We start from the raw sequence: 576716 nt of genomic DNA, 5'->3' as shown, positions 1-576716 counted from the left end.
TCAGAAGTGGAAACAGAAATGAACATTTGTAAAATAAACGGAGCATACAGGAAAGTTAAGGAAAATTTTGGGGTACATAAATTAAAATCTAATAATGTGTTAAACAAAGATGGTACACCGATATATAATACGAAAGGCAAAGTCGATAGATGGGTGGAATATATTGAAGAGTTATACGGAGGAAATGAATTAAAAACTGGAAGAATTACAGAGGAAGTCGAAGAAGATGAAAAGGGAGATACAATACTGCAATCTGAATTTAATAGAGCATTAAGCGATTTGAATGGCAGAAAGGCTCCTGGGATGGATGGCATATCTGCAGAATTACTGTACAGTGCAAGTGGGGAAGTGATAGATAGATTATACAAACTAGTGTGTAATATTTACAAAAAAGGGAAAGTTCTGTCAGATTGCAAAACGAGTGTTATTGTCCTGATACCAAAGAAAGCAGGAGCAAATAAATGTGAAGAATACAGAACAATTAGCTTAACTACTCATGCATCAAAAATTATAATTAGAATTATGTACAGAATAATTGAGAGGAGAGTGGAAGAAGTGTTAGAAGACCACAATTTGGTTTCAGTAAAAGTATAGGGACAAAGGAAGCAATTTTAGGGTTCAGATCAATAGTAGAAGGAAGATTAAGGAAAAACAAACCAACATACGTGGCATTTATAGACCTACAAAAGGCATTCGATAATGTAGACTGGAATAAAATATTCAGCATTTAAAAAAATTAGGGTTCAAATACAGAGATAGAAGAATGATTGCTAACATTTACGGGAACCAAACAACAACAGTAATAATTGAAGAACATAAGAAAGAAGCCATAATAAGAAAAGGAGTCCGACAAGGATGTTCCCTATCCCCGTTAACTTTTTAATCTTTACATAGCACTAGTAGGTAATGATGTTAAAGAAGAATTTAGATCTGGAGTAACAGTACAATGTGAAAAGATAAAGATGCTACGATTTGCTGATGGTATAGTAATTTTAGCTAAAAGTAAAAAAGATTTAGAAGGAACAATGAACGGTATGGATGAAGTCCGATGTAAGAACTACTGCATGAAAATAAACAAGAACAAAATGAAAGTAATGAAATGTAGTAGAAATAACGAAGATGGAAAACTGAATGTAAAAATAGAATGAGAAAAGATTATGGAGGTAGAAGAATTTTGTTATTTGGGAAGTAGAATTACTAAAGATGGACGAAGCAGGAGTGATATAAAATGCCAAATAGCACAGGCGGCAAAACGAACCTCCAGTCAGAAATATAATTTGTTTACATCAAAAATTAATTTAAATGCCAAGAAAAGATTTTTGGAAGTATATGTTTGGAGCGTAGCTTTATATGGAAGTGAAACTTGGACGATTGGAGTACCTGAGAAGAAAAGAATAGAAGCTGTTGAAATGTGGTGCAATAGGAGAATGTTAAAAATCAGATGGGTGGATAAAGTGACAAATGAAGAGTTGTTGCGGAAAATTGATGAAGAAAGAAGCATATGGAAAAATATAGTTAAAAGAAGAGACAGACTTATAGGCAACATATTAAGGCATCCTGTAATAGTCACTTTAATACTGGAGGGACAGGTAGAAGGAAAAAATTGTGCAGGCAGGCAATGTTTGGAGTATGTAAAACAAATTGTTAGGGATGCAGGATGTACAGAATATACCGAAATGTGGGATGTACAGGGTATACTAGCACTAGATAGGGAATCTTGGAGAGCTGCATCAAACCAGTCAAATGACTGAAGACAAAAAAAAGATAAAAGACTGTGTCTGTAACATAACACCTACATTTTAAATGAATTGTTTATATGCTCAAAATGGAACAGTTTTAGTAATGTTTAACATCAAATTTAAATCAATTGTCCCATTACTTAGACATATTTGTAAGTTGCAATTTTATTTCTAAATTACTTATTTATCCATTATTAATCATCAATAAAAGCAGTGAATTATATTAAAAAGAAAATTAAGTGAATGGCAACAAAATGCCCATCTTTTTATGACAATAAAGATCATAATTCATCCAAATAATACTTTCTGATATGGATGCTGTAAACAGTAATTTAAAGAACTGGTGTACACTTCATCCAACATGTTTTAACAAACAGAAATTTGAGAAAAAATAGCTTATGGTAAGTAGAAGAAACATGTACACAAACTATAATCCAAATTAGCTGTTACTTCCTTATTCAAACGAATAGATGTGTGATTAATTTACATAAACTGTAACTGCTGATTATCTAGTATATTGTCATCTACATATAATACTATTACATAAATTTGAAAATTTTTTTTCTGGCTTTATGAATTAATTCACCACAGAAGCTTAAAGCTTGTACCTGGGAATATGGAAATGGAAATTTGTAGCATATGAAAAATACCATGCCTGATCGGGATTCAAACCTGGGACCTCCAAATTAAAGGCTAAGAAAGATATTGCCACTCTGTCACAGAGATAGAATATTTGTGTATAAACATAAAGTGCTGTAATGCAGACCAAAAGAAAAAAAACTACAAATCTGCAAAAGGAAAAACATTACTGCTATCCCCTATAACAGTAAATATAATAATTCTTACACTACTTAGGTGTTACATTTGTTGAGTTATAATTTCATTCATTGTTACCCTTTGATATTCATTTAATTTATTTTGTAACCAGACTTTATCCAAAAACAATGCACTCATAATTTTTACTATGATTGGGATACTGATTTTAATTTGTCAGCAAATTAGTAATTTATCTGCAAATATGGAATGGACTGACAACAAAATTTTTTTCAGGTAATTTACAAGTTCCACAAAGAGCAAAAAATTGCTAAAATGTAAGTCAAACTTAAGAAATCACTAATATAATTAGGGAACTAAGTGAACAATAAATAATTTTATGCATTTATCTCACAGAGAATAGAGTAAAACTGTTTTTTGTCAGGTTTGTTCACTAAACATGCATAGCAATCCTGACTAATACCAGCAGAAATATAACTAAACATTACTTTTACAACAATTTTTTCTCTTATACGTAACATGGGTGTTGATCCTACATTGAACAGAAATACGGGGTTTGACATAAGGGAGACTTTGTATCATCATCAGGCTGTAAGCTGATTATAACTGTCTTTTCACTTTCTTCCTTAACCACTTGCTGGTCCCTATGACATACTACTTTTTAGACTTGTAGTAAAAACTACTGCTGATCATTACACACAGTTTTCAGTCTTCATTTTATTTTATTTTTCTTTATTGCAATATTTATGGCTTTGTACAAGGATTAATTCTTTTGTTTATTGTAGCTTAGAGTACATGCAGTATGTATGAAGTTGACAAATATTTTATTTTTGTAGTTCTTGCAGAATGTTTAATAAATTATTTTAAGTTTATTTCAACATTATTTAATAGTAATTATTATTATTAAATATTCTTGTTTTCATAGAAAGATAAATTTTATTTTTTCAATAGAAAAACTACCTCTACATTAATTAAAATTGGTAGAACAATAAAACTTAATGTTAAATAGACATAAATATTTTAAAAAGTGTAATAAAAAAATAACTTTTTTAATTGTAATTAAAAAAGTGTAAATAAATAATAAATCTACAATAAAGGGAAGAAATATTTTTAAGAACAAAAAAATACCATAAAATAATGTAATTTTTGGTTAAAAAAATTTGCCATCCTAGGTGCTGAAAGTGCATAAAAATAAATCTTAATGCAAAGTGTAATCTTAACCTAGTATGGTTGCAATTAAATTCAAATGTTACACATTAAATTGGTATTTGGACATTCAGCCAACTCTTCTAACAAGTCCCTATCTTGTACAAGTTAGTTTACAGACCTGTTGTATATAAGCCACTTTTAAACTTTTACATGTTCAAACATAATCTTGTCACTGTTAAAATACTAAAGAAAAATATAAACAAAATTAAAAACTTCTATTAAAACTGGAAGCAACAGTGATCATTCTCATTGTATAAGATTTATAAGATAAAAATTCTCAATACGTATAAGAGAAACTATATTAATTATAATTTAAAAAATCATCAGTGAAGTGTTTTAACCTAATCAGCAACCAACTAAATAAGTCATAGACATGATAAGCTATAACCATTAATAGTTTTCATTCCTTAAGTTTGATGTAATATTCTCACCAATTTCTATTTTTTAAGCAATGAGAGTTCAATATCTAAGGCACACTTATGTTATCATATTTAGATCTAAGATATAATAAAATATTCAATCGGTTATTAATGAATATAAGCTTTCTAAAAAAACTTTTCCTAAAATAAATAAAATACTTGTCTTTGCAATATCTTACATAAGCTTTATTAACAGAAAATGTTAAAAAGGCAGCTGGATGCTGTACTAATCACTCACCTCCTCTTCTGGTTATTTTAAATAAAATACTATTAACTTAAACAAATAAAATGATAATTAATACTATCAAACAAGGATAAAACTTTTAATTCAAGGGAACACACTTAACTTGTAAATTAATTTCTACAATAAATTTTTTGAGTAAAAAAATTCTACGATAATTACATCTTTTCATGATACAGACACATAACATAATCAAATCAGAATAGCTATCTGTACAGACTGAACTGAATAATATGCTGGTCCTGTTCTATGTCCATTAAAGATGATCACACATCTTATACAGGATTTACTTAGTAACACTATGTATCTGAGCCAGTTCTCGAGTACAATCATTTGATAATGCAGAGAAAGAATTCATACACTTGATAACAGTTTAGCATCTCATTCTTGGAAAACTTGTCATCAGAAATATAATAGTATTTATTAGTTGTTGTATGAAGAGTGCTGTAATGTATTAAGCATTAGTGCTCTATATTATTATTCTATTAATTTAGATGAATATAATTTTTTTTTAAATTTAAAGTGCCTGTTAGTTCACACATTATTTAATATTTAATTTTATTTAAAATGTCTTCCTGAAAAAGTAACAAAGTAATCCATTTAAAAGTGCATGAAATTATTGCATCAGTTATTTCAAACAAACTTACATTGTTATAAAGAATTTAGAAAAGGAAAATAACTCTACCCCCATTAAAAGGATTATAGAAAAGACAGCAAATTATTCAGAAATTCACATATCAAGAGTAAAAAGCACCTGCTGAGAAAATAAAAAATTACAGCAAGTGAACACTGACAAAATTTTTATACAGTTCAAAAAAAATTCTACTGACAAAACATTTGGTTATTGTGAACGTACATAAGTTTACATTCAAAGCTGGTTTAAATTCTACAGACTGCAAAGAGCAAGGGAAAGAGATAAATTTTAAAAACTAGATATGAAAAAACTTCTTGTGGAAAATTTGTCACAAATCATATATCATACTTGACATTGCTCCTTCACTGTGTCCAAGTTGACAAGGTTCCTTCTAAATACACAGAAATAGAAAAAATGAAACTGAGACTTCTGAGAAAGGGCATTGTGTGAAAAATCATGTAATAAAGACAAAGGATGTTTACTGGTATAAATGCTACATCAGACTACCAACAGTTTCATTGTTGAATTGAGAAATAAAATTCATGAGAGCAGTGATGAAAATAACAATGAGGAGCATCCCAGAACAGACTAGGAATTGGCCCAATAAATTAACTGAGTTAAGAAAGATAACGTGATAATTCTTTGTTTATATCTAATGTTTCTGTTCTTACATAATTGCACGTTCAATATCACTGTAAACACCCCGAAAATTTAACTTTCCTAAATTCAGAAATTTTATAATCCTAATAAAAATAATTATAGAATGTAAACAATAACTAAATTGATGGATAATTAAACAATAGATAAATCAATTTAAGTTTACATTCTTTTGAAGCGTAATAAACAGCCAATAAAATCTAAAGTACCTATCTTTAGAATGCTTATTCTTACGACACAATGATTAAAAAAAACTGTAATTAATAAATAATCCATTAAGATAAGGCACAACACTATGTTAGGCAAAATATGATGACATACAGTAATCTAAATATTTTTTAAATTATTAGTGTAACTGATATGTTTCAATCTTCTGTAGTGTGAAACACATCATATATTTTTCACATGGCTGAAGAACTGCTGATAGAATAGTACATCTTTTTCTTTATTGTATACACTAATATGATATAAAATATTTCACAACAAACACTGGAATATCATTGCATTTTGTGCCTGGTGGAAACTATCTGGCTTTTGATACATAATTACTAAGTAATCTTGATAAATTTGTTACAAGCTTGGACTTCCAAAATTAATGGCAAAACCTATGTGTTGCCTATTTATTCTTTACACACAATGTTTGAATAATTTACTCCACGCCACTAACATGGTCAACAGTGTCTTGATAATGTATATCTCATTCCTGATTGTTTAAAAGAATAGAATTTTAATTAATTTCTTAAAACTAAACAAAAACTTATAATAAAACAATCATTTTACATATTGCTTTAATGTAAGACTCCAAGCAATATGTTACATTTAGCACCTGTGGGAAGTGTAATAGTATCATTGTCAAATGGCAAGATAACAGACTCTAAAACAAATATTTTTTATCATTCAATATTTTATCAGAAATTTTCCTTCTTTTAATATAATTAATTTTGCAAATCCCTTGTTCTACATCCATTGTAAATGTTTGTTTAATTTTACATCCTTCACAAAATATAAATTGTATTAATGGATAGTTAGATATTTATACAACTCATTAATTTTGATAATTTATTTATTAATTAATAAATAAATGTTATTCATTAATTTTATGAGTATTCAATTTGATAAGGTAAGGTTTTTTCCTTTTTTTCATATATATTTCCTTTGTAGCTTAAACTACTTCCAGAGTACAATGTTGTGCAACTCAGTTTTTAACAAAAATGATCTCATAGACTATATTTGTCTTTCAAGTTTCAAATTATAAAGAGCAGTACAATCATTACCTCCTAAGTAACATTGAAAACAAATTATTATTTAGTGAGGAAAATTTTCCTTTTTAACTTCTTACAATATTCTACATATAAAAAATAGGCTTTGTAATAAAGACACACAAGTCATAGTCAAAAATCCTTAAATACAAATTTTTATATTCTCTCACCAAAAATTCTGGTAATTTTTACTTAAGTAAATAAATTTACTTAAATTAAGTTTGAATGACAAAAACAATCTATTCTTTGGAATATTTTTTTGGAAATGTTTCTTTATTTTTTATAGTATTTAATAAAGTTTTATCTTTTTAACGATAATCTTTATAGGAATTCTTTATTTGATCTTTTCTTTTTTATTGAAGAGTTATTCATCCAAATTTTTTACTTTATTTATTTACACTTCTTTTAATAGATGTTCTCTACCTAAATTTATTATGTTTTTTCTTACGTATTGCAATTCGGCGAGTAATTAGTTTTAATAAATTTTTTAATAAGGAATCACAACATTTAACTACATCCAACAACGTTGAATGAGAAGGTCTGGAACACAACATTAGAGTAGGCATCAATTTTATTTATAAAATTGATGCCTACTCTAATGTTGTGTTAAATTATTAGTCCAGCTATTACACTAAAAATTTAAAAAAATATATATAGTAACAGTACACAAACAAATTGAAACACCATGAGAATTTATGCAGAACAGACATGATATTAAATTGAGCTATACTAAAGGAAGGTCCACCAAGCTACATTCATAACAGTGACAATGTAACTGATACCAGTGTCATAAGCTCTAAACTAAGTTTCAGTTTACTTGTACAATATTATTAACATACAAAAAGCAAGACCCTACTTTTTCTCTTCCTTTCTAATGTTATCTGCACAGTCATCAACTCATTGGTAAGGTGAGTTGTTAGCATGGTCTCTGCAGTATTAGAGCTGTTTTCTATATCTGGATACCAGATCAGGAGATGGCCTAGTTACTGTTTTTGATTGCCTAAGCTGCTTACCATAATTCAGAAATTTTTGTTACAAGCATTGTAACAGACTGGACGAGACCAGTATATTCTGAATTAACACACTCCTGACGTGAGGCAATACAATTAAAATAAAAACATAAAGTAGATATAAACTAATTTCTATTACTTCAGTTATTTACAAAAGAAAATGTTACATTTTTTCCTGCTCCTGTTTCTACTTGAATCAAACATATACAATTGAAAATTCCAGTTTCCTAGAAAATCACTTATGTCCTTTATGACAATCATGATCAGAGGATATTTTTGAACTTGTTTTAATATTTCATGTTTAATGATTACAAATTACAACCCAAGTAAGCATTATGAAATGCTCTCATAATTCTTGCTTATCAGGAAAGCAAAAATGAACAATGAAAGATACTGAATGATGGCATAACCATGAGTAGTTCCACCACCAAACTTCACCCAAACAACTTAGTAAATAATAAAAAAAGACTGTATAAATCTCTTACTCTGGTGAATAACTGTTTAATGAACATAAATAAGATTTTAGCTCCATTTTTTAAGTTAGTTACATTTCTAACTAACTGGACACAAACATATATATTATTTGCTGAAAAAAATTGGAAATACTAAGATTTTATTGACTAAACTGTAGATAAAAATTCATCCTGTATTTTGTACAACTATGATATAACGCATATAATATTCTCAATTGAAATAAAACAGGTAAAAATTGTTACATATTTAAAAACCCAACAGTTCTTCAAATTTAATAATTCTTTTAAAACACTTAGTACTAAATAGTAATTAATAAAATAAATCATCAGTAATTTTTTTAAAACCATTTCAAAGAACATTTTGTTTTAATTACCTTATGATTTTACTTTTTTCTCAACTGGTTGTTTTCAGTATACAGTACAAACCCTATTAGTCGTAACCAGGTTTTCAGAAAATTAAAAAAAAAAACACTAATGTTTGCAAAATGAATTTTTTTAATTAAAAAATATATTATTTTACAAAACATACATCTAATGATTAAATCATAAAATAAATTAAGACAGATTCTGCAGCTTACAACTTATTCACATAATGTAGCATTTGAAATGTACAAATAAGAATAACGTAAGTGTTAAGTACAGAACATGCACAAAATATAATTGTAGCCGACTGATCATCCAAAATTAAAAAAAAATAACTAGTTGTGCAATAAATTTATAGCGTGAAGGAAGTGAAAAGAAATACTACAACCCAACCAGTAGACCTATCTACATATATCTAATGCAAAATTTCACATCTGGACAAGCTCAATTGCAAATAATTTTGACTAATAGGGTTGTACTGTATTTGGACTCAAAACAAATGTTGACCAAGAGTTAACTGAACATAATAGTTCAGTTGAAATAAAATAGCATACAGATGAATAATAATATAAAAAAAATTCACAGATATATCAAAAGAAATCCACTTAAATATTGAACGATTTACAATTCTGATTTTGTATTTTTTACTTACAAAGTATTATTTACTATATTTAAGTATTATTTAAGTTATAATAATGAAAACAATTTAAAGAAGATAATTTAATTAAAACATTTGAAAAAAATAGTCGATTTCTTACCTTAGGTAACAAAGCCAGAGCCAATAATGAGAGTGTAGCTCTTTTATGAATGAATGGGTGACCATAAGTATACTATAACTTGATAAATTTTTCCAAGTCATCTGTCAATTAAGGAGTTGAAATATTTTGGTCATTAGGCTAATTAACAATCTATATTCAGTCAGGAGACACTGGTTTTGTAGACATAAAATTTAATTAAATTTAATTAAATTTTTACATTCAGAAATAATGTAAAATAAAACCAATTTTCAATAAAAAATATTGACAAATTATGAATAAGGTTACCCATTAATAACAATGCTAACATTTTTAATGTTGATAGCTATAGCCTAAATAGCTCAACTGGAGATGGCTTTACAAAAGTAAAATAATGAGTAACGACATGTGATATCCCTTATCAAGTTTCTGGATGTATTGTGTAATGCAATTACTACTACTGATAATAAGAAACCAAAGAAACTATAATACATGTAAAAATTGAAGAAAAATCAAGTTAGATTATTCTATAAAATGATGGTAGTACATTACAATAATAAAAATAAAACTGTCAATGCAATATCCTCAGAAACTGGCAAGATTTTGGATGAAGATAAGAAGACTATAAGGAACAGTAAAACTTGGTAATTTTAGGAGCCAACTTAATTTATAAATCATAAAGGAAGCTGGTCATCTTATTTTATAATTGCCTTAACACATATCATATGCTAAGCATTTAATATCAATTAAAATTTAAGTATGATTACTTTTACAAAATCAATACAGAAAATTACAATCAATAAATTCTCTATATAAAAAAAATCTCTTGACTTAAACTTTCACTTGCTTTATTCACTATTCTGTAAAGATAAGCTACAAACACAAAACTACATGGCATACACAGCACAAATGTAATAAAAAATAATAAATTTACATAATATTAAAAAATGCAATGGAACATTACCCTTTTTTTAATCGAAATTATGAAATAATTAATCAAGGACAGGGTAGAATATGTAGTACTTTGTTTTAATTGTGAAATTGAAACATATTAATATATTTATAAACTATAGACAAATCTGAACAAGCATCATATTACATTAAAAATTAATTAAGGGAATAAGTAAACATATTTTTCTGGCCTCAGAAAGGTTGAACAGAGATTTTTTACTTTTATAATATGAATTTTTATGGAATTAAACTTTAAAACAAGCAACCATACAAATTAAAAGTCCATATCACTGGTGCAATTTCTTAAAGTAGAAAATGGAATGTTTGACATAAAAGCACTTTGGTATTATTCCATGTTATATTTCCATTTATGGTACCCAGTAAAACTTCAATATCCAACAGCTAATGTAGTTTTTGAATGAATCAATCATTCTTGAAAACAACTTCTTAATTTACAAAATCAATCAAGTAATGGCAGAAATATTTGGACAGTAACTACATTATTAGAGGAATTAATTTAATCCAGCACCTAAGGAATTAATTTCTAGAATAATGAAGCAATGGTCTCAAAATTTTACACTAAAAAAACTTTAATCTTGCAATAATGAAATAAATATTGTACCAGAATTCCAAAACAAAGATACAATTTGGTAGTACACAGATGTGAGAAGAAAATTTCAAATTTATTCATGAAAGAAATTCAATGATGATAAAAAATATTAAACTATGAAAAAATGTTAAAAAGAGAAATGACCAAATACTGACAAAACATGGCAATGAATATTAATAATACAATATTTAAAAGGTTTGATTTAAGTTTAGTTATTATATAGTTGAATTCTTCTAGATATGTGTACTACCAATCCTGCTCTTCATCATTTCTGTGTCTTGGACCTGTTCTGTAGACGTGGTAGTTACTGAAGCCACTGTATTATAAAATAGGAATGAAATTAAAAAAAAAAAATAACAAAATAAAAAAGTATATATATTAATGGCAATTTACAACAATAAGAACTTTAAACCGATTCTAAGAATAAAATAAATTTAAAAAAATTATCACAAATAATAACTTACGAATAAACAGAGTACAAAACTAGCAAAATTTCACAACTGAATACTTAAATGTTTGTAAGAAGTAGCTTATAATATATCTTTAAAATTTATAATAACATCTGAATTTCATAAGCACATTAAACAATATTTAATAAAATTATTACACTTTTAATTCAAAATTATGACATAACTTCAGTATTTTGACAGTATAATGACAACAAAAAAAGTTAAAAATTTAAACAACAATTTGGATTTTATTAAATTTTTTAAATAAGGATAAAACTGTATGATAATATAAAAATCTGACTGTACATCAGAATAAAATTATTTAATTTTTAATAGGTATATAAAGGAAGAATGATGCTAAATTTATCTATATTGATCATATTAAACTTATTTTAACTATTACTAAATTATAAATTAATAATAATTATTATAAATTATAACATATGTCATAATAATATTGAAAAGTATTGTAGAACCCATGGAAAAAGCACAGGCATTATGTAAATAAATTATAAATTGCAAAGGAATGTAAAAAAAAAAATTTTCTCACTTAAGTAATTTCATCAGAACTTCATAGATAATAATAATATATAATTAATTAATTATATATAATTAATCAATTATATACACTTTGTTCTTAACTACTAAATAAAAGTAAAGATATAAAAAAGAAAGGGCATAAATAGAAGAAAATGATAATTTTATCATTGTTTGTAACATTTACAAATAAAAAGAGTAATCTTTACATCTATAAATACTATTATGATCGTTAAGATTTTAAGCATTCACAGCATCTACTAATGCTAACCTTTCTTTATACTTAAACACAAATTTCACAGGTGCATTTTTCAAAAAATATAAGGTGTAATTTTACTGTTTACTTCTGAAACAAAATGTACACTTACTTATTTCATTTAATTAAATGATGAATGGTGTATGGAAAAGAAATTGTTTTAGACATTAGTTTAATTATTTATAATTAGGAATGAAATGAAATGTAATCTGATGATGAAAACAAACATATGTTTCGTTTTCATACCTGCCAGTTATTTAGATTCTACTCAAAATTATCTGGTTTTTAAAGGGTATACATATATTTCTGTAACTAACATGTTTTAAGAAAAGTACACATTTTGATAATTTACTTTATATGTTACTTTTCATTTAATTGGTACAATGTGATTTATCATAAAATGAGTCTCTGGGAGTTCACTACTTTAAAGAAAACCACTTTTCATTTCCTTAAAACCATAATAATACCCAGAATTTTTTTATCCATGAATTAAGTGTAAGCATTATCTTTTTATCTAAAACCAAACGAGAATATTATAAAGCAAAGTAATGTGAAGTAACCTTTTCTAATAAGAGATGTATGCAGTGATAAGATTTTTCATACACTGTCAAAATAATGCTTATGCTAAATGTATAGTAACACTTAAGTAGTGTAATTTTTACACCAAAAGAAAATTTAATAACAATATTATTAACTTATACATAACAGTCACCGGGTAATAAAATTCAATAGACCTCCCTTTATATATACATTAATATAATTACTAAATAACTGATTGATAACACTAAAATTTGCACTTCAATTACATAATGGATCTATCAACTGACATGCAGAAACCTCATATAATGAAATTTTAAGTTGTTTTTCAATAAAAGCACTTCAATGAAATAATCAATAGACAAGGAAATTGATCATGTAAGATTATTAATGTTTCCTTTTAAATTAATTCTTATCTTTCAAGATGTTATCGAAAAGAAATATCCTAAAAGAGAAAACTTCGAGTATTAAAAATTTTCCACTTACGATCTGAACTGCAAGTAATAAGCAATATTATTAGATAAGGTAAATAATATCTTTAAGACTTAAAAGATTATATGTACTATATTGTATTTAGAGAGTATCAGAGTCAAAGGTCAACATAACTAAATATCTTCTGACTATGATTATGTATATTAGTATCGATAAGTCTTAATTTGCTACTCAATAACATATACTAAGCATAAAGCAAACAGATAATACACTGTCCTCTTTCTTTGATATATTTTTTGTATTTTTTTTGTAAAAAGATTTATAAAACAAATAAACCAATCAGCTGTACTGCTGGTATTGAAACCATCACCCTTATTCAAATCAATATTAAAAAAAATGCTCTCTGGTTTCTATCTCAAAAGACTGGGCAAAAAAAGGGGACTGAAACTTTAGAGGATAATGAATTCCAAAATCCACCTGACTATTCAACAAACATTTTTTTTGGAAATTCTGTCAAAATTTTAAAGCTGATATATATGATAATTACAGTAAAAATTTGAGCAAGAAAGCACTTTTCTTGAAAAGCTAGAAAAGAACACAAACATTTTTTACATAGACCACTAATATCTACAAAACTTAGTAAATTATAAAGTGATAAATGATTAATTAATCTGTAAGTTACAAATACAAATCATTATATGAGGTTTTCAGCTCAGAGCTAAAAATAAATACACAGATGCCATGATTGTAACAAACATATCATACAACTTTTTTTCTTATTTGTTAACCAACACATTTAAAGAATTGTGTATAGCAAAACACAGTTTCTGTAGGAGAGCCCACAAGAAGTTAAAGCATATATAAATTGTATATGGTTTATATGATTAGATGAATGTAAAATATTTAAATATTGTAATGCAATATAAATATGTAATTTAAATATTTTTTATGGTTTAGCTCAAGCCTCGCTAACAAAGCAACAAAATACAATATGCTAAAGTTATCTTGGGCAGGTTAGTTTTATAATAGGGGCTTGCAGTAAAGTTTGATCTGTTGCTAAAAATGTACAGTTACGCTCTCATATATTGCACTATGAATGAAATAAGGTAATTTTGACAAAATATACCTACCTATCTGTATCATAAGATAAAAATTAAATCAAGTTCAAATCAAGATAAGATGATTCAATATGTATGTATAGTGGGGATGAAACAACTGTGAAATGACAAACAACATTGTTTAATTAAAAAATTACTGCCTACAATTTATGCTGGAATAATTGTTTAAACAGGTTGACTGCCATGGCCAAAATAATCACCAGAACCGCTATCAGAGACAAACGCATCTCTCAAGTATCTTTGCTAAAATTTATCACTGAGATGGATTTACCTGTCGCTGTAGTTTTGTCTTTGAAGTCTGAGAGATTGATCTGTAGCCATTTTTTGACTTTTTCATGTGATATATTATAAATAACATCTGTATATTTAAAAAATTCCCTTCGCACGTTGGGAATATTTTTAGTTTCAGATTTACATTCTCCTAGCAATAATCCTCAGTTATTAATTTTATTTGCTGACCATACATGTACAATATTTTTAATCTGTTAAGTTTGTAACCTAAGTAACTGATGTTTCTCATTCACAACATTAAAAAATAACCTAAAATAATTGGATATTGTGGATTTTCGTGTTTGTGTTTTGTAATACTTTAGTGAAGTGTTTGATAAATTTTTTTTTTTTTAATATTGTTTAAGTATGTAAACTACTTATTAGTTTTTCTAAGATGAAGATAATAAAAAACAGTGACAAATAAACATTTGGTGTCTATGTGCAGACATTTATTGTCTGTTCCAGGACTCTGTTTCTTAGGTTAAGATTTTTTAATTAGCACTTTTTTATGTTGTTTGATTCAATTTTCAACTCTTACTTATGGATGATGACAATATAATAAATGTGTAAGATGAAACTTCATCTTAATCAAGTGAAAATAAAAGCCTATTTGGGGAAGATAGTGATTACGACCCAACTTGGGACTTGTTACATGTTAATACAGTACTTTCAGTGTAGATGTTTTTTTTATGGATGCCAGAATATTTCTATTAAAAAGAATTACTTATGTCTAATAAAAATAAAGTAGCAAATTTTATATTTTTTGTTTGAATTTTAACAGTCAGAATTAGAAAAAAACTTTTTCCATTACAACTGTTTTGCTGTGAATCTAGACCTATTGCCTAGGAAGTAACATAACTTAGTTTTAAAGGAAGAACATAACTTTTAATTTTAAGGAACTGCCTGGCTGAAGCATTATCCTCTACACAACTCCCCACCAATTACATATTTTCCTCTTTTCACAACTGCCTTAATTGAAACATTTGTGAGTGCATTAACAGTTATGAAAGCTAGTGATTACAACCCAACTTGGAACTTGCTAAATGTTAACATAAGTACTGGTGAAGAAGAAATGATAGATGATAATTTACTAGAAATAGAAAATATAGATATGGACATAAATAGGCCTAATGAAAATGAGTAAATAGTACAGAAAATGTAGTTATTTAACCTTTGAATTTATTTCACTGTGCTGATAATACTGCAGCATTTGATAGTGATAGATTACATAAAATTAGGTAAATTGTAATTTATTTAGTAATTTCTGAATGGCTATTAACCCATTGTATAGACAAAAATTATATTTCTGGCAATATAATAAAAATTAGAGGCACAAATATGGAATCAAGAGTTTTTAAGATTTGGTTAAAGATTGCTATACATTAGCATATAGAATCTATTGCGGTAAAGAAAAGGAGAGTACTAAGGGAATCTGTCTTACATCCCAAAAGGTAATATTAAGAGTTAATGGAACCTTACTTAGACTCTGGTAGGACTCTATACCGATAACTGGTATAAAAGTGTTGCAATAGCTGATAAACTGCTAAATAAAGTCATACTTTTAGCAGGCACACTACAATAAAAGCAAAAACTCAATCCGACTTATGTTACTAAAACTAAATTGAAACAAGGCGAACACATATCGTGAATGGTAATAATATTGTTGTGATGAAGTGGAGAGACAAGAGACTGCAACTTATGTGCAAGATTCAATCCATTAATTGACTATGTAAAAAGTAAAAATTTTTATCTGAATACAACCAGAGAACCATCAGGCTGATAAAAATTATAATATCCTTACTTATTACTGTTCAAATTTTTTTGTCAGAAATATTTGCCATAAAACGAAATAAAAAAAAAAAAAAAAGAGCTTAGTTAATATTATTAGTTAACTGTTGAAAGTAACAGATTAATTTAATAGGATTCCATGTTTTTATTGACTAAATTTTTATGTTTTTGAAAGGTCTTATAATTGTATTTTCATTTTCCTAGTGCTCTTTACTGACCATATATTTAGGAGAAGGAAAAAATATATTTTTAAGTGAATTAAAAATATATTAATACTAGGGTGTACAGGAAAATATCTTAAGAATTGCTGCAATCAAGTTTTATGATTTTGCTGATGTATTAGATCACAGTTTAGATGACCATATAAATATGAAGTACCAAAATATTTGAGTAGATTGCCCTTTCTTATCACTAATACCTTTTCCTTATCCTATATTTATTTTTTCTGTATTACTGGTTCTGCGGATGAAGATCTGATCCTGCTATGTTATTCATGTACAGATTCCAGGAACTGAAAAACAGCATGTGGTAAGGATGATGTCCATGACTAACTTCTAGACTGATAATTTTATCCATTGTTCGGATAATGAACCTATTTTTGGCTGAAAAACCCACGTTTTATGTTATAAATTATTACATTATTTGCCAATCTAATATAAATATTCCTTTCTTGGGTAAAATATATCTTTAGTTGAAGGCATGTCTCAGGAATAGTTAGCTCACAGAGATAGGTTGTTTTAAAATCTCTACTTGGGGCTCTCTCAAAATCGTAAGTTTTCCAAACACAAAAATTTTTTAAAACTTTATGGACATGTTCATAATTTATATGAATGTATGTATGACCTTTATTAAAAACATAGCCACTTATTCTTAAAAAAAATATCTACATACATTTCTATTAAATTGGAAAACAGAATTGTTTTAGGGTAATTCAAACTCTATACACAAAAGGCTTTTAATGTTAATATTTAAAAGATTTTCCCACAAATTCACTTAAATATTAAAACTATTTCTTTAACAGAAACAATATTACTCTGTCACTGAGTTATTAAATGATAATTGTAATTTTTATTAAAGCCTTCTGAATTGTAGTTGATTTTATTTATTCAGCATCTGTAGATATGTGTCATTTTGTGAATTTATATTTTTAATTATTAATACAGCTTTTAGCTTTCTGTTTTTCATAATTGTGTATTTTGTGACACTGCTTTGATCAAGGTTTTATAATGGGATTCCCTGAATTCATACAGGCAAATGCTGGTGCAGTTCTTATTTTTCTGAAGAGTAGCACACATACTCATTCCTGACATGATTTAGATATATTACTACATAACAATCAGAATAAATTATTTATTTACACTTCTTGTGAGCTCAGCTACGCTAAAAATTTAATCCATTAAATATCTTAAATAAAACTCTAGTTTATAATTCTAAATTCAGAATTTAGAATTTTAAATTTTATAATTTAATTCTTAATTTTATATTTTAAGAAAATTAATTTTTAAATTTATTGAAGAAAATTTATCTTAAGAATCACTGCTGTTGAGTTTTAAGACATATACCATTCAAATACAAAAAGCTATGATTTTCTTTCCTTAAAAAAAAAAACAAAACATTAAACAAGTTTTGTAAACAAAATAAAAAATCGTCATAACTAATACAGCCATATCACCTGATTAAATTATTTATAAAAGAAAAGAATGAACCCTGCATTTATAAACAAGGATACTGGTTGTGGCAGTGTCAACATTCAACACATTACGGCTATCACAACAGACTGCATTAAATTGAAAGCAAAATTTAACCTGCTTTACAATTTAACAGCCAAAATACAGCACAGCTTAACACAGCTAGTAGTACCAGTACTAGCAGGATAATAAGGGGTGCCAACATTAATCTTAACCTATCATCCATGACATTTCATGAAGTTACAGTCGGTGTAGTTAAAGAAGGTATATCAATAGTCCGGCTTTCATTACCGAATATCAATCGTAGCCGTTTTGTTGGAGGATGAACTGGACCGTTTGATGAGAAATCATCACTGCATTTTGGTGGGGTTGATTCCAGAAGTTCCTTTAATTTCCGACGTCGGCGCTCTCTGTCTTTTGTTTTGTGCTTTTTCTTTCTATGAGTCACTATGTCTAAGTCACCAACACCTTCTACTCGCAAAACTTCATATTCGGGTTCATACGAGTCTTCACTCCAACTATTACCTACTTCTATCACTTCATCAAGTACAGGGCTTCTTTTCATACGTAAAGTTAATTTCAAATGCCCACCCCCCCCACCTGATTTTTCAGGTGTTTTTTGTTTACAATTATCAGCTTTAGTAACTTCAGAACTTTCGCTACTTCGTCTACTGCATAACACAGTTGAACGACGTAGTGAAACAACTTCACTTACTTCACTTTCATCTTGTTCATCGAATTCATAAATATCTTTTGCACATTCTTCCATATTAACAGAAGTTTTTTCCAAATTAGCACTACACTCATAACTTTTTGGACACGCTCGACGAAATCCATTAATAACACCATTCCGCTTAGTGTCCAAGTAAGATTTACTTATAGAACTTGCAAATCGACCATTTGCACTTCTTAAAAAGCCCTTTCTTATCCGTTTTTTAGAATTTGCACTATTTACTTTTCTAGCTACATTTTGCCGGCAACTATCTCTACGAGAAGAGAATAACAATGTATCATTTTCCTTCTTTGTTTCTGTTTGAGTAGATTTCGGTTCTTCTATACTTAAATCACTATCTGTCCTTGTATCATACTGATTATTATTATTACTACCATTAACATCATCAACATCATCATCATCATCATCATCATCATCATCAACATCATCATCATCATCATCATCATTATCATCATCATTGTTATGATTATTATTATTATTACTATTGTTACTATTACTACTACTACTATTACTACTGCTACTACTACTACTATTATTATTATTAATGTTATTATTATTATTGTTATTATTATTACTTTTTTCTTTCATAACAGATGATGTTTCTATCACAGGTTCTGATAATCGTTTATGGTTACGTAAAGACATACGTGTTGGAATAGCACTATCATTAGCTTCTTCACTTACTTTTTCACTTTCACCAGTCTCGCACAAACTATCACACTTTTTACGAGAGGGTCTTAATCGTAAATTACGACCATTTGCTGAACAATCTTGTTCATTGTGATTTGGGTGATTTTCCCTAGCAGTTAACATTTTCTGTCCTATATCATCCATATCAGAGAATTTACAACCTTGAGCAATGAGCATTTCAGCATCATATTTTGTAAGACCTTTTTGCCTCAATTCTCTCATGCTCAATGGTGTCACAATACCATCAACTTTTACACTATCACTTTTACATGAAGGAGTACTTATATCACCATTAACCGATGAAGAACGACTATTTGTATCACTTGAACATTCTAGCTGAGATGATGTCAGAGAAGAAGAATCTGGTTTTGCCTGACGATCTGATCGTTTTGTTCTATTAATCCTGTTATCAGTCTCTCTAAGCCGATATCCTGTGTTCACAGTTTCATCAGTCTTGTTAGCTTGTTTATCTTTTGCAAATGCACCAGTTCCCCTCCTGAAAAAATAAAGACAGAAAACCATTTATTCTAATTATACATAACACGTGTAACAATATACAAATTAGTACTCATTCATAAGGGCTAAAGGATATAGTGGCATCTGGTGATATATGCTAAGCTAAAGATTCAGCAGCAAGTATGCTGCATCAATGAGGTAAAACAAATAAGTAAAATATGATTTAGCATAAAAATACACCCAATTGAATCACCTAGTTTAAATCCCTCAATATAAACAACGGTATCAGAATTCACCAGCTAAAAATCTGAAAACTCATGCTGATTATTGGGCAATTGATGTTTTCTTTCTTTAAAAAAGTTTATATTACTTAAATTGCATGTGTACAAAATATAAAATGAGGATAAATATCAATAAGAGCTGTACAGTGGTAACTTTTTTCTTTCTTTTTCCTGTTTAGCCTCCGGTAACTACCGTTTAGATAATTCTTCAGAGGATGAATGAGGATGATATGTATGAGTGTAAATGAAGTGTAGTCTTGTACATTCTCAGTTCGACCATTCCTGAGATGTGTGGTTAATTGAAACCCAACCACCAAAGAACACCAGTATCCACGATCTAGTATTCAAATCTGTGTAAAAATAACTGGCTTTACTAGGACTTGAACGCTGTAACTCTTGACTTCCAAATCAGCTGATTTGGGAAGACGCGTTAACCACTAGACAAACCCGGTGGGTTTGTACAGTGGTAACTACTCTCTGTAAAATAACCACGCTCATAAACTAGATGTAAAGATGTGAAGGACAGCCTCAACATCCTTTTTATGGGTTGTACAAATCCTTCTTAACTAAGACAAATTTCTTCATACAACCTATATAAGCTGCTTACAGAAGATGTGTATCCAGAAAGTAAGTACAATTTTGTTATTAAAAAATACATAACTTTCAAGAGAATAAATGAAGAGTACAAAACAGCATACCTTAACTATATTTTTTACATAATTGTTTATGCCATGCGTAAAGTTTCGGTATTTCCAATGAATTCAAAGCTAGGGTGGGGTCATGTTGTTATCACAGGCTTGATATATTTATTACTATGTTTCGTTTTGGGCTTGTCTTATGTGTATCTGGTTGTTTATATTTGTTCGTTTTATTCGAGCCCTGGCGTCAACCAGACAGCGATTTCTGTCATTCTAGTGACCGCGTGTTTTCATTTCTTGCAAATTTATTGCTGCTCTCATTCACTCCCTTTTGCTTCGTTCACATACTAATACTTGCACACATCTCCTGTTGCCAACATACACTCTCTTAGATCTGCCTAGGCTCGGTTTCCCCTTCTTTTCGTTCGCGCCATCTTTTTGGCAGAGTTGACCAGACCTTCACAATGTAAAGACGCCTTTACGTTTTGCTCTCAAGATTTGTGCTAATATCTTCATCACCTTCATACTCGCATACACGGTGCGGTATTCCTGTGTCGAAAATATTTTCTAGTTCTACTCATCAGTTTTTCGTGATTTCACAGTTTTCTATGTTCGTCCAGCCTCGTTTCTTCATTAAGTTATTTTTCAAATTCTACATTACTTCTCTGTGGAAAGTGTTTCAATCATTACAAGCTGTCAATTCTGTCGATGCTGAATTTTCTCCAGCTTCTTATTATATTTTCAGCGAAGCAGAATTTCTTCAAACTCGTTGCTACACATTTCAGACGCCCAGTCTTGCTCAACCTCGAAGCCACATTCTCACCCCTGTATTCCTGATACACCATGGCGGACTACGCTCAGGAATTTACTGTATGTATTCGTTTTACCTTCATTCACAAGTTCGTCTCTTACAAATATTTGTGTGCTACAGGCAAGTTCAGTTTTTCATTACTTATTACGTTGAACAGTTAGGTTATCATTAAAATTTGTGAAACATTCAGTTCATCATACCTATGCCTTTCAAGTTTCAATTTCAATTTCATGTTTAGTTTAAAACCCATTTACTCACCGTACAGTCACAACAGGTGACTTACATAAAGTTGTGTCATCGTTTCAGCTGCAACCTATTTTACATGCTCAATTAATCTCAATGCGATTATATTGTAATTAACTCCTTTTATACTGAAACTATTGTAATTTAATTATCTAAGTTAATGACATCCGTTCATTGCTATTTGTCATATTATAGTATATGTCAGTAGTACAACTGTTTTCCAGTTTCATTTTTCTATTGATATTATGTTTTTCTAAATTTACAATTGAAAATAAGGTGTTTTATGTTCTCTTGTTTTCAGGAGTTGTTAAATTTTATATTGTCAAAATGTGTATTTAAAAAATACATAATTGAAATCTCATTTAATATCATTGTTCATATGCTGATTCAGCTGATATTTATTTAGCATCATTAAGTTATGTTAATTTCATAATTTCTTTTCATTTTTTAAGATTTTGATTTAACTAAGTTCATTTGTTCTTTCTCATTAAAGTCTAATTTCTTTTGGCAAATACGAGCGTGTTTTTTGTTAACTTTACCCAACAATAATTTTCATCATTGCTTGCAATCAGTTATTTTACTCCTTTCTCAAAAAAAATCATGAGTGAAGATAATCACTGTTATACAGCATTTTTCATGTCTGTATTATTGTAGTGGTGACTAGCAAGGTATCGCATGAGATGGAGAAAATAGTGGTAGTCTCACTCAGCACCAAGTAAGAACTATAAGATGAATGCTTCAATTGTTCCCAGCCAAATTGTTCAATCAGATTTGGTCTAATCACTTGTTTTATAAACCTCCATCAACATTTTCAGTAGCCAACAAGAGCAGAGTTTGTGATAGCCTACGTTTTGTGTTATGATTTCATGCAGAACTGCTTGTGAAAATCCTAGGAACTCAAAACATAATGAAGAAATTGTAAAGCATCAATTTAAAAAAAAATTTTTCCACCCTATTACACAACCAAATCGTGTTATTCACTATGGAAGGGCACCCACTACTTTGCTTGTCATGTACATTACTGTGTCCCTCAATTAACTGTCATACCCACTTTCTAACCAATTAATTTGTAACTTTTTCATCATAAAGTTCACTAATCTGTCAATTAATATCCGCTGGTTTGGATAAGTGCTGTAATTTCACAATCAGGGATTCTTGATTGACCTGAATGTTTTAAACAATGCTTAATAAAGTGTACATAAATGTTGCTGTACTTGTAGTTTATAAAAAAAAAATCAACAAATGATACAACATGGCATGCACGCTCAGAGGTACGATTGCAGTACTGCAGCAGTGGTAGAAAGATAGAAATCATACTTGTCAGGATCTTTTCTGCAGTATGTTTTTCCTTTCTTTTCCACTTAATTGCGGGTATAATGGTAGAAAGATACTGTATTTCCAGATACAACTCATACAAGATATTATTAGTTGGTTTCACAATCACTGAAGAGCAGGCTCACCACTCTTTTCAAGGATACTTACCAGAGGGCTAGATCAAAATGTACTGTAGCAAGCAAGAGAAAGCTACTATGGATGGGATCTAACATTCATATAGGTATATACATTACAGAAGACTCTACAACAGAAACAGTTTAAACAAGCTCAACAGAACATACATAATAAATTTATACCCTGAGTGATGAATTACCAACCACAAGTAATAAAATTTACAATATAGAATTCTGAGTTCATCCATTTTATGTGTAAAATAGATAAATAACATTTTAAATGGCATGATACTTTGATTTCTTTTGCTTCAAAATCAGTTTAGGTGTACTATTTATTAATAAACAAGAAAAGCATATACTTGTTTTATTGAAAACTAAAAATTTTTAATTTGTGTTTTCTGCTAAACCTTTCAATAAATGTAATTAATTCTGAGGTAGGCACTTAGAAGTTGCCATAGAATGAGATGACAAAAATCAATAAAATAATCAACATTAAATCAAGAGGAGATTATTCACACTTTATAATTCTGTTTATTGATACAGCAAATAAAGTGACAACACTTGAGGTATACACCATTTTTTAAGTTAATGTCTTCAAGACTTCTGGCCTAGTTGAGAAGGCAATTTTTAATTTACTAAAATCTTTGTGTACAAAAATCATACCCAGAGATTTTTTTACAAATCAAACAAAATTTCTATGGATTTTTCAAGAAATCCTTGTATAAATTCCAGGACACAGGGATCATCTAAATCCTACTCCTTCAAGGTGTTCATTATATTTCTTAATACGCCATGTCATTCTCTGAATTTGAAGGAAATTGCAAAAAGAAAATTTCATCAACACAATAAAACCATTCTGTGTGGTTGCTTTGAAAGTAATTAGATGATTGGTGGAAGATCGAAACATCCATGATGATTTAAAAATTGCAATTTAGGAAATCTACTTCATTAAAAAAATGTATCACATGTTATGATTCTTAACACCATTTACAATGGAGAATTGAACCTTTTCATAAAACTTTTATGACTTTCAGAAACTGTAAAGTTTATTTGTTTACTCTATGATAAAAATATCTTTTTGTATGTTTTTACTGTTTAAATTTTTTGTACCTTGTTAGTTAATGTTAACCGAGAGGTTGCTCAAATAAACATCAATAACTATCACCAAAGGCTCACTTCACATAACAATTAGGCTAACCATTTTCCTACCAAATGATAGAACACATTAATGGATGAAGAAATGACACTAAAATACAATACAACTCACTCAACACTTTTTTCCTATTGAGGGAAGTAAAAATATGTTTTATCAAACATAAGAAATTTTATTTAAATATAAATGTTATCAATATAACATAAATGCAAAAATAAAATTATGTTTAACTTCTTTAAAAACAAATATGTACTATAAAGTTAATTTAATGTTTACAAAAAAATGAGTTTATTACAAATAAGAATCGTAAAATAAACAAAGTAGTAGCCATTTATCATTTAACTGAAGATACAATTTTTAGTACTAACCTCTCACAGGTTTCACATTCACAATATTCATTGCCTTCACCAAAGAAATCCTCTCCGTAAAAGCAGGTGATTTCTTCCCCTGATTCAATATCTCTTAATACTTTCACACATGCAGTGTCTCTTCCAGTAGCCACAAACTGTAACACACATGAAGATATAATTATTTTTTAATTCACAAACATTAGAATAAACTTCTTAAAAAATATAAACAAAATGACTAACATACTTTTCAAGTGAGTAAGTAATAAACCATATAACTTCTGAAATCCTTTAAAAATAATATGAGAAGTCTAAATTATACTGGGAGAACAATCTATTGTCACAGATACAACACAAATAGTTAAAAGAACTTAAATTGCTTTTTATTGATAAAATATCTTTTGGCAGATACTGGAAAATAACCTCCCTAAAAATGTACAAATCAAGACTCTCATATATGTTTACTGAAAATTGACAACAATTCAAAAATAGAAAGTTGATACAAGGATAGATTTGTCTCTGAAGTGGATTCAGACTAAGCTCTGTGGGAATTGCTTGTACTCAAGTGTCAAATCTAATGGCTAATGGCAGTGAGGCTTAATTTTAACTCTCTTGTGAGAACATCAAACAGCAACATCCAAAACTACCAAATTTGTTGATAGTTACATGACACATTAGTGACTGCCTGCTCAGTCATCTTCAAATTTTTTAACATGCTTTAAATAATTACTGATGTCCTATAATCCATTATTGATGGATTAAAGAAAACCAATAATTAACTGATAACAGCACTTGTCAAACAGCATCACAAGTACTATAAGAAATAATGTGAACAAATACTGTGACTGCAGCACATTTTTAATGAGGCTTTTTTAAGGTAATTTTTAAAATTATACTTAATCATTTATAAAAAAGCTGACAAGACAGTTGTATCATTTATAAAAAAGCTAACAACACAGTTGTAGGACTTTCCCATTACGTGGCTAAAGCTGCTTTCTGAGAAAGTCATGCAACTGTGGGTTGTTTCTGATGCACAGCTTACACACACATAATTTAATTAAAAATATTTATCATTTTATATAAATATTTTTTTGTTTATTTAATTTAACGATTCTAACTAAAGCACACGCGCATACTGTATTTAATTCACATGGGTATGGCAGTAGTAGCAGCGATGGCCTGCACTAACTAAACTAATGTAATTTTACAACTTACATAAAACAAATTTCATTAAAGTGGTCGGCAGACAGGTGTACCCCAAGGCTTAATATACCAGGTACCAGGCGATCGAGATCGAGACCTAGCCAGACGAGTTACTTTTTTAAACTTTAAATACTATTCATTTATTTAATTCTACTGCTCATCTGTGATGAGTCTGCACAACATGGCAGACTATTACAACAGCTGTACATCAGTGCTAGACTAGCACTCCATGTGGACAAGAGGTACTATTAACACAGTATGTCCACTTAGCCATTAGCTTAGAGCATTTTTTAGGGTGGGGATGTGATTTTGCAAAACCTTTTTTGTAAATATTATTTTTTAATAGTTAAAAAATGTGCCTAAGAAAAATAATAAGTAAATAATTATGTGAAAACTTGAAATAATGAGAGTGCCTTGCTCTACAGCCTCACCCCCTTGACCTTATAAGTTGAAAATTTAATGGCATCAATACCCCATATATAGAAGTAATATGACCAGGTTTGGTCAAAATCAGTCCAATAGTGCTAGAGATTATAAGGTGACTACGAGGGTGACACCAAAAACACACATACATATGGAAAATTTTCATCAGGTTTTTTGGGTTTCTTAGGCATCAAAACATCAAGATCTGGTGAAAACCACATATGCACAAACTGGACTAATTATAATACTTTCCCTTCTAGAGTTATAGCACTATCTAGACAGGAAAGTAAAACTGTTAGTCTTAATATTTTAATTTTTTTGTTTTGTATTGCTTATTGTCATTATTTATATAAGTATGTAATTATTATTAATAAAATTAAATGTCATTCAAATGTGAAGTCTAAAATACAAATTATCTTAACTGAGAATAACAAAAAAAAAAAAAAACGAATGCCAATAATGAATTACATTTCTTATAAATAAATAATATAAATGAAAAAAAATTATGGAAATGTAAAAATTCTTCTTTTACAAAACAAGTGAATTTGAATATAGGATATAATCTTTGTTAATTCATTATTAGTATCCAAATTATATTTTAAAAATAAATGTCAGTTCAATATTACATAATGACATGACAGCATTTAAAAATCAATATTGTTACCAGCTAACATTTTTTTTATATTTTATTTACTGCCTGAATTGTCATATTTACATGGCAATTGTTGGACAATTTTTCTCGGCCTATGTTCAAGAAAGGGATTTCCATATAATTTAATGCATTAGCTTTTTTCAATAGCTATTCATAACAGTTCAAAGCATTCATATGGATTATTTCTACAGTCATTTCTTTTTAATTCTTTATTAACAATATATGACAATATATTGGGGGAGAGGATCTTCATAAATAATAATATAAAATACTAGATTACATAGTATCAAGTAATAATTATGAAGTGTATATATATATATATATATATATATATATATAACATAACAAGACTGGTGTAACAGATCTGAGTAACGGATTCCTACCAATTAAGAAGATAGTAGTAGAAAATATAATGGGATAATCCAGAAAGGGGCTAAAAGAAACCTTTTAGCAAAAGTAACAGGTCCGTTTAACAATGGTACTTTCTAATACTGCCAACTGACAACCCTAAACAAATGTTGTTCTGTGAAAAGAGTTACCAGACCAGGGTAGAAATTTCATGGGAATGTGTGAGAGCGAACGATCTTTCTCACACTTCGAGTTGGATCTGGTCTGACAGGTGAAGAGGCTGGGAAAGACCAGTTGGAATCAGTCTAAGCGAGACGTTATGATGTGAGTCTGTGAGGAAAGTTCAGCAAGATGTCAGTTAGTGAGAGTATTCTGTGAGGACAGTGAAGGAGCAAATTTCTAGTGTGAATTAAGTCGACGCGATTAAGGTGACATCACATGTAATTTCAGTACATGAAACAAGAAATAGTTAAGTCTGTAAGCCTAAAGTGTAAAAGATAATGCACTAAATTTCATTCATAAATCGTTAGGATAGTTTTATTTGGAACAGCAAAGGTATTTGCAGTAAAAGTACTTTATACTTGTCTTATCTATTGTACTATTATTGTTAACACAAGATTAGTGGTTAAAAGTGTTACAGACTAGCGGTCATGCTAATGTCTTTTGTCAATGGGACTGAATTCTGGTTTCATACTATATTTATCTACTTGTAAATAAATCCTGACGATTACTTTAAATTCTGTTTTGTATGTAATCACTATCTGTTTTAATATTATTATTATTAGTACTATTGTTGTTGTTGAGGTTATGATTACTATGATTATCATTTGTTTACTAATAACATTTATTATTATTAAATGTTTGCTGTTGCCATTATTGCCATTCTATTATTGTCATTATTATTGATTTGTCTTATTTTACTTATACTCTGTAACTAATAAATTGTAATTATATAAGCATTTTCAATTGTCAATCTCTCAATATCCTGATTGAGCTGTGAACAAGCGACAATATATATATATATATATATATATATATATATATAATATGGCATTAATTATTTTTAAAATCCTCAAATAAAATAATGTAAGATATTAAATTTCTAAGCTTTTTGTAGATTCTATTTAGATGCGGGTAAATCAAATATAAACAGGATTTTATTTTTAAAAAAGGTTTACTGAAAAATAAAAGGCAAATATAATATAGTTTTCTATATAGTTTCCTGCATTAGAAATACATTTCTACCCTCAACTGTGCAGTCAATCTCTGGAAAATTTCTGTTACTTGAACTCCTTCACAAGCAAGAAATTTTATAATTATGCGTTGTGCAGTAGAGGGGTGCACCTGTTGCTCCGACATCGTGAGCATTACTGATGAGCTGGTTGGGAGTGTAGAATGGCCAGCTCTCTCCATTCCTAATGACCCCCACCCAAGCATACTAGAAGTGCATACCCAGTGCTACCAACCATACATGCTCAGGAACAAAAATCTATTTATATTTCATTTACCCTCATAAAATCCATACAGATACTAAAGATGAATCCCTATTTTTCTATGGAAAATAAGATTTCTGTCATTTTTAATTTAATGTTATAATCGATTATTTTTGGGCAAACTACAGCAATACATCAAAATGAGCAACAGAAATTTATGATTTACATCATAAGTGTTTACATGAGTATAAGTGTAGAGCACAAGAAAATCAGAATTACCAATAGATCATTAATTTTGTTTACTCTCATATTAAGAGCTGAACTTTTATAGTAGTTTTTTTACTGTTAATAAATTTCTTGACAGTGCTGATAGGAACTGTCTTATGTGCATCCATGTAGTATTATTAACTGATGACCCAGCTTTCTTTTGTACAAGGGCACTCGAAGCCTATTACTTACTAACTTAATACCTTAACTTAAAAAGGTGAAGTAATATAGTTTAGTAACTGCAATCAACAAATCAACAATGACGATTTTTTATGGAACTTATCTGGCAAAATTTATAACTATGTTAAGAGATGATAAAATAAGCTTTTTCTTTTAACTTTTTTTGTGTTTAATTCATTATAACTGCGAGTATATGTATTTAATAAAACTGATAGCCTGTTATAATATAAGGAATAAAGTAAGAAAAGTAATATAAAAGATTGAACTTCTATAGGTGATGTCAATTCCTTGTAGTTCTACCAAGATTAAAGCTCATGAATAAAGATTATTAAGTATAGAAAATTAAAATTATTAACTTTGTATGTAAGAAAAAAAGAATAGACATATAACAAGAACTGAATGTACACTCTCTGAATAACAAAGGAAGGAGGTAAGGCAACAATAACATAATTTATCATAAGAAAAATAAAATCCATTTCAAAGTTATGTTTGAAGAAATGTCAGTTTCAATATAGAATGGTTTAACAGGTTTTATGTCTTACATTTATAAATAAGAATATACAAAATAAAGCAAAGCAGGATCTTGGAGGAGCAGAAACAAGCAGGAGCATTAAACATGAATGCAGGAGCTTCTTTAATAAGCTTCCTTTAGTGCAAGCTATGCAACTTTAAAGAAGTATGAAAATAGTTGAAAAACTGTAGTTTCTTTTTAATTTATGATTATGTAATTATAACTTATATTAAGATTTAATAACACATTGTATTTACGATGCCACACCAAAACCATTTATTAATTGGATAAGCACAAATATAAAAAATGAACATTTCATTAATAAAAAAAAAAAAGATTTAGAGATTTTTATCTGGAATTGGGGCAACCAAAGCAATAGTTACTAAAACTGAGCAAACTGAATAAAAAAAATCAATAAATTCTAGCTGAATAATCTACAAAGAATAAAGTCAATAAAATCATACATACTTACCTTACAATTGGCTCTACAATCGTGATTTATAAAGGCAGCAGGTCCCAGCCACAACTGAGCACAATTTTTGCGACAACTGAACATAACTGAAAAATCATTTTTTCCAGGGTGAAGGAGCTGCGTTTCTTCTTCTTCAGTTAATTCAGCTATGCAGCCGACTAGTGACTCTATTTTCTCATTTTTAAACCTGAAAATTATTTTCAATCATAAAAATAATTTTCCAATAGATAGAAATTTAATATAATAACAGCAAACTACATTGAAAATTTCTTCTTTCAATAAAAAAATGTTATTTTCCATAAGTAATAAATAACCAATGAAAGACTCTGGCAAAAAAATATAAGAGAATTTAAGTTTGTAAAAGAGTAAAAAATAATAAAATTACTACTACTACTATTACTATTTCAACAACCAGTTACAAAAAATCTAAATATAGAATTTGTTATAATCAACAGAGTGGATTTATGTTAAAAAATACTGGATTAACAAAGTACATTAATTACTTTTCAATTTTAGTTAACATATTTAAAATAGTATTTTTAATGTAAGACATTAGATACTCTAATCACTCTATGATGAAATTATGTACAACAGAGGTATAAAGCAAGTTTCAATTAACTTTTGACATTTATTCAAAATGCATTAATTTATTTTATTTGTATATAATACAAAGATATCCAACAAATCTGAATTTTTATTATGAAATAATAAAATGCTATTTCATAGCTGGGTATAGAATCTATAACCCAGCTGACGTCAATGCAAAGTACTTACAATCTCAATAGCTCGAGTGGTAAGAATACAAAAACTTTATAATGATTTTACTGAACAATCTAGTCCTAAGACTGAGTTGACTGAATTTAATAAGATAATACCCAACAATTAAGGGATTAAAAGTTAAATTTACAGCAGCAACAGAGTATCATTACTTACAGTATACTCCAGATCCTAACTTTTTTTTCGTAAAAAAATGATAAATTTATATAGCTGAATTTTAATTTGACTTCTTTATATAAGTTTGAAGATAAAAACAAATACAAAAAAGCAATATAAACCATATAAACAACAAACTGAAAACAAATACAAACCATTTCTTTGTGGCAGATATTTTTGCACCTTGCTGTCCCTCCAATGAATACCGATAACAAGGTTCAATAATAAAGCCAGAATCCCGATCAAATACACGCAAATACCGGTATATCTGAGAAAACAAAAATAAGTATTACTAAATGTAACTTCCATTACATTAAATGATACTGAAAATATGAGACCACAGTTTGTTGATGTGATATATAAAATAAAACACACTTCTAAAGTAAATATTTATTTAAAATTAATACAATAAGATTTGTGTAACAACATACTAAATTTCTATTTTTACCAATTCAATCTACTACACAATAAATAATATTGAATACATCCTCTATTCAATATCAAGTACATGCACAATAAATAAAAAAAAAACCTTAAAAAGTCGTAAAAGCTTTTACATCAATTATCAACTGTAAAATCATTTCATTAATATATTAATTATATAGAATTTGAACTTCAGCATATAACATACCATTTTTATTTTATAAATTTTTTTTTTAACATCACTCTTTGGCAAAAAACCCATCCCCATGAAAAAAAATTATTTAATTTGAAATAAAATTGTTTATAGAGGAAATAAAAACAATACATAAGTAGAAGTTTACTACATAAATTAAAGTTAAAAAAATAATTTATCAGAATACTTGAGACATTGTTTTACTTTTTTTTTTATGTGATCATTTCAAGCTTAAATTACACATTACCTTCCTTTGGCAGTCAATAAATATTCAAGTTTTTTTAAATTTTGATACAAAAATAAATACACAAGGTAGGTTTAAAAGGTTCCCAGAATTATCTCATACAATTTAAAATAGCAATTATAATAATGAAATTTTGGATTTTATCTCAATAGCACTCATGACATTACAATATAGCCACATCACAAGTTTCTGTTTTATATAGAATGCCAAAGCTGTTTATTTCATACTGTATATGTTGCAATTAAAACGTCAGCAACCAAACAGCAAATATTGCCGTTTGGTTGGAGACATTAATGCTGCTTGAACACGTATAGAAAATTGGCAATGAAGATTATGATAGGCCTAAGCATTTAATTGATGGTCGTATTAAGTGGTGAAGATAACATTCTTACTTTCTAACTTGACAAAAGATGAAAATATAGACCATCTTGAAAATGTTGTTTGAATTGTTTTAATCAGAATTGTTTTTTAAACACAGATTCCTACCTAATAAGACTACAAAAATTGTATCTTCCTTTGCAAATCAGATTTTATAACCAAATGACAAAATATCTCATCGAAATTAGATTCTAAAAAAAACAATTTAAAATAGTACCTCTCCTATACCAAAAAGCAAGTTAATTTTACAAATATTAACACAATTTCATTACTTTAAACGATATTTTTTTTTTATCATATGTATAGTTGAAGTCAATTTCTCACTTAACAGTACCTAAAAGAACCAAGAAACAATTACAATAACACCGCATTAATAAAGTAAACAATAACCACATACAATTAACAGCATAAACAAATAAGGATGGACTCAGAATGAAGAAGGTTGATGAGTGAAAGGAACATTATGAAAAAATATTTTTAATATAAGCTAAGAAGATGCAGAAAAGTTAGTGCAGACAGGTAAGCCCCTCTAATATTTAATATGACAAGACAAAACAAATAGTAATAAAAATAAGGAACACTCTTAAGTACTGTTGTTTACTTAACATGTAAAACAATATAAAAAACTACCAGGTACTTCTCTATATAAATATTATTGAAAGGATTTAGTAAATCTGCTGATAATGAACTTCGTAAGAAATGAGTTACCAAATATCAGCCATTTATATACATAAAATTATGCTATCAACATATTTACATTAAAATTATGCTATTATTGTCAAGTTATGCTATCAGTAGCAATACACTCGCACTAATCATCTGATAACATCAATTCAAATAAAGAACAGAACACAATTCATACCACTGCAGCAGAAAAAGTCCCAACATTCTAATCTAATTTTTCTAATTATAAGACTTTTTTTTAATAATTTGAGGCAATACAAAAAACTTTTTTGGGATATAAAAACAGTTATTTTCTCACTCAGAATGTTAAGCATAAAAGATAATTTTCACAAAAAAATATTTCTCATATATGAAAAGTAAATAATTAGGTACAATCACTGAGTCAAGAGGTCAAACCCTACAGTGGTCAGATTACAAAGCCAGTCTGGGGAACAAATCCTAATTGGGTATTAACTTTATTATAAAAATTTTTTTTAAATTGGAAGTAATTTTTAAAAATAATAATAATAACAAAAAATTGTTTTTACTGAAAATAAACAGCACAGCTGTTTAGGAATCTATTAAACAATCATAAAAGTAATCACTGAAAATTGCACTAATTTTGAAACACTTTATCTGCAATTAATCATGAGAAAGTTCCTTTTTTTTTCCTGTAAAAATTTCTTACTTATTAAATAAATTAATTTTAATAAATGTGCAGGTTCTTTTAATAAGTAGTAATTTATCAGATTGGCTGAAGAGTTACGCTGAATCACATGATGGAAAAAAATTATTTATATACGATACTAAATCTTGCTTTTCTATGTTAGTCTGAAGATTTTGACTTTTCTGAAGAAATCCAGCATGAATAGTTAATTACAGAAAAGGAGCATTGTTTAGCTGGAAGTGCAAATTTAACATTTCATAACTTTTTACAAGATTTTATATAATATTACTCCTTTAAGTATATTTAAGAATGGAGTTTTAGCTATTGTTCAGTTATTTTCTTTCACAAACTGGTTTCAACACAACAGCTCATTTCAGTTTGGACAAAACCAAGGGCCATTTTAGCTCTCTCTAAATATAGTATATTTTATCTGAACTACTTGTTATAACAATAATATTATAGAATGTACATAGTTTCATAATTTTAATTAATGAGGCTGAAGTAACAATTTCTGTTAACTGCTGACAATCTCAACCACATATTAAGAGAAAAATACAATAAATCCATAATAAAAAAACGGCAACTAATCAGGCAGACAAATGAAAATGTACAATGCTGCATGCTTATGTGTACCTAAATTTGAATAATCAGTTGTATTTGAATGTACTTTTATTACGAACTGTCAACAAATAAACACAATGCAGAGCTTAGGTTTTTTATTCTTCATTAACTTTCTTGAGTATGTACTTCATGTGGGAATTTGACTACACTGGGACCAATATTAGTCATACTTTTTAAGGTACTGCTAGCTTGTTTTCAATTTTACTATAGCACTCAAGTTTGAACAAAAGATGAATGTAAAATTCTATATAAAAATCAGTGTGAGACACTTGAAATGTCTTGACAGGCATATGGCAATGAAACAATGAACTGATTATGGAGTTTCAAGTGGTAGTTGCACTTCAATTTAGTACTACTCTGGATGATGAGATGATTATGATTATTGTACATTTTTTATTATATGAGCAACACTTTTTTTATGTTTAGTCTTAGAACTAACTCTGTCTTTTTTTTTTTTTTTTGTTTAGCCTCTGGAACTACTGTAAGGTATTACTTTAGAGGATGAATAAGGATGATATGTATGAATGTAAATGAAATGTAGTCTTGTACAGTCTCAGGTCAACCATTCCTGAGATGGGTGGTTAATTGAAACCCAACCACCAAAGAACACTGGTATCCACTAGGATCTAGTATTCAAATCCATATATAAAAGTAACTACTAGGATTTCAACCTTAGAGCTCTTGACTTCAAGATCAGCTGATTTGCGATAACGAGTTAACCACTCGACCATAATCTTAGAACTACCTACTAACATTAGAAGATAACAATTAATTTTATCATAAATTTATTTCTGATAACAGCTAACATACTGGACCAGATTACTGAAAGTTTTTGCACATAGTTTGGGTGATACAACTGAACTCAACAGTGTAGTTCATGTTATCATTCAAATTGCAATAATAATATATAGGTGAGTTTGCTAAGTGGTTATAAGAAAAGCTGAGATTTAAGTTTGAGATTTAAAAAAAGAAAAAGATTATTTTTGCAGTAAGTTAAATAGCAACTTCCTTAATCCTTGCAAACCAAATCATTAGAATCTTTTATTTGTTATACATCATAACCATTCAGCTGAATCACCAGTGCATTAAATGCTTTACTTTCATTTCTTATTGGTAAAGAAGGTAATAAAATACAATTGTTTAAAACTTCTATGAAATTCTGATCTTGTAATGTTAATGTAACACAATTTGTAATATAAGGTGTTATAATTTATTAGTAACATTGCAGCAAACTGATCCCATCTGTTAAAAAAACCTGGGTCCATCTGGTTCCGGATGATAACACCCATAATATAGGGTCCCTGTCTCTTGTCTAAGATTACAGGTGAAAACTGGTCAATGGTCTCTAAAGCAGATGAGAAACAAACATACCAAAGGCTGAGAGAACGGAAGAAGCTAGGGAAGTAAATCCTGCACATTTGGAAGTAGTAAGGTGGCAGTCCCATCACTAATTTAGCCCTGCGAAGTACTCATATTGCAGATAGAGGACAATTTATTCACTGGCACACATACAGCCACGAATTACACTAGATTCTTCGTATATGATCAGAATCTTCAAAAATTTTAAATTTGGAATTCTGGGCATAAAAACTTGGTACATGGACCATCAGAGGAAAGATAAAATGATTTTACTGGAAAAACCTTACTAGAATATAAACTTAATATTGCTTTAACAGAAATTAAAAAGAAGCTGATAGGAAGTTATGATTATACTAATAACACATAAATATACAGTGAAGTTTCACAGAATGAAAGAGCTAATGCAGACGTGCAATAATAGCAAATAATAAATTAAAAAAATAAATAATCATGTATGAATGGATTAATGAAAGAATTTAGGTTTTGTGATTGAGATAAAGAGAGGATAAACAGCATGATTGACCTAATGTTACCAGCTCTTTCTGAGCTCATTCTATTAGCAAAAATAATAATGAAAAAAGTTCATATAAACAAGGGTCTGGAATCACTCTGTTAGCAAGTTACAGCTAGCAAAGGATTTTCCCCTTTTTCCGAGACAAAGAGTGAAATAAAACTATACTGAAATTCTAGGAACTCAAATTAAAGGCAAGCTTTATGGTTTTTGACCTGATAAATTGAATGAAATAGGTTTCAAAACCATATCTCCAGTAGTCGTAATATCAGACACAAATGTTTTGCCTAAAAACATTTTTTTTTCTTTACATTTGTACTACAAAAACTTTTTTAAATAACTAATAACTGTGTAAAATTTATTTCTAAACCTTTAGGAAATTTAATTCTATAAAAAATGATGTAAAATAGTCCAATAAAAAACAAACACAAGTTCAAGAAATTTGATTTTATTACAAACACTGTATGCAAATTTTTAAATGTTATAACTACAGAAAATGAAGTTAACATACAATTGATAAAATGTTAAATAAAAGAAAAAGTAACAGATACATTTAATAAAGATTACAGTAAATTTTCAAAAATCTGTCCTACTTCAATACATTTAGCTGGATGCTTTCAGATTGTTAGCGTTGCTCCCCGCAATTCTGAATGACTTTCCTTAATTTGTGTGACGGAATCTGTAATACAAGCAACTAACTCTTTACATGCGTGAACTTTTCTCAGATTAATTAGTGTTAGATCACCATTAATCTGGATGGCAAGAAGTGTGGCCTGCCGCAGCCAATCCATTAATCTGGAAATTGCTCATTAAAAATGCCAATACAGCACAAGAGAAGTGTGGAGAAGCACCATTGTACTAAAAGTACATGCGGTATCTTGATGCTCATCAAACATCTTCTTATACCAGCTGCAATTGATCCTTATGGAATTCCAAGTAAATGTCAGAATTTATATCCTGGGAGAATGAATAGTCCAATTAGCTGATCATAAACTCAACCACAAGCACATACTGACACTAAATCCATGTTGGAAATTATGTTCTACAGTCGCGTGTGAATTGACTTCTGCCCTAATGTGCTTGCTGCGAAGGTTACTGATGCCGTCCTAAGTAAACTGAGCCTCATCTGTAAATAAAATGAATCCATGCAATCAGCTATTCATTTTCAACCAGTTGCAGTATTGCAAATGAAGAGAAGGATCTCTTGGTTGAATTTTGTTTTCATTGATTATAGTAAGGTACAGGTTATTTTTATGAATGTCCTCCCACACTATAAACTGAAAAACTCTCAACTGCCGGGAAAGGCATCATGTACCTGGACTGCACTGAATAATCTTGATAATGATTTCATCAATTTCAGCATCAGGATAAGCAGAATGGCGGTGTTGAATATTAATGCTGAGAAGTGTACCAGTTTCTTGTAGCATATGGAATGTTTCACTAATTGTTTTAGGATTTGGAACTCTGCAATTAGGAAATGATTTTAATATCTGCAGCAGCAGCATTTCCATCACACCCCCAAGATAAATGCCATGTTGGCATACTTCTCAGCTGTAAATAACAAAGGCATAACTGCAGTACGACACCAATTAATGAAACATACATACTGTTAATTAAACTGTACTGTACTGGAACAATTCACAGCAGTAACTCAGACTACACAATACATTGATGACACGACAAAATGCATTGTTGGCCAGTTGATTTCTGTTACCAACTTATGAAACTATAAGTTTTCAAATTTTCAATTCGACAGTAAATTTGAGAAAGATAATACATAAACTTTATTGTCTGAATAACATCAATACTTTTTTTTATTTTATTCATTTTTATTTGTATCTTTAACACAACACTATTTTTTACATCATTGCACTTTATAGAAAAGAAAACATGCTTTGTTCGTGTAATCCTTTCGTTTTCATAGAGTAAGTGTTAGTAACAAAATCAAATTTTGCAGAATTATATTCTTTATAAGTTTTGATGATAAAGTTTATGCATTTATTGGTCATTTAATAAAAGTTTTTGTAATAAAACTAAAAAATGTGTTTTTAGACAACAAATTGTTCTATTTTATATCTGTTATTATGAAAAGTGCTGGAGATACCAGGTCTGTTTAGAAAATAACCGAACATATTTAATTATGTGTCACAGACATCTTTAGTGAGGAGCAGTTGGCAGCATTATGTTCCACTATCCTACTCAGTAACCACATGTTCTTGGATTGCTGATATCTCATTTAGTTTTTATGTTAATGTTATTTGAGTGCAACTTGTTCAAGTGTTCATATAAATTTTTATAATGTGTGACTTTCAGGAGCATCAATAAAACTTAAAATGTTGTGGAAAAACTTTTGAAACAAGCTTACAGATATGATGCTCTGGGTCATACACAATGTTATGAATGGTTTTCAAGGTTTAAAAGTGGTCATCAGTCAATTGAAGATGATCCTCGACCAGTTAAGCGTTTGACTTCAACTGATGACACCCCATCAATGACTGGTGCGTGTAAATCACTGATTGACTGTCTGAGAACTTGGAGAAGAGGTTAGCATCTCAATTGGATCATGCCAGGATATTTTGGCTGAAAAATTGAACAAGCATTGAGTTGCAGCAAAGTTTGGTCCTTGTTTCTTCTTTGTTCTTTGTTACAGCAAAGTTTGTCACCAAACAGCAGAAAACATCGCATAGAGGTTTGTCACAACTTCTTGAACAAGCCAATGATGATAAAAAATTCATGCAAAGGATCAAAACAACAGACGAAAGCTGGGTTTACAGCTAAGACATTGAGACAAAAGTTCAACCATCACAATGGATTGGCATAGAATCTCCATGCCCCAAGAAAGCATGTCAGTCTCAATCTAATGTCTTAATGATGCTCTGTTTTTTATTTTTATTTTTTTTTTAATGGAACTGTGCATTTATAATTTTTGCTTCCAGGTGAAACACAGAACCATGAGTACTATCAAGGTGTTTTACAACGGTTACAAAAAAAATCTGCAAAGAGAGACCAGAGTTGCGGTGAGACAACTCACGGTTCTTTCACAAAGACAATGCGCCCACATACTCAGCTTTATCAATTCATAAGTTTTGTGCCAAAAATCAGATGACTATCCTCCCTACTTGCCAGACCTGGCTCCTTGTGAATTTTTCTTATTTCTGAAATTAAAATTAGTGATGAAAGGATGCCATTTTAGACTACTGTTGATATTAAAGCAAATTTTTCATAGACCTTAAAGGCCATTTCAAATGAATCTATCTAGGACTGCTTCGCAAAATGGAAACGCTGCTGGGAAAAGTGTGTGACTAAGAAAGAGGAGTACTTTTAAGTGGAGAAGGGCTAATAATCTATAAAATTAATAATAAAGATTAAAATAATAAAGTTCAGTTATTTTCTCAACAGACGTTGTATGGTTCTGGAACCTGTATTATTCTATTTCCCAGATCAAAAACCATCAGGTTTATCCTTTAATTTGGGTCCCTAGTATTTAATATGGTTTTATTCCACTATTTGTCCAGGAATCACAAGAAAATCTTTTGCTAGCTGTTACTAACAATGCATTTCCAGACCCATATTTTTATGAACTTTTTCATTTTTTTTCACTAGTAGAATGAGTTCAGAAACTGCCGGTAATAAGTGAATCACTCTGTATACGTTTCATATGTGCACATGAGCCAGAAGAGGGCAAAACTGAAGAGACCAGAAGTTTTATGATCTCTTGCAACAAACATTAAATCAGTATAACATGAATAATTATATCATAATTGGTTGAGATTTGAATGCAAATATCGGCAGGACACCTTTAGAAGGAATTAATAGTACTAATGGAGAAGGTGATATGAATTCCAATGGCAATCAATTGAGAGATTTTGCAAGGTTTAATAATTTATAAATAATATTTTAAACATAAAACCCTTCTGTGGGAAGGGGTTAATCATCCCCTTTACTTATTCCTATTTTCACACTTTCTTGGACAAGTGCCATGGAAATCTTTGGACTGCCATTGCCTGTGCCAGCATATTGCCATTTTTTTACTAGAGCTCACTGAAGAGGTAACACTTTTTTCTGCTAGTGGTACTGTTAAAGTTAAGTCTTTTTATAAAAAGATTGCACTAGTAAGTGAGGATGTGCCTACAGGGCAAAGCCAGGTTTCCTTTCTTCAAAAATCTAACCTCAAAAAGCTCACATTCTTCCTAATAAAAACATAGATCAAATTACTATTATTTTTAAAACAAAGTACTGGGTTTTTATGACATAATGAGTTTATGCTGTAGTAGACAGTAAAACAAATGCTACAAGCTCAGTTTAACTTAATTTGTTATTAATATTAATCAAGTAGTGCTGTCTTCGGTTTGATTAAGTAAAGTGCATGAAGATCATGTAAGCAAATCATTTTGTTTGACAGGCTTAGTTTTACTCAGTTATTATTTCTCAAGATTCTTAAGAAAAAAGGCAGTCAATGGATGTGGGAAGGAGGATAAGGGTTAAAATTGATTGCTTTAAATATCTTTAAAACAAACCATTTTTAAAATCTCATATCATACGCCTTCATATATATACACAGAATTCCTTTTTTATTTTTATTACAAACAATAACAGAGTAATGACCTCTTAATTGTTTGTCCCTCCACCAATAAAGAATACTTCTTACATTAGTCTTTTACAATTAATTTTTGCAAAAAATCTAAAAAAAACAAAACAAAAGTTTTTAAGATGCATCTCCCTGTAATTTGCTTTTTCTTTCTTTAATACGCCTTCAAATTTTTCCCAGTAATTTCATGTCTTTATGACTAAAATTCTTACAATGTTATCACCAAATTTTCACACCACTATTGCAGCTGTTACATAGAATGTTCCCATTGTTTAATACAGAATTATTTCTTTAGCAATGGTTACCAAAATTAGGGGATGGTGAATAAACTTTTACATACATAATGGTTCATTATTTTCAAAATCTGAACACAATATCCACTATTACACAGATTTGATGCCCCTCTTCAGTTAACAGCAGCATACTGAACGAGAATGTAATTTTAAATTTTCCTAGTCCTAGAGCTAAAAAGACAATTAACTTTACTCATTGACAAACTCCTTTTTGTTTAGATACCATAAATCTAGGTAAAGGCGATATGAAATTAGATTAAAAATAATTAATTTTTCAATCAGAACTTTATTTAAACCATGAACCTTTTTGCCATTTAATGACATCAAGATAGTGAAAAAAGCTAAAATCACAACTTAAGAGCTAATTTACACAAGGTAGAAATGGAGGGCTATAACAAATGACATCTTTAAAAATGTCAATCCAATCTTTAAAAATCTCAGCATTTCTACTGAAGAATATGGATGCGATACATACAATAATTGAGTACGATCAAAGATTCAACCCCACTTTTTCAAAATCTACACACCACAAATTTATACACACAGATATTTAATTTAACATTATCTTAATATGTTAAACAAAATCTTCAGGAAAATTTGTATTCAAAGACAAAAGAGCAATTAAAAAGATAATTACTTTAGTTACTGGCTTGTACAACAAAAACTTTAAGACATAGAATAAAGAAAAACTGAGATACTTATTATTTGTAGACCAAGTATTCTGCAACATTACATATTTAAATAATTACAAGTTCTCTTATAAATAAAAACACAAAACAATTCATTTAGATTTGAATGTTATTCAATTTTATTTAAGAATGAAATGCCTCTCTAGCTATTCCTCAGTGATGATTATTCTGGATTATTCATTTCTCTTATGTTATCAAACCCATATCATCATCAAGATCATTTTTTAACTTCCTCCTTAGGTAACAAACATTCTTTTTTTCAAAACATGCTTAACTAGTTTTTTTTTCTGTCGACAGTTAATTAAATTTTATTTCTCTATTCTTTGTTGCTTACTCTACTTTTCTGTACACCTACATTTCTAATGCTTGCATCCTTTCTTTTTCTATCATTTTTCTCTTAAAATGAGTTTATTCTATTATATACAACTGAAATTCAATTTTGAATGAATGAACATAAGAATTATACCTGCCTAACAGCCAAATCAGTATATGGAAAATTAACAGAGCGTGTGTTACTCGGTACAATCCATTACATTCTACCAGAACCTTATTCTAAATAGAAATATCAGTTTTAGAAATCCTTAATAAAAGAAAAATCTTCTCCAATTTGATGAGCTGATAGTTTATCATGTTGCATAAAGAATTATTAAATTATGCTGTGTTACTTAAATCTTCAACAGTAATCATAAGGATCAATGAATATAAAACCAGTTTTCTGCCCTTGGTTAGGTTCAATAACTGCACAAAGTAGTATATATTTCCAACCTATGGTATCATTAAAAGTAACCAAATTACAATTAATGACCCTTGGTTCAATGGGGTTTTTTACACACAGAAATGGCTTAATTATAACTATGTCAATAAGATTTAAATTCACAGTGATAGTGAATCTGACTTGGGTTTGTATTTGATTTATTGGTTGAAGGATTTGTTAACTATGGGGTAAATCATTTTCACATTTTAGATGCTTTGCAAAAGTAACCTGGAATAGGATATTACCTATTAGACAATGTGAAGCATTACTGCAAAAATAAAGGTTAAAGAATATTTGATGGCAATACAGAGAAAATCAATGAATTATGACAATATAAATTTCCACATTGTGAGAAATTTTATTCAGCATATATTAATCTCAATTAACTTTTTTCTCCATTTATCAAAAACATGATAGATAAAAACTAAATAGTATTGAGGTAAATAATGAAGCAATATTTTATCAACTTTTTTTTATTTTATTTTGAACAGGAAAAAATAATTAGCATTGCATTATCATTAAATGATTACAGTACACACTAAAAATTTCCCCACATCTTGTTTCTAGGGACATATGGTAGTATGAGCAATTTTATATATAGAATTCTTGATATGAAAACCAAAACATCAGCAACTATTAATGGGAATTTCAAAATAAACTTTAAAATAATTTGAAAAAAAAAATAGTGAAAATTTCAATGCAATTTTACAAGTTGATAATACAACGATATAAGAATAGAGTTTTAATATCCCATAATGTGAAAATCACAGATTCTTGGCCTATTAAACTAAAAATTTAATTTGGCATTTCTCAATCAAAACTCAATTTTTCTTTATTTTGAACTTCTGCATTAAAATGGATGTTTATTTTACCATATTTTATGATATTCAATGAATATCATGTCCAACTACATTGTTACTTTCTGTAAGAGATGTTAACTGTGAATAAAATTTAAACCAGACATTATTTCTGTTTGAGAGGTAACAGATTTTCTTTCACATTACCATAATAGTCTCAAAATTTTTACATTGTCAATGATTCTGTTTCTTAATCTAAGGGGGTAAATAAAACTAAAGATGAACTGCTTTATAAATAAAGTTCCTTTTTTTTATAACAGCAGTCTTTTATTGAATATTAACACTGCAAGTATCAGCTGCTATATACACAGTTGGTCTGAAAAATTCCTGAACTAAATTTCTGTAGTTGATACAAATGGGCACAATCTCTCAAACAACCAAGGAACTATGTAATACAATGCCTGACAAGTGTGTACAAAATTTCATCACATTTCCTTGAGTTATATTTGGCTTCTACGTGTTGTGTTCATGTGACCTTGTGCGAGCTCGCAACAGAGAACAGAAAAATGCAATAAAATTTTGTGTTTGACTTCAAAAATCTTTCGTTGAAACTTATTCTATGATACAGCAAGTATTCAGTGATGCAGCTGCCTCTCTTACAACATACATGTGGTGAAAGCAGTTTAAAGCAGTAGAGTCGTTGGATGATGACAAACGAAGCAGAAGGCTGTCAACAGCTGTTCACGATGAAGACGTTGTGAAAGTGTGCACACCCTGCTCAAACCACCTCATTTTACCCTTCAGGCCATAGCAGAAGAGCTAAACATCGGTAAAGACATGGTACATAAATTCTAACAGAAAAAATTAACCACTGAAAGAAGTGCTCTCATTTCATTCCACAGTTCTTGACCAAAGAACAAAAACAGGTGCGTCTTTCTTGTGCTCAGGCTTTGTTGAAACTGCCACAGCGACCCAAATTTTTTGTAAACAACTGCAACTGGGGATGAAAGCTGGTGCTTCATGTATGATCTGCAAACGAAGCGTAAATTCGCTGCTTGGTTGAGTCCTGGAGCACAAAGACCGGCCAAAGTCAGGCAGTAAAAAATCAAGAGTGAAAATGTTGTGACTGCACTCTTAGACTTTCTTCAAGAGGACATGATTCATCATAAATTTGTCCCAAATGGTCAAACTGTAGATTCTAAATTCTATTTGGAAGTAATGAAACACCTGATGCGTAGCATTTGTCGAATCCACCCTTAGTACCAGGATCCGGGCAGTTAGACCCTCTTGCACGACAATGCCCCGGAGGCAACAGTTTTAAAACATTATTATTACACCGTAAATCAAATCACCATTTTATACCACCCACCCTATTCACCCGACTTTGTTCCAGCAAACTTTTCTGTTCCCAAAACTCAAGTTGAAGATGAAAGGCTCCTTTTTCGACGACATTTCGGCCATTCCAAGGGCTTGCATCGAAGGTGATACTATAAAATGATTTCTCCAGAGCGTTTGATGGGCTCTACAAGCACTGCAACGAGTGTATAACTAAAGAAGGGTTCTATGTAGAGGGCTGATGAGAGTAGATTCATTTATCTTTAAATCTATATTTTTATTTAATTCAGTTCGGGAACTTTTCAAACTTACTGTGTACATATGAAGGTCACATGCTTCAATATGTGAAATTTGTTTACTTTGCATACTTTTATGCTGGAAAGTAGTTTACTTTTCAGTGTAGCAAAGAAAATACGAGGTCTGTTCAAAAGATAACCAAATGTTTTTAATTACACATCAATAGATTTTTAGTGACGTGCAGCGTTGGCAACATTGTATTCCGCATAACCTCGCCTGTAACCACATGTTCTTGGATTGTTGATATTTTGTTTAGTTTTCATGTTGTTGTTACTTGAGTGCAACATGTTTAAGTGTTAGTAGCGATTTTTGTAATCTGTTTTTCGGAGCAATGATACAACATAAAATTTTGTGTGAAACTGGGGAAAACTTTCGCAGAAACTTTTCAAGTTTTGAAACAAGCTTACGGAGATGATGCTCTGGGTTGTAGGCAATGCTGCAAATGGTTTTCATGATTTAAAAGTGGTCATCAGTCAACTGAAGATGACCCTCGACCAAGAAGGCCTTTGACTTCAACTGATGACACACAAGTTCAAAAATCAACGATCTGGTACATGCAAACTGCCGATTGACTGTCAGAGAACTTGCAGAAAGGGTTAGTATCTCGATTGGATCATGCCATGACATTTTGACTAAAAATTGAGCATGCATCGAGTTGCAGCAAAGATTGTTCATCAGCAACTTCTTGAACAAGCTGATGACAATGAAACATTCACATGAAGGATCATAACGGGAGACGAATGCTTGGTTTACAGCTATGACATTGAGACAAAAGTTCAGTCATCAAAAATCGCTACTAACACTTAAACATGTTGTACTCAAACAACAATAACACAAAAACTAAACGTGATATCAACAATACAAGAACATGTGGTTACAGAGGAGGTTATGTGAAATACCATACTGCCAACTGCATGTCACTAAATTTTTCTGTTGGCGCATACTTAAAAAAGTGGTTATTTTTTTGAACAGACTTTGTATATTCTTTTCTTACATTAGTGGAAATTAAAAATTCTTTTGGTTAAGGTACACAAATTGTAATAAATATAGACAATTTACCCAACATCTAGATGCATACAATTGCATTTCAAATTACTATATTACAATTTTATAAGGAATGAAGAAAATATCATGTCTTATACAAAGTACATGGTATGTCATGGCTTATTTTGTGGAAAAAAAAACAATTTAGTAAAAGGAATCTTTTACACCTAGATCTCCTGCAGACCTAATCATTATATTATTCTGGAAAATTACTTCTATGCTAGTAACAACCATTGGAGAACAAATAGAGTAAACATAACACTATTACATGAAAGTATCTTTAGCAAAATCTAGAATATATTCATTAAACAAATATTAAATTCACTGCCAAAAAACTAGTATTCTTTACATTTGAACCAACTACTAATAGTTTTTAAAAGTTTTTAGTAAACTTAACATACCTAGTGTAAAATACCATTTCCTATTTATATGTTAACTAATGCAATGAACAGAATTAGTTAAAAAGCATAACTCGCATTTTTGTATGCTCTTAACTACATCAATGTTGAAAAAAATACTATAAAACAATTTTTTCACCACCAACTACCAGTATGAAATAACTTTTTGAAATACTACCAATAAGAAACAGCATTTTCCCAAAGCTTCTACTTGAATGTATAAAAATAATAACATCTTATGTTTAAAAGTAATGTAACAAAGTACTGTATAAGGAAAAATCACTAACCTCTTGGGCGCTAACCAGTGATATTGATTAAATTTTTTGGGGAAATTGTAAGTTTTATTAACAAAAAATTACAACTTAATTCATAAAGTTTTAACATCTACTGATAGATTTTATAATAGGATTACTCAAGACATATTTTAAAGAATTAAAAATCACAAAGTAGAAACTTCTCGAGTATATAATAAAATGAATTTATTTGTTATACTCACTTTAAATAGGGACTGCAAGCCTTGAACATGTAATATATCATTAAACTTATACTACCAAAAATTATAATAACACTTCAATGTAATTTTTATTTTAATTTACTTTTTAACAATGTCTGAAAAAAAAAATTATAATTGGAACAACTATCACAAATAAATTAATGCGATATAAGGTTTTTTAAATGTTAAGTATAACTAAATAATAACATGTTTTACTGTAAAAATAAATAAATAAAATCTGAAAGTTTTATTTTCCATCATTTATATTTAACACACTAAAGTTATCTTTGTGCAGTACTACTCCCAAAAGAGGCCCAGCCAGTGGAAACAACAAAATATACAATTCAGCAAGAATAGGCTACATGTATTTGCTTAGAAATAAAGAAATTCACACAACAGAGTCATAGGTAACTTTCATATAGTTGAATTGGTGATTTGTTGTACAAGCACAACATTCTATAACACTGAATCTTTTGACTATAGTAAATGACACTGCCATTCAAAAACAGATAACTTTGAAATGCTTTAATTATAAAATGCAAACATTTCTGAAAAACCATTTACTGACTACGTTCTACTAAGGTTAAGATCAATTTTATAACGGTGATTTAATAACAAATCACTTTTTTTTTCATTACAACAGTAATTGTTTTATATCTGCAAAATTACAGGCAGTAATAATTTTCACTGAACTAAATCTACCATTCATTTAAAAAATAAAGTTTTTCTTCTTATAAAGCAGAAAAACTGAGTTTGGTTATATTATTTTTATTTATTTATTTTTTTAAATTTGGAACATGATTTTTCTTAAAAAGATAAATTACCAAGCTATACGTTTTTTAATATAATTTTACACACATGTTCTTCCAGTCGTTGCTGCTGTAGTTTGTTGCGTAAATAAGGAGGACTGCGTGGCATCCATTCTCCAGACATCAACCTGGAATAGGCCTTCTCATAGTCTTGATTCTTGATGAACTCTTCTATTACATTCTTTAATTCTTCTTTATTAGTTTTTAATGGACGGTATCTAAAACATAAAAAACAGTACCAATAGATGCAGTAATTACTACTAATTCTACATTAACTTCATCAAAACAGAATAATGAAGTAAACCAGGTTTTTTTTTTTAAAGAAAATTATAAAGAACAGCTAACATAATAAAATCAATATTAAAGAAAATTAGAACAAGAAAAATATTAAGAAATACTGCAAATAACAAGTAAGAACTTGAATTTAATAAATTAAAAAGTCCCATTTTTAAAAGAAACTGTTACGAAAGGAATCACTTTGTTATCTTCATCACTATGATGAAAATATGAATATCTTCATGCAGTATCATGAATGAATGCTGAACACCACTGCTAACTTTAAGGCTTAGTTATTCAATTTTTTTTTTTTTGTACACAATGGCTTATAATAATATATTTTTTCTTTGCGTTTTTCAAATATTTCAAAATTATTCTCAATTTTAGTAAAATAAAAATGAGAAAAGAAGAATATTTTCCATGTTCATTAAATTAAATGATTAGAATTAACCTAATCATAATTAGTGTAACCACTAATACAAGTATCATAAACCACAAAGTAACATAAAATACAAAATTTAATATTCTGAAGGTAACATACCTAACACTCATCTTGTGAGTGGTTATTCCCAAATATGAGTCAAGGACAAGTGATGTAGCAAGATCATCATTGTCCGAGAGCTCCTTTGGAGTCATCCCCGTAGGAGGGGACAGTTTTGTTAAGTGCCGGGGACCAGAATCAACCACCATCCTGCATCCGCACTTCTCTCTGCAATCCAAAATTATACATTTATATATAGTAAAACTATAAAATTAATTCTGACATATACTTGAGCCCATTCATTTCCATATTAAAAAAAGAAAAAAATTGTCAATGCTAACAGAAATACCATTCAAAAAAGAAAAACTTTTCCTATCATAAAAGAAAACTTAGGCAATTTTTTTCTTGGAACATTAAGTTCCATATTAATTAAAGATATTATAAGACAAATATACATACGAGAAAAACAAAGTATCTAATAAAAAAATCTTCATTTTATTTAAAATTTTCATATACATTCTGAAAAAAATGGTTTGCGTAAGAAAACAACAAAATATCTAAAAAGGCAATGTAAAACATCTACTTTAGAGTATTGAAGAAATAAGTTGTTTTTACAAACCAAAAATATAAATAATACTCATGACCTTTCAGAATTCTAAGGCTATTACGCTTTTGTACAAATCATACACAAACTTATATTTGGCAGTTTTATTAAGGGATGTAACTTTTTAATAATACCAAAATTACTCAAGACTTATTGAACTATAATTAACTTTTTACTTACAATAGCTAATCATTTGTAATGAAAATGTCTTATTTTTAAACAAATGTAAAGTAGATAAATGATAAATCCCTACATTAGTGATAAGTTATTGCTGGGTAACAATTTAATGCCTCATCAAATAGTTGTGAATTCAAAGTACTTTATTAATAAAGAAACCATAAACATGTTTTTTTTTTTAATCTTCTATCAGATCAACAAAGTAAATTTCATTAACATAACTAACCCCTAATTGACTTCAAAAATTTAAAGGAATTAATCCATTAACACTCAAATTACCATACAGAACTTTTCAACAATACATGAACTGGTTTGGCAATATGGGAAATATTGATAAAAATAAAAAATAAATAATTTTCTTTTTGTGTACTGATTGTTTACAATTAACAAATAACTGCTTATTTACCATTACAATTTACAAGGTCCTGAAAAAATAAAAAATGGAGGCTGCTTTTTTTAAAAACTCCATTCTTTTACCTGTTTGCAGCAAAAGTAAGAAAATATATAAAAATGAACTAATGACAGGATATAAAACTGAAAATGAAATAAAATTATATGAAAATCTGTTTCTTGGCATTGTGTTGAAAATAAAAGACTAATTCCTAACAGTTTTGGCAACAAGCAATTAAAATTTACATAATTTGCATATACTTCACGCACCTGAGCATAAATAACTGAAACAAACTATTCAAACTTCTATATAGAAATCATCAATCCATTATATAGAAATTATCATAAATCATTTACCACGAGTTGTCAGCAAGATACTACTACTTCTCTCCTTTACTACCTTTATTTTACTGAAAAGATATAGAACCACCAGCTGTTTCTTAAACAATGTTTTGAGCAACAAGTTTACCATCAGAAGCTTACATTTTATTGGTTGTCTTTCGTACTGTTCTGCCTCTTCTAAACCAAATTTTTATCACAGGATGGTTCCTAAACAGCCACTGCCAAGATAATGACCCAATATTTTATTAATATGAAAATAATTTGGGAAATACATTAATGCTACTAGGAACTCAAGTAGAACATTTAATTAAATTGAAAACAAAAGGATATTTTCTATATTCTTAGCAAATTAAGGATGGCCATTATTTGGAAGTTGGAGCCAAAGTTTAAAGGTTTCTTTAAAAATAACTAATTATTCACTGGATTCTGATACCTTTACAGACAAAAAAAACACACACACACCATATATGTAATTTTGTAACAGAATAATTGAAAACTAAATAATCACGACAAAAATAATCAGCCTAATCAGTAAACATAATCGGATTATAAGAAAGTCTTAAGACAATATCATGCTGTTTTTGCTTTTGTTTAGGCAACATTATTTTTCTTGCATTTTCTGTGTAATATATAACTTTCAGACAAGTAAATGCAATGAGAAAAAATTGTTATATAATCAAAAGGACTGCCTCCAACAATATGAGGTTAACCTGTGTCTTTTTAAATAAACAGAGAAATATTAAACTGGCAGAATCATTAGAAAAATGGCTCTGGCCTTTCTAATTGTTGGAAAAAAAATTTACTCTCTCTCATGCACACACATATTCTTTTTAAAGTATTTTTTTATATATCAGAATTCCCACCAAACTTTAGATTCATTTTTCCTGTGTTCTACTGACTAATTTAGTAAAACTTTGTTGGCTCACACAATATTATGCTACTGCCATTTACTCTGCAAAATATAAACTAATTTTATTTTTTTACAGCCCCCACCATCACCATAGCTGCCCAAGTCACACCTTTTTTATTATTTATTATTACATTTAATTTTTAAGTTTTATTTCTGAATGCTTTTTTTACAATGAACATTTAAAATTAAGTAATTTTTTGTGATAAATTGTTTCAGTAAATTACATTGCAAACTATTAAAAAAACAACATTTAATAAGTTTCTTGAATAAAAATGAACATCATGGTAACAAAAAATAACATAGACAAGAAATAAAAACTAAGGCAATTTTTAAAAATCATTAGCTCGCACCTAAAACTGCTTAAAGATTTTTCACAAAAAATTAGCCTACATTATTTTTATAAGTAAATAAAAAACAATATTTAACAACTTGGTTTGCATAAAAATGTTAAGAAACGCAATTTAACAAGGATTATATGTATGGTCACAACTTAAGGAAAACTAAAATCACAATGACATACAATCACAGTGAATTGAAAAATATTTTGTCATTATTATTCTAACATATACCAAAAAATAAAAATGAGATCTCATTACATACGTATTATTATTATGTACACGTAAAACACAAGGCTTCTTCAATATCTTGGGTTCCTAATGGTTTGCAGTTTTCTAAAAATTTAATTTTGGCGACTATCAGTTCCTCTGCCAAGGTTGCAGCTCTCAACTTTTTCTTCCAGTTTTTTAATTTCTGTTTGCATTTTCCTTTTAAGGGCTCATTCTGTTCTTGAGAAGTTTTTCTTTTTTCTACAGACATTCATCATCATCATTTTCTAGAGCTTCTCACTGTAATGAGGATTTTTTGGGTAATAAAAATATTCTTCTTGCCACCAGCATGTACAATTACATCAGAAACTTTTTGTTGATTAATTATTGTCTCTTCATGCAAATTCTGAACAATAAGAGATTTGTTAATGGGAAAGCCACCTTCGACTGTTACATTTCCATGTGGAAAAATTAGGCATAGTTTTACTATTTCCCACAGGTTTAAATATTTCATCCAACTTCCTCTTATCTTTCAATTCTATGCTGTCATTGTCTTCAGTAACTGGTGAAAATATTTTGAACTCGCTACTCAGATCTTCTTTAGCATCCATGCATAACAAAGAATATTATTTCTCAACTTTTTCAGTAAATCTTAGCTTCATATAATGCTTCCAATAAACACTTCATTTTGTTATAATCAAGTTCAGGCTCTTAAAGGATCACAGCTGCATCTAATGATGATAGACCCCTGTACTTTATATTTAAAAGGACTTCCTTCAATAAGCTTTCAGATGAGTTTACAGTTCAGTACTCTTTACAGCCTCAATTCATCAATTTTCTAGGTCAGTAACATCAACTGAAGTAAGTTTCGAAGTGTTTGCAGCAGCTGTATTATTTGATTCAATTACAGCTAAGAAGCATTTTTAGTATGTCATTAAGAAGTGGGAATAAATAAGGAGCAGGAGATTCTAGGCTCTGAAAATCCATTAAAAAGAGTTCACAATTACACAAAATGAATTTACATTTTAGGAATTTGTCTTTAGAATGCTCAACAACAATGGCATGTGGCTTAGATTGAAGTTTCTTTGATTTGTCAATAAATTTCTTTACGTCATCCAAAATTAGCACGGCTCGTTCTAACATTTCACACTATCTAACCATCTATTCATGCTGTATTTTAAAGGAAATTTATTATTTCCTGTAACTAAGGTAAATTCAGCACTCTGTGCTGGGCTATCATTACATAACAAGTAAATATTTCTTAAAAAGGAATGAATATTCCATTAAGACAAATTCGATCCCTTTTAAAGTATATTAATTAAATATTTTGGCATTACTTAAAAACTACTTTATTACTAACATTATTAAATTTAATTTGGTAACAAAAATACCCTTCTCTGAAATTTTTTCCAGTTTATTCTGATTTTTCTAAAAATTCCTGACAATTCCAGACTTAGTTTATATTTCCTGACATCTCCTGACTTTTGCTGTTTGTGGGAACCACGTACATACATATATAGTATTATATTTGTTTAAAGTAATAACTCGCTTTAATGGTGTTTAATTTTTATGAATACTCAAGAGCATTTTTGGAACAATTACTATTCCAAATAGTATATTAAAAAAAAAACATTATTCTGAAATGTAGCAAGAATATCATCATCAGTCTTGTTCTGGTAATTTTGAGCAATTACTTAATCAACTTTAATTAGTCACGTGTACGACTAAATGTCATATCACCTTACAAAAAATGCAGTCAGTCATCTTCAACAGCTGACTTCGAGTTTGGCTCTGACAACTATTAAGGTTAGTTTATGGTTTATTCCTCTTGCCACTAAACTCTAACTTTAATCTCTCCACAGAACAGATTAGCATCTTGACAGATCACCAAAACTCATAAAACTAATTGCTAAATGATTAGAGTACTGTTTGCACAGTGTGGATTTTCATTTTGTAGGAGTCACCTCCCTCCTAGTCAAAACCTGCTTTCTGACCTTTAGGAGCTTGTGTTTTCTTAATCCTAAGCATATGTACTGTATAAACTACAAACAAAGTTTAAGTTGATTATGTAAATGAAGAATTACCCTTGTTCCAGTCTCTGGATAAAAAAAAATTATTAAATGACTGCAAGACGGCTCTTTCCAGTAATTTAAAATTAACAATGATTTAAAGAATAAAGAACTCATCTGGCCTACCAATCACTATAAAAAAGCACTTATGAATACTTGCGAAGATTAAAAAACAGTTATATGGGACATTTTAATTAGAAATTAAATTGTTACATACAAACAGGATTTAGGGATATATTGAGGTAACTAAGATTTAAAGGGAACTGATGTTACCTGTGTTTTTTAGATTATGAAGATAACAGTACTGTTATAACTTGAAAATGTTTTGTAAAATGCATTCCCTACCTGGTAATTTTCTTCTGTTTCAGTTTATCTTTAACTTTTTACTGTTTTACCTGTAAACCTGAAAATGTTTAAAATTATTTTTTCTGAATGGAATGAAGATGGAACCCAATTTTTTTTAATAAACTTATCATATATATACACATTCTGCAATTTTTTTTTTATTTTTGTAAAGCAAGAGATTGATAATTTCCAAACAAGGTGTCATCAGGGTAGGGAGTATTAAATATATATGATAAAAGGTAAATGATACATTTTTGATTAATCAGCCCAAAATTGTAATACTTTTTTAACTGTATTATAAACAGGAAGTAGGATGCTAACTAATTTCTTACATCTTGATAATTTCAAGACCTTTTACTATAATCATAAAAAATGAACTTCAAATAAGCAAAAAAGTAAACATTGTTTCAACATCATAATGGCAGGGTGATAACATTTTTCATATGTAAATGCCAAAAACATTCAGCCACAATTTTTACATTATAAAAGAATGCTGAATAAATTGGAAAACAAGAAAATACTCAAAAACAATTTGCCAATAATTTTATTAATTCTAAAATGGCATTTAAATTCTTAACAGTAGATATCAATGAAAAACTGTTTATATACAAAAAATTATTTACAAAACTAACATTTTCAACAGCGAGTGTGTTAACAAACTAAAACTAACATTTATGTTAAGAGATTAATTGAAAGAAATCTAAAAATTTTTACCAATCCCAATTGAAAGCATAAGTTTAAAAATGTCTAAACCACTAAAACCTCCTACTAAGGCAATTCTTTTTTTACTCTAATTCCTTGTTTCATATACATTTTTAATGTCAATTTTTTTCTCATTTAAGACACTTTTTTGTCATTAACTAACTACTAATAGAGATCATTACAATCATAATGGTCATCTAGCTTTAAATTAAAAAAATTCTGAGTAACAGTTTTTAAGCACTTTCTGTATAACCATATTTAGAATGTTACCATACAGAATACATGGAAGAATATATGGATTTAATATGGAATTTATCTTAACAAGAAAATTTTAAGATTGATCTTAAATACTACTGTTCATTATTTATTACATAACACAGACTCTTCAAGCTGCAACACAAATGTACAAGCTTACCTGGAAGCTGAAATACAACATAATTAAAAAAAGGAAAGGCACATAGAAGTAAATCTTTCTTTCTTTTAATTATTAAACTTAATAAGCGAGAGTGTAAATATACTTCCCCCCTGTGCACAAAACAAGGTGTTATCAGCATGCAGATACAATATAATCACGTTAAAAAGTATACAATATGAAAACTTAAGACAACAAAAATAATAAAACAAAACACATAATATCATAATGTAAAATATTCCTCATACACTTCAGCATAGATATAACATGCCTATGCCATATGCTAAAGGGTCTATCCATTTGAAGTGTCAAAAAAAACATAAGCTGGTTGCTTAACCAAATCAAAAAAAAAATTGAAACTTACAGGGTATTCCATTTTAATTCAGCAAATGATCGCACTGATCATTTGCTGACATTTGCATCACAAGTAGTGATGCACTATCACTACTTTCGATTTTCATGATATTTGGTCTATGATAACTACCCACCTTGTGGCCAAAATATTTATATTTTTAAAAAAAGTTTTTGAGTAATAGAATATTTTCTAACTCGCCAACAGGTAAAAGCAACCATTTTCATCACTTTTTCCATGACCTGTAGTATTCTTATTTTACATCACACAGAGGGTCAAAAAGGGCTTTTTGGAAAGAGTAAAGATGGAACTTCATCTTACTGTACTCAAAATTCATTTTGTTGCATAACCAAATCTTATAATGTTTACTTAAGTTACGTTGTTTTTTTTTTTCAAATTTTGGGTCCAAAATAAATAATGAAGGGCTTAAGGTAACAGGTCTGTTTTTTACCTTTTAACTCTTTAGGTACTAGTGGTACCAATAGTACTTATAAAAAAAATTGGACTGTTACAGTGTCCTTCATTAAAAAAAATGGCTGGCAAATCAAAATATTTTGAAAATGTCTCATTTTTGGGACCCAAAAACCACCTTTTTACATCATACAATTTTTACAAAGGGATTGACGAGTAATGAAGCCAGTAACAAAACCACTAAAGGCACCATTCCTTCTAACCATGAACAATGTTTCCCAAAAATTCACAGCATGTATTTTTTTTTCAGATAATAATATAGGCCTACTATACAAAATATTTTGATATGTCTGTAACGAGGTAGTTTCATTAAACTGCACAAACTTGCCCATTACTAAAAACAGATCTGCATCACTTCTTCGCATTAAAACACAGTAATTCAAACATTATAAACTGATCTTGAAATATACTTAAGTAGCCCAAGCAAGTATTATTGCCAGCAAGTATTATGAGTTTATCTTATAAGATAAACATTTTTTGACGATATAAATGAAAACTCAAGAGAATAGTTGATAGATTTTATGTAAATACAATATACCTAACTGATTGATTGGCTCCTCACCAGCTGGAATGTTGTAGAAATATTATAGAGTCCATAAGAATTTCTCTACCCCTCAAACCATTCACAAAATATCACTGATCAATTAGCTGGGCAAATATTTTCTTATATACCTCAATATGTAACTCAATCAAAAAAAGACATTGTCAACTAACCCCACAAAGACAATTATTATAATATTAACATATTGCAAGCAATAACAAAGGATTTTTAACCAGGGAAAACCAAGAAGTAGAAAATTGATACTTATAATTCAGATCTGGTTGTGAATTGCCATTCTTTTTTCCACAGATAAAAACATTTATACGTGCTCTCCAAACATTCAATTTGAAGATGGCAAGCCAAAAAGTCTTTTCTTTCCTTCTTCAAATCAAACTAAAATTACAAATTATAATTATTATATGAGATGACTGTCCACAGTACAAGTTATTACTTGAAAATTGTGATAATATTGTACTAAATGGAATAAGTCAAACAGTCTATAATGATATGTAAAATCGTCATAACTAGCAATATCACAATGCATGGACTCCAATTGACCAACCTCACTTATCTATTAGGAAGAACTATCTGCTTATCTACGGTTAAATCAATTTAAAGTATTCAAAATATACACAGGTAATTCCATTCCACTGATCTCTATAGCAAAAATTGTAGTATCTCTGCCTTAATATCATAAGGTCCTCGGGTTTGGCAATTTTCATATGCTTCACAAAATTTCTACTCCATATTCCCATGCACATTATTCAAGCTTTCATTATTGAAGGTTTTTTTTCCAAAAAAAACTTGAAGTATATCCTGTTTATACAGCAGATAGACTTCCATTCTAGTTAAAAGTAAGACAAGGAAATTTCCTCGATTTCAACCACCAAATAAAACTGTCTCCAATCACCAGCACATACTTTTGATGGCACCTAGATATTTATTTACCACTTGAGCCCTTGTGTTCACTTCAAATTTGGAGGTACTGCTACTCCGTACTGGAAGCCATCGTATTTAAGTACACTCTAGTGCTAGCATTAAATTTCATAGCAGTGTTAATATCTTTGTTGATATACTTCACACAGGCTTTATAAAGACAGGCTGGCGGAAATTCTGAACAAGGGCCAGTGAAGAAGTATGCAGGATGACATTAGTTAATGCACTCTACTGAATAATTATCACTTTTCTAATTACTTTTTTTTGGATCTGATTTATAATAATCCAGACATGAATAGTAATATATTGTTTCTTGTAAGTAAATGCTCAATGTAAAGTTATCCCAATGCATATCAGATTACAGTAGAAAGAACAATATCTATAAATTCAAATTTTTTCTGCATTGAAATCCCAGTTCTTACTCAAGTAAAGTATAGAACTTTTTTTATTTACTTTGGGTCTAATTTTCATCTTTAAGAAAAATTCCCCCAAAACTTAAGTCCTATTGCAGTATAATAATAGTGGAAAAATGTCTACTTGAACAACAAGGGCAACATGGTCAATGTCCAAACTTATTGCTGTTTGTCCACGGTCCAAACTTATTTGAATAAGTTTGTGGATACTGAACCTTGAGAGAATTGGCTATTTAATGACCTCCATACTCTTTCCTCATCTATATAAACTTGATCTTGTAAAGTTCAAGTTTATATCCACAAACTTATTCAAATAAGTTTGTGGATACTGAACCTTGAGAGAATTGGCTATTTATTGACCTCCATGCTCTTTCCTCATCTATATAAACTTGATCTTGTAAAGTTCAGATCCTCATCTGGTGCAGAGCATTGTAACACTATTTTGAATATAGTTAAACAGAATTTTTACCCTGCCAAACCACACTCAATCTAACAGACATTCAGGCTAACTTTTACAGCCTGCGTCACCATACAGCACCATAAGCAAACAACACATCTCCTAAAGCAGCATATGGATCTAGTGTATAACAGAATCCATTTTTTATAAAAGTCACGGCTAACACCAGTTCGTATAAAATATATCTGAATCCTGGCTGCTCTATTACTGCTAACATCTTTTAAATTATTGGTTTTGTTCTGTTCAAAATACCAATATAAAGAAAAAAAGATTATAACTACTCGATACACGACATTCAAGGGCAACTACTTTCTTAAATGTTTGGCAAACAGCAGTCCTCACAATATCGGAGAAAAAAAAAAAGATAAAATTTTTTCTTATTCAAGTTTAATCCAATCCACCTATTTCCCTACTTTAACAGAACCAATGTGGCTAGTGAAGAAAAACAATGGTGGGGTGCTATGTGATCCCTTGAGTGACTTCTGCTTGGGCTTCTGATATTGGGTTTGTTTATTGGTTAACAAACAACACTCTAGATAAATTCACAATTTGATCAAGCTGATAAAATATGATTACAGATGAATTTTACAAGATTGGGTCACAGATAAGAGATATTTCCAGAAATTAGGGCCTACTTAATGAGGTAGAGTGATGACAAGACTTTACAACTGGAACATTTGAAATAAAATTATTTCATTGTTGAGATCCAGCAGTCTTCAATAAATTTTTTCCATAAATTTTCCATATTTTTAAGATTTTCATGTATTCAAAATTTTACATTATATTTTTCTGTTGATCAGGATTGATTGAGGGTACATACACATTTCATTATTCCTTTCAACCTTTTCTAGTTATGCTTTATGTGACCCCACTATATGTAATTTACATGGGAATATGTATATTACCATAATCTGTGCAACTTTAACACAGTTTTACTCATATTAGTTATAACAAAATTTTGAAACCATTCTATGGGTAATGCATTCTTTACAAAACACTTAGTCATTACTTCAGTTTATTCTATTTATTTAGTTATATCTCTGTGGTTTAATGCATTAAATACCTGAAAATTAATTCCTTAACACAAAGAACATAGAAGAAGAATGAAGGGATTTTGGGAACTTGTGTAATCCATCCAAGAAAGTGGATTACACAAGATAGAAAGGGTGCAGTCACAATCTCAATTTTTTTTTTTACATATACCTTAAGTCTCAATATGACATCTTTGCAGCTCTGTAGATATCAAAATGGGCATTTAATCTCATGTCACATCTTCTCAGTGAAACTCTGGAATAATCATTACGGTAGCAACAATTCTTTTCATTATACAATAATGTTGTTAATCTAACCCCAGAATAAGTCCACTGGAGTAAGGAATCTAAGAGACCAAAAAGTAAGCCAACCTCTAGTAATCTATTTGGGAACCGGACATTTTCTAATAAAGGCTGAATTGTCTAATACATTTCTGTATGAATATTCACTTAAACCAAACATAACTACACATCATTGCCTTTTTCCTTTTAATAGCTTCAATGTAAGGAAAACATAACTTTTTAATGTACCTATATTACCGTTTGCAAAATTAATTTTTATAATGAAGAATGGCCTTTGTCATGCCCTAATACCATAAAATTCACTTCTGGAGAATGCCAAACATACTTGTGAATTATATTTCGTTACTCATATCTCCAAATCCTAAAATTGCAACAAACCTCTTAATACGAAAAGACTTCATTTACACAACAAACAAACCATAAAAAAAATCACTAGAAAGTGATATCATTAATTATGAAACATACAAAAAAACAAAAAAGATCTCTGGTTTGTGTTGAATTTTATATGTATGCAGAAAAGCTAATAAAACTTACAGATAATAATTGAATAGCAGTCTTTGGAACTTCTAACATCAAATCTCAATAAGCATTGAACTTGGAATCCAAATATAAAATCTATGAACGCAGCAACATCACCAGGAGCCTGTTTTTTAAAGTACATTTCTAACTTTTCATTCTGTAGAATTAGTAAAGTGATGAGCGAGTTTGTTTTTTTTTTTTTTTAAATTATTGAAGACAGTTTAACTTTTCACTGCATTTTTTACTTTTGTGCTATGTTTTTAATAGTAATATTGAGAAGTGAAAAATTGGAGAAATCTGAATATTGATTCTGCTTTCTCTTTTTAATCCTATGTTGTTTGAAAATTTTTTGTGTCTACTCTTCAACTCTCTCATTATTTGGCAAAGTGCATTTCATATTTGCAGTGAAAAGTGTTCTGAGTTGTAATTTAATGTATAAAGTTATAGTATGGTTGTTGTACTGAAAGGGGCCATTATAATTTGTAGAAACATGGGGAGTGGGGGGTCTTTCTGTTTTTCCTCCACAATGGTTTTTTTTAATGTTATGTATTAATAACTGCTCATGTTATAATTAAATGCTTATAAAATTGTAAATATAATTAACCAAACTTAACCTATATTTGCTAACTTGACTAGCGAGTGAAGTAAGCGTAGGTTAAGTTTGGTTGCATTTTATTTATAATTTCTCTGCAAATACTTCCAAATACCATATAACTGTAACATGAACTCTAATACTAATACATAACGTAAAAAAAATACATTGTAGGGGGAAAACGGAAAAGACCAGTAACATACTGAGTTTACTGAAGAAGAGAATGATAACTAAAAAAAGACATAAAGGTCAGATTTGTCAAGGAAAGAATAAATTGTGAAGTTATGACTGATTTCATTTTAAGGAGACATAGATTTACACATAATCAATTAGATTATTTACTTAATGTCATTGGCCATCGTTTGCATAAAGCTACTCAGAAGAGCCTGCCATTTTCACCAAAAGAAAGGTTGGGCAATGAAATATGAAAGGTTGAACTGGTTGGGCAACGGGGGACAAATGAATTTGCCACTGCCCAATATTATGAAATCAACCATTTCTATCATTGTAAAGAGGTACTTAATGTGATTGTGGATAAATTACCACAAATGGTAAAATGGCCAGAAAATATTTACAATATTGCACAGTTTTTTAGATATCAGTGAATTTTCATGAGTAGATGGTACTTTGATAAATACTGATAAAACTAAATGAGCTTGAAGAAACATTTGTTGACAGACAAGGTAAACATTTATTAAATGTCTCTATGATTTGTGGCCCTGATTACATATTATAAGCTGTATTCACAAACTGGCCAAGCAGCTGTCATGATGCAAGAGTTTTACACAGTTGACTATTGACAATTTGAAAATAAATGGAGGCCATTCCCTAGTCATTTTAGATGACAGTGCATATGGGTTGTTAAACTCACCTCTTCATCACAATCCTGAGGATATCATGAGAGATGGTTCAATGTTAACTCATAAAAAAATCTAAGCGTTTGATCGAGTGTAGCATCAGTGTCATGAAGGAGAGATTTCCTGAGCTGAATCAGATGAGACTAGTGCCTCAACAAGCAGGCAAAATAGTATTAACATGCACAGCACTTGATAATGTTGCATCCAAAGTAGGCAAAGAAAATGTTATACGGCTGTTAGCAGTAGCAGACAAAAAAGTTGAGTATGATGTAAAAGAAGAAAAGGTACGCAATAACAATAGTGAACCTGAAGATGCAGTTAACACTTGACATTTCTTGCATTATATTTAGTTAAAATTTAAAAAATAAAATGTTCCTTTCAGTACAAATTACCTTGAGAACTGCCATTTTCATCACTGATGTTACTTGCACTTTCAAAGACATTGGTTTAACTTTGATTGCCATCTTATTTACATACAATCAGAATACCTGATTCTGATTGTATCCTAATCTTAATAATTAAGGAATTATCCTAATCTTAATAATTAATTCACCACATAAGCTTAAAGTTTGTGAAAGGAAATGAAAATTTTGTAGTGTATGAAAAATTCCATGCTTGACTAGGATTCAAACCAAGGACCGCCAGATAAAAGGCCAAGATGCTACCACTCCACCACAGAGATCATCAAAATATTATTTTGAAAAATCAAGTAAAACTATTAAAAAACAAGAATGTTATCATGAAAACATGAAAGTGTCCTTTTTAAAAAACAAACATCTTACTCCCATTTTTTGCTTTTCATATTTCAATTTTCCATTTTACTCTTCAAAGCTTTACTCTAAAAATCAGAATTAGCTAACAAAAATGAAGTTGAAAAATACTTTCAAACAGGCCCTAAATGTTGAGGTTAACCTGAGCTTTCTGCTTGTTTACATTTCCTATTAACCAATGTTTACGCATAAAAAAATAAGGGTTAGTCCACTTCAAAATTGCACACTGCTAAAAAAGAAACAAAGAGGGCACCATACTAACTTGATTCAAATCTAAAGATTAATAACTCAACAAGCTGAAAAAATAAATGACTAACTGAGTAGTTTAAAATTTTACACCTCACAAAAATTAAACACTGTTTATAATTTACAAAACTATTTGGTTTAAATTATCACATAATGAAATGACTGGCATCCATCGCTTGATTTAATTAATTTTAAGTTCCCAACAAGAATGTAAAATTTTACTTTTAAATCATAATAAAGTTCTAATTTACAAAAATTTCTTCCAACTGAGAATTAAATAAAACAGATAAACCTAGCCATCATTTCAAATGAATATATACAATTTTACTCTTCCAGGTTAATTGTAAAGTTATCTCTTTAGTATAAATTATTTTAATCACTTCAAAGATTAATTTAAATTACCATCAAATGAAACAAGGTTAATTTGAGAAAGAAATCAAAACTATATTATAAACAGAGCATACATAGCTAATCTACAATAAGCTACCATTAAAAGTAAATATTCCTTGTTCCTTAAACATGGTGCATCATTTCCTACTAATTTTTCAAGATCGGTTAAGGTTGTTGAAGATCAGTTACGTTTATCAATTTATAAGTTGATGTTTAACCAAAATGAGAAAGAATGTGACAGTATTCAACAGGGAATTATCTATAGAAACCAGTTCATTAAACACATTGCTTCAGTTATTGACAATCTGCTACTTCATAACCTCTTACTTTCCCAGATATTCAGTGTATAACAGAATTGTCAGGTTGGAAGGTATGCAGTTAATAAACTACACAAAAAAATATACCAATTATCTTCTCTAACCATGATTTACTTTTTGTCAGAACTAGTGGATACATTAACGAATATTTTACTACATTTCAAACTGGAGTTTTATGAATGATTAGATCCAATAAACTAATTTATCTTTGTTTAAATTCCATCAGGCTAACTGAGCAATCATTAATAATGCATGCTCAAGAGAAAGGAGCCAGCCATTTATCATTTAATTTCTGCTTAAAAATACTGCTTGGTGTTGCCAAGACTTTATGAAGTCTATAGTATAGACTTTATTTAGAAATTGGTGGTTGTATCATCTATCTGAATGCTGCATAAATACATATATACAAAAAAAAAAAAATGAAGTATAAAAAAAAACAATTTTGTATCAGATCTAACTAATATGACTGCATATCTATTTAAATGTTTTGAAATTATTTAATTAGTAAACGGTTACATACAACCTAGTTAAACTTTATTACTATGACGGAAACATTATCAGAACCTAACCATAAAATCAAATATAACCACTAGTATGGTATTGAATAAACAAATGTTTGCTCAAAAGAAAACAACACTGATGCCAGAGTAAACTTTACGTAACTATAACCACCACGACTAATACGTCAATTAAATGCTAAGCAAAAAGTCACATACAATTCCAGTATCTTGGGTTTGTCAACAAATCCACTACCACACTAAACAACCAAGGTTTAAAAGTTCAACTCTATTAACAGCAGAAAAATTGCTTCAGTACACAAAAACTTACTACAATTTCATATACACAATATGAACAAAAAAATCTAACATAAATAAACTTAGACAACAGTCAACTTATATAATACAACAATCAAGAGAAAATAATAAAGATACCTTGACAAAAGAGGTTAATTCTGACAAGAATACTACCTATGTAATATAAAAATAGGGCAAGAAGGAACTACACATTGAGTTCTAGTGCATATAGTTCACCATATAAAATATAAGCAAACTCAATCAATATGTTGTTTTAATGCATAAATAATCAATTTTATAGCAGCTTTAGAATACAATAATAATCGTTTTACGTGGTACCCAGCAAAATCCTACACGAAAGCAGATGGGAGTATTGATGCCTATAAATGCAATTAAGTCCTGCAACACCAAATAAAACTCGCCCACACTTTTATATTTAACACACTCTTAAAGTTTAATGAGCAGATAACTACAAAAGTGAAAAATTATACTGTATTAAGATAAAAATTATAAAATTCTAAGCTCACCCCACCCATGACTTTTTACAAATAAACTATGAAAGTATAATAAATATGAAACAAGCCAGGAAAAAATTATGTACTTCAAATACTATGCAAGAGACATACCTGCGTATTTTAAAACAGGAACTGCACTAAGAAATAACAAATTTTGGTGAAGATTGGGCTAGCTATCTAGCCATAGAACTTCTTTTCCATTTCATGGGTCTTGTTAACTCCAAAACGACACTTTCGAAATTAACTTTAAACCCCATTAAAACAATCAACTTTATTTAAATAATCACAGTTCCACTAAAAAAACATACAAATAGTACATTAATTCACGTACAAAGACAACAGACATAATCTCACATGGAAAATTCTAGATTTACGAACAATGTTCATTTCGCTGAAAGACGCTTAAAATCAATCATGGCAGTGCAAACTAGACGACGAAAACTGGTTTCTCAGCTGACAAATAGAAAATTCATAAAATTGAATATTACAGGGCTATACTATAAGAATGCAGCAATATATATTTAAAACATAAATCCTGTCACAATAGATGAATTAAATTATCCCATCGGAAGACAATGCAGTACCAGCGAACTACGTTTCTAACGCGGACGAACATTTATGCAACCAATAAATTGAAGGGTCTCCCATTAAAAGATTTCAAACGTTGGAGAGGAAGCATTGCCACAAATAAGCAGACATGCTGTTTAACATATCTATGTAAAGGCATTATATCTCAAATCAGAATCGCTTGAAATTAATCTAATATGATCACTAGATTAATTCATCAAAATAATTGTTGGCTAACCTGATTTTTATGTTTCTGCAATGCAAAATTAAATGGATTAGAAATTAGTACATTTGAATATCAAATGTAATGGAAAGTGATTTAATAGCATATTACTCATAAATTCATTTCGCTAGTCCGTTTACTTCTTTTTCAACTTCCGTTCAGAGTTAGATTTTGTTAAAATATCTATTTCTACCTAATAGTGTATGATGCACATCAACAAAATATTTTCATAGAATAATCATGAAAATCAATACCGATATTTTCAATCGAGTATTAATAATGACATAATAATACATTGCGGGTATAATTTTTTTTTTATAAAATGTAACTATAAACCAATACCAACCCACAAAAAAGTGCAATAAACGTTAATTAGTATCATATAGTATTGAAAGCAAGATACATTTAATCAAAAAATTTGTTACCTTGTACAAATAATTATCATTTTTGGTAATTTATACTTTTTATGGTGGAATTTTATCAAAATAAATATCTGGTTTAAACCAGATATTTAAGTGGAAGATAAGTCCAAATCCTTTAACCTGTATTTTTCATATGGTAATAAATTCAATTGACATTTACATTTCTAAATGGGCTAATATCTTGTGTTACTTAAATGAATAACTAAATAAAACACTGACAAAAGCAATGGTGCACATTACAAATAAAAAAACCTTTCTAATAAGTTAAATTTTTTTTTTCATTCTAGTGGTTAAACACTAGAAAAAAGTTTTATTAAATCATTTGAGCATGAAAACAATGGAGATAATGCATGTAAAAGTACTGAGAATGGAATTTACACATAGTTTTTTCTAAAAAAAAGAATTATACAATGAATATAAACTGCATCTAGCAGAAATCGCTGTTGGTTGTGTGTAGACAACAATTTCATAATACTGTTCTTCAAATATTATGATTTTACATCATTTTTCACATGGTATACAAGTACTAGATTATTCCCATTATTTCTTTTAATGAAAGTCACTCACCAACATATTACATTATAAAAAACTGTTTAAAAATTGTTTTAAAACTGAACTGCTCTTATGATGTGTGCAAGATATAGATGTTACATTGGATAAATATTTGAGTGTCTGAACTTGTCATAGTGTCTCTCTCCTTTCTCAAATAAAATCAGTATGTTTGTGCAGAAGGTACACAGGAGTTTTGAACTAAAAAACTGAATTTAAAGCATTTTCCTTAGAATATTGGTGAGTACTATTAAGTAATTCTCTGAAAAATCTTAAAAGGCGTTAGGCTGAAGGAATATTTGGAAAGATCATCTAAAATTTTTATATTCTGTGAAAAATCATGGACGCCTCCTAAGAGGCTTTTAAGTTTTGAGAATGCAGGGAATACCAATCAAAGGACTCAACCTACCTGTAGTCTTTCTTTTCATTATACACAGACTTTAACCACACCCACATTACACAACTGTTCTACATACCAACAAATCGTCTTACAGCCAGCAAATTCTATCCTTGAGTAGAGAATGGTGAAGTGTGAGTGCCTGGCACTCACACCTCAAAAAAGCTTTCTTAAAGCATTCTTTCTTAGCTGAGGTATGTGATATTGGACATGCAATCAATGTACATAAAAAAAGTCTCTTATACGTTATGGAAACTATTATTATGCCCTGTGCCACATATTAGACAGCAATAAAAGATATGTAATGAGTGAACCAGGAAAATGGATGACAATTATCACTTCTTACGGGTTGTATGAATATTTTATAGAAATGGCCCCTTGTAACAATTATATAGGCAGTGGAAGAATACAAAGCCAATGTAATTACAGCAGAAAATTCAGGAAGAAAATTAAATCATTGTTGGAATGTTCCACACGTGGGATTATGATATGTATTATAAGAGCTACAAGAAGAAACATGTTCAGATCTGTATTTATATTTTTTGAGACTTTAGAGACCAGATCATTGATCTCAATCCTGTAAAAGACAGAATTTGTGCGCTGCAAACACAAAAAAAACTTTAAACATTATTATAGTATTGTAAATATACATACAGAAAAGAGACCATATGAAAAAAAGTATGATGATGATGATACAAGTCATCTCATATCTCAGCATTCAGAGATATGATATGGTTTTACATTATATTTAAATGTAAAAGCATTCTCAGATACAGAAAGCCTACACCCTTATCTGATGTACATACTAACATATCATTTATGCTTGGACAAAATATGTTATTCAAATATCAGAAGATTCAGAGGAATGAACATGGACTGTGGCTGTTACTTAAATTTTGCAACTATTAGAGCACATACAAAAGGCGTAGAATCCAACAAGAAAGATGTAGTTTGGAAACCTTAGGGGATACATAAATAATCAAAGATGGTGTCAGGTGCAAAAATGTTCACTTTGTTGTTATTCAAAATAATCTGGAAGGTGGCTCCCTTCAAAAGGTCTCACCTTTCCTGATTAACAAATGCGTCACAGAATGTATTGGTTCTCTGAGGAACATTAAGAAATTACGTGATGGAACAATTCTGGTGAAAAACATTTAGCAATGAGCAGAGTCGCTCCCTATTACGTCTGACCAATATGGGTGGCATAAACATAAGTACGACATGTCACAAGACCCTAAATACCAGCCGAGGAGTAATTTTTTGTCGTGACCTTCTGGAAATGAATTTAAGTAAAATTGCTGATGAACTCAAGGTGTTGTAGAAGTGAAACGTATAATGAAACAGCAAAATAGAACAGAAGAACCAACATCGTCTCTTATACTGATGTTCAGTCTTCCTGTATCATCAGAGAAGATTAAAGTGGGTTACCTTTCCGTTCGGGAACGCCCATTCATACCCAACCAATGGCGATGTTTCAGATGCCAAAGGTACGGACACACTACAACATCTTGCTCAAGAATGGAGATCTGTGCTCGATGTGCTAACAAAGGTCACAATGACACTAACTGCGAGGAAAGTGAAAAATGTGTGAACTGCAGTGGTTTACATACAGCCCGCTCCCAAGATTGCCCAAGAAAAGGCAATCTTTAAGGAAGAAAAGGCAATTCTCAAAATCTGTACTGAGCAGAAACTATCTTTCCTGGCTGCACGCAGGGAATATAGAAAGATAGTTAACTCACGGAACCTCGTCAAACCGGATGTATCTTTCGCCACCGCTACGTCAAAACAAACTCCTTCAAATGTTCATAATCAGCAGTGCGGATCCTGCAATGAACTTAAGAAACTCGTTCAGATGCTTTCTGATCAAGTTACTTCACTTACAGCCACTATTTCAGAGCTGACAAAGATGAATAAAAAGTCCTACGTCGCAGTAAATGAATCCAACAGTGTGATCCATATGAAAGTTCCTGCACCCAAAGTCCTACCGGTATGGGCAGAGACTACCACAGCTGGCAGTAAGCCAACTAACAAGCTCCCTACAAAGGGAACTCACATAACCATCCCCTCTGGGAGGGGGGTTATGTGGGTCCCATCCCATTCTAATAAGTCTCCTCTACCATCACCCCATTTACTGGAGGATATGGTTGAAGAACTTCCCAACCCAAAGGCGTCAGAGTTATCTGAATTAAAGAAAACGAAAAAGAAAAACCAAATCACATACAACTAAACTTTATATGGTTTCCTAAGTATATATATTTTTTAATTTTTTATTTGTTTATATTTTTTCCCTTATGAACATTATTCAGTGGAATGTTAGGGGTCTTTGGTCCCGCATTGAAGATATTGGAGTACTGCACACGTACGTGATCCGATAATCATGTGTTTCCAGAAAACTCATCTTCTACAACATGACCCAATAGCATTCAGAGGATACTTCTGTGAGAGATACGACTGTATAGTAGATGGTAGAGAGAGTGGTGGAGTGGCTATTTTCATGAAGAATGAGGTATCGGCTACAAGGATTCAACTAACCACTCTCGTTCCTGCTGTTGCAGTAAAATGTCTATCCCCTTCAAGTTACACATCTGCAATCTGTATCTCTCACCAAACACTGAGTTCAGTGCTCTGGATATCTCAAATCTCCTCACACAAATACCATCTCAATCGTTAATAGTAGGAGACTTCAATGCCCACCATTTTTCCTGGGGCTCGACCTTCTGCTCCAGTCGAGGAAATATAGTACACAGTGTGAGACAAGACTTACACCTTTGTTTGCTGAATAATGGATCTCGCACATTCATGTCCTTATCATCTGGTACTATGTCTAACATTGACTCTCCATATGCTCACCGAATTTACTCCCACATCTTGATTGGTCTGTTTGTGATGACTTTCATGGCAGTGACCACAAACCAATTATTATTGGTTTCGATGTGGACCACGAGATTAAGAGAAGGCCACGGATGTGGATTGTTGAAAGGGCAGATTGGGATGGATATTGTAAAGCCTTCCAATTACAGTATGACGATGGTACGAACATCCTTGAGCAATGTTCCTCTTTTACGTCCATGATACTTGAAGCTGCCAGCAGATATATCTCACAAACATCCGGTAATCCTAAACGTCCTTGCGTTCCATGGTGGAATGATGATTGAAAATGTGCTATTAAGAATCTACGGCGAGCACTACACAAATATAATAATAGACGTACAACTGAACATCTAAATTTGTACCGCAGTGCTAGAGCGGTATGCCGTCGGGTCTTCTTGAAAGCTAAGAGGAATTCATGGACGAAATATGTGAACACCATCTCTATACTACTCCCACGTCTACTGTGTGGGAAAAAATCCATGTAATTTTCAGATCGCCAAGGCATTCTATTCTCGGTCTCATTGATAAAGGAGAACTTCTTTCATCATCTTCGGCTGTAGCAAATACTTTAGCAAAATCTTTCCAGCTCGGTGTCTCTCACTTCACCATATAACAGCGATTTTCAGAGGTACAAAGTACAGATAGAAATATTGGCGTTAAACATTGGTGATTCGGTTGGTGAATTGAACACAATTTTCGTATTTAAAGAATTGTTACACGCACTTAAGAACTCACGTGACACTTCCCCTGGACCAGACAACGTTTGCCTTGGTATGCTTTCACACCTCCCTAACTCAGCACTACAACATCTTTTGAATATTTACAATGGTTTATTCTCCGAACAAGTCTTTCCGCCCGGCTGGTCAGAACCATTTATTATACCAGTACTAAAGCCTGGTAAAGACAAAACCGATCCCTCAAGCTACCGCCCTATTTCTTTAACAAGCATTTTGTTTAAAATAATGGAGAGAATGGTAAACAGCAGGCTACATGGTATTTGGAAAAACATGGCTTTCTATCTTCGGAACAGTGTGGTTTCTGACAAGGACGATCTTCCATCGACCATTTAGTATCAATGGAAACAGCCATTCAAAATGCATTCCTAAACCGCCAACACCTCGTTGCTATCTTCTTCGATATAAAGAAGGCGTACGACACAGCCTGGCGACGTGGTATTCTTAACACCCTCATGAGATGGGGAATCAAGGGCAGTATGCTTGCTTTTATCCAGGGATTTTTAAATCACCGAACGTTTCGTGTTCGTGTAGACGATTCACTTTCAGATAGTATCGTCTTGGAGAATGGAGTACGCCAAGGTAGTGTATTACGTGCGACCTTATTTTCTGTAGCCATAAACAGTATTACCAACTGTGTACAGGCTCCTGTCTCATGTTCTCTGTTTGTTGACGATTTTGTTATTTACATTGCGAGCCGTTCAACGCCCACTGCAGAACGACTGCTACAGAACACTATACTTCGCCTTGATGCTTGTTCCAGAACTACTGGCTTCACATTTTCATCCGACAAAACGAAATGTGTAGTCTTTTCTCGGCTACGAAACCCTTCTATTCCGCAAGTTTTTCTGAACAGAGAGCTTATTGCTATCTCTCCTTACGTCAAGTTTCTAGGTTTGCTTTTTGATAGCCGTCTTACTTGGGTCAAACATATAAAGGAATTAAGGACAAAATGTTCCAAACTTTTAGATATGATGCGGATCCTTAGCAACACCAATTGGGGAGCCGATCGGTCATGTATGTACGTTTTTACTATTCCCTTGTTCGTTCCCGTTTAGATTATGGTTGTGTCGCCTACTATTCAGCTTGTCAAACCGTGCTTAAAATGCTGGACGGTGTACATCATGCTTTTCTTCGGCTTGCCACAGGTGCGTTTAGATCAAGCCCAATCGCAAGCTTACTTGTAGACTGTGGCGAGCCATCAATTTGGGATAGACGAGACCAGCTTTTGTTATCTTATTTTGCACGTCTCAAAGGACAGCCAAATCACCCGGCTTTTGACCCAGTTCTTAGAAATCCTAATTTAAGGAAGTATGAGGACCGTCTACGCTGTACTGCACCTGTGGGTGTCCGAATCCGACGTCTGCTGCAGCATATAAATGTTGACACTCCCTCGTTCTTTCCATCATGTCCGTGCTCATATCCTTCGTGGAAAAACAACCTTGTAAATTTTACATTTGATCTTACAACATACGATAAACAATCAACACCACCTACTGTTTTCCGGCAAATGTTTCAGTATATTCTCACCAAGACGAACCCAGACGCGGTGATATACACTGATGGATCGAAACAAGGCGATACTGTTGGGTGCTTTTGTTGTCAATGAAAGAACTTATATGTTTGGCCTACCCGGTATTACGAGTGTGTTCACCGCTGAACTAATCACTGTAAATAAGGCTCTAAATATCATTAACCCTAAATATAGAAACATTCTTATTTGCAGTGACTCGTGTAGTGCTCTCCAGGCGTTAGAAAACTTTTATTCAAAACATCCTGTCGTCATTGAAATTTACGATGCAATCACTGAGTTTGGTAATCGCAACACAGAAGTAAGTTTTTGTTGGGTCCCTAGCCACGTAGGGATTCCAGGTAACGAACAAGCAGGTTATGCTGCCAAAGAAGCGTGTATTCAACCTCCTTTCACCACCCGAGTTACTATCTTTGGTTTTATTAATCGTGTAAAACAATCACTGAGAGCAAGGTGGCAAAGTGACTGGGCGACTACCGTCGATAATAAACTCCGACAGATTAAAGAATCAGTGTTGCCATGGGGCTCCTCTTGAAGAAAAACTCGCCCTGAGGAAGTGGTCCTCTGCCGGTTACGGATAGGACATACGAAGATCACACACCAGTACCTAATGTCAGGAGGAATCGCACCCCTATGCACACGATGCAACTGCCGCATGACTGTGCACGACATTCTCGTGGACTGCATATGTTATTCGGCGTTGCGTCGTAAGTTTAATCTTCCCAGAAACATTCGTGATATCTTGTACAATAATAACGAAATTTTGGACCGGATGTTTCTGTTTTTGCGTAGTACCAGGTTACTGCAAAAAAATGTAATATTATCATATGTATTTTTATGCAAGAAGAGTTTTTGATAATTTTTAACCTTTACTTTCAATTTTGATTTTTTTGTTTCTATATCTTTAATTTTATTATCCCAGAAGGGAACCTTTTGCACAACCTATCGGAATTAGGTAGTTTTATATAGTTTCTTTATTCTATTATTTTAACTTTTATATTTTAAAGACTTCGTTTGCGATATTAGTTTTGAGTTTTATTTCACTTTTTTGTCTTTTGTTTTAATGAATTTTTTTTTAATATGATTTATATTAATTTTACACCTTATAAGTTTTATTATTTTGGAGTTATTTTACCCTTTTATTATTAAAAATTCCGGGCGTTGACAACGCTCAGGCGTTTTTCGAGTCCCCTGAAAGAAATATATATAAATAACCAATCAGATCTGAGAGTTAGATATATAATATGAATAAGAAGTCAGATGTAACTGTATCAGAAGATTGGAAGGTATGCTTGGAAGTTCTGAAATTGTTGCTCAGCCCTCTACTAGGAACACAGAATTAAGCACTTCAAGAAATGATTCGATGATATTGGAGAAAAGTGATAAGAATGAAAAATAAACCATACATAGTTCTGCAATAGTGTTGCAAGACCTAAAGGGGAAAATTAAACATCTGGGAAGAGCTAAAAAATGCATAACAAGGAAAATAAGATAAAATTTAAAAATAAGAAAATTAGGGTGAATGTTAAGAAATGAGAATAAAATAAAAACATTTATAGAAATTAAATGACTAACAAAAAAAAAATTTGGATCAAAAACTAAAATTTGTAAGGGTAAGGATGATGGCATTATTACAGGTAGCTAATAGATTTTGAAAAAATGGAAGGAACACCTTCAGGAATTGTTGAATAATAGTGTAACTTCTAGAATTTTGAATAATTGTGTAACTTTTAAAATAAGCACATTTAAAATATTTTTATAAGACCGTTTAGTGGAGATCAATCTACCTCAATTCTCTCTACCAACAGCAGGATCAACTTATAACAGCCTGAAAGTGTTGAATAAAGATGCAGCTTCAATTTTCCCTCTATGATATTGCTTTTAGTAACAGGCTGGTTGACCAATTTATTGACTGTACCCACTTCATTGCCCCTACAGGGATTTAAAGGCAAAATATAATTTCTAGGCTTAACATCAAATGATCTAATTAATATGTTTGCTGCTCATTACTGTAATGAGCTCAGATTACTTCCATAGTAATTGTATCATGGCATCATCATAATGATACTTGAATTTTATCATATAAAATAAGAATGGATACAACAGCAATCTCTTCGCCTCTTTCACTTCAACCCCAGTGCTTACCCAACACTGTGGTGCCCCTGTTAAGCCGAATAATGCATGGAAGGTCAGGTAACAAACTCTAGCGGAAACTGGGTTAGCAAGCAGATAAATGTGGGAGGGGTCTGGCAATTAGTTAAATACATTAGTTGGTAAAAGAGAAGTCAGCTGGGAAACCAAGATGAAAATTTACAATACAAAATTTTCCTTACAATATTTTCTTCTTTCTTTAATATTTGCTTCAAGAAGTCTTGACACTGATGGAAAAACATAACAGTAGGCTGACAGCAGGAGAAATAAAATATCTGAAATGAGAATTGGAGAAAACAAAACATAACAAAATCAGCAAAACTACAGTAAGAAGTCAGCTGAAGCAAGAAACACTGGTACACAAAGTGGAAAAAGAGCTTTAGGATGATCTGGTCATGTGGTAAGAATGAATGAAAATAGAAGGCCAAGAATTGTAATGGAGGTAAGAACCAGAGGGAGTTTATGGAAAAGGAAGGCTGAGAGTGGAATGGGAATAGTACATAGCTGGAATTCTCAGTGAGAGGGGGAAGACTTTTCAGAAGAGGAGAAGAATGGCAACAAATCAAAAAGGATACAAGAAATGGCTAGGTGAACCCCATTGCTTAATGGGATAAAGAATAAGATAAAGAAGAAGATATGATAATATTCATCATACACATTTTTGTTTTTGGCCATCATAATACAATTTAAATTTCTTTTGGGTTCTAAGCTATGTTATGCATTTCAGGTAATGCTGCTGAGATAAGTTGTACTCAGCTAGACTTCATAAATGTATGACCAACTCTGATTATGTTTTCTGAAATGTCAGTTGACAGAATTGTGGCAAAATAAGTAGTTGGCTAAGCTCAAAGATAATAAAAGACTTTGTATTGCCATGGAGCTCATCAATACAGATCAGTTGTAGAAAAGTTACCTATGTTTCTACTTTGGGGCACATCAGACTAATGCATTGATTTTTCATGACTTCTGGTGATCTACCAATACGTCTATTAGACAGCTGCTATTTAAGTTTTTGTCACATTCTCATTGATTGTGAATTTAATGCCACACCATTACAACTTAAGCACCAATCATTCTGGTTTTCTTTCATTTGTGGAGTTCCTTTACAATCCTTAATGTGTTTGATTTTGTTTTCTTTTATGTTAGTACTTTGAAGATTTGTGTTATGTGTAGGTTAAAAAATTGTATACTTTCATTCCCTTTTAATTAAGTTTCTACCTTAATATTCACAGGCATTGTTCTTGGGTAACAAGCGACAGAAGCTTTTCTGGTTGTTCAGCCTGTAAGAAAACCTATGTAGGATCTATGACAGCTGACTGATGTAAAATTAATGATTCTCCAAGTTTTTGTATTATGGCACAGTCTTCTATTAAATGTTCTAGAGGGTAAAATCATTCTAATAGGATTCTCTGTGGGAAGTAATATGAAAAGTTATGGCAAACATGTGCAAGAAGGGAGTGATCAAAAGATGGAAAGAAGATATGAATTTGAAATGTAAGGACACTTCTTCAAGCTGGAAAACTAGAACAATTAAAAAATAGATGAAAATAAACAAAGTATAAAGAAAGAGGGAAAGAAGGTTGAAGTTAATAGTGGTGATGTTGCAATGCACTGTCTAAAAAATAAAAAATGATGTATGAATTATTCTAAAAAAACAAATAACATTCTGTAATAAATAATTAGAAACTAATTTTGGAATATGAAGGTAAAATTTGTTGTAAGATAATAATGAGTCACTGGAATGATTTGGTTGTGGAAGGAAGGGAAAAGCAGATTGTTGAAAAATATAGTTTGGGCCTGTGAAACAAAATAGAAGACAGCTTACTGATATTTGAAAAGAAAAAAATTATTCGCAACAAATGCTTGAATTAAAAACCTTAAAAGAAGACTGCATAGATGGAAATCAACAGATGATTTTTTTCACATTATCATCGCTTGAAAAAAAAAACATAACAAAACAGAAACTAAAACTAGATTAAACTGCCTGAATAAGATATTTATATAGTAAACATATAAATATTTAAAAGAAACAATAAAAAACTAAACAGTAATATAAAAACAAAGCATAGAGTTCATGATGTGTTAAAGCGATGTAAAACCACTGTGATGTAAAACCGCAGTGAATACAACATTAAAAAATCTGATGTTGACACTCATGACTTCCTTGAACGCCTATTAAATTACATATACACATTTTTTTTTTAAAATGAAAAGTACATAACATTTTATTTCATTAATAACTTTTCATAAATATATATACACATTTTTTTTTCCACTGTTATTATTGAATTATTATTTATTGTAAAATTTTTTTTACAATTTTTAATAATTAATAAATCAATATATACCAATAAAAAAAAAGTTAAAAAAAAGGAGATGAAGTTTGATTTGAACCAATGTGGCTTCCCCTTCTACGATTCAAATATTTCATTAATTAAAATTTTATTTGGCTATAATACTGAAACCAATGAAAATAAGTATCATTTATGATATATTGAAAAGCTCTCAATGAGGGATTATTACTGCAGTTAAGAAAAAGCCCAAAGACAAAATTTTTTTGATTTCGGGCTTCTTTGGACACTTTTGGTCCAGTCGATTACAATCAAAAGAGGAGGTGCACAACTAGATGTTACAACAGTCCTAAATCCAAAATTTCAAAATCCTACGGCTAATCGTTTTTAAGTTATGCGAGATACGTAAATACGTACGTACGTACAGACATCACATCGAAACTAGTCAAAATGGATTCAGGGATGGTCAAAATAGATATTTCCATTGTAATCAGAAAACCGAAATTTTTCGCGATCTTAATTCTTCCTTTATACTTCGTAGAAGGAAATAAAAAGTAACTTAAAAGAACAAAATTAACATCTGAAATACACCAAATGGTATACACAGGATACAGGCGACAAGGACTCTATGAATAATAAAATTTTTTAAACAAGATGCATGGCCTTTATAAATCGCAAGACATTTGACAACATCACTGCATTGTATCCCTAACATACTTTGCATGTAAGTCCCTAGTTTAATCTTACAACTCAATGCCATATAACAGATACAATCCACAGGAATGTGATGCACAGCGAGCACAAACAGGTGCATCTGTTTGAGCCATCAGGTGATTTAGTGGGCCCTATTCGTAAACGGCAAATAATAACATCCTTATGACGGTTATTCATACATGAAGACTTTCAGGGTGACACTGTGCCCTTAACTGGTCAAAGTTTAAACCACACTCTTCATAAAACTGACGAGATCATTTAAAACAACGCGATTAATGAAAGGAGGCTGCAAAAAACCTCTTTTGCCACACATCAGCGCGCTTATTACCTGAAATTCCAGTATGGCTGGGATTCCAGCAGAAGCTCACAGTTTTATTACGATGAGTCATTTCAAATATGATAGACTGTACATCACAGACAACAGGGTGTCTATAGTACATGTCACTACTGGTTTGCAAGGCACTAATGGAAGATGAACAAACAAGTACGTATTGGAATGTTGGGCTAAGTACATTTAAGGCCTTGTTAATTGCAAAGAGCTCGGCGACGAAAACACAGGTTATTCTGGGAAGACAAAACATGTATGTCATATTGCCAACCACAAAAGCACAATCAAGAGGATTATTGTATCTAGAGCCGTCTGTATACACCATAGCATCTGAATTCACGATATTTACAACATTAAAAAATTTGTTTCGTAGGAAAACCGGATTTGTGTCCTTTTTTTGATACTGACCAAAACTAAAGTAATAATTCATGAGAGAAGGCCGCCAAAGCTAAGAAAAGGCGCTGAGCTCTATGCATAGCGGAACTGTAAATCTCGGATATTCCTGATATCAATAAAGCGCGGGTTAGAGAACAACGCATCAAAAGTTGGATGATTTTGTTGTGCTTTAATACGAGCTACATAAGTGCAGATAATTTGGTTTCGTTTATTCGAAAGGATGGCTCACCACTTTCCACCAACAGATTTACCATACGGCTTGAACGAAATGCACCTGTAGCAAGACGGATGAACGAATAATGGATTGAATCTAAAATTCTAAGAACATTGGACCGAGCGGACGAATAAGTCACGCAACCGTAGTCCAAGCGGAACGGACTAGAGCTCGGTAGAAGCGCAACATGCATACTCTATCAACTCCCCAATGAATATTAGATAAAACTCTCAGCATGTCTAACACTTTTTACACATTTTACTTTCAGCTCCTATAAATTTGTTACTAACGTTAGTCGTTGGTCAAACCACATTCCTAAAAATCTAACCCGTATCCATGGTTCTACTGGTTCACCATGAAAAAACAATTGAGGATGAACATCTTCCCTCAAACGTGAAAAGAAGATGCATTATGTTTTCTCCGAAAAAAAGGTAAATCCAGTTGTTTTACACTACGATTCTAGACGGGTTATTGTATTTTGGAACAGCCTCTCACTAGTAGCTAAAGTTATAGATGCTATAAACTGAAAAATTATTAACAAATAAAGAATACATAACGGGTTTTCGCACACAGTCTGTTATACTATTTATCACTACGGCAAATAAAGTAACACTTACGACACTTCCCTATGGTATTTCGTTTTCCACTATGAAACTTTCGGATACCGTCGTTCCAACTTGAAATGAAAAGGACCGACTACTGAGAAACCCTCTGATAAATGTAAGGAGATTTCCTTGTATACCCCATTCCTGTAGTGTATATAGGATTCCTCTCCTTCAAGCCATGTCATATGCCGTTTGCATATAAATAAATGTAACTATGAGGCTTTGGCGAAGTAGGAAGGCGTTTTGAAGGACAAATTCAAGGGTAACCACATGATCGATAGACGATCTACCATAGCGGAAACCGAAATGTTCGGGGACAATTAGCGTGTTTCTCTCGAGGTACCGCACAAGACGACGGTTTGCCATTTGTTCCATAACCTTGCGCAAGGTAATGGTCAAGGAGATAGGACGATAATTTGTGGGGCATAATTTATCTTTACCAGGTTTCAGTATGGGAATCGCCAATGCTTCTGACCAAGAATCTGGAAACACCTGGTCAGAGAATATTCTATTTTATAGATACACAAAAGATGTCGTAATGCATCTATGAGATGTGATAACATACTGAGCCTGATATATTATCATTTCCGGAGGAAGTGACTCGAGAATTATTCGTGGCATACCTTACCACATTATTAGATAAGGGTATGTTTAATTTATTTTGCGAGTCTCCAATCACGAAACATATTTTCTACCTGCAACTTATATCTCACAAACTTAGGACGTATGGTAATGTAAGTGAAACTGCCCTAAAGACTTTCCAAATATGTTCGCCACATCAATAGGAGCAGTAACGAGGATTCAGCTACTTTCCAGTCAAATCAGCTGCGGTGACTCTACCGATCCACACATGGCTCAAACCTTTCTCCAAACAATCAATGATGCAGTTGACCGAGAAATGGTATAATTCATCCATGATTTCCATCTTCATTTTCATTTTCATGTTTAGTACATCTTTATAGAAAAATGTTTTGTTAAACACCCACTTTGAGCTATTCCGGTACTTAAACACCCCTGCAGTTCCTAGCCTTGAACGGCTTTACCTGCAGTCCTTAAGATGCCCACGGACTTTTTGTGTAGCAGCACTTACCGAATTTAGATGTTCCCCCTCAGCCATCCTCGGCAAAAGCCAGCTGCTTCGTCGAGCGGTGCCTTTAATCGGTACACAAATACTGACCCAGTCGTGTCTCTCAACGTTCATCGCCACCTCATTAGCCTTGTATTCGTCCTGTCCAATTTCCAATTAAATATGGTGTAAATCTCTTCGTTTGGAATAATTCTCCAAATCCCGTCTTTTTTAATGTTTTTCCCGATGCATCGTCGTAGAATCTGTCTTTCAATCTTTTCCAGTTTGTCGGTAAAACTTTTCTGGTACGGTCCAAATATGGTTTCGCATCCGTAAAGTATTTCTGGTTGGATAACTGAGTTATGTCTTATTTTTGTGTTTATGGACATGCATTTTTTGTTATAGATGTTTTGTGTTTTTATTGTGGCTTTGATGAGTTTATTTATTCTTTCATTCCAGTTTGGATTTTCTTGGAGGTTGTGCGTGATGTTTTCCCCCAAATATTTAAAGTTTTCTACTAGTTCTATGTCATTATTGTTTATTTTTACTTTGCTTATGCATAGTGGATCTCTCACCATAATTTTGGTTTTTTCGTATGAAATTTTTAGACCGATTTTTCCTGCAATCTCTTCCAGTGTTGACAGTTGGTATCTGGCCTCTTCTATATTTTGGGATAGTAGGGCTAAATCGTCCGCAAAGCCTAGGCAATTTACTGAGATACCTTTTCCAATTTTAATGTTGTCTTTATTTATTTTTTTCCAATCCTGTATTATAAATTCAAGGGCACAGTTGAATAAAAGCGATGACAGTCCATCTCCTTGTCTCAGTCCTGTTTTGATGTCGAATGGATCAGATATTTCTCCCCTGAATTTAACCTTGGATTTGGTATCCGTTAGTGTTAGTCCGATGATTTTGACTAGTTTTGGGTGAAGCCCTAAATTTCTCAGGATTTTTAGCAGGGATTCTCGATGTACACAATCATATGCTTTCTTGAAATCAATAAAAGTCACTACCAGTTGTTTATTCCTTAGTTTATGATGCCCTATAATTAATTTTTAATTTAGAATTTGTTCTGGGCAGCCTCGCCATGGTCTAAATTCCCCTAGTTCTTGTTCCAGTTGGTCTTTGATTTTGTTGTAAATTATTCTTGATAGAATTTTGTAAGTGCAATCTAGTAAGGAAATTCCCCTATAGTTGTCAGGGTTGGTTTTATCACCTTTTTTATATAAAGGGTGGATTATTGCGGTTTTCCATTCTTCCGGAAATTCCTCTTTGTGCCATATTTTTACCATTTCTTTGTGGAGATTTCTGTGTACTTTTTCTGACGCGTTCTTCCATAATTCTGGAGTCAGGAAATTTTCTCCACTTGCTTTGTTGTTTTTCATTTGCTTCAGAGCTATCCGTACTTTTGCTAATGTTGGTGGAAGGATGTTTTCTCTTGGTGTTTTAATCTGGGTATTTGTGTTTATTTCCAGAAGTTCTTTTGGTTCTTCACAATTCAGAAGTTTTCTAAAGCTTTCTCTCATGATGTTAGCATTTTCTTTGTCAGTGTGTGCCAGATTTCCTTCTGAATTTCTTAACATTAGTGTTGGGGCATTAAATGTAGTGTTCTTCAGTTTAAAGTTTTTGTAATATTGTCTTGTATTATATTTATGGAAGTCTTCCTCAATCTGTTCAAGTAATTTCTTGTGATACTCCCTCTTTTGATTTCGGATTATTTTTTGTGCGAGTTTTCTTTGCATTCTTAGTTTTTGTTGGTTCTCTTCTGTCTTTCTTGATTGGAAGATCAACCAAGCCTTGTGTCTGTTTGCCAGTGCTTGATCAGAGATAATGTTCCACCACTGGTGTTTCCTTTTTTTATCTGGCGGTGCAATTTCTGATGCTATTTCTTTTAGTTTTTCCACCAGAGCTTTTAATTTGTTTTCAGTCCCTAGTTGGTCTGTTTTTTCGGTGTATGTGACATTTCCTGTAATTTTATTCTGGTCATATTGCTTTTTAGATCTTTTGTCCCTTGCAGATTTTCTCCTTGGTGTCATTTTGATTTTAATTTTGATTAAGTTATGATCTGAGTCTACTTCCAAACCTCTCATCACTTTTACATTGTAGATCTCTTTGTGTGAATTTTTTTCCATACAGACATGGTCAAGTTGAAACTCTCCTAGTTTCCAGTTGGGACTTTTCCAGGTTTTCATTCTTTTGGCTTTTCTGGGTAGTCTGGTGAATTTAGATAAAAGGTTGTGATTTCTACAGTAATCCACCAGTCTTTGGCCATTTGCGTTTGTTCTTTTCTGTGCAGGCCATTTACCAATGATATCTTGGTATCTTTTTTCCTTTCCCAACTGTGCATTGAAATCCCCTAATAGAATTTTGGTATGCCTTTTGTTTATTTTGGTAGTTATCTGGTCCAATAGGTTCCAGAAGTTTTCCACTTCCTTAGGGTTAGTTCTGTTTTTAATGTTTGTTGGTGCATGTGCGTTGATTAGTGTGTAGAATTTGTTTGCTGATTTTATCGTTAATGTTGCAATTCGGTCTGAGTACGCTTGAAAATCTATGACTGAATCGAGTATTGTATTTTTGACGATGAAACCTGTTCCAAACTGCAGGACATTTTTCATGACTTTCTTGCCAGGAATTCCTTGGTAGATTCTGAACCCTTTTGATTCGTAGTGTTCTAATGTGGTATTTCTCATTTCTTGTAATGCTAATATTACTATTTTCTGGTGTTCTAGTATGTTTGTTAGTTTCCCTGTTTTCATTAGTGAATTAATGTTTAATGTCGCAAAGTAGTGGAACTGTTTTGTTATAACTGTTTGTTTTTTGGGTGTATTCTGACGCTCCGATTCGTCTTTAGAAGTTTCTCTTATTTGTCCACCTCCCCAATCCGATAGTGAACTTCTCTGGTTATTACCAGAAGGGATATAGTTAGTAATAAAAGAACTTTCCATACTTGAACTTTCTAGGATGTTTCTTTCCTGTGTTGTGGGCAAGCCCACGAGTTTACAACTTTGGAGTTTAGCCAAAGAGGTTTGATTTCGATTTAATTCACTTATGGATATCTCCAGTTCTCCATAAGCTATCCAGACGAACCACGTGGAGGCCCAAACGATTTTAAAAAAATAAGATTTTGTATTTGGAGAAGGTTTTAAAATCGCTCCGAAATCACTTCGTCCTTAATACTGATTTATTTGTATCGAAAATAGTTTTGTTTTAAGAACTGTTATGATATTGAATGAATTAATGAATTACGGTAGTAAAATTAACTAATTTATTTTAAAATTATTATTACTTTTGTTATTTATTGTTTATAAACTTTTAAGAAAAATCTTATGATTTTTTTATGTATGTTCGATCATGGAAGCATGTTCTTTTACTGTTAAACATTAACTAATAATCCCTTTCTTTTATTAATAAAATTAATAAATAAAAATACAAATACAAGTAAAAATAATCTACGCTTTATTAATTAATTGTCAACGGACTGCTTCTAGCGGGAAAGAGTCGTGGAGGGAGCCGCGTGCAGCCATCCAGCGTACCACCATTGGTCCGATCTGCCACAATTTTATTGCGAAATGTTAATTAATAATCCCTTTCTTTTATTTACACGATTGCTAAAAAAGGAGTGCGTTTTCCCAGTCGATTTAGAGGTGAAAGTTCGGGCTGCCATGTTGAAATTGCGAAGAGGCAGTGAGGCCGAGGTATTTGGGATGCAGTTTCGAGCCGGGCTGTACCGGAGCGGAACGGTGATCTCAGTGCACCGGTTCTAAATTTCGAACAGTTGCCCATCTCCCGCCTGCGGAGGAGGCTTTATAGCTTCGTGATGGAAGCATGGCAGCAAGAATGGCACGCCACGACTAAGGGAAGGTCCTTGTTTAGATTTATACAGGATCTGGGGGTGGTGGTATGCCTCCTTCATTTTTAAGGGCAACGGGAGCCCGAGTGCTCTCCAACCATGTAAATTTAAACCAATATTTGTTTCGGTTCCGCCTGGCAGTTGATGAGCTGTGCTTCTGCGGGAAGGTCCAATCGAACGAACCCATGATGTTCGACTGCTCAGCTCTTCGGGGGACAAGAACTCAGGCCACCCTGGAACATAGAGGTCAAGGGGAGAATTGGCTACTCATAAGCGGCGAATCAGTGTGGCAAGAGCCGTATTGTCGGACCGTGTAGGAGTTCCTTGATGCGGTTGCTTCGTTCAACCGATATCAGTAGTTTACCTAAGGGAAAAGAATTGAAGGAAGCCGTCCTTAAATGTTTGAAGGAAACTGGACGAAATTTTTATGACAGTGTAATTGAAAAACTTGTCACAAGGTATGAAAATTGTTCAGAAAAACGTGGTGATTATGTAAAAAAATAGATAAAAATATGTAAATTGTTGTTTAAATCATATTTATATCAGAACTTTATCAACATACTACTTGGTACAATGTCTGGATTTTGAAACCAGCTGCATCATACATTGTTGGATTCTGTACATTTTCATGCCATTAAAGCATGAAATTGACTATGTATGATATATTTTGAATCTATGGCCATTTAGTGGGGTTAGATTACAATTTTAATTTTTTTCACTTTCATGATTGAAAAGAAAATGTTATTATTCTTGTGGTCTAAGGTTTCTTTCTATTTACATGAAAGAATTATTTAGGCTTCAAACTTTTCTGACTGTAACTACATTAATTTTTTTTTCTCCATTTCACTGAAAGATGTTTACAGCTCTGTGCTATTGTATAACGTGATTGCTCCCTTTAGTGAAAATTTGTTTTTTGTTGGGTTCATCCAAGGGTTGCGTAAATTTGATGTATGATTCCATAAATTTACCATCAGTTTTGGGTGATGGAAAATAAAAAATTTCATTGTCACTTTGTGATTACAAGGCTACATTGTGTGAACTTGAATTTCCTGTCAATTGTTGGAAAAGTTTGTTTGTCACATTAATCCTTATTTTTACTTTTTCTTACGTTTTATCATCTTACCAAATCATACATTTTATTATCCAGGCCTTCCTCTTATTATATAAATATTATGGAGGTTTTATCCCTCCCTAATGGTTAAAGTAACAATTGTAATCGCAGACCCAACATATAGACCAACCATATCGCCATCGACAACAGGATGTAATGCGTATGTTGATATATTGAATAGTATCCTGTAATTTTTTTCACTGGGGTTTGTAAGTCATTTAATTTATTAGTTGAAAATCAGTTTTAAGAACCTGAAGGGAGGGTACATTCTATTTGGCTAATGTTTCCTAGGTCAGACAAATCTGACAAAATACCTCTTGCAATCTTTCGCTCCAAGATCTTCTTCTTCATCCCAAAAAAAACCTGTGGAACTGTGCCCCCAGTGGGAAATCTCACTACAATTCCTCTTTTTTTATGTGTGTACAAGTTTTTTGAACTGAGCTATAGTCCTGGGAGTACAACTGAATCAATTTGTGTTTAATCTGGCAACAGATAATGTAATAATACATACATTATCATAATAATATCATATGTAATAATTTTTCTGCTTGGTTTACACATCAAGTATAAAAATGGTTCATGATTGTTGTCTCACAGGGAACAACAACTAACAATTAAACTTGTTACGATGAAAAAAAATTTTTATAAATATTTCTTTCTATTTGCACATCCTGCACAGGAAGGTGTACATGCTATGAAGAAATTATACCATGAATTAAACAAATTGTTTTGATGAACAAAATGAGAAGCCCTTTACTATTTTTCATTGTAAAGTCTACTGAATAAACATTCAAATTTATTTTCTTTTTTACTTTAGTTTTCTTATATAATCCCTTGTTAGGGTTAACCATAATTTTTTTCTTTTGTTTCCCATCATGGTTAACACAATCACTTTTCTGATCAGAGGCTTCTTTCTGTTTGCATAAAAAAAAATTACTAAGTATAAGTACTCTGAGCATTCTGACTAACTGTAAGTTCATCTCAATTGCTCACCCAAAGAAGTTAATGACAAAACATGATTCAATGAACAGTTTAAAAATATTAATGTGTGTATGCAAATCTGGCACTGATTTTGTATCCAGTCCTTCAAAGTTTAAAAAATTTCCTGGAGAGTACTGTAAACATTTTTTGTGACTGTGTCCCCATCGTGTTAGAATTAGGTTTTCAGAATCTTTCATTTACAATTGTGGCTAAATAAGTACTCTATAATTTTTGTTGGTCAATGTGAGTAGAATGCACATTGTTGTCCAATCTTTTTGAAAATACAGTTAATAGTAATCATTATTGTGCTGTTTTAACAAACTTCATTAGTTAAGAGAAGTGGAAATCAATCACAATTATAAGATGACGCCACAGTGCACACAGCTAACAGATCAATGACTTTTTTTACAAAATGTCTTTGGTGAACAAATCATTTTGGTGGGTTTGTGGCCTGAACGATCGCCCAATCTGACTCCCCCAGTTGTGGGGGGGCAGTGAAACAAGCAGTTATTGCAAATCACGACAGACCATACACGATTGATGAACAGTCCTTACCTTACCTTATCCCTATTTGATCTGACACCCTATTTGGTAAACAAGTTCTAAAATATTTTTAATAAAAATAAAAGTCAGATCAAAATGATCATTTGTGTTTTTTACTCTGATATCTCCTTTTGTATATCAAAAGTAATTTTGCAGGTACTAACCTCCCTATGGAAACCAAACTGCAAATTTATGAATTTTCCAGTAAGCTGCACATCAAGTTGAACCACAAACCTTTACACACTTTATAAACACTTTTATATGCTCTTAAGTATCTTTATGACAAAATATGTACCTATTCTCTTCTACCAAATTTTCAAAATGGAATTATGGAAATTCTTCTCCCCAGAGTAAATCACAAATTATTTACAATTTTTTAATGTTTCTATCATGCTCTACCTTTATGTTCATCATTTTTGCAACCTTTGATCTAATTTTTATATGTAAATTTTTCAGAGGTTGTGTTCTCCACCTGCAATATCATGACCAAATCAACTTTTACCAACGGCAAAATTTGAACAATGATTTTAAAGATGGTTAAATATTCTTGACAAAAAATGATCAGCAATTTTTCACTGGCCTTACTATAAGAGGATGAGTGTGAGTGCTGGTTGCAACACGACAGCACCATTCCCATTCATTCAGCTCACTTTACTATCGAGATGCTACAGGATTTTTCAAAGGAAGAATCATTTCTAAAGGAGGTGGCCACGAAGCTCCACTGATCTGACTGGTCCAGACTTCTTACTGAGGTTACTTAAAAGAAATTGTTGACAGGAGCAATCCACACACACTGCAGGAACTGAGGATAAACATTACCAATGCCATCCAGTAAACAGACAAGGTACAGCTAACAAGAGCAGCCAGGAACCAGTCAAACATGTTGACAAGAGCATAAAAGTAGATGGATATCATTTTCAACACCTTCTATAAATTATTATGTAAGCATTTGCCAATAAACTATTATTTACAAAATAAACTAAGTGATGAGGCCTCTTTTAAGTTGAACATTCTATATATTGTTTGAACATATTCTTTTAATTGTTTGTCATTTTATTGGAAATTATGTTTTATATTTTGAATAATGTTATTAGCAATTATGTTTTATATTTTGAATAATGTTATTAGCAATTATGTTTTATATTTTGAATAATGTTATTAGCGTATTTGTCAATTTTGCTGTCCAGTATTGGAATGATTTATTGTTGACTGACATAACAGATATAAAATTTAATAACAACTGAAGATGCAGGATTTTGTGAAAACTAAACTAAAAATTAATTGGAAATTAATATGCTAAATTTAACTTATCTAATTACTGTGTTTGGGTGGTTTATATTTCACGTAATATCAAATTTTATTAACACAATATGTTAATGAATTATTTGCATAAATATATACACAGTATGTCTGAAAAATTCCTAACTAAATTTCTGTAGTCGATACAAGTAGCGCCATCTCTCAGATAACCATGTAACTTTGTAATATGATCTCTGATGAGTGTGTGTACAAAATTTCATCACTCCAATTTAGAGTTATATTTGGCCGCATACGAGGTGCTACCCAAAAGTTCGGGAATTTGAATTTCACCCGCGAACCATTGCTCGTACGGCCTGCTGCCGCTAGATGTGGGTAACAGTACTCTTTGTGAATCAGTGTTCCAACAGGTGTGACGGTGAGAGGCTGCATTGTTTACTTTTGTACGGTTGTGGTTTACTGCTTCGACGAAGTTCTAAATGACAGATTTTAAAGAGCAAAGAACCTGCATCAAATTTTGTTTCATGCTTAAAAAACTGGTGCAGAAACCCATCGCATGCTTGTGGAAGCATTTGGTGTCAATGCTATGAGTAAAAGTAAAACTTTTTTGTGGTACAAACGATTCAAAGATGGACAAACGACAGTCATTGACGATGAGCGTTCAGGAAGACCATCAACAAGAACAACAACAGAAAACATCGCGAAAGTGCGAGAGGCTATTGTTGTAGATCGTAGACAAACAATCCATGATGCTTGTACAATCGTACAAATGTCATATGTGTCCACGTAATGCATCTTGTCGGACAATTTGAACATGAGACGCATTGCTGCAAAATTCATACTGAGACTGTTGAACAGCGACCAGAAACAAAATCGCGTAGTTGTCTGTAGTGAATGAAAAATTCAGCAAGAGATGACCCTAACTTTATCTCCAACATCATATTCGTTTATCTTTTACGAATTTACTCACATCAGCCCTGAATATAGAACCCTTCTCTAGTTATACACTTGTTACAGCGCCGGTAAAGCCCGTCAAACGCTCTGGAGAAATCACTTTGTGGGATCGCCTTCAACTGCTCGGTGCAAGCCCTTTGGATGGCTGGAATGTCGTTAAAAAAGTGGCCTTTCATCTTCAACTTGTGTTTCAGAAACAGAAAATAGTCTGTTGGAGCCAAGCAGGTGGGATAAGAGGGTGATTTGATTTGCAGTGTAATAACATGTTAAAACTGTTGCCATGTGCGCCAGGGCATTATCGTGCAAGAGAGTCCAACTGCTTGGATCCTGGTACTCGCGCCAGATTCAATGAATGCTACCCATTAGGCATTTCATTACTTCCAAATAGAATTTAGATTTCACAGTTTGACCAGTTGCATGTGCACTTTCACAATGTTTTCATCATGAACAACTGTTGACAGCCTCCGACTTCGTTCGTTGTCGACAGCCTCCCACTTCGTTCGTTGTCATCCTACGACTCTCTACCATCTTTAAACTGCTTCCACCACATGTATGTTGTAGTACGAGATGCGGCTTCATCACCGAATGCTTGTATCATAGAATAAGTTTCAACGAAAGATTTTTAAAGTCAAACACAAAATTTTATCGTGCTTCTCTGTTCCATGTCATGAGCTTGCACAAGGTCACATGAACATAATGTACGAGATGCTACCCAAAAGTTAAGGGAATTTTACCATAAAAATAAAATAGCATACCATAACTTATAATTTCCACTGTCTCCTTCAAAGTAATCCCCTTGGGCATTGATACAGTGATCCCAGCATTTTTTCCATGATTCCGTGCATCCCTGGAAGTCTGCAGGTGTAAGTGTTCGAAGCATGTTCTGCGTTTCTTACTGAATCTCCTCAATTGTGTTAAAACGATGGCCTTTCAATTGAAATTTTATTTTTGGAAAGAGAAAAAAGAAAGGGATAAAATTAGTGCAGAGGGGTATATGGACAACTACAATAACAAAATAATTGTTTTTGCTAAGTTAAATATATAAATACGAGGTGCGACAATAAAGTAATGAGACTGAAGTGAAAAAAAATGTTCCTTAACGTTTTAGTCATGTTTAGTGTTGTCTCCTTCAAAGTAGTTCCCCTCTGATTGAACACACTTATTCCAGCGCTTCTGCCATTCATGGTAACATTTCTGGATCTCATCTTCTGTAATATCCTCCAAGACCCTCGTTACAGCTTTTTGGACATCTTGTGTTGTTTGAAAATGTTGTCCCTTGACCGCCATTTTGACTCTTGGAAATAGAAAAAAGTCGTACAGAGCGATATCTGGTGAATAAGGTGGCTGTGGTAGTACTGAAATTTGTTTTGAGGTTAAAAATTGCTGTACTGACAGAGCAGTATGGGATGGCGCATTATCGTGATGCAGAATCCAATTATCAGCAATGTTGGCAAGGACACGAAGAACTCGTTTACGAAGTCTTTCTAAAATTTCTTTGTAGAAATATTGGTTAACTGTTTGTCCAGGAGGCACCCAGTCTTTATGAACAATTCCCTTGGAATCAAAGAAGCACGCAAGCATGCATTTCACTTTTGACTTTGACATGCAAGCTTTTTTTGGTCTGGGTGATCCCTTTGAGCATTGCGAACTTTGGCGTTTTGTCTCTGGATCGTATTGAAAAAACCAACCTACATCACCAGTGATAACACGGCTCAACAAATCTGGATTGATTTCCGTTTGCTCTAACAGATCGGCTGCCACATTTTTCCGTGTTTCTGCTGTTGTTGTGTGAGATTTTTGGGGACCATTTTTGCACAAATGTTTCTCATACCAAGATCTTCAGTTAATATTAGATGAACCGTTCTTCGATTGATGTTGAGTTCTTCTGCAATAATTTTCACGGATAATCTTCGATCAGATCGTACGATTTCACGCACCCTGGTCAAGTTATCATCTGTCCGTGAGATTGATAGTTGTCCACTGCGGTCTTCATCTTCAACATTCGTTCTGTCTTCACTAAAAATTTTATGCCACCGAAAAACTTGAGCTCTTGACATAACCTCCTCTCCAAAAGCCTTCTGAAATTTACCATAAGTTGTCGTCGCGTTTTCACCCAATTTAATGCAAAAAGAAATGGCATACCGTTGCGCAATATTTGGCGGTTTCATTTCTGTGACGAGAGATACAAATATTTGTTCACTTATTATAGCACAACTCACGACTGAGCAGTTGGATCAATGTGCCGCTTGGACTAGAAGTAGCTTATAGACCAAGGTCAAAGATGGTGTGCCTACGCAAGTTGCAGGGTTGCCACATCTTGCAAAGAAAAATCAGTCTCATTACTTTATTGTTGCACCTCGTATATACAAAAAGGTTTAAATAATATTAAAACTAGACTAATCTGCCACAGGTTAGTCTAGTGGTTAAACTCATCATCACAAAATCAGCTCAAATTCAAAGTAGAGAGTTCTAAGGTTTGAGTCCTTTTAAAGGCAGTTGCTTTTATATTGATTTGAATACTAGACTCTGGATACGGGTGTTCTTTGGTGATTGGGTTTCAATTAACCACACATCTCTGGAGTGGTTGACCTGAGTCTGTTCAGGACTACATGTTTACCAGTACATTTATACTAAAATTTGCAGCTGCAGGCCTGGCAAGCTGGTAGCAGTAATGACATTTGCCTATACAAGCATACCCAGGATCTGGTAGCAAGCTGGAAAAACTGGTTGAAATATAAAACTGTTTTTTGTAATACTGTATCATTCACAGTAAATAATATAATATACAGTGCAGTGGTAGTTTTAATTCATATTGTTATTTTTAAAATACTTCTTTATTATATAATTTTATTTTGTAAGCTTGGATACTGTTATTTCAAACATAGGGTGATTCACATAGTGTTACTGGCACTTTCTGAGCTCATTCTACTAGTAAAAAAAAATGGAAAAGTTCATATAAACATGGTTTTATTTCATTCTTTGTCTAGGAATTGCAAAATCTTTTGCTAGTTGTAAGTCACTAATGAAGCGTTTCTGGACCCATGTTTATATGAAACTTTTTTTCATTATTTTCACTAATAGAATGAGCTCAGAAAGCACCAGTAATACTACATGAATCACACTGTATGTGTATAGCATTTTAAATTCTTTGAGACATGATATTTTAATGTAATTTTACATTTCATTATTTTAATGTTTTACAATAGTTGTGAGAAAACATACAACATCCAATCTCTCTGGAGGAGTGGTACCGTCTTAGCCTTTCATCTGGATGTCCTGGGTTTGAATCCCGGTCAGGCATTGCATTTTCATAAGCTACAAAATTCATCTATCATAAACTGGGTGTAATTGGGTACCAAGCCTGTTGGTATTTTGAAATAAATAAATAAAGTATATAAAGTATTATGATACACATACAGATCAGAGGATGCAGTTGGGCTAATAACGCCTGCACAGGGATCAGCCTAGATATAGAACTTTCATTTCTCACAGAAATACTTTTATTTTTAGTGTTTATTTTTAAAAATATATTTTGTTTAAATTCTGATCTTTATATGCACTAAGCCACATAAATTGAGCTAAACATCATCAGCTCTGTAAATTATTTTAAAGACATTTTGCTTTATAGTTTCATTTGTTGAGGTACTTTACTATTTGATAAATCATCTAAGTGCATGTAAATTTGAATCTCCTCTAATATTTATGGGCTGGGAGATGAGAATAATAATTTTATACTATACTTTTATATTAATATACACGTATATGAATACAAATTGGAGTTTTAGAATATGGCCTGTACTCTAATCATTTCTCTTTTTGTTTTAGACAGAGCGATGTATTAAAAATAGTATATACAGTACCTAAAATGAGCCCACCATGCCTAGTCTAGTGGTTAACTCATCATCACAAATCAGCTGATTTTGAAGTCGAGAGATCTAACGTTCAAATCCTAGTAAAGGCAGTTACTTTTATATGGATTTAAGTATTACATCATGTATATCAGTGTTCTTTGGTGGTTGGGTTTTAATTAACCACACATCTGAGGAATGGTCAACCTGAGACTGTACAAGCCTACATTTCATTTACATTCATACATATCCTCATTCATCCTCTGAACTAATAATACCTTACAGTGGTTTCAGAGGCTAAACAGAAAAAGAAAAAAGTATCTAAAATGAGAACAAAAATATTTCAATCAAATTAGTTATTGCAATAATAATCAATCTAAATTACATTATAAACATGATTTTTTTTTTTTAGTAAAATCATGTAACAGTATTCAAAAAGAATTTCTTGAATTGAGTAACTATATTAACATTCATAATTATTTATCATGTTTTATAATTAAATTTATATGTTTTTTTAAAATAACTACTAATAGATGCGCTGCGGTAACACTGTTTCTGTTAAAATTACAAGTGTTAATACCATTTAGTTTTAATAACATTATTATGTAAACAACTATATACAGCATAATAGAGATAAACACAAAGAATATTATTCTTCATGGTGTAATTTAGCATGTCACAGGATGAAGCTGGAAAAAGTTTATTACAACATTGTTTAAAATCAGGTAAAAAAAAGTTAAAAACACATCAATAATTATAAAGATGAGTAAATAAAAAAAAATAAAACATCAGTAAAAAATAAATGTTAAATATATTATGAAAATAAATCAATTTAAACATGAATCAAAAGTTTATGAAGTAATTTTTCACAAAGCAGATATGTATTTAAAATAAAAAGAAAAACATTTAAAAAAATAACATATATCTCGCAGCAATCATAATGAAGTTTTAAATTTAAAAAGTTAATTGTTTAACTGTAAGTACAGCTGTATTAAAATGTATGTTATACAAAATCTCCACAAAGTTACGATAAAAATTACAAGATTTAATTAAAAATATATAATAATTTATTTTAATTACAGATATAAAAAATATTGATTTTTAGCTTGAAGATATATTATTAAATGAAAAAAGTGAAATTTCTTCAAGAGTAAATAAATATTAGATACCACTGAGGATAATGATAGCAGAATTTATATAAAAATGTACATAAAAACCATAAAATTGTGCATAAGGCATAACAGCAACTGCTAAGCTAATTTTGTTCTATAATAAAGGCTAATACAAGGTTAATAATAAATATTAGAGTCAAAAGATAAAAAAGAAATAAAATAACATATAAAATTACATTATAAAAATACAATCTATGTACATTTGTTAACATTGTCCAATAATAATAAGAAAGTAGAAATAAGGTAAAAAACTAAAATTCTTGAACAATGGACAAAAAAACATTTTTTTTATTTTAATGCTTGAAAAAAGTATCCAATATTAAAGAATTGGAGAGCAAACTATCTTTATCTAGTCTTTTAGAAAATTGAAGTAAATAGTAAATTAAACATTTTTAAACTTACTGTAATTAATAAACAAGGGTGTCTTAAGTGGGCAAAAATATCTGTCTTCAAGAATAGTGAAAAGTACAAAATTCCTTAAAGAACTATTTAGTAATTAATATAAATCTATATTTGCATTAAAAATAATTAATGAAAGAGAAAATGCTTTATTACATTTCTAAACATAAAGTAAAATTTATCTGGAGCATTTAAGAAAAAGATAATATATAATGGAACTCAAGATATATAAGCTATTAAACATTTTTTTTTTAAATCTGTTGGGTGAAAAGTACTGTGTATTAACAATCAAACTGATAAGATGATTCAAACACAGCACACACAAGAGCTAATCACAAACTACAGAAAAAAAGAAGTGGTGTAAAGAATTCATTCAGTAATAAGACTTCTATAATAAGTTACAGAGAATACAGTCTAACTGTATTTACCATTTTGAAGGCAATAAAATTTATTTGGCATTATTAATAACACAGGAATGTATAAAATTAAAGGATGTGAAAAATTAAACAAAAGTTCAATTAGACTTCAGTTTCACAAGAAATACAAATATAAATGAAGAAGGGTTTTGTACAACCTGATTTTTTTATAAACATGTTCATTACTAATTCATTTCTAATCAGTGAATTTAGCCAATCTAAAAAAATAAGCTTTTAGTGTAGTTATAGACAGGCTCATGCAATTGTTGGGCTGATGAACTCCTTTCTACTAGGTGTGTGTGTGTGTGTGTGTGTGTGCATGCACACATATGTGTTTAATCTGAGCATATTTGAAAACATGTGTAGGACAGCAGCCTACACTTATCCCATAATAACTCCACCAAAAAACAATGTAAACACACACATGTTAATCCATTATTAGGATATACTGTAAACTTAAAAGCAAACATGCAGTTAACACATGACATTTGTTTTAATTTTTTTGGAATAGAGAAACAGAAATAGATCTTTGGTGTATAGGATGTATTATGGGAGGAACGGGTAAGATATCTTTTTTGTTCACAGCAGTATAGCAGGGTGAAATGCTGCTCATTCCATTAATCATATTAAAAAACCTATTTATATATATATATATAAAAAAAAATTACTAAAATTTAACATTTTTTTTTTTTTTAATATTAGAATACTGAAAAAAATGTTTTTTTTTTTATTTATAAAAGCTTAGCCATCTGTAATTGTAATATTGAGGTCATACCACAAAAGCTAATTTTAATCTAATGTATATAAATATATATATAAAAAAGCACTTCAAGAACAATCTTAATTGAACTTATTACAAAAGTAAAGTGGAAGTTTTGTATCATATACAAAAACCTCACAAAGAGGCACATATTTACTTCCGGTCATAAATAATTTCATGACCTATTTAAAGTTTGTAGAAGAGACTGTTGATCAGATTATGAATATAATGTTCTTTCAACCCATTCTTCTTTAGTGAATGTGGCAGTGTTTGTATTGTTCGGATCTCTTTCCTGGAATTGATCTGTAATCAAACAAAGCATTAAATACTAAAATATAAATAATTTTTTTTCAAAATTTGTGACTGTGCACACATGCAACACAAACAATACTGATAAGTCAAAATAATAGCTACACAGAATACTGGAAAAGCAAACAATAAATAATAACTACCTTGGTACAACTATCATTGTAGCATTCTTTAGTGCTTCACAACTCCATAATAAACACCATTTACATTATATATCAAGTCAATTTCTTGTAAAGCGATAAATAAAACACTTTTATAAACTTAAATAAAATACATAATTCTTATTATTTAAATTTATTAAAACACATACAACAAAGAAGTGGGTAGAAATTGATAGCAAAAAATATGAAATAAACATAAAAAATAAATAAGTACTTTTGTGAATGTCTCCCTAAGGTCTAACAAATTTAATAACTGCATTATACAGTAACAGCTATACTATTACAATGAACTGTAACATAGCATAACAGTCAACAACTGGCTACTGCAACCCTGCACTAGCAAACATGCATGCATACACAAATATTTTATCCATCCCCATCATCCAGTTACCATACAATCTCCAGAAAAGCTCACTCCCAACACACTCTGAGACACAGATACGTATACATATACCAACATGTAGCAATTCACACATCCAATCCACCACATACATACATACATGCAATCACTTACATCAAGATATATGATCTCTAAATAACACAATTATGTGCAAATAAATTAAATGTAGCCAATAATTTCTTCCTCAATCTTAATGCTACTCTTAGATATCTTAATAGCCTCCACCAATTCTTACCATTTAGTCATTTGATAAATTCAAGCTGCAATCAGTCCAGCTTTACCATGCAACTTGGAAATTACCTAGTATGATAACTGGGAATACACCCATAAAATGTACAGTATCCTCAACTCTACAGGTTACTATAAAAGTAACAAAGCCATTATTAATGCTGAACCAAACATCCTCTACCCTCAAAGTCTAACCAGTATAGTTTCTATTTAAATACTTATTTTTACTAAGATCACAACTCAATTTATAAAAAATTCTACTAAACAGGGGCACTGATGCATTCTGCAAACATCTATCCCAAAAATTCTCTTAAACAAGGGCTTAAATAAGTTATGAAGCAACTGGTTTTGTAACAGGCTTGCACAAATTGTGTAACCCCCTAGAATGGCATAACCATTTTCAAAATGGCAAAAATTAAGTAGAGTGACTTGTACTATTGTCTTATATGTCAGTTTGATGGGGAAAAATTTTCAGTTGACCAACTGACAAATTTTAAATGACATTGGATTAGCAATAGTTCTGTAAATACAGTTTTGTCAAACAATTTGGCCATGCCACAGAGTAGCAATGAAATTTATGTGAATAGTTATTTTCACTTGAAAAGAAAGAGATTCATTTTGATATTGCTCAGGACATGCAGGAATACATCAACAGTAATCCTAACTTCCTTATGATAAATGGAGATGTATCTTGGTTGTAAACATACATCCCAGAAACCAAAACTCAGCTATTTCAACAAACAAGACCAAAAAATGCAAGATAAGTGAAGAGCAAAGTGAAAGTGATGCCAACTGTATTCTTTTGGTTATCCCAAAGTTGTAACAATGAACTTAGCTATCTGGAGGTTCTGCATTGTGTTCATGATGCAGTTCGGCAATAGAGACCTCATCTGTGGGAATCGTGCAAATGGCAATTGAATCACAATAACACATCAACCCATTCATCACATCTAATCACAGATTTCTTGGTCATCCACAGACTTACTCAGGTTTACCAGGCCCCTTCCTAACCAGACACATCTCCTTATGAGACAAGCTGAAGATGCTGCTGAAAAAACTGGATTTGACAGCCAGAAGGACGTAATGAGAAACCCAACACACTGCTGGTACTCATTTCAAAAGAGGAGTACAAAACATTTTTCCCGTAATTGAAGGACTGTTGGTCTACGTGGGTGGAATTGTGTGTGTTTTAAGTGTGTACAATAGTTAAGTAAACTAATTTTATTTCATAGACTTGAGTTAAATATATTTTTAACACACCTCTTATAGTAATGTGATTCTAATATCTGTAGTAAGATTCCAAATATCTGTAATGTGTTCTAGGAATTATGATCTAGGAATGCCATAGGATGTCCTATGCACATCCTGTGAGTATATTCTTGAGATATCACTAGGTCTGGACAATTTTATATCCAGGAGATATTAAGGTATCACAGAACTTATTGGCAAACATCAAGCATCCTGAAGATATTCTACGTGGTTAAACCATTAAATTATATATATTTTTAGTTTTGTACAGTATTAAATTGAAATTTAAGTATGTAAAATGTAATGCTAATGAGTAATTTTTTAAACCAATTTTTAACAAAAAAATAAAAAATAAATTAACTTTTTTTACATACACTGATGAAATTTAAAATTAAAAAGAAAACTTTCAAAAACTTTTTTCAGTATTGTTAATGAACAAAAGTAAACAAGGATTTTCTATTATGAGGTGTCATTTTAATTTAATAATAAAACATATACAGTCAACTCCCGATAATCTGCAAGCGGTTTAACTGCATTGCAGTTTAACCACAATGCATCTCAAAAAAAAGTTTCAAAACTTATAAAGAAGCTAAAAATTTAGAGTTTTTCATCATTTTGTGTTTGTAGGTTTTACTCTTTCATTCATTTGCTACTTGAATGTGTGCTTTATTCTGTTATGATAATGCTGTATTATATTTCATTGTGGACATGATAGGTCAATAGTTCATTATGCAATATTATTATGCTACACAGACTAGGAAGTTCAATTAAGAGTGTTTTTAGTCACTAAAATAACAATAAATCATGCCTTATTTTTAAAAAATCTGATGTGGACAATACGTAACTTCCTTGTAGGCCTATTAAATTACATTTACACACTTTTTTAAAATGAAAAGTACATGAAATTTTAATTCATTAAAAAATTCTGATATTTTTTCATATTCTTTTTTTGTTATTATTGAGTTGTTATTCGTCGTAAAAGTTTTTTTTATAATGAGAGGTTAATGATTCTTAATAAATTAATATATTTAAATTAAATAAAGAGAAGATGAAGTTTGATTCGAACCGATGTAACTTCCCCTAAGATCGAAATATTTATTAATTAAAATTTTATTTAGCTATAACTCTGGAACCAATGAAAATAAATACCACTTATGTGATATATTGTTGAGAAGCTCTCAATGAGGGCTTATTATGCAATTAAGAAAAAGTAGAATATGCAATTTTTTTTTTAATTTTGGGCTTTATGGACACTTTTGGTTAAGTAACACTTTTGCAATCAAAAGGGGAGGTGCACAACTAGAAGTTACAACAGTCCTAAATCCAAAACTTCAATGTCCTACAGCTAATCGTTTTTTGAGTTATGCGAGATATATATATACGTATGTGCATACACACATACATACAACATACAGACATCACGCTGAAACTAGTCAAAATAGATTCAGGGATGGTCATAATGGATATTTCCACTGAAATGTGGAAAACAAAATTTTTCACGATCACAATACTTCCCTTTACTTCGTACAAGGTATAAAAATATCTGAAAGAGTAAAATGTACAATTTATTAATTTTTTTTAATGTCTATGTATTTTTTCTTACTACTGTCATTTTAAAAAAGTGTTTGTTTACATTACATATTACATACATTACTGTACGTACAATCTATTTATGAACATTAATAGTGATAGTGAAGATTTGTATTATTAATACATATTTTGAATAAACTTCTGGATTTTTCTTTTGTTTTTTTTTTGAGCGAAAATCACTTCTGCGTTATCATTACCCAAACATGATATATTTATTGTAATAAATAAACATATATCACATTTGATATCTCAATTATAATAATAAAATGTTCAACTTCTATATGGCAATTGGCATGAATAGCTGAAACAAACTACAATAATTCAAATATCTGAGTTTAAATGGACACCCTATTTCATTATCCCCTAGAATGGTCTGCATGTTAGCCCCTGGTTTACACTTGTGATGCAATGCCTCATAACAGATACAATCCAGAAGCATGTGGTGCACTGTCAGTCGGCAGTTGGAGCGAGTACAAACTAGTTAATCTGTCTGAGTCATCAGATATCCGTGAGTGAACCTAGTGTGCCCTATTCACAAGCGACAGATAATAACCTCCTCTAAATTGTTATCTCTGCATGAGGAGCTCCACAGTGAAACAGTGTTCTTAATTGGGTGAAGTTTATTATTGTTCATGGTAACATTCCATTCATTTTGCCACTCATCATGAACCACCCTCTTCAGGAAACAGACAAGATCATTAGAAACAACGCGATAGGTGAAAGGAGGCTAGAAACAAGCCTCCTTTCTCACACTATCAGAGTGCCCACTACATTAAATCCCAATATGGCTGGAGATCCAGCAAAAGCATTAATTTTTGCATTAATTTTACCAGGTAGATATAGTGTAATGTAGTGAACAGCATTTTATTTTATTATTCACCATTATACCTTAATATAATAGTGCATGTAAATACTGAATTACAGTACAGTATTAGGTCATTTTAACACATTATTAAATATTTTTAGATCAACTGTAACCTTGCTATGATTTTGGATTACCTGTGATCCTCTTCCTGGTTATTAAGGCGGATAATCGGGAGTTGACTGTATTATTTTGAAAAATTGTCATTAAATTTATTTCAATCTAAAGAATAAAATTTATGATTAAATGTGGAATACAATGTCCAATAAATATTATACGTAACTGTGCTGTTATTCTACAAACAACAGCTTGAATATTTTTTTAATCACTTGTAAAGTTTTATGAGTTATTGGCGTAGACTGCTTCCTTCACAAAGTCCCAAAGGAAAATTCAAAAGACTAAATTCTACTCTTAAGGTGATGACTCCATTATTAATTGATCAATTGATGTCTCCATGTTTTTTTTATGTTTTAATGTTATTATGTGAGATTTTTCTAACATAATAATAAAATCAACAGCTCATGTGGCTTGTAGCACCATGCTGCTGGAAATACACATTGGCCATGTTCATTTTGTCCAATGTAGGCCACGAGAAGCCAGTGAGCATTAACCAGTGGTGCTCTGCATTGATTGTAACCAAGCACCTTTATCGTTCTTGAAAAAGTACACTATGACCACAGCACTATCCCAACAGACACACCAAACAGCAAAGAGAAACAATGGTCAATAACTATTCTAGACCACCAAACGCAGAATTCTGTTTATTCATCAATCAATTCAGTTGCAAGTGGGCTCATCACCAAAGATAATTTTCTCAGAAAAAAAAGTCAGAATTTCCAATAGCCAATTAATTAATACATGATGTTGAGTGTGGTCTTATGGTAGCAACTGTTTGCATCTTCTGAAATTTGTAAGTCTGTAACCCAAGATCTTTTTGCAAAATGCAATTTAGGTTAGTCTATGAGTTGAGAAATTGTTGTGAACATCTTGGAATTAACAACCAGACTTTACAATGGTACTTTCACCAATAGGAATAATGTTTTAAGTGATCTAGCGCCACTACATTGACAGACTTGTTTTCACAGTAGTGCTTTTCTCAAAATTTAGTAATTTTTCTACAATTTAACAACTAGATTTACAACTGCTATAGGAGACAGTGCTACAGTGGCAAAAAATTACTTCAGCAACACAAACTTTACAAACTATCTCCATAAAATGTTCAAGAATTTATAGTGAATTTTACAATTACTTTGCATTAGTTGAGAGTACATAGTTCCATTTTCATTGTTCATAAATTAGATTGTAATGTTTCTACTAAATGGTTGTTAATAAACAATATCTATGTCGATAGATGAAAAATACTGTAGAACTCAAAATGACACCTCTTAATGGGTAATGCATTACTTTCAAATGAAAAATAGCTCAAGTCTTCCTTTTTGCATTTCTTCATTTCTATAATAATTTTAATATAAGTTAAAAAAGTTCTTTTACACAACATCAACTGAATTTTTACTCACAGCTTTTCATCCACTGCATTTACAGCTTAAAAATCATCATTTACAAAAAATGTTTACGGACTTTTTTTAAGTGTGAACTTTTCCTCTTTAAATACAGTCACATTTTCTTTTTACTTCCATGTACGAAATAAAGGAAGTATTGTGATCGTGAAAAATTTTGGTTTTCAAATTTCAACAGAAATATCCATTTTGACCATTCCTGAATCCATTTGACTAGCTTTGGTGTTAAGTCTGTGCATATGTACATAAGTATGTATGTTGCATAACTTAACAACGATTAGCCGTAGGATGTTGAAATTTTGGATTTAGAACTGTTGTAACATCTAGTTGTGCACCACTCCCTCTGATTGCAATTGACTGAACCAAAAGTGTCCAAAACCCAAAACATTTTGACTTTGCACTTTTTCTTAACTGCAGTAGTAAGTCCTCATTGAGAGATTTTCAACGATATATCGTAAATGGTACTTGTTTTCATTGGTTCCAGAGTTATAGCCAAATAAAATTTTAATTAATGAAATATTTGGATCTTACAAGGGGAAGGCACATTGGTTTGGATCAGACTTCATCTCCTTTTTTTTTAATTAAAATTTATTGATTTATTAATAATTATTAATCTCAGATTGTAAAAAAAAATACGATAAATAATAATTCAATAATAACAATAAAAAAATATGAAAAAATATCAGAAGTTATTAATGAAATAAAATTTTATGTACTTTTTATTTAAAAAAAAAAAATGTATATGTAATTTAATAGGTGTAAAAGGAAATCATATTGGTGTCCACATCAGATTTTTTTATTACATAATTACACACATACTTGTGAACTTCCAGTACTACTACATTTGTTTTTCCCATGAAGCAACCGCACCAATGCAATTTTAAAAAAAATTATATGTAGTATCATGTAAGTAATTTAGCCATGGTACTTTTAATGAGAAGCCAAAATTCACTGACAGCTATGTTATTACAAGAGGGCTATGTAATAAATTTTACTGAACATTATCATTACATTACAGTTGAATAATTAGAAAATATTACTTTAATTAATAGTAAAATACCAACCCATCATAGACTTCAATCTGACAGCACACATAATGAAATCATCAAATGAAATCTTGCAATCCTTTGATGCATAACGATGGACCAGTATGTTAAGAATGTGATTGTTAAGATGATAACCAGCTGAATTCAGTGCTTGTCTCAATTCAAAAGCACTAAGGTAACCTGTTTCTTCTTTGCAATACAATCTATAAACAGACTAAAAAAAAAAAATGTATATATAAAAATAAATATAAGTATAGTAACTTCTTAAAAAAAATATATCACAGTTATTATAATGAATCTTAACTATATCACACATAGAGTTACAGTTTAAACATAAATTTTAGTAATTAAGCATTAATTGCTTAGAAGAATATTTAAACATTCCTAATGCTGCCCCATTAATTAACAATTAATATAATATAAAAATATATTAATTCATTATTCTTCACGAAACATAATTTTCAAATCTTCCACATTAATAAATTATTGTCATATTTACTGTAACGTAAATAATGTTAACTATTGATATTTTTATGATAAGGGAAACAAATATCAGTGCAGATAACTATTATATCCATATGAGAACTGAATTTGTGATATACAATAAAAAGAAAAAAGTTTAATAATCTAAAACTGTTAAATAATGTCCTAATACAATTTATTATATTTACTGATATTCACACAAAATTTTTCCATTATATAACACTGTAAATTTAATACAATTAACATAATGTTCGATGACAAAATATTAAATATATTATATACATTGCAAACAAAATTTCAATTTGAAAACCATCAGACTGTGTTGGAGGGAGAGTCTTATAAAAACAGAACAGAAAGCATTCAAATATTCAATAACAGAACAGAAACATTCAAATATTCAGAACAGAAACATTCAATAAATTAATACAAAATTTTCATTATAATATTACAGTAATGTAACCATGTAATGCATGGTTTATTTTAGTATTTTTAATTTTCTACTTTTTAATATGCAGTTTAATTAAATAATTCGATATGATTGAGGATGCGGAATCCCTCGAAAGTACTTTCATGAGAAAATTAAGGTAAGATATGTCTTATCTCAAAATTCTGAACTAGGTGGTTTATATTAATAAAATTAAAAATATAATTTAACAGAACAGAAGAATAAGAATAATATGAATCTTAAAAAGATTAATTTCATTAACACAATAATAATAACAATACATTCTTATATAAATAAATAAATAAATAAATATATATATATATATTTATTTATTTATATAAGAATGTATTGTTAGTTATATATATATATATATAAATAAAAAGAAGAATAATAACATTACAAACTACAAGGATTTCTACTACCTATTGAGCACTTGTGTTAGGATTAAATTTTTCAGTGAAATACAACCTTGGTTATACAAATTAATTGGAACAGAATTATCATGAATAAACAGAATTTTAGGTTATCTGCAATAAATAGGTATTGAATCATAAAACAATTCAATGAAAAATAGCACTGTTTGTATAGGATAATTATTCAGTTCATACACAAAAATGCAAATACACACTTGTGTGTATAAATAAATATGTTAAAAAAGATTTCATTTTTTATAATTTCATTTTTCATTTCATTTTTTGTAATAAGCAAGTGTTAATAATAATAGTAATAATAGATAAAATGAGATGCCACTAGAATAGCAAGTTACATAATGTTAAATTCATTAACTTAGAGGATTCATTTAAGTTAAAAAAACAAATCTATAATTCATAAAACTCCTAAAAATACTCCATTACTGCAAGTGCTTTCCACTTCTATTGGAACAAAGTAATATTTTCACACATAGTTTCAGAACAATCATCAAATATGAGTACATAAGAAACAGACAACTAGCTTCTAATTCTGTACCTAATAGTCACGCTGTTAGTGTTCCACAATGTTAAACCCTAAAAAACAAAAAAACTATGTTATGTAAAAAAACAGCATAACCATGTTTAAAGAAAGTCATACATAATTTTTCTGTTTGTTCATTGGCAGCTGAAAAAATGTCACCATTTAAATGACCAAAGCTAGTGCAACATTCATAAAATTATTCAATTTAGCAGATATTTTGATCAAATCAATAATGCAGTTCAAATAAAACTAAACAAAACAGATTTACATATACAAATTATATTAAAACAACTTTTGTTTATATGAAACTTGTTAAGACTCACCCTCTTTTTCTAGTTATGAATTTATAAATACATAAACTGTCTGTTCTTCTTACTCTTTTGTAAAAGTAAATAAATTTGTATATTCAGCTAGCCTATTCTATCGGCTGATATTTTATATTAGTATTAATTACTATTAATACATTGTTCAGTCTAAATTTAGATTTCATTCTGTCATGTACAGTTTCATTAACAATGTAATCTTCTTTTAATATAACTCAAACTAAAATGTTAGACATGTAACGACTATTGCAACTAATTAAAATTAATATTTATTTATCAACTGGACAATGTCTTTTATTTATTACAAAATATGAACCAGCAAAATTAATATATAGAGTAATTACACCTGATGTATTACACTGAAGCTGTTAGTTATTCGAACAAAACTATACAGTACAAAATTTTCCAGGAGTAAAAGGAAATGTGAAAATGTTACCAATCATTAAAATTAAGGATCTGATTTAATTGTACCTGTAGCTATCAAAATAGTAAATCTAAAATTTAAGTATGATAATGTAGTATGTAAGTTATATGTACACTTTTTAGGGTACATTAGCTGTTATTCCCCTCTCAATTTTTTTAATATTTAAGACCCATATATATAATATATGACCCAACTTTATATAATAAATAAATATAATTATAAATATAATCTAATCATACATAACCCACGTTCGCTTCAAAGGTTAGCGAGCGAAGCGAGTGTAGGTTAAGTTTGGTTCAATTATATTTATACTTTTACATTTATTTCTTATATAATCTAACCAAACTTAACCTATGCTCGTTTTGCTTGCTAACCTTGACTAGCAAACGAAATTAGTGATCGATGCGAGCATAAGTTAAGTTTAGTTCGATTAAATTTATACTTTCAGATTTACTTATTATACAAATTTATATGGGTCTTGCATAAATAAAAATTGCGTGGGATAACAGAAATGTACCTTTTTTAGGGAACCAATTTTTTGTTTTAGATTTCTTTTGTATACTTATAAATTTTATTAGGTTATAATAATATTTTAAACTTATCACAAATAAGCATACAAATTATCAGACTCAATCATTCAGTTTATTCAATTATCTAAGTGAATATTTTAAATTAAATAGAAACAAATTTCTTTTAGACTACAACATATAATTAATTATTTAATCTAGATTAATAAAAGATAAATACATACCCTCCATTTTCTGACATCTATCCACAAATGCTTAAACTCATCAAATCCAAGTTTGCCAGATCGATCATAATCCATCATTGCAATCATACTTCGACAAACATCTTTTGAAAAACCTTCTGGTGGTAGTTCTGAAAACAAATTTCATTCTCTTTTTATTGTAATAATTATATTATTAGAGTTCAGCTTTATGTTTATAAAGAAGCTGTAAGATAATTTTTTTTTGAGTAATATTTTATAGCAATATATATATATATATATATATATATATCATATTTATTATTATTTTTCAGTTAAGAATAATACACCATCAACAAATTTCAGTTAACATTATCCTTTAAAAGGAAAAAAGGACACTTTTTCATAAAAATTATACAGATTATTGGTGTTTACAGTTTACTTACCTCTGTTGTTTTTTTCAAATGAATTACCAACATCGGTTCAAAGGTTAATGTTTAAAATGATATGGGACTCGAGAAATTCATACAGTGATTATATAAATATTGTGAAAATCTAAAGCTCAGAAAAAACAAAATTAAACTATTTATTTATCATTAATGAAATAAAAGCATTTCTAGTAAATTCTCATAAACAGAAAATTTCCTACTTTACATCAATCCATATCTGGCAGGCATGGACTAACTCACATTTAAGGAAAATTGTTGTTTTTTTCTAAAATTTAACATTATATATACACTACAGAAAATAAAATGTAACTAGAAAATGAATTTTAATCCAATTAAATAAAATTTAACTACTTTTAGTGAAACCCACGCAACTTTAGTGCTTTCATCCAAGTCATCAAATTCCAAATCATCCAATCTTTCACCAAAGTTTTTGGCGAAAATGTTAGTATTGAAATGTAGTAAAAGGGAATTTAATCATATACTCATAAAATACAAAATTTCGGTGAGTACAATTAAATTTTATTTTTATTTTTTTTAATGAAAGTGAAACTAACTACACTATCCAAACTATTATAATATTTCAAAAAGTATTATAATTACTAGGCTACAATAATAAGAATTATTATTACTATTCTAATTATACTCTTTTGAGAGTTTGCATCAATGCAATTTTTGAACATCTTTTCTACATTTACTAATTACTCATAATTAGGTTCACAAATGAAAAATTGTTCTATTAAATATATTAAGAAATTTACTATTTTAACAATAGATTATAAGTGAGAAGTACTTCTAACTTTTATGACATATAATTCTTGGATACTGCATTGAAAAAACATGTTATAATCCAAACCTAATTTTTTTACAATAATACATCTATATGTAAATGTAGCACATATGTAGTACAGGCACCCCTAAATGATCAAAAATCAATAATTACAAATAACACTTAGCCAGAAAAAAAATTATGTGTATTGTAGAAGTAAACAAGACGGTTTTGTAGTATACATTAACAAAGAAAAACAAAATGAAACAAATAACATGCAGTCTGAGATGCAACTATTGATGGTAAAGTCAACAAAGTAAGTAATTATAAGCAATGTACCACAGAATACTAGTAATAATCATACATAAATACAAACTCATCACAATTTACTTAAGATAAAACAATAACGTGCAAACACAGTGTAGTAACTAAATCACAATCAAAAAACACAAGTTATTTGTTTGAAAAAGTAAAATTACTAGTTAATTTTATTGAATTTAACCAATACAATTATAATCTAATGTATATAATTAACTGCACATAAATCAAAATAAGTGTATACAGAACAACTGATATTAATCTATTAAAAAAAAAATTTCTGGTTCTTTTGGCATTACACCATACACATTTTATCAAATTACCTACTATCAACAATACACAATAATATCAACAAATAAAATAATGCATTATTACTAAGCAATTATAGATCAACACAAATATAATATAAATCATTATATTTCTCAACTAATTCAACTTAAACAGAAAAAATATTCTAAAATTAATATTTAATAAACCACAACTAAAACTAAAAATATTCCTCTTCGGTTATTTTCACCCAAGATCCATGAACATCAGTGCATATCAAAGGCACTTTTATGAAAAATATGATTTTTTTTTATAAAAAGCAGAATAGAAATATAATTTTCTAAGTAAGGCTTAGAAAATTATTAAGCTTATTATATTAAGCTTAAGAATAAGCAGAGATAGCAATTTGGGGTTGTAAGGAACCCCTTAATGGAAAAAATATATATAAATAAAACAAACCAAATATTATAAGTAAAAACATAAGAAATTATAAGAAACAAACATAAAAATACAAATTAGAAAATAATGATGATGCTTGCAATATACACGCATGTATACAAGGGTTGGTCAGCAAAAAAGGGAAAATGGCAAAGGCAAAAATCTATAATTATATGTAAGACATATCAATATTTAAAAAATGGCAAGTTTTAATCTTACAGTTATTTATTAATGATTTAAGGAAATTTTTTTTATATCATAAAATGATTTTTTGTTAGATTTCAATAATTTTTGTAGGTAGAAGTTGTGGATTATTATTAAGTTTAATTTTAACCTTTATGGATCAGAAATAACAAATACATGTTTTTATCAGTATTTCTTGTTAGGAACATCATAAATTAAGAATTAGCTCATAAAATAGGGATGATTTGCAGTTTTCTTTCAGTCTGAAAGTTACGTAAATAAAGATATCAAGTTTTAATGTTTAAAAAAAGTGAAAATAATTAAATATCTAAGCTTACTATTTAATAAATACTTGTAATATTATATTATGTCCTTAATATTATAATGGATGGAGACAGTTTTATACATTTAAGTTCATATTTATATTTGTTAACAATAATAAAATAGTGATCTAATATGGTTGCTATTTAGAATAAAACCAAGATTAAGTAAATATCTGACTGATAACCTTAAATTTCCAGAATTGAAACAAATTATTAAACATCCCACCTCTATTAGAAGAATAGTTAAACAGAAACAGCAACTGATTCAATTAAAACGGTATTTAAACATTACATTTTAAACTTACATAAAGATCTGCTTCTTAATGCTAATATAACACAGGATATGTATACAAACATACATACAGAAATAATCGGATGATACTGATATATTTAATTTGAATTAATAAAAATAATAATTAAAAAAATGATAAAATTGTTAAAAAACAAAACCTGAATTCAAACAGTATGGTAGCACAATAATTTTCATACAAATGCTTGATGTGTTTGCAAAGCCATTTTTTATCAGATAAATATATAAACTGTGTACAATTTCTAGGATGTGGGAAATATAAAAAGGAACATTACATTAAGTCACACAATTATAAAAAAATGAATGAACACAGAACATGTGTTTCACATCCTTATTAAAGTGAATTATGTGTTGAATAAACACATTTTGTAAAAACATATGCTTACCAAATGCTTGTGCAAAAGGTGTATCCTGACATAATGATCCACAGAATGTAGACAGAATTTGTTGAATAAGACTGCTCGGGCCTGTTGTATTGGGTATCTCTGATAACACAACATGGCATTAAAATAACAACATTAACCTAAACTAGCATCCAAGGTAAAAAAAAAACACAAAATAAACAAAAAAAAAAATACTCAAAAGAACACACAATGAATTTACATTAATAAATTAAAGAGTTACAATACATTATAAAATACATAAAAAATTGAATATTTACAAACAAATCAATTTAGTCAACAAAAATAAGAAGAATAAGAAATAAAGAGTGAGTAGGAAAAATGAGTTGAATGAGACAAATGGAATAACAGAAAGGAACAAAATTCAGAAACACTTGAAAAATGTCATATTTATAAATAAAAAAAGATTCACTTCCTAAAAAGGGAATACAGATGAACTTTATAATCACAACCCATGTTCTGTGGGACAGATCTGAATGTTAATTAAAAATGGAACAGGGTAGATCAAAGAAATACCTTTGCATTTTATATATATATATATATATATAATAAAAACAAATTTGAGAACAATTTTATTACAAACATATTAACAAATAAAATTCAATTTTTACTGTAAATCTTTCTTGAGGGCCCAGAATTCTTAAAGATAATAGTCATTTAAAAAACTAACTCTTGGAATCAGGAAAATAAATAAGTTTTGATAACTATGCAGCTTTGAAACAAAGTACAGAAGCCAGTAACAATATTAATTGATAACAAATATCAAGTTACCAAGTACCAAGTAGTAAGATACTACTTGGAAAATTTATGTATCAAATTAAATCGCACAAGAATTAGCTGTCAATTAAGCACAAATTATTTATCACAGTTCAATTTTAAAGATAAATCAAAAGTTCACAACTTGATATCAAATCAATGGAAGCAAATTAAATACAGTTATCAAAATCTAAATTTTATAAAATCAGTCATTTTTAATTTTAAATGACCTATGTATAATATAATTTATGATGGCAACTTTATTTTTTTAATAAATTATGCTACTGACAAGATAAGGCAATGGCACTGTGTGTAATATCTCAAGATAGAATGTAATTATTGCAAATTAACTTTCACAGGGCTTTGTTGGTTTTTAAATGTAAATTAATCATGTAATTTGTATAAAAAAAAATCAAGTTAAAATGCAAGTGTGTGTTCTAGTTTGCTCAAAAATTTACTGTTTATTTAATATAAATGAACCATCTAATTATTTTTATTACTGCAACTTATTTTTTAAACAAGTAAGGATTTGCTAACATGATATCAAAAAGCAGTAAATCCCTATGCAAGATAGATCCTTGATACTTGGCAAAGCAGTAATCTTGATACTTTTGTTTTTCAAAGTAGCAATGCTGTCTTGATATTAAGTCAAAAGACTCTTAATTTATTTAAAAAAATAAAATTCCTAAACTTGGAATTATTCCAAGTTTAGGAATAATTATTCCTAAACTTGGAAGTGAAACTTGGACAATCTGAGAAGAACAGATTAGAAGCTTTTGAAATGTGGTGCTATAGGAGAATGTTAAAAATCAGATGGGTGGATAAACTGACAAATGAAGAGGTATTGCGGCAAAGAGATGTAGAAAGAAGCATTTGGAAAAATATAGTTAACAGAAGAGAGAGACTTATAGGCCACATACTAAGACATCTTGGAATAGTCACTTTAATATTGGAAGGACAGGTAGAAGGAAAAAATTGTGTAGGCAGGCCATGTTTGGAATATGTAAAACAAATTGTTAGGGATGTAGGATGTAGGGGGTACACCGAAATGAAACGACTAGCACTAGATAGGGAATCTTGGAGAGCTGCATCAAACTAAAAATGACTGAAGACAAAAAAAAAAAATTCCTAAAAAAATTGGACAGTTCATTAATGGGTAAAAAGCAGCTTATTTTCATATGAGTTAGAACATCTTCATACACATAGATTAAGTTTTTCTAGAGAAAAACATAATGTCGTATAATGTGTTCAAGAGAACCATCAATTAAAAATTAATTTTTTTAATAATAAAGCTACTAGAATAAATCGCAAAAGTTAGATTTCAATAAGTTTAATCTAACTCTATAATTTTAAATGGTCCTGCCAACTTGGCAATAAGTTAGCAAGCAATAAGTTACAAAAAAAAAATTAATAATATAATTTTTTAATTTTTACTGTAAGTGTATAATTCTCCAAAAATTCATGATTTTTAAAAAGTGATAATAATTAACACACAGTATGAGTCACTACTTAATATTAACTAAGAGAGTGGTGACCATTGTTATCTCTTACAGAATCAATGAATTCTTAAGAGTCAATATCTTTCAGCAGAAATGGAATGAACTGTTAGATTTTGTAAAGTATCAATGATATTGTAATTTTTATAGTAGTGCAGCTGTAAATAAACAACAATTAAACTGAATAGACTCTACTACATGGGTAGGAATGTACAAACACTTTACAGTTCATATACATGTACAGACACAATATTTTGTGCTGAAATGAATGCAGATTTCAAAACGCTTGATAACTTCTGCAGACATTACAATTTAATCAAATTACATTTTCTGAGATATTAAAGAGAGCAGAAATTAATGTATATGATTACAACTATGAATGAATCTAAATTTACTACTTAAAAAAAAGTTAATAATTTTCTGACATTACCACCATTGATTAAAATTTATCTGCTACTTACCAAGATTTATTTTCTATATTAAAAATTATCATGAGTAACATGATAATGAAGAAATTGAAAAATTGAGGACTTTTTAATGAAATATTGTTTTAGTAAAAGAAATGCAAATTCATTAAAAAAAAAAAATTAAAAGCGCTACAATAAAATTAAAAATCCATCTTTTATGTTCCACAAAGTAAAATATTATTATTACATCATAGGAAAAAGAAAACTAATTTGGTAAAAGAAAATCTTCAGTTTAAAAAGTAAGTAATAGTGACATAGTACAGACAGCACAATCTGTGCTTATACTATTTAATGTAGAATTCTAATTGTCTAATTTATGTGTTTTGTCTTAATAAAAAACGACCAATATTTTATAGAAGCTAAAAAATAATTCATGCATTTGTATTAAGTAATATGTATACTAATCATACTAATATCCCATAAGATGTCACTAGAAATTATATCCAAATGGTGCCACTGGATACTTTCGTGAAGTTTGGTAACCTCCCAGAAGGTAAGTAATAAATTTAGCTAGGTTTCTTTGATATCAAAAAATTAATAAGGAAAAATCACATATCAAATAAATAATTCATGTTTAGATTATTAAAAAAAATCAAATATTTTTTTAAAATAAAAATGCTTATGTTCTTTTTTTAACCAGTTATACTATTAGAGTAGATGCTTGAATATTATATACTCAATATTAATACTCATAATAAATAAAAAATACCAAGAAAAACTTAAAATTAGAAGATTATAACCAAAGAATTTGTGTAAAATTATATCTTTATATAGTAAATATATCTTTGTAATACTGAAGATTTCTTTCAATAAGATTTTGATTAGTTAATACTGGGAAATATCAAATTAAAAGTAAAAATGTGGATTTGTAGAAAATTAACTGAAAGCAAATAATGTTAGGGGAGAAAAGTATTGCATAAATATTTTGATGAGAACAATAAAATTTGGTGGGCTTCTTTTTGCTGTTTTACAACAGAACTTATAGGATGATGGGTCAATATATTACTATTTTCTTTTTTTAATACTCACCAATTATAATTAAAAGTTGATAACTTTTCTATTTAATAGAAGTTAAATAAATATACTGATAATGCATATTAGGATTTTTTAGTAGGTTTTACTGTACTGGTTAGGTAATAAATATTGTAAGGCAAAACCATATTTAATAATAAAAAATGCAATCAAGTAACAGTTACTCAAGAATTTTTCAATCACAAAAAAATTACTTATTAATCAAATGATGTATATTACATACAAAGATTAAATTAAATCAAATCAGATTAGGTTAAAAAAATGCAATAAATGATAAAACATTTATCACTTTGAGTGTGATGAGCTGCACATACTAAAAAAAAATCACTTGTATAAGAAATACACGTGACATTACATTTTCTTAAAAATAACTGAAAACAAAATGTTAAATTAAATGTAACTGATTTTGTAATAATTATCAGATAGAAAAATATCAAATTAAAATTATTTTTAATTTTTTGGTTAATATAAATTTTAAACAAAAAAACTTTATTTTTGTAAAATTGTTGTAATAATAATAATCTAAGTGATGATATATGAGTTTTATAAAACTCCAGTGTTCTTTTGAATATTTGTGTTAAAATTCATCACAACAGAAAAGTTAGTAAATAAGTAAATCATAACACAATATATCATAATACAAAACTAAAGCAAAAACAGAGCATATACCTGCCTACAAAAATAAAATTAATGTGAATGATATCTACATAAAATAAACAATGAGTATATGAAAAAATAGGATGGATTAAAAAGCAATTTTTACAGATTGTACACAAATCGTTTTACAAATAAAAAAAGAACCTGGAAGTGATGACTGAAAAAAATATTCAAGGAGCAGCAGCAGACTACTCCAAAAGACATTCACAGATAGTCATAAAATTATATTTTCACTGCATGAACAGTTGCAGGAATAACACTGAATAAGAGCAGGCAGCTTTTTTTGCAGTATTTTTGAATTAGGCAGCATCTTTTGATGGACAGGAGGGAGGATCTATGGAGGATGCTGCAGGAAAATTAGAGTAACAGGTGATAAAAGTGATAGCTTTAGTCCATTGCACTTGTCCTCAGTTATTTATCTAAAGTTGTAGAAAAATTAAATTACCTCAGACCTAACGGCTTAATTTTTTATCAGATTTACCATATAATATCCATAGCCTTTTAGTTTTTAGGTCTATAAAACCATATTATACATGTTACTATTATATTATATTATATCATGTTACTATACAACTTATTATACATATATCTACATTTCTGGGTCAGAATACTGGCCAGTTATAACTAAATTAGTATTTCAAGTAATAGAAAAATGAATGATATATTTAATGAAATAATCCAGGCAGGGAAAGAAATTTTAAAATCCAAAAGTCTGTTGTCAAAAGAACATCAAGAAAAATCAATTATAGTTATTTATTTTTAAAATGTTGGATGTTAAGGGAAAGAATTCCAAGAAGAAATGGAGAAGAAAATGCTAGAGGCGGATCCAGAACAAGTGCAGAGGGTGACTGGGTAATGTCTGCAATATATATTTCAATGAAACTGCAAGGGTAAGAAAATACAATATTATTTAAAATAATACTATCATTAAAATTAGATACAAAATAACAATAATAAAAGTAAAATTTTAAATTATTAATACAACAAAAGATACAATATAAAATTCCAAACATAAAGCTGAATTTATTTATACTGTATATGAATAAATCTAGTAACAAAAAATTGTGAAATAAATTGTTAAAATATAACTGAAATCACTCTCAGCAAGTCAGCAAGTACTGTAGTGAATATTGTTAAGTTTGAATTAATAAAATTAATGTTAACAAAAAATAAAATGCAAACTGTCAAAAAAATGGAATCAACGATAATACTGCATAACATGACCAAAAGCTTTAGGTTATTTCGTAAACTGACAAAAGTAGTATTATAAAGCACAAACTGAAAATAAAATTAATTAATTAATATATTTATATATAAAACATTTAACACTGCAAAATAAATTTGTATAACATGCTTGTAATCAACAAAATATACCTTTAGTCGGCAGATAAAATTATATTGATATATTGATACAATGCACAATACGCACCAAAGTAACTCTAAAGTAGAGCAGATCTCCTACAGTTATCTCACAGGTCATAAGAAAATATACAGGAAAATAAATATTTGTAGAAAATTAAGTTTAAAAACCAATTTTTCTATAAGCTAAGTTTCTATAAGTTAAATTTTTTTTTTATAGCTCATGTATAGAAACTATAAAATTGAAATCTACATTTAATTGGCATAACTTCAAATCTGCATTTACAGTATGAAAACAAGTACATAAAAATGTAAAATTTACCATTCCTCATAGCGTAATCAAGAATCTCTTTAAGTTCCATCCAATCAACTTCCATATCATCACCAGCCAACTTTCCAAAAAACTGTTTAATTCTTTCCTCAGATTCTTTTTTCTCTTCTGGTTCTTCAGGTTCTTCTTCTTTTATCTGAAATAGAAACAATACATTTTTCACAAAATTATTCCCTTAAATGCACATTCTGTCTTAAGAGAAAGTATAAGCAGTTTATTCATTTATATTTATTGAAATTGAGGTAACCTAACTCTTTTTTGTACAGAAAAAGAGTAAATTGAAAATGACAGTACATTATGTTTTTACTCAATCTAGTTGTAAAATTTAAAAAACTTTTTAGTGCCACAATTCAAATTAACATTTGTCATATCCAGCTAGTGACCTGTTGATACAACTCAACACAGTTCTTTTATTTCTATTAGTCAAAGAAAAATTCACTGTTTTGTTTTAAAAGTTGTGCATTATCAAAAGTAATATTTCAAGAAAAATCTTTATGTTAAAAGTTACATAATTTTATCAAAGAAAGCCAAAAATATAAAAAACAAAGTGTCTAATAAATTTTTGTTAATAAGTTACATAAAAAATAACTATGTTTTATATAGCTTTATATACATATTATTTTATCAAACATTACACCCACTGTAATAAATAATTATTATATAATAATAATATCTGGTGGTATGTATCTATTATATGTATCTGGTGGTATAGATAATAATATCTATACCACCAGATACCGACAAACAAAAAATCCTTAAATGGATGATAAAAAGTATGAGCACTTACCTATTTATCTAAAGTACTTTCAAAGCATCAGCTCAATCATCAACAGACTTAATTTATAAAATACACATAATTAAAATATGAAAATTAAAAATATTACTTTTAAAATTACATACAGTAAAAAAACATTAAAAATGTCAGTATGTATATACTGTTGTCATATTTAAAAACATCCTATACCTACCATGGTATGATACAGAATTGTATTATCAAATCATTTAATCAATTGTTATACCAGGTCCGTCAAATTTATCAAATTCATTTTGTTTATTAATAAGTTTATTTTTATTTTTATATTAATATAATATTTTTCCAATATATTAATTTCCTTAACCTCCCGTTATATGTTCGATAGTTTCTTTGAATTGTAGGCCCTTTTCTGCACATATCTATTTCTATATTCTCTTTCATGATGTTTGTAGTTTTTCATTACAATTAATTTATCTTGTATGGATAGAGAAAATCCTTCAGTCCCTGGGAATAGTTGTCCTGTTGTGAGCCAATTATATGATAATGTTCGGTTTCTGTCTGGGTGTTGCATTATGTTGTACTGATTACCATAGGTGCTTTTCTTGCTCATGATTACACGGCGTCAACATAACACACTCCTTGCTCATTTAAAAGCCCAGAGCACAGGCTTCTTTCTTAGATGTCAGATTTTTTGTTGATATGCCTTGAAGTTCAAGCCAGTATCATCAGCACTGTAAACTTGTTGGGGAGAATATTTTTCGCGTAATAATAAATCAGAAAACTCTCTCTAGTACTTGTGCTACAGTATGATCTGCTGACAGGTGCTCCTCTGTGATAATTAACTGGTGAATCCCATGATGTTTCCTCCACCTATCTATCCACCCAATGCTTGCTGTAAATGAATCATCACCATTTATCAATGTATTGAGATAAATAGTCTTCTCTTGAATAAGAGGTCAACTTAAGAGTGTGCCCTTTTTCTCTCTCCTGTGTAAACCACAGAAAGAGGGCTTCATCAACCTTTTCATACTGTGACGGTCTTGATGTATGTTGGCCTTCAAAAGTTTTTTTTTTGAAGAAGATGCAAAGAATTGTTGAATTTTTGTACTTCACTAATTGTGGCTTTTCCTACCGAACTACATAGACAATTTTGTTGCACTCTCACATTTACTTAAGCAATTCAAAACTTCTAGCTTATCTTTAAGTGTACATTTAGTATGTTTCATCTTCAACATTCGTTCTGCCTTCACTAAAAATTTTATGCCACCGATAAACTTGAGCTCTTGACATAACCTCCTCTCCAAAAAAGCCTTCTGAAGCTTACCATAAGTTGTCGTTGCGTTTTCACCCAATTTAACGCAAAAAGAAATGGCATACCATTGAGCAATATTTTGCGGTTTCATTTCTGTGACGAGAGACACAAACACATGTTCACTTGTTACAGCACAACTCACGACTGAGCAGTTGCATCAATGTGCTGCTTGGACTAAAAGTAGCTTATAGACCAAGGTCAAAGATGTGGCAACCCTGTAGCTTGTGTAGGCACACCGCCTACACAAGCTGCAGGGTTGCCACATCTTGCAAAGAAAAATCAGTCTCATTACTTTATTGTTGCATCTCGTATTTGATTAAAAATGAACAATCCTTGACAAAAAACAAATTAAAATTAAATATTGCATACAGATTTGAAAACTAAATTCTTACTAAAATACGTAATGTGGATATATGGAGATGTAAAAATAAAGTTTTAAATATAAATACACATTTTTTCCACAATGGTTCATTCTTACACATACCATACTAAATGCAATTCTTAAAACTGAAAACTAAAAAAATGCTTTTTATGTATAATTTACAACAACAAAAAAATATATCAAAGATGAAGTAATTCTCCAAATACACTATATTCTGCTAGGTGCTCTTTGACTTCATCTAATGGTATTTGGTAGTTTCTTATTTATAAAAAAAATTATAGTGGTTAGATAAAAAATTATATAATCTAAATCTAAATAATACAAATTTTTCTAATAATAGAACTATTAAAATATTAATAATATTTTTTCTGGAAGAGTCAGAAATAAATGACAATGGTAATGAATTTAGGAAAAGATGATCAAAAATATCACTTATCAGGTTCTGCTAATAAGCAGACTGACCTAGAATATTCTTAGACGCAAAAAATAAAAGAATAGAATGCCACAGGCCTATATCCAATGTCACATTTTGGTAATAGTTTTTATACAATATATTTTTATATGTTAATTGATATAGGACAGTTTTCCCTGCTATTGCATGCTAATGCATGCTATTGGCTTTTAACAATCAATGCAGCTGAAACCACTTAAAGATTAATTTATGTATGCAATAATTAACACTTCTGATACTGTTATTACATATGACACACTTACCCTGACATCTACTTCTCCCATGCCTACATCTTCGTCATGTTCTCTGAAAATATAAAATAATAATTATTTACTCTGATGATTCAAATTATTAGGAAAAAATGAAAAAAAAATCTTTATTAAAAGTACTTATTATACAGAAGTCCCAATTAATCTGAAATAAGATTGATTTTACTGAGCTTGGATATCTGGAATTTTATAGATACATATTCCAGTATTATTCTTATTCTTTAAATTTTGGGATTCTAAACAGTTATAAACCAATACACACAACTGCATCCACACACTGTGGTAATCTTTCTATTTCCATATTACTTTGTTCCAACAGTCCATGTTCACGCATCACCCATCCAAATGTGAAAATTATGTGAATAAATAAAATTTGTTGGGAATTATTTGAAAAATTTCAAATTGTTTTATTGGCCCCAAAATGTCATCTATGTTGTGTAATAATTTAAGTTTGTAAAACTTTCACTTTAGCTGTATTTTTATAACTAGAAAAGGTTAGATATGTAGCATGTTGATTTTATACAATTTTAAATTAAATATATTTACCACTACAAAAATACATTTTGCAATTTTAATTAATTACTTGTAAATTTATAATGAGGTACTCAATTTTTCATAATTATTGTTTGTTTTAAATAGAATTTAGAGTCTTCAGGATTAAATTAGAGACTTGTAAATTAATCATGTATCAAGATATTTAAAAAAAAAATTAAGTAAAACATTAATAATGTAAAAAAAGGTTAAAACTTTCACAGCCGATGAACATGAATCAGGAGTTATGTATCTAAAATGAATTTATGCAAAAAAAGATTACATTTTAAAATCATTTATCAACAGATTTACTGCTTATAAGTAAATTACATAGCTTCTACTGTAACAAAATGAAAAGATATTTCATTTTTTCTTTTTTTTAACTAGACACAGGTTCAAAAACAACTGTGAGAAAATAAAAGTAATTATGTTTCATACAGGAATTATATACTAGTAGTTGATAAATATATTTACAACTGTTTTGGTAATTATTCCAAAAATAAAATTTTATAAAAAATATTTTTTACCATATATGAAATCGTAGTAATAATGCAGTCTCTTATGAAAGGAAAAATCTTTAGTTAATTTTTAAATAGTATAATCTAGCCTAGTATTTTTTGTATTACACTGGCTTAGCCTGTGAATAAAAATACTACTTTTCAACAGGTACACTGAGCATCATTTCATTGTTGTACAATGAAGAATCAGAAATTTTTTCATGACCTAATCATGTAAAAAATAATAACTAATGCATTATATGAATAATTCTGTAATACATCCTTCTACAGTAAACAAACAGCAGTATTTTGAATTTTATTTAACTGCGGCAAAATAATTCATTATTTAAGAAAAATCAATTAAACCCTTATAATAAGGTTATTTGGAACTAGGATAATTAGGATTCACCAAAAGACAATTCACAACAATTGTATAAGTATTACATGCCAGAAAATAATGTTAAACTAAAACAATTACTGCAGTGATCGTCAACAGAAGAATGAATTTGGACAATATTTGTTGCACAGAGACATCATTAAATAAAGCAGTTTCAAAGCCACCCATTTCACTTTACCAGACTGTTGCTAACTTTCTTCCAAAACTAATAACTTAATTGAAACAGTTACATTCTGCAGTAGTAATTTAATTAAAATGGTTTTTTCCCACTAGTAGTTGCACATCATCATTTTATCAAGATTTAAGATTTTTATTTCATTTCATTTTAGAGCTACCCTTTTGTTTAATGAATTTGCTATCTTTTAATAAACTGTAATAATGTGAAATATTATTATTTATGTAATTTTATATTCAACTATTGCAAAAACAGACTTATTTAAAAATTCAAAGCCAAAAAATTAGCTGTCCAACAAGTGCTACTTTAAATTCAAGATGGAAAATCACAAAACTAAAACATATTTCATTCTAATCTTGAATTTTCAGCAACAATCAAAACCATTATTTTCCATACGTAATAAAACTAAAATGGTACAATGTTATTGTCACTATCTCGAGGTAGTTCATCTTACCTTTGTAGTTCCAATTCCCAATCAATTGAAACAGCTATTTTTCAAAACCATTTCTTAACACAACATTTGTTTCACAAATTTATATAATACAGTTATGTTCATTTCTCCTGCCTCTAACAAATAGCTCTTTACATTACAATAATCAATTAGAAAAACATAAGGAAACAACTTTTTGTACAATTGTGAGGAAACAATGCAGGCAAATGGTTGACAGTAAAAATCAGTTCACAGTATTTTTAACATAACATCACCAATAATATTCTACTGAACATTCAAACTAAATAAGCAATAGTTTCAGTGGTAACATTGGTAAAAAAAAAAAACACATGATCTCACCATCACATAAAAAGTATTAAACATAAGATAACACAGAGTTACTTAAAAATATGATTAAAAAAAAAATCATTCATTCTGAATCATGATGTACCATTCAAGTAGTGTTATTTTAATAGTAAAATACCATAATGCAATAGAAATAACAACTTACTCCATGTTATTCTTATGCTCAGAGAAGACACGAAGGAGGAATTCACCTTCTTCATGAGGTTCAAAGGTTGAAGGAACAATACAATAAACGCCTGGTGGCAGTTTGAAACGACAGCTGACCTCACGGAGGTTAATAAATGAAGGTGAACGAGCAACTGATGGAGTTGTTCTAAAAAATTCTAAATTGAGTGGCTTAGGAAGGTTTTCAGGATCTTCTAACTGAAAACCAAGAAAAATTTTAAAACACACTTACTAAAATAAAATAAAATTTCTTTTTAATTAATTTCTTCTTTTTTAATATTTTAATACATGCTAAAATTTTCAATAATTCATTACCTCTAGTAGGTTGGCATCAAGAAAGGCAGCCAGCTGTAAAAAGCTAGTAAAATCATTTCCATCCAACCTCAAAAAAAAGAAAAGAAATTCTGACAAAAATGCAAAGAATTATTTATTAATGGAAGCAGTCAACCATGACATTATAATCATTTCAGATATAAACAATGCTAATAACCTACCAATACTATCACAGCCTGATGATACAGAAGATTTCATGATAAATGTTGAGAATTCTGAAACTTAATAAATATACTTGTGTGTGTTGGGGGGAATGTGTGCATGCACACTTTTGCCCACATTTTTTAATAAGGAAGATAAAATAGATGAAATGTTAAGTTCAGAGCCTTGGCAGGAAATGAATAACAATTCTCACACCAAACATTCCAGAGACATTGCCAGTATAGAAAAATATACACAATACAAGAATTAATACAGTGCAATAACAATGATAGTTATATTTCACAGTGGTAACTAAATTTAGGTACAACTATACCACTCTGAAATCCAAAGCAGTTCTTCTATGGCTTGATAATGGATGTGATGTCATACCTTCTTTCTCAGGTATGAGCTATACTAATACAAATCTCAGGTAAGGCAGAGGTCCAAATAATGCTCACAGATGGAGTTGCAACCTTTCCTTTCCAACCAAAAACTTTTGCAAGCACTGACCCAATGAAATTTATAAGAGATCTCTCACTATGGTATTCAATCAGTGACATGAGTAATGATCCTCAATTGTCTTTACCATAACAGTGGTACACTGAATGTATTTCCATGAACATAATTTAACATATATTCAGTTATTACATATATTCAGTATATTCACTTTCTCTGTGAGTATTATATAGCGAACTGTACTTATTATATTAGAGAATTTAAATTAACTATTTTATTTTGTCTACATTGCCAGTTAATTAAAATGGGTTCTAAGAAAAAAACATGTTTTGTTGTAAAGTGTTAAATTAGATACATAGATAAGGCAAAACACTTACAACTGTTGCCCAAGATCTCAGAACAAGTATCATGTAATGGACTGAATATGAAACAGATAAAATTAGAATTGCATATTTCAAAAAAACAATTTTATAAGTACTGCTACATCCAGATTGCATATGAAGGAAAATTACATTAAAAAACAAATGAAGTGTATTTGTGGTTTGCTTCTGTTCATGAAAAATGCAGGCCAATTTTTGAATTAAAATTACAGGAAAACCACTACATTTTCAATCTTAACTCTAGGGAGGTGAAAATTTCTTTGCAGCGTTGAATGATTAGATAAATGGAAAAAGTATGTGGCATTAAGCAGCTACTTATTATAGGTCAAAAACTTTCAACTGACAGTGAAAGTCGCTGTTTCATTTGGGACAAAATAAAAAAACAGGTTAATTAAGAAGAGTACTCTCTAGACCAAATTTACAAATTTCTGAATTTCAGATTGCTTCCTAAGAAAATATTAACTTATACAAAAGAAACTAAAGTGCTGTGCTTTAAAAAAAAGGAAAGAAGGAATTATACTTTTATCTTGCTCAAGTACATATCAGAATCACAAGTTAAAGTTTCTTATATTGGGGAAATTTAAAAAGCCCAGTGCTTTCAAAATCATTACTCTTAAATGATTTCTGACCTCTTAATCCACACAAAAAAGTGCCTGGATAGATAACAATACCTTTAAGGCCTGAGATGGTAACACTCTATCACACAAAGATGAGAAAGTATAGTCAAAGGTGATATTAAAGCATTATTTCTGACAATAAATGTCTTATTCAACCTGTTAACCAAAAGACCATTAGAGCACTAAAGATTTACAAACAAAAGATGCTTAGTATCTGTTAGGAGTAGTCAAACACAGAAAACTGACTAGATTTTGAAAAATCAAGTAAAAAATGTCATAATGAAATTATGGTGTGAAATTAAAATATAAATCATGGCAAAACATTATTTCTTCTGAAGAAACAGATGAAATTGTTTGCAAAGGTAACCTTAGTTTGGGGGGGGGGGGATGTAAACTCTGCAACCTTAGTTCTTTAAAATGGTAAACTAAATCAGTTAGTTTTCTTGGAAGAATTGCATGTCTTTGCTGCAAGATGACTCCATTTTAAAAAAAATAAAAATTTGACTAAGTATCACTTGGGCTGTTGTTCTATGTAGTGAAGTGCATTTTCCAAAAACATAAGTTAATATAAAGTTACAAGGCTCGGCTGATAAATTTTGCACGTATATGTGTAGAATGGGAATGAAAAGAGATATTAAAATGAAATAAAAATTAATAAAAGTACAATACCTTAGCTAAAAAACACAGTATTTATTTTTCAATATAATCCACGTTTACATTGATACACGTTTCCCAACACGTGACAAGTTTTTGCATTCCATTACTGAAAATTTCTGGTGGCCTTTTTTAGATTCAAGTGGCAACAGCTTCCTTCTTCTCATCATTGGTGGTGTAATGATTAGCTTTGAGATACCTCTTGAGATGAGTCACTTTGAAGCAAATTGTCCATCTCCTTTCGATGTTTCTCATCAGTCATAGAAACTGGTCGTCCACTGCGAGGGGTGCATCCTCAATTGTCGCTTTACCAGCTTCACATTCACAAAATTTCAATATCCACCTATTCACAGTACTCCTGTCAACAGTTTCACTACCGTAAACCACTTTTAAACAATGAAAAATATTCGTAGGATTCACATTTTCTGCTGTTAAAAATTCTATCACTGTGCACTGTTTTAACTGTGTTGACATATTGGCTGTATTTGACTCCATTTTAACTGCTACTGAAAACGAACAGGTTTCCACACGTTATTGCAGGTTTGTAGAGGGGGGATTTAGCTATCATGTGCTGCCACGCCCAACTCAATAGTACCTTTTGTCTCTGTGTGGCACGCTAGTGTGCAAATTTTATCAGTTGAGTCTCGTATTATACTAAAGCAGTCAAGTAATTTACCTACCTTTGCTGTAACGCTGTAAAGAAATTTCCATCTCCTTAGAGTTAAGATTGAAAATATAGTGGTTTTCATGTAATTTTAATTAAAAAATAGGCCTGCATTTTTCATGAACAGAAGAAAACCACAAATACACTTCATTTGTTTTTTAGTCATTTTCCTTCATATGCAATCTGATGTAGTAGCACTTAATAAAATAGCTTTTTTGAAATATGCAATTCTAATTTTATCTGTTTCATCTTCAGTCTATTACATGATACTTGTTCTGAGATCTTGGGCAACAGTTGTAAGTGTTTTGACTTATCTGTGTATCTAATTTAACACTTTACAACAAAACATGTTTTTTCTTAGAACTCATTTTAATTAACTGACAACGTAGACAAAATAAAATAGTTAATTTAAATTCTCTAGTACAATAAGTACAGTTTGCTATATAATACTCACAGAGAAAGTGAATATAAAACTGAATATATGTTAAATTATGTTCATAGAAATACATTACAGTTTATCAATGTTATGATAAAGAACAATTGAGCATCATTACTCATGTCACTAATTGGATACCATAGTGAAAGATTTCTTGGAAATTTCAATGGATCAGTGCTTACAAAAGTTTTTGGTTGATTCATTTTCTATACTGATATTGAGATAAACTCTATTTAATAACAGCATATTCTGTCAAAGTCTAGCAATAAAATAACATTTTATTTGTGTCTATACAGTGAAAAGACTGGGAATCAAAGACAAGCTGGACAATAAGCCTGTCAAATATATTTTATGATATTAAAAAAGATAACCTGTTAATAATAGATTTGAGACTTTTAAAACGTTTGGCTCATATGATTGGAAACTCTGATTACCAAAGCACGGATTATCTATCATGCCTACAGTGTATTTGAAAAAAGTTGTTATTCATTCAGTATGAAATAACTTTCATAATGTTTTTATCTCTCATAATTTTGGTTTCTATTTTATATCTTTTTAAGGGTAGTTAATCTCAGTATATCAGTTAAAATAATTTGCTTGACAATGATTATATAATGGAAGTTTACTTCCATTATATAATCATTCATTATATAACCATCGTCCATTCATAACCATTCATCATTATATAACCATTCAAAGCAGTTGTCTGAAATCAGTTTACAACTATCTGTAATTAGTAATAATATTAGAGAAATTAAGAAAAAATTACTTTACTCATAAATTATGATCACAATTTTAAGTCTAAACTTGGCCAACCATAAAGACATAAAACCAATGAAAAATTTAATCCGCCTTAAGAGTCAAATTCATACTGTATTAATACAGGGTGAGTGAGACAAGCGATTTTAAAAACATTAAAACGGTATACTTACAGATATATTACATTTTAATTCATATTTAACTAAGTTATTTTAAGACATGCAATATTTACCATCACAGAATTAATACATTAAAAACTGCATTCCCAATCCATGTAATTTTCACCATTCTACTTTTAGGTATTTTAATTTACTTACAATGCAATTCAATGCTACAAAATAAACAACTAAATAACTTACATGATAGACAGCAAATCCTATAGTTAAACATTCTGCACCCATCTTCCTTTGTGAACGTCTATTTTTCTGCATCAAACCTACAATAACGGTACATTTATCTTCGTCATCTTCTTCATCAACATCAGTTAAAGTTATTGTATACTGTGGATTGTGCCAGAATGTCTCTGCAAACATTAAAATGTTAACAAATCATCAATAATGAAAATAACTTTTGTGGAATATTTCAAATCCTTCTGCAAATGGCAAGTTTTTACATTTCCTTCCTTGTTTATATTTTTTCTTCTGCATTAAATCTACAAGAATATGGCATTTTTGGTAAAATTTTTCAGGATGAAATTTTTTAATCTTATTTGATAATTTCGATTTAAATTTCTGTAACTATTGTAATATTATTATTTAATTAAATATAATAATACTTTGAAAGACGATAGCAAAAGCTGATAGCAAAATATTTTTCTTCATTTATTAGAATTCGATGAATCCAAACTAAAAATCAGCTAGCAGCAGATAAAACACAAAACAACTTTAAAAATAAATCTATAACGCCTGAATTTTTTTTTATTTTTATCAGCTCAACTTTAGTTAGAATACAATTTTTATCATAAATATCATTATTATTATTATTATTAGTCATAATTTATTTTAACAATTTTTAAAGTATCCTGGTAAAGATTGCTCTTTATATTCAGAAAAAAGCTATTGCTGTATTTATGTGTTAATGGTTTTTAATTGAATGACATAAATAACTACTTTTAAATGATTTTTAGTTTTTACAAATAAAAATATAAGTATTGTTCAGACTGGATACCATACCACATATCCTGGATTGTAATGGTGGACATTCAACCTGCTAAATGGTTGAATTTAATATATTTAGTTAATCCCTAAATAGAGGTTTGTATTTTCACTTAGTGAAAATAACAATAATAATAATAACAATAATAATAATAATATATTTTAACTTAGATAATCTTCAATTCAGTCTTGAATTTTAATAAAATTACCTTAAAAAATTATAAACAGTTTTGATTTTCAACTATTATTAATACCATAATAATATTATTCAATATGAAATACAGAATTTATTTACATAATTTTAGGATTGAGAATTAAAAAAAAATACGGAATTTGTTTAATATTGTATCAACTTAAATAAGTTATTCAGACACTATTTAATCAATTATTACTGTTAATGTAATACTTGAATTTAAATTGTACAGATAATGTCTTTTCTCATAAAGTTTTCTCATAATTATTTTTATTTACATTATTACCATAATATATACATTTTTACTTACTACAATCCCAAGTAATTATTTTATAAATTTATCACCTTACATTTATTAATTAATAATCAGTTTTACCACTGAGATAATTGTAAATATTCGGTTTTTTAAGATAAGAAAAAATATATTCTATAAAATGTTGTCCAAAATTCACTTAATCATGATTACAAAACCATGCATAATGAGTATTTTATATATTATACTTAGAACAGATTTATTAATTTTTTTTTTTTAATTTTCAACCCTAGATCTAAAAACATAAAAATTCACAAATTCAGATAAAAGCGTTTTGTAAACCTTCATTAATTTATTTTTCATGTTAAATATTAGGAATATAACAAATATGAAAAAAATGGAATACAGTATTTTATAATCATATAGCAAAACACAAACTTGAATCCTGAATTTATTCCTTTATTCAGAATAAACAAAACCTACTTGATCAATCGCAACCAAATTTTTACCTGTTTCTTGGCAATCAAAGAAGATTTTTAGATATACTTCATTTCAAAAAATCTCAAAGGACTAACCAAACGATTGTTTTCAAATTTTCAGGATATATTTGTATTATACCATGGAAAGTTTTAAGCCACAGACCAAGGCCCTAGCTCCCTTGAAGAAATATTGAAAATATTCATTATTTCTTCACCTCCAAGTACAGTGAAGTTGTAAACTAATGATATTCATTAAGGAAAAAAAAGATTAACCCTTTTACTTCATTTTTATATTTCTGGCTCCATGGCAAAGTAATAAGTTATGAATTTTTGTCATCAAAGGTGTATGTAGTTTAGTTACCATGGCTACTATTATTCGATCTTTTGTAATTTAGTTTCTTTTTCAGGTTTCTATAATGCCTGAATACTTTATTATTTACCAATATTACTCTCAAAATCATGAGGGTAACAAACAGTGCAGGGGTTCAGGAGGTAGAGTCCTCTAGGTAGACGGGAATGGCAACTGAAGCAAGCTCTGCAGGTGTCCAAAGCGCCATCCCCCTGCAATGTGGGAATGGTGAACGAAGCGAGTTCTGCAGTTCTGGGATAGGCCCTGAGGAGCCCCTGAGTTAGTTCCAGGGTTTGACTGGGCCAACCTGAGTTCAGAGGGTCCAGGTTCTGGCTAGATGGGGCAGCTAATGTATATATATATATATACTACACTGAAATTAATCTTTTTAACATTCATACTATTCCTCTATGCAGTTAAATTATATTAAATAAACCACCTATTTCCAGAATATTAAGATAAGATATATCTTACCTTAATTTTTCAAGAAAGTATTTTTACAGGATCCCACACTCTCAGTCATAATTGAAATAATTCCTTATTGCATAATAAAAATAAAAATACTAAAATAATGAAAACTGCATATTAATTTAAACAAGTACTGCTAACTGTAAAAGTTTTTATAAGACAGCCTCCCTCAAACACTGTCTGATGGTTTATCAAACTGAAATTTTGTTTGTATTATATATGTAACATTTATAATATATTTAATTTTATGTCATCTTTATTAATTATTACTATGAGACATAAAATATTTATTGTTTATTAGATGGTCTACCATATTAGATAAACCTAATTTATTATTTTTATAATTTCTATAAAGTATGTATTTATTTTTCCTATGTAGATATCATAATCAGTATATTTAATTGAAAAATTCAACACAAACTGCTTATTTTATTATTGTTATTATTAGTTTTGGTTTTTAAATATTTTATTATGTGGTTATTAGGTTTGTTTGTTGGTTTAAATATTTATTTATTTTTAAGTATTAGTAATGTTTTTAATGATATTATCAGTGTGTAAATACTTTATATACATTATTTCAATCTTTTGTGTTTTATTATGCATTAGTAGTAAGGATATTAATGCATTTTGATAGTTTTTTTTTTATAAATATTATTATGTAATTAAAGTAGTATCAATCAATTTTCAACTGCTATAAGTCTTATGATGTTTATTTCATTATTTAACCTTTCTTTGTTATTATGTATGTATTTGATTGCTCTATTAATCATATTTATGTGTGTTAATTTTTTGAGACCAAGGGTGATATGATTTTTTATTAATTATTTTATTATTAGATGCAGGATTTCTATATACTGATGTTTCAATTTGTTTATTTTGATATAAACATCTGAATAATTTAAAATTTTATTATTATCTATTTCAAATGTAAATTTTAAATTTTCATTATAAGAATTTAATTTGTTTAATATTATTAGATGTTCATTGTTTATTACTGGGTTATATATAATGAGAATATCATCAACATACGTACTGTGTCTACATTAAAAACTTACATGTATGAGTAATGCTATGTACTAATTTACTGTCAAAATCCTGAAATATATTTCTTACATAATTGCTGATAATGGAAATCCCTTAAGTAAGGTATTTTTTTTTGTATATAATATTTGTTATTAAATTCAAAACAGTTTTGTTGACATATACTTATTATAATAGTGATAATACCTTTAATAAATTTTGGATCTTCTTGGTTATTTTTTATTATTTTTATGGTATGGTCTACAGATATGCTAGGATACATGTTAGTTATATCACAACTAACCATTCTAGTGTCTATTTACGTTTAAGCTATTTAATTTATTTACTAATTGGTAACCAATTTTTATATTAAATGTGTTAGGTAAATTAATTTTAGTTCTCAGGGGGTGGATTTAAAATTGATTAAAGGTTCCATTGGGATGTTTAATTTATGAATCTTTGGTAGTCCAGTTAATTTAATCTGTTCAAAAGAATATAATCTAGAATGGTATTTTAAATTATTATTATTATAATTAAAAATTGATCTGAATCTTTTTATTAAACCTTTTGTTACTTTTAGAAATTTGTTAGTCGAGTCATTCATTTCCTCAAATTTGTTATCAACAATATGTTGTTTCATTAAGTTATATTTTTCAACTGTCATGATAACCGCTGTATTTCTTTCACTTGATTTCACAATTATTAAATATTGTTTGTATTTAATTTTTCTCATAACAGATAAATTATTTATTGATTATTAGTTTATTAGTAAAGTTTGTTTTTATGGATATTGTAGCTGATATTATGTAACTGTTCCCTAACTGTAGGATTCATTCTACAGAATGAATGATTCTATAGAATTTATTTGAGATTCTACAATAATGCCATTAATAATGTTAATTTTATTATTATCATCAGTTAGGTTGAATTTAAATGCATTAGTGATGATTAACTTTTCACTATCATTAAAATTGATATTTGTTAAGTTAAAAACCTATTACTTATTATTCAAATTTTCTTGAGAAAGTATAAAATTAGGTTTAATTTATTTGAATTATTATTAACAAGCTGTTTCTGATAAAAAAAAATTGTATCATAATTACTTGTACTTTTATTTGTAATTTTGATTAAATTATACATTCAGGTTTAATGAGTCATCTTTTTTATGGTTTTTCTATATTAATTTCAATTAAATTTCTTATATTTAATAGAATTTAAATACATATATATATATATATATATATATATATATAATATATTATTATTTTTTACACTGTAATCACTGAAAATACTTTCTGTATCAAGATCAATTTTTACTTTCTGTATCAAGAATAATTTTTTCCTTGTATATACAAATCCATCACTTAGAGATTTCAAACTGTTCAGTTCTGTCTTTTTTATGTTCTCACCTATTTATTTGGAAATAAAATGAAGGGAATTTCTAAATGAAGGAAATTTCTAAATGGAAATGAAGGAAATCACTAAATGAAGGAAATTTGAGAAATTACTTAATGCAAGGTTCGATTTGTAAGGGGGTAATAAAAAATTTCATAAATTTTATTCTGAATCTTTTGAACAAAACAAAGTGAATCTTTATTAAATCAGATATGCCTTGTAATGAATGAAAACTGTTTCCGACACCAGCAACCCATGACAACAGTTTTGAAAGGCACCTATTTTAAAAGTTTTTCGTAGGATACCTCAGCAGTAATTATTGTTCCTGGTTCAATAAAAATAAATGAAATGGGTTTCCGGTTTCAAAAACCCATCATCTTCCAAATAATGTACCACAAAAATCCTCTTCTAAATGATGTTATGTGCTAAATGGATTTGCTTGATTTTTTTCCATTTGATGAATTTGATTGAATTTTCAATCTTACTTAAAGCTGACATAAGAAATTCAAATTTCATCAATAATTAGTTATACAATGCAAGATGTTCCACCTCTCTAATGAAGCAGTAAAAATATATACAAGTCAATACCATTGATTCTTTATTTGCAACAGTGGTCAACAATGAATTTATTACATGGTCAATATTTGCTGAATCTTATGTATTTTTCGCCACTGATTCTAAATATGAAGTCAGAATTTCCCTATCAGTCTCTGATTTTTTATAATTGCTTTTACTAGATAATTGCTCCTGATAAGTGATACACATATGATGCATGTCATATTTCTTTTTAAATGTAATTATGCCACTCATTAGTGACACATTACGCAGCATTTATGAATTTATCATGCTGGCTATGAAAAATCTCATCTACATCAGTCAAGTGCGAGCTCTTGGCTGTATAAAATTTAATGATGTAGCTACTTTTTCTCCGTAAAGTCAATGCACATATAAAATGTTTAAAGTTTTGTAATAAGAGTTTGTGGGTGTATTGCAGTGAACACTTTTAACAAAAATGCAACGCAGTTGCATTAACCATCTATCCAGTTGGCTACACTTGTGGTGAGGTAACATTAAAACCTTTGAGGAGAAATATAACTCCAGTAATAAAAAAAAATCATATGATCTATATTCTGAATGTAAAGTAGTACGTGATCAGAACAAGTACCTTGTTCCTCATATTTGCTCCAGTTCATATGTAACACTGTTGACTGGTTGGTTGCATGAATCCTGTCATATGACATTTGCAATTAGAATGGTTTAAAGTTTCCAATTCCAGTACTACCAAAAACATGGGAATTAGATGAAGATGAAACTGTTGATACTGAAGGTTGTGTAGATTTATCAGATGATGAACAAAGGAGAGACCCAGACTTTAAAGAACATACAAATACTGAACCATACTTAATTAATCAGTCAGAATTAATGATCTCATTCATGATCTACATTTATCTAAGAATCAAGCAGAAATTTTCACATCATGTCTGAAAGGATGGAATGTTTTACAACATAATATTAAAATAAGTATCTTCTGTGACAGGCAGTGTGAATTTGAATGTTTCTTCTTCCAATATGCAGGATTAGTTTACTGTAATGATGTGGAATCTTTACTAAAAGCTTTGGGACATATGCACCATCCTAATATATGGTGTCTTTTTATAGGCTCCACAAAGTAGCTTGAAAGCAGTCCTTTATCTAAGAAATAATATTCCATCAATCTCTTCAGCTCATGAAGCTTATGTGAAGGAGTCATATGAAAATATGAAATTTGTGTTGGATATGATTCAGTAGAGAAACATTTGTGGTAATATCTGTGAAGACTTGAAAGTGATAGCATTGTTACTTAGTTTACAACTTGGATATACTACATTTTTTTTCTACTTGTATGAGTGGGATAGCAGAGATAGGAAGAATCATTATGTTAAAAACGGGAAACACTGACTGTAAGAGAGAAGAATGTTGTGAGTCCAGCACTAGTAAAACCTGAAAAAGTTTACCTTCTGTCACTATACATTAGACTAGGTTTAATGAAAAATTTTGTTAAACCAGTGGAACTTGATGGGACTAGATTTTACTTTTTAAAAAACCAGTTGCCTAATATAAATTATGCTAAGATAAAGGAAGTTATATTTATTGGGCCGCAAATAAGAAAACTAATGAATGATGTAGAAAACTTTTAAAAAGGTTGTAAACATCTTCCTTAGGAATATAAGGTTACAAAGAACTTATAACCGAGCTTCTTAAAGATCATAAAGAACTTGGATATACTAAGTCACCAAAGATTCACTTCTTAGATTTTCATAAGGATTTTCTCCCCACCAACCTTGGGACTGTGAATGACAAACAAATAGAACGCTTTCACCATGTGCAAGCTTTCTTCAAATTGCACACTTCTTCAATGCTTGTGTTTACTTTTTAAAAATCCAAAAGAAGCATTTTAGGCATGTAAATTATTGTTATACTGCAGTCACAATGGTCTTTTCTTATAACAAAAAATGATAATTATAAAAAAACCTAAGCCTGATAGAAAGAAACCACTTACATATTTGAAATAAATATCAAAAATACTATAAAATTCAGCTTTTAACATTCTTGTAGCAAAAAAAAACAAAATTTTGTTTTCCAGTGTAATTTAAAGATCTATTTTGCACACTTAAGACTCAACCTGTATTTATAACAACTAGTCTCACTAACATCTCTGTACTATATGAAAAAATAAATATATGGAAATTCTACATTAACAACATTATTATAAAACAACAGTTTCCTTAAACATCGTTCACTTTTCAAACAAAATTCCCTTTTTTTGAACACAATCTTCTGTCAGTAGACCACTCACCCACTTTTCTCTTTATCATTAACATTTAGGCATTCAATTACACCTCTATCTTACAAATACCAAACTCCTATCAGCACAGACGCCTATTAGCACTTCTATTTTTCCTTTAACCATTACTATAGCCATAAAAATTTCATATATTCAAATCTGTTTCACACATTTCAAAAGCATTTTATTAAACCTTTTAAAATTAGAAAGAAGTATTAAACTGCTTCCTTATAGTCTTGTAGTTCCAGAGCTACTGAAGCTTCTCAGGAATTATATTTAGTATCCTGGACATTTAAGGTTGTAAGGATTAGAATTCCTAAATTTTAAAAATAAGGAAGAAAAACAAATATAAAGAACGAAAACCCCAATGACTGAAATTATGTCTAATAAACTGGTTCTTGTAGATCAATAAAGTTGAACAACACTGAAAATAGTTTCCTTGCATACAATTAGCATTTTATTAATGTCTGATATAGCAGTCAAAATTACTTAAAATTCATTAAATAATTTATGTAAACATACTATTAATTATTCATAAGAAACATAAGTAACATTAGTAATGAAACAAAATTTATATGAAGATTATTTTAAAACATAAAATACACAATTGAACAAACATTTACTCTTACCAAGATAATTTCTGCAACCACCTGCAGTGACTCCTCTTACCCACTCTCCTTCAAATACACTCATTTCCCACTTTTTTTTACTCTTATCTGTTAATTCATCTTCAATAAGTGAATCTGGATTTAAATTACAAATCTCTAATCTAGTATAGTATTTAATGAAATCTTGATAAGACATCCAAAACTCTCCATCATCTGAGAATGTCAGACCTATCTCTTGCTTTTCATGTTCTGGAATAAACCTCCACTCAGGAGACCTAGAAAAGTAAAAGATGATATTCCTATTTAGACCTTTTGTAAAATAAATGATAACTCAAATAAATGATAACTCAAATAAATATTAACTCCACAGTAGAAACAATAAGATATAATATTAGATAGTCAACTGTTAATATTCTAAAATTGTATCAAAATAAATTTTAATAGATAAACAAACAAGATGCTAGTTTGAAAACAATGGATAAACATTTTTCATGATTATTCCAAAAACAATACTACAACCCTATCTCAAACATAATTACTCCATAATAATTCATAATAATCCATAATAATTCCATGCTGACCCTCTCTTTCATCCAAAATTTTCCAAGTTTAAAACATGATCTAAATGTTTCATAACTACAAAATTCATCTTATCATAAAATACAACAAAAAAAATTACAGTTACTGTAATTGGAGGCATAACCCATTTTGACAGTACAAATAAATAAATAGTAAATTAATAAATAATTATCATCAGAGCAGCAACATATAGATAAATTATTAATCAAATTTCACTTTCTGCTTTTATATGGTTTTCTTTTTTTGCTAATAAAATAAGGATGCAGCTAATGACTTTCAGATATATCAATAAAAAAAAAAATCATTTAATTTAATATTTAATCATTTAAGTTATTGCAAAGAATCAACAAAAAATAAACCCATTATTAAACATGTAATAACATAATTGAACCTTATTAAATTTCAAAATCATTTTATACTTAATAATAAATTCTTGAGAAGAATGTTTAAAAATGCAATTTTGTTTAACAAACAAGTAATTTAATGTCTTAAGTCATGGAAGACTTAATAGTTCATAATGTTAAAATTGTTGCATGCAGAAAATAAAATTATGAATCAGATATGTTGAAGACACTTAAGTATCTAAAACAAATAGATTCATTCTGAATATAATTCATAATATTTAAAAAAATGGAATGATTTCCACAGAAAATATTTATACTGAAAAGTGAGAATAATAATAAAATTAACTTTTTATATAATTATATAAAAATGATAAAATTTTATTAAAACTGGAAATCTACAGAAAACCTATAATAATTATCAACGACTATACAAATCAATACATCCATTTCAACAAAAAGCTGCAACTTACAGTAATAAAGTATACATACACTTATAGTAGCATTAAAGTATACATAAAAATACTAAAGTAAATAAGGAACTTAATATAATAAAGCATATTACCATTAATAAAGGGGATATAAAAAACATTTAAATTAATTAATTGATGAAATTAAACATAAACAAACATACATAAAAAATAAAATTCAATAATATATGAAGTAAAAAATGATAACTACATAGCCACATCGTAAAATATGGATATTACGTTTGTAAATAAGATTATTTATTAAAAAAAAAACAATATTTTTTTTAGAAAATAACTATCCAGTTATAATTTTCTTTTAAAATGAATAAGAAAAAAATAAATATAATTGATAGGAATAAATTTGAACAAAATAATATTCATAATAAAACAGGTGTAAACACAAATAAAATAAGATGAAAAAGATTTTGATAATTTTTATGCAGGACTAAAAGCTTATAGAGATAAAAAACATTATCATCAGGATTACATCCAAGCATAAAAAAGTAATTAATAAATCAAACAACCCAGATTATCATAAAATAATATAATAAAATAAATGTTAAAATATGAGATATCAATAATAAAAATTAAATACTAAAAACTCATAATCCAAATTTTTAAGTTACATAGAAAAAATATTAATAATAACGCAATAAACAAACAAAAAAGATTTAAAAATGACGCTGAATAAAATAAATAAAATCCCTAATAGCATTAAAAAGTAAATTTTAATATCCAAAGGCAGAACCATTACGTAGGGCAAAACAAAGAATCAAATTATGTTTTGAGAATTATTAATAAGTTAATGACACTAATGAAGTAAAATTCCAGAAGAACGAAGATTTTACAATGGAATATTTAAAGCAGATACAAAAAAATAAAAATGATTAAATAAGCTAAACTTTAACTTACTAATATTTCTACTTTATGGATAATTCAATCAACAGTTCATGACGAATAAGACTTAATAAAATTCTACTAACAGATATTTTATTGCACAAACAGTTTCAATATTACTTCTAATTTTTTTCACAAATATTCACAGAAAACAGAATTAAAATTAATATACCAAGACATTAAAAAATATATTAGAACAAATTAAAAATCATCTACACATTCACCATAACACATCTTCAAGGCTGCTTGGGACACCCAAGGATTTGCAAGATCGTTGTTTTTCCACAAAATTAGACATGCAGGAAGCAGTGCAAAAGTGGCTTCACAACCAATAAAAATCTTCTTCTTGGAAGGAATATGCAAGCTTGTGGACCATTGGACCAAGGGCATTGACAAAGGAGGTGACTATTTAAAAAAATGATGTACATGTTGAACTCCTATGTTTGTCTAAAATAAATTGTAAAATGAAAAGTGTAGATAATTTTTGACTTGCCATTATAGTTATATACAATTAACGCACATAATAAGTAATATAATATAGTGTAGTAATCTGTAACAAATTCAGACTTTATTTATTACCTGAATTTTCAAAGATTATAGTTGATAATTTTTTTAAAATTATACAGATATATGAATGCATCACTGATACTTTGCTCCAACCTATCATTTATCATTAAATGGTTGCAAGCTGATGGCTATTTGTTGAATTGTGATTTCCATAAAACAAATTTAAAAATAAAATAAGAATAAAAAGTTATTAGAAAACTGTTTTTGTAAAGAAAAATTTTAAATTGAAAATGTAATCTCTGTTAGAGACAACCATAGGGTAGATACATTTACTAATGTAATCTATATTAGTTTACAGCAAATTAGAAATATATTTTTAAAATGTGACTAATTAACATACAAAAGAAAAACATAGACTTATTAAAATTTAAGTTTCTGTCACAAAGAATGAAGGTGATAAAATCATGAACAATGAAATATCTTCTGATAGAACTTCAGTAACCATAAGGCTTAATTTTTAGAAGGCTACACAATAAATGTGCTAGTTAAAGAATTCTTTCTATGAAGCCAATCATATTTTTTTTATTGCACAGAATTTCCTTTTAGATTTACAAAACAAAGCCTGTTTAATTGAAGAAAACTGAACAAATGCAGATTAGCTACTTTTAAATACAGGATTAAAAATCGTTAAAATAAAACAGCATTGCTTAACACATGTTAGATGTTCAATATGCATCAGCATATTAAATACACTCAAATTACTTTGAAGATAGTCTATTACTATTTCTAGTCCATAAATTTTATTTTAGTAACTATTTTTCATTCCTAAAACCTTTTTTTATAGTTTCCACAAACCTGGTCTCATATTATATGAGATTAAAATTTCACTAAATAAATATTTTAATCTATCAACACATATTAAATACATTATATAGATAACATAAAGAAATGGATAAGTATGCTACTACGTGGATAAAAAAAGGAAGCTGCACAAGCATTTGCCAGGATGGATCAAGGGAAACCATAGTAAAACATCAGAGCAGCATCACAACAAGCAAAATTAATTATTAGATAAAAAAAATCCCTTTTGGCACACCGGAAGGGAGAGGTAGATTTCACCGGTGCTAAGTAGGGGATAAAAAAGATTTCCACCTTAAAGTTCAAATTCACTTCACTTCAAATTTACTCAATACGACAATATTATTTTATCTTCATATGTTTAGCATACGACAAGCCCCATCTTACAATTCCAGCAACATTTTGGTCATCTCTTCCCGTACAGGTTGATCATATAAAAAATGATTTCGGAAAAAAGTTTTAGGTTATGTTTAGAGGACCAACAACCACTTTAAACAGATTTGATACTGTGCCTATTAAGGGAGGTGATTTTTTTTGTCTTCAAAACCCCATTTTTTCCACCCCCTGGGCCAATGGTTGGTGATATCAAAAAACTTTACTTAAATAAATTTTAGGCCCTTATCCAAAGAATAGTAGGAACTTTAAACGAATTCGATATTTTACTTAATAGGAAAGTTATAGCAATATTTTGGTTTTTCGAAAAAGCCCTCCCGTTTCCACCCCCATGGTTGGATTTTGCCCATTAACAAACTCCACTGAGATTTTGGGTCAATGCATTTTATGTATCAATTTGAAAGTAATTGGCGCAAAATTATGGCAGTTACCGTGTCCACAAGAAAGTGAAATATAGATATATAGACACATATATATATAAACTTTTGAATTGATGGTGATTTTGGGGTCTGGAAAATGTAAAACCTGAAGATATGTCAAAATTTTCCGGAAGTCAAATCATGGTACCCATTACAATAGATAGCTTCTTATGAAATCTACCTAATAGAAATTGCTAAAACCTGCATTCATTTTCTTCTTCTTTATTATGTATCATTTCAGTAATCAAATGTTGACAACAATCTACTACCTACAATTATATCTATAACTGACAGAATAAACAGCTGGTTTATCCAGAATACAACTGTCTTAAATTCTTCAACCAAAAAATTCTCCTTCAACCTAGACCCCAGTTTTCCATGACTTTTGAAATAAGAGACATCAATATCAACGATTCTCCAGATACCTCATTACATAAAGTATTCCAGGTCTAGCTTTATCCTCAGATTATTAAATGTTAAATTCCTCATAGCCAGTTAAGACCATATCAATAAAACTGGTGTACATGATTTTTATGTGAATATTGTGTGGTTAAGAATGTAGAAAATATTAAAATGTTTGAAATTATAAATGCCTGTCTCTTAGAAAACTTGCATAATATATCGGGGAAAACCGATACTTGAATCCAGGAGAAAAAATACTACCAGAGTCACATATTTTTCTTCCCAAAACAAAAAAAATTGTTTTTTGTTCCCCAATGTAATTTAAAATACAAGTATGTAAAATAATAATAAATTAAATACCTGACAACCCTAAACAAATAAAGTAATTACAAAATAAATAACAATTCATACGTTATGAATTTATCTTATAATTTTAAGTCATTTTAAATCATTAAAATTTAAAACTATTTGAGTCCATATTTACAGACATAAAATAGTGATGGAGAAAATTCTTTTTTTCTTTTTTTTTTTTACTAAAAATTCATGGACAGAGTAACATTATTTCTATAAATGAAAATCGTTTAATTTTCTTTTAAATAAACTGACAGGAAAATCTTCTGTATGATCAACAATTTAATTAAATGGAAATGAAAGGAAAATGAGGGTCTTCTATGAAGTTATAATTCTTAATAAGTTAAATATAAGTCTTATATGAAGTTTTTTGAAAAGCAAACATCCTGACCCCATACGGGAAGATACCCTCCATGTGACGGTCGCCACGCCACCCCCTCTGTACCTAGCCCTTATGGGTTTTACCGGAGGTCATCTTCAGTACCTCAGCAATGATATCATTCAGTCTAGCCTCAGCCAGAATGCCATTGATGAGAATGCCACAACAACTGATCGGTGGCATTCACATGAAAACCTTAATTTACAATGCAAATCTAAGGCTTTACAGAGGTAACAAAAATCATTCTAATCATCTCTGTATCATTCCAATTTTAGTATATGTACTGCTGAAAAGCAAGCACTGGACATTTATAAATAAAATAAAGATTAATTGTAAGTTTTAATTTTCTATTCTATATGATTCATACTTAAAAATGTTCTGATAGCCAATCTTTGTACCTTGAAAACTAATTTTGGTTTTTTAGAGAGAGCACCAAAAGATGACATTATACTTCATTCAGTAATATACATAAGCATAATGTCTAATAATCAAAAGCATAACATTTTATTGAAATACTTCAAAGCCAAACAATACGAATTGATTCTGTTGCGAGTGAAATGAATTTCATCATCCCAACAGAATTTGTCATCTAATAAAACATTTAGAAATTTAGCACTATGGGCAATAAAAATATTATAGTTATCATTATTGCAAATTCTATGCAAACACAGCAATTCATATTCAAAGAAAATCTGTTTTATGATTAAGTATCCAGAAATTTTGCGCTATAGGCAATCAAAATATTTTCATTACCGTTATTAAGAATTCAATGCCTTTTAAAATATTTTCTAAAAACTGGGAATTAGCTGTCAGTAAACATTTTTTCCCTAATCATGTCATTGCTGAAGGTTGTCAATGTATTTTTCATAACTTTTTGAAACACCCTAGAAAATATGGACAATATTGATATGGGCCTAAAATTTTATAAATTAAATGCAGACCCTTAATTTTGCAGGGATAACACTGGAGCTCTTAAAGTAGCTGGGAGATACTAATTTGTAGAAAAATTTGTTAATTAAATTTAGAAGGATGACTGACAATAATTGTATATTTTACTTCTTTTAAAATACTGGCAGGAATTTCCTCAATACCAATTAAATATTTATTTTTTTTAAATATAAATTTTAACTTCCATGTTAACAATAGAAAATAATAAATAAAACTGATTCGTAAACCGAGACGTTCAAGGTTTGTTTGGAATGGATTGAAATTACTTCTATTTGAAATTACTGAAAAGAATTAATTTAATTTCTCTACAACTAGATTGGGGTGAGATAATATTGAGTCCTTTTGTAGGGTAAAGTTATCTAACCTTTTTATTTTCAAATATCCTTTCACTTTTAATGACACCCTACAAAGTTTTCATTTTACTGTTTTAATTACGTATTAAATTATCACTTTAAAACATTTCAGTATTGTAAATAAAATCTGCATAAAAATCATTGTAATTTTTCAAATAATTTTGGAAGATAACACAAATTAAATTTTAACAGCTATATTTTATAATTCATTTAGTAATCTATGCACTTCTCTGTTTATTTTAAACTGTATCTATGTCATTAAAGTGCAACCTAAAAGAAGTTTTCTGAAGCGTATTAAGAATCATTAAAGATTTCATAAAAGCTACTTTTGTCATTATTTTCCCAATTTGTTTCTCGCAATAACGTTTTCAAATCTCTAATTTAATATTTACTGATTGCTAAAGATTCATTATTTTATTATATGTTTCCAATAACAAATGGTACTGCTGAAATTTGATAGTTGAAATCTAAAAAATTTGATAGTAAAATGAAAGGGTTAAAAAAAAATTATCTTTAGATAAATTTATAAAAATATTGTCTACAGGTGGCAAAGGTGTATAATTCTAGTTCATAAACTATTAACACATAAGAGCTCAATGAACTAATACCTCATCGATCACATTAATTATCAACAAAGTCAACATTAAAATCACCTCAGATAATGATAATGAATTTATTAGTAATTTTAAAGTGAAACTCTAAAGTTTATGTCAGAAGGATTTTAAAAAACCTAGGAGATATATAGATTATCAACTTTAAACTAAAGCATTAAACTGTAGATTATTCAAAATTAATTTCCGCAAATGCATGGTAACTTTCACAACTCTAAACTTTTTTAGTAAAAATTGAGACTTTCCGACTTTTATTTGCAGTTATACAAAAAGCTTACAATTACATACCATGAAATGACTTTTGTATTGTTCATCAATATTTTGAAAAATATACAAAATCTGGTCACTCACTGAAAAGAAATACTTCAACTTATTCAATTATTTAATAGGAATTTAATATTTAAATGGGAAATCTTAACATTGGAATAATTATTCTCTTTTGGGTAGGAGAATCAGAGTATGGTACTTTAAGTAATTTAATAATGTATGGGTGTAAATTATTTATTTTAATTAAATTTTCTTAGGTACTGGTATTTAACAAGCAAACTAACACATAGGGATACATGCTTATTTATAGAGGAATCATACAGAGTAATGAGGTAGATTTTTTCCATTTACTAAATAACAGATGTTCAAAAAGTGATGCATCTTATGGAAGAATGTTTCTTACTTTTTTTGCAGGTTTGAGGAAAAATGGGTTACACCATGCAGCAGAGTATATTCATTGTCTCCCAATACATTTCATGTGCCAGTTAGACCCAGACCTAGAATGCCTTCACAGAAAGGTATGGTATGGATCCACAAAACAAGTCCTCCATCAAACAGCTATACAAATTCCACGAGACAGGGAATACGGCAGATGCAGCCAAAAGTATGCATCGACCAAAAATGCTAACGCTAGAAAAGTTGATTGACGTGTCTGCGCAACATTTATCTAGCCAGTCTGTTCTCTCCATTCGTAGTGCCCACATGGCATTGCACAAGTGTTTAAAGATGTATTCATATAGAATTCATGTTGTTCAAAAGTTATTACCTACAAGCACTGGAAAACAAGTAGCTTTCTGTCAGTGGATAATGTCATCTGTAATGCCAGATGGGGAAGAACTCAATGACTGATTTTGATCTGACGTGGTGTGGTTCCACCTTGATGCACATAATTCACACACATGTGGTACAGAGGATTCACATCTTCTGCATGAGTCTCGTGACTCTTTTTTCTTTTTCCTGTTTAGCCTCCGGTAACTACCGTTTAGATAATACTTCAGAGGATGAATGAGGATGATATGTATGAGTGTAAATGAAGTGTAGTCTTGCACATTCTCAGTTCAACCAATCCTGAGATGTGTGGTTAAATGAAACCCAACCACCAAAGAACACCGGTATCCACGATCTAGCATTCAAATCCATGTAAAAATAACTGGCTTTACTAGGACTTGAACGCTGGAACTCTCGGCTTCCAAATCAGCTGATTTGGGAAGACGCGTTCACCACTAGACCAACCCGATGGGTTAGTCTCATGACTCTTGTCATGAATCTTCATGACATTCTTTCATGGCACAATGAACAGTCAGCGCTACATACAGATTGTGCAAAATTTGTAAATTCCATACCTGCAGGCTGGCCAGAGTACATATGGTTTCAGCAGGACAATGCTATACTGCAAACATTAGACTTTCTGGATCAGTGGTTTCATGAAAAAGCGATTTCAAAGGGATTAAGACCCCCTCAGTGATTTAATCTCTCCTGAATTTTTCTTGTGGAGATACCTTAAAGATGCTGTTTACAAAACTCATCCTCACACCATTCCCAAATTGCAGAACGAAATTGAATGATATGTCGCTGCAATTCCTCAACAAACGTTACATGTGTTTAAGAGCATGCAATGTCATATTCAGTTATGTGAATCACATACTGGAGGCCACTTTCAACAAACTCATTTCCCCATAAAATTTTAACACTTTTTGAACCCCCTGTTTTACTAGCAATATCAAAGATAACTTTAACTTGCAGCAATTAAAACTTAACAATGAAAACCCATAAGAATTGAATTATTACATATAGCCTGGTCTTTAAAATATCTATTTACTGTTGAAGATTTCCCTCTATAATTTCAAATTTAAAAAAATATAGAATTACTACATGCCTAAACATATTTCATCAAGTTTAGTTTAGTTATTACAGTAATAAAAACAACTGACAAATCCACATCATTAAAATTATTTTTTCTTCATTAATAACAAAATAAATAATTACAAAGACAAAAATATTATTGTTTCTATTCAGAATAACATCTAAAAAAAAATGTTACGAACTTATCACTCCATTGTCCATTCCACTCAGCTTCATTACCCCATGGATTTCTTAGTCGTAAAAGAGGTATTTTTCCTGATCTATTAGGTGTTGATATCTCCACATATTGTATTCTAGTAACACTGTAAGCATGTCCTTTCACAAGTCCTTCTCGTGTGTGTGCTTCTAATACATCTGGATCAGCCTGCAATTTATTAACAATAGAAATAAAAAAAGATAAAACTACATCTTAAGATAATTATGTTGCTACAGTATACATTGTTGATATGTTGCTACTTACATTAATAAGCTTATCATTCTAAGGGATTGTTCAGTAGATCAAATACTGTGTTAGAATCAATAACCGACTTGGTCTAACACCTCGGTTATGTGTACTAATTCTATATCCTAATTTCGCTGGTTTATAATTCAAATAAATAATAGTCATTGTTCAGCCATGATAAATGATAAATTTTATATTTTACACTATAAAATATTACATTGTTGAATATGCTATGAGTTGATGAGTATGCACATGATTATAATACGAATGGTAGATGAAGCCTGAACAATACAATAAATTAAATACATTGTTACTATAAAATATCAGCTGGTAACGTAGGCCAACTGAGTATAAACAAATCTACTCTTATAAATGAATAAGAAAAAAGAGACAGTTTATGTATTTATTTACTTTTAAATTGAATAAGAAAAAGAGACTTGAGTCTTAACATTATCATCACACCCCAAAAAAAATCACCACAGAATGTTAAATAGAAAAAACATGCTCAGAAACAACTATTTTCATAATTTCATTTTGTTTGAAATACATGCTGAGCAAGCAATATGTGTCTCACAAAGAGGAAAGCCAACAAAAAAATAAAACTTAAAACACGGTAAGAAAAAAGATAAAAAAGTCATTTTACTGCTTCAGGAGTAATAATCATTTAGTAATTTTTCTTTTCAAAATGTTTATACCTGCAGGACTCAAGTTCAACAGGTTTTTAAGACTATTACTACAATTAACCACTTCCCAGTCTCTATACATAAATTACATATGAATTGAAAAGTTTTAAAATAAATAACACGATCAATGACTGCTGAATTTGAAATTAAAGCAAGGATAGGATTTTACCACTTAAAAACATAATACTAACTTAAATTCACAGGGATCTACATTAATTGTTGTGTACTGTACTGATGAACTGAAATAGAGAAATGAAAGATACTGATGTGAAATGTTTCAGAGCTGTAAAATTAATATTAGTAATGAAAAGCAGATCACAGATAAAATTTAAAAAAAATGATGTTGAATCAGAAGCCAGCTTTGAAATCCCACCGAATTCATTGAATGGCCCATTGAGGAAAATTTCATATGGCATTGTACTGCTACATGACAACACATTTCCACAATCTACAGCTGACATATCATTTGCTGGGAAAATTTAGGTAAAATATCTTCATTCAACCACTACTGTCTAAACTTAGTTGCAAGTTCTTAAGTGCAACCTCTTGTTTGATTTTTAATAAGTTAAGCAATTTTTAAGTAATAATTGATTATCAGGTGATAATGCATTCAAACACTTGCAAGCGGTGAATGTTAAATGAAGTGGCAATAAAGGAATATGACTAATGTACTTTGAAGCTCAACAAATGCCTCTAAATTAGCAGCAATTAAACAGAAAATTAGGAAAGCTATGAAATTATTGAGTTTCAAAAAATTCAAGCATTAATACAATCACACATAAAACAAACACACACACACACACACACACACACGCACACACACACACACACACACACACACACACACACACACACACACACACACACACACACACACACACACACACACACACACACACACACACACACACACACACACAAATCATAACTTTTAACAACAAAACTTACTACATCAAATTTTATTTCAAGAATAAATACCTCAATAGAACAAGCTAACAGAGAATTTCTTTCGTGAGCTTTCAAAAGAATTTGATAAAGGTTTTGAGGCGCTTTATCACCTAAATCATACATTTCAGATACACCTCCAGTAAAATCCTCCATAGCTTCACAAGTGGTACCTCCTTTAAGAGCTTCATATGAACCATGGAGCCTGTTGATGCAAAAACAATTTATTAGTATAAACAAAACATAAATAAACAAAAAAATCCAGTATCTTCAAACTGAATTTCAAATCCAGTAACTAAACTACATAATAAAAAGCAAGTATACATAGAATATTTTATTTTCCTCAAATATTTCAAGTCTAAAGCTTAAAAGAATTTTCAAGAAACATCTTGCCTAAAATAAATTTTATTACAACTTTCCATACTTTATGAATAATTTCAAGAGTTAATTTTACTCTTATTTCTAAGCCGTTTGATATCTAATCTTAAGCCCATTTAACCCACTTGTGATCACCCATTAACCCATTTGTGCCCACTGATGACATCTATCGACTTCATATATTTTGTTTCAATTTAACTAAGTAAATGATGCCAATAATAGCTGCAATATTTTCTTGTTATATTTTGGTACCTACTGCAACATGATAGCTCACGAAATGTCCTTCTTGTTCTATATCGTGTTAGTAATAACCTCAACTGTAAAACATCTGGCCTACATCTTGACATGACGCACAATTCAAGGTCTGCCTGTCTAATTTTTTGTTATTTAGCTGACTAATCATTTGATTTTGATTTTTAGGTAATTGTGATACATTATTCTATCATCCAATACAGTTTGTGTCCTTTATATTTCTTATAACAAATTCTTACATTTGGTAGAAATTGGATGTTTATTTATGAACAGTAGGTTTCAGTGACTACAGGTCATAATCTAAAACATTTTTGGTTTATTTCCTGTGCAGATTCACAGTAGAAGAAATTTTGAGCTTGTTAGAAGATAATGAGGATTATCTTGATGCCATGGTTTACAGTGAACCTCCTAAAAATTATTTTTTAAGTAATGGGGATAACGATGATATGATCAGCCAGTTGGATATACAAACCACCTTTCATGAAATCAGCTTCATGCAAGTGCAGAATTAATTTATAAAAAATCATAGAAAATGATCTTATTAATATTAGAGAGGGTTTACTGGCGATAAAATTTCATATATTCAATTCCTAGTACATCATCTAAACCGGCACATGCTCTGATCACACTAGAAATATTATACCTGAGTAAAAATGGCATCTCAGATGGTTTCTCAGTACATCGTCTGATCCAATAAAAGAAATGATTTTACAGGTAGTGTTAAAATCATACGAAAACAAAATTTCAGATCTTCTAAGTCCTAGTACATCAGGGTCATTGCAAGAAAAAACAAGCAAAAATAAATACATGCACGGAGCACAAATAGGTAAAGAGTGATATTAAAGATAAATTTCAACAAGGATTCACTTGTTCAGATTTCTTAAATGGAGATTATATGCCCATAGATTTATTTAATAAATTTTTTGATGATGAAATACTTGATTTTATAATCTAAAATTCATTATGCTACTGAAAATGGAAACACATCATTTAAATTATCAAGAAATGATATTCACTTTTTGATAGCCATTTTGCTTATTTCCCGACATAATCCTTTGCCAGAAAAATGGATTTATTGGGAAATGGCAGATGATGGACCTAATGCTGCAGTGTCTAGAGCCCTGGAATTGATTTGTTGAGATCATGAGGTATCAGCATTTTTGTGAAAAGTCAGAAATGAAAAATTCTGAATTCGGAAAAATACAAAAATTGTAAAATATGTTAAATGATCAATGGTGTAAATATTTTCCTGGCGATGCCTACCTTGTTGTCAACGAATCCATTGTGCCTTATTTTTGGCAGATGGCAAGTACTAATACCTTTTTCACATAACTTCGTCTTATATGTGCTTTGTAACAGTATGGCCATCACGGAACAGAATCAATGTTTTTAAATTGAGTAGAAAAGGCACCCCTCCCAAAATAAGAAAACTGATGCAGTTATCATCAGGTTACTGATTAAGTTACAGGAACTCTGGTAAAATACCACTACAACAATATAATTATTGTTGCCTCATGAGAGGTGTATCACCACTTGGACGAGTAACACGATGGAGCAATACCCTGAAAAAAAAGGATCAATGTCACTCAGCCAACTTGTATGCATAATTATAACATATTTATGCACAGAATTGATCATGTGGATGAAAATATATCTATTACCAAATCAATATTAGCAGCAAAAAATGGTACTGGCTGATGAACCAATACCATTTTAACGTATCCATGAATAATTCATGGCAACTATTTCCCCTCACACCCAAAAGATGAGAGTGTAACTTAGATCTGCTCCCTTTTACTAGATATGAGGTCAATTCATACTTAGATACATGTTCTGAGTCTGACCACTTGCTGGGAGGCCGAGTAAGAAAGTTTCTTCATGGAATTAAGATCTGATCAAAAATCCCATTCTTTAGAAACAAATCAAACACAGATGTGGTGTATACAATGTGGGGAAACTGCATGGAAAAATACAAAGAGTACCACATACGTTATGTAAAAGAATTTCACTCTTCTAATGTTGAAACCGGGTAAATTTCATCCCCTAAATACAATAGAAATATCCAAAAAAACAAAAGTAGTAACTAGAATTTATGTAAAATATTAGTTAAATTTTGTTGTTTAGTCAGTCTGATGACAAATTACGTTAACATGCTTAGTTGTTAATTTAGCATGTAGATTTTTGTTAGCATCATTTTATGTTTTACATTCAGCATCCATAGAAGGTAGTGAAGTGAATGATTTATGCAATAGTAACAGTGTGTTATTTTTAAAATTTTAATAATTACAAGTGATATTTATAATTTAGATAAGGATTTTGACATTAGCAGCCTTCCAAATCATAAACTTACATTTCTGTTAGAGTATGTTTTATTCACACAGGTAATCAGTTTTCGTCTTGCAGTGTTTTGTTTAATTTTTTCAGTAATTCCTTTTCTAATAACTATAACTTTTTGCTCTTACTTAGTGTTCCATATGTATTTTTATTTATAAATATATATTTTTGTATTCTATACTTATGTATTCCATATCTTATTTTGTATTCAACATTATAAGTAGTAGTAGTATTAGTAGTAAATAATCATAAAAATTTTAACATTTATATCGGTGATGTTAATTATTGTTTCTTATAATATGAACTGTATGTAAGAAATAAAATTGATCAATGTTGTAAAAAAATATGAGTGAACAGATCATTTTAATGTAAAAAAATTTGCATTACTTTATGCTCCCCATCACACCCAATTTTGACACCTCTCAACATGTAATTGCAAAATAATGTCTACACATTCATGCCCACACTGTTTGACAATTTTTTTTATAAAAACAAAAAATTATTCTAATATTAAAATTATATGTAGTAACAAAATCTTAAAAAATTAGAAACAAAAAAAAATCTGGGCACAAATGGGATATGCGGGACACACAAAAAAATTTATTAAAAAAACATTTTATTAAAAAGAAAAAACAGACATAAAAGGAATGGTTCATTCCCTGACTGATTTGTAAATATGTGAAAATTTGGTTTAGGAAAATCTTCATGGAATCTTTTATTCACCTCCATTAATAGTACTGTATGTGTTACTGCTGTTAAACTGGGCACCATCAACCACTTACACAGATGAAAAAATACCACTTACATAGATGATAAAGTGCACACCCACATATTTAGAAAGTAAATAATTCCATTAATTTTTTTTAAACATTCTCACTTTGTCTCAATTTTTCTCAATTTAATATTTTAACTACTGATGATGACTTTCAAGTAAGCCAAAAGATCTAGAGGATATTTCAATGTACTGGTAAGGTGGATTTTAATAAATGTTAATATTATTTAATTAATGGTTAAATATTATAAATTTATTTGCATAACCATACCATAACTTATTTTATAGAGTTCTTCAAAATGAAAAAAGTTTAAATGGAAAATTAAATCAAATTATTACTTGTGAAAAACTTAGTACAGTCATAACCACTTCATTCATTTGGCATTTTTATTTTCATAAAATATACTATAATAATGAATAAAACTGTGTTTAAATAACTAATATATTTAACAAAGAAAAATTCAATTAAGAAAAAAAGGTATTGCATAATAAACTAAAGTACAATTCCTAAAAACCAAGATCTATTATACTGAGAATAAACTAAATCACCATCTTGCTCAAAACGGAATGTAGTTTAAATGACTTATCATCAGTTATAAATCTATACAGGCATCACAAAAACAAATAAAAAGCAACACTGAATGGCTGCTCAGTGTTTTCCATTATATAACAAAACTGTTCCACCAACAACGTGTATCAGCAATTTTGTTCTCTGTTGTTTCATTGTAACACTAATTACTGAAGATTACTAACTAGAACTTCAAAATTAAGAATTGTACAGTTGTAAGTATAAATCAGTTTAATATCTCATAAAGAACCCAAACAGAAGCAAAAAATAATCTTGAAAGCCACTATAAAAATTATTAAGTATTAAAAAATATCAACTCACTTAGCATATGCCTTTTCCAATAAAGCACTCCAAAATTCATTTTTTTCTGATGAGTGCAGGAAGACAAGCTGATCATAACATGTAGGTAAACGATCATCTATAACCACATCAACCCAGCGACCATACTGCCAAAACCTACAACAGAATGGAAAACATATTAAAAGCAAAAAGAGGAGATTGTTAGTCATGAAAATTGTAATTATAAATATTTCATTTACAAAAACTAAATCATTTTTTTGAAAAGGTATTAAACTAAAAAATAAAGCATGGTTTAAACAATTTCATTCAGTTTACATATTAAAAATATAACATTAAAAATCAAATTTAATAAAACGCATTAAAAAATGCAAAAAATATTTTTTAATTAATTAAAAATCCAAGAAATACCAGAAACAACTGTCTGAAATTTTTTTGGTAACAATAATTAGTCCTTGCTTCTCAATTTTTTATTTTTGGTAAATCATCAATCTTACGACTCCTTCCATGAAAATGACAATACAACATCTAAAGTGGAGTCAGGAAATACTGTGTGTAAGTAGAAAATCCCAATTTGTGTTGATATAAGCACAGAAAAAACATAAAAACTAAAAACAGTTCATATAATTTTAACAAAGGATTAACACAAAGAACAGTACATAAAACACAAAGAATGTAAATTCATTTACATACAGCTATAAATTGGTTACTTCATAAAGAAATATTCTTAATTCTCTTAAAACATCCACGACTCAGAATGAATAATCCAATTTTACAAGCTACTTTATGAATTGTTTTCAGGCCCCTCAAAACTACACATTTTAGTGATTACCTAGAAGACACTAAAAGATATTACAAAGCCTCATTTCCAGATGCAGGAGATTTATGCCGATCAATCTTAAATTGATCACATTGGGAGATTGATTTCTAGACTTAGAAGTTAATTCTCCCAATGTGATCCAGCAAAACGAAAATTCTGTGTCAATCTCAATGTCCAGATCTCTATAAATTTGTTAGCCCACTCACTAACACTATTTCTTAAGAAATAATTAATCTCTTAAACAGTGTATTTCTGAAACTGTGAAATGACAACAGTTTTTTTGATACTAAACAGCATTCATATTTTTACATTAAACTGTCTTCAGATATTGAATTATCTAACCTTGTCTACATGAGTTTTGTTACATAGATAATCTTGGCTTATTCTTGCATATTTTTTGATGCTAACTCCAAATATGACCTCAAATTTATTCCTAGGATTTCATTCACTCTAACTGTCATTTGTAAAAAATGAAAGTTGTTAAAACCATTTAATTCCTCTTTCTCAAACTATTTATTTTCCTTTATAGTGGTCTTATAAACCCCAAAGAAACCAAGTATCTGGCCATCAGGGAAGAGCAAATGCAGCTCTCCAACATCATGAAGACATCAGATATAACCAGGGTGGGTGTCGAAGTCCCATCTGATAAGATTGGGCTTAGTATTCGTCGCCTAATGAAATACCTAGCAAAACGGTTCAAATAATAGGTTTGCTGTTTTTGTCGAGGGACTGGGTAGGGACAGGCTCAACAAATTCACAGTGCTCATCCTGCAAGACTGATTATCAAGTCTAGCGGAAAGTTCTTTGCCGACCTCCTGAGGTCAGATAATCAGGAGGTCCGCGATGAGGCGGTAAAAGACATCCTGTCCATAAGGAAAGGCAGGAACGAGGAAATACATTTCCACGTCAAAAGCGCAGGCAACGCTGCTGAGTCCCTCTACAAGACCAAAAAGAAAGAAGTTGCGGTAGCTGATGTAACTTTCTAAGGGAAGGCCGATAGAAGTCGTTGATTCACGTGAAGAGAGCTTTCTCATGTGCTCATGGGGATAAAACCTCGAAGTCAGTTATGTCCCTCATGCCAGACTTTGGAAAAACCCAGAAGGCGACCATGGTGCTGGCCTTGGAGCTCCATGCTATGGATCCAAATTGGGCAGGTCAGCTGCTACTTTGCCAGATGGGAGGAGGAATCCAAGTGCTTTAGATGCTGGGATATGCACCACCTTATCTCTACGTGCAAGGCCCTGACCGCTTTGTTTCAACTGTACGAGATCTTTGGTGCTTTGCTGGTAATTCATTCTGGCAGCAGTCCAAGCTATGCCTGGCTAGAGACTTCTCAACAGTGCTGTTGTTTAGTTGCGATACCTCATCAAACTGTACATTCGAAGATTTCGAACACTGCCTTTAATGGTTTAATGGTTTAATGGGTTTAATGGAGAAGGCGGTTTTTGCCGACTGTCTACCGACAGTCGGCAAAAACCAATGCTATGGTAAAAGACATACTGTTCATAGCACGACCGGAAACGGCACAAAAGTTTACACAGCTCAAGGAGAATCAACTCACTGCCGTATCTATATCGATTGAGTAGCGCTACCAACTTCGTGTCGCAAAACAAAATTTCCCTTGTTTAGAAAAAAATTACCAGACATTAACAATTGGGTAACAGGACTAAAAAATCACTCTGTATAATATGCATTTATTAATTTGTGTTCTAAATATTTAATCGATTTTGGAGTTTACAACTACAGTTGTTTTCTAAACACCATACATTTTGTTTTTTGCTAATAATAACTATAATTTTCAACATAAATAGTTGAAAGTTATATTAAAATTTGTGTTTTACTTTGTTTTACATAATCACAACTCCGATAAAGTTCATTTTAACAAACATTAGAACTAAAAATAATGCTCATAGTCATGGATTACAAAAGTACTCCACACGACCAACCATGCATTGCTGAACTGCACAACTGCATGTTTTAATCATGTGCACAGAGCTGTGTATCCCTTTGGATATACTGTGGGTACAGGACCACCTCAGGCGATGCCACCGGCGCATTTCCCGGACATGCATCCCTGGATCCCCTCATTCGGAAGAGAGAGATGTAGAGGGGGTGGGTAAGGTAGATGCCTTACCCACCCCTACACATACAATATTTAACAGGTTTATATTTTCTCCCAGACAAATCATTAAAATTATCTATGTGGTTCGCAGATAATTAGCACCAGCCTTCCTGTGCATGCATGGGTTAACAGTTTGAAATCCAACTAAAGCAGTCACATTTTAATGCTAGTAACTCCTCAATATTGTTCTCGGCCACTATTGTGTTGTATAATACACCGCAATTAGGCACTAAGAGAGTAAAAAAGATTCCTTTTAATTTTATTATTTTCAGACAATTAAGAAATACACAAAAACTAATCAAGTACAACAAAGTAATATTAATTTAACAATAAAATTTGGAAATACAGAAATTATTTTCAAGAATATTGAAGACAAATGTTTCAAAATAAATTCCTATGAATTCTAACCATAACTAGAAAAAATAAACAGAAGGAACTTAGTTTAAAACTGGTAATTATATTTGTTTCAGAATACATATTTTAAAATGGAGAAAGGCAGATAGAAACAATCCACTGTATTATGCTATTCAAAAATAAGTAAACTGCATGTTTCTAAAATTCATTTATAATAATTAAAAGATACAATGTCTTGTAAAAATTAAAAAGATTTAAACGCATATGGTTAATAACTATAGATTCCATTGGATTATATTGCTAAAATACAAATGAGTAAGAAAGATTGATAGACATTGTACCATATGTACCATTAATTGTAATTTTAAAGATATTACGTCTCATGAAATGATTAGGGTTGAAAAATTACATACTATTATTATATTGCCAATTACAAATGTACTATTTAAATATTTTAAACTAAAGTACTATCAAACTATGGTGTGGACAGAAAAAAGAGATACAATGTAATTCAAGTTTAACAGTTCAAAAATAACTTTGTAACAAAATACAGAGGTTGGATGGTTATACTCAGTAAAATTAAGGCCTTTTAGCATATAGACAGGAAAGATGTGGGGGTTAAACACAAGTAGGGGTCACCACCAAATGAGACTTTGATTTGGATAGTTCTTAGTACTACAAGAGTCCTAGTCCTTACATGTCAAGGGAATCTCAATATGAACTGAACAGATAGTCATCAGAAAATGAATATGCAATAGTGGATGTATTACAATAATTTCTGAGGAGTTAGGGGGAAAAAAATGAGTTACTAATAATTTAGTAAAAAGTCATTAAGAGACAATTACATAAGGTTCTTGAATTAGTACAGATTAGTTATTATCACTGAAAAGTATTGTTAGTTTTTTCTTATACAGAGCTACTAAAATCAATTAAAGTACTAATAGGAGGTGTCTAATCTAATCTTGCATTGCCTTTATCTTTCACGTTCAACTACTGTAAACCACAGTCAGCAGTTTTACTTACAGTGCAAATAATCCACAGTTATCTATGTTTTACACAATTATTCTATTAATCTTCAAACTCAACTTTATACTTCAATTGATCAAAGAATTAGGTAGAAAATAGCTTTAGCAGGAACTACAGTAAAAAACAACTACTCCAGTTGAAAAGCTACTGTCAAAAACATCACCATAGATGAAATATTTTTTTCAATTAAATTTTATGCAAATCATATCAAACATTTTTTGAGTACATAGAATCCTCAGATTAATATATTAGACTGTAATAAACAATAAATTAAAATAAAATTATATTTTTATTTTTACGCCCTGAGGATTACAGTTGCTAGGTTATAATTAATAAAACACATCTTGGACTGGTGGTAGATTGATACACCAAGTCTGCAAATGCACAAACAAGGGATACACTGTAGGTATACAATAGAAGATTTTTTAAAAATATTGTATAAATAATCAATTTATTTGTTATTATTTAGATTTTTGTAATGCCACACTGAGTCAGATTGTAAAATGAAACATTTTTAAAAACTTACGTCATAATTTAAGTTTTCAGTTATCTTCATGATTACCCTCAGTGACTGGTCATTGATTAGTGACTAAAGCAGTCACTGAAGACAGTCATAAAAGTAAATAAAAATTTTTGAGTTTTTTAAAAACTTTACCAAAATTTAAAAGCTAAAAATATATCACCCGATAAATAATTGTTGTCCTATCATTATCAGATTGTAAAATATACATATCGTTTCTTATTTATTAACAGTTAAATGTCTCATTTTATTCTGCCAACTCTGTATAAAAAACTACTTTTTTTATCAAGTACAACGCAATAAAAAGTATTCACAAAAAACATAACAGAGACAGATAACAAAATTTTATAATATTTTTAAAAAAGCACTATTTTAAACTAAACTTCCAGAGCATTTATGAAACTTGTCACCAGAGGTTTCAGTAAACCCTATCCCTTAAAGGACAATATCTAATGTATTTTTAATTAGAGTACATTAAGTTCATTAACATACACTGGATCTTAAAAATTTCTTTTTCATAAAATCATAGACTGTACAGTTCACTCCTGTATACCTCACAATACACACAGAGATCACAGAATAAACTTTTATTGACATTATGTGAATTATAGTAGTAATAAATCAATAAGACAAACAACTTTATATTACTTCATATATGCACAATATAACCTTTGAACTCTACTGCTCATTCAACCTGTCTCATTCCCATCCAATTATCATTTGGATAACATGTCCTTGGATTTAAAATTTCAGTTCAGTTAACAAAGATGTTGATAACAGTTAACAGAAGTTGTCCTGTACAACAGTTTCGCATCTTTTTAATTAAATAAAAATTATATGGAACTGTACTTCACCATTTATGTTCTAAACAAACTTTTCATCAAGAACTTGCTTTTAATTTAATTTTTTTCAGTACAATTACTTCTACAAGATACACAATCTAGAGGCAATGACATCTCCTATTTGATTCATTTCAACCAAAAAGAAAAAAATGGAAACATTTCTAAGCAGTCTAACCAGAACCAATGTAATGAAATCAAGAAAAATTACACAGTTCCAACAAAGTTTTACAAATAAAAACCCCAGCTTCATGATATAATCATTTAATCTAATTCATCCCTACTGGTAAAACAAGATAACATCAAACAATTATCATTAGAGGACAAAACTAATTCAGCAGATATAATTAATTACTGACCCATTCAAACTATGACACTTATTTCTTACTGAACACTCATCCAATTTAATTCAACTGTTTGTCTTAAGTCATCTATCAGCTTATTTTAGGTCTTTCACAATATCCTCTTCTTTCATATAATTTACATTTAACAACCACTTAACTTGGAAGGAAGCTTTCTCCTGTAAATGAGCCAGATATCTACCCCTACCTAATTTTTCATAAAAACTTTAATCTCAGAATTTTCAAACCTTTTATGAATCAAAAATCATTCTTACTTTCTTTCTATAGCTCTTTCCATATCTTTGAATATTTTTTATTATATTTCTTTCATCAGTACTAAGTTTCTGTTTTGTTAACTTAAGAAATTTCTATTTTTTTTACCAATTTCCTCATTTGAGGATACCCATTATGATCTTGTCTGCTAAGACTGTAATTTGAAGGAAAGATTGTCTTATTTTTCACAATGTACAAGTGTAAGTTTGAAGAAGGATTTTATATCTATTAACCATATTTTTATCAAGCTGTTCACATATATGGTACAGATTCCTTATTTACTAAACATGAGTCATAAAAATGTTTTTCCCATCAATTCTTTAAAACAAAATGATACTGCTCACCAAAAGCTATCTTCCAAGGAATTATTATGAAAAGATAAATTTAAATGTTCAAGATAAAGTTGCTCACATACAAGATTTGAGCTCATATGGAGAATCAGTCATCAACCTGCAACCCTCAATTTACTACTATAAGAACTAGAATTTGGAATATGTCACCAAAACTATTTATGATGCACCCTAATCTAAACCACAATTTGTAAGCTTATATTCAAATAAAGGATTACAGAGGAAGTGGAAGGAACACATTATATGGATGTCACCAGACAAGATTACTTTGGCAGCTGTGCTTAAAACCAAAAGGAAGACAGAGTTTGGGCAGGCATAGGAAGGGTTTTCAGAATCTGTTTTATAGATATAATGAAAGTGAGGCCAAGACAGTTATAATTATTTATAAGTTGTGGAAGAACATAAGAATAACAATCATTCACTATAAAGTGTAATACATAAGAAATTAAACAGCATATATTTGAAGATGTTTAAACAACATTAAATACCTGAAGTGGAATATGCCAGCATATTTATCAGAAAATCCTTGATCATCAGGAACGACTTGGTTAAATAAATGTTTATCCAGTGTAAGATTGGCAACTGCTGCTAGCAACCAACAATCACCTAAACAAATCAAACACAGCTTTTTTAAAACTATATAATTTCAAATAAACATTTAATGCCTCTTAAGTACTGCCATGATATGCAGAAAAAACTGCCATTAGAAGGAGTTATCACTTAACAGGATTTCTATTAATAAATTAAAAAAAAAAAATAAGCCAAAATAAAATAAATATTACAAAAATACTTAACTTCATTAGAACATAATGAATTCAAAGTACAATTGTTAATTTTAAAATAAATGAATGGTAAAATACACTGAATTTCATCAATAAAATAAATAAATGTTAATAATTGTGACAATATTAATAATAAAAACATAAAAATAGAAGTGAGCATAAATCTGTTTGGGTACAAAGTAGTACTATTGAATAAATAACCATAAGAGAATAATTACTGAAAATAACTTACACAAAACAATAAACAAAATTTAAAATTATACATCTCAGTTTATGTCATGGAAAAAAATTAAAATAGTTTACTATGTTGCCATAAAATAATAATTTTTACCTTATTAAAATTATCATTTATAATGATGTTAATAAAGAACTATTTTTAAGTAGGATGTTTTTTTATTTAATTCCAGGTACTAGAAAATACAGAAGTATTGTTTATAGTAACATCAGATATAATGACATAACAGATATAGTGACCAAAACTTGTCTCTTGGTTGGTTTGGTATGCTGTTAATATATAAATACAGTATGTATATTGTTTATAATTACATCAGTTGTAATAACATATCGGTTATTATGACTTATTTTTTCTACTGCAATGGACATTTTATCGCTTATAATGACAGACAGAAGTGACGTGTCAGTAACTTAGTATATCTACATGTAGCTACAGAAATATTTTGACAGTTCCTTTTTTCTTACATATGTAATGTAGTTTTTTTTTTAACTTCTTTGTGTATCAAATTATTGTAAATTGAAACAGTCACAATTAGTTGCTGTTAATCTTTTGCTGTGAGCATATCATATCGTGCGGGTACAGAATTTTATTTTACATATCCTGTGTAATTCACTCAATAGTGATTTAATTATGACTTTGCGGAAAACATTCACAATAGAGGAAAAGGAACACATTATTAGGAGGAATGGATAAGTTTTACAATTGTAATAGTAATTAAAGAAAATTTAATATTACTTCATCTGAATCATAAAACCAGAGAGAGTGAACCCAATGTTTTACACAATACTATGTTATCAACATTTAGATTTAGTTATAAAATTTGTGGGCTTCATTCATGTGTTTAGTTAAATCAATATTACTTTTATTTATCTCTTTATTACTAATTTAAATTTATCAGTTACTTTTTCTTTTTTTTTTTTAACCTCCAAAGCAACCGTTAGGTATTGTTTCAGAAGATGAGATGAATCATTGTAAAAATGCCATGCCCTACTAGGATTCAAACCCGGGGGACCTCCGGACGATAGGCTAAGATGCTACCACTTGCGCCACGGAGGCCAGCAATTTATCAGTTACTTGTTACCCTTCAAAATCAAACTCATTCAAAAATTTTTCCATACATTTACATGAGACTTCAGTGAGGGTATTATATATAGTGGGTCAAAAGTATGGAAACCCCTAAATAACTTTAAAACCATTCCAGATAGAATACTTAACTTTCAGGATATGTTATTGGTCAAACAACTATTTTACCTTTTGAGAAAAAATAAAATTTCAACCCCTTCTTGGGGGGTGGCCAAGGGGTTGTAACTCAAATATTTTAAGTGGTAACACCCTTTGTGTGATAAATCATTTTAAAGATCTCTTTAAGATAAGAAAAATGGTATAAATAAAAAGTTGGTACGCTGTCAGTACCCAAAATGGCAGAGGGATAAAGTTTGGATTTTCAAAATTAGTAAATTTAGTATTGTAAGTAGACTGCATAGTGCAATACATTAACGCACAAAATAAATTTTCATACAGGAAACCTGATCCACATTGTCTTACTGTATATTAACTTTACAAAACTAAAAGAAATCATATCTTACCCAATTCTCCTTGTTGAACATCAAATCTTGACGCACCTTCCACAAAGAGCTGAGGATCATTACAGATTTCCTAAAAACAATATTTAAAAAAATTAACAATCAAAATTTTCTTAAATGTTTTACCATGGATGATGATACATAAAGAAAACAGTAATATGCAAATTTAATTGCAATACTTCACAAAAGTTTTTTTTTAATTTAATTTTTTCTTTAATCATAGTTTATTTTTTTCTAAAACAACCCACAGTTATTTATTTATTTTTTTAAAAATTAATCCCAGTTTTCAAAAACAAAGATAAAGGAAAATTCACAATTTTAAAAGAAAGAATAACCAGTTATTACCATAAATGCCACAAATTTCACTAATATGCTAGAAGACAAAAAAATAAGTAAAAGTATATTGTCACTGTTACATATAAAAATTATATTTTTAATGATACAGAAACATCTCTGTAAACATTTATTCTTTCCTTGTATTTTACTACTTAGGTGAATTTACCAAATTCGGTATAGTAATAAATAAAACGTAATTGTATTTATAATTATTTAACAAAACCATACTTATAGATGTAAATATCTATTTATTCTTTTAACAGTTATATGATTGTTAATTGTGTTTTCATTATGTATTCATTTTTAACCAAAGCATAAGTCTGGTTTATATTTACAATAATTTAATTTAATTTTTATTTTCCTAAAACAAAGAAATAGATTTATTACCTGAAAGAAAAAAGGTTTTGGCAAGATGGTAGTATTTCACACAGTCCTTGGGAATTGGGAGGTACAAGAAAGAAAACTTGATGGGTGTGGTGAGATAGTCATCATGGAGAATGAAGATGACACATTAGAAGAGTTGAAAAGAACTTTAAAGAAAATTACATTGGACAAGGCAGCTAGGCAAGAAGAAATCTTACCAGATACAATAATGGACAACAGTGAGGCAGGAGAAAAAATGTTATTACATATTCTAAAGCCGGTATGCAAGGTAACTTAAAATGTGTAGGAAATTGCAATAATACAAATCATTAATAAAAAGAATGATACACATAATTTTTAAATCAAAGAGGAATATCACTTTTCTAAGCGGTCTAAGCAAACCTGAAAGAATGATTGGATGGGAAGGAAACAAATGGAACCCAGACTGCTGAACGTTAGTGAGGGTTTCAGCCAGGCAAAGTGCCATGTATAAATAAACCTTTATCCTGAGATAGATTATTGAAAAATGCCTTTAGTATGAAAGGGATATACATTTTACATTCTAGATATTTGTAGTTTGGAGATTTGAGCAGAATGAGTAGGGATAGTGGAAAAAGAGAATGAAAGTAATAATATAATGAAGAGATATTTCTGGAATATGATGTATAGACCCATTTACAGGCATAAAAGTTAAAAATCAGGTTCACTGGTCATTTTTTCAGTGCCATGTCCTCTGAAATGCCATCCACTTTCTGAATCTAGTCTGTAGTTAGCAAAAATCATTCACTATATAATTCTTCTGCATAACAAACATGCATAAAAATATTTGAAAAAAATGGCTGTCCTTGTTCTGTCACGTTATTATAGTTAAACCTTTCTTTACTTGGCTGTCCTTATTCTAACAAGGATTTATTATATACATATACATAGATAAATTAGTAAAAAAGATATATAAAGATTTCAAAGAAAATTAAATAAAAAAAAGTTTAACTGTGATAATGTGTCAGAACAAGGATATCCAAAAAAAGAAAGGTTTAACTGCAATAACGTGCCAGAACAAGGACATCCTGACCCTGTATGGGAAGACACCTTCCATGTGGCAGTTCTGGTTACCACGCCACCCCGCTCCATACCTAGCCCTTATGGGCTTTACTGGAGGTCATCTTCAAAACCTTGGCAAAAGGCATCTCTCAGCCTTGTTTCTGCCTCAGTCAGGATATGCCATCAATGTAAATGTCACATGTGACAACATTCCCATTGGTGTGCTACTATTATTAAGAACTTTCAAGAAAGGAAAACAAAACACATCTAAACTAAGTCTCAAACAACACCAAACAATAAAAATAAGGAACTGAAATCCACTACCTACCAAAAAGGTAAAGAGTTGAGTTCAACACACAATAACAAAGAATACGAGAACAACAAAAATAAAAAAAACACATCAAAAACAGAAACAGAAAGCTGCATCGTAGACCCCCTCAACAATCCTTTCTTTTGCCAAGTAATTTAGGAAGTTCTCCATTATGACCCATTCAGCTGACTCATTCGGCCTGCTTTCACCAATTAACACAGAGATCTAATGCCGGCCCGATAATATCAAGCCAACATATAGTCTCCGCATGCATCAACTTGTATTTGGAGCATTCATACAAAACATGATGAATGTCATCCAATTGTCCGCATTGTGGACACATTCCTGAGTCCACCAGGCCAAGTCTCTGCGGCCAAGGACAGCTAATTTTTTCAAATGTTTTTATGCATGCTTAATGCACTGAATATTACATTACTACGAAAAGTAAGGAAATTAAAAAAAAGCCAGTAAAGGATTACAAAACCTTTCCAGTGGTGTCCCTTATGTTCAACAAAAATGTTTAAATTGAATAATACAATAAAATGAAGGTGTTAAGTAAAATTTATTTAATTTTAATAAAGATTGTAAAAATTATTATGTTATTCCACTTTTACAGATGCAAAAATAAACAATACTTAATTCCATCAAGTGAATAATTTTATTACATAAAATAAATTAAAATAAAAAATGTGAATATTATAATTAAATACAAATTATTATCTGTAATCGTCATTATTATTATTAATAACAGTGAAAACAGTCTTGTTATTGGTTTGGTTGAATAAGTACAGAAAGCAGATTTGATACATAATTGTGAAGAATCAAATGATCAGTAAACAAAATTTTTTCAGTAAAAAATACACAAATTACTTTTTCAGTTTAAAAATTATGCAATACTAAAAATATAGTTGAGAAAAAATCAACTCAGTTGACCCATTTGACCAATTTTTTCAATAAAATTATACAGTATTAAAAGTAAAATTCACAAAAATAAATCAAAGTGTTTCACAAAATATTAATGTTTCATCAGATTTCCATGTTTGACAGTTATCTCAAACAATATTTTTAATAAGTCACAACCTGAAAAGCAGCAGAAAAATGAGAAATTACAAAAAATTTAAAAAAGTTTTTAAGTTCTTAAATCAGCTCTCATGGGCCCCTTTTTTTTTTTAAAAAGACTTCCAATGTCATCTCTTCTACATTAATATTAGACACAACTAGATTTCAATCTTGCAAGTTAAAGAAAAAGATTGATATTTTAAGTATGGGTCCCACTCACCTCTCTTGCTATTTGAAGCTTAAAAGTTTATTTACTGGAAAAATAATTATTTACTTCATGGAGTTTGAAATTTTGGTGTAATGTTATTCACAAGGCTAAAAAAATTTTATTGTACTAAAAAAGGAGTATGGGGACCATGATGGTCCCTTGTCTTATAAGAGTCAATAATCTGGACAAATAAACCAAATTTAAAAAATTCAAGATTATTTATAAGCAGTTTTTGGTACATATATTGAAAATTTTTAAAAGTAAAGAAGTTTAAACATTTTTGCCAAATTTCAACTTCTCTGGCCAATGGGTTTTCAAGATATGGGAAAAACCATTTGGAAATAATTTTGAATATCCCCTAATCTGATCAACTTAATACTTTGGAATCTTTAAATACCTTATAATCAATAGTGCTTGCAACACACTAAAGCTCAATTTTCTATGAGTAATATGTAAAAAAAAAAAAATGATTAAAAGTAATGAGAACTACCTCCCTCCCATTTTTAATTTTGTCACAAATTTAATACCAACAATGCCTCAGCTATAGAAATTTTTTGGGTGATTTTCAAAGAATTTATGTTGAGCCACACCAGAAATATAAAAATACACACAAACACATTTACAAACTTACATACATTTTTTGGAAATTTTTATAATTTTTTTGGTATTTTTTGAATCCAGGGGGATTCAAAAAAAATTTTGAAATGTTGACATTTGCAAAACTCTGGTACCCAAAAATTCTGACTGATCACTATACTTTCCCGTTATAATTCTGCAGCTGAAACAGCAATTGAGCTTCAGCCAGGAAAGTAAACATAACACTGCAATCCATGCACTAAGATTAATCAAAGACAACAGCACAAGATCTCTAAATAAAATTATCTCATAAAATTTTTTTATGATTTGTATCTCTTCTTATAATAAAAGGGCAAAAATAAAACAATTCGGAAACTGATCAGTTTTCAAAAAGTTATTTTCAAGATAAAATCTATTTAACAATCACTATAAATAAGATTTAAGAAAGCTCTAGGCTCCACTTAAATGGTTGTGGGTATTGCTAAAATGTTTATTCCAGATATACTGGCATATCATCTTTAATTCTATTACCTATAATAAACAATATAAAATATTATACTTTACCATAGGTCGCTTCCATTCAAATGGCTTGTTGGGAAATTTACTGAAGAAAAGTGATGAATCAGTAGCTGGAAACTCAAGATCTTCAAAAAGTACACCTTTTTCAAGACATTCATCTCTTAGTTTATGAAAATCTTGAACAGTTTCACCTCTTTGACGGAATCCAGAACCCCTCTCCCCAAGCTGAAAAAAAATCAAATATTACAATTTTAAATAATTCATAAATAATTTTACAATAATTAATTTTTAAATAATCATAAATAATAATCAATCAATTAATAAAAAGAACTGTAATTTTTATTTGAAATTACTATGCATTTAAAGAGGAATAATTCATGGAAATATATAATCTATAGCACAGGCTATAAAATGTTCTAGAAACAGATGAGTTAATTGTTTCAAGAGAGGTTACATGGTATTACACACAAACAAAACAAGTATAAAAAAAATATGTAGACCAAATTACATATAATCCTACAGAAAAAAATTTAATTTTACAGAAATGATTGACCAATTAATCCAGCCTTACTTGATGAGCCCAAATATGATGAAAAACAATTGCTGGTTCCTGCATACATTGTAATTTTTGTAATTCTCTTGCACACATATTTTTAATTCTCTCTAAGTAATTTGTTTTTTATTTTACACATACACACCTTTTTTTTGAGTTTTTTACATTTTAATAATACAAATAAAATATTTAAGAAAAGTGAAAATCAATTCAGTAAAATAAGGTAACTAACTGGATGACAAGCTATCTATAATAGGTTACATTGATATTAAACTTATTCCTTATTATTAATTAAAATTTTACTAAGTGCAAAATGACCAATCTAAAAATACGTTTTTACCTTTATACCATTGGATTTAATTAACAACATATTCTATAGCCTTGTGATACAGAAATAAAGTAAATTACAGACACTAAGTGCACAAATAAGGGACTCAGCTGCCTGTGGACCCCAAATAAAGAAAGTTGAATTAGATATCTGAAAATTTCCAGAAAATTACATAAATCAATCAAGTGGATCTTAAGTGTAAATAATTTGACCCTGGAGCAGTGGATACTAAAATCATCACAAACAGCTTTATTGGTCAACAAAATGTAATTAGTAACAGATTTTTTCCTTATAAATACAAATGAAAAAAACAGTATAGTAGTTACATTCTTCACCATAAAACAAAAATAAAATCACACTAGAATATAATTTTTTTTTTAAATGAAAAATGGCAGGTTACTATCATCTGAATACAGGCTGAATTCATTGACCTAAGGTATTCTAATCTCACCCGTATGTAAAATGTACAATTGTATAATTACATTTTCATTTCAAATTCTGGCACTCACATTTTTACAAATTAGGGAATAGAGACAATGTTCTCTTAATGTAAAATATTCTCAATAAAATCCATATTTATCACTTAAACAAAAAATTTACAAAAAGCAAAATATAACAAAATAAAAAGTTGTTACTTGAAATTTATAAACATATACACTAGCAAAAATACTCACGCAAAACATAGATACAATAATTAATGAAATTACATGAATTATTAAAAAAAAAAAAAAAATGAAAACACCAACCTCTTCTCTTTCTATCTCACATAACAAATTTTTAACTGAACCTGAGATACTGCCATACCCAGGCATTTTAATTTAATTAATTCTAACATAGCAGGTTATAGTTAATAATTTCCTAACAGGAAACACCAACTGATAAGGAATAAAACATCTAAACCAAACTAGTGCATACCAACTTCAAATATATAAAGTAAAACAAACAAATTTACTGCAGATGAATAGATTTGTGGTTTAATTAGCACAACTAAATTAATTATTTATAATTATAATAGCAATAGTAATAACATTATAAATGTTAAATACATAAAAATATAAGCATTCGTTCAACTTTTATTTCACTAACAAGTACAGTATCATATATTCTTTCAATTCAAACTTTCATTTCTGGATCTTGAGAAACAATTTCAATCACATTGTGAGTTGAAAGTTCAATGAAACTAATCAAAGTTACAATCAAACTTTTACTTTTCTTCTTAAATACAATTTCCATCCATCTTTAATTATATTTTTATGTACTTTTAAAATAACAAATCAATGTGGATTGAATGCAGTTAAATTAGATGTAAAATAGAAAAAATAATCTAAAATGGGTTAAAGTTGTGTAAGATATAACAAATCATAAAATAAATAAAATTAATGGTAATACATATATTATTAGTAACTTATTAGTAATTTAAAGATAAATTAAAATATTGTAGTTCAAATTTCCTAAGAAGAAATAAAAAATGTATGTAACATTATTGCACGTTTATAACAAAAATCATAATTTTTATTTTTTTGAAGTTTTTAACCCTGATGATGAATAAAATAGGGAGATTTTGACTGGCAGCCAACAAATTGTTAGTAAGTAAAAATCATCTTGTTATAAATCATTAATTTATATATCATTTGTAGTTAAATATGTTAACAAAAATAGATGCAATATATTATCACAAAGTAAACTGTTTAACATGGCAATCAATATTTCAAATTTTTTCACACGTTAACTCATAAATACAAAAACCATAAACAGGCACTACAAACAAAAGAAGCAACTTTACATATCTTCATACAGAAATAAGGCATTTGTACTAAAATATTAGCCAGAAAATGCATTAAATATGTGTTAAATAAATAGCAATTAGTGCCTTCAAATTTATTTAATTTTTTTTTAACATAATTTTCTAATTATTATTTTTATGTATTAACATGGGGACCTCAATATCACTTCCCTTTTATTAACTTTGTACACTGTAAAGCTGCTCTGATAAAGATTTTCTATAGTTTCCGTTGATTCTTCTGAGAAAAATCTACTTGAGTCCCTTTTTCTTATACCATGAATAGTTCATGCATATTATTAATGTGATCTTACAACTATGTTTCTGAACCGAAAGATACAATATACTACTCAACTACATGTCGCAATTCCCAACATCTTCAATACAGGCACCATTAACAATAATGCCAGTGGTAACTCCACTAATGAATCTGTATAATTAGCTCAATAAGGTTATTTAAAAGAACAATTTCCATAATTTTAAAACAGTTATTTAACATTTTTAATAATTTTAAAATGTTATCACATTTCTCATATTGTTCAATGTAAAATTAAAAAAATTATACGTGGAATTGATCATTCCCTGTAGTCGGATCAAATTTCAAACATTTAATGAGGCAGTTTAGACTTAATGGGTTGGCAAAAAGGCAGGCTGACACATCAGTGTAATTATAAAAACAACAAACCTGTAAAAATACACAATATAGGTTTCATGATTAAATTTACTAATTATGTGTTATGAAAACGATTCAAATCATTCTAGATTCTAGATTGCACTCTAGAAGTAGATTTACTTGTTAAATACAAGTAATTGTATTTAAATCTTTAATATATATATATATAAATACATAAGCTTATTTAGGACTGAGCATCATATGATATGGTAATATTTGCAGCATTTGAAAAAGCCACCACCCATCATGGAATTGAAACCTCAGAACCTTCTAGATCAAAGATAAAGAATTCTGATTTTTGATCATTTGGTAATAAAACCTTGAGGGCTTTTTTTAAAATATCAGTGTTATGTAAAAACAGGATTATCTTATAAAACCATTTATTTTAAACTATTATATATTTTTATTGAACCAGTTTCTTCAAATTGTCATTAAAGTGTATTTTCTGATTTTTTTTTATCGTAAATATTTGTTTTTTTTTTAAAGGTTTATTCTTAAATGATGTTTTATATAGTTGAACAGTTGCTATGATACAATGTGATTTAAGAAATAAAAGAAATAATTGTAAGTAAAGATTACTGTACATTTGAATGTAATGATTAGGAATCAATTTCATAGATGTTTGTTTATATCAACAACAAAAAAATCAAAGAAAATTAATTTTCATAAAACATGTACATTTAAAAAAAATTACATGTAGTATAACCCTGTAACCAGTTTGATTTCTTACCTTTTTCTTTGTTGGATGTCTATGTTTTGGGTGTCTCGGTTTTACTTGATGTCTCAGACAAGTTGGATGTATTGGACAAGTTGGACATTTTGGAGGGGTTTTATGTCTTCTGTGCATAGTTAATATTGTTCAACATTAAACTCAAATCAATTTAGTCCAAAATATTTTGTTTTTTACTATTATTTTTGGTAAAAAAAAAAAATTAATTTAACAATGATTTTAGATAATTATAATCTTAGCAACACCACATAATATGGTTATTTAAATATAAATTTTACTTTTTGAATCATTAAAAAAATGTAGTTACTTATAATTTATATTTTACATAAATTAGCAATCACAATTTTAGAATACAAAACATAATTGCCAATATTAAAAAAAAAAATTATTCCTATACAAATCTGGTCATATGCGTATCTTTGTCGATGAGTTGGAACTAAATATAGTTTTATAATATAACAAATTGTCGACTATCTTATTTATTTCCGAATCAGTTTTTTTTTTCATCTTAACTATATTATTTCGTTACAATAATGAAATATGTTTTCAAAAAACTTAATAACTAAGGAAAAACACCTTTTTACTTCTTTGTACGAAGTAAAGGAGGTACTGTGTTGGCGAAAAATTTCGGTTTTTAGATTTCAACAGAAATATTTATTTTGACCATCCCTGAATTTGTATTGACTAGTTCGGCGTGACGTCTGTACGTATGTATGTATGTATGTATGTATCTCGCATAGCTCAAAAACAATTACCAATAGGATGTTGAAATTTTGGATTTAGGACTGCTGTAGCATCTAGTTGTGCACCTCCTCTTTTGATTGCAATCGACTGAAACCAAAGTGTCCAAAAAAGTCCTAAATCCCCCAAAAAATCTTTTTCTTATTTGAATTACTATTTTGTATGTCATGTATTCACTATTATTATTACTACATGTTGTTGTTATTATTACTATTATTATTATTATTAATTTTATTTTTTATGTTTTTAGAGTAATAAATTGTACTTATACGAAATATTTTGACTGTTAATCTCTCAATATCCTGGTCAATCCGCGAACACGCGACAATATATAATTAAAATAACGTTGCAGTGATAAAAAGAGGACCGTTTATATATTAACACAGCATCTAAAAAGGATTCAGAAATCCCGCAAAGCAGAAACGCAGTTCAATACAAAAGGCACCGTAAGCCTGTCTAGCGACCTAGTTACGAAAGGGGATAACCACTCGTAGTATCCTATAATAGAATAGCCAAAAATAATAAATTTAAAAAAAATATACACTCAGTAGCAAATGTAATAACATACTAGGAACAGAAACCAATCCTCAAAATATTAATTTAAGATTTATGGTTTTGAAATTACAACTTATAATTTTTTTTATAATTATAAATTATAATAATTTCCAATTATATTACTGCAAGCGATTTGCGGATGAAGTTTATTATATATTAAATCTTTACAATAAGTATTTTAAAGTATTAGATAAATACTCGTTTATTAGTCAAGTATATATTTAATATATTCCATTTAAGCAGAGTTAAATTTCTGATATATTGTGCAAATAGTGTTCCCCCACTATTTCAGTAAAAGCGACTCGACTCCAGTTTGCATTCTATATAGATCCCCGTACATTTGTATCCATATACGCCCCAACAACACGGACTGGAGTCCGCAACAGAGCCCAGCAGAGATGCGTCCTGGAAGGCAGCCATAACAGAAGTGGATGAAGAACTTCTACACAACCTCTCCTTTAAAACTTACAAGTTAAATAAAATAAACAAGCAATTGCGACTCCTCCGGAGTAGGGGTCGCATTGCTCCTTCCTGATAGTTAGTGCCCCGTTGTGGCGTATTCCTGCTAGCCTATGAAGCGTTAGCACCGAAAGGACTTCAGTGGACGGTCTGAAGGGGAATTACGTCGGGAGGACAGGCTTCATAAGCCTAGCCTTCCGCGGTCGGCCCATAAAATGGGTTCGATAACGCTGGTATAACAACGGATTGGAATGCAATTAAATCCGTCCTTAAAATACTAAATAAACAAAACAAAACTTGAAAAATTAGACCCGCCATTTAAAAATAAACCTTTAAAAAAAAACACGCCTGATTAGAATCATCCAGCAGCAAGGGACTCTGTCCAGGTTCTGCGATAAGTTGGGAGAAATAAACTCCCGCCAACTTTGCATTCCATTCCATTCCATATCCATATAAGACACTCGACAAGCGGTAAACAATCGTTGAACTGACTTAAAACAATCGACTAAAAGTAAGAAATTATTTATTACAAAAGTTGTAAGCTGTGAATTTAATTAACAATTAATATATCAAATCTGTAACACATAAAATCTCCACCGACATCTGCCTATTCCATCGCAGAGTAGTAGTGTTTTGGCCTTTCAACCGAGAATTCTGAGTTCGAATCCCGGTCAGAAATGTTATTTTTCATACGCTCAAAATTCTATTTCCATATTCCTACATACAAAGCTTCCGTGGTGAATTAACTCATGAAGGAAGAAAAAGTTTCATCCGCAATTCTTTTGCAAGTAGCAAATAGTATCTTATATATAGTAGTATATACATAGCAAATTATTATCTTATATATATAAAAAAATTGGGCTGAAACTCTATTTCCAGTCCATGTGGGCGTTCTGATAGACCATTCGTTCTCAAAGTGGACGATAACGCCCCCTTGTGGGCGCTGAAGACCTTCAGGGAGGGTGGTAGAAGGCCAACAGAAAATTGGGGGTGTTCAGACGGTCTAGGAAGGCCGTGGCTGATTAAAAAAAAGGCAAAAATTACGTTTTCCTGATATTTCAAAACAAAATTAAATACCTACTACACTAGTACAAAAAATTAAAGGGACACCTATATATTAAAATAAAAAATGATTGTATTTAAACTGTTTTATTTTGCAACCAAGGGGCTTAGAGAGACGAATAAAAAAAGAAATTACAGCTTGAATATTCTAATTTTTGACAGTGAACTTCAGATTTCAAAAGGCATCAAATTAAAAAAAAGTCAGTGTTAAGACAAGTTTTAAAAATTTGAAAGTTTTTCTTCGTGTTGGATGGAGCGCATTGGGGAAACGAATTTTTTTCAGTAAACTGCATTAAAATCGTTTGAAAGCTTAAGATTTCAGTTTTAATTTATTTTTTTGTATGTGTCTACGATTTTTATGAACCGAAATATTTCACTTTCAGCAAAGCCATTTTTGGCTACCAAGAATTTTGGCTGCAAACGCCAATCCCGCAACTGTACCCTGGGTTATGGTATATTGTTCAACGAGTCTGATAGCATTTCCATTGTCGTATTTGTTTGAACGTGGATTTAGTGCTGTAGCAGTGTTGCTAACCAAAAAGAGAAATCGGCTGCATGTTACTGAACGCAACTTACGGCTGTTTTTAACTAAATTCGAGCCTGCTATTAACAAACTCGTTAAAGCACATCAGATTTCATCCTTCTCATTAATGTAAGTGTAATTTTTCAATTGAAAGCTTTGTTTTAAAGATTGTAATGTTATGCTGAATATGCTATCACAACTTTTGTTATATATAACTATATAGACACAATTGTAATTTTTTTGAAAGCAATTTTAATAAAAAATCTTCCAAATATGATTAAATTTGCGTTTTAATTGCTCTCATTTAAAATGTAAATTTCAACTCAGAAATGGATATGCCACGTTTAAAAACAATAATTGCAATTGCTGTTTTTAAGAGCGTACTTTAAAAACAGCAATTGCAATTATTGTTCACAAACAAGTAGTTTGTAAACATCTTCTGATTTCATTAAAAATTCGATTTTGGAAAATATCTTTTATCTAAACATTTCTTAGGTAATTCTAGATAGTACAACACCCATTGCAATCGTCTGAACAAAAAGTGTCCAAAAAAGCCCAAAATCCAAAAGATTTGTATTTTGGACTTTTTCTTAACTGCAGTAATAAGTCTTCATTGAGAGCTTTTTAACGACATATCATAAGCGGTACTTGTTTGGATTGGTTCCAGAATTATAGCTAAATAAAATTTTAATTAATGAAATATTTGGATCTTACAAGGCACATCGGTTCCAATCAGACTTCATCTCCGTTTTTAACCCTTTTTTAAAAAAATTAAACATACTGATTTATTAATAATTATTAACCTCTGATTGTAAAAAAAATTTAAGATAAATAATAATTCTATAATAACAATAAAAAAAAAAATCTGAAGTTATCGGTAAAATAAAATGTTATGTACTTTTAAAAATGTGTATATGTAATTTAATAGGCATTATTACATATGTTTATATGTAATAGATTTGGTGAAATATCTGATTATTTGAAATTAATTGAAAATTATAATTTAGAATCGTATTATTTTTGGATTTTCTAGTATAATTTCTGTTTAATTTTATTTAATTATTCTGGAATTTCTGTTTAATTTTAACTCCAGTAACATTAACTGCAGAGTGACTGAAACAAAAATAGACCCTGACAAGAACAACAAATGCATCGAGGCATACATGCCCGACCTTTAATAAACTGCAAAAAATTCTTATCTTTTAGTTCATTACTGAAAGTAATGAACTACTTTCAGTAATGAACGTTCAGTACTCCTCTGGTACTGTCGGACAACCTAAGTCGGAGTTCTCCCTAGGTTGGAGTTGATCATCAATTTGTTTGTTTTTTGTTGCCAATCATTTAATCGCTCTTTGGTTTGATATAATCCTTGTGATTTCCTCTAATCCTCTAATTTCCAAATTTTCTCTCTCTTTATATTCACCATCCTCTCTTAATGTTTTTATTCTTTCCTTGGTCTCTCTTATATTTTCTCTCTTCATATTTATCTTTATCATTATATTTCTCTTTATATTTATCATCTTCTCTTAATCGTTTTATTCTTTCTTTGGTTTTAACATTTTCTTCCCCTTCCAATTCATCTTCTTGTCGTTTTATGAGATATATTTCTTCATGTTATTTTCTTTTCCTGTATCATCGTTTCTTTTTCATTTTTTATTATTCGCCAAATAATCCAATAATAAAAACTGGATATTTTACACCGTAAGATCGAAATTAACATTTGTGACCAGTATACAGGAGTTCACTAAACGTCATAGTTTAATTATTATTAACTTTTATTTATATGACACACCAGAAATTTAAAACTTTTGTTAACCAGCAACTCACGAAGATACGAATAATACTGATCTAGTAATAAGAGTAATAAACGGACTTTTATTCTAACCTAACATTTCATGTAAGATTGTAGAATTAATAATTGTATAAATATGTGATGTTAAAAAAAACTAATATTTCAGCAATTTTGTAATTGTTCACTTCATTAAAGATTTGGAGGATCGATCGTATTTCACTTTCAAATGAAATAAGTTTAAATAAACTGCAGGAAAAAATGTGTATATGTAATTTAATAAGCGTACAAGGAAATCATGTGGTGTTCATATCAGATTTTAATTATTACACTATAACACCCAAGAACTATAATTTGCCCAGAATTTTTAAAATGCTCTTATTTTATCATATCTAATGAAGTTTCATTTTAGTGAAAAATTGTTATTCATCAAAGTTAATCTATTTTATCCGATAAGCTGTAAATAGCGAAACTCTGAAAGCAATAGGTCACAAACAATTACTTAAAAAAAGCTATTTACAATCTGCTAAGTTCTATACGTACACTGTACGGGAGAAGCCACGACAGGGGATGCTAATTTATAATAAAATTACAGTAAATTAAGAAATCACTAAATAAAATCACAAATGAAATGATATAATCATCCGTACAAAGATTCCAATAAAAAAATACGTAAGTTTTTAAAAAATTAATATAAAAGAGTACACGCCCTTTTAATTAATTGCTGAACCGAATATCTGGAATTTTGGTGACAAAATATAATCATAATAATTAAAAAGGAAATTATGTCAACAATGACCTTTACGGATGAATTTGTAATTTATAAGAAAAAAGAAAGTCGCTTAAAATAACGTTCACTAACTAATAAAATATTAAGAAAGTAAGTTCGATGACATAGTTTTATTATAAGTTTACAACAGGGTTAATGAAATACCGAAGCAACAATCTGGTCAACGCACCGATATACCCCATGTACTCATCCTTCAACAAAATATAGTTAAATGTCATCCTTTTATCGCCCTTAATATAGCTCTGTTCTGAACTTTCACTAATAATTTGGTTCGTTCATCACCTTTTTTTTAAGTTAACCTTAATTTGCGTTTAGTTTTTAACGTAATAATAATAATAATAAACAAAATTGTGTAAGAGAAATTCATTAAGAACGTTGAAAAATATACATAAAAAAATGTATATTTTTCAAATTAAATTGTATTTTCGTTTTAAAAAAATAATCAATTCAAATAATTAGCTAAATAAGGATAAAAAATTATTTTAAAAAACTTTTGCGTAGTTTTGCGAAAGAAGTTTGACTTTTCGTTTTCGACGCCCTCATTCTTTCGTAATCAGAAACGCACCAATTTTCTGAGTAAAATGCACTATATACGTTTGATTAACGAGTAGATCCTACACAGAAGCATCAAGTTACAATTCAACCACCACTGGTGACTCACTGCATAAGAGCGTATGAAAAATACACCAATACAAAGTCAAAACATCAATTACAGTATTATATAACATAAATTGAGGTTACGTTAACATAACATCAAATTCAGGTTGTGTTGCTTGTTGTCGAGCTTAAATTGAAGAACGACTCATCAATCTATCTTCATAAAAATTTTCACATGCACAAATTCAGATACTACAGCATACCTAAATTTCAATGAAATCGGTACAGTAGTTTTGAAGAGTGAAGAGTTTCAAGCCGCAAATTTTATATATAGGCATATATATATATATAGCATAGCCATATACATATATAAGGAAATTACATTTTAAGTGAATGGTATTTTCGTACCCCTCATATCTCAAAACAAAATTCAATAAAATAAACAAAAATAAAGTAAATGAAATTCAATTTCACCCCCCTCCCACCAATCACACCGTGTGACTGAAAGTAATAACCTTTTCTTCGAAAATTCGGTAAAAAAAAACCCATTCTTTCCTGAAGAATAATTTAACTAAAATATTACCAATTAAATTTATACGCTTAATTTATTATACATACATAATATATATCTACTAAATGAATGAAGCATTACACCAACCGTTAGAGAAAATACAGAAAATGGGGGAAAACCTCATAAATTTAACTTCAATTGTACTAACCACAATGAGATAAGACTAAATAAGACTACTTATCATACATCTGTGTTGAGAAAGTAAAATATCTCATTAAAAAAAGTGTCGTCATCAAACACAAGTTAGAATAAATAGAGAAATTTTATGTAGAAAACAAAACGTACCGTTTACAGATATAAATTTTTTATACACATATATATGAAGTTAAGTGTTTTGTAGCAGCAAAATATAGACAATTGGAAATCTATAGAAGAAAAAAATAGGTTATTTTTAATTATTATGTTACAAAAGAATGCTGAAATTAACAAAATTCGAATTTTAATATTAGTTTTAAAGACGAATTGGAGGTTAGAACAACCACCGTTCCAACTATTCTTGCAAGGTATAATTTAGTCGGTCCAAGACCTATCTAGACAATAAGGATTTGTTATTTTGGTAGTACAAGAACATATAAAGCGTAAATACCGTAAAGGAAAATAAAGATTAGAATAAATTAAAAAATAATTTAACAGGTCGAAAACTTGATTAGTTAAAGAAAATAAAATATAAACAAAATTAGATTAGAAAGATCAAATAACGAAGTAAAGGAGTAAAAATTAATCTAGATACCATTTTTAAAATGGTAAATATAACTGTATGAGATGTAAAGGTAAAATGATGTAAAAAGTGCTTTAATATACTTTATCATAATTATTATACCATATAATTGCCGATTTCCGTAGCGGAGTGGTAAGGTCTCGACCTAACATCCTGGGATCCTGGGTTCGAATCCCGGTAAGACATGAAATATTTCATACGCTACAAAATTCCATTTCCACGTTCCTAAGTAGAAGCTTCAACAGTCTGTGGTATATTAATTGATTAAATTCATCATTTACAAACAAAACAAAAACTAATGTAACCCACATAATTTCGTAAAATAAGAACGACAGATGCCTCGTTGTAATTTTTACTAATGAGTAAAACCATACAAAATCCAGGGAAATTAAAGCTTTTCTATGTCTTGAATAAAGCTTATCAAACAAATCTGTAAAAAAATTGGGCTACCGTCTTCACAGGAAAGATTACTTCGCTTTAAAATTTTAATATACATTTTTTTTTTACTTCTCATGTTTTTAATGAAACTTTTTAATAAAATATAATATTAAAATTAAGCCTACAATTTGTACTGTTATAAATCCTATAATTATACTTTTAATATTGTGGAGACATTATGTAAAAATAAATCGAATTAGCAGTCTCTCATTTACATATCGTTATAATCAGTTCAATAATTTTAACCGGATTCAAAAGCAATCAAACTCAAATTATATTAAACGAATGTAAAAGATTTTCATCTGAAAAATAAATTCCATAAGAATTATAAGCAATAATAAAGTATAAAGTATAAAGACAATTATACCAGTAAACGACAAAATTTATAGAGTAATAATTTCACTGAAACCGGTTCAGTATTTTCAATTCGGTTATATCGGAGTGGCACAGACCGAGCGTAAAATAAAAATTCAAGTCCTGGTCGAACCAATTATATTTTAAGGCTGCTGTGTCCCACACTCAGATGTTGAGTTCAAATTAGTAACACATTCTGTTTTTACCAGACGATCCATATATTAACAAACTACTAAAGAAAAATACTAAAATGATAATCTACATTAAAAAATAAAGAAAAGTATTTCCTTACAAACAAAAATTAAAGGTACACTTGATTTGAGTGTTAATTTCTGCCCTTCTTTGCATTGTCACTGTAACATTCGTAGTTGACGCGTTTCGGAGTACCTCCATTCTCAAAACTACTTTTAACACTTTTAAGTACTAAATGTATCCTTTTAATCCTAAGTGCTAAAAGTAGATATGAGAATGGAAGTATTCCGAAACGCGTCACTTAGGAATATTAGAGTAAAAATGAAAATATTTAAAAATGAAAATGCCGATCTCCGTAGAGGAATGGTAGCGTCTCAGCCTTTCATCCGGAGATCCCGGGTTCGAATTCCGGACAGGAATGACATTTTTCATACGCTATTAATTCCATTTCCACATCCACACACAAGTTTCAAGTTTGTGTGGTGAGAAAAAAAAATGCTAGAAAGGGCAGAAGAGGTAACACTCAAATCAATTACGGTAATCCTACCGGAAATATTAAATATTGTGGAAATTTTGAAGATACACTATCAATTATTGGTTTTAGTTCAATTAAAAATAAAAAAAGGAATATTAAACATGTTTTACAAAAAAAAAGAAAAAACAATAAATTATTGCAAAAATATGGAAGTAGTCAAAAATATACTTTAATTCTTCAAAAATTACCTTTTATAATCAAAAAATAATTTATGTTAGAAAATATACAAGTAAAATAAATAAAATATGAATAAAGTTAATAAAAACTGAATACCCGCTCCATCTTTTTTCCTATAAGAATGAATAATTATTATTCATTCCAAAACTTTGTAAAATCAGTCAAACAAAGCTCACCGATGAACAATAACACAAAATCAAATTTCAATTTTACTCAGATTTAAATTACTTTTAATTTTCCGTCTTTTAATTTCTTAACATTTAATAAATAATTTTCCACTGTTTACTGTAGAAAAAAATACATATTTATAGAGGTACTTCTAAAACACCCGAGCAGCCAATTTACACCTGTACAACCAAGTAATTAAAACATCCTCACAATCTATTATATTGTTTTATATCGTTTGTTTATACATAAAATTAAGATAACCAGTAGAAATTTTTCATTAATAAAATTTGATTCAATAAAGATATCAACAAACAGGTGGTGCAATAAATATAACAAATACTGTTAACATAATCAATTGGAATTTTATTGATAAATAGATTATTGACATACATAAAGTAGAAGAATGAGGCCACAAGGATAAATAAGCAAGCAGTCACGCATTCAAAGTTAACGAGCCGGAATGAACTCTTGCGTGACGTAACACTTGGCTAATAGTTTGGCCGGGATAAGACGTCATTTTGAACATCTCCACCCTATTTGTAATGATGCTGAAGAAAATTATTCAAAAATAAAATAAAAAATAAATAACACTTCATAGCTTAATATTTTTTTTGTAACTCTTTAATGGATTAATAAAGAAATAATTTTATAACATTTGAATGGCGTGATTTATTAAAAACGTCCGGATCGGAACTCATTTTGTTATATAGTTTCTAACGATAAATTATGTAAAAAAAATGCTCTTGGCACATAGATAGTGTTGTTTAGTTCAATTACCACTAATTTTATCACATAATAAAACAAGTAGTACCTGTGAAACCTAATAAAGAAAATGTACTACTTGAAAAAACAAATGAAAAATGTCAGTAAGAAAGATTAAGCAACTTTATAAGATATTTCTGTAATAAAATATCTTCTCGGGATAAATAGACTACAGTATACGAGGGCTATTCAGAAAGTAAAGAACGTTTCCACCTGACGCCGCCAGCCGCATGCCAATCGCGTATATATTGGTGTGCTCGTGCTCGGCACCTCAGTCAGCGTCCAGCCGTGACAACGGGAACATCTCCGCACTGCCCGTTTTTTATATACAAATTTGAAGTGTGTGCTGCAATCGAAAATCCCGCCAGTTGTGAGGTGCGGTCTGTGATTCGTTTTTTGTTGTCAAAAAACTTAAAACCAATAGAAATTCATCGGGAACTGAGTGAAGTGTACGGGAACAACGTAATGAGTGACAGTTCTGTCAGGAAGTGGTGCATTCAGTTTAAAAATGGCCGAACAAACGTTCGCGATAAAGAGAAGAGTGGACGTCCGAGGATTGTGACTGACGATCTGGTCTCCAAAGTTGACGAAAAGATTCGTGAAAACCGCCGTTTCACAATAACGAGCTTTCTCTATGTTTCCCACAAGTTTCACGGACTTTATTGTTTGAAATTGTTTCACAGAAGCTAGGCTACCACAAATTTTGTGCAAGATGGGTGCCAAAAACGCGTCACTGAGTGGTTGAGATCACAGGCGGCAGAATTCTATGACAGGAATTTCAAAGCTTGTCCACCGCTATGATATGTGCCTTCGAATTCGGCCACTTCGAATTTAATTATTTATAACGCGATTTTCATTGAAAGTTAAAGTTAAAACTTAATTCGGTATTTGAAATAAAATCGTTCAATTACATAAACAGAGTACTGTTCGTCGTGAAACTAGTATTTTCAATAAGTCATATGAATTCGCCTAAGTTACAATTTATTGATCATCGATTCAACCAAATAAAAAAAAGCTAACAACACAGTTTTAGGAATTTCCCGTCACGCATCTAAAGCAGCTTTCCTGGAAAGTCGTGCAACTGTGGATTGTTTCTGATGCACGCTTACACACAAAACTTATTTATAATTTTATATAATTTTTTTCGTTTATTTAATTCAATGATTCTAACTAAAGCGTGCGCGCATACCGTATTTAATTCGCGTGGGTGTGGCGGTACTAGTGGCGACGATCGGCACTAACTAAACTAATGTAATTTCACAACTTACATAGAACAAATTTTTGGATGTTAATGTTAGTATGTACGGATTTTCGATTATGGTCTTTAAATTACTATACATCTCCAGAAGTACGGGACCGATTTTGAACGAACCTGGCAGATTACTTCTATATATGGGGCACTGATGCCGTTAAATTTTCAACTTAGAAGGTCAAAGGGGTGAACTGTAAAGCAAGGTTACCCTCAGTATCTCTTGATTTCGCCTAATTAAGTTCATATTTTTCTTAAGGATATATTTGTTAACAATTGGAAAATAACAATATATGCAAAAAACGTTTTTACAAAATCCCACTCCCACCCCAAAAAATGTTTTAAACTACTACAATGTTGTGACGTCACAGGTGAGCGGTAGAATTAAATAAATGAATAATATTTAAAATGTAAAAAAGTAAGTCGGTCTGGCGGTCTCGAACTCGATCGCCCGATTGGCTCTGTACCTGGTGCGTTAAGCCTCGTGGCTACAACAGTCTGCCGACGGTACTAGAAAAATTTGTTGTATGTGAGTTGGAAAGTACATTAGTTTAGTTAGTGCCAACAGTCGCCGCTAGCACCGCCACAGTCGCGCGAATTAAATACGGTATGCGCGCGCCCTTTAGTTAGAATCATTAAATTAAATACACGAAAAAATATTATATTTAAGTAGAATTATAAACATTTTACAGTAAGTTGTGTGTAAGCCGTGGATCAGAAACAACCCACAGTTTCAGGGTTTTCCCGGAACACGGCTTTAGCCGCGTGATGACTAAGTCCTACAATTATCTTGTCAGGATTTTTTTTTTACAAAATACGACATTTATTTTCCGCTATTGACATTAATAAAATGTAACCGGTCTACTTGATGTATTTGCTTAAAAGAATAAACAAAAAAATAGAAAACATTTATCAACACGAAGGAATGGATTTACTGATCAGAAAATACGTTGCATAAAAGTTGTTAAAAAAAGCTACAAGGTTTAATTTTGTTCCCGTCACATTATTTATAAAATATTATATAAGAGAGAGACTGAATTTTTAACTAAAAGGGAGCGCGCCGCCTAAAGTTTATTTTTGAAATGTTATGTAACTTTACATCTTTTGCTAAACAATATGTTTTCCAACAGAGAAGATTTCATTTAAATTTTATCACCGATTCTTAAATTTCATACAAATAAATAAATATTTTAAGAAATGATTGAAATAATTTCTACAAAAATACCCCCATTAAAATTATCTAACAATTTTGTGTTAAAATAAAAACGTCAATTTTTTTAACGTAGTAATAAAAAATTAAAAATTCAAGGATAAACGGATACATAAATTAAATTAAAATACATAACCTTTCACCTACACAACTTGAGAGAATTTAAAATGAATAGAAAAGAAATTTAATTGGAGTTCTAAACCTAAAACCGAAAATGAAATATCGTGTTGTTGGAACGCGCTCTTTAAAAACACTTCAATATATTTTTCGAAAATTCAAATTTTTATAAATAACTCATCAGAAAATGCTTAAAGTGACACAGGTAATATGCAGTACCCGGTCGTAGATCGAATGTACAGAAAATAGAGCTGTAAATCATACACAATCATGAAAATCAACAACAAAAAAATTAAGCAATAATACTACTGGAAAAATTCTTCGTTTTATGAAATTTTTCTATTTTTCTGTTATTTTAATCCCATCCTGTTCTCTCTGCATTAACCGCATTAACATACTGTTCCTGTCAATATAACCAGAGCAATATTTTTTCTGAAATTATTTTATATTTTGTATAAAATAACAACTTTCTAGTTAAAATTATTTATTATTAATATTATACAGTTCAGTAAATAATAATACTTGTGTATTTATGAAACATAATATCAATACGCTGGATAATGAAATTACTGACAACAAATACATTTATTTGAATAGCCATTTAGATGTTTTACATTTTACAAATATCTAAACACAGTGTTTTAAATAAATCTTAAAAAATAAAATTAAAACTCTAAATGCAATAGAAGAATACGTTAATTAAATGAAAAATAGGCTATAATATGAAAATTTCTTTTGAAATCACTCCAGTACATAAATACGATGCAAACTTACAGAAATATTTCTATTTACAATTAAGACAATATTAACTTATTTAGGACGAAATCTCATTTTTGTATCGGCGAAAGTTCAGGGAGAAATTTGAAAAGGAAGTACCAGTGAAAAGTGTTGTTCAGAGGTTAATTAAAAAATTCGTGAAAAAGGTTCGGTGTTATAGTAAAAATGTGCCCGACATAGGTCAGTTTTGACAACGCAAGTCGTACGAAACATTAAAGGGTAGTTACAAGATTTTCTTATCATAAAGTTTGGCGGAAACTAAACCGAGAAAGGAACATTTCACTAGATTCAGCCCACACTGCAGGGAGGAGAATGCTGAAATCTTATCCATACCGTTTGCAAGTTTTCCATGAGCTAACTAATGCTGAAAGGATTAACTACTGTTAACGGTTCTTGAACTTCATTAGAGGCAACATTGGCATTTTAGATCCAGTGTTTTTCACAGATGAAGCGTGGTTTCACTTTGATAGTATGTTAATACTCGGAATTACCGGACCTGGAGTACTAAAAACCTGCACATATTTTTTGAATCTCCCCTACAGGAAAAAATAGGCATATGGTATGCGGTTTCAAGAAAAATAATAGGACCCTTGTTTTTTGAAAAAAAATGGGGATGCTCCGTTTACTAAGAAATTATCCAACAGTTCATAACTTTACTGCAAGAGGATGAGCATGACTCCTGATTTCAATAAGACAGTACCACTTGCCATACAGCTCGCTCTACTATGGATATGCTACAGGTTTTTTTTGGTAAAACGCCAAAAAAACCCTGTAGAACGGATTGTAGGACAATCCTTTAATCCAGTCGTTAACGGATTGTGACCACCAAGATACCCTGATCTACTAGTCCAGACTTCTTTCTCTGGGTATATTTAGAATAAATTGTTCATAGGAGTAATCCACACACCCTGCTGAATTAAAGACAAACATTACCAATGTCATGCAGAAAATAGACAGGGTACAGCTAAAAAAAATAGCCAGGAACATGGTCGACGTGTTGACAAGTACATAGTAGTACATGGATATCATTTTCAACACCTTTGTAAATTGTTATGTAAGTGTTTCCCAATAAATTATTATTTATAAACTAAATTAAGTGATAGGATCTTTTAAGTTGAACACTATATATTAAAAATAATCACGTGGCTAAATCTTTCAAAATAAAGCAATAAATTCCTAAAAACCTAAAGTAAGATTTTTAGCACAGAAGAAGTAACAGGACAAAATGTCTTTAAGGCATATTAACCCGAACAGAATAGCAGGGTTAAAAAATCAATTTAAAACGTATAATACAACACTAATGAATACACAAATTATTCGAAACGCAGAAAAATTATTTTATGAATTTACTGTAAATATTTTACTACCCAGAAAAAAAAGACAAAGCATAGTTACTTAGAACAGAGAATGCAAAACTTAGCAGTTACTTCGACCTTTTCTGGAGTAAATTCTACATGATATAAGTTTGTTGAAAGCTTAAACGTTGTAGTAGACAAATACAAAAAAAAATCAACAACTAAGTGGAGGACTAACTTAAAAGAATAAGTAAATAGAAAACTTATTCTTCACGAAGGGATAGAGTTCCCGATCAAAGATGTGTTGCATAAAGCCCTTTTAAAAAGATACGAGCTTAACCTTTTTGCTGTCGTAAATTTTTTTAAATAAAATCCTTAATACACGAAAACCCCGTTTTTTACTAACAGCGGACAAGTTCTATCATATGTTCAAATGCACAACACAAACACTTTTAAACCAAAAAATAATAATTAAATGGAAAAATTATACCAAGGACTTAAGAATTTAAAGGGGGAAAAAGGCGAAAACAATGTAGAAATTGACATTCGTACCACAAACTCAATCCATCTCGCTCATAATTAAAAGGAACCAACAAACAAATTGTTTCTTATCTCTCCGCACTCTTGTGCATGATGCTGACATTGATTAATGTTGTGGAAAATGTTATTCTAATTTTAAGCATGTTAATTTTTGTATAAACAAAATAAACATAAAAAAACTGATATGAATACCACATGATTTCCTTGTACGCCTACTAAATTACACATACATATTTTTTTAAACGCATAAAAGTTTATTTCATTAATAACTTGAGATATGTTTTCATATTTTTTTTTTTTTATTATTATTGAATTATTATTTATCGCAAAATTTTTTTTAACAATCAGAGGTTAATAATTATTAATAAATCAATATATTTAAATTTAAAAAAAGGAGATAATGTCTGATTCGAACCGATGTGCCTTGTAAGATTCAAATATTTCATTAATTAAAATTTTAATTGGCTATAACTCTGGAACCAAAGAAAATAAGTACCAGTTAAGATACATCGTTAAAAAGTTCTCAGTTACTGCAGTTAATAAAAAGTCCAAAATCCAAATTGTTTTGGTTTTTGCGGTTTTTTGGACACTATTGGTTCAGTCGATTGCAATCAAAAGGGGAGGTGCACAACAAGATGCTACAAAAGTCCTAAATTCAAAATTTCAATATCCTACGGCTAATCATTTTTGAGTTATGCGAGATACATTCGTACGTACAAACGTCACGCCGAAACATGTCAAAGTGGATTCAGGGATGGTAAAAATGGATATTTCTGTTGAAATTTGAAAACCAAAATTTGTCGCTATCACATTACTTCCTTATTGTGATAGATTATTGTGTAGATACTATTGTGATAGATTATTATGTTTTTACTTCCTTGTACGAAGTACAAGGAAGTAAAAACATAATAACAAAAGAAAATAATAAAAAATTTCAATGAAGTGTACGCAGGATTTATAGTTCTGAAGTTACCGTTTATTCAGTTATGCTCATTACAATACCGTATTTATGGTACATTAGATCTATATGCGCTCATTACACATCAACGATCAAAGAGTACACTCAGATCAAAACAAAAAATAAATAAAAGTAAATAAGTAAAAAAATAAATAAAAGTAAACACTAGTAAATTAAAAAAAAAAGGACAAGGCTACAAAAACAATTAAAATGCAGTGCTAGATTTCATTAATATTCTCGGTTTAAATCATTGTTTCAACATTGAAACACGTGAACAAATCGCTGTAAATTTCTTTCAGGTAATTATGGATAATTAAGATGGATACAAAGAAAATATGTTTTAATTACTGTACATTAAAAAAAACATTCAAGGATACACTCAACGTTTACCCACAATGTTTCTAAGCCTCAAAGGGAATCTAGTCGTTAACCCCACAGATTTTGTTGTACAATTGTTTTCCATTCCCATCGATTCAAAAATCAGAAAAACAATTAACGAATAATTCTGTGTAAAATTAAAATATTATTTCTTTAAAGAAAATTCTAATCTATTCGAACAAGATAAACACCGCTAATGTACAACTTGTTGATTACCATTATCTAACGTGAAATACTTCTCAATACGAAAAGTATCTATTTATTATATTCTGTTATGACCAAAACTCTGATATGAGATACCAGTCACTCCCAAAAATAGAATAGCCATTCATTTCAAAGAATAATAAATACTTCACGCCAAGGTTACCAATGAGAAATGAAACAGTTTCTTGTTGCCGTATTCAATGACTTTCACATCACTGACTTTCAGTCAGATCATTATAAAACAGCCGATATTTAACCACACAAATAATATTTTCGCTTTGTTTAACACAAGGTCACACGGTACAATTAACACCAATACTCTCAAAGAAAACAACGCTGACAGGTATCGCTTTTACTCCAAATAATTTACAAGCATCAAGCCTCCACAATACACCGGGTAAGGTAATATGAAAAAAAATTTAATCGAGCCCTTTTAGGAAGCAATGCATTATGAACACTACCTCCATTCAGTTAGAGGAATGAATAGAGGTCTAAGAAATGTTTGTTGGTAGGTTAACTATTAGAAAAATTATAATTACTATTAAAGATTAAATATTATATTTTTGACTACAGGTGTTAACATATATTTATAAGTAACAGTTAACGGCAGGCAGTTAATATACATTTAAGATGACTATGAAGTCAATAAAACTTAAAATAGACTTGTCAACAACAGATACAGTTACAAACACAATTCTACTTGTAAATACGAGCACGTAATTTGTTTAAATGATAGAAATAGAACATAATATTCAAGAGAATCCAGAATTATTATCAATGAGGAAGATGATGTTCAATGTATAAATGTGTGTGTGTGTGTGTGTGTATGTATATATATATATTACGCGCGCACGCACCTTGTGCTTAAGGTGACTAACGTTATTTGTATGTTTTTGTTGCCTTTACCATCGGTGGACTCAAAGTTTTTTGAGAATAGCTGTCATTTGTAGAATCAACTTTGTTTCATCTGAGATTAAATCCGGTTAGGAATCTAAGGTAAGTTTGCCAGAAGCCTTTCAGAATATTTTTTTAAGTTCAGTGAAAAATATAATACAATAGTTTTAGGAAATTTCAATGCAAGCACAAAAAAAGGATACATGAGGAATATTGAAAGAGTGTACAACCTTCAAATTATAAATCATCATTAACATATAACACAATAAAAGATATTTTTTTTTTTAACTGACAACGAGATACAAATAGAAAACACAATCGGTAATAAAATAATAGAATTTTAAGAGTTGAATCCCTGCAATCTACCAGAATTTAAAAAAAGCTTGAAAAAAGAAGACCGGTCCGATATGTTAAAAGAAGAGTCTAATTTGAAATAAATAAAATTTTATTCGGTTATTTACCAATCACTTCCCGAAGTGATTGGTAAATCACGGGCGGGAAGTCCCTTTACGCTAGTTAATAAATTATTAGAATAGGTGCAGCTTACATTCTACGGGACTGTGTGGGTTGCATTATGTTCAAAGCACAGCGTATGCGCCTCCATGTCCAGTTGTTCATCCGCAACAGCATATCGTGGTGATCATTTCAAATGCTGACCGAACAGTGTCTTGAAGCTGCTCGTTATTGACGTATCTGCGATTTGGGATGTCTTCTTTTACGAAACCCCAGAGTGCATTTCGGGTGTGGCGAGGGCTTCTTGCTGGCCAAGGCAAGGGAGCCGGCAACTCTTCTGACCAACGTCCGATCCAGCAATACGGAAAAATTTATTAACTGAGGCTTCTGCGGACATTCAAAACAAAATGCGCTGGAGCACCGTCTTGATGAAACGTAATGATGTCAGCGATCCCTTTTGCCGTTAATTCTGGAAGCAACCGCTCGTCCATCATTCTTAGGTAACTGTGATGATTAACTGCGAAAAAATAAGGACCAAGGAGATGTTCAGTTGTCATCCCAGTCAAATCATAACATGAGGCGGAAGGGATTCGACTACCTGAAAAAAGTGAGGATTGACTTTGCCCAGAAAAAAAGTATTTCGTTATGAGAGCTGCGATAGATCGCATACTTGTCTGAGAACACTACGTTATTTTTATCGTTTGCTCTCGGAAACAATAAAAAGGATCGGTTACTGCTTCAAGCAATAACCGATATGCATAAACATGTCGATCAAGGTAATTTTCACTCGACTCATTAACTGTGGCTGGACGAAAACATTTAACTTTCAAATCCTTCCGCATTTGGTTCGCATTGTCGATCTTGGAATGCCTAATTCTGCAGAACCTTTTCGCGTTAATTTCATCGGTGATCGTTGAATCGATGCCTCCATAGCAGCACACGTCTCAGCTCGAGTGCTCGGCCTTTCGCTGCGTAGCGCATCAAGAACAATTCCAGTTGCAACAGCCTACTTCTCCTACGTCAGTAACGTTTGCCGTGATGGTGACGAACTCCCAAACCGTACAAGAAGTCATTCATAATGTTCTACAATGTTTTACCAGTGAGTGGACGTTCGCGGACCCACACAAAACTAGCAAACGCCCTTCGACAGTGAACGCACTTGTATCCGCCATCGTACCACACTTGACTACGACTAAGATCATCCTACCATGAATGAACACACCGGACGATCCCCACGACTTATCCTCCCCAAATTTTCCAGCAGCAGTGAAAAATATCAGTAGTGAGAATTGGTAGCAGTAGAGCCAGATTAAGCTGAATCTATTACAGTGTAAAGGGACTTACAACCCACTCATACGTCAACTTATCTTTACATTTATTGAATGCGCAGTCTTTTCTAAGAAAATATGGTCATTTTTTCTCAAAAAAAAAAAACAAAAAAAAAACAATATCCAACCCTATCAAACCAGACAACAGAACTGTTTTCGTATAACTCAACACAGTACTTCGGCTTACGAGAAAGGGCGTTATTATGCTTCCGATGCTACTTTTAATACATTAGCGAACCCTTCAATTCGCACCACTTATTTAAAATACAATTAAAAGATTTTTCTTCTACGGAAACAATATTATTTTATCGATGAAGTTTTAGATAATAATTGTTTTTAAATAATAACAATCATAAAAAAACCTGAATTTTATCTGCATCTCGTTCAACGTGCACATACATATAGGCTCAAAATAATTTTCAACAACCCCTTTTGAGCTGTGAATTTCTTTATACATTTTTTAAAATATTTAATGTACGTATTAACCTAAACATTATTTCATGTGTTTTTTTTTACTTTGAATAATAAATATGGGACGAATTGAATAAACCTATTTTTTTTACCTTATAATTTACGTTTATACATTTTTACTTCCTTGTACGAAATAAAGGAAATTGTGATCGCGAAAAATTTCGGTTTGCAGATTTCAACGGAAATATCCATTTTTACCATCCCTGAATCCATTTTGACATGTTTCGGCGTGACGTCTGTACGTACGTACGTATCTCGCATAAATCTAAAATATTAGCCGTAGGATGTTGAAATTTTGGATTTAGGAGTGTTGTAACATCTAGTTGTGCACCTCCCCTTTTGAATGCAATCGACTGAACCAAAAGTGTCCAAAAAGCGCAAAACCCCCAAAAAATTGGATTTTGGACTTTTTATTAACTGCAGTAACTGAGAGCTTTTTAACGATGTATCTTAACTGGTACTTATTTTCATTGGTTCCAGAATTATAACCAAATAAAATTTAATTAATGAAATATTTGGATCTTACAAGGCACATCGGTTCGAATCAGACATCATCTCCTTTTTTTAATATAAATATATTGATTTATTAATAATTATTAACCTCTGATTGGAAAACAAAATTTACGATAAATAATTCAATAATAATTTTTTAAAAAATATATGAAAACATATCTCAAGTTATTAATGAAATAAACTTTTATGCGTTTAAAAAAATATGTATGTGTAATTTAGTAGGCGTACAAGGAAATCATGTGGTATTCATATCAGATTTTTTATGTTTATTTTGTTTTGTTATTTTTGTTAAGCAAATTAACATGCTTAAAATTAGAATAAAATTTTCCACAACATTAATCAATGTCAGCATCATGCACAAGAGTGCGGAGAGATAACAAACAATTTGTTTGTTGGTTCCTTTTAATTATGAGCGTTGACGGATTGAGTTTGTGGTAAGAATGTCAATTTCTACATTGTTTTCGCCTTTTTCTCCGTTTAAATTCATAAGTCCTTTGTATAATTTTTATCCATTTAATTATTATTTAAGTTATTAATGAAATAAATTTTATGTACTTAAAAAAAATGTGTATATGCAATTTAATAGGCATTATTACATATGTTTATAAGTAATAGATTTGGTGAAACATCTGATTATTTAATATTAATTGAAAATCGTATTATTTTTGGATTTGCTAGTTTTAATTTTTTTTAATTATTCTGGAATTTCTGTTTAATTTTATCTACATTAAAGCTAACTACAGAGTGACTGAAAAATAGACCCTCACAAGAAGAGCATACACACCGAGGTATACATAAGTACACTCCTAACAAATTCTTATCTTTTAGTTCATTAATTTCATTACTCCTGTGGTACTGTCGGACAATATTCTCCCTCCTAAGTCGGAGTTGATCATCAATTTGTTTGTTTTTTGTTGTCAATTATTTAATCGCTGTTTGGTTTGATATAATTCTTCTGATCTTAATTTGATTATATGTTGTCTAGTTTTCAAATTTTCTCTCTCTTTCTATTCATCATCCTCTCTTAATATTTTTATTCTTTCGTTGGTCTTAACTTTTTCTTTCTCTTTATACTTATCATCTTCTCTTAATCTTTTTACTCTTTCTTTGGTTCTAACATTTTCTTCCCCTTCATATTCAAATTCTTGTCATGAAAAACATTTGTTCCCTAATCCGTTCAGGATAAACAAAGATAAAACAAAATATTAAAAAATTATGCAAATTAACTTAAAAAAATTAGAAGAAAAGGATATTGAAAAGATTGACAAGTATCATCTAACCTCATCATCTAATCAGCAGTATCAAAAATAATAAATTAGAAGTAAAACACGTACCACAGCTTGTCAAAATTCGGGGTTTTTGTAATGAGCATTTTTCAAATATTAGGGAAACTAGAAATTCATCTAATAAATATTTTCAAAGAGCAACAATTAAATTTGTGCAAAATAAAAAATTGAGATTCAGATTTTCTTAAATTATCATCATACCATGAACGCCATGGTATGAAGATCGGTTTTTAAGTGACATCAAATCGCTTTTCAATCATAATTATTAAGTTATATTTCCTTCCAGCAATCAAATAAAAATACCAAGATAACCAAGTTGTTACACATCACAACAATCATTCGATAATTAAATTAATTTTTACTGAAGTTATTAATATTAACAGTTACTTATTTCATTTCCGACTGATACATTCAACGGGAGCATTCGACCTTGCCATAGGCTCCCGTAAGTACTCATAATCTAAAAATTCATATCTGACTAAGTATAATTTGTCAATGAATTATCCTTAACTGAGGAAATGTTGCCCAAGATAAATCTTAGAATACAAAATTATGTTAGTAATACGTAACTGACAAAAATAAAACTAGTAAAGTTTTTATCAAAAGATAATTATTACATATGTGATGCAGTCGGTCGGTCAGATAAATAATGAATCTCATCTCTCTCTCTCTCTCTCTCTCGTGCGCGCGCGCGCGTGTGTGTGTGGCCATACACGCTGGAATGAACTAGCAATTGCTTTTTTTCTTCAACCTTGAATTAGAATTAAAATTACACATGGCGTTAACGTTGATATTCGTTATTATTACATTATAAAGCAAACAGAACATTCAGCCAGCGTACATACAGTGTATAATTCACTCGTGCGCGCGCGCGCGCGTGTATGTGTGTACACGTAGACATCTGAGTTTAAGCTGTTCCCATTTTTAAATCATGAGGTTGAAAAAACAAAATATACACTTATTTTAAATTTATTCTATTTTATTACGAACATGACACTCGTAATATAATAAGAAACACGCAGTTTACATTAAAAAAAAGGTGCTGAAAAACACGGTTTTTACACCTTTTTAATACATTAAGTTTCCGAGCAGAATGATTTTGATAAAATAGGTTTGTAAAATGTCTACAGTTAACATACTCGTATGTTAACTGTAATAAGGAATCTTATCATACTGTGTCATAATTTAGGTCGATTTGGTGATAGCTAGACTTTAAAAAAAAATTATCTCCTTTAGATAACACATTCAAATGATATTTTAATAGATATTTGATTAAACAAACGTTTAATGATTAAAAAACAATTTCCAATCAAAAATTATATTATTATGCTAGACGGAACTTTGCTCATAAATTTGAAGTTAACTCATAAAGTCACAAGCTCATAAGCTCATAAAGTCACAAGCTCATAAGCTCATAAATTCACAACAAAACAGTAAAAAATGTGGATATTATTTCATTTTCCATTACTTTTGATTTAACCTAAGTGATTTCATTTCTTTACTGAAATCTGTCATCGAACAACGATAAAATTTGTCGAAAGTCGTCCAAATTGGATTGGGTAGTGAAACACAGGATTATTTATTAGGATGAATTCAAAATTTCTTTCGTGTTTCAATATCATCATATTAATTTAACAAAAGAAAACAAACCTAGTTTTAACAACAATTTATTTTAAATTAGAAAAAAATACCCTTTTATTTAATTTTCTGTCAGATTTTTGAAAGGAAATGTTCAGTCATAAAATTGCACAATGTAATATAAACGTCCCTGTCGATTTAACTAAGATCACTCAGAATTTTTTTACCTTAATTATGAAGATTAAGATTTAAACTCATCAGCAACTATTTAATTCAACAAATTTAAAACTTAATACAGAGCTTTTTATAAAATAAAAAAATTAAGAAAAATATTGAGGACAAAATAATTTTAATTTCAGTTACATGATCGTTACCACCAACAAACTTTACGGAGTGGATATACTGTTAATACCTCATTAGCATGTAATAAAGTAGGACAACTGACAATGATAAAAGAATATCCAACATTTTTTTGCAAACAATAATATTCTTCAATGATACCTAGGCTTTAAGTAGAAAAAAAACTGATAACGTAATCAGCATTCATAACTAAAGATACTGAAGTTCACTTATAACTTAGTAAACTACAGTAATATTTGTTAATACATTGAAAAGTGAACAGTGACTTTAAAAGACATCAATAAAACTCCTTTTAGGGATTAGATAAAATAATAATTTGAGAATCATAAGAAAAAATAGAAATAATAAAAACGGGTTCTCGAGAAAACAAGATCGCTCGTTTTGTTATTAAAATAAAAATAAATAATACAGAAAAATGACAGTAATAAATGAAACGTTACATTGTTTGGATGAGGTCAGGAAGAAGTTATCTATCGTCTACCCTTGAATTAGACAGTTTTTAAAAACGTGCAACAAAACTTGAACATGGTTTTTATTATAATGAATGTACAAAATACACATATATACAATCTACATAACAAAGAATATGTATGTATATATAAAAACTTACTTTACAAATAAGATAGTCTTTTTTTTTCAAAGAAATCAAAACTTTTTTTCTAACTAAATTGCAAAGACTGCACCTGTCCATCAGAAAGCCAAATTATCTTCAACAACAAAAGATTAAGATGAAATAGGAGTAACAATTCTAAAGTTAAAGTTTATTCAAGCAATAAAGGGCAACAAGAACGACAAAGCTTTGAAGATAGACGGAACTGTTAACAGAAGTGATTAAATGTCTTAATGAGAAAGAAATAAGAAGTGGTGAATGTTGTTACTGCAAGAGAGGGATGTGGCTAGAAGTCTTAAAACCACGGTTCAATACCCAGTAAGCATCGTGAAATAAAGCGTTGTCATCATAGGGGTAATTAATTTAATTTCGCATTAAGTAAAAGATTCTTTTGTAAATTCGGAACAGATTAAAAAAAAAATTGGGCAAACAATAAGAAGATACAAATATGCGGTTGAGTTTATATCAAACAAACCCATCGACTATTAAAAATACTTACTTTCTTTTTACTGTTTAACCTCCGGAACCACCGCATGGTATTACTTCAAAGGATGATATGTATGAAAAGAGGATAATATTAGAAGTATTTAAGAAAAGTGAAAAAAAATGAGACTAAGGAAAATGAGAAACCATCAGCTCAACTTACTTCTTAAAAGAAATCACTCCAATCCAATTTGTTTTCTCATTATTTTCAGTACATAGAAGCCACAGTCCATGAAAGTTTACATCTACTAAATAGATCACGTGTTTTTGAAAACGTGAAGCTTCTTTAAATGTATGAAAAAAAATTATATTACCCTAATTAAGAACCGACCATTATGCAAGTAGAGTAACAAAGTTGTTATGTTAAAATTTCATAAAGTATTGTTTTTTATAGCTCACGAAAAACATGCAGATTCACTATAATTTTAAAAACGGCTGCCGATCTCTTCAAAAGAAATTTAGTCATGAACCGATTTAAGACTGACGTAATATGTTTCACGATAACCGATAAAATAGTACAAAGTAAAATCGTGATTAATAAACCGTAAACTAACCTTGGAAATTAAAACGTAACAACTTTAAAAATATGTATAATATTACACTACAAGATTTAATTACATCAAACATAAACAATACGCTACATTTAAGGCACACGGTCCAACTAAATATTTTATTTTCAACTGAAAGTAAATGTTATGTAAATGATACAATTTGAGCGTTTTTGTGAATGACGATATACTAATAATTTTTTTAAATGATTACGGAAAATCTTCTTTTTTTTATTTTAAACTAACAAAGCGTGTAAAAAATTATATTGAATATCGTAAAACTCATGAAATCTCATTACACAAAAATAAAAAAAAAAGGTTTTTATTAGATATATAAATCGAAGAAAAACCTCAAATATGCTCGTAATAACCTAAAAATAATAATAATATTAAAAACATTAACATTTTAATATGATTATAAAAAAGCTTTTCTTCATTCCAAAAAGAGATTTATGAAGAAAAATGAAAAAGACTAAACGAATAAAGATATTAAGGTTGGCTACAAATTTCTAAGTTGAAAAAGTTAAAACATACAATAATCACCTATATCAGTTACCACCCCTAAATCAAACACTAAACAAAAAAAGGGCAATTTAAAAAAAAACAACTTATTTTATTTTACATATAAACTGAAAATATATCAATAATAATTAATAGTAACTGACTAAGGATCACTAAAATATCCAGGGTAAATTTTTAGGCACTGTTAAAAATTACCTAAATTGTTAGGTACTGACTGATATGCAGCACATTCCGGCTTTTTATCAAGAAAATACTTTCATAACTTGTCAAAGATCGTAATATTTCTAGACGGATATCGGTGCAGGCATGTGTAAATGCATACGCACGGTTCATTAGTTTTATTAAAACAAACAAATGGAATCGGTAACACATGTACTACTCATTTATTATGTGCTACCCGTTTATTACAATAACAAAAATGGTTCTAGGTTGACAGCACCAACAAAATTAGCTAAACATACAAGTGGTCCTTACCATCCCATAATCGAAAAGTAAAGCGTTATTTTATATTAACATCTGTAAAAAGCGGCTGTGATAATGTTCCATATTCATATCTGTAGTATATATAAAATCTAAAGGCGGGTCCTCCCTACAAACTGCCTCTACTTGCCTCCGCTAAACCACTTCTACAACCCGGCTTGCGGAATACGTACTACTGGTTGCCACAAAAGTAAGATCTCCAAATGATACACACTTGTATCTATTATTTTTTTGCTATTGTTTATTCTATCATATTCATTTATTTTTGCTATTATTTATTTGTTTAAATTTTTCGTTTAATTATATTACTTATTTCATCTATTATTTATTTACTCACAGTATTGATTTATTTATTAGAGGCACACTATATAAATTATTTTGTATGAAATCTTTTAATGTTTTACGTTTATTATCGTACGAGCTTAATATCTCTGTAGTATTCAATTTTTTTTATAATAAATTTAATAATGATTATAAGTGCATTACTTTTACTCGCATTTCTTTAACACTTTATTTATTTATGCTTTTTTGTTGAATTTATTATTTTTATTTTACAGCTTTGTATGCCTACAAAGCTCAAAGAATATTAGTTATTGATGTGTACGTGCTATTTAAAAATAATTTTCTTAAATAACTATGCCACGTCAAAATAAATCATAACATTATAGCCTAACTACAAATAAAAATATTAAATTGTACAAAAATATCCATAAATAAAGTGTTAAAAGAAATTTGAGTAAAATTAATATAATTATAATCATTGTTAGATTTATTATACGAACTATTATGAATATTACAGGGATATTAAGTTTCTACTACAATAAGCGTAAAATTAATTTAATTAATTAAAATGTTAATTCGTACTATGTTTTATAAACGTAAACTAAATGACTAAATGATTTTTCATACACAATAATTTATATAGTATCTCATATAAATAAATAAAGTAGAATAAATAAATAATAGATGAGATAATTAAGCAACGAATTTAAGTAAATAAATAAGCAATAGCAAACATAAATGAATATGGTAGAAAAACAATAATAAAAAATTACAGAAAATATAAGTCTATCATTTGGAGGTCTTACTTTTGTGGCAACCAGTAGCATCTATTTCGCATGCCGGTTTATAGGAGTGGGTTAGAGGAAGCAATTATAGGCAGCTTGTAGGGAGGACCCGCCTTTAGATTTTACATACACTATATGATAATGTACGCCGCAGTATTCACCAGACATAATAAATAATAGGCTATATATTTCTACCAGTCGCGTCTTATCTTTGACAATAAATTTGAAGTTTGACAATACTTTATAACAAAAGAAAACATTACAACGGTCACATAACAAACAGAACAGCTCCGCTTGTGCACTACTAATCATTAGAAAAGGCGCCAACTAATCATTTTCTTGCGAAATTTATTGACCATCAGCCCAACTAACAAAGTTGTGACTTTTTTTTGTTCGGTATATATATTATACACACATTTATCTTTATTTTTATTTACTAAATAGTTAGTTATAAAACAGCGAAAAGTCGGATATCGTTTTTCGTTGGTTAATCTATCTACCGAAATACCGAAATAAAAATGTCTTAGAAACGGGAAATTTTAATTCAAAATACCCTTAATATGGTGAAAGGATTAATTACTTGGCAGTACATAGGAAATACTTTTGAAATATTTCACGCGCTTCATAAAACTATTAGTCAAGTTAAGTTAACAAAAAAATGTAATTTTTTTTTAAGACAAAGTTCAGTAATGCAATGAAATTATATATCCCCTACGCGGGTTAGGAGATCAAGATTAAAGCCACTAGCGTATAAAATACGATCACTTTCGATTTTTTCCGTTAATGTAAAGCTAATTAATAGAATAAGTTTCCAACACTTTGACAAACATAATTTAATACGACTTTATTGACTATCGATAAACAACATCCGAGTTTCCGCTGTTTTATTTTGTAACCATAGTTATAGTAAATAAAAATAAAGAACGTAAATTAAACGCTGTCATATTATTAAGTACTACAAAACTATTTCGTTCACGTTTTACGAAAAAAAAGCGGGAAAGAATTTTTTACAGTCTTATTTGGTATATTCAACATAGCTGCAGCTCGAGCTTTCTTCACAACATTGATAAAAAAGTAGTGTAAAATAGTTAGGCTTGTTAAAATATAAATTTTATCTTTACCCTCATCAGATTTCAGGTGCTTTAAATTATTATTTTGGCGATAGTTGGCCTTTAAAGAAAATAAACATTATATCTCCAGCTTCCGTCCTTACAGTTACATTTAAAACAACCATACCGATATGCTACGGTACGGTACGGTATTATCTATTTATATTATAATTAAATTATATTATTATTATATTATATTATATTTATATTACGGAATTATATATTATTATATATTGTCATATAATTTTTTTTAAAAATAAGGTTAAAAATGACAACGGCTTAAATTCAGGTACGTTCTTTTGTCAGCGTAATATAGTGCAACCACAACTTAATTTAAAAAAAAAAAAACATTATTTTATAATTTAAAAATAAATTCAGGGTTATCTTTTTCTATTCACCAATCGCTTGCCTGTTAACCTTTTTTTGACTTCATTTCATAAATGAAAATTCCATTAATAACTGAAAAGAAAAGGATTTCTTTTTAATCGATAAAAGTTATTTTTACAAAACTACACAAATATAATTTATACAACTCGTAAGTAATCTGTATAGATCAGCTGATAATTTAAGCTAAACATCACTTGTTTAAACTTATATTCGATATAATTTAAAATTACCAAATCTCGCGTACTCATATGATCAAGAATATGAACTTAATAATAAGTGGTAAGTATATTAAAAAAAAATAAAAAAGTAAACAATAGTCCGCAACCGAAAAATAAAGAATATTCCCATAATATTAAAAAAAAATAGTCATTATTTACCGTTCTGTACATTAAAACAAAGCAATATCATTAGAACTTCCCTCTTTTTGCTGAAGAAAATATTAAAAAACTCAAAACAAAATTGTCTTTTACCCACAAAATAATTCAATGTTTTAAGATTAATACTGCAATTTTACTACATAATTATTCACATCAAAGGTACTATGTTTTATCACCATGTGTACAATTTAATATTCACCAACATTAATTTAATAGCTATTTGAATTTAACGTGTTAGAATTAATTAATTATTTCTCTAGCCGTGACCCAAATTGATTAAAACTCAACGGAATTAGCTGGTTACAAGTGTAATCAAATTGGAATAAACACTACTTTCTTATATATAATAAAAGCTTACAAAACTGAATATAGAGCACCATTTACAGAGATTACGGCCGAATACTCCACAACGCCATAATCTAAGTCAAAAACGAATATAAAAATTTATGCTTTATTTATTTATTTCCTTGACGATATAAATACTCCTGAGACCATTCCATAAGTTCAAATGGAACAATGTATTTTTAAAAATAAAGATATTATACCCTTAATAAATAAAAAACTTTGCTATTAAAAAAATATCGTGGGCGAAGCCGCGTTTGGGAAACGCTAGTATATATATCTGTACCTATAAAACAACTGTTCCTGACTGACTGATTCAACAATGCCCAGCAAAAACTACTGAAGCTAAATTGAACAAAATCTGTATACGTTCTTCTTACGGTGTAAGTACATAGTAGAAAAGGATTTTTTGAAATTCCAAGAATAAAGGGTTAAAATGCAGTAAAATGAATTTTTTTTTCTCAGCAACAAATGAAGATATAAACTTGATTTTTGGTGTGTGTTATCACTCAAAGTTAGAGCCTGTACTAATTAAACTGTTGCTGTAAAGAAATTACAATATTTTTTATAAATTGAACAGGCTTTAATTTTTATTTATTATTTTAATATTATAACAAGCATAATTTTAATGAACATAGGAGGGACCAATAATGAACATAGAAGGGCGAGTGAAGCAAGCCCTGACCAGTTAAAAATCCCCTAACCGCGATGGGAAACGCGAGTAACCATATAGGGCGGGCGAAGACGTGACGGGTCTGCTTGTATGTGTATATAACATGTGAAAGATTCATAATCAACTCAAAAAATACTGAAGATAAATTAATAAAAATTTCTATACACGTTCTTCTTACGGTGTAAGTGCACACTAAGAAAGAATATTTTTAAATGCCGAGTTTAAAGGATTAAAATGGAGTAAAAATGAAATTTACTATTTTTTTTTTTTTTTAATTTCTCGGTAACAAATGAAGATATCAACTTGATTTTTAGTGTGTATATTCTTCATGTGAATATTGAAAAACAATTGCAAGATTTTTGAAATTCCTATTTTAAAGGGTTAAAATGAATGAACTTTTTTTTAAAACCCGGGCTATTTTTCTAAATTTTCGGTAAATAATTACCATATCAACCTCATTTTTGAATTGTGTAATCTTCATGTGAATATCTAAAATCCAGCTTCTTTCTTTTTCCTGTTTAGCCTCCGGTAACTACCGTTTAGATAATTCTTCAGAAGATGAATGAGGATGATATGTATGAATGTAAATGAAGTGTAGTCTTGCACATTCTCAGTTCGACCATTCCTGAGATGTGTGGTTAATTGAAACCCAACCACCAAAGAACACCGGTATCCACGATCTAGTATTCAAATCCGTGTAAAAAATAACTGGCTTTACTAGGACTTGAACGCTGTAACTCTCGACTTCGAAATCAGCTGATTTGGGAAGACGCGTTAACCACTAGACCAACCCGGTGGGTTAAAATCCAACTTCTAGATTTTTTTAATTCGACCTTGAATGGGGTAAAGAAAGATAAAAAAAAAATAAAAATTCGAACAATGATTGCAAATTTTCCCCATTTCCGACGATACAAAACGAGATATTCACTTGATTTGGGCTTGCAAATATTCTTCAAATAAATATCTTCAAACCATTCTTGAGTTATCTGAATTTTAATATTTTAAAGGGTAAAAAAAAACAAAATTTTTTTTTTTTTTGCCATTTTATGCTACCGCTATCAATCACTATTTAAGAGATTAGAAAACATTGTGATGGTAATTTACGTTTGTAATTATGATTATGTATTTCGCGAGCGAAGCCGCGACGGGGAATCTAAAAACCAAATAGTGGGTCCTGTACTGAAAAAACTTGCGTTGAAGAAATTAGAATATTCAAATAGTTTTTATAAATTGTTAAGACTTTCATTTTTATTTATCATTATTATTCTCACAAGCATGAATTTAATGAAACCAAGAGGGTTAGAGGACTTTGCCCCCTGACCGCGATGGAAAACGCAAGTAAACATACAGCGAGGGTGAAGCCGCGACGGGGATGCTAGTATTATATAAATAAAAATATATCAATATACATATATCGCGGCTTCATCCGCGCTCTATGTTTACTTGCGTTTCCCCTCGCGGTCAAGGGATGTTTAGCCGGTGGACTTTACCCCCTGGACCCCACTGTGTGCATTACATTCATTTATATATAAACTCATTACTTATATATTTATATATAATCAATAATATTAAAAATTAATATGAGGGCTATCTAATTTGTCCAGTATCAACAGTTTTACTATGAATTTTACCAACACTACTGAGCCTATAACGCTTACTGAATTCGTTCAAGCCTGTAAACCAATAGATTTTTTTGTAAATAAACTCTTGGTTTTTTTGTAAGAATAACCCATTTAAAAAAAAAAAAAAAAAAAAAAAAAAACTAAACCCTCCACAGGCTTAATAGTTTATATACTTCCAGTTTAATACTTCAAGGTGCTACATAATTTTGGGTGGGATGGGTTTCCTTAAGAAAGCCTGGGCCACGCCTCAGGCGGCTCTTTAGAATGTGAAGGAAGATATTATTTGTAGTAACATATATTTAAGCCAGTCCACTCGAAATGGTTGCGTTCAAATATGCTCCTCCCATTCCCTGTAAGAACTCTCTCTTTGACTATTGCTCTTTTATGTAATGGTTTTTCCTATTCCTGCTGTCCCACTCGCACAAGAAGCAACAGAACATAGTGCATCCAAATTGCAGTCCAATTAAAAGCGCTATTACTTTCAGAGCTCCACATATATCCCATAAATATTTCTCATACCGAATCCTGCGCAGTACAAGTTTCATATTTTCATAAGACTCCTTCATCTGAACAGCGTATGCTAATTGTATTTATTTCCATTCTGAAGTAGAACAGCTTTCAAACTAAGCTTTGATGTGACAATAAAAAGTCGCCATTCGTCAGGATGGTGTATATATCCCAAACCATCCAGTAAAGAATCCTCATCATTACAGTATACTAAGTTTTCACACCGAGAGAAGAAATGTTCAAACTCTGACTGTCTGTCACGGAAAGTACTTACTTTAGTGTTTAATGGTAAAATATGTCATCCTTTCAGTCTTGACGCCAGTATTTTTGCTTGATTCTTTGATAAATTTAGATCACGAACCAGCTTATTTAATTCTGACTGATTAATTAAATGGGGTTCATTATATCTGTTTTCTAAAAAGTTTGTTTCTCTTTGTTCATCGCCTGATAAGTTAGCACAAGATTTGACATTTTCATTTTCATCTAAGTTCCATTTTTCTAGTGGTACTGGAACTGGAAGCTCTTGGCTATGTGTCACTGGCCGCATGGCAAGGGAACATCTGGATATTTAACAGTACGTCTAGTTTTAGCTGTTATCCCAGATATCTTTATTATACAAAAATAACAGTCTGTGGTGTGATCTTTAGGTTCTTTCCAAACCGTAAGAAATTGCCAATGGCATGTGACGAGATCCACTTAATCAACCAGTCCAACAATATTATACAAGAAGCACAGCAAATATGAGGAACCCAAGATATTTCCTGATCACCTAATTAACATCCAAAATACAGTTCATACGACTTTTTTTATCAGCAGTGTTATATTTCTTTACTAAGACTTCAACGTTATCTCACCACAGATGTAGCAGAAATTGGATGATTAATGTAACTGCGAGGCATTATTAACATTACAATAACTAATATTGCTTAAAAAGAAACACTTTAAAACAAAAAAATTTAATAAACTCACTTTTCTGAACAACATATACCCTTTTCTTTCTTTTTCCTGTTTAGCCTCCGCTAACTACCGTGTAGATAATTCTTCAGAGGATGAATGAGGATGATATGTATGAGTGTAAATGAAGTGTAGACTTGTACATTCTCAATTCGACCGTTACTGAGATGTGTGGTTAATTGAAATCCAACCTCCAAAGAACACCGGTATCCACGATCTAGTATTCAAATCCGTGTAAAAATAACTGGCTTTACTAGGACTTGAACGCTGTAACTCTCGACTTCCAAATCAGCTGATTTGGGAAGACGCGTTAACCACTAGACCAACCCGGTGGGTGAACAACATATACCCGCAAATACGAAAGCCAACTACAAAACTTAATGTTACACAAACGACAACTCGCACTTGAATGAGAATTAAAAATACTCGTATTTCTCGTCTTCAGGACAGTTTAAAAGTAATATAATAATGACAGAAATAATTAATGAATGGATGATGGTTTATAGTAAGATGAAAATAAGAAAAATAAATCACATTCTTGTTCATTTTAATTAGTATATGCAGAATAAACGTGATGATTAATGTCTAACAAACCAATGTGACAACAATTAGGGGACTTTAATAAATAAACAAAAACTATTTGGTTGATAAATAATATAATAAAATACGTTCACAAAATGCTATGCTTTGAAGTTCATGCACGATACTATCTGAAAGTAAGAATGTTAGTTACAAAAAACCTAATTCTGATAGAACAATTCTTATTTCATATTTGAAATAAGGCCACATACTAAGGCATCCTGGAATAGTCGCTTTAATATTGGAAGGACAGGTAGAAGGGAAAAATTGTGTAGGCAGGCCACGTGTGGAATATGTAAAACAAATTGTTAGGGATGTAGGATGTAGAGGGTATACTGAAATGAAACGACTAGCACTAGATAGGGAATCTTGGAGAACTGCATCAAACCAGTCAAATGACTGAAGACAAAAAAAAAAATTGAAATAACATGAGGAATACTATAAGAATCAGATTCTCATTTAACAAAATCACTGTTGATCAGTGTAATTAATTACACAATACTACAAAAAAAGATTTAAGAAATGTTAAAGACTCATTTTTCATGTATTTAGAAACTGAATATATATATATATATTTTTTTTTTTTTTGCAGGCTACGATAACTTAGAACTAAATATAATGAGCACATTTAAATTACTTGGTTTAATTAATAATGAGAATAATTTACTAAATTATATAAACACTTTCGTTCTAAAACAAAGAAGTCTGCTGAACAAATAAAATAAACGTAAAGTAGTAATTTAAAAATAAAAACATAAAACGCAGGTTTCACATTAGTTTTATAAATCTAAAGATACTTTAACAGGTACGTATATCAACAGGCAGGTTACATCGTGACACTAAATTTAGATGATGAATCATAAAAGGAAATATTTCCTTTAAACATTAAAAAGAAAATTTATAACGACTGACATAATTCACTTAGAAAGTTTACACTTTTTTTTAGCTAATTGCTGAATACCTAATAATAGCACAAATAGAAAACTATAAATTAACATAAAAATCACATTTATCATACTCATAAAAAAATTATTCGGTTGGAACTAATAGCAAATTTAAATAATGTACAATATTAATAAACTAAAATGAAAAATAACAATTAAAAATAAAAACTAAACTTACGTTATAGATATCAAAATTCAAAATACGGTAAGGCATAAGGCACGATGTACACCTAGTGTGAGAATCAGCCGCGTGTTGTTCTGATGCGTGTACTATAGCGTGTTTAACTGATACTACCCCTATCGATTTACTCGGTCAGCTGAGTAAACATTTTAATTTAAAATAAAATCGTATAGATAGCACCACCTGGTAGTTTTTTATCATCTAAACTACCCTAACGGGAAAATTTTATTAGTGGTATACGAATTTACAGTTTTGAAAAGAAACAAATTATATTCGAATTAAAAAATTTCCACCATTTGAATTTTTTCTAACTTCAGTATTAATTACTACTACAGAAAAAATATAAAATAACCAATCATTATATTACCATACATATGAAATAATAAAAAAAAAAATAATAAAAAAGAAATCTATCCTTCAAACCATTTGAAGGAAAACCTATTAAAATTTGTTATTTTCTGCGTTGTTATTGTAAGTTGCAATTTAATTTTAAAAAACCTGTAGGAATTATGGAAATCTGGCATGAAGATAATTCCGTTCCTCGCCTGTATTTTCCGGTAGTACGATTTAAACATTTTTTAAATTCTTAAAATGATCATCCCAACAAACCAATGTGAAAGTTTTTTAAAAACAATTTTATCCGTCATTTAAGAATAAATTTTTCCAATGGTCAATTTCAAAATGGCAGTCATTCTTTTAAAAATTGCTATTTCGGCTCACAATAAAAACTGCAACTTTTTTTTATATTGTACAATGTGTTTTAACGGCACTATGATAGGCACGCAGTTTCGTAATTGTAAAAACATACAGGATAGAAAACGAGTAGTAGAAAATGACAAAAATAAAGGGTTTCAATTAAAATTGTTGGTAACATCTGTGATCTGTTAAAAAGAACAAGTCTCGCACTTGCTCTTACATTTCATGCAAGCGTAGATTACAGTATAGACGATCGTACTTGTCCTACAGGTGCTCCGTTGTATTAATATTGGTCCTCCGCTTCTTAAATGGTAAACAACATTGAAAGGAGGAGGATCTATCATCCGTCAAATTATTAATAATTCTCATAAATAATTTAATTATTCTTTTAAGAATTATAATCCTCTGTACTGTATGCAATACATTTATGTTATTTTATTAGATCAACCAAAGTACAGAATAAATAAAGTAGGATGACTTAGCTTATTCCACTATATAAGGATAAGCGCTTTCGCGATTTACTCGCATCATCAGCTGCATTACATATTGATATATTCATCTCAAATTAAATTAAAAACTTCATAAAATATAGTAACTTATCATTCATTTATTCACTTTATTTAAAATTTAAAACCTTTGAACTTTTTATTTTAAGAATTTAAGCTTTTATTCCGTTAAATTAAAAATTAAAACAAAATTTAAAATTAAAATTAACATTAAAAATTAAATTATAAAAATTTTTACATATGTAAAAATGTAACGTCAAGGCATAAAATCAAATTAAAATAAAAATTCAGATTAAAACAAATAAAAATAATTTTAAGTAAAGCAATTACGTATGTTGAATGCATGTCATTATGCACGTCGTTGAAATTTAGATATGCTGTAGCAGTGTATCTGAAGCTGTGCAAATGAAAATTTGATGAAGATTGGTAGAGTCATTCATGAGTTAAAAATTTGCAAAAGTTTAGATTAGAATGAGCTGATATTTAAAAAAAAACCAAAATAAAATAACGAAAAGTCTTAAAATAGACTTGTACAAATTAAAAACATCTGTACAAGATTTGCTCAGAATTGCGCAATTGTTTTTTTAATCTGCACAAGTACATTAAAGGATTCTTTTCACTATTCTCTTTATCATAGGATCAGTTTCAAGACATCACATAACAACTGTAACAAGTAATTACAGAATAAACCTTACGACAACAGTAAAGTTTATACGAGTAAATCTATTAAAAAATCGACAGGAAAATCGAGAAACTAAAATTAACGTTCATTTATTTGAACCGTTTCATGTTTGATTACAGTTAATTTATCTTATATCTCCCTCCCCCTCAAAGTATTCTTATTTTAAAAAAAAGTTACACATACGTTTCACTGAGAGATCTATCAACCATAGTTTATCATCTGTAACCCACGACCAATAAAATATCACATTTGAGAACTGCAGAGAAGATAATTTTAGCAAGAATTTCTTAAGACAAAATGTTGTAAAAACCACATATTAAGTAAGGGCTTGTGCGGGACTTCAAATTAAAGAAATAAAACAACGGTAAAAACATGAATCCATCAGAAAAATAAACAAATCATAAAATAACTATACAAAATTCAAAAGAAGAGAGTGGTTCTACCAAAAATTTAACAGCAATAAAAAATAATTTAAAATTTAGACGTTATCACAGATTTAAGAATGAAAAATGTTCCAATCATCATTTTAGGCACCGCCAACTCTGCGTGCTAGTTTATGATAAGTCTCAACCGTCAGTTATCCACGGGCATACTGGAACATCACCAAATATCAAAAGAAATCTACATACTGCTCTATCCCAAAACGCAGAGCCAAAGAATTAGTTTTTCAAGGCGACTGTATCGCAATGATAACTTTTATGGTAACGTTCTAGTTTTAATATGTTTGAACATATTGTAAAAAAAAGATCCAACAACATGTCTGCCAAACTTCCTTAAAAAGACGTTATCAGAATGCATCCATAATCGGAATGGTAAACGTGGTTAATGGGATAATTGATTGCGTATTTCCTTAGGAATTAAATAGGCTCTTTTATTGATTGAAATTCCTTCGTGGATACAAACCGACAGAAATTGATATGTATAGGCAAGATTTGTAAGAACATAAAAAGATATGTGAATGTTCGCAATTACTGGATGAGTAGAGATTATGTCGGACAGTACTAGAAAACCAATTACTGAATTTTAATACACTAGAATCCGGTGAAAACCACTTGTGACGTGATGAAGAGTGAGGAGTGTCGCACACATATTAGAAGTAATCAAACTGTACGGCTTATATAGAAAGAACATGTAAGATTTGTTAAAAATTACGATGAAACATCCGACGAAATCACCCTTCTTATACAAATCAGAATAAATTACTGTATCTGGTTAGGAAAGAAGTTTGCAAAACTCCTGCCGCAACAGTTCTGTTTTCTTATAAACCGAAAAAGACAGCGAAAGCAGTAGAAGTGGTTGCATTAACACTCACTGGTGCTGTAAAGTGTGGACGCCAAGGAAAACGATCATTAAGCCTAACAGTAAAATTTTGAGGTTGCGCCTAAATAGAACAGATCTAAGTTATTATAAGTTAATCTCATTGAGACAGAAAAAAGATTCAACATTATCATACACGGGATCCTCGTTACTGTTCGTCTGGCGGAAGAGTAACCAAAGATCCATAATTTAATCAAAATCGAAGAGTTTCTCTCAAATTTACCAAATATGTTCAATCTACATCCTTAACAACTTTAATTACGAACAGATAACAATATATACCTTTTAACCAATGAATTCCGAGGAACATAAATAATTAACCCAAGTCACCGCTTTCATCAAATTTTGGCTAATTTAATAATAATTTAGGTGTACTGTTCACTCCCTATCTTTCTTTTTCCTGTTTATTCTCCGGTAATTGCCTTTCATATAATACTTCAGAGGATGAATGAGAATGATATGTATGAGTGTAAATGAAGTGTAGTCTTGTACAGTCTCAATTCGACCGTTACTGAGATGTGTGGTTAATTGAAATCCAACCTCCAAAGAACACCGGTATCCACAATCTAGTAAATTTTTCACCCAACCTTCTAATGAGAAAATTATTTTGAATTAAATGCTCGTCATTTGCCAATGAACGTGATGACATACAAATTACATATTCATCCATTCGTACAAACAGTGAACTTGTAACCAGACAGGGGTATTCCAGACATTTAATAATGTTATTTATAACAAACAAGAACACTTCCATGTGATACACCGGTCAACAGCAAAAATGCTGTCCCTTCGCGAATCCAAAAATTCAACGATCGATGAATAATTACACAAGATCCGTCCAAAGGTGAGAGCCGAAATACGAACCTTTTCTTTTTCAACTGTTTTAAATATTTTTAACAGACCAACTTCTAACCCTACTCGGTAGTTTGCGAAAAAAACGTAAAGCTACACAAAATCGAGTTCGTTTAAATACTGAAATAAAGAAAATCACAAATATATCAAAAACAAGTTTATATTCACTCGATATAAACTTGCAATGGTTTTTTTTTTTTAAATCAGGATTCACATGATATGAATAATTTCTGGTAAATACTATGTACAGAATTCACTAATAGGGAATTGTTACTAACGGTAACCAATATTATTTCTTTACTGAAAGATGCTTAACGCTCAATTCAATAATATTTAATGTGAGTCCTAGATTTAAACGTAATAAATATAATTTCAGGCATCTTTATTGTGCATTAAGACAATGGAATAACTTTCTAACTCCTACATATATAATAACAATACAGTAAACTAGTTCAACTACACTAATTTTATAAATACCATTTCCAAAAAAACAGGACATGCGCTAAGTTCTCCTTGACACAAAGAAAATATGAAACAATTATATTACAATAAAAAATAAATTGTTTCAATTTACCTATATAAAAAAAAATACTGTAATTGGTTATTGCAGTAGAATTTATCTCATACAGCATCAATGCATAAGGAAGCTGTAGTAATGTTGAATACGTAACAAAAATTGTATGTAATATTTAATAAATCTGTATATATTTATGTTGGCAACACTAACAGATGAGAAAAATGTATGTATATTTTTAGTATTAATAAAATAGCCTAATGGTACACATCAACACATCAATAATTGAATATTAACTATTATTATTTAATAACTTTAATATTCGATTATTATTTTAATAAAGTAAATTTATACAGTGTAATTCTAACATGGAGGATGGTTATATTAATGAAAAGTGTGAAAATTAAGTGGCTATAGAAAGTTAAAATACAGAAATTGTTTTATTACTAAAAGCTAAGCAAAATGGCGTATGTGAAAGTAGATGATATTGTGGTACCGTTTTTCAATGGGACTGAATATTCAAATTGGAAAAAATTCTCAAATTTTTTGAGTTCAGAAATTTAAAAAAAATTGCTATAAGAGAAAATGGAGATGCGGATAATATTGATGTTTGCAAAGCAGCTGATATTAAAGCTACAAACTACATTTATAGTGCCATTTAGAATAGACAACTGGAATATATCAGTTAATTTGATTCAGTGTATAAAATTATGAAAAGATTTAATGAAATGTATTTGAAAAATCTACGGCATTACAAATAATATATAGAAATAATCTTAAAGTATCAAACTAAACATTTTTCAGAAGTGACAATGTTTTTGTGAATTCAGGAAAGCAATAAACAAATTCAAAGCGGCTGGTCCAAAAATCACTGAACAGGAGTAGCTAAAATACATGTTGAAAGCACTTTCACCATCTTATATTTTAGTTATATCGGAGATTTAATTTATTTATTATCCGAACAAGATAGAACGTTTGAATACCTTAAAGGTAAAATAAGATTGAAATCAAAAGAAAAAATCAAAGTGAGCAAACCGAAGGATATTTTCCTCAGTCAAGTGACCTTTTCTACTGAATTGAAAGAAAAATGATTTCATTATGGTAAAGTCGGTCATCTGAAAAGAGGGTTATCCGCCTAAATACACAACAAGAACATGGCGGAAAAACCGAATATGGTCAAACGGCCGAGGAAATCGTCGAGATGGAAACAGTCAAGGTATAGTATAACAAACTGGTCAACAAATAATCATGTTATAAAAAGGAATCATGCATCAACGTAAATAACTCTACATGTTTACTGGAGTAAATACATCCTTGATTAATAACAGTAATAAAAACAGGTTAAGGTAAGAATCAGATAAACTGGATTCTCGACATTGGTTGCATTGATCATATTTTAGATGATGATACCTTTTTTGATGAATATATAGATTTGGAAATCTATTGTGAATAAGGCAAGGTTTGTTGGCTGACACTAAAGTTTATATTTATTAGCTAGAAGTGATTAAAACAGTAGCTTACTTGAAAAATAGAACTGCAGCTAACACTACTGAATGTAAAATATATTTTGGTAAAAAGCCCAGTGCCAAGTTTTTAAAAATATATAGAAGTTGAGTTTTTGTGAGAATATCAGATCAATTAAGAAAATCAAAATGGGATGATAAGCAAAGTTAGGAATACTGTTAGAATATACAGAAGGCTACCAAATTCTAGTGAATAAAAAAATAATAAATACAAGACATGCTGACTAATATAAAAAATATAACATGTATAGGTTTTAAGACAATATAACTGATGATAAAAATGAATCAAACAAAAGTAAAAAATCAGATTACTGTAGTGAGTGTGAAGAAAATAAAACTAATGAGATAGAATCTAGACTGTCAGTGAGATTATGAAAGCCAAATTGTAGGTATGTAAATGATGATTTTGTATCTAATTATGTATATGTTAATTTTTGTGATGTAAATACCAAATAAGAAGGCAATACTACGCAGAGAAGCTGAAAAGTGGAAAAAACTATGAATAGAAAAATAGAAGGCTTAAATACGAATAGAATTTTGAAGCTAGTAGTTGCTTTTGCTAGTTTCTAGTTGCTTTTGTGAAAAAGTAATTTTAAACATTTTATTATGATATGTCAAAATAGTTTCAAAGTTGATCAAATGGATGTAGAAACAGCCTTTTTAAATGAAAAAATTATTTCTAAAGTTTATCGAATTGTAGGTTATGAAAATGGATACAAATATATGGTATTTAGGTTGATCTTTGTATGGTTTAAGAAAAACTCTCAGAACTTTGTATGAATGTTTCAATATATTTATGGAATAACGTTTGAAAATAAGCAATTGATTATTTATATGCCAATAATATTGAAACCAAACCTATTCATATTTAATAATTGTAGATGTCATTAATATGCAGTAAAGATCAGACTAAGATTTAAGAAGTTAAAGTGAAGCTATCAGAACATCTTAAAATGAAAGACATACAAAAAGTAACGAATTACGCATGAATAAGTATTATGATTCTGAGAAAAACATTTGGGTCTGAATAGAGAAAATTATATTGAATCATTACCAAAAAATATAATTTAGAAAACAAAATTATACATTACACCAATGGAAGTGAATTTAAAATTAGAACTTGCAAATGAAATAGAAACTAGAGTAAAATACAGAAATGTAATAGATGAACCTTTATATATAAATACAGGAAACAGATCCAATATTGCTTTTAGTATAAATTTTTTTAGTAATTTCAAAGTTGCTATGATAAAATGCATTTTAAATATGCACTTAGATTTTCTGGGTCTCATGGGTTATACAACCACCACTATATAAATATCCAATAAATATCTGTCCATGTTCAGTTATGAGATAATCATATATATATATAAATTTATATAATAAATAAATCTAAAAGTATAAATATAATCAAACCAAACTTAATCTATGCTCGCTAGTCAAGGTTAGCGAGCGAAGCAAGCGTAGGTTAAGTTTGGTGTGTCTTATAATAAATATATATATTTAATTGGTTATCTCATAACCAAACATGGACAGATATTTATAGTGGTGGTCGTATAACCCAAGAAACCCGATTTTTTAAATATTTATATTTAACTAAAGATTTATAACTAACTTTCTACAAAAAATGTTAAAAATGAGGTGATGAATGTTTTAGGTGATTCTGTCTGGGCAGATGATACAAGTGATAAAAATCAACATCAGGTGAGTAATAAGATTGTTCAATAATGTAATATATTGGAAATCTTGCAAACACAGTTCTGTAACTAAATCCACAATTGCTGAGTACATAGCATTATCAGAGGCAGTACCAGATGTTAATGTTTATCTGGTATGTTGAAAAAAATATTTAATATAGAAATAAATAAACATATCAATGTACGAGGATAACTCCAGAGCATTAATTATAGGGAAATATGGTAACTTTACAAAAAAAATCTAAGCAAATTGAAAGGCAATATCATTTTAAAATTATAAAAAAGGTAAAATTAATGTAATTAAAATAGAAAATTAGTGAATCAATAAAAATTGCACTTAATAGTGCCATTAACACTAATTAGGAATGCATTGGCAATACCCAATAATGTTGAAAAAAGCACCACTTGTTGTTGCTCAACTAGATTGTCATAAGTTTAAGGGAAAACATATACACAGTTTTTAAAACAAAGGAAAAACATCGTTCCTTAGAGGAATGATGTTTTCATACAATATCTAATTCAGCCTTTGGTGCTACCATAACTAATTTTGAAAATGATTTTTCTCAAGCATACATTTTTAGAACCTGTACTCCATTAATAACTTAACCCATTAAATGGACACTTAATGAATGATCTTTTACTTTGGTACAATTAATTTTTATTATCATCAGTTATATTGTCTTTAAGACCTATCTTTTATTCTTTTCTATTACATCAAAATGTCTTGCATTTTATATTTTATTTACTAGAATTTGTTAGCCTTCTTCTGTATAGCCTAACAATATGACTAATTTCTCTTTATCACATTTGGATTTTCTTAATTTATCTGGTATTCTCATAAAAACTCAACTTCCAAACAATTTTAAAAACCTGGCCCTAGGCTTTTCACCAGAATATATTTCAGAAGATATTTTATGTTCAGCAGTGTTAGCTACATTTCTATTTTTCAAGAAAATTGCTGATTTTAATCACTTCTAGACAATAAATACTACAATTTGATTCAGCCAACACACCTAGTCAGATCCATAACAAATTTGTTATTTATTTCAGCTATAACATTTAACTCATGAGTTTAAGTTGGGCAAGGGATCATATACCTTCTTTCTAACAAACTGATATAATTTACATCCAAATATTCTTTACTAATATCACGTTAGATTTTTCTATTCTTTTAAGTCAAATTTTTGACTACATTGATGTAATTTATGAAACAGTTACAAACTTCTGACTAGATTTAATACAGTTAACTTTTGTTAGTATACTATTAACTATGAATGAAAAAAGAATGTTATCTTTCTCCATACTTGCTTACTGTTGCATGCGGCCTATTTAAAATCAGTATGAATCATTTCTAAAATTTCTTTGGCTTGTTTTCTCTTAGTTTCAAAAGATAAGTATGCACTTTACTTTTTATATATACTGTGCATTTCATATATTCTGACTACTTCTTTTAGTACACCAATTTTTTTTAATTAAAATTTGTCGCCAAAATACAATGCCATTTTACATTCACTTTCATTGTTTACAAAACTTATATCTATTGTTTTATTCTGTTTATAAATAACATAACTCACTGAACAATATAAATTATATTCCTTTATAGCAGTAGCAATTAATTTTCTATTTCGATTACAGATTTTAGAAACAGTGCTAAGTGATTATTAAATTTTGTTTCATTTCTTTTACATAAAAAACATTAAACAGATTCAATTCACTATTATTTCCAAGTACTGCATTTATTTTGACTATTTTTATGGCTGTTAACATAGGACCATCTCCTAATTTTACACTGATTGGTTTTCCAAAACTCATTTATAATATGATCAGTGCAACCACTATAGAGTATCAAATTTATCTGATTCTTACCCAATTTATTCTTATTCTTATTATTATTATTATTATTATTATTATTATTATTATTACACTGTGATGTATTTACTTCAGTAACAGAAGAATTACCATAAACACAAGAGGTACTTTTTAATCACCATGAATATTCGTTGACCAGTTTCTTGTACCTCAACTGATACCATCTCAACAATTTCCTTGGCCACATAAACATCCTCTATTTTGTCCATCATATTCTAGTTGTCTTGTTGAAATGCAGGTAACAATTTTTTTTCACTAGACTAACTTTACTGGAATGAAAACATTTTCCTTTCGATTCAGTCGAAAAGGCCACTTGACTAAGAAAAAAATAACTTGATTTTTTTTCTTCAACTTATTTCAAGCTTATTTCTTCCTTATACGAAGTAAAGAAAGTATTGTGATTGCGAAAGGAAATGTAAAATATCCATTTTGACCATCCCTAAATCCATTTTGACTAGTTTCAGCATAATGTCTGTTGTACATATGTACCTCGCACATCTCAAAAACAATTAGCCGTAGAATGTTCAAATTTTGGATTTAGGAATGTTGTAACATCTAGTTGTACACTTCCCCTTTTGATTGTAATCAAATGGACCAAAAGCATCCAAAAAAAAGTCCAAAAATCCTCATCGAGAGCTTTTCAACAATATTCATAAGTGGTACTTATTTTCACTGGTTCCAGAGTTATAGCTCAATAAAATTCTAATTAATGAAATATTTGGATCTTACAAGGGGAAGGCACATTGGCTTGAATCTGACTTCATTTCTGTTGTTTTTTTAATTTAAATATATTGATTTATTAATAATTATTAATCTCAGATTGTAAAGAGACTTTTACAATAAATAATAATTCAATAATAACAAAAAAAAATGTAATAAAAAATAAATATATAAAAAAATATGTAATTTAATAGACGTACAAGGAAGTCATGTGTTCACATCATATTTTTTTTACTTTTTAGGTATTCAACCAATTCTATCAATTGGTGTTTCCAACATGTAAGTTACTCCTGTTTAGTAATTTTTACGCCAATCACTTTGAGCTCATTTATGGCTTTATCAAATTCTTTAAAAAAAAGTCACTTCTGAAAAATGTTTTAGTTCGATACATACAAGATTATTTCTATATATTATTTGTAATGCTGTAGAGTCTTTAAAATAAATTTTATCAAACCTTATCATAGTTTTATAAGCTGAATCAAGTCCATTGATATATTCCTGTTGTTTACTTAAAATGGCACAATAGATGTCGTTCATAGTTTCAATATCAGCTGCTTTCCAAACCACAATATTATCCGCATCTCCTTTTTCTCTTACAGCAATGTTTTTCCAAGTTTTAACTCAAAAAATTTGGGAAATTTTTTATCATCTATTTCCATGCATCCCATTTTTTTAGCTTTTAATAATCAAAAAACAGAATTTTTTCTTTTACAAGTTTTCTTTTTTTTAACTTTTAATAGTCACTTATTTTTATACTTTTTATTATACAACCAAGGTCTGCTATAATGTTAGAATAACTGTTTGAATAACCGTTAGAATTAGATTGTAATATTTACAATATTAAATTAATCACCAACCATAAAATAGTCAAATTACAATAGTTAATATTCAGTTATTGATGTGTTTGATGTGAACCGTTTGATTATTTTATTAACACTGAAATTATCTTCTCTCATGTTAAATAGCATTGCCAATATAAATATATATAATTTTTTTTAAATATTACATATGATCAATTTATTACATATTCGACACAGGCAACCCTGACATGACTAGTGCAGGCAAAAAGATTATCATCTCCATGGAAATAATAGTGAAATTATCAGACAATTTTAAAATTATAACATGGGAAAACTAAGGAATTACATAGGAGTAAGTATGAGTCTGGGAAAACCATTTTCAAAATTAGTTAAGGCAGCACCAATGACTCAATTAGGCAATCTACGAAAAACATTGTTCCTAAATGTTTTTATGACATTTAGTTTAAAAGAACACGACACAAAAATATCTGAGCTATTAAATTAATTGCTGAATTTCAACTGTAAACAGGGAATGTTAGGTATAGAGCAATGATGATATATATATCAGTTATTTGTTCTCACATATAATTAATCAAAGGTGAAAAATATAATCAACAAAATACCAGAAAAATTGCAGAACTGGATTTCAGAATAAAATATATACTTTGATATCAGTTATATTTTTATTTTTTGGTATAATTATTTGACTGCCAAAAATTATCTCAATTTATTAGAATCATAAACTTGCATCAGCTCAGTGCGATTTTAGATTTTATTGCTTGGAAGCACCGCTGAATGACATTGACCATCTACCATGAGGCTCTTTACTATGAAATTTTTTGCATCAATAATCATATTTATTTTTAAAAATTGATGTGAAAGGCTTTCTATAAAAGAACTACACAAAATTTTGAATGGAGTTGAGGAGATACCAACCATCTGGATCTGAAAATGATTTCATGAAGATTCTGACATGTGATCCAACATTTTCTTAAAATCATAAGTAATCACAGGCAACATCTCTGCAACATCATCAGACAATTCTGATTTTGAGGAAGTGAATAACCAAATGCTTGATTCAGGTTTTCAAGGTTTACAAGCTCAAAAAGAAACAAATCATTACCTTATTCCTACCCAGCCATCTGTAAGTGAATGAACTAATAAGTGATGAAAATGATGAACTAATACAGCACATAGTATTTCAAACTAGTTTTTATGAAACACAGGGAAACTTTATGCAAACTAATCTTTATGCTAATGAAATCTGGCAATTTTCTAGGAATGAATCTAAATATGGTGATGAAACGACTTCTGAGCAATTGTGACTACTGGTCATGAAAACTAAATTTTTGTGAATATTATATATCCTATCTTATGACTGTGAATAGGTTCAGTTGGCTCCTCAGTCATTTACTTTTCAATGACAACTCCTTGGAATCAAATCAAAATGAAGTAGGTTACGACAGATTAGACCAATAACTACATAAAAAAGCATGTACTATAAACTATCATCCTCAACAAAAGCTTATAGTTGATGGAAGTGGTGAAATTTGAAGGGAGATCCAATACAAAACAATACTTAAAAAGACAAGCCTATAAAATGTGGATCCAACATCTGAAAGCTTTATGATTAGAAATGTTACAATGAAGTTTACACAGGTAAAAAAGATGGTATGAGACAAACTAGGTTGGTCTCAATTAGTGCTTGATCTTTGTAGAAATTTTTGTGGAAAAATTCATCAACTTTTTTGTAGACAATTTTTCAATAGTCATGGACTGTTGTTGATACTGAAAGAAAACAACATTTTTTCTTGTAGTACACTCAATCCTATGATGAAGCATATACCCAGATTGAAAAAAGAAAGGCTATGGCAAGATAAGATTACAACGAAAAAGACATCTGATTGAATAACTATGAAACGTTGGATGGGCAAAAAAATTGTAAACTTCCTTTCAAATTAACATGATCCATATGATGTCATCTGTCAAAAGGAGACAAAAGAACAGAAGTTCAACTGTTGTCCATTTCCTGAAACTACCGAATAATTGCAATCTCAATATACATTTTGTTGACATATTTGGCCGTCTAAAGAGAACAACAAAATTAATTTTGTTTGTTCTGTTTTATTTGGCAAGCTAACAAATAAAAACTTTCACCAGGCTGTATATCATGGATTTGTAGGTAAATATTTCATCAGAAATGAAAAAGTTCAAAAAAGATCTGTTGAAATAAAAAGATATAAACCTCACATGAATAAAAACATGAGATTGGAATCAGCTTGTCATAAACCAGTAAGATCCTTGTCCAAACGATGTGCAAAATGTAGTACAATGAAGAACCCTGTGAAAATCAATTTATGAAATCCCTTTCCATTTGCATAAAGACAAATTGAAAAATTCCTTAAAGAATAAAGTCAAGAATGTGAATTGTAGAAGGAAAAGAATATTCATTTATATATTTTTCATTTCTTGCTATTGTTGTTAGTTTATATCCAATAACAAATGGTGAAGTGAAACACACAAATGCGCAATGGTTAGTAGCACTACCCACTAATTTTTTTTTTAAATTTCAGCTGTATTTTGTAAGAGTAAAATGTCATTTCATGGAATAAAACTACAAACTCATATTCTCATGAAAAGAATGGAATTCATTATTTTATTTTTTTTTAACCATTACTTATGGATGTAACGGTCAGAAAATTCTTCAAATCATTATACTTCCAAAAATTATTTAAATCTCGTCTACAAAGTGAAGTACTTTTCCGTTTAAATTAATTTTAATTTCCGTAAGAAAAATATTGCAGGAGCCTATCAAATGAGCAAGAAGGGGCGGAGTAGACAATGACAAGTCATTGGTTTGTGTTCCCTATACACATTAAAGCGGTGTTCCTCTAGTTCGATAGAAGGAGCAAAAGTTTGCACCAACAATGCGCATTCCAAGTTTACCCAAAAACTATCACTGGTAAGTAGGTTACCGTATGAAAAGCCTAAAGCTTTACAGCCACCTTGAACTGTCCGATAATTATCATCCACTTTTCACGGAATTTGCAATGTCTGATTCGATGATACCTTTTTGTAAATCAATAAAACTCAGTTTTAATATTCGATGTCTCCTTGCAGTTTTCCGAAGTTTGAAAAGATAACACGTAATGTTTGGTCCTTTATTAAATCATTCATTTTGAATATCGTAAAACAAAACCGCATTCCATAACAATAATCGCTGGACTTGTTCCTAGCGACACGAGGAAGCATCTTGCGGTGTAATTAAGTACCCCGTACACACCTTTTGAGCGGGAAATCTTAATTGTGTGAAATTAATTAAATGATATACCTTTGTAGTTGCAAGAAATGTGCCAAAAGTAAAACTTACTGTCACTATCTAGCCGTTATGTGCTCTCATTTTCCCGTCCTCACGATTCGGTCAGTATTACCAACATAAAATCATTCGATTTAATCAAACGGAATTCATCTCGAAAAGTTCAGAATTAGAGGTAGACATAACTATTATTCCACCATGGAGGTAGATACATTAAATTATTAACTACAATTTTATATGCAGCTCTTGGGTAAATAAAATAAATTAAGAACTGCCAATTTAGAGGTGAAATAATACTTGCATTTATCAATGAAATTATTTTTTAAAACATATATAAAAAGAACGAGTGGATTCAGCAAAAATAACGTAGCATCTTCTTACGAGTTATATATTTAAAAAGCCGGTAAACAATTGAATAATTTTTTCGTCTTCGCCGGAAAATGTCCCCGTTTCCGAGGGCTTCGTCCTCGATACACTACCATTTAGGAGAAAAATAAAGGTGGAACATTAAAATATGTAAAATGCGGGAAATGAATTATGTAATAGAATTATTCTACCGATTGAGAAAAATTTAGAGATACAGAACCCATGGTGATCGTCTCTCTCTACCCTCTTAACCAAAATTGAATGGCATCAATGACCCACTCTCAGAAGCCATCGATCAAAATTTTCATAAAAATCTATTAATCCAGTCTAAAGATATCAAGTAAAACTATCATAATTTACGGGAAGAAGAAAAAAAATTGGGTTTTTTTTCCCTCCGCACCTGAATGAAATGCCAGATATGCATACTGATTGTTATGACCAAAGTGACTACACCCTATAGTTATAATGAAATTAGTACAAGAATGTGACTACGAGTCCAGAAAGGCAAAAAAATGTGTGGAGAACAAAGATGGTTTTTTTCCCACCTCTTTATGGGAGTTTGAATAACACTAAGACATCATTAGAGAGTACCTGAGCTACCTAAGTGACATTAAGTTATGTGAAAAGAGCTGACAACACAGTTGTTTTTGATGTACGGCTTACGCGCGCGTACATACGAACATTAACATCCGGAAAATTTCCATTCAGTTTTTTTGGGTTTTTGGGTTCCTTAGATGTCAAAACGTCAAGATCCAGAGAAAATCGCACATGCCCAAATTGGACCGATTACAATAATTTCCCTTCTAGAGCTACAGCGCTATCTAGATGGGAAAGTAAAATTTATCTACCCTTTGAGTAAACTTTTAAGATCTATAGGAGGACCCTCTGGATCAATCGCGATCAGAATTAGATGGCATCAATGCTCCATACACAGAAATCATCGTATCAAATTCCATCCAAATCAATCCGGTCCGGAGATATCAAGCAAAATCAAGCCAACATACATACATACGTACGCAATCCTTCCGGAATCTTTCAATGCTGTGAATGTTTTTGTTACAAGGGATCATGAATAGTCAAAATCTGTACAATAAACCCAATATCAAAATTTTGACCTGACTGAAAATATATTCCTTTAGCTACACAACATAGAAATTAAAAAAAAAAACATTAAATACTTGTCGGTAAAGCCAGTACTGACAAAAATAAAATACATTATAATAAAATTCCTAGGATGAATTCATACAAATTTAAATGAATCTGTAAACTATAAAAAAATACATAATTAAAGTTAAGTAGTAATAAAATACTTTAATGAATCAATAGACTACAGAAAAACCATAATTAAAGTTACGATATAAAAAAAAAAAAATTTTATGTATCTACATTTAGTACAAACAATGCATACCTAATGGTATAATGCAAATTAAATGACAAGATACTATAAATGACTTATCAACAGTGACTCAGAATTACTGTAAATGAAGTAATAGTAGCACTAGATAGGGAATCTTGGAGAGCTGCATCAAACCAGTCAAATGACTGAAGACAAAAAAAAAGAAGAAGTAATAATAAATTAAATGGCGTTATTGAGTACGGATATAATTAATTTGTCCTGCTGAATAACTATAACATGTCCGAGCCATATTAATTCTGTAATATATATATATTACACAAAATAAAATAAAATAGACCACTTAATTACCGATAAAAATTAGATATAAAGAAAAATATTTACGCTTCAATAAAAATTCTATTTAAGCAGAATTTCTAAATCAATAAAATCATCCAAATAACAATTATAAAATAAACTGTAATAATGATACCTTAAGTGTAACAGTCACACTAGTGAAAAATCGTATTCCGACCATTCTGTACAAGAATGTAAATAGTAATGAATATGAAACGTAAAATGTAACTGTTTTACGAGTTAATTTAATTAAAATACTCTATCACGCAAATAATTCATGGTATAATCAAATATAAATGAATAAATGATATTCATTTGTTCCACAAAATGATCAGATAATATGCTAAAGATAATAAAAATTAATAAAATAAAAATACCTCATTTCCCTTAAGTAATCAGACATTCGCTTGAACTTCGCTTTTGACTTTTGCAGTCGTCCGCAGAATGGTATGGTGTGGTGTGGTGGCGGCGGCTTGATAAAAAGGTCACCTCCAAAAAAATTGGATAAAAAAACCAAAAAACTACCGATTAAAAATCATTTGAATCAAACACGGTTACTTTTCACTACGTTAACCTTCTTTACTACAAAATTAATTTTGAAATCTGAAAAATTAACTTAGATCCTCGAATAGTACATTATTCATTAGAAGAAAAATTCCCCAAGTAACGGAATACGGTTTTTCCTAGTCTAAGTGAGTACATCATTAACAGAGCTTGTCCTATTTCACGACCAGGCTTAAAAACGTATTGCCTGCCGTTCAAAGCCGTATTAATTCCATTTATTTTATAATTATGCCGCACACTTTCTAATATCCTACAGAATTTTTACAGAAGCATCCAGCGTTCCATAAAAAATAAACCAGCAAGATGTCACTGTTATTTCCTTTATGAGAATTTTAAAAAGAATCTAAGGGAACGCATTCGATAAGCAAACTGTTGAAAATGCTCATCAAATCTGGTCATACATCCTTAAACTTCTACATCAACATATTTACTTCATTCTTTCTATCAGCCTTCTTGTCTTCATTCTAAAAAGTGTCATCCAAATTTTTTCTTTATTACTTCAGAACGTCCTCAATATCAATTCAAACCTGATCTCACGCTTAGTCTCATTTTTTATTCTGAAACAATCGTCAAAGTCACATTTATTGGCGATTAAATTATCTTTAAATAATGTATCCTGGAATTTTTCTAATATTCTAAACTTTTCATAAATAACCTGAGTATAAAATTTTGTAATGTTAAATTACGCTAACTTTTCTGTTTTTCTTGTAGGCTTATCTTACATATAATTTTCCTCAGGGGTATTTCAATAGAAGTTTATTGCTCTAGAAAATGTGAAGTTTAGAAAATAATAAAAAAGAAAGCTCATTTATCGATGGAAAAATGATACCCTTGGATTTCCTTTTTCGAGATTTTTACATCTGATTAAAAAAAAAAAAAAAAATACCTTTCGGCACGCCGGAAGGCGGAGGTAGATTTCACCGGTGCTAAGTAGGTGAAAAAGATTTCCAACTTAAAGTTAAGAAAAACTTCAAATTTACTCAATACGACAATGGTTGCATGTAAAAAAGTTTCACATGTTTAGCATACGACAAGCCCCATCTTACAATTCCAGTAACATTTTGGTTATCCATTGCAGTAAGGGTTGGTTATATCAAACCTTTTTTCAGACAAAAATAATGTTTAGAGGATTAACGACCACTTTAAACCGATTTGATACTGTTCCTATTAAAGGAAGTATGATTTTTTTTGTCTTCAAAACTCCATTTTTTCCATCCTCTGGGTCAATGGTAGGTGATATCAAAAACCTTTACTTACTTAAGTTTTAGGCCCTTATCCAAAGAATATGAGGAACTTTAAACGAATTCTATACTTTACTTAATAAGAAAGTTATAGGGATATTTTGTTGTTTTTTTTCGAAAAAGCCACCCCATTTCCACCCCCATGGTCCGATTTTTCCCATTAACGAACTCGATCGAGATTTTTGGTCGTTATATTTTATCTATCAATTTGAAAGTGATTTGCGCAAAATTACGGCAGTTATCGTGTCCACAAGAAAATGAAATATACATATAAATAAATGTATATACAAACTTTTGAACTGACGGTGGTTTTGGGGTCTGAAAGATATGAAACGCAAAGATTTGTAGTAATTTTCCGGAAGTCGAACCATGGTACCCATTACAACAGATAGCTTTCTTATTAAATCTACCTAATACAAATCTCTCAAAAAATGTTATATGCAAAATTTTGTGTATCTGAGTCTGATATACTTAAATATTTGTAACAACTAATCCTGCAATTAGCAGGATTTTTAAATAAATTCTTTCTTTACATAAAGAAATAAGTATAGTCATGAAAGTAAAAATTTTTAAAATTCACCTTAGAAGTTTTAATGCCAAGGAAATAGTTTGTTAGAATAGTTAGATTTAAATAGTTGTTAGTTTTTAACTGATTTTTTTAGTAAATATAATATACATACGTGGTCCCATAACATTTATGTACTTTAATTAATTCCCAGCTTCTGAATATAAACTATAAATCATACAATCTCAAGATATTCTGAATACATAACTTGCATGTAAAATATGGGCAATAATATAAAGAGAAGAAATCTCAGCTACAAGGATAATTGAATGTGCACATTTAAATTACATCATTTTGCGACTACTGTGACAGAAAGAACCTTCATTGTATGATCTCTTCATTAGCAAAAACACTAAGTTCTCGCGTAAGTACTGAAAATTATAGTTCCTCCAAGAGGTTGAACTCTAATCTTAGTTCGGTAACTGGGTTTGTTCAAAATAAGACCATTCCTGAGACAATGATAGAAATTGAATCCCAAAATCTAAATAGTAAATGACACCAAAGGTTCGTCTTTGAAATCCATTTAAAAATTAACTGTATCGGGATAAAGTTGTTTAATGATATACTGTAGCTATTTGCACCACTGTTACAGGTACACAACGACACATGTTCTACGCAGTTACATATGCTACTAGACTAATCGTTCTATCATACTCTAAAAGAATTTTTAAGTACAGTATTTATTGATTTTTCAGTACGAGAGTAACAATAACTTTGTTAAATCTACTTTCTTATTACCTTACCCTAAACAGGAAGGAAAAACAAAAATAAATATTTCTCAAACCAACTCAAAATACCTTTTTTGGGATCGGGAATAATATAGCAAGTTCAGGAAGATAAATTTTAATTTTTGAAGAACTATTGTCGAAATTAATTGCAATATTTTAGCATATTGTACTGGTATAATGCAAGTAGTTATTAAATAATTTTGGCAATGAATCAACTTACGTAAGTTACATTGTACATGCATCGCATTAACTTTAAACTATCCCATTCTAAAAATAAACATATTGTTTTGATCTTCAAAAAACTTTTAATATAACACTGTACACTACACCAACATACTCATATTAAATTAAAAATTTATATTTAAATTGTCTGAAACAAAGCACGATGGTTGAGGATGGGTTAATGAGAAAAAAATAAAATTATATTCAATTTTCAGGAAATTGTTAATAAAACAAAAATTCATTGAGAATCTAATAAATAATTAACGATAAGATAATCTTTATTAAATGACTCAAATAGTTATTATTTTTATTACTATTTCCTCAGCGCAGCGCACTCAAAAACTTAAAGAAATGATTATTGAAACCGAATATCTAATATAATCTGAAAAGCAGGCATAAGAAATTTATAAGAAATTTTTGCACAATTTTATTCTCAAAATGAATAAAACAATTTCAATACCACAGTAACCAACTACGGTTTTATTTAACTATAACACTCAAGTAAGCGCATGAGCTTTAACTGTAAAATGATATAAATTACAGTTAAGAAGTAGATAATGACAATGACAATATAAGGAATGAGCAATGTGCCAACTGTAACCTACATATAAGCTACATACGTAACACGACTTATAGTACTGTAAGTACTTCGCTTGCTAACTAAAACCAACAAAAATACTGAACTGATGATAAAAAAATTCCATATGAACTATTAATTTGATTAAAATTTATAATTCCAAAGATATACAATATAGATTACCGTGCAGCAAAAACACAACTAAATTACTTTCTAGCATACCTACTTAGACGTAATCAACAGAGGGCAATCACGAGAATAATTATTAACTCTTGAGGCGATCACGAATTGTTGCAAAATTTACTTACTTATCATACAATACAATATTACTTAACCTAATAGCAACTTAGCGTGTAGATTCTTATTTTAACTTTTTTTTATTTTGCGTTCATCAAGAAACAAAATTTTGAAATGAAACAATATATTTTAATTCTGCAAATGTTAATTAAAAGAAAAAAACAACCTTGGTTCATTATCAACAAAAAATATTTGTAAAATTTTGAATTTTAAATAATTGTCATCATTTCACTCCCTTATAGCCTCTGTTGGAACGGTTTTTATTTATTTGCGACAATAAAAACAAATTGGTTTTTAAAAAAAGGAAGTTGTAATTCTTTGTATTTTACAATGGCCAACATAATCTGCCAAAATAATTTGGCAATGAATTCTGTTTTTGTAACTTAAAACTTCTAATTATTTTAAAAACAATTCCAACATATTATTAAGTTCATTACATAATTATGGATTATATACATAACGTCATGAATTAGTAGACAGACATATTAGTCCACTGTTGTTTAGAAATACGAAGGGAAATCTTTGTTTTACAAACCACCTGTATAAAGATACGATTTAAAAATAAAAAAAACTTATTTCTACGGTTCTTCTACCGGGCCAATTTTTTTATGTTTGATTTTTTTTGTGTTTTTAATGTTTGATGTTTTTTCTGATGTTCAAGATATTCCTAAGTAACGTTTTATTTGAAGAGAACGTGGAAAATGTTTAAGATGTCCTAATTGCTAAATCGTTAAAGATGTGTGGACATTTTTCAACAGATTCCCCGATTCTTCGGTGAATCTTAGTCGATTCCCCAATTAAGAGACCGTTGATTTCAAAATGTAAAATCCGTAAAATTTGTTGCAAACTTCCTTAAAAAGTGTCGAACTTATAGCGGTTGACGCTTTTCTTCTCACAGTAATCAATGCTCAACCCACCGGTTTGGTCTAGTGGTGAACGCGTCTTCCCAAATCAGCATTTGGAAGTAGAGAGTTCCAGCATTCAAGTCCTAGTAAAAGTTATTTTTACACGGATTTGAATGCTAGATCGCGGATACCGGTGTTCTTTGGTGGTTGGGTTTCAATTAACCACACATCTCAGGAATGGTCGAACTGAGACTGTAAAAGACTACACTTCATCTACACTCATACATATTATCCTCATTCATCCTCTGAAGTATTATCTGAACGGTAATTACCAGAGGCTAAACAGGAAAAAGAAAGCAATCAATCCCCACCATTTCAACCAAGGTCACAGTCCAGGCAGATAGTGGTGTAACTCAGAAATCAAATTATAGTTACTCCTACAGAAATATTTTCTCAACAAAAATAAAATTCATTCTTTACAGAATTTTATCTTTTTTTTAACCGTATAATTTTGTTTTAAATAAAAAATTGTACTTTTCAGAACTACGAGTACAAAAAATATTTCAATTTTTGTGTACAAAGAAATCTTTCAAATTGTATGACTGATTTGTAAATTGTTATTTAATAAAGATTGTGCTTTCTAAGAAACAATAAAATCAATAAAGGAACTATAAAACCCATTAAATAAATAATAAAACTGGAAAAACTATAAAAAATAAATAATGAAATAAAACGAAAAATTTGAAAAGTGTAATAGATTGGCAAACGCAAAACAAATTCTTCCCTTTACCTAGGAAAATTATAATCCTGGAAGAGCTTTTTAATATTTTAATCGAAATAATTACAAACAGATTTCGAGAGTCCACTATATTATTTCGTGCAATGAGCTCTATCGCTAGTAAATGTATAAAATAATAATAAAGCAAGTATGCGATGAAAATAAATATAATTAATACAAAAAAAAGGAAATTAGGAGGAATTAATTGGAAATATTTCAGTTGTATCTTATTTTAACACGCTAAATGAGGATGAGAAAAAAATTCAACTTTAATTAATATTATTTAAAACTTATATCTAAAGTGTAAAATATACTATTAATACAAAATATTTAAACTTAATTGTAAATAAAGTTTATAAATGAACATTTAAACAGGTCGGAAATTTATTAAAATTAGAAACAGAAGCATAACAAAGCTATTTCTCAACAGCGGAAGTACGTAATGTTACGAAAATATTCCTATTGTTTAGTACGATATAAATCGATGTTAGTATTTTTAAGTAATAATTACTTTTTTCTACTATTAAACGTAATACATTCATAAATAAAAACAAACGGAGAAGTTAATTTTCTAAATAACGATAAACATATCCAATTTATGCGATAAAGATTAGACAGTCTATTTTTGTAACAGAAAATAATAAAAAGAGATACAGAATGATTCAAGAGGAAAAAGAAATAATTTGGGAACTGATCCTAGAGCTTGAAATAAGGAAAATAGTTCATACAAGCATACGTCCGTAAACGCTGTGTTATAGAGTTAACGATAAACAAACGTTCATTAAAAAAGATTACTTCAAACCTAAAAAAAACCTGTTTTTTGTCACAGAATTTTTCTGTTTTACGTTGGATATTATGAAAAATACGGGAGATACACTTCTTGGACCTGTTTTAATAGATTTTTCAGGTCAAAAAACAAAATAAATTATCGAGTTTCAGTATGACCTCATTTCACCGAAAGAACTGAAATGCGGGAGAAATTTTTTGTTAGCAGTTAACTTGAAAACAATGCGTTTACAGACATATATTTTTATGAACCCTTTTACCTTATTTCAAGCTCTAGAATCAGTTCCTAATTATTTCCCTTTCCTCCTGAATCTTTTTGTGTATGAACATTAGAATTCATATATTTCAATATTCATGACATACATATACTGTTGTAACGCAGCAAAGAAAAACAAAGGAAAAATATTTCCGTTTTATTATAATTACAGAAAATATCAGGAAAAAAAGGAAACTGGATATCGAAAAAAGGAAACTGGATAATTTATTTTTACTACAGAGACAGTGATTTAAAAGAACAAGTTGAAATAGTAGAATGTTTACACCTATCAATAAATCAAAAGTTTATAAAAAGGTAAGTCACAAAATCGAGACAAAAAATTCTCTTGGAAAAAATACCAGAATAAATGGTAGATTAATTTTTTTTAAAGAAAAAGTGTTATAAATACTCAAAATTAAACAGTGTCTGTTCATGAACCAGTATTTATTATTTAAAAGAATTAAACTGTTTCATTCCACTGCTGATTAAATAATACAAAAAATAGTTAGTGACTGATGAAAAATGTCAAGGCTAAGCCGGGAAAACCTTCAATAAAAATTCATCGGAAATTTTTCTGCTGTCAGAAGAAAGTGGGCGATAGAATTTAACAAAAAGGGTATCAAAGAAATATCGGGGAATACCAGTGAGAAGACTTTAATTATTAAAAGCAGGAAAACGTAATATTTAAAATACTCACAATACGAGGAATTTAAAATAAAATCGAAGGGCATATTGTAAAAAAATAAAGAACAATGATTTGTGGGCGATTAAAGTTAAACAGGGGCAATTACCAAAAAACGGAGGCGTGTGAAATATAGGCGATAAAAATACTGTTTTCCTCATTCAACCTCAACAGAATAACATTCACACAATAAGCGGACAGATATCATTTTCATTTTCGAACAGCGTTCAAAAAAATGTAAATGATTTATAAAATTAAATTAATAAAAAATTCATAATAAAGAAACTCGGCCGGCATAAGCACTTATAACACGACGAAATATAAATTTATGAACACATAAACATTACAATTTTGGTAACTAAAATATTAAATACTTTCTTTGCATCTATAAAACATAACAACAAACGTAATATTACGATCATAAAACAAAACAAAGTCATTTTCTGTTCTACGGCTAACTTTATCGTGCAACAAATAAAAATTATAGTTTAAACGTTAACGAGAAACAAAATGTTCGATCAACCACTTCGTATTAATTAACGTTAGCATAAACTGCTAACACCAACGAAGCAATTAATTCAAACAACGTGGGTTTAACAATTAGTCAAATTAAGCAACGTTTAACAGAATTTTAGATCTAGTTTTTAATCCAGTAAACACTTAGAACAAAAGATAATGTTTTATATAATTCATAAAATTTACATGCAGTTAAAATTGTTTTTTTTTTAAGTCTAAGCAAACATTTTATCTTGTAAATATTAAATGTTTTGGTTAGAATATAAATAAAAACAGATGTAAATGCACACTTTTCGTAATATTGGCAAATAATTTAAATTAACACATAATTATCCCTAAGTACAAATAAACTGTACAGTTATACACCAGATATACTGTTCATAATCTAAAAATTTATAATGGGAAAAAAACAACGTTCATCTTCTTTCGGGTCCCTAATTATAACTTATCGGAGAAAATGAAATAATATGAACTCACAAATAATCTAACACAAACCACTTTATTTTTTTTAAGAAACACAAAACGAATTACGAATTCCTTATATTTCACAATATTTCACATAGTAGGGTATATTTTTTAATCAGTCTCTTTCAACTTGATGACTCATAATATTCCAGAAATCTCGAGTTGTCTTTTGGAACGTTACCGAGTCCGTAAACAGCGAACATGTCTTTTGTTCCTGTAGTAAAACATAGACGACTCGCTAGGAAAGGACGTTATTATTTAGAATTTAAGAAAAGAATGGTGGTGATCAGTTGAGATAGTTATCAGCCGAGAACCCGGAAATTGGTCCGGCTCGATCTCAAAATGGTAACCATACGCATAGAAGCCAAACTAATAACTCTAATAGAGATAATAACTATAAAGCTAATAACTCTCCTAGAGATCCTAAACACGCTTTAAATTCTATCCCAGTATTTCTTTGCACTACGTATAAAGAAACCACTTAAGGTACAAGACTTGTGAAGGTGTTCATTTACGATATAAACATTGTTCACTGTACAGCGTAATACCATGGAGAGCAAAAACAAAGTGTCACCTGAAAGCAAACTAACATCCGCGATTCAGTAACATGCTAATCTTTTAATATAATATTAATCGCTAACTAAAGAAGGGAGTAAGAAACTAAATCACTCTTCACATTCCATTCTATGCTTGACATAAGTAATTGTATTGTTTTTTGAAACGGCTGTGCTATGTTGAAGTAACATTTTAGTTTGGTGACAGCTTTTCAACAATCGTAACATTTCCATTAACCTAGTAATAAATAATACATCACAGGAAATTTTTTGTATTTTTAGGAAAATGAGGAAAAACAGGCTCAATTTACCTATTTTTTATAGAAAAATAAAGAATCTTAGGATTTTGTTTTAACTAAAAAAACTGAAAAGAAAGTTAAACAGAAGTGCGCATGAAAACAAAAACTAATCTTTAGACCGTTCTTTATACGAACAGTTATAAAATTTTAAATTTAACAGTAATTTTTCTTTAATTTTAAACAAAGAAAAACGTATTTTTGTAATTAATAATTTTTTATTTCAAATAAAACAAAACAGTAAACTATTAATAACGAAGAATTACCTTGGAAGGTAATTTTAACTTTTTTTACTTCCTTGTACGAAGTAAAGGAAATACTGTGACCGCAAAAAATTTCAGTTTTCGGATTTCTACGGAAATATCCATTTTGACCATCCCTGAATCCATTTTGACTAGTTTCAGCGTGACGACTGTACGTACATATGTGTCTCGCATAACTCAAAAACGATTGGCCGTAGGATGTTGAAATTTTGGATTTAGGACTGTTGAAACATCTAGTTGTGCACCTCCCTTTTTGATTGCAGCAATCGACTGAACCAAAAGAGCTCAAAAAAGGCCGATTGTTTCGAGACGTGTGGTTAATTGAATCCCAACCACCAAAGTACATCGGTATCCAATGTCATATTTAATCCGTACAAAATAAACTTTTACTAGGATTTGAACCCCAGAACTTCGAAAAACAGCTGCTAAACAATAGATTTGCGACGAGTAATTTCTAGACCACCTATAGTTAAAATTTACGTGTCATAAAAACATATTAACCTTTTTTTTTTATTACAAATTAAAAATAGAATACAGAATGATCACATTAAGATGAATGAAACAGAATTTATACGCCATTCTCAGCTGAAGCTTACAATACCAATCAATATTGTTATTTACCATTACAGTAATACTAAAAATAGTACATGTTTTACGATTAATTCCAATTAAAAAGTAGTAAATGTTCTTCTAAAGATAGTACATGTTCTAAGATTATTTCCAATTGTAGTTAACAGTTGTTTTTTTTTTTTTTTCACTTTCATTCACGTCTACAAATACTTGTTAAAAGTGTCAACTAAAATATTTCTTTTTTATGCCTGTATTGAAAATATGTAACAAAGCTGTTTATTTTAGCAATCAAAACAAATTTAAAAAAATAAAATAAATAAAAATTATTAAGTTTATTTCGATTAGTCGATCATTCGGATTAGCCGATTATTTTTATAATAGATTATTTTTCAACTAGCGAATAATTTATCAAATAATTACTTTGCTAAACATGTACAAACTTTGGGCTTTAAACATTTTTCAAGAAAAAACCAAGAATAACCAGAGTGTAAACAGAAGCGTGCTGCTGTTATTTTTAGAAAATGAATGATTCATATTAGAGAAATTTAACAAAGTTAACGTTGTTAATCAAATTCCATAATACTTTCTGGCAATTAGACTAAAAGGAAGTAGGGCATGACACATATTTTTAATATAAGCAACACTCGTACGTATAACACAAGAGTACAAACAGCACGCATTTGCCGCTTCCGTCGTGCCAATCATTTTAATGCTTCATAGAAAAAAAAACTTTATTTAACATGTTTTGCCACCTAGCTTTTAAACTCGCAATTTATTTGGACAAAATAATCATTTAAAAGTTAAAATTTTAGAAACAACTAAAATAATAAATTAAATAAATTTAATTCAAGTGGCAAATTTCAAGTACTTATGTATCATATATTTTTTTTGCTTATTACCATACGAAGCCTACCTACGCAACATTTCAATGTTACGATTGTATAGTAACAATGCTGGCAACATATGCTGAAGTTCAACGCCCTCAGTGCAATAGTTGCAGTCACCTCTTTCAAAGTGAAACCGTACAATGTCCTCGGCGGCACTATTCTATCCTACTACGACACGACCATCACCACTAGAGCAAAAACTATTATATACTGTATCTGTTCTAGGTTTTTCATTTTTCATAATATTAAAAAGCGAAATAAAAACTAACTTACTCAGACTTATTATAACTGGTAAGTTTTGATTGTACTGCAGTACGAGATACTTAAGAAAAAAAGGATTTAAATAAGGCAATATTCACTATGTAGGACTTTCAGAACATCTGTATAAACTGACCACCTGCCTAAAGTAACAGACTTTTTCTGGATTAAGAAATTTCATGCTTTCGTTTAGCAGACGTCCTAATATTTTAATATCACATTGAATATTTACTGTTACTTTTAATACTGATGTTATATCACATTTTCTATTGAGTGACTACTCTTTCGGAAATAACCACTATTTAATCAGTCCTAACAGTCAATTTCAAACAGTCTTATTGTATTTTTGTAAGTATCAGAATAAAGTAATTAATTTTAAATTTTTAAAAAATAAAATTCTCGCTTAATAATGGAAATGGTTAGTAAAATTAAAACATGATAACAGTAATTTAATTTTATACTAGCTTTTCTAAGGAGAAACGGCATCATACATTTTGTACAGAATTTAAAAGTTCAACAACAAAACTGAATTAAAAATGAATAAAAAGTAAAAGAAAAAATGTAAACTTATGAATAGTAATTAATTGTGTACGGTTTTGTCATTGCAAAAAATTACTTTTTATCAGCAAAATCATTAAGCACAATAACGGACATTACTGACAGGCGACTGTCGATAAGGTATTTCCACCATACCCTCATTCATTTATTTATTATTTTTTTAATATATTGTATTTTTCAGTTTATTTTGTAAACATGTCCAAATGGAAAACGATAAAAAATAGTTTATTGAAGACTACCTAAGGTGACTGTCCCTTTCTTAACTGCACATTTCTTTCGATATTATAAATTTGGTAGAAAAAATTCATTCTAGGGAAATCAAAATAGAAATAGTTAAATAGGATTCTCACAAAAAAATAATTTTTTTTAATTGTAAGATTAAATAAAATAAAACAGCGAACAAAAGAAAAAAAATTTTTGTTAAATATTGGTCTAAATAAATATCAAAGTGAAATAAAAAATAATGATGTAGAATAAACTACAACTTATCATGCGTATATTTTCTACAAATGAAATGGATGGAAACATTTTTTTACACAATAGAAACATCAATTATTACACAGAATGAATAATTGTTTGGTATGTAATGTTTAGTTCTTATTTTATAATTACAGACACGCGGCAGAAAAGAATCAATCAAACATTGCGTCATCGTAGAATCGCTATCTGATTTAGCCTATATAACTTGTTTGAACTTCGTTAAAATATTTCTATATACTATTATTAACGAAGTACAAAATTAAAACGATTGAACCACTTATAAACCAAAATCTATATCGTTCAACAACATAAAAATATATTTTTACTTTCCTGGCATCAACAAAAAAATTGTCAAATCAGGGATCAGTCAAAAAATGGAGTATGAGTTTTATTGCATTTCTCGACATTTCATGACCCAGACCCCCAAAAAAACAAAACGTTTAAGGGGGTATGTTCGTACGTACATAGATAATTTTGGGGGGGGGGGGGTCAATTTTCTAAAAGTTCTGTAAACATAATCGCACTTTATATTACAGTACATGCGTACATGCTTATCTTACCATTTTTCTTCAGAATTCCTGCTTCCTCAAAAATTGATTAAGGTATCTTTTTATTTATTGCATATTTTTTAATCGAAATTTTTTTAATGTCTCCCTAGGTATAGCTGTAGTGCAAGCGAACCCAAAACAACACCTTGGGGACAATACTGGAAGCGAAGGAACCGATCAAATATTAAATATTTCAATTTTTTTAATTTTTCAAAACTTTTTGAGGTTTATTTTAACTTTTTAGTAATAATCACGATTCATTCCCCCTCCCCAACTAACAAAAAAAATTTGGTAACTTTTTATTAATTGAACATTTTTTAATGAATTTTCTTTTTTTAAGTTTCTTCCATATAACATAGTAAATGTAGAAAAAAACAAACAGTTTTCTCGAAGGTGATTTTGGAGGTGGGGAAGCAGAAAAAATACCGATTTTTTTTTTAAAACTTTTTTTGGTTTATTTAAATATATAATAATAATTTTACAATAAAACCTAATCATAAATAACCCCCACCCCGGCAAAAATCAGACGTCAACTCGTGTGTATATAACGGTGATTCAAAAAGGACTTCACAACTATAAAAGCATACAAATTTATTTAGATAATTTAAACAATAGATTGATGTCTTATTTCATAGCAAAACACATCCAGATTTGACTTACGTAGTTCATTAGTAGGGAATTCGGACACCAGCACTGTCACCAGTGTTGTTAAAAGAATCACCTTGATGTGCATTACGTGAGACTGGCATTCCACAAACAACTGTTTGGCGCATATTACGTAAACGATTGCACTTGAAGCAATACTAACCGGGGTTCAAAACATTACAGATGACAACAAAGTTGCTCGTCTGCAGTTTTTTGTGGAAATCATGGCTAGAATTGCAGATACCGATACATTTTTAGACAATGTAATTTTTAGTGATGAATCAACATTTCACATCACCGAGAAGGTGAACGCCCGTATAACTGCCGAATGTAGGAAAGCAAAAACTGTCGTGAAACTTTGCAGTACATTCGTGATAGCCCTAAGGTCAATGTTTTTTGTGCCCTAAGCAAACAAAGACTGTACGATCCGTTCTTCTTCCAGAAGGCACCGATAAATGGTAATGTTTAACTATATGGACATGCTTCAAAATTTTCTAATTCCTGTTCTAAGACTGCTGTAGCCAAGAGAGATCTTCACTTTGTTTTAACTGCGGAGCGGCGGTCACAAGGTTGTGTGCTGCACGGAACCTCGAAGTTGCCTTGACTTTTAGTGTTGCAAATGTCTGCCGAGGCATTTACATCGGTGGTATCCCGACCGAGGCCTGGCTGATGATTGTGAGATGTAATCAATTAGAGGGTCTAAAGACGACGCCCGTTTAAGCCCCTCAGGTCTTGGAACGGAGGGGGTGGTATGGCGACGTAACGTCATAAGGTCCCCTACAGGGTTGGGATGTGGTGACTTGGGACATCGCACTAGGAGCAAGGAATTTAAACACCAGTCGTCATGTTAAGAGTTCTACTTTACAAAACTAACAGATGCTCGTTCTCCTATGATCGTACGAGAGACCTGGCTAAGGAGAAAGCTGATTTTCTCGAAACGATTAAAGCAAACAGGTCAGTTGTGGCCGACTGCAACTGGACAACGAACAACAAGGCCGACGTGGCAATACGAAATGTCAGTGGACCTTTAGGCTGGCACCTTTTGGAGAAAGGTGATGGCTTTCTCTGCATCGAGCTGGCGGAAATTGTGATCGTGGGAGCTTATGTTCTCCTAACTGTGACTTGGCATATTATGGGGCGTTCATGGCACGACTGCATACGACGATTATTGGGACTAGGAAGAAGCTCTTCCTTGTTGGCGATTTCAACTGTAAGTCTGTGGAAGCCGGTAGTATTTACACTAACAGAAGAGGTGAGTTGTTAGCTGAATTAATGAGTACTTTAGATCTTTATTACGTCAACATCCGTACGCCAACTTTTTCTGTCCGTGGAAACTAGTGCTAAACCTCACTATCCTCGGTGGAAGGTGGAATCGTGATTGTTGTTCCTGGAGAGTGCTGACAAATGACACCGTCAGTGACCATCTGGCTACCCTGGTAGAACTTGGGGATGCCTCCCTCCGTCCACGGATTCAAGGCTCTCCTATTCGACTGACATCTCGAGAATTTGTACCATTGTTGAGGAAGTCTCAGACAACACACGTCGTGGTCTACACCTCACACCCAAAATCCTAAAGGACACAACAGGCAATTGCTTGGTTGGGTGTCATGACACCGCCACCATCGGCCAGCCTACTGGTGGACCCCCGAGATTAGTAATTTACGGACGAAACTCCAGAGACGTCGGAGGACTATGCAACGACTTAGGCGACGTGGTGGAGATGCCTATGATCTCGCATCCCAAAATTATTTTCATTGCACGAGAGCCCTTCGGAACACCATCAAGATCGCGAAGAGGAGGAAATGGCTAGAACTCAATTCAGATTTAGATGAAGATCCTTGGGGCCAGGCACATCGACTGGTCATGAAACGTTTTGGGAGACATTTACCAAAGAACAACGTGCTAAAATAGAGCTAGAAAGGCTATACCCATACGTCGAACGGGAGTTGTTAGGTCCCACCGACTTCAAGCAACGACGGTAAACGTTGCCTGAGTAAACTATAGCCATGAGCCGACTGCACAACACGCGCAATCCTGGCCCTGATGGAATACCAGCTGCAATACTTAAGAGTCTCCTACTAAAGGCTCTGTGGGACATGGTTGAGGTTGCCAATCAAGGGCTACAAGCAGGAATATTTCCGGCTTGCTCAAAAGAGGCGAGACTGATCTTTCTTCCGAAGCCGAGCGAACAACATGGATAAGGCCGTAGAGCGTATGCTGACCATATGCTTGTTGATGAAATTAACGCCAGCCCCGAACTACATAGGAATCAGTTCGGTTTTCAGAAGGGGAGGTTGACCATTCAAGCCGTCCTAAAGGACACATCTTGGGCGAACGGCATGAGGAAGGGTACTTGAAGAACCGAGATGACTGCCAATGCTAATTTTATTGGATGTCTGCAATGCTTTTGGCTCGGTCCCATGGAACGCCATTCTTGATGCTCTGCGACGGAAAGGAGTCAGTTCCTATCACAGCAGATTTGGGATCATTTTCGAGAGAGATGGGTCTTTGTTGAGACACAGAAAGGGAACCTACGCTTTCGGAAGCCAGGAAACTCCCGTAGTGTTCTGTGCTTGGCCCCGACCTCTGGAACGTAGTGTTCGATGAAGTTCTCAATCTTCACCCTCCGGAATAGTCGGAGGTGATTGCTTATCCGGGGCAACGAGACCCTTACTAGTATAGAAAGATGGTTGACGGTTCACGAACTAAGGTTATCACCACAAAAGATGAATACAACTTCTAGCCGGTTGGAGGAAGGTGTGCTGGATAGACCTTCCCATCGGAGAATATCTGATGCCGTCAAAAGCCACTATCCGATAACAGAGTGACTATTGACCGGTGGTTTAGATTAAGCAACCACATCATCGTGGTCTGCGAGCGGGCAGAGAACACACTTGCAGCCCTAAGACGACTCCTCTCGAGCCAGATGGCACCTCGAGCGTCGAAACTCAGGGTCGCCATGTCTACCGTTACCTGGAGTGGCACACCACGACTAACGGAAGATCCTTGTACAAATTTGTACAGAATCTGGGAGTATGGTATTCCTCGAGCTTGCTTTTTACGGGCAACGGGTGAACCAGGTGCTAACCAACCATGTTAATTTAAACCAATATCTGTTTCAGTTCTGCCTGGCAACTGATGAGCTGTGCATCTGCGGGGAGCTACAGTTAAATGAACAGCTGATGTTTGACTGCCCTGATTTCGGTGGGACCAAAGACCGGGCCACCCTGGAACTTAGATGCAAGGAGAAAATTTGCCACTCACAAGCGGCGAATCAATGTGTCGAGAGCCACAATGTCGGACCGCGTGGGAGTTCCTTGATGCGGTTACTTTGTTCAACCGACATCAGTAGTTTACCTAAGAGAAAAGACTCTTACACATTGCTGTGGGAAGCTAACCTAGAAATATATATGACTTATCAGCCAATTAAGGCTCAAGCACTTTAATATGGTGGACAGATATTTGCTGGCATTCAGCGATCCCGTTAAAGCCAGGGATCAGGGATAGAAACGGGAGGGGGGCAGCCGGAAGCGTCACAAGTTGTGTGTCTCCCCTAAGGGGTTGGGTGGCATTCAGCGACCTAGGCGTGGCAGCGAATTGCTATCTAGACAAAATAAATTTTAATTTATGGGTGTCATATATTTCTAATAGTTGACGAGATGCGTTACCCTACCCATGGGACGCCTACCCATTTTAGCAAATATATAACAAGTGAACGGTTGGGACACCGTTCACTTTAAGTCGGTGGTGTATGGCACCGCGCTTAGCCCGCTCCCGCTGTTAGGTAAGCTCCAGGAGCTATTTAGGAAACTGGTCGCTAAACTGTTCGAGGTTCAGTTGCCGTTTGTAGCAGACATTCAGTGTTATGCTTTAGGGCGACCAAATGGAGTGGTGGCGGGAGAAATGCCAAACAAAATTAAATGTCTACGGTTGCATCCATCATTCTATATGCTGCACCATTTCGGGGCTCAACATTGCAGATTTAAAGAAACTTCGCTAGACTTCAGAGCCTGCACAGACAATCGCTGTTGGGTATCATTGCAGCGTATAAGACCACATCATATGATGCTGCCCTGCGTGTTATCTGATGTCCCACCCATTGATCTATGGTTAAGGAGAAAACGGACAAGTATGCTGGAATATCAGCTGACTTGGTTCGGGATGTGAACTATAATGTCTGGCAAGATAGGTAGGTGGCTGGCCGGGGAGATGGCAGCCTGGACAAGGATCCTGATACCGGACCTGCGACTGTAGTGTTTAAGAAAGTTTGGTGACCTCGACTACTACACTATACAGATGTTCATAGGTCATGGGAACTTTGAAAGCTATCTACACTATATTGGGAGATGTGACAACCCCAACTGTATGTTCAGTACAGAGCACGACACTGTCGAACACACCTTGTTCCAGTGCCCTGAATGGGAGGAACGTAGGGTTCATGCAGGGATTCCCAGCTTCACATATATACTTTTTTTTTTCTCTCAGCTCCCCTGGGCCGGACCGACTTGTTGGTATTACGCCACCCAGGGGAGTGTCTTTATACTCAAATAGGCCTTCCCGCCTACCAGCTATATACTGGCATGGCAGGTCGGCCTACCGGTAGCTCTTTTTGAGAGTAATCTTTTATTTTATATGCCCCTTTCAGACACCACGCCATGCCTGGAGTGTCGTGACGTGGTGTCGAGGTCTTTTCTCTATATCTTGTGTTTTATTATTCCCTAAACTATATTCGCAGGAGTCCCCAGCGGCCCATTGGAACCGACACACCTCGGCATGCCGGCCCTCCCCGCTGAGGCTGTCCTCCCTTCCCTAACCTAAATCAAAAACCCTGTCTCCTTTCGTCGATGTTTTTCTGCGATAAGATCTGTCTGGTGTAACACGCTATTTTCTTCCAGTTGGATTCCCGAGTAGTCATAAAAGGTACTATACCTTCGGGAGTCATCCCGTCGATCCCATGTCAAATCTGAGGGCGGCCCATCTTTCACATATGAAGAAAGTATGTTCTGCATCGTCGATCTCTTCCAATACATGCAGATTGCCTCTGTTCTCCTTCCTACTTTATTTAAGTAATTATTAAATGAGCCATGCCCGGTGAAAAATTGCGTTAAAAAGTGATCAATCTCGCCAAAACCTCTTCTTATCCATGGTTCGATCTCCGGGATGAGTTGTCTTGCCCAGCGACCCACACCGCTATTAGTCCACCTCTCCTGCCAGGTAGTATTGACTTCATCTTTGGCCTCTTGATCTGCTCTGCCCTTCGATCTTTCGACTCTATATCTCGCGATGAGGTGTATCGGCAGTACTCCGGCGAGAACACTGGCTTCATAGGACACTGTTCTATACTCGGCCACCACATCTAGGAGCCCTCTCCTATGCACCCTCGCTAACTTCTCCTTGTTACGCCTGATATCTATAGCGTGACTCCATGCGGGAACAGCATACATCAACGAGGATACTATCGTTGACACCAACAATCTGCGTTTTGATGCTCTAGGGCCATTCTGCGTTGCTATTATAATGTTAAGACTCTTTGCCATTGCTTCAGCCTTCCTACATATGTTACTTATATGATCAGTGTATCTACAATTCCTCTGGAAGGTAACTCCTAAGTATTTCAAATTATGCACCTCTTCTATAACTTTACCATTGATGAAAATAGTAATAGGATCCAGTACTCTTCTTCCAGTGAAGGCGATACACCTACATTTTTCCAATGACAACTGCAGACCCCTAGAAATCATCCACTCATTAATGATATGAGTGGCCGCGTTCGCCCTCTCTTGGACCTCAATTACCGTCCTGCCCTCAACTAGTACAGCGAGATCATCTGCATATGCCAAAACCTCAACTCCAGCAGGGAACATTCTGTGCAGGAGATCATCTATAACTAGCAACCAAAGCAGCAGCTCCAGAACCGATCCCTGTGGCACCCCACCTTACATCTCAAAATGAATTCTTCCTTCCTGTGCTTCAATCAAACATCTTCTATCGGAAAGATAGTCCTCGATTTGCCTACATATATAAGGGCTCAATCCCTTTGTGTCCATTGCCCTGTTTATGTGACTCCAACTGATTGAGCCAAAGGCATTCTTTATATCAAGTGAAATCATTAATGGAATCCGTCACCTGCATTTCAGCATTAGCCTTATCCAAAATAGGTAATCGTCTGCCAAACTTCTTAGTTACTATACGATAAGCTTGGCCCCATGGGTCAGTATCGAGCTCACTGCAGAGATTATTCCAGCACTCTCTTTTCCTTTTCTTAATTGCTCTGTTAAGGGCCCTTCTAGTTTCAATATACCTTCTTGCTATATCCTGGTACTCTTCCCTACCATTTCTGAGAAGTCTCTGTTTTCTTCTCCTAAAGGACTGGAGCTCTTGTCTCATATTCCCGATCTCGGCCGTCCACCAATATACATTACGTCTCCTTGCAGCATTACTCTCAGGTCTAGGAGGATCTCTCAGGTCTAGTATCGTTGCGCGGTGATCACTAGCTATATCGTCAAGGAGGACCATCCTGTCATATTGTTCACTTTTCCATCTATTATTCAGGATGGTCAAATCCAGCACCGACTGGTGGCTTCTTGCTACATAAGTGGGTGTGCCGTAGTTTATACAATGACAGCCAAACAGGTCCACCAGGATCTGTCCTCTCCTGTTCGTGTAACTACTACCAGCCATCACCATTTTACTATTAAAGTCACCCAACAAAACTAATCTCTTCGGTGAATTAGTAATTAATCCCTGTAGGATATCCACAAAGCGAGTAAATTCCGCAAGCTCTATGTTGGGTGACACATACACACCCACTATCATGACGGTCTCATTCTCCAATGCCACCACGCCCCTACCCCTGAGTCCCCCTACCTGAGTCTCCAGTGAATATTATGATTTATGATGTATATCCCCCCCTGAGTATCAGCGATCCAGCATGACTTGGCTGCCTCGTATCTATTCGGCTCGGCAACTGCAAGGAAATCAACTCCTCTCTCGACGACGACTCGTGCAATTAGATCATGAGCGAGGATACTCCTGTTCACATTAGCAAATAATGTTCTATACATGTTGGTCTTTCTTGCATTGCCAAGCTCCAGTCCTATGTTCTCTGCTTCTGCAGTCAAGGCACTGCTTCGGTTCTCGACAATCAGCAATCTTATGACCTCGACCGCCGCAATTGAAACAGAGTTCCAACCTATCCTTACAGTCCTGACGTCTATGTCCTGTCCCCCAGCAACGATAGCACCTGTCTTCGTCCTCGCGTATATAGGCTCGGCAACTTATCCGGCCTATCCTGAGCCTTTGCTCTACGAGTTTGCACGCTGCTCTATAGGGGGTGATAACCGTGACGTTCTTGGTCTCGCCAAAGCCTCTTCTGATTGATGATATCTTAAACTCTTCGTTTGGACCAACCCTGTTTGCTATTGCAGCCATCACCTCCTGTTCTGATGTTTCAAACTCTACACCTCTGATGTGGACAACAGTTCTTCTGGTGGCTCTACTCTTAAGATCAACGTGCAAATCCACCGCCTTATCCCTAAGTAATGTCGCAAAGTCCTCTGCATTTTTTGCACCCTCGATCCTTACATGTAACTTTTCGTTACGGCCCTTGCGCAGTGCTATTACGTTGTTTGCCTCCTCACTTGTCACCGCACCCTCCATCGATCTAAGGAGCTCCACATACGTCTTACCCTCAGCCTTGACGATTACTGTACGACTTTGATCCGCTGGTGGTGTAGCTTTCTTTATGGGTATATGATTCACTCCCACATACCTTACACTTGAATCTCCTTGAAGCGTCAATATGTGTACTGGCGTTTCCTTATTCCTTAACAAATAGGACAGAATCTTCTTCATGTAATTTCCAATATTCCCTGCCGGCAAAATATACGCAGCATCTGGTACTTGAGATATAACCTTCCTGACCGCTCTTAACAATGTAGCAAGGGTTTACCTCTCAGGTACGCCAGAGTTGTAGCATATCTTATATTTACTTCTCTTTTTTTCTGTAGTGCTGTCTCCAATGACTGAAACTTCATCTTTTATAATGTCTCCTGCGACTAATTTGGGGCCTTGTTCTTGTTCTCCCATCTTCTTTAAGTCTTTTAGACTGCATGTAATTTCCCTGTCAGGAGGGAGTTCTGTCACCGAATTTAGCTTATTCCTCAAGGAATCGGGCCACCTTCTGTGTAGGAGTTCTAACAGCTCCCCATCTTCTAAATCCTTAGAAAGAATATGTTCCATGCTATCTTCAGTTATCGGCAGATCCGTTTGTGTGGCTTGTGTCACCATGTTTGCCGTGGATGGTGTTTCAGCCAGCGCGTTCAGGCCTTCATAAATTGCTCTGAGCTCCTGCTCATGCGTACCAATGTATTTGCTAAGTCCAGGCCCCATATGTTGTTTTAGGGAAGCCAGCGTGAGTCCCAGTTGATAAATTAGGCTACCCAAAGTATCTGTTAGCTCCTCCTCTTCTTCTGATGACCCTTTGCATGGTCTCTTCTTGCATCTCGGTGCTTTGAGCCAAGGATGATGAGGAGTGGAGAAGGGCTTCTAGCAGATGGCATTGGACAGCCTCAGATGGGACTGGAACCCCATGGTGTGCCAGCTCCGATGATTTGGAGCTACGTACATGACGTGTACTGCTATGACAGCTCCCTGTTGTGATGAAGATCTTCAGAACCCATCAACCACCAGGGGGAAGTTAAGACTAAATCCTGGTGGGGCATCCTCTTGGGGGACCCCTTATTTGAGGCATAAGGCACAGACAAGACCGAGACCCGGCCTTTGGCGTGGGGATAAAGGTTGCAGCTTAGCTGAATCTGGAGTCTCCTTGCTAAAGGTTAGAGGCTGGCACAATAAAAAAGATACACCCAGCAGGCCGACCTGCCTTGCCAGACATACAGCTGATGGGCCGGAAGGCTTGTTAGAGTTAAAGGACAATCCCCTGGGCTGAGTTATACTTAGCTGTGGGTCCAGCTCAGGAAAGGGGGAAAAAAATAAAAAAGTATACTGATAAATAAGAAACTGATTGGAAAAGTATTAAAGGTTGGGTATGTTGATGAAAGGGTGGTGGTGATGATGATAATGGGGATGAAGATAGAAGACAAAAATATTGTAATAATTCAAATGTATATGCCAACCACTCTGCTCACAGATGAGGAAATAGAAGAGTGTTATGAAAGAATAAAAGAGTTAATTGGGAAAGAAAAGAATGGGTCATGTGTAGTATTACTAGGTGATTGAAATGCTATGGCTGGAGAAGGAAGGGAAAACAACGTGGAAAAATATGGTCTAGGAATTAGAACTGATGGAGGAGAAAGACTGGTTAGATTCTCCATGGAGAAGGAATTAGTGTTGGGAAACATCCTGTTTGAAAATCATAAAAGAAGAAGATATATATGGAGTATTATGAATGAACAAAAAAAAATACCAAACAGATTATATTATGGTACAACTAAGATTTAGAGATTGTTTAAAGAATGCTAAGTCTTATCCAGGTACAGATATAAATTTTGATTACAAACTAGTTGTAGCATTAGTGAACATTAGGCTTAAGAAAACTGGGAATGGCAAGAGATGAGATTACTGTCATTTGGAGAAGCTAAGAGAATAGGAAATGGAAAAAAATGATGCAGGAAAAAATGAGAATGGGAGATAAACCAAGAAATGCAGATTATAATTGAATGAAAATTAGGAAGAGTTTAAAGGAAATAGCAAAAGAGACGATAGGGTTTAAAAACAGGAACAGAATACAAAAAGAGTGGGTTACAAGTAAAATGATAAACAAGATGAATGAAAGGAGAAAGTGGAAAAATGTATTAACAGAGGAAGATAAAAGGAAATGTAGAAGGTTTAATAATGAACTAAGAAGAGAAACTGAGGAAGCTAAGGAAAAGTGGCTAGCGGAAAAATGTAGAGTGATAGAAAATTAGGAAAAAGAAGGGCAATATAAGCTACTGTACAAAGAAGTATCAGAAATAGTTTTTAAAATGAACGGGGGAAGAAAATGTATCAGACAGAGGCAAAGGATGGGAAAACAATGAAAAGGAGGAAATAAAAAGTAGGTGGGAAGAATACATTGCACATTTATATGCTTTAGATAAAAACCAAGAGAAATAGATATAGGAATGGAAAAAAGAGTATAATGTTCATAAAAATCAAAAAGGGTACAGTATGTTAAAAAGTGATATAAATGAGGCAATTAAAATGATGAGAAAAGGAAAGCTGAGGGATGTGATGAAATATCAATTGAACTGTTCAAAGCAGTAGGAGAGAGAGAATTGTTGTTACTAGAATTATGCAATGGAATATTTGAAGAAGAAAAGTGGCCGCAGGACTTCCGGGATACAACAATGGTACTAATAGAAAAGAAAAGAAAAGAAGTTGAAGAACACAGAACAATTAGCATAATATCACATGCAGCTAAGATACTATTAAGGGTTCTAAATAAGAGGATATACACCAAACTGGATGACAATATTGATGAAGAACAGTAAGGGTTTAAATTGTGTATATTAAATCGAGTGTATATTGCATTTGTCAACCTAAAAAACGCGTTTCATAAGAGCTAGGTGGGATAAATTACCATTAATTTTGGAAAAGAAGGGAGTTGACTGGAAATAGAGGCCTAATAAAAAAACTGTACTATAACCAGAGAATAAAAGTGAGAGTAGTTGATGAAATGACAGGAAGAATAGGGATTGAAAGGGGAATGAGGCAGGATGCTGCATGTCACTAACACAGTTTAGTATATATCGGGAAGAGATATTTAAATGATGTTTGAATGAGAAAAGAGAAAATCAAGACTGGGGGAAGAATAGAATATATACGTTTCGCTGATGACATACATGGTAGTACTAGCAGAGCCCAAATAAACTAAATGAAATGCCTGATGACTTACATGAAGCTTGCGCAAGTCACAGTTTGAGGATCAACAAAACGTTTTCCAAAAATTATATGGAAAAGAGGGGAGGATTACGATTAAGATAGGAAATTAAGTTTTAGACCAGGTGAAGAGATTTCAGTACTTGCAAGCTTTATAACTGATGACCTGTACAAGTTAAAAATAGAATATCAAGAAGTAAGCCGACATTTAGTAAGAAGAGAAGAAGACTGCTGTGTGGAAAGTTAAACTTAGCATTAAGGAAGAGATTAATGAAATGTTTTATTTGGAGTTTGATGCTTTATGGAGCTGAAACATGAGCGATGAGAAAAGCAGACAGAAAACTAATTGTGGCTTTTGAGATGTGGGTGTGGCACAGAATGATAAATATCAGATGGCAAGACCAAGTAACAAATGAAGAAGTATTAAGGAGAATCAGAAAGAACAGGAAAATGCTAAATGTGATTGAATATAGGAAAATGAACTGACTAGGACACTATGAGAAGAAGGTGTATATTAGTGGATGCGATAGAAGGCTTGGTGAATGGAAGGAAAGGAAAATATTTCAAATGATGGATAGGATTATGGAAACGGGAAAATATTTTGAAACAAAGAGGTTAGCAAAGGTAGTATTATAAGCAAACGCTCATGTACTGAGCTTAAAGTGGGGTTACATTACAAAACTTTGAAAAAAAATTGACCCCAAAAAACTTAACAACCCCACCCCCTTGAGCTATTGACCCCAAAATTTTACATACAAATTACCTCATACTCACGAGTCTCTATAAAAAATTTCATCAAGACTGGTTTATCCAGTGAAAAGTTATTAAAGTTCAAACACGCCTACAGACGTACATACGTACGTACGAACATTACCCGTCATTATGTTTGTTTTTTGGCGTCCTTGGGTCAAGAAATGTCGAGAAATGAAAAAAAATCCATACCCCATTTTTTGACTGATTATCACAATTATCTTCTTGCAGCGTAGTTCTGAAGCTATGATAACAAGAAAGTAAAGAGCCCTCTATACGAAAAGAAGTTTCACGACTACAGCAAAGAAGATCTGGATATTACTCATAGTAAAAAAATAATATGATATGGAATGCAAAAAGACCAACTTGAGTTAAGGCTCTTTAAAATACGGGAAAATCTATTTTTACACCTAATCTGCTTTTACCTGATAGGTGTATCAATCTATAATGCTATCTGATAACATGATGCAAACGGACGGATGCATAGACCACAGTAAAAATATTTTTTTTTAATCTTACTAAGATACATAAAACAGAACGTAATAAAATAACGAATATCACAAGAAAATAAATTCAACACCAACATGTATCAAAGAAAACCTGCATCGTGCAAACCAATTCAAGGTTCAAATAACAATAACTGCTAAAGTTACGGTTCTGGTTTTAAAATTAATTTGATAACAGTAACAATTATTTTGTTTATCAAGCAAGAGAAATATCATTTAAAAATAGTAAGCCCACCTTTTTCTGATAAACGGTAAAGAGAGAAATATTCATTACCGATTACCATTACTTCGTTAATAGACTCGGTTATACATATAAAATCATGAAACAATGCAAATTATAAACTTTCGAAACCGGTTCTATTAACCGCCATTTTGTTTTTAAATTATGTGAGAACCACCTTACTTATCCACTTCATAATTATGACATCATCAAATAAAATGACGTAATAAAATATATATATATATAATTATATCCAACGTAGACAAGACAATCATTATCACTATTTCACAAATTACAATAGAAAAAGATATTTTCAACGCATAATGTAAATTATTGTCTGCAAATAGAATGCAAGGAATTTAATTTAACGTTTCATGTTTCCTCATAGTTTTACAATCTAACCTTCAAATAAAAACCAGACACTACAAAAATTACACCTAACACTGTATTACGATCCAGAAATATTCTCACGTTTAATGTAATACATATATATTATAATAAGTAGTAATATTTAATATTATTCTGAAATTATTTTATGTAATTTGTTTCAGTCAATAATTTCAGCCGTTTGTTCATCTTATCAATTATGTCAAAAATTATTATTTATTGGTTACATCGTACGTAGTTTCTTCTGAACTGCCTATCTAATTAACATTCACTTTCTTTCTAATTGAGTTTTAGATATTTCTACCCAAAAAAATCATCTTAAATATTCCAACTTTCCCTTTCAGTAGCATATCCCCCCCAAAAACATTCCTTTATTTACTTTTTGTGGTAATCGTAAATGTAACTTATCTTATTAATGACTGTTTGTACTGCTCAACAAAGATCTAATTTTTTAAAGGATTTAACGTTTAATACGAAAATGATAATGATAAAACATCCTCATATATCAAACTATAACATTACAACTTTCTAAATAATAACCCCCCTTTTAATGAAACCAAAATTATAATTTAAATGAATGTAAAAAAAATAATAATCCGCTGATCTCCGTGGGGGAGTGGTAGCGTCTCAGCCTTTCATCCGGAGGTCCCGGGTTCAAATCCCGATCAGGCATAGCATTTTTCATACGTTACAAATAATTTCCATTTGGGCTAATGACCGTAGCAGTTAAACCCGCAGTCTCATAATATATATATATATATATATATATATATATATATATATATGAAAATTATATATTATATATATAATAGTCTTAAAACGTTTCGTTATAAAACAACAAATTTTTATGCATTAATATAGGATAAAAATAAGCGAATAAAAATAGTTGCAGGAAATGAAATATATAATTGACTAAGCTGAAATAGACCCGTATTTCATCGAGTAGCAGATTTTATTTACTATTCCCGAATGGAATCCGCAAATAAAATTTCAAAAATATTTTGTATGAAAACTGTTTAAGATTTTTCATTTTTATCCGCTGAATTATTTAAATAAAATAACTTATCCAAAACGTATAAATGACAAAATAATGTACCCAAAAAGTGAACGAATGGATATCATTAGAAACGGATCTTCTTGAAAGGTTGTAAGAATCACAGGAACAGGGGTTCACGATTTGGTTACTTGTTCTGATAACATGCGGGGATCTACACTCAAACGCTTAGATAAAAAAAAAAAAACAAAATCGACTACGTGTACTACCAATAAATATTTAATTTAAACCCTTATAATAAAAATTATTCATTACGTCTAAAATGTTCCAGGAACGTAGACAATACAGACATGTTCCACAAGCATTTAGTCGTTCCAGTATTGTAACGATCTTCTAGAAATATCCCTTTAGGATAACGTCAAACTTAAAGCTCATGCGCCCATTCGTCAAAGTTAAACTGCACACTATTTTTTAAGTATTACATTTGATAATATCAATATTTCTGACAGTAATAGACATTGCTGCTTCACTTACATTCCAGCGTCCGATTAAAAAAACAACGTATACGTAATCGAATTAATAAAAAATTGATTAATAAAGGAATTATTATTTATTTTAAATCATTAACCACTATGGTGGTTGGGGTTCAATTAACCAAACGTCTAAGAAATGGTCGGCCTGAGTCTGTACAAGACTACACCTAATTTATATGTCATACATATTATCCTCATCTCACTGGGCCATCGGGCGGGGGGTTGCTTATTGTTCACTAGTTCAACAGATTGTAACGTACACATTAAGAAAAAAATCATTAATAAATAATATTAATAAGCTAGTTACTCCATGTACGAAGTAAAGGAAGTATTGTGATCGCGAAAAATTTCGGTTTTCAGATTACAACGGAAATATCCATTTTGATCATCCCTGAATCCATTTTCACTAGTTTCGGCGTGACATCTGTACGAACGTATGTATGTGTATGTAAGTACGTACGTATGTGTCTCGCATAACTAAAAAACGATTAACGGTAGGATTTGGAAATTTTGGATTTAGGACTGTTCTAACATCTAGTTGTGCACCTCCCTTTTTGATTCCAATCGACTGAACCAAAAATGTCCAAAAAAAGGGCAAAATCAAAAAAATTTGGATTTTGGACTTTTTCTTAACTGCAGTAATAAACCCTCATTGAGAGCTTTTCAAGGATGAGTGGTACTTATTTTCATTGGTTCCAGAGGTATAGTCAAATGAAATTGTTTTTAATAAAATATTTGGATCTTAGAAGGGGAAGGCACATCGGTTCGAATCAGACTTCATCTCTTTCTTTTAATTTAAATATATTGATTTATTAATAGTAGTTTTCAATAATAAAAAAAATTTTTAAAAATCAAAGTTATTAATAAAATAAAGTTTTATGTACTTTTCATTTTTTTTAAAATGAGTATATGTAATTTAATAAGAATAAAAGGAAGTGGTGTTGCCCACAACAGATTTTTTTTAATCTGTAGTGAATTAAATAATAACAGAGCGTAAAAATCTTATGAAAGAAAAGCGGGAAATATGTATTTTTTCTTGCTTTTTCCTGTTCAGCCTCCGGGAATTACCATTCAGGTTATTACTTCTGAGGATGATATGTATGAGTGTAAATTAAGTGTAGTCTTGCACAGTCTCAGTTTGACCATTCCTGAGATGTGTGGTTAATTGGAACCCAACCACCAAAGAACACCGGTATACACGATCTAGTATTCAAATCCGTTACTGCTTTTACTAGGACTTGAACGCTGGAACTCTCGACTTCCAAATCAGCTGATTTGGGAAGACGCTTTCATCACTAGATCTACCTGAAGGGTGGGAAATATGTCCATGCTTACATTTGCTTACTAGAAGAGACGGAACTAAAACCAACAACAAAAAAGATGTTACGTAATCCTTGATAATATGATCCCAAATTTTCAACTTTTTCTGTGAAAGTTGTACAAAGTTCTATTTGCTTTAATTTTATCGCTTGAAGTTATTTTTTGTTAAAATTAATTCTGAACGTGTAAATTAGACAAATTTTTAAAGAAGAATTGGTTTTAATTTGTGCTCAAACTCTTTTTTTTTATTTTGTACATTATATCCCGAATGAATATAAATACCAAAAATCTAATTTTTAAAAGGCCTTAGCCCCAAAAAATTATTTCAAGTAATTATTAAAAATTTTCAAACTTTTGAAATTTATTTCAAGATTAAGAAGTATTGTTAAAATTTCAATCATGTAAATTGTAACGTATACTTAAAATAGGTACATTCTTTAACTTTTGTTAAAACAGATTACGTCATTAATGAAAATATGACACGACCAACAATAAATTGCTCACATAATTTTAATTATCTATATAATGCAAAAATAGCGGCATCTTAGAAGAATTAATTACATCAATCGTCTACCAACGAAATTAATGAAACAATAAAATGTTCTAAGTAACAAATATATCGAGAACAGTTATCCCGTCTGCGATAAAATTAACATTAAAATAATTTTTTTTTCTAATTTCACCCTCAGGAATCATATTACTACAGAATGTGATTTACTCAGCGACTCGAATATTACTGCACGAAAAATATCAAACCGCTCCCTCTTTAAGCTTTATTGGCTCACTCAATAATGGAGTTATCTGGCAACGTTTACACCTAAATTCTTCTGAAATATTAATAAAAAAAATTAGTAAAACAACCACTCAGATCAGCCCAGCTTTCGTAGGTCTTAAACGAATAGCGCGACATAAATACAATAATCAAACGGACATCTGATCTACTCGTATATATATAAAGCTACAATAACAAAGCTACTTATATGCAGGTGGAAGCTTTTAACAGAGTTCATTTGCTATCTTTTTCTTTTTTTTTTCTTCTGTTTAGCCTCCGGAACCACCGTCAGGATTACTTCAGAGGATGAATAAGGATGATATGTATGAGTGTTAAGTGAAGTATGAGTATGAAGTGAAGTGAAGTGAAGTGTTAAGTGAAGTGAGTCTTGTACAGTCTCACGTCGACCATTTCTGAGATGTGTGGTTAATTGAAACCCAACCACCAAAGAACACCGGTACCCACGATCTACTATTCAAATCCGTATAAAAGTAACTGCCTTTCCTAGGATTTGAACGTTGGAACTCTCGACTTCGAAATCAGCTGATTTGCGAAGACGCTTTCACCACTAGGCCAACTCGATGGGTTAACTACATGCCTAGATAGATCAAAGAAACCACCGGGTTGGTCTAGTGAATAAAGAATAAGAATAAGAAATAAATAGATAACAATCCAAAATACAAATAGGTAAAGTCAAATTCATGAGATTTTAATTTAAAATTAACAGCAAAAATAAAGAAAAATTATATTAAATTATGATATCTATAATGGGTCTGAATTCTGGTTTTCTATTTATCTACCTGTTATAAATCCTGACGATTATTTTAAACTCTGTCTTGTGTGTAAAATCTGTTTCGTATTAGTATTGACAATTATAATTATTTGCTGCTATTGACATTTAATATTATTATTGTTTACAGCTTTGATTATCTTATGTTTTTATGTTACGTATTACTTAATTGTTTGATTATTGTCGCTTATTATTATTACGATTATTATTATTACCATTGTCATTAATATTGATTTGACTTCTTTTAATTATGTTTTTAACTAATAAAAATGTAATTACATAAACATTCTAAATTATCACTCTCTCAATATCCTAACCGCGAACACACGACAATATTATACATAATTATTTCATTTATACATTATATTACTGAAAAATGTGTATTTCATAAAATCAGTAATATTCAAGGAATGTTTTTACAATAACTAAATCGCTTTATAGAATCACACTTTTGACATATTATCAGAATAAATGCTTTCCATTAAATCCAAAGAAATACTAGCCTATTTTGAACGTGTCTTTAATATCTTATTTTACGTTATATTAAGAAATACACTGTAATGCATTCGGTGCAGCTCCCTGCTAGCTTGTTACTTCTATTTCGGTACTGTTCCAGAATAACCTAAATTAAGGCGTCATTATGTCATACAAAAGTAAAGTTTATAATATCATGCCAGAAGCGTTATAACTTCTCCATAGGTTTCTTCTGCTACCTGCAATTTTACCGTATCGATAGAGTTATTTTAAAAAACGGGACGCCATCCTTGAATACGAAATAGTTACAAAAGGTTAGAACCATTCACTTATATTACTTTCTCTTTGGTTTTTATTTTATTTTCTCAATAAAAACATAGATAATGAATTGCAACGAGATAACATCACAAGTTCTTCTATTAGGCAAAGACAAGTTATTATAATGCGCTATTTCTCAACAGAAGGGGTTAATTAATTTGTTACTTTGCCTTTATTAGTTTCAGTATTTATTTTGCCTGTAACGATTAAAAAACATTACCATTATATAAATTGTTGTTAAGTGGAAATTTAATTTATACAAAAAACATTAGTTACAAGAGACACTATGTACAGTTATTTTTTCTGAGAATAATGATGTTCAGTAAACAAGGAGTACCTGCAGTAAACAGGATGTACAACACTTATTGGGTACTGAACATCTACAGCATTTCGGTGGGCTTGACATGACGATGTGTAACAATATGTTTGGTTTCGTGATGAAACCAGTTCACTCTTCGTTTTCTTTATTATGCCTGATATAACTGTTTTTTACGTGAGAACAGAAATGCCAGTTTCGGAAGTGGCTTACATCTCATGTCACTTTTTAACTATAATCTCCTTGACTTCAGTTGGCCTCCTAATCGTCTTCAACCTACTCGTATATGGTTGTTTTTTTTGTTTAACCTACGGGACCACCGTTAGGTATTGCTTCAGAAGATGATATGAATGATTTGTAGCATATGTGAAAATGCCAAGCGCCTTACCGGGATTCGAACCCGGGACCTCCAGATAAAAAGCCGAGACGCTACCACTCGCGCCACGGAGGCCCAGCTATTCGTATATGATTTGGTCCAACGTTTGTACACGATATGCTAACAGGTTTCAATTTTCAGAATTTACATTAAAAAAATCCGATGAGATTAATTTATTGTATAAATTAAAAAATAATGTTAACCTGAAGTAATCATTTCTACCTTAATTTCAACTTAAATATCTTTCATTTTTTAATAACTTTTATGACCAAAAACGTGAATTTTATTCGTTTAATTTTAACGAGGAAGCGAAAATGATAAACAGTCAGATTTTCACAAGAATTAAATCCATTACCGGCTGATTCCGAAGCCAGTATGCTGAGCAGTACAATGACATCATCTATTTATAAAAATTCTTTCGTGTGCGTTTTTCACTTATATGGTAAAATACTAGGTAAGTAGTTGTACTAAATTCACAAATCAACAGTTGTGAAAATGAAAACAAATTACAAAAGTTCTTAACTGGCCCTACTTGTAGGACTAGGAACAATTTAGTACCTTCAATATGTTTTATAAAATTATTTTTTTTTACCTTTTTGCAGATTATTAAAAAAGAAAAATATTTAACATTAGCTTCAAAACATCAATGGAAACAACTCTTATACTGCTGCAGGAATTTGGTATAAATACGATCAAAGGAATTGAGACCAGTGACGTTTTATCTATAAAAATCGATTGCAATATCGATTAGGAGAGATTAACGTGAAATCGAATAATATAAAAATTCCGAATAGTTTACAATCCGTTTTGAGATATTATTTATCCGATAACCATTTTAACTAAAACAAATATGTTTTTGCCCTAAAAAATATTTTTATCATCTATTTTCTTCTCACATTTTAAGAAGTTACGTCATTACTTCTATTTGAAACGAAATGACTTATGTTTAAACATTACTTAACAAAAACAATAAAACTTTTAACAAATAAACTTAATGGGTAACTAAGAATCATTTGATTAGTGAGTCATTATCTCAACTATTATTGAGTAATAATAATGATAATAATATATTATTAGTGAATCAATACTATTAATAATGGTAATTATTAATTATTGTAAATTTATCCATCAACACCTGAACTGCGTTATGTTAATATAAGTCTGATGTTAATATAAACTAAGAATAAGATAAACTATTTACAAAGCTCTAAAATTCATTTTATTACGCAAACCTAAAATAGTACGAAATAACTATTTCTAGTTCGCTGTTCAGTCTACGTGCTATCTGGGTTAAATACAATGAGAGCAGGACTAATTTGAGAAAGCGTTTGAAATTCAATTTACAAATCGAAAATTGCGGCAAAATTCTACTAATGATACATAATAGCGACTGAAATTAAATTTTATCACGATATTTTGAAAATGTATGTTTCACAACACCTTATATACTGATAGTTCTTGCGTTGCAGTAAAAAACTTGGGAATATCAAACCAAAATTCTAAAGAAACGTTTTTTAAAAATGTATTAATTTTATAAATCTCACTGATTTTCGCACGAGCACCAAAGGTGCAAGACTCGAAATTCAATCAATAAAGTTAGAAAGTCACAATGTTAATATAACCAAGATATTAAAATTCCGTCAATAAATCATTATTATGACAACACATCACTACGGAAAACTATAACTCAAATATTTTGGCTTTTTAAAACCTTCACACAATGTGAATATGAATATAAAATAATAATAATAATATAAATAAAATGTCACCTTCAAATATCCTCATTATAACAAAATAAAATTATTAAATTATTCACGTAGACGTACAAAACTACACAATTGAAAATGAAATAACTAAGTCAGGCGACCACAGATAGTGAGCGATGTGCAGAAATGATTGTTACTGACTATGAATCGACTTTGCATACTTTCCCGCCAAACTACTAAAAAAAAAAAAAAAAATAGAAAACTGAAATATAAGAAAATTAGACAGTGCTAGAAAAATGGAATAAATATAAAATAAATAAGATAGAATTTCTCACATATCGTAGATACCTTACATATCTTATGGGATGTAAGCTTTGATGGCAAGGATTTAGGGAATTCTAAGGATATAGCGACATTCGTAAATTAATTTTTACAAGCTGGAAGATATAAAGGAAAGAAGCAATATTTTATTAAATTAAAAGAGGAGGGAAGCAAATGTTTAATTTATTATTGGTAAATAATTATAGTCGAAAATCCAAGCCCACGGACTTTTATGTGCACTGATATAATTAAGATCTTTCCGACACCAGAATTTGAAGAACTTAAGTCCGAAAATTTATAAGATGAAATCAAAGAGTAATAGAAGTTATCAAAGGAGAAGGATTACGTTATAATGAATGGAACTTTAATGATGATACGGTTTCGTTTATAACAGTAGACGAAGTCGACAAAAAATTTGGTTATAAATAATTTTTGGCAAAGCCTTGTCATTTCAAAACGTTGTTTGACGTATATTTTAGAAGATATACATTTCCCCAAATTGGGAAAATTAACTTTAAGGTTAAAAAGTTATTAAATATTTAATAATATTAAGCTCCATCCACAGTTATCCCATTATTATACGATTTATATACGACAGTTATTTAAATTAAACAAAATAAACCGAGAAAAACGTTTTGTTGACTTTTATTTATTTATATCTACATATTCCAAGAAATAATGTGTAATTTATTGCTATGATAATAAACAATAAGAAACGCACAAATGAGCTCAATTTGCTACTGGTCACAGAATAGCTATCATCCGAAATAAAACGCAAGATAACTTGCGGACCACAATAATATTTAAATAATTATTATATAATAACATTTATATAATTCTATTTATGGCATCAAATAAGAATTAAAATGAACACAAAAACCATTCCTGCACAACTACAGCATTAAACAAAAAAAGATACAAATAGCAAGGGTTAGAATCCTTGACCTATACGTTACGGTTAGAATTAACTCCTTATTTAATAACATCCACGTCCTTGTCTGGATAATACAATCTAATGTTAATCCACCAGTATTAACTGTTCATATTCAGTAACGTAGAATAATTTTATTTTTTAAAACATTCATTCCATTACATCGTATTACGTTGCATATAGAATTATTTTCCACTCCATGAAAGAACCACAAAATTGAAATTGTTAGAACTGAAACACATCCTGATTGATACAGGATTTGAGGGGTTGCAATGATGGTAATCGTCTACCTTCCAAATTAACTACACTTAATGTTTTTAATCTCCACTTAAAAAAAATATAACAGATCGCTTAAGATTTGAAACTGTTGATCAAACCGAATGCAAATATGTATATTTTACAGTAAATTCTGATTTTTATCGAGATAGACTTTCTATACACCACTACTACCAAAATTTGGCCTATTGATGTCTTACCATAACTAAAACATTTCGTATCGATTTTATTTACACAGATTGAGCAAGAAGACTTTTGATATTTTGTTACCTTCTTTTAAAAGTATCATAAAATTTTTCATCATAATATCAAAATTCATCAAAATATCATAATATTTTTATGATACTTTTTCGGAATTTTAGAGCCAAAAATAAATTATAATTTGTATATTTAACATTAATTAGACGAGCTTAGCGTTGTTCGTACATCAACATACCCTGCACTCGGTTCGCTCGCTAATCTCGTCTAATTAACGTTAAATATACAAATTATATACAACAAAATAATATAGTAAAATAGGAAGTGGGGAGTTATCTTTGCAGCTGCGGCGTTCGAAGTCTAAACTCAAAAAGATCAGCAGGCAAAGGTGGTGCATAAACCCGATCTTTAAAGAAACTCCACAAGAAAAAATCTAGCGGGTTCAAATCTAGGGAGCGAGGTGACCAAGAAATTAGATCTTCACTACCAATCCACCGACCTGGGAATCGAGAATCAAGAAAATCTCGGATTTCTAAGCGGTAGTGAGGTGGTAGCCCTTCTTACTGACAGTGATGGCGTTCATCTTGGTCAAAATCGTGTATCAGAAATTACAACATTTTGAAGCATATCAATTTTTAACGATATAATTTACCACTACTTCTTGGAAGAACGGGCCGGGCAGTCTTTATTTGCTTAGGGCACAAAAAGAATTACTAAGGCTATCACGAATGTAATGCAAAGTTTAATGAGGATTTTCGCCACCCCATATTCGGCAGTTATAGGTGTTCACCTCCACTGATGTGAAACGCTGACTCATCACTAAAAATTACATTGTCTAAAAATGTATAGTTGTCTTCGATTCTATCCATCATTTCCACACAAAACTGCAGATGAGCAACTTTGTCGTCATCTTAATACGTTGAACCAAGATTAGTTTGCACGGCTTCAAGTGCAATCGTTTAAGTAATTCGCACCAAACGGTCGTTTGTGGAATGCCAGTCTCACGTGACGCACGTCGAGTTGATTCCTTCGGACTACGAGCAACGCTTTCTCCGAATTGTTCCACACAGCAGCTTCAGGGACGCGTGGGCGTCCTGGTGAATTTGCATGTTTAACAAAACAATCTGACTCTGCGAAGGTTTGGTGTCAAGAGTAAATGGTATGCCTACTAGAAGGCTCCCTACTGTATACTTTATGAAAATTACGTTGAACTGCAGTTGCTGACTGCAAACAGTAAAACCAAAACACACAACGAGCACGTTCCGCACAAATAAATATATCCATTTTTAAAAACATTGGTGACAGCGATGGTGGCCGAATTCAATGCTAATGAATTACGCGAGTCAAAATTTGATGTGCTTTGCTGTGAAATGAGATCTCAACCGAATCTGTTAGTTATCTAAATAAATTTGTATATGCTTTTAAATTGTGAAGTCCGTTTTGAATCACACAGTATAATGATTCGTGAAAAAAAAGGTGAAAAGATTTGGCTACGAAATTTCCGAAAAAGTATCTTTATTACTATGTTGATTAGGATTATCGCATTTTTACCTAAATACAAGACCATTTTATAACCCAGGCCTTTTTCATCTTGGCATAAAACCACGAATACTGTATCTACATTTTATAATAATTTTATTCAAATCGAATCAAAAAGCAGCTTTCTTGGAAAAGTTAAAATTAGGGTCATGTGATCATTATGATCTTATGATGGCAACCTTGCCACTCAGTCATCATGGAACAGTGGAACGGTCCTGCAGCGTGCTTAAGCCATAAAAATATTTTACAAAATTATCGATGGTTCGGAAGGTGCACAGAGGGAGTTCAAAAGTTACCCTAGGTCAAAATTAACATTCTTCAATACATATGAATTGTTATTATACGATGCTGAGCCTTGACAGACTGTGTTATTTCGGTAAACAGTTTTATACGTTCTAATTAAAAAGTGTGAAACTTCCTAAAAAAAATTAGCCAATAATAGTGTTAATAGTTTCATTCAAATTTAACATCTTAAAAATCAAATATTCTGTCTGTGTTGTATTTATACGGTTGCAGAGGCGTTTTAAGATTATTTGTGATCCTGAATAACATTTTATGCTTCTATTTTCGAGAACAACCTGCTATAGCTCGTGACCGGGAGGTAAATATGATAAAATTATAAACATTTATTTTGCAGAGTATTTGTATTTTGTGGAAGATATTTTTATTTTATTTAATATTAAAAAATAAGTAAAAATTATATTCAGTAATTACATAACAATACATAAAATAGATTACGTCAGGAATGAGCACAAATATCAGTCAACGGAAAAGAAAAGAAAATTACATCACTACTTACTCAAATGGATCGAGAGAAACTGTGACAAAAGTCTGATTAGACAGCATTCAAAATTGCACATTACTATAACTATAAAAAACAAAAATATGATGTTAAAGCTAATTTTAATAAGCAAAAAAAAATATATATATAAGGAATATAATCGGTGTTCTTCTAATAAAGTTACACATAGGGTTACTTGATAACATTGTGCTTACTTAAAATCGACAAAACAAGATTATTAAAATTTTTAATGTTGTTTTTGTACAATTTTTCAATGTTAATAAAAGTAAAAAAAATCCATGAACTAGCTTTACTATTCTCTTAATATATAACTCAGCAAAATTATAAAAATAACTTTTATCATTAAAATTTATAATCTTATTTTTCAATTAATCTGTATAGGAATAGTGACATATTGCTATATATAGCAATATAGGAATATTGCTAACAGTCAGTGCAAAAATATAGAAAAAACTTTACATTTATCGAAAATTTTAAAAATAAAAATATAGCACTTGGCACTTCATCAATTGAACTTTTAATTACGTTAGGTAATCTGTACTGTAATTTTAAGGCAAATAAAAGAGAAAATACAATGGAATGGTAAATAAAGAAATAAAGTACTGATTTCATGATGGGATTCTTTTACACAAATTTCAGGAAGAAATAAAAAACCATAAACTACAACCAACTAAAATGAAGAAATGACACTTGAGTAACAAAAATTTTCAAATACTCTTTTCAGAACTTATTTACAGCCAATGAGGGCGAGAGAACGTAGAAATAACAGCTAAAACAAATTGGTGCTTTGACAATTAAACGAGAGATTAGCCACGCAAAAAAAAACTTTTTAAAATAGCATAATAAATGTACCGTCCAATTGTACAGATTACAAAAATTCAAATATGAACTTACTAAAAATCATATTATTTATTGCGTAAATGGAACACGAAGAAAATTCACTACTAATAATAATTTTTTAAAAATAACAAAAAAACCATTTCAGACAAGACACGGATATAATTTTTTTTTTTTAATTCTCCATTATAAAGTTCAAATCTTTCCGCTTCCTCCATTTACAACAAACAATAAACAATTTCAGAATGAACATTAAGTCTGTACATATAGACTTTAATATTATTAAAATAATTCAGAATCACAAACTTAAAAATAAATAAACAATAGCTTTTTAATATTTTAACTTTTATTTATTTATTGTTAAAAACCGAAAACCAAAGAAATAATTAATGAATCGATAAGGAAAACTATTTACTTTTTTATGCAGCGGAAAATAACTTTTAGGAATTATACTATCTGAAAAATGGTTCAATAATGGATAATTAATAATGTCGATAACAAGGAACTATTACGGAATACAGCATAATTAAAGAAATACTAACTCTTATTACAACAAAAATAATTTTAGGATAAATTAACAAAAAAACATAAAGTTAAAAAAAAAGTTGTTTTGTTAGCGGCTGTTATATTACATTAAAATATTAAATATAGAAAAATATCATATTTATTAGATTATGTGTAGATACGTTTCTTTGTACGATTTTTATTATTTATTTTTCAATTATTATTAATTACAAACTTTATATGTAATGTTTGTAATTAACTCAAGGGCGAAAAGGAAAAAATGAAAACCTTATGGCAATTCCAAGCCATAAAGTTAATATTATTGTGATAAAATTAAAATACAAAACATGGCTGTAGGCACTAGATCATTAGTATGCTCCTTGAGATTTTTAAGAAATGATGCCACACCTATTAATGTCAAGCCGACTGGCGGCTGCTCTTACAAACGGCGATACACTTTCGATCAGTTAACGCAACTCAAACAGTAAAAATTAACCACAAGGGATTTAAGAAAAAAATTTCAAACAATTTCCAAAAGCAAAATAAACTGATAGATAACAAGTAATTATGTATATATATATATATATATATATATATATATATATATATATATATATACATATATAAATTCGGTAACGATAAACACCTTTTAATAGGTTTGAAGTACAATAACTTTGCTAATTAATTAAGAAGAATAAATTTTATTATCAATAAAAGCTGAGAAAATTGATGTAATAAAGTCTATGAAAACAAAAAGGATCAACTTTTATTATTACAAACAAAACAGAACATAACTTAACAGAAGAATTTTATTAATTTGTAAAAATTAAAAAAATAGCTAAAAAGTTGATTCTCATAGTTGTCATAAAATTGTGGTTACGCGTTAATAAAAAAGTTAGGCGGTTACGTTGTTTTTGACATAATTTTGAATGTTTTTAACTATTTTTGAGAATCAAATTAGGTAGTGTTTGTTTGTTGTACTCTAAACTGCACCTATATTTTTCCGATTGAATCTGAATTTAAAAAAGTGAAATTCCGTTTTGAATTCTTTGTTTTGAAAGTGCCGTGTATCTTCACTCGTGTAGAATATGCTGATATGATTTTTGTGTAAGTTTTTTCGATGAAAGTGCTCCAGCTGCGGTGGAAGTATACCGACGTAGGTATCCTGTAAGAATAGTTCCAAACCGTTAAGTAATATGTAGAATTTTTAATAATCTTTGTGAAAACGGTACAACTCCTAGCGCTTATATTTGATCTGAACGTCAACCGGTACGTGGTGATGAAAAAGAAAACAGATACAGTCAGATACAGTTCTGGGATCTGTTTTATATTCGATTTTTCAGGTAAAAAAAAAAACAAACCATCAAGTTTATCCAGACGCCTTAAAATTTCATTATGACCTCACTTCACCGGGGGAACTGAAATTCGGGCAAAATGTTTCGCTAGCCGTAACTAGATAACAAAATGACTCGAACTTACGTTTGTATGAACTTTATTCTTATTTCAAGCTCTAGAATCACTTCCCAAATTATTTTCCTTTCCTACTGGATCACTTTGTATATCCAAAGTGATATACACTTTGGATATCACGTTTTTAATAGTTACAAACGTGACTATAAAAGTTATATCATAGCTTTCAGTAACTTACGACTGTTTAGGGTTTAATTGTAATTTCTGTGTTTTAATTAGTACAAACTCGTAAGACGAGCAAAGCAAAAATTAATTTAAAAAGAATAAACGAACAAATTTAATAACAAAAAACATCGGCCTAAACTAAGAAATTTCAATACTGACACGGGTTTGACACGAAATTTTGCATTCTTAGAAAAAAGTATTTTGGAAATATGTAAGTAAGCCGATATCTTTGTAATCAGATGACTAATTTTATAATTACAAAAAAAATACGTTTAATTGCATTCAAAACCAAAGTAAGGAAGAAGGAAAACAGTAAAAAAAAATATATATCACTCTACCCAATTCATATACTCGTATTTTTAAGAAATAAGCAAATAACGCCCTACTTTTAAAAAATATCATCAACTAATCGATAAAATTCAGTAGGATTGTGGCTAACCAATTCATCAATTTATAAGTCATTATTTTAAATTAAAAAAGGTACGAAAATGACACGTTACTGTACAAAAATGTACGCAATCTAATTGTATAAATACTGTACGTTTCTCATAAGCATAAACTTGAAAAGGAAACATAAAAACAGATCGTAGTTTATTGTGGGTGTGGCCAAATCAGTATGGCACTAAATAATATAACAAAAAAAAAAAATAGGAAAAAATAGGAAATAACAGCACAATCTTTCATTATCAGATTAATGTTATCATAAATAAAATAAACAAGATTAAATACGACTTTAATAGTACAAATTTTCATTATCAATAATCTATAATTACTATCAGTTTCGTCATTATTCATTTCATTAAATGAAACCATTTATACATTTACAAAATAAATAAAAATATTTATATAATAAATACCAGATAAATGATAAATTAATATCAGATGGCAATATTAAACTTTTCTTAATATTTATAAAGGGTAATATGCTGGCACATTTAAAATAATATATATTAATATAAGATAATTATAACAAAAATTAAACAGTTAACTATTAATCATATTTATATTTTAAATGTTTTATGTGGCAACTACACAGTTCGGTTACCAAAGAAGGAAGGGAAAAATACTATACTATACTATACTATACTATACTATACTACCGATACAAAAGGTTGAATCGCTTATATCGCAAAAAGGTTCTCAAATTTCTTGCACGGTTGTACAACTGTATTTTATAATTGCTTATCGGACACGCTGGTACTATTTAATAGTTAAAAAATTCAATGATTTCGGCTCAATAACATAGTGCTGGTTTTCGATCCAAGGGCTACAGATTTGAAAAATCTAACCTGTAAAAAATTTATATAAAATAAAATGACATGATTTGCGCGATAAGAGCTGTCATCGAGCTCTTCAATCCGGAATAATTATCGATAGGGGGGTTATTATTTGCCGTTTACGAATAGGGCATGCTAATCTTACACATGGATACCTAATGATCAGACCTATGCACCCGTTCGCTAACAACTAACGATACACCATATCCTTGTAGACTGCGTGTGTTGCGGCATTGCGTCGGAAATTTAAATTAGGAGCTAACATCCAAGAAATTCTACGAAAAGGGTGCAATATGAGTATGTTATCGAATATCTTGTTGTTTCTTAAAGCCGGAAATCTATATTCGATCATTTAATATTCATTGTAATATGACTTTAGTATTTTATAATGAGATTTACTTTTGTCTATGTTATGCGGTTTGTTTGTTAATTTAATTTTTTCATTTTTCTGTCATTTAGTTTATATATCCGTTATACTTTTTGTTTTTCCTGTTTAGCCTCCGGTAATTACCGTTCAGATAATACTTCAGAGGATGATATGGACGAGTGCAAATGAAGTGTAGTCTTGTACAGTCTCAGTTCGACTATTCCTGAAATGTGTGGTTAATTGAAACCCAACCACCAAAGAACACCGATATCCACGATCTAATATTCAAATCCGTGTAAAAATAACTGATTTTACTAGGACTTGAACGCTGGAACTCTCGACTTCCAAATCAGCTGATTTTAGGAAGTCGGCGTTCCCAACTAGACCAATCCGGTGGGTATATCCGTTATACTTAGCGCATATGGTTGTAGAACTAGTTTATTTATTGTAGAATCATTGCTTCCGGGCGCTAATAACAAACCTTCATTGTACGCCCGAAATAAAAAATATACACGATTATAATAGTTACTATTCTTTTTAATCCACCGGGTTGGTCTAGTGGTGAACGCGTCTTCCCAAATCAGCTGATCTGGAAGTCGAGATTTCCAGCGTTCAAGTCGTAGTAAAGTCAGTTATTTTTTATACGGATTTGAATACTAGATCGTAGATGCCGGTGTTCTTTGGTAGTTGGGTTTCAATTAACCAACTGAGACTGGGTCGAACTGAGACTGTACAAGACAACATTTCATTTACACTCTCACATATCGTCCTCATTCATCCTCTGAAGTAATACCTGAACGGTAATTCCCGGAGGCTAAACAGGAAAAAGAAAGAAGTTACTCATCTTTAATTAATTCGAAATTTAGAGCGTAATACTGCAAGAGACCCTTGATTTCACCAACATACCTCCGACAAACATGGGCAGAAAATTTAGTTCAGTATGTTGTAATTTCGATTTCTTTATAAGTGCAAATGATTAAAGTGACACGAAATGCAGTCTGTATTAAAATAAATTACCGTGTTTAGAATCAAATAATTAAATTATGATAAAGAAACGCGACAATAATAAACGATCTTTGTTAATTTGGGAAACCTCGAATAAACCAGCAAAGATGAAAATCATTCTGCAATACAGTTACAATTAGTTCATATCGCATTTATAGTTACTTTTCGCTAGTATGTAAACAATCGCTAAAAGCTTTTTTGAATTGAGCTAATAATAATTTTTGGAAATTTTAGCCATAAATAAAAAGAATAAAATTCTTCTTTGTATTACAATTATTTTATTCTTTACTTAAAATACAAAAAAAAAATACTGTTAACACTCTTTGATTTGAAAAAATTGAGATTTCACTTAAAATCAATCATTTAATACTATTAAGCGTGATAAAAAAAAATACAATTTATCCCTAAATAAATTTATAATAAAGGAAATTTCATCTGATTAGGTGAAAAGCATTCGTCTCACGGTAGACGCGGTGGAGAGTCTTACAACGATCATAATTTTATAGAACTATGAAAGAATTAATCGAAAATAAGATTATAGCAATAACGACATTCCATCATAATTACTGAACAGTTTTAGAGAAAGTAGGACTGAATTAGCTGTACAAAAAATTAGCAAGTATAATATATGAAATTAAATGAAAAGAATGATCTGCGGCAGAAAGGATGATAAAGAGGTGATAAATATTAAAATTGAACAAAAGGCAAAATTTTGTTATTCAGGCATTCAAATTGCAAAGGATTGAACAAAGTAAAAACATGATCAAAAATTGTCTTGCATAAATCAGGACAACTTTTATGTAGAAAAGAAATAAGACGGTAACAACTTAGGTTTAAGAATTATAAAAAACATTCTTTATGGAGTAAGATGCTTTATGGCCGCGAGATTATGACGATAAAATAGTCATAAAAACACATAAAATATTCTTTTAACATGTTACAAAAGAATCTAAGAATTTATGCGAACTGACAAAATACCAAATATTTTAAAGAAGAATTGGATAAAAGAAGTTTATGGCAGATACTTATTAAAAAAAGGACGACGTTGTGGACCATAAGCATCCACCAATATTAACTTGGCTTTTGGACGTGCAAAAAATAATAACGGTAAATATATATTATTGTATGTATTAAACAGATAATTCTGAGAACGTCTTCGAGAAACCTTTTATCCTACACAATAGAAGGGCCTAAGTCATCTAACAATAATATGTCGAAACTACACAACGGCTGAGGATTGGACACACAAAGCTAACCCATGCCCATCTATTGGGTTCTCCTCAGCAGAACTGTGAGACGTACAATGTAAAATGATCCATAAACCACTTACTCATAGACTGCCCAATGTTCGAGTCCAATCGACAACTAAATCTGGGTTTAGATTTAAAGGGTTTACTCAACTGTAAGAAATACATCAAAAGACTGTTGCGGTTTCTCTGTGATAGTGGAATGAAGAAGTTCTAATCTGTTCATTCTTAGAAGGAGATAAGAAATACACAACCTGCAAGTGTGGAAGTGAGCGTGTATACAGCACACTATTATACGCGCCGAGCTGTTGTAACTACACCGCATGTTTATAAACAAAACATCGTTGTTTATCACTGACTTTAAAATAACAGTATAAATTCTCTTATGCCATACTTTTTTCCTGTTTTTGCCTCCGGTAATCGCCGTCAGGTATTACTTCAGAGGATGAATGAGGATAATATATATGAGTGAAGTGTAGTCTTGTACAGTCTCGCGTCTACTATTTCTGAGATGTGTGGTTAATTGAAACCCAACCACCAAAGAACACCAGTATCCGCGACTAGTATTCAAATCCGTATAAAAGTAACTGCCTTTTACTAGGATTTGAACGCTGGAACTCTCCACTTCGAAATCAGCTGATTTGCGAAGAAGCGTTCACCACAAGACCAACCCAGTGGGTTCTTATTCCATACTGGATATTTTTAATTTTTTTCTTTTAATAGCAGTTCTGTGGTTCAGTATTTTTTTTTTTTTTTTTTTTTGGTACGCGTGACTGTGTGTGTATATTCAGTTATTTGAGATTTGTATACTGTGCGATTATTACTGATTATTGTGAGATTTGGTGATGTGATTAGCCGGTATTTGTGTATATTTGAATAGTTTATCGATATGGCTGATAATTCAGGAAAATCTTTTAATAAACACAGAAAAGGGAACCATTTGCGAAGTGGTGAAAAAAATAGTTTTAAACGTATTCAATCAACTGCTGGAGAAAAATCCTACGTTGGTTAAAAAGATAGTGAAACTTACTTCTGAATTAACTGGTGTTAGTACTGTTAATAAATAGGAAAGGAAAGGTAGAAACTCCTGTTAAAAATAGAAAACGCGGAAAACCTGTGCTAGGAAAATGGGATGAATGTGACAAAAATGTAATAAGATTGACTGTACATAATCTCTTTTTTCGAAATGAAATACCAATCTTAAAACATTGCTGGCTGTGATAAACTGTGACAAGAGTTTACCAAAGATTGGAGACACACTAGTTTATACAAACTGCTGTTGAAATCCAAATTTAAAAAAAGGGTAACTGTTGATCGAGAAGAGATCAAAATTTGGCGGAATAATTATTTTAAAAATATAACAAATTATAGAAAAACGGGTAGAAATATATTTTATTTGGATGAGTCGTGGCTAAATGAAGGCCACACCACTTCAAGAATTTGGTGTGATATGACGGTTACATAGGTAAAAAAAGCATTTCTGTCAGGATTAAGCAGATGCCTGCAACCTCCAAAAAATAAAGGAAAGAAATTAATTGTGGTACATATTGGAATTGAAAATTGATTTTTAGAGGGGGATTACTCGTTTTTGAATCCGAAAAATCTGGAGACTACCACCATGACATGAGCGGAGATATTTTTAGGATGTGGTTTGAAAAAGTATGGTCGTCATTACCTGAAAATATAATGGACAATTCTCCTACCATAGTGTAAAACTGGAAAATATTCCAAACAGTTCATGGAGGAAACAAGAAATTGCTTTATGGCTCCAACCAAAAAATATCCACTTTGGAGAAAACAGTTTCAAAACACAACTCCTTGAAGATGTAAAACACAAACGTGACAAATTTAATAAATTTTTAATCTATGATTTGGCTGAAACGAAAGGTCATACGGCGTTGAGACTTCCCCATTATCTCTGTAATCTTAATCCGATTGAGTTAGTGCGGAGCCAAGTAAAAGGCTTTCTTGCCCGAAATAATAATACATATAAAATTAAAGACGTTAAAATCCTGCTTGAGAAAGGCGTGAACGAGGTATCAAGTGGAGGTATCAAGGCGTGATAAGTGGAAACAGTGCGTGAGGCACGTTACAGAAGAAGAAAAGAAGACTTAGATAATTTTCTAGATGTTGTGATTGAAGAACTAATAATTAATGTTAGGATGATTCGTCGTCAACGCCAACTTCTGGGATTGATGAAAAATCTGATGTAATAGAGCGATCCAGTGTTTGTCGGACACTGACAGAGAATAAGATAAACCCTTTTCTTAACGTTTCGAAGTGGTAAGGTTTTGTTCAAGTTATATATTTTACCTATTAAATTATTTTTAATAATATGGTAATTATTGTTTGATATATATTATTATTGTTTTCGTAGGTTTTATTATATTAAAAATTTTGTGACGAAACTATGGAAAAAAACAGATAATTTAAAATGTTGGAGGTAAGGTAGTTTAAAGCTACACATCAGCGTAGCATGTTGAGGAAACAAAAACAGCATTAAACCGGTCAAACGACTGATTATTTAAAAAAATATAGGTATTAATTTACGCGATATTTTCATAACTGAACGGTACTCAAAACCAGTCGAACATGAGAAAAATTTTAAACCTTCAATTAATTTTAAAAGGAAACCTGAAAAAAACACAACTACTTTTAAGCAAAATAATGAAAACAAATATGGAATGGAATAATTTTTTTTTATTTAAAAAAGTAACTGGGTTACAATACCCAAGATGATTGACAACGAAGAGACGATGGAAAAAATACCACAAATTAAAAACCTCTGTTTTCAAATACAAGCGAATTTTTTCGTGAACTTAACATTTTATTTAACTACTTATTTATCAATCTTTATAATAATCAAATAATTAATTTTATATTTCTTCTAAAAAAACAAGTTAAAAATATTTAGTTGCAAAATATTTTCAAATATGACTAAGTCTATCACAAAGAACAAAAACTGTACTCGAAGGATTATTTATTAAGACCGCCAAAATACATTACATTTGTTAGGAATGTATCAACCAAGGCAAACAACAATTCGAGACGGTCATTTGCGTGATAGTACCCAATAATCTATAGAATAGTACTCTAAACAAAGAATACGGACAGAATAAACACGAAAAAAGCATATAAACTAAACGAAACAAAAACTTGTTATCGTTGTAAGTACAAACAAAAAATATTTTCGAATAACCTTAAAACAGGCATTTCTACTTCACCATTAGGTAGTATCAATAAAAGTACAGACTCATCATTTTTTTTATCTATGTGGTTATTCCTTAGCGAATAAGACCGAAAAAGAAAAATATGAGTACATAAAAGACGTTTATCTGTATCTGGTAATCTCAACAACCTATTTTAAAGAACGTGCAAAGCAATGCCGTACATAAAAAAAGTAATCTTTAAAGAACAGAGTGAAACCGTCAGGCATTTACATAAATGTAAACTATTTTTTTATTTAACAACGTAGAAGGAGTAGAGTATACAAAGACCCCGCCCAAGCAGTCATATGTTAGTTTTACAACGTTAAATTAAAACAAGGTGGAAAAATAATCATTTGCTTTATAATTCACGAGGATTTCTAGAATATAAAAAAATATAAACAATTTCGTTAATAAGAAAAATTCGTTAAGTTAAAAAAAATAATTTTGTACATCAAACGTTTAACAATAATAAATCAGCGTTAATCTTGAAAATTACACCAAATTAAAAATTATTGTATTCAAATTTTTTTAAATGCTACACAAAATAATTTATTTATAATGTCGATCCTTAACACACAATGATAAAAAGTTAAAGCAAAAATTATTTCTAATCCATTTTAATAAAATTCTTATTTAACTAGTTTTTAAAGAGGTAAAGCTGAATTGGAATTTCAATGATTTATTAGGTATTTTTAAGCTAAATATAAGCTGTAAAATAAGATAGCCGAAGAATACAAAAGCTTTTTAAAAAAAACCCTTAGAAATATTAGCTCTATTGTTAGACAAGTAAACAATATTAAAATATGTATTTTATTTATTAAAAATAACAAAAAATTAATAATTTAACAAAGGTCACCTAAATTAAACAATAAAAGCGATTTTATTTTACATTAAACGTATCCTACTGATAAGAAAAAATGAAAAATACTTTTTTACATTTATCATATATTATTATTTCTTAAATACTTAATTTCTAATTTACTTTTGTTTTATATATATACCGAAGACGATTGTTTAACAATCAACATGGCCAGTTGTAGTTTTGGATTTTAAGTAACTTTTTTATGAACGATTTTCTTGTTTTCCATTTTATTTAAATAACCTATTAACACAGCTCTTTTTATTCTTTGTAGGGTATTTAATTACAAATTAGTTTTTAAGATGGGCAAATTTTTTTATTTACAGACCACAATGAGGCTAGTAAGGCAAATTAAAACTTAGATTAATTAACTTAAGAGATCCATTAGCGCTTACTCTGTTCAAAGTTTATAAATTCAATTTGAATATATTATTATTTATCAGCATACTACACGCACGCTTATGAATGAGGAAAATTTTACAATTGAATGGTACCATTTGAATATATAAATAAATAAGATAAAATAACAGACCAAAATCGATAAGAGGAATTAAACTATCAATAGTAACCTTTACAATAAAGTCACCTAAATTAAACATTAAAACCATTTTTTTTAACATTAAACGTATTTACTGATAATAAAAAAAGAAAAATAGATTTTTACATTTAAATAATATAATATATGCTACGAATATTATTACAAATAATAATTAAATAAATATTATTCATCATTCATTCCTTCATTCATACCGAAAAATAGATAAATTATTTTTTTCAGAAATGTCAAATACTCAAAAAGAAATCACAATATATTAAGTCAACCTGGCTACTTCTGCATAATTGTATACTAACATAACTGTGTATACAAATATCAATGCTGTGGTAAAGTAAAGCAGTAATGTCATTGTAAAAGCTAATAATAATCACAGTACTGCGCACGGGACTGACAGTAACATTGTAATTACAAACTTGTTATTGCGGCTGTTTTAAGACAATAAAAATTATTAAAAGCAATTCAAAGAATGGAAAACAACTTACAGTTTAACATAAAAGATATTCACGATTATGCTAGTTCTTTTCTCGTTCATGAGAATGATTTAAGAATCGAATTTCTGGAAGTTATAAGGCCTGGAATAAAAAAGACCTTTACTTGACAAAAGTAACACTAATACAATCGCAGATCTATGACAAATTTTAGATTGGAAAAATCGATAAAATTAAAAATGTGAATTTCCATCTAGATACTCAATACGCTTCAGAAGTAGCTCTTAACTAATACCGTATACATTGACTAACATTAACACGTGGGTCAATAACTAACCTATATTTAGAGGTAGTAAACACGTAATCAGAAATAACATCTATACTTTTGTTTATAAATAAATAACACGTGTCATCAAAATAAATGTCATAACTGCTGTTGTATACAAACTACCTGATCAGTTCATGGAGGAAAGTTAACTAGAGCTAAATACTTCTAAAATTACTAAACAACTAACTTTCCAAATACTAGTTCTGTTTCTAATAATTATGAAAGTTAGTCGTTTAATATTTAATAATTTTAGAGATGCTAAGTTTCTTTTATGCCGTTCAACGAATCTTTAATTCTATTTGAACTATTTAAAACCCTCTGTTGATTTACGCAACATTACGACTTTTATATACGCATAAACAAATACACATGTTCAGACAGGTGTTCGAAATAAAAAAACCGACGAAAACCGGTTTAAACTAAATTACAGAAAGATGGGATTTATTTAATGTCTGAACAAACAAAAACTTAAATTTGCAATAACTGAATAATTCATATAAAAAGAGTAAGTACGTAACAAAATGTTACTTGGCAGGACCATAATAATGTACATTTCAAAAACAATGCATATAAAGTTAGCCCAACTTCACTTCTCGTTCAGTTTAAAGCTTTGCAAGTAATTAACAGACATTTGAAGAAAAAAAAACTAGCAAATCGGTTAACGAATTTTTATACTTACCACTTTAATATTTTGCAAAGACGGTAGAACTGTTTTTATCTCTTTAACAGTTTTAATGATACTATCAGCATTAAGTTTACCGCTGAGAAAATCACCCACGACATTTTGCACACCATTCAACAGGTTAAGTTCTTGCTCACCGAATTCAGGATCCCCGAATCCCATTTTGCTTGACACTTAAAACACTAAAAAACTGCACTAAAAAAACAGGAATTCAAACTAGGATAATTTACACTACACAACACCACAGAAGCACGAATCGCTGCAAAGCACCATCCAAACTCTTCTTCACTGAATCATTTAACGTGTAACCTTGGCAACAGTCGAATTAGTCTGAATCAAAAAGGAATTCTTCCAACGAAACGTATACCCTCACTACACACTATACAGCTGGACCGTCAGCAGTCTAGCACTGCAGTGATGATACGATTACTGCATTGCAACGCTACCTGCACGTAGATAAATTAACTACATACATGGACTGTACTTGCCGATATCTATAGTTCTTTACCGACTAATACAAGATTTCAAATTTTCTCCGATTCCAATTTCTTTAACGAAAATCAATTTGCATCCAAAATATTTATTTTTCATTGTACATGCTTAAATAAATTTTATTTGAACAACCTATCGCTGCATTGAAGTTCCTTACAAAACGTATATACACTAATAACGTTTCTGTATTGTAGTTTGAAGTTTTTATCATTTTCCTTCAACAATGTGACAAAACGTAATCACATCAAATTATTAAATCTTAAACGACTCCTTTTAAGTAATGGACTTGTTTCCAAATTTACTTTTGGAGCTAATTAGCAGCAAATTTATAAAGAAAAAGTCTTTCATTATTTTGAAAGCGAGTCATTTAATCGTTGTAATTTTGCATTATTTTATAGTGCAATGAAATCGTTCCCTACGTAATGTTTTCTCCCTTTAACTGTATGAACTGTACTATTTTCTTAAAAATATAAAAAATTGGTAAATATTAAAACGACTTTAAGACAATTTAAAAATGAAATTTATTCCTTAAAATGATAATAAGGCCTTATTTTGCTTCTTGCCGCGAAATCCTTTTTCCTTTGGCAAATATAACTTCGAGAAGTGTAACGCCCGCCATTTAATTTATTTATTTATTTATTTAGGCTGCATGCTGCATGCTCGGTCAACACGCTTGTTCCATGTCTTCCACGCTTTCTCGTCCAGCCAAAAATGCGGCATGCCAACGAAAACATGTTGCACACGAAACACACTCTTCATTGAATGCTTCTTTCAACTTTTCAAACGTTTTGGAAGCTGATTTTTTTAAATGGACACAAAACTAAATATATTTTTCCACGGTAGGCGATTAACCCAACACACTTTACGCAAACGATCACTGAAACCCAGTGACAATAACAATCAATTTAAACTGATAGGGGAATTAGGCAATAGATCTGGGTTCATGTATATATGCATGTACTTAGCGTGCTTTAAGTTTCCACGCGAAAATCAGTCTTACTACTTTTTTTTGACCGCCCTTTTATAAATTCAGTATCAGATTAAAGAATTAATTCAAACGAAACGTCGGGGACAAGAGAATCATATACAATCTACCTACAGAAAAATTAGAATTCTCGTTCTAAAAGCGAAATATTTTTTACTAATTAAATTAATACTTTTTTTGTAATAATCTACAAGTAACTAGTAAAATAAAAAATTCCTTTTGATTACTATTTAACTATACGGATTAATTTTAAAAAAAGTAAAAAACGTTTAATCTTTGTTTCTGAAATGAATAGTTTTGAACGATAATTATTATCATATTTTCTAATTCATTATTGTCTTTTACAGTCTATTTTTATCGGTTTGATTTTAAAAGTTTTGAATGACATTAAAATTCACTTAATTAAATACGGTAACTAAAAGACAAAAGAATAATTTTATTATTTGTATACAATCTTATTAATTGGCAATTTAAATTATAATTACATTAATTTTTAGTTTTATAATGCTACTCTTATCAAAATTTTCCCAGGTTAAAATCCCTGCATAATCCTTTTAGGAAACCCTGTTTACTATTTGTGAATTAACAAACTTACTCATTTACCAATGTGATGCACATAATGAATAATTTACGATAGCATCATTAATATCATAATATACTACTAATATGAATGAAATATTTACCTTATCTGTTCATTTAATGAAAAAAATTACAATATAAAAAATTTCATTGGTTAATCTAATGTATAAAATTTTAAACTTACTTTTTCTGCTTAGAAATTCTCGTTATACTACTTCTATTTGCAGTAATGGTAAATAGCATGAACTTTTTTAGATTTTTATTGAAAATGTAAAAAGTAGAGGCTAAGATAGAGAGATCTTTGTGTATTTCGGTTTTAGCAATCTAAAATAAATAACTACGTAATATTTGGTTGAGTTTTAACGTACAGTACAAAGGATTTCATTTAACAACCAAGTCATCGATTTCCATAACTAAACTCTTACTGTTGTAATTACTCGATATATTGTAATGATAAGCGTTATTAGTTGCCCAAGATTTCCTAATAGCACAATTCCTGATGTTTTGAGAACAAGTAGTTTTAAAGTTGTCAAATTTAATTTTATATATATGTATATTCAGATTACAAACAGTTACACATCACACAGTCCACAATAGAAATAGGTAGGTAAGATGCTAGACCACAGAATTACAAAAAAGAACACCAACTTTTTTTATGATTAATTCACCTTATAAGCGCGAAACTTGTGCTTGGGAATATGAAAAGGAAATTTTATAGCGTAGAAAATACCATGCCTGACCGGGATTAGAACCCGGTACCGCCTGACGAAAGCCGAGACGCTACCATTCCGCCACGGAGATCGGCCTAAATGATCAAGAATTTACCTGAAAGGATCAAGGGAAACCGTGGATAAAATTTCAATCAGATCACATAATTAATAATGAAATAAAAGAATTAAGTGGCTTCTATGTACTCTGATATAATATTATTTATGAATTTCCTAGCATTTATCTACACGCGTAAAAGGCCGTTAAATAAACTATGTCCATCACGTACAATTTTCACTAAAAATATTATTATAAAATGTCTATTGAACAAATTTATTTCATTATTACTATAATTTTTCAGCTAGTTTTAAAGCCTACTGACAGAATAATAATTCTTCACATTTTATAACGGATGTAATCATTTTATCTGGACAACTCTACAGGAATTTTCGTCAGTTATTTATCTGTAAAAAATGAAATCAAATGGTAATTTAAAAAATGAAAATCTTCACTGACATTCAGGAGGTCTGAATTTCATTTAAATGGTTGTCTTCAGTTAACCGATAAAAATCCTAAAAAGTGTATAATATTACTGAAACTCGATATTATTTTTAACAGATTGATTTATCAAAATACTGTCTTTTAGTTGAGTGCTTGCAAAATAAATTTAAAAAATACGAATATAGCTAACTGTAGAAAATGCACTAAAAAGTAAAAAATAATACCGTTCAATTCTTCTTTAAATTTCCTCTAGATCGGCGGGATAAAATAAAGAATAATTATTAAAATTTACTAATCATTAATTTCGCGCTAACTTGGAAATATCTAAAATTTAAAAAAAAATTGAATAGTATATTTTTTATTTTCTAATGCGTTTTTTTAAAAAAGTAAGTTCTAAATTTATTTTTTAAAATTTAATTTTATATATATATATATATATATATATATATATATATATAATTTTTTACTTGAAATGAGGATATAGGCATATAAAAAAAATACGCGGAAGTCAGGAGTGACGTATGGACTGTGACGGCTCGCTGGTCTGATGAAACTCCCTTAGTTTTGATGGATGAGATTGCATATACAAATGTATTAGTAAAGGTTTCTCAGTTCCGTCGTCAGCTGTTCTACGAATATATTATTAGTTTATCCGTCGTCAGCTGTTCTACGAATATATTATTAGTTTATAAAACTATCTCCTAATGTTTTGGCGAAGCGCTTTTCTTGATAGTTTTGGGTTTACTGTCTTGGTAATTTGGCCAAAATAATTCCTTAATAACCCTACAGTACTGGTACTGAGAAGAACAAGTAGAATTACTGAGAAATTTCAGAATCAGCTCTCGCTGTGGCAAATAAAACAAAAACTTTCATACAATAAAGATATTTCCCGAGGTCTTTTAAAGATAAAGCACACATTTTTTTTGAAATTTCATTATAATAATAATAATAAGCGAACCAACTACTTAGATTATCAGACAGTACAATAGAAATCCAAACAAAATATTCATCATAAAAACCCCCAAAAGATTATATTCGGCCAAAAAGCCACTACATCTTCCCATATTTTTTTCAAATAAATCGTTTCCTCAGTTGTAATGCTCTGTATGAACACGTAAATGCAGGAACCTAGTTTTTCTTTATTATTTTTGCTTTCATTCCTGTTACAGTTTGACAGCCCATCAAGAGAATCTACCGACCAAGTATTTGCTCCATTTAACGGATCAACGAAATTTTCGTTTTAATTAGCGGGTTAGATGTCTGAAACTCATCCCTTGTAAATTAAAAATCCCGAGGTAGGATCTCTACAAAACCGAAATTATAGTAATTCCGGTACGTATGAAAATTCTAATTATGTCCAGCAATTCGGCTGCATTTCTGTCCGGTACGATACAACGAAAAGAAAATATTCGTTATCCTCATGACATATGCCGCCAAATACCACGTGTTTTGGGCATGAGTTCATTGTTTTCTGCAAGAGAAGGACGATTAATCTATTTCAACGACAGGATTTTGAAGCAGCCAAGTATTCGCTAACATCGCGCATTCTATTCTGTCACAGTTAAGGAGATATCCTGATCTCGTTAAGCTAATCTTTGTTGCAGTATATTCTTTCACCCGTGTATGTGATGAAATAAACTTGTCCAATGACAATTTCCATCTTTTTAACCGAGTACTTTTACACATTTTTACTTCCAAACGAAATCCTTTTTTATTGCACCGCCATCTCTCAGCTTTACCAATTAAGTTCTACACCATCGGACAACCACACCGCACTCTCTCTGTTTCGACGTAAAATTCCTGCTTTGTAGAAAAGTAACATCAGTTACTTTATCGGGAATGTCTCGCTAATGAAAATAATTGATGGTACAGAAATCGGATCATAGCTGAGTGATGTAAGGATGAATCATTATTTCAGACACGAAATGACAATGTAAAAACATTACATCATTATGAAATAATAACCTAATGATGTCATTCATGCGATACCGTTACAAAACAAAAGAAAATGTTAAATAACAACAATAGACGAAATTGATTTAGTCTTGACAACAATAGGTAGTTATTTTAACGATAAGACAGATTATTAATCTCAGTAAAGATGTTAATAAAAATATTTATTTAAAAAATTCACCTATTGAATGAAAAAGTTTAAAATTGCAATTACAGTGGTATCAAAAATGTGGCGTCATTCATAAAAAATACAATCTCAAATAACGCACAAATAAATAGATATGAGAGAACAAATTTCGTCTCCGCGCACCGTTAGCGTGAAAAGTGCAGGAAGGAAGTAGTAACAAGAAATACAGTAGAAGATCGATCGGTACGTGTGTAAAGGTACTATTCACTAAGAGTTTATCTCCAGGCAAAGAACTGACGGTCTTAACTGAAGATTTAACTGGTATAGGTCACAGACGATTTAATGCAAATGAGAGTTCTTGTCTTCAGATTAACGACTGACTGATAAAAAACTGCAGGTTAACTGTAAACTCAACATTCACTCCACAGTTTTGTGTGTAAGTTGCTGTGTCCAGTTTTTACAGTAACCACTTGTTTTAAACACTAGTATCCTGTTTATTAAAGTATGTTTTTTTTTTGTTTTTTATTTTTTTTATTTTTAGACTCTGCTTTAAGTTATATGTACCAAATCATGTAATCGAATAAGAAACAAGTTGCTACCTTTGTAGTGTTACTACCAAAAACAGATTAAAAGTCCTCTGCAACAAAATATGCTGCAAATAAATGACACATTAAATTTTCAATTTTATCATTTTCCTTAATATAGATGATTGGAAAGAAATGTCAGGAAATTTTGAAAGCAGTTGAAACTTTGTAAACAGGACTGGGTCTAAGGACGGCAAACAAAACAAATATTTTTAAGCCCCAAAATACTGGATGTTAATATTTTAATTATAAAGGAATCATAGAGTAATTCTCATGATTATTGTGAATGCTGAGTATGAGTTTATAATCGTTGGTTGAAAGGGAAGATTTTCTGATCTTGGATTTGTAGAGAGGATCGAGATTTTACGATATGCTAACGAAGCATGAGCTAAACCTAGTACCTGATGACAGTATAAAGAAACATTTTGACTTATTTTTGTAGCTGACCATAAATTTCCAGTTTCTTAATGATTTGTTAATTCTACGCTTAAAAAGTTTCATTACACGAGTATTTGGCTGTAGATCAAGTAGGACAGCCTACAGTGGAAAGTGCTTTCGGTATAATCACCAATCGATTTAGAGTTACACAGCTCTTACGGTGAAACCAGAAACAGCAGATGACATTGTATTAGTGTCATGTGCGTTACGTAATTTTTAAAAATAAAATGCAAGTACTAAAAAGTTACAAAAATAAAATATACCTAAAATTACGTTGATAACGAAATTATTGACGCTGGAAAATTAGAATCGAGGGCTGGAAACAAAAACAATAACTGGATGGACTTTTCAACAATCACATCAGCATTCAGTTTGGTTTGGAAGTAACATAGACTATCTTAAATTGTCTTATCTAAAGCGAGGGGCTACATTGGAGGACAAAATTGAAAAATTACGCTACTTCCAAATATTAATGATGGTATTCCATAAAGCGATAGAAAAGAAACGCTTTTCGTCCCGTAATTTTTTTCGAAAAATTCATCCTTTTCGAGAATAAGCGTAAAATGTGCTCGGCAAAAGGAAGCAGGAATGCATCGCGCTAGCACTCGCCTGCGCACTGTATGTTGCCGATAAGCGTTGCATTGAATTGCTGTTAACGCTGTAGTATGATAGGTCAGAACCTGAGCACTGATAACTCTACCTATTGTTATACAAGTTAGAACCTGGTGCGATATCCCTGCCTCTCGTCAAATATTGAATTTAATTAAAATAGTTTTAATGAACCGATTCACGCATAGGCCTACGTTACATGCACATACATTATCATTAAAATTTATATTTAAATAGCACAACGTATAAAAAAAAAAAACGATACCAATGTCGTATACTAGGTCAGCCAATGTACGAGCTTGTGACGTCACGAGCAGACTGCCTGTTACTACTCGGTCTGAAAACATCAACTCCGCGTATCAAATCGAAGTATTACATAATATGACATTGTAAGCGGTAATAATTATCATATTTACATTTCCTAATTATAAAAAAATACGTAATTAATTCTTTTATAACCTTTATTTGCACTAAATTATTAATTTTTTATAATAAAAAAAAGCGTACTTTGTAAGCGGTAATAATTATCATATTTACATTTACTAATTATAAACAATACGTAATTAATTGTTTTATAACCTTTATTTGAACTAAATTATTAATTTTTTATAATAAAAAAAAGCGTACTTGAATTTTCTTCATGCATCTAATTCAAACTTCTAGCAAGTTCACCATCCTCGTTAAACGAATCACTATCATTGTCACTTTTATTTCCACTTTCACTATCAGAGTCTACACGTATAATATAACGTTCTGTTATATCGTGTATCGTTGGTTGCAGTTTTTAATACGCTTTTTTCAATATATTTACTTTTTCACAATAGGGTTTCCAGTCAGTCATCTTCATTCATGAAATTAATTTTCTCCGTAGTTAATTTTTCAACATTTGTGAAAGAAAACGTTGTGTTATGACTCGCTACATGTCTTTTTACGGCTGATCGTACCATCTCGATCGGATTCAAATCAGGATGGTACCTGGGAGTCTAAGAACATGATGCTCATGTGTTTTCAAAAGTTCATCCAATGATATTTTTGTACTTTAGTTTTATGCAACTTTACTAATTCATATAGCTGTCAGCATTTGTTTCAGCATTTTTTTACTATACAGAATATGGGTTTTCTCGAGCCAATCGGTCATATCTTTTCTTCTGAAGTTAGAATTTGGCGCTTTATCAATACCTGTATTGTGATAAGGGGCGTTATCAACAACTACTGCTGACAATGGTGGAAGATGTGGAATCAATTTTTCACGCGCCCATTTCATGAAATTGTATTCATGTTGTCATGATAGTCCCCACTTTTAGACTTTTCGAACTGGCTTTCCAAGTAAGTAATGCGTTAGGAATAAAACCGATTTCTCCTCCAGCATGAATTATTATTAAACGGTCACCTTTATTAATCGGCACATGAAGTCCCTCAACAATACCATCAGACCACGACTTTGTCGAACAATGCGAACTTAAAACGTAATTTTCATCCAAATAAACAATTGTTGATTGCTTTGTCTGTTCTTAGCTATTGCCTGCAAATATTCAATTATCTTCCACCTGATATCGGATTTCTCAATTAAACGTTTTCTGTTAGTTTCAGTTTTACGCCATTTGAAACCTAGCTCTTTCAAAATAACAGCAAAGTTTATTCACTGGCTTTAAAATCAATAGATGACTGAAGTTCTTGCCTTATTTTTTTTAAAGTAGGTAATTCATTCTTCTTTGAATGAAATTTATAAACTGCTCTTTTAACTACAACTAAATAAAAATATTGTTTGAAGAATCATGTCTTTTTTTCTCAGCTGAGTTTTTGAACCTGCATTCTTGATATCCCACAAGCAGCAGCAGTTCTTTTCTTCACTTTTTTAAATGCCAATTATATGTTTGTCGTCAGTTAATTTACCTACTTTTAAAGCTTCTTTTTTCATAAAATCATAAACATTGATAATTTCACCATGCTTGACTCCTAAGTTTTTTTTCTTAACTACGGATTTAAATTCTGCCATAACAAACCGCACTAATAACACACGAACAAAAATAAAACGACAAATAATATATTACAAAAAATTTGCGAAAAACAATGAGTAATTATAAAAAAATATGACCACAAAAAGACGCTATTCGAATAACTTCACTGAACACGATATAAACTGGACTAAAGTTTATTTTTTTAATACACACATTGTGTACTACGAAAGGCGGATCTAAATATATTCGTAACGAAAGACATCATTTCTAATAGCACGTATAAATTTTTATAGGCCAATCAGAGAATTAGTCATTGGTTAAGGAATTGTTATTATTTACGAGATAAGCATTTTTATACGTGTAATCAATTCAAGTGGAAAGAATTGAACACACAACAACATAACTGTATTGTTTGGGCGCCCGCATTGTTTGCAAGTCGAAAAATGAAATAAAAATAATAATTACGCGCAAAAATAATGTTATGGAAAACAATAATATAATGAGATGTCAGCACGTGACGTTACAAGCTCGTAGATTCGCTGGGTGTAGATTCGCTCGTAAATGCTGTACAGAGTGTATAACGGAATGCCTAAAGTTGAGGCTAAACAAATCCTTTTGAGAGATTGGCAGGAAGTCTGGAATGCTTCTCCTACGGGAGAATGGACAAGACGCATTATACGTAACATTGATCTGTGGGTTAAGAGTGGCTTCCGGGAGATGGGATTCTACCTCTCTCAGCTGCTAACCGGACATGGGGAGTTTGAGGGGTACCTGTACCGGTTTGGTAAACGCGCTACCTCTGTTTGTAGGTACTGCGAATCACAGGACACACCGGAACATACCATATACCACTGTTGTAGTGGGACGGTGTTCGACAGGAGCTGAGTTTGACCTGGCTTGCTCCAGAGAGGACTATGGGTTATATGCTTTCCAGTAGACATGCCTGGGGGAATGTGGAGAAGCTAACTACTAGAATATTGAAGACAAAATCCCGTGACGGTTGGGACCTCGATCGTGTGTAACCGTGCGTGTGTTTAGTTAGGGAGGGCAGTCTCGATCTGGAGAGGATGGTTCGCCGAGGTGGGCGTTCTTGATGAGGGATCGGGGACCCCTTGTGGTAGTTTTTGTATAATGACAACTGCATAGCCTCATATAGAAACACTACTAAAAAACTGCACAGAAAGTGGGGTACTCTAATGGGTTGCTAATAGTAATAGCTTACTAATATAATATAAAATAAAGATCTGACCAGCAGCCCGACCTGCCGTGCCGGACATACTGCCGGTAGGTGGGAAGGGCTGTTAGAGTAGAAAAGATATCCCCTACGCTGTTCCCTGCTTAATTGCGGGACCGGCGTAGGGGAGTAAGGGGAAAAAAGATTCGCTGGCGCAACTATATCTAGATGATTTCTATATTGAGTGATTAAGTTATGGAAACTACGATAAAAGCGCTTTAATAATAAATTATTAAAAATCTGACGTGGACATCACGTGACTTTCTTGTACGCCTATTAAATTACATATACACTTTTTTCGCTCCATTTCATTGAAACTTATTTAATTTGAAAGTGAGATACGATCCTGCAATTCTTTAATAAAGTGAACAGTTACACAATTGCATTGTGGTGGACACCACATTGCATCACGTTTTTTTGGGTCCGTATAAGCATTTTATATTAGATTTTATATTAATTTTGTTTCACGTCGCTGAAGTTTTTATGTGGTGTCTGTGAGAACGTGTCGGATCCGTAACCATGCACACATCGGTTCAAATCCGACTTCATAAACATATTTTTTTAACCCTTTTTATAATTTAAATACATTGATTTATTAAAAATTATTAACCTCTGTAAAAATGTTTTAAATAAAATTAAAAGTACATAAAATTCTATTTCACTAATAACTTCTGAATGTTTTCATGTTTTTTATTGTTATTATTGAATTATTATTTATTGTAATTTTTTTTACAATCAGAGATTAGTAATTATTAATAAATCAATATAAGTAAATAAAAAAAAAAGTTAAAAAAAGGAGATGAAGTCTCGGATTTGAACCGATGTGCCTTCCCCTTGTAAGATCCAAATATTTCATTAACTAAAGTTTTATTTGGCTATAACTCTGGAACCAATGAAAATAAGTACCACTTATGATATATCGTTGGAAAGCTCTCAATGAGGGCTGATTACTGCGATTAAATAAATGTCTAAAATCGAAATTGTTTTGGATTTTGAGCTTTTTTGGACATTTTTGGTCCAGTCGATTGAAATCAAAAGAGGAGGTGCACAACTAGATGTTACAGTAGTCCTAAATACAAAATTTCAACATTCTACGGGTAATCGTTTTTGAGTTATACGAGATACGTACGTACGTACAGACGTCAAGCTGAAACTAGTCAAAATGGATTCAGGGATGGTCAAAATGAATGTTTTCGTTGAAATCTGAAAATTGAAATTTTTCGTCATTACAATACTTCCTTTATTTTATACAAGGAAGTAAAAAACAAAAACCCAACTACTAATCGGGTTACACACCTACCTAAAATAATTATAAAAAATTAACAAAAAATCGTTATAAAGGTCTTTCTTTCTTTTCTTACAGACACTTCTTTTAGTATACAGTGAGTTAGTCTGTAATTTGAAATTTAATATTACTTCTACATTCTATATGGTAGTCGGATGTCTGCGTATGCATCATGAGATGTTGATTTTAATTGCCTGCACTTTGTTAAATGTAATAAGCACCCGAATGCAACATAAAATGTAGAAGTAATATTAAATTTCACATTGTAGACTAACTTATGGTATCCTGAAACAATACCTGTAAGAAAAGGAAGAAAAGCTTGTTTAACGAATTTTTGTTCGTTATTCATAATTATTTTAGGTAGCTATGTACTCGTAGCTGTCAGGTTTTTGCTTTTTAATAATTATTTTGTACATAGATGGAACCGAAGGTTTTACGGTCGTGAAAATTGGTATTTAGACTTTTCTAAAAAACAAACTTACACGTGTTTTTAGAACTTAAAAAAAAACAATTTGGGAGGAACAGGAAGCGACCAAAATTTTATACCCAACACTTAACTTAACCAAAACTTAAACTTAATAACCATAAATATAATAGATATTTTAAAACATATAAAACACTAGTTTTTGTTCTCGCCCGCGAGAAATTTTTGATTTGTACCTAAAATAAAATTTTCAAAAGAAGCATTAGAATTTTGTTAAAATTCTACCATAATTTAAAGGTTGATTTTTTTTAGTGGATAAATTGGTGTAAATCTTAGTTGAGTAAGAAAGTGGAATTAATTCGCATGGAATTTGAACGATAAAACGATGAAGAAAGTGGACCGGAATAGCTTCGTAATACAAAATCATTTTTCATTACACATTGTTGAGATTGAGAATTTTCATACAAAATTTTTGTCACCCTTTCCCACAAAACTGAATTTTTGGAAAATTATGAGAAACATGTGCTGTTTGTTTTCAAAGAAAAGCTCAAATAACAATTTTCGCGGCAGTAATAATATCATCGGTTTCATATAGTTTCATGAAAAACTCTGCCTTCCTTTGCCACCACCAAATTGGATTTTTTTAAAAATATAAAACTAGTGCCAATCTGTTTTAAAAGAAGAGTCTAAAGAGTATATTTTTAAAGAAGAGTCTATTTGTAACCAGCTATACAAAATTTTCATTAAAATATTTACCTCCCTTTTCACACCCTTAGAGACGAAGTTTTCCAAAATCCTTCTTTAGTGAGTGAAAATAAAAACAATGTACGCTCCAAAATTTACCTACTTAGGTTGAGCTGTTTGAGCAGTGTATTGATGGGTGTCAATCAGGACACTTGGTTTTATATATATACTAGCAGACCCGGCAATGCTTCGCTATTGCTAGATTTGAGTATGTATATATATTAAAACATTAAAAAACTGAACATTACGGAACTTCACAAAATTTAACCTTTCACTTTTTCCCTTTTTCCCGCGCGTAAATCGGCCTAGTAGTTTTTTAGTCTACAGCGGACACACATACAAACATTGCCTTTTATATACACACACATATATATATAGAAGAACAGTCTGTATATTGGTTTGTTTCGTAAATATTTCCACACCGGCGCCACCTAGAGGGTATAGTTTTTGCAAATTTTTTTCTTTTCACGTAACTAATGAATGTGCTGAGTACGAGCCAAATCGGTCCATAAATACAGTTTTTCCAAATATCTCAATCCCAGCGCCACCTAACGGGTCTAAACTAATTCAGAAACCTTCGCGGGCGTGCGCACAACTCACCAAAGTTTCATTGCAATCGGATGAATGGTATAGGAACGCATACGGGACAAAATTTCATTTTTATACACATATATATATATATATATATATATATATATATATATACACCTTTTGAAATTAAAACTAAAGATTGTAATTAAATATATATTTGCAAAACCACCAGGTCAATTAGAAAAACATTTTTCATAGCACTATAATTACTAAAAAAAAAGATAGTAAGGACTTTTGAAATGTAATAGAACGTCTGATTGTTAATAGTGTAGCGTTATAAAGGTAAAAAATAATAGAAATTAAGAACAATGCCAAAAATTTATATAATAAAAAGTATTACATATATAATCATAAAAATAGATTTGAGGTCATCAATTAATTAGTAAAAGATTTTTCGAAGTGACATATTCGAACTGGCAAAGCAATATTTTATAAAAATATTTATAAATTTATTATGAAGAATTCTGAACAACGAAAAATAAGTTAGAAAAGTTAAAAAAAATACAATCGTAGAAACCGTTGGGCATCTATAAGATTTCACTATATAAAGAAAAACTTGTAGCTCTAATTGAAAATCTTCCTCTTTTTTTTTAAATAGGTTGATTTTGAGTTTTTAAATAAAAATGTTGACTTTATAACAAAGTAAAATTTTTTAGGCTACACAAAAACAGTTGACACCGGTAACAAGCGGTTACAAACGTTATACGTATGTAGCATTCTGTCAGAATAAAACAAGCTTTACTCATTAAAATCGACCGGTTCACCTTGTTTATATACCTGTAGTAATCTTCCTCTACCAACTCAAACAAAAACCGCGTATCATAAGATCCCGGAAATATTCTTGGACTCACGTATAACTTATTACGTAAATTTCAGTTCAGACCTAATAGACCTGATTATTCTATTTATTTAATTTAAAATACTCGATAGCCTAATTCACAAATAGTGAAGTTTCAATATCAATCTATTTTAAACACCCTCGAATGACTAGCGATTAACAATTTTATTAAATATACAATCATAAAATTGAATATATAATCTTATATGTTTAAACTTCATCCTTTCTTTAAATCTAATAAAAAATTGGTAACCGGTTTCAATTTTATAACTCAACAGAGAATAAGTTAAACCTTAGTTAATCAGTTAAAAAAGTTATGTTAGTTTTAGTTAGTTAGCATTAAGAAGCAAAATCATAAAATTAATAGTGAAGACCTCACAGAAGTAATACCATACGAACATTTATATCCATTTAGTTATTATAGAATTATTAAATATAATTATTTGTGACAAATTAAATTATCTGGATTGCAGTCTATATAAATATATTTATTAATTACTCTTCAAATCACAAGATAGAATTCAATTCAGGTTAAACGAAAGTTACTTAGTATTACGATTGTTTTTTCTATCATTATTTATGGATAGTTAGTTATGGCACTAACAAGAAAAAATAATATTTATTATTGTATAAATCTGAAATGTTAATTTTTTTTTTTTTAAATTGAGTCTGTTACAAAACGTGTATATTTATACGTTGTGGTATACACAAGTAAAATTAATTTGTTATTTTTCATGTTTTGTAAATATTGGTTATTTTATTTTATTTATTTGTATTCTTTTTCGATTTTGTCCACTTCAATACCTGGTCGTAAGTCTTGCACTTTATTCTTTTTTGCTGTTTTTACATTTTAAGATACTCTTCCCAGTACCGCATTCTTTCCACATGTTCTTTGTCATTTTTGGAGTTTTTCCTTGAAAATCTTCTAACATTATAATTTTACTTCTAAAGGTGTCTATTTTTAATATTTTTAAATTTTATATGTTTTTTTAACTTCTTTAATCCAGTTAATTTCTGTTTTTCTTATTAATCTTTTATTAATATAGTATATTCTTAGTTACTTTTTTTTTACTCGTTCTGACAAGGTGAAAAAAAAGAATATTAATCTTCGCTTTTTCTATGTGTCCGTTATTTTTTCTGTTTTGATAAATCACATCATTTTTTTTTCTAATTTTAAATGTGTTTTTATCCTTTACGGGAGCTAATAGTCTTCTAATTCCTTTACTTCTTTTCTATATTATCTATATTTGGGTTCATGTTTAAACATTCATACGTTTAAACATTCTTTTTACTTTTATTTTATATATAAATGTTCTCCCGGGACTTTCATAACCTATTCTATTTGTGAATATAATGGAATAAGTTCATATAAACATGTTCTAAAATGCTTCGTTTGCGAGTTACGGCAAAGTGAAAGATTTCGCTTGGATTTCAGCTATGCAGGTGAAATAACGTAGTACTGAAATTTTTAGGATGTTAATTAAAGAGCAGAATTAGTGATTTCTTATGGTTTTTTTACCTGAAATATCTAATAAAATTAGTTCCAGAACTGTATCTATAGTAAGTTTTAGGAATCTGAGATGAAAACCAATAAATTGGGGTAAAAATATCCTGTTTTTTATATTTGACGTACAGTACAGTGCTAAATTGGAAACAAACATAAAAACTTTAAACAAAACTTGTAGAGAATTTAATTCTGAAAAAAATGGTGTAAGGTATATTTAATAAAACAAAGAAGTTAGAAAAATTTTAATTTTATTTAGAAACACTTCATTACTACATTTCCCAGAAAAGTACTTATTTAATGTAAACAAAAATCAAATTTCTTTTTGGTGATGTGATAAATTTACTGTTAAAAAGATTTTTAAAAAATTGGAAATAACACAATTGTAAAATAAAAATGAAAAATTAAAATTACTTAGGTGATTTTTTTTATTACTCGTAATGACAGAAATAAATAAATTATCTAAAAATTATTATTTCTTAATTGGCAATAAAATAGCATCAACTGATCAATAATGCGCAATACTGAATCAGTGTTTAAATCAATCTGTAAGGTACATTAAGTATATCGAGTACTGCGAACTGTGCTGTCGTTAGCGAAGGTTTTCAGTGAATTTTATTTTGAATGTGATCGGTTTGCCATTGAAGTAATGCCGTACTTATTTACAACAGGAATACGCTAATGTGTTATTCATTCTGGGTCTGTGTAATAGTAATGCTACAGCTGCTGCAGTAGAATATGAAATACGTTTTCTAAATAGCAGGATTCCAGATTTCAAAACAACTAGCGTGATCTTCGGGAAACAGGTGTACTACCTAGGTATTTGTACCAGCTACGTTCAATCTGTCCAACACGACGCTGTTATTGATGAAATTATTATCGATGCAGTCAACGTGGTCCAGGTTCCAGTACACGATGTTTTTCTAAGCGGATCAAAGATTCGCATTCGATGGCTTGACGAACACTTAAATATAACACGTTTTATATCGTTTTCATAAAAAGTCAGTTTAACATCTACACCCAGGAAACGGTTCGCTTGACTTGGAATTCTGCAATTGGTGGAATACAAATCGACAACTCTACAAGTATGTTTTGTTTATCGACGTGACAAATTTCACTTGTGATGACGTCAATAACTTACGCAATTAGACGCAACTTACGCAATGAATTTCTCTTTCTTGAAACGCAAAGTATTCTTCCAGATCGATGGCGCGCCTCCCCACTTCTCTTGCACCGTTTCCACTAAGGCTTAAATCATCATTTGGTGAAATGAGGTCGTGAAGGTTCACATTCCTAGCCACCAAGATCGCTTATCTAATGCTTTTATTTTTTGCTTCTGGAAATGGTTGAAAAATATTGTATACAAAAGAAAAATACATTCTCTAGAGGGATTAATTGTCCGCATTATAGATGCGGCTGAACAACTTAAGGACAGCGCTGAAAAACTAAAAGCAATAGAAGCGTGCCGAGAAATGTGTTGAAAATGGCGGGTTTATTTTTTAACATTTATTATAAACTGGTACGTATAATGCACTTTGGTCTAGTGTACTGTTTCTAAATAAAATTAGAATTTTTCTAACTTTTCTTTGTTTTATTCAATTTATCTTCACCATTTTGTTCAGAAATAAATTCTCTACAAGTTTTGTTTAAAATTTTTATGTATTTCTTACCCATTTAACAAGGTCATTCATTGTCAAACTAAAAAATAGGGTTTTTTACCCCAATTTATTTGTTTTCACCCTAGATTTCTCATAACCTACTGCAGGTACGGTCTGGGAACTATTTTATTCAATTTTTCGGGTTAAAACCATAAGAAATAACTGATGCTGTCCCTTAATTAACATCCTAAAAATTTCAGTACGACCTCATTTCACCGGGATCGCTGAAATACGAGCACATATATATATATACATATATATATATATATACATATATATATATATACATATACTGAATGTTTCTCGATGCAAAGGGAAAGAATTTCAGGACGACTTCTACTAGTGAAAATAATGAAAAAGATTTATATAAACATGGATCCGGAAACGCTTCTTTAGCAAGTTACGGCTGGCAAAATATTTCGCTATGATTTCTGGGCAGAGTGAAATAGAGCCATACTGAAATTCTAGGAACCCAAATTAAGAGGTAAGCTTGATGGTTTCTTATGGTTTTTGACCTGAAAAATTGATTAAAACAGGTTTCAGAACCGTATTTGCAGTGGCTTTTGAGAAAACTGGGCTATAATGCAAAAAAGGGTAGTGGAAAGCCCGTTTTTGATGTTCTATATAATAACGTAAAATACGTAAAATTTTTGAACAAAACTTATAGAGAATTTAATTCTGAATAAAATAATATAAATAAAGTTAATTACAAAAACAAAACCAAATTACAAAAAATGAATTTTATTAACATCAAAATATCCGAAAAGCGGCTGAAAAATACATTAATTTTTATACAGAAAGAATAATACTTTTAACATCCGAAAATCTCTAGAAATAAAATTATTTAACAAAAATAAAATTAACAGAGGGGAAATAACATAAAACACCAGTTTAATAACTTTATTCATAAATGTTGAAAAGAAAAAATGGTAAAAAAAATTTATTTATTTTAAGAATGTTTTCTTTTTATTTTAATGCCGAAATGTGATTGCACAACGTCAGTTTAGTTTCGAATGCAAAGCGTGCGTCTGGGGTGCCTTTATTTAAGTTATTAAAAGCGTAGTTTCATTGAAAATAATAACTGAGGTTTCGGTTTTCTAGTGTGTGGTAAACTATGTGACTGGTTTTTTTTCAGTCAGATTCTGATACAAAATAGATAAATTTGTGGAAAAACGACACGAACCATCTGTATCAAGTGAATCGATTGGTAAAAAGACAAGACTGTACAATGACAGTTACTTAAGTTATGGTTTAACCTCAATGAATGGAAAGCCACAGTGCGTTGTTTGTTTTTAAGTCCTCTCCGATGTAAGTATGAAGTCATCAAAATTAATTCGACACTTGGAAACTAAACATCCGGATCATAAAAGCAATCTCTTGGAATTTTTCGAAAGAAAATTACACAATTTGAGAAATCAACAAACTTCTATTTGTAAATCAAGCCCGACTGATAAAAGTACAGTTGAAGCATCTATGACCAAACCCCATACAATCACAGAAAACCTCATATTGCCTGCTGCAATTGATATGGTTAGTGTTTCAATAGGCGTGGAAGAAGCAAAAAATTTGAACAAAATTCTACTCTCGAATGACAGCATCAAGGCGAATCGATGACATGGTTGCCGATGTTCGCGATCAGATAATTAGCAAACGAGTTCAAGTGAATTTTTTAGAATTCAATTTGATGAATCAACGAGTTCTTATGTTTTGTGAGATATAAATGCGATAGGGACAGATCAATAAAAAAAATATGTTGTTTTACAAATCAATACCAGGTCATGCAACAAGACAGTGTGTCTTTTTGATGTTTTTTATGAAGATACTAAAACCTATAACATAGATTGGACAAAATGTATTTTAGTAAGTAGTGATAGTGCAAAGGCGATAACAGGAAGAACAGTGGATTTCTGAAAAAAATGAAAAATCCTCTTCTACCAAGGGCGGAAAGGACGCATGCTTGCTTCCTTCATAGACATGTTTTTGCCGCAAAATATATCCCGGAAAATCTCCAAAAAATTCCTTGAAAAGCTGTAAAAATGGTTAATTTTATTAAAATTCGGCCTTTACAGAATAGGCTATTTGCCTATGAAACGGGCTAAAAAAACTATGAAATGGGCGAAAAGAAAAAATTCTTCTTTTCCATACAAAAGTCGGATGGTTATCGCGGGAGAAATTGTTGGCCCGGTTATTGGAATTGCGAGGTGAATTAATGTTTTTCCAGTATAAACAAACGCCATTCTAAAGGTTTTTACAGAATAATGAGTATATGTTGCTGTTAGCTTACTTAGCTGATGTATTTTCGCATTTAAACGACTTGAATGTGAATTTACAAGGACGTGATAAAAATATTTTATTAATGACAGACAAAATTCATGCTTTTATTACGAAGCTTGATATCTGGATTATTCGCCATCAAAGCAAAAACTTTGATATGGATCCACTCATTTCCGAATATATTGAGAAAAATTTGGATGAAGAAGACACTATTATTCACCACAGTTTGGATAGGATAAAAATGGATTTGCGAGAGCTAAAAATTCAGTTGGTGGAGATAAAAAGGATTGATTTCTCGAAGAGATGGGTACTGAATGAGTAGTGAAAACGTTGTTGCAGTTGCTAAGTTACCAATTAAAATTCATGACCAGCTCATCGAAATGTCTGCCGATAAAACGTTACAACCACAATTCACATCTGAAGATTTAGATACGTTTTGGCTTGTTCGTCGTAGTGAATACGGAAATTTAGTCACAGAAGCGTTGAAAATATTAATCCCTTTCACCACGTCTTAGCTCTGTGAAAAGGATTTTTCGTTCACAATTACGCTAAAAACTAAATATAGAATTGTCTTTTATCACTTGAAAACAATTTCTTTTGTGTGTTCATATCATAGATACACGAATGGAGAAACGTTTAAATAAAAAACAATCGCAATCATCTCATTAAATTTGAAGTATTTTCTTTACATGTGTACTTATAAATGTAAGTAAAATCTTTTTAAAATGAATTATTTTTTCTCATAAAATGATTTTATTATTGTTTACGTGTAAAGTTGTAGGCTAATTTCGCGACCTCTAAGTTGAGAAACGCTGCTCTAGAAGTTTGTTTTCCATTTACTTATACTTTGCATATTGCTGGAAAGTTTTTTTTTTAATTTTTTGACCATTTTTAATCATAAACACCAAAACATATAACTATTATCATAATATAAATGTAAGAAATTTATATTAAACCAAATTTCCTATCGGTTAAAGTTTTTTATTTGAGGATTTTATTCTGGCAAAATCACTGCTGGAATAAATTTTAAAATAAAATTCAAAATAAATATATTAGGAAAAAACGATTTGAAATCTTAACCAGGGGTTTACTTTGAGAAGTAAATTTTTATAGAACTAGAGGAACAACGGCTAATAAGTTTTATAAATATCCTGGTAGACGGATTGTAAACCAGACGCACTGCAGTATTCGTTGTTCGATATAGTCCCTACTAAAAGCTAAAGCCTACTGTGACATAACCAGATAAAATACTTAACCTCCTGTTGTTTTATTTTTATAAAATAAAAGAATAAACTATATCAGCATTCACGTCTCAGAAAGAGAAAAAACTTTATTACAATGGGTACAGCAGAATGAGCAGCACCATCAAAACAACGACGTTTCCTTCTCAGTGACAAAAAAACATTTTAATATTTTAGCCCGATCTGTTTTAGAAATTTTTTATTAAAAATGCCATCATTATTATCCTTTGTGGCAGTCATGGCGCCAATTTACTGACGCATTACTAAATAATTTATTCTTACTAATACTTCTTTTTTTTTTTCATTTGCTGCAGTCTCGTGGTTCGTAGTTTAAATAATTAAATTTCTTGATTCGGAACAGTCGTTCTCATTAATTTTTATTTTATAAGTAACAATGTTCATTAACTTCGATTTTTTATCACAGAATAGAAAGTAAATCGCCGTGTAGTTATTTAATTTGCGATGACTACGAGTAGTTATCAAGTTGACCAATTAAAACTGTTATACAGAATTAAACCAAATTTTTTATTTGTCAAAATTACCCGAAACAAAAAATAAATAAATACGGTTTATGAATCAAGTATCAGTAAAAACGATCTTGTTTTACAATATCTGTAAAGAAAAAATGTCTGACAAGTTTTTTATGACTTTGACTACACAAGCTATTTATAAAGGTCTCCAAAATTAAACTGCGCACGAAAGTTTATAAAAATTTAATTAATTATATTAAAAGAACAATAAGAAAAATATAAACAATATTTACTGCAATGAATTTTTATTTAGAGAAGATGCTCAAAAGATTTAGGCCACCATCATCCAGCGGGCATGTCTGAACACGTTTCAACATTTTTGAAAATAAACGCTGAAGCACCACCAAAAGAGTTATTGCATTTACAAAGGCGTGGCATAATACATAAGCGGATTAATCATTCAGTTAACCAATACATAATAAACTCAGAACATTACTTTAATGAAATATTTTATCCTTTCATTAGACAACTAAATGAGGAAAAAGTTGCTTGAGGATACTTCCAACAAGATGGAGCGCAACTCCAATATTTCATTAAATTTGCTTCGTAAAGTTTCCAAGGATAGGCTTACTTCAGAGCGCATCCCTAGATCTTACACGTACAGATTTTTACTAATGAGTAGCAATGAAAGGATCTCTTTACAAGAACAATCTCATATCCTGGATTAACTGAAAAATAAAAAAACTGAATTTGTAAATGCAATCGCTAATTTGGTGCTTCAGCGTTATTTTCAAACATGTTGAAACGTGTACAGCCATGTTAGCCAAATTAAGCATTTCCTGTAAATAAAAACCCATTGTAGTATTTCTGTCTCTTATTTTAATACTAGAAAAAAGGCTTCAAAATCCTGAACATTTTTAGCTGTTTCTTGAATTGTGATTTTTTTAACACAGCTCTAATCCTAACATTTTCCTTTTTTATCCCAAAACACAAATATAATTTTAGAAAAATCGTTCGTATCAAGAAGTATAAATCGTTCGTACTCTTTATCCAAAATAAAAATGTAAGCACATACAGCAAAGAAACAAACCAACGCACCATGCTTTTTTATCGGAGAGATAATAAATTAAATGTTCGTAAACAATGGTGCATAATATAAAACCCAATTATATATTTCAATATGACAACATGTTAATGAAATGTTTTTGACTACACATGTTATGTGTAAAACACATAATTTTCCTGTGAATGTGAATGGCAAGCCATCGAAAACGTTAAAGAATGTCTTTTAATATGTATATCGTATGAATCTGCTTGAATAATAAGTTTATTTGATGTTTTTGTAATTTTATATTTGATTAATCATACCGGAAATATGTTAAATAAAATATATAGATTCATATGCGTACATTGAAGTAAAAAAATAAATAAAAAGAAGTATACAATGCATTAAGTATTTAATGCATTTAATGAAAGTTTAACACTTTTATGCGTTAATAAGTGTATGTTAATTTGTGCTCGTGCTTAATTTGTTCCTTAGAGTTTTTAGTAAGTCAACGTCACTGCAACCGCCGGCCTCCGTGGCGCGAGTGGTAGCGTGGCCTTTCATCCGGAAGTCCCGGGTTTGAATCCCGGTCAGGCATGGCATTTTCACACGCTACAAAAATTTTCATTCATCCCATTTTCTGAAGCAATAACTAACGGTGGTCCCAAAAGTAAAAAAAAAGTCATTGCAAACGATTTAAGACATAAAACAGAAAACAAATTTAAATCGTTTGTGCGAGTATTGCATTAATTTACTTAAAAGAAACAAATTACTTAAAAAAAAACCAGCCATCATTTTAAAAAGAAAAATAACGTTTACAACTTTTAATTTTTAGTAGTTGGCACTTCACACAATATAATTATAGCGAATTAAAAAGAATAAGTCATTATTCTACGAAAACGTAAAAATCTCATAAAAATTAAACAACATGGCAATTACAATTATTTCTAATACTGAAAAATGGATTTTTGAATTTGTTATTATGTAATTATTTAGTAATATTCTTTTACTTACATTTATCATAGTAACTTTTATCTACATCTTTATCATTTTTAGAAAAAAAATTGAATTACAGTACGTTTATTACAAAAAATACATAATAGTTAATCTATGTAATATAAATTAAAGTAATAAATAAAAGTAAATAATGGTGATTCATGACGTTGAATCACTATTAAATACATTTCTAGATCGATTCGTGCAAAATTAGTTCAAAACAACTATAATATGATACGAATACATACATCAAAGATGTTGGTACTGACGAATTCCAATTCGACTTCTTTCATGTCATGAATGTTACTTCCCTTTACGGTGGTAATAAGTTCAAATTCTTAACAGAAGCCGCCAAAACCTGAACTGTTGTAAAAGTTTACACAACTGAACTGAAATGCAGCGGTAGCAAGGACACCAACATAAAATAAAACTACGTTATCACTTCTGTCCTTGTCTGTAACGACATCTGGTGTTTGGTGATCGTTAATACAACGTGTTTTTATTTTTCCGTTATTTCGATAATTCATAGATTTTTTCTAAAAAAATCTACATGAAGGAATAGAAATTGAAAAATCTTTAATAGTAATATAAAACGTATATTATAAAATTGATTTAAATATAATAAAATTGTTCATAATTTTTATTTGATTTATGATGTAGCTTAATTTTATTTTTTAATAGCAAAATGAGTTAAAAACAGTACTTCCTCTATGAATTGGATGAAGATGACTGACGGCACTGAGAAATACATAAATCAAATATTGTCAAGACAAAGTTCATTTTCTTCTTAAAAGAAGAAATAAATATTATCATTAAAACTGGTTAAAATTTATTGAAATAATACCATTGAAATAATTGACGGTATCTAAAAGTAATAATTGATCTTTGAACTTGATACAAAAGTAGGTCTATATTTTCAAGTAATTTATTATAATTTTTTTAGATTATTTAATACTTTTAAAAATATCCTTTTGAATTTAGTCCTTTATATACTTCTTCCCTACATGAAGTATATCGCATTACCCAATCGAAACGCAATGAATGCTTATTATAATAATCAGGTTAAATCTTTCCGTTGAATTTTTGATTTTATAACAACGGTAAAAAAAAATCGAAATAGTATTAATTAATTACCCATTTTCTGTTATGTGAATATCTTTGCCATTTCATTTCACTATGTATTTATTTTCATGAAACAGTAAAAACCTGAAAAAAGTAAATATCCTCTAAAACTAATCTTTTCTAATTTTGCTTCCCTAGTTACAGGGATATTTGACCACCAGTATTACACTTTTTGACCATAATTAAAAAAAATAGTTATCATTTTCCCGTCTATATAGCGTTCTAGCTCTAGAAGGGAAAGTATTGTAATCGGTCCAATTTGGGCATAAGCGGATTTCACCGGATCTTGACTTTTTGACACCTAAGAAACACAAAAAGCCAAAAAAACCGGATAGAAATTTTCCGGATGTTATCACCAAAATTGGTCAGGTTGTTTCTATGCATGGGGGGGGGGGGCATTGATGCCATTACATTTTCAACTAAATAGGTCACGGAAGTGAGGCTATAGAGCAAGGTGGTCAGCCTCAGTATCTCGAGATTTCGTCTAATTAAGGTCATATTTTTCTTGGGCACATTTGTTAACAATTAAAAAATAACAATTTTTGGAAATACCTTTTTCAAAATCACACCCCTACCCTCAAAAAATGCTCTAAACAACTTCTACATTGTGATGTTACAGGTGATCGGTAGAATTAAATAAATAAATAATATTTAAAGTGTAAAAAAGTAACTCGGTCTGGTCGAACTCGATCGCCCGATTGACTCGGTAATTAGTGCGATAAGCCTCGCGGCTACACCAGTATGCCGACCGTACAAGCGAAATTTGTTCTATGTAAGTAGTGAAATTACATTAGTTTAGTTTGTGCCGTCCGTCGCCGCTAGTACCGCCACATCCGCGCGAATTAAATACGTTATGTGCGCGCGCTTTAGTTAGAATCATTGAACCCACCGGGTTGGTCTAGTGGTTAACGCGTCTTCCCAAATCAGCTGATTTGGAAAGTCGAGAGTTACAGCGTTCAAGTCCTAGTAAAGCCAGATATATTTTTACATGGATTTGAATACTAGATCGTGGATACCGGTGTTCTTTGGTGGTTGGGTTTCAATTAACCACACATCTCAGGAATGGTCGAACTGAGAATGTACAAGACTACACTTCATTTACACTCATACATATCATCCTCATTCATCATCTGAAGAATTATCTAAACGGTAGTTACCGGAGGCTAAACAGGAAAAAGAAAGAAAGAAAATTAGAATCATTGAATTAAATAAACGAATAAATATTACCTGTAAATAAAATGATATTGGAATGTTAATATTAATTTTATGTTAATATAAATTATAAAATGCACATAGCATTTAAAAATAGGTATCATCATTATAGGGACAAAGAAGGATTTGTAAAAAAAATTGTTACATTTACTGATACAGAGAGTAAAAATAATACAACGACCACGAAATAAATTAGATACAGTTTATATCGCTATATTTGCTACTGCTTTTTGGAAGTGAAAACTTTTTTAGTCGCGCCGCGAACTTTTGGATGGGGATTGAAAAAGTCTGATCCGTCAAGCTCTGAAGTAAAACGCTCATTCGTGTAATCTCGGGCGAGTGAGTTTAGTCGAGCACGGGAGACAGTTTACTGGGTAGTAAATAAGTCTGATTGTCAGGCTCCGAGTTAAAACACTCATTCAGAAATAATAAAATAATAATAAAACAACCCATTAGAAATAATAAAAAATAAATGTGTTTTTTATTTATTTTTAAATAAATATGTCCACAGTTAATTATTTTTCGCTTATATATAAAATAGAAATCGTAATTATTTTGTGTGTTTGCTGTACATCTGTGAGTTTTGTTTGTGCTGTAAATTACGTACAGGGTATAAACATGCCATTACCTAAAAAAAATACATATAATACGTACTGGACTCGAATAATTGTCTTTAAAATGCTTATAAAATTTTAAAGAAAGAACATTTAAATTTTAAAGAAAGAAAGAATGCCGTTTATACGACGTTTTCAGTAGAATCGCAACTTCAGTAGGAGTTTCCATTCGAAATCTGTGCAATCCGTTATTATGAAAAAGAAAAAACATGTAGGGGTTAAATCTCCGGCTTAAAATAAACCCCAAAAAACTATAGTCAATACCATGGAAGAATTTTTAAAGATACAGCAATAAGAAGAAAAATTCACGAATTCTTTGTTAGAAACAAAATATCAGCACATGAGAAAAGAAGTTATAAATACTGGTTACCATTATCTGGCTTAAAGGGAACGACTTGTTTTAAAGTATTAAAGAAACTTAATGTCGAATCTGAGAAAAAACCCGTAAACTATTACACAGAGAAGATATTATTCTGAAGAAGAAATTATTCAAAATAAATTAAACAGTTTCGCGAGGAAGGATGAGCAATTTATTAAAAAAAAAGTAGTTCAATGCTTATCATAAAAAAAATCCATGGTTTGGATTAATAAACCCGTTTTGTCTAACAAAGTTTATTTTTAAAAAGATCTTTTTACAGGATTGAAAATTCCATCTGGGAAAGGATTGAGATTCATTATCGTTCATTTTGGAAGCGAATAAAATACATTCCAATATACTCGTATATTTGAATTCAATTCAGACAATGATTACCATACGGAAATGAAAGGAGAAAATTTTAAATCATGGTTTATTGCAATTTTAGAAAAATGAGTTAATGCAATAGTTACGAACAGTGTTCCATCCATTTTGTAAAAATGGAAGCTTTACCTAACAGTAACTAGACAAAGTCAAAAATTATTAAATGATAAGGGGATTCTAATGATAAGCCTACGTTGAAGTGAAATTATTGAAATCGGCTTTTTTGCACAAGCGAATCTACAAAAAATACATTACCGATGAAATCGCAAAAACAAAAATTGCTTTATTTTGGAACCTCTACTTATCATTTGTAATTTAAAGGTGACTGAAATGGTATTGGCAGAGGTTAAGGATTTCATAACATCAAATAGTATGACCTTTAAAATAAGGAACGTAAAGAAAAATTACTAATCGACAAGATTTCCCGAATTACTCCTGAAAAATGGAAGAATTGCGTGAAGCATATCACCGAGATGTAGAAGAAATGATTTTGGAAATTTGATGATACAATCGAAGACATTCAGCCGGTCGTTATAAACTAAAATGAAAATTCATTTTCTGGATTAGACCTAGCCGAACACGACTAAAATAAGGTAATCCAGTAATCCATTTGAAGAGTTACATTTTTACAACTTACGATTTAAAAAAAATATTTTGTCCTTTTTATTTCAAGAAGAATAAGCAAATAAAATATTTTGTAAATAAATAAAAATGTTTGTTGCTGCTAGTACGCACTGTATTTCAAGATTTATTTAATTAAATGTATTTTGTAAATAGTAGCGTAAAATTCACGGAATACATACGTGTTTTCTAATACATTATTTTTCATTTTTAATGTCCGTCCTGCAGTAAGCCTATATAATAAATAATATTCAGAATAAAATGTGTTTTTTATTATTATTATTATTATTTTTTTTTTGATGTAACGAACAGTACAAAACAGTGTGCATTTTATACGAAGTGCCTATGTGGGAATAAGCGAATTCGACTCATGGGTGACTGTGAACTTGTTCTCTATATTAACACACTTAAATGATTTAATGTTTTCATTTCCCAAACACAAAGAGAATGAATTATTATATAGCGCAGTTCTACAAAGATTCCTCTTTCTGACTGCTTAACAATAAAATATAATGTTTATCTTTCGATACGTATTATAGCTGTTTGTATAGTTTACATTTTATATTCGTTTACACTGTAATCGCGAAAAATGTCGGTTTTCAGATTTCAACGGAAATATCCATTTTGACCATCCCTGAATCCAGTTTGACTAGTTTCGACGTGATACGTACGTACTTACGTATGTATCTCGAATAACTCAAATACGATTAGCCGTAGAATGTTGAAATTTTGGATTTAGGAATACTGTACATCTAACTGTGCACCTCCAATTGACTGTACCAAAAGTGTTCAAAAAAATCCCAAAATCAAAAAATTGTATTTTGAACTTTTTCTTAATTGCAGTAATAAGCCCACACTGAGAGCTCTTCAACATTATATCATAAGTGGTACTTATTTTCATTGGTTTCAGAATTATAGCCCAATAAAATTTTAATTAAGGAGATGTTTGGATCTTATAAGGGGAGCGCACATCGGTTCGAATCCGACTTCATTTCCTTTTTTTTAACTTTTTTTTTCATATAGATATATTGATTTATTAATAATTTTTTTTAAAACCTTTGATTGTAAAAAAAAACCTTTACAATAAATAGTAATTCAGTAATAACAAAAAAAAAGAAAAAATGTAATAAAAAATATATGTAATTAATAAGCGTACAAGGAAGTCCGTGTGATGTCCGCATCAGATTTTTTATTTCTTAATTATCGATTGAAGGACGAAGACTCTCACCTCCTTCTGTATATCTATTATTTTTTACCGAAATAAATACAAAATTTGAAAATTATAACACTATACAATAATACCACTGAATTAGGTTATGACAAGACTAATCACTTTGCCAGCATTTGTCGAGAGGTGGAATGGTAGAATCTTCGTATTTCGTCTGGAGGTTTCTGGTCAGATATGACATTTGCACTTTTATTCAGTAACTGATTGTGACATTTAATTTTTAATTAAAATTTTACTCCTTCAGATTTTGTCCTTAAAAAATCCTTAATCGTTTTATTTGTATCACTTATCATTTAATTTTTAATTAAAATTTTACTCCTTCAGATTTTGTCCTTAAAAAATCCTTAATCGTTTTATTTGTATCACTTATCTTCTTTTTTTTCATTTAGTTCATTGAAACTAATAACCTGGAGCTATAGATGTTATACCTTTTTGTTAATTTAAAAAAAAAAAATTAATGGTTTTGTATTTTTCCCTACTAAATTACACGACTGCCCAAAAAGGAGCTTAATATATTTAGTGGGTATGTATATATGTTTGTTCCACTCTAACAGCTCAACGGCTATAGCGATTTAGATGTACGACCCCGCGTTGAATTACGTTACCGGGAGTGTCATAGGCTACATGTATATGTTTAAATAAATAAAAAATTAAAAAAAAAATTATTCTATGTATAAAATTGTCACCCGCACGCTTTTTAATTATCCTATATTAGTAATTATCTTCAATGGGCAATGTTTGTCAGCATGTTTTTTTTTTGGCAGTAGTGTTTTTTAATTTTTTATATTTATCTCTTGTGTTATTTTTAACATTTGATTTTATTCTTTGATGTATTTAAAATAAAAATTCTTTTAAAATAATTTCATACTTTCAGTTAACGCGAAGTTAGAAAGACAAAACAAAATTCTTTTGGCACGACCGCTATCTACAAGTAAAAGATTATGCCTGATAATCTTAGAAACAGCAGGAAAGAACTACAAATTAGGGTATGTATTCTTTCAGTTTTTAACAAAAGTTCAACTCCTACAGTGCTGTAAATAGTTTTCTTTCAAAAAACAGGAATGCAAAATAAGTGGAAAAAAAATTAATGTAACTTAAAATTTTAATAATTTTTTCTAAGTTGGTTAACTATTTAAAAAAAGTTAACTTTAAGATTAAGCGTTCTTAGAAAATAAGCAAATAATTTACAAAATAGGCTCTAATTGGTTATTCCTAAAATTAGTTGTTTCTTTTTACATTTTCTATTCTTTTACTTTTCGGTAAAGTATTTAAATTTATTCTTTTTTTAATTACAAAGAACTGTTAATATTTTATAAGTTAAGTACATCAATAATGAAATGGTGGTAATATGTCTGTCTATTTATTAAGCAGTTCGTATTAAAATAATAATTAAGCAGTAGGTGATTTTACTTTTTTTGCGGAGTTTTATAATTACAAATAAGTATAAATATTGGACCTTACAGTGGTTCAAAGTGTAGTTTTATGAAGAAAAGCATTCATCTAATTAGCGACTAAATGCGATTAAATGGTTAATTCAGTCTAGACCCAGAGCTAGCCAGTTGGATTACATTCAATGACTTCCAGTCCGAAATGATTAACTGACAAAAAGCTAATAACAAATAGTGTGGCTGGTAGACAAAAAACTTTTTTTTTGTGGTGTTAACATCGTTAATATTTAACTCATATGAATAGGGACGATCTATCGACCTCATCACAATAAATCAAAGTTTAATTTTTTTTTACTTTTAAAAAACTCAAACGTGGTAAAATGACACAGTACATTTAAATTACTGCAGCAAAATGAGTAAGCAAAAGGGAATTTCATGATATTGAAAGTAAAACACATAAAGGTGCGTTAGCAGTTGAATCTTAATTTTCATCCTATCTGTACGTTCGTGATTCGTATATGAAGTATGTGGGCATTATTACTCCTATTCATTTAGGTATAAACAATATGGTTCGAATTAACAACTCGTTTGATAACTTAAAAACAGGAAGGAACTTCAGATACATGATAAAAATGCAAATACGAACACGAAACGTAGTCATATCCTAACTTAATTTATATCTGTCATCACTAGTATTACATCAGTAGAAACGATTGTACTTTCTCTCTGATTAAATTCTGACACATTTATACCGAATATTTTCCTAATAAAACTGAAATTTTTTATATTTTTTTATCAATATTTGAATATAGACTTAAATTTTAATTTATATTTTCAAATCGTAGGAAATGAATCGATGAGACCTGAAATAACAACTATATTAAAAACATTAAATCAACAGAAATTACCGTTATAAAACTTGAGCTATGTTAGTAAAAGACTTTATTAAACGACGGCTTAATTGTTATTATATATGATATTTTAAGACAAGAGATAAATCAGTGCTAGAACATATTAAGATATCTCTTTAAAATTATGATAGAATCTCAGTAGTCAAACTTATCAAAGATTTACAATGGATTGAGTTCGTAATTTATTTTCATGTAGAATGATTTTTTTTTACCTTTAAGAAATTGATTAATAATAAAAGTTATTCAATTAACACGTGGTTAGTTTAAATTTGAATGCCATATTTTTCTTCCTACTGTTCGTAGTCATTTGTGAGTCTGTCTAGTGCCACAAATAACCCGGCTATTTCTTTCTCTACCTACCTTTATAACAAAATAAACCGCAATAGAGCAGAAGTTCGGCCTGTATACACCGTCTGTCCGCCCCTGCTGTTACTTACTAACGGCCAACACCGGTTAATTCAATGCAGATGATGGCAAGTTACCAAAGAAATAAAAATCTGACCTATTTTTTTATATTTAAATAAACAATACAAAGCGTCGTTTACTTTTCTGTGTAAAAAAACTAAAGCTTCAAACAAAGATTTACGATAAATTTTCATTAAATATTTTTAAAAACACACAATATAATACTGTATTAAACACGATTAAGTTAATAAAAAAGATAATTTAGTTTAAGAAAAGTGCTATTTGTTTTATTCAATGATACATTGTTTTAGGTAACAGTCTAATATTTTATGTTAATTTAATTAATGTTGTTTTTGAAAGCGTAAAATTGTTAACATTAAACAAATTCATTACACGAAGAGTATGTGAATAAGTTGTTTATATGTGTAATTAAAAAGATTCTGAGAAATCCGCTTTAAGGGTCTTCGTAAAAATGTTTGAAGCAAATTTACGCTGAGTGTTAGTGGTGGCATGTGCTCCGTGTTGAATAAATTTAATTAATCAGCAAATATTTTATCCCTTTTTCGCTTTTGATTAATGAAACCTATAAATTAAAAAAATAATAAAATATTAATTAATTAATTATTAATAATATACTGTTCAACCCGAATAATAAAAATTACATATTAGCATCTAATTCAAAAATAAAAAACTGCACCATCCTTTTTAATTGTAAGCTGATATCTAGAAATACTAATTGCTATGGTAATCAGTAAGCAAACTAACTTCCTACACTTTCCGCTACTTATTTGCATTCTAACGGAAGGAAAGTTTAGCATAAACAAGTATATTACAAAAAAATTAGCTGCGGTATTACAAAAAAATAGCGTTAAACAAAATTATTATGACTACTCGAACAAAATTTATGATTCTTCGGTCATGTAAGTGCTGTTGACTATTTAACACCGCGAAGAAAGTAAACTGGGAGACAGTAAAATACGTTTTTTCCTATCCGAAAAGCCAATATTGTTTCAAACTTAACAACTGAGAAGATCAAAGAAAACTGGTTAGAAAAAATCCGTAGTAATATTACTTGAAAAAATACTCTATTAAAGTTCTAGAACAGATCTCAGAAATAATAAACATACTGAACATTGTAACAAAACAAGATTATGTTAAATTCCGATATAATTATTATACCCCTTGATGATCTTCCTGTGGATTACCTATTTCCAGGATACTAACTGAAATATTTCTGTAACACGGAGGATAAACATAAATATTCTCGTTTTTTTCTTCTTTTTTCCGATGAGTCGGAGGAACCCCATTTACGGACAACGTTTCGAGCTCGCTAACAGGATCCGCAAGATACTATTAAGAGTGCGAATGTATGCCTTTTCTTTCTTTTCCTGTTTAGCCTCCGGTAATTACCGTTCAGATAATACTTCAGAGAATAAACTCACCGGGTTGGTCTAGTGGTGAACGCGTCTTCCCAAATCAGCTGATTTGGAAGTCGAGAGTTCCAGCGTTCAAGTCCTACTAAAGTCAGTTATTTTTACACGGATTTGAATACTAGATCGTGGATACCGGCTCTCTTATCTGGGCCCTACAATAGAATCAGCATATTCATATTCTCTCACTGATTAGTCTCTTTGCCGCCCGGTAAGTCGTTATGATGGTGGCATTCTGTTTCGCCATATGCCGGCCGTATCGATGTAATTTTATACTCATCCACCTCGCCTATTTGTTGCGCTACGGCATCATTTATTTTATTTTTTGTCATTTCTTTAATATGGTTCATAATATGGACCACCTTGTGAACAATAGGTAACAATAGGTAAACAATAGGTAACATGGCCCAATAAAATGAAGATAATATGTAAGACATGTAAATGAGATGTAGTCTTGTTCAGATTCAGTCCGATATTCCTGATATATGTGGTTAATTAAACCGCAACCACCACTGTATTCATTGTTCAGTATCTAAATTCGTATAAAAGTAACTTATTTTTATAGGATTTTAACATCAGAACCTTCGATATCGAAAATCAGCTGTTAAACAATTGATTTGTGACGATGATTTTACCATTAGATCAACCCCCAATAAGTTTACGGTGCATTTACTTTTTAAAAAATCTGCTGTGGACACCACATGACTTTCTTGTACGCCTATTAAATTACATATACACACTGTTTTTAAATGAAAAAGTTTTAATTTTATTTGATTAATAACTTCTAATACTTTTTCTTTTTTTTTCTTCTTGTTGTTATTATTGAATTATTATTTATCGTAATTTTTTTTTCCAATCAGAGATTAATAATTATTAATAAATCAATGTATTAATTTATATTAAAAAAAAAGTTAAAAAAAAGGATGTGAAATCTGATTCGAACCGATGTGCTTGTAAGAACCAAATATTTCATTAATTAAAATTTTATTTTGCTATAACTCTGTAACCAGTGAAAATAAGTACCACTTACGATTTATCGTTGACAATCTCTTGGGCTTTTTTTGGACACTTTTGGTCCAATCGATTGCAATAAAAAGGGGAGGTGCACAACTAGATGTTACAGCAGTTCTAAATTCAAAATTTCAACATCCTACAGCTAATCGTTTTTGAGTTATGCGAAATACATACCCACAGAAGTACATACAGACGTCACGCTGAAACTAGTCAAAATGGATTCAGGGATGGTCAAAATAGATATTTCTGTTGAAATCTGAAAACCGAAATTTTTCGCGATCACAATACTTCCTTTACTTCGCACAAGGAAGTAAAAACCTTTTTATATCCAAAGAACCAAATTGTCATAACAATAAGACAGTCGTATGTAATGATCATTATCAAATACTTTAATAAGTATATAAATAACTAAAATTATCAATAGCACAGTTTATAATACGTGAGAGTAATGGAAGAGACATGGTTCATGATATGTTATTCTCCAACACTGGAGGTGATTAATCAAATTCACCGGTAATTATGCATAATCACCGGATAATCAAATTTACCGTAACAACAAACACACTTCTTCATTTCTTCTATTTTTTTTAAATTATGAATGTCTTATATTATGTCTTCATATTATGTACTGTATAAATTTTGGATTGTGCAATCAATCGATTGATTGTATTGTATAATATGAATAGATAATTTAAAATACATTAATAATGAATCAAACTTCTCTAAAAAAAAAATATTTTAACGTAAAAAAATCAGAAAAAAGATTTTAATTTATAAATAAAAAAGTGGTTTAAATACTGGTTTTACTACATAATCTGGTATTATTAAATGTGTTGTGTTGATATAGTTTAATATAAATCGACTAAAATGTGGGGTTTTCCGCAGATATTGTTAATTTACAAAAAAATCACATCCTGCTCGTCAGAAAAAACCTAAATTCTCTATGAAAAATCTGAAATACAAAATTTTACTCATCACTGGCATTAAAACCCAAATTATTTATAATTGTAAATTATAGACTAAGCGGTAGACAACACGGGTCATTTTTAGAAAATCAACCGAAATTAAAAAAAAAAAAAAAATCATCTAACTAGATACAGCGTGGAATTTTCTTGTAACTTTTTAAATTTAATCTGCAGAAACACCCAAAAATTCTAAATTTGAAAAAAACTGTAATTTTAAGTATAATTATATTATTTTATACGTGTAGGATCAAATATTAGTTATGTTTTCGATTTAAAATTAAAGAATGCAAAATTGAGGTTCATGGGGTAATACAGATTTTAAAAGAATTTTCATAAACTTCATCGTTTTCAGTTTTTTAATTTCTAATCGAAAAGGTCACCTAAAACGTGTTTATAGAAAACAACAGTTATAAGGAATATTCAATTATGTCGTGGAAAGGGAAAATTCACAGTAAAAAATTTCCCACTGTCTTTTCACGGTTTTTAATTAGTTAAAGAAGGTTCCGTGCAACTAATTTGTTTTTTCTTTATTTATTGCTTTCTCCGTCGAGTTATATTTTTAACTGTTGAATACAAACGTTTTTAATTAAATTTGACATAGCGTCGTCCATCGATAACATCATAAGCTCACCAAGTTCTTTCTGTATCGGGGAAAATAACGAATAGAACGGTTTATGAGTAACATAAATTAAATAGTATCATCAATTTCAATAGTATCCTATTAGCTATAACGTAAAAAAAGCGGATCTTACAACCCATTCAGTTTATGTTACACGGTCTACATATAAAGTTTTACATAAATAATCAGCTGAAAAAGATTTAGTTTCAACAGAATATTACTTGTATTAAACAGTTTGGTAGTATTTCTCAGTGATTCTTAGTTCCTGGAAAATAAGCAATTTAGTTAAGTCGTCCAACAAAAATCGTCGGCCAATAATGCGATGTTCTCATTCACTGAAGATCTAATGACTAGGACCGATGCACTCGTTTGTGTTCGCTGCGACTGCCAACTAACAGTATACCACATTCTCGTGAACTGTGTCTGTTATGCTGCATTGCGTCGGAAATTTTAATTAGGGGCTAACATCCAAAGTATTTTAGGGAACAATATGAGGATGTTATCGAATGTCTTATTTTTCTTAAGGCCGTGTGACTGTATTCGAATTTTTATTAATAATTGTAATGTGTTTGTTAGTGATAGTATTTGTATGACTAAGCAAACAGTTTTCTTACGATTAATTTTTTTATGATTTTGCTTGTGATACTGTGCCTTTGGATCGTTAATTTTATTTGTTTTATATTACTGTTATTTAGTTTATATTCCGCGATATTTAGCGTTAGTGAGTTGAACTAGTTTGTTTATTATAGAAACATTGGTTCCGAGGCGCTCATAACAAATTTTCGTTATGCGCCCCAAAACAGAAAAAAATCATTCATTCTGGGTAAAGATACCCTAATCTCCTAAGGAATTGTAAGCGGAACGGATGAACATTATATTCAAGAATTCACTATCAGATGGAGTTGTCTCGTTTCGCGGTTCCTCCACGAGCACATTGCTATTTAACTCTTTACTTTAATCCTTAACTCATTCCTTTCCCGGTGGTTTTTACTAGATTCCCATTAAATTCCTCTCATTCTCAAGCATGTGACATGAATAAGAGTGTAGTAACAAAGTGCGTGTAGACTTGCGAGCTAAACCTGTGTTGAACTGTTCGTGAACAGTTCGCAGTGCGTTCGTGGGTTTGATATTTACAACTTGCCTTCTACGAACCGTCGGAGAGCCGAGTTAACGACGAACAAACGGCATCTGTTACTTAGGAGCCAATCCGTGAGTTATGTCTCGCGGTAAACTTGGCTATGCTTGTGATGAGCTGTGCCGTCTTAGTAATGGATAGTTTAAATGAAAAAAAAAAAACATCGACTTTGGTGATGGTCTGAGCTGTTCAGAGCTTGCGGGGAGCTGATGTTAGATATGAGATCACAATGTATAAGTAATCATTAAATAAATTTTATAAGAATATCGACCTCTGATTTCGAATATCTGCTGAAGAAAGTAGGACTTGCGGCTTTCTCGCCTCGCATCCTTTTCTAATGTTTTGTTTTCATGTTTCGGATTCCATAATAGGGGATTGCTGTTATAATTTCTACTAACTGCAGTGAATCCTCTTCCTTACACTACGCCATAATTAATATTAATTAACTAAAAAAGTAAATAAACATTTATTAACAGTTAATTTCAATTAAACTGTACAGAACCGGTCCCAAGCATGTACACACTACGAAATTGTCATGACGCTATCTAAATTAGAACCGAGAATCGTTTTGTGTTCATCTTAAAACCAGATTCCAGATGGATCGGTTCGAACAGTTCGTTTCAGGCTTTGGACCGTCCTAATTACCGCGAATTTGGTTCACGAACGATTCATTTGAGTTTAGCATTGCAAGTTTACCCACATCTTAAGGGCCATCAGGTGTCCATATATTCACCATGTTAAATTCCATAACTTTGATGTACCTTTTTCCAAAAAGTATAAGTGATATCATATTATTATTTTTTTTATTTAAGGCTAATACCTTTGTTTACAGTTTAAGCAGAGGAGTTTTCATATTCAAAAAATATATTTTTTTAAATTATTAACTTTTTTGAATAAAATAACACACTAAACCGTTATTTACTCCTAAACAAACAAGTTGTCCTCCTGAAAAAAAGTCCTGAAACAACAACTGAAAACAAATTGTCTGCTTCAAATGAGCAGCTAAGTAAGCTGAACAAAAAAAAAAAAAATTACCTTGAGCAGTTCTTGAGAAAAGGTAAATTGAATGTAAAAAATATCATTTTCGACAATTGCAATTTAAAGATCTAAATTAAATTTAAAGGCTACTATAAAACATTTGTATATATTTCTTGCCTTAGTGCATCCCAGCTCCATAATAAGGGTACTCCAGGCCCTCTTCCTTTTCATATTTGTCTTCCAGTCTTTTTTGACCAATGTCTTCGTTTGCCGACACTTTTTTTCTATTTCTTCAGGCATCTTCGAAGCACGTCAAAATGGTCTAGGTCCCTAAAAATAGGTTTGATTTGCTCCAGTACAATTGTAGAAAAGTGTGTATGCTCCCTATGGTCGCAAGATTATTTTTTGGCTATGGCTTTTTGGTACTTACACCAACTTTCGCCCTTAGGATACAACTGACGGGCTGGTGAGTCATTAGAGAACCCAAGATGGAAGTACGCTGCCCATACTACAGTTTTTATTTGGTCCAAAATAGTCCCATCATTTCTTCCGATGGCCAGGCCGTAGTAATTCTGAATTTTGTTAACAGCATTTATCAGACAACCGCGCCCCCCATTGTTTTACCGTCCTACAGTTTAAATTTGCCTGACTGTTTTTATTTTTGGTCACAAAGGGGTGAACTCATCCGTTCTGTAAATGGCCCACCTGGAGTGCGTGGGACGTATATTTACATTATGAATATGTTTACACTACCGCAAATGAATGATTATGTCATTCTGTAACAAATGAATAAGTACGAAATCTATAAAAACAAAGTTATTGTCAAAAAATGTTGTGCAAGCGTAACTTCTAAAATTCCAAACTTGAAAACTATTGCTCACAATTAAACGAAACTTGCTGCAAATTATACCTAAGCATTCAAAGGATAATAAATCAATAAAAAACAAAAATGAACTTTTTTCGATTTTAGTCACCTGACTCCCCTTAAGTTATAGAGTTCGTGATATTTACTGGTTTGATGAGGTCGGCACCGTAATCTCCGGGCAGGTACAGACCTCTCTCTTTTTCTGTTTAGCCTTCGGAACCACCGTAAGGTATTATTTCAGAGGATGAATGAGGATGATATGTATGAGTGAAAATGAAGTGTAGTCTTGTACAGTCTCAGGTCGACCATTTCTGAGTTGTGTGGTTAATTGAAATCCAATCACCAAAAAACACCGGTATCCACGATCTAGAATTCAAATCCGTATAAAAGTACTAGGATTTGAACCTTAGAACTCTTGACTTCGAAATCAGCTGATTTGCGATGACGAGTTTAACCAACAGACCATCCCAGTGGGTACAGACCTGCCGGGAGATTTGATTCCTGTCTTAATAAAAACTGTACTTATTTTTTTAAGTCTGATGAAGAAGTTTAGATTTCTTCCTTATGAAGAAAGAGATCCCTTCAATTAAAGATGTAATACGTATGAAAGAAAACTGAATTGGAAATTTTTAATATCCTTAAATCCCACATTTTTTTCAACGTACGATAAACAAGAACAGGAATAATATTTAGTCCAGCGGACGAAGAGGAAATCTCAGTAGTCCTGTTTGGTAAGAACAGAAGTACTCTAGAACATTTTTTATATGCCCATTGCAACACGAGTTTAGACGACTCTGTTTTTTAAGTATTCGTAGATATTTTAATTTACAACCTCGCTTAAAAAAAACACACAAAAAAGAATGCTTTTAAAACAAACTGAAAATCTTCAAAGGAGAGTTAAAGTGATTAACAGAAAAATAATTATAAATAAATCAATTTTAAATCACCAGTCAAATTAAATAAAAAAAAGAAACTAATTAAGAGAGAAAAAACGTACTTTACAAAAATGATAAAAACGTACGACATGATATTATTTTATTCGTATAAGATGCCGCACGAAATGTGTTTCTCTTTTCTTTCTAGTAATAAAAATATATCTAAAAATAAATACGTGATTCAGTTCCTGTTACAAATGTTTACAAATAAAATAAAACATAACCCTCTCTGTTCAAGATTATTTTGTTCTGTATGTTGTATTCTTTAAGCATAAAACTACGCCTAGATCCGCAATTGTAAATAAACTATTGTTTTATTTTTAAATAGCATATTTAGAATTCAAAATATAGAGAACAGTTTCATTTAATAATATGAACACATAATCATAAATTATATCATAGATTCATTAAAACATTAGGAATACCTCTTTCTCCGTTTATTTCATTAGAAAGTTATATAGAACGTTTGGTTTATTGTTAGAAATATTCGACAAGTAATTTTAGCCTCACAATAAAAGAGATTTATAATATTTTTATTTTTAAGGCAGTAACGGAATTGTCGGCCACGGAAACTCCTCCGAGACGGAGTGGTAGGGTATCATTCTTTCAATCGGAAGGTTTCGGCTTCGAATCCTGGTCCTTGTTGATGTTTTTCATATGTTACAAACTTTCAGTAACGTAGCACCGTTCGCCCACAAACAATTTTCGAACTTAAGTGGTAAATTAATTATAATAGAAAAAAAACCAGCCAAATATTGCATGACTTTCCCGGCAACGGCGGTCAAGTCACGATTACCACAATAAAATTTAAGCATCATCCCAAATTTTGATTAAATTTAAAAAAAATTATTTTTGGGGTTTCCTTACTGCATGCGGAAAAGTTAGAAAACATTTATGAAAAAGAAGTGATCACTAACAAAAGAGATTAATTTAAAAAATGAATTGTTTAAAAATATTGAAAAAGTAAAATAAACCTTTATTAAAGTAATGGAAAAAATTGCTTCCTATTTTGGGTCTGGAATATAACGTAGGTCCCAAAGTTACTTTAATTTTAAAGTCCTTTAAGTCATGAAGAAAATACAAAAGTAAATTTAATAATAAAAATTAAGTATTAGTACCAAGCAAGCAAAAAACAGAATGTATATTTTTTTTAGGTTGGGAATAAATTTTAAGAAAAGGTTTTCTAAAAATATTCATACGGTAAGCTAAATTGAAAAAATTTGCTTTAGTAAAGTCTTTTTCTAAATCTAACACCACTTCAACAGAGGCTAAAATAAGAAAAATAAAGTTTTAAAAAAAGGTTTCTGCATTTTAGGTCCGAGGTCTATAATTTAAAAAAAATTGTAGAAATTTTCTTGGAAGCTCTAAAAATGAAGTGTAAACTTTAAAAAAAATGTTTAAACTGGAGGGAGATAAAGCAGCAGGACAAACAGCATATATCTCAGTTTTAAGAGGTGGGGGTTGATTTTTTGAAAAATTGTTCTTTTGATTATTCATACGGGTATATACGCGTACATTATAGATAACAAATTTGGGTTTAATAAAGTTTTCTCTAAAATGTCTCTGAAGATCGAAGTTGGTTTTCTGGCGATATTCTCCGCTCCCTTAAAGAATTTTGAAAAAATAAATTAATATGATCAATGTCCTCCCCCCATATGTAAAAATATCTGAGCCAAATTTGAAGAAAATCAGTTTGGTTAATCATGAGATATAAGAGCAAAAGCAATGCGACCACTTATTTACGCACATATTTATATTCATATTTTTACTTCATTGTACGAAGTAAAGGAAGTACAGTGGTCGCGAAAAATTTACGTTTTCAGATTTCAATGGAAATATCCATTTGACCATCCCTGAATCCATTTTGACAAGTTTCGGCGTGACATCTGTACGTATGTATGTATCTCACATAACTCAAAAACGATTAGCCGTAGGATGCTGATATTTTGGATTTAGGACAGTTGTAACATCTAGTTGTACACCTTCCCTTTTGATTGCAATCGACTGGACCAAAAGTGTCCAAAAAAGCCAAAAATCTAAAAAAATTTGGATTTTGGACTTTTTCTTAATTGCAGTAATAAGTCCTCATTGAGAACTTTTCAATGATATATCAAAGTGGTACTTATTTTCAGTGGTTCCAGAGTTATAGCCAAATAAAATTTTAATTAATGAAATATTTGGATCTTACAAGGGGAAGGCACAATCGGTTAGAATCCGACTTCCTCTCCTTTTTTATCTTTTTTTTTTTTTAAATTTAAATATATTCATTTATTAATAATTATTAACCTCTGTAAAAAATCTTTTACGATAAATAATAATTCAATAACAAAAAAAAAAAAATGATAAGATATCAGAAGTTATTAATGAAATAAAATTTTATGTACTTTTCATTTAAAAAAAATGTGTATAGTAATTTAATATGCGTAAAGGAAGACATGTGGTGCCCACATCAGTTTTTTTTTTTTACCGTTACTATGAATCGAATTTTTAATACTTTCAACACTAAACCAATTTTCATGTTATCCAAAGGAAGCAAAAACTATTTTAACTTTTCCAGAAATTCATAAAAACCTAATCTTCAAACTTATCAAACAATAATTTATATAGTAATAATAAAATTTGGATTATTATTTTTTAAATAGACTACGTAAACTAATATTAATTAACTTTAATTCAAAGTATTTTTTTTTCAAATATTAACAGAGCTAAAAACACATTTTTCGTACCTTTATTAGAGTAAATTAAAATTAAATATACAATTTATCAATTTTTACTATAAAAATATGTACCAAAAAATTTTACTAACAAAATGAAAACAGAAGAAGAATTTTTGTAAAGATTATATTTATAAATTTTACAGCTAGATCTACTAGTTCTTGTATTGAAAGTTTATTATGATTACGCGATGGTATGATACCATGTTTTATGTTAACAGTAAATAAAGAAATTCACGTGTTCGAAGATGACAGAATGCGTAAATATTGCTAAACGTGCTACCTGATGCATGAAATACATACAAAATACTACAAAAGAGTCAGTCGATAATATACATTTAATCTAATTAAAATTTGTAAATCACCATCTATTTAAAATATTTTCATTAGGGATGAAGTATTGGAAACGACATTTTATAAGTTTAGAAAATAATTACATTAAAATGGAGCATTAATTTAATGCTCTTAATTAAATTTATTAAACAAAGAAATGTTTAATAAATCAATTTTCCAGTATTGATCTTGAATCGTAACAACTTACTTCCAATTCTTTTTAATCACAGTTTTAATAATATATAAAAACTCACAACACAGTTGTAGGACATTCCTGTCATGTGACCGACTAAAGCCGCGTTCCGTGAAAATCCTACAACTGTGGAATGTTTCATATGCACGGCTTACACACACAATTCTGACTAAAGCGCGCGCGCATACCGTATTTAATTTGCGCGGATGTGGTACATAATAAACTAACGTGATTTCACGACTTACATAGAACAAATTTCGCTTGTACGGTCGGGAGACTGGTGTAGCCGAGTGAAATAATTTCCGCCTAGGTGAAGTACCTTGGTTAGGTTTACTTATTTATATAGTTGACTATTTCCTGGTTCATTTGAATAAATAAAAAGATTTACTTGATTTATAATATAAACTAATTTTATTATAGTCTTGATTATGTAATTCACATTTCACTTTTATATATATTTTATTAATGATGAGTTTTAACAAAACAATGCAAGACTTCAAACGATGGACCGGGACTGCCAGATTCTAGTGTGGAGTCGGTTTATATAGTGCGGATGGAGCCGAGTGAGCCGCCAGGAGCTGTGTGCGGTACGCAGACGAATGAACCGCCAAGAGCTGTGTGAGCGGTACGGAGCCGAGTTAACCTGTCCATGAGCTGTGTGAGTGGTACGGATTCGAGTGAACCGCCAGGAGCTCTGCGAATCGTTCGGAGCCGAGTGATCGTCAGGAGCTGTGTCTCAACATACTGCCCACCAAAAATCATATGATGACTTTTTTTATAATATTAAAACGAAATGTTATAGCAAAAATATGAAAATGATAATAATGCCTGATTTGTAATCTCAGTAAGCTAAATAACAATATAATTGTAAATGAATGTATTATATAATGTAGTCAATGAATAAATAATATAATATACAATGCTGCATAGATTATGCCACATTAAGAACAATAAACAAATTTTAAATGTGAATATCTGTTAAATATAATATTAAAATTATTGAATCTATACTTGGCTTAAAATTGTATTGATACTCATTTCACATATAGTAAAAATAATGATTATGCAATTATATAATGCATAATAGTCACACTACTCATGTGTATCTTCTTAATATGTAAAAAAATCTCAATCAATATATTGAATGATTGAATAAATAATTTCTAGTGTTGTATCACACCTATGCAATGTATTGCAGGTTGAAAATAAATGAATAAATAAACTACTCTGGTATCGTATATACCTTGAATAAATGATAATAGTCAGCTGCTGTATGCATGATAAATAGTCTAGTAATAAATCTTGGGACATTCCACATTCATAAATCGGGAAGTCCGCATATAATTGCAATGAATAGTACTTATTCTGTAGACTATCTAGTGGTAAGAGCTATATGAACATATTACATATTAGTTAATATGAATGCAGTTTAAGTTACAAACAATTATACAAATTTTATGAACATATCAATAATCCTACATTTGAGAAACCAAATCAATGAAATTATAATAGTATATAAATATCAAATGAATATTGTTAGATACAAATTAAATAAGATTGTAGTAACAATAAAGTATGCGAGTAATAAACGCAATCATTAGAGACTGGTAACAGGCATAACTTATGCACAGGTCTTCTTAATGGTCCATTAACTGTATGTAAATCAACAACTCTTACTAGCTTGAAATAGCGATGATGGGGCGGAAATTGAGACAGCTTCAATTTGTGTTAAAACTGTATATAATTCTTCAAAATTAAAAATCGGTTGTCCAATTACACGACGCATATGAAATTTAACGCTTTTGATGGCGCTTTCCCATGAACCACCAAAATGGGGTAAAGAGGGAGGAATAAATGATCAGGTTATACCTTGTGTAGTTGTGAATGCTTAAATGCCTTCATTTAGATTTTTTTAATTTAAAGATTGATACAATTTGTAAAGTGTGTTTTTGGCAGAACGGAGATTGGAACCGTTATAAGAAAAATTTGAGTGGGGATATACGTGATATAAATCTTTTTAGTGATGCATTAAACGACTGTGAAGTCAGATCAGAAAGTAACTCTAAATGGATAGCTTTAGTAGTGAGACAAATGAAAAGTGCTATATAAGATTTACTTAGTCTTAGATCTCTGCCCGCCATGACGAATCATAATTGGACGGTCGTAGTCCACTGCGCAAGTAGAGAATGGTCGGGAAGAAATGTCTCTGGAAGGTGAAAGCTGATCAAGCTGTTGCACCTGGCATTTTGCATTATATCAAAAATATATCATACATTTGCGAATGATAGAAGAAATAATTCTTTTACCATTTATAATCCAATATTTCTGTCGTAATGAAGTGTCAATTGAATACCCGATTGCAGAAGACGCAAATGTTCAGCATTGATTAGTTTTGTAATATTTGCATTTGGATGTAAAATAAGAGGATGTTTAACGTGGTAATGCAATACAGAGTGTTTTAATCTGCCTCCTACACGTAGTAAGCCTAAATTATCTAGAAATGGATCAAGTGATATAAGTTTGCTATGCTTAGAAATAGTTTGATTGTTTTTAAGATTATTTATTTCGTTATTAAAACGCATATGTTGCGATTGTCGAATAACAGTTAAGAGTATGATTTAATTCCCTTGTAGTTGGGGAACCAATGATTCGTTCCGTTTTAATTGATTTACCATTATGAAAAATCTAAAACAGAAATTAAATGTGCGAATTAGTGTATAGTGAAGAAAATCGTTCTTTGTAATCGAATGCAACAGTAGATACAAATGATGTTATTACATTTTTGCGTTTTTTTTATTAAAAATTCAGAATTCATATTACAGTTATTAAAAGTAATATTATTATCTTTTGACCGATGGAAAGAAGATTGAGAAAGCCATTGTGGATCATGCCACCAAAGTGACATGTCAAGTAATTACTTGGTGTACAAGCTATCCTCCCATACGTTACGGTTGGTAATGCAAAATGTTTTATTTCTTGATTTGGAAAATCACGCCAAAGAACACGTTGTAGATTGGAATCACTAGGTTTAACTAATACTTGACGACACATTGTAGCTACGTCAGATGTAATGACGTAATTATGGATCCTGAATCTAAGCAATACGGAAAATAGATCTTGTTGGACTACAGTTCCGACTAATTAAGTATTATTAACGGATAGACCATTAGTGGTTTTACTTGAACCGTCAAAGACTCGAATTTTAGTAATTAGACTTGAAGGCTTGAATACTGGATGTTGGGATAAATAATACACATTCAATTTGTTAATTAACAAATCATTGGAATTGAGTAAAGAGATGTTACCTAATTCTAAATATTCTTGAATGAAAGAGGAGTAGTCCTTTTTAAGGTTGGCATTATTAATAAATTTCCTTTCTAAAGATAAGAATCTATTTTTAGCATTAACATGGGAATCATCTATTTGAGTGTTATTACCTTTGCGTGGTAACGACACGACAAATTTGCCTTGATTGTTGCGAGTGGACTTGGATTGAAAATGTTTTTCACAAGTACTGGTTTCATTAACTGAAGCATCAGTATAAACTTCTTCAATTTTCCAGAAATTCTCGAGTATAGTTGATAGATTTTTGTTAGTGTTCGAACAAGAAAAGATGCGATAATATTGTTGCCCTTAATGTTATTAGGAAGGTGATCACTAATTACATATCCTAATTTAGTTTCCTGGAAATAATATATCTAGAACTTCGGATGAATCTCGATGGCAAGATAAGACTCAAATAGAATTGAGCTCAAATGAATATGTTAATGTTATTTGATATATTAAACTTGGGATCTGCTAAAAATATATTACGAGGAAGATTAAGATTAGAACTATCAAATGTGATTGATGGAAGGCTGTCTGAAGTATCAGATAAAACAGAAATTTCACTTTGAATGAAAAGTTTTTATAACGAGAATGTAATGTAAGTGTAACACTGTATATTGATTGAAAGGATAAATTATTTACGCCTGAAATGAGGAGATTATTTTTAATGAGTTTATGTCCTAATTTTCGGGTAAATTTACATGTGCAAAAATTTGCTTGGCTATCAAAATTTAATAAGATTCTACATGAATGATTATTACCATATATCACTGGTGTTATATGTGGCTGTTGATAAAAGTGTATTTTCGTTTGACTGAATATTAAATGAACAACAGGTATTATTTTTAGGCTTATTGCTATCTGGTTTAGAATCATTAATTTTATCCATATGAATAAGAGTATTATGTTTTTTATTACAAATCTGACATCGATTTTTCGAATAACATTTATTAATAGAATGACCTTTACATAAACAATTAAAACATCAATTATTATCCCCCAAAAAGACTTCACGATCTTCAATGGACAAATTTAAAAATCTTTGCAATATGATAAATGATGGTTTGAATTACACAACAAACATTGGTTAGAATTAAATTTTGAATATTAACTAACTTATTTCCTTTAAATTGCTTATTAGAATTTAATGTATAGTGTTTGTTAAGAGAGTTGGTTGGATTATTATAACCCTGTCCCTTGGTTTCGTTGTCTGTTTTCCCTTGCGTGTTTGAAGTGAATGCATTAATATTTTCGAGAATTTGACGTCTCCAATTAAGAAAGTCAATAAAATCTTTAGAGGCTGGAAACCTTTCATTTGATAAATTTTCCTTCCATAATCTTGAGGTATTGTAGTCCAATTTTGATGTTAGAAGTTGGACGACAATAAATTCATACTTGTTTACAGGAAATTGCATTGATTCAAGTGAATTCACATTTGAGGAAACTTCATTAATAAATTTGGTTAAAGTATTTACAAAATCTCTTTTTATAGAATTTTTCCTTAATATGTGTTCAGCATTATGAAATGCAATTATATATTTGTTATTAAATCGTACCTTTAATAATTCTAGAGCAATAAAATAATATTCGTTAGTTATTTACTCAAGCTAAATTCTTAACCTGATAAAAGAATCATATTGTGTTTTTCCTGTACCATAAGACTATATCGTGTAAATAGGAAACATAAACTGTTCAAGAAAATTATTTTTATTATGGGAAGGAATGATAAGGCAACCTACATCTCGTCTTCCTTACTACTTTAAAAATAATTTTTAATAATAAATTATTTATTACCAAATATCTGTTATTACCAAGTATATTATATAGGTTATATTGAAATAATTTTATATGTATATATTTACACAATTAAACTCTTAAAAATTCAGTAAAAAAACTATGATTTATTTTTTTTAAATAAAACAAATTTCCGTAATAAAGAAAGCTGTGGTAAATAAATCATATTGTTACTTAGCAAGCTTTCATGTATACGTATAACAGAGTATAAGTATTTATTATTTTTCAACAAAAAACAAAGTGTATCAGATAATGTCCATTTGTTAAATGTGCAACAGTGATAAGTTAGTATAATAATCGAAAAATAAAACATAATATTAAATAATAATTGAACAATTATTATTGTAACTATTACATTATGGGATCAACACCGATGGAGATGGCGATTTCGTATGCTAATATGTGCAAATATTATGAATTATGTATTCCAGGTTTAGAAACAAAAAATCCTCATTTTAAATCATCATTACATTTATTTAAAAAAGAACAGTCACCGGTTGTAATCGATAACACAAACAATTTACCGGTAGCATCCTCATTAACGTTACAGAATACGACACCAGTTGTTACTAATTCACCTTTCGCTAACAATCAAGATAATCAATCGATACCGACGACAGGAGGAGGGGGAGGAGGAGGAGGGGGAGGAGGGCGTAATCTAAAATTGTTATTTAAAGGTAAAAAAGATAATAAAATACACGTTAAATGTTCTTGTAATGATATAACAGATGGTAGTGCTATTAAACGTAAATTTTTAATAAAATGTAATAAATGTCAAGCGATGGTCCACGGTAAATGCCATAATTTAAACGCTCAGTTATTTAATAACGGTAACAATCATCCTACTACGTGGTTCTGTTCTATGTGTACTGTCGATATACAAAATGATGCGAGGAAAACTGCGATGGTCGAAGATATAAAACGAGCGATACACTCGTCACCGTCATCATCCGCATCATCACAGCCGCTAACAAAAACAGCGGGAACAACAACAAATACGTCAAAAGTTAAGCAAAATAAAAAGGAAGCGACAAATAATAATAAAGAAAAAAATAGTAATGCGAATAGAAGTACTTCTACAAAAACAAAACATAAAGAAGGACCTAAAAAGAATGAAAATAATAATGGTAAGTTAAATAAAATAGATTTATTATTAGCTATTTTATATAAGTTAGCGGTATGCCAATATAAATACATTAGTAATTCAAGGTTATTTTTGATTACCCTTGAAAAAAGCGGGTGACTAATATTTTAGAACTCGGTTTTTTTGTGGTGATATAATTTTTGGGATATTTTTCGTTATGCAAACTTAAAATCATTTTTTTTCTGTAATGAAGTATTTTAAATTCCAGTATTGAAACTAATAGACATCTTATAATATAGAGAATGATTTTAATGTAATAATATTCTAAAATGAATTCATTACTTATACTGTCCATTTCATTCTATAATTGATGATATACCAAAATCAAAATTGTCAGATAAGCAGTTTATATTAGAATATCACTTTTAAAAATTTTAAATTAGATTTTAAAAATGTATACCGTTAAAAATAAATGAACACTATTTAGCATCTGTTGTTAGATGTTGTACTATATTTTGAACGATGTTTTTAATTGCGTAAAACCTTTTATTTACTTAGGTGTGCCAAAACCCTACTTATTCTAATTAAAGTTATCTTATTGGAAATTTACTTTCCGGTAATTTATATAGCTATTTATGTAATTTACTGTGATTGGAAAGAAATCGGTCATTCGATTTATTTAAATTATCTGCAAAGATTTGGATATTATGAATATTAAAAAAATTAATATGATTATAAATAATATTAATTATTATGATTAAATTTTCATAATCATACTTACTATTAGATCATTTCTCGTTGATATGATTTAAATCACTATTTATTATTTTTTTTAAATTAAGGAACAAAAACCGACAAAAAAATAAAATTAATTCTAGTCAAAATGAAAACTGAATTTATTTATACTTTAATTAAAATTAGTTTACACGAAAACCAGTTAGTTTGCAGAGTCATATTCACGCGCACAACACCTATAATGATGTACACACACGTGAGTACAATTCTTATACGTATATATTACGACATTGATATTTTATTTATAGATCTGACAGCATTATGTTCAATTTTGAGAGTAAGATCATAAAAGAAAACACATATTTGTACGAAATTACCAATAAAATATTCTTTGTAGTGCTGAAAATTAAACAGATATTTAAACAAGTTAAATGAATTTTGCTTTTTAAACAAAAATTACATTTGCCAGTATGGATACCGATATTTTGTACATAAATTTAAATGTTTACTGTTATGGATTTATTTTTAATGATCATTACATACATTATTATGACTTTGAATTCTTTAAACATTAGGTTCTTTGGTTTAAAATGGTTCTTATAATCATTTTTACTTCCTTGTACGAAGTAAAGTGATCGCGAAAAATTTCGGTTTTCAGATTTCAACGGAAATATCCACTATGACCATCCCTGAATTCAGTTTGAGTAGTTTCTGCGTGACGTCTGTACGTACGTACGTACGTATCTCGCATAACTCTAAAAGATTAGCCGTAGGATGTTGAAATTTTGGATTTAGGAGTGTTGTAACATCTAGTTGTGCACCTCCCCTTTTGAATGCAATCGACTGAACCAAAAGTGTCCAAAAAAGCCCAAAATCAAAAACAATTTGGATTTTGAAATTTTTATTTACTGCAGTAATAAGCCCTCATTGAGAACTTTTCAACGATATATTATGATATATCGTTGAGCAATTAAAATAAGTACCACTTATGAATGGTACTTAATTGCTTCCAGAGTTATAGCCAATTAAAATTTTAATTAATGAAATATTTGGATCTTGCAAGGGAAAGGCACATCGGTTCGAATCAGACCCAACCTCCTTCTTTTTAATTAAAAATTTATTAATAATTATTAACCTCTTGATTGTAAAAAGAAATTACGATAAATAATAATTCAATAATAATAATTAAAAAAAAAGAAAAATTATCAGAAGTTATAAAATGAAATAAAATTTTACGTACTAAAAGAAAGTGTATATGTAATTTAATAGGTGTAAAAGGAAGTCATGTAATGTCCACATCAGATTCTTTGTTCAAAATTACTTTTTTAAATTAGTTTTGGTTTGACACCAATGAATCATCGATAAATAAGCAAAAGATTACGTATTTTTTTAACATGCGACATTGTTGTCAGAAATAGGTCTATATTATTATTAATTATATGAAATTAACATTGGTATATGACCACTATTGATAAAACCAGGATTCATTACGTAGCTGTTTTAAATCTGTACTTAAAAATTAGATGTATATCGATGAAATCTTCTTCCCCGAAATAACAAAAAAAGTATTCATAACCAATTTATCAGTAATTTTATGTATATATATATAAACACACACACAAGCATACGTGATGCAATGTCCCGGAAGTTTCGGCAACCTTAAGAAACTAATTCAGGACATAAAAATCACAAAAAGTCATATGAACAAATCTCTTACATCGCTTCATTTTCCTCTGTCCGCAATTTTGTTTTTTCAGTTAAACTTTTTCTTAAGAATGGATTGAATTATTTTAATGAAATTTCGCGAACTATCTCAAAACATCTTGCACTAAATAAATAAATTTGTAGATTTTAATAATTTTGAAAATAGTGACCGTTAAAAATCTTTAACCATTAGTACCACCATAAATATTTGATGTATCGAATTCTTATTTATTAGATAAAATGTTAAACCTTTTTATTGTGAACAAAATGACATAGTGTTCAAATCGGTTGATGAAACAGCTGAGATGTAGGTGAAACTATTAAAGTGGATCGCAAAAATTATTCAGTCTGACAATTTTGTGCCTGTTTACACACTTTCTAGTAATAGAAATTATAATTATTAAAGGAAACCTCCGGGCTGGTCTAGTGGTTTAACTCATCGCAAATCTGTTGTTTAACAACTGATTTTTGAAGTGTGAGATCCTATTCCTAGTAAAAGTTGGTTGCTTTTATACCGATTTGAATACTAGAGAGTGGGTACCGGTAGTTCCAGTGGTATCCACGGAGTTTCCACTTGGTGGTCGGGGTTAAATTAATACGTATCAGGAATGGTTGGCCTGAGTCTGTACTAGAATACACCTCATTTACATGTCATCCTTATCTCATTGGCCCGTGGGGGGTTGCTTATTGTTCACTAGTTGAACAGATTAAAGAATATAATGTTTTTACTTAAAGCTTGACATTTAATTCGATTATTAAATAATATATATCTTCTTTTTTTTACTATTTTATATTGTGCTTCACCTTTTCATATTTTCCTGTGTTATCCTGCGGTTGGTTCGTTTTTTATTTGTTACTTAGTTCATATGTCGTTATACGTAGCACAAGTTGTTATAAACTTAGTTTACGTGTTGTAGAATCATTGCTTTCGAGCGTTAATAAGGAACCTTCGTTTACGCCCCAAAAAAACAAAGAAAAAAGTTGAACAGATTGCAACGTACACATTAGCTAAAAACAGTTTAAAATAATAAACAGATGAAATAAATATGGAAAAACAAAAATTAAATTTGTTAATAGCCAAGATTAAACTAAGCGATCACAGAAAGCTATTTTTTTTTTAATAATTAGCCTTCCAGGTTGTTATTACATAATGTTAAAGGTACTGATGAAAATATATTTGAAATATTACCATAAATTAAGGAAACGTGCCAAATAAACTAAACGCTTTAGTAATAAACGAATAAATAAAATTAACAATATTCCAAAGAAAAAAGATCTTTCATAGGCTGACTGTTATCCTACTAATACTAATATTGTAGATTTCAACGCACTTTTAACTGATGGCAATAATAAATCAGTTAAAAAAAATACTACGTAATCTAAGAAAAAAGCTTTAATGGGTTCTTACAACAATCATCAGTTAATAAACACGCTGCTGTAATATTTACTCTAACATTGTGCATTACTATGAATAGGACTAACTTTATATATAAATAAACTATAAAACGAGATTATAACTGTTTGCGCACAGATGCACAAATAAAGTTGAACGTAAGAATATTTATCTCTAAAAATTCTAAAAAATATTTGAACTATCTGATTTACACTTATTATTAATAGGTTATTAACTAATGTGAAAGAAACGAAGTAAGAAATAAACAATGATAAATTATTACAACAAGACATTAAAAAAATCTTATCAAAATAAAGTTTTTTTTTTTGTCTTCAGTCATTTGACTGGTTTGATGCAGCTCTCCAAGATTCCCTATCTAGTGCTAGTCGTTTCATTTCAGTATACCCTCTACATCCTACATCCCCAACAATTTGTTTTACATACTCCAAACGTGGCCTGCCTACACAATTTTTCCCTTCTACCTGTCCTTCCAATATTAAAGCGACTATTCCAGGATGCCTTAGTATGTGGCCTATAAGTCTGTCTCTTCTTTTAACTATATTTTTCCAAATGCTTCTTTCTTCATATATTTGCCGCAATACCTCTTCATTTGTCACTTTATCCACCCATCTTATTTTTAACATTCTCCTATAGCACCACATTTCAAAAGCTTCTAATCTTTTCTTCTCAGATACTCTGATTGTCCAAGTTTCACTTCCATATAAAGCGACACTCCAAACATACACTTTCAAAAATCTTTTCCTGAGATTTAAATTAATTTTTGATGTAAACAAATTATATTTCTTACTGAAGGCTCGTTTAGCTTGGCTATTCGGAATTTTATATCGCTCCTGCTTCGTCCATCTTTAGCAAAATAAAGTATAATATAAAATACTTCTGACTGCATAATTACGAAAACTTATCGATCAGATTAGGTGAAGTTAAGCCTAGGTTGCATTTAGTTGAAATAGTATAGAATGGACGATCGTGAATTAAATCTATAGAAAAATTGTTCGTTAGTAGATAGTTTCTTTATGAAATTTACACCTGTATCCGAATGTAAAAGTGTTTGAAAGAAAAGGAGATTAATTTTGAGAGTTATATCATCCACCGGACAAACCAAATTATTTTTGGCGTACATATATAAACAATAATAAATTTTATTTTAGAAATAAGATAAAATATATATATATATATATATAATGAGATACATATTTATATATCCCATTATATAGAATATATTTATATAGAATGTATCACGAAGTTCTCCCAGGACTTTCATAACCTATTCTACTCGTGAAAATAATAGAAAATTTTCATATAAACATGTCTTAAAATGCTTCGTTTGGGAGTTACGGCTAATGAAAGATTTCGCTCGGATTTCAGCTACCCCGGTGAAATGATGAGGTCGTACTGAAATTTTTAGGACGTTAATTATGGAAAATATTAGTGATTTTTTACGGTTTTTCACCTGAATAAATTCGGTCCCAGAACCGTATCTGTAGTAGTTTTTGAAAAATCTGTGGTGAAAACCAATAAATTGAGGTAAAAAATCCTGTTTTTTATGTTTGACGTACAATAACGTTGTTAAATGAACGGGTAACAAACACGTAAAACTTTTAAACAAAACTAGTTTAGTTTTAAACCTCTAGCGTTGAGACACAAAGTATACTTTTAGCACGATGGCGCGCCTCCCCACTTCTCTTGTGCTGTTTCCACCCACCTAAATCATAGTTTCCTTGAGAAACGGATCGGTCTTTGACGTCCAAGTTTCCTGGCTACCAAGACTGCTTCATCTAAAACTTAGATTTTTCGTCTGAGAATGAATGAAAAGTATTGAATGCAGAATAAAAATATATTCTAGAGGTATTGTCCACATTATGGGTACGGCTGAGCAACTTAAGGACAGTAATAAAGAATTAAAAAATCCCTCGGCACTCCAGAAGGCAGAGGTATTTCACCGATGCTAAGTAGGGGATAAGAAAGATTTCAACCTTAAAGTTAAGAAAAACTTCAAATTTACTCAATACGACAATGGTTGTATGTGAAAAAATGTTATACATGCTTAGCATACGACAAGCCCCATCTTCTTAGAATTCCAGCAACATTTTGGTCCCCTGCTTCCCTTGCTGTAAGGATTGGTCATATCAAAAATTATTTCAGACGAAAGTTTTAGGTAATGTTTAGAGGACTAACGACCACTTTAAACCGATTCAATACTGTGCCTATTAAGGGAGGCATGATTTTTTTTGTCTAAGAAATCCAATTTTTTCCATCCCCTGGGCCAATGGTTGGTGATATCAAAAGACTTTATTTAAGTTTTAGGCCCTTATCCAATAATAGAAACTTTAAAAGATTTCGATATTTTACTTAATAAGAAAGTTATAACTATATTTGTTTCTTTGAAAAACTTTACACCCTCATGGTCCGATTTTGCCCATTAACGAACTCGACCGAGATTTTGGGTCGTTATATTTTATGTATCAATTTGAAAGTGATTGGCGCAAAATTATGGGAGTTACTGATTCCACAAGAAAGTGAAAACTGACGGTGGTTTTGGGGTCTGAGGGAAGTCGAATTACCCATTACAATAGGTAGCTTTCTTATGAAATCAACCAAAAAAAAACCACAAAAAGTAGTACAGAAGCGTGCTAAGAAGTGGGTTGAAAATGGCGGGCTCATTTTTCAACATTTATTATAAACTGGTACGAATGATTCACTTTGGTCTAGTGCAGCGGTCGCCAACCCAAGGCGTGCACAAAATAGGTTATTCAAAGTACTGGACACTAAGCGTGCCACTAAAATAAAACCAGAAAATCTATTAGTTTTTCATAATTTCATCTTCTGCAATTTCCAAATTGCAGAATTGTTAAATTTGATTAATTCTAAATCAATATTCTCACAAAATTTCAAAACATCTTTTATCTATTTTGTAACTCTTTAATTTCAGGTTGCAAAATATATTTAAACATGGGCGAGTGTTTTTTGTAAATCGTTAAAATCTGTTTGTGAAATATTTCTGCAAAGTTGACATAATCTAATATATCAGTTATTACAAAGCCATTACTACTTAGTGTCCACAAACATTTTGTTTGTGGATATAATTTTTATTAAATTAAAATTAAAATCCATACGTCATTATCTAAATCAGAACATTCTTCATTCATTTCCATTTTTACTTTATTTAAAAGATTTTCAAATCTGTTGACTTTTCTCTACATAACTACCGAACTTTATTATAAGAGAAGATCTCCATACTCTGATTCAGTTTCTTCCAAAAATAATTCAAATTTTTTGTGAGACAGAAGAATGTGCAATAATCTTATTGATAATCTTTGTCAAGGTCGACATAACGTCTTAAAATTTTCTATTAGAAATATGAGCACACAAACTCTTTTGGTGATAACACAATGAAAAGATAGAATTGATCAAGATATTTTTAAACAATGAGATGAAACCATTATTTTTGCCGATCATTGCAGCCGCTCCATTAGTCATAATAGAAAATATTTCATTCTTAATGTTATATTTATTTATGCAGTTTTCAACACAGTCCAAAATATCCTTTGTTGTATTCTTTGCTGTTGCATTACACACTGATGAAACAATCCACACTTCTTTAATTATAGATTTTTTAAATACAATTTTGCTATCAATGTTAATCGTGCAATATTATTTCTATCTGTGCTCTCGTCCAAAGATAAACTAACTTCATATTTCCTAACGCCATTTTCAAATTATTGATTTATAAATTTAATTTTCTGCAAAATTTCATTTTTATTTGGAAAAACAATAAAGATCTTAAGACATCCTTACGAATGTTTCTTTTAAGAACTCTTCATCTGTGAATGGTTTTCTATTTTTAGCAATGCAGTATAAATCTGAAAAACTTACTTATTGATTTCATTATCTTTTTGCATAAAATTTTTTAACGTGTTAGATAATCGCAGAAGTGAACTTTCTGTTTTAAGTATTCTTTCCTTCGAAATACATGAAGTACTTGCTACAATTGTTTCTAAACTCAAACACGTTAATTTTTCTCCTTGTCTAATGATACCATAATTTATTTTCCAATCCTTCTGAAACAGTCCAATTCTTTTGGTTTTGACATTGTTTTATTCTGAAAAAAAAACTTAAATAAAATGCCCAAACTAAAGGAAAACTCAGTAGTATGAAATGCTAAACATTTATTAAATTAACAGAGTTAAAGAGAAACAAACCTTATGTTTGAAGTGCAGTAGAAAAGACCTAAAGACATTGATAAATGCCAGGTAAAGTTATTGATAAGAATTCATTGTTTTTGAGATTACATTATTTGAATTTTGTGGGTTTGATAGATCAAATTAAACAATGATAATGTAAAAAACGATAAAATGTCAGGAATTGATAGATAAAATAAATGAAATAATCGCGAATATTTACATCATCAAACCAATCTGATAATACAATGTAAACAAACTATCACATGCATTGCTCACGGATTTAACAAGTGATTAAATTTCGCTTAGTCCCATCTATCTCTTTCTCGTCGCCTATCTCACTGGCTGGTAGCTAGTGGTAGCGTGCTACACATGTAAGCATCTGTATACATATAGCTTACGACTCGGCTCATTCTAGCCGAGCACTGGACTGTGGTGCTTGACTCACAAACACCCACACATTTTCAAAGATAGTGTCGAAAATGCCACCAAAAATCCTTTCGCGAACCACCTACTGACACGCGTGGCGTAGGTTGCCGACCGCTGGTCTAGTGTTTTGTTTCTAAATAAAATCTTTTTTTTCTAACTTTTCTTTTTTTATTCAACTTTCTTACACAGTTTTGCTCAAAATTAAATTCTCAAGTTTTCTTTAAAAGTTTCTCAAGTTTTTAAGTTCTTTAAAAGTTTAACAAAGTTTTTACCCAAATTTATTAGTTTTCAACCACAGATTCCTCAAAGACTACTGCAGATACAATTGTGGGACCTATTTTTTTTTCGATTTTCAGGTGGAAAAACCATAAGAAATCACTAATTCTGCTCTTTAACATGCTAACAATTTCAGTACGACCTCATTTCACCGGGATAGCTGAAATCCGAGCGAATATTTCACTAGCCGTAACTGGTATTTTAGGAGATAAGTTTCTGTAAGTTTTTTTCATTATTTTCACAAGTAGAATAAAAGTTTATGAAAGTCCCGGGAGAACTTCGTGATACTTCTGTGTGTGTGTGTGTGTGTGTGTGTGTGTGTATAATATATATAATAATGTATATATAATATATATACAAGGTCTGTTCAGAAAATAACCGAACTTAATTTTTTATCTTTAATAATAGAGTGTCCCCTTCAAAGTACTCCCCTCTCGAATTCTCACACTGTTCCCAGCCGTGTTTCCTCTTCGCGATAGTCATCAATAGTTTCAAAATGACATCCTTTCATCACCGATTTTAATTTCGGAAATAAGAAAAAAATCGCAAGGAGCCAGGACTGATGAGTAGGGAGTCTGAGGGAGGACAGTCATCTGATTTTTGGCACAAAACTGACGAATTGACAAAGCTGAGTGTGCGGGTGTATTGTCGTGGTGAAGGAACCATGTTACCAGTTATCTCTTTTTGCGAATTTTTTCAAGTAACCGTTGTAAAACACCTTGATAGTACACACAGTTCACCGTTTCACCTTGAGGAAAGAATTCAAAATGCACAATCACATTAAAATGGAAAAAAATCATTTATAGAAACTGACGTGCTTTCCTGGGGTGGAGATCCTTTGCCGATCCATTGCGATGAGTGAACTTGTTGAGTCTCGATGTCGTAGCCGTAAACCCGGCTTTCGTTTCCCGTTATGATTTTTTGCATGAATGCTTCATCGTCATCGGCTCGTTCAAGAAGTTTCCGACAAACGTCCACTCATTGTTCTTTCTGCTCTTCGGTCATCAAAATTGGAACAAGCTTTGCTGCGACTCTATGCATGTTCAATTTTTCAGTCAAAATGTCACGGCATGATCCAATCGAGATGCTCTTTTCAAGTACTCAAGACAGTCGATCGACGATCTGCACGCACCAGATCGTTGATTTTCTGAACGCGGATGTCATCAGTTGAAGTCCGAAGGTCTTCCTGGTTGAGGGTCATTTTTAATCGATTGATGACCACTTTTAAATCGTGAAAAAACCATTCGTAACATTGCGTACTACCCAGAGCATCATCTCCATAAGCTTGTTTCCAAAGTTGAAACGTTTCTGTGAAAGTTTTCCCCAGTTTCCAGCAAAATTTTACGTTTTATCGTTGCTCCCGAAAATCGCACATTACAAAATCGCTACAAATACTTAAACACGTTTCACTCAAATAAAACAAACTAAACATCATATCAACAATCCAAGAACATCTGGTTACAGAGGAGGTTATGCGGAACACAATACTGCCAACTACACGTCACTAAATATCTCCGTTGGCGCGTAATTAAAAATGTTGGGTTATTTTCTGAATAGACCTCGTTTATCTATATTAATTAATTTTTATATAATGTAAAATTTACGTTTTATTTTTACACGACTGCCCAAAACTGAGTGTATTATATTGAGGGTGTATGTATGTATGTATGTTTTTTCCACAGTAGCAGCTCAATGGCTAAACCGATTTAGATGTATGACCCCGCGTTGATGTAGGACGTAGATGTATGACCCTAAGTTTACAGGAAGTGGTGGAATATTTGTTTAAATAAATTTAAAAAAAAAAATATTCTGTTTACAAATACTATATACAAGGGCGTCACTCGCACGCTCTTTAATTATCCTAAATTAGTAATTATCCTATAATAAAGAGCAATATTTGTCGGCAATGTTTTTTTGGCAGTCGTGTTTTTTTTAATTTTGAATACTTATCTCCTATCTGTATTTGTTTAGAAAAACGTGAAAAAAATGAAGAGAAGAACAAAGAGAGAAAAGGAAAAAATACAAAAGATTCAAAAAAGAACCTTAAAAGAACTTCATCTTTAATTTCGAACTCAAATTCAAACTCGCAAAGTAAAAGTACATGTAAGAAAACACGTTATGTACCAATCCAACCAAAACAGACGTATTCTAATGTGGTATAAAAAAGTACTGTATAAAAATTTTAACGATTATTTATGCAACATGTAGGTTGCATAAATTAATTCCATTATAACTTATCACAGTATGAACTTTACGTTCTGATCTAAATATTTCAATATCCTTTCTTTGGTCAATTCTTAACACTAATTCTTAATACCAATAATTAAAAGAATTTTATATATTACTATTATTATTTTATTAACTTTGTGTTTTATTATCGATAATGTTTTGCAGATATAATACGTACAGTACTGTTTATAATAATAAAAGAATTTTTTTGTGTGTTGTAATACTTTCTTGATAGTTGTATGTTTAAACGTTATATAGTGTTGTATAATTATTATCCATTAACAAACATAAATGCTCCCTAAAGAATTATTTAAAAAACTTTTTTAAATTATTTTTACTATTTACATTTGCAAATTTAAGAAATATATGTAATGTTTACGTTAAAAGTTTTATATGATGTAGAGACTTAAAACTTTTAAAAGATAATTACCAATACCTAAGTAAAATAATTTGAGCATAACTTGTTTAACTCAGGTTCCTCTTATGACATAGTATTTGTTACTTTGAAGTAACATAGTATTTCATTGTTGAAGGATCTAACCAAAGGTGACCCACCAGTTAAGATCTGGCAGAACGGTTGTGTAGTTTATTTGGATACTACTACACCAAACCTTGGTTATGTTTGTGTAGTTTCACGGTTCTACTGCAGGCAGGTCGACTTTTTATCACAGTTCAATTTGCGGCAAGTTTTTGCTACACAGTCATTGAGGATCCGTTTAAAGAATTTTGGTGAAACATATGACTTACTGCAATATTTGTGAAGTATGATGGGCTCTACTGATAAATTTGCCCAAGGACCATTGTTCTCTATACAGTGAATAGACTGAAAACCTATCCTGGAGCAAGTCCGTTAAAAACTGGGCTTCACAATCCTTCCTTATGTAATACAATGCCAGACTACAAAGACACTAGAGGGGTGCCTAGCCTAACTTACTCCTGTGGGAATTCCTGTGGGAATGAAGAAAGAAGTGTTGAGAAAAAACTGTGAGAGAACATAAAAAAATAATCTTTAACATTAAGGACTATTCAAATTTATCCTTAAATTAGGTTAAGGTACATAACGATGTAGTAGAAAGATGTTACTACAAACTATGCTAATTATATTTGTATAATTAATTACATACATATTAAAAAAGTCATACATATTACAATATGATTGATTTGTTCTATGATAATATTACATAGATGGAAGCAAATATATTAAGATGAAATCAAATATTTTTAAAAAGTTCTAAATTTTAATCATATTTAAATCTAAACTCGCCTCCATTCCTAATTTTTTCAATAAAACATTACTTTAGAATGTGAAATAATAAATTTATGAAAGTAAAGATCTGTATCAGTAACATTATATTAACTGAAGTAATTTGCTTTTATTTTCTATTTTTATTTTTAAATAAACAAAAACATGAACTAAAGGCGACTGTACACCACTATTTATAAGAGACTGTAACACACTGGAAATAAACAATTCTTAAAATTAAGGATCTAATTCAAATAACAATTTATAATAGTGTGTAAGTAATGTTGATTAATAATTTACTGATAAGAATAATCATTAAAAATTGGAATTTTAAATAATATAAAAATATCTGAGCAAATTTTAATTTATTACTTATACACTAATTCACTAATACACCAATATCAAGTTTAAATTGAAAAAAAAAAATAAAATCTTAATGTTAATTAAAATTTTAACAATTTAAAGAGTAAATTACAATTATTTAAAAGTAATTGTTACTTACCTTTAGTGAACTACGAGCAGGGTTATAAAAAGAACCATCTGACCTGTATCCTGATTTTAATAACCTGTTCAGGAAGCTGTATGTACCATGAAAATTAAAATCCCCTCTGTAACAATTAAATTGTAATATACATATGTCACTTGTAGTTTTTAAAGTTACATTATTAAATAACAAATGTTCTATCTTTAAATATTTTAAATACAGACTGTTTTGTAACAAAAATTATATTCAAATTAAATATGTTAATGCATATTTTGTCAATTATTTTATCAAGTATTGAAGTTAGATTAATTTTCAGAGATAAACACACCACTTATATACATGTGCACATGATGTATTTGGTATCTTAACAGAATTTTGGAGGAATATGGCTTTATCACATTATAGCTATTAGGTATACTGTACTGAAAACACTCCTACATTGGCTATCAGGCCCCTCAAATCACACCTAGATACAATGGCTTTACAAATCATCAGCAATAGGCATAGGAGTTCCGACAGACTTTTATAACTGAAAATGGCAAAGAAGGGTTCATGAATGGATTAAGTAAAAATTGAAGAGTGCGAATAGTGACAATGGACTATATCTATCTAAGAAAATATCACAGAAGGAAACAAAACCCTCCTGCTCAAGATCTCAATTACTGGCGTAAATATCACATTTAATATATTATGTATGTTATATACATAATATATTTAATATTAATATTCATAATATATTAATAAGTAGGTACAATCAATTAACAAAATCAATTAACAAATTTTAACCAAACTTTTGTTTAACCAGAAAACCATTTGCATTTGGTGGGTTTAATAAATTCAGAGAAAAAATATCTAAAAAATAAATGTTTAAAACATAGAAAAACAAGGCTGTCAAAATGAAATTGCACATTTAAAAGTATAAAACACATTTATGGTATTATAAATTATGCACGTAAACTCACTTTGATAGTAATCAAAGTTTATTTGTTAATAAATACATTTCTTTAGAATGCAAATAAAAATTTGTAACAATAAAAATCAATATTACAAAACTGTATAACTGAATTAATGTGCTTTTTATGTTCAGTTTTTTATATAAATAAAAATTAAAAAATTAAATTTTTCTTATTTTAATTTTATTGAATTCAGCATCCCAATTGAAACTGTTGTTTAACATCCCATGTGTATACTTTAATATTTGTTAATTTATATCTGAACTGATTTTAATGGTTAAAACAAATTAAATTTATACATTTGGGTAAAAAAAAACATAAAATGCTGAAAGATAATTTAAGAAAACAAAAAAAAAAATCATTTAAATAAAGGTTTAGAAAAAAGTTAAAAATAGCTCATGGTTGCTTCCTTAGACAGTCACATCTGTACTTGTGTTAGGCAGGCATATATTTTAAAAAATATACATGTTTGCAAGATTTTTTTTAAAGTGTCATATATCAGCCACATTTTTCATGTATGCTGTGTAACATTTTTTATTCAGTAATAAAAAATTAATATAAAGAAACATACTTTTTTTAAGAAATGCTCTACAAATTTTAACTACATACATACAGTTATAGAAGGTAACCTTTTTTCCTCAAATCTTAATTGTACATTTCAAAATAATTTACTTCATCTGACAATTTATTTTTACTTTAGTTTTTAAATTTTATCAAAGGTTAGACTACGTCAACTGTATAATAATTTAACATATTTGCCAATGAGTCTGATGGTTACAAATCTATTTATATAATATGAAAAGAAAAATCAAGGGTTACACTTTTTATTACCCACATCATTCATTCAATATCATTTCAACATAAAATTTTCTTCAAGTAACTGAAGGAAAACTAAAGAAAAACTCTTATTTTTTTTGTGGGGAAAAATTTGGGCATTTAAAACAAACAGTTTTAGTTGTATAATTGACACTGTATTATTAACATAAGGTATCAGGACAGGTTTAAACCGTATATAGAGTCTTATGAAAGTGGTACTCTTACTAGATGCTTATAATTTCATTATGTCACAATGTTACACCACATGCTACTAAAATTACAATAATAAACAAAAATCCTTATTTTTAAAATACATGTAGATAGTGTGATACAGTCATTATTGATATAGTGTGAAGTCATTAAATATAAATAAAATTTATTCCACAATAACATGTAAACATAAAGGCCAGCATACAATTATGATGTTTTTTTTGTTTGTGTTGTTTTGATGTGTCAAAGGTACTGTCATATTGCTAAAGAAGTGTTATAGTTTGTTAGTCTGTTATAGGTTGTTCTTTGTTCCCATACACACTTTTTTATTCCGCATCTAAAATAAAGATACCAGTTAAAAAGTAACCATTCTGAGTGAAATAGTATGAATTACCTTGAAACCGGCCAAAAACTGGAAATCTGATTGTCTGAAAATGTTTTTGGTTGAGCTGTGAGCCAGGAATGCACTGCTTCTTTCACTGTTTTGTCAGAGGTAAATTGATGGCCTCTTAATGCCTAGTTGAGTGGATAAAACAAGTGGTAGTCAGAAGGGGCAAGATCAGGACTATATGAAGGATGAGCCAGTACTTCAAAGTTGAGTTTCTGGAGTGTTTGAGCAGTGTGGGCAGCAGTATGTGGACGGGCATTGTTGTGTAACATCACAACACCTTTTGACAGCAGTCCTCTGTGTTTGCTTTGAATTGCAGGCTTCAGCTTGGCAGTAAGCATCTCAGTGTAACGTGCATTGTTTGTCATGCCCCTTTCCTCATAATGTTACCGTTTACTCTCCGGCTCATAATGATGGAACCATTTTTGTCACCAGTGATGAGTCTGTCTAAGATGTTCCATTCATTACCATAGCGATCCAAATGTTTTTGGCAGATGTCCAAGCATGTTTGTTTATGCAACTGTGTGAGTTGTTTTGGGACCCATCTTGCATAGACTTTATGAAACCCAAGTCTTGTTGTGGATGATTTTGTAGGCAGAACAGTGATAATTTGCAGATGATGTGCCACTTCATCAATAGTTATTCATCTATCTAAGAAAACCACGTCATGTGCACACTCAATGTTTTCATTTGTGGTGGTAAATGGTCATTCGGCTCCTTCGTCATGTGTAACACTTGTGCGACCATTTTTGAATTTTTCAATCCATTTGTAAACTCTGGCAACACATTGTTCCTGTACTAAACCGAAAGTCTTCGATGAATTTTGGCCCCTGATACACCTTCTGACCACAAAAAACAGATCACTGAATGTTGCTCTTCTTTGGTGCAAACAGAAAGTGCAGCAGCCATGGTAACGGCAAGGCAGCTATAATGGAACTAACATAGCAGCATAAAACCTGCACAGACAATAACGCATGTATCATCTATGCAACATGACAGTATTACCAACATAAACAAAAATATAATTAAATTGCGGATAATAATTGACAGCCTTGTATATTTTTAAAAAAAATTAAAAATTTAATAATATACTTAATAGAATTGAGAATTGTGTGTTTCACATGAACATAAAGTTGAAGAAAGTTAAAAAATAGACAAAAAAAGGTACTTTTAATTAGTTTTTTAAGATTTTTCATTTAAAATTGTAGTAATAAAAACGTTATTTTACATAAAATTTTAATTTGCAATTGGATGGGAAATAACAAGATTATATTGATTTTTTTTTACCATCTCTATATTGTGTAACAAATTATTAAAGATAAAGCTAATTGGCAAATGTGTAACACAGCTAGTTAGTAATTTTGAATCTGTACCATTCTGAAAAACAGACTCTGCCAACGGCTTACCCAGAGCAAAAAATTGTGATATTAAATATACTACTGCTTGAAGTTTGCATATTCTTTATTAAATTGGGTGTATATGCAACACTTTCAATTATAAATTCTAGGTTGTTGGATGCAGAACCAGTACAGTACTATAAAACAACATAAAAAAATTCTGTGCCCAAATTAGCTATTTTTTACTATTACCAAAAATGTATACACGTACAATTTTAGAAAAGAAAATAATATTCAAAATCCATACACCTGAAACCGTATCTACAGTATATGCATTGTCTTGAATTACAACCTAAGGATGCATTTCATCATTTGAAAAAGAAAGAATCTTCAAGAAATATTACTTCTTTTATTGGGATGCTTGAATTAAAATTTAAGATTTTTTCACAATTTATTTTTAATTCTAAAATGTTTTTTGGCACATTCTTCCTTGTATAAAATTTGATGGCAAATGTTTTACATTTATGGTAGAACTGAAGAGAGGTGTTTCTTTGAGGAGAGATGTTAGCTGGTCACTCTTTTAGCATTTTAACACTACCAACCACTCATCCATCCATCACTTTTTTCCCTCAATCAATTTTCATCATCCACGTCTTCATTCCCTTCTTTTAGCTAACAATTAAAATTATAAAAACATAGTAAATTCACCTTTAATTGTTTTAAACCAAAGTCTTCCTGAACCAAAACGAAGCTAACAATGAAATAAATACGACACTTTTTACTATTTATTGATATATGTGCTTAGGATAATAGATTTTTAGTTTATTTGTAATTTTTGTCTATATTGGGTTAAAAAGTAATTAATGTTTACATTTAGAGTAATATTTAAAATTCTGATGAATACAGTGTCTTAATATTAATATTGCATATTATGAGTGTTTAAACAAAGTTATGAGTATATTAATTCTTTACAAAAATAAGTTTTTCTCCTTTTTTGTTTTATTGCTTAATCCAAACTTTCCCACTATTTGGGTCTTCCCTTCCTTCCACTACAACATTCCAATAACCCATTTCACAATCTTTACCTAATCTTCCATTCTCTTTTCTAGAGAATAAGATAATGTGGTGGGTAACCATAATTTAAAGGCTATCAACTTTTAGTAATTTTTGCGTAAAAGATTGGTTTTACCTACTTTCAACTCTACACTGTTTGAATTCCTTTTTATTAAACATTTGAAGCTATTTTTGTTGTACTAAATGAACAGCACCAACTTAATACTAGCAAATTCCTTATATTAAAAAAAAAAATCTGTTATTGATACAAATTATAAAAATAATAAATTTTGATGTAAATATTTAATAAAAAAACGCAAAATTGTGAAGAATTTTGAACTTCTAAAACAGGCTCTGTTGATCGATTTGAAAGCGCTAAGAGATTAGATTTAAAATAACTTATGAAATAGTTCTATTATATACTAGCCGGTCAGGAGCTGCATCGCTTGGCCTTCCCGTCTAGCCGGGTGGACCTCCCGCTGTGTTCGTTAGCCTCATGCTTGTGAGAATAGTACTGATAAGTAACAATTAAAGCTTGTTCAGTTTACAAAAACTATCAGCTTATTGAAAATTTCTTCAGAGCAACAGTTTGTTCAGCACAGGATTCGAAACTGAGTTATCTGAAGAATGCATGCCAGTTTTCAGAATTGTTGCCCGCATTTTAAAAATTGTACTTATAGCTGGATACTTGTCCTTCGTAAGGTTAAAATAGTGTTTTGTACAATTCTTAGCGTTATCCAACAAAATACCACGAGAAAGTGACCCTACTTCGTTTCATAGACATTTGTGTCCGTTTTTTTTTAATTTTATCTTTTTTAATCAAGTAACCAGAGGCAAACATAAATTTTTCTGGAAATAAAATTGCGACGCCGTGCCGTACACCTTTGCATCTTTAAAGCTGCTTTCCTTGATAAACGAAAGAGATGTCGAAAAATACCTTTTTTGTAGAAGATTTAATTTTAAATATTCCAAGTGGTTTCCGAATTCGATCTGACTATAGTAAATTTGAATATCGACAAGTACATAATACGGTTGTTACCGCAATGCGTGAAAGAGTAACACTCGCAGACATCACTATATATATATATATATATATAAAATTTACTACTTGAGTTAGTAAATTATTCAGATTCACTAATTATATTAATAATAATTTCTTTTATTTTGCAATCCACTTTATCTCGCCTACTTGTCCAATGATTTGAACGAATAAGGTATCTTTTGTGAAAAATAGCAATGTTAAAAGCTTCGTCTGATAAAACCTATATTTATGGTGCTAATAATGATTAAAAGGTTTAAATGGCCGTTATTTTTAAATTTTTAACAGGTAAAATTTCAAACTTATTTTATCTGTATGTCGCGTACATTTACAACACATCTATTTTACTGAAAAAAAAAAGTCTACATGAAGCATTTTATTAATTCTGATGTCCTGAATTTAATTATTATTAGATTTGAAAATATGTGTAACACACGCGCGCGCGCAAATTGATATACTACCAGATCTTCGCTAAGAGGAGACACTAAAATGAAGTTCAAAATGTAAGCCGTAATATGTATATTGAAATAGCATAAGGAAATAATGCAAACACATAAAAACAAAAATTTATTGCATGAACATTGATCAAGCTCAATGTATAGGGAATTACAGGGCAATTTTATATTGAAAATACAACGTACTGTAAATACATTCTAATATTTATGAATTTGAAAACATTTATGCCACGACGTTAAAATTAAAAAAAGGGATGTTGTTAAATATATTTATTAAATTATTATATTTTATAAGCAATATAGGATATAGTTTTGAATTAATACCAACCAGGTTACAGAATTAATACCAACCATTAGCTTCTCTTACGATTAAGGCATACGAAAAATTGTAATAATAGTTGTAGAGTATTTTCATTATAATTTATAAATAATTTTAAATTACAATTTAATAAATAACTTTTTTCTATGCTGAAAATCGTAATTCTACTAATAGCGAATGATTCAGATTTGCATTCTATAACAAAAATACCTTTTATTAGTTTCTATGATGACAGTTTATCATCAAGATGAAGTTTAAATTGATGAGGGTTGACGGATTGTTGAACGGAGTCGATCAAACTTTTGATTTGCAAGCTACTGAGTGGTTAATAAATTTACACACGTTTGTTTTTAACTGATTATGATTTTAAAATGTTGCAATGTGGTGTGGTATTAAAGATTATTAAGAAAAGGTGTTAATATTATTTATTATCAGAAAACACTTTATTTAATAATCAGCACCAGTGGTTGTTAAACATCATTTTAAAGATTAAACAGAAAATTTATACGAATCTGTAAAAATTAAATAGATAGATTTTTTATATTTAGTCGAACATAGTTCGACTAAAAAGGTTTTGTCTCTCCATTGTTCTTGAAAAACAATCGTAAACTGCACCTACGTGTATTGAATACTACTATTAATAAATGCTATAAGCCGAAGTTTTTTTTTACTGTTTTCATCAGTATTCAAAACTGGCATTAGTAATAAAGTGTAGAGATAATAATGTACCGATATTTCACTGATTATTATTCTGTCAAATTATTTTAGTCATTTGACTAAATGCTTTTATCAGATCGAGTAAGGTAGAGTTATCGTTAGAAGGTTCGCGATTGATTTTTGAAAAATGTATACATTTTAGCATATAACCTGTTTGTATAAGAGCTAATGGCAAAGTGAAGCGTTTCAAAGTGGCTCCAGTCCGATCATATATCAACAAAGTGTTGAAGAAATAACACGTTAAAGAAAAATCATCACTCAGGACAAATAGGAGAACCTTACCTTGCGTTAGAAACCTTTCAATATCATATCTCTGAGTCCTTGTCTTATTTTTATCTAGGCACATGTTTTTCGATTTTTGCAATGCGAATATGTTTTTTCCGTACTAGCCATATTTTTGCAGAATTATTTGTATTTATACAATCAAATAATTATAAATACGAGAATTTAAGATTTTCAAGAAATATAAAAAAAGATCTTTTCGTTTTGCGTAAATTTCGACTTTTTGAAGCAGAATCCAAGAAAAGTTCGGCAAATTGTTTGTCTTTAATGTAGGGACGGCAATCAATATTTGAAAAGTTTATGAAGTGTGTATTACGGCTCAAGGATGTATTGTAATCGCGAAAAATTTCGGTTTTCAGATTTCAACGGAAATATCCATTTTGACCATCCCTGAATCCATTTTGACTAGTTTCGGCGTGACGTCTGTACGTATCTCGCATAACTCAAAAACGATTAGCTGTAGAATGTTGAAATTCTGAATTTAGGACTGTTGTAACATCTAGTTGTAAAATCCAAAAAAATTGGATTTTGGAATTTTTCTTAACTGCAGTAATAAGCCTTCATTGAGAGCTTTTCAAATATATATTATAAGTGATACTTATTTTTATTGGTTCCAGAGTATAGCCCAATAAAAGTTTAATTAATGAAATATTTGGATCTTACAAGGGGAAGCACATCGACCAGAATCCGACTTTATTTCATTTTTTCTTTTTAATTTAAATATATTGATTTATTAATAATTATTAACCTGTGATTGTAAAAAAAAATTACAAGATATTAATTCAATAACAAAAAAAAAAAAATTAACATGTAATAAATAATATAAATATGACTTGTACACCTATTTTAATAGGTGTACAAGGAAGTCATGTGGTGTCCACATCAGATTTTTTTTATATATATTATTTTGAAATTTAATTTCAGTTTAAAATTCATTGCTTTTAACAGATGATTTTTCAATTGATAATACTAATAATTATAAATGTAAACAGTTAATTTCTAGCTAACAAAATCTCAGTGTTACTCGTTAAGTTTAAAAAACACAAAAATGTAGTCAGTGAACACACTCAAACGTTCTAAGCGATCCACTGTAAGGATTTTTCTGTTTTGAACCGAACATTCCCTTTTTTGAGTATAATAAATATTGGCATTTGTGAATTAACCTTCACGCATATTTTTTTACAATATATCTCTTTCTAGCCCTCACATGAATGAACGGTATGAAATGATTATTTTATAACTTTTTTAAAAATTACTTCTAAAACTAGCGTAAGGTGAAATAAAAAATACTAATGATAAGAAAATTTGGTAAAATATTATGCATGCTGGTTAATGCACAAGTACTTAGATATTCTTAAATGTTTTATGCTCCTAGAACTTCACCTTTACTTACCAGGATCATGCTTTTTTTGTTCGAGGATTTACTTTCAACATGTAAATAGCCAACATGTAGTTATGCCTCAAACTCCAGAAACAATTAAGTTTCAGTGGATGATAAACTTGGTAGAAGAATTGGGTACATTATTGATAAGTACTGACGTACAACGGATAAGTTTTTTTTTTTGTAAAACCTCTGTATTCCTCCTTATCAATTTATAGTGCAAGTGATTTATATTAAAATAAAATGAAACTTTCATTAAATTTAAAAAAAAAAAATCTGTTAAATGAAAAGAAACCACAATTAATTTTGGTCAAGTTTTTTTATCAGTTTATTATTTCGCATTCATTTCAAAGAAAACTTAATTCTATTGAATAAATAATTACAATCTTTACAAGAGTTACCGAAAATGAAATAATACTAAAGAATGCATAGCAGAAATATATATAAAACTACACATTAAGGCATTTTTTTCCCAAAAAAATATGAAAGAAAGTTGTGATAGTTACTATGAAACCGTTAATTTCAGATATTTAAGTACGAAACTACATACCGCCGCGGTAATATTAAATAAGAATGTCAGAATTTATGGTTTAATTCTAACTAAGGAAATTAAACGGTCAATGTTCAACATGTATTAACAAGAATAATAATGAAAAATGTAAACGCAAAATACAATTTAAAAATTATAATTTTTTAAACTAAACATGAGTATGTATCGTTTTCTTTTCACACAAATTAAAAAAACGTACATCCATACTTGCATAGTTATTTTCTGAAAAACTAACCACTGCTTAAAAATGTACGAATGACAGTAATATTTATTTGTCTAATATCAACATTTAATTTACGGGAAAAAAAATAATCTTTGAATTTTTTGTTAAAATTAAATAGATTATGTACAACACCTTTACAGAGATAAATTTAAAGATAATTATAGAAATATATATTACGATTAGAAAATATATTATCTTTGTCAAAGATTTTAATGAAAGAAAAAAACGTTTTTCTTTAGCAGGATACAAACAATAACAAATAGTTAAATCAAAAGATTTGTTAACATCTCAATGTATCGAAATCTAATATCACTTACTTTTTATTTTTTATCGCTAAAGAAAAAATAAGCTACGAGGATAAGAGATCGTCACATCATCATAACATATAAAATATAAGAAAAAATGATTAATTTTTAAGTAAAAATTTAAACATAAAATCTCTTTTTCTGTAGCAACGGCCGTTTTTTATAGTGTTCACAAAAAATTATCATAACACTAGCCTCCTAAACCATTGTTGACAAAGTTTCAATATAGGTCTAAATATACAAATTATTGTCACACGGTTCATTATCACTTAAGGAAAAGCATACGCTTGAAATAATAAACTCGTACATGAAAATAATTTTTTTTTCACAATCTATTTCGGCCGGTATTTTTTTCTTAACTCAACTACAACAGGATAAATCATATTTTATTTTAGGATGCTCATAGACTTAAAAATTATTGATAATACACATAAAGAAAATAACTGACCCTGGATAGAAATCCTTGAAATTTGTGTCCGAAAGAGACTTATTGAAAAAATACGAATAAGGCATATTTCATCACTTATAAACATCGCCCTCAACTGACTTCAACACGTGCTGCGCGATTTCACGTATAGCCTTGTTTTAAAACACTACTACCGTACAGTGGCAGTCAACAGAAGTCAGTCGGATTATAATGACGCATGCGTTCTAGTCAGCGGATACCCGTACATTAATTCAAAGATCATCGTAAAGATAAAAAATTAAACCTAAGTAAATTTATTTTCAAAGAGTTATTTTAGAAAGAATGTAGTACAAAACAAGTCTATAATAAATGCTCCTTCCTATTTACAATATCCATATTTTATTTATAAAATGATTAAATATCCCTACCACCTTCCCCTAAAACAATCTATTTTTATTAATACAATCCATATTAAAAATTAATTGGTTAAAACTTTCTAGAATTTTTAAAAACAATTTGCTTTCGTTTTTTTCTTCTGTTGAATCTCCTGAAGTTTGCTGTACAATGAACCCATAATGATCACTGATGCCAGCGCTATGCAGCTAATAGTTCTATAATACCAAAGTAATCTCTGTATTAATAATTTAAAAAACTTGTGCTGTAAACTGATCACTGTTATTAACTGATAGCTGTACAGGTATAATTCAGTTGGTTATTTTAACCGATATGTATAAATAAACAAATAAATTACTTTATCTATCAAGCTAAGTTTTTAGTTTGGGAAGAAAAAAAAACACGAGAAATCATAAAAACAATTTTTATTGCTTGGCAAATAAATACATAATTATTTATTAGAAGACAGTTATTAAAAAAAAATCAATTTATATTATACACATATATATATATACTTTTTTTTCACCATTTTCACAAATTATGAAAATAATCTGATATTATTTCTACAAACTACAAATATTATATAATATCTATTACTATCACACATATTTCAATGACTAAATTTGTACATGGTTGCCTTTTTAATAAATAAAATTACTTAAAACCAAATGTAAGCTAAATTAAAGTGTTTTTCATTATTTTTACCCCATTGTTTATTTTAATAATAAATTATTATTTACTTGTAATTTAGTACGTAGATTTTTTTTAATCAACAAAAAATTATTTCCCTCATAACAAATACTGATGAGATTTGAATATTTATAACATGATTGGGATTTGAACCCACGATATACTAGGTGAAAGACAGAAATGCTACCACTCCATCACAGATGTTGGCATAGTAATATCAATAATGAAATCATTGTAATCTTATTACTATGATTATCAGATTATACGATTAATCTTATTATCATTGTAAAACTCATTACATTTTCTGTATGCTTATCTTAACATGCGATACTTCATACAAATTACATTTATGTACTTCCTTAATCCACAGGTAAGTTTGTGACCTTTTGAGAAGTAGGCAGCTGTAGCATGGATGCTTCTATAATCAGTACTTTTCATTGGTTAAAGGTGGAGTCACTTGATATGACAAAAGCTTAATCCTTAATTTACCATGTCAAAGGCTTTGAGAAACAGTGAGAAGTACATAAATGATTTATGAAGAAGTTTAATAGAATCATTTCTAGATGTTATAGACAGAATTGCAAGTGATAATAATGACAAACAAACATCTAACAATCCTGATAACATCAATATAGACCATTCAGTTTTACAATGAAAATAAGAGCATTAATTATTACACATTTTCAAAAAAACAAAATCATCTCTGGGGCTGATAATTATTTCCAATCAATGATAAAGATAAGGTTTTTACTTGTATGAAAAATATCCATTAGGAAAAAATATTGCAAAATAGAGTTACAAGCTCAACTTCAAGCCAAAAAACAATATTGATGAGATATTTTACAAAGAATACTAACCACTGCTGAAATTTTGCCACTCAAAATCTGTTATTTTGAACCCACATACAGAACATAAGAATAATTTAGGCTTAGTCAACTAACTGTCAAATTTGTTACAGTCATGTAAAATGATTTGAAGATAACTTTCCTTCAGAATCATACCAAGAAAAGGAAAAAAAAAACATTTAAAATGAACTAATGAGCTGAATTTAATTTAAATTTTAAAATGAGCTGATGACAAGTTGAGTAAAGGACGATTTTATAAGGTGGGTGATGAAGACAGAGTAATATTCAATAAGTCTTTAGTGAAAATTAGATATCAACCATATTAAACAGATATTTTCAGTTCTACATTGTATTGATATGGTCACTGGGAAAAAATTTGTAGGTTTTATATATAGTGAAAACAACAGGTGCTGAAATGGCAGACTAATTAAAAAAAAATTTGGTTTGAATTTGAAAGTGGCCAAGAATATAACAACTGAACAAAAATGAAAGATAAAAAAATTGGATGCAAGTATAAATACTTAATAAAATCTCTTTTGGTCTTTTATACTTCTTGTAGATCTCACAACTGTTATAACTCTTAGTCTATGTAAATTCTTTAAAACATTCTCATGTACTCTTGTAGATTATAATATGAAAATATAACTGAATTAGAAATAAAATTATTTATATTGTTTGTACATTTTAGCAATGTCATCTTTTAAATTTAGTTATAAAATTGTGAATAAAGACAATAATAAGAATACATAAAACATATAATTGAGAATATAGTATGTAAGACAGAAAATTCTTATTCTACCTCTTGATTACTATGCGCTAATCTCTTGATTAGCACCTAACACAATGGAATAGTATCAGACCATGACTAATGTTAAAAAATAAATATTACAAAAATGTAAAATGAAAAGGTTGGAATTGGTCAGCCTTCTGATCATCAGGTATTTTTGAATAAATTCTATCTTATAAGAAAATTATTTCAACTACATGAAACACTCTGTGTCAGTTCTAGTAGTTTGTAGACTGCTGTTTAAGAAGACATAAGATATATAATTTTATTTCATTGTTGTTTGGTCATCCACAAATTACTTGCACATAATTAAATGATTGACGTAAAGGCACATTAACTTCCTTAAACTTGGCAATTAACACTTTCATGTTGTAAAAAACATAAATAAAATCAGGGAGGTAATGGTATAAAAAAAAGTAATTATTGTATTTAAAAAAAAATCTGGAATTATAACCTTAAAAGGTACAAAAAAGTTAATAAATATATAATTAAAATATCAAGTGGGGTTGAAATAATGAAAATTAAAAAAAAATCATTAAAAAACAACAATTTTATAACTTACGTGTTATTTTGTAGACAATATACATTCTAATTAATGTGATAAAAGTGATATACAAAAAAAGAAAAAAAATATTACTAAAACTAGGTATCACATTTTATAATTACTTAAAAAAGGTAAAAATATTATTTAATAAAAGAAACTGATTAATTAAAGGTACAAATATTTTTTTGACATAATAAACAATTGAATGATTTTCCTGGGATGCAGGTTATATTTGTTTCACAGCCTGGGCAGAATATTAGTAATTAGATTATTGTTAAATTTATCATGTAATTTTGTTCACCTGAAGCATAGACCAATACTCTGCTTCAGGTCTGTACCATTATCTATACACAAATGTTATTTTACTTTCCACATGTGAGATGTTTCATTTTATTCTATTGTCCTGAACAGATTAGAGCAAACTCCTTCAAAATCTCTTAAGATGCAAGTAACAGAACATATTCTTTTATTAATTTGCGGGAACAAACAGGAAGATTATTATATTCCAAAAAATTGAAGTAGGAAATGCATACTTCAGATAAATTGTTAAACAATTAATTAAAATTTGAAACAAGGCTAAATAAAAATTAGCCATAAAACATAATAAACAAATTTTGTAAAGTGACTACACAAACTGAAGAAAGAATCAGAGTATAAAATGTTATATAAAGTTGACAAAAAGAGGTACAGGTTAAGAAAAATACTTACAACACACATAAAATACCAATTTGACTCTTACAATAGATATAATCTGCAATTTAAAACCACAGCACAACTTACTCAAATCAATCTTATCTTATTAAATCTTTGTGCAAGAATAAGTCCCCTAACTTCCTTCTAATTATTATTAACCAAGAATCCCAGGAAAAGTATAATTTAATGTAATGGTCCTTAAAATGTTTTTTTGTTTGCTCTTTATAAAAAGTAAAAACTGCACAGAACACAATGTGAATATGTATTCAATAATAAGATAAATTCTACATTAACTTTCTAAATATAGGAAGTTCAAATCTACAGGCAAAATATTTTTTACATATAAGTATAAATGTTATATTAATAGTTTTTTCCTAAATTCAATAGAGAATTAATAATTTTATATTTTTATTCAAAATAAAACTAAGTTTTGATTAAAAGATGATGAAACAAATAAATGGCTAATTAACATCAGTAAAAGAAAAGTACAAGTTACTAGATTGAATATTTAGATACAACAATATCGGAAGAATGATATATTGAAGACATTTATAAATCAAAAGTCATTAGAATCACATGATTCAACAATTTTTAAGTACTTAAATATTAATTAATATTAGAAATAAAGAAATAAACAGAAATAATCTAAAAAACTGAAGAAAAATTTGGTCTTTTCTGAATAGCAAAACTGTGGGACAAGAATTAGTTTCAAATAACTTTGGAAGCAATTTAAGAAGACTTTGATTTTGACCATTAAATGGTGAATTTGATAATGTAGTAGTATTTATAAAAGTTTAAAGAGAATTATTGATGCAACAAATTTTCCTTTTAGAATTTTGAAGAAAAATATGAAACTTCAACGATGAAGATTTATGAAATTTTTGATTGAATTCAGACCTTAATTTGAATTTTTCTGTTAGGATAATATTTTTTTTAGGTATATAAGATCTGACATCAACCATATTTAATGAATAAAATTTAAATCAACAAAACTAATTCACTAAGCTAGGATGAAACATAAGAGGAGTAAATGAATTGTAAATTACTGAAGTTTGTCTACATATAGGAATCTCAAATCATTTCCTGGGATCGTTTCAGAATTAAGTTTTCTCCTCAAATTTGTCAAGATACCCTGTTGAACTATCATTTGATCAGATTACACTTTTTAGATTTGGTTAGCTAATTTTTGCAATACATGTTTTGTTACTGCTCACTTAATTAGCAATGAATACAACAGGGTGTACTGGTGCTCATCTTCAAAATTACTGTGTAAAATTTTAATAATTAATAATGTAGAAATACATTTGGGTATTATCACAGATTTACTATTTAACTCTTAATTCTGAAATCAATAGTTAACCTGTTTTTTTATTTTCAAATTTTAATCTGTACCTGTACACTATAAAAGTCATGCAATGCTGACACCTGTGTAGGTGCTGAGGGGAAATACACATAATTGAGTAAAGCAGTTCATGATAAAGCATTGGTCGGAAGAGCGTAGCGCTTTTGTAGTGGAAGCATTCTACAAACATAACGGTTCTACTACTGTAATACTATGAGAATTTTGATATTGGAAGGAATGCAAAGGTTCCACACGTCAAACAATATTGAACTGGATCAGATAATTCAAGTCTAATACAGCCACTGTCAACGAGAAGCCACTTGGTTGCCTCAAACTGTGCAAAATCTGGAAAATATACAGAGTGGCAAAAACATTTCAGCATAATCCTCAGCTGTCTAAGTAGAAAGCTGAGGATTATGGTAACAAGTGTTTATAATAATAACAAGTGATTATAATGGTAACAAGTGTTACCATTCAACCACCTTATACTTAATCAGTACAATTGCTGGTACAGTGTCATGTAATGTAAGTGCATTTGTAGTGATAGAACGTTTTTGAGAATGTTAATGGTGTCTGTTACAGCCACATCAGATCGATAATTGATGCTGTTGCAAACGTTTTTCCTTAATGAATTCATTGGCATCACACTGACACACACCTGGTGTGGTACCAACAGGATGGCACTACTGCTTACACAGTATAAAATTCCATGGCAGTCATCTGAGTTTCCCCAACATGTTGGAGGCATTGCATGGGCTCCCCACTTGCCTGATTTAGCAGGATGAGATTTTTTCCTATGGGGCCATTTGAAAGGATGGTTTACACCAACCAACCTCATACTATAAAAGAATTGAAAGATTTCATCCAAGCAGAAATTCATGTAATTCGAATGGATCGGCAGAGGTAAGTCATGGATGACTTGAAGTTATCTTCAAATATGATGTTATCTGAAAACATGAATTGAAAACTAAATGCTTGTCCTTGTTCTTTACAATGGTGTAGCTAATTAAGTTAGTATTCATTTGCAATTAAAGTGTTCATTTTCAAGTTTTAAATCATCTAATTGTTTCTTGCTCCACCTTTAATTACTGTTGTTTTCTTGAGTATACAATTTTTAATCTTAGTTGCTGTATAAAATACCCAAATTATAGTTTTATTGTAATAAATGAGCAAAAATATTATTTTCACAAGCAACAATTGTTATTATATATATTTGTCTCTTCTTTTTTTTACATGCATTTTCAGAATGCACTTTGTGCAATAGTTGTGCATGGAAAGAATATTGACTTTTTCTCACTTTGGGTGAGAACTTGTAATTATAGGTCAGTTGCACATCACTCTTGTTCGCTTGTACATGTTAAAGAGTTGTTGACTTCTATCAAGATTGCTACCCAGTAGGTAAAAAATAAATTTTTTTTTAACGATTTGTCTGCTGAATCAAATAAAACTGGTAAAATATGATATTCAGAAACTTAAGATCTGAATCTTTAAAAAAAAAAAAAAAAAAAAAAAAAAACGTTCCTAATTATTTCTATTTACTAATTAGCTAACGGATGAGACCTCTCATTCAATTTGCATATTTCTAAACCATAAGAATGAACTTGCGCTTTTTGGTTAAATTAAATCTTACTTGGAGGTTTATTATTCTTGGTTTTGATCACTTGTTCAATTTGTTAATTTAAGGCATGACAGTGACCAAAATAATGTTTCTGAGTTTATTACACCTTTTCAAACTAGTTTCTTAAAATTTTTCATGAAATACTACAACAGGAGAAGTTTAGCAATCCCAATTTTATTGATTTCAAAATAATCATCATACCTTAAAATCCTCATCCTCTCAACTAATGCGCTTTGATGGAAGTCTGGCTAAAGTGAAGCCCACACAAATTCGCCTGCAGGGTGGGTTACATGTTATTACTCTCACTGTACATCAATATCACGCCCTGCAGACTGCGTGTAGAGCAAGGCCACATCCTGTGTTGTTTCAGTATACAAAATCTTCTCATTCTATCAACAGCTCATTGACAGCTTTTAAAAGTTTTATATATTCTAATATAGATTCGAATATGCCTCTTTGTACTGTAGATTCAATTGTAAGAAAATAAAATCAGAAAGTTAATTGTTAGAAAAATAATTAAATTGTCATTGTCTGAATTTTATCTTACACAAGATCTAAAACTATAAAATATTTTAATTATTATTATTAACATCATTAAAATATTAATTATTAAAATCATCAGTAAAAAATTGTTGGAAATTATAAAAAGGAGAATAAACATTTATGAATTTACAAAACATAAAGTTTTAAATATTATATTGCTGTGCATTGCAGATTGACTGAAAATAACAACCCATTCATAGCAGAAAAAAGAAAAGATAGCTGAATTTTACAAAGGCAATGTAGAAAAAATGCTAGAGGAGAACAAGGTGAGCCAGGACCATCCTCATTAGCTAATCAATCATCGACTTTACACAAAATCACACAATTCAATCATACAAAGACAGAAAAATTAAAGTTCATGCTTCTGAAACACCTAACAAAGAGAACAGAGTCTAAAGAAGGATCAAGAAAAAAGCTACTAAACATCATGCTCAATCGGAAGAACGATTATTGCGTCTCAAAGTAAATAAACAAGATATTTCACGCATTTGTGAAACTGAAAGACACATTCGCCATTCAGAAATGAACCAATACCGTGGCAAAGTAGTCAGCAAAAAAATGGAGCTTAAAAAAGAAATTCTTCTTTAAGAAGAAAGGTATTCTTAAGATTATTCTTTAAAAAAAGACCATCAATGATTTAGAAAACATCATAACATATTATATTAGTGAAATGAATGTAAAATCTGTTGCTAAACATTTTAAAATTGAACCAAATAATGAAGATATTCTTCATCATGTTGTGAGCAGAAATCACACCACAAACTTCCTGATTTTGTTAATGTGATTATTAAAAAATGAACATTATTTCCCTGGAGAATTTAGAAAAAGTATTTGAGGATACATGAGAGCTTTGTCTAATAAAAAGTATAATTACAAAAAAATATGATTTCCTTGAATGAAGGTCTGTACAGTTATCGTAAGGTTGGAGATTTAAAAAAAAAATTAATTATATCAGCTCATCCTGACCTTCCAGAATTACATATCTATGAACAACTATTTATGAATGAGTCTGATGAAGTTAACCAAATCAGGTAAAACACAATGAGTCATTTGCATGATAACTAACTGGAACTTCTGGATGACATTATTCATGAATATCTGTTTGCTCAATCTTTCTATGCAACGTTAAAAGATAGAAGAAAAAAAGCCCAGATTGCACAACAATCGTACTAGATTGTGGATATTGGTGTTTTTGGTGGTTGGGTTTCAATTAATCAAATATCTCAGGAATAGTTGACCCGAGACTGTAGAAGATGCTACACTACATTTACATTCAGACATATCATCCTCAATCATCCTTTGAAGTAATACCTTACGGTGGTTCTGGAGGCTAAACAGAAAAAAAAAGAAAGATTGCAAAACAAATTAATGTAAATTCCCCAGAAATCAAATTGTTATTCTGTCTAAAAGATCAGTTAGATAAAAGACGATTTAACCCTCCAACAGTTAATAAAGTACTGTGATTTTTGAAGAAGGTGCTGAGGGTGAGGTTCCCATTATGAATTATATGTATGTGAATAAGGAAAAAGCTGTATGGAGATTACTTGGAAATTAAATTATTGTGAAAAGCCATACTGTTGAAAGACTTGAAATCCATACAGAGGAAAAACAATTTATATATTTCAAGAAAATTAACCAACCAGAAAGAATTGACCAACTTATACAAACAAAGAAATCAAAGTTAATGGCATTCTTTGAACTGAACCAGGAAGAAGATACCAAATTTACTGTATCCTGATTTACCAAAACACAATATACATGGAACTACAAAAATATGAAGTGGAAAAAAGACAATGATATTTCTACACTCTTGGCCAGATATATAGCGTAAACCCTAGCAAATCAAAACTTTTCCAGTTAAAGTATACTCTTGCTAAGAGTAGAAGACTAAAATCATTTGAAGGCTTGAAAACTTTCAACGGACAGTTCATAGTATGTTCCAAAGTTCATATTTAGCCAGAGGCTTTATTAAAGATGACGATATATAAATGCTATGAAAGAAAGAACATTGTTCAAAAAGCCAAGTTAATTAAGATTTATGTTTGCAATTTTGTTTATTCACTGTTTACCAACAGATCCAAAGGGCCTATACTTGAAATTTAAAAATGACCTGTCTGAAGACTGTGCTAGAAAATACAGCAAAGAAGAAGGCATCAAAATAGCATATAATATTATTTGAAAGATTCTGATTCACAATAGCAAAAAGTTTAAAGATTTTCAAATGTCACAATCTACAGAATATATTGAACAGCAATTACCAGCAATGGAAATTAAACCTGAATTATTAGAGAACAAAGAAATTGAAGACTTCAAAAGAAAAGTAGAAGAAATGTTGGAAAGTTGCAATGCAAACCAAAAAAAATATTATTGAAAATATCTTAATTTATTGCCCAATGAAACCAATAGTGCTAAATGCACATTTCTTGACAAAACAGATGGAACAGGTAAAACTTTTGTTTACAACATCATAAGAGGAATAACTAAGAAAGTTGCATGGCATTTACAGGCACTGGGGCTACTTTACTTCCAAACAGAAATACTGTTCATGCTATGTTCAAATTTGGATTAGAAATTAATAACAACAGCACATCAAACATTAATAAAGATTCAAAACAATGGCAAGAAATAATATCTGCAACCGCATTCATTATAGATGAAGCATCAGTGATAAGCAAACACATGCTAAATGCTATTGATAAGATCTATGAGATTTTTGACAAATTTTGCATGTAAAAAAATCCAACACCACAGCAAATATGAGGCTGAGAGTGGCCGTATTTTCAAACTAAAAATACACAAGCAGGTCAGGAAAATATCAACTTTACAACAACAATGTTTAAAATTGTAGAGTGTATTGAATAACACTGAGGAGGAAGTTGTGTTATTAGAATGTATGATTCGTGAAAACATCATAACCGAAGTGTTTGGTTCTTTTAACGATGATAATAATCAACACATCTACAAAAAGAACAATATTATAGCCCTTCTAAATGTTGAAGCTGATAATGTGAATGATCCAACACTACGAACTGTGGACAGTGAGGAACAGGTTTATTACAGCTGAGGTGAAATAAAAGATGAGACAGACAACTACTGCTACAAGAATGAGATACTAAATTCTTTCGGTGAACCCAACTTTCCTAAATCAGAGTTAAAACTAGAAAAGAATGCAGTCATGATTGTACATATAAAACAAGGATTATGTATTATTGAATGAGACCAAACGTTCTAAAATCTGAATATTTTAACAGGTGACAAATGTGGAGAAAGAGTATTCTTACCACGAATAACCCTAGAAAATAAAAAAAATTTGGCAGTTACTTTCTACCACAATCAAATCCTGGTAAGACTTGCTTTTGTAATGACCATAAATAAATCTCAGCGACAAACTTTCTAGAAAATCACTCTGAAATTGGACAAAAAGCAAGTATTTTCACATGGGCATTTATATGTAGCAATATTAAGAGTATCCAACTGGAAGAAAATAAAAATACAGAGTGAGAATAATGAAAATAAGATTACAAACGTGGTATACAAATACAAAGTACTGTAGCTATGTAATAATAATAATACATAATTTTATAACAAAAAGGTTTGAAAGAATAATTTTATGAAAAAAATGCAGCCTGCACCCATAATAAAGTGAGTTTGCAAATAAAATATTTTGCATAATGAAGGATACACACACTGATTTCTCAAACTATTTTTTCATATTTTTGTGAATCCAAAGGGCATGTTTCTGCAATTTTGGAATTTTTCATGCTTCAATTTTTTGTGTTCCTGCTTATTTTCTGGAATTGTTATTTATATTTTCTTTATTTTAATTGTGATAAAAAATGAATACACTAGCCTAATAATCTATTTAAATAATAATAGCGCAATTAAAAATGTATTTGAAATAAAAATTAAAAGTGTAATAACCAAATACATAAATTACTCAAGCGGTGGTATTAATCTCCAGCCAGCACACTGCATTATTTTCCAAAATTCCATGAGTGAATTTACTAGTTTTATTAAAGAAAATAAAACACATTTTTAAACTAATACGACCTAATGTATGAGGGACATTCAATAATTAACGAGAAAAAAATGGCCCATTCAATTACAATGAAACTTTTTGAGTGCCAAGTTGGCAACATTGAGAATACATTTAATTAGCTGTTTGATCATAATTAATCTAAACATAATAACCTCTTTTGTTTGATTTCTGAATATCAACTCCGCTTGAAACGTGTATGCTGGAAGAGCAACATTCAGTGATAAGATTTTTGCAAACGTATGAAACCGGTGGAAATTTACTCAAGAATGTTGAAACAGTAGGTTAAAAAGTGTTTAAACTGCAGTAACCTGTATAAGGGATGGGATGGTATAATTAGGGCAGAACAATGTGACTGATCTCCATCGCTCTGGAAGACCAGTTGAAGTTTCAACTACCACACTGCAAAATTGCATAAATAATCTTATTCACAAAGACAGGCAAGTCAAAATTTCCCATATTGCTAGTTTGTGTATTATTAGTGTTGGATCGCACATTGAATCATTCATGCATGTAGAATTATTGCAAAACATGTTCAAGATGGATTCCAAGATAGTTGATTCAAGTCCATAAAGACACCTGCATTTGCATTTGTTCTAATCTCAAAGAATGTTTGAAGCGGAAGGTACGACTTTTTAGAGTCATGTGATGAAATATGGATATACCATTTTGAGCCCGAATCCAAACGGCAAAGTCTTCATTGGAAACATTTGGATTCACCAACCAAAAAAATACAAAACTCATGCATCAGCTGGTAAAATGATGTTGATGGTCTTCTGGAACTCACAAGGCCCAATTTTTAGAGACTATTTAGAACAACAATCTAATGTGAACAGTGAGTTATTCTAACATACTCAAACAGAAAGTGAGACCCATGATAAGGCGAAAACGTCAGGGTGCTCTCTCAAAAGATGTAATTCTCTTGCATGACAATGTGTGCCCCCACATGGCTGAGAATGGAAGAAACGCTCGAGAAGTTGGGTTGGGTGTTGCTACATTCTCCTTACAGCCCAGACCTTGCCCCATCTGATTTTTGTTTGTTTGGTCCACTCAATACTTTTTACGCGGTAGAAGTTTAACAACAAGGCGGTCAAAAAGAGGTAAGGAATGGTTCAAACAGCAAGGTAAAGACTTTTACGCTGCAGGAATCAGAAAGCTCACTGAACAGTGGGACAGATGTCTAAATATTGCTGGAGACTATATTGAAAATTAGTGTAAGTTTCGTTGTCATTGAATAAATCGTTTTTTCTTTACATCAATTTGTCTCATTAATTATTGAACGTCCCTGATATTATGCATTACTACTACATTGGCTGTTATCTATTATGTTATAAACAAATTAACAAACATAATATAAAACTAAACTATGTGGGATTTACTATAGATAATTACTAAGTTTTACTGGTTACTATTTAAACACAAATATGTGGCATTTTAATACCTACCATTAATATCTTAAGCTACCCTACAAACTTCATATTATGTTAATAATTAATTTTCACTGTTTTGTCTTAGATGATGCTCACATAAGCTATCAAGAGTTCAGTGTTTTTTATTTTAAAAATGTAGGCTCCCTACATCAAGATACAACTTTATTGTTTATGCAATGATAGTATAAGATCAGTTAGTAAACCAAGATTGCTTGACAACACCAAATTTATTAGTTGGTAATAAATCTTATTTGAAATAATAAATTTCAAATGAGTAAACTAAAGTTACTGGCCAACTTTATTTTACTTTATATTTCTTCTTAAATATCTTAATAGAACAATTGGTAATACTTAATAATTAAAAAATTCAGTTTGCTAATAATCAAATACTCAATACATGAATATATGTAAGAAGAATTCTTTAAAACAATTTCAAGTTATTTAGTTTTTTGCTAACTAAATAGCATAGATATTGTTAACATAACTGATGTATAACACCACTGATATACTAAGAACAAAATATTGATCATTTTTACAGTTGAATGACTTATTTTTATTAAAAAAAAAAAAAAATAGACACTTATAAATCTATCTAATATAACTAACTCATAGTTATATATATATATATATATATATATATATTACTGATAAATCAACATAAAAACATATTTATATCTAAACAAAAAATATTATTCTAAATTTTTTTCCTACACAAATCACCATCCAATAAAAATATATCATCTATCAATAAACTTACAGTTTACTGCATTATATTAGACTAAATTATATTAAAAATGTAACTTCGGTAAAGTAAACCGATATAATAATAAAAATGAATATATATATATATTTACATCATGGAAATAAATTTTATGATAATAAAATTAGAAAAATAAAATAATATTAAAATACAGAAAACTCCTCATGATCAGGTAACAGACTTGACTGATTTAATAAGCTTCATTAAATGAAGCTTCTTGATTTTTTAAAGCAATAGGTTTCATGCAAAAGATATAAAGCAAAAATTTAAAATTCAGTCACTTAGTTAAAGTTTTTATGATTAAGTTTAGTAAAATTATCTCAGCGCTAAAATTAAAACTAAAACTATTCATAAACCCAAACAGCAATATCGGTAACTATTTTAGATTAAAACACTAATGCTATTAATATATTTTACAACCCTCTAAATTAAAATTGAATTCAAATGCATATTATGTGGAACTAATTTGGAAAAGTAGAAATTACACATACTGCTGACAATTGTGAAGACAACTTATATCATTTTTGATTTTTTTTTTTTAAAAAAGGCTAATAAAAATTAATGTAAATTATAGGTGTTTCTTAATTGAATGTAGCATATTACTGTTACATAAAATAATGAAATCACTCAATTTTACATAATTAGATCACACACACACACACACACACAGTGAAACCTCCTTTTACTGATAAATATGTAGATAAAAATTGTTTAATTCCTGCAAATTTGACTGTTTTATTGATTATTTAGGTTTCTCTTTTCTTATTAACAACCTTCAAAGACAGTGATATAAGAAATCTGGTAATTTTGAAAGAAAAATATTCCAGTAATGGGTAGTTAAAGGAGAATGCCATCGATATAGTAGAATACCAGTAACATTAATCTGTTACAAATAGAGAATTAATTCACTGTTAGTGATACAAATATGATGGTTAATAAAACAAATGACACGTGTTTAAAGCTTTTTATGAAGATGATCTTCAAGATCAAATGGTTCCCAACCAGTTCAAATGATGTCAGCAAACATTTTAGAGTACTGCATTATTCTAACAAGATTTATAAACTATCAATAATACATGCATGCTAGAATGGTAGAGATGGTTAAAGTGTTTGCCTTCCATGCAGGTGATTAGTTTGAGACTTGGCTGAACCAGTTGTGGTTCAAAAGTTGTGGCAAATGACACTGTTAGTGTGGGCATTTTGAAATGGAAACTTTAGAAATGGAACTCAAAAACTCTTCTAGAATGTGATTGATTAGTATACTGGAGATGTGCTGTTAGTTTATTTGGTGTGTTCTTGTCATTTTATCTGAAGCATGTTTAAAATCCTAATGTTCAATCAAATTGAGATAGTGATGGCTTTTATGTAGTAAATATAAATTTGGCTTTATGTAGAGTCACTATATAAAATCATTTTCAAAAGTTGGAGTTCCATGAATTGTTTGAATAGCAGCTGGTAGTTGAATGTTTATGTGCTAGGTTCCTGCAATTCAATTTATACATCTTTGAACCGTTTTGTTTTATGATCTTGTGTATTTTTTACGCCAGGTGTTTCTTTATCTTTTTCTATATTTTGCTGTACAGATTTCTTCATTGCAATTGTCAGAATGACAAGGGCAAATGATCATGGATCATAAAATCAATCTTCTATGCCACAAAATCAATATAAGTAGTACTGCTTGTAGGAGTACAAAAATTGAAGGTCCAATATTTGGCAATATTTGAAGTATGCAATTCAAGAATAAGTGCTTCAAGTGGCAGAAACAAAGCTCGATTAATAACAACTTAACGGAGGAGACGGTTTAAAAGATAAAAAGACAAACCTATAAATCCTGTAGTTGCTTTCCTAAAGATTGTATTCATATCAATCATATTATGTATTTTAATTAGCACCAAAGTTGCCAGTTAATAGGAAGTTTAACTGTGTACCTAATTAGAATCTTGTGTAATTGATTTAGTCCCACAATACTGAATTAAATGATTTTAATTTTGGTTTTATATAAAAAAATTATAATTTATAAATTAATTAAACATTTTCATCCCAAATAAATTAATTTATAATATACATTGACATCACTGGAATATGCTGATTCAAACAAAATTTTAATCACATATTAAGACTGACCATTAATACCATCATCATTAGCAATGACCAGTCATCATAAAGGATTCAGTCATTAGCACAATGTTCTCTTGTATCGGTAAGGTTATAAAGGCTAGCATTACGTAATAATTCATTCTGATGTTGTCTAAATATGCTGTCATGAGTAAATTGCATAGCATGGTGCATGCTTGTAGGTACAAACGGTGAACTGATGGTATCACATAATGATGCAGATGTTCCTGGTATTGGTAATGTCATCTGGGGTTGGGTAGTTAATGGTTCTTGTTGTGGTTGTGATTGAGGCTGCAGTGACAATAATGGTGGTGGTGGCGGTGGTGGTGGTGGTGGAGGTGGAGGAGTAGACTGATGTGATTGAGATTCTGATTGTGACTGAGACAATTCTGAAATAGAACCTATCATTCCTGAAGGAGGTGGTGGAGGAGGGGTCTGATGATACATAGGAACTGGTAGTATTCCAGTTGAAGTGAATAATGGCACGTTTGGTGGAACTGTTCTAAGAAGAGTTGTAGCATTAGATGATGTACTGCTTTCAGTTTCACTGCTTTCAATTGTTCCTTCTCCTTCTTTTTTATCTTTATCTGAATTCTTCTTCTGTTTTTTTGTTCTTCCATTAGTCAGTTTCATATGTATTAATGCCATATGTCGCCTAAGATTTCTTGACTGTTTTAATACTACACCACATATTGAACATTCTACTGGTTTATCATACATTAGCTTCTTGGGCATTGCAGCTAAAAAAAAACAAAAAAAAAAATTATAGTTACAATTTTTTCTATAAGAGATGTTTTTATAATTTGGAATAAAACAAGCTTTCACTGCAAAAAATGATACAGTATTTAAAGCTACAGCAGACACAACACATAAAACAATATGAAAAACATTTTCATTGAAAATTGGGAACTCAGAGAACAAAAGGGTAGTCTTGCATCTGCTGTATCAACATCCTTGCTGAATTGAAACAATGTATACAATATATTAATTCACATTAGGAATATATTAATTTGTTGTCTTACATTCTCTGTCCCAGTCTTCCTTGAGGCTGCAATATGTGGAAAACACCTGAACTCCGAGAGGCACTGATCAGAGTAGCTTGCTCTGAGAACTGTGATGCTCAATCAAAACCCTTTTTTAAGGTAAAAACGATTTACTTTTTGCAAATGTATATTTGACTCAGTGTAAAAGGCATTGAAACTACTTCACTTCTCACCCGCCCTAGTAAGCTTGGCAATGGATGGTTATTATTCTTGAGAGTAGTTATGTCATGGGAATGACTTTTAATTCATGTCAGATTGTCTAAAACCATTACAATTATTGGTTTTACTGTACATATATAATACATTTTTATCATAGTTGGTACAACAGAACAATCTTCCAACCCACTAATTTCAAATGGTATGCTGCACAAATTGCAGGGAACCAAGAGAGAAATGTTAATCGTGAATTCATCCGTACAAAACATGAACTGTTGCTTTTGCCTGGAGATATTTATTTTAAGCATATTTTACAAATTTTAAAGACATTTTGGATACTGTAAACACTTTCATTAAAGTCTATACTTCAGCGTGTCATAAGTTATTTCTTCATAAAAAATTCTTAAAATTGAACTCTTGATTTTCATAAATAAATAAATACCAATGTATTGATTTTTCAAGAAAACTTCTATTTAAACTAAAAAGTAATTGGTTATTATAATTAATATCTCAGGAAGCTGTCAATTTAACAATAAAAGCAATCTCTACTCATCTGCCACGGAAGCTGTCTGAGTGATACACATCACTTTTAACCTAAGTTTCATTACAATGCTTAGGTTTTAAAATTCCATGATTCAGAAACATAAAAAATTTGAAATCTAATTTATATTTCACTTATGGACACCAAATCTATACCTGTAATGTTACATTATTTGGTCAGACCGAAAAATTGATAATGTGATAAAAATTTTCCATTTAAGAAATTTGGATCAAATAACATTATTTCAATAAATTTAAACTAAGTGTAAAACAGCAAGCAAGATTGAAGCTTTTTAAAAAAAAATGCTGTGCACCAAAACAATGTGGTTGTATATCAACTATTTAAAAAAAAAAATCTAACATGATAGAAATCATGTCAGAAATAAGTTTAGACTAATATAGTATTAAATTTTTAAAATGGACTTACTTTTAATTATGTAATAAAAGTTTATTTTATCATTACAACATTGAACATGTTACATATAAGGAAAATGAAATGATAGGTGAAAAAATTCCTGACTCTTGCCAAGAATTGCATCCAGAATCAGCTAATCAAGAAGAAAGTAGTATGCTGCCACTAGGGTTAAATTCCTTTTTAAATTAAACATTTTTAAGCACTTTTGATTTTTTAGCAATAATTGTAGATTATAAATAATATTATTTTTAAACATAAATTAAAAAATATGTTTGAATATATATATATATATATATAAAAAAATAAAAAAAGTGTCTAAAAATTTTAATTTAAAAAGTAATTCAGTTTTCATTTAAGCATGATTATTATTTACTAATACCAATCCACCTTGGTTTACTTGTAGAAGTGTGATTCTTGTACATTGTATCATTATTCTTAATTTGTTTTCAGTTAAATAAAAAACATGGGGGGGCGGTAAGATTAATGACAAAAGCAATCACTAATTCAAGATTATAGAAATATGAAGTCTCTACTTAAATAAATTATGAAATTATGTTTTAACAAACTCTCAAATAGTTTGGTTATAAACATAAAAATGCAATTATGAGTTGCCTTTTGAGGTACACTCAACTTTTATGTTACTGAAAAAAACTCTACCATAATTGTATTATTTAGAAGGCTGGTATCTGTGATAGATTTAGGAGTCTAACTTATGGCTTTTTTTATGGAATCTGCTGCCAGTAATTGGAGACAAAACTTGTGCTATTGAGTGCAATCAGTAAATTCAAAGTTTCTGTTACATTTCAAAAAAAACATAAGAATATTAATATGAAGCCTTCTGGATATTCCTGCCGTATTTAATTGTTAACGGCAAAATTCCTATCCTTATAATACAGACATTTATAACTCTGCCACATATACATATAAGAATAGCTTAAATTGGGAAGGATGTGGAGAGGGGGAGTGGTCATCAAATAAAACAAGAGGCTTCATTTTAAATGGGTGCAACATACAACAAAGATTTCCTTGATACCAGTCTATATAGCCAAACAGCTCTTTGATAAACTGCCTGTCATTTAGACATTGCACATTTAAATTTAAACTAAGGCAGTCTTAGAACACATGTAACTTTTATAATGCGAAGGATAACTAATTGTTTTAAAATTCTGTTAATTGAAATTACTTTTCTTACTACATGCAATAGTTTAATGTGTATACTTAATATAGTAATAGAATTTTTTAAACATTTGTACAATATATTCCATTTTTATAATTTAGTACATCTGATATGTGCTATGTTTGGGAACAACTACATGTACAAAAATAAAATAAATTTATTAGATAGTCTTGGTGTTGTTATTAAAACTTACTGCCTTGAGTAGATCGCAGCACCTATAATTCAATTTCAATAACATAATTATACTCAAAATAGATTTATTGATAAAATTAGGTGAAAACAAAATCTTCAACTTACCTGCAGGAACAAAAAAAGGAGAATTTGACAAAATATTTATTTAATAAATTCAATAAGCATATATTTTTAAAGTTAAGATTTGTTCCTAAAAGCATCAACAAGATATTAAAACTCTGGGAGGAGTTACTTAAAAATATAAATTGCGTAATGTGGAATTTTTCCAGAAATAATAAAAGATAGAGGCTAATAAATGTATACACAATTTTATCAAAATGAGAGCATGCTCCGTGGCTAATTTTTTTTATAGTAATACTTACCTAAAATGCCCATTATGAGTGGTTATTATTCATTATGTGTTCTCATTCATAGTAGACTGTAGAACAAGTATATATAATCAGAAATATATCAATAAATAATATATAATAAAATTTACTTAATGTTTACTTTACCAGATCCATTTTTTCTCTTAATTTTAACATACAATTATCAGTTAGTAATGAAATCTAAACAATGAGAAAGCAGATTTAACCAATGAAACAGCAAAGTGTCATCGCAGCCAATGACAGTCTAATACAAACATTACCTGATATTTTGTCAATTATAACACTTTTATAATGCGCAGGATAGAATGAAAAAGATTCTTTGCAATGATTGTTATAACTTCAAGACATTGTAATTGCTACCCGATTATCTATGTAAAATTTATCATCTAATACCTGTGGCAATCAGTGATTTGATTAGTCTACATCTGGGTGTGTATACTAAGTAGTGGGGGATGATGCTTAATAGTAGTCAATTTTTGTAGCCAAAGGAAAATCTAGCTAAATGTTTCCATTTAGAGGGAATATTGTTGAATCAGTTAATAGTATTTTAATGTGTAATGCTTTAACTGAATATAAATTTTGTACACGTCATTCTAATAAATATACTTGCTGCTTAGAGATCACCAATCAACAAGGAATGAATTGGAGAAGACAAACTTTAAAATATAATCTTTCTTAAATTATAGTTTGTTTTTTGGGTGTTCCTCTTATACCATTTGCACAAATTATGAAATAGTATAGTGTATAGGTTTTAATTATATCCTCAAAACATACATTGTAAATTAACTTACATTTCATGCCAAAAACTAGAAGCGGTTAACAGTTGCTAACTCATTAAGTTTAAGACAAAAAAATGTATCAAAGATTTAAAAATTTTTCAGTCTGTATAAATCCAATTGTCACAATGTTTTTTTTTGATGTGTTGGTACACTCTTCCCTAACATATGTTTACATTGATAGCCATATTGAATGTTTAGTTTATTGTTGGTTGTCGAAAAGGTTACAACTCGTGTTTTGGTATGTATGGTCAATGATTTTTAACTTGCGGAAAAATTAAAACAGAATTGTATTAAATTTTGCTATAAGAATGGAAAAAATGCAGCACTGCGTTGGAAATGTTGAATGTTGGTTTTGACGATTCTTCTATAAATAACACAAGCGTTTACAAGTGGTACAAACGTTTCCAATAGGGCTGTGAATACATTGAATGCCCTGCACATCCCAGCACATCAACTACCGATGAGAATGTCGAAAAGAGAAGAAAATGATTATGGAGAATTGCTAAATCACTATCAGAAAGTCCAATAAGGATTTTACCTCGTGGAAGTTCTATGCAGTTTGCATGAAGCAATTTGAAGAAAGTGCCTGCATTTGTGGTAAAACAATTTATGGCAATTGCACCAAAATATAATGAACCTGCTCACACTCCACTGTTGTTTGTCAATTTTTGGCCAAAAACAACACTGTTTTTGGAGAAACATTCTAGGAATTTTGGAGAAATTATATAATGCAGACATCTCTTGCTGTCTAAGATTTCTTTTTTGTTCTCTCTCTTGCTGCAGTAATTATTTTCTTTCTGCAAAATATAACATTTTGTATGGAATATGTATATTTGAAGAAAGTCTTACAAAAATTACTCTCATGGTATCTGACAAAACAGCTTACAAAGTCGGTAGAAACTAAATGAAAATGATCTGAGTTAACAGATACGTGATAAAAAAAAAAAATCTGATATGGACACTACATAACTTTCTTGTACGCCTATTAAATTACATAGATATGTTTTTTTTTTTAAATGAAAAGCACATAAAATTTTATTTCATTAATAACTTTTGATATTTTTACATAATTTTTTTTTATTGTTGTTATCGAATTATTATTTATCGTAAAATATTTCTTACAATCAGAGGTTTAATTATTAATAAATCAATATATTTAAAAAAGAAGGAGATGAAGTGTAACTGATGTGTCTTCCCCTTCTAAGATCCAGATAATTCATTAATTAAAATTTCATTTGGTTATAACTCTGGAACCAATGAAAATACCACCACTTATGATATATCATTGAAAAGCTCTTAATGAGGGCTTCTTACTGGAGTTAAGAAAAAGTCTAAAATCCAAAAGAATTTGGATTGTTGGACACTTTTGGTTTAGTCGATTGCAATTAAAAGGGGGGGTTCACAACTAGATGTTACAACAGTCCGAATTCCAAAATTTCAACATCCTACGGCTAATTGTTTTTAAGCTATGTTTGTTTGTCTGTACGTACATACAGATGTCATGCCGAAACTAGTCAAAATGGATTCAGGGAAGGTCAAAATGAATATTTCTGTTGAAATCTGAAAACCGAAATTTTTCATTTTTCATCATAATACCTCCTTTACTTCATACAAGGAAGTAAAAAGAATTAACTTAAGGAAAAAATAAATTAATAATCTGATACAGTACAGGGGTAATATGTTTACATAATATTGATGTTCTTTAAAACAGTTCCTTCAATATATTGTAAGATTTTAATTAACCCTTTATATTCTGAAGCTATTATGGGCACGTACTGTCAGTACATATGATCAGATTTGCCAGCCGCAATCATTTTTTTTTTGATTTGTTGCATGGTTTTGAAATTCAGTAAGTAAGAGGTTTCTTCTTCTGGCTCGTTAGTCAGTCATGTCCCGTGAACAACAAATTGTACTAGATTATCTTGTTTTACTAGTCTAATTCACATGGGTTGATTTCCTGTCTGTTGTTGAATTACCTTTATACAGTGAACCTGATGTAAACTCTGCTCCTTGAGCTATTAATGAATTTAACAAATATTCAATTTTTTACGTCTATGTTTGATACAGATATTAGCAAAATTGATTGCTTTGGTAAACGGCATGCAGTAAAATTTCATCCTCATTGTTTAACTTAGGTCTAAGGGGGCGCTTTATTAAAAGTGGTTTAGGACTTTTTATCTTTACTTTATAACCTTCACTTTTCAGAATGCTATGTATTTCCTGAATCATACCAATTCTATTGGTAACAATTATATTGCTATCTTACATAGAACCCTTATACTCTTTTTTGTTATGATAATACAAGTTTTTTTACATTTTTTTCTAGTTAGTATTGAACCAGTAATAATAATAAAAAATGAGAGAATATATCAATGTATAAATAAAGTCACTACATTAGCTGATACTGTCAGCAATTCAGAAAAAATTATGAACCACTAGGCTAAAGGGCATTTTACTACTATCTAGAGAATTCGAGGTGTGATTAAAATGTAAGGGCCAATGAGTTAAAAATAGTGATTTGCAAACACTGATTGGTTCACATTTGTGCAATAGCTTTAAGTGGTCTGTTGGGCATGTAACCACCACACATTGCCATCAGTTGATTGTTGTTTGTCTTTGTGAGACAGTGTGTTAAAATGAGTGTGGTAATAATAAATGCTGTAGTTATGAAATTCAATCTGTGATTAGATTTCTAAACACAAGAGGACATAATGCTGCTGAAATTCACAGTCAATTGTGTGAAACATAAGAGCCTACCACAATGAGTGAAGGAAAAGTGAGGCAATGGTATTTGAGTTTAAGGAAAGTTGTTCAAATGTTCACAACGAACAGAGAAGTGGCAGGCGAAGTGTCTGGATGACGATCTAGTTGAACCTGTGAATGTAAAAGTGAGAGCAATATTTCATATTTCAATATTAGCAATATTTCTCTAGAATTTCCAGAAGTTTCAAAGACAATATTGTTAAGAATCGTACTGATACTCTAGGCTACTGTAAACTGTGTGCACAATGGGTGTGGGAAATGTTGACAAGTGCTCATAAAATAACATATGCAGGTGCTTTTCTCGACCGCTTTAACTACAATGGAGACAAATGATTTGTACAAAATCATTTTTACATCAATGCCGAGGTGAAACTGTCATTCCAGTTTACCTAACTGAAAAAATTCAAATAAGCCCAGTCTCGAAGGAAAATCATAGGACCAAAAAGATAAGCTTTTGATTGATTTCATGAAACCTTGTACATCCATCACATCACAAATCTACTGTGAAATACTTAAAATTGCATTGTACCATTCAAAACCAATGTTGGTAAATGCTGAGATCAGGGATTGCTCTTCTTCACACGATAACGCATGTCCACACATGGCCGCATGCACAACAGAAACAATTCAAAAGGAAGACTTTTGATCATCCCCTTACAGTTCTGATCTTGTGCCCAGTGACTATCATCTCTTCCTACACCACAAAAACTGGCTTGTGTCTTGCATGATTTGAGGAAAGTGAAGAGTTGAAAATCTTGATGTAAAAGTGGCTAGAATCCCAGGTGGTCGAATTTTATGCAGTGGGTTTGGAGAAGCTTGTTTTACGATGTCAAAAATTTTTGGAACAAAATGGTGATTATGTAGAAAAATAAAGAAATATGTAAGTACTTGAAACTATAAATTTTTAATTTTTTTCAACTGTTCTCATTTTGTTACTACTTTTGAACAGGGCCTTGTACAATAAACTTGATGCCTCATCTAATCATACAACAATCCCACTATAAATAATAATCAAAAGTCAATAATGTTGAGCAGCAGGGCTATCTGAGTAAAAAGGTTAAGCTACATTAATTTATTAAATTGTATACTTTTTATTACATCTGCAGAGTACAATAAATAGATTAGTAGCTGTATATTAAATGTTAGGATCTAATTTTTCCATATTTATGAGTATTTCTGAAATTTCAATTATACTTAATAGACACAAATCATTGACTAAAATTATTATAAATATCTTGTGGAAACTATTTTTACAATATGACAAAAATTTATTTTGAATAACAAGTAAAACTGATTACTGTAAATTTATTTTTAAATTCAAAGGATTGAAAGTTTCACAGTGTTACTGTGTATGTTAACTCAAATCCAGAACTCTGACCGAACTTCAGAAATAATAGCTTGATAAATTTTAGTTTGTATGAAGAATAGTTATAGTAACAGAACCAGATTTTCTAAATGTGTTCTAGGAAACCGACAATCAAACTGCTCATATTTGAATGATGATCAGATGTACAAAATAGTTCAACTACATGAATAAATTGTTACATTTGGTGTAACTGATCATTTCATAACATTGTTAAATTACTATAAGGTTATCTTTCTCTGGTAATATGTACAGCTAAAAAACAGATTACTACTAGTGATTATGCGTACTACTAGTTGCAGATGATAATCCACAATTAGTGTAATTAAATCAAAACATCATCCAGTAATATTTTCTGCTATTCTCTAAAAATTACTAATTTAATAAAAATAATAATAGAACCCATAATTCATAAAATATCTTAATTTTTCACATACTAAAAAAGGCAATCCTAAAGTTGCAACATCACGTCATACAATCTAAGCTTACTTGATTCACTGTTTATAATACATTTTTCTTAGAATAAGTGCAATGAGCAGTACTTACATTACTTAATTCAGAAACTAAAAACAGTTTTTAAAACAGATTAAAAAAAAGAATTTATATAAAATCTATATTTAGCTGGTCATGTTGATTGTTAAACAATCATAATTAATCAACACATACATAACACACGCATATATACGAGGTGCTAACCAAAAGTTCGGGGAATTTTACCATAAAAATAAGATAGCTTACCATAACTTATAATATCCACTGACTCCTTCAAAGTAATCCCCTTGGGCATTGATACAGTGATCCCAGTGTTTTTCCCATGATTCAATGCATCCCTAGAAGTCTGCAGCTGTAAGTGTTCGAAGCACGTTCTGCGTTTCTTCCTGAATCTCCTCAATTGTGTAAAAATGACGGCCTTTCAATTGAAATTTTATTTTCAGAAAGAGAAAAAAGTCACACGTGGCAAGGTTAGGCGAATAGGGTGGGTGGGGAATCACTACCGTCTTTTTGGAAGCTAAGAAATTCCGAACGGCTAGCGATGTGTGTGTGTGTGTGGGCGCGTTGTCATGGTGCAGAACCCAGCTGTTGTTACCCCACAGATCTGAACGTTTGCGCCTAATGCTTTCACTAACCGCTTCAAAACTTCACAACAGAACATCCCATTGACAGTTTGACCAAGAGGAACAAATTCCTTATGGATAATGCCTTTGATGTCAAAAAACAATCATCATGGATTTCACGTTGCTGCGAACTTGGCATGCTTTTTTTAGCTGCGGTGAACTTGGCGACTGCCACTGCGACGACTACTGCTTAGTTTCAGGGTCATACCCGTACACCCATGTCTCATCACCAGTTATGATGTTGGAGATGAAGTTAGGGTCATCTCTTGCTGAATTTTTCAATTCACTACAGACAGCTATGCAATTTTGTTTCTGGTCGCTGTTCAACAGTCTCGGTATGAATTTTGCTGCAATGCGTCTCATGTTCAAATTGTCCGTCAAGATGTGTTGCAAGGACTCATATGACATTCGTACGATTGCACAAACATAATGGATTGTTTGTCTATGATCTGCAACAATAGCACTTTCACGATGTTTTCCAGTGTTGCGCTTGTTGATGGTCTTCCTGAACGCTCATCGTCATTGACTGTCATTCGTCCACCTTTGAACCACAAAAAGGTTTTACTTTTACTCATAGCATTGTCACAAAATGCTTCCACAAGCATGCGATGGGTTTCTGCACCAGTTTTTTTAAGCATGAAGCAAAATCTGATGCAGGTTCTTTGCTTTTTAAAATCTGCCATTTAGAACTTCGCCGAGGCAGTAAAAAACAATGTTACACAACCACATGACAGTCAACAATGCAGCCTCTCATCGTCACAGCTGTTGGAACACTGATTCACAAAGAGTACTGTTAGCCACATCTAGCGGCAGCAGGTCGTACCAGGAATGGTTAGCGCGCGAAATTCAAATTCCCCGAACTTTTGGGTAGCACCTTGTGTATATATATATAGCATTCTGCTTCGAAGCCGCCATGGGGAGGCATTACCCCCCCCACATGAGGAATTGCTATTCCAGGGGTTTCCCCTCCGTGATATCAATGTGGTTTCACTTGTAATATTTTTTTAATAGCAAACTTACTTATTTATAAATAAAAATTATTTAGAGAATAAAGCAAGAATATTACTTTTAATTTTCATTAAATCCTGATAAAATGTTAAATGAACTTTTTTATTTATTTTTTTAATAAATTTTTATTATTTAATCTTGATGCATTTCTAGTATTCCTGTCACTCCCGCCTATGCTGTATGGTTACTTGTGTTTCCTATTACGGTCAGGGGATATTTAGCTGGTCATGGCTTGCTTTGCTCACCCTTTTCATCTAGCCAAAGTGCTTTGCACCATGGACCCCGCTATGTTCATTAAACTCATGCTTGTGAGAATAACAATGATAAATAAAAATTAAAGCCTGTTCGATTTATAAAAAATATCAGTGAATTGTAATTTTTTTCAGAGCAACAGTTTGGCCAGTACAGAACCCAAATTTAATAACAAAGGTTTCAAAATACATAACACAGGCCTCTATCCTACAAATAGTAGTTAGAGCTGGTTACCCGCCCTTCATATAGGTAAAAATGTCTTTTGCCTGGTTCTTAGCATTACCCAACAAAGGCAATTTTTTTATAATCCTTTTTTTTTCAATTTCAATAACTGTTCAGTACAGATTATTTTTTTTGATTTTTCGACTCTGCATCATGTATTTTCTACAACTTCACATAATTCTTTATAAACTCTTGCATATCATAAAATTTTGTAATTCACAACTTGTGATAAAGTGATAATTTTTAAATGCATTTCTGAAAAACCCTAAATCCATCTTAAATATTCATTATTGAAATAGAATGTCACAAACAATCTCATAAGAACACAAGATAACTTTTATAAAAAAAATGACTGTAACGTTTATAAAATCCAAAAAAGGCCAAGATTAGATTTTCACCATTTATCACCACATATCTTTTCTGTAATATTGAATAAACGACATGGAATACATATGCTAAGAATGAATTTTTTTTTTAATAAGACTTATTTTCTTAACCTGTTTTACTTTTTATACATCAAGTAACTATTCAACTAGGATGTTAAAGCTTGGTTTTTAGGACAAACCTATGCTTTCATCACCAGTAAAATTTATGAAAAAATGTTTTTGTCCAAAAATGAGTTTCCAAGAAACTATGTAAACAGTATTATACAGGCAAATAATTTTTTTCATGATTGGTCTACAGCTTATCTTCTTTTTGATATTTTATAAAAGTAAAATGGAGCATTTTTAAAGCCTTCAAGATGGTTATGGTCAAATTATTAAAATCACCCTGGGATAAATTTCAATTTATTTACTTTGTATGTTGTAAATGCTATCTCAATAAAACAATCAGCCTTGTAGAGAATTACCTAAATCTCTCAATAATAAAAAAATTTAAATTTTTGAAAATTATTGAAGAAATAAAAATTAATGACTATTTTTAAATGAAAAAAAAGAAGATAATCTAACAGTAATTACTGCTACGAGGGCTATTCAGAAAGTAAGGAATGTTTTGGAATTTTAAAAACCAAGTACAAAAAAAACTTTTTATTATATACTTGTGAAAGAGGGACTAAAATACTACTTTTCAACATAATCACCATACAAATTCAGTCACATTTCATAGCGGTGGACAAGCTTTGAAATTCCTGTGTCATAGAATTCTGCCACCTGTGACCTCAACCACTCAGTGACGAATTTTTGGCACCCATCTTGCACAAAATTTGTGGTAGCCTAGCTTCTGTGAAACAATTAAGTCCATGAGACTTGTGGGAAACATAGAGAAAGCTCAGTTATTGTGAAATGACGGTTTTCACGAATCTTTTCGTCAAGTTTGGAGACCAGATCGTCAGTCACAATGCTCGGACGACCACTCATCTCTTTATCGTGAACGTTTGTTCGGCCATTTTTAAACTGAATGCACCACTTCCTGACAGAACTTTCTTTCATTACGTTGTTCCCGTACACTTCACACAGTTCCCGATGAATTTCTATTGGTTTTAAGTTTTTTACCAACAAAAAACAAATCACAGACCGCACCTCACAACTGGCGGGATTTTCAATTGCAGCACACATTTCAAATTTGTATATAAAAAAAAAAATGGGCATTGCGGAGATGTTCCCGTTGTCACAGCTGGATGCTGACTGAGGTGCCGAGCACGAGCACCCCAATATATACGCGATTGGCATGCGCCTGGCGGCGTCAGGTGGAAACATTCCTTACTTTCTGAATAGCCCTCGTATAATACTAACTGTTGAATCTTTGTGCTATAAAATTGATTTGATAGTTTCTGATACAAGAACATAAACATCTGTCAACATGGAAAGATGTTTTTCTTCCAGATTCATTACTCTAAAGATGTATCTAATTTATGTTCGAAATATTTTCCAAAAAAATTAATACTTTTCACAAAATTGTATCACACTTTCTTTGGGCGATTGGCATATAACTGCATTGGTACATATGCTGTTCAAAAATTGATAAATAAGCCTGCACATAAACCTAGTTGCAATTTTTTAATTTTTCAAGTCCTCTTTGTCTATCATTATGTATATCACATAACTATTACCTCAGAAAAATCAAGAAATTTATAAGAAAGTAGAAACTCTCTCAATGGAGCTTGGATACTGGAAACTTCAAATCCATGTCAAACTACAATACAATGTTATAATACTCTTCAGAATTAATGGATGTAAGATTTGAAAGTAGCTGATTTTCTATTACTTTGATAAAATTTGTTAGAAAATTTCCCCTCTGTGCTGCTGTTTTTGGTATTCTTAAACTTCTCTAGGCAATCTTCATTGACACTGAAAGGCTCCAGCTTGTTAATTTTTTAAAACAAAACTGCCTTTTCTTGTTTTTTTGGCTGAAAATGCACACTTTGCTGTTTAAAATAAAAAAATATTACTTTTGTCTAATGCATCCTCTTTAGATTTATTAAGTGTATCACATTTTTCCAAGGTATGTTCAGGAATATTCACAATATTTTTTTCCATAATAATTTTCTCTGTACCTGAATCTCAGATATTTTTAACAGATTTTCCCACACTTTTCTTTTTTATTCCTTCTAATTTATAATTTGCAAAAAATAAAATATATTAAGTAATATAATATTGTAAGGTTCATAAAAAAAAAATCAAATGGTGTAAGTTAAAAAAAAGCATATTGTGTAAGAATATTAAAATAATTATTTAAAATATTTTATGTTAACTCACGAACTAATACTGAATGACACATTACAGAATGGTTAAAAAATATAATGCAAGGGAAGAGATTATATTCTGAATGATTTCTGTTGCAATAATGTCCAGTATAAAAATCATTCAATATATTATAAGCAGTGATTTTGTCTGGATTACTAAATGGTAGAGACCTATCATTTTATTTGTAATTAGTTAAGTGTACTACAATATACATCAGCACCTCATTTACTTTTCTGTAACTAATTGACAGTTGCAACAAAGACTGTTACCGAGAGGAACAATAAATCAATTAAGTGCCTTGATTAATAAGCTTTGTTATTTATTTAACAAAGCCCCACAGCATAATTTTCTGAAATCAATTTTTTCAGAATAGCAAAAAGGAAACTTTTATTCTTCCAGTTTGTGAAAAAAATATTTTTAACAATCTCACCTTAATATCTTTTTTAATTTTCTTTCATATTCAGAAGCACTTTATAGTGATCGCTAATTTAGATAAAATATTAATTTGAAAAACATTAATAATCATTATTACAAGTGACACGTATTTTATCTAGTCACTTAATAAAACTTATTATTTATTGCTAAATCTGAAAATTGTCTGGGGAAATTATAAGTATTTTGGATGGTTTATTTAAATGGAATTTAAACTTAAATGATAAAAGCATAATTACTGTAGTCCAGTCATTGTTAAATTGCAATTGTTTCATTCATTACAGTTTTGTTACTATATGAAGGTTATATCTTTTTCTAAAGTTTTAAAATGATTAACTTATCTGAAGTAGCAATCTCTACAAAGTGCATGTAGGTACATAAAATAATCATAAAAACGTTGAGATGATTCATAATTAGTAACAATTTTAATATTATTTAACTTGTACAATGCAATACTGCACACTATTTACTAATGATAAATTGTAAATGATTTCACTGTTTGGCATCAAATTTCTTTGTTTGGGAAGTTTTTTTTTTTTTTAAAAATGCTAAACTAGCAGACTGTCTGTTTGATTAATTTACATAATAAAAAATCAACATAATCATACAAGTAATTTTATTTCATTATATATATATATAGTTTTACAGAAACAATATATTTTATTCTCTTATTTATATAAAAGAAAAATACCACTCACTCTTTCATTACCAGATGTGTAAATATGAAACTGAAATAAAAACTCCCGAGATGTGTAAATATAGAAAATACACATTTATTGTATGAAAATGATAAAAAATATTTTTAAGATTGTCCATCGCTAGCTATACATTTTTGCCATCTCTCTGACAAAAAAACTGTTGCTCTTTTGAGGTAAACCAGTTATCGAGCCATTTTCATAAGAAGTGAAGCGCTGCTCAGCAAGTGTGTGTCCCATCAATCCAAATAAACAGTAGTCGGACAGAGTCAAGTCTGTTGAGAAAGCCGCATGTGAAAGTATTTCCCAACTTAACGCCTAAATTGTTTCCTTGACTGATTTTGCTGTGTGTGGATGGTGGTGTATTACCATGAAGCAAAATCACTTTGTGTTGTCTTTTTAGATATTCTGGTCATTTTTCACGCAATGCTCTATTCATTCAAATTGATCATTTGTTGTCGGTAGTGTTCAGTATTAATGGTTTTGCCAGATTTTAGCAGCTCATAATAGATCAAACCCTTCTGATCCCACCAAACACAGAGCATTGTCTTCTTTCCATAGCGATTTGGCCTTGAAATCGATGTCGATGGTTTGCCTGGAGTTACCAAACTTTTATCCTTAAGATTCTCAAAATATATCCAATTTTCATCACCTGTCACAATTCGATGGAGAAATGACTTTCTTTTGTACCTGGCAAGCAACATTTCGCAAGTGGTTTTTCGGTTTTCTTGCTGTCTTTCATTCAGTTCATGTGGAACCCATTTTTCCATCTTCTGGATTTTTCTCATGGCTTTCAAAAGTATGGAGATGGCTTCTCATGTTACATTTACTTGATCTTCGAGTTGTTGTGTCTGAGTGTCATCCTCATCCAACAATGCTTACAATTCGCTGTCTTCAAACTTTTTCACTGGTCTTCCATGTTCTTCATTTCTCACGTCAAAATCGCCACTTTTGAATTTTTTAAAAGCACTCTGATTTACCAAGAGTATGCTAACCGTAAGCTTCGACAAGAATTTGATGCAATTCTGCAGTAGTTTTCTTTAAATGATAACAGAAAATCAATGCTGTTGTATGAAACTTGTATTGTTGTGAATTGAAAATCTTTGTCAGCTGTCAAAGAAAGAAAATGGCGCCAATGATACGGTTTGACAGTAACTACATTGACAGCTAAGGCCATCTATGAACAAATTCCGGTTTCATATTTACACACCTGGTTCATTATTATATCTCCAAAACTCACTCTTCTAGAAAACTGATATTCTACAAGAAGGCTCCATTTAAATACTGGGGAAGACTCTTAAGAATTAAAAAAAAAAGTCTACACTATTGTTACATAAGTATAGACACAATAAAGAATTTTTCAAACATCAACTGGCAAAGTTGAACCTGCCAGCACCAACTCAATTCTATCTTTGTAATTGGTAACAAATGAGATTTGTCTGAAAATTTTCAGTAAGAAATTGCAATTTAACAGATAGGAACTAGAGTTTTTAAGAAATTAAAAAAATGTAATCCTTGAAAGTTAAAATCCTTTTAGTGGAAAAGTCAGATGTAGTTGCTACTGATTTTTGTATGCATCTGAAAATTTTATGATTGGTTGAGTCATCTTCAGTTAGGTTCAATTTAAGGTCAACAACAGATAACATAACCTCAAATTGAGGTTATGTTATGACTTTGTACTGGTGTATTTCATATGCGCTTATGCAGTAAGTCACAATGGTAGGCAAGTTTAAACTTAAAAAAAAAAATTATACCTCTTTTAGTTTTCTAATTTAATTTATATTTTGTATATTCTTGTGTAAAAATTATACAAAATAGAATAATGAAGTCTGTCTTCATACGTAAGAATTTTTTTGTTACATACTGCTTATGTATAAATTTGTTATATATTGGTTAAATTAAAATGTAATTTCTGGAGATTTTTCCCTCTTCCAAGAAAGAAAAAGTAGTTATTCCAATAACTAGAGTCTTTATGTCACAACTTTATCTATTCTCCAAACTAAATGGGCGCAGTGTTGAATAATGTACCATTTTCCATAGAAAGGGGCATAATTCTATCCCTGAGAGTAATGATATTCATTATAAAACTAGTCCCTATTGAAGACTAGGGTAAATAATGAAGATCCTATGATGAGGATTTACAAGGCTGAATATCACCTGTGTTTTGATGGATTAAGAATGCTGATTTGCAATTGTATATTTGTCTCATTGAAGAAAGCAGCGGGAATCGATTGCAATATGGGATCTAATACAGTCATCGAAAAAGGTTGCAGCAATTTAAAAAAATCATATTTCAGAAACTACTAAGAGATGTTTGCAAAGCGATCACCAGGGCTCATATTGAAATATTCTAAGGTATGTAAAAAAAACTTTTTGAGTTACTAATTTATAAAAAAATCTCGTTTGATTAGTTTCTGAAATACAATTTTTTGAATTCCTGCCACCTTTTTTGATGACCCCTGTATACTCATACAATTTTTTTATTTGTTTCTTTTTGAACAAGTTCTTTAATAGCCTCTTTTGTTTTCTAGCAATTAAACCACATTTTACTTCAAAACTTTTTTCCAGCTTTTTAATAATCTACAAACCTGATACAATCTCATCTTAATAGGTGCAGTTAAGACAGATGATGGATCATCATCTATCATAGTATGTATCATTCCTTCACGTACTTACTTCATTACTTTAATAAAGCAAATAGCAAACTAATATATTCGATCTTTTCAGTACATCCAACCGAAAATCCTATTAAAAACATTAATAAAAAAAAGAAGAAAGTTTATAAATATTTTTAATGAAGTTTTCAGTAAGACTATTTATTTCATACAATTTTTACTTTTACCATAGACCAACTGAAATGTAGAATGATAATAACAGGGTTAAAACTTTACTGTAACTCCAACATTTAAACTATTAGAATGAAAATTATTATACTGTAGAACACAAGGTTTATAAGCTATATCTTTTTCTAAAGAATCTAGTTTGATAACATGGCCAAAATGCCCCTAAATAAATTATACTTCTTAAAAGTGATCTCTTGAAATACTACCTGATTAGCAGCAGATGATTTCATGAGATCAGCCAGCTGTCCTAAAGATTTATGTGGATCAACACATCCATCTCATATTTAATTTGATTGTCAAGAACCTGGGACTACAGACAACTTATAATAAATGCTCAAACCCAAATTTCAACTTTATCTACTATATATTTTAACTGAATAAGACAACAATCACTTTTTCAGGCCACTTTAATATCTTTCAAAATTGGCAAGAAAAATATCTTTGCCAATGCCTATCAATTATCAACTGGCAGTAACAAAAAGGCAATCTACACATAAATCAAGTAAAACTAGAATTTGAATAAATGACAATGTTTACAATCATTTGCATAACTGGCAGTATACTTTTGTCAAATAAAAGTGACTGTACCAATTGGCACAACAATTTATCAAAATCCTCATAGCAAATGGGCAATTACATTTTATTGTTAAAGCCAGATCGAAGTTAAGATTACAGACTTAATTTACTTTGTAAAAATATCTAATATAAGATTAATTATTCAATTCAGTTGACCCTAAACAAAGAAGCATACCCAGAATAAGATGGCAGTTTGGAGAAAACAAGTTATGGGTTCTCTGCTGTATACCTAAACTATGTTTACTATAATCTTATTACTGAAAATACATATGTATGTGTGTATGAGTGTATGTATGTGTGTGTGTGTGTGTGTGTGTGTGTGTGCGCATGTATAAAGTATATTTAAACATATAAAAACAAAATGTTAGTCCTCTTTCTAAAATTAATAAATAAAAGAGTACATAATTTTTACCACATTTTTCACATAGGTAGATTTTGAAACAGTTGAAATAATATGAGGCTTGTTTGTTAAAGAAGTTTTGAAAAATTCTAATTTCTGTTTCTGAGAGTTCGTGAAATGGTTCAAATAATGTTATCCTTGAATTAATAACAACGAACAGAAAAATGAATTCAATTTTTTCCATACATGAAGGGAAGAAATTGAAATGTAGAAGATAAGTTTACTAGTGTAACAGGTGTGAATACGGAGTACAGTTGGATTTAGAGTTGATTACTAGGTTCTGTAATTTTTTCCAACATGTTCTTAGCTTAATATTCAAAAGCGAATTTTTCACAGTTTTAATAATATAATATGCCTTCGAAACTGTGAAGTTTCTAATTATTTAAAAATTACCAACAAAAAAAGACCTTACTGTTTGAATTACAAATACAACTTAACAATTAATTAAATAAAGAACACTACTCTAACATGAGCTAAGAATGAAATTTTTGTCACTTCTAATTAATGAGATATATAATAAGGGCTTCAAAAAACAACCCTGAACTTTCACTTTGCAATACACTAAAACATTTTTATTAAATATGAAAATGCAAATTTTATCTTAATTTGGTTAAAAATATTCAGTTCAATGAAAAATTAACTGGTAAATAAGTAAAATATGTAGATTAAAAAACTGAATAATCATTGCAAAAGATATAAATTACTCAGCAAGAAAAAATTTAATTTTAATTTTATAACAAAATAGGTTTAAGGCAAATTTATGATTACAATAAATGTAATTAAAATATATACTGCAAATTCTTTTATTGTATAATATAAAATATATTCTAATTATAAATAAATTCTGACAAGACATAAATACATGTACAGGAACCGCTGTTATACATTAAATATTAACTGTTTTCTTCTTCCTCTTTTACAAATAAATATTTGAATATTAAATATATTACTCTTTCCAATACTATATAATCTTTAACTACAATATTTTAATGTTAACAATATTAATATTAAAACTATGAATATATTTTAATTTTTGCTGAAGACAACAATAGTTAATCTACTACTACATCTACTTTTAAGCTATATTTATTTACAATAATAAATACTTATAAAAACACCAACAAAAACCTACAAAAGTAAATAAATAACAACATTTAACATTTTGGTTAAAAAATAATAAATAACTACTGTATATATAACATAACTAAATAAACAAAAAGTAAATTACTAAATTACACAATTATTAAAATACTGTTCATACTTATTACATATAAGAATATACAAATGCAGAAAGATTACATCAATTTTTAATAACAATACTTGTTTTAATTGCAATGGAATCAGGAACAAGCAAATTCTTATTATAATCCATTATTATTTTTTCTACGAATTAAAAAATAAATCACTATCTTCAACAATATCAAATTGAATAAAGTTAAACTTAATTATATAAACTTAGTTGCTAAGATAAAAAATCAATTATGAATATCAATAAACAGATTTGTCAAACTGATAATAAAACATAACTCACCAAACAAAGAACATTTTTTGATCCTTACATTATTTATAGTCTTGACTTTCAGTTATAACCTTGCTTTATGCTCCAGTTCTAAAAAATAACAAGCAATCTCGAGAATAATATCTCAAGCTAGACTTGCTAAGGGACAAAAGTTAAAATAGTTCCCTATATCTTCCCTTCACACAGCTTAATACACTGCTGCAAATCAATTTTTCCAAGCCAATAAAAATGTACATAATATAGAGTTTTGATGACTTTCTCATTCCGCTAACACAGGGATTGGTTGGTGGTATGATGAACATTATTATTATTATTATTATTATTACTATTCAGAAAGCAAATTTTTTGGTATCTCATAAACTTGAAAAGCATCATAGCAATAAAAAAGACTGTAGTTTTACAAAAAGTAAAACCACAAATTAAAAGTTACAAAATTATTAATGAAGGAAAAACAGCATTTAATGCTTATATATATATATATAGAAAAAAATGCCACCTTATTATATGTTGAGAGGAGTCATATAATAACTATGTTCAGAAGATAACTAACTAGCAAATTTTTTCCTTAATTTTTTTGCAATATAAAAAAAATGGTGGGTTGGCTATACTTTTTCAGATTTTACTTGTAAAACTAAACAAAAAAATCCTTAGGAAAAATGGTAATTTCTCCTTCATTCTCCTCCTGTCCACCATTTTGTTATTTTCATATAAAAATTTATATCTACAGTTCGGCTAGACGAATCACATTAATATTTGGTAAGTGTCTTGGTAATAAAGTTTTAAAATTAGCAAAAAATCAGGACTTAAAATTTGCTAAAATATTAAGATATAAACATTAAAATATTATAAAAGGCCATTTTAAACAAAATCCATTTTATTTTTTAAAATCGAATTATGGAAGAAAATTGATGTAATTTTGTATCATAATTATTACTACATCTATTATTATAAGAAAATTATTACTTAATCTACAATACTAGAATTAAAAATAAATAAAAGCAATTAATATTTCATCGATTTAATGTAAAGTGGAGGAAATGAAAACTAACAAAATTACATCAATTTTCTCCCATAACTCTGCTATTTCTTAACTGATTTAAAAAAATGAAATGTCAGTTTGTTCAAAATAAAAGGCTTAATATTTTAGCAAATAATATAAATTTTGATAAAACTAATAATTATGCAGATATAACTGACTGAAAGATAAACATGGTTTCCATTTTGTAATTTGCAAAAGTATTTAAGAACTGATTTTTTGCTAATTTTAAAAATTTATTACCAAGACGCTTACCAAATATTAATGTGATTCGTCTAGCCGAACTTGAGATATAAAGTTTTATTAAAAACAACAAAATGGCAAACAGGGGGAAAACGAAGGAGAAATTGCCATTTTTCCTAAGGATATTTTTGTTTAATTTTACAAGTAGAAGCCAGCCCACCATTTTAGAAAAACCCAGTGTAATTATGAATTAAATAAATAATTTCATAAATAAAACAGCATGATATCTTAAAAAATCCTAATGTTGATTTAAGAATCAAATGATGTCTTTCAATGAATTAGTTCTTTTTTACTATTCTTTTGTTTGCCAGTTCAATTAGTTATATAAATACTGATAATTAAAATAGTGTATACTGTTAGAAAAAATCAATTGTGGAAAATGGCCAGCATCAGAAACAATTATATACATCAAAAATTTATTTAGCTTAATTTTCTGTTGCTAGTGTGATTTTGCAATGCCATATGTAGTGTATTATATATTTACATTCCCTTAGTTTAATTTTCTGAGGTTAGGGCAATTTTTACAATGCAACATAAAAGCTGGAGTTAGAACTTTCAAATTTGATGTTAATTATTAACCTGTGTTAGTTCTTATATTACACCAAGTTTTGGTTGTATAATTCCATAAATATACTTATTAGGCAAGAAATCTCTAGATCTGGGCAATGATAACATGATAAGTGTTCCCCCTTAAAAAAAATTCTATATTACTTGGGATTAAGTAATTTTAGTTAAATAACTGAAATTTCTGTTTAAAATGTAAGTAAATTTATTTATTGCTGTAATCTGGTAGAAAAATTAAGTTTTAAAAATTGACCAGCATTCTTAACATAATCTCTTAAAAGTATAAATGGTATAAATGCTGGAAACAAACAGTCTTTGTAAAACTAAATACAAATTTTTACCTTAACAATGTAAAACAATTATTAAAAAATATTTTTATCATTTTGGGGATTTTCTAGCTGCCTATGGGAAACAGTATTCCTTTACATTCCAAAACATTACAGTCTATTTAAAATCAACAGAGATTGAATGATGTGTACAGAAAAGTTTAAATCATATGATACAGCCCAACTGGGAACGAAATCCTGTAAAAACCTTATATATGTAAATTTTTTTTTTCAGAAATCAATAAAATAAAATATATTGGTTTAATGTATTTCTCTAAAAATGTAAGTTGTGTATAAACAAGGGGTCATGATTCTATAACCTATTTTTTTTTATCTTGTGTAAAATTTTACACAGTATGTCTAATATTTATTTATTTAATTATTTTGATGAAGGTACAAACTTCTTGGTCTATTTAGTTGACCAAGTAGATTGGTAGTTTAATAAATAAATAGATCAAGAGTTTACTTGATTGGACCGGTGCTGTTTCTTATATATATTAATGATTTATGTTGAGGCTCTTTTCGAGGGCACATGACCACCTTTGCAGATGATACAGCACTTAGTTACATGTCACTCTCTCAGTCTGGAATTAAAAATGACATGGAGGCTGACCTGAGGATCATAAGATGGTGGCTTGTGATGAATGGAATTTCATTAAATGTAAATAAAACAAATTACATGAACAACAATTTGCAAAGTATGACAGAAAATGCTGAATGTATTAAATATCACTAGTTGGGATGTAAGGTGAATACTGGTTGTTCATGTGAGGATATTTCACATGCTACATCTGTGAAATACTTCAGCATTACTTTGGACAGTAGACTAACCTGGAATGTTCATATTACTAATCTCAAATAGCAATTACGTGTTTGTATAAATAGATTCTATTATTTAAAAAAATATTGCCCTGTTAAAGTTCTGAAATTGCTGTATTATGCTTTTGTAGAGTCAAGGTTTAAAGTATGGGGTGATATGTTGGGGTGGAGCTTACTACAGTGTTTATTGGGTAAAAATAGACGACATGAATCCTTCCCATTATTCAGAGGCCTTAAGATCTTGCCACGCGTCATATGTATTTCTATAGAATACTAATGACATATTATGAAGGCTATAAACAGGATAGGATCCTTGGTACTTTGGTTATGAGGTCTTTGCAGCAAGCAGATAGAGTAGTTCCCCCTAGGCCAAGAATTTAATTATTTAAACATTTTTATTCATACTTAGGTCCAAAAATATTTAATCACTTACCAAGGGAATTTAAATCCATAAAAGACTCTAAAAGGTTTTCACTATCAATTTATGATTGGTTGTTGTCAACTGAAGATGTAGAGTTTTTTAATTGATTGGTGTGATCGTGGGTGGAATCGATGACTAAAATTTTCATTTTTGTTATCATTATTTTTCTTTCAATTTTTTATCTAGGATTAATTTCATTTTCAATTTTAACACTGTATTCTTTTATTGTATTTATGATTCTGATTTATTAATTCTATATATATATATATAAATAATATATTATTATACTTATTTATGTATATATAATCTTGTCACTAGCTGGAATTTTAGTACTGCAAGACTTGTAACGTGTAATTATTATTTATATCCACTTGGAAATCCACAGTTGACCATTATTCAATAAATGGTTAGTTTATTATTTTGCTCATTGAAAAATAATGGATGGTAACCTCCAATACAGTTATTACTATAGGGACTAACTAGTTTCACAAGATTATGTAATAATTGTTTACTTTTATTATCATTTTATATTTTTCAGTTGTATGCCTACTAAGCTTATGTATTAAGGATTTATAACTGTAAATAATTTCATTTTCATTTGTAATCTGTTTATTTTGTGGAATAAAGATTATTATTATTATTACTTCTCAGTTCTATTTCCTTTTAATTATAGAGCAACTTTAACTTATAATTTGCAACTTTAACCACAAACTGTATATGTGTGTATATATGCACACATGTGAACAAGCAGCGAAGTTTGTACCTCTTATAAGGGACTGGCTTAACTACTATGAAGTATAGACAAATTCATGATTCATCTTGGAAAAAATACAGTTTTCACAATGCATCAGTGATTTTAAATATGAAAAAAATTTTCACAGACTAAATTATAAATCATAAAAGTCAAATTCTTTTATGGCTATTACCTTTTATAATCTATGTTGCAACAATTTTTAAATAAGTAGATTCTGAATGGAGAAAATATTACATAAAAAAAGCAGAGAAATAATAATAATAATAATAAAGAAACAGATAAAGATAATTATACAATACTTTTAAAATAGATAGTCATGTAAATAAGTTAATAATTATTGTAGATCAAATTTCACAGTTAAGCAATGATGATGGCAACTGTTTTAAGAGCATTTAAGGGTTGAATCCTCTCACAGGTGATAGCATTAGAGTTTGGGCTGGTAGGAAGAGGACTAAGAACTTCAGCAGAAAAGTGCCAAATATGGGATTCATGATATATTCGTAGATATTTTTTCATAAACATTCAGAGAATGACCTAAGTTACAGAATAAGAATAAATATATTAATATTATTGCAATGGAATAAACATTACAGTAAAGAAATATAAAATTCTTATTCCATACGCAGGCTGTTTTTTCAGTATTTACAATAAAATATATATTTATTTTTTTGTAGCTGCATTAACTAAGATTATTGGGGGATGCATTATTTATATATAAGGAAGTCTAATTTTAGGTTAACAATGTTTTTATAATTATGAACAAAAACCTCTCATAAAAAATCCAACCAATTAAATGTCTATTTATTTATTTTTTGACTTATTTATTTTTTGAATATGGCAGAATGAAAGCTTTGGATTGAACTCTCTAGCCAGGCTTGATATTTTATCGCATGCTTCAAAATTCATTTCCTATTGGGCATAAGCATTTGGTTACAGGAGTCAGTAAATATATTTTAAAAAAAAGGTCCATTTGAATTATCCTAACAAATAAAGAGGTAAATCCATTTTAATTACTATGGCTTTATTAAGCACAAGCACATACTTTCCTTCTCTACAGTTTGGAATGTTTTAAATTAATTAATTTTCAATATATGTTAACAAGATTTAACACTAATACTGTACTACAGACTACTTTACAATTCTCAATTTTTAAAACTGGCATTGAACATGAATTCAATGTAAACTAAATGTAACTAAATACATTTTGTATGTATTTTTTACTGAAAACTCTGAATGAAAATTACATGATTAAAAAGATGCTACAATAAACAATTTAGGATCAGGAAAACTGAAGAAATGTGAATATCTATACATAATATAGATTCTGTAATCAATTACTGTAATTGCTGCTTATATTACAATAATAAAAATTAATCACAAATAAAAATAATGTAATTTATCACCTAAATTTTCACTTTAAATATATGTATATATCTTAGTGAACTGTTGTAACAAGTGATATACTTTTAAGCTTGTTTTACTAGTCATTATCACCTCCTAAAAGATACCCACTTCTAAAAGGAATCACAAGGAAGGGCACAAATTATGTTTTACTTCACTTCTGTGAATTAAAAAAAAATTTCAACACATTGATGTAGGAATGGCAAATATCAATATAAATATGATGTGCATAGCTTTAAATAAAAATTTCTTCAACATTAACTGACATCTAACAACTCTAATAACTGACAATATATCTTAGATTTGTTTCAATTTAACTAGGAAACTAGATCAACATGGAAAAATAAACATTACAATGCATTTAATGGCATGAAAATAAATATTTCTAAATTAGAATGAAAAAGTTAAGTACATAACTGATATTTTAACACATGCAGGTGGGAATATAATAAAAAAAAAAACCGTATTAGTATTCTGAGAAAATCAGTCAGCGTAAAAAAACATTAAAACAAACTATTTTCACTAAACGTTTTTGGAAAAAGTAAATAAATTTTGACTTTAGAACAGGCATGGCCAACAAACGGCCCACATAATGAATTTATGCGGCCCGTGAAAAATTTTGTAATATTAGCCTTTTTTTTATAAGCAATTGAATAATGGAAAAAATGGAAATTTAAAAAAACTTGCAAAGAAATATTTAGTAAAGCATTTGTGAACAAACTTTTTTTTTAATGAATCTAAATAAAAGTATAACAAAGTCCATAATAAAATTTTGTTTACTTAAATGAACTGATTTTTTATTTAACATTTTTTAATACTTTGTTCGAAATTTTAATACTTTGTTCGGCCCGTGAAAAAAAAAAGTTTTCTTTCCAATTCAGCCCAGAGGTAAAACCTGTTGGCCACGCCTGCCTTAGAAGAGAGTATTTTTTATTTAAAGGTCAAAATTTTACTAAAATGTGTCAACTAGAAACAAATCAAACTTAATATTATGGTTCATTAAAGTGATATAACAATCATTTAATTGTTTTTCTTTTAATTGTGTATCGTGTCAATTTAATTTTCTACACATTCAAAAGATATATATAAATTTGAATTATATTTATAAAAAGTATGCTATTTAAAATACTTATAAAAAACTAACAACAATAATACTAATACCTAATAGCCACACCTAATACTTTATATAGATTTTTAATTTATATACTAATAATAAAATCTGGTAAAAAATAAATACTCTGTTATAAATATATTACTTATATAAATATAGACTGATAAATAAATAAACAAAAAAATAAATAAAATTAATGAATAAACATAAAATTTATATTAATTTCAGGAATTTTCTTTATAGGAATCATGAAGAAGCAGATGTTGATGCTGTCATTGGTAAACCAATGACTGGAGGAGAAATATTAAAACTGTTCTCAATATTTGAAGTCTGAAGTGGTGCTGCATGATTAACAGCTGATAATGTAGAAAATGCTGATGGTATACCCTCTAAGTTGTTACAGTCAGATGTGTTGATCAGTGGTGGTTTGGTATCACATTTGTCGAAATCATCAGACAGAATATCTCCTGGATCTAATTCAATCACCTGAGATTCCTGTTGCATCCTGTATTTGCATGCGGTCTCGATATGCCTCCGCAGGTTACGGGCTTGACGTATCACCAATCCGCACAAAGGACAATCTCGAGGCTGGTCTGAAGCGGCGAGCCTTCCCTTTCCAAAGCTGCTGCCAGGGGGTGGGGGGGCTGGTACACACAACACAACATAAGTCTCAGCCATATTAACCCCCACCCCTCATTAATACTACCACACAACATAAATAAATTCATACACACAAACACACATACACACAATAAATATATAATTAATTATAAATATACAAACTGTACAGAAAAAATAACCGATGTATTCATTTATTAAAAAGCAGATACACATAAATAAAGTTTAAAAAAGAATTAATCATCTTGGAAAAAATATAAACTAAGAATTTACAAATTAAAATTTTAGCAGCTGAACAAAGAATAATTTAAATCCAAATACTGATGATTATATGATAAAATATTTGATGACTGGGTTGTGTTACTGTAAGTGGAAGTTGTAATGATAGCTGCAAACCAGAAAGAAGCTCTTAAGTCTGGACAAATAAAAACTAGCAAGGTGTAATATCAGAATGAGATGCATAGTGGTCATTCTAACCCAAAAAAAGAGTTTGTTAATAAATTTAAGAATTCATGACAATCAAGGTCTATTTGTTCCTAATGTATATTAACTCCCTAATCACTCTTTCCTATTTTTAATTAAACAGGAATTATCTACCGTGCAGGCAAAAGCAAACTTATTTCTATTTCAGCTTTCTACAGCTTAAAACTTTTAATGTTTTAGTAATTATTATATTCATGTTAGGATTTAAATGAATCATGAATCCACTACCCATAATTTACAGCCTCATCACAGATAAATTATATCTATATATGTTGGGTTTATAGTAGGAATGCTCAAAATAAACTTTACAAATGAAATATAATCATATCAGTCTATATCAATTGTAGCCAGAAATGGGTTAACAGCACGTCACAACATTTTTTTGTAACTGCATTTACAAAACACAATGTAAGAGCTAAATAAACTATTACTTTGAAAGAAATAAAATTTCAGGATTAACTATTTTTTTAATCAATTCATTCTTATTAAATTTCATTAAAAAATATCATACTTTTTTTACATTAACTGTATTTCCCCATTAGAAGTCTAAACTGCCTCTGAATTAATCATTCTGGAATAAAATGATCTGTTTAGTATAGTTCTAGGTCAACATTCTGTAGTTTTCTTTAAACTGAGTTGTATTGAGTGTTGTTTACAACCTAAACTTAACTATGCATACTAAATCTGTAACAATATTTATTAGTAATCATGATCGGACTGCAGCTAGTATTGCAACCTCCATTATGTAAAAGTCTTAAGATTATGCATCAGTTTTATGCAATACAGTTTAACTCTCCAAAACATGATAAAAAATTTTTTAATTTAAAATTACATTTTCTCTGCTGAGCAATTAATTAAACAGATAAACACAAGCTAAAAGAGGTTTAAATGAAAATTATATTATGACTGAAATATTTAACACCATAAAATGGATAAAAAATATCAACGAATAAAGATTTAAGAGATATAAAATGTTTTATATGATAAATGTATGTACTGTATTTTTAACTCATGATTTTTAATTGTCCATGAAAGAAACCACAACGTCATTGGAAAAATCAAGAACCTGGCAGCAAAATTAAATATTCATTTTTATGGCTAGCAATTCTACTAAGTAAACTACTAAGGCAGTCAAATTAATACGTATGGGATGTAAGCAAACAGCACAATGTTAATAACCACTTTTCTTTTAATTTACTGTTTTTTTTTGTTGTACTAAACCTGCCAAGCAAGTTTGGTTTTTTATTACATAATTGTATATAAATAAGAATATTTTCATAATTTTATAAAATACATGAAAAAAAAAATACATAATACATTAAAACTACACATTCAAGAACTAAGCAGCAAAGAAATCATTTTATAAAATACTTTAAAACATTTAAAAATGAATACTGAAAATCAGCATCAAACATGTAGGGATTTCAACAATGTAACTCAGAAAGATATCTGCAGGACATCTAGCAGTATTAATTTAGAATTCAACTATTAGACTTTTTCTTGGGTGTGTGAAATAAAAGTGTAGTCGTATTATATCAAAGATTCATCCAGACAAGCTGTGTTAATTAGAAGCTAATTTACAAATGGTGGAAAGTAAAAAGACCAATGAACAAAAAGCACTACTTTGATCTGTAAACCTGCGTTTACCTGATCTGTAAACTATGCTATAACAAAATAAAATTTAAAGCTTCAATGAGTCCAGAAAAGGCATAAAGTCAAGGTTATACCTTTTTTTAATATTAACTCTTACAAACAAATATTATTTCTACTCTATGAAGAGGAAATGGGGCAACATAAATTAATTTAATAAATTCACAAATGGAATAATTTAGTTTTCAAATAAATTGTTTTTAAAAACAGAAAATTGGCAAATTATAGATTTACAATGGTATATGATACACACTAACTCTCTTCAAATAAGTTTAAAAAAATAGTTATTACAGTTAAATCTCTTATGAAATCCTTTAAAATGAAAATAAAACAAATAACTACAGCAAGAAAATCATCGAAACAACATTTATAAAATAAAATGATTGATAATGTGATTATGTTAATTCCAAGTTTATGTAAAAAGTACTTACAAAACTTGCTTATAGAGACATATATCAACAATAATAAATGTAATAAGAAAATAATGTATTATTTACATCATACCACTGAATTGTAAATTACAACAATGATATATTATTAAAACCACTAATATACATATAAATGGTGATAAAAGTACTTACATATTTTTGGTGATTTTGAAGCATTACTTCAACAATTATTATAAGTACACATAATGTGACAGAATAACTTTGAGCAGAAAGCTTTATGCTGCTTGACTTGAAAGTGCATAATATCGACTACAATGAAGCAATTATACATAAAAATATTGCTAAGTGCTATTTATAACTGTTAAATTGAATTTGGTGATCCTAACATATTTTTATTTTTGTGAAAATCAAATAAAAATCTTGTATAATCTTAAATATATTATTATATATTTATTTACAATGTTTGCGAATATCAATCTATCTTTATTGATTTGTGTAAGAACAGTCTGTGTTATCCTATAACACAGACTTCCCTAAGTATAAGTGTTATAGGGAATTTCAAGAAACCAAGTCTAACACATTAAATAGTAATTTTTCATAGGAATTTAATTGCGTTGAACATAAACTTTGAACTAGAAAATTAGTTTACTGTGGATTACGGGGTCCAATTTTACAATGTCTTAATTCTAATTGACTGGTAAATGGCAATAGCAATGTTTGTAAAAAATAAAGCAATTTTTTTTTTTTTAATTTTTATTTTAATGGGAATTTTTTAAAGCTTTTTAAATATTTAAACTATATAAGAGTTAAAAATTAAGAGAATTTAGTCAAGCAATTTAAATAAATTCTTCAGTTAATAATCAGAAATAAACAAGGAAATGAATTTTAACTACTAAAGACAGAAATTCTGAAATCCACATGATTTCATGAGCTAATAAAAGTCCATTTATAAGTAAATAATCACAGCTTTCAGTCTACCTAGAACTTCTATAAGAAATAAAACATTTTTTAGATTGTTAAATTTCTAATAGTGAAAGTTTTATCTCTTACGATGAGTTGCCCTATTCAATTATCTCGCACATTTCACACATGTTATGTGTTGAGAATAACAACTACATAAAAGCAACATAAACAAATTTTTAGCAGATGCCATCTGAAGAAGAAGAAACAGAAGAGGGAAATTAAAAAACTCAATGTAAAACAGTAGTCCATCAAATTTATAAAAAAAAAACATGCAAATAAAACATGATATTAATTCATTGAATCATGGTAATCTAAGTTTAAAAATGCTAAATTTACATTCCAAAAGTTTTTAAGGGAACATGGAATCTAATAACTAAATTATCATAAAGAATAATGAACACATTACATAGATCGAAACAAAGGAGAATTATCAATGATTAAAAATAATGCACATGCAAACCCAAAGAAAAAATCACTTTTTTCAGCCAAAAATAAACTGAAAAATTTTTAATTAAAAGAAAAACATAAAAATATATAAACATTGAATATAATTAAGCACTTACAATTATCATCAGTGCATCCAGATGATTCATCTTTACAATCTGATAATCCAGCAGTTCCAGGCAAATTCTCCATATTATCACTTCCAACTGAATCCATATGACCCCATTTATTGGATAGACCGTTTTCAGATGAACGTCGCTGTTTACGTTTCCTCTTCCTCACAGGAAGAAGAGGATTGTCATCTCGAGATAAACCATCATCAGAACCAACAGTCATTGACTGGCACATCATTTTCTATATTAAAAAAAAAAAAAATTAAAATACCATCTCTTTCCTTAAATTAAAACTCACAAACTGAATGAGATTCTACATTTTCTGTAACCTGTAGTACTATTTAAATTCACAGTCTACACTAGCTACATCCAACCGTAAATTCTTACCAGGCCAATAAAATTCTACTTATTTGAAGCAAGCTGCAATCAAAATTATTACAAGTAAATTTAAATTCAATAATAATAATTGGAACTCTTCAGAAAATGTTAGGTCCAATAAGGTTTTAACTCAAATATTTTTACATGCAATAATAATTAAATTATCATCATCGTATGGTGTTCTACCTGTTGGTAAGTCCTTGGCACCACCGCTGTCTCCGTTTCTGCGAGACCTGTGCCACTGCTTTCCTTTTCGACTTTTGATAACCTTCATTAATCTTTATGTTATTTATTAACTTCAGCCTCTTCCTTCCTCTTCTTTTTTTCAATTTCAATGGAGCCATCAAGAAATGTATTTACTATTCCTTTTCCTCTAATGACATGGCCTATCCAGTTTCCATTCCACCTTCTGATAGTTGCCAAAATTGCACTATATTCATTTATTCTTCTTAATACTTCAACTTTATTTATTCTGTCCACCCACTTCATCCTCTTTCCAGACTCACATCTCAAAAGCCCCAATCTTAATTTTTCCTTTTTCCCCAGTGTCCATGTTTCACTGGTGTAAAAAAATAAAATCCAAACATAGCATTTTGCCAATCTCTTCCTCAAATTCAGATCCAAGTTGCTGCAGAGTAGGTTTTTCTTTCTAAAAAAGGCTTCCTCTGCCATTGCAATTCTTCTCTAAATCTCTTCTTTACTCCTACAGTTTTCAGTTAGTACTGTCCCAAATATCTATATCTTTCAACTTGTTCAATTTTTCCTTCAGGTGTTACGACATCCATATCTTCCCTCTTATTCATCTTATAACTTTTGTTTTTCTCATATTTATTTTCATCCCAAATTCCAATGCTTTTATCATTCCTGGTAATATCTGAGCGTCTTTAGCTATAATCATCAGCAAATATGATGCAATTTATTTCTTCCAACTATGCTTACTCCTTTTTTGCCACCCGATATTTCTTGACGTAAAGAGTGAACAGCATTGGAGATAAACAGCAGACTTGCCTCACTCCTCTGCTAATTCTAATCAGTTTGTGAGATACTCATTTATTTTCACATCTGCTTTTTTCTTCATATATAATTCTCTGAGCAGTCTCCTATCCTTCCAATCAATTCTCTTTTCTTTCAGAAGTCTCAAATAACTTTTCCCACTATACTGTTAAATGCCTTTTCCATATCTACAAAACACAAGCTCAATCATCTTCCTCTTTCAAAACATCTCTCTCCAATCATTCTGATAAGTTCAAAAGCTTCTCATTTTTTCCCTTTTCTAAATCCAAACTGTTTGTCTCAGTATTCTCCTCCATTTTTGTAATCAATCTTCTTTTTATAACTCTCAGCCATTATTTTTGCAGCATGTGACATAATAAAATTATATGTATTTATTATTTTATGCAATGTGATATTTTACATCATTTATAAAATCAAATTTTAATGATAATACTAAATACTAACATAAACATTATACTGTTTTTCTTAATTACTGGAAATATTTTTTTTCAATTAAATCTAATTTTTTAATTCCACAGGTAATTTAGAGAAGGTAAAACACAGTTGATTTGTCAGATTCTTATTTGTTACTCTGTTGTGATTTTTGAACTTCACAATTTTCTATTCTGAAAACGTGGGTTCCAAATAGTAGCTGTAACACAGAGTGCTAGTTGTTTCAAATTAGGAAACTTATCTTCTTGGATAAATTTTTGGTAAAATTTAAGTTTATTTAATTCAAACGTGTATTTCAAATCAATACTTGATCGGGAGGTCTATCAATTCTAACTAAGTTTTCTAGAGCAGATACCACCTCAATGTTAAAAGGACAATATCATTACATTTCACATTTTCTGAAGATAGGCATATCTGTGTTCAAAACCTGTGCGCAATTTTTTTAACTTCATTCATGTACATAGAAAAGTATTTCTGGTTACTTTTAATATTATTTAATAATGGAAAGTGCATTAATTTTGTTTGATTTTAGTAGTTTTTCATAAAGCTTTAATTTCACTATGAATGCTTTTATATGTTGATAGCAATTTGTAACTTATTTCATATGATTAAGTTCATTTAATTTTGTTTGTTTGTTAGAAAACATAATTAGAAGTCATTGTTAATTGTGGAATTCCACAATATTGCACCCACTTTCGTTTTTAAAAACAAAAATCTCCTCTATTAAAATCCAAAATCTTTGCAAGCATCTTCTGCAGCTAAACCATAGGAATTTTTGCTTAGAAAATCAAATTTCAATTTCTAATTAGTAGCAGCAAAGCTGGGACTATAAATATGAGGCTTTCAATAAATTATAATACACAAAAAGGAAACCTATTATGACAGTGAAGTAACAATTTCAAGCAGAATTCAAGAATGATCTACTTGCTTACAGCAGTACTATTGAGTGATATGATAAATTTTTGAAATAGGCTGTGAACAATCATTTTCCTGGTAGAACAACCAGTTCAAGTAAATCGACAGAACTTTTAAAAAGCCCAGAGGAATCGCCTCTGAAAATTCATCAAACAAGCAAGCTTACAACTCAGCATCTTATACTCAATAGTTTGTGAATTTTTCAGAGTGAATGTTAGGTCTAACAAGCATCAATGATGAAGGCTCTAGATACTGACAAATAAGAAACGCAACTTTAATTTTGCATCAAGATGCTGGAGAAGTTTGAACCTGACAGACTGACAGAATCACTCATCTTTAACAACAGAAGAACCTGCTACTACAATGTGGAACTGAGAATCACTGCAATATGCAAATATGAAGGAATGAAAATCCCCACCGAGTTACTGAACATAAGGTTTGTGTGAGGACAAAGATGAAAATGTTTTGTGCTGTTTTAAAGGTCAAGATGCAAGGGACATTTTTCTTTGAAGAGTCTACCACTTCTTTACTACCACCCTTAAAGTTAATGTACTTGGATAAATTGGAAAACTGGTAACAGATTTATACATACGCTCTTTAACAATCAATGGCGATTTTGAAAGTAAGAGCAAATAAGGTGAGAATTAGCATGCCATCACTTTGAAATGTAATAAATCTGAAGTGCTACTCAGAAAAGATCTATACATGGATTAAATATGAGATGGAAAGCATATTACATAAAGACCAACTTGATTTCAGAAAGAGTGTGAATACAAGACAGAAATTATTTTGATTAATTTTACTATCTGAATCATTTGAAAGGCATGTGAAACAAAAAAATTTGAAGACATTTGAACTTCAGTGATTGATGAGCACCATTCTGAACTTCTGATTGAAGATTTATAAGTTTCTGATACAAGTATTTTTGTTGCCTATAGTATAACATCTTTTGGCATTTAGTCACATGATAAATCTTCATGGGATGATCGAATTAGTTTTGCTTACAAGAATAATCTGTGTTATTTTGTTCTGAAGAATCTTAATAATTTTCAAAGCATGTTATCATTGTTAAATATTTATTATGTTTATAGATTCTCTCATTTAAAATATATTAAATCATAAATAAGACTACTTCAAAAAATGATTAATTTTTGGGGTATAAAACAATTTTTTAATTGTATTATCAGTTTTAAAATCAAAATTGCTGTAAAAGCATAATTAAATAATTACAGATTAATATTGTACAGATATCCATAATTATAAAATAATTTAATTTTATAACTCACTAGATACAGCAGTTGGGGAATCATATTCTTTGTTGGAGCAAAGTTTTCCAACCTGAGATAATTGAAATAATGTATACTGGTATTGGGAAAAAATTAATGACTATAATATATTATTGTTATATTAATAATGCAATATCATTAGATTGTTAATGCAATAATTATATTGTTAAACAATATAAATAAAATATAAATGATGTATACACATGGCTGAATGAACTTACAAATTGATAATCTAAGGTATATTAAGAAAAAGAAGAACAAAACATCTCATATGGTAAAAATATGAATGTAAAACATGTTATAATCAGTGAAACTGGCCTAGATTAATAGCCGAAGTTATCAGGCTAATAATTTAGGCAAGAGAAGTTGACTAAATTATTATTTTTGAAAAATAAGAAATAATGCTGTTGATATTTTCAAATTTTATGTACTCATTCTGGAAATTTGTAAAATTTCAGCAGCAATGGAGGTATTTGAGGCAGTTTACATCTAATTTAGTTACCTTATAGAGTTCACGTAAACAGATTGCGTGTATGAGTGTTCAGGTGGCCAATTCACAAGCATCTCCTGTAAATACTGATGTATATAAAAGAAATTATGGGACGTAACCATGGACTATTATATTTTGCAAAATTTATAAATATATTTTAAATTTAAATAAATTCAGACACATTAAATGATCAATGAATATTTCTTACCTTGTTGGGCTCATCTGATAACCCATGAGTACATTATCCTTTAAAATGTTTATCGTTATGTAGTTCCTTGAGTTTCTTAAGAATTATGAAATAGTCAATTGTCCCTAACAGTTCTCTAATATTTAACATTAAATTTCTATGATAATGAACAAATAATAAATTAAATTCAGTTTTCATCATCTGATTGCGAGAAATCCATACTGCTATCAGTATTAAGAGATACAATGAGGCTCAATTTTGTTTTCTATTATATTATCCAATTCCCAATAATTTGGTTCAACAGTATCTTTTACATGTTTATACAGCTTTTTCATTCCTGCTGGTAATCAAATGAAAAAATGTTTAACAGAACTGAATAGGTTTTAATAGAACTGAGAATACATAACATTATACAAACGTTTGATTACATGACTACTATAAAACTAATTATATGGTGACTAATATATGAGTAATGATTATAGTGTTGTGTATAGATATAGCCATGCTGTGACAGCAGAATCTTGACAAACTCACTCACACAAACATAACATTTGTTTATTCTTCACTCTATAAGCTAACTGAATATAGTATGGTATAATGCATGAAAGAGAATACAAATTCATAAAAAAATCCATGGTCTGCTGATTTTTTTATGACAAAATGTCAGCGAATCAAATTTTTAAAATCACTACTGCATTATACCCTACCACTGGATATATTTAAGGCTTAAAAATCTTTTTTCTAGAACAAACTTTTACTAGAGGCAATATGGAAGTTGTTCTTTTTTTACCTCTCATCCAACTTCTACAATGAAGTAAGCAAAGCAACAAATACATGGGTTTACAGAGTTATTTGAAATAATAATTAATGATATTTATAATCTAATCATATGAAATACCAATGTGCACAAAGATTTGAAATATTATTTTACAACCTCTGAGGTAAGAGTTGCTGGTGAAAGTGCTTGTATATCAAGGCAATGAGCAGCCTGCAATAATGAAGGAAGCTGGTTCGGATCAACACTGACTTCACCTTGGTAGACAAATTGCAATAAAGCTTCCAAATCATGTGCTGTAACTCCAGCCAACATTACAACAGGGTGCTGACAACCTGTACTCTACAAAAAAGCAAAATAATGCATGTACATATATTTGTAACTTGTAATAATATATGTACTAAGAAATAATGGATGTACATAAGTTTGCAACTTACTTAAAAATAAGTTCAAATATAAATTCAGAGACCACACCTTTTGGTCTCTAAATATATATATTTAATTTTAAAGTAACAACAGACTAAAGCCCAATTATCCCATAAGTTAGATAATGATGAAACACATTTTTTATTGAATGAAAAATGCCAGGCCGGTTATAAATTTGAAACAAGAACCTTCAAGATGTTAACACTTGACACAGGGGTTGATTGAATTAATAATAAAATCATATAAAAGTAAGAGTGGTCCAGAAGTCAAAGTACAGCTTATTATTTCAGAAGCTGTAAAGAAAATGAAACATTTAGATACACCAATGTAAATTAGGTATGAGGGCCCATCTTTGGCGCATAACACAACAATGGCTGCAATTCTGAATCGCCGTCCACTTATTTAAACAAAAAGGGGATCATGTAACATATCAAAACAGATTGAAATTATACCAGGAATTCATTTCTGCAATCAGATTTCACATAACAGTTATGGTGTAGAAGTTATTGGCATCCAAAAGTTTGAAAATTTTATTCTTTTGCAGGTGACATATGATGGCTTTGACGAAGCAAGAGCGAATTGAGGTGATCCTGATGAATGGTGAACGAAGCAGTTGAGTTGTTGCAGCAGATTTCAACAGGTGCCACCCAGAGAGACCACCAGCTTCACATAACACTGTTGCATGCCTCATATACAAATTCAAGGAAACTGGAAATGTTTGACAGGCGATGTAGTGATTGTCCCAAATCTTTCACTGATGAGACAAGCTCGACGACGGTTTTGGCTGCCTTTGTGAGGAGCCCACAATGCAGCACTCAACATCTTGCAAATGAAATTGGTGTTAATTGTTCCTTCATTCTCATATTCTTCATAGCAACAAATAGCACCCATTTTAGATGTAAATACTGCAAATCTTTCTGAGGGTGATCCAGACAGATGTGTTGAGTTTTGTATATGGGCAATACGTCAATATCAGAACAACCCTACATTCCCACAGAGTATCCTATTCAGTGACGAGGCAATGTTTTACGTCAGTGGCGAGGTGAACCAGCAGAATCATCTATATTGGTGTGATGAAAATCCCCAGTGGATTGACCAATCCAATGTAGTTGTTGGTGTTAAAATTATGGTGTGGTGTGGGATACGGGGTACCCACGTGGTTGGACCAATCTTCATTGATGGAACCCTTAATTCCAAGTGGTACTTGGACATGCTGAGACACTGTCTTTCCTTCCCTTTTAAATGAAGATGGACATTCCCTTTGTTTTTTCAACAATTTGGAGCTCCGCCACACTTTGGGCTAAATGTTCATCAGTAGCTTGATGTCCAGTTGCCTGGGCAATGGATTGGTCGATGTGGCCCAGTAGAATGATCACCAAGATCACCCAACCTTACACCTATGGAGTTTTATTTGTGGAGGCATTTGAAGAAACTTGTTTACGCAGAGCAGATTTGTGATGTTCATCATCTGCAACAAAGAATTACACTGTGCTGCACAGAAACTGCACCAGAAGTACTTCTGCGTGTGTCTGCTTACTGGAGTTATGCATTCAACAAAATGGTTGACATATTGAACACATCATGTAGACCTCTACTGTCAGTTTTGGATGCCAATAACTCCTACACCGTTAAACTATACACCTATAAAATCTGATTGCAGAAATGAATTCCTGGTAAAATTTCAATCTGTTCTGATATTTCACATTACCCCCTTCTCATTTAAATAAATGGATGGTGATTCAAAATGGCAGCCATTGCTGTGTTATGCCCCAAAGGTAGGCGCCCTCATACCTAATTTACATTGGTGTATCCAAATATTTCATTTTCTTTACAGTTTCTAAATGATACGCTGTACTGCAACTTTTGGACCAACTGTATAATCATAACCCCCACACCAACTTGTCACAGAACTGAATAATTACTAAATTATTACTGTCCTAGTTCAATATTTCTCACCAATCATCCCTTTCCCTTGATTATCCTTATTCCAGTTCATTGGTTTTCTGGGTGTCGATTTGGTCCTGCTACAATTACATGTGAGAATTCTGGAATTTTAAGGAGACATTATATCTGTGGGTGTTATCTTGAAGGTCTACGCCTGTAGACTGGCTACAGCTTTTTGATAGTCACCTACAGACTATTGGTGAAAAAAAAATTCCGTTTTCAGTCTAGTAGCCACACAGTAAACTTGAATGTGGGAGGAGGCTGGGAAAAAACTTGAGACAGAGACGCACTCTCATTACTCATGTAGTTTCTAATCAAATAAGCATTGTTGTATATATCCGATTGAAAATTCTTTTCTAAAAAAAAAACTCAGTATGGGATATTCCTCTTATCAAAATGGATTTTATAAAATGTCATTCAGCTTTTATTGGCTTTAATTAGATTAGTATTCTTTAAATTAAATTCACTACAAATTTTTTTTAAAGTTTTGTTTGATTGTTTGCGATTAACAACAATTTTTACAGAAAAAATTACTAGATACAGTTTTGAGAATAATTTTTTTCAATAATGTGTTAATAAGAGTCTTGGCATAATATTATTTGACCCTTACAGAAGAAATCTGGGCAAAATTTTTCGCTAGCCATCACTTGAAAACAAAGTTTTTTTTTCAGATCTATGTTTATACGAACTTTTTTATCATCAAAATGATAATGATAATTTGTCTTTATCAAGAGAAGATTATGCCTATAAGTATGACAGAAACTTCTTGAAAGACCTGTACATTAAATTTAACACGGTAATATCCAGCTGTTTGCAGCTACCATGTATCTAATTACTTTCCAGGCTTAATTTAGAGAATTTTTTCTGTTCTGTTATTTTTCTTCTTTTTTTTAAAAAAATAATCTAAGTATTAAAATTATGGTTTAGATATTAATTTTATATGATTAATGTAACCTTTTTTTAATTGTTTGCTTTGTTATAATATTTAACAATACTTTTTATTACAGTAGTTACAACACTGTTTGACTTCACTAGTTGAGGTTAAATGATTCTTTGTTCTTTTTTACTTACTTTAGCTCAGTTTTGTTACTAAGTAGGATATTAGTTATAAGTAATGTTTATATTAATTACAACATCAAATAGTAGGCCATTTACCAATACCAACATTTATAAAGAAAATTTTTTTTTTAGAAATTACTATAACAAGGAGGTATGTGAAAAAGACTATGTTGAAGGGTCTATTTACTGTATGTGACATTACTGTTAGTAACTGCAAATTCTGTGAGTGACTGTAATTTGTAGTGTATACAGAAGTAAATATATTCAATTGTATGTTTCAAAATGTCATTTTTCTTTTTCTTTCTTCCTCATGCATTTGGGACTCATGGTGTCATGCAGGAACTGTACATGCTGTATCTTCATTGCTTCTTATATGAGGAAATGTTAATTACTTCACTCAAAAATGGATTACAGATGTAAATAATTTAACAATCCTGGGAATCTGACTTAACACTAACTGTAAAAAACCAGAATAACATTGTATGAATATATTAACACATGCATGCACATATGTATGTTTAAATAAATAAAACTTGTTACAATCAGTATACAAAGAAAAAATCATTAGTTCTCATATAATAAAAATAATGCTAAATAAAAAACTTACCTTAAGAAGTTCCATTAGTAAAGGACTAGCAGCACTAAGAACAAGTTTATGCGCTGGAAATATTCTACCTCCAGCAGCTAAAGTAACATCAACAAGTTCTCCATGACCTCTAAGAACTTGTACAGTTGAGGCCAATGATGATCCAAACTCTGCCCAAGACAAGCTGTACATCTGAGTGCTCCCCATCTTTAATTACATAAACAATGAATTCAGAACAATACTAAAATAAATCTGTAACAAAAATAAGGGCGTTCCGAAACTTAAAGATACATAGAACACTGTATTATTCTAAAAACAAAGCCTAATTATAGAACTTTTCTAAATTAACTACAATTATATCTCAACTGAGGGCCGTAAAGATTTTTTTTAAAACTGTTTTTATTAATATATATTTTATATAAAGTAAATTACATAATGAATAACAGTCAAAAAGCGATGTAATATTTATTTTATTCAAAATAAAATAATGTTTCTAAGCCTAACTGCTTTTATGAGTGAAAATGCTGCATAACAAAATCATTGTACAATTAAGGTAACTAAACACATTAAAATACAGATTACCATCAGCAAATAATTAATTGCAACATAAGTTGCAGCTTAATTTTGGATTAGAATTCTGTGGCAATCCAATAGACCTGTATTTTTCATTTCAGATCACAATATTATTTCTATACTTGATTTTAAATAACTGCTAATGATATTGCACAGATTATATTTTACTGGCTGACTGACAAAACCCAAAATTAAAGAAAAAAATAAAAATTCAACATTTTACTCTTTTTCTTTTATTTTACTCATAACTGTACTCTTCCATTATGTATCAAGAAACACTAATATTAGTTTTCAACTGGTTTACTTTAAATCATGGCCAATAGAATAATGTTCTGCAAGTAACTGAAATTTTTTTTAATTAAATTAATTTTTTTAAATTACATTAAAAAAACTTTTCGTACAGTTAAGTTATGTGTAATAACCATTGTGCAAAGATATTTGAAATGATTTTTTTGGCTGATCACTTTTTTTTAGTTATTGTAACTACTTTTTTTTGTAGTTATTGTTATTTATATTGACTTACTTTTTATTTCAGGAGACCAGTAAGCAGTAATGTCAGCAAGGATGTTTTGAAATACACACGATCTCTATGATGGTAACATATGAACTCTGCAAGATACAAATCTATCAATCCTTTATCTACATTGCACCACATTTTGTTAGCGATTCACTAATTTCCATGAATTTTCTATATGGAGTGGACAGGAAGTACTTTTACACTGTAGTAAATCCAACTTAATTGGGCTCTATTACTGACAATTATCACTGTTGATATTGCTCATTGCTGCTGTAAAAAATGGGGAGAGTAAGCCATGGTGGGAATCATTCGGTGTGTACATTCGTGGTGGGATGGCTTTAGTCATAGTCAACTGCGGAATGATGGCAGATACAAATGCTTCACTATTGAAGAACGTTTGTTAGCTTGTGTGTGGATCCACGAACAACAAAACTCTTGTAAAACATTGGAGAACATTATAAACGACCTGTGTATTTTGGGAAACTTTCACCATCATGGCAAACGTTACTGAAATGAGAGAAGGCTTTTGCAACTGGAAGTGTTCCTGATGGACCACGCAGCGGGATGCCGAGTACTCGAGCTGAGATGTGTGGAAGCATCTATTCAACAAGCACTGATAAAATCAACGTGCAAACATTCTGCAGAGTTAGGCATTTCAAGATCAACAATGTGAGACCACATGCAGAACGATTTGAAAATTAAATGTTTTCAGTTAATGAGTGGAGTGACAATGATCTTGATAGACGGGTTTATGCATGTCAGTTATTGCTTGAACGCTTTTCGGGAGTAAACGATAAAAAAAAGTCATGTTCTCAGATGAGTGTGTGATTTAACGAAGCAGTTATAACCAAAATCTTTTTTCTGAGAGAAAGGCAATCTTCAACTTTTTCAAGAAATCGAACACTATCCACCTAGTGTTACAATTTTGGATGGAATGACAGTCGAAAATCTTCTTGGTCATTATTTTTTCAATGGCACAGTTAATCAACAAGTTGTCTGAGGAGTAGCTTCCAGAACTAACAGAAAAACGGATCGCTGACATTATTATGTTTCAGCAAAACAGTGCTCCAGCACATTTTCCTTTGAATGTTCACAGAAGTCTCAATGAAATTTTTCTGCATTGTTGGATCAGACATGGGTCAGAATCTGTACCAGCAAGAAGTCCTGACCCCCCCCCCCCCCCACTCCACCTACCAATGCAGTCTGGATTTTTGTAAAAGAAAAGATCTGAAAACACAGATACATCAACAATGAGACGCTGTTCGGTCAGTATTTGAAATAATTACCCCCGATATGTTGTTGCTGATGATCAACCAGACAGGAGACACATACAGCTGTGCTTTAAAAATGGTGGAACCCACACAGACGAGTTAGATCCGTAGAAGGTAAGCAATACCTATCCTAATAATTTCATAACTATTGTAAAGGGACTTCCTGCCCACTCTGTAGTTTGTGTAGGCTCATGTTTGGGGTCTACAAGATTTTGTGAATGTCTGGTGGACATGTTTACTAGCAGGTTTGTAATTCCCCGATGTCCCTGCAACTATCTGAAATAACTGTCAACCTCGCTTTTATGGTATTTGCTATTAGCAGCATTAAATTTTGTGTGCTTCTGTCTGGCACAGAGGCCAAAAATTCCTTACTTTCTAGTAGTAACCACTGAAAAACCGCTGCTGAGGCTATATATGATTAATATTATATTTTTGTTGTGTGAACATACTCAAGGCCAATTTCAACTGTCATATTGAGGTCCACCAGTACCAGTTGTTAATGGTATCGTGAGCACAACCTTGCCATATAAGTATTCCAGTCCACAAAAGTGTTGTGGTTGATTTCTAACCCGTGATCATAAAACTTGAATGATGCTAGGCCTTATGCCTAAAGATCAATCCATTGAATGCTTATTTGCCATAAACATCTACAAAAACAATGCAAGTTATGCAAATTTGAGATTTTTATCACCAACCCCATCAGAGTTATTTGAAGCCAAAATTTGAATTAAAAAAAAAAATTATGTTAAAAAATTCATAGAAATTTAGTACGTAAATCATCATTAATATTATTAATGGTAAAACATATAAAAAAATAATTTAAACTGTATGCCATCCCCGCCTCTTGAAAAAAATTACCAAAAGTGAAATTTTACCATTTTTCATGTTCAACTGGTAATTTTCTCATAGAAAGAAGAGGCTGATAAATAAACTAAAGGACCAATCTATTACCTTGAGAAAATATGAATAAATTGCTTTTTGCTTTACCCTTCCATGACCAATAGTTATGATTTTTTCCGTAAACCCTTACAATCACAAAAATAGGTGTGTGCACCGTAATAAAAATGGCTGCCACGGGTAAAAAAAAAATAAAAAATTTTTTGTTTTAAGGTCCTGAGATATGTAGGAAACAAGTTGGTAAGTTTCAATTTTTTTTGAATAGGTCAAGCAACCGCTTACATTTTTTTGTGTTGCTTCAAATGGATTGACCTCCAAGTGTAAATGAAGAATACTATTTTCCAAAATGGTAATTTAGAACCAATCAGAAATATATTTTGGTGTAACCGTTTAAATTCAGTATACCCCTTTCTTTGAAGCATATCCATTGATCCTGTGCACCCATTTATAAAATAATACTATGCCCCATTCACATCTATGTGGATTATGTAGAAAGTGGTGTTTCTGGGAAAACAAAACATCATTTTCATTTCTAACATGTTCAACTAAATGCACAAAATTCACGGTAGACGATGGAAAGCAAAATCAAGACTTAACAACATTGTTTACTTTATTAATAACCAGCTATATACAGATCTGTATGAACATACATAACATATACAATAACTCAATATGTTGATATCATATAAATATATTAACAAATATTAATAAAACAACTAGATAAATTAATAACCTCAATATAACTACTAGTTTAATTAATAACTTTTCTTGAAACATAATGCAAGAATACAGATATATCTACATAAAAACAGCTTTTAGTTTTTAATTTTACTTTGCAGTTTTAAATTATTACAGAAAATTCTGAAAATGTGTGGTAAAAAATAACAATAATGTGAGAATGAAATTATTTTATAAAATTTATATCTCTTCCATTAAATACTTTCATCTCATGGTTAAAGCAGTACATTAACATTTAAACTGTTAGTATCAATAAACAAGTGCAAAGTTTCAATTATCAGAATTGTACAAAATAAATACTCATGCCATACATCCCACTAATAAAGAAAATAAAGTTCTTTTCATTCTAATTTTAAGATTATATATATTGTACTGACATACAAGGCTTCTTTAAGCCATTTCCACCTCAACATCTTTGTACCCTTTGAAGTTCATCTGAATGTATCGCTATTAACATGTAGAATTCACTAAAAATAATTTTAAAATTTCTAAAACTAATTATATACGTCTACAAAATATTTTCAAATTAACTATTTAAAAATTTCTTGAACAATTTTTGTTATCCAAACATCAACCTTTCAATTTTTTCAAACACAAACAAGACCTAGTTTTATTTATTAATTTTATTTTATTTATTTAGTTTAATTTTTTAATATTGGTTAAAGCTACCTTAAAATATTCTACGTTTTATTTCTGGGCTAATTAATATTACTTTTCATCTAAAAATGAATAATACTAACCATTCATCTTTGGCCTGAAGGTAGAATGAACAAAGTATAAAAATACTTTGTTCAACTATTAATTGCAATTAATGTCTGCAATACATAAATTATTATTGACACAAAAAAGAAAAAAATAGTCTCAGTCCAAGACCAGGAAGAAACTGCACCTCTTTGAATTCGAGTTGTATATCACAGATAAAGATAAATTATACCCTTTTTTGAAAATAAATGATAAATTACTTTTTTTTACCCAAAATTAGAAGACTATTACAAAAATTGTACATTCATTGTTTTTAAAGATTTTCTTTTATAATTATCTAATTTTAGTTGCAAGCAGTAATAACATTCATTTATTTTTAATTATAATGTCTCTTTTTAAATGTAAATTACACCATAATTCATGTTTAATTATTATGTCCTGAAGTACTCATTTCATATTTTTAGTGTAGAGTATTATTATAATCACTGTTTAACATTTTACATTACTATTATCTTCAATGGAATACTATCCATGCAATTATTAATTTTATATCATCTTAGAAGCACATTGAAACAGTTTTAACTAGAATAATATCAACAACTTGTTCTAAAATACAGGCATGAATACATCAATAACTAAAATATTTTTATATTCAAAACAAAATTTTTAACAGCATTGATTAGCAGAAATGAGAATGGAATCTATGTATTTTTAAGAAATTGTTTTCTGAAAAATTCACATTTAATTTTAATATCCTACATACATATATTCTTATTATTGAAGATTGCTATTTAATTAATATTATATAATCCTTTATTTTTAATTAAGTACCTTTTGTGCGTTTTATAATTTTGCAAACAAATTTGGGGGTTAAAACAAATTAAGTGCTAGATTTTATTACTCCTTTTTGTAATACATGTGTTTTTCTTTATGAGCTATGAAAATTACCTTCACGTTTGGTGAAAATAATTCAAGCTACTTTCAGCAAAGTTTACTTTCCTAGTAAGTTTCTCTTAAAATAATTCTCAGTTTTGTAATCAATGTATGATAGATATATCTGCTGATGAGGATTATGTATGGTACATCACCACTATTAATAAAAATAATAACATTGGTAAAACATTCATATTATAAAAAAAAAATGATTACATATTATTATAAGCAATTTGTGAAACAGGTACATCCCGGAAAAATTTATATAAAAAATATTTATAATCCTAACATAATAAGAAACTGAAAAATAAATTCGTTTTTAATATTCGACGGATAAAAGTAATAATTATAATTACAGATATTTAAAATTACAGCCTACCTTTATTCTCTTACAGAATCCGATACTTCATATTAATAATAATAATAATAATAAAAATGTACGAGGGCATCTAGATAAAGCATAGCATCAGACAATAGGATCAATGGTGACAGTACTACGAAACTACTCGCCTACCGAAGGGTGCAAATAGAAACAGTGCGATTATTGTAGCAAACCAAACGAAGGGAGTAAAAATTTATCAAAATAAACGAAAGTTTTCTAATTTCAGAAGTAGACCACCACCATTTGTGTGCTACTTGTTTAAAAGTTAAAAAAATAATAATTACAAATTAAACTCTCAGTACCCAACTTACATTAAAATAATATCTTGAAAACCAATAACTCCCAACGAAGCTTCCTTGCTTTTTTCAGTAAAACACAAAAAATGTTCTTAATTTAATTCAAGCAAAACAAATTCTGCTTCAAAATCATCAATACACCACACCACACCAATACAATCATCCCCACTGGAGCAATACGATTACATTAAAAAAATCTTGCAATCAAATGAGAGTATGAAAATTAATCATAATTGTTGATAAAAATATGTTATCATTTCTTTGAAATTTTTTTTTTTCATAAAGAACAAGAAACCTTATTTACTTTTTATAATCAATAAATATGTTAAACCAAAATTTTGACAAAACTATTGTTCTGTAGAAAAAATGAATTTATTAATGTAAAATCTTCGCATATTAAAGTTAGAATGCGTTTGTTTGAGGAGTGAAAGTAAAATTCAACAAAAAATGTTTAATTAATGAATATTACAGTATACTTTCTACCCACTTACGTTATGAAGTTGGCTGTGATAAGTTTTGACGTTTACATTAAACATAACCTCCTTAATATTTTTGGTTTCGTGGGTTTCTTGTTATCTTTTTTGTATCGCTTCGTTAATGTTTTAAAATGACTTATTGACTTGAAATAAAGGTATTAAAAATTTATTTTTGTTTTCTTTCAAAGTACTTTTTCCCTTCGAAAATAATTATATAAACTTATGTTTGTTTCTATAACGATTATTACCTAGACATAAATTTAAAAAATTTAATTTCTCCTTTAAAACAGTCTTATCAACTGTACTTGTACGTATTTAGTCTTATACAGAGGGGTAATAAGTATTGGGTGAAGGAGCTAAAATCGATATAATTTCATGTTATCCATGCATCTACTATACATATATATAAATAAACGTTTTTAATAAAGAGTTTTACAGTCGTTTTCCTTATCCCACATTACATGCTGTCTTATCAAACAACTGGTCCATTTGCTAAGTTTGCTTTTCCTCTATTTCTATTTTCTGTGTAGAAAACGTTATATTTTGGCTGATATTTCCAAACATACTTTATCAATCTTTCATCCTTCATTCGTCACTTGCAGGCGAACTACAACACTTGCTTCATAGATATTTTATGTGTTACGCTAATGTTGTCTCCCATGAGCTTTCATTTCTCACATGATCTAGTAGGTTAAATTGAGAACTTCTCTACCAGTTATAATTTCTGTTGCAAGCATCTCTACTTCTTCTTCTATGTGTTTTCTTTGTAAAATTATAAAAATTATGACCCTCCTTAACACTATCTAAAAATATGTTTTGAAAAGATCTTTATAAGACTTTTCAACAATGATCTTGAAGACAGGGCCGTTGAGGACATTTGTAAGGTGGATCAGGAACTTGTTTGATATGTGGTCAATTACAGCAGTTGGTTTATATTATGGTTATTTATTTAGTGTATTGTTTTTGTTTTATTTAGGGTTTTTATATCATCTAGTTTGTCTTCATGACTTTTACATGCTTTGTGAAAATTTTTTATGTTATGATTAATTTTTAAATGATTATTCTACATATTTGCAATAATTTTAAAAGGTTGAAATTATTATTTGTGTATAAAACAAATATTTTTTCAGTGATAAATATTTGTTCAGTTTTGTTAATATACTTCAAGTATGTTGTGTTCAGATGGTATGTTCTCAGTAATTTATGTAGTTTGATTAAAATCTCTTTAACGAATGTTAGTTTAGTTGTCAGATATATGAAATGCAGCTTTCAAGTTGCATGGAATATTTACATAACTACTTCTGTCTATAAGTGTTTAATGTTCTGCCCTATATAACATATCTTTAACAGTCAAGCATGATATAATGGTTCATCCATATGTCTAGTTATTTGTGTGCTTGGATTGGAGCGTAATTAACTATTGGATGTATCTTATTTATGAACTTTGAGTTGGGCTTGTTGATGATAGGGAATTTTTTAAAGTGATGTTTGCAATAATTATTTATTATTTTATTTTAATTTGGTGTAGGACTTTATTTATATATTGCATGTAGTGCATTATTAAATAAAATTATTATTGCATTTACTCCAGTTTTGATGCAGATGAAGTTTTGTGTGACTGGGATTTAGTTGAATTTATGAGAGTTCAATTCATGATGTTTGTAAAATTCTGGTTGTTCTGTTGCCAATGCATTGGGATCTAATTGTGCTTATTTTTGGCTGGTTGTAACTAACTTTTTTTTTTAACTTTAAAGAATTTTTTTAGTGTATTCTGTTATTTAAAAAAAAAAGATTGTGTTTAGGCCTTTGTCCAATTTGCTGAGGTTGCAAATCTAAAAGGGTACTTAAACTTATTGCATGTGCTGAATACTTCATTAGGAAGATGGGATCCATATTCATACATATTACTTTATTACATACATCAGAATCAACATGTACAAATCACTCTATATAAGTGGTATATATATATACAGATAATTAATTACAACATGTAAAAATTATAAACTCAGCTTGAACAGTTCAAAATTATAAATTCATTTAGTGCAACACATAATATAAAAATGAGCAAAAGATATAGATTACACATTCTACCTGACCACGTATAAAACTTAGATTCCTACTATTTAAAAACAGTATCATCTACCACTAAGGAAGAGACTAGATCAAAGTCTAAAAAAAAAAATGTTTGTTAGTTTATTCCAGTTATGTAGAAAACTTAGTCATGAGTTTTTTTATTATTATTATTATTATTATTATTATTATTATTATGAAAGTGTAAACATCATTTTTGTTCATGGTAGTTTGAGTGATTTCTGTCTCTTGAAATTTGTTGTCTAAACTATCAGCATATAAGAATTGACAGAAATTATCCAAATTTTTTTTACATAACACTGCTGTGAACATAAAAAATAGGTTTTGACTGATTGGCAATATCAGTTATTTAAAGGAAGAAATAATAGTGATAAAAAATTAAATAAAACTTCTTTAAAATTTAGTGAAAATTTGTTTTCAAGAATTTTTTTGGAGCATTACCATAAATTTAAAAAGCTAGTTGTTATGTTTGCATTTTTTAAAAAATAATTTTAATCATAATTATATTGTCACGCATCATTAAAGTCTAAAAATGGTTTTAAAAAATTACTTGTAATTTTACTTTAACATACCTTGTACTTATCTATTATTCTTCTTTCTAGGTAAAGAATGGGTTCTAATGGTACCACTGATATTTGGAAAAACTTGGAGGAAGATGGTGGGTAAACTTGTTTGTAGCAATTGGTACAATAATAACCATCATTATTATTATTATTTTAGTTGGCAAAAATCATCACAGTAACCTAGGAATTAAATAGATAAAATTCACATTATATATTTTTGATATGTCATCATGTAACAATTTCATTAGTAAAAAAAAAAACATTATAAAAGCAGCTTGCTTGTATTTTATGTATTTATTTATCTTTAATGTCGCATTCTTAGTAATGTTTATGGAAAGTTATAAAACAATTGTGAGCTTTAACTTAAATTACCAATTAATCTAATTTCTAGCAGATTCTTAACTCAAGAGAAAACTAAAAATTAATAACATTTATGTAGTAGATTCCTGTTTTCATTCTACAAGCCTGTCTTCAATCCTAAAAATTATTTTTTCCACTCTTTTATAGGCACAATCTTAACTATGTCCTTGGATAGTTTTTATTTTATGGGCTTTTATTTTTACAGATAAATTATATATTTACCATATAAGTGTAAACTTCTGATTGTAATAAAACATAAAAATACTATTATTCAGTGTTGTACATGAAAGGCTGAGGTACTACCACTCTTCTATGGAAGGTAGCATTATTATTATTATTACTTAATATTTTCTAATTGTACATTAAAAGAAAATCATTCGTGAAAATTTTAGTTATTATGTTAGTATAGTTTTTATTCATGGTATTTAAACAAATTTATTTAAATTAAAGTTTATTTTATTTGCTGCTTTTTGAAAACACTTATATATGCACTCTTGTCAAAAAGCTCAGATGTAATTAAATAACAGAGGCCTTTGTACCAACAAACAGGGTTAGCCTGAAGCCATAGAAAAGCAAGCAACTGCTTGAGACAGCAAAATTTTGAATACAGATTACCATCAGTTTACTGCTGATTTTCATCTTTTCTAATAATATATGTTGTAGATGAAAGTAACAAAAACTGAATTGTGAACTTATTGTATGATTAAGCACTTAATATATCTAGAGCATATCTAAATAAAAACTGCCACAAAAATAACCAAATAAAAAACTAATCAAGTTTGTGGTATTTAGTTAGTTAGTCACAGCTTGAATTTAACAGCATAAAAAACAAACTCTAGGCAATGGGTATGTTGTTTTATTTTCAAATTCCCATCAATATAGATGTCAATACTTAGCAGATAGTGTATTTTTTAATTGTAATAGTATATTATCTTTTAAAAACAATCATGTTTAGGTAATTAAATGCTGTACAGTTTATTTTTTGTGTATTAAAAATAGACTTATAGCCAAATCAGAGCTGTTTGGAGGAGAATTAAACATTTGAAACTGTAAGTTTGGCATTGGTTGCATACTAAAGTATGCGGATGAGCGTTGTCATGAAGAAAAACAATGCCTGAACTCAACATGTTGTGTCGTTTGTTTTGTATGGCCCTTCTCAATTTCTTCAGCATCTCGCAGTAACTTTCAGCATTAATTGTTGTGCTTTGTGCCTCTTTCCATAAAATCAACCAAGATTACACCTTTATGGTCCCAAAAATCCAATGCCAGATTCTTTGAAAAAATTGTTTGGTAGGCTTTTATGGGTTTTTGAGGAGAACTGGTGTGCCCCTACTGCATTGATTGAGATTTCGTTTCCATGTTAACAGATTTAACCTGTGTCTTATTGCCCATTACGGTATGGTCAAGGAATTCATCCTTCTTGCTATGTAACTGTGAAGGAAGGTTAGTGCTGACCCCATCCTCTTTTTTATGTGTTTGTCAGAAAGAATTTCAGGTAGAACTGATATGTAAGGAATAATATAATATAATATTCACAATATGTAAGGAAAAATCTGGATAATACTGTTATCATGAATTGATGATTAGACCTGTACTGTGTGATTGCATGGCTTAAACTTTTTCCAACAATGAAATAAACGAGTTATGTAATTAGTTTAAATACCACTTTTATTATTAATAAGCTGTATGTAATTTATATGTATCATGTTAATTAGATGAGGTTAGCAAGCATAGTTTAGGTTTGATTAGGTTATGTTGATATACTTATGATTCATTAGTACACGGAATCAACATATAATCTATGCTCGCTAACTCAAGTAATTAACAGTAATGTTTTGATTATTTAAATAAATTCAGCAATTACTGCTTGTAATCAAGTTATTTTAATACTTGATGACTTCTACAGAATAATGCTTAAGTCGTGCAGTTTTACAGTGGAATTTTCACATCGACACTTACAACAAATTCATCTATGACAATTTAGGATCGACCACTTCTTTCATTGTCATGAATGTTTATTTGACCTACCTGAAATATATGGTACATTGTCTGACCGTACTATTACTCATGATATTAACTTTATATACTGCACAAAATTCACCGTGAATTTCAACAACTGACAAGTTTTTGTGTGAAGATAACGAATTATGGCATGCACTTCATAGTTGGCAGGATTTTATATAGCAGGAGCCATTTCAAACAAGAGTTATACAGGAACAAACAAGCTTGCAATACTTCCAATAACACTATTAGAATCATACTGAACTGGTTATTCAGCTGTACAAAGATAGAATCATTATGCCCACTACTTCACACAATACCGAGGACCTGAAGTTAATTTCAAAATAACCCTCGTAATATCTATTACATTCCCCGTTATTGTGTTCACGCATGGTTTTCTTTTGTGAAGGTAAGTAAATAATTAAAAGGTTAAGTCGGAAGAATTTTGAAAAACACTTTTCTTTTGAAATGAGTCGGTCGCAGGATTTCTCGAATAATAATTAATTTTTGTGACATGGGCAAAATATGGTCAAAAACTTCTTGGAGCTGCTTAGAAGAAGTAGCAAGAAAATATACAGAAAAATTTACAATAATATCAAGTTCTGTTGATAATTACCTAGTAAACAAAAAAATAAATGAAGAAAATGTCATTGAAGAAGAGGTAAATCAAGAAACATAAACAAGTAATTTAAAAGATAAGTTGATGCTTAAATCATTGAGTACAACCAGTTGGAAAAACAGAATTGATGCAAGACCTTTTAGATATTCAGTGGAGAAATTTACAACAGTTTATATGAAATAAGTGAAAATGTTTCAATTGATGCTGCTTCTCATGAAGCAGAATCCTTAGCTAAAAAAATTAATAATTTTAATTTCATTTGCATCACCACAATTTGGCATGAAATTTTAAATAGAGTAAATGTAGTCAGTAAAATTCTGCAAAACATATCTACTGATGTGTCTCAAATGCAAAGTCTATTAAAAAAAAAAAAAATAGCAGGTTACTTTAAGGATATTCTTATTGATCAAAGTTTGAAAATATTTTAAAAGAAATAGGTTTGAAAATATTGTAAAAGAAATACGTTCACAAAAAATTTAAATATAGAGTCAAAATTCAAGTGCATCAAAACATCATGCCAATAAGAATTAAAAAGTAATTTAATTATAAATCTGAAGATAATAAATGGATAATGTTTTAACCCAAAGGAGAAATTCAAAATAGATTGTTTCTTTTACATACTGGACATTGTTAAAAAATCACTAAAAGAAATATTTTATCAATTAAATGAACATATTGATAAATTTCTATTTTTATGTCACTGGGAATTTAAACCAAAGCTTTATGAAACAACAGCTTCTCCAACACTGTTAAGATTTGTAATTTGCTTTGACTGATTATACAGATGCTGACATGATGGTATTGAACTCTACAATGAATTAGCTTTATTGCACCTTCTTATACTGAACACACCACCAATAGAACTATTAGTATATTATTAATATAATTATTAATACACATTCAAAAAAATAATTTAGCACAGAATGTTACTGTGGCTCTGAGAGTTGCTGCTGGTCGAGGGCAACTCGCATGCTAAGATAGAGCTCAGAGTGACACAGGCATTCAAGGTTCTTAGGTTGTGGAGTCTTCAGCGTATGATGGTTTTCATTACAGAGAAAACCACTGTGATGTTTCTTAACCACAACCCATCACCCACGGGTTGCGAAGGATGGCCTTTTGATTAGGTATGTCACCATTCAGAAATATCTGGGTGTCATCCTTGATGGAGGCTTCAATTCAAGGAGCACCTTCAGTTTGTCTCAAGGAAGGCCATCAATGCCTTCTTTGGTGCTAAGTGCACTCTAAGTGCCATGCGGCTAATAGGTTTGGCCGATTACAATGTAAGATTTCATTTATTAACTAGGTACCCTACCAAAAAATATTGTAAATGTAGCGAAAATATGCATCATCACTAAATTTTAAGGAAAATATGCAATAACTAGTGAGAATCGGCTTAATATGCAAAGGCATATAATCCAGTCTCTATTTATCAAAGATGGTTATCATTTTGATTTGTAAGCATGTTCTCTTGTCTTAAATAGTAACTATACTATCATTTATTACATTTTTACCCTAAATTTCACTATACTTCTTACACAGAATTCAGAAAATGATTTTATATTATGGATTTCACAATCATTTGGTCATGAATTTACTTAAATCAATTTATCACTGAATAAAAACCCTAAACATAGATTAATTTAAATGTAATAGTGTCTATGGTAGGTAATAAAGAAAAACACTGCATTTGCCCATATTGATGGTTGAGATTCTTGAGACACATAATAAAATGAAACTTACTTTCTGGATAAATCTTGGATGTATTTTTTGAAGTAATGATTTATGCTCATTTTTAGTGGAGTGGTTTATATTAAATAGAAATTATTATTATTATTATGTAATTAAAAATATATAAATATTAAAGAATATACAAATAAATTTTTATTTTTGAATATGTAAAAGAAATGATGCTAAGTAAATTTTAACTTTTAAAATTAATCTAACAACTTAAAATTTTAATGTAAGTAAATTTAAAATCATACAAATTAGTCAACTTTACAAATATTTATCATAAAAATTCATTAAATTAAGTTTTCGAGCGTTGGCAGAGAATAATAGTTGTTTGTTTTTCTATTACCAAAAAATAAAAAGATTTTAGAAAAATTAAGATTTGTACTTCACATTCTCTAACAATGTTGTTAATAGAGTTTGGTTAAGGAAGAAGGTATGTAGATTTTTAGTGTATAACAACAGTAATATATATTTTGTTTCACTTGCAGTGTGTAGATTATAAGCATTATATTTGTTTATTGCTATAAAATGTATGATTCACAGAATAAAAGAATTTTATGTGCAATAATTGATCATATACATTAATATATGAAATAAATAATTTATTTTATATTACTCTGTATTCTGTTCATCATTTCTATTTAGTTACAACAGTATATAAAGCAACCATAAACCAGATGGTGTACTTTAATCATTCATGTTTTTCTGAGTGGGCAAAAATAAATTTTTGTAATCTCTTATTGTATATAATCTTATAATATTATATTAATATAATTATATAATTAATATAATAACTCTTATAATCTTAATATCATAGTAATCTCTCCTTGACTAATGTACAGAGACCTGAAGTATGAGCATCTGTTTTATTTGCTAAAGTGCTCTATACCTTATGAAAACGGCAAATTTATATAATTTTCCAGAATTAATTCATATATTTAAAAAAAATGGGCTAATGTTATATCACTTTGTGATGTCAAAATGATCAAATTTAATTTAAATAATTGTAAATTGTGTACTTTAATGGGCCTTTTTCTAATAATCTGTGAAATATTTTATGTTTTTAATTCGCATATAATGTTTGTTTTTAATACATGAAGTTTTTAAAATCTCATAAACAAGTCATGATTAAAATATACTTTTAAAATAATTTTCTGTTACAGAATTTCTTTCACTGTTTCTTGACAAATCAAATAATAAAAATCAAGCATTAATTCAAAGTCTTGCAGTATCTGATCAGCTTGCTAAATTAACCCATGGTAAGAAAATGATTTTGTTTTTCTACATTAGAAAACTGTTTTTTATTTAAACAGAAATGACTACTTTTTTCTATTTTAACCCCATTATATATGATGTGGCTATGTGAATGTAGTAGAGAATATAAATATGGTAATCTGCATTTCTATTTTTAGTATAGAATATATTTTTTATTTCTTTTTTTTTGCCTGATTGAAATTTGAACCTAGAACTTCTTGAAAAAAAGCTAGGATGTTGTCACTCTGCCACAGAGATTGGCATTTTACCATTTAACTGGATGACTTTGTCATCCTTTTGTTACTTCCTTTAACATAAAAAAAAGGAAAATTAATTTCCTTTTTAATTAATTTTAAGGAAATTAATTTTATAAGAACTGCTCTGAATGTTGTTTACAATGAAGCAAATTGGGAGTTTATAGCATGATGTTTATAATTATGTGTCAATATTTGTGTACCAGATGGTCCATTTGAATTCTTTGAACTCTTCTGAGTAGATCAGAATATATATTTCTGTAAGAATTAACCTCTTGAAATTCATAATTCCTACCTAGTTCTGTAGTTATTTTTTTACTTATTCTGTAATTTTTTTTTGAAATGCAGTATCAAAGTAATACTCATTGAGCAAATAATTAAAAAGGTTCTGTTAGTCTTGATTAATAAACCCAGTTTGAAGAATAAAATTCAAGTTTTTTATTTTAAAAATTGATCATACTCAGGTTCATACTCAGTACTCAGGTTCATACTCAGGGTATTCAACTCAGCTCCAAAAACATTTTTGTGAGTAAAAGAAGACCTCTTGAACACAAATATTATAATTGTTTTTGACAGACATGGCAGTAAATAGGTAGAAAAATTAAAAATTTTGAAACCAGTTCTCTAAAGGAGGGTGTAGGCTCAAGAATTCTTTTGAAAGTCCTTGTGGATGTAGTTATTTAAAAAGAGGTTTTGAATTTATAAAACAATAAGGAATTTTTTAATTCTACTACTTGAATTGCTTGGAAACATTATAAAATTTGAGTTATTGTTCACCTGTGGAATCAAAAACCCAGAATATTTTTGGAACATAAAAGGAGAGTTCTAATTGAAAAGGTCATAGAATATATTTTGGAAATAAGAACTTTTAGTACTTTGGTCAGATTGGTTTGTACTCTGTAAGGACAAAAAATCTTTATTTTATTAACTGTTTTATATTCACTGAGCAAAAAAACATTATAGCTCATCATCATTTGATAAAAACGGAGATCATTTGGTAAAAAACAGAGATAAAAGAACACATTTCTGATCAAATCTTGTGTAGACAAGATTCATATCCACCAACTTTAGACAGTTTATGCAAATAGTAGGTGGTCTTTTACGACAAAAAAATTATTACTCATCTTGTTCTCAAGCTCTGAAATCTAAGACATTAAACAAATATTTAAACATTTCTAATATTACAACTGGTATAGAAATATTGGGCATTTTTTATTCATAGGAGGGATCAGATAAAAATTTGCTAAGAATGGTTTTTTTTTTGGACCTAACTTAAAACTTTAAGAACCATTGTCCAAATCAATGAAAGCCAGGCCCTACAATTGTGAAAGCTAGCCTTTAAAAACTTTTTTTTAATAATGAATTTTTAGAAAAATATTAGTACTAATCATGAAATCTTTTAGATGAATACTGCTGATAAATTTAGCTCAGCTAAATTGAAGGCTTTAGCCTTCAATTATAGTTCCTGAATGTTTTATGCTCATTATTTTTTGTTTTTATGCAAAGATGGAGCAGAAAAAAATGAGAATTAATATTACAAGATACAGTAGTTATCAATTGGATTGGAAATGATTGAATTGTTTTTTCAAATGAATTTACTTTAGGTTTAATTTATTATCTTTTTGTCATTTTTACTCATTAAATACATTGTAAATCAAAAGTAAATATTGTCTTATATAAAGTAAGTGGTTTACCATATTAATTTAATTTCAACTCGTTTATTAACAACAAATATATAAATTCAAGTTGCCTATGTGTTTACCATTCATGGATATGCATATGTGTTAATTCTCTAGTTTTTATATTTTTATAGTATCAAAACATATGGAATTCTACCTAAAATTGTTTAACTTGTTTTGATTTCCTTTACATAATTCCCTTTCATTTTTACAGTTTTATCATAAATTGAACTTATAATAAAAATGTTTGTGAACATTTTCAGATAATGTATAAAATCCTTTGTGAAAGATGAACAAAATCTTTAACATTGTAGTTCCTTTAATGAAACGTTTTGCTGATTATGCCTTAAATTATTCTTAGAAAATATAAGACTAAGATGTATTTATTGAAAAGGTTTTAGAAATGTAGGTGAAATAAAAAGCCTAGAAAGACTGTAAGAGATGGGGGAGATAAAGCTTGTGAACCAAGTATAAACACATAAAGTATTAGTATTCTAAACACTTAATATGATAACAAAGTATTATTTACCAATTGATAGACATATTTTAACCTTAGTTAATTTTCTCTTGATTTATATTTTCATATATTGTATTATTAATGCTATAAAAAATTGCATCTGATCATATATTTAGATTAATTAAAATTTATGGCCTGAGGCTCAATATGAATATGAAATAAGTATAGCCAAAATTACAGTTTAAATCTCTCTTAAAACTACAACAAATAAATCTTTTTGTGCATAAGATATTTGATAGTTCATCATTTTATATTTAATGTTAAATGTGTAAATATAATAAATAATTGCTCTAAACTGTTATTGCTATTATTTGTTTGCAATTTCAAGTATTGGTTTCTGTTATTATTTTGAGCTAGTTAAAAACTGAGATGTTGTACCATGTTAGATATTTTTTTTGTTAATATCTCCTTTGAATTTGGTGGATTGGTAATAATTAATATAATAATTGTTATATATAGATAATACATTATTGTATTAACTTTGGAATTAATATATAAATTCAATATATATAGAGCTTAGTTTTAGCACAAGTTTGATATGTATGCTCTGTTCTCTCTCTAAATAGACAGATAATTGTATATGCCTGCTCATCCGATTTGCATATGTTCATCTGTGTGTTACTGAATAAGTTTTTCTTATTTAATCTAAAAAATTAAATCTTGTTCTAAAATATTTCATGTTATAATGAAAAATATTCACATTATTTAATTGGCAATTGGTTGTTTTTATTTAATGTTTTAGGTATAACTTTATTAGAGAAAGAACTACAGCAGCAAGTTTTACAAAACCATGATCAACTTGTTAGTCAAGCGACATGGGTTGATAAACTTGAGTCAATTTTAGCTGATCTGCAGTCTCATGTTCAGGTAATCAAAATAAAATAAATGTGCACATTTATAAGATAAGTTTGTACACAGATTATTCGATGTTGAGGGATTGTTGTACATCCATGATCAGTTGCTAGATTATTGGATAACACACATAGATTCACATAAATACTCCTAGTTCCCATAATTAGATAGATGACTGCACTACAATATCATAATACTAGATAACTTTCACAGACTGTACTTATTTTTTGTGGCTATTTTTCAATTTTCATTGGAAAAAAAAAGATTTTAAATATGTGAGTAGTAGTAACTGGATAAAAGATTGAAAAAGCCTTTTATTCTGTAATTTTGATTGGTAAATAGAAATATCTTTGGCTTTAATGAATTGTTATTTTTTATTTTTGACTTTTATTATATGTTTCCAAGTTTTTTTAATGATTTTACAATATGTTTTAAAAATCAAGAGAGTTTGTTATATGACTTTAGTACAAAAACCATTTAATTGGTACAATGGACTAAGTTTGTTTTCTTTGTTCATTGTGTTTGGAACAGAATATAAGCAATGCTGTTTTTAGCATTTGTTTAAATCAGGAGGAAAAGAATTGAAATTTTAATTGAGTAGTTATACATTTTATATAAAAGGGATTGATGAATCTTCTGTTGTATTAGATAGTGCTGATGTTTGAATTATATATCAATATATCCATGCAATGACTAACAAAACATTTTTAATTGCATTCTAGCAGTAAATGAGCTCATAATACCACCTAGTACACAGTGTATACATTTTTTTATACATTACTTTATTTATAGTTTTGTTTAAGTTTTGCTGATGTATTATAATTTTCTATTTATGCATTGACAATTATAATTGTTTGATTATCTGTTATAGAAATGCGTATTTTATTGGGTTTCTATTTTTCTTATATAATTTAATTCTACTTTCAGAGATTGTTGTCATCTGTGGAACGATTACGTGGAAAAGTTGTTGAACCATTTAATAAACTTGAAACACAAACTATGATGTTAGCACGTCTTCATGCTACATCAGATTTACTACGTCGAACATCTCGTATTCAACAACTAACTAAACGACTTCCAAATACTGAAGCAATGAAAGCATCTGTTCTTATTAGTGAACTTGGTACTATTTAAATAATTTCCATTTTTCTTACTATTATTTCTTTGGAATTTACATGTAGGTAATGTTGCTTATATCTCAAGCTTATTTTGCTGTTGGGATTAAAACCATATATTTCATAATCCTTATTTTTTATGAGGGGTCAATCATTCTATGTAGAGAAATATTGACATTCATAAATGTCAATATTCATGTATGATATGAATTGAGAATTTCTGTTAGGAATTATAAATATGCTTTTCCACTTTTTACTAGTGTTATTTCATATCAGTGATATTCTAAGAAAAATTTATTATTTTATGATTTTGGTATACACTCAAAAAATATTTTAAAGTGACTATACTGTTACTTTATTATGTCTCAGTCTTTATTAAAAATGTTTGAAGAGAAACATGGATATTGGACATTTTTTTAAAATTATTTTGGAATTAAATTAGTAATAATTCTTAGTTTAAATTTCTTCTTGAAAGTGGTTATGTTTTTTTTTTAACTAATGATTACAGATGAACTTTGTCGTGATGTCGATTTATCTGGATTGCAAATTTTGGAAGATGATCAAAGACTTATTAGGACTGAAACATTGAGAATTGAAAAAGAAGCTCAGCAGATGTTAACACAAGGATTACATTCTTTAAACCAAACACAGGTTAATAGGTACTTTTAAGTGATATGGAATAGATTGTTTAAAGATACTAATCTTCAGTTTTATTTTAAAGTTTATCTGTAGAAGAGTAATTTTAATAAAATATAATGCAGTGAATATTTCACATACACTTTCATTTGATTTAGTAGTTCTTAAGGGCCTAACAAATTTTGAGATCGTGTTATACTTACTATCAGGACTTAACAAAATCCATTGAGTTGTAATTTATGACAGAATAATCCAAATTTGCTTCAGGTAGTAATATCTTACTAAATTTCTTCACTGAAAGAAAGGACATACCACCAGTGTGCAATACAAAGTAGTTAATTTCACTAGATGTAGAATAGTTATAGCTAGCTTTTGTTTTTTATTTCATGAAACAGAATCTATTATAATGGTACAATGAATTTTTGTACCCAGTACGGTAAGAATTCTGCTAGCAGAATTTACACCAGAGGAGTGAACCTCATTAATCTTTGTTGGCTTTATGACAAAATTTTTTTTTTGAATTTATAATAAGTTAAAGTGTGTAACTAATTTTTTTATCATTGAGACTATCAATGGTGTTTTACGATTTGATATGTTTAAAAAATATTCCTTCCACTTTTCCATCGTATGACTAAGAAGGATGCATCCACATGACATGATAATGTAAATTCTGCATCGTATGATGAAATTCTGTTGATATAGGCTGCCATTTGAAGAGAATATGTAGACTTACTGACTTTAGAGGAGTCACTTTATAAAGCTTAATTATCCCAGCAGAGAACTGATTAGTTTAGATTATATTTATCATTTGCTTTACAGCTTCAATTTAGCCCAAGCAGCCTTTTCCTGTTTGGTAAGTGGAAACCTCACTTGGAATAGCAAACAAGTTGTGGATATTGAAGATGAGATGTGAATTTGGCTGGTGACAACTTTAATACTTTTATGCTGAAGGTTTTAGGCACTATTAAAATAATGGGATGAGTAGCAATGTTGGTTGAGCTTATATTAAAAACAAAAATGCCTTTCAAGTTAGTATCTAACTTTGTACCTTTTCATAGCCATATGTGAGTTTACTGACTTTCCCTCATGTATCTATATAACACCTCACCAATTAGAAATTATGTATTATTTCAGAATACTTATGTAGATTGAATACACTAAATTATTAAATTAAACATTTTCACATATTATGTGTTGTTTCACAGTATATACAGTCAATTGAATACATTATTTTATTCATTTTATTTATTATTATTAGTAATGCATGATAGATATGATTAGACATTTTTAATTAAGTAGTTTATGATAATGTCACCAGATTTAAAGTTTGATTTAATTATTTCATTTCAGGTTAGCAATGCAATACAAATATTCAGAAATTTAGGATGTCTAGAACAGGAAACAAGTCTAATAATGGAACGATCGCTAAGTAAAATTCAACACAGTGCTGAAAAAGCTCTGGATATTGAGAATTTAAATCCTACTGAACGATCAAACAAATCTAAAGGTATTTTTTTATTTTCTATCGTATAGCATGAATTTATAATTAATATCAGAAGAACTAAAATAAACACCTTTAACATACATATAAAGTAGGATTTATACGTATGTTAAAGGGAAAGTTTCTTCATTAGGATTGTAAGAAAAGTAAAATTGCCTTTAACATTTACAATATAAGCAAATTTTGTTACTTGACTGAAGTAAATTGAAAATATTAAACAGTAGTATTAAACAGTTAAAAAATATAAAAATCTAGAGAAAAAACTTTGCATTACATTTTTCTTTAAATTACATTAATGTAGCTATCAAAATAGTTGATGAATTATTTTACTTATGAAAGAAGAGAAGCAGAAAATGTGGTTTCTAATGGCATAATTCTCTGGTCTTAAATGGCTATAACGCCTTGACAAATACCAAATAATGTTTTAAAAATATGTTTAAGATGCCAATTTTATTTTTATGTTTGTTTCAGATGCCAATTTGAAAATATGCAATCTCAGATTGGCATCTGTAGTGTCAGTTGTACAACATAGACAAAGAATACAATATTTTATTCATTCCAGATTTTGCTCATATTGTAAAATCAATATTAAGTTTTAAATTTATTTTATTAATTTAACTTTGTTGAAGCTTTAGCTTTGGTTTACACTAATCTACATTATTCATGTTATTAAAGCCACAACTAAGACCACCTTATTAAATTCTATAATAAAAAAGTAGTTGTTTTATTTACGCTGGTTAACGTGAAATACTTATTCATTAACTGATTTCAATTTAAATCAATCAATTTTTATCTATTTTATATTTTAGCTAAAGATGAAGATTATATCAAGTAATGTTTTAATGATCATAATTTGAGGTTGTGTGGTATAATTTTTGTTTTGTTCATATTATCTTGTGCACATTTCTGCTTTTCATTATGCAATTTGATTTATGTATAATAATATTTTACATTTAAACCAAGTGATATCCATGATTTCAAAACAGTAAAAAGGTATGAGAGTGTGTGTTTTATAAGGGAGTTTCTAGTTTGAAACTCTAAATTAAATTTACAATTTAATATATTATGACAACAATAGTGGATTTTGACAGAGTTTGATGATGATATCACAAAACTTGATACCATCATAATAAAATATCAATATTTGACAAAATGGAGGACCTGTATGCTGGGTCTAATATACGTCTATATAAATTACAAAAAACTAAAAAAATTGTGTGAACCAAAAGTATTTACTGTGTTAAGAGAGAAATAAATGAGTGTAATAAACCCCTACTAATATTTAAATTATTTATTACAATGAAATAGAATTAGTTTAATATTAAAAAAAAACCATAATTTATTTATTTATTTTGTTTTTTGTGCAACAGAACAGCTTTACAAAGCCTTCATATGTTGCACAGTATTACATGAAAATATATACAATAGTTACAATATCTATAAACAGTTATAAGTAACAATTCATATATAAGTTGAAAATACAATATTTAAATACATAAATATCAGTATACAATAATAAAAATAAATTATAAATATACAACATTGGAAATAATAATTAATGTTTAAGTCACTATTTACAAAAAGTTTACAAAAATACATTAATTTCGTTCAAGAAACGAACTTGCGGCAAGAAGTAATAATAATAATAATAATAGTTTATTTATTTATTTTGTTTTTGTGCAGGAAAACAGCTTTACAATGCCTTCATGTTGCACAGTATTACATACAAATATATACAATAGTTACAATATCTTTAAAAAACTTATAAGTAACAATTCACATATAAATTGAAAATACAATATTTAAATACATAAATATTGGAATACAATAATAATAATAAAATATAATTTACAACAATGGAAATAATAATTAAAGTTTAAGTCACAATTTACAAAAATTTACAAAATAATTAATTTCGTTCAAGAAACGAACTTGCGGCAAGAAAATCAGACCATCGCCTTTACCATCTTATAAAGCAATAGCAAATTTACATATATATGTTGACAAATGCAAGTTATGAGTCTGTGCATTATTATAAAATAATATTAATAGAATGGCCCAAAACAATTTTAATAACAATAACCAATATCTATGACATTATCCAGTAATAATAACTACAATTTCAAAGAATAACCATTTAGTATTTATACAATTAAGAATTTATAATATACATAATCAGAACATAATTTAATAATAATATATTTGAAACAGTAAGAATTACAAAGTAATACAAAAGAATAAAACCAGAGCAGTAAATAATTTCTATAAGCAGAAACTAATTCTGAATAAGACTATTTTACCAGTATAAAGTTAAAATATTATTTCGGAAGGTGAATTAAAAGGAAAAGGTTAATAGTTAGACACTGAAATAAGAATGAAAATGGATACAAATACACACAAATATATATATATATATATATATATATGCATATACACCATCTAGCATAACCTAGTCAGTGTTACCAACTATTGCTCGATGTATGTCATCAATAGATGGACGAGAAAAAAGATCTAATAGCTCAGCGAAACTATTTGCCAGACCAAAGCATCTTAATGCTGGAGAACACTCAGAAACTCTTCTAATGAAGTAGGGCCTAAAGCTCCTGATGTTCCGAAATGGCACCCGCAGTTGTAATTCACGACATTCCGGCATGGTACCATGGAGGAGATCTATAATAAATTTAATTATAATGTAAAAGAATATTTCTTTTAAAAATCTAATAACTTTTAAACCTAATTAAAAAATCGTAATTATTTTAAATAAAATGATCAACCGTATTACTAATTTTATACATTTACCTCTCCCACTATGAATCATGAGATGTAGCCGATGGTGAGGGGGCTTGAGTGCCCAGTGATACAGAGTAGCTGGACTGAAGGTGCAACCATATCGAAGAGGTATATGTTGAGAGCCAGACTAAGGAATGATTCCTGAAAGAAGGCAGCAGCTATTTCAGTAGTTGTTAAGGGCATAGGTCAGGACGACGTAAATGGACATACCTACATCACTCAGTCCTAACACACACATAGTCTCTTACGCAACCACACACATACTGTCTCCATCCCACCATGGGTAAAAACAACAGAACTTCTTATCTAAGTAATAATACATATATTAATTAAAATAGAGGATTTTATCACTTTTCCTTCTATTGTATTTTGTGGAATTTTCAAAAAGATGTAACTATACTATTATGTTAAATAATTATTTTTTTTAATTTTCAAATACAGTGCATCTTTTCTGAGGATAAATGTGCCACCATATAGTTGACTCTCAATAACTCAAATTCCAAGGGAACAAAAAATTACTTTTGAGTTATAGAGGCTAATTTTCAGATTTTTTTGACTTACAGGAGTTATAAATTATTTTGAGATACAGGGATGTAAATGGACCAACTTTGAGATACAGAGATAAAATTATTTTTGCTCTGCTGCATTTTCTTATAGCAACTTAATTTTCTTATAACAAATCTATAAGTACTGTATGGTTCTGGACATTAAATGTTTGTAAAATAACTTTAAATATTTATTAATAAATATTATTGTGTGAAAATTAACTATCTAAAGATGTGTTTACTGCTTGGATAATTTTAAATTTATCTGTAGTTGAACTGTTTACCTTCTTTTAGCAATCATTGCACTGTACTTTACTTCTACTAGCTATTCAGTACATGCACATACACCACAATGGTTAGTAAAATTAACAAGCCAGATAATTGAGAACATGCTACACTGACTTGATTTGCAGAAATCAACAAGTTACAATATGCTTGTTTACTAGAATAGGTATTCAAGTTAGCCAGGCTCCATGGCAAGAACTTCAAGGTATAGAGGTAACATTTGAATAATAGAGATGACGCAGTGTATAAGGTTTCGATTTAGATATGGTTTTTCAAGTTAAAGGGGTAATCACGCGATCACTTCAACTTATAGAGGTACAATTTTTCACAATGATTTTTTTGAGTTACCAGTGTTTTTCTCCGAGTAAGACAGATGGTTTAGTCAAGGAAGACAAAAAAAAATTCATATTATCAAGATTTAAAATTTTCAAGGTTCCTGTTATTGAGAGTCACTTGTATTACCTTTAACTCTAAAGCAATTATGTTATGATTTTTTTTTTTTTCATAAAAAACTGGTAAAAATGCCCAGGTTTTCAGGCTGTGCATGTTTTACGGGTTAAAAATTGAAAGTCTTAAAAAGTGAAGTTTTTTCTTTTGCTTGTTTTTTTGTAGTTTCTTTTGCTGATATTTTTTTTTTGTAAAAAAATTTATAGAAAACTGAAAATCATACGATTTGTCTGTTTTTATCTCTTAATCTGTTTTTATAACATATTCTGTGATGAATCTCTAATGTATTTTTGTTTATGTTCAATCGGCTAATCACAGGATGATCATTTTAGCAAGTTTTAAGGATTAATGCTATTTTCAAACATATATAAATCAATAAAACATTATAGAAATCATATTCCTCATTTAAACTACTGCCTTTATAACAGTCCCTAAACACTTCTATATGGAGAAAATTTTTAATAAAAAATAAGAATCCTCTTCACTTAAAAAGTCTTTTCATGTTGTTTAAATCATTACTACCATATATTAATTCTGTAAAGATTCTAATTACTAAATTAAATTTGATAAGTTACCTTTATTGGTAACAAATGTAGTAAACATGTCTAATTTTTGGTTTTGAAGACTTGTACTACTTTTTTTTGTTCTATAGTTATGAAATAATTCCTACAGACTCAGGTACTCTTACAGACAACAAATACATAATATTATTATATGATGATAATTTAATCCTTTTTTTTTGCACCAACTGATTCAAGATATGCATTGCTTTAAATGATATTATAAAATGAAAGAGATATTATAATTTAGGAACTAATCTATTGATTTCAATTTATGTTGCATATTATTGCTTGAGCAGGTGGTCCTGGTAGAGCAACTGGTAGTATGTATCCTGGTAATATTACTAACTTTAGGAACACACTTTGGGCAGCATGGGAAAATGTACTCTACTCTGTTGTTTTCCCCCAGGCAAAGCAGGTAATTAAATATGTTTCGTTATCTTTATTTTTATGAAAAGATATTTATTACACATTCATTATTATGCATTATGATTTGTTTTTTATTATGTTCATTTTTTTCCATGTTTCTACAATTACAATTTAGATAAAGATGGATTTTATAAATAAAGCAATCAATCCAGAACAAAGAGAAACTATGTTCTGATAATAAATAACTAAACAATAAGAAAATAACTCCAATCCATCTCAGCCTAACAATAAACAAATCAAATTACCTCTAATGTAACCTCACAGGTTTATTTGATTAAAATAAAAAAATCTTTCTCAAAATAAATAAAAAACCAAACTAAATTAAATCAACAGCTACATATCCCATTTTATACAATAAAACATAACCTTATATTATAAAAACAAAAGACATAAAAAAACAAGAAACTCAATTAAAAAAAATAATCAACCCTGTAGAATAAGAATTATATATAAAAAAATAACCACTCTTCATACCTCTTTGTTAGATTTTGGCATAGATTAAATAATATGGTCAGTAATGAATGTATGTGGATTCTGATAGTTATAAAGGCTTCTAAGTGATTCATTTTAAATGAAATTAAAACTAAAAAATGAATATGAGTAATAAAATGATCTTAAAAAAATAGCTTTTAAAATGTACTTAAAATTAAAAAAATAAAATAATTTTTCAGTTAATTTTTAAAATTTTAGCTTTTTGAAGTCAGCATCAAATTAAGTTGGTAAGTTGTTAGTAATTGTTTTTAATTTGATTCAACTTCTAAAAAACAGTATATAAGTTAACAAAGAATTGAAAAAAACATTTTTTTTAAATTTTTATTGTGTGTTTTTTAAAAGTTAATTGAATTTAATCTTGATGTAAAAATAAGTTTTCTGGGTTATTTTACTTTGTTTGGTTTTATTTAATGCATAGTTTTTATTTAGTTTCTAATTAAAATGTTTATTATTTGTTGTAGATGGCTGTCTTACAATCAGTTTTAATCAAGAAGATGAGCTCTGTACCAGTTTTATCTATTGGAGATGCACAACCACATGATGACAATAAATCTGATATTGCTTCTGTATTCTGGGCGCAAGCAAATGAACTGTTAACAAAACAGTTGTCCAAAGCTGCTGAAAGTCAGTATTTGTTCCTTATTTCTTATCTTTAAAAAATGTATAACTCTAAAAAGGTACTTGCATCTGAAAAGGTACTTTACATCTGTACTTGCATTTCTTCAGATTTTCTAAAAGTAGAACTACTACTAATACTAATAATAATAGTAATATTAACAAATGATCATACACTGAGTGTGATAAAATGCCATAAATTCAGTCTCTGATTAAAAGCAGAAGTGATTACATGAGTATTTGGATATTATATTTCCTAGAATATCTTAAAATCTTGAATTTTAGGGAAACACACAAAAATAACATTCTGAATGAACAAATAGGAATAAATCTCATACACTAATTGAACATAGACCCAATAATAAAGATCTTCAAACTTGTTGGCAGTGGAAAACACATCATGTATATGGTCGTGGTACTCCATAGAGAGGGAGATTATGGAGAGAGTTTACAGTTTGAATAATGTGTTTTAATACTGATCATGGGTACAATTGTTCATTCATTTAAACTTATACATCTCCCTCTATGAATCATGAGACGTTGCCAATGGTGACGAGTGCTCAGTGATACAGCGTAGCTGGACCGAACGTGCAACCATATCGAAGAGGTATCTGTTGAGAGCCAGACTAAGGAATGATTCCTGAAAGAGGGCAACAGCTCTTTCAGTAGTTGTTAAGGGCATAGGTCAGGACGACTTAAACGGCCATATCAACATCACTCAATCATCTGAGTACTGCGCAACTGAAAGCAATAGAAAACTACAGCTGCTTTTTTTCCAAGAAAATTTAGGTCTGCATTTTCATATAAAAAAGATGGAGGCACCTTCCTTGGACTATAAAATATTCCAGAGGTAAACTAGTCTCCCGTTCGGTTCTCCGGGTGGGGACTACTAAGGATGGGGTCACCAGAAAATTAAAAAACATCATTCTACAAGTTGGAGGATGGAATGTTAGAAGTCTAAAAAGGTTGGAAGGTTAGAAAATTTAAAGAGGGAAATTGATAGGATAAATGTAGATTTAGTAGGAATTAGTGATGTTCGATGGGAAGAGGAAAACGACTTTTGGTCAGGTGATTTTAGAATAATTAACTCTGCTTCAAATAATGGGCAGGCAGGAGTAGGTTTTGTAATGAACAAGAAGATAGGTAAGAGAGTAGAGTATTTGAAAATGCATAGCAATGTAATCATTGTAATAAGGATAAAATTGAAACCTAAACTGACAATGATTGTTAACATCAATCTGCCTACAAGTGCCCATGATGATGATGAGGTAGATTGTGTATACGAAAAAATTGACGAAGCAATTAAACACATAAAAGGGGATGAAAATTGAATAATAGTTGGAAATTGGAATGCAAGCATTGGGAAAGGTAAGGAAGGAAATATAGTGGGTGAATACAGGCTGGGCAAAAGGAATGAAAGAGGAGACCGACTTGTAGAGTTTTGCACAAAGTATAATTTAGTAATTGCCAACACCCAGTTTAAAAATCATAATATAAGAATATACACGTAGAAAAAGCAAAGTATCACAAGCCTGCAAGGTATCAGATGGATTAGTTCATGGTTAAGCAAAGATTTAGAAATCAACTCATCGACTGCAAAGCTTACCCTGGAGCAGATATTGATAGCGACCATAATTTAGTGATAATTAAATGTAGATTGGGTTTTAAAATCCTGAAGAAAAGGTGTCAGATGAATCAGTGGAATTTAGAGAAGCTTGAGGAAGAGGAGGTAAAGAAGATTTTTGAGGAGGACATCGCAAGAGGTCTGAGTAAAAAAGATAAGGTAGAAAATGTAGAAAAATGGGAGAATGTTAAAAAGGAACAAAGTTAACAAAGGAACAAAAGGAGATTTCACATGATGCATTGCAGTTAATGGATGAATGTAGAAAATAAGAATGCTAGTGATGAAGAAAGTAAAAGGAACTATCGACAATTAAGAAATACTATAAACAGGAAGTGCAAACTAGCGAAAGAAGAGTGGATTAAAGAAAAGTGTTCAGAAATGGAAAGAGAAATGAACACTGGTAAAACAGACAGAGCATACAGGAAACTTAAGGAAAATTTTGGGGTACATAAATTAAAATCAAATAATGTGTTAAACAAAGATGGTACACCGATTTATAGTACAAAAGGAAAAGTCAATAGGTGGGTGGAATATATTGAAGAGTTATACGGAGAAAATGAATTAGAAAATGGTGTTATAGAGGAAGAAGAGGAAGTCGAAGAGGATGAAAAGGGAGAAACAATACTTTGATCTGAATCTTAGAGAGCATTAAAAGATTTGAATGGCAGAAGGCTCCTGGAATAGACGGAATACCTGCAGAATTACTGCACAGTGCAGGTGAGGAAGCGATTGATATATTATACAAACTGGTGTGTAATATTTACAAAAAAGGGGAAGTTCCATCAGACTTCAAAAAGATTGTTGTAGTCATGAAACCAAAGAAAGCAGGAGCAGATAAATGTGAAGAATAGAGAACAATTACCTTAACTAGCCATGCATCAAAAAACTAGAATTCAAAAGAATTGAGAGGAGAGTGGAAGAAGTGTTATGAGAAGACCAATTTGGTTTTAGGAAAAATAAAGGGACAAGGTAAGCAATTTTAGTGCTTAAAGAAAAACAAACCAACATACGTGGCGTTTATAGTCTTAGAAACGGCATTTGATAACGTATACTGGAATAAAATGTTCAGAATTTAAAAAAAATAAGGGTGCAAATACAGAGATAAAAGAACAATTGCTAAAATTTACAGGAACCAAACAGAAACAGTAATAATTGAAGAACATAAGAAAGTAGCCGTAATAAAAAAGGGAGTCTGACAAGCAGACTTTTTAATCCCCTTACATAGAACTAGTAGTTAATGATGTTAAGAACAATTTAGATCCAGAGTAAAAGTACAAGGTGAAAAGATAAAGATGCTATGATTTGCTGATGATATAGTAATTCTAGCTGAGAGTAAAAAGCATTTAGAAGGAACAATGAACAACATGGATGAAGTCCTACACAGTAGGACTTCATCCTAGTAGACTAGTAGACTTCATTCGTAGTAGAAACAACGAAGATGGACCACTGAATGTAAAAATAGGAAGTGAAAAGATTATGGAGGTAGAAGAATTTTGATTTGGGAAGTAGAATTACTAAAGATGGATGAAGCAGGAGTGATATAAAATGCCGAATAGCACAGACAAAATGAGCCTCCAGTTAGAAATATAATTTGTTTACATTAATAACTAATGTAAACGTCAGTAAGAGATTTTTGAAAGTATATGTTTGGAGCGTAGCTTTATATGGAAGTGAAACTTGGACGATCGGAGTACCTGAGAAGAAAAGATTAGAAGCTTTTGAAATGTAATGCTATAGGAGAATGTTAAAAATCAGATGGGTGGATAAAGTGACTAATGAAGTGGGTTGCAGCAAATCGATGAAGAAAGAAGCATTTGGAAATATTTAGTTAACAGAAGAGATACACTTATAGGCCACAATTAAGGCACCCTGAAATAGTCGCTTTAATATTGGAAGGACAGATAGAAGGAAAAAATTGTGCAGGCAGGCAATGTTTGGAATATGTTGAACAAATTGTTAGGGATGTATGTTGTAGGGCGTATACTGAAATGAAATGACTAGCACTAGATAGGGAATCTTGGAGAGCTGCATCAAACCAGTCAAATGACTGAAGAAAAAAAAGCATCTAAGCACATCTAAATGACCTAAATGATAATATTATTGATTACAATACTGTTTTATATTTGGTAAACTCAGTTTGTGGGTAGTGTGTTCAGCCCGTCAGAATAATAATACATACTATGGTAACTGTAGTTGATTACTATGCAAAACATCATTTGTTAAATAAATAGTTAAACCAAAATTTCAACTGATCATAACATTGAATGTTGCACATTGGAGGTTTGCCTAACTCAGTTTCTGAATTTTATCCATATACTTGAGATTACCATATATCAAGTGCATGTTTTTTATATTTTCATTTTATTTTTCATATTTTCATCTGGAACACCTTTATCTATGAAAATATAAATGATAGTGATATCAAAAAACAATACCTCAAAAACGACAAAAAAAAACATAGACCTCAACTGGATCAATTTTAAGGAATTTAGGCTTACAGTCAATATATTAAAACCTATTTCACAAGCTAGGGTGACAACCAATGGCATGTCATCAATGGGGACATGTGGGAATGGCTTGGACACTGGTGAAGTTTTTGAATTTTTACCTTGAATAGTACACAATAATCTGTTTAAAAGTAATTTTTAATTTTTAAACATGATATATTATGAATAAAATAGTTATAATTTCTGACAGTGTATAGTGTGAAAAGTGGTAACACTGAGCAGTGAAAAATCTAAAGTAAACTTGGATTCATTTTATGCTAAGATATCTGGAGTTTTAATTTTTTGTCCAGTTTCTTCTAAAGATCTGCTATTGTTTTAGAGCAGAGCTGTCCAACCGGGGTCCATGGGCACCATGGCGTCTTTTGTTTTGTCTTTTCGTGCCCATGCCCATTTGCCAATATTTAATACTAATTCACATTTCAAAATAACATTACATTTTACATATTAAAAATGATATAAAAATACATTTTAGCCATTATATTTTCCAGTAGTTCAACAGAAGTAATTCTGCCAGCTTTTGTAACACATTTTTTTGTCATTGTTATTGACAAATTAATTTCCTTTGTAATGGTATAAGTGGGTATAAGATCCTCCTAGCAGGGGTCTAGCTCGACAGAACACACCACCTAATTGTCACTCATTTGCTGGTCTGTTCTCCACTCAAGCTACTGGTATTCTTTGTAATAAATTTCCAACTGACATTCTTTTCTGTTCTTGGTAAACAAGAACAAAAAAGAACCTTTTGTTATTTGTATTTCCTAACATCGATTTTAATAAATTTTAACCTGACCTTCCTAAAATAGAAACGGATGTTTCTGATGAGAGAATTTTTGAATTAATTTGCATGTGGGTGTGGCCAGTGAATTTTCCGTTATTTAGAAAAATGAATGAGCTTCTACCTTTTAACATAATTAAGTCTTCAGCCAATAAGGAGATGAATGTGACACATTTTAAAAATTCTGACTCTTTGAGTGTCATCCAATTCTTGTATTTTAACTTCAGTATAACTTGGTAGTTGTGAAGTGAAGTAGATCTACGTTCTGCTGGTACAGTTTATTACATTGTCTCGTGTTGTGATATGTTATACATTCCACATGTTATCAGTGTTTTTAAAGTGAAGTTCTTTAAATTGTTCGATATTATTTTAACATAATATCTAGTGTAGTCGTAACATGGCTAAAAGGCAAAGAACTTATGGCTTTAACAGTGAATGGGAGAACCAATATTGTTTTATTGAATACAGGGGAAAAACTGTGTTTATTGTGTAATGTTAGCATGTCTGTTTCTAAAAGAAGTAATGTAGAGTGACATTTTTTGACTAATCACAAACAGTTTAATAACAAATTTCCTGTGAATTCTGAACTGAGAAAACACAAAGTGAAAGACCTTAAATCTAAATTACAATTGCAACAATCCATGTTTATGAAACTTGTTCATAACACCAGTAATTTGACAGAAGCTTCTTACAAAATCTTTTACATACTAGCTAAAAGGAAAAAACCATTTAGTGATGGGGAAGTAGTTAAAGAAGCAATGATCTTCTGAATTTCTGCTTGAAAGTCACAAAGATAAATCTGCACTTATGTCTTCCTTTAAAGGTCTACAATTGTCTCACCAAAATATTGCTAGGCGGGTTGAACATATTTCTAATAATTTGGAATCTATCAGGATTAAATCAGGATTTGCAATTATGTGATATTTTTCATTCCAGTTTGATGAAAGTACTGACATCTCTGATATTGCCGAGATTATATGTATTTATTAGAATAGTTTTTTTATGATTTCACAGTAAAGGAAGAGTTTGTCAAATTGTTGCCACTTCATGGACAAACTAGGGGAGTAGACATATTTAATGCGCTCCCTATTAAAGATTATTCCCTATTAAAGAAGCTATTATTAAAGATAATAAATTTCCACTTTCAAAACTTGTTGCTATAATAACAGACTTGAGATTACCTTGTGATTTATATTTTCATGACATCTGGAACACTTTTATCAATGAAAATATAAATGATAGTGATATCAAAAAGCAATACTTCAAAAACAACAAAAACTGTTTAAAGTTATTTCGTTTTGTATGACTGGTAGGAATAATGGATTTCTATCTCTTTGTGCTAAGGATGAATCATTTTCAAAATTTATTTCTTATCATTGCACATTCCACCAGGAAGTTTTATGCGCAAAGGTTTTAAAATTTGATCATGCCATGAAAGTTGTAACTTGTGTAGTGAACTACATCAGATCGTCTTCTACATGTCATCGGTTGTTTAAAAATATTTTGAATATATCAGATACTCAGTATGGTGACGTAATTGTTCATGCAGATATAAGGTGGCTTAGTAGAAGTAAAACACTGGAACAATTTTTCTGTCTGCTAGATGAAATAAGAGACTATTTGAAATCATCTCCCGGACCATATTATCACGAACTGGATGATATATCATGGCTACTAGATTTACATTTTCTGGCAGATATCACCTCAAAATTAAATGACTTAAATCTCGAATTGCAAGGGAAATATCATAATACTTTACATATGATAAATGTTATAAATACATTTGTAAAGAAAGTGAAGTTATGGATTATACATGTAAACAGAAATTCCCTTTCACACTTTCCAAATTTCAAATCAATCCTAGAAACAATAAATGACGGCGAGTCTGATCTTTCCTCTTATGCCAAGCATCTTGAAACTCTTGTGTTTTAATTTGACAATAGATTTAGCCAATTTTCAATATTTGAATCAGTGATATTGTTTGTCAGGAATCCATTTACTTTTGTTGATGTTAGTGAACTTGGAAATAGGGTGTGTGAAGTATTCAGAAAGTATAAAATTGAAGAATTAGAAGTGGAAATTTTTAATTTTTAAGAAGACCTTTCTTTAAAATCCTCATATGCAACGTATAGCAATTATGGACTATGGTGGACAAAGAAAAATACCCCATTCTCCTTAGTGTTGCACTGAAAATGAAACATTGCACTGAGTACTGAGCATGAAATTCATGCTTTGATTCAATGTACCTTTTTAAATTTGCATTTTCATCAATAAACATCATCAAAAACAAGTACCGATCCTGCCTGACAGACTCCCACCTTGATGACGTGTTAAGATTAGCTTGTTTCAGCTATACACCGGATTTTCCTCAATTTGCAGCAAGCATGAAGTGTCAGATTTCACATTAATTATGTGGTGAGTAAATATAATTGATTTTTGTTTCAAATGTTTTCATCATTATTATAATTTATAATTATTGATTTTGTTAGTAGCAGCAGTAGTGTAGGGATAGTTGAAATGAATCCTGGTGCCCGTGCAGCCTTTGTAATCATTCAGATGTGCCCCAAATTGTAAAAAGGTTGGACAGCGCTGTTTTAGAGTATGTGATCTCAGAAAACTTTTATTCTTCTGATTTAATTAAATGGAATTTATACATTTTAATACTATTATGGCCATGGGAATAGTAGGTGTAAGTGGGGGTTAGTAGCAAATAATATTTCTTCTTTATTCATTTTATTATTTTATTTTAATTTTTATTATTATTTTGTTGGTTGATTGTGATTTATATTTATTTATTTTGTTAATATTAGGTTCATCTTTTATAAAACAAGCTCTTGAAGGAGAATACCCGAAACTGTTGAGACTGCATCTTGATTTACACAAACAGCTTCAAGCAGAACCTCTTACTTCTAATGTGTATCCTGATGCGTTAGTATTTAACATTTTTGTTGTTTAGTTCCCTTCTTCATTTTTTTTTGTTATTTATTAACTTTGTATTCAAATGTGTAATTTAATATGCTGAGGTATAAAAAAAATTATTTGTAATTTGAATTAAAATTAGTAATTTGTTAGTAATTTAAATTCGAGCTACTTGTAGTGTGAAAGTATAATGTAGTGAAAAAAATGTAAATTACACTGGTTGACTTGATTTTTGTAATATTAATGAAAATGCTCTTTTTGTGTTTCATTTTACTAGTTATTAAAATATCTATTCACAGAATTGTCTTATGACGTCCTGTTTCCGAGTACCTGTTAACTTTTTTGAATTACTTAGAAATGTTTACACCTAGCTTTACTGGATATTCCCACAAGATTTTATGAGCCTTTGAAGACTCTGTTATATTTCTTTAAAGTTTAGTTTGATTCTGTCTTATGTACAGTAAAGCATCTTTAGTGATTTTGTTATATTTTATATAAGATGGTAAGTTCTAGGCATTGATGTTGCAAAAATCCAGTGGATTAGCTGTATTATATATGTGGAAGATTTACTTTAAAGTCACAGATTATATGTACATCTCAGGAAGTCAAAAAAAGGTTACTTTTTATATTTCAAGTGCCAAATTGGTGATCAAGAAAAACACTGGGTTCTTCATGTTTGCTGGGAGAGTTGTCATGTAAATCTAGTGCAGCGAATGTATGGCAAGAAAAATTATATGAAGTTTGCTGTTCCTATGGTATGTAGAGAACCATGTAAGTGATTGCTACTTCGGCATTACTAAAACAAAGGGGTACTCAAAAATGCAAAAGGGTAAAATTGAGTATCTAAATTTGCCTTTAGCACTAAAGGTCATTCCTCACAGCCAGGAATTACCATTGCCAATTGCGCCCTTAGACAATGTTACATTTTCCGACGATTATTAATCTTCATCAGGATTCGAGTCACAACTTGCCGAGTCCACTAGTAGTGATCCTATGTTTTTACCAACCACCAGTGAGCTTCATGTAATAACACAAAATGAATTAAATGATTTGGTACATAAAAAGCTGAACTTCTTTGTTCCAGATTTTAATAGTAGAACCTATTAGAAAAAAACAGAAGTGTTACACTTTACTGAAAATGGAATATAATATTTTCAAATTTTTATAAAATGGAAGGATCACTATATATCTGTTATGATATTGATGGTTTAATGAATGAACTTAATATGTAAGATATACCTTTTGAGTGGTAAGAATAAGGGCATTATTGTTCTGAATTTTTGAAATTATAATTTTGCTATTAGATTACTATTGTGTTTCTTAGCAATAATTTGGTTCTAATGACCTTATAAACTATTTGGTGTAGTTCTGTTGGATGACTTGAATAAAAATCGCATTTTTAAAGTGGGGCTTAATACATGTGACTCAACTGTTAATGTACTACATTCATTACTTCCATGAATAGTACATTATTCTGTATGCAGTGTTTATGATCAATCATTATTTTTATTTATTAATCTTGCAGTTGAGTTTCAGTATTGCTAATTCATTGGGTATTTAACTTTTGATTTAGAATACTGCAATAAAATAGTGTTTATTTGGACTATTGTTTAACAACTATTATATACTGTTTCTGTTCTTACTTATCACCACCTCCAGTTTTTATGGTATCTGCTGAGCTACCTTGAAGTGGCGCCAAACTCTGACGAGTTCCTGAGTCTGTATTTATTTAAAATATGGATGGGACTACGTGTGAGAGCACTATAATTACTTCTAGAAACTCATAATGATTAACTTATTTTTTTTTAAAGTTAAAATATATTATTTTTCTTAATTATCATGGATATTCAGGAGCTGATTGAATTAAATTTGCTAAGTGCTCTGTTTAGTAGAAAGTTTGTATCTGGTATGAACAAAAAAATCCGACAACAAAATTGTTATACTTTCCTGGCATTAATTATTTTATTTATTTTTATGTATAGTGGAAAAATAATGATAGATAAAAAAAGTTTAAAAAATAAAAAAAATAATTTTTTTTAAAATTGAGATTATACAACAGAGTATAGATGTTCTGTTGTATGTAATAAAGTTATGCACAGAATTAATCGATTATAAAAAAAATTTGGTTAAAAAATATGCAAAAATAAAAAGATAGCTGTTTTGATTGTTGTGGAAGGGGGAGAATTTGGGGACAATTTTTTTTTTTAAATGGTAGAAGTGGATGTACGGCTTAATGTAAAGTAGGTTTGTGCTTGTAAAAATGTGTTTTTTTGGTCCCTGGTTCATGTAACATCGACAAATGCAAAGATGTACTAGACTACACTTCATTTACACTCATACATATCATCCTCTGAAGTATTATCTGAAAGGTAATTACCGGAGACTAACAGGAAAAAGAAAAATCAATTATTGTTCAAAGAAGGGATGATTACAAGGAAGATGCTGGTTAAATGTGATATAAGTCTTGATGTATGCAATTTATGTATCTGAAAAATAGAATTCAGTAAATTTATAAGTTTGCAAAATGAAAAATAAAGAAACTTAAAGTTTTACTAGCTGTTTACTTTTTATCAAATTGGTTTACAGCTATCTAAAATAAATTAAAAAAATGATACTTTTTTTATTTATTTATCTTTGCCATTTACTTTTAAAGATGTCACAAAAACATATATAGTTTTATATAAGGTAGTTTCAAAAAGTTCCTGAATCAAATGCTTTTAAATAACATCATTATAAGGAGATTTTTGGTTTTTATTTTGGTAGCAGTCATTACACACAATATACTATAACATATTTCCTGTTACATATACAACAAATACTATATCTGTTTGTTTTGTATCGTGTATGTCATAGTGAAAAATGTCAACAATTGAACAGTACATAAACATAAAATTTTGGATTTTGCTTAAAACAATCACTCTCATTACATAAACAGAGAGACATTACATAAACAAGCTTATGGAGGATCGGAAATGAATAGAACAGCGACTTACATTTGACGTAAGCATTTTAGTGATGAAGGAAATGTTTATAAAATGAAGGATGTGTAAAACCAGTTTTTGAAAAATAAACTAATTCTGGGAACATATTCACTTTCCTTGTGGAATCCATTTTCCATTAAACTATTTCCGATTGTTAACTAGATAAAAAATATTTCTTTATGAACTGTAAATTATTGAGAATATCATGGTTTATAAGGCACTTACATCTATTATTCCTTTCTACAGACCAAGTAATTGTCATTATTGACTAACACTGTGAAAGTTGATTACAATGTATATAGAACTATTTAACAATGATTTTCTATTTGAAGCAAACAGAAAAATCTGCTGTGTGAAATTTATTCTCAGAAAGAATTCTTTGATTATGAATATGGTACTTTCTGTTATAGTTTTGTCCAGATAAAAATCACAAACTCCTAGTAATTCATATTGAAGGAGCTGAAAAAGAGATAGCCTGAAATTCAGAAAAAAAAAAATTAATTGATAATTGGTATCATCTAGTTTGTACAATATACTTTTTTTGTTTATTGTGATTACTAAATTCAAAAATATTTGTTCTTTATATGTTACAAGGGTTGTCCGATAATTAAAGAGACAAAAACTTTAGAAAAGTATTATTTATTCAATAACAATGAAACAAATATTATCCTTCCACATAAATCCTGGTTAAATTTAGGTACTCGTCTGATCTTTCTTATTCCAGGAGTTAACAATTGTTCACCTTTGTATTTGAACTATACCGCATTCTTGATTTGCTCATTGTTGACACTCATTTTCATTTAAAAACTCTTTGAAAACTAAAAAAAAAAAAATGTAAGTGAAATTGAGACTGTAAGGTAGGTGTGGCAACACCTTCCAACACAACTGCAGATAGCTTCCTGTGACTTTTTAGTGATATGGGGAAGGCATTATTATGCAGAAGAATGATGCCATTTGAGAGACAACCAGGATGTTTCATCCTTATTGTGAGTCACTTTTTTGTAGCATGTTAAAAAAGTACTAACTGTTGATTGTATTTTGTTCTTCCAAATAATTGCAGTAAATTGGCTTTATAGTCCCAAAACATTGTTACATTACTTTACCAGCTGACATGTAAGTTTTGAAGTTTTATTAATATGATTCTCCAAAGCATCAGTCTTTTTGTTATGATGAAAATGACACTTTTCTACCTGATTTAAACTTTTCAATCCACTTTTAAAAGTTTGCACGTTTATCACTTTTTTACCGTAATGTAACATCTGCAAGCTAATTTCGGTCAATTAAAACAGAATTAAAAAATAAAAATCTTATCATAGCATGCTGCTCTTCTGTGGTGCAAATTTCTTTTAGAGCTGACATTTTTAAATAAATAAAAGAAATTAAAATGGAATCTTATTGACCAGTTATATTTATATCAGGGGTGTTTTCTTGAGAATATCAGACAGTTTCAGTACAGTTTTACAGTTATTGCCATTTCACTCTTTAATTATTGAACCATTCTATATAGTTTAATTATTAAAATGTTTAATAATTTTTTTCAGTGGGAAATGTGGCCACCAGTTTGAGACAGCATATTTGTCACGTTCTGTTGCTCGGCTTTTAGACTCGGTTCATAGTATGTTTTCCGGTGAGGCACCTCCATCTACTGAGGATGTTGACTCATTAATTCGGACTATTACAAAGTAAGAGTTAAAATTGTTTCAATAGTTATTTTAAGGAAAATATAAATATTAATGTTAACTATGCTAGCCATATAGTGGAGAATAAACTTCAACTAAGTACTCCCTGTCTGCAATTGCTGGTAAATGTTTGTTATTTTTTCACGTTGTTTTGTTCATATTTAATTATCAGCCAATTTCACTTCTAATAATGATTAATGTAAGTTATGAGTGTGGTTGTACATGTTTTTTTAAATATAAGATAAAAAAAAATTGTTCAAATTACAATGTTTTTAAAGGAATTTATATAAAATAAATATAGTGTTTATTAAATTCAAGTGAGGTATATTTATTATCTGCTACATTTTTGTGCTTAAACTAAACTTTTTAACTCTATTCTGGATTAATTTTCATGTAACGTAACAAAAATTATTGTTGTAATACATTTTATTTTGTACTTAAGAAATATAACTGTTACTATCCTTTACTTTTTAAATTTTAACTGTTTGATTTTTTAAATGCAAATGAAGTTTATAAAGCATAATTTTTTTGAAAAATAAAAGGAGTCTTAATGAAAGTTTATGAAACAGGAAAAATTTCTTCAATAAGGTTTACAATAAACTTTAAATTACTGTACTCTTATCATTAGATATTATTCAGTATGAACATTATTACTGTATCATAATCAAAAATATGATCTTGCTGTTAGAATGTTTGTATGTTGAGAGGCAATGTAAATAACAATGAGTAAGTTTGGATGGAAATTATGAAATTTATAAATTTGATTTTTATGGTTTTATACATAATAGTAAATCATGTTAAATGATTATTTTATTTATATTTCTGGCTAAAAAAACCTTTATTTATAATGTTCATATCCAAATTGATATTGTTTGCTTGCTAAATCATTTGCAGATTTAATGATGAAATCCAAATCTTTAGAAATTAATTCTAATATTTAAGTCTTTTATTAGTAATAGCTTTATATTTTTAACAGATTCAATAATGAGTAATATAATTATATTTAAATACGTTAAATTAGCAATTGTAAATTTGTCTGATTAAAGTGAGCTGAGTGTTTCATTGGTTGAAGAAGCTCTTAGTCTTACTGTTGCTCGTAATATTGGGAAAGCTGTTAGATTATTCTGTTTAAAAGGAGAACAAATGCTGGTTGTAAGTGGTGAAGCGAGTCAAGTTATAGGTAAGTAACCATTTATTTATTTATGTGTTCTTTTAATAATAACATTTTCATTAAAATTGATATATATTTATTATATTATTTGTTGTAAATTCAATGATGTAAACTTTAATAAAATTATTTTTACGATTATTATATCTGATCATCTTCATTGACAATGTAATGTATTGTATTGTATAGCAATGTATTATACCTACTTAACCCTATTCCAATTTTTTTATTTGGGAATGCTTTTGTGGCTGAAATTGGGGGCTAAATTATGTTATTAATCATAATGTCTGTGACAAAATCATTCTTGTAGAAATCTATAAAATATTAACGTTAATTTAAAACAAACAAAAAAAATCTGTAATAAAAAAATATTTTGAAAGTCAATCTTATTGAAGTCTGAAACATTAACCCTAATTTTAAACAAAAAATCAGATTTTTAATAAAAAATATTTTCAAAAGTAGCCATCATCAAAATAATAATAAACCTTTTTATAAACATTGCTATTATTGAAAGTCACAATCTTACAAAACCAACATTAAGAATCTGTGACTGTCTGTTATACCTATTGTACACCCATTTTTGGCATGTTACCTAAAGTATTTTTCCAACTCCCTAAAAAATACAAAAATCCTCATAGTGACATTCACACAAAATTATCTATTACCCTAGATGTGTAGATCACAATTCTGTTCAATGGAAGCACCAAAAATGTAAACAATTCCTTATACACACTAAATTCACAGAATGTAATCTTTCCCAAATATGAAAAAGATAAAAGCATAATCTTGAAAACTTTTAGTGTTCAAAACTGTACTTGTCAAACCACACAATAGTAAAATATTCCACTTTCACAAAAAAGACTGTGATGAAATATATATTCAGTACACAATAAAAAAAATAAAATTGAAAAAACAGAACACTTATAGACAGTTCAACAAAAAACAGAACAAAAAAAATAAATAAATCAAACGCATAGCATTCACACGCATAAATAACCACGCCGAAAAAAATGTCCTATAAACTCAAAAAATCAGCCTATGACATTGCATAAAATACCATAGTTAAAAGAAAATTTGATCTACCTGGGGTATAAAACTCGATTACTCAGACTGTAATAAGTTTTACATATGGCAAATTGAATGAAGTTTTTCTTAATGGTAAGCAAATTACTTAAAGGATATCATTTATCACTAATCCACATTTAATTGAAACAAGCCACACTTACATCTGGAACATGAGTATGGAAATCCTATACAAGATAATAAGAATGCAAACTTGTGACACTTGAAATATAGAAACATGTAAAGACAACATTCTACATGAAAAGATATATTTTAAATCACAAGCACTGTTTGAACTTATCTTAAACAAAAAAAGAATCTTTCAAAACTCAATTCTAACACAAGCAAATCCAATAGTACCACAACACTTACTGCTTCCATCCAATAATAGTAGTAGTACTACTAATACTGCTGCTACTACTTGCTTTCATCCAATAGTTTGGTTTTGAAACTAAAATACTATATTAAGAAGCTTAACATGAAGCAGAAGCTAGTTCAAATATGGATAAAGTTTTTATAACTTTTATTTTAAATTAAATCATGCTGTAGTCAGTTTTTAAAATCTTTACAACTTTAAAATATGGATGTGAAAATTTGAAATTTTTATGAATTATAATCTAAACAAAATGGTTTTAAATTGAAACCAGGATCTACAAGAATAGAATAGATTTTTATATTAATAAAAAGTTCTTTAACTTAAGCAAAAATCTTTTTGATCCAGTTTAATATATTTCTATTTCTAGAGGTAATATATTATTTTACACCAACTATTACTTATAATTAAAATTTGATTAAATATGTAATTTGAAAGTTATATTAGATTTGAAATGTTGATATCCGTGTTTTAAAGTTGTAAAGATTTTAAAAACTGACTACACCATGTTTTAATTTATAAAGAATAGATTCTTTGGTTATTTTGTTTCAGAACCTCCAACAGCTGGTCAGATTTTAAATGTAAATATTGGGAACATAGCTTATTACCTAACTACTCAGGTTCGAAGAGTGAGTACTAACATGTCTGCAAATTTACCCAAGCCTGCTGTTACAGAACTAAATAAGGCTCTTGGAAATGCAGATCATTTGACTAAGCTTATAATTAATCCACTTATTGGATCAATAAATGATGCAATTGAATCAATTATTTTAACTATTCATCAAGAAGATTTTAATATGTATGTTAACATTTTTTCTATTTATCTGTAATTAATAGATAAATAATTTTGCTGATTATTATAATAATTTTGATTAAGTAGAAATGATGGTATAAATTTAGATCAACAAATTCATGATTTTAGGCAATGAATGATATTACTTAATGTTATCATACAGCTTCTAACACAGCACATATGGTTTGCATATGTGTTAATATTTGGAAGAAAATGTGATAGCTAACATGCACAAATTTACCATGCCCTCATAATTCTAAATATTCAAGGAAAATAATGAAAAGTGGTAGTGAACAGAGTTGTTTTACTTTTCATATTCTCTCATATAAACTGAACTAAGTTATATTATCCAGTAGGCCACTTTTGAGTGCAAGCATAATTGCTCAATATTTTCTTCATAACTCAAAAAAAAAAACTGTTTAATCTAAAAAAGTTTAAAAATATAAGGTTTAGAAAGTGCATTAATTTTATTTTATGACAAAGTAAGATTTTACAAGTTATTAAAGAACGATAAGAACTTTCTAATAATGGGGCATGACATAATCTGTGCCAGATGAAATTCAATGTGCCTACAAAGAAAAGAAAAGTAGATAATATATTTTGTCTGTAAATATATTGTTAATTTTTATGTGGTTTGTTGAAGGTGCATGTTATCAGTTTCATTTTATTCTATTTAATTTGGTCTCACATTATTTATTTTAATTGGTGGATATATACCCTTCTTGGTGTAATTCTCTCTGTTTATGGGAGTCTCTTTACAATCATGAATAATATTTCAGTTTGTTATATGAAGTATCAAAAAATTTTATTTATTTATCTGTTCTCTTCCAAAAAAATGCATTTTGTTACAATTCATCTGTAATTTGTTGGTCTTGGTTTTTTGATGATAATAACCCATTCAGTTGTGTTTCAAAATAAAAAAAACGTAATGAAATAAAAAAATGCTACTGTTCTAAACTTAAGATTTGTTTTCTATTTCTTTTGCTGTTTTAATTAGCTTTTTATCATCACAAAATGATTTTTTTTTTTCATTTTACAGGGAAGAAACACCTACTGGAAGCTCATTATATATGAAAGAACTGGTAGCATTTATATCACGTGCAGCTAGTAGTTATTTAGCTCCATATCATCATCAGCAAGTAATAACACAGAAGTGAGTTTTAACTAAGTTTCTACATACAAAATTTAGCTACGTCTTAGTTGTTTTAAAAATTATTTTACTGTCAGAATCACATTTAATTGCACTTAAGCAATCAATCAATAAATTAATTTATTGGTTAAATTATTTAATTGTTATCATTTCAACTGCTGGCTCATTAATAACAATATGTATTTTTTACTATATGAGGTCTGTTCAGAAAATAACAGAACATTTTAATTACATGCCAACGCAGATATTTAGCGACGTGCAATTGGTAGTAATGTGTTCTACATAACCTCCTCTGTAACCACATGTTCTTGGGTTATTGATATCTCATTTAGTTTTTGTGTTATTGTTATTTGAGTGCAACATGTTTAAGTGTTAGTAGCGATTTTTGTAATGTGCGATTTTCAGGAGCAATGATACAACATAAAGTTTTCTGTGAAACTTATGTACAACATAAAATTGAAACACAGAAATGTTTCAGCTTTTGAAACAATCTTATGGAAACAATGCAATTTTATGAATGGTTTAATGATTTAAAAGTGGTGATCAGTCAATCAAAGGTGACCCTCGACCAGAAAGGCCTTCAACTTCAACTAATGACACCCACATTCAGAAAATCAATGACTGATGTTGAAAATCATTGATTGACTGTCATAGAACGTGCAGAAGAGGTTAGCATCTCAATTGGATCATGCCGTGATAAAAATTTTGATTGAAAAACTGAACATGCATCAAGTTGCAACAAAGTTTGTTCGATGACCAAACAGCAGAAAGAACATAGAGTGAGCATTTGTCTGCAACTTCTTGAACAAGCCAATGGCGATGAAATATTCATGCAAAGGATATATGAAACAGGAGATGAAAGATGGGTTTTTGGCGTGACATTGAGACAAAAGTTCAATCATCTCAATGGATTGGCAAAGGATCTCACCTTTCTTAAAGCTCCAAGAAAGGATCTCAGTCTTGATCTAGTGTCAAAGTGATGCTCTCTGATTTTTTGATTTTTATCAAATTATGTATTTTTAATTCTTGCCTCAAGGTGAAACAGTGAACCATGTATACTATCAAGGCGTTTTACAACGGTTATGTGAAAAAATTCACAAAAATAAATCAAGAGTTGTGGCAGGAAAACTCATGGTGCCTTCACCACGACAATGCATCCACACACTCAGCTTTGTCAATTGGTCAGTTTTGTGCAATAATTCAGATGACGGTCCTCCCAAAGCCTCACTGCTTGCCAGACCTGGCCCCTTGCAATTTTTTCTTATTTCTGAAATTAAAATCTGCGATGAAAAGATGCCGTTTTGAGACTATTTATGATATTAAAGCAAATTCATCACAGACCTTAAAGACCATCTCAAATGAAGCTATCCAAGACTGCTTCACAAAGTGGAAACACTGCTGGGAAAAGTGTGTGAGTAGAGGAGGGGGGAGTCAAGGGAACAAGGGTCAAGGATATGTAAAATTAATAATAAAGATAAAAAAAATAAAGTTTGTTTATTTTCTGAACAGACCTCAAACAATTACCTAATTTTCAATTATGAAAAACAGTGTATGTATTACTTGTGTAACAGAAGTGAAAAACACAAAAGTTGATGGGCATGTAATCTTGTTCCTTGAATGTGATAAACCTTATCATGTCAAAATTTTCAGAATGTTTTATTTTATTTTATATTACCTCAATATTGAGAATACACAATTATTTTAATTTCTTACTTTATAATAAATGATTATTACAAAACATTAACCATATTGTATTGAGACATTATTTCTTTATCCAAAATGTAAAAACTGCATATATTAACAAGGATAAGAGATGGAATAGATATACATAACTTATTTGAGTGTATGATAAGATTAACGAAATAACAATCATGAGTTCTTTTCATGAAAAGAACTGAATCTTTAGTCTTTGTAATCTTTCATGAATACGTAGTATTTTTACACTGCAGTAACAATATTTTTTAATAATAACTACAACTTGCAGATACTACAATAGTAATTGTCATTTTATGAAAAATATGAATTAATTTATAATGATTAGAAAAAAAAGTGTTTTTGAAATATTTTTTCTATATATTCTATTTTTTTTATTGAAGTAAATAGTTCAAAAACCCTGATTAATATTATTGCCAAAATATTCTTTTACCTGTTACTAATAAAATTTTGACCATCATAAAGTTCCATATGATTATTTTTATAATATTTCTTTTTAATTCCTGAATTTGTTTGATACCAGTTGATTTATTTTCTGTATGAAAGTTCTTCGGACTAGATATCTTTACTTCTTCATCCGTCCTTTTTTACTTTTGTTCACCATTCCACTCTTAATTGCTTCTTCCATTTAATTATTAAAAAGTACTGTAAATGGACATGCTGCCGTATTAATCAGTTGGAGGAATAAAATTATTATAAATTATTTTTAAATTGCAATACCAAGGGTTATTCACAAAATTAACTTATTTTAAACATTGCTCACAAGAAGTAGAAATAGTCACTTTTGCATGGTTATATTGGAGTCAGTGCACATCTGACAGTGATATAAGAGATTTGTGTTGAAGTTAGACTGTTAATAATAACTTTTTAAAACATTTGCTGGAATCACAATCTTGCCAGCTGTGAAATCACTCAGTAATGAAATCTGTTAGTCAGAAATCATAATTATGTGAAATCCATTATCAATTTTGTGAAGTTTTCAGATAGAATGAAGTAATAGAGGATGGTCTAGACAACTTTTGTTATAGAAATGCATGGTGTAATGTTCATAAGAGAAATAAATGGTGAGCCACTTCTCTTGTGGACATTGGTCCACCCATTCCAAATTGTCATGAAATATTAATTGGTTAAGAAAATTGATGATATGGTATGAGATAACTGACAATTGACTTTTTCAGAGCTTTCAAATTTGTTTTCTCAGTTCTTCATGAAATGATCATATTTAAAATAGGATGTTTTTTTTTTGTCAAGTGAGTTTCAAAATAGGATGTTGTTTTTTTTTTTTTTTAGTCGAGTTCCCAAACTTGTTTAACAATGCTGTCAGTATTAATATTTCTTGAGTGTTACAGCGTTGAGGGTAATTATTTTATTAGAAACAATTGTAACAGATAGTGGATTTTATTTTCAAGAGTAAATGTAGAGATACAAAATTCTGTTAACACTGCAGAGTTTTACTAGATAAAACTTACTAGCAAAACTAAAAAGTGTTAGAAAGTTTTTCCTTCAAGGAAAATTATTACAACAGTATTTTGAAACAGAAGAATAGTTTTTTGTTGATTTCATGAAATATGATATCACAGTCAATTTGTTATTTTATTGTAGGACATTAAAAGTTGAAAATGGCAATTTAAATCAGATACTGTAGCATGTTGAGCTCTGGTATTTTCTTATTTGATATTGCCTGTCTATGTACTTGAACTTTGCTACAACAATTTAAGAGTGAAATGTTCCATCATCGTTTTTGTTTTCCATCTCTACTCCCCTGGGCCGGATAAACGGTGTATTACTCAGCCCACTCAAAATTACCACTGCTGATGCCTGATCACCCGCCAAGGAATTATAGTGGCTCTTGAATTTACATCTGTCTGTAGAAATGGAGTCCTCACCCATAATTGACGTAACATCATGAACAATGTCCCCAGGCTTGAGTACTGATGTCTTGTTTTCCTCTTCATCAGTTGTTTTTGCATACCCCATATTGATGAAGCTGTAGGTATTGGCCGATGCAGTTGATAGGGTCTTCAATTGGTTCACCCTACTTTTACACTCAGTCACCTGCCATCTTCGTGGTAACAGTTCTATTATCTTTTCATCTGATAAATTTGCAGTATGTCGGTCATATCTGGTTTCTTAAAAGGCTCGATTTGGGTAGCCTGTGTGACCACTTCTAGTGGTGGTGACATTTCTGTCAACTCTCAAAGTCCGTTAGAGAGTGTCAACTCTCTGAGAGCCGTAAGCTCTTTCTCATGTGCATGAATGTGTTTACTCAGGTTAGAACCGTAGTTCTGTTTCAATATCGAAATCGCCAACCCCAACCAGATGGTAAATTCTTTCAGACCGCCTGCAGAGGACTCCTCTTCTTCTGACGGCACCTTTTCTTTCCCTTCAAGTCCACTGACTTCTGTGGTGGCACTGTTGGGTGTCCACCACCTCCCACTGAGCTTTGTTCGGCTCCATCTTCCATAGGGGTGGACCTACATCTCATCCTATGTTAATTTCTTGTTCTAGGCATGATTCCTCACAGTTAGAGTACCCATTCAATAAATTTCGGGGATCAAGGGGAGGTTTCAAGGGAGAGTGGTTGGTAAGATATATGATCACAAAAAAGTATAACATATTTTGGGGGTCCCAAAAAAATTGCGGGTCAAGGAAAGGTATTCCCCAAACCAAAATTTGGGGGGGAGAAGGGTTCAGTGGGTTGGGTAGGTCCCGGATCTATCTGATCTGGGAGGATTTTGGGATTGTGTGAAGGGGAGAGGAGAAAATGGGAAAAGGTATCTCCCTTGTAACTGATTGCAGGACTTATAATTCAGTTTATCTGTATAAGGAAGAAGCGAAAAATTTTTGAAGTCCTTGTTTGTCTCTTCTATACACTTGCACAGCAGTAATACAACCAACTATCATTTTTATTACATATAACAATAAGGTTAAACACTTAAAAATCCCTATTAAAAGTTAGTCCGTTAACCAAAAATCAATCAGAATAGCAAAAACGTGTCCAGTAAAATTTCCACTGCAAGTTCCAATTCAAAAAAAAAACAACGAAAAATCCTGTAAAAAGCACCAAAAACAAAGAGCACAATGAAGTCTCTTATTCAACTATAATTGTTCTTACAGCCTAGATTTGTCACCTAATGAATACCATATCTTTATGAACATGAATAGTAGTGTACATGCCAGTGCTTTGATATCAATAAAAAATTATACTCCAGTGTAGTAGGGTAGTTCAAACTATAGGCAAAAGAATTTTATGATGATAGAATTCAAAAGTTTGTGACTTACTGCAATTACCTTCATTTGGCTGGGGAATATGTAGAAAAGTAGGATAAAGTTATAGCTTTTTATTCAAATAGAATGTTATAAGTGTATTTTTTTTGTAAACAATTAAGTTACTTTCTGGACAGCACTCATAGTTGCTAATAGCGAAGTTTGAAGAATATGAAAGAATTTTAAATATTTGTTGAGGATTTCAAATTTCCTTGTGACTTACTAGCACTACTAGGCACTTTTAGTATAGCACTGATTTTCAGCACTCCTGGAGGACACATACTGCAGGACTTCTGTAAACAATATATTTAACAAGAGTAGACCAGTAGTTAGTAAATAAATGAAATAATATAGTATTATTTATTCAATGCATATTTAGTTTATCTTATTTCATTCTTGTTGGTTTTTTGAAATAGTTGTAAATTTACAGTCCACTTGATATTACTACTATGTATACACAGCCCAGTTCAGTATTTGTGACTGTTTTGCAGAAGTTTTTCTCTTTCTCGCTATAAAAATGTACTTAATTTCATATTCACAATTGTTTACACAACTTCCTTAAAATGCTGATGTTTGTAGTTGAAAAATTGCTTATATAACTGCTATAATACTGAAGAATGGCCTTTCTAAATTTGTTTCATTGTTATAACAATGAGTATTGTACTCTAAAAAGTTTGTAATGGTTAAAAAATCCCGTTCTAATTTATTTAAGAGTAATATGTAAAAAATTTCAGCTTATATTTTATGAAAAACTCTTTTTTTTAGTTGTAGCAATAATAATAATAATTAAATTTAAGTAGTGTGATATTTACATTAGCATTAAAAAGTAAATAGTTTTATTGTATTAACTATATTATTAAATTTTCAGTTGTTTGGATGTTGCTATAAGGTGTATAGAACTGTTCCTGAGACATGCATGTTTAGTTAGACCAATGAGTATTGCTGGTCGAGTAAAATTAGCTGCTGATTTCAAACAGGTATGCATAATTTTTTTCAATTTGATGATCTTTGTGATCTAATCTGATAACTGATTTACATAAAAAATATTTTTTTAAATCTTTTAATGTTGCTTCAGGGACGCAAGACATATCATCAATTTTTTTCTATGCACCTATCTTTTTACTTTATTTAGTTACATTGAAAAGCTATATAGTATACTATAAGAGAAATTATGTTGATTGGATCAGATTTTGCATGTCAGCATTTTTGAAGATCTTCAGATATATTTCTTTATGTAATATGAAATCAAGTTCTTGTAAAGTGGAAAACTTACCTTAATGCCAGTAAAATTACTTCTAAATTTTTCTTCACAAAAAATAATGTTTTTCAAATTTTTAATCAAAAGTATTGGATGAAAAAACTTTAAAAGCTTATTTGAGCTTTTGTTTTTTTTTTATATTTCCACAAGGAAATATAAGAAAGATTTGCATAATTTTCCTGATGAAATTTGAAAAATTTTGCAACTCTGGCTACTCAGCCACTTCAAAAGCAAATTTAAGATTGATAAGTTTCACCTAATATGTGAGGTTATGCATACAAGAAGTATTTATTGAAAAGTTATTTTTATGAGAGTATGACTGACTCCAGAAAGTGAAAAAAGAAAATATTTCTGTTCCTATCCCTTTATGGGAGTTTGGATAAGGCCATTCACCATCAGAAAGTATCTTAATTACTAAGGGACATTAAATTATATGAAAAAAAAAACAAGTCCTTTAAGTAAAATTTTGAGTAGGACAGTAAGGTCGTATTCCCCCTGCCCCTTTGTAACCAAAATTAAGCGGCACAAATGCTCCTTACAGAGATATCATGGTAAAAAATCACAAATTAGTCACAATCTGTAGATATCAAACAAAAAACAAACCAGCGTATATACATCTTTCTGTTATTTTTCGCTGCAAAAGTTTTGTTTTTGGTTAGAAAGTGTCATGAAATGTCAAGATCTGCAAAAACCTTTACATGTACAATTTAATGCAATTAGCATAATTTCTCTTATAGTATACTACATGGCTTTTCACTGTAACTAATAAAGAAAAAAGATAGCTGCACAGAAAAAAAAATTAGTAAAAAATTAAACGCCAAATGAAGGTGGGGCTTAATTTCAATTCATCTTTGTGACACACCAAAAACATCATCTGTGACACCATCAGGTTCTTTCTATGTTATGAAACACATTAGTGACTGCCTTATCTTTCTTAATAAATTTATTAAAATCTTTCATCATTATGATTTTATTTTATTATACTTCTGTTTTCTTACCACCAATTTAAAAAAAATGCCATATTATTATTAACATGTAATTTTATCATTAAAACCAAATGAGATAAATGTCTACAACTGAAAATAATTACAAAAATAAAAGTGAGTCAATAATATTAAACTTTTCATAAATAACCAGTGTAAATGAAAAAAAAGAAACAAAATATTATGCAAGTTAAATTTTTCTACTTCCATACATTTCAAATAAATTTAAACATAGGTTTTCTCCCCTCTTTCTTAATTCATTACCAATGCATCAATTATATTAAAGTAAACATCAGTTTAGTAAAACAGTTAATAAATTCAACTTGTTAATTTTTTCAGTCAAAGTTTGTTTTCATTTTCTCTTATTTACTGCCTGAGGCAATTTACATAACAATTAACTTATTTAAAATAATTTTTCTTGACCTGTATTTCTTAGACTTTCTATGTTGAGAAGAATATACTCATAAAACTTAAAGGATTAAAAAATGCAAAGAAGTGTGAGTGTAATGTAGTGTTTAAAAGCTATTTATTTTTTTCAATTTTCAATTATAATTTAAGAAAATTAAATTTTTTGCCATTTGCTGATTTAATTTATAACAACCATATAGACACAAATTTTTTTAAATCGGTTAAAACGAATTGAATAAAGATTGGAACAAAAATCTAATTAGATGTCTGTTGTTTTTATTTATAGATGTTGAAGAAGTACTCAAACATATTCTTTTTCTCAAAAAAAAAAAAATTTGAACATGAGCAATAAAACATGGAAGCACACAATACTAATACATAATCATAATGCACATGCGTGTTTCTTTGTAACTTCATAGAGTGCATCAGTTGTATAATAGCCATTCTGAGTGTTAGTGCAATAGATGTTATCCCATTTTTATTTTTTTATCTATTGATGAAACAATGAACAGTATTACTAAACCAAGTTCTGCCAAAAGCTTGGTGATGACCAAAATTACCTGTTGTGAACTTAATCAAGTATTAGCAGCCAGTGGAACAGATTTATGCGTGACAATTATTAGATGCTGACTTCTTGCAGCTGGACGGAAAGCTCGTTGGCCAGGTAAAAGCAGCTTCTAACACAGCAATATCGAAAAGAAGACTCTTTGGCCAAAACACATGCTAAATGGACCAAAGAAGAGTGGAAAAATGTTATTTTTCCGACGAGTCACATTTTTATATTCACGAATAAAGGGTTCCGTATGTGATGAAAATAAATCACCTGGCTCATATTCCAGTGGTTAGTTAAATATCATCAGAAAAAAATGTTTTGGGATTGTTTCACATTTGAAAGGGCTCTTGATTACTAACAGTAGATGGTATGTTGAAAAGTGATGGATATATGAAGATTCTGAAGGAAAGGAACATAGTATTCCAACTAGATTTGGTGCCAGAAAAGGGAAAAGTTTTCAAAGAACGAAACATTAAAGTGTTCCTGTGGCCAGACAACTTCTCAGACTTAAACACGATTGAAAATCTTTGGACAATAGTCTCAAAAATGAATTGTTCCACAAAAATATACCTATAATAAAATTGTACCTCATTAAAGCAATAAGGAAGGTATGGTTTTATGATGAAGAAATCAAATAAATGAGTAGTACAGTTGTTTAATTAATGCAAAATTGTGTTCTTGAGGTGATTAAGTTAATTAATGCCAAATTATGTTCTTGAAGTGATTAAAAATAAAGGCCATATTAATTACTAGATATTCACAAATTGCGCAAGTATGATTTTTTTTCTAAATAACGTTACTCTTTATTAAATAACATCTGTGTTTGGATTAATTTGCATGCTACTGTATGTAAACAATAATTACTTATATAGGGTTTGCTTTGATCTACAGTAGATATTGGTTTTAGAAATAGAATCTAGAAGCTAATACAATTTTAAGTCTTTATTTAAATTTTACAGTTCATCATTTCATTACACATAAAACTTCCGTGTAGAGGATTTAATTCTGAACAAAATAGTATAAGATAAGTTGAGTAAAACAAAGAAAAGTTAGAAAAATTCAAATTTTATTTAGAAACAGTATAATATGCACTAGTTTATAATAAATGCTCAAAAACCCTGCAATTTTCAACACATTTCTTGCCATGCTGCTGTACTGATTTTGTTTCCTTTTTAGGTCTTAAAGGCTGTCCTTAAGTTGGTCAGCTGCATCCAAAATGCGGATAATAAATTCCTCATGAGAATGTATTTTTGTTTTGTATATAATATTTTTTATCCATTCAGAGATGCAAAAATCTAAAGGTGTTAGATCAGGCAATCTTGGTGATCAGGAAAGTGGACCTCCACGACTGATCCATTTCTAAGGGAAATGATGATTTAAGTAAGTGGAAATGGTACAAGAGAAGTGCAGAGATGTGCCATCATGCTGGAAGTATACTTTGTGGCTCAGCGGTAGAGGAACAACTTCAAGCAGCTGAGGCAATTCTTCATGAAGAAAGTGTAATTAGACTTCAGCATTTAAACAGCCAGGTAATATGAATGATCAAACAACTGATTGTGAAGAAGGCTGCACCATTCATTGACGCTAAATCGGTGTTGAAAATTGCCTTCCTCTGTTTCATGAGGATTTACTTCTGTCCATGTATGCTAATTGTGTTAGTTGTTGACACACAGTGAAATTTGCTTCATCTGTAAACAAAACATAGTTGTAGAATTGTCGATTTGTATTCCACCAGTTACAGAACTCCAACTGAAGGGGACTGTCTCCTAGAAGTAGATGTTGAACTGGCTGTTTTATAATAAGAATAAAACTTGTTTTAAGTGTCCTTCAAACCATCGAATGTGAAACTGCTTAGAAAGATGTCATGGACTGCCGCCTGGACTGTGTTAAACTGCATTGATAATAATTTCATCAGTAACAACATCATGTTGGACAGATAATTCGTAGCTGATACAAATACTAGGTAGTGAACCTATTTCTCAAAGATTGTGAAACGTTGCGCTAATTGTTTTGGGATCTGGAATCCTGCGATTCAGAAAATGTATTTGATATTATTCTGCAGCAGCTGTAGTATTATCATTTCACACATTCAAAATGAAAACCATATCACCATATTCATCTGTTGTAAATAAATACGGCATCACTTCATTGGCTAACTGAGCACGTTCAAAATTTCACAGAAATCCTTTGCTAACAACAGCACAGTTCATAGTACCTGATATAATTAATATACCTTACAGAATGATTTAAACACTAATACAGCAAAATAAATGAGTCGATGAAATACTCTCAATGTGTAATGCATTTTCATACTGGAGTATGATCAAAAGATTTTGTTAAAACAATAATAATACAATATCTAAAAAGATTGGAACCAAAAAATTTGAAGAACATAGAATTATCAGCTTATATCACATGCTGCAAAAAAAAAAATGCTGAGAAATATGAATAGAAGTTAGACTAAAAAAATGAAGAAGAATGGTGGGGAAGAACAGTTCGTATTCAGAAAAGGAAAAGGAACAAGAAAAGCTGTAGAACTGTTGTTTTGAAAGAGGAAGAGGACTAGCTTGTATTTTATAGATACGGTAAAAGGAATTCAACATAGTACAGTGGGAAAAGTTATTTGAGATTATGAAAGAAAAGAGTTAATTGGAAGTATAGGAGACTGATCAAAGAATTGTACATGAACCAAAAAGCAGCTGTGAAAATAAATGAGAATCTCACAAATTGGTTAGAATTAGACAGAGGAGTGAGATAAGACTGCTGCTCACAACCAACACGTTTACCTTTATGTTGAAAAATGTTGAAAGAAATAAATTATGGCCAAAAAGGAGTTAAGCAGAGGTGGAAGAAATATAAATTGTGTCAGATTTTCTGACTGTCTGTTGACACTCAGACATTATAAGAAATGATAAAAGCATTGGAAGTAGGGATGAATGAATATGGGATGAAAATAAACATGAGAAAAAGAAAGGTTATGAAGATGAATGAGAGGATGGATAGATATGGATGATGTAACAGCAGAAGGAAAAACTGCACAAGTTAAAAGATGCAGATATCATGGTTTAGTACTAATTGAAGACTGGAGGAGTAAAGAAGAGATTAAGATGAGAATTGCAATGGCACAGGAAGCCTTTTTTTAGAAAGAAAAACCTAATATGCAGTAACATGGATCTGATCTGAGGAAGAGATTGGTAAAATGCTATGTTTGAAGTATACTTTTGTGTGGCAGTGGGCATGGAGCTTGGGAAAAAGATAAGATCAAGGCTTTTGAGATGTGGGTCTGAAGGAGGATGGAGAAGATGTGGGTCTGGAGAATTACTATGGACAGAATAAGTAATGTAGAAGTGTTAAGAAGAATAAATGAAGATAGAACAATATTGACAACTATCAGAAGGATAACTTAAGTTAAATGGATCGTGAATAAAATTAGGGGAACAGAATAATAAATACAGTTCTTGAAAGTGAAAAAAGAAGAGAAGGGAAGAGGCTGAAGTTACTAAATGACATAATGGGTGGTAAAAGTTATGATGAGACGAAAAAAAAAAGCGTGAGACAGAAACAAATGGAGACAGCAATAATGCTAGGGACCTGCCAACAGGCAGAAACAGATCACGTGTTGATATATAACTTTTATATATATATATTTTTTTTTTGTAAGTGCATCATTAACAGTTAAACAACTGTTAATCAACTAAAGTACAAAAATATTGACAAAAAATAACATTACAAAAGTTAATGAAAAGGTTTCTGCATTATATTAAATATTTTGAAATTTTGGTTTGTTTATAGCTGGAAGTTGCAATATCACCATTATGTAAACAGTTATCAGAGTTAGGTCGAAGTTATCGGCTATTAAGATCATTCCGTCCACTGATTGAAGCTGCTCCTCAAGAGGTTGCTGACTGTTCATTGCTTGGTGATCTCATTCCTTATAGTTTGGCACTGATGTCACTTTTTTCAAGAGCTCCATCCGAATTACCTTCTCCACATCAGGTATGTATTAATAGTTTGGGTTAAAAATCTTAACTAATGGCTAAGGTGCTTCTTGGTATAAAGTCAGGTTTCCTACTCATAAAATTTAAATGAATTGTGATTTTTATTGAGATTACATCTTTTAATACAGCATTTTCCTTATAACTTTCATGAAAATGGCAACGATAATGCTAATTTGATTATTAGAACAGCATTAATTATCTGCTACATTCACTAGGCTAATAATGAATATTTCAAACATAAATTCATTATGGGTTTCGTAAAACCACGAATCCTAGATCTTTGGCCTGATGCAATTAGTGTATTCAGAGCATATCTATTATTTTGATGAACTTAATTTACGATCATAAACATTTACTACTGGCAGTTAGTTAAAGTAACAAGCTGTATATTTTCTTAATTAAAATGTTGCGAGTTTCTATAACAAAGTACATATAGTTAATGAATTATTTTAGGGATTGTAAACTACAGATACAACAATTAGATACAATAAATGTGCATTCTTAAGTTTATACCTAAAACATTAGTTACAAGTTAATAAATTAATATTTTTATCTAAAGTAGTTGTTTGTTTTATAAGAAGATAAAAGAGGGTACATAGGTTCTCACATTTATTAAACATGTGACAAATTTTTCTTTGACTGTAAATTGTGGCCAAAAATTAAAATTTTGTTAGTAAGTGGAAATTACTATGGTGATTGGCCACAACACCCAATAGGAAGCACAAAACAACACCCAACATTACTAACAGTTTTTCTGTTCAGTGAAGAACCAGTTTACTGAACATGGTTCTGACAATTGCCATTTATTTCACTTTGCTTTACGCATTTTGATTTCCTGGATGGTATAGAAGGTTTAAGTTTTGTTAGAGTAATTGGTTGCTATGCAGTAATCATTTTTTTTGCTTCTGGATATGTGTTGATTAATGGGTGAAGTGAAACTACTTTTTTTTTTGTCTTCAGTCATTTGACTGGTTTGATGCAGCTCTCCAAGATTCCCTATCTAGTGCTAGTCGTTTCATTTCAGTATACCCTCTACATCCTACATCCCTAACAATTTGTTTTACATATTCCAAACGTGGCCTGCCTACACAATTTTTTCCTTCTACCTGTCCTTCCAATATTAAAGCGACTATTCCAGGATGCCTTAGTATGTGGCCTATAAGTCTGTCTCTTCTTTTAACTATATTTTTCCAAATGCTTCTTTCTTCATCTATTTGCCGCAATACCTCTTCATTTGTCACTTTATCCACCCATCTGATTTTTAACATTCTCCTATAGTACCACATTTCAAAAGCTAATAATCTTTTCTTCTCAGATACTCAGATTGTCCAAGTTTCACTTCCATATAAAGCGACACTCCAAACATATACTTTCAAAAATCTTTTCCTGACATTTAAATTAATTTTTGATGTAAACAAATTATATTTCTTACTGAAGGCTCGTTTCGCTTGTGCTATTCGGCATTTTATATCGCTCCTGCTTCGTCCATCTTTAGTAATTCTACCTCCCAAATAACAAAATTCTTCTACCTCCATAATCTTTTCTCCTCCTATTTTTACATTCACTGGTCCATCTTTGTTATTTCAACTACATTTCATTACTTTTGTTTTCTTCTTGTTTATTTTCATGCGATAGTTCTTGCGTACGACTTCATCTATGCCGTTCATTGTTTCTTCTAAATCCTTTTTATTCTCGGCTAGAATTACTATATCATCAGCAAATCATAACATCTTTATCTTTTCACCTTGTACTGTTACTCCGAATCTAAATTGTTCTTTAACATCATTAACTGCTAGATCCATGTAAAGATTAAAAAGTAACGGAGATAGGGAACATCCTTGTCGGACTCCCTTTCTTATTACTGCTTCTTTCTTATGTTCTTCAATTATTACTGTTGCTGTTTGGTTCCTGTACATGTTAGCAATTGTTCTTCTATCTCTGTATTTGAACCCTAACTTTTTTAAAATGCTGAACATTTTATTCCAGTCTACGTTATCGAATGCCTTTTCTAGGTCTATAAACACCAAGTATGTTGGTTTGTTTTTCTTTAATCTTCCTTTTACTATTAATCTGAGGCCTAAAATTGCTTCCTTTGTCCCTATACTTTTCCTGAAACCAAATTGATCTTCTCCTAACACTTCTTCCACTCTCCTCTCAATTCTTCTGTATAGAATTCTAGTTAAGATTTTTGATGCATGACTAGTTAAACTAATTGTTCTGTATTCTTCACATTTATCTGCCCCTGCTTTCTTTGGTATCATGACTATAACACTTTTTTTGAAGTCTGATGGAAATTCCCCTTTGTCATAAATATTACACACCAGTTTGTATAATCTATCAATCGCTTCCTCACCTGCACTGCGCAGTAATTCTACAGGTATTCCGTCTATTCCAGGAGCCTTTCTGCCATTTAAATCTTTTAATGCTCTCTTAAATTCAGATCTCAGTATTGTTTCTCCCATTTCATCCTCCTCAACTTCCTCTATAACACCATTTTCTAATTCATTTCCTCCGTATAACTCTTCAATATATTCCACCGATCTATCGACTTTACCTTTCGTATTATATATTGGTGTACCATCTTTGTTTAACACATTATTATATTTTAATTTATGCACCCCAAAATGTTCCTTAACTTTCCTGTATGCTCCGTCTATTTTACCAATGTTCATTTCTCTTTCCACTTCTGAACACTTTTCTTTAATCCACTCTTCTTTCGCCAGTTTGCACTTTCTGTTTATAGCATTTCTTAATTGCCGATAGTTCCTTTTACTTTCTTTATCACTAGCATTCTTATATTTTCTACGTTCATCCATCAGCTGCAATATATCGTCTGAAACCCAAGGTTTTCTACTAGTTCTCTTTATTCCGCCTAAGTTTGCTTCTGCTGATTTAAGAATTTCCTTTTTAACATTCTCCTTCTACATTTTCTACCTTATCTTTTTTACTCAGACCTCTTGCGATGTCCTTCATCAAAAATCTTCTTTACCTCCTCTTCCTCAAGCTTCTCTAAATTCCACCGATTCGTCTGACACCTTTTCTTCAGGTTTTTAAACCCCAATCTACATTTCATTATCACCAAGTTATGGTCGCTATCAATGTCTGCTCCAGGGTAAGTTTTACAGTCAACGAGTTGATTTCAAAATCTTTGCTTAACCATGATATAATCTATCTGATACCTTGCAGTATCGCCTGGCTTTTTCCAAGTGTATATTCTTCTTTTTTTATTTTTAAATTGGGTGTTGGCAATTACTAAATTATACTTTGTGCAAAGTATAAGTCGGTCCCCTCTTTCATTCCTTTTGCCCAGCCCGTATTCACCCACTATATTTCCTTCCTTGCCTTTTCCAATGCTTGCATTCCAATCTCCAACTATTATTAAAGTTTCATCCCCTTTTACGTGTTTAATTGCTTCATCAATCTCTTTGTATACACACTCTACCTCATCATCATCATGGGCGCTTGTAGGCATATAAATGTTAACAATCGTTGTCGGTTTAGGTTTTGATTTTATCCTTATTACAACGATTCTATCACTATGCGTTTTAAAAGTGCATGTATATGTTTTACCCCCATTCTGTCTGCTGCAACAGTATAGTTCCTTTACTTAGCCTGTAAAACGCTTTCCAAGCCTGCACAAAAGTTATGCTTACAAAACTTAGACCTACATACTCTTCCAGTTTTTCGTATTTACATTTAATCCAGAACCCAACACTATGGTTGTTCACTGTTATTTGAATATGTCTATTTGTCTTATGTTTTAAAGTTAACAACGAAAATACAAGTATTACTCTGGTCTTATTTTTTGTTGCAAAGAAAAACAAAAAAAAAGATTTTTCCTTAAAATTTAAGTGACATTCACCTAAAATTAATTATGTTGGTTCATGTAAGTTTTTTATCATTTGGTACATGAATCATAATATTAGTTTTTATTTTTTTAAACATAAATTGACAAGGAACAGAAAGCTTTTCCACTATTCAACGAATGACTTAGAAATCACTAATTGAGACTGATGACAATAACATTAATGGTTTGCATTTTTTTTTTTAACAACAATATTATTATGTTTTCTTAGAGTGCTAACTGGTCAATAGCTCGGCTGTCACAATGGCTGGACAGTCACAAGAATGAAAAAGAGCGTCTTGAACTACTTAGTGGAGCTCTGCAGAAATACCAACAGCGAGTACGACAGCAAAATCAAACAAATTTTCATCCTGTGTATCCAATTTTAATGGACGTGTTGAAAAAAGGATTTGAGTCAATTGCAGCTTCTCAGTCAACATAATTAAATATATATGTAATACTTATAAATGTAGAATATTGCATAATAAATAATTTCATTTAAATAGTTCTGTGAAGTGACTTTTAGAACGCAACTTTTATAGCATAAGGTTCAGAGTGATTTTTTAGTCCTGTTACCCAATTTTAAATGTAATTTAAGAAAGGGAAATTTAGGTGGAATAAAAAATGTATTAAATAGAATATAAAGTGTACCATTCTTCTTAATTTTCTTTCTGATTAAATCTTAGACCTGCAGGTCTAAAAATATTCTTTGTCAAGCAAGACATTTTTGCAAGAAAATCACTCTAAGAAAATTGGCTGACAAATCACCTGTTGAAGAAAATTCTCTGAAGGAAAATCCAATGAATAAATATACTATACTAACCAAAATAAAATAAAATGCCTAAATAAACAAAAAAGAAGTAGATATGATAACAGTGATGATAATTTCTTTGAAGAATGATCCAATTCTATCATAAGCTGAGCTACTATACTAAGCCAAGGCAGTGGTAGCAGTTAATCCCTTTTTGTGTAAGAAGCATATATTACAAAACGAATGATAGTTCCATGACCAGATAAAAACATACACACCATGTTTTCATCACAATTCTAACAATTAGCTAGCTAGAAGAAGCTTTACACAGTACAAAAAAAAACTGGTAAAGAATGTAGCTGTTGAGGGCTTCACGTTTTAATAACTACATAGAAGGATAATTATTAAGTAAACATTTAATTTGTAAATATACAAGTAGAGAATCGTTAAGAAATTATTAATTGTAAATTATTATAATTTTACGGTACAGGACCTTGAACAATATCTCAAAACCCCCATAGACTAATAATTATTACAAAAATAAGTGTTATTAATAATGCATACACAGAAATAATTGTGCTGAATTACATTCATACTGGTCCATTGAATGTGGAGATATTAGATAATAAACAGGCCAACATTTCTCAATGCTAAAGTTGTGTTTTTGTTGTTGAAGTGTCATGAAACAAAGATCTGTAAAAACCTTGACCTGCAAAATTTGGTTAGATTAACATACTTTCACTTATACAGTATACTGTATGACATATAAGTAAACTACATACCCGAAAATAACTTCTATTGCTAAAAATGAGGTAATAATGAATTTATAATAAGCAATAAGTTTATTTTATGAAATAGATGCATGATATCAATAGCATTCATTCTTTATTCAAAATTCTTGTTACAAGAATTTTTAGACATGATAAAGTTAATACATAAAAACAACATACATACATAACAGTAACATACATAAAAATGTTTACAACAGTCTTATAAATAATATACATATTATATTTTTATAATAAAAAGTAAATATTTTTTTCAGATTACAATAATAAAATTCTGAACTGTTAAGGGAATGATAAATTATAGTCACACTATTATTTTTTTTAAATTAATCATTTTGTCTTTATTTAATAAATAAATAAGTAAACCAAAATTCTTTGTCAATTGATTTTAAAATGGTCTAACTAAAAAATATTAAAATTAGTGGCTACAGATTCATGATAATTTAGAACTATAGTTATATTAATTTTATTTAATAGTTTACGCTAACTGAAAAGTGTAACAGAATAATAATTTCAAAGATTACAGGGGCTCAGTGCAACAGTGAACAGACCATTTTTTTTTTTTTTTTTTTAATTTCACTTCATAATGTTTAAAATGTAAATCCTTCAAAGCAGCAGTAAACAAATTCCATGATCCACAATTTAGCCGAAAGATAGCATTAGTTTCTACTTGTTGTTAAAGCAGTAGTGAATCAAGTCCATCAGCTGTTTTGTAAAGTTTGTTATTGTGCAGGCTTGGGTTGTGATTTTGCCAGTTTTGATTTCATTAGTAATTTTTTGTTATAAATTATATTCTTTTATAATTTTTTTCTGTTAAATATAATGGAAAGTGACAATGAATATTTTCCTGGAAGAGACAGCTTGACTTCTGAAGATGAAAATGAAGGTAAGTTCCCTTTAGTTTATAAACTAGTATCAAACATTAAGTTTATGTATAAGTGCACTACACCAGTTTATTTATTTATGGAAAATGGTACAAAAACAAAATGTTTCTAAACTATCCAAAAAATAAAATAAGCAGTGGTCATAGATTTAGAAGCAGCACTAACCAAACTATTCATAAAGAGAGATCTACATTAATAATAATAATAGTATGATAATTAAGTACCGGTAGTATTTTATCAGTAAATGTAAGGTATGTTTTTGCACAGGAGCTGGTTAATATTGCAAAGAAGGTTCTGTAATTTAATTTGAAGTTTAAATTTTCAGTTTTTATTTAATAGAAACCATTATTCTTGGCATAATTATAGTTAATTAGTTGTAGTTACTACCCCAATAGTAGAGTAAACGGTAAGAAATAACTTCAATTAAGGAAAAAACTGTTTTTGGGTGTACCTGCATATTCAGATCCTTTTTATAATTAGATCTATGTTACTATATGAAAGGAATTTTTTAATCAGCAAATTAACTGGACTATGCTTTTATTTTACTTTTGGAGAAAAAGACAGAGTGGAGTAAGACAGAGTGTAGTGAACAATGAGGAAGAAAAAGGACTTGTAAGGAACATTTGTGGAAAAGAAATGGCGGCTTCATAATTCTGATAAGGCATATATTAATACTAAAAATTCTGTTGTTGCCCAAAAGGATTCAAAGTTTGATTGCAAGTACTTCAGAAAATGTTTGAATCTTTCTGGAAACTTGGTGACTTTTCTAAGCAGAATATTTATCTTTGTGGACTTGTTCAGGTTGCTAAATGTGAAACACCACCCATGTGACTCTTCCAGATATGTTGAAGGAAATAATACTTTGCATAATTTCTTAGGAGTTCAGGTGGAAGTACCCAAGTGTGTAAAGTTTATTTTTGAAATATCTTCCAAGTAAACTGGGAAAGATTGTACATAGCCTTCATTAAACCAGAGGTGTTTGCTGTTAATGATAACTGCAGAAAAAATGCTTCAGCCAATAAAATATATATATAGTGATATAATTAGTCACATTACATCTTTCCCAGCTTATCAGAGCGATTATTCAAGGGCAGATAATCCCGGAAATATCTTCATCCGGATCTGAATATATGTAGATTGTACAACTTGTATGTGGAAAAATGCAAATCTAAAAACAAGAACCCAGTAAAACAGAAATTTTATTACAATGTTTGTACTTCTAACTTTAGTTAACATTTTAAGATTCCCGCTAAAGATACTTGTAGGAAATGTGATGAATTACACATAAAAATTTTAAATGAAAGTAACCAGGTGACAAAAGAAGCCATTAGAAAAACAAATTAATTTAGCGAAAGCAGATCAAGCCAGAAGACAAAAAGACTTCATCTGATGAAGATTATGTAGCTACATTTGATCTGCAGAAACACTGGTTTTTCTGAAGCTGTCAACCTCAACAGCATATTACAAACGTAACATGTATGTGTATAATTTAAGCATACATTCTTTTAATAATGCAGGGGGTGCAAAGGGTCACAGGTCACAGTAGATAGCAAGTTTTCTTGTGAATCACTTGGAGAAACATGCTTCTAACTATAAACATATTATTATTTATTCTGATGCATGTTCAGGTGAGAATAGGAATGCAAAAATGGCGCTGCCTCTTCTAAAATTAGTTCAGGATCCACAAATGAGTGTACAAATTATTGACCATAAATTTATAGTTTCAGGCCACTCATATTTTCTGAATGATGCTGACTGCATTAACTAAAAAAAAGCCAATAAACTCAGCATATCTATGGACCACAAATTGGTTAAAAATTCGGTGGATGAGGTTCCAGACAGGTTTCCCTATGATCATGAAGGTTAAAACAACACTTAGTGATGCTATGGAATTTGACTGTATTGATTTCACAAACAATAGAAAAGGAAAACAGGTTCAGTCAGCGGCTAATATTTTACAACTTCCATTATATAGGACTTAGTGACTGATTAACAATGCTAAAAAGAGGGACATGCTTGATTTGCTACTGATCATTCCTTCATTGAAGCATACCTACTTTTAAGCTTAAAACAATAGATCAGATTTTAACCAGGTCATTGAATAATAATCAGGAAGAACAGGAAGCTGACATCAGTGGAGATGAAATAATTTTTGTTTGAAGAAAACAACCAAAAAATAGTATAACTGATTTATACTTTATGTATTTTATTTTCTTATTTTATCAATACTTCATTTTTTATTTTTTTTAAATTCTTAATACAATTATTATTATTTTAAATTAACTAATTTCATGTTTTATTATTTTATTAAGAATCACATAATGTAATGTACTCAGTAATTAAAAATGACTTGATTGTTTTTCTTTTTCATTAACTGGTCTTTGTAGCTAAACGCTGATCTTCATACCATTAAATAAATTTTCAGTGTTGAAGTGGACTAAGTTCAAAATTGCTTGAATCGATTATTATAATAAACAAAAAGTTTGTTGAAGTTCATGTATTTGTAAATTTAAGTTGTACCTTTTCCTTGTAAACATTAAATATAATCACTTATAACACTTAAATGCAATTAAAAGAATTATTTTCACTTTACCCTCATTTCTGTCAAAAATTTGAAATGTGGAATTAATTCACTATTGCTCTGACCAGTCATACATAAGGAATTTAATAAAATACAACATTTTACAGTTATGAACTAGAAAAATCAGTTTTAAAAATGCAAGAATAAAAAAAAAATATACTATGCAATTTATATAAAAGGTATACATCACTAACATTAAATAGTTTTTATGTAAATAATTGTAACAAAGAGATGATTAGTAATAAAATCACAGAATGTTTAAAAAACTATCCCAGCAACCTGGTGTAATTAGGCTAACATATTAAAAATTAATCAATTTCTAAACAGTTACTGAATTTTAAGAGATAAGGTTAGGAAGAAAGAATTTGGATGAAAGAAATAATTATCGCTAAGGATAAACAAAGGTAAGAAATCTTTTTCAATTCCGAAGAAGTGTTAAGAGCTAAAATGGTAGTGTAAAAATGTTATAAGCATATTAAACCTCAACTACGCTACGCAGAGAGTAGAAATAAATAATGAGTTATAAATCTAGTTAACAAAATAGTTTTCATTAAATGGTGTGGAAATGATAACTTGTTTAACTACTTTCAGGCAGTAATTAATCTTAAGCAAAATGAGAATATTTCTTACACAAAACACCCAAATTCTTATAGAGATACTAAACTGTAGACTCATTCCATTATAATAGAAAAGACAGATTCAATAACTGATCTCTAAGAGATAATAAATCTTGCAGTTTGGTAACATGTATGATCCTAAAATATTATATGGAACAAACAATACAACATTAATAATAATTAATTAACGTCTTTTTTAAACCCATAATAGTCCATGAGCAAATAAGAATAAAAAAAATTACAGCCCATAGTTTACTTGCACCTTTTTCAAAAAAAAATAAAATATTTGAGTACTGCTCAACAGATTAAAGTCTCATCTTATCTGTATAAAAACAATAAATAATTCTAAACTTTGGTTAAGGAAAGAGAAAACATATAAAAAGTGACAATTTACGTAGAAAAGGTGAAAATTAGGCATAACAGTGGATGGCAACAACTAACTGATTTAGATCTTATTCTGCAAACAGGACGTAATATGTAATGATTTAAAGATAGATACAGAAATTAATGATGTAAAATAAAGATACAGAAAGAAAATGATCAATCCAACTTTGTCATTCTACAAGCTGAAGTACTGTAAATTTAAGCACCATGTTTTTGATAAACATAAAAAATCTAATAATAAAAATTAGTATTAATATGCTTGTAGTTGTCACACACTGATAGTACAAAAATTAATATCAATCCAGAGTTATTATGTATAATACATTAAAGAAAGATATTTTTTATATCTATACCTATGTCCAGTGTTTTATTAAGTTAGAAGCTAGATTTATATAAATTTATTTCTAAATTAGAAGTGTAACAAATGAGGAAGTAATCATGAAATATATTACTGAAAAATAATCAATGAAATTGAAATTTTTAGTAATGATTTATAAAAAGTGACAATTTACGTAGAAAAGGTGAAAATTAGGCATAACAGTGGATGGCAACAACTAACTGATTTAGATCTTATTCTGCAAACAGGACGTAATATGTAATGATTTAAAGATAGATACAGAAATTAATGATGTAAAATAAAGATACAGAAAGAAAATGATCAATCCAACTTTGTCATTCTACAAGCTGAAGTACTGTAAATTTAAGCACCATGTTTTTGATAAACATAAAAAATCTAATAATAAAAATTAGTATTAATATGCTTGTAGTTGTCACACACTGATAGTACAAAAATTAATATCAATCCAGAGTTATTATGTATAATACATTAAAGAAAGATATTTTTTATATCTATACCTATGTCCAGTGTTTTATTAAGTTAGAAGCTAGATTTATATAAATTTATTTCTAAATTAGAAGTGTAACAAATGAGGAAGTAATCATGAAATATATTACTGAAAAATAATCAATGAAATTGAAATTTTTAGTAATGATTTATCATAATCTCTCTAGAGAACCATTTGCAAACAAATATAAAAATTTAAAAAACTCTTGACATTAAAAAAATTAAAAGGAACAATAAAATTTTAAAGTTGACATTTATGGCTCAAATCTTCAAGGAAAAGAATCAAGCCAACAGCTGCAACAGGCATCAAGAAAATCATGAACACTGCAGAGGTAAATCCTTTTTTCACTTCGCTACAGTCAGGAGGTTACAAAATAAGATCAAATTTTCTCAAAAATAATTATCTAGGCTCGATGATGAGAGCAGCATACTATGGTAGGTAATCTACTGAATACTATTTTGGTGATCATCATCTAAACAAAACTTAGAAAAACATTTTAAGTCTACAGAAGAAATAGCGATAAGAAAATACAAAACCTGTAGACAGTCTAAAACACCAACAAAATGATTCTTCCTTCATTATTTATTTATGAAGTAATGTCCATAAATTTCACGGACAAATTATAATACAAAATTAATACTATTTATAATTTTTTATCAAAAAATTTAAATCAGTTTTTAATTTGAACATTTTTTTTACCCTACTGAAGAATTTCTTTTCCTCCTCAATAAGTAGTTAAGTCATAGATTAAGGATTAGATTGAAGTGAAGCTTATCCTAAACACAGAACTGAGCCATCACACATGATGTTTTAAAAATTAACTAATTACTACTCCACTGTTGCTACTTTAGGTAGCAACATCATTTACTACATATATATTATAATAATTTTTAAGTAGCGAGTTGATGACAACAGTTAACCCATTCAGGACTATGGATGTATGAGATATGTTTGTCTGCATAGTCATATTCTACGGATGTACCCCATACATTTGCTACTTAAGTTGTTTATTTAACCAAATGAAACACATTGACCATGTCTACAGATATTTTGAGTTAATTTTAAAAGGTACTTATGCTCAGATTAAATTCTGAATAAATTGCATACTTATTACTATAATGATAAATTTATTATGTGCAGCTGACAGGACACCCATAACCTCAAAATTCTTCTTGGGTAAGTTGCTGTCTCCAGTGCAAGCTCATTTTGTGCTGCAATCTATCTGCATTAATCTTTACTCAATAATTTTGACATGTTCTTACAAGACATTAAGTTCTACACTTTATTTTGATACATAATACATCAATATATTCATTCCTCAATGGATTTGTTTATTGCTTAATCTACAACATAAATCATTGATTATGTGTACTGTTGTACTGTATTCAACTATTATTTAAATGGCTGGATGTTCACATGTAACAGAAAATGAAATAAAATTTTTATTAAATTCAAATATTGAATTACAAGTAAATTAAATGAATAAGTCTAAATCACCAAGTGATTTTCTAGTTTCAAGTGACACCAAATTTCCAAGATGAAAACTACAAAAATTTTATTCAAATTTATCTAATGCAATTTTAATAATTTCAGTTCTTTAAAACGGAATGATGCACAAAATAGTTTCACATTACAATCTTGTTAGTTTATTGGTCGAATGATATAAATTTATATTTGTTTAGGCCCTTAGACCAGAATTCGATGTGTAAAAGACAAATAAGTACGTCACAAAACTTAGATACTCAAATATTTATTACCAAAATCCAGCACATGAATGAGGTATCAATGAAACTATCAATCAAATATAGCATTAAAAAAAACTTGTTTTAAGATATTTGCAATGATAAACACATTGAAAGATTATTTTATATTGATACTCTTTTTAAAAATTCATAATTAACATAACTCATAATTCATAACTCGTAACTCATTCTACAGATAATCAAAAATGATTAGTTATAGAATGTTGAAACTTTGTATTTAGGATTAATATAATATCTAATTGAAAATCCTACCCTTTTGATTGCAATCGACTGGGCCAAAAATGTGTATACAGTCAGACCTCTACATAAAGTGGGATTTCAATTTTGATACATTTTTTTTTTGGACTTTTTCTTAACTGCGTCTTTACTACTGATCTGTGGTCAAAAGGCGAGGGACCCATCTGGCACACAGTTTATGGAACTGTAGGTCGTTTGTGATGATCGCTTGACAGCTCCCTTAACTTATTCCAACCTGTTCTGCAATTTTGGATACTCTCACCCATCAATAGTCTTCAAGAATGTCTCAAACCACATGAATCTTTTCCTGAAACATTTTCGTGTTCCTGATTTTCCACTTGTTTTCATCCTTCCTTGAACTCCTTATGCCAGCCAGGTAAACACAAAAGTCTTTGAGACTGTTTGGTCTCTGAACTGTACAGTCAATCTGTGGAAAATTTCTGTCGCTTGAACTCCTTTACAAGCAAGAAATTTTATAATTATGAGCTGTGCAGTATGCTCTGACATTGTGACAAATGCTCTCAGCATTACTGACAAATTGGTTAGTAATGTAGAATGACTGGGCTCTCCCTAATCCTAATGACCCCCACCCAAGCATACTAGAAGCGCAGGCCCAGTCCTATCAACCAGTAGACACTCAGAAACTAAAATCCTGTTTATATTTGATTTACCCTTGTACATATATATATTTTTAATTTAAATACATTGATTTATTAATAACAATCTCAGATTGTAAAAAATTTTTTAACAATAAATAAAATAATTCAATAATAATCAGAGGTTAATAATTAATAAATCAATACATTTAAATTAAAAAAAAAAAAAAGTTAAAGACTACAAAATTACAAATAATTCTATTGCAATTTATAAATGGAAAGAAAAATAAAATGTCACAATGCATTATTCAGACTGTGAATATAATCAATCAAACTGCGTCTGCATTAAGTATACCATCGGTACAATCATTACTTTTAAGGTGTGATTTAATTTTTGCCTATAATCATATTAATTGTCCAGAATTGTTTTCAAACTTTGAAAGGATGCTTCAGAGGATGAGATGAATGATTTGTAGTGTGTGTGAAAATGCCATGACTGACCGGGATTCAAACCCAGGACCTCCGGATGAAAGGCCGAGACACTACTACTTGCACCACGGAGGTGGCTAATCAGAAACTTGAAACAAGAACTATTACTTTTATGTAGATATTAATAAAGACATTCGATGAATTGTTCAATGATTGTCATTAAATTGTAATAACAACACTAACTGGTTTTATTTGTATAAAATTAAATTTAAATCTAGATGTTTATTAAAATATGAATTAAATAATTGTATTTGACAGTATAATGTTGACTATTTATATTGTAACTTTATTTTGTATCATCGGATTTATCCCATTTATTTTAATAAATAAATATATATATGAAGTCAGATTTGAACTGATGTGTGCATAGTTACAGATCCGACACGTTCTCATTTACACCACATATCTACTTGAGCGACATCAAACCTAGCTCATCAAACCTATAAATTAATATATAAACTAATATAAAATGCTAAGGAAATTTTCAGAGCCATTTTTCGATGTAACTGTACACTTTATTAAAGAATTGAGGATTGTATCTCGCTCTCAAATGAAATAAGTTTAAATGAAGTGCAGCAAAATATGTGTATATGTAATTTATTAGGTGTACAAGGAAGTCAGGTGATGTCCTCATCAGATTTTTTTTTACAAATTATGTTTGTCACATGATGATACACATGGTACAACAGGTTAGTATTACAAAACTAAACCTAGATTACTTACAGATTATAATAAAGATCTATTATGGGTGGCTTTATCTGACCAGATGATATTCAGGTTCTTACTGCAATGAGAAAAAGTTCTAAATGGTAGAAATAATGAAAAGTTACTACAAATAATTCTATTGTAATTTATAAATGGAATGAAAGATAACAACTGATTACTTTGTTTTGGAATTAAATCATTAAATTAATTGTTTGAAAAATATATAACATCATAAGGAGACCAAGGGCATCCACCACCTTCTAGACTGATTAAAGACATTCAGGAGATATGGAGTGTGTGTAGTGCTGGTAAATGAAAAGAAACAAAGTACTGCTGCCCAGATTGTGAAACTACATTAAGAATTAGTTTTAAAATATATTCTATTGTACTAGTGACAAAAAAAAGAATGATATGTAATTAGTGCTGTATTTATAATAATTAATAAATTCAGGGTTTTAATGTGAAAATTGCAAATTAAAAATTTCCCTACAGGTTTCACTTTGACAAAACAAAAAATATACGCTTTTATTCTTACATGTTTTAACCCCTTATTGGTCGGTCATTGACGGAGTATTCTGACGTAGCCAATGTGCACCATTAGGTCCTTTGTCGGATATTCCAACATTAACTTTTTGTCCGGTTTTAATTCGTTCTGTCATAATATTCCATTGTTTTTTTTTTTTTTTAGTAATATTCTATCATGCTAGTTATTAGTGAGCGATTTTCATGTGTACTTGATCATATCAGCTGATCCACTGTAATGGCGAGTTGTTCTGTAAAATTGAACTCTGAGCACTATATTTCTTATTATATTGTGATTTTCTATAAATATATCAGTATATAAATGTATAATTATGTAAATGTTTTGTGTGTAGGTAAAATATAAAACTAACTGCATAAATATTTTGTATATACACGTGATGGAAATAATGCGAATAATTGCACGTTTGTATTTGTGTGTAATAAAATACATTTTGCATGCAAAAAAATTGTTTTTAAATTTACATATTAGGTCGTTATTAGTCAAAATACATACATTAACCTAGAATCATAATCCAATTGTCTGACAGATGACGCAAGATTCCCGAAATTAACAGTCAGCTTTGTTGTAGCATAGTGGGGATGCCCTACCATCACTCTAATCGTTCATTCCTGCTTCCTGTCAATGCCCCGCAGTAGTTTGGTGCATAATGGTCTGTTGTTTTAAGGCTATGTTGTCTTATTTTATTGTAATAATCTGTGAGACAAATAATAATGGCCTCTACCCTCAAATTTACTTCCATTGTGGATATTGATTTGTCTATGTTTACTATGTTAAATGGAAGAAACTAAAAAAACGTTACTCTGAGAAATTTACTACCAATAAAAACTTACCTAAGATTTACTTTTTAGAGGTGGGGGTGAATTGTGATGAAATTTTATTGTAATATTAATAATAAAAATTTAAATAAACCCAAAAAAACTTTTAAAAAATTGATATTTTAAAATTTTGAATCAGCTCCCCTATCCCCCAATATTGCCCCAAAAGTATTTATTTTGGGTTGTTTGCACTGCTAGTATGTTATGTCTAGGAAAACAAAAAAAAAGTTCGGTTAAAAAATATGGAATAAAAAAAGATAGCTTTTTTCGATTTTAGGTGAAATTTTTTTTTTAAATAGTAAAATAAAATGTATACATATACGAAGCTTATTATAAATTGGGGTTGTTTTTTATAAATAAAATTTTTATAAAACTGACCCCAAATAAACTACCTACCCTACCTCCTTGAGATACTGACCATAAAATTTTACCAACAGATTTCCTTGTATACATGAGTCTTTGTGCTAAATTTCATCAAAATTGGTTTATCCAGTCAAAAGTTATTAAAGTTCAAACATGCTAACATATAACAAACATATGTATGAGCATTATCCCTCACTTTTTTGTCATGAAACATCGAGAAATGAAAAAAAACCATATCCCAGCTTTTGACTGATTCCATACTTTCCTTCTTGCAGCGTAGCTATGATGCCAAGAAAATAAAAATAGTCATATGGTTTTTGTGACTATGCAATACAGGAAAAATAAGCTAAATTAAGTCCACACAGTGGATATACAGTTGTTAAATTAAGTCCATGTTTGAGGGGTTATACTAAACAATAAAGTATATTCAGTTTATTTTGAAAGTAAAACATTTCTTTTGAAAATTTTGGCCTAATATTACAAAACTATAACTTTGATGGCAATATTATTTAGAAGTATTTCAGAATTAATTTACTAGAGAAAAAAATCAGAGAAACTGTAATACTGTATTGTTTATAAATTACTTATAATATAAAAAAAACACAGTAAGTGTTTAATAGAGTAAAATTAATAGTGTACACATTAAATAGAAAGTTAAAGAGTTAAAATTATTTCACCCTTTTTCTGGTGGAGCTTGTTTATGTGCCAGATATAAGAAACCAATAGAAGATAATGCACTGACAAGAAATATCACATCAAACCAACGATGATAGAAACTGAACTGTAGATCACCGAGAACTTGTGTTATAATCATCCTATATTCTTGAGGCATGTTCATACGCATCAGTAATACAGATGATACAAAATGCATTCCCTTAAAAAAAATAAAAATAAAACATAATGAGAGATACCAAAGAATAAATATACAACAAAAAAAAAGAGTATGAAACAGTTATAAGTAGATTTTAACTCTAGTAACCAGTTTGTTAAGAAACTGACCAATATTCTGAATTTATAATAAGACAATAGCACACAGTGACAATCCCACACACCTTAATACTAAAGTAAGCATAGCCAGTGCCCCTTAGCAGACTTACATAATATATGCAGGATTCATTTTATTATGCCTTTTTATCAATTACACCATTTTTTACATAAAACTATATTTATTACACGTAAATTGTAGTTGAGTAATAGAGCAATATCAAATCTCTCGCTTATCTGTGTATATTCACTCAGGATGCATGCAAAATTGTAAAAAAATCAATAAATGCCAGAATTGTCATAAAACTGAATAAATTATGTAAATTGTTAATTTACATATATTTAATTTATATACTGCATTTCTAATGGTTTTAATAATTTAGGTACAATAAACTGGAAAAAGATCAGGTGAAAACTTCAAGAGAAACACAGTGTTATGAGTTGCTAAACATTACCTCAATCATATTCATGGTATATATATATATATACACACACACCATGTGAACAACTTAAAACAATTGCTACAGACTAAACACAGTTGTGACATATAAATGAATGAAATGAAAATGTAAATTAAAGCCTGCATTTACATTAGAAAAAGTTTATATATTTACTATATTTTAACAAAAAATGTTAGAAGTGAGCACCCATGCATAGATGGATTTTCGTGCTTGAATGATCACACTGAGTCACCTGACACAAAACAATATTATGAATGTCTCAATTACTTGTTCAACATTCGTCTTAGTTTACTAATAGTGTAGGATTTTGATTCATAAACTCTATCCTTCAAATAATTCCAAAGGAAAAAACTGTAACTAGACAAATCTGGGATTTGTCTACACCACCCTCAGAAGGCCACACCACTTTCTGCTGACAGTTAATTCTTCTGTAAAAGCTGAATGAACATATGTTAGTGAATCATTTGATGTATGACATGTTGCTTCGTCTTGTTGGAAGAAGCCATACTCTTATTCAGGATCCGTTAAGTAAGCATTCAATTCTTTGAAAATTGTACAGCACATATCTGTATTCACAGGCCAGTCAAAAAATATTGGCCCCCATTATATGATTACCCGAAACATCATACCAAACATTAATTTTTTCATCATGAAATGGATGCTTTTTTTCAGTTATCCAATACTTGTTTTGTGAGAATTAATGTGTCCAAATAAATGAAACCACATCTCATCTGATGCGAAATACAGCAGGGGTCTATCTGCCCCCTAGAAATGTTTTAAAGTAGCCAGTAGCAATAAGATGTTTTGGTTTGTCTGTTCTCTTAAACTGTTGAACAATTGTTACACAATATGGTTGCAAATTTAAATCAAGCAAAATCGTATGGCAAGATGTGTATTTTACACCTCTTTGTTGTAATAACTTGCATATAGAGTTTTTTGTATTTGCAGGAATTCTTCTTTGAATATTGGCTATGACTTCCGCAGTCTAACAGATGGTCGATTTGTTTTGTGTTTGAAACCACTCCACTGTACGCCATTTTTCAACCAAATCATCAACTGGCATTTGACATTTTTTCCATGAATATTTGACCTGCTTCTTGATAGAATCTTAAATCTAAAACACACATAAGCTTCCACAATACAATCCTTTCCTCAATCAAGCATGGAATTTAAAAAAAAACACAACTGCAAAGAACAAAAATATATTGCATTGAAGCACGAGCAGTGTACAATTAATAAGAAATGAGAGCAGTAACATACACAATCAACAGTGTTGCTAGCAGTAGCAGGGACTAGCAGCAGCATTAAAGGTAACCTCAAATAACTGCAGTTTGAGCCGGCTTGGATTGATTTTAAATTGTTCACCCAATATGTATTTATTTATTTTATTAGATCAACCAAAGTACAGAATAAATAAGGTAGGATGACTAACTTTATTTCATTATACACGCAGGAGTGCTTTCGCAATTTACTTGCATTAGCTGCATTATACAAGGGCTGTCCAAAAAATAACTTACGTTTTGAAATAAAAAACCAACCAAATAAAAAAAAGCAATTTTATTATATGCATTTGAAAGGGATAATTTTAAACTATTTTTCTATACAGTCGCCATTTAAATGGCAACTGTAACGATGCACAAGCTTTTCAATTCCTTCTCTGTAGAAATCTGCCACCTTAGATTTTTGGCACCCATCTTGCACAAAACTTGTGATAATTACACGCTTCCCCAATACAATTTCATGCAGTAAACTTCATGAAATTTCGGGGAAATGAAACAAGAGTTCCATAATTGTAATGCACAATTTTCACGAATTTTATCGTTGATTTTCATCGTCAGTTCATCAGTCACAAGGCTAGGCCAACCACTGCGGTTCTCATCATGAACATTAGTGTGGCCATTTTTAAATTGAATGCACCACTGCCTCATCCACCTTCACTCATTTTATTCCACCGCTGTACACCTCACAACGTTGCCGATGAATTTCAATTGGTTTGAGGTTTTGTCAATAAAAACCTAATCAGTGAATACACCTCACAACTCGCAGGATTTTCTATTGAAAGTGCACATTTCAATAATTCACAAAGAGCAACGTAGAAAAATCACAGTCCACACGCTACGACAGCTTTATGCATACTGAGTGTAGAAGTGTTTTAACGCCAAGATGGTGGCCGTATCCCCACCCAACTCCACACTAGTAAGTTACTTTCTGGACTGCCCTCATATATTCATCTCAAATTACATTACAAACTTTGTAAAGTATAATAACATATCATGCATTTATTTATTTTATTTAAATTTAACACCTTTAATTTTTTTATTTTGAACTTTTATTCAATTAAATTAAAAATTAAAACAAAATGTAAAAATTAATTAAAATTAACATTAAATTGTAAAACCTTTTACATATGTAAAAATATGACATCAAAGCATAAAATCAAATTAAAATTAAAATCAAATAAAAATAATTTTAAGTAAAAGGGCAATTATGCATGTTGTCCACAACATAAATTTTTAATTTTAATTTGATTTTATGCCTTAAATTTTATGTTATATTTTTACATATTTAAAAAGTTTTACAATTTAATTTTTAATTTAATTGAGTAAAAGTTTAAAATAAAAAATAAAAAGTTACAGGTTTTAAATTTTAAATAAAATAAATAAATACATGATATGTTATTACATTTTACAAAGTTTGCAATTTAATTTGAGAAGAATATATAATGCAGCTGATGATGCGAGTAAATTGTGAAAGCACTCCTGCACATATAGTGAAATAAGATATGTCATCCTACTTTATTTATTTTGTACTTTGGTTGATCTAATAAAATAAATATATCCGCAAATAGTACAGAAAAGTATGAATCTTAAAAGAATTGATTTTAAAAAGATAATATATATATATTTTTTTAAATGCCCAATTTTCTACATTCTTACCTAACTAAATAAGAAAGTATTAATACTACAAGTATCTAGCTGTTTTAAAGTTCTGATATTATCAGTGTGCTATTCTCACTTTCAATTTGTTTAAATTAATTTATATGAACTTTAACACCAATTATGGAGTTTTGTAAGGTTGTGGAAATCAGTTCATTTTAATTATTAGGTTCTTTGGTTAAATTTTCCCTAAATTATACATGATCTTCAAAGATACTTCTATTCTTCAATGAATATGGTCATAAATACCAATATTCCTTGATTCAGACTCATAAACTTAATTCCTCAACAAATTCATTTACACTTGAATAAATACTAACAGATACTTCAAAATTTAAAGAATAATTTTTCATATAGAGATATTTTTATGCTGAGAAATTATATTCTATAATAGTTAGCTACATGGTGTATATAAATGACATTTAGAAGTGTAGCAATACTGTTGATACAAGTCAATTGACATAATTCAATATTAAGAGAATTCCTCTGATATGATTTTTAGTATACTGATTAGTGGTTTGTGATAGTGTAATCCCAGTAATAATACCTTACACTTTGAGAAATGACATTTCAAAAAAGATCATTATTTTATCAGTGTAAATTTTTTATACTTGAATATAAAACAAATTCTGTAGAGCCAATGTTTGTTGGAAAATTACTGTATGAGATAAGAATGTGTTATGCATATAATACAGTAAGGCATAAGATGGCAGGTGTCTGAAATGTATTATTTTACACACTAACTAGACAGACTTTTTACTTATCCAATGAAAACATAAGCAATCCTTACAATTACTTTGAAGCCAACACATTCTTTATTCTAAGTAAATAAGAATAGACATGTAAACGATATGCATGAATATCACATGCATATCAAATAGACATGTAAAGATGTACATAAAGAAATATACATTCATTTCTGTGATTAATGTATAGTAGTTTCATATAACATTATTTTTCATACAATATCTATTTACATTTAAGCATGTTTTGCCACACTTTTAAAACCATACAGCCATTTAATTTTCAATTATATTTACCAAATAATATTTGTTCATCTGCCCATTTGTCCAACCACAGATTTTTAATACCTTCATAATTTTACACAAAGCCAAGATCGCTTTTTTAAAAGGTATCCTGGTTAAACATTTTTTAGAGAATAAGTTTTCCCCAAAAAACATTCATTACCATCTATACATCACACAGATGTATAGATGGGGTATATTTATAGATTTGTATGTATAGATGTATATTTCCTAGGGGTATCTCTAGTATCTCTAGTATTCTCAGTTAAATTTGAACAATGGCCAGTTCCTTTTCTAATCAAAAGCTTAGGTTACTAATGACTAGTGTTAGTTTTTATAATGTTATAAAAAATATAACATTAAAAATGAATACATAAAGAAAATCAAATATATATAAAATCAACAGCTACAAGCTAAAAACTATATTTTGGCATAAATGCTAATATAGTAGTAATTAAAATGTTCTCAAAAACAATGATCTGTTATTTAATGATCTGTTATTTTACCTATATGCTTGGAAATTGTGATTAGATATATATATATATATATATATATATATTATTTAATATGTATATATTTAAACTTAACTAAATTTTATAATTTCTAATAGATAATTCAGTTCCATAATAAAAATTGTAAAAATTTATACTTAAAGATGAAAATTTAAAGTTTTATTACTGAATATAGGCTTGATGCTGATGACAAAATAAAAGTACTTATGAATCTATTCTTAAAACTATCTCACTTCTAATTTAGGAAAGATAAATAACAATAAATTATGGTATAGATTTTAGATATAATTTTATAGTATGGGAACTAAATTGGAGTAAAATTAAAGGTTGAATAGAAAGAAAAGAAGAAAAAAGGAATTTCTTTCTTACAAACATTATTACGAGATTTTATATTATTTTGAAGTATTGAATGTTGTTCTAAGATGATATTTATTCCACAGTTATGTATTTTCCTTTCGGAAAATATGACTATTTTTTTCCTAATCTGGCTTGCTGTTCTTCCCTATTTCAAGAAAATTATTCAACTGTGCTTTTAAAATGGGCCAATTAAATGAAATATTTTCACTTAATTTTACTACAAACCATTCAGTTACTAAATAATTTAAATTGATCAATTTTTACTTTGATTTTTTCAATCTCAGTTTTTTAATGCTTTTTGAAATTCTATTCTTCCAGGCTGTTGATATACTGAAGAGTGTAATTTATTAATTTAGTTATAAAATTGACTAAAAGTCAAAATGATATTGTTATAATTAGTGAAATTGACGGAGGTTGTCTTCCATTTTCATTAATTGCAACAATTTGTACATTTTCTGAAAGAACTACGTTAACTTGAAGTAATAAAAGAATTGCAAAATTGCACTAAAGAAATTATAAAATCTTTAAAAAGTTCTGTTAAGAATGCATATGCCAATTTTCTGTTGAAATATAATAATATAATAAAAATGTAATACAAACACAACACTATACATTTACATAAATTACAATGTCTGCACTCAAGCAAACAAATGAATACATACATTTTACAAGGAATTTGTATTATGATGAGTCATAATTGAAATTATTCATAAAAACATGTTACATCCACATCTGAATCTTAGAGCCTTTGAACATCAACTGACATTTAGAGCAGCTCAATTACACAGGCGAACTAAAGCATATTTTTAAAACAACTAAGTATACCTAAATACTTGCAGTGCACTATAAATCATAACACTTATTCAGTGTATTTGAAATACCTCGACTTTTCTGCCAATTCTGTGAGCTACACTATTTCAAGATTTTTAACAAATTAAAAATTTTAAATTCTACTAAAATAGGTTTATTTTAAACATATAACTTTACTAAGCTTACCATAATCTGTGCCAGAATCAATACAATTATATTAGATGATTTGCTACTTGATATTGCATAAAAGAACTGAAATCAAATTGATAAAAATGATTTAGTGAATAAAAAAAAATTAAAACAGAATTTTACAGTAGTATTTATAATAGTATTTTTATCATACAATGCAAAATATTTCAAGAATCTTTGTTATTAATTAATATATATAAACAAGTAAATTTAACTTTGCTAACATTAATTATCTAAATTAGTTTCCTCCACTTTTTTTTTTATTGAAGAGAATAAACTACTAAAAATCATCAATAGCAAATAAATTCTGGCAGTAAGCAGTTTTCCAGACAAGTAACAACTAAATACAGCTTTATTTAACTGTTGCGATTTACAAGAACCTGCCTTACTTTATGTTCTTTTACTCAAAGATTGTAACCTAACACACTTCAAACATTATGTAACTATATTGTTGAATAAAACAAATCTATTATATAAAGAGGAAACATTTCTTTATATGTTGGCAAAAATCTCAAGAACTGCTATACTAATTGCTAACAAATTTTAACAGTAGCTTCAATATGTAATTCAGAGTGTTATAGGCTAAATTAAGATGAAAAATTATTTATTGAAATGGGTAAATATTACAGTGCTGCACTTCTCATTTGGGGTGCTAGGTGGCGAGCCGCTATATTCTCATGCTCCTTTCTTACGGCAAGCTGCTTCCAAAACTTTGAAACTGAAGACAGATTGTAATTCTTGGTCAAAAGTATTTGTGATTTCAGTTTACCAAAACCAATTCATGATGAACAAAACAATGAAAAACTCTATGATACAATGTTACAAAATTCTTTTAATATCAATGAACTTCAAGAAAACATAAATATCAACCTTCTTAAATTAGTACCAAAACAGCAGCAGGGATATGATTCCATCACTCACAATACCTATAGTGACAGAAAAAGTATGTTTTTTTTAGATGCTCCTAGAGGAACTGGGATAACCTTTATTATTAATCTACTTCTCGCATATATTTGATTGACAGATAGCTTGGATCTCGGTATAGTATCATCAGGCATTGCTGCAATGCTTCTCGCTGATGGTAGGGCTGCTCATACAACTACTGTTAAATTTATCATGTAGATAAAAGTCAGTTTGCTTTATATGTAAAAATGGTCCTCTTGGTAAAACTTTACAAGATACAAAACTTATTGTATGGGATGAATATACCATTATTCATTGAGCTCAAGTTAAAGCAACTGACCATACTCTCAAAGACCACAAGTCATGTGATAAGTTGATTGAAGGCATAACTTTTGTCTTTGCTAAATACTTTCAACAAACTTTGTCAGTGCAGGGGCAAAGCTAAAACAGGGGATGCTAGTTTAAAGTTAGCTTACTTGAATATTAAAATGTTCACGTTGAAATATATATACAGGTACGCGCGTGCGTGCACATACACACACACATAAGGACACAAAATTAACAATTGATTAGTAATTTAATAAATGTGCTATTTAAAATTTTAAAAAATTACATTTTGCTAGCATTTAATTACAGTAATTTTTATTTACTTTGCATCTGCTGTCACTTATTTTGACTTGTGCAGATTATAATAGTTCCTATTATAAGGTCAGATTACCTTTTTGTAACTATTTGTTTTATAAGGAAAATTCTGGTCACATTACAAAAGTGAAAGAGATCTAATTTTCAAAAATTAAAATTCTCTGGAAATTAACAAACAGAATATGCATGTATACATGTGCACATAGTATACATATGTAGCATATCTACACCATTACTTTATAAAATACTAAAACAAAAAATTCATTATATTTTTTCATCACAAGGATGTTTACTTCTCCAATGTTCTCAAGCAAATAGGAATAATAAAAATATTCACCTGAGAAACATCAAAAAGCTAAAAATTGTTAATTTTTCATAGCATGTATACACAATTTTATAAGTTGCATAACATACTTACACTGACACATGTTTTATCATATAGAGTAACAGAAATATGTCATTATACAAAAACTACAAATTAATTCCTTTTAAATTTAATTTTTATAATTCTGAGAGTCCTACCTGCTCCCAGTTGATGTCTTTATTAAAAGATAGTTCAGTGTTTGATGGTTTTTTGATCAGAATTCTTTCGTGCAAAACGAACTGATGTGAAATTTAGACGGTAATTAGGGAATAGCTCAAGGAACAAAAGTTATATAGTGCCGATGTGTGCTTTTACTCTGGGAGTGGATGCCATCCCTTCTCGAGGGTGGAAATTACATTCAAAATAACTGCAAAAATCGATGGAGGAATAACATATATGGATGGAACATACTACATTTGAAATAGAGGGTTAGATAAGCTTAATTACAAATTTTCATGAAAATCTATCTTGTCTGAAAGAATTCTGAGGTAATACTCTATTTTTACCGTCAACCAATGGACTAGTACAAAGAATTTTCTTTTAATCAGGTGGTGATGCTTGTTATCTGTGTACAATGATTCTGAGAGGAAATTCTAGAGCTTGGCATCCACAGTTTTGTTATATTTTCTTTATATATATATATGTTAATATTCATTATTATACAATCTTATTTGGTGGTTAAATAATCACCAAATAAAATAACTGAACAGAATTCATAAACTGAGATAAGCCTCTGCACTTTTTTTGTATAAATTGCTCCTTCAATGTATTTGCTGCAAATCTGCATTCTCAAGTATTTCTTGTTTCATTGACTGGGGGATGCAGAACAAGTTGTAAATGATTTTATGTTACACTAACAGCACTCAGAAAAATCAGATGTAGATTTTTATGCAGTTTACTTGCAATATACCAGTCTCTATGAATTTTTGTTTGGAAAATGTTTTTCATCAATATTTTTTTTATTTATTTAAAAAGTTAAATTAAATTACTCTGTTTACATTAAGGTGACATTTATTTATTCAATGGATGCACTTTTACCCATTTTTTTATTTCCAAAATCTTGTGAAAATTAAATAAATGGCATCAACAAGTACACTATTAAAAGTCTAATTTTTAATCTAAATAAAAATAAAAATTTACTGAAAATTAGCATATTACCATATACCACTGTACAAAATAAAAATTAAAAAAAATACTCAATGTACCAAATATGTTATATGTGATTACAATAATTCAAGCATAGTTTTATCACAAAACAACAATTTTTAATATTCAAATATTTTTGTTTATATAAAATAAACTAAAATATTCAATAAGAAAACTTATGAATGTATGCATTTTACTTTTGAAAAGAAGAAAGTATTACTATGAAGGACTAAAATTGTATACCTTATATATACACAGTAGGTCTGAAAAGTTCCTGAACTAAATTTCTGTAGTCAATATAAGTATCTCTTGGACAACCAAGGAACTATGTAGTATGATGTCTGATGAATGTGTGTACATAATTTCATCACCCCAGCCTAGAGTTATATTCGGCCATGTACCTTATGTGAGCTCACGACATAGAACATCCCAAACCTTCATAGGGGAAGACACCCGCCTTGTGACAACTCCAGTCGCCACACTAACCCCCCTTTCCTAGTCCTAATGGAGGTCATCTTTTGACCCTCTAATTTTTTACATCTCACAATAATAAGTCAGGCCTCATTGGAATGCCACTGATGTAAATGCCTCAGTACATGATATGGAACAGAGAAGCACGATAAAATTTTGTGTTCAACTTCAAAAATCTTTCATTGAAACTTATTCTATGATACAACAAGAATTTGGTGATGAAGCCACCTTTCATACTACAACATACATGTGGTGGAAGCGGTTTAAAGACTGTAGACAGTCATTGGATGACAACAAAAAAAGCAGGAGGCCGTCAACAGCTGTTCACGACGAAAATGTTGTGAAAGTGCATGCGCTCCTGCTCAAACAACCTCATCTTACCCTTCAGGCCATAGCAGAAGTAAACAAATGTAAGTAAAATCATTTATTTTCTGTATTTTTATTAATTTAGTACAGGAACTTTTCAGACAAACTGTATAAATATAGTAATGTATGTATTCATAAAACAAATAACCTTTGGGGCAGTTGATGCATGTGGAAATCAGTTACTGCAAAATAAATTCGAATAAATAATTTTAAAAATGTCAGTAAATAATGGAGAAATGTATTTCACTTAAAATATTTTTTTTTAAGAAAAAGGATTTGTACTTTAACTAGAAAAAGTAAAAAATGTTTCAGAATGGGAGGGATACACATACTTCACTGGTACAGTGTATCAGTAACACGGATATTATCATTTTTATTATTCATTTCACTTGTAATTTAAAGATCAACCACAAAAAAGAATTAGCAAATTACATTTTTCTGTTACTATATCAATAGTTGCCACCCCCTACTGTAATTTAGTATTTTCACTATGTGAAATCTGATTTGTTGGCAAATGTGAAGGTTACTGATGGGGAAACTGGAATGTTGTATTTGTCAATGTTTATTACCCGTGTAGAAACATCCTTTGTTCATTGTGGTTGTACATATTGTTATATGGATTTTACTTTCAAAATGTCAAGTTTTCACAGTAGATTTTATAAAAATTCAGCAGGTAAGTTTTACATGTTTGTGGATGTTTTATATCAGTCATAAGGTAGATCTGTTACAAAAAAGTGAACTAATTTTGTCTATTTTGGTGTAAAATTGGGGAACAAATGAAAATTGAGCTTCTCATTTTATTATGTATGCTGTAATGTCACTCTAGCACACTGGATGAAAGGCAACGGAAGCTCTATCTCATTGCTGTCTCTATGACATGGTGTATGCCTATCAATCATTTTGATTTGATAATTGCTACTTTTGTCATATGAACATGGAAGGATATTAAAAAAACAGAATTAAATATCTGAATATGACAGCAGCTCTTAGAATAGTTGATCTAGGAGAAGGCTTATCAACTCCCCCATTGAAGTGAAATGATATTACACTTCATAATATAGCGACACAAATTGCTAAAAATGCTGAGAACAGATCCCACTTATGGTCCTCAGATATCCCATGAACCCCACTTTATCTGTCAGAATTAATTAAACGATTTGGTATATGACTAGGACCTATCAAAACAACAGCCTGAACTTCTTGGTTCTAGATTGCAAGTGTGGAATCTATTGGTAGGTAGAACAAACATTACATTATTCGGAAAAGAAATGGTGTTTTCTTAGTGTTCTAAAAAATGAAGGGGTTCTTTCTTTTTGTGTATATTTTGACAATGATGGACTAATGACTGAACTAGTAATAGACCATAAACCTACAGAATGGCAGTTTTTCTTATTGGTTCATCTACATATAGCCTAAAAGCAGTTTTACTCTACGGAAACAAAAAGTCATCCAACTCAATTGCTTATTCAGTAACAGTGAAACATACGATAAATGATTGTCATTCTAAATGAAATTAAATACAAACAGTTTTTAATTACAAAGTTTGTGGGGATCTGAAGGTAATAAACTACATTAATGAGCCTTCAAGGTGAATCTGTAGAACACTGCTGAATTTTTATGTTTATAGAACAACAGAGCAAAGCCAGCAGCATACTGTAATAGAAGACTAGACTAAGAGAACTTCTTTTGAACCAGGTGAGCAAAATATTTTGTACAGCCCTCTTGCTGAGCCTAAGAAGCCTTCTTCCTCTACATCACATGAAAAAATTAAAAGCCATGGATAAAAATGGTTCCAAACATTTAAGAGAAGTCAAACTTAAAGGGATATACATAACCTATCTAAGAAAAGTGGTTCACAACCTTGTTTTTGAAAGAAAATGTAATCAAAAGAAATTAGTAGCCTGGGTATCATTTGTGGAAATGGTAAAAGGACTGTCAGGCAGCAAAAAAGGAAAACTATAAAAATCCCAGAACATGAACTTATTTCTTATGTCACGGAAATCCATGGGATGTTGAACATCACTAAAAATATATTTTTTATAATCACAAATAGATGTCTTTCTGGGAAATATCAGGGTAGACAGTGATAAACAAAGAGAGAAATTACACCAGAAGAATAGTAACACGGAGACCTGATACCAAGGCCACTGGGATTCACCAATGATGGGTGGCTACTGATGGTTTATAAAATAAGATGTGACGACATAAAATTAAAAAAATATTATCCTTATTTAGGGTAAATTAATGTTATTTTCTTTTTACACAACAGCTTAATATTCTTATGTAGTTTTGTAATAAATAAGACATTCATTGCAACCCTAATTATATTATGACATATATATATATATATGTTACAGATTTTTGCAATTACTTTTTAATTTTCAGCTGCATAATCAATTACAAAATAGGTAATTTCATATTATTTTTTTAAAAAAATTTTTAGACCAGTATAATTAAGGCAGTAGCAAATATGTTAAAAGTTATTTATTTTTTAATTAACTATGCTATAGTATTAAAATAATAATTTATATTAAAATATTTCAGCAAAAATAAATCATTAAAAAATAAAAAGGCTTGAAACCTATTTTCCAAATTTTCTTTGATCATATATACACATATTTTTGTTTTTCTGTAATTTTAAACTATTTGTTTAAGATTTAATAATAAGATTGTTAAGAAATTAATGATTAGTATATTCTATTATCAAGCATAAAACAATTTAATAACATGTATGCAAAACATTATGTGATGTTATTAATGTCATACAAGGATCCTGTTTAATAATGAATGAAGGTAAGTTTCATATTTCAAAAGGCTTTAATCGGTTAATATTATTTATTAATTTTTAAAATTCTTTTTAAGTTCTTGCGCTCCAACACACAACTGATAGGTAGGACAAAAATTTATAAAAAGCTCACCATGTATTTTTTAAAAATATTTAAATTATTCATATTTACTGATCATGCCTTTTTGAAAAGTAAAATTTGTTTTCATCTATAATCCAAAATATTTTTTTTACAGATTACTGAAAATTCAGGGTTTCTATAAAAAAAACTCTATGGTTTCAAGTATTATTTAAACAGTATTATATTTAAATTATTACTGAGCATATATTCTGAATGGGTAAATGCTGAAGTTTTTTTGGTACAAAATAATACACTTCAATATGTGCAGCATGCCTTGCCTTGCACATGTCCAGACAGTAATCTTGCTCTTCCCATGTACTTGCCAGCATCTCTGGTATAATGGTTGCTACTGCCGCAACAATTCTCTCCTGTAGGTGGTCATGGATTTTTTCCAAATTAACAATATTTTCACATGCCCAACAAAAAGAAATCTAGTGGGATCATGAGTGGGCTCCTTATCTTGGGCTCTATGCAATCTTCCCTTCTCTTTCAATCCACCTGCTTTGAAACCAAATGTTTAATGTAGCACATACACAGATGCTGTAATGCAGTAGAGTGCCTTCTAGCTGACAGAGAATTAATACTTTTTCTTCTTCAATACTGTCAATCTTTGGAAAGGTGTAAAGTTGGAGCATATCACAGAAAATATATTGAATATATTAATATTTAATTAATTGTGCTTTTTACCAAAATGAACAGGCCCACAAAACAGGCATTCATCAGTCTGCACCAAAGATTGACTTAGGGAGAGTCACACTGATTTCAATAATTTGATGCAGTGGCTCTGATTCCTAAATACTCCAACTGTGTCGATTTACTGACCCACTAGTGTGGAATGTTGCCTCATCTGAAAACATGGAATTTTTCAGTTAGTCCTCATTTTCATCAATGTTGTTAAGCATTAAAGATGTAAAGCCCCAATCTTTTCAGTTTTCATTAGGTTTAATTTCACATAAAAATTATTTCTTATACGTGGTCTAAGCCTCTTATGTACTACTTTATGCACTGTAGAATTAGGTATTTGTAACTCTAACTGCTTCTTGCTAATGACTTTTTCGGGCTATGCATACAAGAGGCTCGGATCTGTTCTGCATTCTGCCTGTTTCCTTAATCTGATTAAACCACTGGAATATTAGTTTATTCATAGGTGCAGCACCATCATATTCACATCAATAACTATGCTGAACTTGATCTCGATCAAATCACACACTCAACTTTCTGCTGTGGCATCGTCTTGACTGAGAGTAAGACTGTCGACTAGATACACAGTGAAGGTCCCACAGTGGTGCCAACAGCGATGAAAAACTTAATAATATAACAAACACAAATATGAAAGCTGGATGCTTTTAACCGATAGCATTATTGCTTTACAATCTTTTAGAACTAATAAGTTCTTATATAAATACCCCTTACTTTATATTTATAGTGCTACAAAGTTAACAAATTACATGTAAAAAAAATGTGAACTGAAGACTTCTAAACCACCACTTGACTCAACAGCCAAATGGTTACAATTACAGATAAGTTGAAAGCATCTATTACAACTGTTAATGTATTGTGTATTAAGCATTTATTATAATTATTATTTATACAATACATTTCTAATAATACTACTTGCATTCAGTATGGATATTATTTAATTCTGCACTATTCATTTGCAGAATTGTTAGTTTCATTAAATCTAATCTATAGTTTTTTTATTATTTTATCTCATTATCTTTTTAGTATTTATTTTGCAATGAAAGGATAAGTCTACAAATATGAAAAAACCATACATTCATAGCAAAGGCAGAAATATTATCACCAATGATATTAAATACTTTCATGAAGAGAAATAAATCTCTCTGAATATTCAATGAAAAGCTACATAAAAATCAGTGTGGACTATCTACAACATTAGAAAATAAACAAAGTACGTTAGTAGTAAAGATAATCTGTTAAGTCTGGTAAAAAATAAAAAAAACCTTGTTGAAAATATTGTTAATGATTTTGATTTGGTGTTTACAGATTTTATATGATTAATGAAGAAGTTCCAACTATAAAAAAAAATCATTGGCTCAATTGAAAAGGGTTTTGGACATCTTAGCTACTCTTAATGCTATGGGATAAGATACTTCAAGTGCACTTTTATCAGTATTGCTTGATTTACAAATAGAAGCTTGTTGATTTCTTAAAGTATGTAATTTTCTTTTGAAAAATTCCAAGGTTTGCTTTTATGATCTGGATGTTTAGTTTTCAAGTGTCAAATTAATTTTCATAGCTACATGCTTTCATCAGAGAGGACTTGAAAGCAAACAATACACTGTGGCTTTTCATCCAACGAAGTGTATAATTTAAATAACTGTCATTGTACAATCTTTTTACAAATCAATTCACTGGATACAGATGACACTTCATTTTTCACAAATTTATCCATTTTGGATAAGAATCTAATTGAAAAAAAAACTGAAACCTCAATTATTATAATTTTCAATGAAACTACACTTAAAACCTTAACTAAAGGAACCAGACACATGCTTCACATTCGAAACTAAACTGACATTCTGCAATTTGTTACGCCTCTTTTATACTGCTGAGAGCACAATATGTTCAGATGCTTGTTCGAATGTGATGCTCTCACAGCAAATATTAAGTAAGTAGACCGCATTACAAGGAGCTTTTCATTGAACATACAGTCAAGATTTTTTCTCTTCATCAAAGTATTTAATTACATAGCTGATAATATTTCTGTCTTCGCTGTAAATGTATGGTTTTCTCATAAATTGATGTACACATCAATCTGGACATGTAAATTGCTCACATTTGTAGACTTCATATATTCATATGTTCATATGTTCATACCAGTCGCTATCAATGCAGCTAAATAATTTTAACTAGGTTTCATTGCATTTGTATTGGGGGAGGGTCGTGAAATATTCATTATATATTTTCTTTACTTTTTGAGAGTGATGGAGCTAAAAAGGTTGAGAATCACTGCTTTAATAATTCAACATTACCAGTTTTACATCAAAATTTCACAAAATTTAAAATGAGAAACACTGTTATGCTGGAAATTTAGCTGAAGAACTAATAACTTTAAATAACTAGGTAAAGTAACAATTAAACTGCTGAATTTGACTTAAGTACTAACCTTAGTCAATGTGAGAAGTAATCCACGTATTGATGTGACAACAATACAACCTACTAAAAAGAATGATATATGTTGTGACCAGAAGGCAACATCAATATTAAACCCAATCCAATGAACAGCAATTTCCATACCTCGTGTAACTGGATCTTTTTTACCAACTCTATCAAAAACTATGTTAACTGTAGACTGAAAAATAAATGAAAACATATTTGCAGTAAAATGATATGGCTTTACTAATATTTATAAATTAAAAATAATAAAAATACAAATTAAAGGAGGAAATAACTTATTAAACCACACATGAAATACATTTTTAGTTGTTCAATATTTTATTGTAGAATCACCTATCAAGTCATTCTGCTTTCTCACGTCATGATGATATTAATATATGAAAGAATGAGATGTACATGCAATTTATTACAATTTTTAAGTTTTTATAATGAAGATTTATGCAATCTGTGCAATATAATCACTTTTTTACCAGCAAAGCATAAGGTTTAAAAATGTTGTAATAAATTGAATATGAGATCTCATTTGTTTAATAACAGTTTTTAAATACACATTCACCAAGTTTTATTTATAATTAAACTGCAATATTAAGTAGCATAAAAATATAAGGTAAGACCTTCATATTTCTGGTAGCAATTCAATACTTTATTATATACTGCTAAGATGTACTACCTTATAAATTTGTTTATGAAATTAAATGAGTATGCTATGCACTCTTTAACCTCTCTTTAATTTTCATTTCATTGTTTTGTTCATATACAACATCATATTTAGTTTTAAATAGATTTAGCACCAATTATAAGTTTTGGTGATTTACAGTATAATGTCATGTTGATACTGCAGTTAATCCTATCTTCAGTTTTTATTCAATTCATCTACACTTCTATCAATCCATCTTTCTAAATAAATATCATACTAGTCACGATTTCTCTGTAAAAAAAAATGTCATGGTTTAATAGTGACAGGGCTTGTATTATTTATAACTAAGTGAAAAGGAATGATGTGGGTTGATAAAAACACCACATCCTCACTTGCAAATGAAACAACATAAATAATATGATATACTTTGAAGTGTGGACACACTTTTAGATTGTATAATTTGGGTTAATTTCAGTAAATCAGATAATAATAATAATAATAATATGCAGGTTTTAGTATTGAAATAAGAATGTTTTCTAATTTCTTTTTTATAAATTAAGGTAGTTCAGGAAAGGAAAACAATTTGAGAACTGTTTCTACAGCTTGAAATAAGAAAAAAACATTCATATAAATATATGTCTGAAAATGTTTTGTTGTAGTCATGGCTAGCAAAATATTTTGTTCGGACTTCAGTTCCCCTGGTGAAATGGGTCATGCTGAAATTATTACAAAAAACAGTTCTGGGACCTGTTTTGATTTTTCAGGTCAAAAAAAGCAAGAAACCATCGAGTTTACTTCTTATATAACATCTTAAAGATTTCAATATGATCTCATTTCACCGGGGTAACTGACATCTGGTAAATTATAGAAACTTTTTGCTAGCTCTAACTCAATAACAAAGTGTTTTCAGGCATGTTTATATAAACTTTTTCCCTTATTTCAAGCTCTAGAATCAGTTCCAAAATTAATTCCCTTTCCTACTGAATCACCTTGTATTTGTTTGTGGATGTGCAAAAAGGTTAGCTACAACTTTGACTTCCTGTAGTCAGCTTTGTTGGTGGGAGGAGACCAGGATGCCCTATAACTGATGTTAGCTTATTCAAGGATTTCTGCAAAGTTGTCTATGGATAATCAAGCACTTGCATCTATATAATGTTAATGAAATTCTAGCATAATGCAATACATAGTCACGAATACGAATGCTTCAATATAAATCAGTGATTACAAAAAAAACCCTACGTAAACCACTATATATATAGTGGTTTATATCAAGAGGATGATATGTGAGTTTAAGTGAAGTGTAGTCTTGTACAATCTCAAGTCGACCATTTCTGAGATGTGTGGTTAATTGAAACCCAACCACCAAAGAACACTAGTATCCACGATCTAGTATTCAAATCCTTGTAAAAGTAACTGCCTTTACTAAGATTTGAACATTGGAACTGTTAACTTTAAAATTAGCTGATCAGCGAAGAAGCATTCTTAGACTAATCTAGACCAACCTGGTGGGTTGAAAAAAAAATCCAATATTTACCTCACTTAACTTTAACTGTGAAGTAATTATATCAAGAAATGGGAAGAGGTAGCTTGTGTTTTTATTTACTACAAAATTTATTATAGAACATATTTTATTATTTAATCTGTATGTAAGTGCATACAAAATTGTTATTTTTAAAACGTGCAATACAATTTTTGTTACTGCAGTATATGAAATAAGTTCTGGATCAAGATCTAATCCCATTTTGGTCATACAAGAACAAGGAAACATGATTAAAAAACCTGAACATATCTCTCTAAATCAAATAACATTTCTATCTTAAACATATCTTCAGTGTTTTAGGATGATTTAAAATGATATGTATGAGTAGACCAAACAATAATTCATAATACAGCATGAATCATTATTTTAACAAATGAAGATTAAACTGAGCCAAATTGACTGAACTTAATTTTTTTATAATCTTTGATTTCACAACTAAATCTCTGAATAAATAAAATAAACAAGACAAAAAGTAAATTTAATAGCCTTAACACAATACCTTTTAACACAATCACCATCAGGACAAGTATATTCAGTGCAATTACTAATATGGGAAACTAACAATTCCATCTACATAAATAACTATTGTAACAGAACATCATTGCTGCCACACAAGTTAATGTAACAAATTGTAAACAGTTTATAAAATGAACTCACAATAAATATTTTCCAAACACAATAAAGGCTGAAGAAATACCCAAGGACATTAAAATATTTCCCTCGCCAAGTACGTGCCCAATCTAAACGTTCCAACATAGTCCGAGTATCATGTGCTTCAAGAAACAATTGCCTACTAAGTTCTTCCAGACCAGCAACTTCTTGCTTTAATTGCCAGACATCTGTTAATATTTAAGTTAAGTAAAAAGGTTACTATTAACAAGAAAAAATTTCCATTAAAACTTAAATTTACTGCAACTTAAACAAAAGCAGAAAAAGAGAAGAGGAACTTCAATTAATGATTTAAAATAATTATTAATGACAAAGTTCAATTAATGAAACAAAAATGGTTTTCATTACTATGACAATTTAGGGAATCTGTGATAGGGGAAAAAGAGATATGCCAGTTATATCTTAACAGACAGCCTTCAGGTGATATTGATTAGCCAGAAAATGACCTCCGACAGATGGACTTGCCTAAATAGGCTCAATTACTGGATCTTAAGGTCAGGAGAAAAAAGACAATTACTTTGTTGTACACAAGAACAACTACAAGTATACTTACATAGGAAATAGTTAAGCATTAAAACTCAGAATGAAAAACTAATGGAAAAATCTTCAATGGGCTTCTGAAATTAGTTTTATAAATAAATAAACAATAATGACAATTCTGTATAAATTAACTATTTTCCTGTAATATCCATTATTATCTTCTAAATATAATCCAAATTTGCACAAGTGCAGTTTTACAATAAGCATTTTCTAAGAATTCGGTGATGTCACTTCATAATTTGTTATATATGCTGATATCTAGTGAAAATCTTTTATCCTAACAAATTTAAATCACAAACAGTATTGCAGGCTTTTTTATGTATTTTCTACAGTCAAAATTGTATATTTCATTTTATATGTTTACTTTTACTAGAAGTTATTCTATTTTCATGGTGTTTTATGTTTATAATCTTATACTTTTTATACTATAATCTTTCAGTATTGATTTTGCCATTTTGTTTGTGTATAACAATTAAGACAGTGAATTCAATTTATATGATGGGAAGGTTGTCAGGTAATGAAACTAATCAAGTCTTAAAAAAATTCCTGTTTTTCTAGGGTGTTTTTCTTATAAAAACAGCAGAGGAATAAATTAATTAAAATAACATTTAAACTGCCAACTTGATATACTGGTTGTCTGAAAAAGAACTCCAGGTTTCAAGAATATAGTTTTTTAATTTTGCAGCACTCAACAGCATTTTATGTGTATTTGAAGTGGCAACAAGAGAAAGCGTAGCACAACTACTAATTCACAGAAACAAAACCAGTGATTGTCACACAAAGAAATTATATGTGAATCTGTCATAGAAATTCTCAGTGACAAAAGGAAACACATTCAGTGTGAACAATTTCTGGAAACTCGAAGAGTTTTGAAAGGACATTTATCAAGTAGTTCTAAAACAAGTGCAAAAACACAGAAAGAATTCAACTTTCTTTCCAACAAAGTCAAAAACTTCAGTAGCAGCAGATTTCATTTTTTTATAAGTGACATTTCATGTTAATAGAGTTGTGGATTGCCATAACTGTCTAAGAAAATGGGGCTCAAAAAGTTTACAAGAATTCCTGGAATTCATCCACAACTGTCCAAAAATGAATGTCTGATTTCATACTCAAACTTTTGGGAGATATTTTTTCCATAAGCAAACTAGTACAGGCATAATGTACTTGGATGTATTAGAGAACTTTGTATTTCTGCAGATTGAAAATATGGAGTCTAATTTTCCAACAGGTTGAGGCCCCTCCATACCATGCATAAGTTGTCCAGACTGTGCTCAAAACAGTTTCCAGAAGGCTGGATAGGCAGAGAAGCTCTGATAATTTGACCACTGCAATATCCTGATTTGACACCAGCGGATTTCTTTTTTAGGAGCTATGTAAAAAACATTGTATACAAAGAAAAAATCCAGTCACTTGACCATCTGCATAAAAAAATAACAACAGCCACTGAAGTGATCTGCAGACATCTTAGCCCAGAATGTGGAATGAGGTGGATCATGCTGATAAACATAATTTTTGTTTCCTAACATGCAGTACATGATTTTAATTTTTTTGATGTTTTTTGATGCTGAAAATGAATATGAACTCAGAATCTTCTATCACCCACCATTTTGAACAATTTTTTAATTTAAATTCAAGGATTTTTTCATTTTTCAATGTATTTTAAGCATTTTAAGCTCCTATATTATATTTTGTTAGCTCATTTTTTTATTGTTTAACTTTGTTCATATAATTTATAAGCTATAAATAATCAATACTAGACAAAGAATTAAATCATATCATAGTCACATATTATGACAACATATCTAATACGGAAGAGTGAACCTTCATGGACTAGATTAATCATGTTTGTGCAGGTCAAAAACATGTAGCTGAAAACACAGCTGTGTTGTTTGTATTAAGCACTGGATTTAGGAATGAATTAATTTTGTTCAGTCTTAATGCTGTCTTAAGTTTGTTAACAGTGCAGTCATAATGCCTCGAAATTGTGTAAATGTGATGTGGATGCCTTTTGTTACGTATATGGTGAGTTTACTGTAAAATCAGACAGAAAAAACATTACACCTTTAATTAAGAAAGCATATCATTTCTACTTTCAGTGTAAACTTGGTGATCAGGTTAAGACGTGGACTCATCATATAGTATGCACTAATTGTTCTGTATATTTAAGAGGATGGCTGAAAGGTATATAGAAGGCTTTTGCCATTTGGTGTACCTATGGTTTGGTGTGAACCAAAGGATCATGTAACTGATTGTTAACAAGTATGTCCGGAATTTCTAAAAAATCTAAACATACTGTAAAATATCCTTCATTGCAAGCTGCAATCAGGCCTGTTCTTGTGAACTTATTAACAAATGAAATTATTCCAGTTCCTGAGCTACCTGTGAATGTATGTTCTGAAAGCAGTGATGAAGAGTCAAGCAGTACTGATGACAACAATGATTTTGATTTTGAATTATCTTCCAGTAAGCCACATCTTATATCACAAGGTGAATTAAATGACTTGGTTAGGGATTTAAATTTATCAAAAAATCAAGCTAAACTGTTAGCATGAAGACTGCAAGGTTGGAATTTACTTCAAAAAAATTTCAAGCTTTCAAAACCGACAAAAAGAACTTTCTCAGTATTTTATTGATGAAAATAATTTTGTTTATTGCACAAATATTAATGAGCTTATGTTGCACTTAGGACAAGTTCATAAACCTGAGGACTGGCGCCTTTTCATAGATTTGTCTAAGTATAGATTCTTGAAAAAATAAATTATAAAAAACATAGCTGGAACATATATGATTTGAAAGTTATAGCTATTTTGTTAGGCAGGCAGTTAGGTTATACTAAGTACATGTGTTTTCTTTGCGAATGGGACAGCCAAGCTAGGGATAAACATTATATTACCAAAGAACGGAAGAAACAAGACAACTTAACTCCAAATGGGAAAAATATTTATTCACGAGTCCTTAATTGAACCCAAAAAAATATTTTTACTCCCTCTCCATATCAAGCTGGGACTAATGAAAAATTCTGTAAAAACAATGAAGAAGGATATTCCTGGATTTTTGTACATCAGGCAGAAATTTCCAAATATAAGAGAAGGAAAAATTAAAGAAGGAATATTTGTTAGTTCTCAAATAAGTGAATTAGTCAAAGATGATATATTTAACTCAATGTTAAATAATGTAGAAAGTGCAGCTTGGGCAAACATTTTCTCAGCAAATAAAATACGACAATTACCACGATATTGTTAATATCGTATGAACGATAGCTCTGTATGAACTTCTTAGTTCATACAGAGCTATGGGATGTAATACTAGGATTATTTTTTTTTCAAGGTCCAATCGGTCGCAAAATAAAAACCCACGCAAAAATCGGATGAACCTTTGCGCATATGTGTTGCGCAGCATCTCTAGTATGCCTTCAATCACGCCACGTCACTTCATTTAGTTCTGAACACTCAGCTAGCACGTAAACATGTCTACAACAATAGCATCTCCTGCCAAGTGTGAAGAGCGTGCGGTAATTCGATTTCTTCAGGCTGAGGGGTGTAATGCAGCTGAAATTCACAGACTAGTAAGTAGTACAGTGAAACTTCAATGAGTGACAGCAAAGTGCGACAATGGTGCAGGAACTTTAAAGCAGGATGTACAGATGTTCATGATGCAGGCGGTCAGGGAAGGAAGCGAGTGTCAACCGATGATCTCATTGAGCTAGTGGATCAGGCAATTCAAGAAAATCATCGGTTCACAATTTCTGTATTGAATGATTCGTTTCCTGAAATTTCACGGTTAGCTCTCTACACTACTGTGAGTGAGAGACTTCAGTACCGCAAACTGTGTGCGAGATGGGTTCCCAAGATCTGTACGACCATCACAAAAAAATGAGAATGGACGCCTCCCTAATGTTTCTCCAGTGCTACCACAATGAAGGAGAAGATTTTTTGAATAAAATTATCACAGGGGAAAGACATGGGTCCCCATTTCGAAACTGAAGAAACAAAAGAACAATCCAAACAGTGCATTCTCATTCTCCCAGTAAACCAAAGAAGTTCAAGCGAACCTTCTCCAACAGAAAGTGTATTGGTACTGTGTTCTGGGACCGGAGTGGAGTTTTCTTGGTGGAATTCATGGAACGTGGCACGACCATCACTGCAGCCTCACACTGCGTGACTCTTCAATGTCTACGAAGGGCAATTCAGAATAAGCGGAGAGGAATGTTGTCATCAGGCATTGTCTTTCTCCATGACAATGCTCGGCTGCACACTGCAGTTGTAACAAAGAAGCTCCTGCAGCGTTTTTTGTTAGGAAGTGTTTGATCACCCACCATACAGCCCGCACTTGGCTCCATCTGATTTTCACCTCTTTGCTCACATGAAACGCTGGCTAGGAGGACAACATTTTGGCACAGACATCGGGCTGCAGACCAGCATAGAAACATGGCTGAAAACACATGCAGCTCTGTTCTATGACGAGGGTATTGGAAAGTTGGTACCAAGCTACGACAAATGTCTAAATCAGAGTGGGGACTATGTAGAGAAATAGCGTAACTATGTAAGTACTTGTTACAAATAAAAAATTTTTTATTTTCACTGGTTTTAATTTCGTGATCGATTGGACCTTGAAAAAAAAAATAACCCTCTTATGTCTTTGAAAATACATTTCCTCCACTCACAGCTGGATTTTTTCCTGGACAACCTCAGAGACATAAGTGATGATGTACACGGTGAACATTTCCACCAAGACATTTTGGTGATGGAAAGCCGCTATAAAGGGGAATGGAATACTAACATGCTAGCCGATTACTGTTGGACATTAATTCGGGATGTGCGTGAGGTTATTTATAAAAGAAAATCATCAGCAAAATCATTCCAACACAGGTACGGACATACAAAATTATAAATTTTACAGATGTTAACTATATTTTCAAAGAAAATATAATTTTAATTTTACAATTTAATAATAATAATAATAATTTTATAATTAAAATATAATTTTAATTTTTTTTGAAGCGTAATTTATTTAAAACTAAGGATCATAGAAAAATTGTATTTATAGATCTGTAATGCAAGCAAAAAAGCAATTCAAGAAATGGGATCACACTTTGAGAAACATTAAAAAAAATGTTTTTTGGCTATCAGTGTTATTGTTTGACAAATGTAGGGCTGAAAATGGTGCTCATATTAAGTTACATTAAGAAGTAAAAAAAAATTGATTTTGTATTTCATGTAATAAGACATTACAAATCTACACTTTGAATTTATTTATAATTCTACATGTAATAAAGTAATTTAATTTAAAATTGCACATTTCTGCTAAGAATGTTAAGTTCATTCAATGATGATATAACATTGCAGCAAATAGAAAAATAAATCAGGAAAGCAAACTAAAAAATCCAATTTGTTTAATAATTATGCAATAATAATTAATGCAATTCTATGCAATAATATCATCAATAAATAATAAGTAACAATAACAAGTAATTCAGTGGAAGAGTAATCAACAGGCAGAATAATCTCAAGTAAATGCCAATTTGGATGTAGGAGCTGGCTTATAAGACTCTACATAACAAGTGATGTCAACTGTCATTGTTTACATTCATTGTACACTTTTATTACTTGAAACAAGTGAAAATTAACTAGAAGAGAGGTTACACACTCTTATTAAAGGAGAATGTGAGTACACAAACCGATGCAGTAGGAAATAAGGAATTTTTCACCCACAGCAGTTCATGCTCTCCTAAAACTGTACCATGCAAGCAAAGATATATGTTGAAAGAAGGTAGAGTAGTTTAGTGTTTTCTGTAACATATTTCTTTAATTAATATCATTTATTTAAAAAAGAGGAATAAAGATATCTTATACTCTTATAACTAAAAAAATTGAGTTTTTAATCACATTTAATCATTGCAGCAATCTAAATTAGTCATACCTATTTTGAGAATATAACATTTCAATACATAATGTGATGGTGCATACATAATCTGAAGATCTCTGTCTGAATATCAATACTAATTTTAGAATGTGTAATTTCTATTTAACGGTTTTCTCTCTACGTAAAATTTTATTCTTGTTTGTTTCTCTCCTACAGTACAATACATTCGAACTTGACTATTATTGAAGAATTTCTGTAGAAGTATCAGATCAAAATGTTTCCACAACTAATCCTTTCCTTTTTAGACTTATTAATAGAATCAACTCTTGCTTAAGCCCCAATTTTATTAGATTTTCCTCTGATTTTTGTAGACAGATCTATAAATTAATTTCTCATACCATCCTGGTAACTTTTTACGATAAGCACAACATAGGATGTATAACCTAGTGAGAAACCCATAAGCAACTGAAGAATTAGCAATATATTACTTATGATGTTATCCCATCATTTTACTACAATGAATTTTTCCTAAAAACACTGACTTCTTAGGTCTTAAATGTTTATTGAACAATAATGAAAAACTGAATAGTTAGGAATTCTTATACTATAAAAGTAAATTATCAAAATGAATTAATGAAAATACACAGAAAAAAATTATATACAGTAAAAGGATACTTTCAGAGGAGTTATTATTAGAAGCAACATTCTTCAACATTCCCCAAATGCCTTGACCAAAAGCACCTTTACTACTCGATCCTCGTTTTGCAAGAGTGATCCTTTTCTTCTTAATAATTACCATATCCATAGTCTGAAGAAGGCGTTTTTCAATTGACTGAACGTCAGCAGGAGTAACTGGCCTAAAAAAAAAGAAAACATGAGAGCATAACTCAACACCAAAACAAGGATAAAAAACTTCAAATCTATTTAAATGTACATAACTATATGCCCCTCTGTTTCTAACATTCTGCTTTAAATTTTAATAGTAACATTGGGGACAAGTGATTTGAATGATTTAAAAGGAAGGTCTCCTACCTCTTACGTAGGAGTAGGAGTCTTTTCACTATTAGATGATTTTCCAATATTAAATTTATTGTGGCCACTAAAATTTTACAACATATAATTGCTAATGTACATTTCATGATTAATTTTATTGTTAACAAAAAGCACATTTACTTTGATGAACAATCTTTAGTTCATGTTCTTTTAAGATATTTATTTTTGATGTTACATGTATACAAGCCCTGAGGATAACATCAGCTACCAGGTGGATCACAAGGAATAAATTGTGAAGTCTCCACACATGGAAGTTAACTGCAAATAAAATTTTGCAAATACATAGCCCTAAACCAAGGCAATATGATTAGGATGTAGTAGGAATAACTATGGGTAAGGTTATTCTGTATAAATATCACATGTATTCTATGATTTTCCTACGTTGTAGCAAGCTAGTGGTACCATTACAAATAAATATTACCGAGGGTAAATGGAAAACGGCCCTGAAGGTACATGATAACACAACAATTAAGGCAGAAGAACGTAGTCAGATTTCTGACTGAAACCTGAATCAAAGATTACTGAGAGAGGATACAGCATACCTGAAAATAATAGAAAAATATAGCTATAATCTCCAAGCAAATATATTCATTTCTCTTTTTTTTTAATTCAATATGATGGTATCCTTGGTAAAATATTCCCGTGGAAAACAGTCTCCATAAAGACCTCACTTGGGAACTACTCATGAGTGGTAGGGGATAAATGAAAGGTATAAGAATATGATATGCTTTGTTGAAGTGATTCATTTCACAGAAAAGAAGACTTTACTGTACTCTGAATTTCACACTGCTCTAAATTTTAAACATGCATTAAGGCATACTTATTCTGGTACTTTTAGACATAAGTCACTAGTTTTGGTTTTTCAGCTTCCAAAATAATGAAAATTTGCTTAAAAATAATCTCAAACTATTAATCAAACCATTGGAAAAGACATACAGTAATATCATAAGAATTTCAAAGCACAGATCAGTGATTACAGCAGCACTGCTTTTTATTATTCACCAGTACAGAGTGCGGAAAGAAAAAATGTTGGTTGCTTGTATCCATAATGCTCTTACAGATTGTGTAAAAGGTAAATGAGATAACACTAAAAATAATAATAAATACATTACCATCACTCAATAATCAATGGATAATCAAATGTGTTAATTTCAGAAATCATAATTTCTTTAAAAAATATTCACACTTAACTTTCATACAAAAACATCATGAAAAACTGAAATAAAAAAAAAATAAGCCAAAAGCCTACCAGAATACCTCATGAAGTAAGCCATGGAAGAATAAGGATAGTTGACAGCACCAAAACCAGATAACAACGCCATTACAGTAACTCCAATAACACCGACCCTGCTTATACCTTGTTCAATAGACAAGATACCTTGTTTTGGACTTAGAATCGGAAAAGGATCACCAAGTTTCCAAAATAGATATATGTAAACCACCCAAATTACAAGTGTAAATGGCTGAATTAGCTTTTGACGTACTGTAAAAATAAAAAATAGAAATAAAAATGATAAAATATGCCAACAATATTTACACAAATTTAACACATTCAATACAGTAGACTTTTGACTATATGTTCTCTAATTAACCTCAGTCAATTGTCTGATTCAATGTTGCAGTATATCTAAAATGATATTATATCACTAAATCGACAAATTAGCTAACAGTAATAAATTTGATATGAAAACAAAATAATCATAATACTAACAGAAAATTTTATACTATTCAGAAGAAAATTTAGACTTCAACATGGTTCACACATCTACTGCATTCTTTTGTATGTTTGTATATTACAAGTGTACATATGCATGAATACATATCTACCTTGTATGTGGTTGTCTAAATTTTATAATTTGCAATGGCAAACCAAAACAAAATGCCTAAAAACATGTTTCCTACTTAAAATGAGAAAATTAAATTAATCTAAAAAACTATAGGCAGATGTTATCATAAAGACCCACCGGGTTGGTCTAGTGGTGAACGCGTCTTCCCAAATCAGCTGATTTGGAATTCGAGAGTTTTCCAGCGTTCAAGTTCTAGTAAAGCCAGTTATTTTTACACGGATTTGAATACTAGATCGTGGATACCGGTGTTCTTTGGTGGTTGGGTTTCAATTAACCATACATGTCAGGAATGGTCGAACTGAGAATGTACAAGACTACACTTCATTTACACTCATACATATCATCCTCATTCATCCTCTGAAGTATTATCTGAACGGTAGTTACCGGAGGCTAAACAGGAAAAAGAAAGAAGATGTTATCATAAAAAAATATGTTAGGAAAGATTAGCATAGTTTTATAAAAAATGAAATCTGAATTTTTAAAAGATTACATTGAAAAGGAAATGCACTCAGAAAAAAAATTAAAACTGTTCTGATGGTATGTAAAGGAAACTGATATGAAATGAATCCTGCAAGTGCTGATTTTTAATGTGTATTACTATTTCTGAAAAAAATCATACCACTAATTCTAATGAATTTCAAATCAGTCAGTTTAAATAGTACTAATAAAAATGATCACTTTTAAAAATCACTTTTGCACAACACTCAGGCATCAAATATAAGTTATCAACTCCTGGACAGAAGTTGAATGGAGAGATGTGTTTGCATCATGTATAAATGCTGATGGAAGCCACAAATGAAAGACAGTTATAGTAGGAAGAAAGTCACACTGGCTGTATGAATAAAAGAAATCATGAACAAATTCCTTATAACCATTATATACTATTTTTATTATTACTACATATAATAGGTATGGTGGTATTATACCATACCTAATGTGTGGTTCAGCAGACATATTTAAAGTCTAATTTTTTAATCAATATGCGAAGTAAGTGTGTAAATCTCAAGAAATTTGAATTATCCTACCTGATGAAATAAGGGCTCTGTTGTTTAAAGATGCAGAGAGAATAGTAATTAAAATCTATATAAAAATAATCCTTCATTTGTTTCTTCTTTATGTTTGACTAACTGCTCATACAGACAAAAAAATTTGGGTTTAAAATTATAAAAATTGATATATTCTACCAATCTAAATACGTTCTACAACTTCTTTAAAATAGAAGAAATTACAATAATTAATATCAGGCATTACAAATGGTTCAGGATTTTTAAGTCAGGTAATGAAAACAACTTATTTTCAATAAATACAATTTTTTTATAATGAACCTGACAGTATGCTGAGACAATTAGGTATAAAATCTTATAAGCTAAAAATTATAGCATAGTCCCAACCATTTGATCAAAGTAGGGTAAAGACAACTATTTTTATCAGATAAAAAAAAATATATTACGTGGATTGAGAACAATGACTGCTTATTTTTCTTACTTCTTCATTACAAAATAAATAATTACTGCCTAATCCAAAGCTCGCTCATATAAAACCCTTCTCTCATTATTCTTTGGTGCTTCGATGGAGTCATTTCTAATTGACTTAGCTCCGTTCAGAGAACTGTTCACTGTCTGCTCTGTTTGCTGCCCACTTGCATCTTTTCACTTTGATTACTGTAATATAAGATCGGTTCACAGACACTGATACAATAGTTACCAGATATGAATGTTAGTAATACTAACTGTGTTCACTTGTTACTCACTACATTATGATTAACAAGATCTACCAATGGTTCATTCCTCTGATACAAATGTAACAAATATCTCAATATGGTATCAACATCAAGGTTACTCAAGAATCAGTCTTTACTTATTATCTAATTAAAAAAAAACTGGACGTGATGCCAGCTAAAGCTTTGTTGTTCTAATTAGTTTATGACAACATAATCTGGACTATAAATTACAAACTTTTCTTTGTTGTTATAGTCTAACTTTCTCATATCTGAGCGGTCCTCCAAAAGAAATTTCATTAGCTTACAAATCAAATGAGAAAAAAAACCACGGCCCTCCCACAATGACTGCATTACAATCTGCATGAAAACCGTGACAGTGCCACTTCTACTAAGCCTGAAAACATTTACTTAATATTACTTAACATAAAGTAATCTTTAAAACAAACAGTTTTAAATATAATAATAGTAATTCTATTTAATAAAAATTACAATTTCTTCGTTAAAACAAAAATAAAGCTTATTGATCAATAATTTAATTTCAAACAAAATATTACATTTTTATTAAACAATGTCTAGTGCAAGTGATATCCTGCTGTGACATAGACTGCCGAAAAGTATACATTACTATTTGATAATAACTGTAGTCAAAATACATTCTACAAAGAAAGTTAGTTAACGCATTATAAATGAATTAGCACAAACTCCACTTTTGATAACTGTATAGTCATGCACAAAAAAAGTATTTTTTACTGAAATTAATACATGGAGGTACTAATTTTTACATTAAAAACAATATATCAGAAAATGGTTTTCTACAACTAATATAATTTACATATAACAAAAATGAACCATTTAAAAACAAAATAAAAACTCAAAATGTAATTACTTCTTGGATCCATAAATATTAATTCAGGGATCTTGTAAAATGATTCTTTCACAGCTTACACCAACCTAAATAGAATCAAACTGAAGATCATGTCTTCTTTCCTCATTAAATTTGAAGGTAGCAAATTGGCAAATGAAAGTTAAAATTTTAATAAAATAATTTACAATATTAAGTTATTTTTATTTCTTTTATATCTAAAAAATCTTATGTTTAATATAGAAAATAAAAACTGTAAGGCAACAAAATAAGCAATTGAAACATTGTAAAAAAATGTGATTATGCACATAAAAACAATAGTTAAAATACTTAATGTTGTAAAATTCCACTGATAAAAATTATTAACCCATTTTCTTTTTCTTTATGGTGATTGTATCATCACCATAATTATATTAATGGCAGTGATATAATCGGCAGAGTACTGGCCTAGGCTCTTCTTTCAATAAAAATCAAGCCACAGAAAACCTTTATAATTGTTTCACAGTTCCTTTGCCCTGATCTACATCCTGATCACTGATATGATGATTACTAATGTCATATTTCAGTTCGTCAATATTAGTTTATTTATGAGTACACAAACAAAATCAAAAAATACCATTACTCAGATGATCACCTGGTGATAGACTTCCTTTTCAGAAGTAAGAAATAAATTAGATCACTGATCTCTCATGAATACATAAAGTAACAAACGCTTGGTAAACTACCAGTTGGGCTCTATGATTAAAGATAATAGATTATGTATACACAGAAGATGCTTAATGTGTAAATGTTGGTTTAATGTAAGTAAAGCATATGGATTAAAAATAAATGCACAATAAGATAACTCCAATGAGAATCTAAAGAGAAAGAGGAAGAATAGATATCAAGATTGACGGAACCAAAGTAGCAAAAAGGGTCAATTCATTTGAAGTGTCCCAAAAAAAACATAAGCTGAAGATCATGTCTTCTTTCCTCATTAAATTTGAAGGTAGCAAATTGGCAAATGAAAGTTAAAATTTTAATAAAATAATTTACAATATTAAGTTATTTTTATTTCTTTTATATCTAAAAAATTTTATGTTTAATATAGAAAATAAAAACTGTAAGGCAACAAAATAAGCAATTGAAACATTGTAAAAAAATGTGATTATGCACAAAAAAGCTTAACCAATTCAAAAAAAAATTTGTTTTCATTTTTCAGGACCTTAAATTACTTTTTTTTTTTAAATGGCTACCTATGGTAGGCATTTTTGTTACAATGCACATACCTATTTTTGTGATTGTAAGGGTTTACAGAAAAAATTATAACTAAAAAACTATTGGTCCTGGAAGGATGAAACAAAAGCAATTTAATCATATTTTCTCAAGGTAAAAGAATGGTTTATGTACTTATCTCTCTTCTTTCTATGAGAAAATTACCAATTAAGTTAAACATGAAAAACAGTGAAATTTCACTTTTGGGAATTTTTTTCAAGAGGCAGAGATGCCATACAAAGTTTGAATTATTTTTTTTATATGTAGTTATATGTTAGTAGTTTTACCATAAATAATATTAATGGTGGTATACTTACCCCTAAATTTTTGAATTTTTGAAAACTACTTTTTTTAAATTCAAATTTTGGCTTCAACAAATAACTCTGATGAGCTGGTGATAAAAATCTCAAATTTGCACAACTTGCAGTGTTTTTGTAGATATTTATGAAAAATAAAAAAGTTTCTGTGTATTGTACTAATAAGAAAGTTACAACATCTCAAAAATCATGAAAAACCTATTAATAGTGATACCATTTTGACTCACTAAATAAGTGCTCCAAGGCTTATTGTTTTCTTTGCTCTTTACATTTTATATATTTAGCCGCTATGTTGTAGTTGGCATTTTCAATATCTCTAAAATAGTTTTTTTTTAATCACTAATGATAGGTAGTAATTTAATAACTTAACCAATGCCAGTAACCTAATACAATTTTGATTCAAAAATGCTTGTGAAACTTACCCAAACTGAGATTTCAATGAGTAGCCTACATTTTTTTCAAGAATTCATTTTTATAATTACATTGGATTATTTTGGTAAACACTATCGAAGAAAAAATAAATTGTAGCAAAATTTTAATTATTCTTAGATGAAATAGCATGTTTTTTGGAGCAGTGAAAGTTTATTATTTAGTGTGGTTAACCAACAGATGTGATATCTCTTCTGATAATTCTCTTGAAATTGTGTGAGAACGACCCAACACTGTAGTTAGTTCAAGTGATGTCAACTTTCTCAAGACTTTACAGATCAGTACTCACATTTTGTCTTGTTGAGACTTTTGAAATGTTGTAGTTGGTCCATCTGGGTGGAAAAAATGAGCCTGCACATCGTCATTTTCAAGGCTAATATTTACCACTTTTCCTATCCACCACTGATCATCATACACATAAGCAATAGTCTTTTTCCTTAAAAACCTATTGATACAGGATGATCTTCATAGTTTTTGGAGTCTGAAGTAAAGTAACATCTTACAATGCCTTCTGACACAGGAACATACTTTTCGTAACTTCTAGTACCAACAACTCTTTCACATCAGTCAAAATGGTTTTTTAGAGTTTCTGAAATCTTAGCTTTCTCATCTAATTTAACCAAAAAATACCTGATGTTTTTCAGTTTGTGATTACAAAATGAATATATTTCATTAACATTTAGTATCTGAATGTTTTTTTTTTTTAAAGTCTTTGCCACCTCTCATTTTGTTGCTCCTACCACACAATCACAGGCATTTTTCCCATGAGATGATCCAAAGAAGTGCCATTCGGCTTCAAGGTCTTTTTTGTGACTGCACAAATTAGCAAAATTCTTTTTTTTTATACTGACTTGAAGCACCATCAGTAAAATGGATGAAGTTTTTTAATATTCTGTATACTTCCTTGATATGGTCTGTTAAAAAATTTTTGAAAGCAATAAAATGTTCCTGTATCATGCTTCAATTGATCACTTAAAATACAGACAATTTTGCGTTGTAATACATCATTTTCCTTGAAATTGAGCACAAAAGGGTGAACTGTGGCTTGGCTGTAGACCCAATGTAAGCTTTGTATCTCATCTTGAACAAGAAATTAAAAGTCTTCTGCAAAGTCTGACAAGACCAAACATTCTTGTTCACCTAATTCTGGATTTTTCTTCTTGAAAAACTGAGCTTGAAATTTTGACACAAAATGGTGAGTTTACAGTTTTTCCAATTTTTTCACTAATTACTCGAAAAACTCATCTTTGGTCTGAAGTACAGTAATCATCTCTTCCCTATCAGCTGTTATGCACTGTTTGTACATTATTGTACCTGGCAACACATCACACTCTTCGGAAAAGTTGAGCATGTCAAACACTGCCTGCTTACCTGGACATTTGATGCACACATTCATCATACAGCTGTAGTTATCCTTGTCACAAACAAAGATGTTCACAAAGTCCTTATAATCAACATTAAATTTGGAACCATCAATCATGAGTTTGATGTTCTAGTGGTGAGGGAGATACGAACTGTATGAGTCCCGGATGCACCAGCCAAGATTCACCATTTTGAACAGAGTTCTTAGTACTTTGACCTTCAAATTCTTTCTTCAGGACATACAATTAAAGAAGACATACAATTCATTTAAGTTTATCAGAACAAAGCGCTTTTGCTTATGCACTTTTACACCATCAATACGCATGCTAACACAATCCTTTTTACCAGGTCACAGCCTGCTATTATTGTCACTGTCATAAAATAACACAACTTTTTTAACTGTGTCGTTACTAATTTCTGTTTTGCCTTTTACCTAACTCCAGTAGAATGCCTTGATCATTAACTAAGTCTCTAGTAAGTCTAACCAAATGCTCAGACACATTGAACTCTAATATTATTTTAGATCAGGTCCAAGATTGGGGAAGTAAACTGATAATTTTAACCTTATCTCCTTTAGAAACAAGAACATATTTTTCTTTTAGTTTTAAAATAAGATCATCATATTCATGTGAAGATGATTGAGCTGGATTTTCAATATCAGAAACTTTTGAGTCAAAACACAATTCAAGGTTCTTTTTTAATTTTTCAGATACCTTATTTATTTAAAATTTTTATGCTGATGGTCTTCGATTCGTGCTTAGTTTTTTCAATTTTGATGAAGGTGATACACCCAAAATGCTATAAGCAGCATCCAATTGTTCAATATTGTGATGTGGGGCAATGTATTGCTCTTGGTCTTCACATTCATATAGTTCTGCTGAGAAAAAATACTTTTGAAACAATTAATACAAGAGACTTTCCAGGAACTAAATTAAAATTTGGAAAAATGTGTTCTTTAACAGCTTGATCTAATATTATTTGTCTTAAGTTTTTTTTTAACTGTTTTTTTATAAGTTTAACTGTCCATGGCAGGTGACTGAATTTTGACAAAACCCTTTTTCCATGATATTTACAAACACTAGTGACATCTGAATTAACATGTAAAAAAGTAAGTTGTTGGTTTTCCTCAATAAATTCATAAAATTTAATGAGTTCTTTTGGCACTCTATCATACACTGTTTTATGACACTCTTCATTCACATAAATTCCTATGGAACATTGTTATTCTACTGTTTTATGTGAAATTACTTGAAAATAATGCAAATATTTAACTGATTTTAAAATTTGCAAATATAATATTATGAAGTAAAAAAATTATTTACTTAATAAACACTTCCAAACACAGGATGAAATCTGAGACACTAGGTAAAGATGTGAACAGGTCACTGACTAATGTGACTGACCAGTCTGTAACTGCAAAGCTAAATGCTGCAACAAGCATAAATGAGCATGTTGCAATATGAATTTTCTTGATGACTGGAAATGATTTCAGGTACCTGTTATAACATGATCAATACAGTTAAATGGTTCAAACAAGTATATTTCAACTACAGTAATAAGTATAAAAATTCATAAAGTGTCAAGAAGACAAGAAACCCCCTTGGAGCACTTATTTAACGAGTCAAAATGGTATCGCTTTTAATAGGTTTTTCATGATTTTTGAATGGTATAACTTTTTTATTAGTACAATACACAAGAAAATTTTATTTGCCATAAACATCTACAAAACACTGTAAGTTCTGCAAATTTGAGATTTTTATCACCAGCCCCATCACAGTTTTTTGAAGCCAAAATTTTAATTTTTTTAAACAACTAGTTTTTAAAAATTCATAGAAATTTAGAGGTAAGTATATCACCATTAATATTATTTATGGCAAAACTACTAACATATACCTACATATAAAAAAATAATTCAATTTGTATATGTCATCCCTGCCTCCTGAAAAAAATTACCAAAGAGAAATTTCACCATTTTTCATGTTCAATTTTACTGGTAAGTTTCTCATAGAAAGAAATGAGAGGTAAATAGAACAATCTTTTACCCCGAGAAAATATGAATAAATTGCTTTTTGTTTCATCCTTCCAGGACCAATAGATTTTTAGTTATGATTTTTTCTGTAAACCCTTAAATAACAAAAATAGCTGCCACAGGTAAATTGCTTAAATAAAAAATTAAAAAAAAAAATTGTTTTAAGGTCTTGTAGGAAACAAGTGGATAAGTTTCAAATTTTTTAAATTGGTCAAGCAACCACTCTTGGGTCATTTCAACTGGTTTGATCCAAAAGCAGAGTTTAGTACAGATGGATGGTAAGTCTAAACAGAATGAAAAATATCCAATATATAATTGAAATAAATCCTTAGTTTAAACATAGTCAAATGACTGATAAAGAACAAGATAATGTAAAAAATAATTCATAAAACCTATACCAAACCTACTCTATTACATAGAATCCAAAACTGGCAGTTGTCAAACAAATCTGAAGTAAAATAATTTATAATAGAATCAATGGAAATAAACATGTTGGTAATAACTTGAACAATGAGGAACAGAATAAGTAGTGGTATTACTGAATAACTCAGATTAAAACAAATATTAATGAGTCTCATAGAGCAAGATGGCTAGGAATTAAAAGTATTAAGACAGACACCGATCTGGCTTCATTATCAATACGCTATATTAGGAATTTATGTTGCATCTGAAATGAAAACGTAAAAATATGATTGACAAATAAATGAGAAAAGCGAAATCAGGAAAAAGCAAATGAACAGAAAGAGTTGGCGAAAGAGAAAAAATAAATCATGTGTACATGTCAGATGGACTACCTGTTCAATATTAATTCAGCTAACATGTATGTATGTCTATTATCTTAAGTATCTGTTTTAGGCATTAGTACAAAATTTTTAAGCTCCTCTTTGATACATCTTTGCCTTTTTAAGTTCAATAATTACTCTGTACCTAAAATAATGTGCGTTATACAAATTTGAAATTCGATTTGTATAGTGAACAAAATGCAGCTAACGTCAAGACTAAGGCTACTTGACTACTAATGTTAATGTTTTTTTCCTTCACATGATACTCTTATTTAATGTTTTGGGCTCTTTCATAATCCAGTGTTTGACAGTAAAAATAGATTATTACCTCAGAATTCTTTTGTACAACATTGATTTTCATGAAAATTTGTAATTAAGCGTATTTAACCCTCTACTTCAAAAGCTATATTCCTGCTGTGTGCTTTTATTTGTGGGGTGTAAACTACCCCTTGTAAAAAATTCAAAAACCATCGATTTAAATGTTTCATAGATTGAAATCATATTTAAATATGTAGAATAAACATTCTTTTATGTAGTGGAATATAATTTATGATATTTTACTATGTTTCAACCCATAGAACCCCACCCCCTATGATGAAATTAAAAAAAAATTAGTTTTCAATAGTTTGAAATGTTTTAATGGTACATTTATAATTAATTAAAATCCCTTTACTGTTTATAATAAAATTTATGATATTGCAATGTTTCAACTCTTAATAACCACCCCTTATGAAAAACCTGTTAAAATTATAGATAATGTTTTGTAGCTAAAAATCATTTAAATGTGTAGAATAAACATTGTTCCATATTCTGAAACATAATTTATGACATGTTACAAGATTGCAATCCTTGGAATCAACCCTAATGACAAAACAAAAAATTAGTTTTCAACAGCTTAAAACGTTTTAAGGTGCATTTATAATGAATTATAAACTTTTTACAGTTATTAATGTAATTTATAATTTATTGCAACATCCCAAACCTTACAAACCTGCCTCATGATGAAAGTTAACAATAATATTTACTTAAAATTAAAATTATAAAATGAGTAACGGAGAGAAATAAAAATTTTATGTGCATTATAATAGCATGTTTTATTATTGTAACTCTGTGGATCATTGCCTATGGTGTGCTGCATTACTTTTCTTCTCCTACTTTCATCTACATCTTTATATATATATATTTCTTGTGTGCTCACTGAACTCCTAATACCTGAACTCCCATACACATTGTGTATGTCACTGAACTCCTCCTAAACGGCTGGACCGATTTTGATGAAATTTTTTGTGTGTGTTCAAGGGGATTTGAGAATGGTTTAGATTTTGATACGATAGAAAATGTTTTTTTAATTAATTTATTTATTCACGTGTTGTTGATCTTGGGATGGCTAAGGTTCACAGCTGGATCCGGTAGGCAGCGCTGCGATCGCGTTTTAGAATTTTTTTTAATTTCTGGCATATCAGTCAGACCCAGTAGTTGGTGCTGCAATCAGATTCTAGGAAATATTTTTATTTTGTTGCTTTTTCTCATATCAGTTGCTTCCATCATAGCTCAGTGTTGTTATTACATTAAAATTTGTATTTTTAACGGACTACTGTGTTTAGAGAGTAGTTTGAATTAAATCCGATAGGTAGTGCTGTTCTGACAATTGAATTTATTTACATTCTGACTTTTATAAAGTGAAAAGTTAAATTTTATGAAGTTCTGTAATGTTTTGTAAGTTTCTTAATGTTCAGTATTAATTGTAATGATTTTGCAGTCACAACTTTTTTCGTTAAAAATTATTTTCCACCGAATACTGTGATTAGAGAGTGGTGTGAATTAAATCCGATAGGTAGTGCTGTTGTTTTGCCATTTAGATTTATTTACATTCTGTGAAAGGTTAAATTTTGTTAAGTTCCTAATGTTCAGTTTTTTAAGGTTTTATGAAACTTTCAATTGTGTTCATTTAATCTGTATGTATACTCAAATCTAGCGATAGCGAAGCATTGCCGAGTCTGCTAGAATTGCGCGCTTATTGAGAATATTATATTATATTATTATTTATTGAAATAACATTTTAAAGTGTAATTAAAAAATATACATCATGCAAATTTGTAAGGTGCAGTATTGAAGTGAGTATTTTACATGATTTTTCATGAATTTTAATGATGTATAAACGTGCATTCAATAACAATCAACTTAACCTACAAATTTAAATTGTCAGTTCTCATTGATTCTATGCAACTTATGAATATTGAACGGCTCTTTGAAAATAGAAATGTAAGTTCGTAAAATAAATTATAACATTTATAAAATTAAAATATAAGTTACTTATAATATAGTTTAAAGTATATTTAAAAAAATTGAAATTATAATTTTTGTAGCTGATTAATTTTATAAAAAAATTTCTAAAATTGTTTTTAATTTACAATTATCTAAAATTTGGTAAAAAAGATGTTAAAATAAAGAATGAGAAAAATTTCTACTGAAATTTTAATTAACTACTTTGCTTTTTTTACAATGCTTTAATTTTTGTATTAATTGATTAATTAAGCATGATTATAGAACCTCAAAATTATTAAACAAAAAAAAAAAAATGTAGGAGGTACTTTTTTAGAATGATCTTAAGTGAAAATTATCAGTAATGTGGATGAAAATTGATTAATTACACTAATTATTAATTTTACGACATTTCGATTTTTTAATTCAATTTTCATTAGACATCTCAATATTTAGTGAAAATAAATATTAACCATACTACACATAATTAATCAATAAACCCACTAAAATAATACAACAATCACAAACTTATAATATTCATATTAATGAAATTTCATTCACATTCCTGCTAATTTTAACTTAAATAAGTTACTTATATTTATGTGTTGTCCATTTATTACAGAACAATGCCACGTCAGGACAGCGTCTGTCGGGTCCGCTAGTATGAATATAAATATGTGTATATATTATATAAATGTATGTAATTATATTTATATCTGTATATACGTATATGTATGTATACATATACACACACGCATGGGTGTGCGCATGCACACACACATACACAAGTGTATGAGGACACACTTATACATATGTAGATACAGTTATATGAGTTCACCTATATTCATAAATGCTCTGAAACTGTAGAGAATATTAAAATTTACATGCTTTAAAAATTTCAACAAAAAAAATGTGATTGGTTTTTCAACGATAACTTCTTTAATTTTTAATCTATCCAATTGCTCAAAAAACCATTTTGCAGGGAATTTCAAGGGCTACAAGGATTTAAAGTTCAGATTCCTTGAGCACTTTGTTTTTGAAATTTTTGAGTTTTAAGGGCTTGGGGAAGGTGGTCCTCACACTCAAATGCAAACTTCTAATGGTGATATCTGCATCAATTTTTATTCTATAGAAATAAAAAAAACAAAATTTTCAGTAAAAAAAAGCCAAATTTCTGTGCTCTAATATTTTTTACATATTTTCTTTAGTTTTTGAATTATTGTGAAAAAAAAATTTTTCAAATTTGAATCAATCTTTTTTTTAAAATAAATCTAGGCATTCCAAACCGATCAAACTTCTAGAACTTCTTAAATACAGTTAATAGGATTACACCCAATTCCAATTCTTGCGGAAAAGTTAATTTGTTTCATTGCTGATTTTTTCTCCGAAAAAGCGAGATAACTATTTTATTTTCATCATAACTCCATTAGTTTTCATGCTAATGACTTTTACCAAAGCTAATTTTAAAGGTCATTTCAAGTACTTTGAAAAATATAGGTTGTTTTCCTCTAAAAACTTTCCGTTTTTCTGTTATTTAATGTTGAAAGGTTCGACTTCAGTTTTTGGTAAACAAAAACTTATCTTCAACGAGGCATAAATCGGTTTGTATTGCATCTACAGAAATAAAAAAAATAAACAAATATCTTTATTATTTTATAAGCTTCATTTTTGCTAATAATAATTTTTTCTATAAAACATAAGGTTTTTGAGTTATTCGTGAAAAATCATTCAATTGTTGGATGAAAAATCAACATTTTCAATCACGAATAACTCAATAAGTGTTGACTCTACAAAAAATTTTTATAGAACATTATTTGCTTAGAATTTATTCCTCCATCGATTTCTGCAGTTATTTTAAATTTAATAATTTCCACCCCTCAGGAAGGGGATGGCATCCACCCCCAGGGTAAAAGTAAAAATCTGCACTATATAACTTTTGTTCCTAGAGCTATCCCCTAATTACTGTCAAAATTTCACGTATATCAGTTTTGTCCAAAAGAATTCTGAGTGAAAAACTGTCAAACACTGGACTACAAAGAATACACTGGAAACACAAAACCACTTTTTACACTTTCATCCTCTTAAGTTTAATTTAAAGGTAAATCCTGTAAACATTTTCCATTAATTTCCAAATTGTGCTGAATTCTTATTTTAGCTCAACTTGTTAAAAATATCCACTGGTATTAGGAGTACATTCTCGTTTTTGTTGTAATTATCATACCATAACTCCTCCTACCTTGTTTGCCCATCCCCTAAGTCTCATCTTTCTATTATACTTAGCTTCCATCAACCATTTTTCTGTGCTTTATAGCTGTTGAGATTAGGGTACTTTCAAGTGCATTATCCAATTTATTTACTATGATTGTATATACTGAATTCCTTGTTCAACCTGGTCATTACTGTCAAAATATTCTCTACACTTAATGGATATATTGCTTTAAACTTTTTTTTTTTAATACTTTTTTCTGTTACAGAATTTATCCATATATGCTAAAATGATTCTACACTTTTGTTTACTTGAAAATTTATATCACCCATCTAAAGGAATTTAACCATCTTCCTTTTGTTGAATGAAAAGATATATCCTGCAACTTGCTGCAAATCTGCAAGCAAACCTATAAATTTTTCTTAATCTAGATCAATTTGGAAACTTATGTAACTACTGAACGTTTTTATTTTCAGGGTCTTATCGCTTAATAAAATGGGTAATCCTCTGAAAATAAAATTAATAAATTTTCTAAATTACTGACAAGAGTTGAGTTCGAGTATTTGAAGTGAGTAGTAGTATTATTCTGCAATCTGGTTTTCTTTCTGTTTTTCTGGATTTTGTGGGACTGGAATCTGTTTTGTGGACTGGAATCGGATTGTTGGTTGGATTATGGGTTGGAATCTGGATGTGTGTCGGATTATTTTTGAAGTGCTACTATGTTTTTTCAAGTTTTGGACACTGGACTGACTTTTTATTTAAATTGTTAAATATCGACCTTATTGCTATAGGCAATAGTATCTTTAATTGTCTGTATCTAAATGATTATGTTGGTACTTTATAAGTAATATATTGAGTACTGATAGTGGCTATTATACTGATGGCTAACAAACTTTCATTATTAATTAATTTTAATTTGATTTCTTATCTAATCAGGTTTGAAGATAGGTTGCTGCAGCTTGACTCTAAGCAATTGTGTAATTTACATCTGTAGTATATAGAACCCTTTCTGTTCATGTTGGGATCCTGGCAAAAATTAAGGAGACACTCAATAAGGTTGCAGTTGATATGCATGCATTGACAGAACCTAGGTCGATGGACACACTGATTGCCAGACACCCACAGGTGACCTGGCTGTTGAGTAAATCAGAAATAAAAGCTGGGAACCTCATGTCAGCTGTGCTGGAGATGAGACTGATAGGGAAAGTTGGAGGTGGGAAGGCCCTGGTCTCCAACATGTTCCATCTGGCTTATGTGGACTAGGATGATGGTGGAGATCTTGCGCAGGCATTAGTTACGGTTTTTACAAAGAATCAGGAAGAACAGTGGATGCTATTTGGGACTGCTACAAGTGGAGATATATGGGCAGGATACTGCTACCTTGGTACAGAAGATCCTTGAAGGGAGAGCAACCGACTGTCGCTTCTACATTACTGAGCTGGTTGGCAAACTCTGAGTTGCATGGAGTAGTGATGTTCCCCTGAGGATAACCATAGGACAGAGACTATAGTAGTTAAAACAGTGGCATCCTATGCTAACCTCCTTAAATCATTGAAGATGGAGGTGAAGGTCCCAGCAGATTCAGAAATTCTCTCTATAAGGGGAGGTGGCAACAATATGGAGATTAAAGTTAAGGAGAAAAGAGACACCTATGGCACCCTTAAGCAAATACTTTCATTAACTATAAAAGGTGGTAGTATTCTCACAACCAGGATGACCTTTCTTCAGGTACGGGAGTTGGAGAACGGCGTACAGCCAGATAAGATCTTACAGGGGCTGTCTATGGCTTCTGGTCAGGAGTTGTCAGCTGACACGAAAGTAACAATTAGACTGGGTTTTGGAGAAACTGGAGTGGCGAAATGTCATGATTGTTACACCCATTGCACAAAAGGAAAGGGTGAAGATCAGGCTTGTGAGCTGTAGAGTAGATGTTGTTAATTACAACATCTACTCCTCTGCAATGCTACTGATGTTTAGAAACAGGACATCTGGCAAGGAACTGCAAGGGTGATGACAGGAAGGCTGTATATTACAACTGTGGGGGCGACGAATATCCTGCTGAAGAATGTAGCAAATCACTCAAATGTCTTACGTGCAATACAGAGGGGCACCGCACTGGCAGTGCCACATGCCCCGAGGGAGTCAATAGTGAGAATAACAAGGAGAACCGGGGGACTGAGCGTACCTCAACCTGTTGTTGGAAATGAAGATTGCTCAGTTTAATATGATATATTGCCAGTTCAACACTGGCGCTTGAACTACTGACAAGGTATGTTTTGGAGATAGGCATTGATATTGTACTCATTTTTGAGCCCTACGTTCCTCGCTCGCGGCTGGAGTGGGTTATCTCTGAGGATCAGGGTGCGGTTATATGGCTGATTGCACACCTACCTGTACAGAATGTTCTGAGAGAGCTTGGTTTTATCAGGGTGAGGATTAGAGACATTTATTATTACAGCCGTTATCTTTCACCTAACATATCTGTGGAATGATTCAGGGAAGTCTTGGCCTCACTTACTAGAGACCTCAAAGTTCACTGGCCGGCATTATTGGCTGGGGATTTTAATGCCAGGTCAGTTACCTAGAGTTCACCCAGAACTGATTGCTAACTGAGGTCGTTGCATTACTGGATCCAGAATGCCTCAACTTTGGAGGCACACTAACATTCAGGATGGGGACTGGGTCCATTATTGATCTTACTTTTGCTACATCGGCTTTGACAGTGTGGATTCGGGACTGGCGGGTGAGTGAAGACTTCCTTGTGAGTGATCACCAGGCCATCCTCGTGAGTGTTAAAGATGGTGGTTCTCAGATGGTAACCTGTGAGTTAAGTATACTATAGTGTTCGATTGTTTGTTTACGTGATTGGATGTGACTGGCTTTGATGTGTTGTGTGGAGTGTGCGGCGTGAGGTATGTTTTCTGAGTAATGATTGGATGTCGTGGAGTGTGTGACGAGATTTAGTCTTATGTTTGGTATCTAGTGAGTGTGAGGTCCATGTCTGTTGACTGTATTGTCTGAATGTGTGTAAGGACATACACCCCCCTCTTGAAATAATACACACCAGCTGTACCAGGAAAGGTAGGTAGCCAAGGGTAGAGGTTTAGTCGGTAGTGCGCAGGAACACATATGCATTTAATAACGTCTTATGGAACCTGTTAGCAAGCCTGACATTGCCCAGGCAACCATAAATGGGGTTCCTCCACCTCTTAAAAAGAAAAAAAATTAATGTATAAGCATTTAGATCACTTGAAATTGTATTGACAAACATATTAAGGGATGATTAAAAGAGCTCATATTTTTTATTAATGTTACTGAAGTAATTGCAAGACCCAAATTCTAGTCTAACAAGTGGTTTCAAAATATGCAGGAAATATGAAATCCATCCTTAATCCAGCTTTACTCTTTCAGGGGTAGTTAAAAGGAAAAACCCAAGATGTGTAAAGTTGGAGTTATAACCTATGTTGAATTTCAAGCTTTTATTTTTTTTATCAATTCCACAGATCAGTATGCACTCCTTTCCACTGCAGGGACAGGCGAGGCAAAAATTCCTTCTTTGCTATGAAGGATAGTAATGGGAGAAACAATACCCAATTCTACCTTTCTAGGCATTCTGGAAGCAAGAGAATTATTGATGAGTGAATTGGTGAAAATTTTCCTGAGATTGTTTTCAACATTTTAGCGATTTAAAAACAAAAATCACTTGGTAGCAGTAATATACTACCTAAGGGGGAGGCATATCTGGGCCGTCCTAAGTTTGATGTTTCAAGTTTCCAGATGTTCTAATCTAGGTACTTCATTTGTACTTTTGGTCTGTATTGTACAAGAGGCACATATGTTATGAGGATTTTCAAGCAACAACTCACAGATTTTTAGTCTTACATCTTATTTTTTTTTGTCAGCTGCCTTGCAAAGAATGAAATATTTACATGTTTTTTTTTTTTAAATGTTTAATTATGTAAGTATTTATCAATTATATGTTTATGTAAGTATAACAACACTTTTAAACTGCACTATATATACAACTAGTACACTAAATCATTGGTATATATGTGTATACATAATACCATAATCTCTTTTTGTATAAATCCAGCAAAAATAAAGATTACAACACAACACATCTAAAATTAAAAAGAACACATTTTAAACTTCATTTAATCAATTTAATTAATATTTAGCTAAATAAACTAATTTTTAAACTCACCAAAAAGGACATTACTCAATATAAAATAACCAATATAGAAAGGAATTACGACTATCACCATGAACAATATCAAATAAAGTCCAACATTCCAGTGCAGATACCGAGAACTTAAAACAAAATAAAAATTATGATTTAATATAAGTTTCATTTTGTTAAAACTCAATTACAGAAAATAAAGTAAAATATAATTTTCAAAACTAATTTAAGATTTATAAATACATATATACATTCTAAAAAGTAAACAGTATTCTAATTTTTTACAAATTTTCTCATGATAGTTTTTATAATGCTGAGAAATATTCATGCAATATAAAATAAATTGTTAATTTAAACTGCAATTTCTTTATTATCAAGTAATAAAACTCCTATTTTTTCAACACTATTAAGAATTGGTTATTTACCCTAATTACTAGAAAATAACCTCTTCGAATTGTGAGGAATACTTCAAAAGTGGTGTTGTAAAGAAAAAAATTTCATTTTGAAGATTCCTAAATTCTTAAGAAAAATAATTAGTTTTGTACACTTTCCTAAAGCACAGTGTTTGATGGCAAAATTGACCAAAGGGTGACTCAAACATTTGTCAGTTAAAGGTTTGACGTCTTACTGAAAACCAACTGTGACATCCAAAGATGAACAATGAAAATCCAAACAATCTGCTAAAGAAAAAATAAAGCATTTTTATTGAAAACATTGAATTTGAGAAATGTTCAAGGCAGTTCAGTACAAAATTCTTATTTGAATTGCATAATATAAGAATGCTAATGTTAACAGGATCCCCCAATAATATCCCAATGCATACCTCTATACACACCTGCCTAAGAATGTTCATATCTATTGGTAAAGTCAATCGGATTTTGGTGGAAAATGGGCCGATATAGAGTTTAATATAGATTTAAAACAGTCTCTTTATTAATTTTAATAAATGGTTATTTATATTTATTTATTTTATAAATATAATTTAACCAAACTTAACCTACGCTCGCTAACCTTGACTAATTAACAGGAGTGTTTTGATTATTTAAATAATAAATAATTGCAATAATTACTGAATTTATTAAATAAATACTCAAAAAATTATGGTGTTAATTAGTCAAGGTTAGCGAGCGAAGCGAGCGTGGGTTAAGTTTGGTTAAATTATATTTATAAAATAAATAAATATAAATAATCATTTATTAAAATTAATAAAGAGACTGTTGATTTCCCACCGAAATCCGATTGACTACTTTGTTTTTAAATAAAGCTGTAGCTGCGGTGGCATTAATGCGTAAGTACCAGTAAGGGCAGTAATATGAGTAACGTAAGACATATCGAGCTTGAAACAACAGGAGTTTGATGATTGGAATCTTTACAATGTATGCATCTGCCCTTGGAAATGTGTCTGTCTACTTCCCATGTTGGCATCAATTAGAATGGTTTTGAATTGAAAAACTCATGAAACCCAAAACAGGACAGTTTTCCTAGATATCCACATATACCTTTTCCAGGCATATTATGACTGTAACATTTATACATATATTTATACACCAAATCTACATACATTATAACTTGCCACGTACACTGTTAGGTCTAGGGAAAATAAATACCACCCCAGGTTTTAATTAGTTGGAAGTCCTTCAATAAATAATTCCCAGATTTCATAATATACTTTCATGAAACTTATCAATGTTGTGACCAAAGTTAAGTAAACTTAAAACTACAAGTTATTCATTTAACAATTTAAATTTTGAAAAATGTGTATATGACCTTTAATTCAAAAACATCTAGCATCTTATATTGATATGGGCTACTTTTGTGAACAATTTTACCTAAAAAGTCAAAAGTATCATTGGCCTTAAATGGCCAAATCATCGATTCCTTATGTTCAATGTTTCAATAAATGCATTCAATAAGAAATTTTGCTTAATACATTTTTATAAAAGAGAAAATCATTAATGACTGTCATTTCACAAATGTTGATAAAATAACAAACTATATTCATAGTTCTTTATTAATAATTTATAACTTCAATTACCTTGAATCCAACAATCCAATTATTTCAAATATAATAAGCTCAAACATTGTACATGATAAAGAAAATGTTACTGAAAATATTAATTGAACTAATCGATGATGTACTTCATAATCACGAAATAATTTTTTAACAAAGAATACCCATCCTCCAAAGAAGAAAAATACCTAAAAAATAATAAAATTTCAAAAAATTAGTAAAATCAATTGCTTATAACAAAACATTAATTTTCAATTTAATACTATAATTTTTTTTTCTATTCAACACGGCCAATAAATGATAAAATTCTTACAAAACTTTCTTTGCAAATATCAAGAAAGTGGTTTATTGAGGCTTATTTTTATTTTTCCATTTACACTAGGCGAAAAGGAGGACTTTCAGATTATCATTTTTGGACCAATATAGAATTTTAATTTTACCTGAAGCTCATTTATGATTCAGAAAAAAGAAAACAATAAAAAATAGACTCTTACTTTAAACAATTGCCAAACCAAATTTAAATAAATGACATTTTTAAAAACTCATTTTATAATTTTTTCAGTCATTCTTGTGGCCACTTAAAGCGACTGATACTACTGGTGTCAGCTAATGATAATGCTGGCAATTTTTTTTGTGTTAGAATAAGTTTAAAATGTATGGCAAAATTATTTTGAACTATCTATCTGTTCACTTAGGGTATCAATGTTGTCTACTTCATAATGCTTGAGAGTTAAATGGTCCTTTTTTGTGCATGGTTAGAAATCTACTCTGTTATTAATGTTAGTAGGTTTGTTTCTATGAGAAGAGTTTATTTATGTATCTTGCATTTTTGTTTTGACCTTACTTTACACAGAAAGCTGTTATATCTACTTATGTGTGCTATTAGTCCAGAGTTGGATTCTTACGTGATTGTAGTTTTTTTTGGTGAAATGTATATCCTGTATGTTAGGTTAGTACTCAAGTCAATTTTATACCCTTTATTTATGTTTCCACTGTACAATAATACACTACCAACAACATTTCTTCTGCAGAATATTATTAGAGAATGATTGTCAAAACATAGCAAATAAAAAAAAAACTAGATCAGTAAAAGATTTATCTTTTCCATTGTAAAAATTGTAAGAAACACTTTATTCTTTTCTTTACAAACACAATTTTTAAACAATAACTTTAACACATACACTGAAATTGTAAAAATTAAAGCAATGTTCATGGTTCGTATTTTGAAAAACGAACAGCTAATAAACAGATCATAAAAAATAAATGTGAAAAACTCATTTTAGTAAATTTCAATACTCAATAAAATAAATTTCCAGAACTTCTGTCTATTCCCAAAAATAATAAAAAACTATATTATAAACCTGAAACTAACCTATTCAAAAAATATAAGGTTAAGGTCTAACAAACCTGGGTTATAAGTATAACGAGCGTGTCTTCTACGTATCCCATGCTTTGCTTCAATCTGTGTAATAAAATAGTTCATGTCAGTTATATTCTCATAACAGAGAAAAACAAGTAAACAGATTGGAAATAATCACTTCAAACAAGATACAAACAAAATCGTGGACGAATACATGGCTACTATATCACTGCTAAACCGATTGCATACGGGTTTCTTAACTTTCACAAAAACAAATAAAAATTTAATTGACTCCCTGTATTTTATCTGTAGCGAATAGTGGCAATTTAATATTAATAAACTCATAAGAATTATAGATCACTTTAAAATTTAGCAAATGTTCATGTGATTAGATTCAAAATATCGTTATACAGTAATCAAAAATTGTATAAATAAACTTAAAAAGAACTGGGGATTGGAAATACCTTAAAATTTAATGTTTGTTTCAAAATGTATTCTTAAATTTTATCCATATTTGTATTTCTAAAACAAATTAATTTTAAATTTACTGGAACTTTGCTGGCAGCGATAGAGTCGTTTATAGGTAACAAGCTTGCTCATGCGCAATACGTATTTTATTTTCATTAAGGAAAGGAATTCGCAATTCTCATTATGCTGGAACATCTCATTGATAAAAGATGTTTACGCCGTTGAGTAAATTAATAAACAAGATCATTCTGCTGCCATAAACTTTTAGTTTAATCAAATTTAAAGCCATTTTCTGTAAATATAAATAAACCAATTATTATACTTTTCCTATCATGAAATTTTTCCCTTCCAACGAATTAACAATTATTAAAAATGATAGTATACAACTATAAAAAAATTATCCCAGTTTCATTTTTGTCTTTATTAACGTAATGCTGTCTTTTATACGAATGTATTTGGTAAAGCATCAAACACTGAAAGAAATTCATTAATCATTATTTTTATGTTGCCTTTTTTTATGAATCGATGCACAACTTTTTTGTCCCATTGAATCCGTAGGCAGTACAGTCATGCGCTTTACGTGAGCTCTGTACGCGCAGGTCGGCTCACTTCCTGCCTTTGCAAGTCGCGGTCCATGTATTTTATATGCCTCGAAAATGATGCTAAGCAAGAAAAAATGGGGCAGAAATAAGTTATCTTACTTAGTGAACAATGACAGAGGCTTTTGAAGAGTAAGTAAATACATTACTTTTACAAATTTATTTGATACCCTTCACATGGGCGTTTCTTTATTGAAATTGGGGCTTACCCTAGGGTGAGGGGCTAACGGTGTGGGACAGCTTAGTAGCCTAGCCTACTTAGATCGAGAGGTCACTAGGCCTTTTCCACTTTATTTTTTTATTAATTTATGGTTATAATGTTTTAATATTGAAAATAATGTTATATAATTTTCAGGTTAATTGAATCTCGGGTAGCCTTTCCTCTGTCCCATGACTGGTTGTAGTGACTCGAAATCAAAAATACAGACCAGCTGTAATCAAGCCAGGGTCTGAGCTTGTATTAACGTATTTTTAATTACATTTCTTCTGTTAACATAATACTTCTTGTATTAACTTTATATTTCTTATTGTTAAATAATTTTACATTTCTATTTGAGTATACGTAAGTGAAAGGTGATGATAAGGGTTAAAATATATACGCTATTGTCTGACAATTTACGGGATCAGTTTTGGTGTGAATTATATTCGTAATTTTTGTGTTACAAATATTTATTTTATCTGTTTAATCGAGATTTGAGATCTTCGTAAATATAGTTCGTATAAACGTGTTGATTGTTTACTTGCAATAAATATAAACCAGTTAGCATATCTTAAATCCCTTGTAAATTTTGTAATTATGTAAAGTTATTAAGTTATGTTAATTATACTTAATATTATTGATTGTTAATAGTAAGTTAAGCTAAATTACAGAAAATCCTAACAAGAAACAGAAGAAAATTCAGGGATGTTAGAACTTAATTTATGGTTACTGTATTTCATGTATTATAGATCAAACTTTTATTTTCATGGCAGTTCATAAATAGTTAAGAGAGTCGGTATCAAATCATATCTGGCCTAGTTAAAACATTTTTCAAATCAGGTTTTTTTGCATTTATAGCCATTGTTATTTGTAATATCTCTTTATGGTTTACATGACATACCATAGATTTTTTTTTACTAACCTGTATATTAAAAATAATTAAAATATTTGTAATAAAACTGTTTAGTATTTGGCATTACTGATATCTATCTATTTAAAGAAGGAGACTTGTTTATTCAATTTTCTGTTTTGTATATTTATCTTAGGTGCTGTTGTATATTAAATGTAGTAATTAATGTATGTTTTATGAAACATACACAGTAGTTTAAATACTGTTAAACTGTTATCTTTTAGGACTGTTTTCAAAGAAATTATCATTTTTTAAATTTGAAAGGCTTGTGTTTGGTAAAATTTATGTCGTTACTTAAGTATTTTTATGATTGATATTTTATGGGATAAAAAATAAAATATATAGTGTGATTTACTTTAAAAATTTGTGTATTCTTACAGAACCTTTTTTATGTAGGCACAATTTATATCTAACTGTAAAATTATTCTTTATTATTATATATTGTTAGCCTAAGCTGAAAATGACTGTTTATATTTGTTAAGCTTGAAGAATTACATTAAGAATTAAGTACTCCTAAAACTTTCCATATTTTTCTTATAGATGTTGAAATATTATTATTAAATATTTTTAGTTAACAGGAAGCATAAGTTTTTTACCAAAGTTTTTACAGAAAAGTGATTAATATGAACATAACATGGTGACATTCCCAATTTGTAATAACATAGCTACATAAAATTAATGTTTTTAATATTTTGTTTGGCTAAATAAGAAACTTGTAAATTAGTGATTTTTAAAAGCTGTTCAAATAATTTTTCATTACTGTCTTTCAAGTATAATCTGGATGAAAATAATGCAGTAAATAAAATATATAATAGTCTGCTGATTAATAAATGATTAAATATATGCGTATATTTAACTTTATTATTCTTACCATTATCTAACATGTTAGAATAAAATTTTTCCTTAACCAAACTTAATTCCATTTATGTATTGTAGACATTAAAAGCTAACAAGCTTAATATGGTAGTGTTTAAAAATCAATTTCGATAAATGTGACAACATTTTTTTTTATCTGGGTATATATTTTTACTGTTGACTGCTAGTGACATATAACATAGTGGCTGTAGGAATTGTAGAGTTGTAACATTTTATTTAAAATTCCATCTTCCAAATATTGAATTTTATCAGTTTAGTTTGTCAAACATTTAAAAGATTTTCAAAATTGATTCTTGATTTTTGTAAGATATAAAGCAAAATTCTGCTTTCAAATCTAATCAGAATATTGATCATAGTCAAAATTTCATTGCTTTATTTATATTACTTGTTTGTGTAATATAATATAATTAATATTTAATTATTGATATTAATTGTATAAATTGTAAAATTAAGATTGAATTGATAGCCTAATTATTCATGTTTGTCGTTAATGTAGCAAATATTTGGATTGTATCCCATTTTTTGCTGTTTGTAATTTTTTTCAGGCTCCTCTTATGAGGAAATGCTAAGTACCTATATAAAATTACAGTATTAAAGCAAATAGAATTTTATTGTTTAGTAATAAACTCCTCATGCATACATACTGCTTCTTCTCTTCACATTTTTACCCTCTTCACATACTTGCTGGTTATTACATGTTTATGCTGTCAAAAATATACAGCTAAAACTACCGAAATAAGTTTAAAAGAGACAGTGTGCAGTAGATTAGTTAATTTAAAACAAATAATGTGTTAGTTAATTTAAATTGTAAATTAAAAGAAAAGTTGGAATGTTGCAACTAAGGTGATACTTTAGTTATTTACCTTTAGAAAAGAAAAATAAATTGTGACAGTTTTAAAACCATGAACAAAATTATTTTGCCATGAATATTAGTTGTTACCAGTCTAGCAATCTATCTCCACCTTGTGTGTGAGTTAAGGTTTTTAAATATTGACAAGTTATAAAATGCTTTAAAATTAACTTATGTCAAAAAAGAAAAAAATTTCTAGTCTAGTTATTATTTTCTGTAATTAATTTATTAGTGATTATTATTCTTTTGTAGCTATGTTTTTGGCTACAGTAAATTTTACAAGATAGTGTTAATAAGCTTCTTTGTTCAGAATGAAGAAATTTGCTGTAGCTCCTTCAATAAATCACTGAGTTCCTGCAACACCACTGAGTTAGAAGCTGTGAATTAGAGCTATAAAGATTCTACATATTTAGAAAGTGATTTGTTTTAAAAATTATTTAAAATCTTTTTTGTTAATATTTAATATTAATGTTTTTATTAGAGATTTTTGAAAGTAAAATGAACTTAAAAAATCAATTTCTCAAATTAAACAGAATTATTTACTATATTGATGTGTTCTTAATCATACACAAGTTAAATTTAAATAGCCCAATTATTACTGAACCTTTACAGTGGGGATGCTATCTGTTTATAGTAGTGACAAAAACATCTCTATACCATTTATGTATATATTTTCTTATATTAAAATACACTCATTAAATTTTCTTGGGTATTATTTTAAACAGAGGACATGTAGTAAGTAAATCATGTTTACTCTTCAACATTAATTTTATTTAATCCTTTGAGATCTTGCTTATTTACAATAACTAAAACGTGTTATACAATTACTAAAAGATGATAATTAATACAACCTGTCTAACATTTAAGTGTTGCAAATAAAGCCTGTAACTTTCTTTATAGTTACCATTTAATGTTTCTTTTATGTATTTTGTAATTTAGTATGGTAAATAGTATAAAAATGAAATAGAAAATTATAAATCAATATTAGGGTTTTTAAACTCTTCAAAAGACAAAAATGTTCATTTTTTAAAGAATGCTTATAGTATTAGAAAAAATAATGTGTCAGAAATGATTAAAACTAATTTCACAATATTTCTTTTAATAAACATGATTTGTCTGTATGTAGCATATATTTTTCAATTGGGAAGTTTTTTACTTTGGACATTCTTAATTGTAAGTTCACTGTATTTCTGCTATTAGTATTTAACAAAAATTTTTGATTGTGTATGATGTATCTAAAAGGTAGAAAAATTTTTTATTAACCAGTTTGTTAAATTGGTTCTAAAAATTTGTTATACAACATTAGTACCTTAGAAAAAGGTCAGACATTACTGTAAATTCATCTCTTTTAACCCTCATCAATTTTAATTACTGTTTAGTATTTTTAGCAGTATATAAATGCAAATATTAAACATTTCAGGGAATTGAAAAAATGTGTATATCGTTAATGTGGCCAAAGATTTACATTTAATGTAGTGCACAGTGGAAATGATAACTAATTTATTTTACAGTGTAATTATGAGACTTATTTCTTTTAAGTGTAACTTAATTATGTTTTCATGAATATATTCTTTTGTAAGCTTAATAATGTACTTAATCATCATTTGTAAAGTAAAAAATTTATTTGCAAAATAGGAATTGCAAACTAATAATTGCTATAGGCCTTTGTTTAGTTTATCATCATTTCAAAACTATACTTGCTGTATCTGTCTGTGGTAATGATTTTTGATAGGGTAATGGTCATAGCACTAATCCATGACATTTTTACCTTTTGGAATAAAGATTTTAGTGATAATCAACTCCTCTTATAATGGAGACTGTTTCCTTATTGATAATAAAAAAGATCAAAGTCTACATGATGAATATATAATCAATTTTGACTAATATAAATACCTAAATAAAATCTGCTTATTTACGTGTTTTATAAATGGGGCAATGTAAAATAGCTAATTTATGGGAGATAAGATGCAGTAAATTTGTTTAAACTTGAAAAATGTGCATATGGAAGCTGACATTTAAAATTGCCAGGATTAAATTAATTTCAGATTTTAGGAAACATTTTTTTTTAATGCTTAATTGTTATATTAAATATGACCAGGAAAGCAATGGAATAGATGAGTTTTGTGAAAATGGTTAGATTTGATGAAAGTATTATTAGTTAAAGAAGTTGGTTGGTAGTTAAAGAAGTTAGTTGATTACACATATAACTACAGAAATTATATTTGTTTAAACAATTTTGCATTAAAATCTATATTAACCCTTTCAGTTCAGAAAACCAATATACATCTGTTATGCTGTGATATTTGCACACAGCTGGTTCATGTATAGCTCTACATTTATAATAATTTTAAGCACTATATTTTGTATCTAAATTTCTGAATAACTGTACAATATATGTTTATAAAAGATACAGACTCTTTTGTAGGTCATATCACTGTATGTATCTATGTTGCATTAGATGTTCTTTGGGGAATCTGTCAATTAAATAATTTTTACTGTACTCTTTGTTTTAAATAATATTTCTTTTTTCTTCTTACGAAGCAGTTCTTTATAATCCTTAGTTTCCATTTCCCATCCTAATACAATATTGTGTTTGTGATTGTACATTTCTTCCAGAATTAACCAATCACTTCAAAAATGTTTATGTTAATTATCAAAACCTTTTAAAGGCACAACTGGCTTGTGAATTTTTTTCTGCTAATTATTTTTAATAAAAATAACTAATGTGTGATGTGAAGTGTAAATATGCAGTAACTGTATATTTCTCTTTATTTTAACATTTATAAAAGTAATACCAAATTATTTAGTAACATTTGTATGTATAAAAAAAAGCAATTTTTCTTCAAATTTTCAAGATTTTTAGCATTATAGGTTGTAGACAGTTAAATAATATTGAATCAGATTTCTTAAATTAAAGGATGAGGAAACAGAAAAATATAAATGTTTCTGTTTAATTGAACTACTATACTATATGTTTATTTTATTTTTATTTATAAAAATTGCATTTGAAATCATATTTTATACTCACAGACGTCTAAAAATATATGTAAGTGCTTCTATAAAGACACATTATAAATTGTAAACCATTCAATCCTGCAGACTTCTAGTTTTTTATTTTTTCTAAACATTTTTTACCAATTAAATTATGTCTTTGATTTGTTATTAACTTTATTGAAACTTAGATTATTTTGTTTGTGTACAAATATGCATTTTGTTTATTTTAGTGGGAACTACTTGGTTCGAGTCCGTGCCCAGGTGATGACGCGTGATGACAGTACCGGAGGCTGGGTCCCTATGGGTGGTGGGGGACTCTCCAACGTGTCTGTCCGTAAACGAAACATTCACCCTCCTGACACTGACACCAAGCATGAGTACCTCATCTTCGGAAAACGGATATCTGATCAATCGGTATTAATTTATTTATACTTTAAAGTAAATATGTATTTTTCAGTTAATTCATATTTTGACTATTGTTTTATTAGTAGTAGAAATTTTCCCCATTAATATTTAAATATTAATTAGGAATTAGGCATTTTGTTTTAAGTTGACCAGTATAGCCGGCCTCCGTGGCAAAAATTGTCATCCATCTCATCCTCTGAAGCAATACCTAACAGTGGTCCTGGAGATAAAAAAAAAAGTTATATGATTATTTTTCATTTTCATTTGTTTAGGGTTTATTACAATAATTCTGAAGTGCTTTTAATTTGAAAAACTGCATAAAAATAAATTGTTTTAAATATATCTATCGTATAAAGAGCATCTGACATATTTAATATCTAGGATCTTTAATGTGTATAATTTCAATTTATTGTTCACCTCAACCTCTGATTCGCATTTAAAAAAGATTGCTTCTTTTTGTTTTCTTACATATTATTTAAATTACAACAGTTACTTTATTTAGGTTTCAAAGTTGCTTATCTCTATCTCTTTTTATCCAAGGATTGTTCAAAAAGTAAAGACAAACAAAACAGCCTTAAAATATATAAATTAAAAGATAATAGTCTTTCAAAACCGTAATAGCTTCCTTTAAGTAAATTTTTAAACAGTTGTTTAGTGTCTTTTGCTACTTGTTTTGTTCAGTCGACGTTGGCAAAACCATATTGGAGTGTACACTTAATGAAGAACACCATCTTTATTACAGAAATGAAAATCTATTAGAAATTTCTGACCTTACAAGTGTTGCTCATGAGCAGCAAGTGAGATCATACTTAAGGTTTAAACTCCAACTTCAGACTTTCTAATTGTTAAATATACACACACAAGTGAATTAAAATCACACATTCACTAAAAATAGTAATGAGAATGTCAGTTCAATATGTTGACTCTCTGATATATTAAATATCAGTAGTAATTGATTAAACAAGTTGTTTCTGCAATAATCATCTTAGAAAATATAATCAGATTTTATTTTTCTTTGGCTGCCTTAAAGTGTGCTTAAAATAAAAACGTCTGAAGTGATAAAGAAAAACTTTGCTGTTGGTATAAAAACACTGTTGTAACGCTGCACAAAATGAATATGTCTTCCAGCGGAAAGTAATGATGGTAAAAATAATGATGTATGCAGTGAATAATGAGTAGTGGTTTTTTATGTCATACAGCTCCTTTTTATACCCATTATTGGGTATAACATTAAATATAAATTTAAAAAAAGACATTTTCATTATAATAAAAACACAAAAATTTACTTTTAAAGAATAGAGCAAAATTTTCAAATATGGGAAAGAAAATGTTTAAAATGTTAACAATGAAGAGAAATTAGTATATATTTAATTTCTGGTCTCTAATTAACTTAAATAAATATATATATATTAGAAAAATCAATTCTTTTTTTTGTTATTGTGTTTGTCCATATTTCCCTTCTTTACTAATTATGTCAAAGACAAAAATATAGTTTACTTGTTTACCACCAAGATTACAGAATTCAATAATGCCTCTTACCTTATGGTGGTTATTGTATAAAAGTGCTTTTGAGGGTTTCCCCTCGTCATCAGTTAATAAAATATATTTTTTTTTAAATCACACATTAAAATTTAAAACTTAAATTTTAAAACTTATTAATTATAATCTATATATATAAAGCCTAAGCCTAAAGTTATTCTTTCAGTTGGATATAATAGGCAGTATATTCTGTATGATACCATACAATGTGTTAGTACAAATTGTATCAGAAACTGTTTTATTAAGTGTTGCTACATCTATTCAAAAACTAATGATCTGCAAACAGTATGTCAAAGCCAAATCTGACTTCATTCATATTTTTTAAACAAATTTACCTTTCACTTGATTAATTAATTTTTTTTAAATTTAAATAAAAATACTATTTGGTAAAGTTATGAACACACTCGTAAATTTTGAACAAAAAATAAGATAAATAATTCAAGAAATTTTAGTTTATAAGTTACCTGATAATGTAAGAGAAAGAGATTTTACAGAAAATTACATCATGATTGCTTAGTGTTGAACTGTTATAGCATAACTATGTATCATTCACTATGTATGCACTATGTATGCCTCGTATCATTCTGATATTCATAGTGTATTCAGATGAAAACTAAAAAAAATTTGGTTTCAAAACTTAATGTAAAAGAATAATATTTGGTTATGAATTCCAAAGAACCTATCTCACACTTGGTGGCATTCAATTTGTTTTTTTGTATTGCTTTCCTTATTTTTGCAAAGGTGCAGCTTTATTCTTATTCCCTAGTTTTTATGGGCCCATTCATGTTTTAAATAAGAGAATTATTAAAAAGATTATTAATATTTTTTTTTTAAATTCTTTAAACCAACTTTTTAAAAGTCTGTTCCAAATTAATTAATTAATTCATTAATTAACTGTTGATTATTTTTCATTTGTTATCAACTTCTACAATTTAAGATGGATTGCAAAGTTGTTCTGTTTAACTTAATTGGTTTTTTAAATTGCTTGAGTTTCTTTTTTTAATTATATTTTTTGTATTTGCTAGTTAAGTTTTTATAACCATTTAAACTTCCAAAAAGTTTTCAAAAAACAAATTATTTATTTGACAGTAAATACAAAACAGATTAAGTAAATTAAATTCAGATATAATTTTATACATTTTAAGCAGAAAAAATGGATTTTTTAATAGTACTGTTGAAACATTTTTATAGCACCCTAACATACCAAAGATGTTTGCCCTATAAAGACTAGTGGTGAAATTGTCTTCAGTTATTCCCTCAGAGGAAATATTGTAATAGATATTTGACCTATAAATCTGTTTAACACTGGTTGCAGCAGTGCATAAACTCCTTTTGTTTACAGTATATTTCCCATATTTTTAAACTTCCTTGATTTTCTGGCAATTACATACAGTTTGTCAGTAGTTGACCATATTTGGTCACTCATCTATTTACTTTATATTATATGTGTACACAAGAAGGGTTGAACAAAAAGATTGTTGATTGATCTTTGAAGGCTTCGCTATTTAACTGTTGGTTAATCTGAGTGGCCATGGCACACCTTGGTATTCATTTTGACTATAATATAAAGAACTATTGAAACCTTTTTGCCATTTTTTATTTACTTACCTTGCAAATACTAAAAGAATTATAACTAAAATGAAGGTATTATGTTAAGTTTAGGTTTTATGTCAGTTTTAAGATAGGTCAGTTTGTACATTTCCAGGTTAAGATTTGATTTTTTTCTATATTCTTGATTCGGAAAACATAACAAACTTAGTTTGTCTCTCTTTAATTCATTTAAAAATGTAATAAAACTGTCACAAATGAACAGATTTAAAAAATACTAATAGTTTATTTTTTATTATTTTTTTTATAATGTTAACTTCAATTAATTAATATTATTAATTATTTTATATGCTTTTGTTTAAGGTTGTGTTAAGTTGTGTCATCAAGAAAGATTTCGAATATTATAAAGTAATGCCAACATTTCATCACTGGAGAACTGGAGATAAGAAATTTGGTTTAACCTTTCAGACCGCGGCTGATGCAAGGGCATTTGATAAAGGCGTCAGAACAGCTGTCGAAGAACTGTTAGATGGTTAGTCCTTTAATATCATGATTTATTTGTACATTATGTTTTTATAAACTGAAATTAGCATGTAATTATCAAATTATCATCTACAGGTTTTCATAGGATATGTTATAATATTTTTCTAATATTGATGTGGATAGATCATTCATGTTTTGTACACAATCATTAAAATGTATAAGAATTCATAAATCGTAATTAAGTGAGCAACTTTTTTTTCTAATCCTGAAGACAGAAACAGAATTTTCATTTTTCATCATCTGCACACAATTGGGTCTAGTGTATTAATTGCTACTGCAGTAATGATACTGCATATAATAATGATAATGATACATCTTATGTGCAGACATTTGAGGATCTATTGTGGCCTTACAAAAGTACAATTGAGGTACTTTTCTGCTAAAGCCAGACCTAATTCTTCCTTGAACATATATAGACAGTCTGGAAAGATCTGCTTGATAAGTACATTTTTCATTTCCCCTCATCTCAAATTTGTCATAAATATTTCATTTTGTATGCTATCAACCCGTTTAATCCTGTACATTATAACATATATATATTTTTTATAGCATGCATCCTAGTTACAAAATAATTAGGGAAATAATTGAAAAATCTACCTTATATATTAACTTTTACCGAGTAAAAGCATCATTTCTTTTTCCATGTGGTTAACTTCATAACATTAATGTTTTTATATTTATAAAAAAATACACTGATATCGTTCCTAAAAGAAAAAAAAAAAAAAAAAAAAAATAGTAATTTAGTACAACTGGAAAAGTCTTTGATGCAAAGTAGAATTGTTGATACCTTCCTCATTTATCTTTTAACGTCAGTGAGATATAAGGTTTTTTTTTTTTTTTTTTTAATTTATTTAATAAACTATCTGTTCATATTTATATATTATTTTAAATTATTAATAAACGAACCACCTTCATGAATAATAAAACATCATTGGAGAGGTATCTTTCATCCTGTAATCATATGAGAAAAGTATATATTTTTTTTATATTAAATTATTAAGCATAATTAAAAATGGAGACTGAAAATAATGTAAAACTAAAAGCTGTCTCTCCAACAGTGTCTCATTATTGTAGATAGTTAATTTATTAACATTGATGTCAATGAGAATAAAATATTCTGGATACTATATTTGAATTGTTTGCTAAGTATGTATGTGTGTATTAATATTAATAAATATTTTAACAATACTCATTTGCTGTCTTTATTTTTTCTTGTTTTGCTGCAAGCATGTGCTTGTGAAAAATGGTGTAGTATGTGGATTTCTTATATGTTAAGAGCCAGAACTACCCCAATCTTCTCTGAGTGGCCTTTCAGATGTGGAGTGTGCCCTCAAAGGATATTTGCTAATTTGAAGTAGCATTTTCTTTTAGCGATAATTTTAGTCCCTGAATAACTTTGTTATGAATTAACTGCTGAAGACAGTAACAAAAGTTCTTTTTGTTTTATATTGCAAATCAGTATGTCATGTAGATGATGTGATACAAGTGAGCATTTATAAAATTATTCTTTTTGGTTCAGAAATGAAGTAAATTGATCACTTGATAGGTTGTGAATAGTGTTAATTTTTTACTTTATTATTATGACCTCCAGATATCTTTTTGCATTTATATTATTAATAAGATATATTATTATATTGAAAATATTGTCTTATCTTTGTTAGGTAATTGAACTAAAGATCATCTGATCTAGAAGGCAAGTTGATAAACACTAAAACTGCCCACCCAGTTTTATTGAACCTAATACCTTCTTTATCTTTTTACTCATCTTTTAGAATAGGTATATTTAAGAAGTATGGTGGTGATCATTTCAAGAATGGGTGTAGGTTATTTGTGAATCTGTACATTTTATTATCCAACTAGTTCATCTAGACCAAAAAAAAAGCAATTGTACGTTTTACTTATATATTTGTGCCACACTACTTTTTACCTTATCTTAGGATTGATCAAATTGACTTTTTTCAAATTTTAAGAAATCTGAATTAATAGTTTTAAACAATTCTCTTTTAATTATTTTTTTCTTATTAGAAATAATTTGTAAATAAATTTTTCTTAAATTTTACCCACAAAGTAATGATGCTCCTAAAATCAAAAAAATGTTTATTCAAAATTTGGGAATTTTGATGCTTAAATCTTATTTTCTAATCATCATAATCTATTTAAAACCCTTTTTGATACTTGAGCTTCTGAATTTTAAAAGAATTGGAAAAAAGTTTTTTTAGTTTTGATCTGATCATTTAAAATCAGTTTTGGTAAATTATTAATACTAATACTATGTTATTAAAAGAGTCTTTTAATATAGAAAATTTGTGCAAGAACGTATAATGATGCTATTTATTTTACAATAATACTTTTTGACTAGTATAGCCAAGAAAGTCATGCAATACTTTGCCAGATTTTTTGTAATGGTATGAGAATGTAAGTTTTTACTTTTATTTGCATGATAGTGTAAATTTTTCTAAATTAAAAGTGTGATGTCTATTTATTAATTAGAATTGTATTAAATCTTGTTTCCAGCTTTAAGTGTTGAGTGAATTTGTTAAATGACATTTTATGTTTTAATTAAAATATCATTTTAAATAAATTTTTTATTTTGTGAGCTTTATTTGGTTTTCTAAATAAATGATTTAATTTTTACAAATTTATCTTGTACAAATAAATTCATTTTATATAATATGGAAAGCCAATATGTGACAGATTAATAATTGTATAACAGATGTTGTAAAACACTTTTATAACAAGTATTATAAAAGCTTCTATTTAGTCTCTAATGCTACAAATAATGTTTATAAGACAATCTAATTAAAATTGCAGTTAAGGAAATTGATGAAATGAAGATATAGATTGACAGTATGTTTGTTTAAAAGTAGGCTACTTTCTTTCAATTCAAAACAAGAGTATGAAAATATTTTTATCCTGTTTGAATTAATTTAAATTCTTGCAAATTTTATTAATTTTAAATGCTGCATCATGGAGAAAAAGTTAAATTTACATGGAAGAATTTGATTGTAAGTTTTAGACTACTTAGGATATATTGCCATAGTAAGTATAGCATGTTGTGCTTGTTATTTTTTCCCAAGAGACTTATTTTGTGTCAGGCCCACTTTCATTTTATTTCAACGTACAAACAGATGAACATTTATTTTATTTGTTGTATGTCATCATATTAATTGATAACTTATCATGGGGGTTCAAAGGAAAACTAAATTTTGAATCTATAAAAGTTGTTCTGTGAAAAGTATGAAACACAAAAAAATTCATAAACCAAAAGTCAAATGAATCTGAACAATGAGGAGGAAGTTCTCACAAGTACAAAGTTATTCAATGAATAATTTTACACAGATTAGAATCTGTAAATAAAAAATGATCATGCAGGTATGCATGATCTGTTCTTTGCAAGAAGCTACATCTTCCCCAATTTTTTTTACAGACATTAGTAGTTGAATTGACAGTTAAAAATTAAGTGATTTGAATCCTATGAACCACTAACTTTTTTGGAATTTTTATCTGATTCTTCTTCTATAAAATTCTGATGCAGAAATACTGTGTTTTGATATTTCCTTTAATAAATTGCTAAATTTAGTGCACTTTAGAAAATGATGTTATTTTAGAAGAAGCTATTTATTCTAAATGTCTAAATCATCCTGGATACACGTGGTTTAATTCTTGTAATTTCATTTATATGTCAAAAATATGTTTTTAATGCTCCATTTCTTTTTTTAAAGTGATAACTGATTTTTGAAATAATCAAAGTTTGAAAATATTTACTTAAACTATAAAATTAGTACGATATTTTTTGCTTTTTTAAAAATTATTTTCATACAACCATGTTTCTAAATTGTGTATGAAAGAGAAAGACTGGATGATATAAACATAAATGACATATAAACATAATCATCAGAGATTTTATAGCTACAGAATTATAAAATGAAAAAAAACTTGCAAATAATTCATTTGAGAAAATAACATTTTTAAGAAATACTAACAAAAGATCATTAATTATTTTGATAATTCTAATTACATTAGGTTGAATGGGTTAATCCAGAAATAATTATAAAAATAAAGACATTAAAAAAATTGTGATAAGAGAGAAAAGCTGAGAAAGAAAGGAATTTTTACCAAAATATCTAAAGATTATTTTCATAATTCAGAAGAAATTAATGCAAAAAATTGAAAAATGCATCTTGCTTTATTAGAGTAAATTCTGAAACATCTTAAAATAAAAAAAATACAAAAAAATGATTTCTTTTAAGTCCCAAAGATATAGTGAAATATTTTTTAAAAATACAAAATTCGATAGAAAAAACTAACTTCATAAAATAAAAACTGTCTATTTTACAATCTATTACATAGCCTTTGTAAGAAATGAATAATATACCTACCTAACCCCATTTAAAAAAACACATTACTTACCTTATTGTTTATACAATTCATTTTTAAAATACTGTGGTTACATTGAAGGTAGTAATTACCTCTGATTATAGAAATATTAACAACAGCAGTAATTTTATATTGCATTATATATTTGCTAGTATTGCAGGTTATTAGTTTAAAAGGTTTTACAACCTCCTGCGCTTTAAAAAAGACTGATTCATGTAAAAATTATTTGTTAAGTATTTTTATGTATATACTAGCTGGTCCGGGCTAGCTTCACTCACCTTTTTTTACTTTCTTGTATAAAGTAAAGGAAGTGTTGTGATTGTGAAAAATTTCAGATTTCAATGGAAATATCCATTTTGACTAGTTCCATTGTGACGTCTGTACGTACCTTGCATAACTCAAAAATGATTAGCTGTAGGATGTTGAAATTTTTGATTTAACACTGTTGTAACATCTAGTTGTGCACTTCCCCTTTTGATTACAATCGACTGAACCAAAAAAGCCCAAAATCCCCAAAAATTTAGATTTTGGACTTTTTCTTAACTGCAGTAATAAGCCCTCATTGGCACATTGGTTCAAATCAGACTTCATCTCCTTTTTTGTTTTAATTAATTTTTTTTAACTTCTTTTTTTTAATTTAAATATATTGATTTATTTCAAATTATTAACCTGTGATTGTAAAAAAAGTTTTACAATAACTAATAATTCAATAACAATAAAAAAGAAAATACGAAAAAAATCAGAAGTTATTTATTAGTGAAATAAAATTTTATCGATTTTCAAAAATGTGTATATGTAATAGATTCAGTGAAACATCTGATTGTTTAATACTAATTGAATATTATCATTTAGAATCGTATTATTTTTAGATTTTCTAGATTAATATTTGTCTAATTTTATTTAATTTTTGAATTTTTGTTTAATTTTATTTACATTAAAGTTAACTACAGACTGAAAAATAGATCCTCACAAGAACACTGAGGCATACATGCCCAGTCTTTAATAAATTGCAAAAAATTCTTATCTTTTATTTCATACTCCTCTGATATTGTTGGACAATATTCTCCCAAAGTTGGAGTTGATCATCAATTCATTTATTTGTTTTTTGTTACCAATCATTTAATCGGTCTTTGGTTTGATATAAGTCTTTTGATATTAATTTGTGAAAACATTCTCTAATTTTCAAATTTTCTCTTTATATTCATCATCCTCTCTTAATCTTTTTATTCTTTCCTTAGTCTTAATGTCTTCTTCCTCTTTATATTTATCATCTCGTAGTGTTTTTATTCTTTCTTTGGTTTTAACATTTTCTTCTCTTAATTTTTATTCTTCCCTTTTTCTTAACATTTTATTCATTTTTTTTTTTATAGATATATTTCTTCATGTTATCTTTGTTTTTTCTGCATGATTGTTTCTTTTTCATTTTTGATTATCAACAAATAATCCAGTAATAAAAACTGAATATTTTACACCGTAAGGTTAATATTAACATTTGTAACCAGTATACAGGAGTTCACTAAATGGAATAGTTTAATTATTATTAACTTTTATTTATACGACACACTAGAAATCTGAAATTTTTGTTAATCAGCAACTCACAAAGATACGAATAATACTGATCTAGTAATACAAATAATAAAGGGACTTTTATTCTATCCTAATATTTCAGCAATTGTGAAACTGTCCACTTTGTTAAGGAATTGGTGGATCATATCTCACTTTCAAATGAAATAAGTTTAAATGAAGTGTAGCAAAAAATGTATATATGTAATTTAATAGATGTACAAGGAAGTCATGTAGTGTCTATATCAGATTTTTTTTAATTAATATTTAAGTAATAGAAATGTTTCTTAAAGAAAAAATAGCTTATAATTAAATAGAGTAATACTTTTTGTTTATATAAGTTTTCTTAGGCCTTACATACATCACCATTTTTCTTATAATTGATTAAAAATTTAATAAACAATGCTTTATATAAATTGATATCACAACTCCGTATATAGAAATGTTATCATGATGTTAGTTTGGTTGCAACATTTCATCTCTTTAATTGCACCTTTAGAATTAATTATAAAACATTTTTCCTCTGAACTTAAAAATTCCCTTGAAAAATTTATGTTTGTTTCACATTATAAAAGAGTAAATTTTTTTCACTACGTAAAATAATTATGAAATAAATGTCTGAATTAACTTCAAAACAATTTTTTTACAGACATCTATAGTTGAATTGACAATTAAAAATAAGTGATTTGAAAACTTATGAACCAGTGACTTTTTTGAAATTTTTATTTGATTCTGATTCTATAATTGCCAAGGCAGAAATTCTGTATTTTTATATTATTTTTAATAAATGATAAATTTAGTACATTTTACAAAATGTTGTTATAAAAATATTATTCCAAATTTCTTCTTGGGGATGTTTGCATATACAAAGTTTGATCAAAAATGTGCAGAATTTTAGTTTTTCTCAAAAAATCTGTATTTATTCATCAATATTGATTTTGTCATCTTCAAAGTACTACTTTTCAGATGTAATATGTTTGTGCCAGCACTTTTTCCAATCTTTGAAGCACCTCTGAAATGCAGTTTCCGGTACCTTCAACAATTTTGTCTTTATCTCTTCAATTTTGGCAAAACGTCACCCTTACATGATTCTTTTCAGCTTGGAAAATAGGAAGAAATCACGGGGGGCCATTTATGGTGAATATTGAGGCTAAGGCATCATAACGGTGTTGTTTTTGGCCAAAAACTCATAAACAAGCAGTGAAATGTGAGGAAGTGCATTATCATGATGCAATTGTCATTAATTGTTTTGCCATAAATATTCTTCAGATTGCTTCATAAAAACGGCAGAGAGCTTACAGGTAGTAATCCTTATTGACTCTGATACTGATTCAGCGATTGTCCTTAATCATTTTGTTTACTTTTTTGACATTGTCATCAGATGTTGATGTGCTGGGACGTCCAGGGTGCTCAAACACCCACTTGGAAATATTCGTACCTATTGTAAACGCTGCGGTGCTGCATTTTATTCCATTCTTAGCAAAATTTAATGCAAATTCTTTGTTCCATTTTTTCCACAAGTTAAAAATTGCCGACCATACTAAAACTTGTGTAACCTTTTCTACAGCTGACAATAAATGTAAGGATCCAATATGGCTACCAGTGTAAAGTTATGTTAGGGACAAGTGTATCAACCTAACAATAAAAAATTGTGACAATTGGACTTAAACAGCCAGGAAAATTTTTTAATTCTTTTAACATTTTGATCAATTGTTGTAAACTAAGTTTTATGATTCTTTTTGTAGCTAACACCTTGCTTCAACTCAAGGGTTAGATTAAATTTTGATCTTGTAGTACTATGAACAGCTTGGCATGCAACGTGTGTATTTCTATTAGGAAATATATAGCAAATAAAGATTTATAAGTAAGCCTTATGTTAGGTTTAATTTATCCAAATTACGTTTCAGTGAGTCTATATGAGCACAACGTAACTAAAACTGAAAAAGAGTTTTCACCAAAGAAGAAATTAGTAAGGTAACGATGCTTTGAATATATTTCGGGAAAAATAATGGTTTTTGGAGGTAACCTTTTGTTTCCTTTGTCCTAATTTTGTTTTTTTAATTAAAACAATTCATGGTCGTTCAGTTAAAATCATATCTACTTTGTCATTAATTTTTCAAATGTATTTGTAACAAGGTTAAAAATAATAGATTATCTAAATTTTGTTTCCCTTCTACCGACTACTTTAAGTGTTAGATTTTGTAACTAATAATTATATGAGATATTTTTTTTATTATTTATTTATACAAGAAGATTTCATCCATATGATGTGGTTTGTTAATTCCTTAAAGGTTCTTAATTTTAGCGGAAAATCATATTATTATGCCCTTTTTTCACTAAACTTATTTTGCCCAATTTTTTTTTTACATATTTTTGATCTATGCTATGAAATATTACAAAAAAAACTAATTTAAAACCCTGCTTATGTAGGTTAGTACTTATGTACTTCTCTTATCATGCAGTGTAAGAAATAATATTTAAATGTTCAACTATATCACTATCATTTACACATGATTTACAGGCCTTTTTGTACAAATAAATATCATTTAGAATAGCTAATTGTCATATCAATAATATTGTAAAACACTAGTAAATAATTCAAATAATAACATAAAGATCATTTATTCACTTAAAAAATTACTGAAGTTAGATTATAGCAGAAACAATTTCTTATTTGTGTATGGCCACATCCACAGGCAAAAAACAGTTGGAAATAAAAATATGACTGAAAATTACATGAAAATAATAGTAAAATTATGAAAACAAAAAAAGGAAACAATAAATAACACAAAGAAATAATAAAACTAATACATACACAACTTAAGGAACTATTAAAACAACAAAAAAAAAAAAATACTGTTTAGCTGTTTAGAAATATGCAAAACAGGACATATAGAAGAGAGAGAGAACCAATATACTACTAGCGCTTTACTGTTAAATTAGAGTAAAAATGGAACTACTCACACAAATTGCTGTAACTCGTCAAAAAACAGAATAAGTAGGTCAGTTCATAATGACAAATTATTTCGTCAGAGGCACTTTTCAGCAAAAAAGTGAATGATGAGTTATTTCATTGAGGACATTTTTTATCGAAGTAGTGTAATGACGAGTTATCTTGTCAAAAACTGATAAGGGAATTGGTTATTAGTATGCATTCATTTGGTCAAACCTTTTTTTATTTAAAAAGAAGACTATTATTTGTCAGTCATTTGTGTAAAATTTATTCCTGTTATGGAGTAATTTATAAAAAAAGTTCATATCAATACATAATTTTAATAACTTATAAATTATAAGTTAAGATTTTGAGATACAATTTTAATGATTTGTTTTAGTTTTTTTTTTTTTTTTTTTTTAATTGATTTAAAAGCTATATGTGTATTTCAGTTTGCAGTCTATACATTTTCATTTATTTTATAATTTTGTTTTTTCTATGAAGATTAGAAGTATTGTTTTTTTCTGGTTTGGTTAAATACCTGTTGTTTATAAACAAAAGATTTAAAAAAATAAATTTTAATTTATGTTATTGAAAGTAGGCTCTATCGATTAATAGAAATATGTATATTTTTATATTTGATAAAAAAAATTTGCAATACTTTTTGCTACTTTAGGATTTGTATCATGAGAAATTCACTCTCGGTTTTTATCTAAGCATTTATGTAATGTACTAAATAATTTTATACAATAATTTTTTTTTTATTTTGTCATGCTTTTTCCTGGATGTTTATTTTGGTGAGTATTATTTTTTTTAAGAATTTTGCAAATTAATTCTTCATTTGCTTTATTGAAGATGTTATAATTATTTTAGATTCTTTTTCTTTTTTTAGAAGCACTGAAGTGTATACTAAAATTACTTATTTTTAAACACATACAAGTATGTTTTTAGATTTCAAAAGGAAATTTGTATTTTTAGCAGTACCTTTATTATAATATTGCCTTCTACTCATATTTTAGTTTAAGCTAGCCTTTTTCATTTTATTAAAGTATTTTGTAATTATTTTGCCTTAATTATTTTAAAATATTGTTATGAATTCATTTTATTTCAAGAAATAGATAAGTGTGTGAGTATACGTGTATAAATTATTTAATTTTAACATATGTTTTTTACAGTATGTGATTTGTATATTGTGTTGCATTTGATAATGTAAAACAAACTGTGATTAATAAAAAAATTTTGGTGTTAGGATTAACATTAAGAATTACATAAGCTGTTCAAGTTGTTTTTTTTTTAAGTATTCATTACTATTGTATACTCTTGATGATAGCCGGTAGGAAAGGCAAGCAGCCTGAAAAATCGATATTTTTGTATTTGTTGGCTTTTTCTCTGAAGGAATGGGCACAAAAGCTTGAGTTAGACACTAACTAGTTGAATAAATTAGGTTTTGTTTGTTTTCCTGAATAAAGTGTATTTAGTGATAAGTTTAAGTATATAGCAGTGGTAAAAATGTTTAATTGCTGCTTTTAATGAATAAATTATATACATACTGTTATACATCATGTTGTCATTGAGAAATTAGTGTGGTAGTCTTTTAAAAGGCTGTATTACATACTAGTATTATTGCACCCAATAATAAAGAGTTTGTTTTGGGTTTTCTCCACTTAAAGTGTAGCTTTAAGTGCATGTTTTCCTAAATATGTCATGTTCTTTATGGTATTTTCATCATAGACATGATTAGGTTATTAATTTTTTATTGGCTTTAGTGTCTTAAAATTCAATTTATACATGTTTCATTTGCATAACATCATATATGTTTATTTTAAATGTTCCAATTAAGTTTATATCCTAACTCATCAAGATGGACAAACTACATTGATATTGCGTGATCCAAGAGATTAATGTAACCTGGCTTTTAAAAATTATGTACTTTTTAAATATTTTTTTATAAACTTTTCTTACAAATATCGGTTGTCATATTTTTGGCCAAAAATGGGAAATAACTTTGAAATAAATTGATTTAAAAATTTTACTCAATTTATGTTTTTTTTCTTTGATTTTATTTAACTGTAACATATTAGCAGAATATTTCTTCTTTTCCTTCAAAAGAAATATTTTTATTTATTATTAAATTACAAATATCTAATCTGTAATTTTATAAATTTACATCTTATAGTAAAGAGATTATAATAAAATTTTCATGAGCTTCATAATAAATACTAAAATTTTGTTGTTTGATTATGATTGAGAATTACTTTGAAATGAGTCTGAAATTGAATTCGTCTACAATATATTTCAGGAACATACCACTAGAGCTACGTATTGTCAGAAACTGGATTAATCTAATTCCGAACACAGAATATTTCCATGAGCCTGGTTACTATCCCGCTGCCGTGGCCAACGAACAGTTCCGTGAGTTCATTTATTCGGTTTATAATTTACTGCTACCTGTCTATGGTTGTTTTTTTTTTAGGAATTTAGTAGGTTTTTGCAGTACAATATAGTTTTGTCCTCAGTCTCCTTATCTGTTACTTGTATATTTCATATAACATCCTTTATTATTATCTGATTTTTAACAATTTTTTTTTATTCTTTTAATGTTAAGTATTGTTAACAGTTTGTCAGTAATGCTGACGGTCATTCATTTCATTTTACTTGCTTTATTGTTTTTTGTTAAATGGCTTAATTTTCATAAAAAGCATTTTAGGTATATGCATTCTATATTAGATTTTGTTAGTATTTTTCAATATATATTTTGTTTCATTTATCATTAATTTGATTAATTTTTTTTCAAATGTGTGGCTTATATTTATGGAATCTAAATCGTTCTTTTTGTTGGCACACGATTTCCAGTTAATTTTATTTGAATTTTTCCTTCCTCTGTTTTCTAATTTATACCAAGGAATTAAGACCGAAAATGTTTCTAGTGAATTTTCAATTTAAAGTTTAATGTTATAATAATTTTTAATCTATGTACATAAAATGATGGTTTTTACTGTAAGAATTTGGTAATGTAATTTTATAACAATATGCAGATTTAAAATTTAGCAGTATACATATGTTGCGTTATGTACACACTGAGTTCTGTAATCTCTATAGTACAAGCTTAACATGCTGTATAATTCATTAAAGTGGCTTGTTTTATCATAAAGATTGTATTATCTTTTCTGTCCTCTGCAACATGTTTTACTTTTCCATTTGAAAAATATTTAATGTTATTTCCCATTCATTTTCTTGTTCAGTTTCACCTGGTGCTCTTATTTTCCCAAGCAGTTTATTGAATAAGGAAATGTGAAGTTGGTTTCTTTTATCAGTTATATTTCTCTATGTGGAGTGTTTGGATAAAAAAGGTTTATATATTTAAATTTCATCTTCCAAATTTTTTTTATTAAATGATTCAAATCTGTATTAATATTTTCATGGTAATTTTGACTCGATGGTGTATTTTGCTTTGGATTTAACTTTGTAGCACTGGCAGCTACATGTTAGTATACATTGCTTTCAGATGCTTGAAGCAGTATATATATATACATGTAGGGTAAAGTGGAGTCAACTAACGGATTTCAAATTTGAATATTGCATTGGCGCAACAACTTGTCTTGTTAAGAAGAGGAACAGTAGAAAAAGAGGATACATTTCATATATTCATTTGCACTATAATGTTGGAATATATAGCAATGTGACACCACTGTGTGTAGTTATTATGAAATGAAGTGTGTAACAAAATGCAACATGTTTTTAGATGATAGTTCAATGTTGGTCAACATTGTCATGTTTCAGAATACCATATTGTTTTGAATGAAGAAATTTTAATAAACTGGTATATGAGGTCTGTAAATAAAAGTAATGAGACTGGCCTAGAAAAACTTTTTATTTACAATCCAATTATACATGGACTTTATACCTTTGAAGTAGTTCCCTTGAGAAGCTATGCAATGCTTCAAATGGTTTTCCCACTCTTCATAGCAGTGTTGGAACTCAGAAACCAGAATATCCTTCAGATAATCAATTACATTTTTTTAAATATTTTCTATTCTAAAGTGGTGTCCTTAGAGGTGTTTTTTTTAAAGTCGGAATAGGAAAAAGTCCAAAGTCAGGTGAATAAGGTGGTTGAGGAAGTACAGGAATGTTTTTCTTTGCCAAAAACTCATTAAATGAGAGTGCAGTGTGACAAGGTGTGTTATCATGATGCAGTATCCAATTTGATGGCTGGTCTCACATGGGCAACTCTTTTTCGCAGTCTTTCAAGAATTTCTCTGTAAAAATATTGATTTATAGTCTGTCCTGTAGGCAAAAACTCCTAATGGACAATGCAATTACTATCAAAGAAACAAAATAGCATGGTTTTGATTTGCTCATCTTTGCTGTTTTGGGATGTGGTGAGTTTGCCACTCCTTGCTCTGGCATTTTGTTTCTGGGTCATACTTAAATATCCAAGATTAAACACCAGTAATAACATTTTTTTAGAAAATCAGAATCAGCTTCAATTCACCCTAGAAGATGCGACACACTTCCCTGTTGTTTTTCTGTTCAACAGTGAGGTTTTTTGGGACCAGTTTTGCACAAACTTTTTTCATGTCCAATTCGTTTGTCACAATTTGGTGGACTGTGGTATGGTTCAAATTCAATTGTTCTGCAATCATTCTGACAGTTAATCACCGGTCGTACCGTATCAAGTCACTGATTCACTCAACATTGTCGTCTCTTTTTGAACTTAATGGGATCCTTAATGCTTCCAGAGCGTGGATTGTCCGCAACTGATTCCTGGCCATCGGAAAATGCTTTAAACCATGTAAAAACTTGGGCTCATGACAGAGCATCATCTCCATACACCCTTTTCAATTTTGAAAAAGTTTCAGTAGCATTCTCACAAAGTTTAACTCAAAAATTGATTACACAACATTGCTCATAATTAGTATCACCCATTATTATAACGCACAACAAAAACTTGTTTCACAAAAAGTTTGTTTTCATCTCACATGACAACAATAGACTAAAAATATTAATACCTAATATAAATCAGCTGTTCATATAACCATATATTTACTAATAACTTTACAGGTTGCCACTTCGGCTGCTAAAAAAACTAGTGTCATTACTTTATTTACAGACCTCATATATATTCAGTGTGAAACATGGACCTCAACAAACAGTGTGGATGCCTGAAAACTTATAGAGTTTAAGAGAAGCTTTTTAACGGTCCGTAGTGCTCAATGTGATGCATTCTCACATTTTAGGACTGAGTAGAAAAAATCTATTTCTAATGCCCAAAGAGATCAGATTTTACCCTTAAAAATTTCAAGTTGTATAAAATACTACCTCAGAGACAAGGAGTTGCTTACTGTCTGCCATGAGTGGTTTGGTGTCGGAAAACTTAATGTTCTAATGATTGACAAAGCCATTTATCCTCTTTCGACTTTGTAAACTAACAGAATGTATGATACTGATCACCAGTAAATCTTAATGATCATGAAATGCAACTGAATTATCTTACAGTGATAGTGTGGAGGTAGTTTTTTCAGGAATTTAGGTCTTATTTTTTTAAGAAAATGGCCATAAACTCAAATAGTCAATGAAAAATTAAGAAAACCTTCAATCGTTTAAGTTTTGGCATGGAGGAGATTGGAGAAGATTAAATGGACAGACAGGATGGAAAATGAAGTAATGATGATTGAATGAGAATAGAAACTTAAAATTATATAAGACAAGAATGTAAGATAATAAAATTTATAATAATTATATCTTGTAATTATGTTAGAAGGCTTTGTTCAACCTCAATTTCAGTAGCTTGGCATTGACTGACTTCTGTTCAAAATGGCCTTCCATTCAGCAGGGTGGAGCAACAGCCCATACCATACAAAAAAAGTATGGTCATTGTTCATGGAATGTTCAGAACTGTTATCTCTCATTTTGTGAACTATAGTTTACCTACTCGGTCACCTGACCTTAGTACCAGATTTTTTCCTGTGGGGTTTCTTGAAAGACTTATGTGTTCCAGAAGCACATTACAATTATTTATCAAACAAACTAGCCATTGTTAGTCAGGTAGTAGCTATTGATGAGCACCTACAGAAGTGGTTGTGTGGCATTTTCCAGACATGTTTGCATCAGTGCATTGATGTAAACGTTGTCTATCTTCCTGCCTGGGTAATTCAAGAAATAAGTTTGTTATCTATGGGTAATAAATAGCGGATATATTTATAGATGATAATGCTTACTTTTCCTGTATTTTCGTATTATCCATATATTAATTCTATATATATATATATATATATATATATATATATATATATATATATATATTATTAATTCATATATTACTATCTATGACCATTTCAGATTTGTCAGTCAGCTCCATGCCCCTGTATATCATTTGATAACTGTTATGCGTATGTAATATTGTGTAACTATAAATTAATCTAAAATAAATTTAAATTGAATTAGTAAAAATTATTTACAAAAGTAGTAATGAAAAAATCAATGGAGGAAAAATTAATAAAATTTAAAAATTTGAAATAAATGTTGAAAGTGTACTGATTTTACAATATTTAGAGATTTTGAATTTTCATGATTAGGTATCATAATCATCTAGTTCTTATGAATCTCATTAGTTTATCTAGATCTAAAAGAAACTTTTAAAATAAAAGTGGATATAGAATTCATGAAGTCCTCTTGCTATTATTAGTCAAGAAAATTCTATCATTCTTTTGTAATAATTTTTTTTTATTATAATTATCATAAGACAACATAATAGACTTTTGTAACTTCAGCCGTATTGGAATATAAATAAACAGGAAATTATAAATTTATTACAAAATCTTGTTCTATTAGGAAATAAAAGTTATTTTAAATTTTATGATTAATGTATTTTCTTTATTGGAAATATTTCTTTCCAAGATAAACATCGGGGCATTTTTGATATGCTACATAATACCACCATGAATGCACACTAAGGGGGTTCTGGGAGATATTAGTCGAACTTTGGGAACTGATTCAAACACCAAAATGAGCAAAAAATCCCATATTGACATAAGTTCTATTTTGCTTTCTTTCCCTTCTGGATTTCATTTTGTGATTTTCAACAAAAAAATTATTTCTGAGGAACAGGTAAACCTTCCTTAATTAAATTTGGCTGATCTAATATTAGTGTCTTGTTCTGCAAAATAGAAGATTTTGAAAACGTCACCTTCAGAATTTCAAAATGGCAGTCATCTTAATTTTTTAATGTTCAATATCTTTACTATTATCTGTTTGATCGAATTTTTACGTTTACAAAATTTATTAAACATTTTATTTTGAACAAAGTGACACCTCATTTGGAAAAATCCATTCATAAACAATCAAGTTATTGCAGGCAATTAACTCGGCAGTACGCTTACACACTGTAATGCAAGGTGATGATTTTTTGCCTATATTTATTTCCACCACTAAATGTAATAAAAATTATTAATAACAGAATTATTAATTGATAAATAACAATAAAAATAAAACAGCAGTAATAAGGAAAAGAGACAGTAAGCCAATGAATGTCTGGAGAAACGAAAGAATTCAACAAATAAAACAGTATAGAAGCAATATTATACGCATGTTAACTGCATATAATATTTTTATACTGTTGCAAAATTGAAGAAGAAATAAAAAATATAACCAATGTATAGCAGTACCTATGGAAGCATTTGATAGATATAAGTAATAGTTATAAGGATGAAATAGACTAGAAGAGGCATCTTGTGAAATGTTATGTTTAGATGTGAAGCATGGACCCTAAGGAAAAAGAACAAAGAATGGCTGGTGGAGACATTTAAAATGTTGGTATAAAGGAGACTGAAGAAAATTAAGTGAGCACAGGATGAAAAATGAAGGAATGAAGGGAGTAAATGAGAATAAAGACAATCAGAACATTTCAAAGAGTTGGTAAAGTCCAACTGGCTGGATCATCACAGAAGGGTTGAATAAGACAGTAATTTTGAAGGATGATTAGAAGATGTAAAGAAAGCAGGATATTAAAAAAGTAAAATTTGATAATCAACAAGGAAATTGGTACTACCAGAAACTCAAAAGTTGTTTAGTTGGAAAAACGTGAGGGGGCTGAACATGATACAAGTAACCTGCCTCTGGGTTTAATACATTCCCATATGTTGCAGAATATCAAAATAATGTTTTTGTTCTTCCTTTCTCAGATTTATTTAGAACAACTATTGTCATAATAAATTAGTATATATCAATAAGCCACAACACTAACATTATTTTAAGATAGATTTTTGCAAAGAAAAAGCATATTTTATGGTGATTTACACAGTCATATTGTTAGTTCCTGATGTGAGAGTTTCATTTGGTTTTTTTTTTTGTAAATTTATCTCTGTAGGTATATATAGAAACCTACACAGGTAAATTCACATTATAACAACAGCATATGTAATCAAATACAATACAGTAACTAAACATATTTGGTATAGAAAGTTAAAGGAAATTTTTCTAATAAACACAGATTTTTTATAAGGATATTGTCCAAAAGTGATCAATACCTTATACATACCAAGACATAAAGATGTTGTTTTAATGTTCAGTTACTTGTGATGTAAATTATTTTTTAGTAAGAATTATTTGTAACTACATATTAAGTTTTTAAGGTAAATTTATTCATGAGCTATTTGCTAGAAAAAGGGTTTGTAATTATTATTAAAAATCAAAAATTTAATTTATAATTCAAATACATTACTTTTAAAAAAAAATCACTATCATTACCTTACCTTAATATTAAACACATACTTAGAATTCAGAATGTGTGTACTCTTTTTGTGTATCATTATTGAATTCTTGTGTAGTGTCCTGGGATGAAGGAGGATTTAGATATTACATAGTTATGATTTAACAGCAGAATTTATTTTCTGTAATGCTGCATCGCTGTGTTATCTTGCTGTTAAACTACTGCTAACTAAACCGCATTTAAATATTTAATTTTGCTGTATGTGAAACTAGAATGTAGTTTTGGATAACGTTTATTTCTACAATGAAGGAAGGCAATAGTAATTTTATTAAATGGCTATTAAATTCACACTGTAATAAAGTTTTATAAAAAAGACAGCAAATGATTTAAAATTAAATTATTCTTGTTCACAATGTTTATATTTCAACTAAATAATAACAAAAAATTATTACTGTTAATCTAACTTGCCTAATCTATTGAAACATTCCATCTGAAGAATTATATTTTGATAACTGATACACAGACTAGATATCAGTCATCTTCTGTGCCATTGTACTGGATAAAAACTACAACTTACTGCTGCTCAACTCCATGCATGTGACTACTGTGTCTTTATACATGAAAATGTGTTACTTTATCAAACAAACAATTATCTAATCACTGATTTGTATTAGCTATTCTCTGACATTAAATATTTACTTAATTTTGTTTTTGTTTTTTTTTTCATCTCTATTTAGCAGTACTTCTTGTTAAAATGTTATTTGTTGATAATATATAATGGAATATAATTTTTCAATAGCAAGGCTTTTTAAAAATACAAGAACATTATCATTTTATAATTATATTAGCCTAACAGTACAGATCTGTTATCATGTCTTTTATGCATGTTGATTTTCTAAAAATAATACAACAAAACCTTTGAAAATTTTCCAAGTCATGATTCTAACATTATTATGATAAATGAATTTTAAAAGTATATCATTTTTTTTTTTTTTTGTAAAAATTTTAATGCAGTTGAATACTATGTCTACCCTTATAAATGTTTATTCAGAAATTAACTTTAAAGAATTAAAAAATTAACTGTTTTTTTATAACACCTTACGATTTATCTGTTACTTTTAGATAAAGGTATTGATGATTTATTGCATGCATCAGCTTTAAGAATTTTTGATGTTCAAATTCTGATGCAAATTAATAGTGTACTTTTATATTTTAAATTGTCTGAAATTATATTTAAAAATAAATTACTGTATCCTTTAGGTCCTAAAACCAGTGCATTACACCAGCATAAACAAAAACCTTCTGTTTTGATTGATTAAATTATTTTGCTTGGAACTGCACATATTTTTATTTATTATTAGTTAACAGCTGGCAAGATAGAACAAAATTTATTATCATTATTTTGACCACGTTAACAATAAATTATAAATTATTTATAATTTAATTACAGTGACATTTAAACAATTTCAAATTGGATTTACCATTATCAAGACTAAAACTGCATAAAGATGAACAGTCATACTTACTTTCAACTGTACCATTATGAAAAGGATCAGTGACACTACAGCAGAAATGAACAATATGAAAACCGGATCCTATTACATATTAATCCTGAATATGTAATGCATATGTACTAACAGAAATTTTTTCTTGTAAAAAATTATTCAGTTTTCTTTAATAGTATTTGTGAAACTAACATATTAAATAAAAATAAAGTAGTGGAAAAACACATTCAGCGCTAATAAAAATAATCATATTGTATGTTAATAAATGCGATTAGAACATTTTTACTTCCTTATACAAAGTAAAGGAAGTATTGTGATCACGAAAAATTTCAAATTTCAATGGAAATATCCATTTTGACCATCCCTGAATCCATTTTGATTAGTTTTGGCGTGACATCTGTACGTATGCATGTATGTAACTCAGATAACTCAAAAACGATTAGCTGTAGGATTTGAAATTTTGGATTTACGATTTGTGCATTTCCCATTTGGATTTTGGAAATAATCTTAACTGCAGTAATAAGCCTTCATTGAGAGCTTTTCAACAATATATCTTAAGTGGTACTTATTTTCATTGGTTCTAGAGTTATAGCCAAATAAAATTTTGATTAATGAAAAATTTGGATCTTAAGGGGAAGAAGGTACATCGATTCGAATTCAACTTCATTTCCTTTTTTATTAACTTTTTTTAAAATTTAATATATTGATTTATTAATAATTATTAACTTATGATCGTAAAAAATTTTACAATAAATAATAATTCAAAACAATAAAAAAAAAGAATATGAAAAACTCTGAAGTTATTATTAGTGACATAAAATTTTGTGTACTTTTAAAAATGTGTATATGTAATTTGATAGGCATACAAGGAAGTCATGTGGTGTCCACATCAAATTTTTTATTTTAAGTTTCTTTTTCTGATTTAAAATATTAACTAGATTATTCTTAATATACAAGGCATAGAATAACAATTATTAAATTAAATTGATATAACTGAAATATAAAGTTAGGTATTTTTACGTGTTATGCGAGAAGGCTTTGCAATTTGTCTTTATGCTCATTTAATCTTTGTAGTACATTATGATGTAATGAATGATCAATTAATTATACTAGGATATAGTATTGTTACATAATATTTTCATTTAAGATTAATAATCAAAAGAAAATTAATACCTGTAGGATTTGAAGTTATTTCCTATATTCAGTGGAATCCTTTACACAACCAAATATTTATCTGGTTCTGTAATATTCCATTATTTCAGAATTTAAAATACATAAATTTATTTAATTATTAAACAAACTTAAATTTATTAATGTTATCATGATGATTGTTTTGTGTGAGTGGTATATATACATATAAATATCTACTTCATAACTATTTTGCAATTTTTCTTTTTTAACACTTCCTTTTCATAGTCCATCTATTGAGTTTTAGGCAATAATGCCCTCTTAATTTATAAAATAATTGGCACCTCAATTAGTTTTTTTTTAAATTATATATACATCCATCTATCTATCTGTTTGTGAATGAGATAAACTGTAAAGTTATAAGTTGCAGCTGTAAGGTTGTAATATAATAAATATGATTAGTGGTTTTGATTATCAAAACATATTAGCTTAATGAATTGCAGCTTAAGTTTAATTAAAATTATTTTATACTTCATTAGGCTTCACTGTTTTCTCAGGGTAATTAGTCAATAATATAAAATTTAAATTTTACAATTTGTGATTCACATACAGGTGTTCCACAAAGTTCTCTTGGGACTTTCATAACCTATTCTACAGAAAATAATGGAAAAAGTTCATGTAAACATTTGTCCTAAAATGCCTTTAAGTTATGGCTAATGAAAGATTTCAGCTACCCCAGTGAAATGAGATCGTACTGAAAATTTTAGGACTTTAATTAAGGGGACAGAATCAGTGATTTCTTTTGGTTTTTACCTGAAAAATTGAATAAAATTACTCCCAGAACCGTATCTGCAGTAGTTTTTGAGAAATCTGGGGTGAAAACCAATGCATTGGAATAAAAAACCCTGTTTTTTGTATTTGATATACAGTAACTTTGTTAATAAACATATACAAAATTTTAAATAAAACTTGTATAGAATTTAATTCTGAACGATGATGGAAGATTAGTTGAATAAAACGAACAAAAGTTTGAAAAATTTTAATCTATTTAGAAACAGTACACTAGACCAAAGTGCATTATATGCACCAGTTTATAATAAATATTCAAAAAATGAGCCTGCCCTTTTCAACACATTTCTTGACAAGCTTCTGTACTGCTTATTTGCTCTTTTTAGTTCTTCAGGGTTCTTCTTAAGTCACATCTATAATGCAGACAATTAGTCTCTCACAAGAATGTATTTTTGTTTTGTGTACAATATTTTTCATCCATCCCCAAATGCAAAAATCTAAAGATGTTAGATCAAACGATTTTGGTGGCCAGGAATGTGGAATTCCACAACCGAACCATTTCTCTGGAAAATGATGATTTAAGTGAGTGGAAATGACAGAAGAAAAGCGGGGAGGCACGCCATAGTGCTGGAAGAATACTTTGAATATCAGTGCTATTGGAACATCCTCAAAGAGCTGCAGCAATTCTTGAAGAAAGTGCAAATAATCCTTGGCATTTAAGTGACCAAGTAATATGAACACATGAAACAGCTGATTGTGAAGAAGACCATACCATACATTGATGCTAAATCAGTGTTGAAAATTGCTTTCTATCATTTCATGAGGATTTACTTCTGGCCATGAACACTCATTGTGTAAGTTGTTGATGCCCTCTCAAGTGAAATTTGCCTCTTGGTAAGCAAAAGATAGAGTTGTTAATTTGTATTTCACCAGTTGCAGAACTCCAAGCAAAGCAGACCGTCTGCTGGGTGTAGATGTTGAACAGGATGTTTATGATAACGATAAAATTTTTTTGTTTAAGTGTCTTCCAAACCAGCAGATGCAAAACTCTGATCCACTTTGTACAGATGCCTGAACTGCATCAATAATAATTTTATCAATAACAGCATCATGTTGGACAATTTCGTTCGTAGTGTATACAAATACTAGGTAGTGAATCTGTTCCCCGAAGATTGCAAAAAATCATGCTGATTATTTTGGGATCTGGAATCCTGCAATTCAGAAAACCTATTTCATATTCTACTGCAGCAGTTGTAGCATTACCCTTACACACACACCCAAAATGAATGCCATATCAGCATATCCCTCTGTTCTAAAATAAATATGGCATTACTTCAATGGCAAACTGATCATGTTCACTAAACTAAAATTCTCAGAAAACCTTCAGTAATGACCACAGTTCACAGTACCTGATATATTTAATGTATCTTACAGAATGATTTAAACACAAATGCAGTCTTGCACATTGTTGATCAATTGCTATTTAATTGCCAACTTTGAAATAATAATTTTTCAAATAATTTATTGTATTTCTGTCAGTAAAAAAATTATTATCTAAGTCATTTTTATTTTGGTTGTATAATTTCTAGGTTTTAAATTTTTTTAACAGTGAATCTTATTTTTATAAATTTTTCACATCACCAAAAAAGAATTTGATTTTTGTTTACAGTAAATAAGTACTTTTCTGACAAATGTAGTAATGTATTGTTTCTAAATAAAATTTAAATTTTTCTAATGTTTCTTTATTTTGTTAAACTTACCTTACACTATTTTGTTCAGAATTAAATTCTCTACAAGTTTAGCTTAAAAGTTTTACCAGTGTATTACCCATTTAACAAATATCAATTATAAAAAAATAAGTTTTTTACCCCATCTGATTGGTTTCACTTCAGATTTCTCAAAAATTACTGCAGATACAGTTTTGGGACCTGTTTTAATCAATCTTTCAGATCAAAAACCACAAGAAATCACTAATTCTGCTTCTTAATTAACATGCTAAAAATTTCAGTATGACCTCATTTCACTGCGGTAGCTAAAATTTGAGCAAAATCTTTCAATAGTCGTAACAAACAAATGAAGTGGTTAAGGATGTATGTTTATATGAATTTTTTTCCTCATTTTCACAAGTAGAATAGGTTTTGAAAGCCCCGGAAGAACTTCATGATACACTTATATATTCGAGTAAGTAACTGTATGCAATTCAGATGTATGAAAAATTTAACCACATGTGCACTGTAAATATATATGATCTTACATTGTCCTAGTAATGATTTAGGCTCACCTCTTGTCTATCCAGTAGCAACCTGCTCAATGTTCTGTAGATTTAAAAAACATGTAAAAATATATTAAAATTGTTATTATTATTACTGTTAAAGGAAATTACTTTATTATTAGTTTCTTTGTAGTTTTCAATATTTTTAGATATTACTCATTTTTCTGATGCTTTAGGTAGCAGAAATGTATTTATTTACATTCTCTTATTAAAATATTTATATTGAAGGATCTTTACATAAGATCTTAGTAATAAACGGTTCAAATATTATAAATCAAACTGCTCTTTTAAATAAAAAGTAGCTACTTCATAAATACATTATTTAGCCAGAGATCAATATATATATATATATATATATGTATATAAATGTTGATAACATCTAATATAAAGAAGTTTCACTAAAGCAGGAATAAGAAAGAAAAATATGGAATTTAAAAATTGTAAAATAATATGCACATTCCCTCTCTGTAAATTGTCAAAATATAATGATTAAGACACAACAGAAATAAATCCAAATCACAGTGTGTTCTTTTTTTTAGTAATTGCGTCTAAGATGCACATAAAATCATCTTATGTAGAAAAAGTTATATATAGGTAGAATTGAAAATCTTGTTCTTTTTGACGAACAGATTTGAAATCAAAGAGAATTTTTATTAAAACTACTGTCAGAAACCTGTGAAATTTCATTATCATTTGGTATAAAATTGATCAATACAAGTTTTTTAATATGCATTATTTGTTTTTATTGATCAGTTCATTATTCTACGACACGATAAGTTTTGTATTTAGTAATTAATTATATTAGTAAATATAATTAATTAGTATTTACCTAGTGTTGATTTTAATTATTTAGTACTTTACATTAAACATTGATAATTTCTGTTGGCAGGACTTGCTGTTACATTGCCACCACATCATAAACCTGCTCAACATCCAGATGATGTAGGAGATGATGATGTATTCATGGTAAGATAACTGTTAATGTGTATTTTATCTACTATAAACTAAAGTTAATGTATAACAATAAGTATTTTTTTATAATCTGCTTTACAACATTATAAAGTAGATATTTTTAAAAATGCACTAAATAGTAAAAAAGTGATATTTTCAATTGTAGAATTTTCCATTTAGTCAGTTTAAGTAAAATCTTTTTAAGTTTTTAAACATTAATTTAAGTTGTAAAAATAGATTTTATTTATGTTTGTTGGCCTACAAAAAAATTCTGGTTATATGTGTACTTTAATATACATATACTAATATATTATTTTTGTTAATATGCTTTTCACAAAACACATAAGGAAAGAGATTTATGCTGTAATAAAAGTACAAAAAGAAACCAGAAAAATAATTTACAAGACGCTACCAAACATGAAGTAAGGCTCCCTAAAGTGTGGGAATATATATTAATTTTTTACCTAAGTTTTTCAACCAATTTTTTTTTTGTCTTCATAGTAAAATTACTTTTAATATTAATTAACATCAGGCTGAGTATATAATTTCATCATAATGATCTGATACTAAACAGTTATGTAAAAAAAATGTGTTTATGCAGTTGTTATGTTAAAAAACAAAGCCATTTGATGATGGTTGTAAGAACTGGATTATCGTGTAATAAAAATGATTTGCCGATGCAGAAGAAATAAATATTATTCCAAATATAATTTTAACTAGAAACTGGTTCAGAAAGTAAAAAAATTGTACTTCCTTCTCAGTAATAAATATTGCTGCACAATCTGATTCATAAAAAATGGTAACTCCTAAAACATGGAAGAATGACATTACTTAGTAGTTTTGTTCCATCTATGATGCCATTCTTTGCATCTGCTGGTACCTGGCCACCCAACCACTTCTTTATTAGAGTTTTAATGAGATAATGACCCAATATGCTTATAGAACTGTTTGAAAGTTATTGTTTCCTACCTGGAGGTACACAAAAAGCCAAACTAGTGACTGAGATAACTGTTGGGTGAAACCACCCTCCTATTCCAGATTGTAATCAGTCAATCAAAAAAATATGTTGAAAAATAGTTATGTAAAAATAAATGAATTACTATGATTGAAACCTGAATAAGGATACAAAAAAAATTGAAGCTGGAATATAGGCACTAGATCTGTTAACAGAACTGATACAAAATCATCTGTTTATAGGTCTAATGAAGGATGAAGGCAGAAAATATATTGCTTTTACAGAATTAATAAATAAATTTATTTTTGTATTGTATAACTTTTGTTTTTAATTTATGAACTTTAAGGAATGTGGTTAAATTTTTAAAATAAACAAGTATTAAGAAAAAAAATTAAATGTTATTATTAAATGTATAATGCAAATAAAATTATTTGGAATCTCATCTCTTAAAATAGTTGGTCTGTTATTAAATATTTATCTTTTTTTTTTAATCAAAATTAACTGTTAGCACATTTATTTTACAAACTAATATTAATTTTTGTTTTTGTAACAGAAAAATAAAAACGTCAAATCCTGTACCATATTCAGAATAAGTGTTGGGGTACTAGGTTGCATTCATTCCTCATATCTCAAGCTACTGGGTACAGTGAAATTATATTGTAATGAAAATTATTCATTAATTTCAAAAAAGTATATTGTCAATATGTCTTGATAAAGCCACATTTAGTGAATACAGGCTGAGCAAGTTCATTTTCACATGTTATCTGTCACTAAAATGATATAATTTTCACTTTATATTTTGTTAAATAGGTGATTTTAAATTTGTAAATCCATAAGATATTTGAATAGGTTTTTTGTTTGCTTTTCAGAATGTTTGAGAATATTTACTCTAATACAGTTTTTCTATTCTATTATATTGAAAACATTTAGAGATGTAACTATTTTAGCTAGGTTATTGTATGCATATTTCTATGTTTTTATTATTGTTTTCTATTTGCAGACGTTAAACCTCCCTGTTGAACGGGGTGACTCACGTTCATCATCAGACTCCTCATCAGGGAGACACAACGCACCTCCTGCTCCTGTTCCGGATTCAGAAACTTACTCATATGTTCAACTAACAGCAATACATGATTATATGTATCCGGTTGTGGAAGACAGCAAAGGTGAACCTGGCAGCTTAAAAAAACCGTCTCAGCAATCAATTTTACCTACAAAAAGAAAAGAACAGTGCCGGCATTGTCAAGAGACTTATTCAAGTGATACTAATGTTAGAGGAGCTTGCCAATATGCTCCTGATCCTATCAAAGAAGGAATCGAAAGAGTGGCTTGCTTGGCTTGTGCCCGTGGTGTGTTGTATCACTGCTCATCTGATGGAGAAGAAGGTGATTTCAACCGACACCCTTGTGATTGTGGGCCAGGTTGTGGCCGCCGGTGGTTGTGCTTGGCCCTTCTCTCATTGGTCGTGCCCTGCCTTTGGTGCTATCCCCCGCTTCGCGCCTGCCATTGGTGTTGTGTAATGTGTGGCTTATGTGGGGGCAAGCACCGTCCTGCCTCATAGCTAATACAGGACGCTAACAATTTGTACACTATTTATTAAACTGAGTGCTAATAATGGTACTGTTATTACAGAACACTGTTAAGATGTAATAAAAATGTTTACTATTAAAATAAAAATACAGCTACATTCCATGCAGAACTGTACAGCTACAGGTGTAATATGAAGTGTAAAGTGTACAGTATTATATTTTAAGGTCGCCTGCCCTACTGTGGCCTAACTGGGTTATTAATTACCACATTCTGTCATCTGCATGGAGTCTAGCAGTAGTCTAGTCATCAGTAGCCGATTGTATTTTGTTGAAAAAATATGATCGGTTTAAAAAATAAATAATACATACTAATATTAACACTATATAATTTGTATATATAGTACAGTACTGCTAGTACTCTGATGCTGTTTATATATAGTATTGTTAACTTTTTTTAACATACCCAGCTTTAATTGAGTTGTTATAAGCTTTTAGAAATGATAATTTCCCTTCTGTAACTTATGTAATACCCTTCTACCCCGTATGGTTTTATACAAACCAGCCAAAACTTACCTCTTATTAATAATTATGTTTATTATTACAAAGGACTAATTAAAGGTAATTTTTATCTTTCTTAGGCTCAGGGGAAGATGAGACGTACCTTTAAAAACAACCTACAATCTTATAAATATGACATGTATTAAATGTTTATATAAAAATAATGAAGCATATATATATTAAATTGACCACAAACAGTTGTGTGTAATTACAATAATATTTTTGAATAAATTGTGTATGAAATATATTTATAAGAAACCTCTCTTGGTGAAAATGTTTAATTCTTTAGTGCATATTATATGTGCTGCTGGATATATATATATATATATATAAATACATGTACATTATTATAAACTATGTTAACTTAGAGGGGTTTTACTTATGTAAACACATTATAAAAATATGTATGTATTGTGTATATGTGTGTATATGTATATATACATACATAATAGCAGAAATATAAAGTGAAGACTGTTATATAAGTGAATATGTTGTGGAGCGTATTATGAGTGAAGTACAAACTATTACAAAAAAAAAAAAAAAAACTATTGTTGAAGAATGATTTTGTGGTGAAACTGTTGTTATTAATGTTATATAAATTATTAATTTTATTATTAAACATTTTAGTATTATAATTGTTATAATATAATATAAATAAATATATATATATATATATATATATATATATATATATATATATATATATTTATATATATATCATCACTTTTTGACATTTTTGGATTTTGTCATTGTACAATTTTTTTAATAGCAACATTTGTTGATATACTTTCTGCTTGTTCACGTATCAATGATTATTGTGTTATTTATTATTGTTTGTATAAAATTTTCTAGGTTGTACACGTTACTCCATTTTTCATTCTTTAAAAACACTATTTAAACTTTTCTACACTATTTTAAATAGCAAGAAAAATGATTCTATAATTAAATTCCTTTTTTTTTTTTTAGTTGTCTTTATTTACCTGTACCCAGATTTATATTTTGATTTTATATAAAATTTAATATAAATATTATAATGTGCATTTATTTATCATTAATACCTGTTATTACAACCATATCATTGAATACCTTTATTAGCTTTTCCCTGTCCATACCTAATTACATGAACAATAAATAATAATTTTTTTTTTTAGAAAACTGTCATGTTAGGCCAAGCTTTACTGAAGAAAATACAAATAAACAATTTACTTTATAAGAATCTGTATACAATAAAATAATACACTTACAGTATATCTCTTCTCCTCATTCCAAATCTATAATCCCCTTCTTTTCCTAAATTAATTGTTTACCTCTGTAGCCTCTCTAGCTGTTCCTGACACAATTTCCTTAATATTTAACCATTCAAACTCAGTGTTATCACTTGTAGGAGCATTTTGAAGATGTTGATTAATTCGTTCCTATTAGTTTCTGACACTATCATCTTTCAGAATATCTCCTTGTTCCTTGCTCACTTTATTACTACATCTCCATTTTGCGTGTAGGTTTATCTCAAGGACAACTAAATAGTAATCTGAGAAGATGTTAAAGCGAGGCAGATGACAGATGTCATCTGCCTCGCTCTTTTCTTATTAGCCATCACATAAGCTATGACTGATCTGCTTCCATGAGCTGCCCAAGAAAGAGAAGGAAGGTTTTGGGTAATTTACACCCTCATTTAAGTTGTTATGTCACTTTTTAAGTTTTTAATGGCACTTTTATCTGATCATTCCTGTATCAGATTACATTATTTTATTTGTTTTATGATTATAATCTTGGACTTATATTTACATACATTTTAATCCACCATGTATAGGACCATGTTTACGTTAGGTGAAATTATAGTTATTATAGGCTGCCTGTTATGATCATAAGTCACTCCCAAAAACAGTATAGTGATTCTGATGGTATGATAATGAATGTGAAGAATGTTGTGGGTTCCTGTTAGTCACACTGAGCTAATTATACTATTGGATGTAAGTATGCCAAGTTCACCACGGGTATGCAATGGACATTCAGCCCTAAAGTGATGTCTTCACTCTGTTTTTCACTTAACTGGCTGCATATTTGATATCATTACTCTCAAAGAAAGGAACTCTGGTGTCTGTTGTATAGTGCTTTACAAGCATTACAGTTTCAAAAAACTGGGAAAGATAATGTAAAGAAACAAATTAATATATATATTCTGTTGTGAAACAGTGTAATGCATATACTGTTTCAGCTCACTTCAGGAGATATACATTGTAGTCCCAGGTGGAGTGAGAAAATATTTTTATTTTTTTCACAAAAATTTTACATTTATTAATTAAAAATCTGTTCATAGTTAAACACTAACTAATTATGTTTCAGCTTTAATGGAAATATTAAAACTCTTACTCCTCTGGCCACTTGAACCCTTGTTGGTCTCAATCTTCTATCCTTTGTCTCTTCCATATCGGCACCCACTTTACTTGTGTCTGCCTTCACATGATCTCACCTCAATTGACTTCTTGTGCCAAAAGGCCATTTTGCCAGTACTTTTTTAACCATTGTAACTTCTTCCCATCTTAAAATGCTTTTAAATCACACTGCCTTTAATCAGTGTGATTATGTCAGTCATTATACTCCTCTTATGTTTCTGTTATGCTTGATTTTCCAGCTACTACCACCCTCTCTAGTTGGTCCATATATCTTCCTTAATATTTTATTATTTAAAATTATCACACTTATTTTCTAAAGGTCAGTAGTTTTTCATACACACCAGCCAGCCTGGCTTGTATCTCACTTTCTCCTTTGTTGTCTCTTGGTATTACCCCCAAGTTTCTGAATTCATTTGTTATTTAAAATTTATATTCAGACTAATGGAAATGTTTGAACAGTAATTAAAAATAATATAGCATAGTGGTTATGACAACCACTAATGTGAAAAAAAATTAGTTGGGTTAGATTCTTAGCGTACATCAATAGTGTTGTTTAATATTTGAAACTATTAAACTGAAGAGGAGGTAAAAAAAATATACATAATTAAATGGTCTAATCATAAATGTAAAAAGAGGTAAAATTTTTTTAATAAAACATCCAAGAGCTGATACAGGTGTAACTGCAATTTATTCATGAAGAAAAACCTTCAGCCAAGAGATAAAATTTTAAAATGTTCAAAGATCCTCAGGAAATGGCTAGCAGTGACTACAAAAATAGATAACTTCAGAAACATATTAAGACAAAAATGGTAGGCATTAATTTATTCTTCTAAGAGAGATTTAGTTTAGAAATAAATAAGAGTAAAAGCTAATGAAATGTGATAAATATTATTAAATGTAATAATTAGTTAAATATTAAGATAATACAATGTTGCAGAATTTTTTTATTTAAGGTATTAAAATTACAAAAGATGGATGAAACAAGGAAGTCATAGGAAAGTAGGTTAGCACAAGCAAGATGAACCTTCATTTAGAAAGTTGTATTCTACTGTGAAGATGTAAGGTTAAAACATGAACAAAAAAGGGAAATAATGAAGGCTTTGTGGTTTTACCAAATCATGTGTATAACTATTTAGGTTAATAAAGTGTGAAATGAAGAGGTTTTCATGTAGATAGAAGAGCAAAAAATATTGTATTATTTTTAGAGACAACTAGGTAGGTGGAACAATTAAAGTTGGATTTCTTAATTAAGACATCCATATACGTAATTTAATTCTAGAATAAAAAAAAAGTAGAATGCCGAAAATAGAAAACTGAAAATAACCTTACTCAACTTTTATGTCAAATATATGGTTAACAAAAAACGTTTTTAATCAAAAAGCTTTAAAATTTTTTTTTAATTTTGTATCTTGCCAAATTATAAAATCTCTAAACACAGCATAAGATCTTTGTTGTTAAACACACTATAAAATCATCGCATAGTTTTACATAACCTGAATTTGACTATGTTAAACATAAGGTTAATATGCCTGAGGGTTATTTATACTAATAGTGTTACTGTTTTTTTAGGAGTTATTAGTAACTAGCTACCCATATTTTTTTTTTTTACTTTTTAATCTTAAATTCAATTTTACAACAAATTGGTTTTCAGTTGCTAAGGGACCGCAGTTTTCTCGCATTACTGAGAGCGAGACAGAGCAACTCTGAACCTTCTTGGTGCTAAGCCCGCAGACTCCTGAGTTAGTGCAGGTGACTCAGTTTTATTTTTTAAGGTTTTTTGCAGTGAAATAGATGACCTTTTTCAATTTGCATCTGACCACGCCAACCAAAACACTTGTAGACCTGTCGGTAAGGCTGGAGGGCTGTAAAACCTTGTTTGACGTTCTTGTCAGCAGGATCATGGACATTACTAAGATGATCCCTGCTCATATCAGCAAAAATGCAAACTGAAGCTGGCTGGGGTGGCATGTGACTCAGCTGGCTGCATTTAAGGGAAAACTGGGAGACGATAGGTTGTATCCTTATACGTCTTGCAACTCAGATTGAAAAAAGGTTGATGCCTGAGGTAGGACACTCCTCGAGGAGAGAATCCCTGATGACAAGTTTTCCTGTAAATGCCGAGGAGATGGCCCTCGGAGCTGTTGGTCAGGATCACTGAAGTAAAAGAGCCGTTATTTTCTGTCAATGATAGAGATGTTTTGATCCACAATCTGGCCATAGGAGACACCAAATACATCATGGGTGTTTTCATCTATGCTGTGTTTTTAAATTGCTGTTGTTTAATTTTTAACATTTGTTTGTTTACTATATAAATATTGTGTCCGAGTGCTGATGACACTTTGTTTTGCACCCAGGAAAAAAGAAAAAACAATACCTTAAGAAACTACTCGAAGGGGGGAAGATTAAATCAGGACACCTGATCTGGGAAAGCGACGATCTCAGTTTAGATCGTTTTTCTACTTACGTTCAGAACACAAATACAAAGAGCTGACTGTAGTTGCTGTACATGAGGCTGTGAAGAAGATTTTGGATAGGCTTACCATACGTCTGAGATTAACCTGGACAGTCTGGGTTTTGAAAATTTTATGACGCAAGGATTTTTTTTAATTTTAGACCTATATGTTCAACATTGCGTTTTTAAACATTATCTTATGGCCATGCATCTCTTAGCTGACCTTGGAGTAAGCACTGACATCGATTTTGACGTAGGCGTGGCTATCTGTCTTGCCACAACATTTTACTTATCATTTGGCAACAACAAGGGTAATGTGTTTATGTTGTTTTTGTGTGTGAAGTAACTCATCTACACGTTTTTGATCATTTTATCTCTATTCGTTTTTTGTCTCATCGTTTAGCAATGGGCAAAAGAAAATGTCTGTTTAATGTTAACTGCAACAGGAATATGAGTTTTTAAATTGTGTAATGACAGTAACAAGGAATGTGTTTATTGCACACTATGTACTGTTGAATTTTCTGTTGCACATAAAGGAAAGGGTGATACTGAAGACCACATGAAAACTGCTAAACATAGGACTGCTATTAATGCTACTGCTTCAGCAAACTTAAGAGATTTTTTTAGTCAAAGATGGGAATAACAGTCATCTGGAGTGTGCTACTAAAGAAGCTACATTTTCATACCACACTGCTAGACAAACTCGATTTCAAAACGTAAGACTGCACATCTAAACTGGTTAAAAAGTTATGTGATCCAAATTTTCATCTGCTAGAATCAAACCGAGGCAATTATTATTGTTATTTCACTATTTATATTTGATAATGTGTTGTGTTCTTTGAAAAACATTAGTTATGTAACAGTAACAATGGATAGCTCAAACAGAATTGAAATAAAGCATGTTCAGATTGTTAAGATCTGTTAACAGTCCCTCCTCAGTCTGGAGGAGGGAATTCAAGTTAAATTTTTAAATTTTGATGAAGTGTCAGGTGAAACTGCTCAAATTTTGACTCTGTATCTTTGTAGTGTGTGAAAAAATACAAACTTGAAGAAAAGTTTGTTTATTATACTGCTGATAACACTAACAGCAATTTTGGTGGTGTGAAGAGAAAGGAGAATGAAAATGTGTCTGAAGAGTTCAGAGTGATTTAGATACTTATTTTAGGAATTGGTTGTTCAGCCCACATTGTACACAATTCACTACAAACAGCATGTAATTGACTCTAGCACTGGACATAGAAGTTTTTGTTATAAAAATTTATAAATATATTCACATGTATACAATAAGAGTAATGAAACTTAAAGAGTTCTGTGAATTTGTGGAAACAGATTACAAAAATGTATAATTTCATAGCAGCAGAAGGTTCGTTAGTTTGTTACCTGCAATAGAAAGAATTTTCATTTATCGCGTAAATGATGAGTGAAAAAGGAAATTATAATTTACTGTGCTTGCTAATTCATATTGATGTAATGATGTAGCAGCTGTATTGTTACAACTGAAATTCATGAAAAGTTTTAAATTGAAATGTTCATTTTATTCTTCACAATCTTGAAAGACAAATCAGGAAAAATAAAAAATCCTCCTCTAGGCAGTAGGCCTGAAAGAAGATTAGAAATTTTTCTTTTTTTTCAATTAGATCATTTCATGATTCTCTTGGGTGTAGTTTGCCCTTTTCTCTTTAGAAATGCTTATTGGATCCATCCTAAGACTAGTACCTTTACAGGTACTGGATATTTGTTTGGTTTGGCAGAGGAGGCTGTCTTATCAACCTACCTAAAAATTTTTTTTATCCAGTAAATAAACAATAAAGCCCGTCTTGGGATTGAGGTGCTTGCAAGTGAAGCTGATTTTCCTAATTGAATATGCTGTGAGCAAAAATATGCTACTTCATAAGATTTCACTAAATAGGAGTACTACGTTAAAGGGATTTTACTTCTACAGTAGAATTGTAAATAAAGTAGGCACTTGATGTAGTAGTTTAAGATTTAATTTCATTTACATTAAACCCCATAGTATCGGACCACCAAGTGACTTAAAATTTAGCAATATGGAAAAGAGGACAACTATCTCCAGTACAGCAATTAAATGTTACCGTTTTTTAACAGCTTTACACTAGGTAGCTTGCTTTGAAGTGGTTTCCTGTTATATTTTTCATTGAGCCAAATATATGATTCCATATTAACATGCTAAACCCAACAAGATGCAGGTGATATTCAGCTCTACAAATGATGCCTTCACTACAGTTGCTAAACATGTAGTGTGAACATTATTTATCTCAGAGAAAGTTAATTTGTATAGTCTTCTTATACTTCACTTGCTTTACAGTTTTAAGGCAAAGACTGGGTGGTTAGCAGCAGATTCTTCTACTCCTTCTTGCAGTGAAACAATGTGTTTTTAAAATAGATAGATATTTTCAAGAAAAGAAACAGGATATCCTTGTAGGAAATTTTTGAATTGCAAATGCATTTTCTATATTATTTTTTTGTAATATTTTGGGTTGTACTATTTCCAGTTCAAAATATATCTCTACCTACATGCTACACAGTCAAAGCATAATGATGTAAACTAGTAAAGAATCATTTCAATAAAATAATTAGAAATTTGTGGTTCTATAATTCTTAGAAAATATGGTAATGGAGAAAAGGGATTTGCAACAACAACCCAATATATAAAAAAAATAATGCTGGCACAATATACTTCTATATTTTGTTATTCATTAAAACTTTCATGATAATCACAGAACTGTAGTTTTTTTTATGTCGGAGGAGAATAAATCTGTAATAGACACCATCCACCCATGGAAGTGTCAAGCTCTCACTGACTAAAACCACTCCACTTATACAACACGTGAAGATCAGACCTGCCATAAGCACAGCACAGTCTCTGGTGGGAATCACAAGATTGCCAGAAAGAGGACATCAAGAAACTTAGCAGAGTCCCATAGGTATTGATGGAACATGTTCACATCCATATCCAAGCCTAAACTCAACCTGGTCTAACCTAACTTTTTTTTTAACCTCTAGGTCCATTGTTAGGTATTGCTTCAGAGGATGAGATGAATGATTTGTAGTGTGTGTGAAAATGTCATGCCTGACTGGGATTCGAACCCGGGACGTCTGGATGAAAGGCCAAGATGCTACTACTCGTGCCACAGAGGCCAGCAACCTAGCCTAATCTGGCCTATTCTAATCTAACTGACGCAGTTGGACGTCCCCTATCCCTGCAGGCTAGTCTCCATCCTATTCCTCAGCCCCATTCCCCGCAATGTTGCTCCTCACCATCTCAGAGATTACATAACACCAATTATATTGTTCTTGTCTAGCGATCCCGTTACCGCCGCGGATTGAGCCCTTTTTCTTTATTTTTCTGTTTAGCCTCCGGAACCACCATAAGGTATTATTTCAGAGGATAAATGGGGATTAAACTGTATTCTTGTACAGTCTCAGGTCGACCATTACTGAGAAGTGTGGTTAATTGAAATCCAAATCACCAAAAAAAAATCACCAGAAAGCTGTTATGATTACTTTATATTTTACTCATGAAAGAACTTGTATGGCATTAAATAAAAATTTCCCCCATGAAAATCTAACTCCATGTTCAGATAAGTTCCATTTTCGATCCATATCCAAGGAGGACAACGGCTTTATACCGGCTTACACAATAGTAAGCCAACTGAAGGAAGTCTAGCTGGTAGTCCATTTTGGATGCAGCTTGATCAGTGAGATTATAGGATCATATTCAAGCTACACCTCCAGACTGAACTCTCTTGTGTGTGTCATGTGCAGTGAGCTGTGCTGTTTGAAAGGGAGATCCTGGCATTTGAAGAAAACTAGCACAATTGGATGGAATCTGTAGATTGATGTATCAACAGTTCTTTCATCCCTGCTTTGTTTTTTACAGAATCTTACAAATACCAGTCAATCAACTTCTCTACGTCTTGATAACCCTCATTAGGTAGGTTGGTAGGGTTGACTGGGGGGGGGGGGGTAGACTTTGAGAAATATTGTTGTTTTTTAACTTCATAGTTGTTCTTCCATGGTGGAATAAATATCTGGTTCCATGGTGCATGAAGTTTAAAGACTTACACAAACACTTATGAATAATTCTAATTTGCCAAAAACTCATCTATAGATACCAGACAACTCTAAAGGCAAACTATCTCATTCTGAAAGTTCTCCTTCAATCTTATTATTGAAGAAGGGTAAAAATGTCTAGGTTTTTATTTTTTTTTATTATAACATTACAGTAACTTTACAATCTGTTAGGAATTAAAATTGAACAATAAGTAAATGAGCATTAAGAAGCTACAGACACAATGGTTAGTAACTTAAAAGTGAACAATGAAAAGAAATGAAATTGAACAGGACTTTGTAAAGCTGGTTTATAAAACCACAGAATATTGTTTATCATTAATCTTGAAAAATTGCTGATAGTGTTATTCAATAAATTGACTGCCATATAATTTGGATGCCGATCCAAATGCTTTTGATACCGTTAAATTACAGAGAGATTTCTTTCCCAACAGTTTGTCATTTAAAATCATTATATATGAGGTTATTGCTTATGTATCTAAGTATGTTAACATTTTTCTCAATACTTTTGTCTGATAACATTCAAGAATTTCAATACTGGAATTGCTTGCTGTACCTCACAATTCCAGCCCATAAGTCCAAATTGGTTTCAAGATGGATTTATAAATCAATTTATTTTTTACCGAGACCCAAGATCTGTGTCCTATTAGCTAGTACATGTTTTTAAACTTTAGGTCTAACTGCATTCACTTAGATATGATATTTTTTGCCCAAGTAAGGTGCTCGTCAAGATGAAAATCTAAATATTTACATTTTTGAAAATTTGTAATTTAAATATTAAAGATAGAAAATAGCAGGGCAGTTTTCCTTTTTCAAAGGGTGACATGCTTTGACTTTGTTTCATTTTTTTATTTTCCACCTTATAAGCCAGGATTCAAGAAGAAAGATAATCTTGAATATCATGAGATGCAGTAGCTGGATTTTCATGGACAGCATGAATTGCAGTATCGTCAGTAAACATTGCAACAGTTGTATTTGCTGTAATTGGCAAGTCGGCAATAAACAGAACATATAAGATGGGTCCAAGAACGTTTCCTTGAGGTACCCCCGATTTTATCAGCCACAAATCTGTTTCTTTATATTTAACTTGAAAATATCTACATTCCAGGTAAGATTTTAGCACTACTTAGAAAACATGCAATAACACTTTTTTTAATTTATAGAGCAATCCTACATGCCAAACTTTGTCAAATGTTTGACTGACATCGAGGAAAACTGCTGAACAGTATTTTTTGTTGTCTAGAGCATGATTTATAATGTTAAAAATTCTGTTTGCTTGCTTCACAGTAGCATGTTTCTCCCTAAACCCAAATTGGTGATTTGGAATTTGATCATTTATGAACTGCTTCATTCTTTTTAAAAACACTTTTCAAACACTTTAGAGAGCACTGGAAGCAGGCTGATAGGCCTATAAGATTTAATATCTGTTTGTTCTTTACCTGGTTTTAGTATAATAATAATCATTTGTGAAATTTTTCACACACCAGGAAAATTACCATTCAAATAATAGCATTAAAAATTAGAGTGACTAAATGTATCACTTGTCAAGGTAATGCTTTAAGAACCTAACCGGTGATTTAATCACATCTCGGTGGCTTTGTTGGATGTACTTTATTGTTAATTACTGAAGAAACCTTGTGGATTGTAAAGCGTTTAATTGGTAAGGACATTTGAAAAGGAGAAATCAAATATTCCAAAATTTTCCTAATTTCATTTGGATCCGTTTCAATAGTATTGGGCAGGAAGACATTGGAAAAGTGTTAAGTAAATAAGTTCACTTTATCTTGAAAACTTCTCGCCCATGTTCTGTTATTTTTATGGTGAGGAGGAATAGACTACTGTGGTCTCTTGAACGTCTTTGTAGCTTTCCATAAACTACAATCAGCAGACTGCCTCTAAGAAATATCTTCAATATAAGATTGAAACAAAATACTTTTAAAAGTTTGAATTAATCTTTTTAATTTTTGAGAAGCCCTGTTAACTGTTAAATCTTCCCTTGCAGAGTAACGAGAGTTCTGCCATATGCGACGTAGTGTCTGTCATTCTTCTATCTTTTCTCTGATGAAGATCAGATATGTATTTTGAGTTGAGGGAGCAGAATCCAAATTAAGGGTGGAGGCCCACGGTGCTGAATGAATCAATTTGGTTAATTTAAGTAGTGCATTATCCATATCAGCCGGTGATTGTAAAGGCATGTCCAACTTTGTATTTTCCTCAAAAAAGTTGTGAAAATGTCATTTACTGATCAATTTATTAAACAGAGTGAGAAGTCGAATAGTTAGTATAATGCCAAAAGATATTGTAAGCACAACAGGTTATAATCTGATGACAAGTAAAAATGAACGTGTAAATAGTTTTCAGAAATTCCTTTGAAAATGAAAAAATCCAGATCTGGAACTTTAAGATTTGAAGCCCAATAAGTTGGTTCTCCAGAAGACAAACACTCCAAATTATTGTCAGTCATTGATTTGAAAAGCTGCCTGCCTGCCTTTTGGTGACGTTAGTCATGATCCCCATTGTAGGTGCTTAGAATTCCAATTTCCACCACAGATGAATCTTGGACCCAAGGATCTAAAGAATGATGTAAACTGATCCACCTTCATAGCATGTCTTAGTGGGAAATAAATGGAAGAGACAGAAAACTGTGATCGTTCATCGTGGACAACCATCGTAGTGGCTTGTAAAAAGTTCTTTTTGTGTTCAAGTGACATAAAGTGAGAAAAAGTTCTTTTAATAATAACAGCAGTACCACCATGTGCATTCCCCGATAGGTGATTGGTGCAATATATTATGTAGCCATGAAACTTGACAAAATGTCTATCAGTAAACCTTGATGAAAAAAATTATCTTATTAATATTTAATTCTATTTTTTTATCACACAATCTGTTAGCATTCCATATTGCTAGTCTGAAATAGTTGTTCATATTTTCCAAAAAACGATTCATGAATAGTCCAATCATTCTATCCATCATATTTACAAGCATTCACTCAAATCTTTGAAACATATGGTCCACAACATTCATGAGCCCATAAAAATTGTGGTTATCAATAATTTGTTGATCACAGGGACTACTCATTTTAATTTTTTAATTTCAGGTAGGACCAGAAATATTCAGTCTATTATTATATTCATTATTATTGTTCTCACTAACATTATTACTATTATAATTATGAAAATCATTGTTTCTTGAGTTAGTTACACGAACAACTCCTCTTTTAGCACTCAGATTGGTATTATTGATATTAGTATAAGTATTACTACTAGTGAAATTGTTATTAGTTGCAATCCTGGAAGATAGGGTGAGATTGGGAGAATAGACCTTAGTTTTATACTGTTGATAAATTTTACACCCTTTGTAACTCACTGGATGCTGATCGCTGCAGTTAAAACAGGAAGCTGGAACTTGTGGTACCTTAGAACAGACTGTGGCATGATCTGCATGCATCACATTTCATATAATGGTGCAGGCGATTGCATAGATTTTTGGTATACTCAAAGAGATGGCAACGTTTGCATTGGACCACTTCTTTTTTAACATACAGAGCTTCAAAGCTTACAATTGTATAGTTGAGAGATCTCACATCAAAAATTTCTTTATTATTAAATTTGGGCTCCAAATCTACAAAATAAAGTGGCACCAGTTACTTCGTTTGACGATTTAGAATGTTAGTAATGTTTCTAACCTCATGCCCTAACTTCGTCGATTCACCAGTGATTACTGATTTATCTTTCAAGCGATGCATGCCTCGCATGACCACGATATATGCTCTTTCATGTTTAAGTTTATATGGATAGTGACTAATATTGTTTTCAAGTATTTTTGACCTAATAATTTTATGTTTCAATATCAACTGGTAGTACTTTTACCATGTGGCCCGATTTCATTGTCATCAATTTGTATTTAATAACATTGCAATTAAGAAATAATTGTGACAATTCAAATATTGCATTAACACCTGTTATAAAAATAGGTTCACGTTTTAATGTTTTTGCTTGAACACTTTTGTAATTTACAATTTTGTGAAGACTAAATTTATCTGATGTAGGAACAGCAAAAGTAGATGGACCACCTGATTGTACGCGACTATTAGGCTCTGTGTAATTTGTGCATTGGAGTTTTTTTGCTGCTGGAATTTCATCATTCTGTCAACTGACATTTTCATTTTGTATGCACAGTACTGGTATTGCTTGGCAGACAAGGTCTGCCTCACTAAAATCTGTAATACCACTTCCACTCTCTGCTCCTGAAAAATTACTCATGTTATTGATTTTGATAACGTCGTCTTTTAATTAACTTAGGTTGCACCGATTTTTGAGGGTCCCTGTAAGAACACTTTAGAAACTCGTGTATTCTTCTATTAACTTGTAAGTTATGGTTTACATGTGACAGTAGGTTATTGTTTACATGCGATGATTCGCTGTTGCTAAGAGGAATGGCTTGTCGCTGGTCCACAGCAACACACTATGGAAGATTATGTTGCTAATTCAAAAAAGACACAGAGTAAAACTATTCCTTCTTGAGCCAATACTAAGATAATAATAGACAATATAGTCTATAGATAATATAGTCTACAATATAATACCTGGTTCGGCACTAGATAAATTTTCAGTAAAACTCACTAGACATGTTTGTCTTACACAAAGCAGCTGTTACTAGAAAATGTCAGTGAATGCAATTTTTAAGCTGAACTAAAGAATCCATACCAAAGAAGTTTATTAGGAAAATATATGATTGTAATTTTTCTAAGATTAGTCCATACATTTTAGCCAGAATTATTACAACATAAGCTGGCAGTTCCAGCATATATCCAGTGTCACAGAATTAATAAGAATAATACTACTATTAAGAGGAACAGAACACTCTAAAATTAATAAAAATTAGAAACAAATCCCATTCAAATTATGCAAAAATTTTTTTTCAAAAGGATCTTTTAGAGCTAATTATATAATCCCTCCTTTATTGAAGTTACTGGTGACAATGTTAAATATTCTATACTCTCTTTACCTGAATGAATTTTGTTTGATAGATACTTTTTAATTTAGAGAAAGTGGCATATTAATCTATTAATTATATATCTTATATAAAAATATCACTTTTATGGCAGTGTTTTTTAAAAGATCATCTTAATCAAATTGTTTTACTTCAAATTATCTTTTTAAAGGATCTTTATCATATAATATGTCTGAGGATGATTATACTTAAAACAGTTTATATTACAATTATAATTATGTACAGTATATGGGCATGAAATTCTAACTAAAATAGTATTCCAATATTCACACCTTCATATTGTACTAGATATTCAAATAGCACAATTTTATATTTACATAATAAAATTGTATGTTACATAAAAAGTTCAGACAAAATAATCCACAACTTTTTTTTTTAAATATAAAGGAGAATAAGTCCAGACTATTAATCAGTTTTTATCATGTTCATTAATCCATTAGTTTACCATTAAAAGTGGAGATTTTCTAATGTTTTCCTTATTGGCAAGTGGTACAATGTAAAAAATTACACACTCTATAAGGTGTGCGGGAAGTCCCTTTACGCTAATTATGAAATGATTAGATTAGGTGCAGTTTATCTTCTATGGATCTTAAATATCAATATGGGTTCCAACATGTTCA

At 29.8% G+C, this 576716-nt stretch overlaps 7 protein-coding genes across 21 annotated transcripts; 3 read left to right on the top strand and 4 right to left on the bottom strand.

The window, feature by feature from the left end:
• Positions 1–11431: 11431 nt before the first annotated feature.
• Positions 11432–65357, bottom strand: Hmt4-20 (Histone methyltransferase 4-20). Of its 2 annotated transcripts, XM_075358420.1 has the most exons (8): positions 64795–65357; positions 54066–54123; positions 48744–48911; positions 47976–48144; positions 31526–31638; positions 30438–30624; positions 24970–25106; positions 11432–20067 (listed from the first exon to the last, which is right to left on the bottom strand). In XM_075358420.1, the coding sequence occupies exons 3-8, from the start codon at positions 48890–48892 to the stop codon at positions 18381–18383; spliced, it is 2442 nt and encodes an 813-aa protein (XP_075214535.1). In that variant the 5' UTR covers positions 48893–48911; positions 54066–54123; positions 64795–65357; the 3' UTR covers positions 11432–18380. The 2 variants fall into 2 exon arrangements, with proteins under 2 accessions (XP_075214535.1, XP_075214534.1); XM_075358419.1 differs by lacking the exon at positions 54066–54123.
• A 27721-nt stretch (positions 65358–93078) lies between these two features.
• On the bottom strand, positions 93079–343275 carry LOC142320527 (calpain-B-like). 6 transcript variants are annotated; one of them, XM_075358411.1, is made up of 17 exons: positions 343154–343271; positions 332696–332801; positions 164203–164382; positions 159749–159818; positions 157634–157751; positions 150525–150659; positions 145933–146104; positions 144012–144193; positions 134213–134466; positions 125808–125971; positions 120989–121206; positions 118442–118484; positions 115271–115415; positions 109167–109265; positions 105772–105899; positions 102413–102608; positions 93079–95336 (listed from the first exon to the last, which is right to left on the bottom strand). In XM_075358411.1, the coding sequence occupies exons 1-17, from the start codon at positions 343216–343218 to the stop codon at positions 95251–95253; spliced, it is 2361 nt and encodes a 786-aa protein (XP_075214526.1). In that variant the 5' UTR covers positions 343219–343271; the 3' UTR covers positions 93079–95250. The 6 variants fall into 6 exon arrangements, with proteins under 6 accessions (XP_075214526.1, XP_075214528.1, XP_075214530.1 ...); XM_075358413.1 differs by lacking the exon at positions 109167–109265 and having other exon boundaries at positions 343154–343274; XM_075358415.1 differs by lacking the exons at positions 332696–332801; positions 343154–343271 and adding an exon at positions 294608–294718.
• Positions 319647–331017, top strand: LOC142320529 (uncharacterized). 2 transcript variants are annotated; one of them, XM_075358417.1, is made up of 2 exons: positions 319647–320028; positions 330693–331017. In XM_075358417.1, exons 1-2 carry the CDS (start codon positions 319683–319685, stop codon positions 330881–330883), a joined length of 537 nt encoding a protein of 178 aa, XP_075214532.1. In that variant the 5' UTR covers positions 319647–319682; the 3' UTR covers positions 330884–331017. The 2 variants fall into 2 exon arrangements, 1 of the variants encoding a protein (XP_075214532.1); XR_012755427.1 differs by lacking the exon at positions 319647–320028 and adding an exon at positions 320935–320976.
• Positions 343276–357292: 14017 nt separating the features above from the next.
• LOC142320526 (uncharacterized) lies at positions 357293–406744 on the bottom strand. Of its 2 annotated transcripts, none has more exons than XM_075358410.1 (5): positions 406601–406744; positions 400298–400528; positions 396421–396603; positions 390791–391025; positions 357293–359647 (listed from the first exon to the last, which is right to left on the bottom strand). In XM_075358410.1, the coding sequence occupies exons 2-5, from the start codon at positions 400481–400483 to the stop codon at positions 358962–358964; spliced, it is 1290 nt and encodes a 429-aa protein (XP_075214525.1). In that variant the 5' UTR covers positions 400484–400528; positions 406601–406744; the 3' UTR covers positions 357293–358961. The 2 variants fall into 2 exon arrangements, with proteins under 2 accessions (XP_075214525.1, XP_075214524.1); XM_075358409.1 differs by having other exon boundaries at positions 400298–400483.
• A 335-nt stretch (positions 406745–407079) lies between these two features.
• On the top strand, positions 407080–462069 carry fws (Conserved oligomeric Golgi complex subunit 5 four way stop). 2 transcript variants are annotated; one of them, XM_075358402.1, is made up of 18 exons: positions 407157–407216; positions 409755–409810; positions 410281–410394; positions 415590–415685; positions 418873–418997; positions 419910–420105; positions 420606–420748; positions 422084–422240; positions 427161–427279; positions 428244–428406; positions 436114–436231; positions 440745–440885; positions 441929–442062; positions 444038–444284; positions 445318–445431; positions 451277–451385; positions 457403–457606; positions 461685–462069. In XM_075358402.1, the coding sequence occupies exons 3-18, from the start codon at positions 410388–410390 to the stop codon at positions 461892–461894; spliced, it is 2283 nt and encodes a 760-aa protein (XP_075214517.1). In that variant the 5' UTR covers positions 407157–407216; positions 409755–409810; positions 410281–410387; the 3' UTR covers positions 461895–462069. The 2 variants fall into 2 exon arrangements, with proteins under 2 accessions (XP_075214516.1, XP_075214517.1); XM_075358401.1 differs by lacking the exon at positions 410281–410394 and having other exon boundaries at positions 407080–407216.
• Positions 439879–524197, bottom strand: GPHR (Golgi pH regulator). Of its 5 annotated transcripts, none has more exons than XM_075358406.1 (10): positions 523997–524197; positions 522614–522777; positions 520603–520709; positions 502586–502811; positions 500951–501132; positions 493862–494043; positions 491017–491202; positions 481086–481151; positions 474492–474688; positions 439879–440021 (listed from the first exon to the last, which is right to left on the bottom strand). In XM_075358406.1, the coding sequence occupies exons 1-10, from the start codon at positions 524036–524038 to the stop codon at positions 440000–440002; spliced, it is 1374 nt and encodes a 457-aa protein (XP_075214521.1). In that variant the 5' UTR covers positions 524039–524197; the 3' UTR covers positions 439879–439999. The 5 variants fall into 5 exon arrangements, with proteins under 5 accessions (XP_075214521.1, XP_075214520.1, XP_075214522.1 ...); XM_075358405.1 differs by lacking the exon at positions 439879–440021 and adding an exon at positions 462698–462912; XM_075358407.1 differs by lacking the exon at positions 439879–440021 and adding an exon at positions 467873–469706.
• A 798-nt stretch (positions 524198–524995) lies between these two features.
• On the top strand, positions 524996–561723 carry Spred (Sprouty-related protein with EVH-1 domain). Of its 2 annotated transcripts, XM_075358399.1 has the most exons (6): positions 524996–525148; positions 531076–531259; positions 534701–534869; positions 546066–546164; positions 559043–559119; positions 561060–561723. In XM_075358399.1, the coding sequence occupies exons 1-6, from the start codon at positions 525129–525131 to the stop codon at positions 561618–561620; spliced, it is 1110 nt and encodes a 369-aa protein (XP_075214514.1). In that variant the 5' UTR covers positions 524996–525128; the 3' UTR covers positions 561621–561723. The 2 variants fall into 2 exon arrangements, with proteins under 2 accessions (XP_075214514.1, XP_075214515.1); XM_075358400.1 differs by lacking the exon at positions 546066–546164.
• The last annotated feature ends 14993 nt before the right edge of the window (positions 561724–576716 follow it).

The sequence above is a fragment of the Lycorma delicatula genome, chromosome 2, assembly GCF_047948215.1.
Source record: "Lycorma delicatula isolate Av1 chromosome 2, ASM4794821v1, whole genome shotgun sequence".
In the NCBI taxonomy this organism is placed as follows: domain Eukaryota; kingdom Metazoa; phylum Arthropoda; class Insecta; order Hemiptera; family Fulgoridae; genus Lycorma; species Lycorma delicatula.
This window is presented reverse-complemented; position numbering and strand designations above follow the sequence as displayed.

Excerpts from the sequence above, each read along its gene's own strand:
- fws (XM_075358401.1), top strand. The coding sequence starts at position 409,762 with ATGGGTTCTAATGGTACCACTGATATTTGGAAAAACTTGGAGGAAGAT. Across the intron at positions 436,232-440,744 it reads TCTAATGTGTATCCTGATGC|TGGGAAATGTGGCCACCAGT; the intron begins GTTAGTATTTAA and ends AATTTTTTTCAG. Across the intron at positions 445,432-451,276 it reads CAGCAAGTAATAACACAGAA|TTGTTTGGATGTTGCTATAA; the intron begins GTGAGTTTTAAC and ends TTAAATTTTCAG.
- LOC142320527 (XM_075358411.1), bottom strand. The coding sequence starts at position 343,218 with ATGCCTTATTCGTATTTTTTCAATAAGTCTCTTTCGGACACAAATTTC. Across the intron at positions 146,105-150,524 it reads TTGGAAAAGGCATATGCTAA|GCTCCATGGTTCATATGAAG; the intron begins GTGAGTTGATAT and ends TTGCATCAACAG. Across the intron at positions 118,485-120,988 it reads GAGCATAAGAATAACATGGA|AGAACATGACGAAGATGTAG; the intron begins GTAAGTTGTTAT and ends TTATATTTTCAG.
- LOC142320529 (XM_075358417.1), top strand. The coding sequence starts at position 319,683 with ATGGTCCACGGTAAATGCCATAATTTAAACGCTCAGTTATTTAATAAC. Across the intron at positions 320,029-330,692 it reads AAAGAATGAAAATAATAATG|AAAAACGTGAAAAAAATGAA; the intron begins GTAAGTTAAATA and ends GTATTTGTTTAG.
- Hmt4-20 (XM_075358420.1), bottom strand. The coding sequence starts at position 48,892 with ATGGTGGTTGATTCTGGTCCCCGGCACTTAACAAAACTGTCCCCTCCT. Across the intron at positions 48,145-48,743 it reads ACTCACAAGATGAGTGTTAG|ATACCGTCCATTAAAAACTA; the intron begins GTATGTTACCTT and ends TTTATGTTTTAG. Across the intron at positions 30,625-31,525 it reads ATATCTGCCACAAAGAAATG|GTTTAAAAATGAGAAAATAG; the intron begins GTTTGTATTTGT and ends AATAATTTTCAG.
- LOC142320526 (XM_075358410.1), bottom strand. The coding sequence starts at position 400,483 with ATGGGGAGCACTCAGATGTACAGCTTGTCTTGGGCAGAGTTTGGATCA. Across the intron at positions 396,604-400,297 it reads TACTAATGGAACTTCTTAAG|AGTACAGGTTGTCAGCACCC; the intron begins GTAAGTTTTTTA and ends GCTTTTTTGTAG. Across the intron at positions 391,026-396,420 it reads CAGCAACTCTTACCTCAGAG|AAAATGATGTGCCAGTCAAT; the intron begins GTTGTAAAATAA and ends TTTTTAATATAG.
- GPHR (XM_075358403.1), bottom strand. The coding sequence starts at position 524,038 with ATGGGATACGTAGAAGACACGCTCGTTATACTTATAACCCAG. Across the intron at positions 491,203-493,861 it reads GTGTTTGGAAAATATTTATT|TCTACAGTTAACATAGTTTT; the intron begins GTGAGTTCATTT and ends TTTATTTTTCAG. Across the intron at positions 472,172-474,491 it reads CAAGCTCCACCAGAAAAAGG|TAAGAACCTGAATATCATCT; the intron begins GTGAAATAATTT and ends TTCTCATTGCAG.
- Spred (XM_075358399.1), top strand. The coding sequence starts at position 525,129 with ATGACAGAGGCTTTTGAAGA. Across the intron at positions 534,870-546,065 it reads TGTCGAAGAACTGTTAGATG|AGCTACGTATTGTCAGAAAC; the intron begins GTTAGTCCTTTA and ends ACATACCACTAG. Across the intron at positions 546,165-559,042 it reads CGTGGCCAACGAACAGTTCC|GACTTGCTGTTACATTGCCA; the intron begins GTGAGTTCATTT and ends TTCTGTTGGCAG.